This window comes from Tyto alba, unplaced genomic scaffold (assembly GCF_018691265.1).
Source record: "Tyto alba isolate M040663 unplaced genomic scaffold, T.alba_DEE_v4.0 Super-Scaffold_7, whole genome shotgun sequence".
Lineage (NCBI taxonomy): Eukaryota > Metazoa > Chordata > Aves > Strigiformes > Tytonidae > Tyto > Tyto alba.
The window spans coordinates 15,550,449-16,127,164 of NW_024881328.1; the positions used below are offsets into that span (position 1 = coordinate 15,550,449).

The 576,716-nt window shown below is 38.3% G+C and overlaps 1 protein-coding gene across 1 annotated transcript; it reads left to right on the plus strand.

The window, feature by feature from the left end:
- Positions 1-72,652: 72,652 nt before the first annotated feature.
- On the plus strand, positions 72,653-359,622 carry CNTNAP5 (contactin associated protein family member 5). Its single transcript, XM_042784303.1, has 24 exons — positions 72,653-73,011; positions 144,430-144,540; positions 150,202-150,395; positions 198,920-199,067; positions 207,920-208,123; positions 210,717-210,901; positions 214,271-214,414; positions 225,632-225,896; positions 228,542-228,691; positions 229,840-230,011; positions 248,208-248,314; positions 262,359-262,478; positions 275,437-275,637; positions 304,691-304,847; positions 313,876-314,003; positions 314,168-314,338; positions 316,367-316,585; positions 324,575-324,814; positions 326,361-326,585; positions 341,299-341,429; positions 342,758-342,842; positions 351,912-352,130; positions 357,606-357,677; positions 358,717-359,622. The coding sequence occupies exons 1-24, from the start codon at positions 72,936-72,938 to the stop codon at positions 358,911-358,913; spliced, it is 3,921 nt and encodes a 1,306-aa protein (XP_042640237.1). The 5' UTR covers positions 72,653-72,935; the 3' UTR covers positions 358,914-359,622.
- The last annotated feature ends 217,094 nt before the right edge of the window (positions 359,623-576,716 follow it).

Below are 576,716 nucleotides of genomic sequence, written 5' to 3' on the forward strand. Positions count from 1 at the left end.
CCAAAGCCTACCAAAGTAGAAAACCTGGTCTAGGACAGATCTCAGGGTGAGATTTTAAATTATTTCTGTGTAAGCAATCTGATATTTCTCAGAAGATAATATTGATGACACACTCCTAAGTTCCTTTAAGATTTTTTTCATAGAATAGATTCAAGTTCCTAAACATATGTGCCTAGGTGACCTAAGCATCTGCTGAAGGTTGGCAGGTACAACAAAAGGCCTGTGAGAACTGTGCCTGGGAGTAGTGAGAGCTGGAGTCAATGAATAGCTGTATCAGGTTGTGTGCAACAGCACTGCATTTAGACTCTATGCAGGTGAGATGTGAGAAATGTTCATGGATGGAGACTAGAAGACTACAGAGTTGAAAGATGCCCAGGCAGGGATGGCTTGTATCTGGAAAGAGTTGGGTACAGAAGGTTGGAAGGGTGAAGAAGCATGCACCCTGATCACCAAGGTATCTCTTTGTGTCTTAGCTATGAATGTATCTTCACTGAGATTAAGGCAGCTATTATCACATAAATGAGAAAGCAATGACACCTTTCATCTCCTTTCCATGGGAAAGGAACTATCATTCATTTTCAGTTAATCATTTTGTAGAAGATGAAAACTAACTCAGCTGCTTTTCTGACCCAAACATAATACTATGAGCAAATATATGAACATAATTCTGGGTGGGCAAAGCCTTTATGTAACTAGGTAATGGACTGTGGGGGTGGGAAGACCTGAGCACCAAGATCCTCTACAAACTCTCTGGTAACATTAGATAAATAATTTCACTTCTCTATGCTTAGCTTGTTAGGTGGCATTTGGTAGAGGGAGGAGAAAGGCCCAATAAGGATTTTAAAAGATGCATAGATTGAAGCAGCATCTTTCTTAGATATACCCCTGTAATTCTAGTGAAGTCAATACGTCAATTTATATTTACCAAGTGAATGACTCAACATTCTTGACTCTTTGGACTTTTAGACTTCTTTTTTCTTCCTTCATGTCCCTTTAATCTACCTTTTGGTCACAGAGTTTGACAGGATTTACATGCATTTTTTTCTCTTAATTAATGAGAGCAACAGCAATTTTGGTTTAAACTTGGCCAGGAATAACATTAAACTGGAAAGAAGAAAAAACGTCGAAGAAGCAAGATTTGTACTGTAAGCTGCAGTCACTTGATCAGTGGTAAACATTTGTTTCCATTCTTTGAGTAACTTGAATGCTTGACAGCACATCTGATCAGTTGAGTTAGTTTAGCCGTAAGTTAAGTGAAGTCTGGCCTGTGCTGGGATTTTCTGGGGATTTCATTAGCAAATCTTTCTTGCAGTCCATGGTTTTCACTGGTTTTCCACTCTTACATTTATACCTTGGGGAGTATATCCCAGAAGACCTGGTTTCTTTCTCCTAAAGTATTCTGTGACTTTTTCTAACAGCAGTATAAACTAAAAGAACATTTATCTGTCCTCAATAGAAAGGTAACACAGAATGCTAAATGAATGGAATTTTAACTCTTTATACTCTTGAATCTTTGGAAGTTTCCTTAGGAAGGTGCTAGTTCAAGTTAAAATGGATCATTATGGTAGGAGCCTGGACTACCTGTTGCCAGGACATATCCCATTAGAGTGCTCACTTTTAACTCTGCTGATCTAACTGCCTGATACAGAATCCTGAAAGACCCTGGAGTCATGATGACAGCTGGTATAAGAATAAAGAATGTGACCATATGGTGCTTTTCTATGTTATAGGATGCAATTGTGAAACTTGGCATGGCTCACTTTGTGAACTAAGAATTCGGGAGACAGATATATCATTGGGACATAAGAAATCTTGCATATCCAACACAAGACTGAAGCTCACATCTTTGCTAGAACTGTTTTGCTCTTATCTACAGACTTATCCCCATGCTATGCTACAGAGCTGTCAGTTATCAGCAGCATATCTGCAGAAAAGCTGAAGTTTTTGATTTTAGGCCATCACGAAATAGAATTTTACCACTGTTGAGTTGAGTGATAGGTGACTTATTTGGTTCCTTCTTGTGCTTGTGACCTCCTGTAGCATGGACAGCTGCCTATCTTTTTGAATTACCAGCCTCTCCAATCTATTTTATGTGCCTCTTTGTAAAATAGGATTAGATGACTGGGAAATGCAATGTATTATTTTGGAGAGAGCATTTTTAGCATTTAGCTTGTAAGCGGAGCTAGTCATATTTCTTGCTTAACAAGTCATTCAGACTGATAGAGGTGAACCAACCTCTGTGGGCTAAAAAAAAAAAAAAAAAGCAGAAAAAATAAAAGTACTTAAAATTCAGGCTTTTGAAACAGCCTCTTCATAATGACAGATGAACCAGGATCCTGAACTGGAATCAATGAACTGACTTGTTCACCATATTAGCCACATGCAACAGAAAGGCATCAAAACTACTTCCTGATAAATCATTCATACCTTATAAATGCATTTGCATTGCTTTATGCTGATACATAAATGCATGAGCACTTCATTTAGTCTGATGTCATTCTCCAGTCTTAATTCTGGTCTCCCATGCTCCTACAGCTGCTGTGAGACAGGGCAAATGCCATCGACCAGGGAAGAAAGAGTGGCACAGCATATTTCTAGAGTAAGTATAATTACCATTTTGCGTGCCAATTAATATTAGATTAAAAAAAAAAAGACATCCTCCAAAGGAACCTATTTATTATTTAAAAGCCCCCCAGGGTATCTTCTGACATGGATTGGTGCTATAGCAAAGCAGAGGCATGAAAGCAGCTGAAAGCAGACAAACTGTTAAGCAGCATTTAATCCTTTATGCATGTTTTATACATAAACAAATTGGAACGTGTAGATCAATGTCCTCCAGCTGTTTTTCAAACCCCATTCTGCCTTCATTAAAGATTTAGGGAGGAAGTTTCCAAACATAGATATGATTTCAGGAAAAACAGGATAGGATCTTTTTTTCTTTTTTTTCCCTGAGAGGTTTTCTTAAAACCACCACTGCCTCTCACTCGAGTAGCAGTACATTGTAAAGTGTTCCTTTGCCACTGCAGCCTGCACATTAAATCCTCTATACAGTCATGTCTTTTAGTGCTGAGTCCCCTTAATTAGACAAAAGATATAACTCTCCGATAAAATGTCCTAAGAGAGAGCCAATTTGGCCACATCAAGTTCACATGGGAGTCATAAAATACCAGGCTCAAATCAATTCCATGTAAACTCGGCCTATTTTCAATGACGTAGTGTTCTATGGCTCCTTGAACATTTATTCTAACAGCCACAGTGAGAGTTCATTGATTTAATCAGGAGGAAGGGTTTTCAATTTACTCCTCCTTGTCATGAGAGGTCTTCACTAAAAGGGAAAAATTTGGTCTCAAGACTGAGGTGGAGCAGAGTGGGATGAAATGAGGATGTTGGTGGCCTGGTAGCCTGCTCAGCATTTAAGAGATTGGTTTTGCAGGAATACTGCCTTTGCTGTTACATCTATATTCTTTCCCATAGGCCTTTCCTCTGCGGAGGGCTGCACTCCTCTCTCAACCTGGTAGTATGTTTGGGTTTCAGAGCAGGAGCTGTCATGGCCAGGTCTCTATTATAGCTACCAGAAGGTTCCTAGGAATAAATAGCTCTTCTGTATCACTGACTGCGCTGCTGCTGGCTTTACTAGGCACACACTGGTTGTAAGTCACCAAAGCTGAATCCTCTCCCACCTAATTGCACAAACATAAAAGGACAAACGCAGCGACTTGCTGAGACCTCCTGGCAGAACACAGAGTCTTGTTTCCTGGCTCCTTTGTCCATTAACACATATCTCTGCCTTTACCACATCCCATTAACAGCAACTTGAGTTTTCTGCTTTTACTTCCTAGATTTGTGCATGCCGAAGACACTAAGCACTATTCTGAAACCACTGTTAGGAAATACAGAGATTTGAGCTCCATTCAGTGTCATCCGTTCCTTCTCTCATAGAAAGCAGCATCTATGCCACACTTCAAACCTGGCATGAATTTCAGTCAGATCCTTTACCTGGCTACTGCCTGCAGTGAGTTAAATGGACTGCCACAATGCCAGATGGATTCGTTTCTTGCTTTGGTATTACTTGGCTCCCTCAAACATACAGAACAGAAAAATACCACTTCCACAGCAAAAGATGAGCTGGGATTTCCACCTTGTGTGTCTTGAATTTAGATTCCTGGGACCTGATTATTTAGAGATGTTTGCAGCAGCACTATAAAGTCGGCAAGTCTTGCAGATGTTCAAAAGCCGTAAAAATCACACACACACACAGAGGCACCTAGAGACCTGCCAACTTAAAGACCTCTCAGCAGCTGCTGTTAGATGCAGCTCTCATTTACCCTTTACTCCTACACTAAGGTTATTACTATTTAGAATTAACATACAGCTGCTGTATCACAGACCTGTGGGGGGGACAGTTTTGGAGTGGGTGGGCCCTCTACACAGAAGGTTTGCAGAGCACTGTGAGGTGAATGGCACCATATAAACGTAATAGATTATTAGAGCATGAAGCCTGTATTATGTGTTCCCAGTGCATAAGCACTCCAGCCTTCCTAGCTGGAGAAATTAAAATGTAAACACAAGATGCTGCTTTGCTACATTCACATCTGGTGTTGTGGCTGGTGTTTTCCTGTGAATATTTTCAAAACAGCCAGATTGTTCAGAACAAAATTGCAAATACCACATCTGCTCCCTGAGGCCTCTGAGAGTCTTGCACCCGGATGGAAACAAATAAAAGGAAACTCAGCAGCACTTGATAACATACCAAGAAATCCAGGAAAATATAGTCATAAACACTTTGGCTGGTTTTACATTAGGAAGACAGATGCTTTCTGGCAATACAGGTTGTATACTTGAAATATCCAAAGTATGAGATTTCATGACCTTTATTGTATTCCACCTATGTTTTAATAGTATCATTTGCATCTCAATTATCCAACTCCATTTGAGGTGTAGAAGTGAGGATAAATATTAGCTGGAAATTCTGGGCACGTTGGCTTTCACTACAAGTTGCTTCAGAACATCTCTATGGAGCAGAACAAAGGTACATTTCTGTGAATATATATGGAGATTCAGGTAATCATCACTGAAGTGCTTTCCCAGTCAGGGGTTCCCACTGGCTAAGACAGTGATAATAAATGAAGAATATACCAGCAAGGAAGAGATTTGTAATATGTCTTGCATCGTTTTCTGCTGACATGAAGTCAGCAAGTTGATCTATCTTCCAAATCATACTCAAGGTTGGAATTCCTTCTTTCCTTGTCTTCATCTTGCTTCCAGGTTGCAAGGACTCTGCTCTAAACCCAGTTAATTTACAGATGCCTCTTTGCACTCTTTTCTCAGGTCTCTTGCAATAACCTAAAGATCCAAGAACGAAAATGTAATTTCTCACAGATGTCCTAGCAGGATTTTAAAAAACATAGCTGCCTGTAATTTACCTCCCTACTGTGTGAAATTTTCACCCATATTTACTACTGATATATCTAGACAGTGTTGCTTGCTCACAGGGCTATTAATAGAAGTTGGCTTTAGTTGAACCTTAGTGTGAAAAGTGATAATGGAAAAAACTTGATGTTTACAGAGGACAGTCTGTGACTGCAAAGATACTTATAAACCCGTGTGCATGGGCTTGAATTCTCAACATCCTCTCAGCGCCAGCTAGTGTTAAAATGATCGACATCATACCAGCTACAATTGAGTCCAATAGACCAATGTAGAAATCAGAACAACCATGCTAATGTGGAGTCCTAGTTACAAGCTGTAAAGTGTAGCCAGCACTGCGCCTTGTTTTCATTTGTTGTCACTAGATGACCCCCATCCACCAAAGTGACCCTAAGGTACAATGATTTTAGACTGCTCATGGCAATCAGCAGTTGTGAATTTGGGCCTGGATGTCAATTCAAGACCACTTTGGATACAGAGTACTAATTTTAATACAGACACTCAAGATTTCAGTCAATTTACATAACTGATAGATAAATAGGGCCTTTCTCCAACTGGAATGGCTACAAACCTGCTCCTTGTGGTGTCTTCTTGACTCAGTTTTCATTAGAACCCTCCTTCTAGAATCCAAATACACCTGAACAAAAAGATAAAGCAAGAGATCAGGACTGAGATGCTTCATTCTTAGTAGCTATCTAACTTCCTTCTCTTAAACTAAACATTAATTTCCAGCTGTGGGTTTGCAGTTTTCTGTGACTGATCACTTTTGTTATTACATTAATTCCCAGTGTCGTGATAAATATTTTGACAAAAATGTCTTTGATTCTTTGTAGGATTGGATGCCTTTTGTTGCATGCCAGAGATAGTGTATAGATAGTGCAGTTCCCTTTTTAACAGGCACTGGTTTGATTGCACAGGCTGTAAGCTGTCAGTTTGTTTTTCTAAAGGAACAAAAAATGCAGAAAAAGAGTACAAGATACGTTTTCAGATGCTTGTTACTTGAGGTAAATAAATGTAAAATGGCCACTAAATATATATATATAAATATGTATATAAAAAATTCACTTGACTTTAAAGCCTATCAAAAATCAATTCCTAAAAATGCTCCTCCATCTTTACCCAAAATAAATAAATAAGAAAAGAAAAACTGTTACTCTACTACTGCTGCCGTACTCTCCTTTTCTCTTGCTGGGTAAGATGATAATTTTTCTAGTGGTATTAGAGTGTCTCTTGTGGCAATTTCAGGTAATTATGATTTAATATGAACAAACCTGGAAAATGCATGGAGAAATGACCACAAAGTTTAAAAATCATTGTTGAGAACAAATACCATGGGAAGGTAGACAGGCAGTGTGTCTCTATTCTTTTGTCTCACCTTCTATCTTATTCAGAGAAAAAAAAATATTGTGAGATATTTCTTCAGATAATTCACAGGCCTTTTCCTCGGGCATCATCTGAGGGAACAGTCTGCATGAACCTAGGGTTGGATGGATAGCTTTGCATTTCAGCCACCATTTCCTTAGAGGGGTTCTTTGGAGGGGAACAGGAGCCAAATGTGTTGCAAGGTGGTGACATGAAATATGCAAATGTAGCCATCCACAAAATAAACCTTTTCTGATTAATGATGGCTCTGCTGGCTTAGGAATTTTCCTCTGAAGTGATCTGCTGAGGCAACAGTGGCACGAAACCAAAGGGGAAAAACAAAAAACAAGACAACTCTAGCATTTATGACAAGAAAACAGTCTACCTCATTGAGTGTCCCTATCTAGCCCAGCCATAATACCGTTCCTTCTGTAAACAGCATCTTCTGAAATTTCATAAGGTAAACTTCAAAATTAATAACTTCAGTTATTAAACCAAAACTGATTCTTAACTATAGACCTGAAAAGGCCTCCAGGCCATGGGGCTGAAAACCATCATCTGAACTTCCTTCATATTGGTCACAGACATCTAGCCTTCTTTGGACACAAGAAGCATATTGTTATCTCTGATGTGTATTCTGATTCTACATTTTTTTCTCCTTTTTCCTCTACAAATTCTAGTCTTTTACTACGAAGGTCATTCTTGCTGCACTGTGCTAAATGACAACCGGGAATGAAATGAAAATAAAAGTTATATAAACTTTATAAAAGTGAGAAAACACCTGGTATTATCACATCCTGCTTGAGCTCTACATTCTCTGTCAACAATCCATTAAGCTACTTGTAGACTGAATAACAGATTTAAGTAGAAGCCCATTTTAAAGTACATTGTCTGGTAAAACAAACCCAGAAATCTGTATTTGCTGGATTGTTGCAAGGACTAAAATTCTGCAGTAAGATGTAAAACTTAAAAAACAGCATTTAAAAGTCGAGCCTTGTCAGCAATATGTTAAGTGTATTTATTCAGTAAACTCAAAGATAATCTACCTCTTGAATAACTGCTTTCAGACACAGAAATGAAGTAATTTAAATGTAACTGAATGAGCCTCAGGTGTTGAAAGAGAATACACAAAAGCAAAAAGCAGAGAGATAAGGTCAGCTAATAAAACTAACTTTTATAACAGCTGTAAAGTAACCATTTTAGTGAATCAATATTAAGACCTGGTATTTATGACAAGATATTAGTTAACATGTTAAGTTCAATGCACTGTACTGTCAATAACAGATACTTGAATCAAGGAAAGCAGGAAAGCACTTATTTTTGTGAGTTTCAGAGTTTATAATTAGGGATACTAAGAGATGCAATTGAAGTGATTTGCCCAAAACCAAAGGAAAACAAAAGTCAATGGAAGAATTAGGTCTGAAAACCAGGACTGCAAGATTTCTAGTTTTGTATTCTTTCTTGCAGACCTCTCTACTTATCTTTTCATAGAAAAGCTATTATAAAATATTGAAGTAGATAGTCGCTTTACCTATCCTTTCAAATGATTCAGCTCTACATATTCCGTGGAGTGCAAACAGTTTAATTTGAAATGCTGGCCTCAGGGAATACCCAAAAAGATCAGAAATAATCTGTCCTCATATTATCTGTATTGGTGCTTAATAGTTAAGGATGGATCTCGCAACTTTTCTTAGCTGCAGTTTTTCTTACTCAGGATTCTAAGTGGCACCACTTGAGTGCCTCTAATGATAACCAATATGTTATTTTACTTACCTCCAGTATCAGCTTGTTTTTCCCAGAAATCACCTGCTACTAGACACAAGAAAGTCTAGACAAGTTTTATGATTCTACCTCAGCATGATAGACTTAAAAAGTACCCTATAGCCATGCTCCTGGGGCTTCCCTGAGACTGTAGCAATAGAATTCTCTCTTCTGCATCATTCCTTGGAGCCATCGATCAAATCCAAGAGGGTATGAATTTCCCTTCTGAAAATCACTGTGAAGCCACTGAAGACTAGGAGGGATCACTTACACAGCCAGTGCATGATCACAAAATCATTGCAATGTGATAAAACCCGGTCTTATCCTTCCCTCAGCAATCTTCATCTGGGTTTCATTCTCCCAGCAAGATTTCCCTAGCAGGTGCAAGTCTTAGCAGATACAAGTAAAGGAGAAGTGAGGTATGGTTACAGCTGGACATGGTGACTCACATCCAGCTTGAGCCAGAGTGGGGGGATTCATCTTGTCTGCTTGAAAGATGTCCAGTCCAAGCCAGTCAAACAGGCTTCTGTTGTAGTCAGTGTAAAGAGAAAGGCATTACCCAAAATGCACCATCACATCTTAAACTAGTTGTCTGCCATCAGTGAAAAGTCTTTCCCACCATGTCTCAGGTCACTAATGATTCGACAGAAGGTGGCTGGCTACTAACCAATGGTATTTAGATGGTGTGAATTCCTACTGAAATATTTGCCATACAACAAAAGATTTGAGAATTTGCAAAAAAAACCCGTAACCAACAAAAAGTGTTTAATCTGACTCTCTCTACCCTTTGGAGATGTCTATGTCATAAAGTAGATCCACCCCATTCAACAGCCAAAAGAAAGCTTTGACTCCCAACTTTCTCTGTAGCCTTTGAGAAGTACAATTTGGATCTAACTTTGTTATTTCAATACATACTTAAAGATCATGTTCACTTTCTCACCTTCTGCCTAGTATCTCATTCAGCGGCCAAGATGCCTTCATAGATCCCAGGTGCAAATCAATATGTAGCCGGGTTCACTGCTTCCTTTTGAAAACACTTCAGAAAAGTTTTCCTCCAAACTTCAGTAAAAATTGAGCATCCACTGGAAGAGGATGTAAGTGGTGAATATTTCTTAGACTAAAATTCTGCACTGTCCAGCTTTATTCAATCCACCTAATTTCTGGAGGAAGTCTGGCACCAGCAAAAAAAAAAACATTAAAAAGATAAATAAATAAGCCTTGACTTTGCTTGATTTGCTGAATGATTGTTCTTGTCTTTTATTCTACATCTTTAGTGTCATTATCAAACAGGCACAAATTGTATTATGAAATCATCTTGTTCACTCAATAGTCTCATCAGCTTAAGCTTTTTCCATAAGCAATTTCTTAAAGCTAGAGATTACACTTTTTTTTTTTTTTCCCTTTCTCTCTCCTGTTTCTTCAGCTGGTCTGAAAGATAAACAGGTTTTAAAATTGAATATATTTTGAAGGCAGAGTTAGGAATTTGCATGTTTATTGGTTTTGTTGTTGTTTGTTCTTATGGTTGTTTCCTCTTCTTCATTATAAATGAATAAGTTGGTTCTATGTAGCAAACATGATTTTTTGCCTGGCTAGCCTGACTTTTGCCATCACAGAACAAAAATTTGCAACCTCAGGATTTTTTTTCTTTTGCATTGGTCTCTGGTCTTCTAACCTGTTGTATATGGAGATTTTAGAAGTGCTGTTCAACATGGGTAAGAGAATTTTTCTTTCAGTAAACTACTGAGACTGAATTAATATACTTTCCCTCTTTAACTAGTATTCATTTATATCTGATGAGGAAAAGGTGGGAGAGAAAGTATTTCATGTTTCACATAGAAAAGCTGGCAATGCATTAAAAAAAAAAAAAAAAAAAAAAAAAAAAAACAACAGAAAGAACAGGGGTAAAGAGCATCATGTAGTTCTATTTCTCCTTGTTTCCAGATTTACCTAATTCTTATTACAGGGAGAGTAGAAAGTGTCCATGGTAACAATGCTAACTCTAGTTATGAGAGGTTACAGAGAGCACTTGGCCCTGAAGGATATGAATACTTTGGGAATGAAATTTTCTTTCTGGTATAGATTCATAATATTTCCAGTGCCTTATGACTCTGACCATAATCTTTTAATGTCATTTTTTCTGACCCAGCAGCTGAGAAACATCAGTTTAGTTAGCTCAGGGATCATTCCTTAAAACACTACTATAAGGAAAGATAAGAGCTCAAAATCTTTACCATCTGTCCAATGAAAATGTGATAAGTGGAATAAATAACTGGACTCAGCCTCATTATTTATGGTCAGTATTCTCAGAACTGACATCACCTGAGTCCAGTGCTCAGCTACTTTTGGGATTGAGGGTCTTTGCTCATCGTTGCAAGCAACACAGTGGTGCAAGTTATTTCCACAGGCTTTCGTATTAATGTGCAGCTGGTGTCATCTGAAGGGACTGCCTGAAAAGGCACACATATGGCCATATGCCTTACTCTCTTGGACAAGTAAAAAGGAGAAGAGACAATAAAAGAAGAAACATGTTGAAATAAGCAAACACTAAACTCTCTGGTTTAGTAGCTTGAAGATTGAGTGTCACAATTTCCTCTCTTGCACTTCTGTCCAGTAGGTCATGTGGGAAGCTGCACCATCCAGCGGTTATCAACATAACCTGGTTTGGATTTAAACAGACTTTTATTTCCAGCTTTTACTCTGATTTGTTATATAAACTGAGACAAGTGACCCAGCTCCTTCTGTCATTATCCTATTTGGTTAATCAAATCTGGGAATGTCTGTCTTGATTATATTCTCAGTTGAGATCTCACCTGAAGCATCTGATTCCAACATGATGGAAAGAGTAGGGAGGTAGAAGACACAAGAGTGTTAGACCCCTGAATTGTCTTAAAGTTTGTTCTTGTAACTTTTTTCACAAAATGGTTGCAATGTGTCTTTGATGCTAGGACCCATGATGGAGTATTCTGGAAAATGGTCTTTCTCAGAGCACAGTGTAGTGTGCAGTTTTTGAATGGCTACGCTAACACTGTCTCCATTTGCAAACTTCCTTTCCAATGGTCAAACAAGACTTTTACCTTAAACCTTCCTTACTTCCACTGTGCTGAATGGATTATTTTTCCTAAGAAATGTGAAAGTGTTTGCAGACTTCAGAGAGTTAAATCACACCAGTCTCATGAGTGACGGTAGAAAGGAAATGAAGGTTTCACTGTTAGATTATATACACAAAACTTTTTTGAAAATAAATATCCATGACCTTTTAGCTTCCATTGAAATACCACCCATTTAAAAGAACATATCCACATTACATGATTGTATGTGGACAGTGAATGGAGAATAGCATTTCAGATTCAAAATTCAGGGGAAATCAGGTAGGCATAACATTAGTGTCTCGATTAGAATTTGGTTCTGTTATCAGTTATTATCTTCTAACACCACAAGTTTTATATGCTCACACAAACACATACACCCATACACATATGGAAATATATGTGCTGCATTATGAGTCATTTTGTTCATTATTCAGTAGCAAAATAATGCATTTGTTCCAAATTATGACTGCAGAAACAGCCTCAAGGCTTCATTAATACTCCCGTTCCCACCCAGAAAATCTGACTAATTCTACAAGTAAACTATACATCGTGAAAGTATTGAAAGTTTGCTCATAGCTGCTGAGAAATTAATAGAGGGGAAAGTGAGGAGTAGGTTTTCTTTTTAACAGAGCTAAGACTGAACAAAGAGAATAAGCACAATTGCTGTTTTTTTCAGGCACTCTCAAAATGCAACAAATTCAGTCCTGACAAATGTGCAAAACCCTGAAAAAAATAATGTTAAAAAAGACATTAAAGTAAAATATTTAACAGATCATTTCAGTCGCACTGTAGGGAATCTTTATATGTACCTCTTGTCTCATATTGCTAGCAATATTATGGCTTTGTTTGTGTATGATGTATTTTTTAGGCTTTTGGGGTAATTTTTCTATTCCTATTTGGGAATTTATGATATATGGGTTAGACTAGTGTCATTCTGAGTTCTTTTACTCATTATTGTATAAAAGAGTCCTGTAAGAGCAGTATATCACTTGTTTAGTGTTTATTATACCTAAAAAAAATAAATTATGATATTTATTGAATTATTACAATCATGACATTTTAAGAAATTGAATCTGATTTTCCCCAACATTAGGAAACTTTGTTCAGCACCCTCAAAGGAACTTAGGGTTCTAACTTCTGATTTCACTGGCAGAGCTAGCTAGATGGTTTATCCAGCTCAGTCTAAATGAGTAACATGTTCACAGTCCCTTTAGAATATCTAAAATATTAATCAGAATTATTTAGTGGATATGGTTTTAGTGTTTTAAATTTCTATTAAAAGAGACAGTTTCAGCTACAGTCCTTTGTCATTATGGACTACACACATGAATTCCTGAATGTAAATATTGTTAACTTTGAGGCACTGGGCTAAATTATTTATGCCCATTAAAAAAAAAAAAAAAAAAAATCTGAAAAAGTTGGAAAAGACAAATGTTTATAATTTTTAAAACTTTGTAAATTTGTTGTTTTTTTTTTTTTTTTTTTCAAATTTTTGTAATGTTTTCTAGGTCAATTTTTTTTTTTTCTCTGAAATGATATCCTATTCAGAAATCCCTGCAACTCTGTTTTTTAAATAAATGTATGTTCAGAATAGGAAAATTTTCCTTCAGATAAAGCAAAGCGCTTCAGTCTTCCCAAAATGTGTATGTGGGAGGAAGAGCTGACTGGTTGGCTGTATTCTGATTTCAGAACTATTTCTGAAAAGAAAACTATCATAAATCTCTGGTCATTAATGTTGCTTCTGAGGAATGTAGGACTGCTTGTTAAGTTATATTTAAGATAGTTTTCCAAATGTTAGCACAATATTAATAACAGCATAGCTGAAAGATTGTGGCATTCAGCCCAGGCTGTAAATAGTACCCAGAATCTTGGATAAATATGTAGACTTCTAGATAATGCTGATTTCCATAGACTGTATTTATTGCTTCTATTTCTAAGTCCAGTTTGTCCAAGACACATATATCTATACAAGCTTCTTTCTGATCTTCACATTATAAGTTTGATTTATGTGGGTAGAAAAAATGGACTCAAAGACCTCAGTTTTATATCTCATTGCAAGAAACCTTTAGTGTCTCATTCCACCTCTTGATATGAAGAAATGCAGTCATTTAACATAACAAATTGCTTCCTGAAACAGTTGAAAAATTTGGCATGTTTGCATTAAGTTCAAACAACAGAGTATTGTTCAACAATTTACTTCAACAGAGTATTGTTCAAATACACTTCAACAGAGTATTGTTCAGGTGATGCCTGCCTCAGTGTTCCCTAGCATACCTCATATACTTGCTAATTTATAGCTATTTTTCTATCCTAACTTTCTCTTCCTCTGTCTGTCATTGATGTTAAAGAATTAGCTGCTTACTCAGATGGCTTCACAAGTTTAGTAAAGGTTAGTCAATCCATGAAAGAAACAATAGTGATATGACTTATCTGTACCAATATGAGGTACTGCAGATTCATTGCATTGCACATAATAATGAGTGCAGCTGAATACCTACTAGTAACTAACTTCTCACTGACTAATATAACTGTTCTTCCAGTGTGTACAAATTATTAGTGAGCATACGTGTGTTTCCAATTATGTTATCCACAAAGAAAGGGTGAAAAATTATTCTCTGCAATAAAAAAATAAATCCTAGTGTTTTTATGAAGAGCAAGAGAGGTTCTCCTTCATGGTTGAGACTAGGGCTCAAGCATGTCAGTATATCAAGTAAGGAAAGGAATTTTCCCTCCACTTGCCAAGTGTTTTCTCACCACACAAATTTTTCATGGAACTGAGGTCTTCCTTTTCCACAAGTTTAACATCACAAAATAGGCTCCCATTGAATTACTAATATATTACAACAAATAATTTGAAACACAAATGAATCGGGCAATAATAAAATTTAAATATCTCTTCCATATAACATAAGAAAAGGGAACATTTCAAAATAACTTTTTCAGAGTTAAAATACAGATAGAACATACAGCATCTCCTGCTTTATGTTATGTGGTTAGAAAACAAAAAAAATCACCACGGGAGTGATTCCATAAAATAGAGGTTTCTGAATGTTATATGCAAATAACCATGATTCCTGACTATTCCTTGCTCCTACACTTCAAAGAGATTAATTAATTTACTGCTTCTTTCACATCTTGCATGGACAGCAAAAGCTAAAGGTCTGATTATACCTATAAAAGCAAAATTGTATTCATATTTGCAAACTAAAGGATTAATGTCCCTTACATAGCCCTTGCACTGCACCTTCATCTACTAAGTTAACCTTCAGAGGCAGAAACATATCTCACTCACAACAGTCACTCAGTGGCTTAATATCTGTGTCATAAAATATGACTTTCATGAGGGTAACACTCCTTAATGATGAAGGAACATATACAAACTAGTGAGCAAAGATAATAAAGTTTTCTTAATTTCTTAGAAGAAGACAGAATTACCAGAAAAGGAGGACAGAGTATTAAACTGAATAGATATGATTGCATAAGTGCAAGGCAAAATTATTGGAAAATTGAGATGTTTGTTTATCCTGACAACTATGTGTATTTTGGCACTTTACATCAAGACAAAGCATAACTTTGCTCTGGAATTTCATGGCAAATTCTGCTTTTCAGAATTTGTGAATATTTATCATTTTAATCATTTAGAATTTGAAACAATGGCAGGGATTATCTTGAAGGGAAGGAATACCAGAGAGATGCCCCTTGTTACAGCTTAATAGCTTCATAGGTAGATACTAAATTTGCTAAGATGAACTCTGAGTTTTTTATTCTGCTTCTAAAAAGTCACTTGCCAGAAGCATTGCTGTTGGAAATTCCCTTTATTTATCTGCCATGCTATTGCACTATTTGCTCTCTATGGTTGTCTTTTACAGGGTAACCTGAAACAAGCCATCACTGAAGCACTCTGAAGGACTAAGTGTAGATGATCTGGTGAAACTGGAAGCAGAGGAAATAGAGACAGGGTAAAGAAGCAGCACTTGTCATTCATATTCCAGAGCACAAAATGTTCTCTCAGAGGAGGAAAGCCAGTGAACAATGGTTATAAATTAATTAATGCTTCATGGACTCCTAATTTTATATATTTTGCATTAAATAGTCATGGAATTAAATGCATAAACAGTACTTTTAGAGAAGATAGAGACCCACATTTCTCTGTTTCCAGGTGAGTGCTTATCGCAAGAACATGGAGTCAGGCTCTGCTACACTCTCTCCCATTCCCTCCAGTATTTTCTGCAATGTGGAATAGGTTTTTACAGCAGAAATTGAAAATGCCAACTCACATTAGCCACTTGATTAGTAGTTACTGCACTCTCAAGAAGAGTGTATTTGCATCTCAAAAAGAAGAGTTAAATCCAGGTGTCCTCCTTTTCAGTTGCATGGCGTAACCGGAGAATACGTTAGATGGGTGCGTATTGTGTATACTGCTATGTGGTTATTGCACCCCGACAACATTTGCTAAATTGGGTGTCTCTATGTGATACTTGGAAAAATGCCTAATGAGCAGACTACAAAGGGATGAGGAACTAGATAGTCTTTGTGTGAATCAGACCAGAAGCATTTTTTGGCTTAGCATATGGAGAAACAGAACTTGAAGCAATAAAAACACTTCATCTTCAAATTTTGGTACCAGATAAATGGAAGTTTTTAAGATTGTGCACCCAGGTACTTTAAATACTGCAAAAGTCTCATTTCAATTTCTAAAGTTCCATTGTGTTCAGAGTAATGATATTCCAGAACTGTCCATAGTATTATCATAGTTATGGTCTAGGAGAATGGTAGGCTGGATATAGGAGGGGATTATGCTGACTGTCAGAGCTGGAATTTATTGAACTACTTTCCATAGCTTTATAAACTGCCCACAATGTATCTGTATAACATACACAAAATAAAACAGCAGGAACAACAACAAAAAAGCAAGGAAAAAAGCAACGTAATGCCCAGCAATCCAAATACATCTTTTATAGTGACTGTGTAGAGGTCCTGATTAACTGGTCTCATCATGCCAAAGAGTATGCAGAGGGGAGAGCAGGGGTAATTCCTGCTTAGTAAAGTGGTGATCAACTTGATAGACCAAGAGGATAATGTCTCAGTTCAGGTCCCAGCAGCCACAGGACAAGAACAAGCAATGAACTGAAGTCTCATGAATCCCAGGGTAAGAGACTGGACTTTATTTATATATGGTAATACAAGTTGCAGTTTGGGACATCAAGATACCATATCACTGTTAGTTTTTCAGAAATGACTGTCAAGAAAGCCGCTTCAATGATGTTGACTTTCCACAGCCTCCACAGTTGCCAGCTGTAGCCCTTGATAGTAGGTTTAGCACAGCTCTGAGAGAGGTAACCTGATCAGGCAGCCGTTGTTTTTTACCCAAAGAAAGGGCCATTTTTGTAGAGTAACACATAATTTGTTTAGCATTACCCATAACATTTTATGATTGCTTTCATAAAACTCCCACTTTTTGGCACCTTTTCTTACCCAATAAAGTGTGTGAAGGAAGGAAATAGAACCAAGAACAGTTGTTCTAGCCATCACCAGAGCACTTGGGATAGAGGAAAGACGTTAAATATGGGGGACCAACTCAGAAGTGGGTGGAAGATAATTTGTGTGAACTTGTCTTTAACAGTTTTATTTACCCTGACTTATTTAAATCTATTTTTATTTCTCTATCTCTGGAGATGTGTGTCTCAGACTATTTTTTTCCTCACTATTCTTTTTGTACTTTTAAGCTATTGTGGGAGTCAAAAATGGAAGAAAAAAACAAAAACTGTCAGAACTCTGACAGGTGCCCTCTGACAAATCTTTCCAGAGAGGTTTAAAATGTTATTTTTCCTAAGCTTGCCCATGTATCTCCTCCCCCACACTATGTAGAATTCTTGACAATCCAGAAGGAGCCTACACGTCACATTCACTGACTGACAGCCTGACCCATGAGCTTAACCCCATTTTATCAGCTGTTCAACCTAGGATGTATGGCTGGGTACCAAAGTTGATAAAACTCCCATTTGCCTTCTGATTCTGCTCTGGAGGTGATCCTATCTGGCAGGAGACCAAGCGCAATAATGTGTTAAATCACTCCAGGAGTCAGACAGAGGGTGCTTGTCTGAGATCTCAGATCCCTCTATCTAACTCCTTGCCTCACAGCAACTTTCTGGCATTTTAGAATTTTCTTGTTTCTTCCACATCCCTCAGGGAGGCTAATTTCATGGCTCAGTGCACCTCCACTGTCCAAATTATTGTTTTTCCCTTCTGGATACTCAGCCTGAATTTTCCTCTTACACTAACCCCATTAGTTACTTACACGATTAAACTAAGTGGGTGAGCCTGACAGAATGTGAGGTCCTTGAAAACCCTCCAGTTTTGGAGAGTGTGGGTTTGCAATCTGCGCTTGACTTGGAGAACATTCTTCTGATTAAATGCTCTCCCATTATGGTAATGAATCATTAAAGTTAAAAATAATTGAAATCTATATATAAAAGCAACTACTAAGGTAAAAAGAAATAATGTACAGCTCATTGTGGAAGTGATCTGGCTGTGAATTGGGGATCCCTTGAATAAATGTATTCACATTTGTATTATAGGCCATCTTTTGTCATTTCAATGATGATTCAAAGGATTTGAAACACTTTTCGTTTATTTTCTTAAACAGAAACTGTAGTCCCTACTTAAACTGACATGGCTAGAAGAATTTAGGGACAGAAAAATATATGATTTTCTGTACTCCACTGTTGTGGAAGTGCCCAACATTTTTTCATCATAATGCTTGTCTCTTCCTTAATTATTCAGTGTCCTATCATCTACTCTTTAATTGGATGCAGGGAAAAACAAAGAAACCTAAAACATTCCACTAAATCCTACAAAACGAGATTGAATTCCCCTATATCTATCATGAGGTGCTTCATGAGAAAACAAATAAATCATTTATGCAGTTATGTCCATGTTTCTGAAATTAAAATTAAGGAGTCCTGGAATAAGGGGCTAATAAGCGAGCACTCTTACTGATGTCTGTTATGAGGATGGTCCTCTGTAAGTGCGGGTTCCTTGAGGTACAATGTGATTTAGACTCACAGGTCGACACCTTTCTCATGGGAGCTATTCATAAGTTCTCCTCTGCATACTCATTTTTCTCACGAATCTTGTAAGTATGAGACAATGGACATACCATGTAAGCAATGGATCTAATCAGGGTTAATAAGCTCACTTTTATAAATGACCACATTTTTCAGGGCATCTATAAATTTTTTTCTGCCACCACAGTTTTCAGGGCATCTATAATTTTAGCCAGCACATTTAAAAAAATGTCAGCACAATAGTTTTAAATATTACAGATTAAATTTACTACCTAAATTAAGATCATTGATATCATAGACAAGCAGGAATAATTTAGACCTTAATTGGACCTCTAAAGATAATTATTTTTCCAGTCATGTTTGGTATAAATATTGTCCTCTTAATTTATTGGCATAGAAACCCGAGATGTTCGTGCATCCATGTATATTCCAGTTATAAATAGAAAAGTTAGAAATGTCAAATACTATTTTTATTCCTTTTTCTGTTGTGTCAGCAGTCTGTGGTATGAAAGTGGCACAAATACATCAGTTATGCCTTAAAGGATTTAGTGGCTGATACCCTAATCCATAACCACATATCAGTATGTGCTGACATTTAACATAAGGAGTTATATTTGAAACCAAAGTCATTGAGTATGTTTATTTAATGGGAAATAACATATTTATTCAGTGGGACCTAAGCTGTTTACTGAACTAAAGCCTAAATGAATTGGAATCAGGGACGTGAGGGAAGTGGGTCAGTGTTTTTTTCATGTAATATTTCCAAGTGGTCTGTGGATAGGAAAGGCCAGACTGTGGCCAGTAGGCTTACATTTGTTGTATAAGAGCCTGCAGTTCCACTGGAAATACTTAGAAATCTGCAAATTAAAAAGGCTTAACACTGTGAACTATTAATTAGAAAGTTTCCATAGAAACTTCATGATTTCCTCCTCTTGAAAAATGAGCTAACTTCATGTATTGTGAATGAGAGAATGTAGTTATTGAAACTAGCTGTAAATTGCTTGTATATCTTTATATAAAATGAAGTAATGAAAGAAGTGCAATGCAATGGTGCATATATCTTTCCCTTTTCCAGTTGTTGCATGGATTTCTTGTTCTTTTCAGTACTTCTGCTAAAGTAGGGGCCCAATGGTCTCTGTGAAGAGGTGTGACTTTTAGAAGACTGAGTGATACCAAGGTGGGAGAAACTTCCAACCAGCTCAGCCATAGTATTTAAAGCTTAAGAAAAAAGAATAAAAAATTATTGAGAACAAAGACATTTATATTCTGTGGCAGAATCTAATGCTCCATAATGGATGCAATGCTTACAGCAATCAATGAATACTTCTACTGGTTGTAGTCATAGTTTGGGTAGGGCCTCAATTTTAGCATTTCTTCATCCTTTGATATTTTAAATCTCTTCTCCAAAATGGAAACATCATTTACTACAGTTTGTAAATCAGCGTCATTTTTTTTTTTCCATTTTTGTCTCTTCTATTACACTGTTCCAGTCTGATAGTCTATCCCTGTCTTGATGCTAATAGTGGGCTGACTTCCCTGCCTCCAGGGGCTGCCCAGCTCCTCTATCGCTCACCAGTCATGTGGCCAGCTCGCCAGGCCTTACCGCTCAGCCAATTTAAATCCGAGCTTCTCTTTTCTGCCTTTCCTTCTTGTGTTAGCACCAGAGCGTTTTCCAGAAGCTGATCTGGTCAAAGGGTAACATGGTCCAAAAAAAGTGACTAGCTGCCTCAGTAAGCTGCGACATACAGAGCAATGGTGTGGAATCATCCAGGGAGGGGAGGGGGGTGGGTAGTTACTCAGAGATACTTCTCAACGTGGGTGCCTTGAATTTTGTGAGTACTTGTCAAAGTTATGTGTTTTTTGATAATTAGTCAAAACAGATCATAATTTTTCCCCAAAATAGACATGCTCATAAATGCTGTATGAAAATATACTAGTTCTAATTCCATTTAAATTTCCTCTGAGAAGAGGATGAGAGAAGTATTTCCCAAAAGCTCTAGTCTAGCTTTTTTTTTTTTTTTTCCTTTCTATTTTCCTTCAGGTTTCCACTAAGTGAATAATAAATGTGTTTTATTCAGAAATTACATGCCTACAAGTGAACTTCTTTCCTTATAAGCTATGTAAGAAACCATTCCCCCTATTGTACCTGCATGAATAATATCTAACATTACACAAAAACTCATTAAATATTTTTTCCAAGACAAAACCTAAGCTGTAGAATGTAATATAAGGATTTGACTTAATAAGACAATATGCATTTCCCTTAGGCCTAATTTTTTACATGCTTAAAAAATAATAAAATGAGATGTACAAAGTAAAAATATTTAAGAATGATAAAACAGATACTGCAATGACAAGGCCCATTTCTTCAAAGGCATGAAACAGGAATATTTTTTTCCTGATATTAGTAGTTCATGTTGGCATTATTTTAAATCCTTATTTTTTTTTAATAATACATAACAATTTGGAGTTATTTTTCAAGGACTAGATTATCAGCCACACTTCTATCAGAAATTAAATCTAACTAACAAATGTACTAAAGATCAGTCAAAAGTAAAAAAAAAAAACAAAAAAAAACAGGCCCAAACCCCGAAAAGGAAATCTAGGTAAAGAATGCAGAATCTAGAGATAAAAATACCATGTCGTTTGCGTTTAAATAAGTCAAAGAACACTGTGTTCTGATCAGGTAAATGCTGCAATAGGATGAATTTTGGCTACTTCAGGAAAAATAGTATAAACACTCAGATACAAAAGACCTTCTTCACCATCTGAGACCTGTCAATCTATGTCACTGTGTCTGTGACAGCTAATGTATCAACCACATAAGCCATCAGACATACACAAATCATTTACTGTCTTCAGGTACAACTTTGCATGGCATCCGTAGAGGTACAGAGCAGGTGGAGGAGGGAGAGGGAAGGCTGGATGGTAGCCTGGGCTCTCTGGATGCGAGAGCCTTTGTGTACAGCTCAGACAGTCCTGAGTGTCAGCATAGGTCACATTATCCTGTCCACAGACAAGAGAGGGAGTTAAGTTGATGCCTGAAAGGCCCCCACCTCAAAATGTTCTCACTTACTGCCATGCCCTCTTGTACACTCAGCCTCTAAGTGCTTAAACCTGGTCTTAAGACAAAACTGTTCCTTGCCATGACTTCCAAATTTTCTCCCACATGTATATGATCATCTCTGAAGCCACTTCACACCATGAGGAGACATATCAGGGTTACAGTGTGAGGCAGGGACAAATTCACTCTGCTCCATTTTCACAGAGAGCCATAACAATACCTCCTTTCCTCACCATCTATCAACTTCATTTAAAATCTTGGCTTTATTGCAAGTTCAGGGCAAAATTCTCACGGGCTACTAAGAGAGTGTGTTGTCACTACTGACTGCAAAATCATTAGATGATGGAGAAAGAGAGTTGATCTCAGCCTAATGATGCAGTAATGCATGCAATGCTCACTGGGATTGTGAACAGGCTGGGGACCATTTTATCTTTCTGGAAATAATTGGCATATGTGAACCTTTGCAATGGAACCTGTCATATATCAAGGAAGGCCTCAGTCCTTCATAACTCTTGTGGTGAAAACCAAGAGATCTAGGACTCTTGACTGAGGTGGAGAATCATTAGATAACCTTAAACAACTTCTTGTACACTTTGCTCAGCAAGTTTGCTGGCTTCAGGCACAGCATGCATGAGACTTTTTGCTCTTGCTTTACAACATGACAAATTTGCTAATTCACTGATGCCTGAGGAATAGAAAATAGCATTCAGATATCTTTAATTATATGTGAATGTCAATTATCAATAACACATCACTTTGAAGAGGGGACAGACTGTGTAAGTTGCTCAACCTGTTCATGTGTCTGGAAAGTTTGTCTCACTGACAATGACAGAATTGACACAACTGCTCAGTTTTTTCCTATATTAAAAAAAAAAAATAAATACAACAAACATAAATATTCAAAAAAAATTTTTTTTTTTTCTGAGTAGTGCAAAATTTATTCAGTGACAAGGAGGTAGTTCTTTTACGATCAGCATATGAGTTTCTTTTTCTCATTAATTTGTAGCTCTCTTTACTTGTCAGCATAGCTGGGCAGTTCCTTTTGTTAATCCAGTCTAATGATCACAAGGCTAAGGGAAAAAAAAATACTGAGGCAACTTAAACCCTGGCATAAGCACAGCCAAGTACATTTGATTTCAAATATTATCACAAAGACACTCTCAGACTGAAAACTGCCCATTTAAATTTTACTATTTTCTCATAGAAAGGACAGATTCTTCATTCAGCAGTGCTTTCTATATATTGGCAAACTCTCTTCAAATTACTTCAGCAGGGAGAAAGTACCATAGCTACTTCTATCTAGTTTGTGTTGCAAAACTAGCCTTTAGATATTCTTAAATATATCACAATGAAATGACCCTTACTGAAGCAGAAAACTCAACTCCAGTATACCAATTTACCACTCTGGTGCAATATAATTTTCTCTTGTGACTTTTTAATTTCATTCAACAAATACAGACACAGTGATGGCAATGACAATGAAAACTGCAGCTTGGTAAATCAATATAAATTACTGCATCAACCAAAGCTGTTGCAGTTTTCACTTTTGTCTTGCCAGAAAAACAAAGTTTCAAAAAACTTCAATGGGTGGTAGATACTACCTTATTTTATGGATTGCGCCTTTTCTATAAAGGAATTGTCTTTTCTTCCTGTCTTCTTTCACAGCGGATTTTGATTTACATCAGTTTGGGACAAGAGAGGTTATCAAGTTGCAATTATTAGTTTTAATAATCTCTTCCACTTGTCATGCAGCAGACCATGTCTAACCTCTGGGCTGATGCTTTCAAAACCATAGTGTGTATGAAGTTTCTGAAACAGAACTGGATTCTAGAATGTACGTTAATTTCATTTGGCCTGGTGTGTTTGATTTAAAGATTAATATGCATCACTAAATACAGAATAGTAAACACAATGAAGGCATCGTATCCATGCAAAACATGGTAGCCATCTGAGATGAGCAAGTCTATTAACGATAGTTATCCCTATTAAGAAACATATTTAGTGTAAGGAGTAAAAAGGGCTGTGGTAATTTATTTACAGGTTGGAAATTTTATAAAGGATAAACCAAAATGAGATGAGAGATGGATTAAATAAGTATAAACAGAAATAAAATACAGTCAATTGAATTATTAAAAACAATAGATGTTACTTGAAATTAAAATACATTTTAATGTATTAATTGTTGAATATGCAGAGCAATGACTTTTACAACTCTCTGTGGAGGCTGATGGTTTGCTGATAATGCTATTTGTTCTGCAGTATCAAAATGTGTTAATTAAGAATTGCAAGTCTAGTGTTTAGCATGACCTATGGATCAACTATATATTTAGCTTTAAGGCTCAGCCTTTTGGGTTTAGAAGTGCTCACAAAGTAAGACTTACTGAACTCAAGACAGTTTCAACTGGGACTACTATTAAGACGAACATCATTCAGATATTCTATTGCCCTTCTACCTGGAAAAACATTTTCTCGTCTTGCTTCAGACCTAACAAAGACTTCTACTTGATTTTCCCCTGGCTTTAATAGGGTTTTGAACTTAGTATGCTAACATACAGTCAATTATTGCTTCTGTTAATCATAGTGCCAATGTTCAAAAAATATTCTACCAAATTGATGTGGATGAAATTATACTTGACTTCAGAAGAAATTCTGCTTGAGTAAGGACTAAGGTAATTTCTATCCTTACTCAGCACATATGAAAATGTAGGAGGAAATCCACAGGGTAGTACCTCAGCTGACACAGACTGACCCTGGTCCTTGGGTTTATTGCAGCTGGAGACAGGACTCTCTTTTTTTTTTTTTTTTTTTTTAATGCATTACCAGGACTTGAGTTATCCATCCACAAAATGGGCAAAGATTTCCTGCTTAACTCAGATACATTTCAAAGACACACGGAAGATTACCTTTGATTCGTGGTGATCTCCAGTCAAATGGCAGTGTTATCCCCATAACAGCAATGAGAAGAGAACTTACTGGTTGATTCAACTGGGGCTCTGATATAGGGGAAAATGCCAAGATGCTCAAAAGTACCAAGCATTTATCCCACCTCATTGTTTGTTATCAGTCCAGTTGAAAAGCAGGCCCTAACTAAGGATACTCGATTGTGAAAAAAATGATCTTTGAAATTAAACCTTTGATGCCTTATTTTATTTCTGCAACTGATTTTCACATCTTTGAACTTTGAGATTATATAAAGTGTCTTCCTTTCAATTTTATACAGAGTAGCTCAAAAATTATGGTGATAGAGGAAGTCATATATTACATTGGACCCCTTCCAGTATTAGCTATTTAAATTTGAGTATGCAGAGAGTACAAATGGATGTGTTTCATGATGGTAGTTTGTTTTTGATATGAATCAAGAAAACATTGTTTAAATTGGGGAAATTGTTGTGAATTTAAATTGCCAGCATTCAGATAGCTGTGGGCTTGAAACACACATACTCCTTCAAATCTGTGTATTTAGATAGAGAATAGGTCTCAGTGGACAGCTTCTCTTCACACAAAGATTGCATGGCAAGGTTTGAATGTCACTGATTTCAAAAATCCTGGGATCCACATGCCGTGCTAAACCAATTCAACCACCAATGATTTTCACATCCTCAAGTGTTAGGCATCTAAATTAAGGGGTTTGATTAGGATTGAGCTAATTTATACAAGAAATAGAGAAACCCCCTAGTTTTCATAAATTGTAAGCTCTGTTGTTGAGGTAGGAAATGCAAACTTCTCATTTAGGTATCAAATCTGCATGTAAGTTTATGGATCTGTCTGTATAAAACACTGCACCATCAGAAGTCATCATAGGCTTCAGTTTAGGCTGTTTCAATCCAAGTTTCTTTTTTACTCATGAGCTAGAAAATGTCCATAATCTTCCAATGAGCTTTATATTTCCATTTATTGAAGAAAAGAACTAGGATCTCTGAAAAGCACCTTTGAATATTTGTTTATACAAAAGTTGCTGTAAAGTGCTAGTTATTAAATGCTTGCTTGGCTTAGTAAAACACAGATCTCTCAGAATTAAGTAGATATGCCACTAGCAAAAAGACATATTGAATAATAAAATGCTCAGTATGCCTAGCATTGTTTTGTGTAACTCTAAATTTATTTATAGATTTTGACTTTATAATAGGCTTCAGTGTATCTCTACTTTATGGTTTGCCAATGCACCCAGAGGGAAGGTTCTTTCTAATCAAATTTAGTATCACAAAAATAAGCACAGGAACAAATCAACAAACCCCTGGCATTGTAAACATTGTAAAAAGACAGATGATTACGTTGCTAAGTTTCTTCTACCTTGAAACTAATTCTCCATGGTTCAGCTGTTGCTTCCCTAACCATGTAGTGCTGCTGTCTCTCGCTGCAGTGCTATCCTTCAAGGCAGATAGATGCTGCATGTGGGTAGGAAATACAGCCAGCTGAGACAGCTCTGTGGTATCTGCATGTCTGGAGCCACTCATTAGGAGACAGGCTGGTGAAATGTCTCACATCATTGAGAAATGTCCAAGAGGAAGTTCTGGAAAATAAACCATTCCTTCATTTTTGCTCATCAAAACCTTCTGAGAGGAATCCTTTTGTAGATAAGGAGGGGGACATGGCATCTATGACTGCCTTTAATGATATCTTTGAACTGACTATTTCTGTTTCCTGTGGAAATGACCATTTAATCCTCTTCAGGCTTTCCTAAGATATAAGAGTGTTATAAATTGCAATTTTCAGGAGCTTCTTTTTTCTCCTATTTAGCAATATTGCTAAGCGACTGGGATGTGTACAAAGGCGGCTGCCTCTGCCCTTGCCATATGTCCTGGCTGTGGGAAGCTGTGCTGCAGAGTTCCCCGTAAAAGCGACAGTTGCCATTCTGCTGGGTTAAACACACCCTGGCCTTTTGCTGAAACTCATGTTGACTGAGGATTTTTGTATTTGCAGGAGGTAACTGTATTTGGGACACAGGAGCAACAGGAATCTGTGTGAAGAAAATTGTAACTAGGTCTAGGTCAATCCTTAATTATAGAGTTACTTGGAAACTGTTTTCTATTTTTATCTATATATACTTATACATTAGTATATATGTGGGTTTTATAAAATTTTAATTATATATTTCTTTTAGAAATATAATTTCTCAGAGTAAAAAGAAAGCATTTCAGAGTAGTTAGCTCATTTAAAAAAAAACTAAGAAATGCAGAAAGCAAATACCTGTAAAAATATTAGTTTTACTCAAAACCCATTATCCATCAAAAATTTTCAACAGAAAATGTTTACCAGGAATCATAATTAGTTTTCAGTTTTTTCTCATCTATCTTACCCTGTTTTATGCTTTCTGTTCCATATTCTCTCATCTGAGTGACAGACTTTATTAAATACTGTGAGAATGTGACTACTCCCTATCTAACCAGACAAGACAATCAAACCTGAGGATTTCAAGAGGTCCTTTCCAACCTAAATGATTCTGTGATTTTACTACCTTTCCTGAGGGGAAAGCCTCAATCTGTTCTGACAATTTCCCCAACTATTCTGTGTAAATGTTTTTGTAGTAACAGGATGACAAATGAGCAGTGTTCAATCTAGGCAAAATTCCAAACTCTTTTTCTTTTATTCACCAGGCTAAGGCCTCCTTTTTTGAGATTCTTAGGTAATCTTACATAGCTGTACCCCAAGAGCTGATAGGTAACTACATTCATTTAAAACAGGTTAGGCCATGATTGGTACCAGAGAATTTTGCTGTACTTGATCTTTGGCTTCATGTATTACCATGTAATGATGATCTCTTATGCTCTCAATTAATATCTCATTTAAACAACACAGACAACATAAGCACACAAGCAGGTTTTAGTTACCTACAACCCCAGATAGTCCTAAAGGAACACAGTTATTCTTCAGAGTTTATTTTTTTGTTTTTGAAAGATGACAACTAATTCTGCAGAAAAGGAAATACATGCACAGCTACTGACACTGGACCAAATCACTTTCTGTGTAACATTTCAATACCTCATTTACTTGGGGCTGAAATTTTCCCAGCTGAGAATCTGGTCAAAAATATTGCAAAATTTGATATACAAAGAAGAGAGTTAATCTTCTATGGAGAAAAATTAAAGTGAACGTGTTGCCAGAAATGCTTTTATTTTTTTTTTTTTCTTCACAAAATAGAACATTTACACATCTAATTTCATCATGTTGTAACTCCTTTGAGGCCTCTTTATGTTTAATCATCATGAGGACTTGCAGCATTTCTCCTCAGGTGCATTTAGTGAATTTAGTATTTCACTTTTGTGGCCAAACAAATGTCACTGGTGTGAGGAATAGCACAAAACCTATAAACTATAGGCAAGGTGAATTTGATTCTGTCATTTTCATGACCATGATCTCTAAGCCTTAAAAAGTTGCAGCTGACTCTATTTCACCCTGTACTCAGTATTGATAAAGCAATAAAAGGTGGGTATTAACATCAAAGAACCAATATTCGAATAATTGTTTAGCTGTGTGGGAGACAGCTAGGCTGCAGTCAAAAGTACATAAATTTGAAAGCAGCATGCAAGCCCATGGCTGGAATCCATGGAGAGCTGTCAGAAAGGGCAGGTTAGAAAAAAAACCCATATAGTGTAAACTATCAGAAACTATTATTCTTTCCCATGATTTATCTAGTGTTAAAATTGTGTTCAGTGCTTTACAGACAGGTCTGAAGATACAATAAGAAATCAAAGGGTGAAGAGACTTATGCAGTGCTTAATAATGCAGACATTACCATCTGAGCAAGCTTGGTGGGAATATATTTTGCTCATCCTTTGCTTTTCAGTTTAAGTCATGACACTCACAAGCTTCTGAAGGGGGACCTAACTTTGCAAGCCGGTCTGTATGCAATGGTGCGGTAACTGATCCGTGTTAAAACTAACCACTTTTGTCTGCTGGGCTAAGCAAGGAAGGTGCCTTTGTGCTCATATGTGGTTGTGAACTAGAGCAGATGAAATGTGGGCACGTATTATTCCTTTCTGCTGCCTTTGCAGTGAACCAGGGAGCTGAACCTGAATCTTCCACGTCCCAAGTCATCACCTTGCCACCAGGGAATACTTCACTGAATGCCATTGCCCAATGGATAGAAAAGCAAGTGTTTCCTTGCTCCTGCTTTACAGGCTTGTCCAAAGCAAACAAGGACTGTGCCTGATGATATTTCTACAAAAATGTTATTTCCCTGCATAGGTGTTTCTGTGACAGAATTACAGGCATTGACACTAGCAGACTTAGCCCAGGATTATAAAAAAAAATCTTCCTGGAAGTAGACATCATACCAATTTCCCTGATTTCCCAGCAACTCAGACTTCCTAGAGAAAATCTTGGAACAATGATTATTTCATCACTAGAAGTCAAAGAAAAGAAGACGATACCTCTTAAAAAGCATACCACCATGAAAGGGTGATAAGCAGAATGTGGCACTGGGACTTCCTCTCTGATTCCCTAAGATGAATGAAAGCAGAGATTCACAGTCCTGGAATTTCAAAATTATTTCCTTGGGACTACTGTTTGTCAGGGACATTTCAGCTACTTATAAGAGCACTGTTCATTTCACAGTCTAGATTACATATGCAGCAAGGTCCACATCACAGCACATCATTTCTCTAGCTAATATGAAGTATCACAGGCTGTAGATAGATGTTAACTTGTAGGAGTGTTCCATAATTCACAGAAAGACTCAGCTGTTCTGTCTAAGAGGGTCAATTCCTCACTCTACAGCCTCATTTACAATAGCAATTCTAGACGGGATAGGGAAGCTTTATCTTTTTTTCATTATTAATATTCTTTCTGAACAATAGTAATTTCTAGGTTGAGGATACACCACACTAATCCCTTTTTTCTCAAAGGCTGGATAAATTATTAAGGTTGTATTTTGTGTTGTAGGAACCACTATATCTGATATTTCACTGTTTATTAAAAAACAAAATAAAAAAAAAAAACACAAACAAAAACAAAAACAAAAAAACAATCAAACAAAAAACAAAACCAAAGCAAAACTGAAAATAAACCAAAAAACCCCACCTTTTTTAGGTCAATTTTAGCCCTCTATTAAATGACGTCAGGAGGAAAAAGGGGATTTACAAATCATTTCCTGCTACATATTCAACTGCTGGAAAATGACAAAAAGGAAAACTGTTGGCTACCCTAAGAAAATCTGACTACAAATATGTACATTCATAGCTTATTTTGATCTTTATAAAAAAACTTTATTTATGGTCTTGAGTTCTAAGGCCATGGGCAGTTGAATAATCCATCCTGAGACATGTCAAGCTATTCCAGGTTGAAAGACTTGCAGACATGTCTTGAAATCCCTGAATAATGAGGTAATCTTACCACAAGAGTATAAGATTTACAGTTAGATTATTGAGATTGACTTTGACTCTCTTTGGATTCAGAATCTTCTAAGCACTTTGTCCTCTTATCTGTAGAAGTGAATTTAACCACTCCAAAAGAGGAGGTGGGATGACCTTCTTGCCAAGGAAGGGAGAAGGAAGAAGAAGAGTCTCATATGGCTGAGCTTACTGCTGAGATTGTCTCTATTCCTTCTTTTCCATCTCATTTTATATGTGTGTCTCATCCTTATCTCTGGTTCAATGACTGCAATATTGTAGAAATATTATACCACTAAGTGCAATGTGCCATAGCCTTTTCCATACCTGGCCTGACGAACCTACAGTGAACATCACAGATGGGAAGTGGGTACAATAAATGCGCTGAAAATTTTCTCTTTTTTGCCATCTCTTTGTTGTATCTTTCTGAAGGTGATGGCTGCTTACCTGGAGTCAGACTAAGTCTGATACTCATGTGTACATCAAGGTGACAGCAGCTTAGTGTTCCTGTTGTGAATATTTCTGGAGTGAAGTTATGTACAAATAAATGCATTAAAGATCCATTTGAAATGCAACAGTCTCTGCAGACTGTGTAGAAACAATAAGGCTTTAAAGAAGAGATATGGATCTGGAAATGCCAAGGTTCAACATGTGCAACAGTCCCAGCATGAGCATGAGAGGGTTTCTTAATTAAAGGGGGGTTTGGGGGGTGGGAGGGTGGCAGGCAGCCTAAAATCACAGTGTGGGGTCTGGAAGTACTCTGAAGATGGCACTTTATGATCATGAAATGCACTCATTTGACAAAGATGCCTGCCTGCCTGGTTTTAAGAGGTGATTATCTAGCTGGCAAAGGATCACATCAGCAAAACTCCTGAATGTGACTCTCAGCTGAAGCCTGCCCAGATCCCAGAGGGAGCACATAAGGGTAACGTATTAAAATGAAGTTGCTCTTGAAGTTTTGGTGGAACAGCTCCCTGACATTGCATTTTGGATCACAGCTTACACAGCGCAGTTAACTTCTCCTAAAACTGCCAATATGAGAAAGGAACTTAAAGACTTAGGGTATAAATAAGATCCATTGTGCCATAATTGGCAAACAGCAACAGGGAAGAGGACAGGCTGCCTTTTGAGCATTGCATGGCTGCTTTGTATATGCATAACAGTGTGGAACTAGGCACGCATTCTAAACACCTGTGATGGTTTTCAACTGTTGAGAGAGTAAGACAGTTAAAGAGAGACAATGGGAAGGCAACAACTTAATGAAAGAAGATCCTTGTGTAGGACAAGTGACTGTCCCAGCCTCCCTAGAAATCTTCTCTTGGTTAAATTAATTTCTAAAGAGATGTATTTTATTTTTGTAGTTTTAGGGTTTTTTTGTTTCCCTCCCCCCACCTTGGAAGTTGTGATGATAATGAAAAATCTTTGAAAAGTCAGGTAGTGGGCAACATGTTTGTTGCTACTAAGGAACACCTTTGCAGAGCATGTTAAGCAAGCTCTCTTCTAAGGACTGCTGTTATTCCCACTCTGTGGTCTCCCTTCTCAACACACAGACTTCCTATCGCTGTAATTTGCCTTTGTACATCTGAGAAAACTGTCCTCTTTTGTAATTTCAGTAAGTTTGGTAGAAATACCAGAACACAGACAGATGTGTTGCTGGGCCCACTTTCAAGAGTGAGGCTGAAAAACAAATTCCTAGGTTTTTGTGTTGTAATCAGTACAGGAGTCCCGATGAGAGTGTTATTACACAAATCAGGTGCAAGACAACTGTCTCCACCTCTGTAGGACTCACCACAGAAAAAAAGTGGGAGGCGTAGCTGTATGGAGGGGAATACCTTTGTGTGAATATCCGGGTGTTTACACAGGGGACTAGTTGAATCCCAAACCTTTGGATTAGCAAGAAGATGGTCCTATTTTTGGAGCAGTAGTTTCTATTCCATATTTTTGTGTGATATTTTGGCCATTCCAGTACTAAGCTATTGTTGTGGCTTAGGTTTGGTCTCCTACCTGAAATGTTCAGGAGGTTTGAAACCTCTTTTGACGTGAAAGATACCAATATTCTCTTCTCTGATGCCCAGGTATCTGTAGTTCAGAGATGCTATGTCTGCATTATTTCTTCTCTGGTAAAAGTGATTCGTTATTAGAAATATCCTGAAATCAGTACTAAGACTCAAACAGTAATTTAAATGGGAAATCAGGAAGTTTGTTCTAAGCACCGTTGTGTAAAAAAACATTTATCTCACAGAAGAACACCACACTGAAAAAGAAAGTAATGCACAAATATGCAGAGATGTGGACATACAGAAAATATTTTATTCAACTGTTTAGACACATCAAGGTATGGACAGATTGTGTTCAATCTGTCAAAACACTTTTTTCCTGTTTCTGATTAGCTTTATTTTTAAAATAAGTTTTTGATGAAAAATGTAATTGTTGCAAGGTCCATGTGTTAATAAAACTCTAAAACAGGTGTTTAAACTATGAGAAATTGGGATCAGTAGAACAATTCACTTGTTTAATGTTGAGTACTTAAATGTATTTATAGAGTGTGGTACCTTGTTCTCCAAAGAACAGAACTCTTAATTTCTTTGTTAATCAGTGTTATCTCATTCATTACAGTTATAATGAGTATTCACAAACAGCAAATCCTCTCTTTCTTATCTCTGTCAAAGCATATGGTCCTAGCAAAGGAACCAAGATAACAGTAGCAGAATGCAGATGTCCTCTAAATTCAGGATGCTGAGTGGTTATGTCTGTAAGATCTGAAGCAAGCCTTTACAAAACTTAAGATTTTATGTACCTCAGTATTGTCAAGAGGAACTAATTCTAAAGCACATCTAGCCATCCATACTTAAATAACCTATGGGTAAGCAGACAATCTTTTAAGGCAAGTGACTTTTGGTCATCAATAATGCATTTATTGCAAAAGACACAGCCTATAAAAAGAGATAGAACTTGTCAGGAATTTTTCAGTATAATGTTTTTCATTAGAAAATACTAATTAGTAGGAAGCAATACTTCTCACAAATTTCTGCTTCAATTTCTGCGTTATGCAATTTATTTTAAAAGAAAAAAATCAAGACTTTCAAAGTAAAGCATTTCATTTTCAAATCATTTATAGATGAAGCAACTCATTGTTTTAAAATATCAGCTAAAATGCAGCTCATAAAGATAAAAATTATAAGCATTGCAAAATCATATAAGAGTAATATTTCATTTTTCTCAGCTATAATTATTATTGATTTACTTTTTTTTTTTTTTTTTTGACGTGTCAAATGCTGAGCCTCAATATGAGAGAAAAAAATGTTTAAGATTCTCAAAAATTTTAGACAGGAGGAAAATATTATTCTTTTAGGATAAAAATTCCCACTTTTTTTATCAGTGACATACTGGTATACAGACATGTCAAAACTCAAATCCCAAAAGATCAGTAGATATGTTTCTCTTGTTGATTTAATTGACACATTAAATGTTTGTCTTTTGCTTGGTCATAGCATCTTCCTCCATAATAGTTTTACGTGGACATGAGAGACTAAATTCCTAATTTAAAGTTCCCTTGATCCTTGCACTTTGAACATGGTTAGTTGTGGTGTAATTTATCAAACATGAAATTTTTGAAGTTTCTGCTGAAACTGCTTCCCAAGAGAAGTCTTTTCTTCTTCAGGCCTGACAGTACCATAAATTATTTTAAGATGTTATAACCTTCTATATTTACTGGTAAGTTTTACTGCTAGTTAAAAAGGGCTCTATGTTTCTGAAGAGTCTCCTATCTGATTGTTGGGAGCAACATTGTGGAAAGAAAACCAAGCCATTGGTCTTGAGCTCTGATATTGTCTCATAACAAATGGTCTCAATTAAAAACAATTCAGTGAAATCTATGGAAATATAGTCATTTATCAAAACCTGAGCAATAAATGCTTTAAGAACACAATTTGACTTCATTTTACAAGGTACAAAAAAATATACAATACAAATACACCAGAAAAATAGTCACACAAGGCAGGAAAAAAAAAAAATTATAACACCTGGAAGATGTGTTTTTCCTGCTCTTGAAATTTCTTTCCCAACTTCATTAACAATTTGCAAACTCCTTACTTATAGTAAGCACTTGATTGAATGTTCGTCTAGATCTGTCTAGTCTGTTTTATTTCTCTAAAATCTATACTTGCTGCCACCTGCGTAAGAAGTTACAGGCAAGGCAAAGAACCTGAAAAATTAAACAGTTTTACATCATGAAGGGAAACATCCCTCCTGTCAAAACTCAGCTGGTTTTTGAGGCATGGAAATTGAACATCACTGCAATTATTATCATAGCTTCATTCAGCTCCTTAGGAATCATAAGAAAAGGAAGATGATGACATGATAAGAAGCAATATTCGCTATAGTCGTACTCATCCACAATTTAATAGCAGTTTCATAAAATCTACCTCAAAATCAATGCATGTATTTTGAACAGAAATTAATGTGTTACATCAGAGGCATTCTTCTAAGTTACTATTATTATAAGTTGGTTTGCTGCTTCCTTCTTATCCATTAAATTTCTGCTATCAGAATCATAGATCCAAAGAGATACAAGGGCTGTGAAGTCTTAAAAATGCATAAATGGATTGGTGGGGTCTTCTGTGAATGGATTTCAGACCACTGGTGCTGCTCAGACAGAGGAGGTTTTGTATCAGACATTTCTAACTGCTCAGGCTGAGAATAGAAATAAATATGTGTAAACACAATACCAAGATCCATCTGATGGAAATGTCCCCATAGGAAAACAATCTGTGAATCTCCTTATAATTTTGCTCCCATTTTCAGTGCTACCCAAGGGGAAAGGCCATTGTTCAGCAAAAGGAAGGAGGATGCTTCTAGCCACGGGCCACGGCCCTGATCCAGCAAAAATCCTCTTCATTCTTTCCCTCCCAAGCAAATAACTGCAGCATGTGCTTAACACCCACCCTGTAGGATTTGGACATACGGTGAAAAGGACTTCTGTGAATCAAGGCCAAAATATCTAATGTTGCATTTAAGTGCCTTACTTTAAGGCAGGCTGGTTTGAAAATGTTTTTCTAGTTCGTCCCCAGGCTGCCTGGCGTGTTTTTGGCTGCTGCAAGCCAATAAATAACAAAAGTAACAATCATAATAAATAGTAAATATTTAATAACGTAAGAACAACATTGCTGAGTACACAGCATTTTGAGTGACAGATGTGTATTTGTTAGTGATATTAACTAAATGGAGAGTGCCTTGCAGTTTCCTTAATAGTCACAGAATTAATCACACAGATTAATAATGCTGCCACTCACAGAAGGAAAATGATTTCTCCTCAGCATTGCTTTTCTTCTTGCTAAGAATATTTTCAGCCAAACTACGTGGTGACACATGAACAAGTACCCCAGCTTATTAAAATGTTTTTCAAATTTTTACACATTTACTGTAGAGTCTCCATTCAAATAGGATGTGGCCCTTATGCTGGAAAGCCAAAAACTGTTACTCAGCCCCCTGCCTGGTGCAGTGGGGATTGCTCATCTGATGTTGTGCAGTGGGAGTGGGAGTCTCTCCACCAAACACGTTCTGCAGTATGTGTAAAACAGTAGTCTATGAAAAAGGATTAAATATTTTTCTCTTGCTCAAAAGAAACACCTCTTGAACATGAAAGTGGTTGAGACTTAGAAAGCACAGAATAGAAATGCTTTAGCTAATTCTTACTGTAGTAGACAGAAAGGAGATGAGCACAGCAGTTTGCCAAGACTATATAACCTGTTCTTCAGAAGGAGCACTTCACATTGTCCTCTTCCATGGCCAGTCTTTAAAGGAGACAAACTGACCTATGCTGAGCCAAAGTCAACATCAGCATTTTGTTGAATGAGCTTTTACAGTTTCCGTGCTTTCCCTGCAATTGTATATGATTTCCACATGAAGGTGATGTGCATTGAATAGATGACTTGGTATCCAGTCAGATTCTGAGCAGTAATGGGTTTAGCATGAAAATAGTAGTCTGAAAAGTCAGGTTGTGTGTTCAGGCATCTGTATTTGATGCAGCATTTTCTGGGCCCTATAAAGGCCAGTTGAAACTGTATCCAGTAACAATATTGTATCCTACAGGATCAAAGTACCATGTAACACCAAGTACTAAATAAATTATGGTTAGACTGCTGGAAGAGAAAGCAAGGTCACTAGCTTTCTATAAGAAAGCTTTACTTTGGAGTTAATAGTCTGCAGTAGCTTGAAATGAGGGATGCAACCAGCTAAATTGAAGCTAGTCTTTTATGCATATATTAGGTGCCAGGAGAGTTTTACATACACTCAGAGAACCTTGCGTTGCCTTTTGAAATGAGGAAAAGTAGATTTTCTTTGAAAATTGAAAGTTTTAAAAAATATCCTCTTGTGCTACAGGTATGATATGAAGCAATTGCTTTGCAGATAAGTCCTTCTAATGACATATTGAATAGCAAGTCACACATCATGCAGCAGTACATCAAAGTAAAATTCCAAAATTCAGTATAATTCAGACAGAAAGGACTAATACATTTCAATATGGGATTTGATCATTGATGAAAGACTGCATCATTATTCTTTTCACAGAATCCTATAATAAACCTTGTTTTAAAGAAAGAAAAAAAAAATAAAGGAAAAAAAGAATGAATGAAAGAATTAATGGTAGCATTTTGTTTGTATTATTCTAATTGGAAAATTATTTTCACTTAAAAGCTACTTCTTATGAAGTATTTTTGACCATAATAAAATTGGATTTTCCCCACATGTAAAAATGCTTTTTTGTTGGCTTTCTTTTCCTTCACCAAAACCTGCATACAAAATCTCACCAAAATCTGGATGCCTCCTAACAGAATTTGAGGAACTGAAGAGGCAAAGCAAATGAACCATACTTTCATTAAATGAAAAGAAAGAATATCAATGGATTTGATATCATTCACTTCTCACACAAAAGTGAAATAGCTCATCTTTCCATTTTAAAAGGAGATTAATTTTCTGCAAGCTTGACGAGCAGGAAGAGAGGAACTTTATGTTGTTTCTGGGGCTCTAGAGCATCATTTAAACTAGAGGAAGTCTTAAAACATCCCTTGATTATCATAATTGACTTCTACAAACAATGCTGTCAATGTTTCGCCCATCATGGTGGCAGTGGGCAAAAAATATTATATTATTGGTAGTATAGGCCCTAACATCCCTTATGTCCTCCTTACCATTAGTTTTCTAGTGTCTATTATTCTCTAAACTCTATTGAGGACAGCACTGAGCCCCATTAAGTAATGATGTTCTGTGGTGAATGGGCAGTAGAAAATTAGACAAACTAAGAGCCTGACCAAAGCTCATTGCAGTAAATCAGATTTCTTTTATATCAAAGATCGGCTGAAGCATCTCTGTCCCCTCCTACATTCCCTAATCCCTTACAGACATGGGCTGCAGTGAAAGTGCATCAGTGTTTTCCATTGAAGATGTGAACCTGCCTTTGAATCAACCGGCTTTGGAAACAGCTGCAACACTAAGTTGTCTGATACCTTTTAAAGAATGGGGGAAAAATAGTTGAGCAGTTGATTGCTACAGTTCTAAGAAAGTGCTTTATTCTTTTATGTAATTGGAGAAAAGATTAGCAGAATAAATCAAAATATTGTTATTTTGGTGAAGAGAGCAGACGAGTCTTCTATTCACAGGAATAATTAATGTTAGATTGCATAGGTCAGAGACTTAGATTGTCCAATGGGTTTTATTATTATTTTGGAGGAAGGAAACTTTGTTTTATCCCATTCAAAATCTAAAAGTTATAACAAGTATTTTGAATTTAGATCCATGTAATTAGTCTTTCGTATGCCTGAAGAAAAAAAAATGAAGAATGAACAAAGAAAAAGGACAGAGGATCTGGTTGTGTTCCTGTTCCTGGCAGACCTTCAGAGGGATAGAAGATACATGCTAACTTCAGCCCTGTAATGCTTCAGTGTCTTGCCACAGCTCCCCCTGTAGCCAGTGAAGAGCACAGATTAATCACTCAGGGAATGATTGTTCCTATCCAGACACTGGTGCATATGCTGATATTAAAATAGGTACAGCAAAACCTTCTGAACTGTTTTTTCTTCTCTACATTGAATATAGGGGAAGACTAGAAAGTTAGATTAGCCTAGACACCTCTAGTTTAAATGGAAAATGTCAAGTAAGATGAATACAGATCTTAAGACATGAAGTTTTTCTTTGGCAAAATGATCCCTGTCACAAAGACTAAATAGCTAGACATCAGATTTTTAGAAACTTGTAACCAAGGTGAGAAACCAGCTGAGAGACTGGCAGTGTCTTTACAAAATCATCAGTGTGGAGGGGGTATTCTAAGAAGATCTAGCTGATGCTCCAAATTAGCAAACTTCATCATATTGCCTTTAAGAGTGTACCTATCCAGGAAAACTCCTAATCATTCACTGCTCTGGAAGGGATATTTTCTTTAAGTGATAGCTACTTGGACCAGAGCAAATACCTGGGACATCGCTCACAGAATATGTGGGAACACAGAAAAGCTCATCAGGTTCTCACATGCTGACTGGAATGAGAAACTAAAAGCCAATGAAGAAACAATGAAGTCCTTGGGAACTTGCTCAAACTCACGTTCTGGGCTCAGCAGCACCTGGAGTTGCCAACTCCAGACTTCAGGAGCTGGACTTCAGTTCCACTTTTCTCCTTGCCTCAGACTTCTTCAATTGTTCCTTTTTAATTAGAATGCATCCTGTTATCCTTATATAAAAACGTCCCTGGTCATAATCCTTGAACAGAAGATGCAAGTGAAAAATTATGGCGTCCTTCCACTAATAGACATTGATATACTATGGTGACAAAACCAGAACAGAAACTTGAGGAGAAGACAACAGAATTGGATCCAAAGATCTGGACATTCGCCCGCATCATTAAATTCTCTGTTAGAAAAACATTAATAAAACTGTGGTGCAGTATAAACCTACCACCAGGTCTTCTTTTGTCAGTGCATTACCATGGTCTTCCTTGTCTTAGCCTGTCTGCTCTTGAGAAAGTTATTAGCAATATAATCATGAGTAGAGTTTTGCATGGATTCACGATCTCTCCTGTGAGTCCCTAAACAAACAGATTAAGCTGCTGCAGAATTTCCCTAGGTATGTGAAGAGGAAAATGCCACAGAGCTTTTATATTTGCTTGTGAACAGACACATGTTTGGTTGTCAGTTTTGCTTCTGCTTGCTTGCAAAAAGTAATGTGCCCTTTCCATGTAATAAATTTCCTCAGATTATGCAGAATTAGTGGGTTCTAAATCCTAGTCTACATATGTCCCCTGAAACTAATGGATATATGAAAGTTTATATGAAGAGAACTTCTGAGTCTGTGGAGATTTGTCCTCCCCACACTGCCTTAGCTCAGTGGAATTAACCATGTCTTCTTTTACACAAATGTCATGCTGAGGCAACTCAGTTTCATACTTCAAATGTAAAGTGACTCAGAACAATCACCTTCAAAGGAGACTTCTGGCTCACAGAAATTAAAGAAATAACAGATTCATATGAATGACCTGTTGTAGAAAGGGTTAAGCTAAGTAGTGTGGTAGCTCAGCTCTGGTTCTGTCTCCAGGTGTGACAGAAGGTAGAAGAAACAGAAAATCTGAAGTTATTATTCCCTTGTTTCTATCCTTCCAGCCTTCATCAATCATCGCTTCAAAGACATTTTAGCAACAGGTTGCATTCAGACCATTGTGTTAATAGCAGCTGATCAGCTCAGACTTCATGTGTCTGTCTAATATCTGGTTTTGATTTAGGTTTTGACCCAAAATAGCAAGATAAGCACAAAGAAATTATAGACATCCAGGCTGGTCCTTAGCATATCATCATGCAAATATATCACATATGATCTGCTTTGCTATATGGCAGCTCCTTTAAGAGGTTCCTCTACCTTCAATTAAGCAATGGCTTCAGCAGAGATATTTTGGAAGCAGGATCAATTACTCTCTGTCCAGAGCAAAAGGCACTTTGGTGGAGCTGTTGAGAGTTTGTGTGTTCACCACCTAAGAAACTCTGAAGTGAGAGTGAGTAATTCCAGGTCAGGGCATACAAATTGCACAAAGCTCCCTGCCAAAGTGGGTTCAGAGAATGCTGTTTGCAATCCTGTCATCTGATGCTGACCCAGTTTTTTGGTTGATTCCTCTACCTGAGACATTGTTTTGATTGGGATGGATATAGAGACTAGAAGTCATAGTATCCACTCCCTTTCCAGCTCTTCAAAGTGTTATGATAGTCTCCATGGAAACAAACAGATATCAGTGATGTTATTCAGAGTTTGAACTAAAAGTTTCTTCAGATCCTTCTCATTGTTCTTTTATATTTTTGGATTTTACTACTCATCTCGATTTATCTGAATGGGGGACTGCACTGTCCTTCACACAGATGCAAATCTAGAGTAGCTGTGACATTTTAAGTGGAATTACTCTACTCTTACATTTAGGGATATGATCTAGCATTATTTATTAAAAAAAAAAAAAAGAAAAAAAAAACAAACAAAAAAAATCAAAACAAACCTCAAACTCTTTCCTAGATATTTAAATTTTTAATTTATGGTAATAAAACCAGTTTATGCTCTAGTTTTTCATGGTACTATATTGGGCAAGGAGGGGCCATCTGAAAACATTTTTGTTGACTTTTTTTCCAAGGGTCATGAAACAATTGCATCACAAAACATCACTGCATCTTCATGAAGACTTTTGTTAAAAAATAATACAGCAGCACTTACTGCAGTCAGGCTCCATATGCTCAACACTGTGCAAATAAATCCCTTAAGAAATAATTTAGCTGTGCAAATCTCTGACAGGAGAAGAAAACACAGACAGATAAAGTGACTGAGTGTGTATAGCAGAGGAGTAAGAGAACCATGTAGAGGGTACAGAAATCCTGTTTCATAGCGTGCCTCAGAAGATACTGTAATTTCTCCTAAAAACCTCATTTAAGCCTAGTCAAGAAGGTCTGATTTTTGAGACAAGTCTCCTCCCAGATTTTTAAACGATCCTTCAAATCCATTAAATTAATTTGATTCCAATGTGACTGACACTGCTTTCGTGTATGTTACCTCCAGCTCTATTCCTTATCATTATGTAAAAATTGAAAACATACAGTTAAATGTCTGAATGTTCCTTTGATTTTAATAGGATCTAGATTAAATTACAATAATAAACAGCCTTTTGTGCACAATTCTTCAAGAAGAGTTGAAAAACTGATACTAAAAAGCCCTCTCAGAAACTATAACTTCAAAGTAAGGTAGGAGTCTCACTGTGGTTTCATCTTCTTCCAAATGCCCCATTAACTCCATTAAACTCGAAACCCCAAATCCTTCACTGCTTCTGTGATCTGATTGGACAAAATGTTACTTGTCCTGCTGGCTGGCAAGGAGTTGGCAACTGCTTTTTGCCTTTTGTTTCGGTCTTTAATACCATTTAACCAACACAGTTCAGCATAAAGGAGCAGAAATTGAGTCTTCATCTTTGTTCATCCTCAGCAAAATTCCCAGTTCCAAAATAGTTCATTAAAACAAAGAACTGTGTAAGATATTTTCTATGGTTATATTTGTTGTGAAGTTGCTGCAGGGGCTCCTACGGGGAAATTGTCCTGACAGCTTTGATGCAGAAATACTGTAATATAGAGATTATAAAGTTGATATTACAGAACACCAGCTTCTTCTCTAGTGATTATGAAATATACAGTTTACCAAAACACAGGGAACTCCAGAATTCCCCAGTGTTCTTCATGGTAGACTGTAAAAATAAATAATCCAGACTGACAAAAAAAAAAAAAAAAAAAGAAAAAAAAGAAAAGCAAAACTCTAACAAATTTAATAAAGAAGTGTAAAGTCATTATAGGAAAACAGGGAATCTACATTTTTAAGTTTCACTTCTTTCTACACTAGTTTATGCCTGATATTAATCTCTGACTATTTGTGTCTCCACTGTTTTAATTGATCATTTCAGCTATTAAAAATATATTGTGTAATTGGTTCAGAATCATTTTAAATAATTTTTGTGTTTTGATTTTTCAATGGACAAAATAACTTTTTTTTTAGTTAAGTAATATGTATATATCAATGGAAAAATATTTAAGCATTTTTAATATTAATAATTAACAGGATTTGGTATATGGTTTTGACATGGTCTATATTTTCCTTTTACCTTTGGAGCACAAGAAGCAATTTGTCAGTTAAATATTTCAGCTAGTACTACCACCTATGGGTGTTTGAGTTCAGCCCACTGTACCTTTCCTTTACCTTTGTCATGCTTTTTTCCCCATGCTAATCAGGCTCTGCAGTCTTCCTTGTGCTGTTTGCTCAGTGATTTCACTTCTCCCTTTCCAATCTCTTCTGCAAACTCATTTAACTACACTACCCTCTCACTATAGCTGTCCTCATCAGTACTATCTGTTCCTACTCCTCTGCTAAATCAGTAAATAAGTAAACAGTTGAGAGCTATGTAAAACAAAAGTTATGTGATCAGCTTTCTGTGAAAAAACAATGATCTCTTTTCATATTTATTCTCACCTCTCTTAGCTCTGAAAGTCCATTATGGATAATGATAGAAGAAATTGAAATAGCTTCATATTGTTTAGTTTAGAGGGGAGCAGAGTTGGAAAAATCACAATATAGAGAGACATGACCTGAGGAAGGTAAATCTGACATTCTTATTTACTCTCCCAGAACAAAGAAATTATTCTGTCCAGATGTAAAATGCAGAGGATGAATTACTGCTCCACAGAGCATGCTCTGGGTCTCACTGCCATGAGATATTGAGGGCAAGATAAAAATGCTGCTTGCAGAATTAGCCGGTATAAACATAATGACATGAAGGAGAAATACGGTGGTGTGTAAAACAGCCAGTGAGTGTGGGGAATCTCCCTTTATTTATTACAAGCCCCTGCAACCCTGGCAGTTCTGCTTACCCACCCCATGCTGGACTCTGTAACTATGACCAGACAACATTACCCCGAGGCAGTTCAAATTGCCTAAACCAAGGTGAAATTAAACTGGAATTTATTGTGCTTGGGATCATTAATTTCCCAAAAAGGTGCAGACAAATACTTGGGGGACTGGTCCCAACAACTAGACCCATCTTTTATTTTTCTAAGCCTCTGACCATGTTTTAAGAAATGAGCACATAGAGTTGTTTAAAAGACATGCAGATGTGACACTTAAGGACTGGTAAGTTTGGCAGTGCTAGGTTAATGGTTGGACTTCATGATCTTAAAGGTCTTTTCCAACCCAAATAATTCTATGATATTGTTAATGTTTAAGATAAATTTTGAAGATGAAAGGAACAGGTGTCTGAGATAGATAGCCTTAGATTCCTTCACAGACTGCACTCAGCACAGAGACCTCTGACTTTACCTTTAGTGCAGCAGGTCAGTTTATAAACGGCTACAACCAGGTGAAGTGTTACCTTTGATTTTACATTAGTCCATAGACTAATTGTAAAACAACTATGAAACTTCTTCCTTCGGTCTGGCTTTTAAGTATGTCAATCCTATTGTATAGAAGAAAAAAAAATAACCTCTGCATTTCAGAGAAGAAAAAAATATCAGATAATGTATGAAGAAATGAGAACACAATTTAATGTGAACTGATTGCACAGGTAACATCAGTTCACATTAGAACCTAATAGTGTTGCTCATTTACAGGGTTATTATAAATCTCATAATTTGCAGATTATTTCTTAAAGTTTCAGCTTTTCATTTATTTCAGAATCAAGAAACTAAAATGTTTTACAAGTTTTGTTAACAAGGTAAGAGTCAGCACCAATAATGTACATTGGTGAAGGTTAAGATATCCGTCTAAGAACTAGGCACTGAAATCTCATTCAGTGATTTTCTTGATTTTCTTGAAGATGCAGGTGGGATATCATCCCAGTATTCAAAATTAAAAAAAGGAACAAAAATATATAATCTTTTTCTCTGTTAATCTCATTTTAAAAAAAAAAAATGTTCTCTAAAGAAAAGGAGGGCAACAAGAGGTAACTTCACCTTACCCTGCTGCAAAGACCCCCCAGATGTCAGTGGTGTGTGTCCAGACTTGGCTCTTCCAGCTTCTACTTAATCCCCCGGGTATTCTGGGCAAGCTTGAGATCTGCACCTTTTACTGTTAAAGCCATAGTCATGTTATTTGATTTCAAAAACTGTAAGTCACGGTTATTACAGAGTGCTTTTACTGCGAACCTTTGCTTTCCAGCTATATACATTTGCACTGAGACTCAGACTTACCATTATTCATCTGCCACTTCCTAACGTACCAGATGACTGCTCCAGTATCTAAAATATGAAGTCTCTGCAGAGTTCCAGATTAAATGAAAGGGATACTGAAAAAGAGCAATAGTGTGCTCACCTGCAGCTATGCAAATGACAACGGCAGTGTATCCCCTAACTTACTTAAGTTTGGACAGTCTGGAGAGTTTGGACAGAAGTTTGCTTATTTCCCTCCTTTCTCCTCTTCCATCTTTTGTCATATTGACATTAACCATTTTAATTCAGTCAGTAGCCATTAGCACAGTAATTATCTGAAAGTTTAGAGCTCAGATTAGCAAACAGCAGTTACTTTTTAACAGCCTTTTCCAAGTACTTAGAAATTACTAACAACATCCACAAAGGTTTTCTACACGCCTGCAGTTTTTCCCAAGGCAGACACTTCAAGCTTCAGTTTCAAGTCTGACTACAAAATGCCTGTCATCTAACTCTAGGTCAGATCTCAGAGCAGAACAAACACAGAGCCTGAAAAGCCTTGTACTTCAATGCTTTTTATTTTTTTTATTTCCATCTTTTCCTGCATAGACCATATCCCTCTATTAGTTACACTTATTAAAGTCTAGAGCACCACTAGGTAGTCAGTGGAATAATCAAAGATCAGTATCACCATAACCAAGAGCACAATATAATTTGTTATTTTCTATTGACATAAGAAGCACCATGAATATTTATAACACTGAATAAATACATTGCACTTAGATAGTGCTACCTTGTATTTCTAAAGTGCGCTACACATATATAAATGTGCTCAGCATAATAGTTATAAAGAACAGCATTCAATTCTACTGCAGAACATCACAATATATCAGACTGTTTGGAAAACTGCATGAAAAAAATGAAAGATTGTTGGAGAATTCTGGTTTATTAACTGATCTGTTGGACTTGTATAAGCAAATGCATGTAGCCAGGAAATTTAAAAGACAAAACTTCTCATGAATTAGTCCAAATTCTTTAATGAACCTAACAGTTTCACAGCTGAATTCTCAGACTGCTAAAATTCACATTCTTTTTTGGTTTTATTCTGGGTAATGGTATCTTCCATTCTATGCAAATATAGATGATCATAAATACAGAAACATACACTTGCACAAAGATACTTAGTAAAAGATGGTGAATAAAAGCTTTCATGAAGGTCTGTGTGTACAATTTATAGCAATGTGCCAAATGAGAAACAAAAAAGCTGGCAGTAGTTCCTTCCTTTATCTGTTTGACAAGAACAAAGGAAATATCAGAAGATTACGCACAAAAGAGATTTTAAACGCAGAGTACAATCTCTAAAACAAATCTTAAAATAACACCTCATTTGTACAAAGGAGACAATTCAAACCCGACTTGAATAATCAGGTTCTCATTTTAAAGAGGGAGATGGCTATCTAATGATCTTTTTCACCCTAGGTAGATTATCTGACCTCTGTGAAGAATGATGCTTGGATTTTTCTACCAAGCTCAATAAGTCATTTACTAATTTTGTTTCTGAATCATGTGCTCTTAAACAGTTTGGTGCCTGTAAGATTAAATGTAGGTCTGAAAATACCAACTATATTACAGCCAAAGTCAGGTATTTTTTCATGCAAAACTGCTTTTTTACAAATTCCAAAGTGAAAAATCTTAGAGAGTGTGCAAAGTAGTACATGGAATCTTCTCTTCTTCTCTGCAATGGAAACAGAAGTAAAGCTCAATATCTGGTGGCTCCAACCAGCCAAGACATATCCAGGTCATCACCCTTCTTGACACAAGGACAGAACCACTATGCGACAATGCCAAAAAAATATAGGCAGCTCCTTATCTGCCCACAATGGAAAAAAAAAAAAAAAAAAAAAAAAAAAAAGAAAAAATTAGAAAAAATAAATAAACACTGTTAATATGGATGAGAATGTCTGTAGGGCACATGGACAGGACTAGCAGGAGGGGCAGTCAGAGGAGACCTCTCCTTAGCCATCTGCTCTGCCTCAGCTCAGCTCTTTTCCAGTCCCACTATTGCAGCTGGGACATGTGGGCTCTTTCAACCCACTGAAACATCCAAGAGGTTTGAACCCTCAAATGATGCAAAGACAGCCCAAGCTTGGCTTTTGATAAAAACATAAAATGTTTCCAGATGCCAAGAGCTGACAGCTGACAGAGCTGGTGGGTGTCAAAGGCACTTCTTCATTCCCTGTCACCCTCCTGGCTCTGCTCTGCCCAACCGAAGAGGACATGTGCTTCTCATTGTCTTTTTTCTCTTGAGCAGTGGGGAGGTACAGGGCTCTCCTTTCCCTCATCTTGGGAACACAGCTTCATTTTCAAGTTTCTAAATCTGGTGAAGAATGGGCCACAGGCTCCAAGGATGAACTTTAGTTTGTCCCAAGACATATATGAGCATTAGGAGATGCTGTTTATTAGCATGCTGAGATTGTGTGGGGAGGGGAAAGTTGCTGCAGCTTGTTGGCTTGCTTTGCTTTGCTTTGCTCAGTGGGAAGAGGATTTGGTGTTGGATTAGATTGCCTTTAAAGTTCCCTTCCAACACAGACCGTCTATGATTCAATGATGGTTCTTTGCATGACTGTATTAACATGCTTCCAAATGTAAAGGTAATGATGGAGATTCTTATGGAGAAGCTTGAAAACATGTCTGAGTTTAACTATCTTTGCAGAAGCTAGTGAGAGCCTGAAAGAGCAACTCTGAGTGGGGGAACTGGTATTACTGTGAAACTGTTCTAGACTAAGGGGTTTGCTCAATGCTTAGTGAAATTCTGCCTATTACAGGACTTGATGCCCACATCGCTCCCAACACTGGTACAAGGACTCCCCGGATCTGCAGTCCAAGTAGTCAGGGTGGAGCTTTCTGTTTTCTTGTATGGCCTTCACCCTCCTTATGGAAAGGGATGAAGGCCACAGGGACCATTAGAAACCAGTCTGTATGGAACATGTGCCGTACAGGCTATGCCAGGTTGCCAGGTACTCAAGTGCATTAATATGTCCTGTTGTAAGACATGACACAAGCTATAAAGCTGGGTAAAAGCCTAAATCATTTGTTTGATCAGAGCATATGTCAGACCCAAGGTTTTTTGGTTTTTTGTTTTTTTTTTTTTTTTTTTGTTTTTTTTTTGTTTTTTTTTGTGTTTTTTTTTTATATTTTTTTTTTTTTTTTTTTTTTATTTTAATATCGTCATAAATAAACATGATCTTCCAGATCTTATAGTGATGCTGGAAAGTTTAGGAACCCCAAATCTGTAGGGAACGGATTAGCATTCCCTAATCCGCTTCAGATGAAATGAATGGGGTAAACTCAATCCACTTTCCTTAATGGTTTAATGAGTCTGTTTGAAGCGGATTAAAGAGAGGTCATGCAACCTCACTGTCTAGCAGAGTGACAGTAAGAAACGTTTAATAGTGATTTGCAGAATGAGCATCTATTTAACTGCTGTGCTGATCAGTTGACTTCTCTCAGTGAAGATGATTCAGGATTGAAGTAATTTTCATATTAACAGTTTTAATAGTTTAGTTCAAACTTTTAAGTGTGAGATGGTTGTTCCTCTTGTAAAGTCCTTTCCAGCCTGCCCTTCATATCATACCTCTTACCAGATGAGAAGCCAACTCATTGTTCCCATTCTGTCCTGGTCCTCATTTTACTTGTTAAATTGTCAAGTAAGCACTTACAGTTTTCCTGCCATTTTGCCCAGCTTTCTGGGAGATGTTTCCAAAGGAATTCACAGAGCCACCTCATTGTCCTCTGTCAGTTCCTCTGTTAAAATGTTTTTCAGATAGACACAAAAAATATTGACAACAGGTAAATTGTGAGACCATGACTTATCCTACTGTCAAATATTCTGTTGGATTCTGTTTTGCTGTTCACCTGTTTTTTACTTGATTTCTTCATGGAACTGGAATAAGTGCATTCTTTTGGTTCCATATTTTTATACTGTGTTCACAAAGTCCTGCCTCAAGTCTAAAATTTATGAAGACTATGATAATACTACATAATGATCAGGAGAGCATGAAATACTCCATAATATTTATTCTCTATGCATCTGGGATCTTGCCATGGGGATATCAGAAGAACAGTACATGCATTTCACATACAGATTGTATTTGATGTTCCGGTAGTTTTCTGTGAGAGCTGCACTGTTCAGAAAGCATTTCTGGCAGACAATGCTAAAATATTCACCAGTCTCTTGATCTAATTAAAACTCACATTTGTAAATTGCTTTCTTCCCTCCTAATTGTAAATGTCAGAGAGAAAATAATAAGTGTATGCCACCTTAATATATGCTCTCTTACTTCTCTTAAAATACTGGAATTGAAATGTATGTGCATTTTAAGTATACTCCAATTATCTACACTTAAACAAGGAATCTCTGTAGTGTTAAAATACCAGTCGGCTGACATACAAAAATTACATCCTGCAAATATTTTATTTGCAGAGCTGTTTGATACATTTAAAGATTTTCCCGAAACATGAGAAATTGGAATTTTCCTGGTTTTGGGCCTATATTACACAGTATAGCTCTGTGAAAAGCATGCCAATTAGACTTCTGAACAGGGACTGCTGAAGATGAAGCTTTGTAGCCCAGAAGCATGTTCTTGCTACGTGATTTCTTGTTCAGTGCTTGTCTGGGATCTCTGTAAATCTCATACGTAGTTTGGTATCATTGTTTTTCAATCAATAAAACCATTTATATCAAAGAACCTCTCAAACAGCAGACTTTATGATCTTACTGAGACTGGCACAAGCAATGAAGACAACCTATTTTATTGATGATCTCTTGATTTCTGTCATAATTACAAAAGAATAGTAACAAACTAGGAAGCTGTTTTGCAAGTTAACATCAGCTTATCTTGTTTGAATTCCTGTTTTGTTTTGTTTTTTATCTTTTCAATATACTTTGGGAAATAAAAGGAAAAGATGATATCTGAAAGGTCTATTCAGAGTGAATGGAATTTTAGCAGAATACCTGAGAACATGCATAAATATAAGTTCATAAGTAGTCCCGTTGAGTCACAATCCTGAAGTTATCATGTGGTTAAGCATATACTCTTAAATTGGGGTCAGAAAAGTTTGTAAGGCAGACAAGCAGCTGAGGAACTAGACTGGGAGTCAAAAGTTCATCATCCAAATGCTCCTGTGAACAGAGTCTGTTACCGCAACCCCGTTCTTGCTTGTTCCATCCCAATCTTATTTCTACTGAAGTCAAAGTGGGATTTCTTAAGATGAATATATTGTGAGCTGTATCAGGCCCATTTTATTCATATGCTTCAGTTCCCTGCAGGTAAACACAGAGACAGTGATGTTCTTTGTTTAGCTGTGAAGGGTGGATGCAGGAGCTGATAAAGGCATATTCAGTTAAACCCTTTTTAGGAGATTTGTGACTCCTTAAATTTCCAAATTCTCATTCCTGCCTCTATTCCTCTGCTGCATGAGTCAGTGGGCATGTAAATAAACAGATACATAAATCTCTGAAGTTCTTAATAAAATGTAAATTGGTAAAATAGATTAAATTTAGAACAAACTTGAGACATTAATCACTGAGAGATTAGTGAGTGATGTGCAGTTTCTAATTATAAAATGGAAGAATCATTTTTACTAAAAAAACCTCCCCTAAATATTAAAGAATTATTGGCATTCTTCCACTGTAATACTGAACCTTAGCTGTGTGGTACATACCAGAAAGCTATGCTTTATCAATTGGGACACACTCTAATTTCCCAATTAACATCTTGCCACATTAGCTAACCTGGAGCATATCAGCATTGGCTTGGTCACATCATGCTTTCAAACTTGAGACCAAACTACATATGGAGTATGTCTTGACTCTGTCCTTTCTGACAGCTGGTGACATACTGCGTATGTTCCTCCAGCATCCTATTGTTGGTGCCACAAATGGTCTGGGACAGTTTTGCTATGCCTGACAGGCAGAGATTTGATGGTGGGTATCTTTAGAGCAACGAATAATCTGGCGCAGCCAAATTAAGAGTGTGGTCTGTCATCTGTGAGGTATCAGGAATCACATCCAGTTCACACATTTCTTTCAACCTCCAGGCTGCTTTCCTCTATTAAAGTGTATCAGCATCTGCTGATTCCTGCAGGGTTTTGTATTCAGTGATATCAGACAGGCAGCTGAGACACAAGTGCCTTAAGCACAGTGGCACTGTCGCCAGCGACTGGCTTCTCCATCTGAAAGGAATAAATTCACTTCCTGTGTTATAACACTTCTGACAAACTGTATTCAGAAATATGGCCATCTTGTGGCCACAACAGATATATGCTGTTATTATCACAGATGCTGCCTTTCTAATGCCAGCAACATTTAAAAATTTCTCTTTAGGAGTATGTACCTGGCAGAAGGATGTGGTTGAACAGAATTATTCCCCCTAATTTGTTTTAAAAGAAAGTTTATAACTGGGTTCTGCTGGGACATAGAGGCCCAGATCCTTGCTTGATATAAATCAGTGTAGCACTCTTTAAATCAATAGAGCTACATCAATATACACCAGCTGTGGGAGCCATTAGACTTGCACCAGGAAAAGATCTGTTCTGAATTGCTGCATTTTTTCTGCACATAAGCAAGATGAAACTTAAGGGAGATCATAGAAGTTTTTCAAGACTAGAAATCCAAATTTCTTTATTGATGATCAGTTATTCTAAAGTTATTTTACAGTGAAATTTCTAAATAGACTTCTATTTAGAGGAGTATTAACAGAAGTAATAAAGAAAAGGAGGAGAAATGTGCAAAAATTATAGCCAGTAGGCGCTATATGAAATGTCCGAAGTGCTCTAAAGGTGATCAAATCTAGGGAACGGTTTACTTCTGAGGACTGACAAGAATGACTCAGACTCAGGCCTCAAAAAGAGGCTCTGTATACAAGATCACAAGGAGGTCAGGTAAGGTCAGTGAGGAATGATTGTTTATTGCTTTTCAAAACACAAAATTTAGAGGAATCCAATTAAATGTTGAAGTGATGTGTTCCAAACGAAGAAGAGCACGTAGGATTTTGCAGGATATGTTTGCATAGCTCATGCTGCAGAAGGCTGTGCATCCCACAAAATTATTTTGACAAATACATGAACAAATGGCTGTCAAACATCAAGACATTATCTCTCACTCAGAAAGTTTCTAAACTGCAGATTAGGTGAAATCTGGGAAGATACAGTGAAAAAACATTATTGTTTTCTTGGTTATAGCCTTTGTCCTTTGTTACATTCTTTCTCAAGAATCTGTTACTAGCCCTGCTTGGACACTGGATGCTGACCTAAATGGACCACATTCTGACTGGCTGTGACTGTCCTGATGTTCATGGTGTTTATGATTTCATGTAGCTGATATCACATGCATTTGAGATTGCATTGATTCAGTACTTCACATATTTCAAGGCTTACAGGATTTACCTCTCTGACAGGGGCATAACACCTAAAGCAATATGTCTGGAGGATGTTCTGCAGCCTGCGAACATGGGCAGACTCAAATCTCTCTAACAGCTAATCTGTAGAGGGTAACAAAGACTCTCCTTTCTAAAAATAGTTTTTAAAAAAATTGCTACACTTGAGGTGACAATAATGGTGTAGCTCAATAGGCAGAAAGAATCTGAATCTTCAGCACCATAAAAAGGAGTCTTTTCATAAAATAACTCAGATTAAGAACAGAAGTGAGCTATAAAAATAGAGCATTAATATTTCATGAGTGAGGGACACTGCTAACAAGTACTAAATGTAGGAAAGCCAGGAAACATAAATAATAATTTCTACATCAATATTTAATCAGAAAATTTATCTTTAGTTGTTTCTTCCCATTATTTTTATTATTTGGGCTCAATTCTGTTGATGGAATATCTATCTGATCAAACATTGCTGTGGTAGTGTGGTACTGATAGATAATCTTCTAATGAACAGTGGCTTGAAGGGCAAATGGGGTTAATTTTCACTTTGTAGAAAGGGTTTTAAGGTGAAAGCAAGAAGAAGGGCAGTATTTGTAGTACTGTTAGTAGTTCCAGGGTTACATATTTCTCTTTTTGTGACTCATTTTGTTTAGGAACCCAGTAGCAACCATAAAATCATTGAGGGTTGTTTTGTTTTTTTTGCCTTTTGCTACTGTGATATCACAGCTATTTGCCTTCTTTCTTGTGAATATCATAGTTCTTAATGGCTTTGTGCTGACAACATCATTAAGAAGAACTTTGAAGCATGTTTTGAAAATAGAGAAGGTCAAAGAGTAAACATTATCAAAAGTATTGCAGTAACTAGGGGACCGAACTTCCTTCAGCCTTTAATTAAGACCCTTAATTTTATCCTCAGAGTTTTGCCAAGATTAAATAAGAATGTGTGGTAGAGTGGAGACTTAAACCAGATCATCTGAACTCATTTGTGTCTCATGGGACTCGTGCTAAGTCTTTGATCCCTCTAAAGAATTAGGATTTCCATTACTGGAAACATATCAAATACCCATTCCTGGGCAAAAACTCTTTAAAGTTAGATTGTGTTTTGAACCAAACATTTTAGTAGTTTCTGTTCTATCAGGAACATCTTTCAACCCCTTTGCTTACCCCTTCTGCTCCATATCTATAAACAAACATGACCACGTTCAGTTGTGCATGCTTTGCACTAACCATGTGAGAACTAACACATCATTGGTATTTCAGCTTTACAATATCACAGCTGATCTGTGATTTTACAGGTCTAATTACCCTACCCTGGTGATGGTTTGTGGGATTCACAGAGACCTTCAAATGGAGTGGCAGGTTGGGACATGAAGGATGCTGTGGGGGAATGGAAGAATGCACAGAGTCATTTTTGGGTGCACTGTGATGAAGCAATAGGTTAAGAAACCCCCAAGCTATATTTATTTCTGTTAGCTGGTGGATTTGAATTGAACTGAATGAATTGGCTCATTTACCTCTAAATTTCCAAGCATTTGAAATGTGATTGTTCCTTCCTAGTAATAAGCAGAGGAGCAGAAGGCCATTGGAGTGGGACCCTGCAAGTGAGGTTTTTCTCATCAAGACCTTTTAATGTTAGGTAGACACATTGCTGAAAGGGAAATTAAATGTAGTCAAGCCAAGCAACTGTAGTTAGTCACCTAATTCATAAACCTTCCACACACACATTCATTCCTTTCCTGAACTCAGGCTTCCATGAGGCTATGCTCTTGACAACCAGACTAACTGCTGATATTCACAGAATGATGATGGTGATCATAAAATGAAAGAAATTACACATTTTTTGTAGAAGGGGAATTTATAAGAGAATAAGTATTCTAGAATAAAAATCATATAAAAAACCCTTTTTCTTTGCCTTCCTTGATGTCTTTGTTATATGCTAGTTTCAAAAGTGGTGAGTTGCCTGAAATGCAAACCCAAGCAAACACTAATTTTGCTGACTACAGCCATGTGTATTCTAGTAAATTATGGCCTGTGCAACTAACAGCTGCTTCTACAGTTCCCAAATTGTGTTTATTTTTTAAACTTTAAAGCCCCTAGCTTTTTTTTTTCCCAATTTTCTTTTCTTCTGCTCTTGCAGAATAGCAAAGAGAGAAAAACTGTTCCAGAGAAATTTGACAAGAGCTAGCAAAAGGGAAAGGGAGAAAAATAAATAAAGGGAGGCAGAAAGATAGCTGACAGCTCATTGCTCCTATAGGGAAACTTCACTTTTTATTAGGAAATGCGTTCATGTACTTTATGGTGACTTGAGTCGAGTGCTGAATTAGTATCTGGACGGGGAAAAAAAAAGATATACACTACAAGATATTATTTTTATTTTGTTATGAATGATCCTGAAATATTCTCAAGCATTTTTCATGAGTATTTCACATGGAGAGAGGCAACAGTTGACCCAAGAGTCTTGGGTATTTCTAATTGGGAATATTAACACTGTGACATAGGCTTGCTCTAGTGAGGAGTACTAATGATTCATTAAGCATTCCAACTTTAGGTCAGTTGGTGAGAAAGCATTATAAAATCACTGCTCAGTCAGCTTTGACATTTGGTTAGAAATTAAATTCCTAGTTAAAGTAAGCCTGGAAAAGTTAAAGGTGTCTTTAACCAACAGATGTATATTTGGACATTATATCTGACACAATATGTACTAATGTACTGAGAAACCTGTAGTACTGATGTACCAGAGAACCAGAGTGCTTAAAAATCAGAACTGAAAGGAACAATAAGAAATAAGAAGTTTGCACTATAATTCTCAAGACCACATCAACTTGCTGAAAGATGCCTGTATGGACTACTACCAGAGACTGCCCAGGTACAGAACTTCTTTACTAACAGTGAGACAGAGCTCACGGGCTGGGTTTCCTGACCAGAACTGTTCTGTCTGATTAGCTGAATCCTCATGAAAAATGCTGTGAGAAAGCACAAAGTCAGCTGGAGACTGGCCGATGGTCACAGAGCCTGTGGCCTCTTCCCACCTCCCTTCCCCACGTGTGGCTGAATGTTGTCTGCAGACAGCTTCTCTGAGAAAATCTGGGAGCTGACTGCTCCATGGAGGATGCTCAGGAGGGCAAAGGAGCAGAAGCTGCTCATGGTGGAGACCAGGTGTTCAGGATCCCTGGCCTCGGGTGTGAAACAGGTGTTCTCACCATTTCCCACTACCCTTTTGCTCTGGCGGGTGTCCCAGAGAGCAATGGCAGAAAGTGGTCCCAGCATCTGACTAGTCAAAAAGCTGTGACTGTTGTTAGTGAAAGGGGAGTAGAAGAGGAACAGGAAATGAGACCTCAAAACTGGTGCTCGCCCGCATCTATGTAGCATTAGCTGGCCACAGGCACTAAAGATAGCCACAGCCAGCTGCCGAAATAATAGGATGGTAGGACTGTCAAAGACAATTACAGTGTCCACTACAGGTAGACAGTGCTAATGCAGGAGCTTTAATAATCTTAGCTATCCTGGATAAATCCACATCTGCATTAGAAAACATACAGATCACCAGCAGCAACTGCAAACATGATAGTAGCCCTGTGGAACCAGAACAAAGTCAGTCTGGCCTAATGTAATATCTGCAGCAGTGGCCAATGTGAAGGGTATACAGAAAGAGCAAGCATGAAGTAATATAATCTATATAGTGCTACCTGCAGGTGATAACACAAACCAAGAAAGAATGGGAACAGGAGATGATCCCTAAAAATGAGAGAAAAAGGGCTGCATAACAATGTAGGAAGATTATTAACACCCTGCACATATGAGAAACTATTCGCATCAAATTATGGGGGATGGCAAAGAAGATAATAGCAGTTAACTCAACAACTATCTGATAAGTGATCCGTAATAGGATGTTATTAGGTGTCCTGACATACTGTGAATTATACATTGACAAAGGAGGCTGTTCCAAATGTTTAATTGCGCAATTTACATTTTGTTTTTACAATAGCTATGAACAAAAAATTCAACCAAAATTCTAATAATCAGCATAAAATGGAGATAATAACTTATTTTTCTGCTGGCTTTATAGTATTAAACTAGTCCCCTGTCTTTTAAACCAATATTTCTATCTATTTAAAATGACCTTTGAAAAATTCGTTTAAAAATAGTAGTAGAACATTAACAGTATTTTCCCACTTCTAGAATAACTTTCAGCAAAGGAACACAAAATCCTTCAAAATTATTTGCCTCTCCCGTCTACTACCTGTTGCTGTGCAGCAGGCAAGTAGTCATTAGTTCAGCTGTACAAATGGTTAAACTTCTAATAAGAAAAGCTTTAACACTGGCCCCAAACAAGACAGAGCAATTTCTCCAGTTGCTGAATATCTGAAGCTATATCGACTGGAAGTGGCACGAAAAGTACTCAGTTTTTTTTGAAAACCATGCCTGTTAGGAGTTAAGGGAAGAAGCTAGTGTGCTTCTCTAACCTTTGGGGTTTCCCCTGCTGTTGACTTTTCCCTTAGGGAAAAGCTCCATAGGGCCCATGACCCTAAATAGGATTAGCTTGTGCCATCCACCCTTCTCCAGATGCTGATCGCACTCACACTACCACTTCAATATCTGCAATAGATCTAAATAGGCTTTTATTGAGTTGTCAGAGCATTTCTTAACAAAAATTGCCATGTTGCTTCCTTTATACTCACTTGAAAAGAGCATTATAAAATTTCACAAAATTAGTTCAAGGAAAAGAAAATTGTTTTGAAATAGCAAATTTTTCTGTGTGAAAACATCCTCAAAATAGTCCATATTAACATCATCAATTTAAAGCTTTCCAATTTCTTTATGTTGATATAAAAAATAGGATTTTTAATTTTCCTTTTTCTTGCAAATGAAAAGCAATAAGAATCATCGTATTTTCTGCAGGAGGAACATTCTGGTTTAATTATTTTTTAGAACAACTATGTACAGTTTAAACAGAAGTCTAGAACAGCAAAGACTGTTTTGAATCCTAACTGCAAAAAGGATAGACCTAACATTAAAGCTTATTTAGCAACCCTAGGACAACTCTGTGTCCACAGTAAAGGTGGGCTTGTGTCTTGTTCTCTCAGACTCATGCCTTCTGTGGAATTAATCCTAGGATTGCTTTGTTTGTTTGCTTGCTTTGGTTTTGTTTTTTTGTTTGTTTGGGGTTTTTATTGTATTTTATAAAGGATTTCTTTGAGAATAAATCCTCTTTCTGGGAACAAGCAACTTCTCTATAAATGTTTAGGTTTTAAATAAGAGGAAACAGGAGGGTCCTCTGAAGAAAGGAGCGTCTAGGTAAGATCTGGTGAAAGCAGGGCTGCATCAGCTCTTGCCATCCTCCCTGATGAGAAAGCTTGCACCTAGGTATATACATACACAGAGGCACACACACAGAGGTATTATTCAAGCTAGAAAGAACTGTGATTCTTAATAGAAGTCAATGGAGGACAAGAAGTGCTTGTGAAGGAGCTCTTCACTTTTTTATGCTTGGTCAAAATCAGAGCCTCAAAAGCACTCACACATGATGTTTTGAGGGCTTGGTTTCCATTCCTCTTCTAGCATCTTTTCTGTTTTGGGAAAAAAAATATCACAGCTTCCTCCCCTGACTGCCATCACTTTTGTGTACTGAATCCCATCACTTGATGGTGAATGAACTGTTTCTTCCATTGCCAACTCCACCAAAAGAACAGCACAGGCTTTAAGGTGACCAACACATCAGGATCGCCATTTTCAGCTCTACCCTGCAAATAGGTGAATGCTGGTGATGAACTGTGATTTACTGTAGGGAAATTAATGGATATATACATTTAAGTCAGAAAATACAATCTTCTAAGGCCCTTTGTTTAATACAAGCCATAGATTTTTGTGAAGTGACTCTTATGTGAAGATAATAACTTCTGGCAGCATTGAACACCTTCTGTTAGAAAGGCACCAAATACAATCAGAATACCCCAACTACAGTTCTCTAGGTCATTTTTTCCAGTGACTTATTCTAAAGTAGATTGAAGTGTTCTCTCTTCTTTTTCTAATAAATATTTTTGGTTTATAGTTTTAAAAAAGAGCCCTCATGAGGACATGAATTGGCCTCTCTTTATGTCTCTGTGCAAATATCAAGATGTCCATCTAGACCCATTAAAAAGCTTAAATAGACAGAAGTGAATATGAGTTGTTTAGTTCCGTTGTGTTTCAAAAAAATAAAAGCAAAGTTTCCTCAGCTTGTATCCTTGACAAGAGCACATTATTAAAAAAAAAGCTATCTTCTTCCCCTTTAAACACCTACTTTTTTGGTCAGACTTTGCTTTATGTGTTTATTTTAATTTTCATTCACACTTATTTTCAACAGTGTGACAAATTGCAGCATGACATGGAGATGGAGATTTGAAATAATTAAAGCTCCATACAGGAAAGGCTTGTGTAAGATGATATTTGGTACCTAAAATCCCAAATCCTTCCTTCTAGCCTTCTCCACCCTAACTGAACCCCACTCCAGGACCATCAGTTTCAAATGGCATAGGTGTAACTCACGGATGCATGCCAAACCTGTAGTTGATTTGCTGGGAACTAAATATAGATTATATATACCCAGGACATGGAGTCTGAAACTTATTAGTTAGATTTTGTGCCAAAAATGGTGAAAGATAAAATAAGGTGGGGAAAGAGGGGTCACAACTTAGACTCAGTTGCACTGAAGTGTACACTAGCTTTTGGGTCACTGAAGTTATGTCTACACTGAGAGTGAGGAAAGCTCAAGACATGATTAGCTCTGGAATTATGTATCTTCAGTGCACATCAGGAGTCGCTGCCCAGCTGTAAAGTGCACTGCCCAAGGCTGTGCTAACACAGAGCTGGATCTATGCTGCTGGACTGAGTTTTGTGCTTGCTCTAATGTCCTGCTCTGCCCAGATCACATGAAAGAGAACTTTTGGAGGCACTCATTATCCTCAGGATCCTCCCTGACAAGGTCTTACCTCGAGTCCATCCCTGAGGAGTGGTGAGTCTAGAGAGAGGCAGGAGACTTCTCACCCTAACAGCCAGGCTAGGAGAGATGATGAAATAACCTCTACAGCTGCTCTCCAATAGTCAAGAAATCCTGTAGATGATTTTTTTGCTTTGGTTGTGTTAGGCTGCCTTGTGCTATCTGAACTCTAATGGATCTGGGATCTGCCTTTGCATCTTCAAAACACTGTGCAAATATTATATAATTAATTTTCACAAAACCCTTGTGAAGGTGATGAATTGTATATTAATTGTTCCCTACCAATCATAAAAAAAGAAGAGGCTTTAAAGAACTAATGTCTTGTACCTATTGATCTTTCTGTGTGAAACCTTTATTATCAGTGTAGTGTCTATATCAGTGCATTGCCAAAAAGCTCCAGCCAAGATCCATGTCCTGTTGTGCCAAGCACAGCCTTGTGTAGTACATTTTGTCGGCTTCTCCCAAAAGAGTTTTTAGCTTACAAGGAAAAGATGGGTAAGGAGAGAATCAGAGACAGAAAGAGAAGTTGATATGCCCTAAGTAACATACCTGGCTACCAGGAGGGCTCTGGACTACCTCAGGAACCGCTTTATAGCAGAACATGAGCCTCTTCCAGGGCTGGTTACTGTCTAACTTGTTGTTGCTGATGAAATATAACAAGAACATTAACAGCAACCCCAGCTTGCACCCTGAAAAAGCTAGACTTTTCCTCCAATACTAACATAGTACCCTGAGATATATCCTGTAGTCTTTAAACAGTAGTAGAACTAAGTTGTGCATCATCCTTCAAAACAGAAAAAAAAAAAATAAAATGTGAAAAACATTTTAAATATTAAAAAGAAAAGTATTTTTAAAACACAAAAAAAGATGAAGGAAAAAAGGCTTTTGGGTGTTTTTGGGGTTTTTTTTTGTTTTTTTTTTTTTTTTCCAGATTGCAAATAATTGTTTTATGCAAAGTCATATAAATCTAATTTCAATGGCTAACAGACTATTTTTATAATCTTTAATAAACCCTCAGAGGATCCCTGCTCAAGCTGCATTTAGTGGTTTAGGTTTTACATTACTGGTTCATCCTACGTACTATCACAGTACATATCATGCCTGCAATTTCAAGCCTTATTAAAATAATCATTTTTATCCAGAACAGAGAGCTGTTACTTACCACTAGAAATATATTATTAGCTCATTCTCACTAAATCGCTCATTCCTCCCCAGTAGAACTTAGATGCCTGTCAACATTTCAATATTACTTCTAACATTTTGAGACTCTCAGTAATTACAGAGAATTTTGTTGGTGGTTTGTTTTTAAGAAATAATAGGTAGAAATTCTGTCTTGTCTTTTCCATGTGGGATATAAAGTCCATAAAGGAAAGGGAAAATAGATGCCAAGAAAATGAGGCATATTTCACATTCTAATTTATCCTACAGAAATATCTTTTTTTGTGTGTGTGAGATACGGAAATATGGGCGAGGTCCTCGTATTAATCAGTTTAATTCAATGGAAGTACAGTAGGTCTCAGATCTTTGAGAGAGGCGGTGCAAAAATCATTTTCCCCTGTAATAATAAATATATTCCAGTCTCAATTTAATGCACACAGAGACAGTACTCCGAAATGGGCTACAACCTGATTTGGGGAAAACATTTAAGAGAAAGAGAGGGAAAAAAGGTTTTCCAGTAAATGATTATGCAGAATATCCACAGTGGTGAGCAGGTATTTCTTAAGGTGAGGGGTAATCTAAGAGGTTTAAGTCATAGAGAAGGATGTGGCAGTTCAGTCTGACCTCTACGATGGCTGAATTTAACAGGGATTTCTGACAAAGCTACTCTTAATGGTTTATTTTGGTTTATTTCTATTTTACTTTTTTTTTTTTTTTTTTTTTTTTTTTTTAGTTTTCTCTTTTATTATTATGCCTGATGTTACATTTTCACTCAGGGGGATTTGTGTTAGGAAAGTATTGCTCTGTAGTATAGGTTTGTTTCTCGTTTGCTCTATTTGTGCCTCCATTTGGTTTATGCACAGGTGTGACTCCTATGACTTCCTGAAAAGCTGCCAGATGAAGTTTAAGATGGCAAGATAAGAAGAGAGATGCTGTGTTGTTTAGTCACAGCCATTTAATACACAGATGTAGTAGAGTATGTGCACCAGGGTAATGTATACCGCAGCAGGATGAGACATCTGCATGAAGCACAAGACCTGTGCAAGCCTCATACCCTTCTGGAAAGGTAGTAACTGGCCAAACAGAAAACCCTACAATGTTTAAAATAACACTATATGCCTATACTTAGGCAGCTGAGTCCAACCCAAAGAGCCTTTACAAGATGAAAAAACCCACTTCATTAAATACAAAAGAGTGATATCAAATACACACAGCAAATAGCAAATACATTTCAACATATATACAGATGAAATATGAAAGCACTAGGCCAGATGAATCTAATCTGTGGTTGCTTCACTGTCATAAAACAGCCATAGATCAAGAAGACGAGGTTGTAGGGAAATTTTGCATGGAAAAGTTTGAGCATTTTAGCCATTGGCTTTAGCCCTGCAGCTTTCTGTCAGCAATATTTCCTCCATGCAGCAAGATACATAGCCTGCCCTCCATTTTTTAAATCAAGGGCAGACAGTGACAGGTGAAGATAGGTTTGTAAAGATAGTAATAACAAAACAACATGTAAAGCAATGAAAAAGAGTGAGTAGGAAAATTACCCACAGTGGCATAGAAGTGTTTCTCCCAAGCTGGAGAACAGGAAGAAAAACTATAGATAGCAGAGCTCTCACTGGAGCTCTCTAAGCCTGGAGGAGCACTAATGGAAGAGTCAGAAAACAGCTATAGAAACAATGAGGAAAGTACGATAGACTTTCAGGGAAGAAGGAAGCAGTTAAAAGGAACATCACCTTCAATCAGAAAAAAAAAAAAAAAACAAAACCAAAACAAACAAACAAAACCACCACCACCCCCTCCAAAATACAAAACAAACCACATCATTGATGATTTTAGGAACGATATGAGAGACAAAGAGATTGCAAGGACAGGCATAATTTGGTGGCATATAACCTGACTGGTCCATTAACTGGTTGAAAGAAAAAGGGTATTGGTAGAGTGGGGTGAGAAGAAAGTGAATGAGAAGGAAAGTGGTGAAAAGGACTCACACAGGAAAGAACAGGAATAAATGGTGTAATGCAAGAGAGAAGTTCAGCCATTTTCTGTCTAGACAAAGGGACAGCAATAACTTGTAGCAAGACACAACACCTCCCTGGGACACAATTTTTGTGACTGCATACCTTCACAATTACAATCTCAGTCATGATTTCTTTACAAGTGGGAAAATGGCATGGAAGGGAGGCTCTTTACTGCTTCGGGCTTCCAGTGCACCTCAGAAAAAAGCACCATACTGATATCAGCAAAGTAACATTCAAAGTATATAATAAACATGACTATAACCTACCACTGAGATGCCTGCCTACCTCACCACCCACACAAAGAACATGCATGCCATTTGAAATTAAATTCCCTTGATAATTGCAGCTTCTCTTCCAACAGACAAAGAATATATCTGTTTGCTTATTAAAAGACCTTTAAAAAATCTCAACAAGGACTTTGCTTGTTTTAAGTATTTGCACAGTGGGGTCTCTAAGGACCAAAAATACTCACTCCCCCCTGAAAAAAAGAACTAGCCCAGCATGGCACGGTGACAGAAATGACAGAACAGCAAAGCGTCATGTCAGGGAGATGGAAGGTTTCAAAAAGAAAAACATAAAGGTGCCTCCAGCTTTATTCAAGTCTATTTTTTTTCTTTGAGAATTGTAATTACTCAACAGTACAAGATTTCTTCTTGAATGTCTGCAGGGGATTTTGAGAGTTTTTTTCCTTTCCCTTCTTGACAGCACCTCCTGCTGACATCAGACCGACAGTCATTACACCTTCCTAGTAATGTCAATGAAAAACTTACCAGATATATTTTTGCATTGTATAGCTCATCTGGACTTGAACAGAGAAATCCACAGCCAGCAGAAAGCTCAAGGACTTCACAATGATTATGCAGTCACCTGTTCCATTAAAATAACTGTTTATCTTCAGAAAAGTATATAATAGAGAGGAAAAGCATATAATTTAGTCATCCAGCAGACAAAAAGTCAAACAGTAGAGAGCTTGTGGCCACATGCTGGTCTTTCTTGCATTCAGTGTATTCTGGAATTGGGGGATGTTTGTTGCCCATCATACTGGTGTGAGGAAATTGGGCCCCATACTTGGGTGAGAAAGAAGCGCACCAAACAAGCCACTAAGAAAGCAATTAAAATCAAAGCAATGATTTTTAATGTCTTTGGTGGGGTTTAGTTCAGCTTGTTTCAGACCCTTATGACATGCAGGGGATCCTTTGTTCAACACTGAGAATGTTTCATGATGCCTTCTCACTCTGTCTTTTCTGTCTTTCTCACCTCTCTTTTATGGTTTATGCTTTATGATTTGACACCACAGATATAGATTATGGAGTGCAATAAAGGTGAGTTCTCTAAGAAAAATAGGGCTAGGAATCACTTTTTGATTTCAAATATTGGTATCCCTACAGAATGGGGTATATAGAGATGTGTGTAAACAGCACTATCCTCCTAACAAGATTATTCTCAGTAAATAGCCTATCATCTACACTTTAAGAAGATCTTATGAAAGAAAAAAAGAAAAAAAAAAAAAAAAAAAAGGAAAAAAAGAAAAACAACTGTGAAGATTAGCACGGAATTAAAAAAATCCATTTACTCCATGTCCTCTTCATTTGATGTAATCTTCTTTCATATCAGTGTGAGACAAGCTAACACAAGATCCCCAGAGCTAACCACTCCTGATTTCTCCAGGTAGCTTAAAATGATATAAAACCTTTAGAATTTGGCTTCTGTATTTTATTTTAGCACCAAATGATATCCAGATGATGTAAGTCAGCATTAAAATTAGGTGGAGTTATATACAATTTCATCAGGGGATGCTCTAACCCAGAAAGTTTAAGAAGTAGTTTTCAAAATAGCAGTTCCCAAGGGCAATGTGGTATGTTCAGCAGGTTTGGGAATTGAATAATTGTCAGAGAGGAGCTCGTCTGGAAATCTTAGGTACCAGAAGCGCAAACTAGAGTCATAGCATATCACCTAACAAGTGCACCATCACAGATTTCACCTTGACCTTTCACTTCTATCACTGCTGAGGTGATAGAAAAGAGGAGGGGTTCACCCAGGTGTATCCAGATATCTGATTTTTTGTTAAGCACCCCTTTTTCTCCTGATACCGACCAATGTAATTCAGAGCCAAAATGATTGCTAAATAGTCCATTCTTAATATGTAAGGTTTCAAAATCTTCAATACTGAAACCAGTAGGTTGTAGTTTTGCTAAAATCATTGATGTGAATTGGTATCGGTTTTTGTGAGATACCTCAATAATGCAATTATCTCAAGTGAATGTCAGCAGACAATTGTATCCACTTAACAAAGCGGATGTATCAGTAATGTTAATCCACAGAATGCAGCTCCAGTAATGTGTTTTTGTGATAAAGGAATTAACACTCCATCCTCCTAAGCAACTTGTGACTCTTACTTCCTTTTCTTATTGCAACTTTTACATGCTGATGTGCTCACAGACTGCTATAATTGTCTCCATAATGGTTAACCTATGTCAATATTGTACAAGCATCTACAACCTTCATACCGGGATCAAGACTACAGCACATATACATTTAGATGGGGAAGAATGGGATGTTTCTCAAAGTCTTATAGTCTAAACGGACACAAAAGTACATACAGAAAGAAGGAAAGTGGAGGATAATGATTGTAGCTGTTTGTAGTCACTGCTCAGCCTTTGTCAAGGAAACCTGATAGACACAATAGATCATGTTCATCTCAGATAAAGCTTCACTAGTTTTGCAATGTTAGGGATATTTATACTGGTGAATAATTTCACTTGTATTACTTACACATTCATATATCCTTGTCTGACAATCTTTCAAAGCTTTATTAATCAGTATTTCATGCAAACAGTTAAAAGCAGTGAGCCTGGAATTATGTGATCATTGTCATAAAGTGAACAGTATATTGCATCTTGTTTATCCATCTGCTGTAATTGTACTGCGGGAATTGAGTTGCTTATAATAAATACAATGACATAAGTGGTACTAACACATGTAGAGGGTACATATCAATACATACTGCTAATTTCCACATTTGCTTCTTCATATTAAACAATGCTAAAGGTGTCTACAGGGCACATATGAGTGCCTGTGGCCTTCCTGTCACTGTTGAGATTCTCTGCAGCCTGGATCTGCCTGTAATGAGCACTTTAAGCCCCAAGGTGGAGAAACAAAGCCAAGTAAGGTGTTTATGCCATACTTCACTGCCTATTTGGATAAGATTTGAGTCTTATGCTGTTGTCCCAGATGACTATCATCCTCTTGAGTTGTTATATTTATGAAACTGATTTGCAAACTGAAAGTGAGATAATAGAGGACGTAGATTCCAACTAAGAAAGCAAAGACAACTTGGGCTAACCTCCTGGCTCTGCCACACTCTCTCTGTGTTTTAATCCTGTCTTTTGACCCTGGATACACCTCTGCAACCTTTGAAAGTGAGCCTGAATCCAGTCTCAAGCTTAAACTCACCTCATGTTCAAACTGTGAGGATGACAGGTTCAAGTCTGGGGGTTTGGTGAGCTCCAGGGAATGGTTTGTGACACTTCACCACTCTGTCTTCAGACCTGCATACAGCCAAGAAAGCTTCCCTTCATGTGAACTCAATGAAATCTCTGTGGTACTGTTTCACATTTTCTGCCTGAACCTCAACTGATTCAACACACATCTGAGAAGTGAACAGAAAGTTTGATTGACTGGGATTTCCCCCCCTTCATGGGAACCTAGAAGGACTTATTTGTTCTAGTTTAAATCCTGGGCATAAAAACTCTCAACGGTGAGCTTGATTTTTTTCCTTACCCTGGAATTCACAACATCATCCACGTATAGATAATTATCCTTTGAACAAGCAAAAAATAGCCCCCGAGAATCAGAAAAAAAAAGTGCATCAAGTAAGATTTCTTTATTTTCACTTAGTTTTTATAGTAGCTGCTCAAAATCACTAATGAATTTTTTGTTTAACTAATGCAAAATACATTGATTGCAAAAGAACCCTTGAATTTCCACTCCTCTACGTAGCTACATTATGTTAATATTCTCATGTTGTCAGCAGATCTTTACCAAGTAGGAGGGATTCATTAACTCCAGTGTAATCTGCAATCCAGACTGTCAGAAAGCAGAAGCTTCCTATACCTCAAGCTGGCTCAAGTCAGAGTAAGATGAGTGTGTCTGACTCAGGCCGACACATTGCAGTATAATCAGCTATCCCTCATGGTGTTAAAATCACTTTTCTTTGAAAAGACAGTGGTAGGTCTACATGGCATTGTTTCATTGTGATGCAAATGCATCCATTTCCTAGAGGAAATAAACATTTTTAGTCAGTAAATATGAAATAAATGGGTCTCCTAGTGAGGGGTGAGTTTACCTTGTTTGATTTCCTGCTTTACACATATTTCTCTGTGTGTATATCTGCCTGCATATACATGTGCACATATATATATGTGTGTATATATATACATGTATATATATTTCGATGTAACAATGTAACATATATATGGGGATTTTAATACTAAATTAAAGCCCAGCCATCAGCAAGGACTTTGTCCAGAAGCAGCTCAACGGTACTGTGATTAAGGAACCTCTGTCAGTCCCGTTTTCTGTTCCACGTCCTTCAATGTCTGCATAAAAAAAAAGATGACAGCATCAGCCTTAGAAAGGCAGGCTTTTGTAATACCATGGGTCCAAGACTGAATTTTCTGTGCTTACCCTGAGAAGTGAGCAACACAGGGTGTGCTCAGGAGCTGCTCCTTCCTGCACCATTAAACCTAGAAATTCTGATGGCTTCTGAGAGAAGGTATATTCATTTCTTCCTCTTTTTCAGGGGAGTCTAAATTACAGTCTCGCCTTCCATTATTCTCAGTTGGCTCCTTCTGTATAATAATTGCAGCAAGGTTAAAAATGACCTAATGATTGCATTAGTTTCCACACAACTTTCCTCTTTTCACTCCTCTCTGACCTCTATCCATAACAGAGATTAGTGAAGGACAGGCAGAAAAGTAAAAAGAATGCCTGAATATAGGTTGTCATACCCAGCCCAGCTGTTGCTAATAATAATTTTCTGAGTGTTAGCACTGGATGAGCCATTTGTCAGGAATGATTTATTTGATGAAATTAGCTCTCTTTTTCACTCCTTACAAACTTTCTCTGCGAGATGATAGAGACGGTCAAAGTTGTTCATTATGTATATAGGCCCAGGTGATTATTTCTCTCTTCAAGCATGAGACTATGGATTAGTGATACACTGAGGTTCAACTGTTCTATAGAGACTAATGATTTTGGATGCCTCTCCTTTTAACTGTCCTGTTTGGGCAGACTGATCATGACACTGATATTCCGCAGGTAAAGGCCCAAATCATTCAGAAAAATTGCCCCTTAAGGGATACCTTGGTTGTTCATGCAAAATCACTAATTGCTTCTGAAAATCTATCCCAGTGTCTATTCATTATATTTCATTACTCACATCAGTGTGACATGGCAGATATTCTAACTCCATGACCGAATGACTGAATCTCTGCAAAATAGAGACTTGATACACTCTAATGAATGACAAATAACATTGCCTTCTTTTTGTATAGAAATAGGTATTCATAGAGATAACATTGTCTCCCTTCTGATTTTGTGGTCTGAATTGGAATGTCTATTGAATAGAGATTTTTGCTAAAAGGCCTCCCCACCTTCTGTCATTTTTTTTCCTCTACTTTGTCTTGAAGTTTCTAAGTGCTGTAAGAGAGTCTCTGGGCTTTGACCTCAGCTGGGACTCATAGTTCTTATTACAGTATGTTCCCATTGGTTAGCCATTTGTTCTCTGAGGATTACATACATCCTGTGACACTTAACTGTCCAGGGACCTTTTTAGAGGTTTCTTCATTCTAATTTGTGTAGCTTTAAAACAGGGGAAAATAATCACGTAGTTTAGTTTGTGTATGAGTTCTCTCTTCAGGGCTGATTGTGGTTCATTAGATCACAGGAACAGGTTTTGCATTTATGGCAACACCTTGTGAAGTCCGTCCTTCCACTGGACACTGGTGGACAGACGGTTCTGGGACAATAAATGTGCCAGGATGACACTGCATTTTAGTAAAAATACAGTATTGCACAGGCACAACTGTAGCTGGCCCAGTTGGAGCTGACCACTGTGTTTGGTGGGGAACCAGCACAGAGAGCAGACCATGGACGGTGTCCTCTGGGACTCTGTCCTGAACTGCAACGTACAATGTCACTGGAATTACACCAGGGAGGAGTGTATCCCATATAAAGCCTATTTAGGTCCCTAGGTAATTTGTAGCCATAGCCATTTGTACTATTATTTAGTCAGGTTATTGATCTTTTCATTCCAGTAGCTGTATCTGGCTATGATTGACACAAGCATCTTCATAGGCAGACAAGATAATGTAATGAAAGCCATAACAGCAGCAGACAGTGGTAAAATAATGTAGGGGAAGGCGAAGGGGAGGAAGAGGTGATTTTAGTTCTTTGTCTTCCAATAATCACTGCACAGCTTGACATCTGATTTCTTTTACCCTAATCTCAGCACGCATCTCAAAAATGCTACTGGCCATCAGATTATCCCAGCAGATCATTAAATTTTCTTATCCTCCAGACTTATATATGCTGTGGGACTATGCAAGCATAATGAGCTGCCTGCTGTTGCACTCACCCGGTTGGGGTCGATGTGTTTTATGAAAGCTCCCCACATATTCTCCTTAATGAATGAGTCCTTTCTTTTTATAGGTGAGAATTCTAATAGAACAAGAAAAAAATTACCTTTAGTTTTTTTTGACATGACCTTTAGGTTTTTTGATGAGAAACATAATCTTCAGACAAATTGCTTGCTATCAACGGGAAACAGCAATATGTGATCCAAAAGCCATGTACAATAAACTTTGTGGTAGTATTTGCTCGCTCTTCGAAATTCATATATATAATGCTATTCTCCTTCCTTAATGCTATACAGTTGGGGTCAGACATAAAGCTTCCAGCTGCAATTACCCAAACAGCTGGATTGATTGAATTCATGGGCTAAACAGTTATTGCTTCTAGTGGCAAACTCAACACTGGTTATGGTAGTACTAATGCTATTTGCTGACTCTAGGAAAGAAAACAAGTTTATCTGATCACAGATATATTCACTTCCTCAGATAAACATTTAAATAAAAAATCTTTCTCCTTCAAAAATGCATTCCCTTATTTCCCTGGTGGCAGCCAGCTTTTCCTGCTCTTCCTTATGTGTTCATGTCCTTCTGTTGCTCTCTTATTCATATTCTCTCATCTAATTCCCACAAATGGTTCCTTCTGCTCAAATAACAATGCTCCAGACTGGTAGAATAAACTTGGGTAGGACACTGGGGCTGAAAACTTAAATGCTGAATTTCAGCCTTGTGTTGTTTGCACTGTAAAGCCAGTAAGACTGTGGTAGGAAGAGCTACTGGTCTAATGCTGCTTGTCTTCCTCTCCTCACCATGCAGGTCATCTACTGCTTGTGTCCTGAGCAGCATTAATATGAGCACTCAGTAATATGAGCACTCATCTGCCATTGGGGAGGAGGAGAACTGAATGCTCATGTTAGGCTTTCTCACGCAGAACCAATGTAGACCCTTTCTATACAGCCCCAGATGACCTAATCATGATCTACATTGCCTCTGAAATTATAATGGTGCTCATATGATCACCATGACTGCAGACTCTGAACATGTGCCAGACATGAGGATATTTCTCCTGCCATCTGTACGAGATGAAGTAGTGCATGTTCCCCTTGTTTAACAAACAGGGAGTGAACATCGAGTGACTGGCAAAAGGCTATAAATGAAATGTGTCAAAGAAGAGGCAGGAAGTAAAAAGAAAAATCTCAGGGTCTTCATTGTTAAGTTCAGCTTTGCTTTCATAGAGGAAGAGAAAATATGTGCCACAGTGAAGAGGAGAGTTAGAAAGTAGTTATCACTGAGTTAGAATGGAGTAATCACTATATGTGTAGCAAAGACTTTGCTCATTGTCAACACTTGCAATGCCTTCAGTGGCAAGCATCACAGTAATTTTGAATAAAGTCCAGATACACTAAAACTAAATCAACAACTGAGTTTTCCCAAAACCCAGGATACCCAGATCTGTGGCTGAGGACAAGCCATACTTTTTGTCTAAGCAGCTCTAATAATGATTAATAAATTTACTCTAATAAAAATCTTGCTGGCAAAAAGCCCTTAAACATGACATTATTTACATAATTTCCTGCAATGAACAGCTGCGTAGCCCTCCACTCTGGTCATAACTTCTCAGCTGTAGTGCTCCTGCACCCAAACATTCACAAATCTTAAGGCACCTGCCTGGCATTTATGATACAAAGGAGCTTATGGAAGAGGTGCATCTCACAAGTGCAATTTGAAAACCAGCGGCGTAACCAGGGTCCGGATCCTGCAGTCAGATCCATATTGGTGACCACTGGGATGCATTGCAGGATTGGGCTTGTATTTACTGATAGCTTTTAATTAGTCTGCATAGCTCATTTCCACATCTGCTTTCCTATAAATACACCACTAATTAGTTCAGTGAGTCAGTTAAAAAGTGTACCATTGTGCCAGACAGTTTAAAGAGACATTGAAAATATTTGAAACACAGTCCATTTAATTTTAATTATTTTTTAAAAGGAAAGCATGACAAAAAAAAAAAAATCACATTTAATCTTCTTCTTCTGAATTCCTCTGCTAATTTCAGAATACATAGTTACAAAGTTGTGACTGTGTCAGAGTTGTCTGTCTCCAGAGAAAATCCACTCTGGATTTAAGCTTTTTGATACATTCTACTGCTTAGCTTTATTCAAGTGGTAGCTCTGGAAGCATTGCTAGCGCTTCTAAAGCTTGGTTACTCACCTGAAAAAGTCAAGTTAATAACATCATTTTCTCAATACTCCAGCTTCCTGGCCTATGCAGCAAAGCAATAGTTCTTAGTTTCTGGGCCAGATTCTTGTCTATGATCTGCGTGGAGAAGATGAGAAGTTTCTGACTAGGATCAGAAAACGTGAATGTGAGACCCTCTCTCTCCCTATCCACTGAGGGGGATGAGCAGAGCTTACAACCCCCAAAAATGGGCCTCTCAGAGAAGATGATGTCTGTGCCCTCACACAAACGTCCTATGGGTGATTAGTTGAACACCTTCTTCAGGGCCTTTGGAAGGGAAAGCAGACACCTCATGTAGATGCATTAGCCTCAGACTGACTCCCATCCCTAGTTTCCAAAATCTCACCGGGATCAGATGTAAGTGAAGCACACAGCAACTGGATCAGGCTTTTGTATGAGCAAAGATGAAACCTTGGTGTGTGCAGATGTATTTAAAGTCAAAAATTAAAGACTTGGAGAGCTCATTAGGCTCTTAAGTTCTTCCTAAGTTTGTTTTTTTTTTTCTGACTAAATCCTTTATTGACTCGGACTGAAAGCCTCAATGCTAGGCAGCTATCCTTCCTGTTTAACCTTGTGTCACTTGTGTCACTTGTAACAACAGAAGGTGAAATAATTAGGTCATTTTTTAAACGCAGACTTTTGCTTTCCAAGATGACTGCTCCTTTAAAGCTAAGATGCCCCCCTCACACTCCTCTTTGATATAGTACCTAATAGCTAAGCATGTCTTTCCTCCACCCTCCTTACTTTTTAATATGAGGCTTACAACATACCGGCAATATAAACCTCCGCTTTCTATTGACAAGTCAGGATGGCTTTGGTGAACAGTCTGTTTCTTCTGATTATTCCTTGCCACTTGTGAGGGACTATGGCTGAGGACCAGTGACTTTCCCCCCACAAAGACTTTAATGGTCCAAACACACTCTCCTTGCAGATTACAATGGAATCACTAATGTAATTTTGTCCTGACTTTGATGCAGCACTCTATTGATATGAGGTGATGCCGAAGCAAACAACAAGGTTAGATCTCAGCAGTGATTAAGCTGGAGCTCCCGAAAGGACGTTGACCTCCCTCCAGTGTGTGCAGGCATGCCGGGAGCTGGCTGGCCATGACACAGGGTACTGACTGCCTGTGCACAAACTGACCGGGGAAGGCGAGATAGTTTTTTTAACTCTGCTTTCCTCTATTCCCCCCTCTGGAAGATAATCCTGGCCTGTTCAGCTGCTGAGCAGCTGGGCAATCAATCAATCAGTCATGAAATCTGCTATTGACAAGCATCACCCTCACCAGCCGGGAGGGGGTTGCAATCCTCGGAGCTGCCTTCCTTTTTGAGAGAGGGGGGTATTCATGAGAGCTCTCTGCAGCTCTGCTGTGACTCCCGGGGCCATCTCTACTCACCTTCTAGGAGGGCAAGGCAGGGAACCAGGAGGGGTTAGAGTGAACCAGCTGTGACAAGAGAATGGATCAGTCTTCAGCCCCATCCGAGGCTTCATCCCCACTCTCTGAGGGGGAGGCTGAGCTCGGGAGTGGGTCTGGGGCTCGTTGGGCTGTGTCAGTACTGTATACGCATGTATATTTTATGTGTGTGTATATAACATATGTTTTTACAAGCAAACAAACAACTGAGCTGGGGGCTCTTTAAAATGTTCCAGCCACAGCGGTATCCAAAGGACAGGGGGGGAAAAAAAAAAAAAAAAAAAAAGAAAAGATAATTTTTTATTTTTTTTCCTCCAGGCATCTGATTTACTCTGTGACTCTGATGCTTATCAACAACGCGTGAAGATTGCAATAAGGATCCTCCCTGGAAGGCGAGGAGGAGTGACTTCCAGGGGGCTGGGAGGAGGTGGAGAGCAGCGCGGCTCTCGCCTATAAGGAGGTGCCCAGCGCCCGGCTGCCGCTTCCCAGCCGCAGCTCGCAAGGTGAATTTCCGCGGCAGCAGCCGGGGGAGCGGGCTGGGCACGGCACGGCTCGGCACGGCTCGGGCGCTGCCGCCGGCGGTTGGAACGGCTCCTCCAAGGGCCGAGGAGGAGGGTCCCTCGGCCGACCCCGGCTCCCCCTTCGCCCCGAGTGCCTGGATGCTGGATGGAGTAAATGAGCGGAGGAAGAGGGAGCGCACGGAGGCTGAGAGGCGCTCGGAGACCGGGACCGGGGGAGACAGGCGGGCGGCTGGCTTCCCCCTCCGGGGCTGAACATGGATTCCCGAGCCCTCGGGGGCTTCGCTCTGCTGCTCTTCAGTTTTTGGCACCTGGGATTAACTGCAACAAATTGTGAGTAGCGGGAGCGCAAGGAGTTGTCTGAGGTTGGGGCGGGGGTGGTGGGTGGGGGTCAAGGGAGAGACGGGAAAAAAAAAACTCCATAAAAAAAGGGAGTTATTGCAACGTGACCTCTAAGAAAGTTAGCCCGGGTCCGGTTGCTAATGGAGCTTAGAAATGTAAAGTTGCGGCCAGATGGAGGGATTGCTCGCTACCGTCCTGCTGCTGTGGACGTGGAAGTGAGCGGGAGCCGCCAGAGCCCGCAGCGAGCCGCTCGCTGCTTCTCCCTCACGGTTTTCTTTCCTTCCGCTGGCCGCGTTTTTTTCGCGGCCAGTGTTGCTGCCGCTCGCCCGGCCTTGGCTGTGGCCGCCGGCTTGGACGGGGCCGGCGCCGGGCGCCTCAGCCCGCGGGGCTGGGGGGCGTCGGTCCTTCCCCCCCCGAGTCGGGGGGTACCGGCCTTTTGCGGGCGCAGCCTCGCCCCAATCTGGCGGAGCAGCGCCGGTGGCACCGGGCACCTCCTGGGTCCCGGGGTGTGCTCGCCGTCCCCTCTCCCCTCCCTCGCAGCATCCCGGGTGGGAAATCCGTGTTCGCTTCTTCTTCCTCGGGAGATCTCCTCGTAAGTTTTCCCACGTATTGGCTGCTGGCCCTGCGGGCGGTGGCAGCGGCGGGCTTGTCCCCGCAGGCAGCAGCCTCCCCCGCCGCTGGGCTTTGCAGCTCCGCGGCGGGCGGGGACCGGCTCTACGGGGCTTTCGGCCAGCGCGGTGCAGACGGGGAAACCTTCGGCTCCGCGGCGGGCCCTGGAGCCCGGGAGCGGGAGGAGGAGATGCTCCGGGGCCTGTCTGCCCCCTCCCACCCCCCACGCACCGTGGGGAGCGCGGGGCGGGGGCGGCCGATGCCGCAGGGAGCGGGAGCGGCGCCCCGCGGTGCGCCCACACCCCCCACCCCCCCCCCCCCCGGCCGCGGCCCGTGGGGCGGCGCTGGGCGGGCGAGGGCCCCGCCGGGGCGCGGCGGACGCTAGGGGGCGCTGTTGTCCCGCCGGCGGCGCGTGGCGGCCGCCCCGTCCCGCCCGGCCGGGCCCGATCCGGCGCTGGGGGGTGGGGGGGGGGGGGGGGCCGGCGCTGCCCCCCCTCACCCCCCGATAACGTCTGCCAGGAGAGCGGTTGAGCGGAGGGCGGTGAACTTTTGTCTGCCTTTTTTTTTTTTTTTTAATTTTCAGTCAATTAAATTACGGTTAATATGTTTTAATAATGCTCACGAATGCTAAATGGCAGGCGATTTAAGGCTGAAGCTTGCCATTACTGATGCAGTCATAAAGTTAATTCCTAACACTTAAAAAGAAACTCTGCATTAATGAGTTTTACTATTTCACGGGTGACAGTTTAATTTGCCAGTGCCAATAAACATTTCCATTGAATACACACTGCTTCCTAAATATTTAGGAGTCAATCTTTTTAAAGCATAATGATCAATGGTTTTATTATACTGTACAGATTTTACTTATTCATTGAGCAATGAATTAGCATGGAATCAGCTGTAAGTGCTTTCCCTGGAGCTGAGTGAAGGAGCCTGTGAATCTGTAATAGCTACAAGTTCCCTAGAAACCTCGTTAGATTTGCATGTGAAGATATCTGTGTGCGCAAACGGACCTCGATAATTGCAGCCAGTATGAAAATTCATCACCTTCTTAAATAAATCATCTCTGTATGTTGGAGCTCAGGGAAGCTGTGCTCCCTTCCTCATTTTTGGGCTAGGAAAGCTTATATTGAACGTTATGTGCCTGTAAGTAGTATCCTGAAGTATATTTAAACAGCTACATCAAAGTGCCATTGCTTTTAAGGATTACTGAGTTCCCAGGTACCCAGTAAACTTTCCAACAGAAGTTACCAAATTCTGCAAATGGGAAGGCTTAGTCCACACCACAGTCAGGAGCTGAAGTCCTTATATTTGAAAGCCAAAGTGCAAATGGAAAAGCATTGCTCTGTGCCATCCTCAGTGTGAAGTCTGGATGAAGGAATATCCTTTGGATGCCTATGCTGGTTCATTTACAATGGCTTCAGCAGGCTTGTTTCTGATAGGTTTTGCAAAAAAAGAACAGAATGGGGGACAGTATTTACAGTGGAAAAGGAGTATTTAAGAAAATGCTTAAATAAAACAAAGAAAAATAAAATAAAATACATTTATTAAATAAAGAAATTAAGTAAACTTTTATTCAGTTTTCTTTCTAATATCTAACATGGTCTTAATGTAATTTGTTGTGTGTTTGTTTTTTTTTTTTTTTTTTTTTTTATTTCCTTTGCTTCTAAATTTGGAAATGCCTAAAAATTCTTCTCTTCTCACTTATTTAGTTTCTGTAAAGTAAAAATCCTCAATAAGTCAAAATCTTCCCCACCACTAGGATATTTTATTTCAATTTCCTCTTTGGTAATAGATTTTAATTAAACAAAGTATTGCTAAAGGAGCTGCTTTGAAACACAGCTACAGGCTAGGGGTCAGTAGACATCATTAGAAAGATCAGAATCACCAAATGCTAATAAAACATAAGAAATTCATCCTACTTTGATTTTTGCAATAATTTATTACATTAGGTAAATAGAGCAGCACTAGGAGTTCCCAGGATACTAATTACTAGAAAATGAATAAATAGCCATGTGAGTAACATTGGAAATGTGTTGCATATGATATTCAGGGGGAACTGAAACTTCTACATTTATCAGGTAGACAAGGAGATACAAAGCCTTGCCCGCTATATAACAAATTAGTTGCCCTTTAGCAGCACATTCAGTGCTCTGGAAACATTAGTAGCTTCGGTAAGTCTAGATTTCCAGTTTTTGAGTGCATTATTTTTTCTCCTTTTTAAAGTTAGGGGGAAATAGTGAAAAATAAGAGAAGATAAATGAACTTATGTTTTCCCCAGCTGCTTTGACATAGGAGTTGAGGGCTAGTCTGCAGCTGCAGATAAGAATTGCAGGAACGTTTCTGGTTAGCGATTCTCCACCTGATTTCATGTCATGCATCTTAGAAATTTTTCCTACTGTTGTTTTACATAATATGCCCCCCACGGCCCCTTATTTATATCCTTCTTGACTTTTCTCACATGGCCACCAAGATGTAGCAGATTAAAACACCTCCTGGAGAAAGCGGCATCTTCTGACTCTCTTGCAAAAGTTATTCTCAGAAATAATTACATGTTTCTGTTCCTGAATACAGCCTCTTCTTCCTTCCATAGAATCACTAGTGTTTATTATCCCAGTTCACTAGCATTTATTTACCTGATTATGATCATACCTTAAACCTGGTCATAACTGTCAGCTGAAGCTACAGAAATTCAGTGTGTGGTAGAATCGGATCTCCTATTGAACTTCTTATTGAAATATATGGTCAATGTATGGTTCACCACTCTGCAGTTGATTTAGACGTGGCCTTACAGGAGGCTGTCTTGAATAACTCTATTCAGTTAAAATGTAGGTAGTGTGTGTCTGTTTCTACTTACTTGGAAATATTAAAAAAAAAAAAATTAAAACATACATTTTCTTGGAAAAGGAGATTTTTTTTTTTTTTTTTTTTTTTTTTCAGGCACCAAAAGCATTCACTGTGATTTTGGCCTTCCTCTGCAGTGATCTAAATTGATGGTAACTGTGCAGGAGTCAGACAAGTGTAAGTGAAAACTTCCAGGAGAAAATTTGACTCTGGATACTTGAGGTCATCAAGATCAGTAGTGTATCTGGGACTTGTAACAGCATGAATGAGACCCGATGGGTCAACAGTGGTAAAGCCAAGAGGTCTCTTAAACAGTGACCTTTCTATCTGTGTGGTCAGAAATGCTAATTTTTGAAAAGAGCTGCTGAAATAGGTAGAATATTGATCACCTGATTTCCGTTTGTGGCTCATTTGCTTGCAGGCTGAGTAAAAGGGATTGGACACACATCTTTGGCTTTTCCTCTGGCTCCAATACTTAAATATTCTTTACAAAAGACTAGTATTCAGACATGCTTTCCTCATTTTAGTTCTATATAGGGACAAAAACATATACAAATAGCTTTCTCATGCCTTCAGATGCACCAATGAAGAGATGTTACAGAATAATGGTATTTCCCAAGAGAAAGTCTGTCAATGACCCACTGCTGATCAGCAGCTCTCTTGCACGTCTGTCATTATCTAGCATTCAATCAGTTTGACTCAACTAGCACTCCTTGGCTTTGAATCAGTCTTAAAGATGGTCTCCACAGACTACAATGGTCTTTGGATTCTGCATCCACTAGGCAGATGGCATTGCCAGCTCACAGGAAGCTATCCAGGGTTATTATCTCAGTATCAAATACACTGTCTGCTTGGACTTTTTTTTGTTGTGTTTTTTTTTTTTTTTTCTTTATTTTCTCTTAATGTCATGCAAATGCAGCAGGATTTCTCATTTAAATTAACTGCAAGAAGAAATTGTTTTCAAATGTGCTTGTTACATTCGTACAAAGTATAGACTTCAAGTGGAAAATATGGTGATTCTGGGTAGAACACCGCACTTATGGACCTCTCCCAGCACATGAAATGTAGAGGCTTCTGCCAGCACCCCAATGAGTGTAGGACTGGTGAATATTTTTTAATCACTGTAATCATTCTTTTACCAATGGGAAACTGAGGCAATGTACCATAAGCAAGCCTGGAGATAGGTTCTCACATTGATTGTACATTCAAGTATCTAAAAAGAAAAAATCCTTTGGGGTCAATTGAGTTGGTCCCATATGGCATGATCTTGTCCCGTGCTCTGTTGTTAGATCATATTCATATTTGCCCTGCTATATGTAATTATTTCTAAATCCGTGGATTACTCCCCATTTCCTCTTCCTCTCCCTCCCCTTTTCTGCTGCTATTTGAAGCAAGCGGGGTTTGGATAGCTGAATACTGAAATGAATAAGAATCTGAAGGCAGTGAGAGTGTGGGATGGGATTTACTTATTTTTAGCCCCCAAAATGCATTTTCTATTGATGTGACAGGTTTCAGTTCACTTGGCAAACTTGAATTACTGTTCTGAAAAAGATGAGAATGAGAAAAACACAGACCTGCAGGTGTATCTGCCAGCATCACACATGACAGAGGCTTGCTAGATACATCAGCTTTCCCTTACCCTGCCAGCCTCTGGAGTCCTACCAAGTGTTCAAGGGAGTGGGCTCTCTGTATAGGACACCACAGAACCTGCTGTGTGTTTTTTTATTTTTTTTTAAAATAAAGCACTGCTGGGTTTTACACACACACACACACCCACACACACACACCCACACACACCCACACCCCAAAATTGGGGGAAAGATATTCTGGTCCAGTAGCATTCATTTTTTTTAAGGCTGCTGCTGTCATACTGGTACAAGGGCCACATTTGCATCATGTCTGTAGGATGTGGTTCTTGCTGGACACATCTTTTCTGGGTCTGTGCAGAAAGGAAGGGTGCAAAAGAGAAAAGAACTGGTAGATCTGTATGAATGTTTTCTTTCTGCTGTCTGTAAAGTGTCTTTAAGAGATATGGACTGTTTGGTTTGGTTTTGTTTTGGTTTTTTTGTTGGTTGGTTGGGGTTTTTTCCATTCTTAACTAAACTCCCTCTACTCAAACCAAGAAAGAGGGGAAGAGAGTACTATAATCCTGATGTAATAAAGGTTTAAAATTACAGACAAGTCTTGGAGGTTTTGACTGCATCACTTGGTAGAGTGGGAAACATCAGTAGACCTATTAGAGTGTCTCTGTAGAGTCAGAGGTAAACAAGAATTTTTTTGTACACACTGCTGCACTGATATCATTGATAATTAATTTCCTTGTATTAATCTTGTCTCTGAATTTTCTAATTGCCCTGTGCAGATTCTTGTGGGCTGATAATGCCATCTGTTCAGTGGATCAGTGCAACTGATGGTGTTATAAATGATGAAAACAATGCAATATAGAATCTAGAGAAAAAAAAAAAAAAGATGCCAAAACATTGATTTATTTATTTTTAATTATCCACTCTGTTAAACAGTAAAAAAAAAAAAAAAAAAATGATAGTCCATAGTGTAGTGATCTAACTGACCTTCTAAATAGATATGCAGACAATATTTCAGATTTTAGCTGGTATTTGCTCCCAAAATAAAAGAAAGTAACTTAGTAAAAGAGAGAACATGAAGCCATTTGTAAATGTCATGAAGGATCTTGCCTGATATATATTCCAGGAGAGGAAACCCCATTTTTCTGGCTGTGTTTTCCCTCTGCATGATGCTAGCTCTTTCTCTAGATTCTTACAAACATATGCTAGAATTCAGATAACTTGGTCTGTTTCCTACAGATTTTTGTGCTCAGAGATTATCAACACAGGTTCTGAATAAAGCAGAGGAGTTCTGCGTGGACCTACCTATTTATGATACTAAATAGGTATTAGAGTATTGGTTGGTTCAATTATTACTGCATTTTGTAACCTGTGAATTAAAAGCCTGCAGAGTTGATTTTTTGAATGTACAATTGTAGTACTTTAACTGAAAATAAGATACAGAGCTTAGAGAGACAAAGTGGTCTTCTTGGTAACGGCAGCTTTTATTTTATCTAGTGTTTCTCTCTACCTTAATGAAGAACTCGCCAGTGTTCAACCTCTCAGTCTCTAGTGCAACCCCAGAGGTCTCAACCTGCATCAGCATTGAATAACCCCAAATACCCAGAAGTGTGCTACAGACAGGGCAACAGAATGTGATGAGTTTGTGGACATCTGCCATGGAAGAAGGAAATCTTTTTATCACAGAAGTTGTTTGTGGAAATAATTTTGGAAGAGAGATGCTTGTTCAACTCTTTCAGACACTGTATATGTATGAATATATTTCCAGGTTGAGAAGAAGGCTTTAGTGTTAGAAATAAATGTCAAGAAATGATTCACATAACAAAAGCAGCACTAGTGCCTTAGTGTCCTTCTGTATCAGTGGCAGCATACAAGTGTAACTTTTGTCTTCATCCTATGCACGTGCCAAATCAGAGAGAGGAGTCAGGCTAGGAATCAGATCCCTGTATGGCAGTGTGTTGCATATGGAAGGAATTTTCTAGTAACGCAGGGTGCAAATAAGTTTTTAAGTGAACTAATAGATTTTTTCCCTCAGTTTGAGTCTAATTGAAACTGGCTTTGGGTAACAGCAGCTCAACTCTTTCTGTTTTGTCATGAATGGTGATTACTTAAACTAAACTTAAAGTAATATTCATCAACATCAGTGGGATTCAAGATCTAGAGGCTATTTCAGCTCCAGGATTGTGTTGGTGGGCTTGTACTGAGCCAGAGAAGTCCAGATTCCTGACCATAGAGGCTGGCTTATTGTTGAGTTGGATGTAGGTGCTGGAGGCTTGCTGGGGAGTCTCTGTGATTCCCTCCTGTCATCGTCAACATCAGATACATTATACATTATACCAGTGGCTAGCTTATAACACGCCAACACTGTTTTCATGCTGGACAGCACAATGCCAAATTTGAGGTTAAGGGGTATTCTTAATGAGCATCACTGTTACATGAATTCCTAAGAGCAGTAACAAGGAAAAGCTAACTTTGTAATTGCTCATTCAATGCCATTCTAGACTATAAAAGGTTTTTAGAGGCTGGTGTTAATATACTCTTTTCCAAACTGTTAATTGCCTGGGATCTGTGTGATCTTTATGAGATAGAAGAGCACAGAGTTACAGCGGGACACACTGCACTCCTTTCAGCCTGGTACCCAAAAATACTTGAAAGATATTCAGCAACAACCACAGCAATGGAAACTGCTAAGAATAACTGTGGTATCATTCTGGGTAACACTTACCGTTTGACACTGGTAATTAGAGTTTAGCATAGAGCTCCAACATATGAAACGGAATGGTATTCAATACTAACCATTGTGTCACAGTAGCAATTGGACGGTAAAGGAAATAAATGTGGTTTCATTCTCTGTTTTATTGTGTGTATTGAGAAGGATTGAGTGTGGGCCCTTAGGAATTCTGGAGCATAAATTTTTCTTTTAAAACTATTCAGTGCACTGTGTTGCCAATGTAGTAAATAATAATAATCATTTTCAAATGGGTAGAATCCTCTCTTTGTTCTTAACTGGGCAATAAGGAGCTGATAAATGTTGTACTGCCTGGATAAGAATTGGCAAGTTCCATTTACTTCGGCTCTAAATGGTGAGGCATTATTCCTCGATGACAATGGTTCTTCACTGATGACAGCTCGTCAGCAATCCAGGAACAGAAACAAATACCTTGTGATCTATGTCACCAGTGACATAGCTGCAGTCGTTCCCGTATTAGTTCAGTGATGTCTCTATATGTTTGGGCCTAAATTTCCCCCACTTCTGGTGCACATACTACGAGCCATTGCTCTCTGTCCTCCTCCTAAGTCATAAAAACAACCAACTGAGCATTAATAAGGCCGTTTTCTTCCTTTCCTCCATGTAAAATTATCACTGGAGCAGGAAGGGAAATGGCATTTTTAAACTGGAGAATATGTGGTGTGTCTATAAAGATATACGTAAGGAAAGAAACAGGGGATGGAGTGTGTTCTTTGTAGGGAAAGAGGGGAGGTCACAAAGGATCTTCTCTCAGTTTCCCATTACTAGTGGCAGTTTCCTAATGCACTCAATGAGGAGGTCTGAATTAATGGTCCAAGTGAGTCATCAGTGAACTGTTAGGACTAACACATTCATTTGTAGTAATCAGAATTGATTTATGAATAGGACAAAAGGGACTAAATATGCTATGAAAATGCATGTTGTAGATTTTTTTTTTCCCCCTGATGAATAATTCATCCTCTTCTAGTATCCATGAAAACAAAAACACTGTGCACATAAGAACCCATTAAAGAAGTTAATCCCACAAATGGCTGAACACGGAGAAAATCAGCTTTTGTTTTAAAAGGTAGATTTACTCAAATCTTCTCTAATTTGATTTGCCAGTGGGGTATAATTTAAGTCAAACAAGTTAGGAGCATTACTTGCTATATGAAGGTCTAAATATTTAATAGATTATAAGAAATGCCTGCCCCACAGGATAATGAGCTAAGGAGCACTCATTCTCCACCGTGCAGAGGGTAAGCTAAACCCAACAGAAATAGCAAGCAAAATGGAGAAGGAGCTTCTGTTCACAGGACATGGTCCTCTAAAGCTGGCCTTTGGAGCAATTGTGGTGCACCTGCTGTTCTAAATAATCCTGGGGAAACTATCTCTGAGTAATGATAGTGACTTTTTAGTAGCTGTAAGGGTCCATGGTCTCCACATGGCTGTGAAGGTGCTCACAGTGAACCTCTCCTAGCCAGAGCACATGCTTTGGAACATTCAGGGTGCTGTGCACTCAGATAATTCCAGTGGGCATCTGCCTGTCTGCCTCTGGACAGTCATGTCAGCAGGAGGTGGAGCATCAGCGCCTCAATGGAGGCTGGTGCTTCAGAGGAGCTGAAGTGTTTTTGTCCTGGTTCGGGCTGGAATAGGGTTCCTGTTCGTTTTAGTAGCTGGAGGAGTGCTGCAGCACCCTGAGACCCCAAGGGCTCCCCAGGCCCCAGTGCCCTCACCTGTGTGCGGGGGCGGGGGGAGCACAGCTGGAGGGCTGGGCCCCGATTGGCCGATATCCCCTGTCATGTGACATCGTGCTCACTATATAAAGGCAGGAGAGGGCTGGGAGGGGCTGCCCCTTCTGGGAGTGTGGCTGTGGGGCCTTTGTGTTTGGGATTGCCGGCTGGGAGCAGGCGGGTGTCGGTCGGCGGACGGTGAGCAGCTGTATTGTACATTACCTGCTGATATTGCTGTCAGTGTATTATTCTGTTACTATTGTTAAACTGTTTTTATCTCAACCCACGAGTCTCCCTTTGCCCCTCCGATTCCCTCCCCGTTCCCAAGTGGGGGAAGGGTGGGTGAGCGACTGTGGCATTTAGCTGCTGAGTAGGCTCAAACTACAACAGTTTTGTCTAAAGCTACCTAGGAAGTTTCTGAAAAAAACAGAATATGACCTTGGATGTATTGGATTCTGGGTGTGCACTTTACCCGTAGGCTGCCCTACCCATGGTGTAACTGCTTATGCAGACACTAAACAGAACAGCAGAGAGAAGGGAGAAGAGAATCTTTACACAGACAGAACACTGCCATTAGATTTTTCTCTACATGCCCCCCAAAATTCAGAGGGGGTAGTTTCCGTTGTTTTATTATTTTTAAATTTTGTATCAAAACATTTTGCCTTTTAATTTTAGAGGAAGAACCTCCTTCTGCAACCCCTAGGAAGATTAAACAGCTATGGCATTTTTCACAGAGACTGTTTGTTTGGAAAAGAAAATGAAAATTTGATTAATTTCAATCGGATGTAGCTTGCAGCATTCAAATATTTATACATTATCAAACTCCCTTTTCCCAGTTCTGCTTCTTAAGTGCAGAGCTCATCTTATATGTAATATTAATTCTCATTATTCTTGGACAGTTATTCACTGAATTCTTGTGCAGACTCTGTTCATCTAGGACCTGGTCTAAACTTCCTGAAAATGAAGGGAATGACTCGTATTTGAATTTCAGATCATTTTTTCCTCAGAAGTCAGCTCATCCAGTGTGTAAATCCTTGTTATTATTCTCCTGTGAAGTTTATTTTTCTTAAAGCCTGTCTGGCAATGTATGCAATACAAGATGTGTTTGTACCTGTCAGTATGAAGAACTAATAATTCTCCTGATGGTTGCTGCTCCTTTTGAGTACCTTGTATGAGAGTGCATTGGCCTGCTCTTTTGTCATATTCTATGCCAACCTTGAATCCAATTTATTGACAATATAAGTTAAAGTTGCAGACCCTTTTGAATTCTTCTTTGCATTTTTTACCAACAGTTGTTTTGTTTCCTGGGTCCTCCTGTTTGGTTGAGTTGAGGTGAATACCAGCCACTGTAACACATGGGATTACATTGTGATAATAATGTTTTACAAGCATTAGGGAAAACACTTTAAATGCTCTAAAAAAAAGCTGGCAGTCCAAGGGTATTCTTGGTTGTCTTTCTTCCAGGCAGGTATGAGTTCCCATTGCTGGTGCTTCTGGGTGGACAGATGAAATCTTGTTCTAGCCTGGAAAACATATAGCTAGCTTTTTGTTAGTAACATTAAGTACATGAGGTTGCTCATGACAGAGTAGAAAAGTCCTCATAAATAGATTTAAAAAAGAAAAATTCTATATTTTTTCCCATTCTTGGATCCCTGCTCTGAAGAAATGCATTAAGTAATTTCCTTTGTTTTCTGGCGGAGAGCTACTGTATGATTTCTGTGATCTAGGAAAGCCACCAAAGAATTTAAGGACTTGGATCTGCCATTCATGTGAAGCGTATAGGCTGGAACCAGGTATTATGGGGAGGAAAGGATGAACTGAATCAGGCTGAAAACTAGTATTGTCAGTCATTCCCGAGTTCCAAATTTCCCTAAAATGGCTAACATTAGGCATTTTAACTATAACATTAGATTTGTTTGCAAATTATAAACTCTTCTCTCTTTAAAAATCTACATCTGGTAGCTGGTACTGTTCCCTGGGCCTCCTCCAGAGAGGCTGTGCATAATTTGAAGTAGTCTATTTACTGCATCGTTATGAGTTTGGATTACAAACTTCTTTACACACCCACATTCATCAGTGTCTGCAAAAGCCCAAACTATTTTTCAGACAAGCAAGAGAGATGTGCTTTTCATCTGTGCTTTTGCTCAGGAGCGGTGGTTGACTTTGTTGGGGAAGGTCAACCAATATGAAAGAAGTGGCTTACTTTCTTGAGACCTCAGCAGAGTAGATAGAAAAAAAAAATCACTAAATCGTAAGTAATTTTCCACTTTAGCTTATGGAAGGAGGTATCAACCACCATGACTCATCCCATTTCACAGCAAATACATGCTATTTGACTTGACCTGACAGGCTTGATCCAAACCCTGACAGTACTGTCATTTGGTCTGGACATCAACAACTTGTGTGAATTAAATAAAGAAGTCCTGATTTGAAAGCCTTTCTCTGATTACAAGCAGACAGTGAGTCAGAGCTATAACAGAACAGATTTTTCCTCCTACTCTCTCCACCCTCCAACCCCGCCCCTCCACCCTAACTTAGTAGCATCTGATTTATAGTGCCTAGTTTTTTGCAACTTCATCTAATTAGCACAGGCACTGGGGTCACTATTCTAACACCTGACAGACTTTACAAGGGAACACCACAATTACAAGTGCAATTATCTGTTTTTCTGCTGCACTGAAAAATGTAGCATATGAAAATTAACATAAAACCCCTAAGTGTTAGGATGAAAGTGTGGGCTTTAGGGGAGAGGCACCATCTTCAAATGTGAAAGGCTTGGGTTTGGTGCTTGACTATTTGAAAGTTTTCCTGGGTGTCATTAGGTGACGTGTTTAATTGCTCTGAGCTTGAGTTTACCTGGTTTATCTCATTAGGGCTAAATGTTCATCTCTTCTAGTGTGTGCGGACTTACACCTAACAACAGGGGTTAGAGAACGAGGCACTTATGCTAGGCAGTAACTTAATATAAACAATAATGCTATTAGCAACTTATTTTAAAAGTACTGGCTGCATCAATGAATAATGGAGTCTCTAAACCGTTGTGATTGTGCTGTCTCTCCCTGGTGACTTCCATAGCGGTCTGTATTCAGCAGTTTTTAGGATCTTTGTGTAAATCTACAATTATGCAGTCTTCAATGTGAGACCTATGGGCTGGTTGGCTGTAAACCAGGAAAACAGAACATTCTTTTTGAGCACTGTGCCCTTCCAGTCATTTCTGTAGGGCATGTGGATGTAACTTGCATCTCCCTAAAAGAGCACTGGTGCTAAACTAAAACTGTGTGGTGGAAACGATACATCCATGCTAAGTTAAAGAATAATAACCAGTTAAATATGACTACAAAAGTACTGTCCTGAGATAACCTTTCTCTTGTGCAGTTCTTTTGGCTATTCCCTTTTATTTCTTACATTAAGGGAAACTATAATCTTAGCTTAGAGGAAATTTAGAGCAAATCTATAAAGTCATGTTCAAGCTAAGCTTTGTAAATTCCAAGACAGGCACTTAATTCAGTGTTCAGGCAGGGAGAAAAACAGTTCACAGCTGGAAATGCCTGTTCCTGTCTTCCACGAGATGAACAGAGAAGGGTAATTGATTTAGACTCCTTCAGGATAGGAATGGGTTTTCTGTGTTAGTATGAAGCACAAGGTCTTCATCCTAGTAGGAATATTTCTTCATGCCAGTGATGATAACAGCGAAGTCTCTGCTCTGAAGACTACATATGAATGCAAATGCATCTTCTCCTTCTTCCGCATATTTGTAAGTATGTCACTAACTGGTGGCAGTCTTTGATGTCTTTGAGCAAATAACTAGTCTGATGAGAACAGCCAGACTGCTCTAGCCTGGGACTAGTGAACTAGTCCTTCAACCCTCAAGGAATTAAAACTTTTTTGGAGTTGCCCTTAACTAGGAAATAGGAAACTCACTAAGATGATATTGAAGGTAGCAAATTCTTAGATATCCACTATCTATGTAAACCTCTAGATTTTCTTCAACTAGGAAATAATGGTGATGGAAAACCCCTCCTCCTTCCCATGTCCATAACCTATTTTTGAGAGTAAATATACGAAAGAAGGTGGGAGTCATTCACGATACTCCAAAGCATTACATTAATCAATAAGCCCATTTATTTCATTGAGCCTATTCTTGTATGAAGCAGAGAACCAAAGAGAAAGTCTGAGGCTAGTACTACAATCTTTAAAGCCAAATGCAGCTGTGTGATTATCCCCCTCCATGATAGTTTGAGTGATTTCAAAACTGCTTCCTGTAATTTTCTTACACATAACAGCAAATAAATCGTATGCTCGTACTTAGTGTATTATGAATAAAAAGCACATAACATAGCCTCACTTCATTCACTGAAGTGACCAAGAAGATCAAAACAAAGTGAAACAGTCATCAGCTATGCAAATGAACAAGGCTTAGAGCGAATCTGCCTATGTTAAGTCAGTAATTTGATGGGTTGTTTTTTTGATTAAGCTTCCCTAGGGGGAAGGAAAGGTTTAATTAAAAAGAGATTCAAGGGCAATTCAGAATAATAAGTCATGTCTATTTTATCTCTGCCAGAGCCTTGGAAAATTGGTGACTGCTGATGGAACAGGTTGAGGTGCAAATAGGAAAGAAGTAGGACCGTCTTCTTCATGAGTTTGGACCTTTCCATCTCCACTAACCACTGTTTTCAGTCTTTCCCCTCGTGATAGCAATGGAGTCAGCAAAGGCAGCTTTTCTCTGCTGCTCTTCCTCAGATGTCTTTTACTTCTTTTTTCTGAGTAGAGGAATTTCAATTACAACAACTTGTCAAAGACCTGAGATGTGGCAGGCTGCAACATCAAGCTACTTAGGTGTTGTGGTGTCATTTCAGCTAGATTAAAAGCCAAGTCCCTCAAATATTAAAATGCTGGTAGAATCAAGTGTCTGTCAAATAAGTAAGGAAATAGAAAAGACCTTCCTGAATACAGAAGAGCCCTGGAATTTTACAGGTCAGTAAAGGATTCGTTTCAGATGGATGTCTTTTAGAAATGGATGAATAATCTTCCAAGTTTGTTGGTCGGTTTTGATGAAAGAACAAGTGAGAAAGTCCTTCTAGTGCTGTTTCTAAGAATCTTTGGGGAAATTATCTTAATTTTTCAGGTCTCATTATGTTTCTGTGCCTGATGCTCTGTTTATTTAACATTTAAATACCTGCCTTTGTAGTTTGAAAGGCAAATTGCTACAGAATCTCATTAGGACTATTGAGGTTAGGTTTTACATAAACATGTTTCAGTTGAGTCCAGAGGATTTAATTCTTGGCATATTGTTTAGAAAAGCAATTGTGCACTTAAGCAATGGTAACTGAAATCAGTACTCTTTATGCTCACTGAAGTAAAATGTTCCAGTTAACAGTATCAGAAACCAGAATGGTTCAACTGAAGGAAAAGTATTTAATAGACTCTGAATATTGAAAAGTATATAGACCTGATGAAAATAAATTCTCCCTCTTCCCCTTCTTTTAGGGGAATTTAACTTTTTTTTTTTTTTTTTTTTTTTTTAATTATTTACAACTTGAAATCAAATAAAGAATGCTTAGCCCTAATGATGAGCCATGAAATCCCCAAAGTACGCTGTTTCTGAATTCTGGTGCCTATTCAGTTCACAATTTCCTATTGTAAATGGAACACTTGAAATTTGATCTTAAATAGGTATGCCCGAATTTTTGTACTGACTTATGTGTGCATTTACCTATACATGGCATTTTAACAGAAAAGTTGTATGTGTTCTTTGTACAAAGCAGGATAATATTTTAGATGTTGTTGCTTTTATAGAAACCTATTTATTTTCAATTACTAAAATAAAACAAAAAATGGGGTGGTGGAATCAAGCAGTTGCCTGATGAAATCCATTAATTTCCATTCTTATATTTTATTATTGCCTTTGTTATACTCTTTTTCTTTTGGGGAGGGAATAATTTTCTAAGATTTAATAGTTTCAATATTCTGTTTTATCAGACATTTATAATTTTTTTTTGAAGATGACTCATTAGGAACTTGACTCTGGTATGCAATTCTTTCCAAGAATTTCTTTAATTTTTTATTTTCTATCATTTGTCATTTAATGATGGCTAGTGAGCCCCTCATGGTCTGCAATACCAAGAAAACTATACTGTGATGAGCTAAAGGAATCTGCTATGATTAAACTCTCCCTGTTTCTCTATGCAATTCATGCATAAAAATTTTCCTGTGATGCAAGGGATAGACTCTTTGTACTGATTGTGTCCCATTTTAAGAATAACAAAGAATTTGCCTAGAAAGGGATGTTATTGGTTGCCCTTATGCCTTCTGAGACCTCTACACAAACTCTTGCTGCAGTTTCTGGTAAGAAGGAAGATTATATCCAGAAGGATCTTCACGCAGGCATCTGCTCTGATTTCTGTCTCTGCCATTTAGTTGGTTCTCTTCAGTCACACTGCAAATACTGGCCTCTCTTTTTATTTATTTTTTTTAATTATTATTATTATTCTCTTTTCCTCTTGCTTATTCTGACCAGCTCTCTGATTCAATGACTAATCTGTGTCTCAAACTCAAAGAAACCAAACAGTGAGCTGCTTCTCCTCCCACGATCTCTCTAATTCTCATCACTTTTAAGTGCAGTATCACTGTCCTCTGTGTCCTTTAGGTTTATCATTGTAGACTCCTCTGGCTTTCCGCAGTTCAGCCTGTGTCCAAATCTTGTTACTTCCTCAAGATTAAACACAGTTTTCAACCACTCCATGTCATGCTGATAGATACAATCCTGCCTCTCTTCTATTAGAGGTGGTTGATGAGATGGTAAGTACTGGTTTATGGTGAAAGTCTGCATAAAGCTGAAAGAGAAGGGAAAGTGAGGGTCTTTTGATATAATAATAATAATAATGAAAAACTCTAGTAATACTCCTAATTTCAGGAAAATCACCTTCCAAACAAAGAGACAGAGCCCCTGTTAGGAGAAGGAAAATGTGATTTTATCTGAAACTGCAGATCAGGTTTACTTATGTTCAGGCTGAACAAGCAGCTCAGAGAGACGGCAGAGTCTGCTTTAACTGCTTCAATGTAGCACCTCTCCTCTATATCTGTTGCTTACTTGGCTCTGGAAAGTCCTTTTTTCCAAGCCATGAGGTCCAAAATTTTGTAGTACCTGGTATTCAAAGTTAATTCCCATTTCCTTTGAATGCTTTTATATTTGCACACAGGTGTAAATGTGTAACTGTACATAAACATACACAGCTAATTATCTACTCTTTATGTATATGTATGTATAACTTTACATATAAATACCTACAAATAAATATAGTTGTATACATAGGTTAGGTGGCAGCTTTCAGATGTTCATGATCAAAAAAATGTTAAAGACCTGTACAGAGCTAATAGAATATAATGTGCTTCCCTGAAGATTGGAGAGTTTACATCTCTCCTACTGCCTCCTGATGAAGCAGAACCTGAGCTTTTCTATGGGACTTGTTGCATTTAGCATCTCATCTGAAAAAAAAAAAAAAAATCCAGATACTACATTTTGTCTTCATGGGATTAGAATGTTTTAAAAGATTTTGCAGTTAAATCCAAGGCACAAATATGCTATCTATAGACTTGTCCTCTCTGTGAGAAACTATATGGTTGTCTTATGCAATAATAAGGATTTTAAATTACTGCAGCTAGTAAGCCAGCTGGACAATGACATCATAAAGAAGAAGAGAGATTTCTTGTGTGGGCTTGAACAAATTGCCAACTTGTTCTATGTCCCAGCTTCTGCTGGGTCTTCCTGTATACTTTTCAGAAGTAGGGAGAGTGGCTTGGTAGTGCTTTAATCTTATTTTCCCCCCTTCAAAAATGCTGACTCAGTCAAGCCACAGAAGACTTGTCAACGGATGTTTAGACATAACGTTAAAGATATTCAGTTTATTGAATTAGTATTCTTATTATTCCTTTTATCTGCCAGTGATCTGAATCAAAACCAATTTTATTTTGCAAACTGTTTTTATTATTTCAATTTATTCTCTATTTTAGAGTGGAGTGGGAGGAGAATGGAGTGACAACAAACAAGCGTTCATGATTAAAATTTTCACAAGATAGAGGACATGTTTTTTTTCTCTCTAGATGTAACTAGCTTTTATAAAATATGCTAGATATTTTGCTTTTAAGGAAGAATTCTGTAAAATAAAATATTTAGCATATTGTATCATATTTATAAAGATGAATATATAAATCAGATTTCTGATAATGAAGCATGGTTGAAAATACACGATTGCCTAAAATTCAATTAAGGTTAACTATTAAGGAAAATCAACAGAAATGTTTCAACCATCATATTCAAAAATCCACATTATTTTCCTCCTGCATAATGGGAAAGTAGTTACTACAGCAGAATAGTGAAAATACAATATGGAACAGGCAGATTCGCATGAATATTCATAAGCACACACGTGCCTACACCAACATGTTGACGCACTGTATGTCAAAGAACAAGCAAGAGCACTGAGATGGCACTTTGGAGGCACTGTGCCAGCGCCCTTCTGTGTGCTATATCCACATATATATTGGTTGTAAATATCCCACAGCTTACTTTGCTCATTCTTGTTGGCAAACACAGGGCTTAAGTGAAATGATCCACAACTACCCTTGGGTGTGTCATGCTTGCTTTTCTGGGTTTATACAGTACCTTATTTTTCATCCCTAATCTCATTACCTTGCCTTCTCTACAGGGAGCTGCACAAGACTTCTATCTGCCAATAAGACAAATCCACTTGTGTTATTTTGATTTTGATTGTAGCGTCTCCTCCAGTGGTTTGTGTGTGTAATCAAGAAAAATACTGCCACAGGGTGAACTGCAAAATACTTCTCAATTGGTATTTGAAGTTACTGCCATAAATCTTCCCTATTACAGAGTCTTTCAAACATGCCTTTTTGTAGCGTTTCTAATATGACCTTGCCACTTTTCATCTTCAGTCCCATGTCTTGGCAGATTGACCATGCCAAGGATGACACAGAAGTGTGATACATGCTCAGTGATTGCTTCTCTTTTTTTCCATTTTTGAAAAAGAAAATAGCATGGTGGCAGGATTTCCCAAACTTTTTCTGTAATAAGTCATCTGGCCAAACAGGCATCACAGAACAGCTGAACTGTTTGTCATCTGAATTACAGAAAGCAGTCAGTATGAAACCTGGAATATTTTTTCCCCTGTATACTATTTAACCTCTGTTTTCAGTGTAAAACTCAAATCAAGATGTTAGTATCTTCTGGAGAGTGAGGGATGGAGGTTAATTAATGTTAGTATAAAGAGTATGGAGCTGTAGGTCTGGGAGATGTTCCTCTAGACATGGGTCCTGGTTTCAGAGGCCTTGACTGGAGCTGAAGAAACCCACAGCACGATGGCTCTCAGAGCAATATTTATCCTGGTAGAAAACTGAGGATTAAAGTGAAGTTTACATATGAATGTTAAATGTTTGAAAACAAAATGTGGATTTGTGTGATTCCTTGCTGAGAACTATCTCAGAGGTAATTGGAGATATGAAAGAGGAGGAGACAGTTTTAAATCCCCTTTTACTCTTTCATAGGGACATGGCCTCCAAAAGCCATTAAAAGAAGGAATTTATGCAGAGAAAAAGCTTCAGCAAAATAATTATTTCTGCAGTGCACGGAGTCCCACTGGAGAAATAGGCTAAGCGTGTCTCAGAAGTATTTTTATATGCAAAGGTCTGATAGTTTGAATGAAAATTTTTGTTACTGAGAAATTAGTTTGATTTGTTAATAAAAAGAAGGCTTCTCATTTAGTTTTATTATTAGTTCAGAGAACCAGTTAGGCTTCCTTTTTTACCCCCTTTATTTCCTTGCTTTCCTTCCCTTCCCTTTTTCGGTTCTTATCTTTGTAATTTTCTCAGAGCTGGAACAGTTTAAAAAGAAAATGAGTTTCTCCATTTGGAGGGAGAGAAAGAGAGAAGCAAGAAGGAAAGAGTTGATCATTGTTTTTCACTTCAAAACCTGTTTCCATTTTTTTTAACATAAAAATGAAAATTTCAATTCAAATGGAAATGTACCATTCAAAGGCTTGGGGAAATTAGGCAGACTTTTTTTTTTTCCTCTCTTCTTTAACATTTATTTTACTGTCTGTAATGCATATCATCATGCTAGGAGTCTCTGCCATTTAGCCTGCTAAGAGCAGTGGACTCAAACCTCTTTTATCAGATAGTGGATTCAGCCCTGTATCACCAAAGTGTCTGGAGATTTGTCAGCATCATTTTAGCATGCTGGCTTGATCAGGTGATGCTATAGAGATTCCTATTGCTGCTCTACATTATCTTTCATGTCTTGCAATTTGCGCTATTCATACAAATTGCTCCCAATGATGGTATTCAAAGCCAAATTTAAACATACCACTAAACCATGAGAACATAGCACATAACAAGCTACAATGAAATGCAAAAAGCATTGGATCATATGATCACCTCTGTCTCAGAAATAACTAATGAAAGGCAAATGCAGTTCAGTTCTGCTACATGTTAAATAATGAGCTCAGAAACAATGATGAAAGCAAGCTGATCTGATGAAAGGGTAGCAGCACAGTAAGTGAGGAATAAATGTGGGAGTTATTAAAGACATGTCTCATGAAACTTTGGAGCAACAATTTAGGCTTGCTGCAAAGGAACAGCTTAGGCAAAAGAAATATGCAGCCAGAGGAAAGCATGCCACAGGATAGAAGATATGTTTACTTGTACTTCTGCAGTGGTGAACTGAGACAATTTCCCTTCACATATTGGAAAAATTACTCAAGTGTGAGGCATAGATTTAATCTCATGTTTTACCTTGAAAATTTTATCTAAAACAGGAAGGAGAAGGGAAGCTGTCAGTCAGATTAATGAAGAGTTATAACACCTTCCTTGAGAGGGAGAGTCGAATCATCATTAATTGTGGGCTAAGTGGGTCTCAAGGTAGGTCATAACCCTCCAGTTAGCACCACCTTAGTACCGCCTACATGCATCCTTTGGCATGGAAGAATGGACCACTTGCTAAGTCCTTCCACCTTTCCTCCCAGCTAATTTAGGTATAACTCCAGTTATGCCCTTTTTTCAGCTAAGTGGTGTGGGCAGTACCTGTGTGTTTTTGGTGCCCAGCCCTCTCCCACCAGGGAGGTTCCTTTTCTGCCACCCAAAGCCTCTCAGTCTCCTCTTGACACGGAAAAAGTGAGGCCCGAATCCTGGTGGAGAACTGCTGCTAGATCCAAAAGCTGAAGCACAGCTTTCCCTTCTAGCATGGGGAAAAACTCCAACAGGGCAGGGATTGGTCTCTCACTGGTCATATGGCAGACTAGAAAAGCTGGGGGAAAAGGGGAATGAGCTTCTCCACTTGATGACAAGGAAAAAGTGTATTTTGGGCTGATATTCACATTGAGATGGCTTAATTTGTACATCTGGGTCAGACTCATCCAAGTGATCTGGACCCAATATACCCCATGATACTTTGTTCTCTGAATACGGATTACAGTTCTCTCCCCATTTCTTATTTCCTCCTTTCTTTTCCTTTCTCCCACAAGGGTCAAAAAATGGAAGCTTTTGAATCAGTGGGAAGTTTTGATATTTCAATTTGGGTTGAGATGTATTCTTCAAAATATTTCATTGTTCAAACAAGAGATTTTAATTTTTTTTTTTTTCCGTATGAACTTTCTAAACAATATTTGGTCAAAATTAATATTTCTGTGAAAGGCTTTTAACCAGTTTTAGTTACTTTCTTTGCAGCTTGCTTCAGTGAAGCATTTTCAGTTAGAGAAATTATTTCTAATTGTAGTAAAAGTCAGACATGCAAACACAACAGAATGAACTCTGCTCTGCTGAATGCTGTATAGACAAGATCAGTTTAGCAAATGCAAAGCTCTTAACACATCAACACTTGACATTCATTTATTTTCTGGTGCCTGCACAGAGGACCTGCTTGCAGAATTGTACCAAGTGTCCTGATTCTCAGTTTCCTATTCAATCTTAAAAATGCAGCAGTGGAGGAGGAAAATGAAGGTTGGAAGTCATTGGCACTGTGAGTTGATGAGGCAGTCTAAATTATATTGGAAATGGTAGTAAGGAGCAAAGCAGAAGTAAAGAATGGAGCATAGGTGTGTGGGGGAAAAAACAACATAATCTTTGCTAAGTTTCCTTCCTTATACTCTGATCCTGTGATACATCTCTGTGAGAGAATTCTTTGTGTAAAACCACATTTGCTGTATGGTCTGATTAATGCTACTTCAACATTCACTTTCTCTGAAAAACATGTGCATCACCATTCAGTCTGTTAGAGGCTTCAACAAATCTTAAGTAACATGCTCTCGGCAAGGGTTAAACAGACACCAGCAGAGTAGCACTCTATTAGCCCCAACGTGCTCCATAAGCAATTTCTTTGGAAGCTTTAAATTGAGAAAAACAGCTCTATACTAGTGATCCTTTCCTTCCTTTCTTTCACTGCAGTCTCTTGCTTGTCTTGTAAGTGAATGAACTGCGAACAAAAATGCTGTCCACCTAAAATATAATTTGCTCTGCATGGTGCTGAATGAATAATTTATTGAGCTAACTGTTTGAGTACAGCATGTTTAAGCACTTCATCAGATATCCTTGACTGCTTGGATGGGTGATAGGGAAAGCTGAATGAACTTTTTTCCATCAGCTTTTGTGGTGTTATAAACCTAAAAGTAGTGAAACTGTTAGACCTTCTAGCTCTAGGGAGTCTCTCGTGTGGGCCAGGATGCAGAGAAAATGACACTTTGGCAAAGAATTTATTCAATCAATCTTCCGGTAACATTATTTCAAGCTTTTTTTTTTTTTTTTTTTTTTGTCTCTGATATACTTAACACTGCTGTCTGCAAGTGGGATTTCAGGTAGTTATTGAATTTTATTTTTTTTTAAATGTTGTGTGGAAACTTGTGACATTATTTGATGTTTTATACTTATCAGTACAGGGACAGCATTTGTGTCAGTGATGCTGTGTATTCTGAAATGCATGGCACACACAAAAATTATTGATCCTTTCAAGAAGCCCAAATGATTTTTAGCTTGCCTCAGGCTCTATTAGCAATGTGGAAAATTGAAAAGGGCTCTCAAGAAAAAAACTACCGTAAGATTGAAACTGCAACCGAAGAGCTGTCAAGTGGAGAAGTACTTATGAATTATAATGAGCATGATCTAAAGATTACATTATCCTTTAGGAGTTTGGTTAAATCTTCCCTCCTGTCATATGACTCACAAAGGTCCCTTAGAACAAACACAAACCAAAATAAAAACAGTTTTAGGAAATGTATTGAGAGGCAGTGCACACTAAATACAGAAAGGGTTAGAGTATGATGTGCACCAGGGACAGAGTTGGAAGAGTGCCAAAGGAAAGCTCCAAATTATGATGCTGGCACAGTGGTCCAAGGTACCTTCAGCAGAAATTCTCTTATACGGCTGCAAAAAGATTATTATTTTTTTTCCCCTCACACTTGTGTTTAAAATACATTGGATGTTGCCTCCAAAACATTACTTTTCACGTTACACTTCTCCATATGTTTATATCCATGTAGACATTTAACTCTGATTCATTTTTTTGATGGAAGGAGAAACCATTTCTGAAACTGGCTTTGGTTGTGTATTGAGCTCTTTGTTGCATTCCATCTGGGTTGAAATAAAACCTATTAATTTCTGAAGGTTTCTCAAACACCATTCACAGGGCAGCGCGTTAAGAGATATGTTAACATTCACTGGTAATAATATGAAAAAAAATATTATTACTGTGAAGTGCATGACTGGAGTAGAGCACCCCAGTTGGTCCCAGGCCACTGCTTCCAGGAACTGGCCATAATTACCACTCAGCAGTATTTTAGGTGGAGGGAATTATTTTTTCCTTCAGGCTGCAGATAGTTTTTTTTCTTTGTGTTCAACTCTCTTTCATATAACTTTTACTTTAAAAAAACAAAAACCCCAAACCAACCTAAACCCTGGCAGAAGATTTAGACAGTAGATTTTCATTTACCTTGATACCTAGAAGGAATGCACTCACCTTTGACAAAACAAGTAGTATTTTTTTTTTTTTCCTAATTGCTCCCATGTTGACAGAGTGGATGAGAAATGCAATGAACAGGAGGTTCAAAAGCATTTCTAAGATCAGAAAGATTTCATCAGAGCTGTACTTTGGTGGTACTAATACCACTTTCCTGGAGATCTTCCAGGTTATATCTGTTTAGGTTTTCTGCCAAAGGAAACTGTTGTTTTAGCGTTGTCAGCACTGTGGAGACTGTGGATGCAGAAGGGCACCCTGGATTTTTCTCAGCTTCCATGCATTTCAGAATATATATACACGAGAAAATTGCTGGCGATGAGCTTATACAAAGCAAGAGAGGTCTAGCCCTTTCCAGATTCAAAATCAGTATGTGAGCAGCCAGTTAGAAAAATCTTATCTTAACTTCCAAGTTATCATGCAATCCACTGAGGAAAAATAAACACAGAAAAAGAAGCAGCCTTTACAACCGCCTCTCTGAATACATCTCAAGTGCTGATCCAGCATTCTAACACAGTTTAGTATTTCCTGGTGATGCTTCCTGCCCCTGTACGAATGTATACTTCATTCATGACTAATACATGAATTCATGGAGCACCCATATTTAGACAGCTATAAACTGAATTAATTGAAACGTGATTGAGGAAATCTTGCCCAGAGAGATTATATTACTAATTAAACCATGATGCACTAGAAATACTGCAAATCAGTTTAATTTTACATCATTAAGTATCCCAGTCAAAATGTCCAGAGGTGACTGATTAGAGCTGAGATTCCTGTGCGATCTCCATTATCTTTGCTTTTACATGGAAGAGGGATGGCATCTGGCCATGGGTGTTTGCCTGGAAGGGAGACTTGGGAGGGATTTGGTGTTTGATTTTTCCCTGGACTGTGTTACTTGGCACTTGTTCACCCCATGGGGAGCAGCAGGAGTATTGAGGAAGGGTCTAGCAGCCTGGGGCAGCTGTTGGCAGGCGTCCTGCCCTGCCTTGCCCTTTTCTTGATGGGATGGAACCTCGTCTGTCTCTCTACATATGAACAGAGAAGCCTCGTGGTGCTCTCTGCATGCACACACAAATACACTTTATTATGAAAAGAAATATTTGGATCTGAATTTTAGAATCAATGTTCCACTAGACGTAAAGAATATGAATTGCTGCTTCTGCTTTGTTTGAAGAGGGTAGTCAAGAAAAGACCTTGTGTTTGCATTTTTTGTGAGATGTCTGTCTAGCAGTATTCGCTTTGACAAGTGATAATACTGAAGACGCGTGGTTGAGAAGTGGTGTTTATCTAATTACCAAAACTTAGATGCCTTGTTTAAGGAACCTTTCTGGATGGCTGAGATCATATGAATGCAGCTTTTTTTTTTGTTGTTGTTTTGTTTTCCACTTTTAATTATTGTAACTATTTTTAAATTAAAGGCAAGGTTCCTACAGACTTGATTACAATGTATGTGAGATAAAATCTTTAATTTTCTTGAGATAAGAAGCACTTTCTAAACACCATCTGCCTTCAGCACAGTGTTTTCCCACTTCACATTACTCTTCATTCTCTGATACGGAATAAGTACCATTGTTCTAAAATACACTGTCTCCTTTTCAGAGAGCAACAGGACATCAATCTCCTATTCAGAAAGCTCAATAAAGCACCTTCTTTAGGCATTAAATTCCACATAGAATCATAGAATGGTTTGGGTTAGAAGGGACCTTAAAGATCATTTATTTCTAACTCCCCTGCCATGGGCAGGTACACCTTCTACTAGACCAGGTTGCTCCAAGCCCCGTCCAACCTGGCCTTGGACCCTTCCAGGGAGGGGGCAGCCCCGGCTTCTCTGGGCACCCTGGGCCAGTGCCTCACCACCCTCACAGGGAGGAATTTCTGCCTTGCATCTAATGTAAAGTTACCCTCTTTCAGTTTAAAGCTGTTACCACTTGTCCTATTGCTACATGCCCTTGTAAAAAGTCCCTCTCTGGTTTTCCTATAGGCCCCCTTTAAGTATTGGAAGGCCTCTATAAGGTGTCCCCAGAGCCTCCTCTACTCCAGGCTGAACAACCCCAACTCTCTCAGCCTGTCTTCATAGTAGAGGTGCTCCAGCCCCCTGATCATCTTCGTGGACCTCCTCTGGATTTGCTACAACAGTTCCATGTTAGGACATAATCTCAAACTCAGGGAAAAATGAGGTCTTCTTGCCGGGTTGTATCTTATCACTTGGGAAACCTTCATGAAGGTAAATGCACAGTGTGGTAATGACATTTCTGAAACCTTTCCTCGATAGAAAATTATTTTTCCTGTATTAAAACCTGGTTCTCCTGATACAGGCTTGCTGCTTGGAAATAATTTTGAAACAGCTGCCAGCAGTTGTATAATTTTAACTTTCATTTTCGAAGCCACTTTAAATCATGTTCATTGTTAGGATTTTTTCAAGTCCTACTGTGTTGCCTAAAAACAATGCACTTCCAAATCTTGAAGGAGCGATATGGATTGTTTTCTCATGATCTGTAAAGCATGGCTTGACAGCAGTGATGAAGGCTACTTGTTGCCTTGACTGCACTTTGGAGGAAGAAAGAGAGGGGATGGCTCTTCCCTGCTGCACAGCTGAACTGACCGGAGCAAAGAGAGGGATGAGCAGGTGGAGAACCTACCAGGGAAGCAGAATCACATACCTGCAGATATCACAGGCCACTAGAAGAACAGTTATCAAACACGCATCCATGCCTTAATGGGAAAACAGGATTTTTCTAGGCACCTAGAGAAGACAGTGAAAAAATGTTTGTAACACAGATGTGGCTGAAGTTTTAGTTACATGCTGGACTTGAAAACAGGCCTGGGGAAGTAACCTGTCCATTTAGGACACTGTGGAAGCATGGGGAGTTTTGTTAGCCGCTATCTGTAAGTCTTCCCTCTTAAAAAAGTTCTAATTTATCTGCAAACAAAAAAGTTTTTCAGGTTGGAAGCCCTTTTAGGATTGTGGAGATTCTTCAGGGAGAAGGGGCAGGCATGCTGCCAGGTCCACCTCTGGTCTTTCCATGGTGGGATCCTGTTGGAATAGCTTTACCAACACTGTGCATGGAGACTTTGACCTTGCGTGGATTTAAAAGCCTCATGGGCCTACATCTTTACACATATTTATCATAATCTTCCTTTGAATTCCTACGTGTTTCATCCTGCTGCTACACCTCTTCAGTAGTCAGGACTGATCTTCTGAAGATTGGCCCTGCCCTTGTCTGTAGAGAATGGTGCCATGGGGATGGAAATGCAAACAAAGGGCTAGGGGCACGTGGATCTGGCCTGGCTAGTGGCTGTCACACTGCTCCCTGGTAATTTCCTTGTGGAAAAGCTCATGCATCACAAAAATCAGCATCAGCTGTGCCCCAGGGAAATCCTTGTCAGCTTATCTTCTCTGCCAAGGTGAAGCTTGTTCTTTCTAGCTGCAGAAATTATTTCAAAATAAAAACTTTCTTTTAAGAAGCTTTGCAGCTAATGGGTGTTGAACATGCATTCACGGAGGAGTGATGGGAAAAGTACAAAGAGGTTTCTCCTGTTGGAATATATGTTGTCTTTTATTTTCAGGTACATTCCCCATGTTCGTACCTATTTTTCATTCACACATCTCCTTTAGTATGAGTGTAAACAGTACAGTATGAATATTTATAAGATGAACAGGTATAGTCAGAGGTACTGTACATAGTTTTCCTCAGTATTAGAGAAATTTGCAACATTATTAGAATTTGGAAGAAGTTTTAGGTCAGAGTTTGGGCTTTAGGTAGATGGAGGCATTGCACATGTTGTGATTCAGTGAAATTCAGCCAGGAAAGTGTATGGGGGAAAACACAGGGTTGTTAAGATTTCACAGGTCATGCTGTAAGACAACCTCTTACTTCAAGGTCACTTGGCCGATCTTTCCAGTGTCTTTTAAGGTCAACAAAGCTGAATTTCTTCATTCTATACCTGATGTCCTCTGTTGCATTGTAGTTAGTTTGACAGACATTAAATCACACAAATAAAATTCTGCAGATTTCCAATATGAGTTAAAGGTTCTGCCCCAACATGAGCTACTAATGTGGACAAAAGGTCTCATTAATATAGAACCCAGCATGTTCCTATCCCTGCTCTTAGCCTTTGCTTTTGTGGCTATATGAGGAAATTAATCTTTAAGAATAAACAAATAAAATGCAATGGCAAGAAGATACTTAATGCATAGTTTTGGCTAAATGAGGTTTATGATCTTTCAGTTGTCTAAAAACATGAAGGGGAAGGGAAAAAAGGACATCACAGGTCACTGATGAGAACAGTTGCCATGCTTTGATGCAGTTGCTTTTGAGACTGTTTTCTCCCACTTTTTCAACATCCTTCATTTCAAAGCATAATGGGAAAGCAAAGAAAGATTTTTCAAGTTGAATTTTTGCTAATTTGTAGAGGCCAAAGCCTACCTAGTATACATTTCTCACTACAGTGCCTCAGCAGGTTCACAGGACTGTTCATTCAAAAGGCTCATTAGAGACCTAATCCATCTCTCATGCTGCTGTTGTAATGAAACTAAGAATTACAAGGACAATGAGATTTTTTTCATTTAGGGGAAAGAGGTACAGAGCTATTAAAACTCTCACCATCCTAATTAAGTTGTGGAAAAAATATGAGTAGAATCTTCATGGCATTTACATTAATTGCACTTAGACTGTGGCTAGTAATGGTTTCATTAATGCAAAAGTAGTTTTGGAACAATATATAGGAAACTTCCATTAGATGGAAGGCTACTGCATTATATTTATTTATTTATTAGCTGTTTAAACATAAAATGAATCCTATAATGATGGCACATAGACAAAGGTTGACTTTAGGCAAGTTCACCAATATTTTACACAATACAGATTCAAGTTGAATTTCTCCCTCTTTTTTCTTTTTTTTTGTTTGTTTGTTTGTTTGTTTGTATGGAAATAAAAAAGCTTCTGAGGTAAAATAACGAGATGTACAGGATGAAAAAACTATCTTCAGTATTATGAAGTTTGTAGTTATAGCCTAAAAAATGATAGGTTATTTTATTCCTTCCTCTCAAACTATATTATGACAGCAGCAAATTTAATTAAAATCTAAAATGCTTGCTTGAACATACCAAGTTTTGCTTCAGTGCTTGTATTTGAGGGCTTTGTAGGTCTGCTAGTAAGGGCTTTTCAAGAATCCATCTGAGTTCTTCTGGACAAATGGGAGTGATTTATGAAGGAAGCTTTAAAATGTTAAATAGATATTTCATACATTGAAGGTGGGTGTGAGCTGCCTCTTGATGGAGGTGGGAAGCATACTTAGTCTTTATTGCCCATTTGACATATTCATATTGCCACATAGATATTAACTAATAATTTCTGTAACTCTAAGATAAATGAATAAACGTTGTTATTCCCATTTTTATAAAGGAGGAAATGGATGAGTTGCCTTGACCCTTGTGAAAAAGAAGGGGCAGAGCCAGGAACAGAATCTCAGTTATTACTCACACATAACCTCCTATCATTTTTTTCAGTTCATCATTACCATATAACACACTGAACAGACATTCATAAGGTAAACAGTTGTGCCAGCTAGAGTCATCAACACCTTTCTTTTTTTTATGAGCCCCTGTGCTAGATACTGCCTTTCCCAACACTTGTGCTGCTGGAGGGATTTGTGAGAGTTTTTCTTTCATCACACTGGGACAAGCTGTCTGGGCTCACTGAGCTGCTCAGAGTGGGACCAGTTGACTTGGTCCGAAGCAGACAACAGAGGAGGTGCAAGATTCTGTTTGCCCAGTATGTGAAACATAATGTCGAGATGGCAAGTCATGACAGGTTGTGGAGTCGAATGACATCATCAGCCAGTGAGGCTTAGAAGAGGTTATTTGTCTAGAGCACGAGAAACAAACCCAGTAAGTAAAATGCATAATTCTGGAGAACTTGTGTTTTTTTTCAATTAAACTAGTAGAGGGTTTTGATATATGAATGACTGTCTCCTAGTCATGTGTGTTAAAAAATCCATAGAGATCATATACAAGAAAAAAATGACCACAATTACCACACTGGTCAAATGTCATAGGATTGTTTATCTCTGAGAAGTAATGGGTGTCCTCAGATTATGAGGGACCTGCTCTGAAGCACAGCCCTGATACCCCTGGATGAGGGATTCCCATCCAATGAACACGTCCTTATATGTGTTTTGCTGTAGCCAAGCAACAAATGTGACTCTGCTTTGGTGGATGCTTGACTTCATCTTATTTTTGAGTAACCTGCACATTATTGGGTGATAAGTGTAATTCTTTTCTAATGAGTTTTTAAAAACTTCACATCACCTGTAATTAACAAACCTATTAACAGATACTGTTTTTCCAACATTCAGTCTATTAAGTGTGAAAAGTAGCAATGCACTGAGCATCTGTTTTAATTTCTCTTCCTAGGTTTGTAGTGACACAACCTTCCCCATTTGCTTCAGTAGGAGCTTGTTTGGTTTTAACTGTATTCATGCGACCTACTGTTCCTAGCAAGAACAGATGGTATGTTTTTAAGACACACTCATAACAGTTCAGTAGAGGTGAGTTTTGGGAAGATACAGATATTAACTTCTGCTCCAGTTATGTCCCACTCTAGGTCCTAGTATTTACTAAGTTCAGCTTGTAAATTTTGCAAATGAGACATTCAGTGTAAAGATAGTAAAAGGTAGCCACACTTGACACTGTTAGACTTCTGAGTGGCTTTCAGGATAGACTATGTATATAGCAATTTGATGGAGAAACTCACTGTGTAAATACCCAGTAAATTAACAACATGCTCAGACAACAGTGGGGTAGGATCTATTCTGCAAGCCCGTAGAGAAGTCCTTCCTTAGATTGGTTAAATATTTACTGATAAGGAGTGCCTTTGAGGGCTCTTACCACCTATTATTAATAATCTCATGGGTTTTGTTTTTGTAGTACCATTGAAGACAAGGAGAGATAAAACAATGCCAAACATCTCTTCTCTGTTATTCAGCTCGTTTATAGATGTAATCACCTTTCTTCAGTCATTTTGATGTTATGGAGTAGGTGTCTGAAGAACCTACAGTTATATGTGGAACTGACAACAAATTGTTCATTGAAGAACATCCATGCAAGATATCCCAAACCCCTTCTCTCATACTGCTCTAACTGTAAATAGACAAGTGGATTCTAGGGCTTCTGTATTTGCTTTTGGATTTCAGATGTAGAAGTGGAACTGCAAACCCATTTCAGCAGAGCACAGAACTATTTGCTTTCTGCTGCCTTTCTTCCTTTTTTTTTTTTTTTTTTTTTAGTTGTCTCTTGGTACTCCTCTGCAGCTCATAGAATTTTCTGAATATAACAAAAAGCAACAAGTTGATCCTACCAATACTATCAATAAGGAAACAAATCAGTCAGAAAATGGGAGGAAGTATCTTAAGAAATACATATCTCCTCTTCACTTGGATAATTATCTAGTAGATGTTTGTATTTTTAAGACCCCAAAACTCTTGCCTCCTGCTGCCTAGTTTAGGGCTGGTTCAGATCATGAAAGAGGCTGTGCTGTTGGGGTGTCCAAAGACACTGATAGCTTGATCAGTCCAGAGGAGATTATCTTTCAGAGTAATTCTCAGTTTTGACTTGTGTTTCCTCCTATACTGGAATCTCATAATTAATACATTTTATGCATCATTTCAGGTTTTTTGGGGTCACATATTTCAGGCAATTTTATGTGTAACTTTGAGATAGACAAAGGACTGGCAACAAGTGCCTCGTGTGGGAGTTTCCATTCTTCCCTAATCTCATTTCCTCTTTTCTGAACACAGTTATTCAAGCTGTATGGTAAGGATTAAATTTATCCTTTTGATATTTTCATGTCCTACAGCAACATAATTAAGATGGTATTGCTATATTCATGGTTTGTTCAGTGGAAAATCCACCATGATCCTGAACAGTATGTTATGTGTGGGTTGACTTCATTCAGGGAATTTAAATTGGATCCATTTCACATAACTGCATATGGCAAATAATTCAATGTAAAAATAAACATCTTGTCCATGTAAATACCACTCATTTCAACTGACTCTTATTTTCATGTTTCTTTAGAGCAATTACTGCCTGTCAAGTTGTTGTATGTATATTTCTTGCTGTCTTGGAAAAAAAACAGTGTATTTCTTAGCTTTAATTTCCATTGCACTTTTAGCAGGGAAGAGTCTCTATATGTTATAGATAAGGGCTAGCAATCAAATGAAGATACATTTTGTAATTCAGATTCATTAATAAACTTAGATTAATTAGCAGTATGTAAAGCTCATTCGAAAAACTATAAATTTTTGAAGTTTAATAGGGAGTTATTAACCAGTATCATTCCTTCTTTAAAATGTCAGAGGGAGGAAAAGTACAAAATGCACACCAGGAAAATAATTGCACAGAGTACATGTGAATGACTGTACACTATGAAAATTATTAGCGTGTAACAGTCATCCAGGGCTTATCAGTAAGAAATAGTGCCAAAAATCAAGAAGATGGTGCAATTTCTGAACCAAACACAACAGCACAACCATCTGAAATTGCCACATCTTTTTATAGACACTTTGCCACTGCCTAACTGCTAGTGAACTTCCTGGGCTATAAATAAGGAATTCCCTTTTGAAGGTAAAACTGTCCTGATCCATGAAACAAAGAGAACCACAGATGATACATCAGAGCCATATTTGTACTTTTAGCTGTGTTCTTGTAGTATGCCAACATGGTATTCACTTTTTTTCCTCCAAAGTTATTTGTTTTTCTCTTAGTGGATATCACAACTGAGAATTAATCCAGCAGGGCTATATTTCTTCTGTATTTTTGATGGAAAAGACCCACTGCATTAAGAAAAACTGTATTTTTGAGTGAGGTATCTAACTTTAAAAAAGACAATTGATCTTTCTTCCTTATGCTCTGTTATATCTCTTTACAGTGATTACTGAGGTGAGTGTAAAAGTTTCATTCCACCTGCAATCATACTTGTCAGTTAAGATCTAAAAAGACATGGTCATTTATAATTTTCAGTGATGTTTATATTCTACTTATAGTCTTATTAAACATGAAACTGTAGAATATTATGTCAGATCAAAGATGGAGGTTCCAAAAGAGGCTGACCATCAGAAAGCAGACACAACTTTGTAGCTGTTAGAACTTATGGACAAATCTATGAGTAGAGCTATCTTTGACCTACCTAGCTGTCATACATAAAATCAGTTTGAGACACTGTAATAAGTACAGAGCAAAGGAAACAGATCTGGAATAAGGAGATTCATGAAATTCAAAATTACATAGTGAGGGAGAAATGACCAGGAATATTATTTTCTGTGCTATCAAGAAAGTAATTTACAAGAGTTAAAGGCCATATGATAATTTCCATTCCCTCTAGATGATTAGGTACAAATTCTAACATATTATGAAAGCATCTATCAGTGTCAGCAAGAAGAACATAACATATTCTTACAGTGAAATATATAGTTAGTCATGCACTGACTTCAGTGGAGCTGAAGGAACAAACTCATGTTTGGAATATGATCATTCTGCTCTATAAATAATCAAATACCATGTTTCACAGCCAAACCAGATCACTGCAAGCGTGTGAACATTTCTTCCCTGCATACATATTAAGGTACATGTGTTTCAGGAGCATTACTCAGATAGTTAGGCCAGGTTATGGAACTACAAGAATTATCTCAACGTGTTATCTCGAGATAACAAAGCATATCTTAGCAGTATATTTCCACCGAAGTATCTGCTAACAGAGGATGACAATTCACATGCAGACCTCAAACTACATGGTTGCTTGTATTAGGAAAGGAAGACAAGGAAAGTAAGGGGGAAAGAATGGAAAATCCTGAACTTTATAATGAGTAAGTGCAAGTGAAAGAAGAATAAAGTTCTAACCTTTAAAAAATTCTGAACATCTCCAGCCAACAGCAGTCTCCTCAACAAGCTTTCTGTTGTGGGAAAGAGAGCAAGCATTCAGTGCCTTAGAAAGTTGAGGGGATAGGAACCTACACAATGATATGACATGGAGTGAATAATTACAGTTGGAAATTTTTCTTCTGAAAAAGGATGTTTTTGGCAATCTGAAGCTGGAAGTGTCTTTTGCCCTTGCCTCTTTCCTGTCTAGTTCATAAATATCAGTTATAATATTTGGGAGCCAAGCAGTCTAAGAAGTACATGTATGAGCATGTACACATGTACATGGGGTTAATTACCATCATTTCTACATAAATTAGGTAAAAATAATCTGAAAAAAATTATTATAGCACATATATAAAACAACCAAACGCACTGCAAATGAGATGCATTCAGGATATACTTGTAGCCTGTTGACCGTATCACTTAGCATCTCAGCCCTTGTGATTCTTTTAAGTGGATTCATTTTTTCTATCTTATTCTCATTATTTTAAGATTTACTGAATGGACTATTTTATATTCTGTGCCATTTTTTATATTCTGCACATTCAGAATATTTTCAGACTGAAATATCCTTGTCTGAGAGTTTTCTTCAATGGAAAGTAAAGTTTCCCAGAAGCTCATCCTTATAATTTTCTTTCTGCAGGAACATTAAGTGAAGCATTTTGTTCAAAATGCTTTACATCTATTAAATACTCAGATGTGATATGCTTGGTGCATCACAAAATTGGATTTTTCAGGTTCTTAGTGTGCTTATTCTCTTACTTGGGTCAGGGTTTCTGGCTCAGTTATGTCCCTCATGATGTACTACTGTCACTCTCATCACAGAGGATCATGAAAGATGAACTCTGAACAGGGACGAAGAAAGAATCTCACAAGAACTTACAGTGGTATAGTTTGATGTAGAGGAGAGAAAATAAACCAGCATTTCTGCATTTCTCAAAGTTTGATGTTTCCTGTTCTGTTAAAAAGCTTGGTCTTCTCATGTCATGTTTATTTGTAATAGAATAACAAATTTTAGAGTTTCAAGAAAGAACAGTTTTCATTTTGCTTTAAAATTTCATAAAATAAGTAGGAAAAAGTCAGGGCTTTGCTAGACAGCTGGTTTTTCTGAAAAATTAGATGTATGATCTATTTCACTGACTACAATTGGACCATTTCTGTCCTTCACGATTCAAGTATGCTTAAGTGTGCTTTTGGATTAAATCCAGGGGTAAATGTCCTTTCTCAAATTTTATAAATGGTAATGCAGAAATAAGGAAATTCTAATAAAATAGATTATGACTGGATGGGGAAAAATGGAGGCAAGACAACTGTTGTAAAATCTCACTGAGTATGCAGAGATATGGAGACCAAGAAGAAACATTCACGTGGAAGGTTTCATGTTGCATGACCTAAATTCTGTGTTCTCTTCCTCTGGCACAGTAGCTTCCTGAGGTGTTTGGTATTCTGTGTTCGAGGTTTAAGTTTGCTCTTGAGATGTTGGCTTGCAGATAGGACACTGCAAAGTAGATACAGACTGCTGCTCTCTAGTGCTGCATTGCAGTCCAAAACATGGGAGTTTATTTTCAGATAATGCATGCTGGAATCATATGGGACGTAGGAGAAATGAGCCTTGTTAATACTGTCATTGCCCAATGCTTTAGGAAGACACACTGCTAGCAAGTTTTCTTCACAGTCTTATCGTGATTCACTTAATTCTTCAGATGTCCAACTTTCAAGGACTCCCCAGGCTGTGTCCAAGAGCTCATATTTCCATTCCACCCCTGCCTGTGATATTGATGTAGTTTGTAATGTAATGCTCAGATCACAACTTGAAGGCTAGGTAAAACTTTGCATAAAAAAATGCATCCAAGTACCTCTCAAACAATAAAGTGGAGTGGAGTTAAATTGTTTGTTGCTGCCCCATACTTCTCAGAAAGCCTGTAGCAGTTTTTTGAAGGAACAGAGGAATTGAAGTGCTTGCAAAACACATATGCAAAACTTGGAAATCATGCTTTATAACAATGGAAATGCTCTAGGCCTTTGTGCTCTGGCCCATACTGACAGGACTACAAGAGTGACCCAGTTACCCTGCTCCGCTGTGACTAGGTAGCCATTTACACCTGTGCATGGCCAGCAGAGAACCAAGATTGCAAAGGGGTTTCACCTGATGGGACGGGATAGGTTTCAGGGGGAATTTTGGAAAGAACAGCCTTGGACAGGAAGCTGTTGAGATGCAGCAGTAAGGCATAGACTGAGAAACCAGTGAGAAAGTGGAATAATTTGCCAATGTAGAGTTTCAGGAGGAGGCTTGAGCATGTACAAGGTCAATGTTGTGCTTCTTTCCTTCTGAGTGGGGCTGTCTGGTGGGAAAGGTGGTGATTTTCAGAAGTAAAAAGCCCCAGATGACAGCAACGGCTGGCTGGGAAGTGTGTTATGTCTCTTAGTGCAGTTCTGTGATACCCTGTGGCATCTTGCAAATGGCCTGTTATCCTGGGATGATTTAGACCTGATAGCTCTAAGATGATACAAGTGGCAGATGTTTTAGTCAAAAACTGTAGTGGTGTAGTGTTTGGGGTGTCCTTCAATATCTGACTATTTAGTCAAAGTCTCTGATGTTCCTGGAAAATTAGCTTTGAACTGCTTAAATCTGACTTCAGTGTGAAGGAACATTATTAAGTGTGTGAAGTTTGTGCAGCTGCTGCGACGTGTTCATCTTTGAATAATATACAGTAACAGTGTGGGTCTGGAAGTGATCTGTCAGGGAAATAAAGCTCATCTGACTATGGGTATCTTAGTAAGCATATCCTGCATGAATGCTTAGTACTGTAACTTTTAATGGGATCTGTGTGAAAACTAATCAAGATAGGCATATAATAGCTAGAGATAAAGACATTCCGGTGCTCAGAAGGCAATGGGGAAAGCTGTGAACTTCCATGTTCTTGTCTTCAGCCTCAAATAGGTTACAAGCCTTAATTTACAAAAGAATAAAAGGTCGAAAAAACTCTAGAGTTTTAAAAGCCTTTTTCAGGAGGAGGAAAGGAAAGCTGTCACTTCTCCTATGAGGTGCAAGGGAAAGTATATTAGAAAATAAGTAATCTGGAAATTGTGGCCCTCATTAAACAATAGAAAAGGTATGAGACTGAGCTGAATCTATAAAGAGGCCTTTTAAGAGAGACAGTTCCTCTGAGGTGTGGGAAGCCAAAGAAGGGCTAAGCTGGGTATGGTGACTGACCAAAATGTGCTCTGCAGGCATGGCTGACAGCTGTAGGGGGGAGCTGAGACAACCAAAATGTGTTAGTGTTCTGTGTTTGCTCTTTTTGCACTGTAAATGTAACTCAAAGCATGAGTGACTCATTTTTATGTCTGCCCACTTTTTGCCCTCTCTGCTCTGAATAAAGGCGGTAGCATTTTGAGAACAGTGCTACCATATCAGCTCTTAAGAAGTAAGGCACAACCTCAGTGACATATATGTTTCAAGACACAAATGAATCTGTCCTGGTGCGAATCTGTCCTGGTGCTGTAGCTTTGTCTACTCACTAAAAGATTTTCTTTAATCATAAATTGTCAGCTGTAGTTTTTCTGCAAATGAGTCTCTGGGGAAATCAAGGAGGCTAGATGCCCTCCATTTTTTCTTCTCATCTCTTATCTCAAAAATAACCCCAAAACTAAACAAAAAAACCCCCAGCCACCACCCAAAAAAAACCCCAAAACAAAAACAAACCCAAACCAACCCAAAAGAAGCTCTTTGCCTTTCTTCCAGAGCTACTATATTATTAACATGGTCACTCAAAGCAATACGTACCAATGCTCAGATGAGGTTGGGGAGGCAGCATTTGCATATTTTGTAGCATAATGTAAAATTACTAGTTGATCTCTGGGTTTGAACTGAATGGTACCTCTGTAGACACTGGCAATGAATTTGTGATGGCTACAAAGCAGGGAGTTCACAAGCTGTGACCAGAGCTTTGTTCCAGAACCCTATGCTTAATGTTAACGCAAGGCAATTTCCCTCTTTTTGCTGCAGGGTTTGTAAATTTATATTGTACCAAATACGGGAAAATCCTATTTCTTTTTGACAGCATAGTATGCACTTGGCATTCTGACTGTACCTTAATTTTGTCTGCTGCAGACAGTCTGTGTTCCTCTTATGAAATGTTTAAATAATAAAATGCATTTTTAATATTTAAATTGTTCAAGCTGTCTTCCTTAATTACTTGTGGATTATGGGCTTTTTGAGTGTTTGCAACAAGTTGGACAAACAGCAGGTATTTCTTTGCCCACTTGTCTCCCTTTTGATTTTTTTTTTTTCAGTATGAATTTTTCAGAGATTGCAGTGCAAGTAGCAGAGCCCAAAGAGGCTTCAAATGTATAGTGCTGCAAACAAAATCAGCAGGAGAATGGACTTGCAGTTTAAGCTACTGAATAAGACAGATGTCAAAAATAATAAGGCAAACTAAGAAGATATTCTGTTTGCTGCCCCAAGAAAAAAGGGGAAATTATGCCTATGATTAGCAAAAGGAACTAGGAGTGGAAATGAAGTGAATTGTGGAAGCCTTAGCTGTAATAAAAGTTAGTAAGGCAGTAAGTAAGCTGCATCAGTAGGGAGGAAAGTAGGACATAATTTTTGCAGTATTTATTAGTAAAAGGGAAGACACAACGATTAAAAGATAAATGAGTAGTTTGGGGAGGAAGTAGTATCTGAATTTGCTTGTTGCAGTAGAAACTCATTGAGTTTGTTTGTTTTTTTTTTTGTTTTTCTTATTCTTTCAACTGAAATATCAGAGTGTAATTAGGTTAATTTTCTTCTGAGAAGTCAGGGTAATGACTGATTTATGTAGCTGTTGCTGTACTTGGAACCTAAACTGAGTGCTTGTTAGAACAGTCCTTGCTAACTAATTTGCCAGTTGAAGACAGTTACATTGTGGTGTGGAAATGTATAAAAATACCTCCCTAGCTTCTAAAGCTATTTATTAGGTAAATGGAAAATCAGATAGCTACTAATAATCCTTTCCTCCCTTTATTTTTCACTTAAATCGTTCTTATTCTAGCTGTAACTCCTCTAGCTTCAGTAGGAGTGCTCGTTGCTTACTGTTTTTACTGGTATCCCAACGTAAGATGTTTCTGAAGGACCATGTGTGCTGTTTGGAGGAGGAGGTATGTGTTGAGCTTCCAGTAATATAGATCTATGCCTGGGTCATATATGCACCATCACCAGATATCGTAGTGTCTTATGCATGTCTTTGACCTCTTGCAGCTGCAGTTTGATCCCAAAGCATGAAGACAAGCTAATTGATGGAAAGTTGTATGTGATGGCATTGAACCATGTTTTATTAAAGCAGTGGATGAAAAGGCTCCAGACTATAAAATCAGAACAAAAACTTCCACATAGTGGGGAAGTTTAAAGAACTGATTTTATTCCTTTCTAGCAGGTGTGCATGGAAACATCAGGGAAGATTTTAAAAGGGATAGATCCATGGTGCTTCCTGTGTCCAACACAACTCACTATTGCTTCTTGAACCTTTTCCTTTTAAACAATTTCCAGCCCTTTTAATGCTTGCTTGTCGAGAGAGACACCACTGGTTATTGTATTTATCTGTTGTTCTTTGATAGAGCAGAGTGCTTTTTCTAGTCAAAAAGTCTTCTTACAAAGTAAAAGATACATAACATATGGTGCAGTACCTTTATCGTACTACAGTGGAGTGTGTGTGCTTTTCTTTCCCCTTAGATTTGGTTGCAATATAACTTGCATTTATTACTTCCGGATTGGGTTATTACAGCAAGCTGGGTCCTTAGCACAGTGAATTGTTGAGTATATCCTATTGGTGTTTCATATATTTTATTTCCTTCAATCTCAAAGCCTTTTGATGGGACAAGATGTACTACGGTAAAGCCTTACTCCATTTGTGACTTACTGAGAATATCCTATTCCAAGAAAGCTTAAGGACGATCATCAAAAGATCTACAAAGAATAGAATCAGGCGCTGCTTTGTCTGAGAAAGGGTAAGATGGGGTCAAAACCAGTCTCGCTGATATGGAATTATCACCTTACAAAATGAAAGGAGTTACGAAGAGGAAAATCACTTATGAAATCCTTAGAGCACGATACTCTATAATTCTAAACTATTATAGTTAGTGTCTTGGTGCTGTAGTATAAGACACGCTGGAAATAATGAGGGTACAACACAGGACTTGAAAAAAATATTAGGTGGATTTTATTGTTGTTAATTTTATGCATTTTTAAATCATAGTATCTGACTCACAATACATTTTTTTATGTTCCTTAAATTATACTTAGTGGGTCTTTATTCCAAAGCATTTGAACATGTATCACTTTTGTAATGCTTCTCTTCCTTGATGAAGCATGGTTATGTTATCACTGTACCTTTGTATTATGCTGTTGTCTTTTAACGGGACAATCCCTCAAGGGTAAATGAAAAACTTTAATATACTTGAAAAATAGCTGTTATCTCCCTCTACTCTGTAGGAGAAATCAGTCCTTTTTAGTGTGTTGAACTACCTCTGGGCTGTCTCAGAAGCTGCTACAAGCGTTATCTTATTGTGTGTATTATAAACTTCTTATTTTTAAAGTGTTTTGAACCAGTTTGAATTTTTGTTTGAATTGGTGACAGTCTTCACAGTTAAGATTTAAGGTTTTGGTTTGTGGTTTGCTGGGGCTTTTTTGATTGTTTGTTTGTTTTGTTTTGTCTTGTTTTCCACAAAATCTAGAGAAAGGACAGGTTCTTTTTCTATTTATTTTTATAAATGAACTGCAATATAATTATTAGAGAATTGTCAGTGAGGGGAAAAGGTTTGATTTCCTAATATGTCAATAACGGCTTCTGCCAGTGTTACACAAGTGGGTTGCATATCTTACAAAATGAAATCAAACCTTTTTGAAAACAATTATTTCTTGGTAATATAGTAGCATTGAGAAAACAACTTCTGCCAAACTTTAAAGATTCAGGCATTCTGTTTGTGATTGTCTTCTATGTTGTTGCGCACATGATTCAACTAGAACTAAGCTTCTCTTTAAAAAGCCTGTTTTATTAGGGAACTGCCTATGGATGTTCTCCACCTTCCAGTGAGTCCTGGATGATGTCTCTTTTCAGTTTCTTTCCCAAAGGCTGGGTGCTTGTGGAGAGGATATGATGTTCAGTCAGTCTGGAGCTTTAGGATTGGAAGGATAAAGCTAAGATGCTTCCTATTTTACTTACTCTTTATTGTCCTGTCCTTGTCAAAGGAGGTTCAGTTGCTCCAGAAGTTGAAAGTCAAGTGGTGAAGGAAATCTTAGATTATTAGTGTTACTGGTTACTTGTGGTAGAGTTGAGTGAATACAAGTTTCAAGGGTGAAAAGTGTTTGAGGGGAAACCACAAGGACTGGTTCCCTTGAATTCTATTTTCTGTTCATATATTTTTAACAGAAAACATATGCTCTCTGTATTATGCAGTAAAAAATCTGCTGTGTTGGACGCTCATGTTCTTACATTGACTCTATCAGTAGTGGTTGTGCTTCTGTGATACACTTGCTCAATATTTGCACAAGAAGTCAAGCATGTTTCCAAGGAGCTTTGCTTTTCCCTCCTATAGTAACCAGCTGCTGATGCAAATAATAAACATTCATGCAGCCTCCCTTTTTAATTCCTGACAGCTGTAGGCACCCACATTTTGCATTGTTCATTCTTGGCATGTTTAACTACATCATTGCCTGTTCATTTAATCCTAAATCATTCAAAACAGCCATTAAGTTCATTCAGAATTGTGCTTGAGTGCAATGCAGTTTGCCTGAGGAAAACTGAAGAGGGTCTGCAGGATGAGACAACTCGAGAACATCCCTTCTGATGTCTCTGAACACCAGGAATAACCTTCAGTGTAAGTAGGACTCCATGAACGTAAGAAAGCCATCTTACACCATGTCCACTCTGCACAGCCCAGATGTATTTGGGGAGTTTTTAGGATTTTTTAGCGGGAGGTTGCCCGACTTGGTTGAGGCTAGTAGCTCAGCAGCTTTGTGGCTCCGAGGTGGTTAAGCTGGTGGCTTTCTATCTCCAGTGCAGTTCACTGTAGAAACCTCTCTTCAGTCTGGCTCATTGTTTTCAGCCTGCAGTGTTGGAGAAAAAAGGGATAAGAAATTGCACATCACATGTCAGTTTATGACCTCTTAGAATAAGAGAGAAGGGAAGCAATTTTAGGAAGGGAAGTGAAAGAAGGAGAGTAGGTAGCATAAGTTTTACTGATGATGGTTTGGAAGCTGCTGCTTGGATATGGAAACCATCAGTTGAGGGTTTTTTCTCTTTCTGAGTTAGAAAAAACCTTGACTGTATTAAAACCCCCCTTGTTTTTATATTAAAAAAAAACCCAAACAAACAAACAAAAAAAACAAACAAAAAAAGCCAAAACAAGCAAACAAACAAAAAAAACAACCAAACCCCACCAAAAACTGATACACCAAAATCAAGTATCTGAAACATTATAGTATTTTTTTCACCAGCATCATTATTGCTTTTTTAAAATTGCTTATGTAAGTGATTTTCTCATTTTAAATTCCCTTCTCTTGCAAATTCAGCTTTCTTTGCCTGAAACTTTAGGCTGAAGAAAAATCTTCTACAGCTTTATATTTCCTTTCCAAAGAAAAACCTTTAAACTACCATGGGGAAAAATCCAAACAAACCTACCGGATTTAGGTGGTGTATCTGTGGATACTACCTTGGAAAGCTGTATATTCCTGGGGAAGGAAGGGCAGAACCATTGAAAAAGCTCTCTTGAATTTCACCTATGTTGGACTGTGAAGAATTGTTTCTTCCTCTTACTACTTATAGTTTTAGATGTGTTAGAGCTCTAGAATTAAAAGGATATAAGGAAACATTTATCCATGTAAAAAATGTTTAATCTTTTTAAAATACATTTTAAAATATTAAAAAATTATAATAAATCAAATATTTAGACATAAAAATATTTTAAGTATTTTAATATTAACAAAAAAAAAAGCACCAATCTTTAAAATTTCCATATTTCATCTGATAGTTAAGCCAGGAGGGAAATATCACTCATTCCTCCTATGTATTTGTGGGGGTAGGCATTTTTTTTTTTTTGTCCTTCTTAACGATAGTTTTCATTTTTTTACAGATGAAACAGGATATGTCATAAGCCCTACTAAAATAAGCTCCTAGCATGAAAAGAGGTTTTGTTTTAAATTAGTCTGCTGCTTGTCATGTAATCATCTGAAAATGCAAAGGGGAGTGAAGGATTTTGAGAACTCAGCTACTTAGTCTTCCTGTGATGAAACAGACCTTAATTTACTTCTAAATGCCAGTGAGGGGTACGTGGTATTTTTTTAATAAAACAACATGTCCTGTTGATGCCATTTTCAAATGAGGGGCTTGTTGAAGGGGTCACCAGGTTCAAGCTTAAATATATGGGTTACGGAGAAGGGAAGCACCAACACTGTCAAGGTTTTGTAACCCCATTTGTCTTTTCTCAATTGTAGAGCAAGGCTTAGCTCTAGCTGAAGCCATTTCAGTGTGGCCCTGCTGCGAGGGAAGGACTGTTCTGCACCACTCTTCTGGGAGCTCTTGGCAATGTTTTTTTTTGTTTGTTTTTTTTTTTTTTTTTTTTTTAATTGTGTTTGGGTTTTCTTTTGTTGTTTGTTTGTTTGACCTTTGGTTTAGTAAAAAAACATCTTTGAGTACAGCTTGTACTTTATCTGCACCTCCACCATCCAGGTTTTTCTAGAAAACATGGCAGCTTTGTTTTGTACTCGTGTGTCCCCTGAATCTGTAGGAATCACTGTCATGGTTTGAGCTCAGAGTGCAACTGAGCACCATGCAGCTGCTCACTCCCCCCTTCTTTCCCAGCGCTGAACTGATTGTTCCATCTTGGTCTCTTCAGTGATGCTGTATTTTAATAAGAACAATACCTTTAACAGCTGTTCCCTTAGATGCAGCATTTCATTATATTTTGTGCATAGACTTTACACTGTAGAGCTCTGTACTTTGCAGGGGGATGATATTAGCAGTGGGAACTAAAACTGTACCTGGACCCTGTGAAATGATGGCCTTTATAATTTTGAGCTATCACCTATTAAATCACTGCAAGGAACTGGTTACAGACTGTGCAGTAGTATAGAAGAATAACAACTTTCCTGAAACTTTACATGTGGGATGAAAAGTAAACTTTTATTTAGAAATAGCTGAAGCCCTTCATAAAGTGCAGTCAATATAGTCGGTATTGGGTGGCTGATTTATTTGCTCCCAAGTTAAAATAGATGCAGAAAGAACAGTGGGACTCTAAATGTTGTCCTCATTATAGAAGTGCAAAAGATCAAGTGAAGAGTTGAATGGGGTCCTCGTGACTTCATTTCAGTGTTCAGAAAAGTAGCTGACACCATAAATAGGTGTACCAAGCAGCTCTGTAATTGGCTCATTATTTAGCTATGTTAGGCACAAATATGAACCAGTTCAACACGTTAGCAGCTGTTGAACTGTACACAGGGCATGGATTACATTACACGCCCTATTGTTCAGTTTAAAATTAACATGCCATAATCCTCATTAAAACATCATATGTGATATTTCATTGTGGTTATTATACAGTTCTCATTAAGGCAAATTGTATTACTGAGTTACATCTAATAATGCAGTGCACTGTAACAGTTGCATATATTTCAATTAGAAATAAGATTGTGCCTGTAGGACAATCTAGCATTTTGTTTGAGTCTATAAGAATTTAAAGTAAAATGTCAAGGGACAAGGCTTGTATGTCTTTTTTGTTTGTTTCTTTTTAATAGTTGTGGATTAGCTGAGGCTTTTACTCTTTTTCATACATCTTTGCCACCTCATTAATAGTGTTTCAGCTTTTTGAACTTCTGGGTGAAGGTGGAGGTAACGTCAGCAGGACAAGCTCTGTGAGAGGAAAATTAGTCCTGCTCTGACTGCCTTTTATCTCTTTCTCTAAGTATACACAGAAATTCATTTTCATCGCAGCCAATTTCTCTCCTTCTACCAGCTTTAAAATTCTACCAGCTCTAGAAATTTAAATTTAGTGGGTCATATTCTTATCTTAGTTAGAGGAACCTTGGGCTGCTTTTTGCTGAGAAAGTGGCTTGATAATTCAGTTGTCGTCATCCCTCCTCCTGAATATCACCTGGGATTTGATTAGGAACAGTATTACTCAGTGCTGCTGTCATCAAATGTTGCTGATGTAAAATGTCAGGTTCAATTCTGGTCTTGCTGCTGTTTTCAGTGTTCATCCTTGGCCTGGCACTGTTGTGCATTTCAATGCGAATCTGCCACAAAACCCCATATGTGAATTGTCTATGGAATTTGTACATCAGCTTGTTATACGTGAACAGTAACAGCTGCATAAAATATAATGCAGGTACATGCTTATGAGTTCAGGTGCTTTTGTTTTTTTCTGCTGTTATGGAGATACCTTTGTTCTACAGAATAGCATAATAAAAGCTGAATTTAATTCTAGTTATGGAGACTGGAGCAAAGTGTGTGTGGACTTGCATTACAGTGGAGATGCAAGCGAACAGAATCTGCTTGTAAATATGTATTCTTGCTACAGATAGGTTGGCAGTCCTGCTAGCATTCAAATTACACACCTGTGAGATAGGTGTTCAATCCTGTAAGTGAATTGAAGTTGTATTCCTAAAGCTCTTGTGTAGAAGTATCATTCAGTGATAAATACAGGCATGGAAAAGTATAACTATCTACTTTACCCCCTATACTTTGTGCAGCTGTGCATACATAATGAATATATTTATACCCAAGAACTATTAGAGGTACAGTCAAGTCCTCCATATTTGCCTGGTGTTGGCTATTGTAGGCTAAGGAAAATTCAGTTACCTTTGTGTCTTCTCTCCTTTTCACAATTAGATGCTTCCTTGACCAAGGCAGACTTAATTATTTCACTGAATGTTTTCTACTTCCAATGTATTGAGACTATTATGTTCTTTAGGATGATCTATAACTCTCATTGGGCCATAACGCTTTAACAGACAATGTCACTATCTCAATATAGAAGGGCATACTTGTGCTCAGTTACACAAAAGCCCAGGGGCAATTTTGAAAAACGCTGGATGAAGACTCTGATCAGGTACTTCTGCTGTATTTAATAAGAAGTGTATTTATGGGGAAAAATTAACAAGCTCATCTGGAAAGAAAAGGGCTCTTGATATAATCTCAAACTCTATAATTGCAAACTAGAGGTCACGTCCTTTAGTCTTTACTTATTCAATTTATACCAATAAAGCTAAGTGCAAACTGGGTAGAAAGCAAGGGCCAGTTTGGTTCTCTAAGTTCTGAATTTAGTCTGCTGAATAAGAAAATGTGGACAAAAGAATTGGCTTGAGTTTAAATGATACAGTCAAATTTCACTTTGTTTTTAGATCAGAGAAAACATATTAAATGGAAGACTAAGATTCTGCAGAAACTGGTTTTGATAAGAAGGAAATCATGACAGAAAATTTCCGGACAGCTCTAGAAATGTAGAAAGGTGATCTTAACTTCCATTTTCTAGAATTACAGTGTAAGGGAACTGTAATCAAATACGAAAAAATTTGATGACTTTTGGTATTATTGACTGGAAGTGTTGTGCTGAACTTAATGACGTATTTGCAGTATCCTCTACTATCTTATTCATAGTTCAGGACTTGTCCTTGTTTGCTTGCTGAGCATTAAATAAAAATAAATCCTTCCTAAATATGTCTGTGTTTTGGCTGAAGTAATTGGCATAATGGTGGAAATATGTTAAGCTGGATTTCCCAGCAACACAGCTTGTCTTTGAAGGAGATGTGGAAATATATTGATACTTTGTACTGTTATTAGGAACAACTGCATCATTATTTAAAATTAGTTAAAGGCATATGCAGAAGAAATAACTATACACTTTACTGTATGCTCCTACTCATTTCTATGTGCATCCAAGTTGGATGATTCAAGGTCCTGGTTGAAACTGGAAATGCAATACAATTCTTGTACAATAGCATGAGAGAATGTCTTCCTTCTATGGTATGTGCTGAGACCAGAAGCTGTGGACGTCTACTTTGTTTACCTCTGCATAATTTATTGTTTATTAAAAGCCTCAAATTGTATTTCTCACTGCAGTGGTGAATTACAATCTGGAAGAAAGTGCAACTGTGTTTCTGATGATAAATGCCATACATATTTATTAGTCCTCACTTAAAAGATTACTTTAAATCAGTATCAGGCTTGTAGAGTTAGCACAGAATTTTACTAATATGAAAATATAAAATCAGTTGACTTTCAGGTGTGCTTGTGCTTATAATACTTGCTTAAATGATAAAAAATGTTGTGAAATGTCACTTTCTGCAGATCTTGGGAGTGAATGACAATAAAAATTAAAATATAATTAATAATTTTTAACCTGATAATCTAAGACCAACTAAGCAGAGGAGAAGATTTTCTGTTCTAATTTGTCTGAAGACAGGAGTGCTTCAATTTCCGTTCACTAAAACTTTCATTGCTTTTGGAGGATTAACAGAACTTTAGTGCATCACTGATAAATTTGATTTTTCGGTCTCAGCAGCTGATACTTCACCTCAGACTGATTGTGTTCATCTTTCCTCCCTGCAGACATGCCTATTATAGAATATTCATTTTAAGATCTTCATCCAGGTCAGATAGATCTTGGTAAAGAAATGATAATGTAATATTTTGTTGTTCCTACTGTGATTTTTAGAGAACAGATGCTTTGAGTTGTTTGGATGAAAAGGTTTTCTGCAGCAATTAAGTTGGAAAGGAAGGTGATGTCAAAAAAAAAAAAAATTGCATTCAAAGCTACCTTTAAAACTAAATAAATCAATAACAGTAATTATTTCCCTCATCCAATCTATGCCTATAAACCAATTAATAACTCAATGCCTTGTACACAGGAGACTGTAAATAGGGATAAATTAGAGCTGACACTGGTCTGTATCCCACCTTCAACTTGAGAAGTCCCTAAGTAGTTAATTAAACCATCCCTGTGGTTACTTTGCCCAACAGCTGGATGAGAAGAGATCCAGGATGGTAAAGACACTTCAAAGTGTTTTCAGGACTGAGCCCTTAAAGCCTGGATCTTGCTCAAACTAACATTGATACCGGCAAGAAAAAGTTAAAGCAATATGATGTTACTTCAGATTTGTTCATTGGACTGGTGACAGCATCAGAGTCTGGTCAGCGGAGAGGTGAGGGTGCGAGAGCAGTAACTACCTTTATGTGCTCTGAATTGAGGAAACCCCTTGTTGACCAGCAGATACAGGAAGATCAGTCCTCTCAAACCCCTGTGCTTGCTCAGCTCAGTGCTAAGCCTTTCTGCAGATAGGAAGCAAGTTTGTATAAGCTTTAACCCTTCCACATAGGAATGACTTTTAGAAACTGTCTTGCTACTTTTTCAGCCTACTACAAGATTTCCTGGGCAAAGGTGACGATTGAAACTGCCTTTCTCTTCTATTTTCTACCCACTACATATTTTCCAACATGAGCGAAGAGGAGTGGTCCTGTAGAAAAACTCCTGAGGATGATGACCCTTTGTATCATGCACCCTACAGACTTTATTACACCGGCTTTGATTTTTGTCTTGTGCACTGAGTGACCTGGGAGGCCCACTGTAGCCAGTGATCCTAGGACCGTGCCATGAAAGATTTCAGATTGAGGAGGGCCCAACCAGCATTTCATAAACATCATTCATTCTGGCACTTCTGGGACTTTGTGACCTTTTATTTATTAAAAAAAAATGCACTAGCTGTTAATTATAGCACCTTTAAATAGCTCTAAATGTGTTCCTGAATTTATTTACTTCTCTTTAGCAATGAATTGCTTGAAAGGCTCTCCAGTGAAATAGTTCACTGCTTGTAGTCCATGTGTGTTTTGATTGCTATCATTATCTGTGTGAAGCTCCACTCTGCCACTCAGTGTTCACTATGGAAATATTCACTGCTGTGTTGACAGTGATTAAGTACATTTAATTCCAGCTCAGACCTAAGAGAGTTTTTGTTTTGTGCAACGAAATTCTTTAAAAGATATGGAATACAGTAAATATCCCAGTGTGCAAATCTAAATCAACTGCTATGCTGTTTCATTCTTTTTTTTTTTTTTTTTTTTTCCCCCCCCCCTCTCCTTAGCTCTTCAGTTTTGTCTTAAGTTAAAACAAACTTTAAAACTGAGATCTCTGTTATCTTTTAGCAGAAATATCCCTGGAGGCAAATACATTTTAAGCTAGCTGGAGTTACAGGGAAGACAGTTTCCTTCATGCACTACAATTTTCAGTACTACCAAGAGATAATTTATTTTTTTTCATAGGTATAGGTAATATCTGGTGGGCAGAGGTAAATTTGCAATGTCAGTCTTCATTCTGAACAGCAGATTGCCAAGGTATGCAGGTGATTTTCATGAAGATGAAGGATTATCTCTGTTACTTCATTGTGACTAAATTGTTTTCGGTGAAGAAACTGGGTTTCTGTTCTTCTACTTAATAATACCTGAATAAATTAAAGCAGTGCACAAACTGAAGCCACGCTGGATTTTACCCCAGAGATATATTGGGACCAATAGGTCTTACTCGTTACTGAAAGAAGAGATATTCCAAAAAATGGCATTGTGCACAACCCTGTTGAAGAATTCTCTGGCATAAACATAGTCTCTTCAATATATGACCACAGTAAACATGCTGCTTCTGCTCAGGTTATCGCCTAGTTGGGTGATTTGAAAAAAAAAAAAAAAAAAAAAAAAGACTTTCATAAAAATGTTAACCAGGGAAACTTCCCTTTGATATGTCTCTATTTCGAAAAACTGGTAAAAATAGTAACGGAAGGAAGTAGCAAAGCTAAAGAAAAACATTGTATCACATGCTTTTAGGCTGGTGTTTTTCCTATTCCCCTCCTTCCCATCTCAGTCTCAAGAAACGGTAGGAAGTTTGGATGATGGAAAAAAGAGTTGTATTTTTCTCCCAGGATCTGTATTAATTGGGATTTCAACACATCCGCAGTTTCCTAATAGTAGCAGCTATATAGTTTATATTCCTAGCATTGCTTGAAACACTTTTGGATGAACCTGAATGATATTTGTTCACATTCCCTGAAGCACTGCTTTCCCTGGGCCTACCCAAATGTAAATATCTATAAAATTGAGCCTGACATCTCTACAGTTATTGCCAATTTTTCCCATCACATTGTAAGTATGATGTGCTCTGTGTAGACAGGGCTGTGCTGTGTTTTACTGTGTGCTATGCATCATCCCTGAATGAATTGGTAATTACAATGAAGTAGCAATTAGAGATGTCTGGTTTTGAGACACTGCCACAAAGCACATTAAAATGGGTCTTATTTGTCTCTAGTTGAGGCTTATTTTAGGAACAGAACTGATTTCTGCATGGGAAAAACCTGTTCTTTACTCAACTGGTATCTGTTCTTAATGTATGGGCTAACCATATGCCCGTGCTCCAGGAAGGTATGGGACCTTGAGACTCTCCTGACTCTTCCCCCAAGAGTTAATTGTTCTCCCTAACACTGATAGGGTATCCGATAGATCTTTTTCAGCCTTAAACATGTAGGGAAAACAGTGCAATAAACATTTTGTAAATACATATCACCTTCTCCTTTCATAAGATTTCACTTTGATTTTTAAGCAAGTTGATTTTAAGTGTTCATACTTTTGTACTCACAGATTTTATTCTCTTACATCTGTGTACTTGCAAGCACCAAGATAAGTGTACCCAGTGGGACTGGCTGCAGAGAATAAGGGACGTCAGCTGACAAGTCTTCATCATGTCTGAGAGGTATCTCTTGATAGCGGTGACTAACTACATTCTGAAGAGCTCCTTTAAGGTCTTTAGGAGTCATTGGCTCTTGCAGAGTGGTCCTTTGCCTCAGGACCTTGCTGACTACAGCTTCGATAAATCTTCATCTGGGTTGCTGTCTATTGTCTGTTTTTTTTCCTCATTTTGAGTATGGATGTCTGGCCTCTTTTTGGTTAACCAGAAAAGGATGGGCATACACTATATGTTATAACCTTCTTGATATCCTGCTGGGAGAATACAGTGTCTTCTTCTGATGAGCCATCATGCTGTGATATCAGAGTGCAGGCTTTGTGGTTGTGCCAGAAACAGTAAACTCCTCTGTTAGGGTTCTAGTCCACTGCTAAAATTAGGGTCTTGGGAATGGGGTCCTTCATTAACAATGAAGGCTTTTTCTCATAATATTTCTGTTACAAAGATTTATGGTCATTGGGTAAAACAAGAGGCACAGGTGTACCCTTTGCTTAAGTTGTATATAGGTAACCTCCTACTACAAACTACCTTTTGAAAAGAACATTATTTTTCTTTTCCTCAAGTACCCAGAATGCTTATTAATATCTGAAAACTTAGGAGAAACCCAACCAAAAAAAGAAATCCATACAAACTTTGGCTGAGCATGCAGTAAGTTATTACTTCTGAAAATTCTTTTTGGACTGCTATAGCTTTCTATTGGTAGCATAAAAATCCTTAAATTCCATGTGCAACATTAAAATAGTAACTGGTTTTGCTTTATCAGTTTGCTTCTTCCCTGTGCTAAGCTGTGTTAAACTATGTTGGTTGAAAGGAAAGACACTGCTATAAAATTACACTTAAGAGTTTATTGCTAGAAATACAGTAACATATAGAATTGTGACTGTAGCTACACAGGTGAGAGTCTTCTAGGACTTCTGTCTTAATTTACCCCACATAAGATTTTGACCACTGTGTTGATATTCATTTGTTTTATCCAGGAGCAACTTTTTCAATATTTCTTGTTTAAGCCCCTGTGTGGCACTTGTATTTAGGACCCAATAACTGAAATAGCAGAGCAATTAGGAATAACAAGATTCTTGGCAGGGGAGGGTGGTGGTAGAAATAGGTGCCATGATGTTGTTAAACATCTTTAAACTGATTTTGTTTAAAATCAAAAGTTGAAACTTGTGTAGCTTCTACAGGCAGTTTTACAGGGCTTGCATTAACACTTGGGGGTATGTGCAATTTTCTGGGAGTGATGGCTGATTGATTTTGTGCTAAGAGAAAGTAGATGGTTCCACTTGTATGAGTTCAAAAATCCAGAAGTAAGGTACATGGAAAGAAAACATTATGGTAAAGAGTTCCATTTTGGAAAATACAAAATAAAGTGGAGGATGTGTCTAACTAGTAATTAGTTCTTGGGCTGTGCTTTTTTGTCCTTTTTTTTTTTTTAAAAAGTCATTTTAGTTCTCTGCAAAATGTACTCAGATTAAAAATTTGCTACATCATGCTATTTTAATGTCGGTAAGCATTGCACCTCTATTTGAAATAGTCAATAAGAAAGAAATAAGAAAGTTTAATGACCTAGAGTATTTGTTCGCTATGTTTGTAGTCTCTAGTTTTGTCAGGTGAATAGGTGTTTGCAACTTGATGACACCGAATCAAAGGGCAAAGCAGACTCTTCAGTTGTTTGAAATATTTTAAAATGTGGGTTTCTTTCTTGCCTCTGTTGGCATGTCAATTTTTTTCTTTTTTTTTTTTTTTAATTGCTTAAAATCTTTAGGTCTTAGTCTTTTCCTAATTTGCTTTCTTAATTTCCTTTCTCAGTCATATTCTTCACAGAAAAGTGAGGTGAGGAGTTGGAGGAAAAAAGTGCTGATCAAGAAAAGCAGATAATCTATGCACTTCACACTGGGAGAAAATGTTTTTTTCTTTTTTTTTAAGTGAAAGTTGTTGGGCTCCACCCCCACACCCCCCTTTTTTTCTTTTTTGGACGTGAGAAAATAGTCTAGATTACACTGAAATTCTAGTGCAGTTATCTGACCGTTTTGTTGGCCATAAAATTCTGCATACTGCAGTCCTATCCATGGACTGCTGAGAGATCATTGCTTAACTTTCCCTCATCACTGGACTCCACATCTGCTGTTCTCTAATCTGTTGTATGCCCCGTGGAAGTGTTTCTGAAGGAAGCAGGTTGCTTTGTAGACAGCTGTTCTTCTGTCTGACTTTTTACTGCTTGTTTTCGGGTCTGTGAGACTTGAAGAGAACCAATGCTCTGTGGGTTAATAATGTGATAATACTGTGAAAAAGTACTATCCCGGCATGTTGTAGTCAGGGTAAAGAGTCTCAGGTCTCAAGCCAGGTCATTCATCTTTTCAAAAAACACAACCTTTGACTGGAGCCCATTTTTCATTGTGTTTCTCTCTTTACTTGCCTTTCTATTGATGCTGGCAGATAGCACCACTCTCCATGCTTGGTTCTAGACCTCCTCCTTCCAGAGTTGCATGGTAATCAGGAACAAACCTTGCTGGCTTTGGTAGAGGAGAACTGATGTGACTTACTCATAGTTTTAGCTTTTGTGTGGCATCAGCACCAAGGTTTTTTGTTTGCTATTTTAAGGAGCGAAAAAGCAAAACCAACCAAATATAATATCAACTTAATTTTAATATTAGAAGTCTTTAACTTAATTGTTCTCTTCCCTTCCCCTTTTCCTGGTTGTTTATCAGCAGTAGTAGAGAGTCCGCAATGCGACAGAGGACAGAGTGTCAGTGTTTGGAGATCTTGACTGATATGGATTGTATCAAAGAGGTGTGATGAGGTTCATAGAGATGTGCATTTGCTATTCCCATGAAAAATGTAAAGGGCTGAGTCATGCACAGGAGCATGTGTTGTGTTTTTTTTTTTTTTTTTTCTTGATATCTTATCAGCACAGCTTTATTTTTGTTCATTTACATAGCAATGTCATTCAGTGGCTTGGAGGGATCTTTAAATAACACCTTTGTTAGGGTTCTTATGAAGGAAAAGTGCAGGAAGGAACATTTTCATAATTGCCTTTGGGGGAGCTAGATATAGTCAGTGCTGACCCTGCAAATGTTCAGAGATGAAAATAATGGTTGGATTACAGTAATTCATAGTGCAGGAAGGAAGCACAAAATTGCACATAAAATAAAAAGTTCTTCATGCATTTTAAAAAAACATACTATAAGTTCTTTCTTGTTTTTTTTTTGGTGGTTTTTTTTTTGGTTTTTTTTTTTTTTTTTGGTAATTTGCTCTTCTCTTTAAGAAAAGCACCTATACTCATTAAACAAATAAACAAACAAACCCAAACCTCAAATAAGTTTTCTGGAGCTTTATCTGAAAACAGTATATTGTGTTAGGTGTAAGAATGGCTATGGACAGTTAATAGATCCTGAGTTATTCTGGAGGTTAAACAAGGTAATGTAATGGTCCCTTCAAGGCTCAGAAACGTATAGATCTAGATATGGAGCAAAGCCGTGTGAGATGCATTACTAGAAGTTTCTTTCCACACCACCCACAACTATTAGCCTTCTGGGACTAATCCCAAGTATGAATGAATCCTCTGGGATTTGTATTTGTGTCGTTTGAATTGGTAATGAAATGAAGCCTGCAGTGAAATGCTTTGGTGGAAAAAGTCAGTGGCAGCATTTGATACATCTAGTTCAGCAAATCACACACCTGTGATTCTCTTCCTTTGCATGTTGATGAAATAATCTGAAAAATCATGAAGAAATGGCCTAAAGGCAAATTTACTTGGGATGCTAGGTGATGGTCCATTTTGTAGCCAGTCTAGCAAAAACAAGGAGTGAAGCAATAGAGGATTGAAGATATAGCAAATGAGCAGGGGCTTGGAGTGTGTTGTCATGGAGGAGGAGGTTTCTCGCTGCACTTCAGTGTCACATTGTAGAGGCACATCTGGAAGTCCCAAAAATGGTTATGTCATAGGCTTCTCTGTCACTGATAGCTGGTTGCCAGTGGCAGCAAAGGTGGGCAGCAAAGGTACCTTCCTGTACAGCACCACGCAAGGCACTTCCACTGCTGCTTTCCAAACAGGAGGAAGGGATGAGCCAGGAGCAGTAGTGCTAGGGCTTTCTTCAGGCTTGGGGAGGCTTCAGCTTGTTTGAGAAGATTTCGCTGTGAAGTCAGCTGTTCCCTGATCCTTTGGGAAGAAGGGAGGAAGGAGCTCTCGGGTAGGACCTACTCTACAGGCTGTCATCTCTCACCAGACAGCATGCTGAGCTGTGGCTGGACCATAAAGAGCTTCAGGACAATGTGATGCAAATGATCCTTGGCTTCCAGAGGTTGGTGGGAGCTGTGGTTTAATGCGAAAAAAAAAAAAAAAGGATAAAGGCTGTTAACTATAATTGTTATAATAGCCTTCAGGAACAGAAACAAGTACTTTCAAGTATAAAAGATAAGAAGTAATAAGAAATTAGTAAGAGTTAAAAATGGCCCAGTTGTGGAGAAATTGTAAGAACAATGCAAATAATATTGCTTGGTAAGTTTCACAAAAAAACCCCAAAACATATCATGTTTAAAAATCAAACTTCATTTTGTGGAGTGTCACATTGTTCCAGCTCTGAACTAAATATAGGTTCCAGTCTGTAGTTTGGTCAAGTCAGATGATGAAATGAGAAATGTAACCTTAACTTCCATCAAACATGTAAATGGCAGGTTCATTACAGAGCTGCATGAAAATAATTCAGGTTTCCAGTGTAAGTTCTTAAAATGAGAAATTAAAAAAAACATTTTCTGTGGAAGTATTTGTGTAAATTATGTTCCTTAGGTGGAAATTCCTCCCAGAAAAATCCATGGCATTTAAATACACACATATTCAGGTCACTTCCCCCAGAAGGGAAATGCAGATAGATATATCAAAGTTTGTTAGAACAAGTGTTGGATACTTCTAGTTTACTGCAATACGTTTCCCTCTTAGTTGTTGATCAGAGTTTTCTCAATAACCAGTCTGTTGAATTAGAGAGATAAGTACAGCTTATTTCATATGCCAGGTTGAGAAGAAAGTGTAGCAATGTTTGCGTTTTTTTAAACTCAATGTTACTGAAGTTGCATGTAAAAAAATTGTGGAATATATTGGGAAAGAACAACTGATTTGCAAGATTGGAAATGAACTAGTTTCCAAAATAGAAACAGTTATAGAATTATAAAACTTTTCCATTGGTCTGACTTACCTGTATTTTTATAGGGTATTTGTTGAGCTATGGAATGATACTTAGTTAAAAGAAGAAGTTAAAACCAAAATTGTTTACTAGTGTTTAAATAATGTAAAACATGAAAGCAGGACTCGGAGACTTAGTTCCTACTAGCATGATCAAAAGACACTTCTCCTTACTGAGCTCTCTGCTATTAAGAGAAGCGCTATGATAGTAAACATTGCCAGAAATCCATTTGGACTATGTAAGGTGTGAAAAGCTTAATTATGAATGAGTAAGCATACTCTGGCTGGCGTGGAAATACAGCAGCTAACTTTGCACCTGTCATATTTTCATGCTGCAGTTGCTTGGCTTATTAGCTATTACTTTTCTAGTAGCAACAAAATCCAACCTCATCCCTCCCTCTACACTTCCAAAAATAATAAAGTTGTGCTTTCAGTAAGGGACACTGCACAAATGCTTCCTCGTAGGAGTGAGGGTGCATACAAGACTGTGCCTTGTTTCTGAAAGATGTACCATGTTTGAACACAGGTATCTCACCTTTTGACTTTTATCTTTGGCCCATCAAAACTAAAGGTTTCCAGATGACATAATTCAGAGGTTTGGAAAATAAACAGACCTCCCAAAGTACTCTGGACAGTTTTTGTATACCAAGTTTTCTGAAGGGCTGTCTCTCCTCCAACTCTAGCTCAGGAGTCCTAGCCTGTATGATTTTTATAGAGAAACTATTTTTGAGAGCAGACTTGAGTTGCACTGTTGTGGATGATCCTGTGCAGAACCAGTGGCTTGGGCACGTGGAGTACACAGTGGAATCTCAGTCATAAATAAATCCGGCCATTGACTGAAGCTATACCTCTCCATTGGATCTATAAGGCAGAATTGGGTACAAGCTTGCAGAAGGAAAGACCTGGTGCCTCTTCCAATTGGAAAAAATAAAATATTTTGGCTTTATAATGCACCAAAAGAGGTAATTTCTCCTTTGGAAGAAATGTAAGTAGTTGGACATGAACTTTTAAGTAGATAAGCATTCTTGAGACATATCTGACCACCTCTAGTTTTGACAGGTGGAACTAATCTAATTGATGTCTGAGATGCTGTTAAAGCATACAAAAGATTTTATTTTCAGGGTATAATTACATGTCTGACTTGTTTTACTACATTAACAGTATGAGTCAAATTTCTAAAGGTTGCCAGTGACATGAATTACTATGAAGCTGAGAGAGAATATGTGCAGTGACAATGTGTATTAAAAAAAAAAAAAAAAAAAAAGGCAGTTTCCAAGAAATGAAAGCAAAGCACCTTTGACTCACACAGAAATATCATGAATTTATGGATATCTTGAAACAAGGAAACCTAATGAGTGGCTTTGTTTTTTAGAAAGTAAAAATGATTCAAACTTTGGAAGTTGTCCCATATAATACTTTTATTGTGTAGTGATGAAACTTCCCAGATGAAATCTTATTGAACTTGAACTTCTCAGACCAGTGATATGAGAACATGTTTTCCTCTAATCTTTATTGAATTTGATATTTGAGGAGGGGGCAGAGAGTTGGCAGATTGGGCCAGCGGTAGGGGACTTGACACCAAATAACAAGATTCTGTCAAATGACTTGCATATGGCTTAGTGTATCTCCACAAGGTCTTAATCGAGTCAGTAAATCTATACGATAGCACAAGTTGCGCATCATGATTATTCTTACAGGATTAATGTTGTAGCTCTGAATTCAAAGTGCTTTGCAGCGACCCGTATCTGCCGTGTATGTACTGCTTGGTAGGCAGGTCTAGTGATGGGGAAGGGCAGTGCTATTTAATACATTTTTCCCCTGTGAATTTTCTTGATTCTACAATCTGTTAATAAAATTAAAAAGAGTATTTTCAAGCTAATTGTCATTAAATCTTTCAAATTTCAGAGAAGAGGCTCTGAGTCTTCAGCAGATGGTTGCAAATGAAATGTACATTTGGGGGGAACAGAGGCTCTGCCAAATCTGGACCTTGAGCAGAACTAGTGAAATAGACAGAAGTGAGACACAGCAGGAATGGTTTGGAATAGGCTTTATTACGGCCAGAAAGCTTCAGGCTGTGAATGACCTAATCAACCTAAGCTCCAGACATGTGCCTAAATTAGCTTCTACTCTACCATCCTCATAGCACTCCATTTTGCTTCATTCAAATACTACACTAACAGATCTGAGCTCTTTTAAAAGTGGAAGGTTATAACTGTTCTGGCTTGTCCTATTCTCATTGTATTTGTCCTATTCTACTCTCTGAATGCCTGTATTCTTAATTTTCTCCTTTAGTTTCCCTGTACTTTTTCTGGACTCAATTCTAGCATTTTTCATGCATCTGATGAGTTTCAAATGACTTGTTCATGTGTTGTATGAGAACAAGAAAAAGGAGTAATGGGAGCAGAGCTGCTCGATGTTGTGGGCTCTGGAGGGCAGTTCAGTTCCCACTTATCCCAGATGATTTCTGTGTGACCTTGTCTCCTGTTTCATTTTCATGTTTGCAATGCAGAAATAAAGTAACATGTCCTCCCAGAGAAAGGGAAGGCATGCTTTATGTTATATAAAGCACCATACCAAAATGGTATCTTGCTGTATACATTTCCTACTCTGCATGGTCCTTACTTCAGTTAGGACTGCTGTATGTCACTTGAATAACAAATAAGCTTGAACTTGCTTCAGTTCATTTAACTAGTCTTGGCATGATTTCATATGTGTTGCCCACAGACATTACTGTGCACGGTTCTGCTAGGACAACTAACAGATCTGGGCTCTTTTAAAAGTGGAAGGTTATTACTGTTCTGGCTTGTCCTCTCTGACACTGTGCTGTGAATTTGATTAGCAAACTGGCCTAACTTTATTTCAAAAATAAGACTATATATGGCCATATAAACTTTTCTCACTTGATATGTCTTATTCATCAAAGATATAGTGTCATGGCCTTTGAATCAGTCTCTGCTGCTTTATACCAATAGACATGAACTTTCTAAATCTTTTTGTGAAAATTAGATTACCTTTGAGAGTGAAAGAGGCTATTTGGGGGGTTTAATGTGAGTACATAAAAAGTCACTTGGATTTATGAAGAATTATTGCTCTGGAATTCAATGGGACATGAAATAATCTGGTGTACTAGGTGCTGGTTCACATTGCCTGAGGTGATATTCCTAGGTTCTGAGACAACATTATCACATTTTTGGCATGAATTCAGTGTTTGACACAGTGATATTCAGGGGACCACGTAATTTTCCTTTGTCATTCTGATTTCAAGTGTTTCATAGTTGTAATGATTTACTGGGATTCTAATTCCCTTTACAATTAGTAGGCACGCTTGAGCCCACTGGGTTTTATTCGGAACCCATTGAAGCTAATGGAGGGGAAAAAAATACATCCCTTTGACCTAATTTGGCATTGGCTCAAGCTCTTTGTGGCTGAAGCTGATGGTTTCATCAAAATCCACTTAACCTTCCAGGGATGAGTATGTGACAGGGACTGCTCAGGTCATTCTGGATCTTCATGGGTTTTCTGGGAGGGGCTTGACCACTTTCCCTTATTATTCTCTTTATTACCAACTTAGGTGAAAGGAGCAATCTGAAAAGTAGCAAAAGCCAGTGTGATATATGTGATATCCTGTATGGTCTCAAATAATGTGGTCCAACCTTAGCATCATTTGGATAACACAGGATTCCTACAGTTAAAAATGAATGTAACAGAGAAATATGCTGTAGAATTAAATTTCTGAAATGTTTATTTTTTCACAATTTTGACAGTCTCTAAGGTTAAAAAACAAAAGAGGCACCCCCCCTTCCCTCCCCCCTCCCCCCCCCCCCCCCCCCATTATACAGACATATTCCTGAGTCTTTCCATATTTTAGATTTATCTCCAATGAACAACCCTACCCAAATAAACGTGTAAATGTAAGTAAATACATGGTGTGCTGGTTTGGATTTTTTCCTTTTTTTTTTTTCAAGAAAATAGGAAAACGAATAGGAAGAATACAGATGAAGAGAAGATGATCTGCCCCCCTTAACCCTTCCCTGAAGATATGTGACAAATTCCATATCATCATCTCTTTAATCTAATGCTCTGCACTATCATATAAACAAAAATTTTGAGATGTTGTTATCATATGATTTTTTTTTTTTTTTTTTTTTTTTTCCTGTCCTGGAGAATTAGTTTATCTGAAGCTCTCCCACTTTCATGCAGCTTAGTAGGACACAGAAGGTAACTTTTCATAGAGTTTCTCCAGGCTATAGCCCATCAGGACACCATAAGAGCTTCTTTATTCCTGAATGCCAAGTTCTGTTGTAAGATAGGATAGATTTAATGAACCTACAATGTGGACTTTGCTTCTCTTCTGGGCAATCTGCCATAGGGGGCCCTGCGTGAGCAGGGAGACTGGACAAGATGACCTCCTGTGGTCCCCTCAAAATTCAACTATTCTTCAGTTCTGAGTTTTATAAATAATTTGGTTCAATAGCAGGGAAAGGAGTAAGAGCTGGTTGTTGAATCCTCCAGGGCAAAATTGAAGGGAACAGATCTTTCATGCCTTTTCATTGGGTTGATATACTAAATTAGGAAGCTGCAAATAGCTGTTTGCGAGACAAATGGGCTTTGCATTTTTTGGGGTGGAGGCCTTGGCCATAGATCTTCTGAAGATGTATTCCTAGTCCTTTTGATTAGTGCTAGTAGCAAGGAAAGCTACTTCCACCATTGAGGGGTATGTTTTCAAAGCCATATGCAGGGTTTTGGTGTGTGACATCATTAAATGTTAATGTGCAATTTCAGACAAGAAGCCTCAAGGCTAGAGGTAACTCTTTGATCTTTAAAAAGCTTGACACATAGGGGAGTGAGTTTGAATGTATACTTATATCTGCAAACACTTGCAGGTAATTAGATTTTAGTTTCAGGGCTGCAGGACTTTGCAGAAATGACTCCGATTTCAAAAGGCTCAAAATAAACATCAATTCCTATTTATCTCAAGGGATTCAGAAGGGCATAAAACAAACCTTTAATGGCTTGAGACACGCTTTATTAATTGCTTTGCTGAAGACATAAAACCTGTGGGAGTTTGTATTAAAATGGGATGTGAACCAGCAGAAATCTATGCAGGTTCTGAATTTGGTTTAAAGAGAGTAAGAAAATACACAGCTGAGAGCTCCTCTGTGTTTAAAATATTATTACCCTAATATATACAGTTTCTTTGTTTTTAAGGAAGCATGCCTGGATTCAGCCATAATTATATGTGAAAGCATTTGAGCTAGTCATTCAGTATTGAAGGAATCAGATCTGTCTAAACAGTGACGAGCAATTAGGGAGCCTGGGGGAGTTGTCTGTTTGTCATATCTGAAAATAAAGTTATCAAATTATTACCCACATTGTTCCACGTCTGACAGTTGTATCTACAAAGGCTCCTTACAACAGTAACTTTGCAAAGATGGGTCAGTTTTGTATACTGTTTTTGTCAGGGGTTAGTAGAACGTGTTTTTTTTTGTTGTTGTTTATTTGGTTTTTTTTTGTTTAAATCAGACTATTTTATTTTCCATATGCAAAGTTCATCACAAGGAAGACTACCAACAGAAGATGAACTTTTTTCCTTGTTGGGTGAAAAATGGGTTCTTTAGATAAAATAAAAAGGTACCTGACTACTAGAGTTTTGCTGGCTTTTAAACTTGTATGTTAATCAATACTTCAAATCAAAATTGCCATCTTGTTGAATTTCCCCTTTTTGGTTTTTTAGTTGCTTGAATTTTTGCTGTTTGTTTTTTTTTAAAGGAAGGATGCCTGATTTTATTTAATCCCATGTGAAATAAATACCTCACTGCAATCCTTAGTGTATTTTACCTCTTAATTCTGTTATTGTTTGTGAGCTTGCTGCAGAACAAATTTTGCAAAACCCTAGTGTGTACAGTCCTGCTATGTTGTGGTTATGTCCACTTCTTTTCTTTTTTTTTTTTTTTTCATTATACTGGATTTGCATACATTATGAGAGTTTTCTTCCCCACTCTCCAGTCTCCCTATACTCTGTGTTAAATCCAGGAGCTATACTGGTGATCTATCTCTTTGACAATCATTGATGCAGAAAACACTATGTATCAAGTCTGTATCTTTGCATGCAAAACTTCTAGTTCATTTTGAACAGAACTGGAAAGTGAGCCACTAACCAGGTGTGACAGGTGACACCACCACTCTACCTGGCTTCTAAGATTTCTGCTAAGGAAAAAATCTCATTGTTTGGGTTTGTCAAAGGCATTCCAGAGTTCATACAGATTTTCCTGGATACTGAATTAAAAAACATAACCAAAGTGGATGAAGGGAACATTTATGCTGAATATTATCCATTTTTAATAGATCTTTTGATGCATATCTGTTCTCTAAAGCATCTTCATTACTGACTGAGAAGGATACTATTTCTGCATGCAAATAATGTTCAGCTTCTCACAAGAGTGAGAAACAGCTTGTCCTCAAATGGTTACTGTCTTGACCAGTGAGGGCAGGAAATAATATGTTTTAAAAGCTGGGCTCAGTAAGGCTCAAATCCTGAATGGGTCTGTGACTGAACTGGTAATTAAAAATATGTTTACCAATTCAGTATCTGGACCACAAGCTGATCTTTTTTAACAGCTCTAGAAATGTACTTGAGGATGATGGATAGGACATCACTGGGAAAGATGATGCTGCCATCACCCTCATGGTGTGCCCCGGTCCTCCGACTGCTTGCTGGGAAGTACTCTGTCCTTGCATCTGCTAACAACATTTAATATATTGGAATAATGTCAGTGGGTAGTGAAAGTTTCTCAGAGGGTCAGGAAATACCTCCCACTTACAAGAAAATTCAATGACAGAGGTGCTGAAGTGAATCTAAAGTCATGGACCAGAACTGTAGTGATGTGAAGGCTGAGAACTGTGATCATTTAGCACCGTGGATCTTGTTCAGAGCATGGGATTGGAGCCTAATGTTGCATAAGGTTGTAGCAGACTATAGCATGAGGGTCTCAATACTGATTCCCCAAAATAATCATGGTTAGAGAGAAAAAAATAAAATCTGTGTATAAACCCTCTTGCTTATTTGACAACATGTTCGGTCTAAGAGATCTATAGGTTTCTTTTCTCCTATGGCACTAAAAATGCCACTATGACTGATGAAGAGAGAACACTGCCCTAAGAAATGCCTAGCAGAAAATTTTCATCTTTAAAATGACATCAAATCTTCATTCACCTTGCTTAAGAATGGGAATTTTAAACTTTTTTCAATCCAGTCCCTTATCTAAACCATTAACTTACATAGAAGAATCTTAAAAATTGGTGTTTTGGGGCTAAATAGGGCGTTTTTGTTGGAGGTTATTGAGACATGAAATGATTACTTATCATCCCTTGAAATGACATTTCATTTAAATGCAATGGTACATGGGCACTTACTACTACCTTCATCTCTGTTAATCCTTGCTCACAGCCTGCAGATTGAACATTCTCTCAGCTATATGGGATGCACTGAAATTCTCAGAGTTATAATTGCTTTTCAGTATGCAATCCTGCATGTTACACAATTTAAAGAGGTTCTCTTCCAAACAGAAAATATTTAGTGAACCCCATGCTATGTGTTTTTTTTTTTTCCCTTTAGTCAGTTTTATCTGCGAGTTCACCAAGATTCAAGGGAAAAATAAAAATTTAATTCACTTGACTTGAAAATTCAAGGGAGAACCTCTTGGTTATTGATGGCTTTTAAATTGCAATGCATTGTTACATGGGTATGCCCGTGAAATTCATCAGCATTCCACACCTTTCTGGCTGCTTCTGTTGTTTGCTTAGAGATAGAAGCTGTAAATTTAGATGTGCACAAAATAACCTTGCCAGACAAAGATATGGCATTGTCTGAAAGTCTTTGCAATGATTGCCTGTATAAATGAGCCCTTTTCTATAGTGGTCTGTAGGAAAACCAGAGCAGAAAAATCTTGTTTGAGAATGAGAAATATGAGGCCTCATTGAGTTTCCCATGTGATGGATTTTGCCCAGCTTCATTGTCCTTATGAAGTGGTGAATGGGTTAAAAAGAGAGAGAATGGGAATAAGGCATCACACTGATGCAGATTCTCATGGGTCTGGCTCCAGTGTTCAGGGGGAAAACTGTAGCACTGCATTGAAACAGAGGTTTTGAACCATAGTACTGTTCTGGGGAAGCAGAAGGAGACCAGAATTTATAAAGAGCTAATTCTCCCTTAACTTCCCTTTTTACATTCTTCCATGAACTCATGGAAATAAGGATCAAGTGTGAATCCTCAAAAGGAAACCCATTATGGGAATCAGATTCTTGGTTTTGTTCTCTGAGGTACCCCTACTAACACTGTGCACCTCTGCAAAGGCAGAGTAAAGTAACAGGAGTCTTCACTTAAGGGTCTGAGCTCATGTGTCTGTGGCCACAGGTGTGATGGTGATAAGCAGTTGGTGCTGAGATGCTCCACTGAAGTTTGTAGCAGCACTGCCACAAGCATGCTGAATTGGAAGGTCACTCAAGGTGTGGGAAATAGCATAGATGTCTATCTGTATAAAAGACTCATCTAGCTTGGAGGAGTAGTCAGAACTATATTTCCGTCTCATTGGGCTGAATATCGTGTGGTAGAAGGTGGAATGGCTCTACTTAGGTTGCTGAAGCTATTCTATTTCCAAATTGGACTTGAAAAAGGATTTCTTTTCCCCTAGTGGTGTTCGTTACCTGACATGGTCAACTCCCCACACCTCTGCAAATAAAGAATTTGTGTTATCTGAATTAATTTTCATGTTCCAGTCAGCATGGTAACCTATTTGCTTCTGCTGTTGTGCAGAAAGCTTTGCTTTATTTCTCTTCTGTTTTTCAATAAACCTAATTCTCATTGAAACAGGTATTTACATTCCCATTTAAAAAAATGTATTTAGACTACTTGGAAAAACTGCTTCACCAATGAATTCCTGAATAATCTTAACACTGAGTAACATCATCATCAGATCTGCCTTACCCCCTCTGCATTTTAATTTCATGTTGGTGAATGCTTATACTGAGCTCAGCCCAGTTGCTTATGATCATTCTTGTGTTTCTTTTCTAATAATGAGCCTGGAAGCCTTGCTGATGGGTGCAGATACTTTTTTTTTTTTTTTTTTCTCCTTCAAATTCAGTGTTGCTTTAATTGTATGTATTATGATGGGCAAACGCTGTTGTGGTTTTTTGGAACTCATGGTTTAGTTGATGGAGTCCTGAACTCCTCTTTCAGCGATGACCTCTGGTGAACAGGGCATGGTGTAGCAAAGTCTGATGCTTCTGAAGGACATCAAGTTTATGTTTTTGTGAGTGCTGATAAAACTTCTGAAAATTTAAAAGACAGTCTTGATCTTTGGAATATATCAACTATTTTTTTTGAAATGCACAAGTAACGAGTCTTATGTAGGCCAGGATAAAAATGATGCTTATGATGCTGTGTGGCCATAGCAAAAGGGCTCTATGTTCTTGGATTCTATTTTTCATAATATAGCAAAAACTGCCCTGTGCTGACAAAAACACTTTCCTGTGTTTTCCTGTACAGGAAGTATATCTCTGGATATATTGCTCTGTCACAGATTGAAGGGATTTATACTATCTCTCCACTAAAGTGTGTTACATGTGAAAAGGGCAGACTTCAGACATAAAATCTGTTCCATCCGCTGGGTCAGCTTTGTAGCTTTCTGATTTCAGGTCAAAGATCAGAGTGCTCCTAAATTAGCAGGATCTCACAAACGTGGAAGGAAAAGGCAAATAGGCACAAGAAGCATTATGTTCTGACTAGAAATTAATAAGAATCCCTGACAACTGCTGTTACACCTACCGAGAGTAAATCACAGCTTTGGACAATGATATATGGTTGCAGGTTTTTTCATTGGAATATAATTGTTGACAAGCTGAGTCACGACATCCTTTTGATGTGGTCTTTTTTCTCTTTTACATATAGAAATAACAATGATTTCAGTAATTGATGAAATCTCAGACTATCCTCTTATTCAGTGGATTTCTGTGACAGACTTGCTGTTCATTGGCAACATCTCATTCCTGTCCTAAAAAAAAAAAAAAAAAAATCTGTGATCTAATGAAAAGCATATGGTATAACATAAGGTGACAGGTACCTTCATTTTGTAGATGCAGATGTTATGACTCACCTAAGTGGCATGGACTATGACAGAGCCAGAATCTAAGATCATTCATTCCTTAAACATAAGATCATTTTTCTTTATCTAATTTTTGTTGGTAATTGGCTTTGTCTGATGTTCTTTGACCATCTTGAAACAAGCATTGCTTGTGTATATTAGTTTACTGGATCTCTATTGATGGTTATTTGAAATTCATATTGTGGCTTAATAAGCCTAAATGTCAGATGATTTTTCCTCAAATTTGACTGCTACTTCATTGTTGTGAGTAGAATTTACATGGCAGACATGCTTGTTACAGTAAAAAAATAAGACCTGCTATTGAATCAGTTTTTTGAGAGCTGTTTGCATTATTCAAAATCAGACTTGACCACTTTTTGTGAGACAAAGTTACATGTGCAGACTGTATCATAAAAGGATGCTCCATAAATTCACCGATTGAGTAATACTTTTATGTTAAGGTTTACAGGCATATGAAAGAACACTTGTGTAATTTACAATCGTTTAGGAAGGGTTCATGATTAGCTTAACTATTGATGTTTACTTGCAGTATAGCGAGGAAAGAAAAAGGAACGTTGTTGTGATGTTAAGTACTTTCTCTAGTGTCTTATATCTTGAAAAATATGCCATGCCTTTCAGCTAACAGATGGAGTTTACAGCTGTGTGTGTAAGTGTAGCCAGTCTCTAGGAAAAAAAAAAAAAAAAAAAAAAAGGAAAAAAAGAGGAGTTTTTCTTTGCAGAAAAACAGTTCTCTTTTTTTTTTTTTTTTTTTTTTCTCTTCATCTTTCCAAGAATCACCTACTAAGATATTCATGGTAGTAGAACCTAGTAGTATGTGGTAGTCCTGGTGAGATGCTTTGTGTAAGGACTCGATATGGAAATAATCTCTCAGTCTCTTCCAAATCTGTAGCCATACTCTGTGTTACTGCATTTCCTGTGTCTTTTTTGTGTACTTATTTTTCCCCCTCACAGAAGGTCCTCCTTCTCCCGTACGCATACAGCTCATTGGACTGTAAAGGTGGAAGGTTAATTTCCACAGCAAGTCCAAATATTTATTTCTTGTCTTTACAAAGGAGAGTTGTAGCTACAGAAGGCAGGAGAAGAACAGATGAAGTGGAAGGCATCAGTTGTTGCTCCCGAGCACTGTTACAGGCATGGTACAAAATGCATGGTTTATGTCTTTAAAACAAAATATGCCATTAAATGGGTAATACTAAGAGGAATTTTATCTAGCCTATAAATACCAGTGAATCTTTTCAACTTCAAATCCCAGTACAGAGACAATTTACAATTGCAATCAAAATGATGCACACAATTTAACTTCAGCACCATCTGTAACTCTGCTGGTATTTTAATAATGAATAAAATTATATCTTGGCAACAAAAGTCCCACTTAAATAAAATACCTTTAAGTTCCAAACAAGGCCTCCAAGAGGAAGTTACAAGGTCTCTGATTTACCCTGACATCTCCTTCATGTTTACTATAAAATAGATGTATCTACATTTAAGTAGCAAGCTGTGGACAAAAGGTCTTTCTGATTCTGTGAAGCCCTTGTTAAACGACCACTGAAGCTCAGGGATTGTGGTTCAGGCAAGGGTTTTCACAGCTGGTCACAAGCACTCCTGCCCTCATTGCACAACTTGTGTCTGGTTCAGCAGAGATGTATGAGCAAGGTCTAATCTGGGAGCTCTTTCCTAATGTGCAGGGCCTGTATACTTGAAGAAGAGCATCTACGGGAGGCAGTTACCTTCCCTTAAAAAGCTTTTTATTACTGTAGGATGATGCAGGACGCATGTCATTTATTCTCCTCTGACTGAGTCTTTTGGACTCCATTGTGAGACCTAGCCACTTTCTGGCTTATACTTTTATTTTTCATCGTCTCCAATTTGTATATTTTGCAAAGAGGAGGCAATTTTTGCTCTCTTAATAGTTTGCATGCTGAGTCCTGTTCCCTACTCTTCCGTCAGTTGCATTGTTGAGTGGTACTAGTCCCATGTTCCTACGCTGGGTACTGCTGTCTTGAGGTATTTATAACTATTTTGTGATGCTTATGGTAGCTAATAGAGTAGCTGCAGCATAGACCACAGTTTTACTGTGGCTTGTCAAACACTTTCCATTTATGGTGATACGAGATTGTTGGCATAAGTAGAGTACTACTTATCATACTGATAAGAGATCTTGACTAACAGTATGCTACCACATAGAAGTAATGTGAGCTTCACAGTCAAAGATTTTCTGCACATTTGTCTCTGTGAGTGTACAGTGCTGCTAAAAGCAGTTCAAATCTGATGTATGGGAAATCTATGGAGCCCAGGAATTGGTGATCTTTCACTGATTGTGTCCTCTTCATCAAAGCTTTCATTAAGGAAATGGTAATGACCTTTCTGGATAGCCTTCACAAGTGGAAATCAATGTGTTTTGTCCCACTGATTCTTCGAGTGGACAAGGGAAATAGCAGCAGGACAGGTTTGTTAACACATCTCAGATGTGGCTGGTAGTGACCCTGCCCATGTTCCAGGGATTAATCCTCTTCAAATGACAGAGTGAAAGAAACATTAGTGTGATCATGTTGGGTTTTTGGCGTTTGTGGCTTTCTAAATATTGTCAGTGTCCACTACTCAGAAATCTTCTAAATTTATATTGGTTGCTGCCACTGAATGTTACCTCAAGCTTGAAGAAAGTTATAAATTGGCTCATGCCATGCCTACCAACATCATTGTAAAACATGTACTAGAAGAATTAATAGTTTGGCTGAATCTTTTATTTCTATGAAATTTTGGTAATATGTTAGCTATGTTTCAGAAGTCTGCTGTGCTTCAGAAGCATTTGAAATCCTCTATCCCTAGGACTTGGATACATTTTTCTCAGTTATTTTTTTTCATACTTGTCACAGGTGTTGAAGGCCTTCACAAAATACAAAGCTTAATCAGGTATTTGGGCAAAGGGCTTTTTCTGAAGTTCACTGTTTTATGGATGATTAGCTAAAGCTGGTATTATCTGGCACATTTCAAAGGAGCCCAAGAATTTTAGTGTCTAAATCTCATTTGGTTGCTTTTGAAATGATGGCATTTATATTTGTGTTTTAAAAAAATGGATTTGGAGAAAATTAAAATACACAGGGAAAAGGAGAGGAACTTATTTATCTTCACTTTAAGGGCAATTACAGCTATAAGAAAGGAATTAAAAATCAGTAAACCAAACAACTTCATAATACATTGGTGAGTTTCTCATTTGTTTTTTGTTAATTTATCATTATTTTGTAAAAATTAGAAGTGAATAAAAAATCAGAAAAAACAAGTTGATACAGATAAATATTTTTCTCCATTTCAGAAGCCAGATTGCTGATGACAGTTTTAATAATACACATGAGCTGTAAATGCTATCAATAATTACTGGTTTCTCAGAAGTCAGCATAGTCAAGGTCAGCACCCATTTCTCAAATGCAAGTCAACATCTGTATTGTTATGTGACTTGCATGGAGAAGATGGCTTATAGGTACAGTTAGACGCTCTTTTTCATGACTTTTTTTTTTATTATTTTTTTGGTTAATTATCTGGTTGGCGAGAAAACAACTGGCTAATAAATGTTTTTCTTTGTGAATATCTGGATGTTTTAAATAATTATGTAGTGTAGATTTTTTCTTTGTTAGAAACAGCGGTTTTAATAGACATATAATGCAGTTGACTCAAAGAAGCATAGTCCTTGTTCTGACAGGCAAACTGCCAAAGCAAAAGGAGTATGGTCAGACACTAGAAATATGGAAGCACCTGGAAAAAAGGTCTGTTTCTGTCACACCAAGTGAGGGAGATGAAGACTCTTGAAATCTGTGTGCTGGGATTATATGGTGGGACTCAGGATACATTGGCTTTGGTTTTGGTTTTACCATGGGTCTTATCTGACCTTGCGTAAGCACAAAATGTTTCATCTCTTTCTTGTCTGCACCCATCACAAAAGGTGCCTCATAGGTATCCAATCATACCCTCGGGGAACAGTGTGAACCCAGAGATTGTCACTGCGACTCTTGACATGGACAGCTTGTGGATCACAGGCGGATGTGCTGAGTTCTCTCATGGTCCAGGAGCAACCGCAGGGAACAGATGAGAGCCAGCAGCCTAGACACTATTTAAATTGAAATCTCTGCATTCAGTTATTTTCAGCTTCAGGTTTTAAGTGTTGATGAATAGTAATGTAGATATGTTGCTAAGACCTTGAACCTTCTTTTGAGAGGTTCCCAACCCCTCTGCTGCATTTTATAGAAGTTTGGGTGAGTTTGGTGCCCCAACATACTTACCATTTGAGATCTTTGTTTAAATCTCTGTTCAGGTCACAAGTGACAGTGAATTTAAGAGCATCATTTTTAATTTTTTTTTTTTAAGTCCAGACAGAACAATAATGGCCTGACTTCATGACATACCAGGGGGCACAGCACTCCACAGACCTTTCTACATTTCAGTCAGAAGTTCTCTTTAAGACTCAAAGGCTGTAAGTGATAAAGAATCTGCTCAGGATCTGAATAACTTTTGTTGGCTAATTATTCTCATAGTCAAAACATAAGTGGCTTGCTTGTCCTTATTTTATCTAACTTGCAGATCTTGTTAAGCCTTTTTGTTGATGGTAAATGAAAAGGTGGAAAGGATTTTGTAGTTAAGTTTGCTTTTTGAGATCCATCAGTCAATGCACCGATATGGATTATATTGATTACACTGATTTTTCATATAGAGCTGGATTTTGATTACAAAAGTATCTGGGCTGTTCTAGAGAGTCATTGAAGAAAGCGATGATAAATATTTTAGTGTAATATGGTTCATTATAGGAAAAGTATCACCCAGTTTTGGAATAGTGTAAATTTGTTGTCATATCTATAAAAAAATTTTTGTGTTTATTCTTTGTCTTTTGCAGACCTGCCCTGAAATGTCATTAATGCATTACCTCCTCCCTGTTCCCCACTCCCCGCCTTTGCAAATTAAACATTTACTTTGTGACTGTGAGAACACTGTGGTGCCTGAGACCCTGCTAACCTGCAGGACTTTTCCAGTAATTAGATCCACATTTGCTCCATGGGAGATTCAATTAAAAATGAGAGGGTTATATTATCATTATTATTATTATTATTATTATTCCCTACTGAAACCACACACTATGTTCTTGAGTGTGTATGTGACAACATTGTAATGAGCAAACTTACTTTACCTAATTCAATCCTTGTTCAAACATTATGGGCTCAAAAATTCAACTTGAGTGTTAGCCTAGCCCATCTGTCCTCAGATGAGAATGTGAAAGTAATAGGGGAAAGACATAATAGACTACTCATTTGAACGAACCAAACTAATTTGTGTATATGTGTGCAAGCTTGGGGAATAAATGAAGGAAGTATTCAGGATTTGTAATCATGGTGCAGTGCAGGACTCTTGTGAAGCATGGGACATGCTTTTACATGTTGCAAAAGGCCAGGTGGCATATCCCTGTGTGTCACTTCCATGCAGAAGTATGAAGTTGTAACTCCTACGTCATGTATCTGCTCTGTGGACAGACTTTACTGATCACAATACCTGGGGTGTTCTCTAAAGTCTGCCAGGGCATTACAACATTTATTCAGTAGCTTTTGCAAAGAGAGTCATTACCCTCTTTAACTGGAGGGTCGATAATCAGATTTCATTAACTGAAAATAAAATAATTTCCATATTTTCAAGTATTCAGTGTCTTAACAATAGCTTCCATCCAGATGCCATCCCACGAGACTCATTCTGGAGGGTAAATTTCAGTCTTGAACATGAATTCAAACACAAGTGTGCTCTTTCTCCACTCTCTGTCTAGTAACTAGAAAAAACCCACCACCTCTAGATAGCACAAGTTGACATATTTGTTCCTCATGTGATGACCTCTGTATGTTTTGTTTTTTTCTTTTTTTTTTTTTTAGATAATTGTGATGATGCATTGGTATCTCCTTTACCTTCAGCAGCCCTTACCAGTTCCTCTGAGTTCTTCAGTACTCACAGTCCCAGCTTTGCAAAGCTCAACAGGCGAGATGGTAAGGTTGCAGTATGAAATGCCTAAACTATTCTTTTTAGTCACAATTACATAGAATAACTTTTATGCTGTTTGTATGCAGTGCATTCAGAGCCAAGTTGAATAGAACCATTATTTTATGTTTCTGTGAGAGCTTTAGTTAGGAACAATTCCTTCCTTTATTATAGAAAACTTCTATTAAATTTTAAGCTCTCTACTTCTCTTGTAGAAACATCCTGAAGGAAGTTCAGATAATCTTTTTGCTTTTGAAGAGCTACAATAATATTTAGAGCTTAAAGGTGATTAGACTTGAGGCCCTATTCTAAAATGTAGGTGTTTCTTAAAGCTAGTAGCAACTAGATATTAAAGTTCCAGTAGAATTCAGTGATTACAGAACTCTGCAGAAACAGTGAAAATAAATGAAAAACTTTTCAGACATTTGCAATGAAGAATGTCTGAGGCCCAGATAATGAGTTCACACACAAGATGAAACCATTAGGATCAAACTTGGTACCAGAAAAGAGAAGTTGGCAGTATCTAGGACATCTTTTGACACCGTGTTGCAAATTTTGGTTGTTGGCTTCCATCTTATTCCCAAGTTAGAGCCTCTAAAAGAGGAAAGCCCTGTATTAATCACATTATGTATGATTTTCATTATAAGAAACATGAGAAAGTATACTACTAGAAAAGATATTTTAATTGAAAGGAAATTAGAATTTTCAAACTTAAACAATCTCTGAAATGTCTGTTTTAATCAAACATCATTTGATGAATCTATAGAAACACAATAAAGGGCTCTCTCTTAGATGCTTGGCACTAATGACAAGATATTGCTAGGTCATTAGAGAAGTGTTAGATGGGAGTTACTATATCATATTTAAACTCCTGAACCAGAGTTCCTCGGTAAGATAAAGGTCATATGGTAGTTGCTCAACATAAGTAAAGTTGTAAACATTAAGCATGACATTTGAGTTTGCCCTGTCCTTGTCTCCAACTGGTAGCTGGGGCAGTGAACGGATGTGCTGATGTGATTTTTCAAATGGCTCTGATGACTAATTTTATCTGCAGAAGAGAGGAGGAGATTCAAAGTCAATGTTATTGCAAGTCAAACTCTGGTTTTACTGTATTTTAAAGTGACAATAAATTAACAATATCTAAAATAAATGGACTATGATTACAATTTAAGGGTAGAAAATGAAACAGGTCTTATTTAGGTCTGCTAGAGTAGTTTTGTCATGTAGTAGGAGGTAAGATATTCTATTTTTTTTTAGGTATACAGCATCACATCAGTAAGATCCATGCTGTACTGTGGCACAAATCATGGGAACAGGAAGACAGAATATTGAAACTGATCCCTAAGCAAGGAACTTCTTTCATTATCTTTTATTTTATGTTTTGAAGCCTTATGTGATAGCTGATAAGCTAAGCCAAACACAGGGACCTAGAAGCTAAATTCTGCCTTGCATGCTTCTTTCGTGGCACAGACTTATGTACAAATGTGCAGATGTAGTCCCAGCATAATTCATATAGATACTTCGTATTGGGTTGGAGGAGCAAGCAGTGGTAGATGATGGCTGAAGGAACCTTCAGTGGTTGGCACTTGAATGCAAACAGTAGATATCTTTAAAAGAAATAATATTCACTAACAAGGACTGGGCCATGGTTTTCTAATAATGCTGGAATATTTTGATGAGTTTGCTTAGCTTTGTTTGTAATTGATATGACAGTGCAGCAAGTAACAGTGCCTTCAGATAGAAAGCCAGATAAATATATTTGTTAATGTAAATACGAATGCAGCAGGTGAAGATGAATTTATAAAATACAATCCAGACCTACATCAATAGAAAGTAGTAATTCATCAAGTTGATTCAGTAATAGATAACAATAACTAAAAGGCTGTTGTTTAAAAAAAGGCCTGCAGCAGTAAAATGTATCATTAAAAAAAAAAAAAAAAACCACACACAAACTACCCATGAGTAAAACATTGTATGAACTGCTGAAAGCACTCAATTAAAATGCTGGTAGATCTGTATTGGTAATAATATAGAAGCTAGTATAATTCTGATAAATAAGATTTTGAGGTGTGAAATATATTACTTACCCATGAGAGGGCTTAATCGTCTTTTTTGTAAACAAATAATGAAAAAAAATAAGAAAATTGCTACAATATGACTGTATCAACTAAGCTTTTTCAGTTCTCTGTTAGCTCTCAGCCTGAGTAGTCAGTATAGGCAATTATGTATGAGAATATAAAATATATATAATGTAAAAAAAAATATTTTATGGCAAGGAAGTGTTTGATCTGGGCATTAAAGTAAAATTTTTTAGCAGGAAAGTATGTAGTTGTAGCAGGAACTCCAAGAGTTTGTAGCACAATATAAATCCATTTGAGCTGTTTGTAAGGCACTGTTGGGTGGAAACACAAGCATTGCCTCTGTTTCATATTAATAAACTACAAATAAGTATGGGCATCCTGAGCAGCCCTGTGGAACATCGAGGAGCACTGACTGCATAACACTGAGCTTAAATGCAAATTTTGGAACAATAACGGCAAAATGTACAAATGGTCTGAAAAAGAAAAAATAGTATTTGATCGTATTTCTTGGAGTCATATGGATCTCCAACTGAGAAACCATTTGATCTTTGTTCTCCTCATAGTTCTAGCATTATGATTTGTTGCCATGGAGAATTTGAGCAGTATATCAGATTTCTGTGGTACTGTTTCTCCACTCGGACATTTTCTCTATAGCATGTCGAACCTCTCCCTTAGAATGATCCACAGAAAATATGAAATGTGAGAACTGTGAGGAATGATGGTGTAGTGCAATGCTCAGAATCCTGTCAATGCCAGTGGGAACCTGGTGGGAAGAATGGGGAAATTTTATGCCCCTCAGACATGATGTTGTAAAGTGCCAAATGTGTTGACTTTATTGAGTATCCTCTCTCTCTTGTTTTCTTGTGAGAAAGGCAGTGTGGCATCTTCATACATTAGTACTTTACAGATTATTTAAAAAAAAACAAAAACAAAAACAAATAAAAACCAAACCCAAACCAGATCTAGTAGGTAATCAGAGCCACATTGTTTTATATTTGTGCCACACTATTAATAAAAGGTATATGGTCCTTTTCAATCTCCTTGTGCCCAACTGCAGGAAAATGGTGTCAGGGTTATGCTTGTACCTGTTCAAAGGAGTTGGTCCTGTAAATATTGTGTCTTCAGTAGCCCTTGTTGTTGCCTATTAGAGCCTTCACATCCTATGTTCTTGTTTCTTGTCTTGGGCCTGCCATGGCAAACGTTCCCCAAGGCGAGCATCACTGGCAGGTAAAGGAAAAAATGGCTGTAAAAGAGTTGCTATACTTTGGATGTGCTTTTTTGCTACTTACTGTAAAAAGTATGGGGTGGAGTGTTGACACACCATAAGGAATGATTTGCATAAAAGAAATGTGCAAACACGGATTGTGTTGGAAAAAGATGCCAGTATCCCTTGTGCCACCTGCTCTGTATAACAGAGCAAATATGGAGGAAAAAGAACATTTATTGCTTTTTGGCGCTCATAGCAGTATTTGAAGATTTGGGATACCAACAAAAGTAAGCAGAAGGTACGTGTTTGCTTTACTAGCAGAAGTGAGAGAGGCCCAATGGAAAAAGCTTTAGTTTTGCCCTCAGTCACACAGCCAATTCAGCTTTGCTGTTACAGGGATTTTAACTGCCATTCTTACAAGTCAGTAGAATTACTGTCCATCTGTGGAAACGGTAACAGTAGAAGGTTTGGGAGAGGGAAATACAGTGTTTTTTTTCCCCATGGGAAAAGGTATATGAAGTTACTGCTGTTCTGTAAAGACATGGTCTGTAACCGATAACATCCCCCTTGCAAGCCCAGCTTCTGGAGAGGTGATGTGATGAGCAGGTGTCACTGCTGTGTCATGCAGTGCTTATATCTAAAGACTGACATTCCCAACAGACAAATGTGCTCATGTAAAGAGAGATGCAGTTCAGAGATGCCATGTAATCTGCGATTTGAGAGCTCAAACTCACCACAGATCTCCTGAATTTCCATTCAGTGTTTATCATTTGTTTGACTGACTTCGAAAGTATAAGCCTGTTGTGCCACGCTTAAACTGGGAAATAGAAGTGCATAGTAAAGCCAAATACTTTTGTGGAAAGCATATCACCTTTCTGCCACTTCTAGCAGCAGAAGGGAGAGAGTATAAACTATACAGAGTAGATGATAGTTACAATATTTAACAAACCAGTGGAAAGCCCCTGTGGTAGTAAGGTTGGCTTAAGAATTTATGTATAAATTAGAAGAGAAAAAGAAAAAAATATTTTTTTTTCTTTCTTTTTTTTTTACTTGGGAAACTCATCAAATAGATTACTTGTTATAAGTGATCCTCCTTCATCTAGTTGTTGCTGTTCATGTTGTAGAAAGACAACTCTATTTCCCCCTTTTCTTAACAGTATGACTGTGTTCACTGTAATCACAAAGAAGTGCTTTTGTAAACTTCACTAATAATGGCAAAACAAACAAGATGGTAGGTTGCAAAAAGCAGTGACAGCCTGAAAATTTTCTACTTTGGATACTTTGTTAATGGCTTCTGTGTTCTTCATAGCTGCATTATTCACTTACTTGTAAGGCTGAAGTGGATGCTGGGTGTATACAGATAATAAATGTGTGCAAGTAGAAACAAGTTAAAAGAAAATAAACATAGCCTATAATTTAGGGGGTTAAAAGAAAACAAAAGAACGTAAAATAATGTATTCTAGTCTGGCAGGATTTGCCTTTTAACCATAAGCTTATATTTATTGTAGTGAGTGAATTGGTGAAATTCCAGCAGTGGTTGCAGTTCTGTTTTTCTTTGGCTTGGCGTCACCAGGGATCTGTTTAACCCCTAAAAGAATTCAAGGGATATCACATCTCTCTACTTTTAAAGGACAAATGGGACTTAAAAGCTATCAGCTTCTATGTGATTGTGACTTCTGAAATCTTAATTCCTGAATGGAGATGTGGATTGTGGAAATGTATAGTTCAAAACTTGTGTTTGTCTTTATAAAGGTCTTGCTTGTTCCTTTGTTTAAGATAAAGTACACGTTCACTTAACAAGCATCTTGTGTAAGGAAGAGGCTACTTTCCAGTGTGAAGGCAGTCCTTTTATTTGTTCAATCAAATGGTCTGTAGCTTTACAATGTATTATCTTGAGGGGCTTTTACAACCTGTAATTTAACCATTCTTTCAAATACTTACGAGGTCTCAAATCAAGATAACTAACATTTTTGCATGTCTTTCAAAATATAGCAAAAAAACCCCAAACATTAAAGCAAATTAGAATTTAGAAATCAGCATTCCTGCAGTTGCACAAACATGAGAGGACGGGATAGATACGGTATTTTTTTTGTGAATGAGGATATGCCAACTTCACTGACATTTGTCCAACTGATAGAATAAATTTCATTAAAATTTCTTGGAAATTCAAAATTCCTTATGAATTTTAAGTTAATTAAGAAAACTTTAAGGAAGCTCACTTCATGTGGCATATTTCCTAATACAAAAATATGAACAAACAGCTGTGTGTTCAGGAAGTAGACTTCTCTACGATGATCTGAAATAATAACATGCTTCTTTCTCAAGTGTAATTTCTTGGGCTGTCACTGTCATCTAAATTATCTTTATCCAATCTCTTTCAGGAGCTGGTGGCTGGTCCCCGCTAGACTCAGATGAGCAGCAGTGGCTCCAGGTTGATCTGGGAGACAGAGTGGAGATTGTCGCGGTCGCTACCCAGGGCAGGTACGGGAGTTCAGACTGGGTAACGAGCTATACGCTGATGTTCAGCGACACCGGCCGCAACTGGAAACAGTACAGACAAGACGACACCATCTGGGTAGGTCTGAATTGCAGATGCCTTTGGCCCCAGATCTTTCTGGTTCAGACTCATTTTAGCATTTGGAGAATCGTCTTCAGTTTCAGATCAGAGAAGAGCTGTAATGGTGAGAGTGCTGACTTGAGTGACTCTACGGGGTGTTTTGATCTAAATGGCTTATGTCACCGGCTGTCTGTGTAATACAAGTTTAGGCCCTCAGGACTACACTGTTTTTCAGACTATGAGGATGCTCAGAGCACTCAAAATGACCTGTATGCTTCTGTGCATGGTTGGCTTGGATTCAGGCACAACAGGGTAAATGGGGATAATCACCTACATACTTTCTTCAGGAAATATGGAAATTAACTCTGTGTCTCATGCACGCTTGCTGGCCAGAACAACAGGGCTCATGCTGGGGGAGGTGGGTGGTAAATTGCTCCTTGGCTGGAGAAGGCTGGAGCTGCAGCATGAGTTGTGGGATGATTTAGCAGATACACTAAAAGTGCTCAAGGCTTTTCCTAAAATTTTAGTGCAGACTTGATGCTTGCTGTGTCCTAAGTTCAATGTGTGGCCATGGCAGGTGCTGTCAGTAAGACTGTTTGCAGTAGTGGTGCCACCTCAGGTGTAGATGGAGAAGTTTAAAAGTCTTCTTTTCATATGAAAAACGTGAATTGTTAACAAATGGTATCATCCTCTGTGTACTATATTCTGTAGTTCTGACGATCAGTAGCCCTGGTAGCATGACAATATATGGTGGTAAATGAAACACAATCTTCATGATAATAAAAGGGAACATTTTAAGGGTGACCAAATAGACTTTTGGTTTTGTCTTAAATTTTTCTTTGGTTAACCCCTTCATGAAATGGTGCATCACAGAAGCAGATTTTACTTCCAGAAAATAATGACTGTGAATGAGGAGAATTGTGGTGCAGCAGAAATAAGGGAGAAGGACTGCTTATTTTTTTCATGAGTATGTTGCAGGCAGTGGCGATGAATGTACAGGCAGGTTAACTTCTGTGGTTTTAAAATCCACTGCATTGCCATTGTCTTTGTTTTATCATGGTTTGATTTAAGGAAAGATAATTAAATCCTTCTTCCTTTAGAAAGGCAACTTTGGCCCAAAGATAGTCATAAAGTTGTGAAGTATGGCTCTGCTTCACCTATCACTTATAAAGTTATATTAGGCTGTCTTTGCTCCAGATACTTATATATATATATATATTAAAATGTTTAAAAACAGTGGAATTTAATTCTAGGCTGGATATAGTGATCATTTAACCTGGCTCTCGACCTCCACCTTTTGGACTCAAATCCAGAACTGAGATATTTTTACAGACTTGGTGTCATTAAGTGCTTCTCTCTCTGAAAATATTATGTGCCGTGTTAAAGTTTTATATTAAGACAAATTAATTTTTTATTACATGTCTAACTTTTCAGTCCTTTCCTTTTTTGAAACCCTTGAGCTTTTATTTTCTTTTGTAAATTTTTCTTCTTAAAGGGAAACTTGAACAGACAACACGTAGAATTTACCATAGAAAATCTTCATGCCCTAAGGATCCAATTTTGTGAGTTTCTGATCTGGCACCTAATATACCGCACAAGAATAAGAACAAGCCTAGCAGGCATTTAACAGTGAATTAGGATTTATGAAGAACCTGAACTCTCTTGTTTTACTAAGTAATCAGGCATGAAGTTGATTCAGATCAGACCCTGACACAAGTTCTAAAGCTTCAGTAAATCTGGAAGCTTGGTTTCTAGAGGGGTACTTTTTGTATGCTTTTCTAATAGAAACTGCCACAGACTACGCAGGATAGTTTTGTATATAACTGAGGAAAAACAGAATAGAATTTGGATGTGGAAAAGATAACACTGGGGAAGGATTTATATATTTTTCCCCTCACAGTTTCTACAAGTCACACTGACCATGTGAGCTAGTAACATAATTCCAAACCAAAAGAACAATCTGCGCCACATCCCCAGGCAGAGGGCTTGAAGGGATTGTTAGGATACATCACCAAACTTTGCTGTTGGAAGTATCTGATAGTGGAAATCTGAAGTGGGCTCATTTAACGTTTCATTAGACTACTGTCCACCTAAACTGGCAAGTCTCATTAACACCTAGGAGCTTGTATGCCTGCCTGTGGAATTAATGAAGATCAATAATTCCTTCTGTATAGCTTTTATTCTAACTAAATATAAAGTTGATTCTCTTTTCCTGGTGCTTTTGGATTTGTTTCAATGAATTAAATTAGATGTTGAGAGCCATTCAGAGCAAAAAGAGGAAAGCCAAACAGGCTTTCATAAGCATGTATAGAATTATCATTTCAAATTTTGCAGTGTTTCTTTTTTATTGGCAGTAAGCCTTTTCTTAGGCTTTTTTTTCTAACTAGGAAGAAAAATAGAAGTGTGCTGTCCAGCTGTATGTTGAAAGTTTTTCTATAAAAGTCAGAGACCTTTAGATGAAATGAGCACAAACACAACATGGTGCTTGTCCTGAACACCTGGTGGTTAAATAGCTGTAAGGGAAGTTCTGCACTGCACACTTCTAGGAAGGAACCATCACCCTTGACTTAAGGGAAGACAGTGGAGGGAACCGTTTCACAGGGATAGGAAAGCAGCACCCCAGGGCATCCTCCACTGTCACAATCTGTGACAGTGTACACTGTGCCAACCTGTCACAAGAATGGTAATTTCAAATTTAGGAATCTGTATCTGTGCTGGTTTTAGCTGGGGTAGAGTTAATTTTCTTCATAGTAGCTGGTATGGGGCTATGTTTCGGATTTGTGCTGGAAACAGTGTTGATAATTCAGGGATGTTTTCATTATTGGTGAGCAGTGCTTACACAGAGTCAAGGACTTTTCTGCTTCTCACACCATTCCTTTTCATTACAATTTATTTAGTATTTTTATTTTATTTCAATTATTAATCTGATCTTATCTTAACCCATGAGTTTTCTCATTTTTGCCCTTCAATTCTCTTCCCTCCATCCTGCTGGGATGGGAGAGTGAGCGAGCAGCTGTGTGGTGCTTAGTTGCTGGCTGGGTTTAAACCATGACAGCCATTTTTGGCACCCAACATGGGGCTCAACAGGTTTGAGATAATAACAGATTGACCAGAGTGTATTAGAAGGGATTTATATCTGTTAACAGTTGTGGGTCACAGTATTGATTCATCTGTTCTCGATGTTAGTATATCTGATCTGCGCCATGCTCTTTTTTTTTTGCTGCACATGATAAAGATTGGTGTTGGCTTGTTTGCAGTTTGCTGTGTTCTGTAGTGATTAGTGATGTTTTGTCTGGGAGATTTGTTATTAAAACACTGATCTTGAGATTAATCTGGTATTTGGGCTCTATACTGAAGCCATTACTGTACTTTGTGTACCATCTCATGGAGACAATTCTACTTCTTCGCTTTAATAGTCCCATATGGCCAGTGCAAAAAAATCTAATGGAAAGTGGAGGTTAACAGTTGGACTATCAAGGCCTGAATTAAGTCACATTGCTGCTGAGCATTGCCATACCAGACATGCTAGAACTCCAATATGAAGTGGAGTCAAAGGGTGCCAAATAGTATGCAACAATAAATGTCTCCAATGCGTTTTTCTTGGTCCATCTGACAGCAGAGCATAGGCCACAGTTTGCTTTCATGTAGAGGGGTATCCAGTACACCTGGAATTGACTGCCTCAGGCCTGGAAACACAATCCTACCATTTGTCATGGACTGATAGAGACTGCACTGGAACAAGGTAAAGCTCCTGAACACCTGGACTGTCATGGTTTTAACCCCAGATGGCAACTAAGCACCACAGAGCAGCTTGCTCCCCCCCAGCAGGATGGGTGGAAGAGAATTGGAAGGGTAAAAAGGAGAAAACTCATCGGTTGAGATAAGAACAGTTTAATAATAACTGAAATAAAATAAAATAAAAATACTAATAAATTGTAATAAATTGTACTACTAATAAATTGTAACAAAAAGGAAAATAACAAAGAGAGAGAAGTAAAACACAAGAAAAACAAGTGATGCAAATGAAAACAATTGTTCACCACCAACCAACAGATGCATAGCGAGTCCCTGAGCAGCAGCCCCTGGGTCAACTCTTCCCCCCAGTTTATATGCTGAACATGACATCAAATGGTATGGAATATCCCTTTGGTTAGTTGGGGTCAGGTGTCCTGGCAGTGTCCCCTCCCAAATTCTTGTGCACCCCCCACCCTCTCACTAGTGGGGGCGGTGTGTGAGCACTGCTCAGCAGTAACAAAAACATCCCTGTACTACCAATACTCTTTCCAGCACAAATCCAAAACATAGCCCCATACTAGTTACCATGAAGAAAATTAACTCTACCCCAGCCAGAGCAAGCGCATTCTCCCATTTGTTTTTGGGGTGGACAAGGTGGTCTGACAAAGCAGGATTCAAGGTAGGAGTCTCCCACATCAGGGCAAGGTGGCAAGTTATCAGGTTACCTCTCATCCACAGGAAGTACAGGGGTTAAAATCTAGGTTATTGTGGAAAATGAACCACTTCAGAAATCTCAGATGGTTGAGTGAGAAATGCATCCCCCCCTCCTAGGCATTAACTTCAGAGCTTTTTTTCCCCTCTGTCTTTTGGACATGTTTTAGTGCTCTCTATGTCCCCCAGGACTTAGAGCTTTTTAAGATTTCTTGTTTAATTTTTTTGTGTATAAAGGGCTAGACATTTACCTACTTTATTGCTGTTTGTTTCAGAAAGCTGTTCTCATCCTAATTTAAGAGGTGGTCAACACTTACTTATAGCTCAGTTAGGGCTGTGAATTCATTATTACCTGGAGATCATTAGATGATGTCTGCTGTATCAATATAAAATATCGATATACACTGGAGTTGTCAGGTTCGCTGATACAGCTTCTGCTCTAATAAAACTAGCTGGAAGTTTGCACTTTGCTGTATGGATATTGCTGAATGATTCACACCAATTGATCACAGGTGACAAATTATCATTCATATTCAGCTTGTCGTGGTTTGAGCCTGGTCAGCAGCTAAATGCCATGCAGCTGCTTACCCACCCTCCCCCCACTTGGGAATGGGGAGGGAATCAGAGGGGCAAAGGGAGACTCACAGGTTGAGATAAAAACAGTTTAATAACAGTAACAGAATAATAGGGTGACAGTATAAATGGGTAACGTACCATACAGCTGCTCACCACCCGCCTGCTCCCAGCTGGTGATCCCGAACACAAAGGCCCCACAGCCACACACCCAGAAGTGAGAGCCCCTCCCCGCCCATTCCTGCCTTTATATAGTGAGCACGATGTCACGTGACATGGACTATCGGCCAATCGGGGCCCAGCCCTCCAGCTGTGCTCCCCCCGCCCCCGCACACAGGTGAGGGCACTGGGCCCTGGGGAGCCCCTGGGGTCTCAGGGGGCTGCAGCTCCTCCCGCTGCCAGACCAACAGGAACCCTATTCCAGCCCCAACCAGGACACAGCTGTTGAAAGGGGATATTATGTATCAGTATAAGGTGCCTGGATAATCTGGTGAATTTGTTTTCTGGAGGCAATTATAACTATGTGGAGAACCATTTGACAGAATAATGATATACTGAATTGCTGAAAAGGATGTAAGAAGTACCTGGATTTCAAGGGAAGCATTTGATTTCAAGTAAAAACTTGAGATTTTGCTCTTTTAATTTGTTTGCTTTCCGGCAAGGGAAAACATGGTCTTGAAATTTCTTCTCCACTATGTCTGTTAAAGTAAAACTGGCAGAAATCCTCAGTCTCTACTCAACCCAAGTCAGATTTGAACTTCAATTTCTCCCACTTCATCTGCATGACCCAGACACAAAAGCAGCCTATTTCTAGCTGGATGTACTGCCTTGCTGTCTTGGAGGAGGATGTTCTGGCACAGTTTTTACTGCATGTCATGGGCCACCAGCCACATTGGGAAGACAGTAGCTCCTTTCATAATCCCTGAATAAATCTGCCTGGATTAAATTTTTCGTAATCATGTCTCTGCAAATGTCTGATGCTCCATATTGCAAGTGGTGCTCCTGAGGAGTTGTTTCCAGACATCTAGGTATAGGTTTTGTCCACCCATATAGCATATGTGTCCTTCAGTGCAGTTGAGACCTGGGTACATAAATTCTTTATTGGGCTGCTGATAAGACAGACATTTGCACACCAGTATGTATGACTTATCACTAGTAAAAATCCCTTTCTCTTTATAGGGATTACAAGGCTTATTATCCTCCTCTTGCGGCATGCATACAGCTCCCATCAACTTCACCGTTAATGAGTGCTGCATAGACAGATCACGAGGAGAATCAGAAAACCTCTTACATTTTCACTCAGCCTGTGTTTATGATGTTAGTAAATTCTGCAGCTGGAATTGAAGACAAGACAGATTAGCCATTTAAAACCAATTTTCCAACCCCATTTGTATTTAAATAATCTTGTTACAAAAGGACTCTGTGGTTCAGAGCAAACTAGACTTATAATTATATTTTCAATATGGATAAATCAGCTGTGTGTGGACACACTAGCTATTGATTGGGAGACATAAAACATAAATCTTATTGCTTGTAACAAGTAAATGATTTTTCAGTGTTTTTAAGTGTTGAATAATTCAGAATTTACTTTACCTGCATACACACCACATCTTGACTCTGTCCAAATTGTGTATATTACTGGGACAAAAGTATGGGCTGTGATACAATGCTATTTCATTTTAGATAGCAATTTTTATGCTATCTATATTGAAAATACTTTACAAAGCTGAAAAACACAATTATGCAGGAAGACACAAAGGAAAGGGGATGGAGCAGGCATAGATGTATGCAACAAAAGAAAAAAAAGATGTTCTTTAGACAAAGTTTTGAAAGGAGAAGGGGAAGTTGTGGAACTGGAGATAAAGGGAGACTGCTCTGACAGTAGCAGAGAAGGCTCTTATATTAGAACAATGAACCTGTGCAGAAAGGCAATGAAGGGGAAGAATGGCATAGATAGCAAGGAGAAACTTCATACTCTGTGCAAACACATGCACGTACTTGCACATATTAAGCAGAAGTTTGGAGTTGACTGTTAGTTGGTGAAGCTTCTTACACATCTGCTGTCAACTGCACATGGAAGGGCAAAGACAGCTTTGGGTGGAAAGGGGACTGTGAGCCCTAACCCCAAAGCTGGATCACAGAACAGGAAGTGCGTCTCTGGTGTTGGACCATGACACCTGGGTCATGCAAGGTACAAAGCAGGCCTTCCCCCATGGAGAAATGCCACAGTGTCAGTCCTGCCTCTTGAAGGTGCAAGCGTGCTGTGCGAGGGCTGGAGCTTTGACAGGAGACCGAAGATGCATTAGGAATATGTAATTCTCAGGGGAGCAGGAAAAGTGTTTAATAGAGGTGATAAAGATCCCTTGCATCCCTTTACCTCAGGAAAATTCGTACTTACATGTGTGAGTTTTTGCTGAACCCAGGGCTTTTCTAATGAAACCTAGAGGAGGGTCACTCTTAATTGGCTTATAAATCTACAACTTTCCCATTTCCACTCTAGCTGGATAATGATTGTGGAACTGTTTTGGTGAGTTAATTATCGTGAACATAGCTAGAATATTAATCTGCTTGTCAGATTTATAGTTGTGCTAATTTATTCTAAAGCATCTTTCAGCTCCTAGTCCTAATGCCCTCCAGGCAAGGCAGAGCAAAATTCCACCTCTAAGGATGAGAAGTCCTACATTGTTTGCTTGGATTAGAGAATGAGTTTCTGCTTGTCTTTTTTATAATGCTTCCTGCTGTACTACTATTCAGATATATTTAATCTCCTCTATGCAAAATACTTATTGCCAGGTAAATAGGTGTTAAACAGTAAGTATCTATGGATTACGTTCTTTTCCATCAACTTTGATATGAGAGGCAAAGAAAAAAAAAAAAAAGCCAATTGTTACTTTCAAGCAGGAATGAAAGAACCAATTCAGTTTTGCTTCAGGAAGCAAGTTTTTTCAGAGGTTTTCATCACTTTTCCTATAAGATCTATGTTATTACAGGTTTTAAAGAGGCAACCGTTACCCATTTGTTGCATTTAGGACTGTTCAGATTTAAGACTGCCTGATTCTGAGATGTTATTTGGATGTTACTAATTTGCTTCTAATTCTGGTTTAGCTTACTGAACTGGCTGCAAACCTGGCCTCTTGAGCATATTCTCAGGAAATCTGTCTTTCTTGATATTGTTAGGGCAGTTCTCCCATTGGGAGGATAATTCAAAGTGTCAGTATATCTGTTTTTGTTAAGTGCACTCTGTATGGATTTATGCCTGAATAAAATGGATATACTTAGATTGCAAATTACCCTTTAGTGTTGAGATACTTGAGTTAGCCTTGAGCTAACTGAATTTTGTATGAATTCTGTGACCTTACAATGTGCTTTTATAGTTGTTTAACTGTAAAGTGGTATTAAGGTGGAGTCTAGAGAATTTAATGCTGATATTAACATGATAGCCATCAGTGGCATCTTCAGTAATTCTCCATGATTGGTATTTGGCAGCAGTTCACCCTGACCCAGGAAACTGCAAGAATCACGGTTATTTGTAGTCTGTGCCATTGTCACTGATCTCCCAGTCTTATGCCTTTGTAAGTTGCCTGAAATGTACCTTTTCTGTCACCTTTTAGCACAGGAAGGCTGTGGAATGTTCCCTGATTTATCTTTTCTATATGCCAGCTCTTCTGTATGATCTTGTCTCTGCACTGCTTCATGCTAGGGACTAGAGAGTGTGACTCCGTAGTTTAGGCTCTAGTGGATTGGAGTGGAAAGTGTGGTTGGCATGGTTATAGTTGGGTGAAGTCTGGCCCCAAACCAAAAATGTCTTCCAACTGTCTTCAGCAGATTTGTCTGCCACAGCCAGAAAGCTATTGTTTTTCCTTCCAGGCATCTACTAAGAGAGTGAATGTTAGTGGCAGCACACTAAGATGATTGATGTGGAAAATAGTGGACATTTCCTCTCCAGTGAGGGATTTTAGCCAACAACTCCTTTATATCAGTAGACCAAGTTTCGTTATTCTTGTATGCAAATTGTGTTCTATGATATGTGAAGTTATAAATAGGTGCCCTTACAAATTATGAATAAGTATGGAACAAATAGTTCTTCGATCCATATGCTTCCAGAGCTCAGTTCTTAATGAGTTTCTTTGCGGTTGGTCAGTACATTTTGGAACAACTGAGAATGGCTCTAGCTGTTTTAACAGCCAATTCTTTTGTGGAACTGGCTAACAAGGGTATTCTAACTGTACTATAAGACAGGTTGTCCTGCCGCTGAAAAGTGTGTCATTTCTACTAATTCACTATTAGATTAGATTAAACCAAATAAATAACTAGGTTGTCAGTTCTGCTGGCTTGACTCGTGTCCATCTTCAGGTCTTCAGTAACTGTTATAAGATTATACCTATTTTGCTTTGAGCCCTTTCTAAACTTTGGATTATTCCTGAGTTAGAAGCTCATGAACATTAAATTATGAAGTTATGAGATATTTCTCTTTGAGAGGTATTTCATGAGAAATAGAAACCACCACTTTCTTGTGGAAATAGCATGTGAGAAAAAGAGACAAGCTATAAACAAATCATTGCAAACCACTCTAAGTCTGAGATTTTATTAAGATATTAAATATTGATAGAATGCCATTGATAGAAGCAAGTTTTATCAACTTTTTTTTTAACTTCCAGTGCCTGTACTGGAATATTCCAAGGCTGGAAATAGTGTTTGTCTAATGCCTAATATTGACAAAATATAAATATTTAATATATTTTATTAGATATGTTGCCTAATTAAAAAAATAAAGTAATTAGTGAGATTACTGATATTTTACAAAATGAATACAAGTATTATTATTAGTATGCAGAACCTCTTTATTACATTGCCTTTCCAAATGTGTGGTGTATATTTTATATTATTGCAGTGTCTTTCAAGTTTTAGTACACGAGAATTTAAAAAATACTTATATAAGGTTTAATCTTGAAGGTCATTATACCAATTGTACTTTTGATTCTCAAAGCTGTTTTTCAGGGGAACGGGGAAGGATAGAAATCCTTAGAAGGTTCTTTGAGGTACAAAAAAAAATAAGAACAAAAGTTGGTATCTGCAGAATATATAAGCTTGTCCACATTAATTTGAAAATTAACTTAACTGTGAAACTTTTTAATATGCATCTGACACTTTTTAGGAGCTGCATACACCTCTTCTGCAGGATTCAGCTTATGTTTGTGGAGCTAAAAATCAAAGATAAAATAAAGTGTGAACGAACGAATATATGGAGTAAATCATGAAGTAATATTACCTGAAGAACTTCTATCCTTCAGGGAATAAGTATTCATGAGCAGGGGGTAGAAATGCAGTCCTGGAAACATGATAAAAAGTTCCATATAAACACCTTTACAGCTTGGAGGAGAAAAGAGTATCAACTCAAAAAAAACTAGTCAAAGTTGTACTTGAAAAACATTTAATGTGAGTCACTTATTTTTATTTTATATATGCAGAATCCCACATCAGTGATAAGAATGGACAAATCTTCTCTGGAGAAGATTCTTGCTTTCCTGAGATAAGGTTTGGTAGACTTCAGAGAATTTATTTGGAAAGACTGTCTTGGAGTATTTAATGTTTAGGTTCAGCTCTCAAAAATAATGATTTCATTTACAAGAGCTTCTATTTGGAAATTAGACCTATCAGTTTAAAATACATGTCATGGTTCCCTCAGAGGGGTCTATGTCTTGATAGAAGTTCAAGAAAGCATGCAAACTTGTGCCAGTTAATTTGAGGAAGCTGATCCAATAGAACTTTACACCTTCCACTTGGGAACTGTTTTGAAGACTAAAGCAATTCTGGTAATGCCTAGCAATTCTGTGTAATCTCCTTCAATAAATCCCCACAAATCCAAGAGTTGAGGTCCTTTTGGCACTGGGATGATAGCTGATTTTGACTGATGCTTTCAAATCTTTTCTTTGGGTGCTGTTGCGGGAGAATTGAGATTCTTGAGGTTGCAGGACAGGAGTTTTATAGTAGTATCAAAAGAAAACTGCAGTCTGAGTTCTGGATCAAGGTTTTTTCATTCTATTTTACATTTTGTTGTCATTGGGAGATTTCCTAAACATCTAAAGCATGTCCTACATCCTCTGTGTCAGACCCAAACCTTTGTTTTCCTGTTAGTCTCTGGGCACAGATGCTCCTGTTGCACTACAGAGCTGGTCCACAGTTACTCAGCTCTTTTTGTCAAGTCCTTCAGACTGATAGTGTTTGTATGCCAGTCATAATATATGTGTGCCCAGTAAACAAAATCTTTCCGTTAGCAATATCCATTAATGGTACTACTTGAAAGTTGCATATGCTCAGCACATGTTTCTTGGTACTTTCTCATTTGGACTTCAGTTAAAAAAAAAATAAATAGAAGGAAAGAAAAAGTATTGAAAAATGCCTCTTGAAAAGCCTTCTGTGGTGTATTAATCAGTAAATAAATATAGATAGAATTTATTTCTATCTATAGGATCTATCTATAATCTATCTATTTATAGGAGAGCAGATACCAAGATTCATCCTCTTTGAAGGATATCTTTCAGATACTGCCTTCTTGAATCAGCTGGTGCTTCAAGGAAAAGATTTCCTCTCCAAGGAAGAGGGCGCACTTCAGTATTTTTCTGTTAAAACAGTCTCTGGAAAAAGACTGTTCTTTAGAAATTTAGGAAGAATTTCCACCTTATGACATTGTTTTACAGTGGAATCATTTTTCAAGCATCTGTCACCGTGTTTGTTACATTTTTTATAAAATAGTTAGTTTTTCTTGCTTATAATTTGTGTCCCAAATGCATATATTCAGGCTTTTATGTGCACCCAATATGTGGTCCTTTATAAACACTCCGTAATCTCTTTAAAATTTCTAATTTTAGCTTATTTCTTGTTATAAAATCACAGGCAAACAAACAAAACCATAAGTGATTTATGATGAAGAAGATTTGGAGCTAGTACACTGATATATGTAGCCCTTTCTTGGTTCTGTTTTCTCTGGAATGAGAATCGAAACTCTTGGTATTGGTGTTGAGAAGAGTTTTGTAATGTCTAAGCAGAGTCAGATCCTATCCCAAGTTTCTTAGTCCTTTACGTCAGTGCAGACAGCTGAAGTGTGCAGCTGACTTCTGTGGAGAGCACATTGTGTTAACAAATTATGCCCAACAAACCATAACTAAGTTCAGTCAGCCAAAGTAAAAGCTATTCCTGTAGAATGATTCTGAAAATTTCAAGTAGCTGTGATTTGTATAGCAGTCACGTAGTTCATGATTGACACATTTACAGGTAGCAACTTCTTGTTGGCAGTAAATCTCAAGATTAGGTCCTGTAGTAGGGAGAAAGCATTCAGATGTGCTCTCCCATCCTGCTACCTGCAGAACCTGTGGGACTCATAAAAATATGCATAAAGAAAGGGAAAGATAGCCACCCTTTGAGAAACTGATTCTTTGAAATTTGATGGCCATGGAAGTCATGTCTAGAAGCTTCTGGGTGTTCTGCTGAATTTTTTTGTAGGAGGGAATTTTGTGTACTGCAGGAATGAAAAAGGCATTTTCACAACTTCTCCCTTCATGCTGTTCCCACCCATCCCTTCTCCCCGTCCTTTTTTTTTTTTTTTTTTTTTTTTTTTTTTAATCTTTTTCCTCTCATTTTAGTTTCTCCCTTAACAGCTCATCTATCCTATTAGACTGGGCCATATAAGACATCAAAATGCTTTTGTTTTGGTTGCTTCTTCAACTTGAGTATATATTATAACGAAAAGGGTAGCAAAGATTAAAAACTAGATTGCTTTTACTTTCCTACAGAGTTCAGAGGGATGTTTAATTTCTCTGTGGAAATTATCAAGTGGAAAAGGATCTAAAGACAGTTACTGAGGTTTTGGAAGTTCTCAATATATCGTTTTTAGCAGGACCACTTTCTGTTACCTCCAATTAAAGCAAGTAGTAACTGACTGAACAATGCCTTCTAAAATCTGTGAGGTAATTCAGGTACAAGTAACTACTCATCTGAATAAGGATTTTAGCCTGTGATGTGGCAAACGCATGAGCACTTAACTCATGCATTTACATTTGCAGAATGAGCCATGAAGCATAACAATTTAGAAATGAGGAAATCTGAAATGTTGATTCCAAATAACTCTATCATAAAATTTCCAGTGGTGCCAGGATTTCATCCCACACCTGTAATTAGGTACTGAACATAACATTGTTGAGTAGGTGCTGTACAATTATATACTCGATGAACTTGAAAGTTACTTAGTTTTCTCATTTACTGTGAAGTTTGTTTGCCTTTTTTTTTTTTCCTAGAAAACTGTTTCTCTGCCTGTTTGTTCATCTTGAGGGACCTTCTTCCTGCCTACATTTTGTGGCTGGCCAGAGTCATTAGAAGGAAATGCATATCTGCAGCCTGATTTTTAAAGCAAGCTCCAGCAACACATTGCTATAAAATAAGTCCTTGACTTCTCAGTATCCTTCACCTAACTTTGTTTCTTCTTTTCCCTCTATTAAGCTGGAGGTCAGCTTTTAGTGCTTAGCCTTAGTATTTAAAGGTTTATAATGGTACCTATGTTTATAATACATGGACATTATTTGATTATAGCCTTGTAAAATATATGCACTATTTCAGCCTGGGAAATACGTGCATGTGGTAATGCATACATCATTATAAAGGTTACCACAAGTGGTGATCAGCAATGAATAATCTTATGAAGTTAAAGATTCACAGTAATTTAAGGCAAGTTTGAAGGGTTACTGGCAAACATGCAGAGCAGTTGTGTGTGTGTGTGTGTGTAAAAATAAATTAAATTCATAGGACAGTAAAGAAGCAAATCTGAGACACAGAGGGAAGGCAGAGTTTCAGGTGGCATTCATCCAGCCATATCTGCAAGAATGCAACGATGATGATTTATAATTACTGTGATGAAAATAACGATGATTCTGCTGCCATGTTTTTACCATAGCCTCGGGAGTATAAGTAATTATGCGATGATCAGTTGATTCTACATATTCACAAATTTAGCTATTTATCATAATTGGTTTAGTCCCTTGGACTTAGTCCAGGCTCTTATTTCATACAGTTCATTGTAAAAGGGAAGTGGAAAGAAGCAAATTTCCTCTAGATGCATACACCAAATCAAAGTTGGTCCTACACTAATAGAATCCTTATTATAAATTGCAATGGTTGTTTATTCTTCCAGGTTTAAAAAAAGCAACAAACAAAACACAACAAAACAAACCCTCACACAGAATATAACTATATTTCCTCTTTGGAGATGCTTTCAGTGGTATCTAAAAATAAGCCTATTCACACTTCAGAGCACCCCTTTTCTGCATTTGGTCTACATAAAAGCTGGATGTTCAGTGGTCAAATTAGACTGAATTTGGTGGGTCCAGGTTTCATGTTTGGTTCCATGCCTACCAAAGCCTTTCCCTTGTGGTCTCCATCCCAATATTGTTATTCAAGAGAAGCTCTTCCTGATTTTATTGCTTCCAAAGACCTTGTTACTTATAAAGCCATTTTATCCTAGACTGTATTTTTGATAGCTTTCTGGCTGCCAGAAAATATTTTATCCCAACCCTTCTACCCTCCCCCAAAAGACCCTACCAAAACTGAATATGCCATTGGCTTTGAGGTGCGAAAAGAAAGAGTCATGCTAAAGGGTAACTGGAGGATGTCCCGGTATACGGTCAAATTCTTGGCAATTAGAACACAATTATACATTAAGTAGTGCACTGATTTTGATGCTGTTTTCTGTAACATTACAAAGTAACTAGAACGCTCTTGCTGCCTTCTGGGGACCCTTATGCATTCAGGCACAAAACTTAATGCAGCATCAAATAGTCCCAGAGGGTTTCTCTGTCTGGGCAGCAGCAGGCACAATGATAAACAACACATCACAACGCCACAGATTGTGGTGCAGTCAGTCCTAGATGTCTAGCAGCCCTAGACAGTGAACTGTGCTCTGTCTTTTATCAATTTGTCTTAAATCCCCTGATTAGACATGTTTCTTTATTATGTTAATCACTACCTTCCTGGCCCAATTACACCTGCTAGCTTTCAAGCACATGGTTATATGAATGGGTTCACAGTATTTCAGTTTTGGCAAATAGACTGAAGTTTTACCACATTATTTATAGATGGCTAAAGGCTGAAATCACACAGATTTTTCATTCCTCTGCAGTCTTATAATTCCCATTACCTTGGGCCATTCTTCTACATCTTGGTATGCCTTGGACCTCCTTCAGGGATGAAACCTGATCAACATCAAATGTCTCATCTCCTCAGGTTTTCTCATGATAAGGTGAGTGGCTTTGGCCCAGAGCTACAATTGGGTTCCCTGTTGTTTTCTGATCTTCTGGCCCAGTGAGCCAGAATGAAATGGCTCTTTTAGTAGTGGCAAACAATGGGAGAAATGATGGCTCCATGGTGAGGCTTTCCTCACGTGAGATGCAGAGCTGAACCCAGGTCCTTCACTTCCAAATAAGCACGGGTGTTTCATTCCCAAGGTACCTGTTTCTTGTTATGTCACATTCTTTCTTTCTGACCACTTCTGTTTGTAATGACACCAAGGGCGCTGATAGCATTGGAGAGCACTGAGTGTTTCATAGGTGGACCTTCAGTAGGTCTAATGTTAGGTAGCAGCAGAACATCTGACTGCAGGACTTGCATGTCTAGACATCCAGAAAACAGAGCTGTAGGAAACTGGGGAACCTTCCTGTCAAGTGGTCAAAGACTTTAGGAATCTCTTGGGTCAACCAGATGCTTTGCTGAGAGGTTTAGAATCACAGTTTTGAACTTCAAAGGCTTAAATCTGCTGAAGTCCTTTTGTGAAGTCTTTAGATTAATCTAGTTTTATAGTTACATAAATTTGGGGACAGTGGTAGAAAGGCACCTGTTCCATTGTGAAAGAATTGTAATAAAATGGCAGTAGACCTAGTCAGATCAATATCACTCTTCTGTGCAGTTTTTAAAAAACAAAGTTGAAGCAGAAAACGGAGTTATTGCAGTGTTACTTAATTCATTTAGTAATAGAGTGCATTGATTGATACTGTCATAAATAACAAACTGCTTCATCTGTGCCTCCTCACCACCCTATAGTATTATGCATACAGGCTAAGATGAAAAAAATAACTACAGCCCTTCTGAGCCTCAGGCTAACAAGCCTTATTGATTGTACTTGTCTTGAGTAATCTAAAGCTAAAAGATAGCAACCCATAGGATCTGTATATAACCATTGTAGGCCAGGTTTGAACCCACCATATTTTCTATGTGGGTAATGCCTGTAGAAGCTATGCTGATATCTAGGCAGCTGACATGTTTTTCTGGAAACCAAGTGCAAACAGAAGACTCATGTTTAAAGCAGTGATTGGCAAAATCAATTCTTAATTAGGCTGCAGATATTCAAGGCCACTTCTAAATCTGAGCCTTTCCTTGATCCCCTTTAATTATGTATTCAGATCAAAATGACATCCTGAGCTATTATCCTGCTTGTTAAACCCACTCAGTCACTTGTTGTCTGAGCAAGTGCATCTACGTTTTACTAAGCGGCATAAATGGTTTCCTCTGTCAGTCGCCTCACTGTGGGAGCTGCAGCTGTGTCCTTCAGCATCTTGGTTTCCAGAGCTCACTGCAAAACTTTGGAGTTTCTCTCTGCAAGTTGCCTTTGCACTCAGACTGTCCTGAACTGTCATTTGTTCTTTTCCTCTGCTGGGTTCCAGAGGCAGCTCCTTTCTGGATGGTAGATCAGAGCATTTTAAAAGTATATATAAGGGAACAAAAAACATTTATTTTGTTTTCTTGTTTGTTTTTATCTCAAATATGAGCTGCCACTCATGTGACAACTCCATCCCTTGCACTTCCCAGGAAGAGGCAGAGAAGAGCGCAGTAGGGGTGGGAGCTTAGTTACTTGAGTTTACTAATTAGCAGGGCTGACATTCAGGAGCAAGAGAGAAGCAAAGGCTGCTTAATCAGCATTCATTTGGGGGCTAATTCAGTGTTGTACACATGACCTTTTCTTTAAAAGTCTGCTGCAGTTTGAGATGGTCAGTGACACTGAGAAAAATACCTGATCTAGCATAAAATACCCTCAACTTACATATGGGTGAGATAGCGGGTGGAACAGGAAGGTAACAAATCTGTTAAAACTGTATTTTTAATATATTGATTTTTTTTTTTTTTTTTTTTTTTAATTGAGCCAATCAGTATATTGTGAGGCAAGACACCATAGTCCTGGGGCTGATCATTTGGCAATAAGTTAAACTATATATGAAAGTGAAAGCTAGAAAAATTCCACATGTTAAAATTGGTGCTATTGGGAGGCATGGTGAAGGTTATGCCAATTAAGGTGTTTGCTTCACATGCAGATTGGCACATTTTGGTGTTTATTTAGACCATGCTCAGAGAGACTGTTTGGCAGAACTCCTTCTGTATACCTCTCTCCTCTTTCTTTCACCTTTTTTTTTTTTTTTTTTTTTTTTTTTTTATTCCCTTCAGTGTAGCTTTGTTGCTTCTATTATTTAGTTTTTCTTGCAATGTTTTGCTGGATGTAATTTCCATACATACTATTTGTTGTAGGGTTTTTATTAACTTTTATAGCACAGGTTTTGTTGCCACTTAGCTACTAAACATTAATATAGTGCATACAAAAAAATATATTTTACTATTTACTCCGTTAAGTAGCAAAGGGAATACTTTGGTGCCAGTCCTGTGAGACACAGCATGAACTCAAGTTTCCAGGAATAAAAACCAAGAAAAAAAATGTCAATTTTGTCATGTTTATTTCTCTGAAAGTCACTGTATCCTAATTTTGCTAGAGGACATAGTCACGTATCTAGAGAGGAGTTTTTTAATTTTCCTTTTACTTTAGGATAGAACCGAAAATTCTGGTCCACTACTGCTTTCTTTGAGCTTTGGTAATAGCTTGGTTTTCAGTTGCTCCAGTATCAGTTCTGACACCTGGTGTCTTTGTCACTATTATAAACTAGCACTAATGTTGCCCAATTTGTAAGCTGCTCTCATAGAAAACATTTGTACAGGAGTGAGACATATCTTGAATTTCCTTCAGGAAGGTCCTGACAAGTGTCCTGGCCGAAGAGGTAGCACTTGGAGGATGAAGGAAGCTGTACTCTGGACAATGCAGTGTTGACTGATGAGAATATAGGGCCACGAAGGACCCTGCTGTGTGCATGAATGCTTAGAAGACCTTTAAACATCTACTGTGTGTTGGTATTAACTTTTATTGTAGTTCATCTTTTGATCAGAGAGAAAAGCTTTTTTTTTTTTTTTTTTTTTTTTTTTTTTTTTTTAGGTAGATAGTAAGATAGTTTAGTAAGATTTATGGGGTTTGGGCTGCAAATATTGCAGATGAGGGTGTTTTCTCTATCTCTTTGTTTGTTTGTTTGTTTGTTTTTTTTAACTTAAAGGGAGAAGAAAGTTGGTTGAGATGACAAAATGTTAGGTCTACGTAAGTGGGAGGATCCTAAATTACATGCTCCCTCTTACATTCATTACTGTATTGATGAATATACCTTATCCTCAGTTTTCAACATGTAGCCCTGTAGTGCTATTAGTAAATTATGGATCCAGAATTCCAAGTAATTCCTTATTACTCTCTTTAAAGAATAAACATTGCAAGCTTTACCAGTAGTACAAAAATCTCTCTCTTTTCTTATCTTTTATTTCTGATTCTTTATATTTTTTGTTTAACTTCTGGCATGTCCTGGAGTTTCCTAAAGAGATAGAGAGACTTTGTTTTTAAAAAAAAATTTCTTTTATTTGGCTTTCTGAGCAAAATCATGACCTTCAACTTTCCTGCATCACTGCTGGCTACTCACCAACTTTCAAATTAATATTCTTCTGTGTAAGTGGTTACTGCAGCATGACTTCACAAAGTTTCTTGAAGTTTAGCCCAGATTCATGTAGGTCTATATTTATAATGCATTCTTGCCAGGTGTCCAAGGGGGGATGTTTTCTATTCTTGAGGCTATCATATACCCTCAGAAAAAAACCATGCACATTAACTGTAATGTTTTTCTTAGTTTTCATGGTCTGAGTGGCCTGGAAGCATTCAGAAACATGTAATGATATTTGGGATCAGGGTTAGACCTGACCTTTTAGTACCCATGACAAAACAGAGGATAAACAAATCCCTTCAGAAAGGAGTTAACATTAATTCCACCTCCCCTCCACAAACCTGCCAAAGGTTACTACTCATCTGGGCTATTAAAATGCTAGTGTTTGCAGACTCAGAGAAAATTACTGGCTCTTGGCAGAAAAGTTCTTTCACCCACCATTATAAATCTGTTTCTAAGGTCTTTTTTTACCCACTTTCTCCAGATTACAGACATGAAAGTCACATTTTGCAATGATAATTTGGTTGGGCACCAAATCTTTATTCGAGATAATCAGCTACTCTAGCTTTGATGTGCTCTTTACTTTCATTTTTTACAACATACCGTTATCTCTTCCAGAAGTACTGTGTTCTGTTTGTAGGCATACTGACTTTCCTTCTACACCATGAGTAATTGCTTGCAGTAACACAAATACTTTTGTTTTAAACAGATGTGTAAGTGTTGTTAGTGTAAAGCTCAGTACGTTTTTAATGTTGCTACCCAGTAATGGATAGGCAAGAACCAGACTTTGAGAAACTGGAGCACAAACAGAAAAAAGACTTTCCCGAAGTCTTACAGAAAGCTGATACCAAACACAAGAACACAACTCAATATTTCTTAATGGAGCCTTTTATTCATCAGGTACCACTCCGTGTCTAATCACAGTTTAGCAGGATAGATGCACAAAGCCTAATTTTGTTTTCTCTTGGCTTTTTGTTCAGGAAGTGAAGGGAAACTTCCATCACTATTCTTAAAATTAGACCTTTATGATGCAAGAAACTGACGTATTTGATTCTTGTTTGAGAGGGACATGATTTAAGAGATTTCTGAAGGTTCTCCAGCCACCCCAAATGTAGGGCTTCAGAGAAACTGTACCGCACATCCACCCATGCACTCTGACCTTGTCTAGCCCAAATATCTGATTGAGCCATGTCATCTTCCTCCCCACCATCTTTCCGGCTGTGTTTATTGCTACTGGAAATCTAGGTGCCTTGGCCTGGAGGGGCACACGGTAACTTCCAAGAAGTAACCCCCATGGGCACAATCAGCAGACCAGGAGAGCGAGGCTGCCTGTGAGGCTCACTTGTTCTGCAGTTCAGGCAGAGCATCTGTATTTACATTTTCAGACTCTAGTAGGGATTTCTGTAAAAAGATTCTGTTAGCAATCATGACTGGTAACTCCAAAAATTCCCTTTCCTTATTGCAGGTTGATATGTGTGTGGCAAACTATAAAGTCATGCATAATATTTACGATGGTGAAATGCACCACTGACATACTACAAGATTCTGATTTGCTCCAGGAACCAACTCTGTGACTCATCAGCATTTTATGCAAATAGGATGATTTGTTTTCTCCCACAGACAGTAAAAATAAGAATGCAGTTATTGGTCTTTATAAAATATATTTTTAAAAAATTCTAGTAATGTATTATTTTTTTTTCTCCCTGAGAAGAGCAGCTAGACATGATAGACCAGGAAGAAGATGCAAGAAAATTGCCCCATGGATGCTGAATTTTCTTCCTGTTCCTACCTTAAGTTAAAGCTAAACAGGACAAACTGTAATGGTAATCTTGTATTCCTGAGATACATCTGTAATTCAAACACATAAAAGTGCTGAGCAAAATCAGTGTGTTAACAATGCATGTTGTATCAGAAGAAACAAAGTACTATATCAGGTGGCCTGCCCAAGCACAGCCTGGGGGTGCATATCTTTTATACTTTCTTTTCTGGTAGCAACTCCTGAGAAATGTGCAACTTTGGTGTTTTTTCTCTCACACAAAGCAGAATTTTTTTCATAATGAAGCATATGGAGGTTTGCACTGCTTGACATATGGGTGGAAATTTTATGTTCATATTTAATCAACTTGAGATTTGTCCTTGCCCAGGACCAGGGCATCTTCTTCAGAGAAAGTGTAGATTGGCATTTCCCCTATTGAAATGACAGTGGGCAAATCTCTGGCATTGGCACCACACTGCATTAAGTGGTTCTGCAGCTGGATTATTATGCTGTGCCTTCTCTGTTTTCAGCTTCTGTACTCCGTATCTCAGTTTTTCATGTAAATTCTGCTGTTTCACCCTATTCTCTGCCATATTGCAGATAGATCTCAAATGCCTGTATGAAAAATCTCTGGAGAGTGTAGAAGTTTGATATTGTTAGGCCAGTGAAACAGAGCGTCTCATCCTGTATTACATGTATAAAAAGCTCCCTTTATATTTCAGTGTTGTTTCTGTTCAGACTCTATGTATAGGTCAGGACTGTACTGTTAATTTTGTTTTTAATGAGTGATAAATTCACTTACCACAATAGGGAACGTTCAGCTGTGCATATTGCAAACTCACAAATCTATTAATAATTATATTCAGATACACAACTATGTACAAATATAAATAGCAAGGCTGCAAAGTCAAGCAGAAAGTTAAGAAATAGCAGAACTAGTTGCCTGGGGAACGTTAGTCTGGTTCCTTTAATTATATGCATTTTTATCTTGGATTTAAGGACCAGATTTTTTCCTCCCCCCCCCTGCATGGGGGGTGCCTAGAGGGGAAAAAAAATAACTACAAGTTTACTAACTCTCATTTGAAGTGTGATGTAACTATAATAAGGGGCTCTTGCACCTTTATTTTTATTGCATAGATGGAGGAAAGGTCAAGAACTGTTCAACTAGTGTCTTTGTGTGACAGACTTAGTGTTAGCTCATGCTTTATATACATAATGTGTCCTCAGAGAATGCAAGGAAAGCAAACAGACCTCATCAATTTCTCTAATGATTCCTCTGAAAGATACTTTTTTTTTTTTTTTTCTTGGTTTGTATTTTTAGCTCACTTTAACAACACCTCTATTACCAGGCTGTCAGAGGTCTCATACATAGAATTTATGTTGGCTTTCATAAAGAAAAATTAGATGCTATCTCAAGGACAGGCTCTACTTTTAATGTCATTAAAACTAAATGAGTTATTGTTGATATTCACTGAGTAACAGCAAATAGAATTAGATGGAGAAAAATCTTAGTGATAAGAAGAAGTGGTGGCTTAAACTATCCCCTGCAGATAAAAAGTAATTTATAAGCATTGCTTTATTTAACGTATATGTAACCTGTACTTTATGCTGTGGCTGTTGGTTCTGTTAATCCTAGTGCAGGGATGGAGGTTATGGAGAAGAGGTGTGGACTTTAGTTATAATACTCTGTATTTCTCCAGTAGCACTGAGTGCACAGCTGGGCAGTTTGGCCCAGGCACCCTTAGCACTTCTGAATGCAGCAGAGGAAAAAGCAAGGGATCCCGGCCCACCGGCTGCTGGTACCTGTTCCCTGTCAGTGCCTGGAGGGGAAGAAAAGCTCATGGAAAGAGGGAAGATTTTAACTATGGTAGTGAAAGATGGTGTTCATCAACACGAGACTAAGTGATACCTCTGTTTTGAGGTCTGTATCCTCATGTTTCTTAGGGTATAACTGGGTATGACAATGCTTTTCAATTCTTAGTAAGAAAAGCTTCACTCTTCATTAAGATAAAGAAACAGAGATGGAGCAGGAGTATTTCACACGCTAGAGGACTCCCACATCTCCACACTTTATGTTTAAATGTATGCTCTTTGATTTAAATGGACTGGTTCTGTAAAAGAGGGAGGAAAGAAGCAAAGTGCGTTTGAAGATTTCCCTGTTCTTACCTGCTTTGCCCAGGCTCATAGGAAAAGCAGTGTGTTCTGTAGAGAAGAGGAAGTTTTATAAATGTCTGGGAAATGGCTGTTTTCTATGGTAAATCCCACCTATCTGTAGATTTATGGTACAGATATTGTCAACTTTTTTTCTTGTGTAACTGAGAGATCTGTAACTGTTAATGCCAAAGCTGGATTGAAGCTGAATATGGAGATCCCACAGCATATTCTAAGGGCTCAAATTGTCTGTGGAAAAAATTGAGCTATTGAATTTCCTGGTAGGTAAGAAAGCAATACATATTTCATTTTATATCTGTGGTATAAAGACTGATAAATTCTTAAAAAAAAAAAATCAAAAGCAGATGCATTTATATGTAACATCTTAATGTATAAATGTTTTGTTGGGGCACTGTAGAGAGCTATAATAAATGAAGAAGAAATGTTAAAAGAACATTATTCAGCTGTGAAGTTAGAAACCTGAAGGATAGAAAATGTCATTTCAAATTTAATTAGACCCCCTAATGTGTATGTAGTAGGAAGGGCTTTAATTACCTGATCACAAACTATTTTTTGCACAGCATCCTCTACTCATTTTAGCATAGAAACCAGATAGTCTTTAATTAATGAGAAACTATTCAGTATTTTGTTTCCTCCTCAATATGCAGACTTAAGTTTTATCCACTGTATACTCTTCAAACCTAGATCCAAAAACATAATTATTAATTTCTTGATGTGAAATTCTGAAGTACACTTCATAAGAAAATTTATTTCACAAATATTTATTTTCACACCATCCAAAAGGGATGATAGGTTGTTATAATTTTTCAGACAGTGAATTGTATCACAAAGAAAAAGCATACATTAATTTGGAAGCTTAGGGTAAGGCAAATAAAACCATCTTTCAGCAGTTTATATGCATTTGAAGAAAAATTCCAGTTTACTTCAGTTGCATATACTAACTGGTAAAGCAAAACAGATCACAGTATTTTAAATAGATTTTTATTTCCCCTCACCTAACACAGGCTGAAAACAAGACTTCAACCTGTTTAGAGGAAAAAAAAAACAAGTGAGAGCAAGAACATGCCTTGTGCCAGAGAGATGTTGCCTCCCTAGCCATGTCATTAAGGTGTCAAATCTCTATCTTTGAGATGGTAGAGAGCACGTTGAAAATTGCTGCTGTGAATCAGAAAGACTAACCCTGATGATAGTGAGAGGTAGTTATCAAAATAAACATAACTTCTGTATTCCCAGGAATGGATAATTGCTCTGCATTTAAAAGTTGCTGGATGGTATGAAAGCATGCTCCTAGCCGCTGATGAGGAGAGTTGTGCTTGCTCCGTCTTCTTGGCATTCCAATCTACGTGGATTTCCTGCAATTGTACCCTTTCCAAGGTAGCTTCACCCAAATAATTTATGGCAAACTAGTATCAGTAGTTGCCTGAGAGTCAGGAGAAGTGACCTGTTGTTGGGAACACTGAGCCAGTGTCTCTTGCTTCCAGGTGAATCTCTTAACAGGATTAGTGCTTAAATCAAGGGGATGGAGGCACCAGCACTAAATGAAGTGAGCCAGCTCTCTATCCCTTAAGGCACAATTCAAAACAGGGTTCCAGATGGTCCCTCCATTTCCATTTAAATGACCACAATCCAGGTGTGAATAAGGGTCAATAATGTTTTGAGCCTAAAATTCCCAAATGTTAGATGTTAGAGACAACACCTGCTTTATTGAGGAACTGCATATAACAGAGCTTTCTAGGAACGCTCTCCAATGTTGATTGAAACCAGGGTCCTGCAGAAATAATAAATAGCTACGTAATAGAGAGGAGGGAAGGAGTCCACAGTAGTCTCTATGGCACTGAATGCCAATATTTCCTAGCTTTTTAAGTATCTGCTTGGCAGCGTTAATACTTTTGACAAAGGATGGTGTATGAATGGGTGTGCATATGTTGGTGTATGTCCGTGTTTTAATATATAAAAAAAAAACCAAAACAAAACAACAGAGATAGAATAAACAAGCCCTATTTTGTACTGTCACCGAGTCTTGCATAGCTCAAAACTAGGGTGAGGCCCATATCTGCTGCTTTTAAGTGTTCGCAACAATCAGGAGCACTTTGTTTTTCCTTTTCTGACCATTGATAAAAGGTCCTGAAAAACTAGATCAGAGGATTTTTAGAAAGACTGCAGAAGCATGGTGATAATTTTGAAATGAGAACGGCCATACTAAAATGACATTGTTTCTTCTGGTCAGTTCTATGAACTCAGCGATGTTTTTGATTGGATAAACCACACAAAAAACCTGCTCTTTATCTATGGGCAAAGTCTAGGAGAACAAATCCATAGTAATCCTCAGAGATACTCTTGCTTATCTTCCCTAGGATGCCTCCTTACACAAGTAAATTCTGTCTGGTGGGGAAGGAAAGGATTAATCTGTGATGTAGAATTTAATATGATAATTCTGCCTTCAATCAGAAGTGTGCAGAGCAGCTACAGGGAAGAATAATGATGGTCTCTGGATTAGACTTAAATCCACTGAAATGTGGCACTCCAATTTGTGTCAGTAATTTCAACTTCTAGCCAGGTAAACAGCATATTTATCTTGCCAAAGAAATAAAAATTATTCTAGGTTTAAACAAGCATATGTCATTTGTACCCAGAATATTTATTATATTTAGCCCTACAGAAAAATAGTTGAAGTTTCTCTTTAAAAGAAGTAAAGTCTGTACCTTGTAGCTGATAGGCTGGAGTTTTCTGAGCCTGTTTGTTTAGTTCTTCTAACTTTTCATCTGAGAGGAAATGACATAGCATTGCTGCAGCATCATGAGATTATGAATGCTAATACACTTCACTTATAGGTAAGATTCTCCCCCTAAATTATCCTCCATAAAGATTAAGCAACATCCAAGCAGGTTCTAAAAGTGAAGATTTTGCTTTCTTAATATTTTCTTGTGTGTGTGAGTGATATCAAAATCTGTTCAGTCCATTAATTTCCTTTTACATGCTGTTTATATTCTTAAAGTTTAGTATCATCACAACTTCTCTATCCATTATTTCCTCTACAGTTTAGCCATTACAGTTTCTATATACCTTGGAAACCATTTACACATTTAATTATGGAATTTTTCTTCAATTTTTAGCACTTTTCAGTGATCTCATGTTTCTTGACACGTACAATTAGTGGTAATTGCTTGATGGACCGTGGATAATGGTTTTCTAGCAAGAGAGAGATAGATATAATATGTTTTTTCATTGCTATTACTTTATAGCATTTTTACAGAAGTATATAAAGAGTTCCCAGCTAAGATCAGATCTGTGTGCTGCCATGCACCACAAATATCCATCAAGTGAGATTATTTCTGTTTAAGAGAAGTTGTAAGTAGGTGAAAAAGATTGACAAGGTGTTATTACCCCTATTTGACAGATGCAGAACCAGGACCCAGGGACTGTCTGGATTAAGTGGCAAAAAACTAATATGTGGCTCTTTGGGTACTGCTGTGGTGTGTTGTTCAATCCAGGGACCTGCATCTGGAGCATGCTAGAAATTTCTTATGGTTTATGATGCTAAGTTTCTCTGTCATGGAAAGTGGGATGCAGAAGTAGGGGAAGGAGAGTAAGTAGTCAGTAGAGCATTTTAAGGTAAGGCCAAGGTATTCATTCACATGGACCAAGGAGCTTGGTAAATGCATTTCAGGTGTCACCAGAGAGACTGTGCCCAGCCTGTGAGCAGCCCAGGTATGGTAAACTACAGACTGGAGAACTTTCCTCCTAGCATTTAACCTGCTAAATAGCTGTAATGGTTAGTTCTGAAACATTTCAGGCTGGTGTATATTGCATCCAAACTGGCAAATGCCAAAGTTAATCATATATGGAATCTGTAACAAAATGCTTTTATCACTGTCAGTGGAAATCATGTTTGGTTTTTTTTTTTTTTTTTTTTTTAAAAAAAAAAAAAAAGAGAAAACTGCTATTTGATAGTAATAATGTGATGTTTTGGGTAGACACACAGACAAATTTCTTTAATTCAATAGACACTGGAGGGTTCATGTGCTCTTCTTCACTTCGGTGGGATTGCGATGGCTTGAACTTGGCTAGAGATGGAATAGCCAAACATGTCACTTTGTGGTATTCATTTGGAAGGACACTACACAGGAATGCTGAATTAGCTCTCCTGCTGTGTGACCGAGATGAGCTGGAGTTGAGTCATTACAGTGTCAGAATGAGTAGTAGTTCAGTGGCATGTAAGGGATATAATTTCTGTGGGTACCTTGGGACTTGTACAGCACAGGCTGTGCTGTTGGTAGAGATCACTTGTGAGAGGAAATATGATTTCCCAACTATCTGTAATAATATTAAATCTAATTCATGTTTTCGTATTCATTGCTAAGCACGATGTGGGCTTGGCAAGTCATTAAGGACAAAACAGAGTTACTTTTAAGATACATTGAGCACTGAAAGAAAAGAAAATGAGACTCCAGATTTAAAAATGTAGATACTGGGGTCATAAGGAGGAAGTTTGTGGGATAGGTGAAATGAGCACACTGCTGTCTTAGAGATTTTGGTGCCAGATTGTAGTCTGACAGAATCTTTCTACTTTAGTTGCTGTTCAGTATAAAGTGTCACATTACTGCAATAAATTAGATGCATTTTCTCATACACTATTTCAAGGGACAATGGAAGATAAAGCAATTGTGGAAAAACTCATACTAGCTGTCAGCCTTTCTGCACATTATGGAGTTTAGGCTGTCCTATTTTTTTTAAATTTTTTCTGTCCATCTTTCTGCCTACCTGAGTGCATTTTAATACACCTATACACCACTAAATCCAATTTCAGCAGTATTGCTGCTTTTCTAAAAATAGCCTTCAAGAGCATCTTTATTATTTTCAGGGTGAATTGTTTGTTTTAATAGGAAGCTACTTCTCCACAGTACCATTTCTTAAATTGCATGTTACTTTAACAACCACATCCTGAATCACGAAGTGGAAGGCACAAAAGTTTAGGTGTGAATGAAACCAGTTTTTATTTTGCATACACACACACACACAAACTATTGAGAATCAGGATTACAACATCCAGTGTCTTCTGTTTATAGCAATTCTAAATCAAAATTCAAGTGTGAATTAAAATATGTCCCAGTGAAATGAGCAGAATTTCAGTGATGAAACAATGTATTGCTGAGAATCGTTTTAATTATATTCTCTAATCATGTTCTTGGCAGGTGACATCGTATACATATTCAGCAGTTGTGATGTGGCTCTGTGACTGTTGTCATCTAGAGTAGCATAAAGCTTGAGATGTGAGCGGGCTTCATGCATTGGTAGCAATGTTTTAGCCACTTCTTGTTGCTGAATAGAGTCCCTTACTCCTCCTCATCCCATCCTGCTTTGAAAATCCACGTTGAATGCACTACCCTCTTACAGTCAACAGGCTGAAGGCCAAAGACTGGCAGAGTCTTCAGGAGGAGCTGGTGGAGAACATTGAGTCAACATGACTGACACAAGTCAGTGGTATAGTAGATGCATAAACAGCCTTGCCAGTGGTTGTTGCAAGCACCTATGAAATGGCTCTCTTACTTCCAGCATTTGATAATGGTAGTCAGACATCAGTAGAGAATCCAATAGGCAGTGTTTTCAGTGACCTAAAATAACATGGCAGGTAGTCAGTAGGGCAGACTTTTACTCCTCAATACAGGTTTCTGACTCCTCAGTATATGTAAGGAATGTTTCTCACAGCTTGGAATTTTGGAGCTTTGATGACAACTACACTTCAACTTTCCCCCACACCCCTGAGCCCCCCCCCCCCTCAAAAAAAAAAAAAATCTGAAGCTTTTGGGACTTCTTTGTTCTCTTGAGAATCAGTACCCAGTACCTTGATTTGTTTAGTCTGGGCCGTGTTTCATATGGACCCTGTCAGATCCCTATCCCTCCAAGCAAGCATTCAGGAGGTTATTTATGAGACTGAGATCGGGGGCAAGCTGCAGATCCTTTATAATATTGTGCTGTCATTCCTTTTGGGGAGAACACAGTGCAGTTTGTCATACAAGAAATGGCTGTCCCTCTAGGAGCTCTTGAAATAGATAAGAGTCTCCTATTCTCATTACATATCTAGGCAACGCAGAAAAGCATAGAAGTGAATTAAAAGGCAGTTACAATAGCCTAAAAAGGACAATAAGCTTATAGTTCCAAGTTGACATTAATTATGTTCTGATGAGTTCATAGTCGGGCAGTTACTGACAGAAGCACATTTAAGAAACAGGATATTGTCACTGCGATATTTTTGTCTGGAAGTAGTTATGATAGCCACTGACTGAGACTTTGTATTAAGGTTCATGCCATGTATAGCTGCTTCTTCTTAAAATCAAAGAATATCAGTTTCAATTCCTGGTATTGTGTTACTTCCAATCCCAAAGTGTTGGTGAGACTCTAAGCTACATAGAGACTGAGCATGTCTCTACCCTATGTATATTAAGATGTACTTCAGTATTAACCTTCTGGTTTCAGGAGAGTTGCAAACCCTCTACAATTATTTGCAAGTACCCTGGTCAGTACCTTCAGCAGAAATGTTCTAACAGCAATTGCTTCTAACAATGTACTAAGTGACAGGCAAGTGTAAATAGCAAATACAGGACTCAAGAAGTGGAGAATAACATTTTTTTTCCGAAACTTCTCTCTTGATATAACTCTGTGGTCAAATTTTGAGTGAATTAAAATTTACTGGCGTCCCACGCTGGTGTGCTGACGTAAAGATGTCACCTGTTAGATTTCACTAGGATTTGGATTTGAGGCAAACTGCAGGTCCTTATTCCACAGCCCAGTCCTTCCTGATTTTGGAGGTGAGGAACCACATCAGAGATACTATTGGACTCTCTCAGCTTCCAAAATGTTTAGTTTTGAATTTTGTTCCTCTCAAGGAGATGTTTAAAAGTATGCTCTGGTTTTGATTTTTATTTAAATAAGTAGGTTGTGATATGAGATGAAGGGGTTGATTTTTACATCCTGCTACAGGCGCCTGTCCTCATCTTGGGCAAGTTTCTCTGTGGTTCAGTGGCTCATTATAACAGTAGGGATGAGAATTGTCTGCAGTCAAGCTTTTGTCTTGTTCATGTCGACTGGTAGCATTTTGTGGGGAAGGCTCCTCCTTTGGAATTCCTGGCAGAATGTAATCTGATTTCTGGTTTGGGGCTTCTGTATTCTAGTGAAATACTTATCAGTGTGCTGTCATATCATCTGGGATAAATGGTTGAATAGCTAGAAACTTGGTATTCTTTTTCCAACAATAATGTTTCCTTATTTAATTTTTTTCTTGTTTAATTTGTTTCCTTCATCCAATATTTAAAACTAACAAACACAAACAAACACAGAAAAAACTTGAAAGGCTAAAAAACAAAAAAATGAAAAATCCTTCCCATTTATATAATTCAATTAAGCACATTCTTCCCATCTTGCATTGAGGAAATATATTATTACAGATACAAATCACTTTGTACTGTTGTATTATTAACTGCTTCTGGGACCAGATGATGTTTATGCCAGATTAGAAGGAAGGAGTGATAGGATGTAATGTCAATTATTCTAACTGTTACAGGTCCTTCAACACTAGGACCTATGTGAGTTTTCAGAAAGGGGATGCAAAGTTGTCTATATTTGCACGTGCTGCTACAGGTCACATTCCTGGGTAGGGATCTTTCCCAAAGAGCCTGGAATCTGAGGATTGAAAATGTCAGATCATTGTACCAAGGAGATATGAGATATCTCAGGAAGCAGAGGGATGATTTTGATAGTGTAAAGTCCCAAGTGTCACTCCTGTGAATGAGGTGCAAACATTCAAGTACATTTCAGTAGCAAAGAGGGATTTTAATAAGATGACATTCCTAGGGCAGAGAAAACTCCGCAGGAATACTTTGAAAGTAATTTTGCTTTGCTGATTCAAATATCTGTAGATTCAAATATCTGTAGATTTCATTAAACCGCCTTCCAAATCAAAACAATAGGGGGAAAAAAAAAAATGGTGGGTAAAGGATTAGGTGATTCAAAGCAGTCTCAACCCCTTGGGCTCTATCAGGTACCACCAGTGCTGCAACTGGCTGTTAGGAGGTTTTAGTGATGTTTTTCCTGAGAACAGAAACAGTGTATTGCACTTTGAAAAATTAGTGAAAGGAAGAATCCATTTTTTTTTAGTGAATATCTATTTATTCTGAAGCCTTCTCTTCCCCCAGTATTCTTTCCTAGAGATTCATGCCAGTTGTTTAAAATGTTGTAAGCTTTAGGATTTCTAGATCTTTGGAGAGAGTTTAAAATGCCCAGGAGATCTCCCTGGTAATAGCTGTGCACACATCTGCACGAGTATTAAAAATAGACTATTTTTATTTAATTGGATGGTGGAGAGGTAGAGATTTCTCACATCACTCTGATGGCAGATTCAGGATTTTATGTGTGTCAAAACAGTGCCATCTGGGTTTGTTTATGTTGCTGTTAGCCTTTTGCAGGAGTCCAAGTGGCTATTTGAAAACCAATATAGATTCAACCTAACAAGTAAACAGCAAGTCATGCTACAGACCATTCCAGTTTCTTGGGCCATTGCGAAGATCTATTTGCTTACACAAGTGCTGGATGAGTGTGTTAGTCAAAGTTGTGGAAATGAAGACAATGTCATAAAAGAACACAGGAGGACATATGGAATCATATGAATTAAATGTTTTAAACATTCTTATTGCCTTGCTGTTTTGCTTTGACTCTTTCACCTCTCAATCCCTTTTGATTATATGGGCATAAATTTTATTTTTGCATTTACAAATGTAAGGTTTATCCAATAGAAGATTGAGATTTTTAGAGTGTTTCTCATAACTAAAACATTTTGCTTATGAGTTAAAAAATACCCAAACCCAAAAATCCCTGCTTGAAATAATAGAAATCTGTTTTAATTGATTGAAGGTAATTAACAAGATTGATTGTTCATCCCCCCTTATAATCTAGTTTAGAATTGTAGATTGTATGAGTGGTAAATTTGGATGATTTGCAAAGTTCCTGGTGTATCTTTGATTTGAGATTAGGGGTTTGTAACAAATCAGGAAATGGAGTGCTAAACCAAATCTAACAGATGGTACTGTCTCTCCTTTAAAGAGAACTCCAACTCAGCTGGCAAAACTTACAGGTTTTCTATTTGTCTAGGAGGCCAGCAATCTCTTATTTTTGTGGTAGTTTGAGAGAGGAATAGTTTAATGAAGCTCACAGAACTCATACAAGAGAAATTAATATATAATGAAAGGGATCTCTAGAGCACAGATCAGATTTGTCTCTGACAACCAAGGGCATCTGTAATATTTGATAGTCTATGGGACCCAAAGTCCTTCCACCTCAATTTGATTTTCTGTTTGATATGGCAGAGCTCACGGGTAGGTCTACCCAGCTGTGCACTCTCATTTGCTTGGTCTAGATTGGGGCACGTATCACATGTTGTCCTAAGAACCAGGCTTGGAACTTGCCATATTCAACATCTGAAGATGCTTGAAGAATTTTTTATTCAGCATGATCTGATTGTACCTTGGGTGCTTATGGTAAGGAAGTGTATACTCTGAAATATTTGACTCAACTGTGGTGAAAGCTAATGCCAAGGGTGACCTCAGAAATAAACCGTATTTTTTCTATTTACCATTATGGTATATAAAAATGAAAGAAGAGTTCATCTGTTTAGAATGTTCAGTTCTATTTTTCTTTAGTAGATAAAAGTAACTCTTGTTAAAGTTAAGTATGTGTTGTGGGCCTCCCAATTTCTGCCAGCTGCTCTCCACAGGCTAAGGTAAGGCTGGTAGCTGTTGTGCCTGGAGACTGGGGCATTCCCCACTGTGCCCCTATCTCTTTGGATTTGGAACTGGAAATACCATTTGTACTGCAAACATCAGAGAAAATCAGCACTGAACAACAAATGCCTGAGAGCTGCTGAGTGTGGTACTTTCCAGTGGCTTTGATAAAGCCCTTTGGCTTGGAGACAGAGGGGAAGGAAAATAAGTGATTGTCCTTGCTGGGATGCAGCTGAGCTTATTTTGCCCTGTCTAAGCCATGGCAGAACAATGACATAAATTAGATGTATTAAGGAAAAGGGCTGCTTTTATAGCATCAATTCAGTAAAGGGCAAATGCAGACAAACAAGGCTTTTCCACTTATAAATTGGGTAATATATAGGGCACTGAGAGTGGCACTCCCTACGCCTCACTCCTGCCGTGCCATGTTGTAGGGCAGGTGGCCATGTACCCTCTTCTGCTTTAAAGGGGTCTTGGGTGCCCAGGCCAGTCAGGTTGGCTCATGTGCTATAAGAGCACACAATGTGCAGTGCCAAGTCCCGTGGGGGATTTGGGCTGGAGCGGCGGTGCCTGGGTAGGGGCGCTGGGTCACCCCGGGGGCTGGGACAGTTCTGTACGCGTGCTGTGAGCTCATGTTATGGCGATACACCTGCTCAGCAGAGGGTCCGGGTTAACATGAAGTGGTGGTTGTAACAACTGCACAGTGTCCTGGTTCTACCAAGGGTTCCCAAAGGTCCTGCCTGTCCCCGTAGCAGTGGGCAGAGGCTGCCCTGGGCTCCTGCCTGGGAAGCAAACATGGATGGTTCATCTTCTGTCTGCCATGTACAGCTCCTTGGGGGAGCATCCTAAATCCTTCAGAACTAGTGAAAACACAAAATTTCTTTGCAAGAGCTCTGTAAAAATATTAAAGTAATATTTTTATGTTCATTTCTTTAATACTTTAATTCTGGATGAATTTGAGGCAGAAGTGCCCATTTGAAGTAATTAATATATTTTCAAAGAGAAACACTGAAATCAAATTAGATTTTTCTTGTTTTCCAGATTTCTTCTGTTCAGTATAGTTTTTGGAAAACAAGACAATGAATAATATAGAAATAAAATTAGGTTTTGTTTTTTTGTTTTTTTTTTTAATGCACAATATCTTATGAAATGTCACCAGCTCTAAATAAGAAATTTTCTTAATCTTTTTCAATGGGGGGAAAAGGAGTAGAGGGTTTTCAAGCCTTTTGTCAGTAAACGCTCTCTGACACTGAATAATTATGAATCTCAGTATAACCGTCTTTATCTAAGAGCTTACACGTTTTATTAGTTTTCTAGTTTATGTGGTCTTTTTTTTTCTTTAGAGGGTTGTCGAAGAGATCAGCAAAATCTAGGAGCAGATTTGGCATTTCATACAGACAGACCAAAAAATCTGACTAGAAGAAACATGTCCAGAAATCCGTAGTAAAACAAAAGCTGCTGTGTCCACAAGTTGTCTGAAAATGATGTTAGTTGTTTAGCTTTCATGTGCTAGTAAACATGAATAATACTTCCCCAATCTCCTGCTATGTCTGTCATTCATTATTTTATAGCTCTCTGTTGTATTGTACTTCAGATATTGTTTTTTCAAGATGAAGAATCCTGGTCTGTTTAATCTTTCCACGTTCCAAAGATGTTTTATATCATTGGCCTACCTTCTTGCTGTTTTCTGTACTTTTTTCCAATGAAACTATATCTTTGTCAAAAGGAGAGACAAAATCTTCACAGTTTTCAAGTTGTGGTCACATAGCTGTTTAACATATAGTGTAATTTTAATGCTTTCTGGTTGACTTGTTCTCTACTTTTTCTAGTAATTCATAATAAACTCTTTGAGGTTTTGGCCATGTTTGAGTCCAGAACTGATGCTTACTTTCAACAGTTTACAAGGCTTCAAGATTCCTTAATGACAGCAGCAGATTTACAACCTATTTCAGAAGCGGGTGTGTGGTGACGATAATTTTGTCTGTGTGCTGTGGTACTTTACATTTGCTGATGCTATTCATTTTCCATTTTACTACCTGATCCTTTAGTATCATCAGATACTTGTGCAGCTTTTCACAGTCAGTGTTTTTACAAGCCTCTGAATTTCATGTTATCATAAAGTTATGTCAGTTCTCTATATTCCATGTTTTCTTTGATACGACATCTACGAAGTCAAGCAATAGCATAGACCAGACTACTTCCCCCTAGTGTCCACTGATGATTTTCTTCCCAACCTTTCTTTCCTATTCTAAAATACATTACTGACCTGTAAAGGCACATTCCCTTTTGTCATATATCAGCTTGGATTATTTGCTTATTTTGTCTTTCAGTGATTTTCAACAAAAACTTGATGGAAGTGCAAATGCATAGTATCAGTTATACCATAATTATCAATATATAAACTGGTTACTTTGAAGACTTCCAATAAATTTGTGAGGTCTATCTTCCCTCTGTAAAAACAGACGTGTTTAAGTCACTATATAATGATCTGCCTGTTTGCTTATTCTGATTTTTAAAAATACTTCTACTGATGTATGGATTTATTTGTATGTGGGTATCCAGGCCTGTCTTAAAGCCCTTTAAAAAAAGTGGTTCTGCATTTGCCACCTTCTGTTTCTCTGGTAATTAAGTAAATTTCCTTGATAGAATAGATAGACACCACAGTTAATAGTTGAGCAATTTTATATTGAATTTCCTTGTGGAGGATTATTAATAGTGTTTAGTGGATTGCTTCTGTTCATTTTATATGTTAATTCAGTACTTCAATTTAAAATGCTTTTTCTCACCCATTCCCCCAAAAGGAAGAGTTTAGAGTTGAAATTATACTAAGCTGCATTCTACTCAGCTCTGATGTAAAAAATTAATTTAACATCACAGCTATGTCCTTGTCTTCTTCAAGTCTGTCTTGCAGAATTTTTCTTAGGCTTTCTTCCTATCACATATTTTAAAAAGTATTTATTGCTAGTTTTTATGCCTTATATTGAATGATTTCTCATTTTTCTAAGTTTTACATTATGCTGGTATTCTGTATTTACAGAGGTGATACTGATTTCCATTCTCATCATTTAATTGTGACTACTTCTTTAGAATGAAGTCTCATACTTAAAATAGCTTCTTTTAGTCTCTCTTTTTACCAGATTGTTTTTATTTCTTTTAAGTAATTTTGTTTTCAGAGTAAGCGGCATGTATTTATTTTGAATCTCTAATATGATGAATTTAAAATACTTCTATGATGCTTAAAATAATTTATCTTTTTGTTACTTTTAATTTCTACCTTAAGAAGTCCTAATTTTTATATATTTCCTCTTTTTGAAATTAAGCTCGGCTTTAAAGGAATATTTTTATTTTGTGTGGTGCTCTGCACTTGGGTGTGTTGAATTTCAGTGTTTTGTGGCCAGTGTTGCAGAGTAGCTCCTCAATAGCAGTGTTTTCATCCTGAGTGCTGCTTAAGTCTCAAGCAAGCATTGTGTCTGTGTGCTAGGTACCTTGCCTACCAACTCCAGGAATTGTGAATTTGTGTTTTCGAAAATTAGGGGTTTAAATCATTATGTCAGGTTACCCTTTCTATTCAAAGATGTTTTCTCTACTCATGGATCCTTTTTACTACCTTATCTGCTGTTGTGTGAAATGGTAACATCACCTGTTCGTATTCTTGATAACCCAGATCTAACACTCTAATGTGGAAGAATTTCAATTTAAATAAATACTAGGATGATCAATAGTAACTCATTCTCCCTATTGGTTCTAACCGTTTAGCAGTGCTTCCCATTCCATCCTTATGTCATTTCTACCCTGCAACTGTACTACTTCCTCCAAGTGTCTTCTTTCCACTAAGCTCCTGATATGTCTGCTAGGATGTATTTTCAAATAAATAAGGCTTTCACCTAGGTTAGTTAGACTTCCAGAATTAGCACGTGCACATTTGACGTGACCCAAAAGACCTGTATTGACATGCTCTGCTTAAATGGGACTTGACTTCCTGAGACCATGCTTCACCAGTTAAGATGTGTGCATTTTGTCCCTTTCTGCCCTGTGCTGTGATCAAGGATAAGAAATTCTCTGTTCATTCCTCAGTGATTCATATGAACACTGACATAGAGGGAAACTGGACTCTCTGAGAATGCTAATCTGAGTCTCTTCAAGGACGTCATATAATAAAAGATCTGGGAGCCTGCAGAATCGCTGCATATTATTTTAGTTACAATGTGTTGATCTAATGGTGTTTTAAATAACTGTTGTCTTAACACTGTTTTCTCAGCATGGGTACCCATTCAGGTGTTCATTAATGCTATACTTCAGAAACCCAAAGAGTTCAAATATGCATGAGATTTTAGTATTGATGCAGATCCGGTTGAGGACATATCACTATCCTTCTTTATTAGAAGATAAATTTGTATATTTGCACACTCCTTTTCTGTTTGGCAGAAAATCAGCTCATCTATACGGAAGACTGAACAGTGAACATAATGTCCTATCTCAGCTTATTATGCAGGCCTCGCAATATGCAGAAGTTTTGAAAGGATATCCTGTGATAGGTTAATTTTCATCTTTGTGTGTTGCATTATCTAAACCACTTATTTCTTTCTTCCCTTCTTTGTTACTTTCCAAGGTGTAGCTACTCATACTGCTTTCAGGAAAAAGAAAAAAACAAAACCAAAACAGAACAAAACAAAACAAGAAAAAAAACACAAAACAAAAACCCCCAAAACTTAAACACAATGTCTTCATTTTAATATTGTAAAAAAATTTTAGGTCTTTCTGTTTCTTGTTCTAAAGGCAAGCGCTTTCATAGATCCAATTTCTGGGTCTTTTCTTTTACCTACAATCAGGAGATTACAAAGAATAAGGGAGACCTGTATGCTAGATTTCACACCTCAGGAGAAGGGCTTGTTAAGCAGCTATTGATTTAAAAAAAAAATTATTTTATTGTATCCTCCCCCCCCCCCCCCCCCCGTCTCATTTTCTGTATTTAAATGGGAAATATTGATACCATTAGAGAGACTCCTAAGTTTTCTACTTTTTAAGTGTTTGCCTGGCTATGATTTAGGGAAAAACTGTATTGAAGTGAAAGGAGAAAGGGCAGCTTATAAGAAGTGTGCTAAAAGAACACTCTGGGAAAACAAGCTATCCAATTAGTATTAAGAGGCATTATATTAAAATTATTGACATGGTATTTTAAAATGTATTTTTAAATTTTCCCTTCACTTAAGCCATAGCTCTGATTTGATTTCTTTAAAAGTATGCATTAAGGTAAATTTTGGGCTGCAGATTCATACAGAAATAAATTAATTTTCTTAATATTCTTACATCTCTAAAATGATATGTGAGGCTCCTGAACCTTAATGCCACAGAGTGTGAGGTTTAGGAATATTTCCACACTCTGTGTTTGTTGTTCCTTTCTTAAATAGAGACGTACAGCAGAGCATGACAACCAGCAGTCTTTGCATTCCTACGGGTGATTCATTAAAACTGCTTAAAAACTGGTGAACCTTTTGTGTAAATCAGCATTGCATATCTTGTTAGAGGATGTGAAGACATAGTTTCTCTAAGAGGATTCTCCTTGGGGAAGAGACAAGAATTCAGCTCTTATTGAAGGTCCTAGTTACAATCCAAAATAATGCAACCTGGTTTACATATTTACAGAAACCTCTGTTGCATAGAAACTCCTCTTGTTGCAAGAAACAATTTCCATGTTCCTTCGCTTATGTTCAGCAACACAGTGATCATGATCATTTTGAAATATGTTTTTTATGACTCCTGAAATTTCCAACTCACTGAGCAGTTCCCATTCTCTTTTAATTTCCAAAATAAAAGTTATGGATCGCTTTTTATTTATGGCCTACTGTGATCTTGGACCTGCCAAATATATCATGACTTCATTTGATGTCCTACATCAACAGTAGTTACAGGCCTTTTGTGTATGCAAGCAAAATTTACAGTTTGGAGTCAGAATTTCAGGCCACTTCCTCCTTGTATCACTAACAGAAAGTTACATTATTTTGTGCTGTAGATTAGAGAACTTCATGATTTTCAGAGCCTACTGCTGAGGATTTTTTGATGTGGTTGACATAATAAAATGTATGGTTGAAACTTAATGGGCAGACACGAATTTGGAAGACACTGCATATATGCCTGCAGAGATGTTGTAAAAGCTCATCTTACTGTATTTCAGGAGGAAGAAAAGTGGTTTATTTAAGTTGCTTTACTGCCTTGGAGATTAATTTAATGTGGTTCAGTGATGGACCCCAATGTGAAAGTGGAATGACAAGACTGAAATATAGGATGCTGGAAACATTACAGTAATGGTTTTGTAGGAGGAAGCTCTTGTCAATTAGATGTAACCCTCTTGTGGTTAGAGAGAAGTCTATGCAACTCACTAGGCCAAGACTATGGCTGATGTACACGGGCATGGTTTCACTGCTCTGAAGGGTACAGTAAATGATTTATACTAATGTAGGGTGTAACTCATGGTGTATTGATACAGGAGAATTTGCAGTTTAACAAGGCATGGTTGAAAAAGTCTAGAGAAATATATGGGCAAAAAGATATTTTTTTTTCTCATTTTCAATTGCATGGTGTTTTTGTAAGCAGAGCATAAAAAAACTTAGAAACCATAACTATTGTTAATATTATTTGTAACCTCATGTTTGTGTACTTTATGAGGATGATGGTCCTGAGAGAAGAGCTTGAGTAAGGTAAACAGCACATTGGGATCAGTCTACAGTGCCCTTTTGTAATGTTAACTGTTGTTATCTTGGCTAGGATGTGAACTTTCTCCTATTCAAAGGAGAAAAAAGAAATACAGAAGTCTGTGTATAGCAAAAAATATGTGTGTATGCATGTGCATTTCAGTGCATTATGAAACACTGGAGAAAATCAAGCCTACCTATTTATCCTCTTCCACAGGATATTACTTTACTGATCCAAATGAAAATGCCATCAAACTTCATAACAGGGAAATAATGTAGGATAATGAAGCACAATATTCATCTGAGGTCACTGTTGCATGGAATAACTAACACCTCTCTGGTGTCATCTTGCTGGAGCCGTCTGGCAAATTATAACCAGAGAGATACCAAGTGTACAGCACTAGCTATTTAAATGTACTTTGATGAAGCTAAATACGGAGAAGGTTCCCGGAGTTCCCCAACACTGCCAGACACAAACACTTTCACTGCATTGTTAATCCCACTAATTTAATGTAAAACATGAAGGTGTCCATGAGATTTATGCAGAGCAACAGCTGAAATCTATGATTAATGTTGGCAGTGGAAAGAGCAGTTTCAGTCTGTTGGCTAAGGTTAATCTAGTCAGGGTACTGGGGAAATATTTATCCTTTGCTGTGATATAGCTTAAAATACTATATATATGTAAGATTGCCTTTAAGATGAAGTGCAGGAGGCTGAGCAGAAACAGGAATTAGCTGCTGACTTTTAGCTTAGACTTGTAATTTATGCATTTAATTTTGCTGCTTCTTGCTTCTATTATTATTAATTTATGTAGCAGTGATAATAATAACAGCCATAACAGCTTCACCTCCAAGTGCTTCAAAGACAGAGTTGATTCTAAAAACTAAAGATGGGAATCAATTCTCCATCTCTGAAACGCAACTACATGTGTGCATTTGGATGCAAAGAGTGTCTCAGTAGGGCAGGGAAATTTCATTTGGTCCATTGCTGGGAAGAAGATGGGCAGCCTGCCCAGCTGCAGATAGGATAAAACACTGGGGCCACACCTGTATGAGTAAATAGAAGAGGACAGGGACCATTTTCTAGCCCTGAGGTCAAGTATTGTAGCTCATATATTATCCATTTGGTAAATTCTCTTTTCTTCAAAAGACATCACCATACCCAAGGTGCCTATTGGGAATGGTCTCTGGTGGATACGATATCTTAGACTTTGCCAAGGTACATTCTGGCAGAGACTGGAAACAGATTGACACTAACCAATTCAAACTGTTTGAAGATCAGACTGTCCATTCCAGTATAGAAAACCAACATTTCGACAGGTACTGCTGACCAAAACAAGAACAGGAGAAAAAAAAAAAAAAAAAAGGAAAAAAAAAAAAAACACACAAAGAATTCAGAAGTTCTGTAATGTTTATTTTTCTTTACTCTAAATAGAAATGTTGCATTGTCCTGAAGCTTCATGTTTATAATGTCACCATCATTAAACTGATGTTTTCTGGATTGCTACAGACCTGTCTAAAGCAAAATATTGCACAGATTGTCATAATAGTTCTTAAAAACTTCTTAAAACATTTTCTCTTGCAAAATATTTTGGTAGTATAAAAATCTGTTTTTTACTGAATAGTCTGTGAATTGTTCTACTAACTGTAAGCACCAGGATAATAAACAACATCCATAATATAGATGTGGTCTGTGTTGGGCAGTCATCTATCTGAGGCTAATGATGTTGTTAACAGTATTTGTTCCTGTATTTGGAAAGTAACTAACCAGAGAGAAGGATATGCATTCAGTGTAATGGGGTAGATCAGAGGCAAATAACCTTCCCACCTGAGCAGATTATTCAAGGAAGTGATTAAGTAGATGGAGCCTGCCACATTATTGTATCTTCTCTCCCCTGGACTACTTTGCTACATACAGAAACTGCCAGTAGCTCAGAGGTGACTAACTAATGCGTAGGAACCCAAGTGGACATTCCATTGCTGAAGCACAGCAGTCAGCCCCTCAATAAGTAACAAATGTAATGCATATTTTCCAGTAGGACCCCTGCTTGATGTCCCATACTGCAGCCATTAATTTTAATTCTTACTGTATAGGGAAGTTAAACTGTCTCTTTATAGACCAATTTTATTTATTTTTTTCCATTGGGGGTGGAGGAATGGAAAGGGAAGCTGTCACTTCCTCAGATAACGTGTTATGGGAGGATAGTTTTGACAGGTGCCTCTTGTATTCATTTTCCCCCTGCTCCTCCCTAATAGCAGCTCTGACATCGTGCCAGGGGATATTGTTTTTGAGGTTCTTGTCAAGGATGGATGTTTCAAAGGGAAAAATGTAGCTGTTGTTAGGAGAGAAGAAAAGAAGCACAAGCAAAATGGAGGATTCTCTTTCTGAAGGTAGGGTAGGCTTTAGACTAGCTAGTGTCACAGTGTTCAACCTGGAAGGGAAAACATGAGCCTGCAAACAGGTAGCTCACCTTATAAGGTTGTTAACCAGAAGTGACCAATTACTTTTTGTCATGAAGACCGTGGTGCATTAACAAGGAAGAGAGAGATGAAGCAGGAAGAGATGTTCACAAGTGGGTGATATACTACAAGGACACATCCTGGCCTCCAACTTCTAGTCCCTAGACCAGAGTGTCAGCCGTTTCCTCTTGGGCTCAGACTGAAACCTGCTTGAATTGGTAGCAAAGACTCCCACTGACTCTCCAAAGCAGGCAAGTTTCTTGTACTTGAAGTATAAAATGTACCTTATTTTTTAGAGATCAGTTGAAAGAAAACTGAAAGAAAAAATAACTTGATTATTGAGGAAGAGAAGTGAAAAAACACAATGCATAGGTTTGCTGTCCGTGTGCCAAAGGCAGCTGTGCAGTAGGTGAAAACAAAGATCTAAACTGCAGCTCTTTAAGGAGCCTAGCAGTCCTCGTTGTCATCCTTTCCTTCTCCTCATGGTCTGAGCCCTTCTAGTAGCAAAAAGATTTTTAAAGCCATATGCTGAAAGGGGGTAACTCCCAGGGGCCAGGTCCTGCCATGAACCCCTGTGCTGGAGAGCTGCTCTAAATACACTCTCCAAATGAGGTGGAGCTTTTAGCAGCTCCCAGGCAGGGCACAGGGCTGCTGAGATGATAGCAAAGCCATTTCACTGTGTTTCTTCATGACAAAATATTAACAGTTTTGGCTGATGTGTTGGGCAGGACTTTTTCCATTACATAAGCAAAGCAACATTTTTTACTGTTGACACGCACAGTATGTAGAAAAGGTGAAAAGTAAAAAGAATATTTAGACTTTGAAATTGTATTTTTTTTCTTTGACTTTTTTTTTTTTTTTTTTAAATATCTCTGTATACTAATTTATTTATTTTCACATCTCTTTAGTTTTTATGGCCAGGCTGAGGTGAAAGGGGAGTTTCTAAAATTGCCCAAACTGACAGTTGCTTTTGTTTTGCAGCAGAAACTAAATGGATTTTTAAAGTTTCATTGTTATAAAAAGTGACCACAAAACTGTCCAGGCTCAAGGTATTACTAGCAGGCACTGATGCGATATAATTGTTCTGTGAAATAAAGCCCTGTAGAATCCCATTAAAATCAGAGGCTGCTGAGTTTCCATATGGTGCATTTGTGGCTGTATTGTGTCCTTGTCATGGTGGCATTCAGTCTCTTTCCAGGCATACAAGCAGAGATGAAGCACCCCTACCATAACTTGGTTTCAGTCACTGGCCTCCTGAAAACCTGGATTTAATATCTGCACTGAATAGCCCCACCAAGTTACATCTTAGGTAACACAAACATGAGCAGAATGGAAATCCTGTTGCCTCCAGAGAAGATAAAAGCTATCCTTCAGTTAGAGTTTATTTCAACCTAGAAAATGTGAAAAGCTAGGTAATGCTTTCTCCTTCCTGTTTCAAATTTTCATGTTGTTTCTTAGCTGGAAATTCATGTTTTCTTTAAAGTGCATGTACACCCAATTATTTGAGGAGGTGTTGGGAGGTATACACCAAGAAGCATGTTCTGTATCACAGTGCTAACTCCTAGCTCACGATCTTTCTCATCCTGGTAAGAAATTTAAAAGGGAGAATGACGTTGTTTTACTCTAAGTATTGCAGTTTTGGGATTTATGACAGACCTAGCTGCTTTTTATCTCACTTTGGTTCCTTCACTACGCTGCTGGATAGCTTGAATTAAGTGTGCTCCTGTCCTTATTTCTTTAGGCACTGGAGGCAGCATACTGCGACATTATGGGTGAGATTTGAAGGTGGAGTGCTCTTTTCTGTGCTTGTATTTCTTCCAGTGAAGGTTGAAATATTGTAAATTGGAAACATCTGTGTTATGTGCCCTCTGCCCATTCATAATCTGATTTTTTTTTTTTTTTTATTCCCCTCAACTCAGTTCATCAGAGTGACTTTGGCAGGAATGAGAGTATTCAATACATCTTAAAATATCTCCCCTAGAAGGTAGTTAACCTCAGGTCTGCCTGCTCACCATTCAGGGCTGATTGTGCCTATGTTGCTGCTTGCATACTCATTTCGAACACATTCCATTACCTGCCTAGCAAAGTGGGAGAGCAGAATATATTCAGCAAAGTCATTATGGGAACCACCTTCTGCATCTCTGTAAATAAGTTGCCATTTGCTGTGTAGAGTGTGTGTACAGGGAAGACTGAGATAAAGTCCTGAATCTGATGCTATCTTTTGGATTGATTAGGCTTTCATGAGCAGACACTTTTCTTGTACCCAATTTCCAGTTGTCTGTCTAAAGGTGGAGACCAGTCTAAGAGTTTGGCCAAAGGGCGATCTAAAGTTTAGCACATCAGATCTCACTGGTATGATCTTGCATAGATCTGAATTAATATATGAGGTAGAGAAATAAATGTGTGTCTGCAGAGTTATTAAACAGCTGTCATATTTCACCACAGCTCCATGACATTTTCCTGTACTGCCCTTGAACAGCTTTTGGGATCCCTCTGAATGGGAGAGCTGTATAAACAGCCCATTCACTTGAACTGTTGTTTTTCCGGAGGGAGTCATACATCCAAATTCCAGGTAGTGATGGTGGTTTTGAGATTTAAACTTATTTTGAAAGTTTTCTTTTTCATCTGAACTGGAATTCTATTTTGATCCACTTGAGTATAACTCAGGAACCAGGTGGGTCGATCATTGGGAAAAGCATTGTATATGCTTGTCTCGTTCGTGCTCCTCCCTGTGTACTGACAGCCGCTGCTGAAGGGGCAGCACTGGGCTGGTCGGTCCCTGCTCCGAACTACTGCATCTGTTCTTACCTCTTTGTGCCAGTGGGACCTGCCTTTGCTGGTTCATAAAAAAAAGCCTCATAAAATATTACAGTGGTGCCATGGTCTGTGTCACAGTGGGGCACCACACAGCCAGGCGTTGTGAAACAAGCTGGGTTGGAGAGTCAGCCCTGCCCGTGGCAAGCTGTTAACCTTACACCCGCTAGTGCTAGGGAAAAGCTTTTGCCTTCAAGAAATTGGTGGCAGTATTTGGTGCTAATGAAGCTTTTTGATCTGTAAGCCCCATAGAATGCCAGAAGCAGAATTTGCCAGGTAAATCATCAGTTCGTTGTGTTTACAGTGCTTCTAAGAAACCACAGACTTCAATGTTATGCTCCCTCCCAGAGAAACTGTGTTGCATGGGAAACATCACGTGGGTGCTTCATTTTCTTCTCTAGTTTGTCATTTTGTTCCTGTGAATTAATCCGTATCAACAACAAGTTGTAATAGAGGCCATTTCTCAAGAGGAAGTATTTCTGACATTCTCACCAATAACTTTACTGTTAATCAATATTTGAACCTCCAGGGCTATGAAATCTGGTACTGCATCCTTGTTTCATCTTCTTTAATGGATGTATTATTTCTGTGTCAGCTGTGGGTCTGAGTTTTCAAGTGACCATCTGTGGCAATTGTTGTTATTCAATCAATGGTCTACAGCCCACGGGTGGTCCATAAAACACTGGAAGGTGATCTGTATAACAGTGGGAGTTGGAAGCGAAAATCAAAGCAATCCTGAAGGCATACACAGTGACGCCCCGCAGTTAGCAGCAAGCAGTGATGTGACAACTGCATGCAAAACCACCTTGTAGGCGCAGATCGATGAGTACAGCATTGCCTGTGGATTGTTTTTCCCCAAAAGTTTTGTTGGCTCTTTGGTTATTAGAGAAGCTTGAGACACACTGCTGTAAGGGGATGTATTGGACTTTTAAAGGGTTTGAAACATGACTGTTTCAACATGGAGAGGATGTTTTTACATAGTTGCACATCAGGTTTGGAGTCAACTGATTTGGAGGCTAGATATGGGTAATTCTGGCTCTTCCTTGAGGTGCTGTGAAGGAAATTATCTAGCACAGATTCCTGTGATGGTGGAGTACAGCTGTTCCTGTTTCACCTGGCGAAACCACAAAGCTCCTTTGATGGCACGGGCAGTCCCTGAGGTGTGCCCCGCGGCATCGCCTGGAGGCAGAGGGCTGCCTCTGTGAGCAGTGGTGACGCTCTTGTGCGTTGTGCTTGGCTGTGCGGTTTGCACAAGCTTTGCAAAAAATGTCTTTACAGGAGGGTTGCCTTGCAAGAGAGGTGTCAAGACTGCCCTTGGCATCGTTATAGGTAGCTGTAAACTGCCTCTGTGGTTTTCCAGCGGCCATGGAGGCCCACTGATCACAACATGCTGCTGCGCGCCGGCACGGGCTGCGTTCCTACCACACAGGAACGTGTAGACTGTTTAGCACACAGTCATATTCACAAATCACCTAGTTCCCATTATTTTGTAATTGCAAGGAGATATTTCTAGAAGTGCTGTGCTTTTCAACTTGGTCTTTCTCCCAGAATGTTTTCTTTCTTATATAAACTAAAAATTATTACCCTGTGGGCTTGTGATGCAATGTGCAATATTGACAGTCTTGTGTCTGAGAAGATTATGAGAAAAAAACAACACAGACCCCTTTCTTCACAGTATTGCTATATTAAGGTGCACTTTTTATTTTGTCTCTTAATTTTCACCTTTTGCTTGCATTCTAGTCACTACATTTTAAGCTTTTTTTCACAACTTGAGGACTGGGAGCTCTTTGCTACCCCTGTTCTTTTTCTTCTTTCTTCCTTCTTTCTTTATTTATCATTTGAAAGGTGAGATTTTTACATAATCACAGAATTCCAAGAGGATGAGCTTTCTAAACAAACCATCAGAAAACAACATTCCCCTTTGTCTATCTCGTATATCATGAGTGTCTCAATAAAAATGTGAGTGCTGCCACAGCCCTGACTGTAAGACTCTCTGCTGACAGGTTTATTACTGAGAAGAGCAAGATTTTTCACTTGAAATAGAAGGTAAAAACCCTCTGAAATACTGTCTCCTGGATTTTGAATTTGACTCCTATCTGGAAAGCAGTATGAGTAAGCCCAGGACATCCTGAAGTGCTACTTGTGTCACTTCTTAAAACATATCTAATGGGCAAGACTGCTGAACTGCTGTACGTGGTTAACTTTGAATTAAGATCAACAAGAATCCCCATCAAAAAAAATGTAATTATATAATATAGCTGAATTTGTGAGAGGTTAGTTAACCATCACATAATACTTGTAGAAAGCAGGGTCTTGTGCATAAAAAGTTCATAATAAGAGATGCAGGATAAACGAAGCTTTGGGGACAGTTGGGATAGCCAAATTATATACCCTTTCCAGCCTGATAAGCTCCTAATAAAAATAATTTTACAGATCACATGTTTTGAAGAGTGGTTCTTCACTGAGGTAACTGGGGTTGTGAGATATCATTTCAGTAAAATTGTTTGTCTTCAGAGGCGAGCAATACCATCAGTGAAATGCACTTGCAAAGCATGTTTTACGAATGTAGATATATTCTGTCTTTTGCATTCATGACTGGGTGCAAAATAAGGCTTATTACATATAAGAGAATTTTCCCAGGTTAGAGTTTTTAAACTGAAATGAAAAAAGCATAGTATTGTTTCAAAATATTTTTCCTTAGAAATGTTCAAGGGTATTTTTTATTGAATATAGTTCTAATAAAACAGTAGCACCTTGCTTTTAGTAAAAGAAGAACACACTGAATTTGTTTTACACCATTTTTAACAACATTTGGGAAAAAGTTGGAATGATTGCATTGAATAAAAATTTTAACAGCTGCTAATTAGTCCTTTTTTTTTAAGTGGAGATGAAACTCCCACCTTCTTTAACTCATCCTTTGGCTATTGAGAATGACTTGTACGTCCACTTTAGTGGGGTTATTCTGATTTGTGCTTGCAGGTGTATTGCACAGGTGAATGGCGCCAGCTTTTGGACTGCAGAAGGATTTAAAACTGGTACAACTTTTTGTGATGATAGTTTATACTTACAAAGTGAAGGACCTCTGACAGATACAGCCTTCCTTTGAGATTATTTTTTTGTGAGTTCTGTCTTTGGTTTTCCCATTTTACAGAACTGTTAGCTTCGAATTTAAATCCTAGCTGAGTTGCTAGGAAGATAGCAGGAAGTCTGTGGTATTCCTAGCTCAATTAAAGAGTAAGGATGTAAAGATGAAATGAAAAAGCTACAGGTGGGATCAGAGATTTTGTTTGTCTTAAGGTTCGTCTTTGAAAACCTGCAGTCATTTTTCATCCATGAGAGAATTTTCTCTTGTTGAGTGATAATTCCGAGTAGGACTGTTAATTTTGATTGTAGTTGCAGGCAGTTAATCAAATAGGCAAGAAAAAAAGTTGTTATTATTGTTTGCAAGCTTTAACTGTCTTGGGTTCACACACAGTCAAACTGTTGAATCTCCTTTGTACTGACTCAGGATTTCATCCCTTCCTGTGTCTTGCTTGAGTTTTTCTGTGGCGTATCTAGATGTCTATTTTCCTGTTCATCTTCCCAGGCTCTGGCCAACCTCAGCACCTTGTGACCATCTTTTTCTACCCTGAGTGCACCAAAGGCTAAATTGGGCCTCGTCCTTCACTGCACTGAAAAGACTGTGGGTATGTTAGGGGCTGATGCAGTGTTGTGGTACACATCAATATCCTGAGTTTGTAGAAATTATGCAGCATCTTCTGCAACATGCCCATCTACAACCTGCTTTTGTAACTTCCTGTATATGTCCCTCCCACACTGCTGAGATGTTCTGTGTGCTGCTGTCTCCCTCCTTTCACTTCGTAGGAGACACAGCACTTAAAAGAAAACTTGACAATCAATTTAAATAATTTTGAGTAATTTATGAGATTGAGAGTCAGAAAGAGGGGTGGCAGTTCACAGCCTTAATTCAGAGTGATGCATTCACCTCTTGTTGCTAAATGTCTCACCAAGGCTCTCTATCCTTCCAGGTTTTTACAGGGAACAGCAATGCTGACAGTGTGGTTCACCACAAATTTCTTCACTCCGTGAAAGCCCGCTTCGTGCGCTTCATCCCTCTGAAGTGGAATGTTGGTGGACGGATAGGACTGAGAGTTGAGGTCTTTGGCTGCTCCTATAGTAAGTGGCTATGTCTTAATGCATATTCTCTCAAAGAGCTTTTTGCTGATGCTGTCAGTGCTGTGGGATGGGTCCAGCATGAATTTTATGAGTTAAAATGTAATGTGAAATACATAGCCAACATTTTTTTTTCCATTGTTTTTTCCAACAACTAGTTGTCATTGCCTTTCTGCTCAGGGACGTTCTGGCTCATCTAACTCAGCTGGTGAAGCTTTCTCAGAGCTGAGCCCACCATAGAATGATTTGCTGGTTCTTGTAGTGCAAGGCCATCAGATGCTGCAAAACCTCCTGCCCCACTGGAGGACACAGAGCTACTTGGGATCTTTTGCAGGGCTTTATTTTGGAAAAGTACCACTTTTATCTTAAATACTTCATTATTGGCTTTAAGGCAACTTAACTAGTCGCTGAAGAAAGTGCTGTGGATTGTTCTGCTCGTATTTCTATTTGAGGGTGATGACTTTATAGCTCCAGAAAGAAAATAACTCATCTGCTCCTTTAGCTGTGAATAGGTGTTTTCCTTGGCTTTCTTCTTCATAATGCGGTGATGATGCACATGCAAAACGAAAACAAGTCCACAAATGAGGAAACACAAGTCCAGTATTTGTTTCTTAGGTGGTGGTGGGTTTATTTCTGAAGTGGTCAAATGTGACTTGAGACACTACTGAGGACAGGTGAGATTTTGCTGGGAAGAGTTCGGGGGATTAACAGCATTTTACCAGTGAATTCAATGTGGTGTGGCACAAATCCCCATCACGTGACACCACCGGACTTGTACATCTCCCCGATTAGATTACATCTAAATCTGCTCCTACTGGGTGCAGAAAAGGAGTATTAAGTTAAAAAGCGGAAGCCCCCCTATTTATGGGACTTCTTAAATTCATCTGAGCAGAAATCAAAGAGCAAAGTGTCTTAAACCTTTTGTTTCACATGATCCCACTGAGCACAGCTCCAGGACTCTTATTGGCTTCATCACTACACTGAGGTCTTGGGACTGAACCACATGGATTAACAAGAAGACATTTGTTATGGTCCACCTGTAGATCTAAAAGATCCATTAAGATTTTTCTAAATGCTGCTTCTCCATCTACTTTGATGCTCAGACACTGTGGACTATAATTCATTTAAGTACAGACCTACAACAACCTGGTCTGGATGGATAGTCACTAGGGCAAAAGACCTTTTCCAGACCTACCAGTGGACATGGAAACTGAAACCTATAAATCAAAACCAACTGCCCTTTATGACATCATTCCAAAGCAACTATCTCTACTGTTTTCAAAGAGCTTTCTTCTGTTAATGATGATCAAACCTGTGCAGTGAAGAATATAGTCCAAACAGATTTGCAACAAATAGAACTTGAACTGAAGGGTGAAACTTCTGTAGCTGAGAGTGTTTTGGTGCTACTCCATGTGAAATACTACATGGACACTAATTTCATGTCAGATTGTGGTTGTATCTTTAATGATACAAAGAAGGCTTCAGAGTAACTTGCAAGCTGCGTTTCCTTGTGCTGATAACATTTCAGTCTTCCTCTTTGTCCTGTACACTGCAGTTACAGAAAATAAAAATGGTTGTGCAGAATTAAGGTATGAGATTGAAGCAAGACAAGAAAGAAATAAAGGGATTCATAAAAGTTTTACAGTGTGTTGAAATATTCATTCCGTCTATATAAATGTGCCAGTCAAATTTCTCTCTTGCAAATTGCATATGCCAAGAAATACCTGTCTACAAGTTTTGTTTATATAGTTTCACAGTCTTGGCTACTCCTAACCCAGGCACTCCAGCACTGTACAAAAGATGTTTGATCATTTCTAAAATGATATCTTTGCTGTTATACTGACAGAATATCTGTGGCAGATCCTGAGCTGGTGTACACCTATGCAACTTCATTTTGTGATGTTTGACAACATAGAGACTCATCCACCATGTTCAATTCTGGCACCAAAAAATATATTAATAATTTGAAAAGAGTTTGAAAAAAATGAATCACTAGAGTCAGGCTATTGGACAAGCCAGGAAGGAAACAGAGCTAGAAGAAGAACAAATGTCTGAAGCGTGCATCATCTCTAAGAGACGACCCTTCATGCAAGTGTCTCTCTGTATATGAAAGAAGGGATGTGAAGCTGGGAGTCGGAACAGCATTATAGTCACCTACCTGTACCAAAGGCTTCAGCTGATATAAATTCATCTGTAAGAGCCTAAGTCTCAGTTATACCCAATCATATTTAAGTGGTTGAAATGACATCAAGGCTTCTAAAGATATACGAACCCACAGTATTTGATCTTAAGTCCACTGAAGTTGAAGAAAAGATTTCCACCAGCATATTTTAGCTTTGGATCCAGTCCTGAAGCATAAGACAAAAAGAGAACGTGCATGGGAAACATGTATGAACCAAAGCCAGCTCAAATGTATATGTATGACTGTGGGGTCATTTCTACCTCTTAGTCTACTTGTAGAAACAGGATGAAATTCAGATGATGCTGGACTACTGACTGTCCATTCCAACATTCAGGCAAATGTTGGCCCAGAAACTCAGCATGTGATCTGAAAACAGAGTTGCTTTATATTGATATCTGGGGCAGAAAACTGCAGCAGTAAAATTTTCTTCTACAGGCAAGCTGGAGATCCTTTTTGCACGAGAGGCAGCATTCATTGGCTGACTGAAACAAAAGTCTGGGGACACTGACAGCTTAGGCCATCTGAATTTCATGTGCTGCTGCACATCTGTTAAAACCCTGGGACTACTGCCAAACATGCAGCTAAGCACCTTGCTGTGATACACCAGGGCGTGCAAAATAGCCTGTGGTTCCTCGGATGGTCTCCACTCACATCAGCTCCTTTTTAACCTTGCATATTTGAGCAAAAGATGACAGCTGTAGGAGAGGTTTGTGGTTTCCCTGCTGCTTAAGCATTTTTGTGATGGCAAAGTTAGGTGAATGTGACACCCTTGTGCCAGCGCAAGGCTCTGATTCCTCATTTTTGGAGAATGACTGTCCTGTGCAGAGTACTCTGCTGAAGAGTTCCCAGGAACCCAAACTTGTGCTACCTTTTGGCAAATGCAGCTTTCAGTGATGACTGCTTAGTAAGGGAAGGCATCAGGTCTTGTAGGTGACCAAACACTCTGGCTACACATTAACAAAAAATACTGAACAATGTTAGAAAGTAACTGCTATGTGCAGTGGATGCCAAAATAACTAACCTAACGTGATTGCACTCCGCTGTTGAATAGCACTCACTGTTTTTTATTGATTCTTCTACAATTAACTTACTACTATGAATTTGTCCCAAAACCTTCTATGTCAAACAAGAGCTTTCTTCTCCCCCCACATCCCCCTTTCTTTTCACCCTCTAATTGGCTGCCAGTTTCCATTGTTTCTTTGGAACATAAACCCACAGTTTTAATAGTAAAGCTTTTTCAGACACATGAGTGTGCTTGAACCTATCCCACACTCATTAAGGATCCCATGCAAAAAAGCACTCCAAGGGCATCAAATCAGCTGAAATTCACAGATGACACATGCTAATTGTCATTTACTTTTACACAGAAAGTATGTATTTAAATTAAAATTACATTTATTTGAAATTCTTGTAAAGATTCCATCTCTCGTGCTCGAAATACATACTGAATTAGGAAGGAGATGATCTTGATCTGAAAACATATGTTGACATTTCCTGTTCAGAAAAGATTTTATGATGACTTAAATGGAAATTTCTATGCAGAGATATGTGTAAGCTTTCATTGTCCCTTTGCAGCAGTGGCTCCAGAAGCAATGTGATTGTAACAGATAACCAGAGCTGCAACGGAGGGATATGTTCAGACAAATGGCAAACCAATTGCTTTTGATGCTGGGGGCAGTGAGGGGGGAATGGGTATATCTTTGTACTTGGGAAGAGTCTTGTTAGCTTAGCGCAGGAGAAAAATCTGCTGACACAATTGCTTTTATAGGATAGGATTTATAGCTGCATTGAAGATGCTGATCATATTCTATAACTGGTTAACAGCCCAAAATGCATCAGCAGAATTAGGTGGATGTGCAGTTAACAGGCTGGGAAACCACAGGAGAAACAATGATAGGGCGTGAGACAGGTTATCTTCTGCTTTTGAGAGCAGAGTTCTTAATTCACTGTTCAGGACTCTGATTTCTCATCTTTTGCTGTCATTGCTTCAGGGAGTAAGATCTGATATTATGCTTTTGGATTAAATTATTTTTTTACTGTTTTTATCTCTCTTTCTTTCTTCTTTTTTCCCCACCTTTCTCCATCCTCTCCTTTGTCTTCCTATGATACAGAAAAGAACAAATTGCAGAGAACCACTTAATGTCTGATGGTCATTGACCAGTAATGTTTGTAACCAACTGTGTAAAACAAATACCCAAACGACTGCTTACTAAGAGGCAGAGATAGATTTGTGATAGGGGTAAAGCTGCATAGCAGACCAGTTACCTCTGAAGTGCTCATCCATATTTATCCCTTGGATTCCATGTCTGAGAGGGGTATGGAGAGGGAATTAAGATTGCTTTAGACTGACTCAAACCAGGAAGGCATGACTGGCCAGGGGAGACATCTGTTCAGACCAGGAACAGTCCTCCTCCTTCCTGTAGGGAGTTAAAGCTTCTGTTCATTGATGCAAGTGCAAGACCAAAAGTTCCTGTCTCAAATTGTGCAACTGTTCCTAGAGGATATTTTGTATTTTGGAATAACTTTGCAAAGTGTTTACTTTTTTTCCACAATCACTAGGAGGACTGTCTTTGTAAGTATGAATTTATATCCTCTGTGCTGCCAGGAGCAGATTGCTGCATAAGCAAACTCCATGCTCTCAACGTTGCTCCTAGCCTGGATCCTCTCAGCATAGCTGGTCCCACAGGTTGAGCCCTGTGGTCACATATTCCCTTTTAAAAAAATAAATAAATGCTGAATTAACCTGGTAATCCACCTTCAACTGTCTGTCTGTGTTTCCACCCACCTGCAGGTGATTTTAATGTTTGGTTCTGTGTTGGGAAAGGAAGTTCTAATGGAATGATGTAACCAGTATCCTTGGGGCCAGAATTTCTACTGAATTTCAGAAAAGCTTGATGAATGATTTCTGGTTTATGGGAACTCCATCACCTATGAGCAGGACTACACAGGTAGTCCTGCCCTCTGTGCTCAGCACTGGTGAGGCCGCACCTTGAATACTGTGTTCAGTTTTGGCCCCCTCACTACAAGAAAGACATTGAGGTGCTGGAGTGTGTCCAGAGAAGGGCAACGGAGCTGGTGAAGGGTCTGGAGCACAAGTCTTATGAAGAGCAGCTGAGGGAACTGGGGTTGTTCAGCCTGAAAAGGATGCTCAGGGGAGACTTTATTGCTCTCTACAACTACCTGAAAGGAGGTTGTAACAAGGTGGGTGTTGGTATCTTCTCCCAAGTAACAAGCAATAGGACAAGAAGAAATGGCCTCAAGTTGCAGCAGGGGAGGTTTAGTTTGGATATTAGGAAAAGTTTTTTCACTGAAAGGGTTGTCAAGCATTGGAACAAGCTGTCCATGGAAGTGGTTGAGTCACCATCCCTGGAGGTATTTAAAAGACGTGTAGATGTGGCACTTAAGGACATGGTTAAGGGGTAGACTTGTCAGTGTTATGTTTATGGTTGGACTCAATGACATTAAAGGTGTTTTCCAACCTAAATAATTCTGTGATTCTGTATTTATTTACAGTAGAGGCATCTCTGTGAATTGTTGGTCAGTGGAGAATAACATGAAAGAAGTGTCTCTTGCCTGATCGTACTTTTGAGGAGTTTTGTAGCCTTGTTGATGAGAACAGTGGAGAAAAGTACCCAGACCAAGTAAAGTCTGTCTTCAGGGAGCGTAAGTAAACCATCAGGCAGTGCAGGATGAAACCAAATGTTGTGTTTTAGTTTGATATTCCTATAGGCTTTCTGAGACTTAAAACATTTCTGATCCTTGTTCTCTTGCTGCAAGTGGATTGTGGATATATATGGACTAAATAAAGACTAAGCAAACAAGCAGGTTTTCTGGAGTGACTGTATTAAACTGTGCTGTATCTTTCAATTTTTAACAGGAAGCCAACGATTTGTTGTCATGCAAACTGCCACTAATGACTTTTGGCAGCCACTGTTAGCATTTATTTGGCATATTCCCATTTCGTTCAGGGCTATTCATTGGCCAATGTACTCACAACCGATAATTAGTGAAGCACAACTTTTCAGAAACAAGTTTTCCTTTGTGTTATACTCTGTACATGTCAGTGGTAGAGCTCTTCAGGAAATGGTGTGTTATGTTGTAGTTTAGAGGAGAGTTAAGAAGAAGGACTAAAGTATGAATTCAGACTGGTTGAAGGCTTGGATCTTAAGAAGAATCAAAAAAACCCCACAAGTATGGCAACATTGAATCAGTGATCTCTTACAGTGTCTTTGGTTTTGAGAGCTAGGAGTAAAATCAACTTTAACTGCAAAATGCACTGTAAATGAAAGGCGGTACCTTCTTTATAAGTTATTTACTAATTCCTGCCTGTGTTAAAATGAATCCATTTTTATGATATACTTGCAATTTACTTTAAACAAATTGAAGTATTTAATGTAGCTATGGGAAATTCAGAAGAACTAAAGTATGAATTTAATTCCCTTTATAGAAACTGGCAGTCAAGGTGTCAATAGAGAGAAATCAGCAATTTGGAAGGAGCTCTTTCTGAACACCTAATTCAGAAGTAAAAAACAGTAAAAGCAGATGGTGTGAATACTGTTGTATTCATAATACTTCATAAACTAGCAACTGTTCTATGTATGATGCTAAACAGCATGTTATAATTCTGACAGATAAGAAGTTGGTCTTAGTTTATTCTGCAGTGAATTTTTATCAAGGTTGAATTTCTTTGTAGTTTTATTCTCATAAGAAATTAAGAGTTGCCTTCTGATTTGGAATGGAGTCATTTTTGGAGTGACAGAATTTTGCATCAAATTTAAATTTTGTGCTCCCTGCAAGTTTTCAAGTGTACCATCAAACTTCTGTACAAACTGTCATACTGACATGCAGAAGTTATCAGTGATAGTTTCCATGGTAACAAATTGCTAACAGGTCTTTTATTTTCCAAGCTTATAATAGCTTTTAATTACAAACCTCCTTAAATCTTGGTCCAAAAAAGAAAAAAAAAAAACAAAAACAAAACCAAAAACAAAACAACAAAAAAACCCAACAGTTTAAAGCTGTTACTTCTCATTCTATCACTACACTCCCTGATAAAGAGTCCCTCTCCATCTTTCCTGTGGCCCCCTTTAAGTACTGGAAGGCTGCTATAAGGTGTCCCCAGAGCCTTCTCTTCTCCAGGCTGAACAACCCCAACTTTCTCAGCCTGTCCTCACATGGGAGGTGCTCCAGCCCCCTGAGCATCTTTGTGGCTTCTGCTGGACCTGTTCAAGCAGGTCCATGTCCTTCTTATGTTGGGGTCCCCAGAGCTGAACACAGCACTGCAGGGGTGGATCTCATAAGAGTGGGCTAGAGAGGGAGAATCCCCCTCCATGGATGTGCTGGCCACACTTCTCTTGATGCAGCCCAGGACACGGTTGGCTTTCTGGGCTGTGAGCGCACATTGCTGGGTCATAGTCAATTTTCCACCCACTGGTACCCCCAAGTCCTTCTCACCAGGGCTGCTCTCAATCCACTCCTCACCCAGCCTGTATTTGTGCTTGGGTTTGCCCCGACCCATGTGCAGGACCTTGCACTTGGCCTTGTTGAACTTCGTGAGTTTTGCACATGCCCACCTCTCAGGACTGTCCAGGTCCCTCTGGATGGCATTCCTTCCTTCCAGCCTGTGGACTGCACCACACAGCTTGGTGTCACTGGCAAACTTACTGAGGATGCACTCAATCCCCCTGTCCATGTCACTAACAAAGATGTTAAACAGCATAGAAAGCAGGATAGAAATTGGAATTGAACCTATGTATGTCAGACACATGTTTGAATATAATGTGTTAGTTAAAAATATTTAAAGCTACCTGAAATGTTCTGGTTATATATATTAAAAAAAAAAAGAAAAAAAAAAAAAAAAAGAACTAAAAATACATTTTTCTTAAAATACCACTTTATAAAGCAAAGAGAATACTGCAGGCTGACACTGCCAAAGGAAATATTAATTGCAATTGAAGGATTGGAAGAAAACTTATTTCCCATCACAGTGATTGGGTTTTAGAGGCTGGCTGAAGGGGAAAATGTGTTTCTAATAGGATTTTCAAAGGTGTATAATCAGTTTAGATGCCCAGTTCCCATGAAATCCCTTCCAAAGCTTTTTGAATTGATATTTGACTATTCCTGCCAGCCTACTCAATTTGCATGCAGAAAGATGGTTGATAAATGCCCATCACAAACAAGCAGCCAACCCTCAGAGTCTAAGATGATGCTTATTTGGATGCAAAGGTGCAGGCAGGCATGACTGACTTGCAGAAGCAGCTCAACAGATGTTTGTGAAGCTACAAAAAGTGGAAGGAGAACTGAAGTGTTCAAAGTAATGAATAACATCCTGGGTGTGTTTGAGACAAACAGCAAATGTGACATGGGATGTTCTGGAGGTTTGAGTATGATGGAAGGCATGCATTCTGTTCTAAAAAGTTGAGTGAGAAAGCAGTCTCGCATGGGAGAGGAGGACAAGTGCAGAGGAGTTTTGGTTTTATCCTAGTCTTGCCTTTCCAATCCTCTGCCTCTGGAGAAAAGGGTGAAATGTGGTTGCCCAGATGCCATGTACGTCCTGTGGATGTAAGCTTTAAGAATGCCTGGCTCCAACTGGTATTTGAAAAGATCCTGAAAAAATGCGGTCCCTCTCCTGATGTTGCCTCTCCTCTTCATTTTGCCATCTTCTTTCTTCCAGAGTCAGATATTGCAGACTTCGATGGCAGAAGTTCACTCCTCTACAGATTCAATCAGAAGCTTATGAGCACATTCAAAGATGTGGTTTCCTTGAAGTTCAAAAGCATGCAGGGGGATGGAGTCTTATTCCATGGAGAAGGACAGCGTGGAGACTACATTACCTTGGAACTGCAGAAAGGAAAGCTCTCCTTACACATCAGTCTGGGTAAGGGTAATTAGAATTATTGGTTCACATATTACTGTAACAAGGATTGTCTTGGTTTGCTTTTACAAATCAATTGTTTATATTAGGCAGTATCTAGAAACTCCATCTGAGTTCAACAAAATATGCTGTGTGCCTCAGACAGCTCACAGCTGAAATACTGGTCAGAGAAGGTGGGAGGGAAAGCAAAAGAGGACAGAATGGACTGATGTCATGTGGGACATGATAGCTGAGCCAAGAAGAGACCTTGGGTCTTATAAGTAGTGCCAACTAAGGCTTAGCTGCTCTGTGACTACTTTTGAAGTTTTGACCTTTGCTTGATGATGCTTCCAAGCAGTGATTTAAAAAAAAAAAAAACAAAAACAAAAACAAAAACAAAGTTCTGTTTCTTCCCCTTATTCCTTTTTTATTTGTATTGTTATTCATTTTTAAGAATAGCATTCCTAGGAAGTTTGGTTTGGAGTGCAAGAGGATTATTTTTGCTTTGTGTCTTAATTTTTCCTTTCCGTGATTAGAACTGAGCTGAGAATACAGAATTTAGATGAAAACATTCTGGTCAAAACATTGTTCACACTGGTATTGCTTTGCTTCTGGAGATGGTTTCAGTTGAACATTGTGACTATCTGGAAGGCCATCACTGTGCAATCATGTTGGATTAGAGGGACAGATGAAAGGCTGGCTTAATTTCTTGTTGTAGAAAGATGCTTGCTTTTTCCTGAGGAATGCACTAAAATGCTTTGATAATGGCAGGAGCCACTGTAGTAGGAGTGATCATACCTCCTCTCCCAGCCTTATGACAAAATCTTCCATCTGTGGGTAACCCATGGTGCTGGCCTCAGCCGTCCCTGCTGACTCATGTTTCTCATACTGAGGGGTTTGAGTTGGACAGAAGTTTCTGTCCCTTCATTGCTGTACTTTGGTCAGCCCAGGAGCTGCGCTTACACTGTCTGGATATTGAATTTTGTCTAAAAGTGTTGGTGGCCCATCCAGATGGAGAGGTGAACCCCTTAACCATGAGGGTGTGCGCAAGGAGAGGTGGGAATTAAGGTCCAAGTTTTTTCACTGCCACTTTCAATATTAATAACTTTGAATAAAGTAATCTGAGCCATTTGCAGTTCAGGTACATGGTGCTTAGACTGCCAAGGCTGATTTTAATAAAAATGGGAGATGTAGCATCTAGTAATATATAGTACTAGCAGGGACAGATCTCAGACTAGCAATTCCAGGACACTTGAAGAAGTTTGTCTAGAGCAAATAAAGCAGGAAGTAGTGCAGTGCCAGTCCCCTGTTTGACTTGGGGAATTAAAAGAAATCATAAACTGGTGGGAGCAAACTGAAGGTACTAAAGCAGAATTTGTAGATAATTCTTTCTGCATTCTTCCCCTCATACTTAATTATGTTTGTTTTAAATGTTAGTAATAATTTTCCACCGCTCTTGAATTTCATTTTTACATAAGCTTATTAGTTGTTAGTCTCCAACTAGTATTTGCTTTCTTTCGTTCTTTCTTTTTATTTATTTAATTCATCAAAGAGTAGAAGTGATAATGCAGCATTTTTCTAATTTGGTATTTGGATGTTGCTTGGACCAAGTAACTACATCCCAAGTCTCTGAATGTGAGATTCTCTGACTCCATTGATTTGTCCTCTTACAAATGTTTCATACTAGGTTAAGATATAATATAGTTAAATATATTATGTTACTTCTTCCGGAGGAGATGCTGTAGTGAATACATAGTCTGAGATAAGAGGTTTTTTTCTTTCAGCAGTAGCCCCAAATGTACAAATTTTAGTCATTTCAAATCCTCTGTGTGCATTCATATGTCATGGGCAAGAGTTTTGGTGTCTGCTCTTGAATCTGCTTGCATCTTTCCTGGCAGTTTTGGAGCATGTGTTCTCTCCATTCTGTTGGAAAACAGGACACATACTCCCTTTCAATGAGAGGCTCTGAAGTGTTCAGATGTATAGCCAGCTGGAAAACATAAGAGTGCTTGAAATCACCAGGGTTAGGGCCTAAATATTTTTATGACTCTTGATCTAAACTTTTGGAGGTCTAGGCCAAGTTTAAGAATCTTTTTGAGGTGAACAAAAGGCTTGTATTCATGTTACTTTGCTGACTTGTGGTTTTTTTTTCCTCTGAAAATGGACAGGTGCAACTTTCTTGTTAAAACACAAAAAGCACATAGCTGAAAATAAAGCATCGGTAGTGGTCTGTTAATGTGAATAGACAGGGGATTTTTGGTGTAACCTGAAGGGAGCTCTTAAAACACCAGGGCCTTGAAAGCATAGCAGAACCAAGAGCACAGGCAGAGCAGTGATCCCCTGCATGATGTGTGGGTGCAGCGTCAGGAAAACCTCCTGGTTTATTACAAGGACTTCAGTGCAAAAGAGTGTGTGTATGTTTGCATGTGTGTATACACACATGTATGAATAAGAGGCCCAAAAAATCCAGGGCAAGCTTTGACAACGATCTGTTTCTGATGAGCAGAGCTCCACATTGCATCTAGAAGCATTGCTCTATGCTCCTATTGATTCTCCAGGCTTCACTTAAGGGCCTGGAAGTAACTCTGGTGTCTTCTGCCTGTCTCTGACCCTCCAGGGGACTCCAATCTGCACTTCAGTAACAGCCACACATCCGTCACCCTGGGCAGCCTCCTGGATGACCGGCACTGGCACTCAGTTCTCATAGAGCGCTTCAACAAGCAAGTGAACTTCACAGTGGACAAGCACACCCAGCATTTCCGAACAAAGGGGGATTCAGATCACTTGGATATAGATTATGAGGTGTGTGAAGCCCTTTAGGTTATAACCTGGGAGATGAGTCTGAATCGGTATAAAATGAATGTAATGGAAAACAACCACCCTATGACCTCTTTCTTTCCAGCAAAGATCTTTTATTTATTTATTATTTCCTTCCCAGAGAGCTTCTTTTATAGTTAAAAAACATAGGCTACATCAGTGCAACTTTATATACAACAGTCTCAGAAAATGGCCAGTCTCTGGACAAATATGTGATGGATTGTGCTTACACTTGAAAGTATGGCAGACATTGAGCTTAACTAAAAGCTATAGCCCAGGTTCTAGTCAAATCTTCAGGGGACAACTGTGCTTATCTGTATGGAGAAGTGCTGTGTCATCATGTCCAATATGATTTTAATGGGACATTTGCGTACCGTCCCTGCATCTGATCAACATGACCACGGGGATGCCAGCTCCACGTTGTGCCTGTATCCAGCCACCACTTGCTCAGATTACAGCTCTCCACATGGAGATGAGCAGGTAAAGGCCATTGTCTTCCCACTAGAAATGGAAGACCCTGAGCACGACTGTCCAGACAACTAGCTCTGACCCAGATTCCTTCACATCTGAGGCTGTGATGCAGAGCATCCTGGTCTAGGGAGCCAGAACAACTCAGATAAAGGATAACTGAGAAGAGTAAACATCCTGCCTGCCTGTAAAACTGGCTGGTGTGCTCCCCTGTGATGAGGCCAAGGTGTGGCAGAGTACAGTTTATATCCTTCCAGCAGTTCAGTGCTTATGGCTGATAGTAAAAAATACCTTAGAAACCTTTCATATCATCGTATCTATATGCAAGGCAGTTCCTCATCTATTTCCCCACCATTGCACACCTGCGTGCAAATTACCCATGTTCATTTTTATCCCCACGTGCTTGTCTACTAAGTCTTACTAGCCCACAAGGCACAGGGTCATGCTTGCACAGTCAGAGCTATCACTCTGGATGCACTGAGCTGGCATGGTTCATTGCTTAAGAGACCACAAGTTTCCCCTCTGCACTTTGAATTCATTTCTCTGGAAAGGATCAATTCCCAGCACACCCAAGGGACAAAAGCAGTCAGTTCAGTAATGTCAGGTGCCTGCTCTCTGCTCCTCTCATGTTCCAGCTGAAGTTCCCTTTTTTGCATTTCACAAAGCAGGATGGAGAGAGTGGTACCTGTCGCCTGGCACTGCCATACCAAATCATGGACAGATTTAGTAGGGACAGCACATTTGAGCAGTGAGATTCTGGAACAGCTTCAGACTGAACTAGCAAGATCCAAAGCTGTAACTACTTTTAAGATGGAGTTGAGAAAATCCAAATGACTGAGTCACCACCTTTCCTAATTTCAAAGTAATAGAATTCCTTGCTTCTGGCTGCAAGGTTGACGCCAATTAGGGAAAAGTCAAACTCCAATGTAATTTGCAGAACTTTTTTCCAAGTGTTCCTAAACAGGGAGCACAATAGAGAGATCTTCGGCTGGTATAAATCATCATCACCACCACTGACCTCCGTGGCACTCCACCGTGGTTCCTGGTGCTTAGTTTTTCACACAATGTGTTTTCTTTCCATTTGTACTGAGACAATCTTTCTGTCAAACATTACAGTAATACAGTCTACTGAAAGTTTATCTCAGCACACTTTAGGGATTAAAGTCCTTACTGAGGGTAATAAAACCATTAGTTTGGTAATTAAAATTGTTACCAATCACAAAGGAAACTTTTTTTAATAATGCAATGGTATAATTGATATTGATTTTTCTCCTGGTTTTGACACCTAGTACAGAGTCCCTAAGCAGAAGACTTAAAGAATAATACATGAAAGAAGGAAAGTCTGGTGTTTTAAGGGAAGAACTAATGATTCTCACTGGGAAAAAAAAAAAAAAAAAAAAACACAACAACATTACTACCACATAAGCCCTCATGCCAATAACAAACCTGCAAGTGATGTAAAGTAGCAGTCTGTTCACTCTTTATTTCTCTGAAATGATCAATTAATACAACTGAGGTGCAGGTTCATTAAGGACTTGTTTTCAAAGCAGTGCTTTCAAGGTTATCCAGGGAGGTTTCATTTGCATAGGTATCCCAGCTTGTTAGGTGGAGTGGGAGGAAAAATAACCCCCAAATTTCCCTTTATTTTTGCAATAATGAGCTGTGGCAAGCCATTAGGAGTTGTGACAAAGGAATACGGTTGCTCAGGTTTCAGCAGCCACCAGTGTGTCAGCAGTGCTGCACAGCAGTGCATGCCCTTGCTGCAGTGACTGCAGCAGAATTGCAGCACAGCTCCTGATGCGCTGGAACCACTGTGAAGTGTGGTGGCTGTGGGATCCCCACGGGCACCATATCACTCACAGTGCTGCTGGCTGTGATGGGAACAACGAATAAAAACCCAGCAGTACCACCAGTAAGACTTTGCCAAAAAGGCCAGTGGAGCTAATTAGAAATGAGCTGTCATCTGGAAATGAAAATGGGATTATCAGAAGTTTTCGGGATTGTGGGGTGGGGTTTTTGTTTTGTTTTGCTTTTGCTTGTTTGTTTGTTTGTTTTTCCGTTTCTTTCTTTTCTTAGTGATCTAAAGGAATTATGCTTCAAGGTTTTTAGAAGCTTTGTTTTCTTAGGCCTTTTGTCTTCCTAGGTCTTTCAGTCCTCCAGTTAAGTGATGAGTTATAATCTGCACAATACTAACCTCTTCCACTATTTAGACAACAGCACAGCAGAAGTTTTGTTTAAATATGTAACTTGCAGAACTTCTCCATTACACTGCTCAGTCCTAAATACCACGTTGAGAGTATTGTAAAGACCACACCACAGTGACGTTCAGAAAAAACAATTGCAAGGTGCAAATGGAGTAGTTTTCATGTGTGATACTACCCTCCGCTGGCTGAAACAAGAACTTTTCAGATGCTTGGTGGAAATGGATGACTCCAGCTCTCAGGCAAACCTAGTGCTCTGTGAGCATGAAGAATTTATTCCCCCACCGCTCAGCAGTTCACGGCCGCTGTGGTCTCCTGCTGGGTGGCAGCCTCCAGGCTAGTGGGGGCTGTGGGCTGGAGACCATCTGAACTTTTCTTTGTGCATTGAGTGTTCCTGGGTGGGGGACTGGTGGTATTACCTTGATGAAATGGTGTGTCGAGGCGCTTAAGAGCTGTTTCCAAGTTAGTGAGCTGTGGTTGGCAGAAGCAGCGTTTCTCCAACAGCTGTAATGCTGTGCAGCCTGTAATTCCTCTTTTGGGCAGCCGGGTCCTGCTTCATGCTCTGACATGATGTTGTTAATGTGTCCTGGTTTTTAGATAATATCCTGGCTGGCTGCATGGAGTGGTGCTCTGCCCTCTTGTTTTTGGGGTGATAACTAAGTACTATTCTTATTCTTTCCAAAAGCTCAGTTTTGGAGGGATTCCTGTCCCGGGGAAACCAGGAACTTTTCAGAGGAAAAATTTCCATGGATGCATCGAGAACCTTTATTACAATGGAGTCAATATAATTGACTTGGCAAAAAGGCGCAAACCTCAGATCTATACTGTGGTAAGAGACAATAATGTATACTTTCCTTCTTTACTTCCATGCTGTTGGTGCTGCCAGATGCACTGAATGAGTGGAGTTCAGATTTAGATAGCTATGAGCATAATTATCATGTTGAAATGATATTGCTGAGGCTAACACCAGTCAGCGCTGACTGCTGTGGTGAGAGTTATTGAAAGACACGTGTGGAAATTAATACATTTCTCTGAATTTCCAGGTGTATTAAAATCTTTTTGTAGAAACTTTTAAATTCCTTTTCCAAGATTAAGATGTGTCTTTTTGATGGCATGGTAGAAGACATAAAGACTTTATTTTTTTCATTAACTTTGATAAAATTTTATTTTCTGAACCATTCTCCATCACTGTTGTGGAATACAATAGTAGCAAAATTTTATTCTGCTAATTGAGTTGATATTATAGAGAAGAATAAATGTTTTATTATTATTATTGGTATTATTGGAAATATTTTTTGTTTGTGCTGCCTCTTATATTCAGTGTATTGACAGTTCTGAGAACCATTGACCTGGTACTAGTGTCTCTAAATGCGGGACAGTAGAGGTAAAGCAAAGGGAACTATGGTCTTATCCAGCCTACTAAAATAAAACATAAACATAACTTCACACCTAATAATTCCAAAATTACAGATATATTTAAATGTAGCACAAGCAAGATAAACATTTTATTTAATGAGAAGAGAGAACAGTACATTCCCATGCAGCCTTGACAAATTGTAAATAGTTCAGCTCTGTTTAGCTCATGCCTCACTCCTGTACCATGCTTTGATATATGGTTTTTGGCTAATAATGTGTCTTTGGAGAATGTGGAGGTAAAACTGCTTCTGGCTCTCATAGCATCTTCTAGTTTGTAGTAATGTGTATAAACAGACTGAAGCTACAACAAAGCAAGCCAGAAGACTACAAGAAGTCCTTCCTTTCCTCTTTTTCCCTGCCTAGGATGAGGCTGAATACAAAGGGAAATGGAAGATGGAAAGGTGATGGGTGAGAAGTGCTGCATTTTGTTGCTAACAGTCAAGACTTTCTTCAGGATGTTCCCCTAGCCTGGGACTGGGAGACTTTGTTTTAATAACGTTAAGTTTGATTGCTTTGACTCGGGATGCTAAGGCACAAATCTTACGAACTGTGTTAAATTGCTCTTCCCCTCAGCTTACTTTCTAAGGAGAACAAAGAGTCCTGGTCTGCTTCTTAGGTCATTAAACATCTGGTTGTTTTACCAGGTGGGTAATGGGAAGGTCTTCCTAAAGGGGAAAGGAAAAACTTTGTAATGAATTTTTTCTCTAAAGGGTATTGTCTGGGTATAATGTGGCCTCAAGCAATGCAACTCTGTTGTCACAATACTTGGTTCAGTCAATGCCAGATCAAAGGACTATGAATCCTGCTCATTTCACCAATTTAAGGTAGTGGGGATTTTCCCCCATCTTGCAATCTTCCTCACAACAGTTATGATTTTAATGTGATAGTTTTCAAAAGCTAGCTGGTGTACTGCATTTTGTAAGATTGATGAGCTGCTATGTGCTGTCTCTGTGATGCTTGTGTATGCAAAATACATGGAAAGGTTGCCACACTCAAGAGCACCTCATAGTGTTAGATGAACATCCTTCTATAGGAAACAGCCCCCATAAATCTGTTGTTTTCCAACATCCTTTCCATCACAGCTATTTATCTCCTCTAGCCATTCTTAGGTACTTCCAGCTTTCACAGGCTGATCTCCCTCTTCCATCTTCCTGATCTTCCTCACTCCTTAGCAATTTACTCAAAATAACTTGTTCTTGCTAAATGTAGTCTTTTGCCTTCCAGACTTCCTCTGCACCAAATGCTTTTACTCTAAGTTCATTGAGGTTTTCAAGCAATAATCCATATCCTCAGGGAGCTGCAAGAGCCTCTGCTTCATGTCTTTGTAGTTGCTAAGGTTGTCTGGAGTGGAAATGCAATGAAAAGAACAGCACAGAAGACTAATTAAATGTATCAGGGACTTAGAGTCACTTCTTCCAACAACGTGTTGTGTACTTCTGTTCCCTCCCCACAAGCTGTAGATAACTAGAGATGGTTCTGCATTGTTAGTCCCCAAAATACCTTTGTCTCCTAACAAAAGATATTTAAAGACAAACTGGCTAGATGGAGATTAGAAATTCATTAATGATCAGAGACACTAGCTTTTGCCTCCAAAAGGGAGGCAGACTACAACACTCAGTCTCTGCTTCATTCCCTGTGCCTTTGTAAACATTGACACAGTGAGCTAAACTTGTGGGTTTTCATACCCATCAACTTTGTTTGTTTTTTTTTTTTTTTTTTTTTTACTGTCGACATCTTTCACACAAGCAGGAGAATGATACATCAGCTCTGGAGGTACAGATTTCCTCTTATTGAGTAGTTCCTCATCCATATAAATAATGGTCCCGAATCAGCTGCATTTAAAGTCAGAAGAAGAAACTACAGATTGTCAATAACAGAGTACTGTACTATGTACTGTACTTTTGGGTGGTGGCTGTGATTATCATTCTGCCTGTTCTTTTCTGTAACTCATTTGCAGTTGTCAGACTTGCAATAAATCCCTTTGAGAAGACATCTCAAGATAACGAGGCAGACTGTCTCTGAACTGGAACTTGCCTTCAGAATTCCATTTTTATATTGCCGGATACTTAACCTCTCTATGTGGTATCCCTATCTATTTGGACAGGCTATCTGTCTTCTCTCTGGGGTTTCTTCTATTCCTGATGGTATGTTGTGGGTTTTTTTTTGTTTGTTTTTTGTTTTGTTTTGTTTTGTTTGTTTGTTTGTTTGTTTGTTGGTTTTTTGTTTTTTGTTTTTTTTTTTCTCCCCTAGGCCGTTGAGTGTGGAGAAATGATAGGGGCTCTTTTATTTGCTCTCCAAACTGATTACTGGTTTTAATTGCAGGAGGCTATGAAAAGTCAAATTTCTGTAATTATCACTGTCATGGTTGTAGGGCTGGACCCTTGGGAAACCTCAGGAAATGCTTTAAAATAATAATCTAAGGATCTGCCCTATTTACTAGCTGTCTTCTCAGCACAAAAGAAGTACAGACTGCACATTACGAAAAATTGTACAGCAGTTACTTGCACTTCCTGGGCAAGTAGTTAGAGGCAGGAAATTATGCCGTAGGAGCCACATTTACAAGAAGCAGAAGGGGAATTGTCCTTCACAGAAGAATATTTGACCTGTTGATATCTGGGATGAAGAAGTCCTTGTTGAAGGATTCTGTGCTTTTTAAGAGTGTATATAGATGCAGGAGGAGATGGGACAAGTTCTAGGAAGAGAAATCCATTGATAATTGCTAAATATGTCTGGCTGAGGGAGCAGTTCAAAGAAAAATAGCTACAGCATCCTGAAAATGGCTTCAGTATCCTGGCCACGAGTGGTTACCTACTGCTAGATTCATGTTGCACCTTTACAAACTGCTCTAATGTGACCTGTGGCCAGTGTCTTAAGTCTTTTTGTGTGTCACTGATTTGTGATGCCAAAATAAGAAGCTGTCTAGCTGAAGAAAAGAAATTAAGAAGTCATGAAAAGACGCTGTGTTTGATCTTCTCAATGATCCACCCTAGGTACTCACTGAAATTGAGGAAAACCCTATCCCCCTTTCCCTCCAATTACCTTTGGCTAATAGGAAATTAGTTGTATTTTTATTTAGCAGAGAAAACCCTGCACTGACTTGAGAGGAGTGCAAGATATTTGTAACGTAGAAGTTGTCAGCCCTCAAATATGCTTGAATTTCTACATCGGCCTGCCATGTTGAATCTGGGAGTGACAATTCAGCACAGCAAGGGATGTGGTGACATATAAATGCATCATTGTAGTGCCTCAGGGAAATAACCCATTGCCAGCATCAAAGAGCAAGGAAAGATACCTAGTGACAGGACGATGTAAACTAATAATTCATTCCCTTTATAGAGAATCCAAACATGCTATTTTATTAAGCTGATTTGAGATACCTTCATCCTGAGAAGAATTTACTTGTCTACGCATGTCTCGTTCTACCAAAGCGCTATTGCAAGTGTTGATATATCTGTGAGTATGAGGCTGGTGATTTGTGAAGGTCCCTACTAGAGTGTGGAGAACCAGGAGATAGATAGATATATCTATTTATTTATTTATTTATTTTCATCTTTTTTTTTTTTTTGCACTGCAATCAGACTATAGGAATCATAAATAAAACATGTTGGAACGATTAGTGATATTTTTCACAACTTCCTATAGGACTAAGTTGAAGTTATTAAAAAAAAATAAATGATTCAATTATTTAATGAAAGCATGAATCACACACACATTGAAAAGAGGACTGAATTTGCTGTCTCTTAGATAGGGCAGGTGAACTCGGATTCCAGAAATACTTAGTTCCTGTAAAAATAGCTTTTTATGGTTTCTTCTGTCTTCCTGTCTGCTGTCTGGGTCTCCAGATGAGTTTCCTTTACATCCTACCTGCAGTGTGGAATAGTAAGAAAGTCTATATAAATAGCATTCATTTTAAGGTCCCATTTTATTGTTGCTGAATGTTAGAACGGGAGTGTTTTAAAAGAAATGAAGTGTGTCACCTCAATCAAGACCTTGAAATAAAGTATATTTAAATGACAGTTTTCCCACTGATTTCAGTTGGCTTTGTCTACAATGCTAAAGACATTCAGTCTGTAAATATTTAATCCAGCATGTAACTGCAATGGTAGACTCTCCTTTTCATAATATAAAAGTTTCTTTGTGTTAGAATTTTGATAGTTGTGGTCACCACAAGTGAAGCAAGTCTTTTGGGGAGAGAGACCATATTTTTTTTTAAGACTTGTTGACATATGCAGAAAAAAATTACACTTTTTTGGGCAAACAAGGCCTTTTTGAGAGTCATCAGCCTTCAGCAAATTACAGGTTAGAAACAATTGTTCAGAGTTTAATTTATTACATTATCTAGGTAGTCAAATTGAGTGAATAGGGCAGTTAGCACCTGCTGAGCAGAGGAGGATGTTTCAAGGCAGGAGTTGATAAGGCTGTTAGTCCCTGTAGGAGAGCAAGAGAGATGGCTAATTATTGTCATAGGAGTTAGCAAGGAATAAGGAAAATGGGGGAAAATGTAATTTGCTGTAAAGCTAAAGCTTAAATGTCTTTTAAGGACTTATTCCAGTTGCTGAGGCCTTTGGAACTGCATGGTACTTGGCTGCCTGGCATAATAGAAAGAGGCAAACAGACCCCGTCACAGTCAGAAGCCTGGAGTATGTGTAGTTCATACCAGACATTTAGGCTGGTGCTGTTCTATGATATACAAATTATTGGAATTTAAAAGAGAAAGATCTTATAAAGAAAGCTAATACATTAAAAAAAGGCTGGTAAGAATTGTTTTCTATGCAATTTTCTATTTTAAGGTATGTGGCTCTGTTTTCATAATAATAATATTTAAACACATAAGAATTAAAAATAAAATCTCCTTGCTGCTCTGTTTTGTTCCAGGTAATAAAACCTAATAAGCTGTTGATCAGTTTACCTTGAACTGGAACAAAAGTGGGGCTTGGATTGTGCTAATCTGCCAGTTTGATCTAAGACATCTATTTTATTCATTTCTGGCAAAGTGAATTTGAACAGCTGGATTCATTCCTGCTTGTTATCCAAAGGAAGAAAATATTAAGTGGTCTGTATTTTTTTTTTTTGTTTCCTCTTATGCTCTTTTTTTCCTTTACCTGTCTCTCTGAGGGAAATGATGCATGATTTTTTCAAATAAGGTCTATATTTGCTCCCATTTTTTGTCAGCAACTCTTAACTATTTTACCATATAATGAAACAATAGTGCACAGTTACTATGGGCATCAAAACGGTAAAATCCTTTGTTCCACTTTTGGCCAGTGACATAGCTTAGGATTCTGAGATAAAGAACATCCAGAAATGTATAGCCAAGCATCGTATCCCTGATTATATCACAGTTAAAATGTTCCAGTTTTTTCAAAGCTTTCTTTTTTGTTAAATGGTACTTTTTCCACATAGCAACGTTATCTTAATGTAAACAAGTCAGTGTGATAAACAATTAGCATTTTATTGACATACTTGACACCTAGAGTGAAGATCAGTTCTCTATCACAGGGGTGATTATCAAAAGGATATTTTAATTTCAGTGAAACTTGGATCAGCAAAGCTTGCAAATTTCCATCATGAAATTTTGCTCAGAGAAAGAGAAACCCACCTCAACACAGGAACTTCTCTTAATGTATGAACCCTGCTCTTGGGATACATTAGTTGCTAGCTCAGAGAATTAGTCCTGACTGAAGTAACACCATGTGTCTTGGAGCTCCCACATCCTGTTGGCAGACAGTTTGCATCAGTATTTCAGAAGGCTGGAGCTGGTATCTCACTCTGATTTGCTTTTCATTTAGTGCTTAGCTGTCTTGATTTGAGAAGTACTTGAAATCTATGTGGATCTTCTCACATCTGTTCTCCTTGAGATAGTTAATTTAAAAGCAGGATTTGAAGGGACATCCCCCTTTCTTAAAATCCATTTGCTGAGAGCTGAATAACAATCTTTCATTTTATCCTTTTAAGTCTGCATCCGAGGTCATTTTTCCTCTGTTACTCTGCAAATTTGTGTGCAGCTTCAGTCTCTTCACAGCTAGAAATAGTCCTTCAATTTCCAAGCTAGAGATATTCTTGCCAGTTTACCCACATTTGTATCTCAGCCAGGCCTGGGATTTTAGTCCCCTTACCTGTCATATGAAATCTTCCTTTCTAATCCTCTGCAGAAAACAAGATATTCTTTTTATTGCATACTATCCATAGAGTGATTAATGAGGAAGGTAAGTGCCCATTTAATGCTCTAACCCGCAGGTAGAATGAGACTTTAGAAATACTCATTTATTGTTGTTCCTGTTCAAGCTGTGATCTTGGCCTGTATCCTTTGGTAGGCTAAATGTTGAGGATTTCAGTTCAGCTGTCAGTTTGAATAATCTCTCAAGTACATACTACTTTTGATTAGTATTCTGTGAAAGCAAGAGGAATGTATAAGAAACTTGTTACCAATTGCCCAGACTGTGATGGTGTAGCAGTCTTCTCTCTTCATTCAACAGTACATAGTACTCCATGGAGAAAGGCCAGAAAAGACTGAAATGGTTCATTAAAGTTATACAGGTTTTATTGTCCCACAGAAGTCACTGGAAAGACTCCAGTCAGTTTTGGATGAGGCTTATGGCTCAGAGGATCTTCTGTGTAATCCACTTTTATCCTCATCACTTAGCAACTGTGTTCTTCTATTCCCTTTTTAATTGGAAAGGCTCTGATTCTTCCTTTAAAATGCTGTAACATGCTGTTGCTTGTTCATTCAACATCTTACTTGAACAGGAACCACCTCTGCAACAGTACCCTGCCTGCAGAATTCTGGGGTGCTTGCACTCTTGTCTTGAGATAAGTGTCATTCAGCCAGTGAACAAATTGCAAATATCTCCATTGCATTGATAAGTTCAGAAGGTTTCTCTTGTAATGAAAATAAGAACTCTTGGAAAGTTTTCAATGCTTCTTAGAGAAGTCATTTTTTCAGTCTGGAGATGGCAGACTCAGAGGAATTCTCAAACGCCACATGATATCTGGAGTTTCCAGCAGCTGAGTAGAGCTGAGCGTCTCCTTTATTTCTCTAGGGATTAGTCTCTTCTTATCCTATTTCCTAGCCAATGAACTTTTACTTTTCAGTTAAACGGGGTTCAATTATAAAATCAAGTGTCTGCCAGAAGTCTTGCATGTACCCTGGAGAGTTCCAGAACTGCTGCCAATTAAAGCAAAACGCTCCTGATCAGATGCAGGTTTAGAGGGAGCTGTTTACTTTTATGACTTGGACCTGCTGGAATAATATGTTTGAGAATAACATTCGGGGCAAATTTAACAGTTTCTGTGATGGGAACCTATCCCATTTCAGTGGACAAACATTTTTCAAAGTAACTGTCATGTATTTCTTTTTCAAATTTTCATGTTGTCTCTAGTAAGGTAGACAGCGCTGGTCAGTGTAAGGACATCAGCAGCTGCTGTTGGTGTGTATTAACTACATCACCTGTTTTTGCTCTGGAATCCTGCTTTAAGGTGTTTCCCTTCTAAACAGATCAGTTGAACTGATGTAAGTTCCCATGGCATCAACTGGTTTATTGAAAAATTTTTCCTAAATGTCCTGTCTAGTTTTTAACTCTGACTAAAATTAGTTATGGCCCTTATATAATGGAGGTCTCAATTCTTGAGTAAGAGTAACAAAAATACTTCGTTAAGATTCTTTCCTCCCCCCCCCCCCAAAAAGGCAATCACTCCTCTTTTCTATTCTCCAAATGTACCTTTAACCCCATGTACACATAATACTGAAGAACTGACTTTATGTGTTCCCACCTGTTTTGTCTTGTGTCAGATGGGATCACACCTGCTCTGCTTCAGTGTAGTCAATGGAGAGGATACAGGGCTTGAAGTGTCACCAGGTTAAGCATGGGAAGAGATGCATAGGTGCTGCCTGTATGTCCCAACATTGGCCATGGGTTCAGTCTGCACTCTTTGCTGCCTCTGTCCCAGTACAAGACTTATGTGCAGATCCCAAATGGCATGACTTACTAGCTACTGTAGAGTAGCTTGTTGCTGATTTTTTCAAGGAGTCACAGCAATCCTTGAGTTTAGGGATAGTTGCACGTGCTGAGAACCTCAAATTAAAAGCAGACAGAAATTTGACCTTATATTTGGGCCTATGCATATGCATCAGAGATACTTTGCTATGGTGCTGGTGAAAACAGTTGAAAGCTGAAATTTGACTGCACAAGGTCTTTACTGGCTTATATTAAAGTCATTGGAAAGTTTGTTGTGCATTGCAAACATGTTTTTTCAGCTTGGCATTCATTTTCTCCAGCACCATTAAGTCAGACTAAGCATAGCTTGTTCTGCTGGTAGGTAAACTCTGCAAAGAGCTTTGAGACAAAAATCCAGTCCGAATGTTGCAAATTCTCCCCTCTATAGTCTTGCATTTTCTTACGGCCTCCCAATTCCAGTGAGGCAAATTAGAGACTAGAGTGCAGACTTAGTTAATGTTTGAACTTTCCTCCAAGTTCTGGTGTTATGTATGTATAAGATCTGTAAATGTCTTACTTCTTTGTGTGGAGTTACTTGAATCACTGTAAATGTCTAAAATTCCAAATAAAATTTGTCATTGGCATTTTAAATGTCTAAACCTTTAAAAAGCTCTAGAGAAAGTTATCCATGTTTGTTTATATCACTGCAGTTGACTGTCTGTGTTTTCTATAATTTGTCACAGATTAAGTTGAAAATGGAGGTAGAAATATAGCAATGACAAAAAAATAAAGCCTGTGTCATCTCTTATGCAGGCAGAACCCAGCAGGTAGTAGAAAATTTTTAAAGGTTGGGAGCAACTTTCCTACTTCCCAGATGACTAATGTTTGGGTGAGCTTTGATAAACTTGGATAAGCAAAACTCATTCTAACATGATATACCTTTTGCCATTACTAAATCTAGTATGTACCATAATGCACCTAATGGGGCAGGGAATATGTAAATAGCTCGATATAGATATATATCTATCAAGAGTCATTTCATCCAGTGATAACTAAGTCTCTTTCTGCCACTTTATTTATTTTTCATTTTAAAGTAAAGACTAGAAAGACATTTGAAAGTGATAGGGAACAGTTCCATCAGCTGTCTGAGATTTTAGAGAGGAATTCCCCAAGCACTGTAAACTTCCTACACATCCATCAAGTGCTGTTCATTATAATTATTCTGTTAGAGTGAGGTACCAGTTCTGATGAGAAGTGGTACCATAGAGAAAGCCTTTTACTCCGATGTTTTTATCAGATTCCGGTTGTTATTTTACAAAGCAGCCTAGTTCAAAGCAAGCTGGCTGCCACAGTCTCCTGGACTGGCTTTGAAAGACGTGGCTCCTTAAACGTGTCTCAGCTGTATATATTGTTAAGGTTTTATTATGTGGCTTGAATGACCTGGTTGGGTAATCTACAATAGCTGAACAAAATGATGAAGTCATTTCTTCTCCAAACTACAGTGAAACATGCTGATACAGGTTCTGCTGACTGCTTTGAGTAAATGTTCTGCTCTTCTGAGTAAATAGTACCACTGATTTTCAGGGCTGGATGACTGAGGTGATCAACTAAGTTTGGCATTGAAATGATGTTGGATTTTACCATGCTTGCTGTGTATGTAATTTTTTAATAATTCCTCAAAAGCCCCATGGAAGCTGTGGGACCCAGCACTGGTCTGGAAATCTCCCTGTTGTTTCATCTCATCATGAGTACTGTACTCAAATGACTTTTTCTTTGATTTTCCTTATGAATTTTGAAACAGTTTCTGGAAAATTAATTTTAATTGTATTATTATTATGAAGTGGACTTATTATTTTACATAGCACAGGGTTGTGTCACTCTGGGTAAAAGAAAACATAACCAGTACTGCTACTGAAAGTTGAATATTTGTAACCCAGGAAATTTGGCTCATGTTTTGCCCCATGTAGTAGATTCAACTAGATGAGAGAGTTTTTACATTGCAGGTTAAGTAGCAGTGGTGTAAATCGGCAAAAAGAGTTCTGTCATTAATGGCTGCATTTGGGCTTATATTTAGAATAAATCTAGTCTGTTTGGCAGGACCCCTGTGCATTTGAGGATGCTTTGTTTTTTCAATTTCAGCTTGTCTTGTTCACACCCCTGTAGTCTCATTGGTGCAGAGCCAATGCAGGACACTTATATCACATCCCCCAGCACATGAAAGTGCAAGTGTACTTGCTATTCCTTCAGTATCAGTTCCTGAAGTCAGCATAGATCCAAAGGAGTTTTATTTTCTTGACATAAAGCTAAACTTGAGCTTGAAACAGGAGGTTCTGGGAAACACAAAGCAGATGTGATTGTGTGGAGGTGGTCTGTTTGGGCTAGCAAATAAGCTCTTCTGCACACAGGCGTGGTCTTGGTACATGACATTTGGATTCATTTAAATCCTTCTAAGAACTGAGGTTTTGATTTTTGATCCCCCTATTTGGGGTGAAAGTAAAATTTTTAAGTCAGATGTATTTTCCCAGAATGGACAGATACATTTCCTAATGAGTTCCAAAGACTTTTGTCTGAATAACAAGACTTACTTCATCCCTGAGGGCCATTAGAAAACCAATAAGCTTATTTAACTGTGGATGTTTTCGTATGACTGAAAAAAACCCGTCATGTTGATTACATTTGCTTTTCATTACTTGCAGGGGAACGTCACTTTTTCTTGCTCAGAACCACAAGTTGTTCCTATCACCTTTGTCAGCACCAGTCAAAGCTACTTGCTACTACCTGGCACTCCTCAAATAGATGGTTTGTCTGTCAGCTTCCAGTTTCGAACATGGAATAAAGACGGCTTACTTTTGTTCACTGAATTGTCTGAAAATTCAGGATCTCTCTTGGTTTACCTCCATGGTGGGAGATTGACACTACTTATTCAGAAAGAGACAGAGAAGCCGGTGGAAATCAGTGAAGGTACTTAATTTTTGTTTACTCTCACCTGTCTCCCTTTAAAACACAAAGGTCCAACCCCACAGGATGAAAGGATGGTGTAATAAGGAAGCACCTAGTCTTTCTTTCTGTTTTTAAAATTTATCTTGCTTTCCAGTGTAGAACCACTCTGTGCAGCTTGAGGTAGACCTAATCATGGAAAGTTGGCATCCTGAGATCTCCAGACTCAATCTACCTGACAATTAGCTCAGCCTCTGTGTTCTTAACAGTCACACTAAATTTTCTTCAGTCAGGTCACATGAAGATCCTCCTGTTTCCCATCCTCAGACTGTGCTGGTGTCAGCTGGGAGCCAGCTCAGCCACTTCACCATTCCCTAGCACAAGTTAAGGCAGCCTCAGAGATGATTTTCTTCCTCTGACTGTAGCTTTACACTCTCCCTTTATGCTACGATCAGAAGCGGGACTCACCATGGGCTTCCTTTGCTCACACTCACTTGTTGGCCTCCTTAGCCAATTTAAAAATTGTTTTGTGCAGTGTGGCTGGTGGGATGTGAGAGTGTGAAATGAGGTTGTCTCTCTGACTTAAAATTTGGGGGAAATTGCTTGTAAATGCTTACCAGAACAGCTATGCGTTGGCCCCCAGAGACAACAGGGAAACAATTTCAGACTGTACAACAGAGACAGGGCCAGAATGTCCCAGCTGCCATTCCAGTGTGACCTATATGAGCCATGCTGGCATCCCAAACAGAAATGTTCTTAGCCCAGGGCCTCTTCACATCCCTTGCTGCTATACAACTATGCTGGGTGGGAGACTGGGAAATTAATTTTCTGCATAGGTTGAGTACTCAGTTTCCAAAGTTGTATGAGTAATATACTCATGAAACTCGGATGGAACTAAATAATAATAGTATTTTCTAAAAGAACAGCTATTTAAAAATATGTAATATTAAAACATTCCCAGTACAGACTAAAAGAAGACGGATGTGTCTATTAAAAGAAGCAGAGATAAAATCTGACAGAGTTGTCAAAGCAGAGCTGTTCCGTATGCGTGTTTCATTCCCCTTTATGATAGAAAATGAGGCAGTCCTGCATCTATCCTTATCCTTGTAGATTTCTATAGCCTTAGCTTGCTGCAACTGAACACTGAAAACTGAGTTTCTAGCCATTATTGCAGTCCTAATTAAATTGTTGACAAAGCTGAGAAAATGTCAATATTTGGTTGGGTGTATTTGTCTTTATGTATTTCTGAAAGCATGAACCTGAGCCCAGCCTTTGGTGCTATCAAAAACATTACTAAACTGACTACTTACACATGGAAAATATGCAGAAATTGCAAGGGCCATGTTCTGCAGATGTCAGGTACTCACAATAAACTCATGCTTGCTCAAGAATGGACCTATTTTTGCCCCAAATGGGACTTATTTTGTTTTGACATCTTTTCAAACTTCAACAACATATTTCACTTCAAAATTGACTTGTTCTAGTTGAAAAATCATCCACTTTTTCCTGGGAAACCAGCCTCTTATTCTATGGAAATTGTGCACACATTAACAGCCATTACTCTGGAAATTGTCTCATTTTCAAATTCATAACGAAATGGCTTTTCATACACAGAACACCCACAATTTTTTTATTTTGTTTTGAACTGTTCTCACACCTCTGTGTGTCACTAAGTGCTCATTTGTTTCTTCTGAAAGCTATACTAACGAAAAATATTCCATTAGGGAGGGGAGTAAATACTAGTTGTCTGTGTCTGATCTCGGTGACTCCAGCTTGATGGTAGCATACTTTGAACTGTAATTAGGTTACTTTTGATCTGCACCACTGTGTGTGAGCTCAGAAGCCTGCCCACTGATTTTCATGGCTGTCGGAACAGAGGATGTGGAGTTTCTTTGTAGCTGTGTGGTGCTATTTCAAGAGCCATGAGATGCAACACTGATTTTCAGAATAAGGAAACAGAGAGGTTATTTCCCACTTTGCACAATTGTGTAGAAGAGAAAGAGGCTAGCTAGTACCATAATCTCTCATGTGCCTTCATAGATTCCTGGTCAGAGCAACAATCCCAGCTCCTGCAAGACCCATGTTGAATTTCAATATAAGGATTCGGTACATCCATCAGATAGACTATGTGCTAACTTATTGCTAAAGCGTTTTAGGAAACACAAATCCTACTGATACCTACTGGAGTTTGTCAGGTTTCATACTGAAGCCTGAGACAGAGTATGGCCATCACACTGAATCTAATCATCTGCAATCTCAGGCATGTGTTTAGTATCAGCAGCTCAAAAGAGATCTCTACATGCTTCTGTGAGCTATAAGCATTTCCCGACAGACTGAAGATAGACATAAACACCCACAAAATGGTAATAATGTGCTACCAGGAAGGTGAAGGTCCTGGCTAGCTTGATGCGTGCCTGCAGTACCAGAAGCGAGTTAGATTAAAATGTGAGATGACCAGCTTGAATACTCTCAAAAGCTTTCCCTTTCTTGGGCCTTTTCTTACATGCCAGTTTATTTTGAGAAGTAATGCGTTCTTTTCAGTTGTTATTTCTCCCCTTTTTGGGGTCAGCAGCACATTTGTGACCACAACTTGGAAACAAGAGGTGGCCTGAAGAACACAGTTGTCTCCTGCACCTCTTTTTTCACTCCTTGTACTTGTTTGTTGCCAGGCACCAAACTCCACGATGGGCTTTGGCATTCTGTTAACATCAATGCCAGAAGACATCGCATTACCCTGACACTGGATAACAATGCTGCCACTGCTAGCCATGCAACCACTGTCTCACGGATCTACTCTGGGAACAGCTACTATTTTGGAGGTAGGTTGTTTCAGACAGATGCAGGACAGATTTTTATGAGACAGATCCTCGGGTGCTCACCATTGAGGTCTCCCCAGGTGCACTCTGTATGCAGCTGAGAGCAAATGTTGTGATAACTGATTTTAGACTCCCTGTTGAGCTGCAGTTCATACAGCACTGTGGGAAGATTGAAGGGTCTTGGTCAACCCTGACAGATGAAAGAACAAGCAGAACTGCTAACACAGCTGTAAAAGTGGACTACTGGTAGTGGTAGCCAATGGGTACCTACATCTAGCTGGCAAAACATGCAAAAGCTACATAGCTGTATTAACCACAGGTGGGTTTTTTTTCTAGTTAAAAGGCCTGAGGACTATTAGTATTATTAATATTCCTGTAGATATCACTGTCCTGATCAGGCTCAGTGGCTTTAGACTTCAGAGCTTAATTGACATATGGCTCGGATCTACAAAGGTATTTAGGTACTATGCTTTCATGGAAATTAATGTAGGCTTAGCTCAATTTTGCAAATGGAGAGAACAGTCTTGAAAAATACTACCTTCTGCTTTTTGGAGTGCAAGCATTAATTTAGATAAAGGGAATGTCATCAACTGTCTTTTTATCTAATATATTTCTGTGTAGTGCTTACCATAGTGAGGCTCTGATCTCGATGAACCCTCTGGATACAGCAGTAAGTGAGGATGCACAGGAGGCTTTGGATCTCAGAGCTGGCCAAATACTGACAAAGATTAGATACAAATGATTTCTTGCTTTCTATCCACAGGATTTCATCCTTTTACTCTGTGCATTGCCTTAGCATCAGAATGTAATCCATAATGATTTTACAATTTACACAGCTTTTTTTTATGGGTGTCAGTTGCTATCAACTGTGGAGTTTAAAGAATATGGAAAAAAAACCCAAACATTTTGTTATTGCTTACCACATGTGAAAACCTCATACTTTGATATTTCTAGTGGGTGTTCTCTCTTTTTCGTGTTTTTTTTTTTTTTTTTTCTCTTCTTACTGAAGCATTTATAATGCAGAAAGTTGCATAGCACAAAGAATGAAAACACTCGGAATAATGAGCCTCCAAGTTCTTGCATCAGGAAATCCCAGCAGAAATAGATGAACATTCCAATATTCTTCTCTGCTTCTTCTCTTTTTTCCACAGGGTGTCCTGACAATTTCACCGATTCCCAATGTTTAAATCCCATTACTGCTTTTCAAGGCTGTATGAGGCTCATCTTTATTGATAACCAGCCCAAGGACCTCATTTTAGTTCAGCAAGGCTCCCTGGGGAATTTTAGTGATTTACACATCGATCTGTGTGGCATCAAAGACAGGTAATTATTGTTTCCTCTTTCCTGTATTTGTTCTTTTTTTTCATCATAGTGGTTTATAAATACAGGTTTCATGAAGTGAAATTCTAATCTGCCAACATTACGGATATTAGGCATAATACAGCTACTAATAGAAAATATTACAGCAAAGATAGGAGGACTGGAGGGGAAATGGTTTCAATTACATGAGGCTTTCTTCACATTGACTTGTAGCAAATAGAGTATGCAAATTCAATCAAACTACAGATTGGTGAAAGGATTAAATTTTATGCATAAACAACATTGCTTTGAAGTTTTAGATGGAAATGAAAGAGAAGGAAAAATTATTTGATTCATCAGGACATGCCATCCCCTTAATATATTAACTGTTTTTGCTTAAATATATAATTTACAATTTTTCTTGTAAGCCCTTACAGCACAGCATGTTTATCATAAAGTTATGGTACACCTCATGTGACATACTGCCCATTCAGTAGGACAACTTAATGATGAAATGTCTGTATCTACCAGAGACACATTTCAGTTTAAATACTGATCTGATTCTCTCCTCAGCTGAAACCTGACAGGAAACGCAGATTTTCTCACAAAGAGTAGAGATGAAATAAGCAACCATTTTTTTTTTTTTAAATATTTTATAATACCTCCTTTGCTTCTTATGGATTTTTAGTGTCTAAATATTTCTGAATGATATCTGCAAATGTGTACTTTGAATTTAGTGTGTGGAATAATAGGCTCTGATTTGGTTGTTTTTTAAACCTAGCTAAGTTCTGAAAAATGAAATGGAACGGCTGGAAATTTCATGTGCTTCAGATAGTTGAGGGAGTAGTAAGGGTATTTTGAAAATGCATGAGGAGTTTAAGCATTTAATGTAATTTTTTCTGACGTTACTTAGAGAGGTGGAGCTGAAGGCATATCTCTATTACTGCTTGATGTAGGAGGGATCAGCCTGCTGAAGCTGAAGCCTTTTGAAAAGTGGGCAAAATCTGTGTTATGTGAGACCTTTGTGTGCATCTGTATATGTTCATGCTTGTTAACTTGTACAGAGAAAATCCTGACTTTGCTAATCAAACTTCAGGAGGATGTGAATTTCACGCTTTGTGTGCCTGAAATGGTAGATGGAATTGATAAGCTGCAGCTGATTTAGAAAAAGGGAGTAAAATGTAAACTTTCCTGAGAATTATGTGAAAGAAAGTATTTTGCTGTTTCTTGGAAAAACAGATTCTTTAAGATCAAGTTGATCAGTCAAATGTAACTTGTATATTTGTATACTGAAACAGAAGAGAACTCTTCAGTTACGATGCAGGGGTGCTGTGGTATGTCTTCAGTGCCTTCATTGTCACCACATCCAGGCTACAATGTAAATCCATGGTACTACTACAAGTGTCTTCCTCATCTTCAATATCCTAAGGATGACAAGCACCAGTCTGTGACCATACTGTACAATTATTTAGAGCAAGGATACAAACATAACAGAATGGTAGAGCTTTATATAATCATTGCCTTGAATATATCACACGTGTAAACAAAAGTTTTACTTGATCTAGTGAAGATTAAAACACTCTCTTCCAATGCAGTTCTCTAGACAGCGTTAAATTTATATGTCTGTACTACATGATCTAGGAAGATTTATAGTAGATATGATCTATAATAGTTATGATCATATAGCAGATATGATCTACCTATATCGTATATTAGGTATAATCACAAAAACAAGGTAGATTAAAAAAAGGAAAACAAAAATTTGATTCACAATTGACAGAAATGATTCTCTTGTGGCTGAATTTGGTATACCAGTGGAGGTGCCCTGAAAGGGAAGAGAGAAACATGCCTTGTAGGAAAGTGTTGGGCTGAGGTTCAGAAATTCCCCTCGTCACAAAAGGATGTGAGCCTCACTGGTGATTTCAGCTTTCTCATTCAGTGAAAAAAACAGTGCTGTCTCCCTGTCTGGCAACTCCAAAAACGGTGCTAAACCTGTTTTGCAGGGAAGAAGGAAGGATTTTGGTTTGGTTTGTTTTTTTTTTTTTTGTCCAAATCATATTACACAGTTTACACGTTTGGGACAGAAATCACAAAAGTTGTTCAAAGTACTGGTGGTGCAGTACTGGAGCCAAGAGTGGTTCTAGCAGCAAGGGACAGCTGGAAAGAGTGATGAAATTCAAAGAACAGAAATAATGAGAATACAGACAAGAGGCAAATACTTTGTGTTATTTTGCCAACACAGTTGATCCTAAGCTAGTGGATGAGCTGGGGAAAGACTGAACAAGAAAATATTAATGGAATGTATTCTTCCTAACCATTTTTTAAAATTTTAGGTTCTGCGAGCCTGTACTATGACATAATTGCTTACAGCAAACTATAGATGGAAAGTTAGGGAGAACAGGAGATTTGAATTAAAATCTAAAGACTGTTTTGCTGTCTAGTCTGCATGGTGTACCCTTGAGAATGCTTTCAAATCTTGTTCAAATTGGTTCATTGCAAAAAAATGTCTAACACTTCTAGTCACTGTACTTCAACTAGTCACCATAGTTCAGTTAGTGCTCTGTATCACAGCAGCTCTGGACTATAGGATAGTTGGGGCCTGGCTCCAGGTGTGCAGTATCCAGCTACTCATTCTCTCTATATAAGGAGTGTTAAAACTCTGTAAAAACATCATCTTCAAGAAATGTGATGTCCCCTATCTTAATTATAAGATTTATTGCAGTGTGCACTGTAAAGTATGTGTTTTTGTAATTTTAACACGTGGGAATCGTGCAGCTTAATTAACAAGTAAATGGGACATTTGTCTTAGTTATCTAAGCAAAAAACCTCTTTTGAGGAATATGCCTCTATTTAGAAAGTAGTTTATTTGTTACAGGCTTGTAGGTCAAGCTCATTCAGACTTAGACTCTGAATTAGGCAGCTCGCTGCAACTTGTGCTTGCTCTTAAAAAGGGAATTAATGACTGTTTTTTGAAAGATGATAAACTGGGACTACTATTGATACTGGCAGTATGTTTCTGAGAGAGAATCTAGTTATGGAAGCATATTATACATGCACGCCCCACCCCTGCACACACTGGGATTCCATGTATAAAGTGATGAGCCTCCATTAATTTAAATTGAGCCATCTGAGGGACTAAGCCTTAATGTGTCATCATCTCTAGTATTTGAACTCTATGTGTGCTCAAGTGAACGTGGCATGAATGCCCTCTATCTCCCTGTATTTGTTATTTCCATCCTTCAGTAACTATTCCTGAGGAAATAAATGCCCTGTCACTAGCTGAGCTATCAGAGAGCACACACAAAAAATGGGGATATCATTAGACATATAGAAAGTTTTGCCTTTTTTCTATTTGATGTCTGGAGAGACAGTGCCAAGTGAAGATGCTTTTGCAGACACAAGCAAATTTGACCCTGTTGCTGAGCCTGCTTTGAGCAAGGTGCTTTTTCTAGAGACCTCCAGAGACTCCTTGCAGCCTCAGCCATCCCATGAACGAGATGACCTAGTAGCTGCTCTGGTCCTGGCTGAGCGGGCAGTTCAGGATGTATCCATAGGAGCTGGGATTAGCAGATAACACACAGAAAACTCATGACTTCTGTACTTTCAGTGGGATGTTATTATATTGTACAGTCTGGAGTTGAACGCAGCAACTTGGACTGTCTCAATGATGGAAGAAGTCTAGTTAGCAACATTGATTAAGAGGCTGCCTGTTTCTAGCCCTCAGCTGCAGTGCCAGCATCACTGTGTTCCTACTGCTTCATATCAAGTTGTTTCTGATTTGCCATCCCCTTTTACAGTACTTACATGTTGTCCTTAGGTGACACATCCTGTGCAAGGAGAGGCATCCCCAATCTATTCATATCAGAGCTGTGTCTGCTCCACACACTCTACAAAATACTGATGCAGTCCCTTCTTCAACTCCTTCAAGAAAAAGCTGTTCCTGCAAACTGTTCCCAATGCCTTGTCGACCAGGAAGGTATAATGTGTAGGCGGAAGCAATTTCTCCTGTGGCAATCTTGGCTTTATCCCCACTGCCTTCCTGCTGTTAATCCAGCTAACTATGTTTTTGCTTTTGTTTGTAGTATGTATATTTGCTGTGGTTATCCAAATACACAGATTGCTCAGTCTTTTCTGAGGATGTTGCAAAGTGTAGTGCTTACACCGCTCCTGCTATGAAGTGTTAGATGTCATAGCTGCCTGCAATGCATTTATCCCCATTCCAATGAGAGGGAAAGAAAAAAATGAGACAATAACCTAATAAGCCATAGAGGTCTGCTCCATATTTAAAATTAAGTGGATTTAATTTTAACCCTCTTCTTTGTTGCTTTTTCAGGATTTCTGCTTGATTAGGAGTGCAAGTACACATCAGGGGTTGTTTGCTTTACACTGAATTAATAAGCCAGAAAGTACAGTTTCGTACAGCATGCTGGAGTTTTCCCTCCATGGCACAGTACAGAGCAGAAAATAACGAGACAGAGATGTCTGAAAGTGAAGGTGCCATAAAACACTTAAATTCAGAAAGTCTTCTAGGGAGGGAAAGAGATATCTTTGAAGTTTTTTGCAGCAGTCACGTACAACGTTGACCATCTTTGACCAAAAGCCATCTAGCATAAGCCCAAACAAATAAATACAGATTCTCTTTGAATTTATTTTCAGTTCAGAGTGATAGCAATTAAGTTGATGGCTACAGGGATCATACAGCCCTCATTCCTGGTGTTCTGCACTGTTTTTGGGGGGAAGGGAGGCATATTCTGCGAATGACATATTAAACCTAAAATCTTCCACAGGAAAACCAGAGCAGTAAGAAAGGACAGAATAATTCTTTCTGTCTTTGGCTCTGTAGTGTCTGTAGGGAGGACATCGGTGTTAAGGGATGGGGAGGTGTCAAGAAGCATAAAAAAGTAATTTGCTTCTCATAGATGCTGTAAGTCAGAAGGGATTCACTCCCTTTTCTTGAGTTCCACTAAGTTTCTAGATTTAAGTGTATGGCCAGGTTCCCTGTCCTTCACCTGCAGGTAGAGTGTTAGGGGCTTTACAGATACAAGTTAGGAGGTCTTTACTGAGTAGTTCCGGTTTAGAGAGAAGAATCAAAATAAGGACAGGGAGGGGTGACTCACCCATTATGGTCAGGGGCAAAAGAGAGACTTGTTAGGGGAAGAAAAAGAACATAAATTTAATTCAAAGACTAACAACACTTAATAGACAGAGTAAGACAGTGAGAAGCATTACCATATCTTAAAAACATCTTCCCACCTACCCCTCCCTTCTTCCCAGCTCAGCTTTGCTCCCGATTTCTCTACCTCTTCCCCCCTAGCAATGCAGGGGCAGGGAATGGGGGGACGCGGTCAGTCCTGCTGCTCCTTCCTTTTCAGGGGGAAGACTCCTTGCTTTCCTCCCATGCTCCAGCATGGTGTCCCTCTTCCAGGACAGTTCATGAATTTTCTCTGACATGAGTCCTTCGCATAGTCTGCAGCTCTTCCCAAGATACTCTGGTGTGGATTCCTCACGTGTTGCAATCCTTCCCATGCCAAACTACAACAACAGGACCTTCGTGGGGTGTGGTCCTGCCATCTCACCACAGGCTGCAGGGGAATCTCTGCTCTGGTGCACCTCACTCCCTCTTCCTCCTCCTTTCTTCCACTGACCTCAGTGTTCACATAGGTGTCCTCCTCACAACTCCAACTCCTCCTCCTAGGTTCCCCTTCTTAAATACATTATCACAGAGATGCAACCACTGTTGCTAATTGGCTCGGCCCTGGCCAGAGGTGGGTCTGACTTGGAGCCAGGGGAGCTTTGAGAAGCTTCTCACAGGGGCCACCACTGTAGCCCCTCTGCCACTACCAAAAACCACACCACACACACAATCCAAGCACACAAGTTCTTTCTTAGCATCTACAGCCTTTGTTTTGAAATTTGGGGTAACTGGCAATTCTACAAATCTTGAATTAGAAAACAGAACTAGTGAGCAAAACAAGGTGGGCAAATGTGCCCGAGTGAGGAGCAGCAGGGGGATGAGCAAACCCTGTGAAGTAAACTCTAGCTAGGGTTGCCGCTTGGTAGTTAGTTGTCTTAGATTCACTAGCAGTCATGCTTCTGAATTTCTATTCTCTATAAACATGTTCAGAGTCCAAACTGTTTCTAGAATGGCTCCGTCTATATGAAAAGACACAAAATAGGTCTATAAAACTTCCCTTTCAAGGAAAGTTTGATTAAGTTATGGTTCTTTAACCAGAAGAGATTGCTGAGCGGAGACAGCATAGTGGTCTTCAGGTGCTAAAAGGCTGATACAGTGCAGAAAAAAATAATCGTCTTTTCTGACTAGGATCTACAGGAGAGAAACCATGGCATAGCCTGCCTGAGGAGACTGTCAAGTCTCTGTCACTGGAAGGCTTTGTGAATAGGTTAGATGAGTCTGTGAGAAATAACAGACATGGATACGGGTGATCCTGCCTTGGGGTGTGAGCATGGGCTAAGTGATCTTCTGAGTTCCCTCCAGTGCTGTGCAATTCTGTTGCATTCACTCAGGCTTCTCCTCCAGCTGGAAAATCTGTGTCTTGTTCTTGTTTTAGGGGTTCTGAAATGTCAACAACAATAACATTGCTTAAGAAAAAAAAAAATGTGGGAATTATCTTTCAGGAATTCAGCTCAGGATTTCTCACATCTGTGAGAAACATCATTTGGTAGATGTACCTCTCAGGCAGTCTAAGGCAGTGCTGTGGCAGGGAGTAGGGACTGTGTAGCCCACAGGCATTGCTTGGTAGCCTTTTTTTTTTTTTTTTTTTTTAACCTGAGATGTATATGTTAATATTTGAGTGTAAGGAAATGGGGGAGAAGGAGCAAGAGTTTCTACTCATTTGTCACTTCCATGATTTGCTTTTTGCTTCTAAAAATGCATGATTCATTTTTACAACTGCAGGATGGTCTGTGATTGCAGAATTTATAGCCCTGTTTTTTCTTGGGATTTCTTCTTTGCAGATTCCATGATGCGTAGGGTTACGGTTCAGCTCAGGCTGTGTATTTTTCTTTGATGAATAGTAACTTGATTCCCTTCTATTTGGCCCTTTATTTTTATGACATCCTGTGAAATCTTGGAGTCAAGGTGCCTGTCCCTCTTTCAGATGTGGTCAAAATGACAGTGAGAAGTTTGTATGCTGTTAGGAGAAAGTGGGGACTAAGGCACTGGATAGCTGTAGGAACTATTCCCCTTAGTAAATCAAGCTAACAACTCTGTGTTGACCCCTTCACAATCTCTATTTCAATTTCTAAAAGATAAAATACAAATCCAGTTTGATGCATTCACTGACCTCAACCTTGGCTTAACCAGTCCTTTCCAGGAAGTACATCTTCTCTGGGCCACTCAGAGGTGGTGTTGTGTGCAGCTCTAAGAGTCTGTCATTCAGGCATCATGACTGTTTCTAAAACTGACACTGTTCTTTTGTGTGCCACAAACTGTTCTCTACAAGGAGAGAATAGGCTAGGAGTCTTCAGCCTGGAGAAGAGAGAGCTAGTCAGGGTTGTGTGATGAGGAGCAGCATGAAGGAGGTATGTAATAAACAAGAATTTCCTGTTTGTCACAAATTTATATCTTACACAGCATCAAACTGGATGTTGTTAGATGCTGTTGAGGTCAAATGTGAAGGAAAAAGCCAGTAAGGCATACATGAATCCCTAAGCCACAGATGGCTGGAAGATGGTGAAGTGTTCAGTGGGATACTCTTGAATTTATTTCATCAGCGTCTTTGCTGTGGCACTGTCAGGCTAAGGAAATTGGAGGAGAGGCACTGTTGTTCTGAAGTCTGGATGGAGGTGATAAATTTAGGACTAGGAAGCCCACGTTCCTTACTCTTTTAAATACATGTTTTTCATTGTGGACAGTTCTTTGTACCTTCATTGTTCAAAACCAAAATGTATTTTGTCATAGCTGTGCTAATCTCAAAATATGTTGGAATCTGACAGCAAATCTTGCTGAGTACTGATACTTTCTGCATTGTGTTTTCTCTCCCTGTTGGCAGTGAAATAGTGGGGGTGTAGGTCTGTCTGTGTGTAGGCAAACAATGGAAGGCATAGCCTGGAGGAAATTCAGGTAGCCTCTCATTTAAAAATAAATGAAATGGGTAGGAAAACAAATATGCAGATGCTGAGAATTTGGCCACCTTGTTGAGAAGTTCTGGGATTTCCCATTCAGCAATTGGCTGGAATGCCAGATTTTGGGACTAGAAATACTAACTTCAGTCCTGAAGCTGAGTTGGTCATTTGCTGTGGTTGGCATCCTGTTCAGAGAATATATGCAGGAATGTAGGCTCAAGAGATAGTGCAGCTCAAGAGTTGCCATGGATATTAGGAAAATGTGCCAGAAATTCATTAAACCTCAGTCCAGAAACACTGTGGACTTCCAGCCCTTCATCATATGACACAGATGCCCCCTTTGGGCTGAGCAAGGCTGTCTGCTCTTACAGCAGTTGGACCCCTTGGAATACAGCATCAAGGGCTGTGATGCTACCTGTAGGCATGTGTTGATTAATCTCACACACTTCTTACATGTGGTGGGACAAACTGCTTTGCAGTGTTAATCACAGAGAAGAAAAATCCATTTCCAGGAGTTCTTGCACTCTGTGTGTACACAAAGAGGTAAGATCTGGTGTGATTACCCCTCCCAGCTCCTTCAAACTCTGTAAAGTGCTTAGGAGGCACTGCAGTTGAGGTAGCATGTGCCAAACAACTGTCGTAAGGGGAAAACTGGCCTTATTTTTCTCAAACTTGATGCCTCTCACAGGAATAATCTCTTTGCCCCTCAAGATGGTGCTAGACAAATGCTTGTTTCCCTCAGGCTTTTGAGGCACTTCCTTAGATGTGTCACATCCTCTTGAGACTCATTCTTAACGATGACATTGGTTACATTATTGCTTTTGAACTCCTCAACCCACATCACAAAGGGTATGGTATTTAAGTTGGCCAGTGACAGAGAAAACTCTGTCAAGTAGCCTGATATTTCATATGATTCTGCTATCCCTGCCAGGGCTGAAATAACTTGAAACTGTTGTTTTTTTGGTAGCAAAGTTTACCTGGACAGAGGTAGGACTAAGGTAGATACAGAAGAATGGTGCTGTACACCCATTGTTATATTGTGATAAGTTCTATACACCATTTCTGCTTGAGTATATAAGACTAGGTAGTCTTGGGATTAAGATGACCATTTATGTGTTGAACCTGTCATTATTCATAAATGAACTGTGAGTGTAGCCACAGCCTTCTTTCCTTTAGGCTCAGATTCGCATGAATGCGTAGATAAATGCCTGCATTGCTCTCCCTGTCTACAACTGCTAGGGTACCTTAATCTGATTGCTGCAGTTTGTGTTGATTTTGCGCTGATGAAGCTTTGACTGAGTTGTCCTATTTTTACTTGGCTGGCACCCTGCCCTCGCTATAGCAAATACTGGCAGTACTTGTCAAGGACAACACTGAGAACTTCAGTTCCCTTAAGTGACCTGGGGAAGTGGGGGGAAAAAAAAATGTTTCACATTGAATGCACCTTGGCAGATGGATGGATGGCACATCTTGCTGGATATCCTGGGAATCCCAGAGATCTGCAATGAGGAACGCAAACCTGACCTCAGATATTTTCTTATGAATACTGTCAGTGTTTCACCCCTGTAGCATCAGTGGGCAGACACAAGTGCACGCTGATATTACCATCCTTATTAAACCAAGATTCATCTGCATATTCCAATTCTCCTAGAAAATACAAATGGAGAGAGCAGCATGTGGTATACATAACAATCACTGTGATGGGATAGGCATTAACATCTTACCTCATTAGGGAAAAGCATACTGAGTTGATTCATGAGTTTGCTTCCCGGTACTACTTGAGTTATGGAGCACAAATAGCATCCTTAGTGCCTATCATTTTATCCCTACCCGTGTTTTATCTGTGAAAATTCTTTATTACATTTTCTAAATAAATTAGCTTCAAGTGTTCTATTTTTCTTGCTAAACAGAGCTGACCTTTTAAATCTTGTTTTATGCCTATTTCCTTTGTAGATTCTATTAGATTTTACTATCAATTTTTACTTGTAAGAAATAATAATAATTTTTTACTTTTTCCTCCTTTTCTTTTAGTTCTGAACTTAACATTGCTTCATGTGCTGTACGATCAAAATGGGCCTTTGGGAAATTAATTACTATTGCAGGTGAAGGATGTTAGGATAAATCCAATGAAAGTGCAGTCTCTTTTTGCATTTCCCAAATCTCCTGTAAGATTTAATGTATGCCCTGCAGTAGAATCCACACTTCTTTTTTTTTTTTTTTTTTTCTCCCCAAAGTTGGTCATGCAAACGAGAAAATATCCTGGCTAATTATTCCCAATGAGTTTTAATTTTATTTATTACAGTCTCAGGCTGGGATTGAAAAAGCGAACACTTAATACTGTATTCACCCCCACATAAATACCTGCAGTGCAATGTAGAAAGACTAAAAAAGTCCCAACCAAACAAAACTCTACAATTTAGCATCCATTCTTTTAATTCTCACATAAATACCTGCAGTGCAATGTAGAAAGACTAAAAAAGTCCCAACCAAACAAAACTCTACAATTTAGCATCCATTCTTTTAATTCTCCCTAGTATTCCTATTTTCAGTATTTAGTGTCTTCTCTGCAAAAACAACAATTATTTTATAGTCCAGATTATTTTCTCTTTGCAGGAAATCCTCTTACATTTTTCCTTCTTGAATTTATAGCAATGATTCAGATGGTTTTAGATCACACTCTTTGACTTTGGATGGTGATCAAAACTGGGGCAAGTTGAAGACATAAGAGGGGATGTCATCTGTCCCTTTTAAAAATATTTCTTATTTTGGGAAAATCACTAAGTAGATTTGAATGTTGCCCACCTGAATTTCCGTCATCAGCCAAAACAAAGCATCTAAACTGCACACCTTCAGATGCTGGAATAACAGGATTTTTTTTCCAGAATTGTTCCATTAAATGCTACATACCCGAGAGGCTGTGCTTCCTAGTTATAAGGATCTGATGGTCCAGGTTGTAGTTCTTCTGATCCTTTGTGTCACTGTAAAAAGATCACTTCAGTTCTGTGACTATTTTCCCCTTCACTTTTTCTATCTCTTCCCTTTTTCAAATGTAGACTTCAGAGCTCATGTTTACAAATAGCACAGGGCACACTGAAGCTTCATGTCTCCTTTCAGTTTCTATTTTAATTTAGGAAATTTTGGACAGGTTTTCAAAAAGTTTCCCTTTCTCATGCTTCTGTTGGTACTTTGTAAAACACTAACAATTTGCTCTGTGTTTGTGCATCAAAAAATACGATATTGTTATAAATGCCTCTTTCTTTTTCATCAAATTTTCCTTACAGAATTTTTCTTCCTCCTTCTCTGTACTAAAACTAAAGCAAAACACTGGAAATAATGATGTGGAAATGGAAGGGGAAAAATATCTTAAATCCAAACTATGTTGCATGGTGGGGAAGAAAAAAGGTGAAAAATGATTCTTAATGACTTAACCTCTCGTAAAGATCAATATACAGTAGAAGAAATAGTATTAGAAATAGAGGAATACATGACGGTCCGTGATAGTTGAAGAACCTCTTGGGTACTTCTGAAAATATGCACCTACATCACAAATTAGACATGCTAACTAATGAAATTAAACCATTGTAGGTAGCTCATTTTGGTGTCTTGGAAACCCCCTCAATACCACCCAAGTTTTAGTGTGGAAAGTCAGGATGCAGAAAAACTAAGCATCATTTAAATAACCCAAACCCACAAATACCCAAAACCTGGGTGTTGGAATTAAAATCCCTGAAGTTCTGAAGACCGTCCCCCCAACTTCTCATATCTATTCTAATGTTTGAACATAGCTGGATAATGCAGGGAATGACAGAGCTTCTCTCTCTGATAGCTGAAGGGCTGACTGACAATGAAGTGTACTAAAACCACGTAGAATAATTCCCTGATCTTGGACTGGTATGTGAGCTTTGCTCTGTCAGATGAGTTCAGTCTGTGGTACATATAGAGCAAGAATATGTTTGTACAAGGCAAAGTCTCTGTACAAATAGGCAATCACAATAGAAGATGCTAATTCTGAAGTGTACTAAAACCACATAGAATAATTCCCTGATCTTGGACTGGTATGTGAGCTTTGCTCTGTCAGATGAGTTCAGTCTGTGATACATATAGAGCAAGAATATGTTTGTACAAGGCAAAGTCTCTGTACAAATAGGCAATCACAATAGAAGATGCTACTTCTGAAGATGGGGGAGTTTTCTGTGCTTTGTGTTTCTTTGATGTGAATGACAGTGTTCAGATTATTCGGACAATGCCATGAGTTGATTTTGCCTGCCCTTCCTTAATTTTAAGGCTTTTTGTTTTCTCTGACTTTGTTTTATGCATGCGAGACCAGCTGCAGGAAACAACAATTCAGGCCCATGAAGGTTGCACTGATCTGTAGAAATACTGTGTTTCAAAGCAAAATAAAGACAAATTCTTCAGATTTATCTGCCACACTCACATCACCACATTTGAATTGGAGACAGTTCATGTTTTAATTTGGTCTTGTTCTTTTCCAGATAAGTTTGTTGGTTCATTTATTTTCACGTGAAGTAAGAAAATGGTGTTGAATTTAAATCCCATTTACCTGATGCCACTGCTGAGTAACTAAGTGCAGTGCTGAGCTGGTCCTTTAAAATGTGTTTAGTAACTGCTGTAGGGGGTAACTACAGAAATGGTTTGAGCAGGGTGAACTCCTTCCTATAACTGCAAGGACTTGTGCATGTGGAAAGATGCTGCAGTTGGAGTTAGCTTTTGTCTTTGATACAGAGCAGAGGGACTTCACACTAGTGTTGGAGAGGGTATTTGCTCTGAATGAGACCCCTGTGGAGAAATAAGGCAGTTTGAAGGTTGGTAGGGGGCTACTTAAGTGGGTGTTGGAATCCAACTTGAGTGTGGAATTGAGTTTCTGGGGGGACCTGAATAGAGTTCACCCCCATTACTATTCATTTAGAGTCAAAATTCTCGGGATATGCAACCCAATGGTAAATTAAAGGCCAACTACAGAGATGCATGTAGGATATAATATCCTGTCCTTGTTTGTTTGATTTTTACAGATGGCTTTTCTGCTTTTGCTTTGTAAAATGATGAATTCTAAATGGAACAGCTGTCTGTACAGGATGGTTTATTTGTTTCCCTTTTTTCATTTTCAAATTTATTTATATAAAATCCTTTCTGCTGATGCCAAGCCAAACTGTCAGCACATTTACCTCTATTAAAAATGTAGGTGTTTTAACAACAAAGCAATCAAACCTTAAAAAAATGCCTTTTATCTAAGGCATAGATAACAGGTTCTTTTCCCTTCACTCGCATCAACCTGAGCACAACCTCCTCCCACAGTTCTGTCTCAGCCACATGCATGAGGGCAGTTGGCATCAGTGTTCAGATCTTCTAAATGTTGGTCTCACAGTAGTATGCAAGTGCAGAGTCTGAGAACCAAGGTGGCCAACAATTGAAATAATTATATATTTTAAAATTTCAGTCATCAAGTTTGCAGATCTCTGAAAGAAGAAAAACCTACCTTTGAGACAGATTATTAAAATAACAGAAATCACTTTTTTTTCCTCTAGATTTTTTTTTTTTGTTGTTACATCTATTCATTGTGATAGAGTAAATGATTTCCAGAATGGAAAAGAAAAATTGTCTTTGTTTACATTACTCTTGTTCTGTTTGTACTCCATGACTTCTCATAATATAATAAATTTAGGGAATAAAATGTAAATGGATTAAAAAATTTTAAAAATAAATATGCTGCAACAGTTTTAAAAAAGTTGTTCAGTTTTCTAAAGTTTCAAGAGAGAAGTTAGAAGGTGTGGTTATGAGGAGAGAATGTGTGCTGAGGAAAACCAAAGATCTGGAGAGTGTTAACTCTTTTGCAGCCTCTCTTAATGTTGTTTCTACATTACATTTTACATTACAATACTTTCTCCCTTCCTCCCTCTGGTTCTAGTAGTTCCTTTTTTTCCCTTCAGTTAAGGAGATCTAGCCTGCCATTTTACCACAAATGGATTCCAGGGGAAAATAAGAGTGGGATGTTCTCCTATGGTACTTTCTTTTCTAACGCTCTCTGATCTTCATTTGTTTTCCCCTTGGTAAACCCCTGAAGTTGTTACACATTGTCTAATAACAGTGGATTTCTCTGTGAAACACTCATCTGGTCTCCACTTGAACCCATTTCTTGGATCCAAAATAACCTTTGGCAGGGAATTTCACAGATTTATGGCTCAGCAGATCAGGGCCAAAATCCATGCTGTTGCAATTGGCCTTGATCTATTGAGTTTAGTGGAAAGACACCATTTTAACAAAGCAAAGTATAGGCTGTTACATCAACACCGTGAGTTTCATCATACATGCATGCCTATTCCATGAAGCCATCTCTGTTAATGTTATATTTTGTTAATTATACATTAAAGAGCTGCAGCCCATAAATAGGAAAACATGCTGAAATAAAATGAATTTGAGATAATATTTAGGCAAATGCTTTCTTGATAGAAAAACTTATAAATTTAATGTGTTTTCTTGTTACAGTATTGTTGAGTTTGGGGACTTAGTGGTTGTCTCAAAATGATGTATATTGACAGTCTTAATACTGACAGTGTGGGGTGTGTGTTCCTTTTTTCTTTCCCTCTGTGTTACTTCTCTTTTTTTCCTCTTTATTTAAGAAGAATAGAGTGGTGCAGGCAGGATGTGTTGTGCTGACTACAACAAAATCTGAGAGGTGCTTATTGCAAGTACCAGGTTTATTTCTAGTCAAGTGTAACATCAAATGTGTAGAACTCCTTCAGCCTTCCCACTCAAGTAATTTTGTCATTGTTATTTCTTTATCATTTCTATCAAAGGGCCAAATTTTGCCCTTTGATATCTATGCAGTTTGTCCTTTGAATTCAAAGGAAGCACACATACTGTTTTGGAGGTGAATGTTTCATCCAAGGACAGAGAATGCTTTTGTGCAGGCTCTGCATATTGCTCACTTAGATGGCTAAGGCTTGTGTTTTCCAGCTTGGCTGAAGGAGGGAAAATTTTATTTGCTTCACTTATTTTTTTATAAGATTCATTCATCATGATATATACTATGAATTAATCTAGAATCTGGACGATCAGAGTCCTTCGTCTGTCACAAAATATCTTAGGCAAATAATTACATTTCAAAGTGTCCCATTTATGATACTTGCAAAAATTGATTTGATCTGTTTGTTCATTTCAATTGCAAATAGGTCAGGGGCTGCCTGCTACGAATTTTTGTCTGTGAAACCTGTGATACCATCACTTTTTTTGCTAAAATTGCTTGATTCTACTGGAACTCAAAAATTAATTTATATTTTAAATTGTATGTATTTAAATCCTTCAACATGAGGATCCAGGAGAGTTAGCAAATGGAACAACCTGTGATTTATCCATGCCTTGATTAATTTTAATCATATCTATTTCTTAATTTTGAGTTCTCTGACAATTAGGATAAATTTTGCTTCTACTGAAGACACAGCTGCTCAGCTAGAGTGGGATTATGTTAATTATTAGTGTTGCAAAGAAATTTGTTTCAGAAGTTCTTAGAAGGGTTAGTTATCTGACCAAAACCAAGATCAATGCTGTTGGTGCTAATTAAAGCAAATAGACTAAGGAATAAAAAAAGTTTCTGAATTTATGAATAACATTAAAAGCTTATATGAGTAGTTCAACTTGCGTTTTGTGCATTGTTGGGGGCAAGAAAAAGTGTCTGCATTTGTAAGACAAGTAGAAATGAGAAGTGAACCTCAACTTTATAAAGCCTTTAAAAAGGAAACTTTTTAAAGGGATAAATGTGTTTAAGCCTCTGATACATGCTTTTGGCAAACTAGAAATTACTTGTAATTAGCACTACTGCATTGGGTTAATTAATAAAAGGTAGCTTAAAATAGGCAGAAAGCATATTTGTCCATTACACTGATGATGTAAATTATTATAATAACACAGTACTGTTCTTTTTACCTTTCCAAAGAGCTTTGCTAACATCAGATGTTTCTTGTTGCCAGCACCTCTGTGATGCTACTATAACTACTGTTGTTGTACAGGTGACGTAAATTAATGTTTATCACCAAATAGCAGGTGGAAATAAAGGCAATATGCTGAGGGCAAGGACAGGCACAACCAAAGCACAAATATCAGCAAATCTTCTCTTACAGGCACAATTCATATACGTCGCCAGAGAGCTGTTGAACCACTGTGCTTCCTCTGGGACGAAGCCGTTGGGGAGTTGCTCGTTTGAGGGAGCTGGCATGGTCCTACAGAGCTTCTTTCTTCAACATTGACCCAAAGCCTCTAAATCTCTTCACCATTGCCAGGAGTAGATGTGATGGCAGAGGGGCTGGCTGGGTTGTCACTGTACCAGCAGGGTGTTAGGCTCTGTTAGATGATTTCCCAGAATACCATCAAAAGCCAAAATCTCATCCCTTCTCAGACTTCCTGCCCTGTAAGGTTGGGCCAATCCCAACAGTTTTGGCTGTCCTCTTTGTTTCTTTCTTATTTTAGAAACAAGGTGTTCTCCACAGCACTGGAGAAACCTCCCTGGTGAGCTGGAAAACCAGGCATGTGTTTCCCATTCTCTTTCCTCGTTTTATATTTGAGCGCCATGATTAATAGAAGCCATAACAATGATTTTTATAAGACCAATATATCTTATAATTGTTTTAACAGATGTTACAGATAGTTATAAATAACATACTTTCTTCTTGAATTCCTTATGTCTCTAATATTTGAATAATAAATAATGACTATAATAATTCACTAAGTATTAATAAAACTGAATTAATATTCCATACTAGTATTTTATATTAACTTTATCATTTTATGTATGGTGGTATAAATACTGATCAAGTAAACCCAAGTTCTAGAATAAATCTCACTCACACTTATACAGATGAGTATATGCATGTATGTACGTACTTGCATGCACCATATTGAGGACAAGAGGTTAGTCTGATAGGTCTCTCTGTATGTGTACAGACTCAAGTAAGTTGATTAATTCTTGGCCAGTGGGGGTTGGGAGACTTACGAAGATTATATCCACTTGTGCCATACAAGTTTTCTGCTTGCACCCATGAAATGTATTTTAATTGTAAGGATTCTAGAAGAAACAGACAAAAAGCCACAGTTAAAGACAATTAAAAAAAAAAATCCTAAGGATGAGATGAACTATAGTAAAATCATGTCTTCAGCTAGCACAAATCTGGGTAGCCTCAGTGACTTCACCACTAACACCACTGAAAGTTCTGGACCATAAATAGGTTTTTGAAGCTCATTTTACAACAAAGCAAATCCTAACTGATTGCTGTTGTGTATGAAATAAATTGATTGCCTGTTTTCTATCCACCCACCCATCACAAATTAATCTGTAGTATAAAGAAGTTACTCATTTTTCAAAACATACAGTGTAAAAGAGATTATCTAATATATAGTAAGGGGGAAGAAAAAAATAAAGAAAAAGGCAAACAGTGGAACAATCTCTGTTTCCATTTAGGCTAGTGTAACTCCACCGCACTGCCTGCATTTACACTAATGTGGTTCAGATCACCATTCACTTCTTATCCTGGAGATTGAATTTATTTCCCACAGCTTTTGTTTCTGTTCACTTCCCAAGCTGCATGCTGTTGTGCCTCTTTCTTCTTTTAATAATTTGCCTCACAATAATGCTTTAGAGGTATATGAACTAAAATGAGAGAAAGCAGAGCACAGAACTCATAATTGAAGCATATTTTTCCTCTCACTTCTGAGGTTTTCATGCTGTTTGTGTTACTACAAATGTAACTCAGCCTAATTTTGATAACAATGATGCCTATTTAATCAGAGAACAGAGGATTCTCCTTTGAAACAAGATTTCAATAGTGTTTCACCTGTTACTCATCCTTCTCTTTGCTTGGAAAGTGGACAAGTGGAATTTTTTTTATGGAAAGTGATCTTTACCTACTTGCTGGATACATTATATGTTGTCTTCAGTGCTTGTATTTGAAGTGAATCACAGATCAGAGGAATAAGTAGTTATTTGAGGTATTAAACAGTCATTCAGCCCTATGAAACTCTTGCCTGAATAAGGAATGAAGACAGTTTTATAATTATTTTTTTCAGCACATTATTTTTACAGAATTGTTTATAATTAATTGCTTTTTTTTTTTTAAATGTCTCCAATTAGATGTCTACCCAACTACTGTGAACATGGAGGAAAATGTTCTCAGTCCTGGACCACCTTTTATTGCGACTGTAATGATACAGGCTACATGGGAGTTACCTGTCATAACTGTAAGTAAACCTACATGTACAGTGCTTTCTACTGCAGCTGGTATGTCAGGGTTCACATAAACCAGAGAGGAGCTTTGTGAGAGGTTGTATTGTATTATAGGATGTAGCACATGCTGACATTGTTCAAACAGGTCAAGAATTGGGCTGGGAACACACAGATTATTTTAATTATTTTTCACATTTATTTTCTCACATTATAGATTGATTTGGAGAGCCTTAAATTCATTTATGATACATACAAGTTGTAGACACGTTGGTCATTAGATATTTAGTTGATTTTAGCTGGGCTGAGCTAGGTGATTTTAATCTGTGGTTGAGTCTGTATGTCAGTTTTGGCACTGTGGGCTTCTTAGTTTTTAGATTATCCATTAATTCATGTTGCAAGAACACAGTTTTCAACAGTTTATAATTTCAGAATTTTGCTGAACTATTATTTGGTCTGCTGCTATTAGCAAGGATACAGTATCTGATACAGTGGCAGTACATGAAGCGTTCAGCTATTGAAATCCACAGCAGAAGGAATATTAAAGGTATTTGAATTTAAAAAAAATAATAAACAAATATTAGAGGCACAGAATGCTGGGTATTCTAATAAAAAAGAGAAAGAGAAAGGAGAAACCAAAATAAAGTCTTTTCATACAGCTGACTAAATGGGAAAACAGTTAGAGGGAAGTTTACCTTCCTTTTCTATCACTGGAAATAAAGAGAAAAAAAAGAGTGAGAGAGAATAACAGTTCCAGGAATACAGCTATAACCACGCCAGGTGTTTGATGAGCACTTGGACCGCAGATAGGATGACATTGGTGAGAGATGCATTTTTTTCCTTGTTAAGCTAAAACGCAGAAGAGAAGAAAAGGTACTTAGTGGTTTAAAGCTGAGAATATTGACAATTGTACTACAATTCTGGAGACTTTAATGGTTTCCTAATTAATGGTGAAATCATTTGTGGTGTGGGGTCTGCAGCTGACAGGAGAGGCTGTAGAGAGGTCTATTCATAGATTAGTCACCTGAACTCTACAGTGTAAGCACAAAGGAACCTAAAGATTTGTTGCAGAAATTGTGCCAAGCCAGATGAAGGATGAGAGGAAAAATACTGAGTTTATAGTTTTGGAAGGAGGGTTTACTTTTTGTCCAATGTTTTTTGTCGTTCCACAAAGTATCACCCCTCTTCAAAACCTTCAAACCCAACCCAGGGTACATTCTGTTGCAGAGTATTTACACCAGCTGATGGTTGATATAAAACTAGATGGCCAAATCAGTTATTGAGAAGGGAGAGGCTTCTTGGGGAAGGAAGAGGTCTGTTGCTACTGACTGTCAAAGGCAATTAGGAATGCCAAACTCTGGGCTACATCTGCACTGTCATATTAGCTCGGGGCCTGAGCCTCACTATGTCTGTGCCAGGTCAGTGTAACTTGTGTCCAAAAGAGACCATCTCATTAATGCAGAGGAACTGGTTCATGACTAGTTTTCGCCATAGACATTTTGATGGAGCTATCAAAGCCTCCTGTTTCTGTGAACACGTCTGCACTCTCAAAAACACATACATAGCTCCAGTTATTTAGGATTCACTGATGTAAAAACTACTCTGAAAGTTTCTCAGGAAGATATTGTGTTAAGACTTACCAGCAGATCAAGCTGCGCACACATGTGATGTACAGCTATTCAGCTGCTCAGTTTATTTACAACCATATTATCCACAGCTAATTTGATTCCAGCTAGATTGTAGAGCCAGCTGCCCTGTAAACCAAGCAACACTGATAAACAGCAACATTAGTCTGGAGAAATGCATTCATATGCTTGAAATGTGCAATGAAACCTTTTCAAAGCCAGTGGGCAAATGCAGACTGTTGATAAGAAACCTGCAGAACAAGAGACGTTATCACTTTCAGCTGATAGTGGTTGACATACAGGAGTACCTTGTAGCAGGTGAATGAAAGCCACAGATCTGATCACAGCGTAACTCCAGAATATCCTCAATGTACAGGCAACTCTTCCAATCATGTAATTCAGTGTAGTTCTATCAAAGTAAAACATCTAATTTCTTAAGGTTTGAAACATTATCTCGACAGATTTTGATTTTTACTAAAACACTGAGGCTGACAGGCCTGAGATTGAACTTGTACCACTTTGAAGAGGCTATTTCTTTTATTAAACTGCCCTTCAGACCCAAGTCCATGCAGTAACAGTGGAAAGATTTAACTGGCAATCAGCTGTAAATCAAATGCAGTGTGAATAGTTTCATTGTCAGCTGGATTTCTTTTCTGTTTGAGTTGCATCAATATAGTTTTCATGTATTTTTATTGTGCTATTTGCAAGAGTTGGGTGCCACTGGTTGAACAAAGTAAAAAGACCCATTCCTTGTCATATTTATGGGAACAACTTCATGACATGCATCTGCAAACCAGAATTAATTGATTTATGTTTTACCAGCTCAGAATTGGATACCTTACAATTTTAAGAACTGAGATCTCAAGATACATTGTTCCTAACTTACTGTCATCATCTGTAAAGTGTTGAAATACATTTTGTGGTTGATACATAAGCAGTCTTACTGGTTTCTTCTGAATATTCATGGACCACACTAGATCCTGCTGTGAGGAACAGCTAACTACATACTCTATCCTTGCTCCAGAGAGTTTGCAGTTAAGTTTCTGAAGGCAAAAAACATGCTGGCACAAGTGATGGAGTGCCAGAAAGTCTTCATCAGCATCTTAGGTGGCAGTTTCAGTCTACCAGGTACATAATTATTGCTAGGCTTTCTTGTAGGCAAAAAATCATAAGGTAGAGATTCAAAAGAGGAAGAAATTGAATGTTTGCAGTCATGAAGGAGTAACATGGGAGAAAGCAGTAATGTGCTTGTTTGAAAAATATGGCCAGAGGAGTTTGACATTTTTGACAGGGCAAATGCTAGAGTCACAACAGGTAGGTTGGAAATATGCCATGAAAAGCAAATACAATTTGTTTGCATTTGATGCAACAGAGGGGAAGTAGGCAGTGGCAGAGCAGAACAGTAAGTTGATAGAAGACACAGCTGGGACAATGTTTGCATGACCATGACAGATATGTGGGACATGATTGTGGCTGTCATGACTGAAAATGGGTATAGTTGAAATTCGAGACGTGTGGATGAAGCGAAAGTGAACATCTCATGATACATATAAAGAAGTAGCTGGGTCTAGACATGGCTTTAATATAATCTTCCTAGAGGCAGTCAATTTTCTTCAAACCTCAGGTATCCTCCTGCTTACTCAAAATCCCTTCTGATCCTGAAAGCTCCTAAATTGTCACAGGAGGTGTGGCAATCTACCTGATCCAAACGAAGGTCCACCACCGAAAGGGTGTAGGGTCATGTCCCATTAAATAGCTATTCTGTGACAGACAAGTTTCACCCTGATGTTTTACCTGGTCCTGCTTTTTTCGCTTCTCTGAACTTAGCTGTAAATACAGGTAAAATGATGCTAAAATCCATTGGTGTTTTCTGGGTTTCAGGAACATATGGGAAGACTGTGAATGTTTTCTGAATAGGTTGATTCTTTCTTGTATAGCTTATTGCCTGATACATAAGTCAATTTCTTCGTTTAGTAATGGCTAATCCTCCTTCACAAGCTGCCACATATGCAATATTATCAAAACCTTCTAAGTCTTTTCTGGTTTGTTGTTTTTTTTTTGGGGGGGGGGGGGGGGGAAGGAGGTGGGGGCGGGCTTGGGGGTAGGATTTGTTTGGGCTTCATTCTTCCAATGAAGAAACAGGATTTGGATTTACCTCTCATCATTCCAGCTTCCAGTACAATTCACATCTTCTTGCTGGTTAGTTACAACACTGATTAGCAGTTGTGTTTTCATCCCTGTACTATCTCTAGCTGTGGAACTCCAAAGCATGTGCTAGTGCCCTGCTGTCACAAATGCATGCAGACATGCAATATTTAATGGGAAATGTAGAAACCTGTGCTGACAGTCCCCAGGTACCTATTTCACTGCCTGCAGTTTGAGGAAACTAGGAATTATGGAATATCCCTAAAGGATATTAAGCCAATGGTAGGTGAGTTACATCTGCTTGTGTATGAGTTTTGTTGTGCCTTAGTTTCTCCACCCATGTTGGGAAAAAGCTCCAATTTGCAGGTATATTACAAGGTGTGTGATCAATACCGTCTACTAAAATGGTATGGATTCTTTCCTTTGAAACTACCTTGCTTACTGTTACTTGAGCTGATCCTGTAGTTAATACAGTGCTTTGAGGATGCAATCTTATTTTGAGTCTGTAAAATGCATGGTTTTGCTTTTTGGTTTATCTTTTAAATGTGCGTCACACAGCTTGCATTTAAACATCTTGGAAGATTAGCTCGGCTGAAGTCTTTTTAAAGATAGATACTTTCCTCATTTTTACAGTGTGGTGGGTAGGCTACTGATCCATCAGGTATTGGAGTAGTCTAATATAATCCAGATAGGAAAGGATCCTTTATGTAATCACACATGTGAGCCATAGCAAAATAGATAATAATATAATGTTTGTTTTCTGTTTTCTTCTTTGAGATAGAAACACTAATGTTAGTACACAGTTTGAGAAAATGCCTGGGTGGGAGTCAGCTCATCTATTTTTTGCTGTCTGATACTGTGACATCTAACCTAAGATAGTGGTCTGCTCTCTCTATATATATAACAGTGTGAGCTATTTTCAGAACTTGACTAATCTCACTGTGAGATAGGGTGTTCATGGACCACCTCTGAAACTTGCTAGTATCTGTCATCTATAGATGGAGGCTGTTTTAGCTTAGACGTACAGTAGGCAACTGAAGCTAGATCAGAATTATAGGTGTATATATGTAGACAGAGAAACAGGGGGAGACGATTTACAGGTGTATATATATATATATACAAAATAATTTTAATTGAAAGATCGTAGCTTAGAACCTGCATTGTCATCTCTCTCATACTATTAATTCTCCTTGTAATTATCATGTGATAGTGAAAGCAGCAGACCAGTGTAAAATGGCCCTGAGATACAGAACATTATATCTTTATTGCAAGGTAATGATTAGTAATCTCCTCTTCTATGAGTTATGTTAGTCCCTTAGAAAGCCTCATCTTCCCCTTCTGTATTTATATTATTTTTATATATGATATTTTTTAGGTGGCCTTTAGTCTTGGGTGTATTTTTTTATTCAAAAGAGTGATGAACATTGATCTAAAAGATGATGAGAAATATAAAATAATGGTTGTGTTCTTCATCTTCTGGGGATATCGACATGTCCCAAACCTTTGCAAGGTGATAATTAGCAGAATGTAATTTAATTCTGGATATTTGCTTTAGTGTGTGATCTATCTTGCACGTACAGGCATGTGTCTTACTGGCCTAGGTAATTGCTGGAGGAAAGACCCATCCAATAATGGAAATGTCATATAGTCGCTGATATGACATAAACTTAACATAACTTCAGGCTTTGAAAATGTATTTTTTAATATTAATATGCTTACTGCATATATCATCTTTGATCTGAAAAGCTTAATATAGCTTCAGCCAGATCGTTAGCAGTACTGGAGGTGCATCTTAAAGTGTCAGCCATGTATTTGGCAGTTCTCCCGTGTTCCAAGATAGAGACATGCGTACACAGTTTGCTGGCTGGGCAAGTGAGGTTCAGAGAGTTTCAGTCTGCCAGATGTCTAACAGCGAGTCTAGTCATGTAATTTGCATGTCCTGAGTAGCCAATTCTCCTGTCTGAGATTTTTGGAATAGTTTTTTTCCATGTGTATTTTGACATGTTGGTATTCTTTGACTAAACAGAACACATTTAATATTCATATTGAGCCTTCAGTACTGTACTTGGTGTTCCTGCATATTTTTGTTCACACCATGCTTCTGGAATATGAATTTTCATTGTTTATTTTGTAATAAGTTACTGTCTTATTAACGCTTTCCCTTCAGTTTGTGTATCTGTAAATAGTATATCTGCATTTCTCAGTGGTGTTCATTCAAAAAAAAGTTTTTCCCTTTCCCTGACATTTCCTTATAAATAGCACAGAGAATATTCCACTTTGGGACTTTCCTGCAGAACAGAGTATGTGGGGGACTAACTCAATCCCTTTTGAAGCCTGCCTGTGCCAGGTGTGACCACCACCACAGGGACGCCAGTACTTTCAAGAGCAAGGCTGAAATATCATGCTCTCCACAGCATCCTTCAAGTATTAGATTTCTCCTTTTGCTCCAAAACTGCTCTTAAAATGGTGTAGGTCTTCCTGACTGCTTTCTTGCATCAGTAGGACTTGCAGGTCATTCCACACCAGCCCTGGGCAGGGGCTGCTGGGGTATGTGACTGACACAGCAGCCTTCCAACCTCAGCAGGGAGGCGATAGAGGAAGATGGGCTGACATGACCTCTCATACCTTGTCCGAGGGGAGCCCTGAATGGTAGGAAATTGTCTAATCCCCAAGTGTAATGGAAGGATCCCTCCCCGAACATCCATTTACATGACATTGTGGTAAAAGTAATTTTAAAGCTAACTATGGAAATAACTAATTCTTTATCAGATGAGGAAATACATATTTTAAAAAGGAAAAATAAGCCATCTGTCATCCAGGCACATCACAGTGGAGACTGAATTAGTCTGTCAACAGCAGAACTGTCAAAATTCAGTTTTCAAGAGTACAGATTTCATTTGCTGGCATTTAACAAGACAATTGTATTACAAGAGTGAGAATGACGACCATTCCCAGAGTTCATTGCCTGTACTAATCCCTCTGCTGTTGGAATGAGAAGAAACCTCCCGTTGGATATTGCTTTAGTTGTTATTTAGAAAAATCCTTAATTAAACACTCATTACTCCAAGTCTGTAAGAACAAATCTGTCAGGCCTGCGGTCTAAAAGCAGGGGGTGAAACAGTCATCTCCAATCTGCCTCCAGGAGCTCTGGGCGTTTTGGTGAAAATGCTTAATTCAGTCTGTGTCGGCATTTGTGGGTATCAGTTTGTCCAAGGTCAGTCCAGGGCTGGTTGCAGATCCCAACAGAATCCCCAGATATTCTTGGCCTTTCCAGTCTCACCAGTACATAAGTTTTCACCTCAGAATAAAAGAATATTATTTTTTATAGGGGTTATTATTAGTCTTTTCATCTAAAGTGCAAAAAATTACAAAGCAATGAAATGAGTCCCAAATGATCTGTCAGTAAGTATTCTGCCTACTATTTTTTCACGACTGTGCAAATGTTACGGGTAGTAAAAGCAACATGCATCTCACTGCTACGTTTTAGCTGGGGAGTGGAAAGTGTCAGCACCTCCCAGTGAAATCAAGAATTAAAGTTCTTTAGGTCTTTTTAATATTTTTTATGTATTATACCACCATGAAATCTTATCTTTGTCTGAGGAATTCAAAATTATCATCTACTTTTATTAGATTATGAGTATGCAAACTAGAAACAGCAGTACTACAGGATTCATTTTGGTAATCATAACTAGTACAGCTCAAATTCTGAGTCTCCAGCTAAGAGTATTTGCAATGAAATGTGTGTGATCAATTTCCAAAGTAATTGGAGGTACAGTAGAAAAAGAATACTGGGAATTTAAAGGTTTACTTTTAATTAATTTTATTTTTTGAGGAGTGTTATCTTGGTGTCCATTAAATTTGGAAAGGACATTTAGTCCTCTGATTAAAAAAAATCCTCTGATTAAAATAAAAGTAACCCAATGAATTGCTTTTGATTGGGAGTTTATGCTCTTGGTTTTATCTATACCAGTAGGATACTGCGGGTGGAGGGGAGAGAGGTTTATCTTGCCTGGTCTCCCAGCAGTAAAACTGAAATCTGGGTATCATTGTAACATTTGCATTAAGTCCAACAGCCAGCACTACTTTAAATATGGGTAAGGTCTGTGTCTTAGTGGGTAAATAAAAAGTTTATTCATCCATTGAAGAGAGAGGGCTTTAAATATATTGCTCCCTGGGGATTATTTGCAGAGGTTCAAGTCTTTGCACAAAGAACAGGTTGTTTTCTTTTTTTTTTTTTAGCTGAAATAGGACTGGAGGTGAAAAATGAAATTAAAGTGGCCTGAGAGAGAGGAGAGATTTTATAAATTAGGAACATGGGGGCAAAGGAAACAGAATAGTTAAGTACTCAGGAAAACTGAGGCCAGCTAAAAGCTTATGTGCCCATGAGCCCCACAATGAAACAGTAAGCATGTGCTTAGTGAAGGCTATCGCGGAGACCACAGGTGAACTGCTTAGAGCAAAAGTAAGATTGGAAGCCAAATGTTAATATAGTAACAGTAGTCCGTGCAAAACTGAATTAAAAAATGCTTTCTTGGAAACAATGGAAGTTTGACCTTGCAAATGTTTGTGCTCAGCCATGTGCTGTTAAAGATTTCAGCTATGGTGGGGACACAGTCACTTCTGATTTAAGGACTGTAATTAAAACAGTTGGATTAACAGGTTCAAGATACTGCAGAGAGCTGAACAGTGATGAAATTGCTCATATTTAAAACTTGTCAGGCTCTCACAGTGTACTGAATCAAGGCTGAAGTTTCAATTGCAGAGCCAAGGTAAGAGGCACCCCAGCCCTGTCGGACCTGACTGCAGGGTGCAGAGAGCTTCTGCATGTGCTCTGACTGATAAGCTGTAAAGGTCTTTATTCAGGAATTAGAAAATGGAATTCTATACTTGATTTTACACAAAAGGTCAAAATAGGTTATTATAATGATATTAAAATCTCTTAATGCCTTTCTGGATTTATAGCTTGAACCTTGATCAATCAAAGTGCATATTTATATTTTTGCTAGGATGCTTCTGTAGGGATCTAGTGTGTGTGGCTTGAAAAAATATGGGATGTGTATGTCTCAGATTCATAATTTTGATTTTTGAACTTATGAATCTTTATATCATAGGAGAGAACATGTAGAATTGGGTGATGTTGATCTGACTGGTGATAAAAGGTTTATTTTATAAATGCTGATCAAAGTTTGACCAACAATTTCTTAATCACCTGGGAAGATAAGTGAGAACCAAAGGAAAAGATGGCTATTATGATCAGTGAGTAAAGCAGTGTTCGAAATGAATGCTCTGATGGGATGAGCTGTTGATCTGAAATGATAGTTTAATTTGAGATACTTAAGGCTGAAAGATATACCTGAGGGAGAAATTGGGTATATGTGTTTCACAGAGGATTATAAAGGCTTGGGAGATAGGTATCTTGAACTTTGCCAGTATTGTGCGTGCCCAAACACCATCAGCACGGCTCATCCTAAAGGGTAGGCAAGAGCACATATAGTACTTAGGGAAGTAGCTCTTGCTATGAAGAATGGAGCTCTCAGGCTGCATCAGTTTCACTGCTAGCTCAGAGAAAGTTTTAAATTTCTCTGTGAAACACAAGAGGAGCCTTAAAAAAATTGCTTGAAGAGCACTGCAAAAATGTCAGTAGAAGGTCCAATGTATTATAGATGAATCTGGGAGCAGGGGGGGAAAGACAATAAAAGACATCCAGTCTTTTTGTGACCAAGTAAAACAGATATTTCTGATGTCCAGTTTCCCTTACTAAATATGGGACCTTGGAGTCAAGCTGTTTCTTGTTTTATCTTCCTGGAGTTCCCACTGTTACCAGCAATAGCCCATCAGCCAAACTCTGCCCCTGTGACACCTTTTACACTTTGGGGTTTTTTTGCCTTGTGCTGTAGTTTACCCTAATACTTTTACCTGCAATACCTGACTGTGAGGTCCAAGTCATACTTGCAGGGGGTAGCCTGGGTTCATGGGAACTGCTGACATCTTTTTCCATCGAGCACTAGCGTAATGCAACTCCCTGAAGCAAGAAGCTTTATCCTGCCTGCGGGAACTCGGGGGCAGGAACTGCAGTGCCATTGCTGCATGGCAGCGCAGCCCATTCCCAGAAGGGCCTGAGCAAACACAGCACGGGCTGAAAGTCATAAGCTGTAATTTTCAGTGGTTCTGGCTCAGTGAAGCACATGGTGCTGGGAACTATCATTTTATCTTCAATGGCTGGTATAAGTCAAAATTAGTCCAAAAAAAGTGTGGGAGGGTTAGAGAAGGAAAACTGATCTTGCTTCTTTGAGGCAAAAGACAGCTTAGAGGTTTAATTTTTGAAATTATGTTTTCAAAAAGGGCTTGATTAAGCATTTTAATGAGAAAACAAGCTTTGCATGAGCAGCCTATAAAGAACATTATTTTTGTTGTTTTGATCCCATTTTGGTGAAAATTTTAAAATTCAAAAACAAACTTGAAGGAGGGAAAGTGTAAACACTATTAAAATGCTTTACAGAAATGAATAAAATTACTATTTTTTGTTTGTGTTTTTTTTTTTTAAATTAAAAATAATGCTTGAAAATTGTTGGTGGGTTCTAATCTGAATGAACTGATGAATACCTCTGCTTTATTAAAAGGTGTAATTACTGCAAACATTGTTTGACATTAAAATGTATGCATTTGTCAACAGTTCCATAATTACACTTGGTTCTTGCTTTTTGAAATTGAGGCCCTATTACATGCATAAATGGTTGGTGACTCTTTAATGACAAGGACAATAATGGTTTCCTACTGTTCCCAAAACAACCACATCTCCATCTACATCAGAGAAACCGAGCACAAAATAGAACATAAATATGAAGAAAGTTTTCAAAGTTAAGGCTCTGGGGTCTTAACAGTCACAGCTGACTGTTCATCTGTTTTTTACTTTTATATGATATTTCTGATTGCATAAAGAGAATTACTGCAAAGAGATCTTGTCTTTCATTACATCATAAAGACAGCTTCAAGTTGTTGTCACTGGTGTAATAGAGCCTTTTTCAGCAAATGGAATTGCATAACTTAATTCTGAATCAAACAATCAGCTCAGCCTGCATGTTGAGCAGAGCTTGGAATGGGTGGTGCACTTGAAATGTCTGTGGGGGCAGCTGCCAGTGACTGGAAAACAAATATAATTTTCTTCTTGATGCATTATACAGCATAAAATAATAAAAAAGAGAACTAAAAGCAACAGCTCATCCTGTCTAGAAGTATGCAGTATCAAACGCTTAAGATACAGACGTGAAACTTTCAGCATGCACCTACAAAATAAACTGCCCACCAAAAAAGATTTTCTCTAAGTCATGATAGTTAGAATATATTTTATGTGCTAGAGCTTGAGGTTTATAGGCTTTTCCCACTTCTTGTGCTACTCCCTGGTATTTACTGCTGGAATTGTCATATAACCAAAAGGAAAACACACCAGGATGGATTTTCTCTGGCAGACGTAACTGTAGTTTCACTAAAGCTTGTGCATCCTTTCATATTTGCACCAACTGAGCACCCCTAGCCTGATTTCTAGCTCTATATAGCCTTTTTTTTCCAAAGTTGCAGTGACAAAGGGGCCATCTAAAGGTGAATAGATCATCTCTGCTTGCATCTGCCCACATTATTAATGGCTGAATCTTCACATCTTTCCTTATTAATTTGAAAAAAGTATATCTGGGCTCCAGCCAAAATGGCAGTCAAGAAGACACAAAACACTTAGTAAGAAAAAGTTTGTGATGAAGAATGAGTTTCTAGCTGTGCCAGTACTCTGACAACTTATTAGCTTTATGTCTCTACCCCTTGCAATATCCTTTGTCTTCAAAAATACTCAGCAAACAATTCAGGGGAAGCAATTGGCATATTCCCTAATGAGACAAGATAAAGTGTCCTGTAATGATGATGACAGCAAATTCACAAAGTGAATTGCAGTTTGAGAACTTTGCAAATTGATCAAACCATGATTCCTTGATTGCTTACTTAATCGCCTGTTACAGTCTCTCTCCTGACCCTCCACATTCCAGTTGCTTTTGTCAGCACTTTGGTGACTGAGGGACTCAATGTTAGCCCCTCAGGTTGTGAAGAGTGGAAGAATAGGTTCTGGTTTGGGGATTTTATTTTATTTGCATTTAATATGTACTTTTGTCCAGCTATCAGAGGGGGAATTTGGAGATCTTCTGGACTCCTACAGTGCTTTCTACATCAGGCTAATGACTATCAGGAAGAAGCTTTCTAAATTCTTTTTATTATAGCATAGATACTAATTAAAGCACTGTCTCACCAGGTGCTGAGAACCTTAAGCAGCAGCTTAACTCCAGGAAGGGTAATGCTGTGCATATTTACCACTTAGTGATGTCCTACCTGATAAAGATATCTGGTCAGGAGAGATACGATCAAGGGAAAAGCACATTTCGGTGAGTGGTACAACTGATTGACTGGTAGGGCTCTTAATTCATAGTCAGTTTAGGATTGGAGCCCCTGGAACTGTCATTCTTCTATTTTGTCAGCAGAAGTGAAGAAATGTCCAAATTTCATTAAAATCTGAGTGATGATCTTATTCTTCAGAATAGTAGTCAGGCAAGGCTACTTCAGACTGGCCATTTAAGCCTTTCTGAAATTTGTTTCATTAAAGAAACTACTTTTAAGGAATGAGAGGAAAGGAGGGATGTGAGTCCATGTGTGCACAAGAGTGGGAATGAGGAACCGTTCCTGCTGGTGCCGAGCAATTGCTGCTTTCTGCAGGAGAGAGTGGGACTGCATTTCAGAAGAGGCGAGGAAGTTCTCTCTCTGCACTCGATCTGCAAATCTCCTCAAGTTCCTTCCAGATGAAAGGCACTAGGAACTTTGTGGGTGTATTTGCAATCTCAACTCAGCAGATACTGTGCCATATCAAGTTTAACTGTATTGCTCTGCTGCCTGAAAAGTTGAGGGAGCCTGGAAAAAAGATTCGCAGTGGCTAACAAATGGATTATTCATAAGTTCCCCTGAGTATCTCCCAATATGTTAAGTCCTGTATTTGCTGCATAATGATATATGAATGTGCAAATAGTAGCTAAATATGGTCTTAAGGAGTAAAGAAAGATAGATTTTACCTCACAGAAGCCAAAGATGATGTCCAGATATATTTGTGTGCACTGCTACTTGTGGCACTGAAAAGCTTACTTACAGATTAGGGCTAATTCTGATTCCTTGCATTTCCATTACTGTGTCTTCCAAATAACTCTGACTCATAGGAAGAAAAAAGGAAGACTTGATCTATCTACTAAGTCAATCTGTGTTTTGTATTGTATTTGATGACAATTACTTGAACAATCATATGTTGTTGTGGACAATAACCTTGTCAGTATAATCAGGTGCATATTTAAGCAGGTGGAAAAAAAAAAATCAATCCTCCCGCAGTGGGTTTTAAGGTTACTGTTGTTCGTGATCCAGGATCATACATGTGGCTTTCTGATACCTAACTGGCTCTCTGGGGGAGTTTTTTCTTTGCCACATGTGACGTGGCAGTTATAATATCTTGCCTGAAAACATGCCTCAAATACAACGAAATGTACTGGCCTGTTGGAGTTTTTCCTTCTGTTCTTGCTCTTGGTGACCTGCTGTTCTCGTTTTATTAACCACTTGGATTTTCATGGGCATTAATCCTCCAAAAGGCTAATATTGATAAGCAGAGAGAAAGAATTGGTTGTATAAAAATAGGTCTGAAGCATAAATATGCCACCCCGGATGGAGACCATATGTGAGCTTGAGCTTTTCTGCTAGGAGACAATGGCTTGTTTTCATTTGGGTAGTAGTTGATGGTAGGGGTTTATAGCTTCCTGTTAACAGTAACGTGCAGGGAAGCTGAGGCTTGGCAATAGTATCTGTCATCTGTGTTGACAAGACTTGAGCACATGCCTAGGTAGTAAATCATGTATACATGTGTATATGTACTTATGTCTTTGGAATATCATTATTTGAGCTCGTATATGTATCACTCCATAACTAGATGGTGGCACATTTGAAAGTTCATATGGATTTACTTAAGTATTTACATACTTTAATCCAAAATAAGCCAAATAGCCATATCTTTAAACCCAGCATGTATTAAGTTCAAGGAAGTAGTTAAATACATGCCTAATTTTGAGCATGGACCTGGGTCTAAACACAGTAAACTCTTTCACATGCTAATCAGCAGTGAACCAACAGTTTATGTGATGACAATGATTAAAGCAGTATTCATGTATAAAATGTGTCTGTCAGTTTTCTCCTTGTTTGTGATACAATCACTCTCTCTCTTTTAAAGCTATCTATGAACAATCTTGTGAGGCTTATCGACACCAAGGGAAGACATCAGGTTTCTTCTATATCGATTCTGATGGAAGTGGACCACTTGGACCACTCCGTGTTTTTTGCAATATAACAGGTAATGACCTAACCATGTCTTCAGTGCTTTATGTTGGCTCTAATATTATTACATGTATATCATTGTACTACTAAGACCTCACAGTCATAGGTCTTTCAGTAGTGGGGAAAAAGCAGAGAACTGGTAGTAACTGAGGTTTGACTCTGAGATGCTTTCATGAAAAGGATCCGTGTAGAAGTGATTTTTAAACTAAGTTTGAAAGACTCGTCTTGTACTGTTGCTGTGTCATTTACAATGGTATTTATACCTTATAAAAGGCACTGCTGACTTATTTTTCATAATATCATAACTTTTAATCGTGAGATATTTTGTGTTTTTTACCAAAGATGTAGAATCTTAGAATTGAAATCTTCTTTCGTAACAGAATGGTTAGTCTGCTTTACTAGAACATTATATTTGGGAATGATTATTAAACTCCTTGCATTGAGCTAGCTGGAAACCCTTTCAATCTGACGTAAGTGGGAATAGCTCCCATCATACGAGTGTGCTGCCTTTGAAGTCCCAGAGAATAGAAACCTTGATAGTGGGGGGTATCTGTATGGAGGAGAAGGCATGATGCTCTTAGGAGGAAGGGCAGCAAAGAGAAAGGTAGCAGAGCAAGAGCCTGTCAGGGTGTCCTGTTGGTTGAGACTTTTCAGCCTTTCAGTTCTGTAGTTTTAAAATAAAAAGTGTTTCAAAGATAAATATACCTGTCTGGCAAATTCTCCCTTTAAGTGGATCCTATTCTGTATATGGGACTGTCATACAAGTGTATGAGAAAAGATTATATAGCCTGTATTGTGGATTGGGGTAGATAGCAGAGGATCCTTTCTGCTTTTTGTTTTTGAAATGGAGAGGACATTTCCTAGACTGTCTCCATTTTGGAATTTTTTGCTTCCTGTGTCCATGTGCAGATGAAATACTGTTTTATTACCCATTCTAAATTGCTAATTCTGGTTGAGCTACTTTGCCACATATCACCTCCCGATTCAGTGGTGAAAACTAAGGACTCAGGATATTCATATTTTATCCTTAATCTCCTTGTACTTAAAGTGTCTCAAATTAAATTTTCATTTTGATTTAATTGGGCAATCATTATGATAATTAACTGCACACCAGTTAATAATTAAGTATGTTTTTTATTCAAGTGTAACAAATATTTAATAAGATGTGTCTCCTTCACTGTTGTTGAATCTCGTAAGAATTGAGACAGAGCTTCACCTTTCTGTCTGAATATCCTTCCTTGATCTCCAGTATGGAAAATGTGCTCATTTTTATTATTTATCATATAAATATGTGTGATCAAAACATTGTCAGTGCTTTTTATCTCTGCTGAAGAAGTAGGATTTTTGACAAACTCCTTGCAGAAAACATCTGCTTTCCTCAAATAAATTTTATCTGGCAGAAATCCAGGAGGCATATACCTGATTTTCTCTCTATCTGTAATGAACTTGCTGACATTCTTATTTTGGTTACAAGAAAAGTGGAGGTGGGGAAAACTGGCATGTTTTTCCTATCCTGAAAAACTTTCTTATTTCTTATTTTCCCCTAGATGTCTCATTTGAGGTAGAGGAAGGTCATTTGTCACAGGCATCTCTATTATTCCTATTGCATAAGAGGACTGAGGAACAGAAAGAAATTATTATTTTACAGTTGTCCAGAGGATTTGAGGGTTATGCTTCTCTATCATCTAAATATGGTTTAGGTGACTTAATCACAAGAACTTTTATCATGTCTAGGATCATACCTTATTGTTATGCTGATAAAATATTGTTTACAGTAGTAGATTAAGTGCAAAGTATGGAGGAAAAAAAAGGGGTACACAGGGATGTATTCTGAATTTGTTACTCTTCTCAGGTAATGCTTCTGCATAGTTTTTTGAAAGTATCAATATTCAGGGAAAGTAAAAAAGTGAAATTCTATGTTATATTAGGAACATACAAAAAACAGAGACAAAAAAGTCAACGTTATTGTTCAGTGACATAGATCCATACCACACCTCCTGCGACTGGAAAAATGTAGATGGTCAGAAGTGTGGATGGATTCCATGTAAAGAGAGACTAAACAAATTAAAAAGATCATGGAGGGAACTGTCACAGGAAAGCATGGAGATCATCTGTGGCACAGAGAAAGCAAATAGTGATTGATACTTTTTCATCATGTAGGAGCTAAGAGACAGGTAAATTATTTAGATAGCAGGATTTGGCCGGGGGGGGGGGGAGTGGGGGGGGTGTGTGTGTGTTTGTTTTATTTTTCCTGATGCAATGAGGAATGCAACTTGAAATTTACTACCATGGGATGTCAAAGAGGCCAATGGATCCACAGAGGAAAAAAAAAAAAAAAAACAGGCTAGAAAGAGCCCCAGTTTTGTCTGATAGATTCAAAAGGTGCAATTAAATGTGGAGGTTTAGTTGCAGCTCCCAGCTCAGGCACCTGTGAGTCAAAGATCACTGGGAAATGGGAATGAGTTTCAGGAAAATTTTTTGCCTTCCCTTGTTTGCCTGGGTATCTCTTCACCCTCAAAGGCAGAGGCGGGTTCCTGGGCTAAATGAAGCTTTGCTTTTACTCAGGCTGTTCTTTTTGTGTACAGTTCAAGAAGCAGTAACCTCTTTATGCCCAAAACATGTTCAGGCTGAAGACTTTGGAGGTGGAATGGAAAATGACTCATTTAGTTCTTTTAAAAGTAGAGGTGCAATGAGCTAATGACTTCTGGGAATTACAGTGCCTTGAATCTTTGAAGGATGAATTCAGAGGAGTCAGATCATCAGAAGTGAGCCGCATCATTGCATTCAGAGAACGGTCTTGTTACTTAATGTTCATTTATATTTGTTTAACATTCTTTCTAATTTTCACCTGTTTAATTAAACAGATAAGGATCTTGTTTGTAGCCAGTTATTAACTAGGGTAGATTAAAGCAAGCTTTCTCACACATTGGTAATAGGTAGATGTGGTCATTGGTGATGTGGGTATGGGAAGTATCAACATTGCAAGTTAATTTATTGTGTCTATAGTCCCAGTGATTTCTCTGCAGCCTGTTAACAGCCCACTGATGAATAAAAATTCCGAAGAAACAAAAAAATTGTCTGTGTTGAGAGAGAATTAGACAATCATACAAAGACAAAGGCAGGGAGAGAAATAAGGAAAAGGAAATCCTGCAGGGAGAAAAAAGGAGGAAAAAAAGAAGTATTAAAAAATATAAAGCCGATTTTCATCATGGAAAGAAATTTAACAGTAGAGTGTCACAGGATATCTGCTGATAACAGAGTGGAGTGGGTACAAGTATTTATTAATTGTCTGGAGAAGTGGCTGAAAAAAACAAGGTGACAAAAATTGTAGATTATATGCTATTATTTAAATCGGTCAAGAAGAGAGACTATGTGAAGCACTTTATAAGAATCTTATCTTGAAGGCTGTTTATTTCCAGTAAAAGTAAAATATGTTGTTGAAATAGGAGGTTGTCAGGAACAGTAATGTACCTAATTAAAGGCATGGAAAGATAACTGCACAAAGAGAGGTTAAAAGTAGATAATCCAGGGCTATTTAGATTGGAAAGATCCAAAGTGAATGGACCTCATTGACAGAAGCAGCAATGTTGATGTTCATTTGCATTTTCTTACAATAGGAATAAAGAGACAGTTCAATGACAGTGAAAGACAACAAACTCAAAACTGACTTAAAAAAAAAAAAAAAGAAAGCACCTTATTAACATAATGTTTTCTTCACCTTATATACCCATTATACACAAAACAAAGTCACTTTCACAGAGAAGTTCATCAATTATAAGAAACAATGAAGAATTCATACCAAATATACATGTGCATGAGTGAAGTGAACCAGGCATATGTGCCCAAACCATAATCACATGCAGCTGGATGCTATGAGGCACACTGAGGATTTGTGTGAGTCCATGCAGAGATTATTAATTTGGGATGATTGTATTCAGTGCCATGGGAACATAGGTAGGCTGTTTCCAGGGCTGTTTGCATGGGAATGCTCTGCTTGCTTTACCTGGGTTCTCCCATCGTCCATGGTGCTCTATGCCCACATTTTTTTTCATAAAGTACTGAGAGAATGTATCCTGTCATGTTTGGGGGTAATGAACAGCTACCAGTGCTGGGAAAGAAATTTTCTCTGTAGGCTGATTGTTTGATAATTAGCCCAGTTGAATTAATCTTCACTTCCCACTGAAGTGACTGATAACAATCAATACAAAAACCCGCTAATGGACCCTCTCAACCTGTGGTCTGGCAGTCTTTCTATCATTGTGAGGCTTATTCTTTTTCTCTTGTTGCTTAGAAATCTATTGATCTGTCTGGAGTACTACTTAATGCTAATAATCACATTCTCCCATACAAAGTCTGTAGATATGCAATCTACATCCATGTATTGTTTTGTTGTCCTGTATGGAAAGTGTCTGTAATTGCCTTTCCTCATCTCCTCTGGAGTAAGTTTTACTGTTGATAACTGAAATATTTGCTTACGATACACTTGAGCCATTCTGTCACTGTACTTCTTTACTGATGCTGTTTTACTGTGTGCAGACCCTGGGCTATCAAATCAATAATGCATAGAAATTGCCATGACTAGATCAATGGTTAATTTTATCATAGCCAGATACTTGTCCAGTTCTCGAATAATTTGTGCCCCCCTCCCATTTTTTTTTTTTTCCTTTTTTCCTGCAGGGGTACAGACTGGGGAAAGATGAGTCCTTATCCCAGGTCTTGTTACTAGTCCAAGATCTGTTTTTGAAGCTGCCATAATGTAAAAATAATTAATGAACAAAAATATATCTTTCCTTGTTGCGGATCATCTCTGTTTTCCAGTCTCCTCTCAAAATGCAAATATTGCCTGTTTTTCTGATGCAAGAAGAGTAAAGCTTTCTTTTCTCTATCTCAGAAAACTGTATAGAAACTGTGTTTAATTCTTGGACAAAGTAAGGGATTCTAAGAAGATGTGAAAGAGATTGCCAAAATTAAACTTGCAATTTTTTATAAATTGCCTCCATCCATTTTTTTTTTTTTTCATTCGGCTAACAATGGTCAAGATTTTATTCTTCCATATAGTACATATTCCATGACATGTAAAGGGTGTTGAATTCAGGAGGATACAAGTTGTGTTTGTAGCTGAAGTGCCTAAATACTCTAGATGTCTGAATAGTCCTGCTTACAGTATGATAATTGATCAGGTATTTCAGGAAAATACTGTAGCGATTCAACTTTGCTTACTTTGCTGTGAACAAGGAGCAGACTGGAGTAACACAGAGACAGACTACTACCAAACAGAGCTGTCTGGACCTCAATCCTTGCAGTAGGGATCTCCATTGATGTTCCCAAAATAATCATGGAACGGTGGTATTACTGTCCACAGCATCCACCTTCCCTTTGTTTCCACAAAAGAATCTCAGTTCTCCTGCATATATAATTGATTAGTCCATTTTCCATAAGAAATCATCTCCTTTTACTTTGTGTAGCAATTACAATGAGACAGAAGTTACCATGTGATTCAACCCTTGTTACTTTTCCTGTAGACTTGGCAGACTCTCACATGGAAAGGAGGGCTGTCATCAGTTAGGCTGAGGCAATAAGAGAGAAGAAGGAGGAGGAGAAGGAGGTCATGCCCTTAATTCTGGTTTTATTACCTGTGGCTACATAATTGTGGGACAAGAACTTAAACGGTGAAACTCCCTGAGATTCTCAGAATGAGCTTGATAGGATTTTATAGATTTGAACTTCTTAAGGAAGTTTTTGGAGTGCCTTTTTTGTTTGGTTATTGTTTTTCTTTTTTTTTTTTTTTTTTTAATGAGTGTACTTTGCAGCTTACTGTCTGTAATTATGATTTACTTTATTACTGGATAAAACAATGAATGGGAATCCTTTACAAATCATTTACCACTGTTTAGATTAAAGACAGCCCATAAAGATTTACAGTTTACACCCTCAAACACTGTGGGTCTTTTGACACACTGTAGTTCTAACAATTTATACATTTCTATTTTGAATTTTCAATAACTATTGCAGAAATTTATAATATGAAAACTCTTTAGTGCTTATATTATGTCAAAGGCATTACACTGTCAACAGCTGCCTTGCTGTTTTCAGTGAAATTGTGGTTTTGATGAGCATCATAGCAGAAGTCCTGCAGGCCTTCTTCACTGTCACACTTGCAGGAGGCCCCCGAGGAAGTTTTAGTACAAAAGAACATAACAGTAGGTATTTTCCTCTAGCCTTTATCTTTTAACCAGTGGTCACTGCAACTTAATCACTCTCCTGCCACATTTGTAGTGCTCAGAAGTTAGAGGTAAGATCTGGCTCTCTCAAAATCACCCCAGCTGTCTCAGTGACAGGGAGTGGATCCATTTGTTCCAGACACAGGTGTCTAGTGCCATGGTGGCAACCTGCAGATGTCCTGCCCAGCCTCCTGGTGCGACATCAGAAGAATGGCAGGTCTCCTGTGGGCTCCACTTCTTGTCTGCCAGGCTCATGAAGATGTCTGAGCCATCACAAGGCATATGAACCAGCAGTATAGTGATTATGTTGAGCCTATCAAAACTCACCTTAGATGGAGATTGAGTCAGAGAGGACTGCACTGTTGTCACAAGTGCAGCAAGTGTGAACACAGTGAAGACGTCTCTGTTTTGCACTAGGAAGCAATTCAGAGATTGCCCCTTCAATTTTTGGAGAGGAATATTTCTCACTCCTTGTTCTAGATACCCTGTATTAGAGGAAATATGGAAATGGAGGATCGTCAAGTAGGCTGGCAGGATAATGGTTTGCCATCTCTGGGCTTCAGCACAACATGGGGATGAGGGTGCAAGGGGTCACAGAATAGATGTCTCATTCTTGTTTATCAGAGCCACCTGCCATGGTCATTCTGCACATAGAGATGCCTCGAACTGTGGGCTAAGAGTGAGCAAACTCCATGCCTGAGGTGTAAGAGAGTTGGGAACCTAGCTCTCCCTTCTCTTCCAGGGCTGGGGCAGCATGTCTGTGGAGCCAGGGGTGTGGTGGTGCCTTCCCGGTGCTGGCTGCTGACTGCCAGGAAGGATTTACAGGTGGGGAACAGTTCCAGGCATGGGCATCCCTGAGGAATGCACACCAGCAGGTGTTGTCTGCCAGCACCATCGGAGAGTGGGCTGAATGCAGGACTGGGGGAACAGGAATCTCGCCCCCACCCCCCCAATTGTCTCCATGGAAATGCATTGCAATGTTTCTACACTGGCTGGAAGTGGCTGAATCAGAAACTAGGAGGAGGCTGATGAACACAAAACAAGCTGCAAAAGCACATATTGCTGGGTCATCCAGCAGAAAAAGAAGTGGTAGATAGAAATAAAAAAAATAATGAGTGGGTTTCATAGAAGAATCAGAAAACACCTCCTTGTGGTTAGTGAATTAAAGCAGTTTGTGATAAGAAATTGTCTTTTCATATTCTTTCAGGGGTGTAAAAGCAGCTGGGTTAAACTGCCACTGCAGCTTAAAACAGTACAGTGTTCAAGGTGGAGAGTCTGTCTTTTATGTGGTTACTCCTGCAGTTGTAGGTGCAGCTTTCAGGACAATATTTGGCATTCAATGTAGAGCACCATGAAACAAATGTATCATATGAGCTTTCAGAGCAATTTTTCTCTCTCTTATGTAGCATTTACCGTATGTTTGGCTTGTTGGCAATTTAATCAGTCTGAATAATCTTGTTTTGTGACAAACCTCCTAAATCACAAAGGAGTGATGCAGTTTGTATGGGTGAAATGCGCTCCACAGAGATATTTCAAGTTGAAGAATAAAAATGAGAATTAGACAATACAGAACTCATTGAAAGCCAGTTTCCCAGCTGCTCTAATTTCCCACAATTTAATTTGTGTGCCGTCAAAAGCAACTCGGAGGCTTCCAGCAAGATGATAGAACTATGGGTGAGGCTAAACAGAGGGTCTGAAATGTGCTGAATGCATTGCAGTCCCATGATGTAAAAACATCTCCGAGGACCAAATACAGGCAGCATAATATCCTAGTAAATTGGACCATTAAATAAAACTGTGAAGTCATAAAGCTGTAGCATTACCCTGAAATTAAAGCATTGTCACCTTTGAATTATGGAACAATTTAACAAGCATTTAGGAAATCTGCTTTTCAAGGCTGAATTTAACTATTCCAGGTTATACAGTAGAAGATGTGGCTGCACTCTCCTACTGGGTTTTGAATGACTCTCAGTTTATGTGTGGTTTGAAATTTTACCAAGCTGAGAAAGCAATAAAATAATAAAGTGGAATAATAAAAGGTAAAAATAAACAGTGACCTTTGCCTGGAGAACAACTTTTTCATTCTCATTGCAAATTCACAAGTGCAGGGAGAGATCATTAAATTGAGTAAACAGGAAAAAAACTTATAGTATGGACAGACATAACAAGATAATGGTAACTTCATTGTTGAAATAAAGAAAAGAGAGCCCTATCTGCCTAGTTTAACAGTTTCTAGATATGGAAATGGTTATAAGGAGCTAGTGGTACTCAGCTTGGTTTGCATCTATGATTACAGTATTCTTGCTTTAAAAATGTAATGAAAACAAAACAGTAAAGAACAAATAATTAAAAAAAAATAATCCTTGAATTGTGAAATAGGAACAGTATTTAAAGCCCCATTTTAAAAAGCCAAAGACATAATCTGTGAAGAGGTATGCCTCTGCAATGGCATATGCAAGTCATGAAGCTAAATTGCAGACAGCTGTTGTACTGTTGTCTAGCTGTAGTGATCTGTGTGCATGTCCAGATTGCAGCTACGTTTCTTAAATAGGTCCTGAAGCATGCCTGAAATGCAGGCTCCCAGATATTGGCAGTAGGTTTCAGAGTACACGCTGATTAAACTGTAAGGGTGAAATTCCTTGACCTCATTCTGAGGCAGGCAGCTGTATTCTGTGAGCAACCCTACCTCAAATTGTGCATGTGAATTTGAGAAAAGAGTATGTTCTTTTTCTAAATGCTTCTGGGTCTGAGGTGGAGAAAATGGTGCTTGAATAAAGCCCAAGAGTTGACCTGAATGGTGAGGGTCTTCAGAAGAAAGGCTGGGATTATTTGTGTTTGGGTTTTTCATCTACAGAAGCAAGTGCACACGATCTTGCAATTGTCTTGGAATGGTTCAAGAATTTACTGCCCTCCAGCTCTTAGTTACTTCTTCCTCAGTCAGCTGAGATGCCGGAGGGAACAGTGTCAGATCTCCCACTCTGTCCAAAGCAAATTAAAGTTTTAATTGTTTTCAGGCTCATTCACTCCATATAAACAAAGGGGTGTCCTTTTGAAAGAAGAAACTGTCTTTTTTTTTTTTTTTTTAACTGTGATGTGAATTTAATCCCTTATTCTTCTAGCAGGTTGTGTGTGACTCTGTGCATGTCACTTAGCCCCTCTACACCTTATGTCCCTCTTTCTAAAATGGAAGTACTTATTCTTTACTTGGGAAGCAGGAAGAAGCATGGCAGAGATGGTTGAATACATCTTTCTCTCTTTTCCTCCTCTAACATTGTTGTTACTAGCTTTTCTGTCTTGCATCTGCACTGTGTTGGGTCTCCCTTCTAATCTGAAGACTTCCTTTCAGACTCCAAGTATTTAAAGCCTCTTTCATTGTTTTGTGTTGTTTTGTGTTGTTTTGTTTTGTTTTGTTTTTTGTTTTGTTTTTTGTTTTTTGTTTTTTGTTTTTTTGTTAAAAATAAAAAGGTAGCAGAGGATGTGTTTCTCTATACTCTTTCTACACCAGCTCTGCCAAGGGAAAAGAAACAAACTTCTGAATGGCAGTAGCTTTTGCCATCCCAGAGGTATGCTTACTGGTGGCTGTGACTTTCCTTTCACTAGATCAGTGAGCCAAATGTGTGTAATTTTTGAGAAGCTCTACTGAAGGTTATCTTTACTTCAAAGATGGAGCATAGAGGGAATCTTTGAAGTGACCAACAAAGGACAGATCTGATCTGTAAGAGTAGTAAGCATAACAGATCAGGCATGTGTAAGTTAGGAAATGTCTGAAATGTAACTGTGGAATTCTTTCCTTCTGATATTACTTTTTTTTAACTGTCTGGTCTGATGTACATGCTAAATCACCATTACTTTGAGTACAGAAAGAAACTTAATTTATTTTTCCTTTCCTTTCACAAACTAGAGGATGGAAAATCTGCAGTTATCTCCTTATTTCTAAAAGATCCCGCAGAAAAAAGCAGTTCTTGAATGTCAAATTTCAGATCTCAGAGGGACAGCTGAGTTCAGCTGTAATGATAACAGACCATTGAAAATTAATGAACAATCACAGACGAAAATAAGAGAAAGACCTGTCACTTTGTCTGTCCAACATACTCTTTAATGAGTGCTTGTTGCTAAAAGTATGTTTACTGATGTCTTGTCCACCCTCATTTCAAACATGTCAATTAAATACATTTTCAGCACTTCTCGGGAAGACTATTTTATACTATGCTACTTTTAATAAGTTTTTCCTGGTAATCATTCGTTGCTTCTAAATTACTAGATCTTGGTGCTTTTTGCTTTTCATGTGCCCTTACAGCACCTTTCCTGGTGTACAAATACACAGCCTGGAAACCACAGTATTTTTAAGCACTCTGAAACTCTAGCATTAGGCTGCTGTACTTTCTGAGCAGCACTGTAGCCACTATTGTGAGCACTGATTTTATTGCAATTTCTCAAAATTATGTTAATAGCTCTCAGTAGGGAGGAATTTATCCCATCTGGGATTTTAACAACTAGTTAATTCCATCATCTCTTGGGTTTACGTCTCACTTAGAATATTGGAAACTTGATGCTTCTCTTTTTAGTAGATTTTTCAGTGAAGGCATGGGTTAAACTTCTACCAGCTTCAGTAAGAGGAAAGTTACAGCTTCAGTAAGAGGAAAGTTAGCTCACCCTCAACTGCTTCTGAAAAACCCACTCTGTTCTTGTCAATCCTTGAGAGAACAAAAGACAAAACAGACTCTGACTGATAAGAATCACTGCTTTCAGATGTATAAGATGTGTGTTATGAAGTCATTGAATTATATTGTGTTGGAAGCAATTTATGTGCAGAGTATTGTGTTACATTGTTCACTGTGATTACGACCACTGGGGCAAGTTTTACAAGCAATAGATTTGTAATATTGCTTGTGATTTTAATCTAACTTTTGTATATCACACATTGCAGCAATGTTTCTTTGAGCTCCAACTCAAAGGATCCACAAGCAGTATCTTGAACACAATAAGAACCACAGAATTAAAGATCTGTGAGCAAACTCTTTCTGTCTACCATCACAGAAATTATGAGAATGTTGTGAGTTAATGTATGGCTTGTTGAGCGTAAACTGTCCTTAGAGTTAATGCCATACATTACTGAAGGAGTAATTTCTCCATAACTTGCTGCCAGGTCTTGGAACAGACCTCTTTACATAGTCTCCAGATGGTGGTTGTTACTTGCCTATCATCTGAATGTCTCTGTAATGACAATCCATTAAATCATCTGAGTGTCTATGCACAGATAGTCCATTCAGGATTTTTATACACCTATTAGAGTTCTGTCGAAGTAATCTGTGGATATTTGTAGCTCAAAAATACCCAAACCTTCAACTGCAATGCATTGCAGTGGCCACAAATCTACTGGGCACATTATGCCAGTGTATTGAGGAATAATTGGAAAGATCGTGCCCTGCAAGAACTCAGACTAGGTAATCTGGTAAAATCATCTGAATGCTTAACTGCACAGTTTTTAAGATCAGTTTAGAAAAGGTCTGGCTCAGCATTATCCAGGGTTTCCCCGTTCAAGCATGAATAACAAAATAGGAATCTCTTGTCTAAATCTTGCCACTTTCTTTGTAACAGTCCATAGGTTTCTGCAAGTGAGATTTAATCTTTCTCTTGTCAAATAATTAAAATTTACCTCCTTAAATTTTTGCCCTCTTAGTATCTTGTTCACTCCGTAGGCAAGCAGGGTCTTTGATAAAGAGGGAATTTACTGGATGTGATTCTTAATAACATCGTGGAGCACATGCAGGGCTCAGTCCTGTGAATCCTCATTAAAGAATTTGCCTTTTACTCTGGGTCAGCTTGGCAGACTGGCTGTTCAGGCTGCCCTTGTTATTTCACCTGTTGCTATCTCACCAGAACCAGACAGGAAACAGCCTTCCTGCTAAGCTACTTGCTTCTAATTGCAATGTCCTCCTTATCACGCCAACACCAATGCTGGTCATGAGCTGGGTTGTTACAGTGCAGTTTGTGCTTAAGCCTAGATTCTTTTTTCTGTCACCTGTGAAATCCCTTGCTCTGCCAGTAAATGCAATTAAAGAGATGAGAATGGGCTCCCAAGCATGGAAAAGCATCAACATTTACAGTTAGCTACAGATGCTGAGTCATATGTTGTTTCGTACCATCATCCAAACAGGGCATCACTTGACTTCTGTGTAGAAAAATCTGAGAACTGAGTAAAATGAGTGATCTGACTGGGTGATAAGAACATACTCTCTATTTTAGCTTTTTGGCAAGAGTTTGTGGTTTCTGTTTGTGGTGAGTTTGTAGAAGCTCATCAGCCACAGTTATGTGCTACCATTTGTTGTTATAATAGCATGGGCTGTGCTCTCAGGTACAGCTGTGTTTGCAAAAGATGAGTGTTACCCTTATGAGCCATATTATTATGTCTTTTCTCTCGGCGATAAAGCCGGCTGAAAGGTATCTAATTTTCTTCAGATACTTGGCAATAGAAGATGCTGAAGACCTCCTGTGGTTCCCAGGAAGCTTGTAGTTTCTCTCTTGCTCAGCAGGCTCTGTAGCGTTTGCTTGAGCTGGTTCACGGAGAAACATCTCTGTGGGCTACACTAACCTGTAGTACATCTTCATCACAGAGTGACCATTTTGGAGCCCAGGGTCCTGCTGCCAGGTCTCCAATGCAGTAAAGCATTAGATTTCGATTATTTTTTTGTTCCCTGCTTCTTGCAAGTTTTTCGCTGTTAATTTTCTGTTCAATCCTTTTTCATTTAACAGAGGATAAGATCTGGACTGCAGTGCAGCACAACAACACAGGGCTAACCAGAGTCCAAGGAGCTGATCCAGAGAAGCCATATACCATGTCCTTTAACTACAACAGCAGTGCTGAGCAGCTTGAAGCCATGATAAATAGTGCAGAGTACTGCGAACAAGAGGCAGCCTACCACTGCAGAAAATCACGTCTCCTGAATACCCCAAGTAAGTGCCATGATCCCAAATCTTTCCTTGTTAACTTATTGATTATGCAGCTGATACAGGCTGCACTGTGACTGAGAAGAAAAAAAAAACAAAACAAAACAAAACAAAAACAAACAACAAAATGAATAGTGACAATACAGAATAGCGGAAAAAACCTTTTACTTTTGTATTGGGTTTGCATGGCAAGGTTTTGGTAGGAGGGGGACTGTAGGTGTGGCTTCTGTGAGAAGCTGTTAGAAGCTTCCCCTGTGTCTGACAGAGCCAATGCCAGCCGGCTCCAAGAGAACTGGCGGCTAAGGCAGAGCCTGTCAGTGACAGTGGTAGTGTCTCTGCAATAACATATTTAAGGAAGGGGGGGGAGGGGGAAACCCCAACAACCACAGCCAAAGAGAGGAATGAGAATCTGTGAGATAAACAACCCTGCAGACACCCAGGTCAGTGGAGAAGGAGGGGAGGAGATGCTCTGGGCGCTGGAGCAGAGATTCCCCTGCAGCCCCTGGTGAAGACCACGGTGAGGCAGGCTGTGCCCCTGCAGCCCAGGGAGGCCCACTGTGGAGCAGATCTCTGCCTGCAGCCCATGGGGGACCCCACACCAGAGCAAGTGTATGTGCCCAAAGAAGGCTGTGACCCTGTGGGAAGCCCATGCTGGGGCAGGGTCCTGGCAGGACCTGTGGCCCCATGGAGAGAGGAGCCCACACTGGAGCAGGTTTTTTGGCAGGACTTGTGACCCTGGGGGGACCCACACGGGAACAGTCTGTTCCTGAGTGACTGAAGCTCTTGGAAGGGACCCACGCTGGAGCAGTTCGTGAAGAACTGTAGCCTATGGGAAGGACTCCCATTGGAGAAGTTCATGGAGAACTGACTACCATGAGAGGGAGCCCACATTGGGGCAGAGGAAGAGTGTGAGGAGTCCTCCCCCTGATGAGGAAGGAGCGGCAGAGACAGTGTGTGATGAACTGACCGCAACCCCCATTCCCCATCCCACTGTGCTGCTGGGTGGGAGAAAGTAGAGAAAATTGGGAATTAAGTTGTTTCCAGGAAGAAGGGAGGGGTTGAGGGAAAGTGCTTTAAGATTTGGTTTTATTTTCTCATAATCCTACTCTTAATTGATTGATAACAAATTAATTTTTCCCCAAGTTGAGTCTGGTTTGTCTGTGACAGTAATTGGTGAGTGATCTCTCCCTGTCCTTATCCCAACCCACAATCTTTTTGTTATATTTTCTCTCCCCTGTCCAGCTGAGGAGGGGAGTGATAGAGCGGCTTTGGTGGGCACCTGGCATCCAGCCAGGGTCAGCCCACCACAACCTTCTTGGATACCACTATGCAGTGCCTGTCCTCTGATGCAAGAGGGTCAGAGCTCTGCAGGGGCGTTTCCACTCTGTAAGTTCATGCGTGCAAAGGTTCTGAAAGCTTCTACAATGGAAAGTACTACTTAGAAACCAGAAAAACTGTATTTAGCTGATGGTAAATGGGTATGTTTATTCATTTACATTTTTTAACTGTGTATTAAAGATAGAAAGCATCGAGATTGCTCCAGACTTGTATGATGTTTCTGGAGAGGAGGAGTATACCCTCTTCTGAGTCCCACAGCACTGAATATTATGTTTAAGGTGCTTGGTAGAACAGTTTCTGGAGCAAAGCTAATTTTCCCCTTGTGATAGAAGGAATAATTTTTTTTTTTGCCCTGACTTAATGTAGCAGCAACAAGAAAGAGAGGGTCCAATCAGTTTGTGTCTCTCAGCAGTACCAAATTTCCAGTGGCTACTCAGGATGACTGCCTTCCACTGCACTCTCTCTTGGGGTCGGGATTTTACATTTGCTTATCCAGAGAGATGAATGACATTAAGGGCAGGCTTATGAATGTCTTCAAAGTATCATCTGGTTACTTGTCTTTATGGTCTTGGTGATTCTTTGATTGTTAGCAACTCTTAAACTTGTTAGTAGGTTAGAAGAAATCCCACAGAAAGTCTTAAAGAGATCTAGCAATGGGAGTTCCTATTGTGTTAAAAATACATTGCCTAGTGAGATGTATCAAAAATATGCCTGGTTCCAGCAAAGTTACTCTAACAGTGAATGGTTATGGATTCAGTAATCAGATGTCTTACAGTCAGTTTATTTTTAAAACCTGTGAATTATGTCTTTTGTTATCATCAGAATCTACCAGCCAAGAACTTCTTGTATCGCTAATAATTTTTAAAATAATGAAATGTTAATATCAGCAGCCAGGGTAAAGCACAAACGGAAAACAAAATGCAGGCATAACTGCTCATAAATAAGGGGAACTAGTGTCTTACAAATATTTTCAGTGTTGCTGGCTCCTGTATCCCACACTACACTTGACATTATTTCTGTAGTATGAAGGCCACAATATTAGAGCAGGTCTGCATGTGTTTACTTTTACACATTTCTGTGAGGTATTTGGTCATGCATATGCAGGAAAGTATACTGTGAGTGCATTTTGAGATACCTCTTGTATGTGCTTCCTCTGTAAAGCTAAGGACACTTCTTATGGATCCAAACCCATTTCTCCTTTAAAAAAATAAAAAGGTTTAGTGATAATATTGTGTAAATTGACAACATATAAACTATCCTGCTTTAGGGCTAAAGCTATCTACCAACTGGCACGCTGGCTAAGATGATTTCTGACAGGCAGCTCCTTCTCCACTTGCCCAAGACCAAAGCTGTGACTGACCCCTCAAGGGAGAGGATGTGGGGACAGTGTCCAACAGCCCAGCTTACACTATCACAGCTGCTACAGTGCCACTGTGGTCATGCCAGCTGACCACACAAGAGTTGCACAACTCATAATTCTTTAGTACAGATCCAGCTGATAAATCAAAAAAAAAAAAAAATATAATCCAGTGCTGTGCATGTGGCCGACACCATCATTTTTTTCTCTTTTATATTCCTGTTGTATACTTTTTAATTACACTTTCAGATTTTCATCCTGAACTTTCTCAACAGCCTAAAGCTGTAAGTTCAGCAGGATGTGGAATATGCTCAAATACAGATTGCTTGAGTTCTTGAAGTGACAAGGCATTTTTTCCCCAAAAGCCTTAATAGCTCTATTAATTGAGATTAATTTTGAGATGAAGTGCTGCTATATTATAGAAGAGCTGAGAGACCCAATGTTGCTGAACAGTACAGGTAGCTTGAAGAGTTCTAAGCTTTATAGCATTCCTATTCCTAAACTTGGAGATGAGATACAAGTGCAAATAACCCTAGGAAATTTTGCTGGACTCACTGCAAAAGGTTCTCACCTGTGTTGTTTATGCCCAGAAGTGACTGGAGGGAGTTTGATTTGGGGTCAGAGCAACTGAACAAAAATCGAAACTCTTGGGTTTTGTTTCTCGATTCATCCTAGGCTTTTGGACGCCTGAAGCACTGTGTTCTCTCTGTGTTCCCAGGGTATGATAATGTGTAATTACAGTTAATGAACCACACTTCAGATCTTCCTTCAGAAGTCAGTATACAGTGCACACATATTGATGACAATGGTGCATTCATAGGCCAGCAGGAAACATTATATGACCTAATCCAATCTGCTGAATATCACCACTCATTGAATACCAATGGACTGATCCCAGTGATGAATGCTTGATGGAAGGGCATCTCCCAGACATATGTCTGATCTTGACAGAGCTATAAAAGTTCCCCTTCCTACAGGGAATATAATCCATTTCTCAGCTTCCTCTCATTTTGGACTTTGTTCTTTTTTTTTCCAAGGAGTTGGAATGCGTGATTAGGGTATCTCAGCTGGTATCACCAAAACCCCATATCCTGGTCTTCATGATATAAATACTGCCATGTTTCACAGAGAAACATTAAAAAGGGTTCTCTTTCCTTTTGCATTCATAAAGTTACTCTCCAGCAAAGATGCATGTTGTTACATAGCAATTTTGGCTTTCACAGCTTTGATGTGGGGAAAAAAAGAAAAAAATCACATGCCTGGGAAAAGGGGCAAGCATGGCACCTTGGACTGCCTTGGGAGGAAACCAAGGGAGGGTCTTGGCTTGCATAAAAATCATCCCATTTATGTCAAGGAATTTGTCTTTCCTTTATTCCTAGTACCTCTCGCCCTGAAGACATAGGCACATTCCCAGCAGGTGTGATTCAGTGTAGTCTCCCCATTGAGTTACTCAGATTTACATCTGCAATGTGTCAGACATGCAATCTGGCAGTTGGCAAAGGAGTTTACTCATCTCCATCTCCTGCTGTCTGGAACAGCCTTATCAGTTCTCACTGTCATACTACGGCTTAGCTGCAAGCATGTCTTTGCAAACTAAAATTAAATTGCCCTGAACTGCATTTTTGTACATCTCTGCCATCAGATAGATTTTTAGGAGGTTTGTGAACATCAGAATGGATGTCTGTTCATCAGAGGAATAGCTGGCTTTCTCATGATGCTGGCAAATGAAACTTGCAATTTATGACCAGTAATTGCAAGTCTCTTGTGACTTCTCCATGCCTGTTGGAGAGACATTCATATAACTAGAGCAAATCTGACAGTTGGCATTAATTAGGAAAGTCATCCACAGTCTTAGCAAAAGACTGCAGACCTTACCACCATCTCATCCTTAGAAGCACAGACCAAGACAAGCTAGCAGGAGAGAAGTGGGGTGGGCAGGAATCTTAGGCTACCTCTAAATGTGCTGTCTGTATTCTGGGAATCTGAAAAGAAATTTAGGGCGCTGGGGCTCTGAGTTCCTTTCTTCATAGGAGCATCTCAGGTAATACCTAGGAAAAAGGTATGTGTACAAGGATAGGTGCATGTGTGCACATGCATGTTTAACTAAACTTTTAATATACAGGATGTTTGAAAGTAAGAAAACACTTTACTAACTGAACAAACCCTCAGCTCTGACAGAATTTGTTCAGTTTTCTAGAAGCAGTGGGTGGACTCAAAGTCTTAACATTTGGGAAGCTGCCTCACATCCACCATATCAAGGACTTAACAATGTGATGGCTGTATCAGTGGCAGGATAGCTTGCTTTACAATACTTGGCTGACAGTCTGTCAAGTTCATAGCACATTTGTGTAGGCAGGGACTGAGAAAAGATCAGTCCTAGAGCAAAATCAAAGAAACAGAAATGTCTTTAGGTGGTGTTTTTTTCCTGCCTTATTCCTTATTTTTCTCTTTCTAGTATAATTCCCACACCATGTCACATCAAGCTTTGATTTCAAACATCCATCCTAAACTACACACCTCTTCCCTGAACTTTCTGCCTGTTCCTCTTAAGATCTGTCAAGTCCCAGTATTATATGACTTGCACTAAGGTTTCCACTTCCTCTTCTGCCCTCTGCCTCCCAGCTAGACCCGTATCTCAGTGCCAACCTGCACCACGTACCATCTCCAAGTCTGTGACCCCTTATGCCAGAGAGCTGTTTCCTCTCACCTGTGAACCACTGGATTTGCATTTTGTGCCTATATTATTAGAGGGAAAGATGTAGTGCTACCTCACAGCAGGGAACATGTCCTAATTTCTGAGTTTAGACTTTAGTTTAAACTTAATTCTGATGCTGAGACAGTTCAGTGGTGTTTTATCTATGCCCTGTATGTTGATAGAGCTCTTCACCTGTTCAGGCTCACTCTTTAGTCCCAGCTGAGAGCTCCAGTGATGTCAGAGCATAAGATGATAAGAAATGTCCTGCAAGGTCTTGCCTGCAATAGTGGCTTCTGGAGAGATGCAGCTTAGAGTGAGTACACAAGTCTGGATGTCTTTAGCATCTCCCTCAATATGGTCCTGTAACCCAGTTTCTCTATTAGGGACATTAGAGTTTATCCCATTGCCGATCCCTTTTAGTATCCACTGAGGATCTGATGTTCATAAATTTGTCTAATCACTTTTTGAACTTTATTATATTGTATGCCTCTGCAGCCTCCTAGGAAAACAAGTCCCAGGAGATCCCTACTTGCTGTGTACGATCTACTTTTTTTAAAAATGTGCTTTAAACCAATGTTTTGCTCAGTGCACTGAGTTCTGTAATTGTAGAATGCAGTGAATCACAGTTCTGCACTCATCCACTGCTTTTATAGTCTTTTTAGTTGTCCTTCTTGGACCTTTACTAGCTCTAGTATTTTTTTTCACCAGCAGTGACCCACAGTGTTTGAGGCACGGTTTGCACCAAGTTTTCATATAATGGGGACACTACTTTTTAGAACAGTATAAATCTTTATAGAGAAAGTATGAAACCTGAGTTCTATTGAAGTTTTTTACATATTTGTACCATAAGGTGATATAAAATGACCCATAACAAGCAGTCATTTACTACTGGGGTTTTGCTCACTATTATTTTATGCCTTTGAAATATCATTTCCATTTTATCATTCCATGTACTTTAAATTGTTATTACATTACCAGGAGACTATTTGTCATTGCACAAAATAACTTTAAATTGTTATTGCATTACCAGGAGACTATTTGTCATTGCACAAAATAGCATAGAACAGGGCGGTCTGTCCTCAAAAAGTGGCTCATATTGAAGGGACTGGGGTATAGGTGGCAGATGTAGATTGTGTGCTGTAATTACTCTTGAGTAATTCGGATATCTTTCTTGAGAATGATTGACTTGCCATCTGTGTTTCCACCACCATACCTTGTCTCTCCTCTCCAAAGTGGCAGTGCTGGCAGCTTCTCACAAGTACAATTTTAGATAACTTGTGCTATATTTAGAGACTTTTGAACAGAGTTCACCATAGCAATGCAACATGCCCCCTTATTTGTAGGAGGAGATTTAGAGGCCATTTTTTAAGATGCTATATTGGTAGTAGTGTGCAGATGATTAAAATGCAGATGGTCTAAGCAGAATGAAAAAGACTGCTATATGGGGGACGTAACTTGGCATGGTATGCACACACCTGTGAGTAATGGAAATATCATTATCCCAATTTCTGACTCTTTACTTCCCTTGCCATATACGATCCCTCCTGACTGGCAGTGAGGTAAAGTGTGCTATAGCTGCCAAGAAAGGAATGGCAGCTACTTGCATTACTTCTTCTCTAGTCCTGTTGTGCTTCTCTGAGGTTGCTATGAAGCCAAGAGTCCAAGCGATGGGAAAGACATGGGAAGAAATACTGGCTCAGTCATGTACTGGGTGTCTTCTAACCCAGTGAGAGGAAATCATACTCCCTCCTTGAACCCTGCTGCAGGAGACAACAGGCTTAATGCTACCTGGCATACTTCAGGAATGACACCAGAAGGGCACGAGTCTCCTGGAACTACTCCAATGAACACTGGAGCACTATTATCTGTGTTTGCTTTAGACACAATATGTCAGGTGAATTTAAAAACACTTCTTGAAGTGGGGACTGATGAGTAGTGAGGAAGGAACTTACATGGGTAACTCCTGTTTGCTTCTGTGGAATATGTCCTTCATACTTTGACTTTGACTGGCTATTTCTGTTGGCTTTTTGCTGTGAGGTTTTTTTCTTCCCTTGAATTATTTGTTTGTTTGGGTTTTCTTTTTCTGAAGTCTAAGGAGCAATTCTGCAATTGCACTTCTTTTTTTTTTTTTTTTTTTAAGAGACCTCTTACAGTTTACCTAGAAAACAAATTTGTCAGTCCAAACTGAACAGATCTACTGTATTTTGCTAACATGGAAAGTACCTCTTCCAATAGACAGGAAGCTTGTACCATGAGTACTAATGAAGAATAGGACAGGTAAATAAAGTAAATAAACCTAGACAACAGATTTTGAACCTGTATTCTGGAAGTCATCGTGTGAGCTCTTATTGATGGTGCTGTAAGGAAGTCAGTGCTGTGAACTGATGGTGAAAGATGTTTTCTTAACCTCTGTAATCCGTTAGGTTGGGACTTTTGTTCCCAAAGAACCTCTGGTTTGGGGTAAATTTGATGATATCTTTTGCTCAACCTGTGAAACCTATGGGATGGCATAACTGCTTATATCTCAGTAATGAAGAAACCTTGAGTTCAGGGAATTCTGCAGTCCAAATAAGAGTTTGGAAATTAATAATTTTATGAGACATGAATGTGCCAGAACCAAACATGTCCTAACAATACCTCTGACTTGAGACACCCAATCTTTTCACATACACAATTTGAAGAAGGAAGGAATTACACAATTTTTTCAGGCTATCCCAGCCAGCATTCCCTTAATCATGAACAGTGAAAGTAATTTTCAATTTGCAGGACTCGGTATATTGTTAACAATAAATAAATAATGGTAATTAGAAGCAAACAGCTAATCCATGGCTTGTTATATTAATGGGTCATTAGCTATGACAGCAACCTGTCCACCATTCAAGAAAGAAAGCAGAACTGCTGCCTGAGCAGAAAACTGTGTCTTCTCCCTCATTAGAGCCACAGCAGGGAGTATGTTCTCATCACACTTCCATTTGTCTGCTACATTCAGCTGTCCTACTTTGTGCATCTTGGGCTCCATTAGACTCAAACTGTCTTACTGACATTAAACTAATTTCTCTGTCAAATTTGGGCCAGTGCAGAGAGATGTTTTCTGATTCTGGAGAACAGAAGATGTAAATCATAGTGGGTGGAAGAGTTCTCAGCTGACCTCTTCTACCAAGATGCCAAATGAGTGAAGCAATAGTAATTTACATTTCTATTCACATGATCTTCAAGGATTGCTTGTAAATCTTAAGTCCAGGAATTTTACCTCCATTACAGTGTGAAGATAGCCTATGGGAAATGTATTTTCTGGTTTTGAAAGTGTGAAGGCAAAGACAGAGGAAAAGAAATAATGAGGATCAGCTGAAGGCTGCATTTTCAGATTACTTTGTGCTTGGTGTTCAAACAACAGCAGAACAAGAGCTTTCCCTGAGTATTTAGTTCAATGTTTTGCTTATATGAACCTTCTGATGTTAAGGGGAACATAAAGGTGGCTCTTCTAAGTGTCTGTTACTCCCTTTCGTAAAAAAAAAGGAAAAAAAAAAAAAAAAAGCAAACAACAAAATATGGAGGGTAAGCAAGCATTCTTGGAGAAAACGTCTCCAGACCTTTGGGGAAAAAAGTTGTGTACTTATTCCCTTCCCAAGCAGCACCTAAAAGCAATTGAGAATTATTTACCTTCCTGCCCAACCCAGACTGATTTGGGGAGGATCAGATCTGACTGAGACTTGACAAGGAGTTAGAAAGATGTGGTGACCTGAAAGAAAATAACCCTTTTAAAACTTTCTTTAGAGGAGCTATTATTTAATATCTGCTGGGCCAGAAAGATTCAGAAAAAAAATGAAAAAGCTTTTGAGCCTCAATTTGTTCCAATTGCTCCTTTGATAGGAAGTAGGCTCATACTTTAATGGTGACTTGTTTAGCCAAGGGATGTGTCCCTTCCTGTGCTGACCAGGACTCAAAACAACATCAAAAGCCTTCTTCCTTTGCTCTCAAGAGCAGAAATCAAAAGTGCCAGAAGAAAATGTTTGGTTGTTTGGTTTTGGTTTTGTTTGGTTTGTTTTTAAATCCGTGCAGTCCTTCTCTTAAGGTAGTTTTCTTACCTTGTTTAGCAGAGAAGAAAATTGAGGCATCAGGCTGCTACTGATGACAATTTCACCTGAAACTGTTATGAGCCATTAGATCTATTTGAAAGTACCACTCTAAAACCAATGGCCAAGTTTATGCAGCCACAAAAAAGAACCATAAGAAGAGTGTTTCCTCCCATATATATAGGTATATATGTAGATATATAGGTACCTCTTGTGCTTAACCCTTGTTCTGCTAGTGGAAGAATTAACATGTCATCTGTTAGAGGTGCGTACATTTTTTTCTAGTGAAATGAATAACACTGTTACAGTGCTTTAGCGAGGAAGACATGGTTCTGTGAATTGTTATGGACCTACCAAATTACAAGGGAGGTGATGTTATATTTGGGTAGGATATAATGGGATGTTTGGTATATTCAGCCAGGTAAGGAGAGAAAACTGTGGTTCTGCACTATAGCCCAGGAGTAGTATCACCAGTCTCAAGCATCAATCAAGCATCCAAATTTCTTCTTCATCTTCCAGGAAGTGCTTGGATTTTGCTTTGCTGCAGTGGTTGATTGTAAAGTGAGAGATGTGAGAACTCCAAGACTCCTTTCTGTATTAGGTACTTGGATGCCATATGGACAGTCCTGTCTTTCTTGTTCATAGGTGTTTTGAGGAAAGAAAAGCTCACCTGAAAATGAGTGCAATGTATTCGGAAAGTGTTAGCTTAGCCTTGGTGGCTTGAATCTACATATAGGTCTGAACACAGTCAGATGCAACTGGCAGGGATTCATGATCTAGTCTTTAGGGACGGTCTCCAGTAATGCCAATTCAATGCTAGAATTCATACCACCATTGATAGGTGACTGTTCTTACCAACAATAATTAGAGACTATTACAACTATTCTACCTGTTGACTGGTAATACCTGTTATTTAGTATATGTGTAGTCATACAATAAGGATGTTGTCTTCCTTTGTAAAGGGCAAGAAGGGACACTATGTAATTAAGATACAGTGCCCTTGTTTTTGGAAATGACACCTATTACATCTATTGGAAGCAGACCTGCATTTCTAGGGTGGGGTCCATGTCTTAAGATTATGTATTCAGCACAAGGTAGATGCCCAAATTCTTCCAGGCAGAGAGATACGCAACTGAAGGTGGTAACTTCCAACTTACTTTAGACACCTTTCTAAACAGGAACTGATCAGAATGATTAAACATTGTGTATTCTGATGCTTCTGCTTAGTGAGCAGCATCTCTCCTAGCTATACAGTCATGTTTATTTTATCTGTGCTACTGACTTTTTAGCAGTTTAGAACATTGCTTCTTTGTTTATTTTTGCTAAAACAATCATTCAATGAATGGTGGAGTAATAAATTATTATTTTTTTCCCCTATCATTTTGTGCTTTAGAATTGAGCTTCTGTATGGATTGTCTGATATCTACTGGAGACTGAAAATATACTGCAACCTTTTCTTAGGCCGGATACTGAGAGGATCTCTCTGTTTCCTGCTTAGGCAGAATGTACTTGAAATTGGCCAGTGGGTTCATGAGTTACTTGAACAACGGACACGTGTGCACAAACATTCACACAGCATGTTCCAATTTGTCTCATTTCTCTAGAGAACCATGTAGAGATTAGTATGTAAAGCCTGCTAGAATCAACAGGGTTTATAGAGTACTATAGAGTTTCTGCTGACTTCAAGTGTCCTAGTGCTAGAAGGAAATCTTAATTTAGGCTAAAATGAGATGCAGATGCACATATTTTCTCATCATGCCAGATACATAAATGTCTGTCTTCTTCACAGCATAGGGAGAAAAACTTAAATCAAACGTACATCTTAAACTTAACTTTATTAGCCTTTCATAGATCATAGGACACATGCTGCTGTGCTAGATTCTGTGACTGTCTGCTTCATGTGCTGGCTGTTTCTTTATCCATGATGCTTAGTTTCATGTCTCCCTTTCCCTATATCTTTGGATTGCCAAAAAAGTTTAAAATAACATGTCTAATATACAACATGTAGTGATTCCAATACATTAAAATTAATAGAGCATGAAAAGTTCTCCCAGTAGCTTGGTCCACAATCAGTAGCCATTTTTTATTCTTTTTATTCAGGCTGTCTCATTCAAAGTGATCAAAATATCGGTAGTGGCACTTGTTGGTAGGAAAGTAAAGATGATAACAATTCCTGACTGTTCTTTTTCTCAATTTTCTATTACTGAACCTATTTCAGGTCTGACAGGTTTGTTTTACTGATGAGTCCAAGTCGATGATGGGATGTTTTAAAAAATGAGCAGGCATCTGAAAAGTGTTTCTGAAAAAAAAGTAACTTCAGTTATATAATATGTTTATTGTAAATATTAATTTTTCTTTTAGCTGCTGATTCAAATGGTCAGTAAAGTCCATAAAATTACCTGTTGATATGGACAGAGTGCTCTCTTCTGGGGAAGGTATGTGTTTGTATATTTATGTAGATATGTGCAGATACGTTAGGAGGAAAAGAAGAGTGAAGGTTGACCCTAATTAAAAACCTGAGATAGGTGGATCATTTTCAGTCCTGATACAAGACAAGTTAGTGTTGGTTACTCTTTTCTCCATTGAGCTAAAAGCTTTCTGTACATTAACATTTGTTCACCTCCCATTGTCACTGTGATTTCAAGCTCTCAGATTTTAACCAGACAAAACTATTTTTGTGTGTGGCAGAAATATAGGGGCTGTTTCTCAGGGAGAGATCTTTATGACTGAATGCTAACATAACAGCAGAGGGTGGGATTCTGGGACAGGTTGTATTCTCCTGAAGTAGGCTCTGTTTCAGTTCCCTTTGTGTTTTTCTCTATGAAAAGTCAGTTTTGTTCCATTTTTTTGCTATTTTAACATCTATCTCTGAACTGGTGAAGGTTCTTCTGGCAAAGAGCATTTTTCAGGTTGTGTTTTGGGGTCCTGTTTCCCATAGCTTTCAGGTTCCAAGCAGTGCCAGCTTTCTAGGTCACTTCCTTCCCAGTGTATATTTATGTTCTGGATTCAGACAAAGAGATTGTGTTGCATTTTGTTTACTGCCTCTGTGAGACATGCTAGGGCCACCAGTCAATCTGCAGAACATTAGAAGTACCTACTTAATAGAGGCAGAATTTTATTGAGTGAATAATTACATCCTATTACTGCTGAAGTAATCACCTTAGATACAACCGATGCCTCCAGAGGGAGGTATGTTCTTTCCAAAATGCCACCCTGGACAATTCATTTTACTTCCGTACAAAGCTTCAGAATCTGTCTGACCATATTGTAGTACAGGTTGTCATGTTTTCAGAGGATGAAATTTATGTTCCATGAAATATGCCATTGCCAAAATTAATAGGTAAATGAACAAAGTGAAACAGACCATTAGAACCATTGTAATATTGTAGTTGCTGGGTTGTGGCACAAAAGGAGAAACTAATGGGTAAACATAATTGTATTATAGTGACAGGAGCTATCAATGTATAGTACACAACTGTGGTTACACAATGGAAAGCAGTCAACCGTTATGAAATATGATTTAGCAGACAGGCCAGTTGCAGGTAATCTTGCTTAGAACAATACTTTCCTTGGCTAGTTTATTTTAGCTGATGGAAAATGATAAATGGCAGCTATTTCTTCCCTATCCTCTGGAATTTCATTTCAAATTCACTTTGATAATTTTCATAATTTATTTTTTTTATGTTATCCTGGACCATAATAATGAGATTTGTGTGGGTTTGCAGAAATGTTCCTGAGGCATCAACAGATTGTTTGTGAATATTCATGAAAATAGGAATTCAGCCAAAGATCTTCAGAGTAAACGTTCACTCTAACACCTTGAAATCTCTTTGATGCTTTTGTCTTTATTTTTGATGTAAAACAATGCTTCATAATTTTACGTGAATACTCAGACAATATCCAATCAAGATAAACAATTCATAGGATGAACTGTGTTTGTATAACGTGATTAAAAGGCTTTGAATAGCTAACATAATCATAACATTCTATTAATGGGCAGTTTGAGAGAAGCTACAATATTGAATGATTCAACTAAAAAAAATACAAAGCTGGAAGATATGCAGAATTCAGTATATTTCTACTGATTTAGACAAGATGGTAGATTAATACCTTAGTTATTGCATCTTTCATTAAATTCTACTTTAGTGTAAAACAAACTGCAAAGCAGAAATATTGTAAAAATTCAGATATGTAGAGAAGCTAACAAGTTCATCCATAACTTGTTAATGCAGTATTTGCAATTTGAATATAAACACTTCACCACTGATAGACTGAAAAAGCCAATATTGTGTTCCTATAATAGAAAAGACAGGTATATCCTGCACAATTGAAGTAGAGGGGGATACAGAAGCATCTTTAAGCCTGTTTACTGGAATGGTGCGATATAAATTGGAATACCATCTCTGGCCATTTTTCAGAGCCAGGAAAGAGATTGATGCAGGTTCTCCTTCAAATCACTGTGCCACTCGAGTTTATCCACACAAGAGGACTTTGTCAGACACTGACTAAAATAGGTTCAGAGCTGCTTTACTCACAGGAGAGAGTTGGGTGCTCGAGTGTTCAGCTTTCTCAGAAGTTTTCACTCTGTGCAAAAGCAAAAAAAAATCAATTACTTTGGTCTTAAATGAGCAACATCTTTTGAGGGAATATGTAGTGGGGAATTGAGTCCTAGTAATCTGTTATAGGGAAGTCTGAAATGGTTCGTAGCTAGCCTGGGCAACAGCCAGCATTGCTAATTGCATCCTTGGATGGCACACTATCCAAGGGTTTCTCTACACAGCAAAATAAAACTCTGTAGAAGTACCTGATCTAGTTTACATCATGGAACTCTATACATGTGCTTTAGCATACCTTCCAGCAGCTTATAAGTGTTTCCACTGAACAGTATGTGAATTTCTATATCTACTGCCACCTGGTACATTAGTTGTACCTGAGTTTTGACCTGATACTAGTTTTTTACTGAATAGACATACTTTATTGCTTTCACCCACAGAAAGACAAGCACAGCCAACTGAGGTTGCAAATACAGAGGTAAATCTTGAAATTTTAGTCCTCAAACTCCTGCTTCCATTTATCAAGAGAATGCTGTTATACCATGCTACTTAATGTGAGATATTGCTATGATGAGTCTAACCCATGACAAAACAGTGAAAACTTGAATGCACTAAATGCAGAATTAGGTGACTAGTTGAGTGATAATATATTGCCTAACCTAATGAAAAGACATTACCTTTAAATAATGGACCACATCGTAGATTTAATTATCCCAAGGCAAGGTAGTAGATGCTTCATGCAGACAAGGTCAATTACCTTATCCAGAAGAGCCTGTTTGAAGTGTATTATGAATAATTCACAGACATAGAAATTAGCTTTGAAAAAGTGTCCCAGCTATAATGTGGTAAAAGCATTCAATTTCTTTGTTAATGTATTTAAGATAACACCCAAAGGACAATTGTGGCTGCTTAACTGTAAGACTACTTAAATGACAAGAAATGACAATTGTGTGGTCAAATTCACATTATTGCATTATGCAGAGGGGAGCATTGTCATCGTGGCATAATCGTATCAAGCCACAAGAAACTGATTTCAAACCTCATCTTGTAGTATTAAATGCTGAATGAAATTTGATCAAAGATAGATTCATTTATTAACCTTTCTCAATAGACAAAACACAGTTGTTGCTGTACTAGATTTGGTTATTTTATTTTTGTTTATTCGGGGATTTTATTTCTTTGATTTTCTGGTGTGAAAGTGAAGGTTCAGAGTGATTGACTGACTTGTATGATTTGGAGAGTCTGACAAACACAAAGGTGGAACCAGAACATTTACTTTTCCATCTTTAATCAGAAGACAAGTTTTCTAAGTACTAAATTGCACTGTTTCTAACTGTTTTCTAAGTATTGTTTCAGTCTAGGACTATTTAGCATTAGAGTTAAAATGATGACAGTAGCCATGGTAGCAGAATGCACACTCACTTGACATATGGTGACCTTAGGTGTGAATTAGAAATACAATAAACCTGTAAGTCTGGGGAATAACATGCTCTCTCAGCATATTTTGATTCCACAGGCAAAACAATAACCTTAGCTTTCTCTCTTTGACTTTGCAATAAGTGGTAATGGCCAGGGGAGATCCCTTGGGGGCTGCAGTTTTCTAAAATGCCTGCCAAGAAGATAGCTAATTCATCAGGTACCTCAGTTAAGTGTCGAAATGTAATAGTGACATTTCATGGCCTTTGAGTTTACCTGCTTTATTTGCTTGAAAGGGAAAGTTCAGCAGAATTTTAGAGGGTGCTATAGAATCGTGTATCTAATGAGGCGTACAGCTGGCCTAGTCTTGTTTCCATTCATGTCAATGTCAAGAATCCCATTTAGTTCAGCAGGAGCAGGCCTGGGATCCCTGATACTTTCAAAAGATGGTTTGAATAAAGGGGAATAAAAATTTGACACAATGTCCATTTATATAACAAGCTGCTAAAATATGTGATGAAGTAGGAAACCGCCACAAAGAGACAGGAAAGAAAACTTCCATTAAAACAAACATATTGGAAAATAGAATGCATGGAAGTTGTGGGTTTTGTTATTCTCCATCATTCATCTTTTCTGCAAGGATCAATTCTGAGAAAAACCTTAAAAATTCCCTTTCCTCCCCTTCGCACAGTTGTTGGCCTCCACCCCAGTGCTTTCTGGGAGGACTTGATAAAGACTAATCTGAGCCTAAGAGACTTGCTAGCTGGTGTTCTTATTTACATGCATGAATGTGAACAGATGTTTACATAGTAGTGTTAAGTAGGCCAGCTGTTTGGGAGTCATTTATGTATTTTATTTAAAAGTAAAGCTGTACAGTTAAAACCTTTACTCACAATGTGGAAGAGAAAAGAAACCCAAATTTAGACAAATACATTCTGTATTTCTGAATTTACAGCATAGTATAGCTTCATCTTAACTGAATCTCTGGGCATCTGCACCTTATCTTGACCAGTTGCATGTGAGTGGAAGAAAATACACAGCACAGCATCAGCATTGCCAAGTGTAATTTTTCTGAGGGTGAGGGGAGAAAAAAAGCAATACTGATATGAGGGGAGGGGGGAAAGTTATCACTTTTTTTTTTTTTTACAAGAGGTTGCATATTGCTGATTGTTTCTGCAGTCTGTTCTGTAATGAAGCATACATTAAGATAATGTTTCTCTTTGCATTTGTTCTGCTCTTCAGATGTGAGAAAAAGCATAATCCTAAGGAGCGTATTACAGCCATAAATGTGTAACTTATATTTATTAATTCCTTAATGTAAATCTAAATGGAAAAGCTTCCATTATAGAGGTGTACATACACATGCAGGCACATGTATGGAGAGAATAGTTTGGAGGGAAGGGTTCTTGTGTAGTTTATAAAAGTAGATTGCCCCTCAGGGATTCCCATTTTGTTTGGTCTAGGGACTAGATCTAAAATACGAGTTTTGGATCTGCTCTTGTCCATGACTTCATTTCCTCTGACCCCTGTCCCCCTGGGGCTCTGTGTCTTGAAAAGAAAGTAGGCAAATAATGTAGACAGTTGAATGGAAGTGATTGAGTCCAGTTACTTTTTGCATAGCTGTTGGAGAACTCTAGCAATATACATTAATGTATACCTTGACAAAATCCTTTGTCAGTTTTAGAGATGCTTACCAGACTTGGTTGTATTGTTTCCACCCAGGCATCACAACATGAAGTAGATGCCTACATGTCTCCAAACCAGTGGTAGACAGGATTTGTAGTATGTTATACTTGTCCTGAGGAAGGTACATTCAATTAAGGAGCCTTACTGTTGGAAGAAAAGATGGTGATGCATGTGATAATCTTGTGGGATGTTGATTCACAGCCTTGATGCAGCCCACGAGAAAGGTTTGTCTTTCACCATCTGTGATGAAATTCCTATGGTAGAAAGTTATGTTGTGTGTAAAGATCTTGATTCTTACTTCATGAAGCTTGTAGGCTGACTGAATGGCTCCAATGTCTGTTCTTTCTCTCGCCATTAAATACAGAAGGCACACAGATGTAGCCATCTCAGTTAAGTTCTGAAAATTAGATTAAATGAACACAAGATTAATTTATCTGAAAAGAAGGACTGTAACATTGTTGACTGTATATTCCATGGAAAGAAATAAAGTGAAAAATAGTATCCGATATTCTTATTGCAGCCTATGTGATCTTCACAAGTGATGTGGCAGCTGGACCTGTCTCAAGGGTCAAGAGCTGTGCTCCACTACTGCCAAGAAATCAATGAATGAGGTCAGGTCATCTGCTGGATTGGGATAAGATGCCCTGATCATGTGCAGGGGGAAGGAAGTGCTCTCTCTGAAAACTGTTGAGCTTTGTGGCTGATACTGGGCATACGCTGATACATTTCCTAGAGCTGCTGAAGTTCCCAGCCCTGCTCTGAAGTGTGTGTGTGTGCACGTGTGGTGGGGGAAGGAGTCTGTGTCTCTACACGGTTTTGTTCAGCATTTAGAAAAAGAAGAAGGACTGGTGACTTCTTGTTGTTGCATTGTTGTCGTTCTTCTGCAGCCTCTGCCCATTCCAGTATTCACTGCAATGGTAAAGCCGCAGCCGAGTTCTTCCTTCTGCTCCAGGAGCAGAAAACTGTCTCTTGAGCTGAATAATAACCTCTGTTAGTGACAGTAGAGCTATGGAGTATAGCTGAGCAGTTTGTATTTTATCCAGTACAGTCTGTGCATGAATGTATATACACACCCATGTATATATCCTTCTGTTTGCTACAGTTGTATAGAGAGATATACAGAAACCTGAGACCAATTAAATAGCAAAAACTAAATAGAAGATCTATTTGAAAGATGTAAACTCATTGCTAACAGGGTGAACAAAAAAGAGCTGCAAATTAAGCTGTTCTACAGAGAAGACAGATTGTTGTCATCTTGACCTTTAAAGCTGGTCAGGATATATCAATATGAGTATCTTCTGAGTACAGTATTCTATGAATTTTTTCATTTATATTCTCTTGTTTTTCTTCTTACATGCTGGCTTGGAGCCAGTTCATTTCATGGTCTTGCCTATACATATGTTCTGCTACAGCTGCATTTTTCCAAAGTGCCCAATTTCACAGCACTCCAGCCTTCCTTAGGATGACAAATGATGCCCCTGCTGCTCTGACCAACAGAACTGTAATTGCAGTCTGAGAAAGGGACAGATGAACCAACGCCATGCTGCAGTTTTGGTGTATCCTTAAGTGGAAACTTGACTGCATTTGTTTATTGTAGTCGAGTTTCTGATTCCACCACTTAAGGCATTAACTTCTGACATTAATTGTAACATTTAGGAAAGCAGAATTGCTCAGCAGTTGAAAGCAGTGGCAAATCCACAGTTATTTATTTACCATCGCTCTGTAATGTGTTGTAACACATCGGACTATAAAGAAGTTTAATCAGTTGCAGTAATGCTTGTAGCCTCTTGGAGATACTGGGATGCAGTTCAATGAGTTTTGGTTTTTTTTTTTGGTTAAGCGCTTAAAACTAGACTTTCTTCACTGCTGTACTGGGTGTCCAGATGGGTGTTGTTATGATCATAGTGAGTCCAATTGAGTGTTGTCTTTTGCTGACTAACATGCTTTGGGAGAAAAAAAATAAACAATCCAGTTCAACTGTCCTTGTGAGTTTTCAGTTCAGTAGGGATGTGACAGAAGAGTAGGAGGAGAGGTTAAGATCATGGTTTTTAGTCTGCTTGTCCAAGCTGCTTTGTTGGCTCATAATTAGTATAAGATTTGGAAATATGCCTGGATTATTCTCTAAACTTTTTTATGGGTGTTGGTTTCATTTTTGGGTTGTTTACAGTTTTTTAGAGTACAGCAAGTATATTTCATGCTTTGCACAGGGACTTTTTCAGCTGTTTAGCATACATTTAAATATACTGCTTTTTTTACTTTAAAAAAAAAAAAAAAAAAAAAAAACAAACAAAACATACAAACAACTCTGGCTTTTTATATAAAGCTGCATGGGGAAAGATACTGTATTTCCCTCTTACCAAAGATACTCATTTGCCCAATTAATTTGACAGGGAACTTGAGATGTGAACATCTCATCTACCTAAGGATTGCTTCCAAAACAGAAACACCATCCCAATAATATCTGTGAGTTTTATTACCAGTTTTAAGAAAATCCCCTCATTTATTTAATTAGGGATGGCAGCTTCAAAGTGATTAACAATATGTTGTTATCTCTTCTAATTTATGTTCTGTTAAGACTGTTTTTCTATTATTATTCCAGTTAAGAAATTCAGCATATTTACTGATGATATTTTCGGATTCCTTTTAAGATCAATCTAAGACATGAAATTCAGTGGTTACTATCACTTACAGGAACCAGTTAGTGGTTACATTTCAAAAAGACACTCTATGGAGATGACATTGTCCTAATGAGTTTTTGATCAGATTCACCCTGTGTAAATAGATGTTAATGCCTAACAGTGGGAAACTTCTTCTAAACAGCCATGCTATATTAACCTGAGAGATGAAAGACAAGGTATATTCTCATTGCTTCATGAATCAATATGGCTAATAGAGATCTCTATACCCAAATCTAGTTTTTATTATTCCTAGAAGCTGCCATTGCAAGTACAATGGGAAGAAAATTAATCTATCTTTTGTGGACGGTTGTCAAATCAGAAGACAGTCCATTTCAGTCACTAGTGACTGTATTGCTGCAGTGTGAGCAGGGGGGAAAAAAAGTAATAAAAAGGATACTTTTCTCATTATTAATGCTGGTAGTTAAATCTTCATATACAAGAAACAGTTCTGTTGAGTAAGGTAATTCCATTTTTACTCAGACACTTTTCAAAATAAAGTGTGGGGAGAAGAACTCTTATTAGTGTATGTAGTTTCTCCCAAAGGACCAAGCAAAGATTGCTTTCCACAGCATGTTTTTCTGTAACTTATCCAGTCTCCTATTAAATGTCCCAAACGTCCCCATTTTATCTATTTAATTCTTCTAGTCTATCAGATTGCATTTTGCTGTGGGCATGATCCAGGAAACCTTCCATGGGTTCCTGCAAGAAATGGTTTAAAACTTGTATTAATTCAACTTGGCTTTACTCCAACTGACTAGTGTCCATAAACCTGAGCAACCTGCTCTGAGTTACGCCCTGGCTACCAGGCTACCATTAGGCTAGGCTGTAGACCTGGATTTCTGTGGACTTTCTTGATGAAGGGCTCCGGCTGATAGGGAGGTGAGAGCACATGAGCCTGGGAGCTGTGCAGAGCTGGGGGCTTTGCTGTACAGCTCCACCGTAGCACTGCACTGAGGGCATGAGATGCACAGTGCTGCAGGTAGGGTCCCTCTGTTACTCTTCATCCATGCCCTATCTCAAGAGCTTGAGCTGTCACACTGGATCTTTCAGGAGTAAATGGATCAAATATGTAATTAATTTTCCTTTTTTACCCCCTTTAAAAATAGAACCTTCAGGCCTTTATTTTAGTTACTGCATATGTGCAGGTGGTGCTTTTACCTGTCCTGGTGACAGCCACAGTTTGTCTAAGGAATTCTTACAACCAGAATCTGCTTCAGGACAGCTTGAAGCAGGGGGCTGGACTAGACGGTCTCCAGAGGTGCCCTCCAGCTTCAACCATTCCGTCCTCCTGTGAACAACCTGATGTTCAGTGAGTGCAAATCAGCACAACTATCTTGACTTCTCTGGATCCAGATGCACTTATACCAGGTTCTGTATCTGGCCTTTTTTATCCCTGGAAAATAATAGTGAATGAATGAGCTGCAAAGTGTTTATTCCTGGTAGTCTTTCCTGGGACAGTTGCTCATAATGTAGTTTTTACAGTCCTGTAAAAGTTGTTGTCTCACTTCAACATTTCCATGAAAAATAGTTGAATACTAAGTTTTCTTGTGGTGAAATGATTGGTTTACAGTTTGATGCACCATTCATAGTCTTTGATGCTTCAGCTGTTCTCCTCTGTCCTCTGCAATGTTATTTATAGACTCTGAAATTGCTTTCCTCTATGAAAATTTAAATAGCATTTAAGAACAAAAACTGCTATGATAAACTACTTCTCTCACCTTATAGTAGTTTATAAGTTACATTAGTTCAGTAGTCTCTCCTTACCCTATAGCCCTTTCACATCCATTATAAAACACTTTAAAAAGAAAGCTCTGAAGAAGAGCATATGATCTGTCTAAACTTACAAACTCACTCATCTCTTCAGTGCTTTCCTCCAGAGGGCAACAATTGATCGCATCATCTTATTGTCATTATTCTTACTGGCTATACCTATGACATAGGAAAAAAAAGTCCAGACATCTGTTGAGCAGGACTTGCTCCTCTGGCCCAGGCAGGGTCATGCTGGAGCCCACTGTGGCTTATCCATGGTCATAGTTAACTTGCAATTGAATCCAGGCCACTGATGGTTTTCTGGTCCCAGTACAGTCAGGATGTGGCAGGACATGCATCAATGTCATAGGCCTATCTGTTAAGGCAATGCAGGGCTTGTCTGTCTGAACTTACTTGGAGAAATTAAACTAAACAGAGAAAATAGGAAAGGAAAAGTGGAATGAGGAAGAGTAAAAGGAGTTGAAAGCAAGAGGGACAGGTTTGAAGTGAAACTGAGCTGCAGTGCAAGAGATAAAGGAAATAAGATAAATTTTTTATTTCAACAGGGTAGCATATCCAGTCCATCTTCAGCAAAACTCCTGAGGATTCAGTGCTGATATTTTCTGTTTTGCCATTTGTCCATAAAAACTGTAATCTTCTCTGCATTTCTGGTTTTGGGTTGGTTTGTTGTTGTTGCTTTTTCCTCCTAACCTGCATGCTTCAGCTGTTCCCATAGTTTCTGTTGCTGGATGGAGTCCCACTTGTATCTTTCAGGAAGCTTGTCACTTGACCAGAAATTTATTGAGAAAACAACTCAGCCTGAGGTGGCAGAGGAGAATGCAAGTACTCATAATATTTTCAGCTTTCTTTGGTCTTCAGCAGACACATTCATGAGGCATAAAATTTTAGTTTATATGTAGATTCAACCTTCCTCATCATACAAAAATGTTTTGGTCTGAAATCCTTATGCCCACCCTCAAATCTGTCTCTCAAAGGGTTGATGGTGATTTTGCTTTACTGAAGCGCTGTTGGTGTGTGATGGCACAACTCTGTCATTGTAGCTCAGCAGTTCTGCTCATTAGCCTCCTGTTAAATCTAGAAGCAAAACTCCATGTTTATTTGCCTTCTTTCTGCCCATTCTCATCTGTGATGATATCTTAACAACTCCAGGAAGAACAGAGCACACCGTGATAACAGCTGCTCCAGAGGAAGATGCAACTTCTCTGCTTAAGAGAAAGAGATGCAGACAAATTTACCGCATGTTTTTTTTCTTTTCTTTTTTAAAGAATAGCTTCAGCCTGGGACTCTCTACGAAAGCAGGGCATCATGGCAGCAAAGCTGAATAACGAGAAGGAAAATACCAGCAAAGTACTGCCTTTCTTTCCACTTTTCCTAACCACAGTTAATGAAATAATTTTAAAATGAGGGACAGGCTTTGTGACTAAGTAACATTTGCCCAGGGAGTAGGTCCACTGACATTAGCAGGTCTGCTTCATTTTTGGATATCTGCTCTGAATGAGAGTTACAGATTCGGACCAGAAATTGAAATAAAATTAAGTGCAAATCTTAATAACACTGGCTGGCACCATTGCTGCTCAGTACAGAATGGCATCTGTCTTGCTGCAGTGTTTGTCCAGCCATGATTTCCAATGCAGTCATGTTTGTCATCTCTGAAAATTAGGGAAGTGGTATGTGGGTTACAGTTTTAAAAAAGAAAAAGGACAATAAAACTGAATTGCACAATTTTCATAGGGAAGGTTTTGAATAAACGGGAGGAAGTGTTAGGAGGTCACTATGTCTGTACTGAAAAGAGAAGAACCAGGCATAAAATATGCGTGTGTAGTACAAAACCAACTAGACAACTTTATTCACTTAGTGAATAAAGTTTGAAAAAAACATGTGATTGGGCATTCTGAGAGAGCCTGCCAGTTCAGAGGGTGGGTGTTGCTTCCCTCCAGCTGGAGCAGAGCCACGAGACCCTCACTGGGGGCTGTAAAACAAAAAGCAACTTTTTCCACTGTTAAATCTTAGTATCCCCTTCAAAGAATGGGTAGCACGTGCTGGTTAGTGCAGCACAGCCTGAGTTCACTCTACTTTGTGTTATTGAGTGTATTCTCCCAGAGGTGTGAGCTGATGTTTAAACCAATACAGATTCTGAATCATTAACACCATAGACCACTTCACTGAACAAACAGCCTCTAAGAATATATTAATTTTGAGTGTAAACACAGAGTATTTCTCCAATTTGTCCATAATTTTGTCCAGAATTATTCTAAACACTTTTTGTCTGATTTATCAAAAATGTAATTTATTTCCTGTTGAAAAGGCCAAAGGGAAAGATTCTGGTTTTACTTCAATTTAATGTTTAACATTCTGATTAAAAAGGCTAGAAAAATATTGTGATGGAAAAATATCAAGCATAGGAAAACAAGACCTTCATAAACTCTTACAAAAATTATTGAGTCACAGTTTTCCCTTGTTCTCATTCTCTTATCACTTTCTCCATTTTTTTCTAGAGCCTTTTAAAAATGCATTAGCTGAGATCATAATTTGTACTCTAGATTGGCTTCTGGATTCAGTTTTTCAGGTTGAAATTGCCTCATATACATATATGTGTGTATATATACATATATATGTACAAAAAAAAGTGCCAATTGCTTGTTTCACATAATATCAATGTTATCAGGTGAGCCATTTGCAGGATTTGATATTGAAGTAATTAATACAAACAGACATTTAATGGTTTTGAGTGTGGTATCAAAGAATTGGCTTTGATTGCTTTATGAAATTCTAGAATTAATATTTTCCTAGTTCTCACTCTCTCTTGATATGTGAATCTTTCAAGAAAAAACAGCATAGGTGTAGATTAATCCATGTTTTCGTCAGTAAGATGTATAGATATAACATCTAACAGATTCGGTTCTGCTTATCTCAGTTTGATTTTGGAGAAAAAACTGAACATGAAGACTGGCAGGAGAATGTTGTTTCAATGCAATATGTTTTCAGTGTTTCAACAGACAGATGCAAATAAATTGACTTGCTGTGGTGGTGGAAAAGACCTTTAGCTGACCTCTTTTAGTAACTTGGGTACCCCAAAAGCCTTATCTTTGTTAGGCGTATGTAATTACTTTAGGTTTATACAAGCACAGGAGTTTTAACAGGGGATCCATTTTACCTGGTTATATTTCCATCATTAGATTTTTGTTTGTTGCAATAAAAAGAACCACCTGGAAAATGATGCAGAAAAATCTTGACAAATATTTTAAATAAAATGTTAAAAATTCATGGGTTTACTTTAACTCATGCTGTATGAACATAAAACCCAATGCTAAGTCTTTCTGCCTATATAATGGTAAACCGAGTCCACAAAAGTTGCTTGGGATTTATATATGTAGTAATTTAGTCCTAAATGCTGTTGGAATATGCTGCTTCTCCCCCTCCTCTAGCTTCTGAGTGACTATACAAATAATTTTTTTAAAAAATTCTCTGCTATTTAAAATATGAGCAAGTCTAAAACCTTTAAAAATAACTTGTATTAGCAGCAATGTCAATGCCTTCTAATACAGAAAATGAGAGAACTGTCAGTACAAGGGAGATTTAAGAAGACTGACATTTTCTTGTAAGCTGGTAGAGGAGCACCGAGTGTTTTCAGTCATTTTTGTCACTGGAAGAGCTAGATACGCATTGCAGGTGAATTTGATCTCAATCTGCATCTCCTTCTAAGGATCACTGGAAACAACCTCCATGTGTCTGCTATTCTCTTCATAGTTCTCAGCCTCTGTGCTTGTAAACTGTACAGTCTGTGCCAGCCTTGCTTTTGCTGAAACAGATTTCATACAAGGAATGAACAATGAACAGTTTAGTTAAATGCACTGATAGAGCAGGTACTGGAGGTCTGCTGAAGAACTGGCATCTGGGAGCTTATTCTCTGTGGCTTGCTGGATAGAGAAAAACTGAGTTCTTGTCAATATGCTTCAGTATTGTATTTTCCAGGATTTCCAAAGTCTTCCTTGGCTATTCAGATACATATACCGAGCAGCTGTTGAATAGACCAACAGACCATGAAGGACCAGGCTATGGAGACAGGTAAAGGGAGACATCAAGATGATCTGTTGAAGATGAAACCCCTTATTCTTTCCTTTCAGAAGGCCTGTGCCAACCTTACTTTGTGCAGCCTGTGCCTGGCAGTGTGAACGAATAGCAGTGCTTGGTTTGAAACAAAATACTGTCTTCCTGCTCAGTTCTTTTATTCAATATCATTCAGTTATGGTAAAAGCAGTGATGTAAATATCACAGCTGTTAGTAGAGGCTTCCAGACAGAATCATCACAGAAAGGGTTATTGTTCTCTGTGGGAAATAAAAAATTTTTGCCTTTTTTGAGGATTTTGTTATCAAAATTCAAACTTTCCAAGAGCAGCTTGAGCAGTACAAGAAGAAATAACTTTAAAGAAACTGTCCTCTGTTCTTTTACTGGTGAATTCAGTCATTTGGAGCTTGTTTGTTTTGCTTGGTTTGGGACTTTTTTCACACATCTTCACCTTCAGAACCAGAGTTTAGAGTTCAAAGACAACCTTACATTTATTGTAGCAGATTTTTTTTTCAGTTCTGAATAGACAAAAATGCATGGAAACTAATACTTTTATTTGTGCGGTAGGCTTTTCACTACCTTTTTTGACTAAATAATATGTTAATAGGTACAATGTAAGCACAAAATTAATAACTAGTTGCACTTCTTATTTAATGGACTTTTTAGCTTAGAAATTTTGAAGTGGAATTCTACTTATCTATGTAACCATTAGTTTGGTTTGCAGCCATTGGGCCCTGTGAACTCCTTGATTAACATCATTGTCTGTGGATTCAGCACAGAAAGGAAATAAATTCATTTTGAGGTGGTGAAGAATTGATAATGCTTTGAAAAAATTATAATACCATGGTTACAGTAGTGAAGATATTGCAACAGATCTACAGGCTTAGAAGAAAGAATCTTAACCAATGCCTGTTGGCCAAACTTAATCTCAGTGCAAGGCATTCTCCAGCTCTGCCAATCTATAACAATGTAAACTTTCTAGAAAGAACTCGGAGATAGATTGATTGGCATTGCTAGTGAAATATTTAATTACATCACCGTTACAGGTGTATGATATACAATATATGTTTCTGTAATTCCTAAACACTCTGAACATTGCTGAAATACCTTAGATTTAAGAGCTTTGCTGAATAGCTCTGTGATTTCTCATGTGTTAAAAATTAAGCATGTAGAAAAGAGTTTTGAAGAATCAGGGCATAAGTTTCCTTAATACTACAATTGATTTCTAAGGGACTAGTTAGGGGGAAAAATTTACTCATCTCAAGTAAAGGGTGGAAGAAATCTGCCTAATAAATAGAATTTTTGAAAAGACACTGGTTTTTTATAGTCTGTTCCCTTGACAATCTGAGATTGTTTCTTATAATGTTGAATGCTCTATTTTTTAGCACTGTATTTAATTTAATTGTAAATTACTCAAACTGTGGTGCTTCTACCACTTCCCCAGTATATATCATAAATCTGAATGTCTATGTGTTTGCTTGATATTGCTCGATAAAACAAATAACAACAGAACTGAAAAAGACATCAGACAACTACTCATTCTAAAATCCTGTGAATGACTGCTTTTTTCACTGTTATGTTTAAGTATATAATGATTTCTGCCAAAAGAATATGACACAGGTTGAATTTGATTAATGAATACCATTATTTGCTGATGACCTGAAGGATTTATCTTTATCTAAATATTTTTTTCCAGAATGGGCACTTTTAAAATTAGATTAGGCACTTCTGTATAATATCTGTTTCAACTCCTAGACAAATCACCCTTTTATTCAATTATCATTACTATTCTAAGCTTTACCGAGTAATTTCCCAGTAATATAGTATAGACCTGTTTCAGCGGCTGCAGCAATCAACTTCTGCAAGAAAATCAGCTGAAAAGAAAACATAAATGTGTTGTCAATAAGACCTAAAATAAGCGTGCACATTTTTATAAGATGAATCCTTAGATGTTCTTGAATTGTGTTTTTCTAATGAGTACCACTGGGTATTGGTCAAACTCGTCATGTCTTAATTGTTGGTATCATGAGAATGAAGTTACTCTTTCTATATTTATTTTCCTTTTTTCATTAATTTACAGTTCAGCAGTCTAAGCTTAGAAGGAAAACAAATATGAATTAATTTTGCCAAGTGATTCTAAAACTCATTTTAATTAGTCTCTTACACTCTACAGTTAACCTTGATTGCATTTCATATTTTAGAATTTCTTGCCTTGTATAATGAGGAATTCTCACTACTAATAATGTTAGTAAAGCAGAAGAATAAATTGATACATTTTTCTACAATAGCAGTGCAGTTTATTTTTCCAAGATCTGTTATCAAAAAGTCTTGATATGTCAATTTTGATAAATTTTGTCTTCTACCTATATGTGGAACTGATTACATTTCTTGATTTAAGGATTAAGAAGTCAATGAAAAAATTATCTGAGCTGGAAGACAAAGTCAATTTTAGCAAAATGTTAATCCGTGGATTTCATTATGTCTGAATCTGCTTACTGTATCTGACTATTAATACTTAATGCTTGATGTATAACGGATTATGAAATTTAAACAAAAGCTATCTTGGTTTATATAAATACATAGATCTTAGAGCTCCTGTAGATAGAAAATAACTTCACAGAGACAAATTAATTCCCAAGTAGGGAAATCTTTTTCCCCACTTATGTCCTACCTGAATCCTTAATCTAGGATATTTTTATATCTTCTTGAGCTTTACATTTTCAAATTCCACACTTGGAGAGCACATTAAAATCCCTAGTCCTGCTCCCTTAGAAACCAATACAAACTTTGGTCTTAGTTTTGAGAGGAACTGTATTAAGCATATAGTAATAGGTCAGTTGATGTGTTATTTCTGACAATTTTTGCTCTTTATATATGATCCTTAAGGTAAAAATTCCTGATCTAAGAGCTAGAGTCTCTTTCATAATGGGTAGACTCTGCAAGAGGTCCTTGACCGATACTGGGTGATTCAAGACAGCTGTGCTATGTGAGTCATGTCAAGAGAGCTATTTTCAGACTTTCAGTGATCAGATCTCCCATCTAGTGTCACACAGAAACACTGGACACAGCTGGTGCAGACGGGGGTGCTGGGTTCACACGTCAGAAGTCTTTGCTGCTGAAATGTGCCAAGGTTCTTATGGGTGATTGGCGCATGAACCCTGTGGGGGAAACATCTGCTCCTCAAACTGAATGGGATTACCACAGAGCTGTTTCTTTCTCAACGTGTATCCCATAAAATGGAACTTGGGCAAAGTTTATGGTTTGTTACTTCGTCTGTAGTTCTCATCTTTTCTTTCGGTATTATTTAACATGTCCACTTCCATTCTCTTTTTCATTCTCAGGAGAATCCAATTTGCTTATCAAGTTCTCTTTCTCTCTCTTTTTCTCTTTTCTCTTTTTTTCCCCCCTCTTTTTCCCTTTCATCCAGATGGAATGCCATTTGCTTGGTGGGTTGGCCGTGCCAATGAAAAGCATCTTTACTGGGGAGGATCTCTTCCGGGCATTCAACAGTGTGCATGTGGACTGGAAGAAAGTTGTCTGGATATGAGATATTTTTGCAACTGTGACGCAGATAGAGAAGAATGGTAATAAATTTAACATGTGTCTAGTAGTGTCTGTGTGAGAGATCGGTATAGGAAGTAGGTCAGGAAGGCTTAAATCTTTTCCTGATTCACAGCTCAGAAAGCTTGAATGGCTTGAGTATGACCAAATGAGAATGAAAGTCAAACTAGAATTTGGACTTCTGATTTCATCTTAAATTTCTTGCTTGAACCAAACACAACGTATCTGTCTGAAGCAGGTTGCTGGGATGGGTTATCTTCAAAAAATCTTTGTTGATGAGTGTCAAATCCAGTTATTTGTTTAAAAATTTCCATTGGTTCAATTACAGTGTTGCATAAATAAAGGCTCTAGGAGGTTGGTGCATGGTTATACATCAGAGCAGAAAATTTGGACATAGACAGACAAATTCAGGTACAGACATATAAAGAACAAGAAATATGTACTATCAGAAAGACTTGTATTTTTTTTTTTTTTTTTTATGAAACAGATTACCTGTATGTACCTTAACTTCCTTGTACATTGGGTCCCAAGCTTTTTAAAAACAATGGGAAGACATCCTTTGGTTTCTGTAGGCTTAGGTTCAGTCTCCACAGGAAGTTTTAAATTTATAGCATGAACATTCAAAGCCTTCCTTGGGTTCAAACCTTTGTTGCGCCTGCCGCAATGCCACATGATTTTTCAAAGGCCACCTCACAATCTTCTCCCATTCTCTGCACCTTCAGAGACTGTCCAGCAGCTGCGAGCTAGTTGGTGAACTTTCCAATTAATTCCATACTTGTGTTGGAGGGGACAGAAATGCCAGAGGAGTGTTGTTGAAAGTACTATTTGAAACACTGTGAAAATACATGTGAAAACTCTGCTTCACGCTCTCTTTTCTAGACCACTCACTGATGGGAGCTGCTGCCCTTTCTCTAAAAAAAAAGATATTTTAACCTTGAGTAGTTCAGAAATTATAAATAATGGAAGTAGACAAGAAATGTCTTGCTGTAATAGGCTACTTTGTTTGAAATAGTTTCCAAATTATCCCTGTGAAACCTTCACTTAAAAGAGAATGAGTAGAAAGGAACTATAAGGGGTCTTGAAATGAAAAAAAAATAATTCAGAAATTACTTGTCACTGTAAATGTTGGGCTTTTTTGGTTGCTTGATTTCCAGACAGTGTGATTATTCACTTGGACCCTTTATATCCCTGGGGTCACTATTCACTTTCAAAAATCATAGTTGTAAGGGGATTTCTTCAGGAAGATCTTTATGTAAATGTTGGTTTATGAATATGATTTGTATAGATTTATATAGAAGGGCATGGCTTTGCATGTTAAATCTATCTTTTCTTTAATGCTTGGTTATCAGATGCACTTTGGTGAGGTTTGCACATGAGCATCAAAAGCATCAGTTTTTACTGGTGCCTGGCTCTTTTCATAATCCACATTTCGCTTTTTGGTGAGCTAGTACTCAAGCAGAGCAAAGTGTGTTACTCTGGCAGACCATTGCGGTTGGAGTCGGAGATTGCAGGAAAATGAACCACTAGATTGTACAAAACAATGCAAGGTGAAAGCTAAATGCAGTTTTATTATGTTTCAGCTGAGTCTTATAAGGAAATGAGACCCAAGCAAGTTATGCTGTGGGTGTTAATCTCCATTTTCCCCCTAAACCAAATGATTTTGAAGCAGCAGACATTTCAAACATTTCTAAGAGAGAAGGAGAAATCTCAAAAGTATTAGAAATTACGCATACTATGAAAATTTATGCCAGGCTGAGGGGAAAAAGCCAATTAAAGCCCACAAGAAGGAAGTTAAGGAAGCATACACTTTTATTAGATTTTGGAAAACCCTCATGGGAGAGAGATGTTGAAAATCATGCTTCATTAGTTTTGCAGCTCACAGAGCTACTTGTTTCTCCTAATTTCATTATAACAGGATATGCATAGAAATTTCCACAGCTAAACTGCCTACTGTTTTTTGGTTTGGGGGTTCAGGTGTTTTGTTTTGGTTCTTAATCCATTTGAAATTTGGACCTCAGTAGTATTCTAAATTGCAGGTTGCATTTTTAAAATCTAAAAATCCCCTGACCTTTACAAAGAGTTTCTAAACATAAGAAATTTCATGCCTCTTGAAGACTGCTTTTGTGTTTCTCTGCTAGAACACTGACCCCCTGATATATAATGAGCATTTGAATCTGAAACCTGCAGAGATCTGAACTGTGACTTTCACCTGTTATACATTATAGTGGAAGAAGCAAGACAGCAGTAGATACATTTATTTGCCTTAGCATGAAATAAAATGGGTGCTGCAGAGTGGAAAACCAGAAAATCATTTTCACTCCTTTTGGATAAATCAGGCTGCTCACTGAAGCTCTGAGGTAGGAACTCACCAGAATAGCCAGAATGTCTTGAAGAGGTGATCGGCTTAGGATTTTGCTTTGATTTGGTTTCCCTAGACTAAATCTTGGATGCAGAAGAAGCTAGTCATTTCTCAGAACGGCAAAAGAAACAGAAAACAAGAGAAAACATACCTGAGAAAAGTCCTGAGCCAGGTGTTTGGCAGCACACAATGTCTACTTCTAGGCATGCTGACTTCTAAATGATATCTAAGCAGACACCTGAGTCAGCTGCTGTCTTTGGGCTCTTACTTGACACCAAGTTCGTCTCCCTGGGGTTATACTGGCCAGATGAACAGGAATATAATTGGTTGCATGCTATATGGGGAAGGCTTTTGTATTTTTCACCTTTATTTTTATTAAAGCATTCTAGGCAAAAGTATCTTTTTCCATCCATGTGGTATGATAACACCTCATTCTATCACTGCAGAATAGTGGAGCATCTTCATGGTATTTGCTGGCAAACAGGAGGAGACCTCTGCTGAGGGAGCAGAGTCATAAGTTGTCACCCTGACCCAAGCAAGGGTTCTGGAAAGGTGTTAAACGTGAAAAGAAAGATTCCTGACTGTTGTAAACTGCTGCTAGTGGGTGGAAACACTCATATAAGTCCAGTGGCTACAAGCTAAAGCTAAATCTAGTTCAGACAATATTTTCTTTCTCTCTCTTCCTCTTCCCCAACACTGAGAATAGTTAACTGTTGGGACAAGTTATGTATGGATGAGATGGATTTGTAATTGTCTTTCAAAAGATACCCCCCTGTTTCAAACAGAATGTGCATTCTTGATGCAGACATTACTGGGGAAAGGCATTAAACTGATCTAAAGAATAAAGTATTTCTGAAATGCAGACAGGGTTGTGTTATCTTAAATCCACTCTAGAGATCCTTTGGATCCTTAAATACCTCTTCCAGGTTGTTTTTCATCTGAAGCAAAATTCTCTTGACTTGATAATGAATGTTTGCTGCTCACCAAACCTTTCACTTAAATGGGAGGAACCTCTTTCATACCATGGTGGCACATGACTGTCCTGAAGTCCATTTACTACTTCGGTCTTCCTGTCTGGAATCTATTTTCCACTTCAAATGCAAACACTTGGTTGAAGCTAGTCATCAAACCAAACTTATTTCTCACTGACTGCATTCACCTGGAAACCTTGTGAATTTGGAGAACTTTACAGCTTTTTCATTTGTATGGAAAGAGTGGTATCTCTGGAAGTTATTTTGTACAGGAAGCACTGGCATCTCAGCAGTGTGGTGGACAGTGTTGATTCCAACCAGTAGCTGACAGACCATCATTTATTTCTATTCTGTAGTCTTATTACTCAAACTAATAGGAGTATCCTCTTCTTTTAACTTCCAAAACAGCCTTTATCATTGGGGGGAGCTAAGCCTTTGAGTATTCCCATTTCCAAAGTAACTTGCATTCACCTCTTCACCATGCCTTTGGGGTACTGCAAGCAACAAGGAAACCACAGGACATGAAAAGAAGGTGGGGCGGGGGTAGAAGCGAGGGGCAATACTACAATTGTCAGACCCACTTTGGCTCCCAGAGATATATTGAGTATATCCATCTTTGTTCAAGGAGGTGCAAAGCCATGTGGAAGCAAATTAAACCCTCTTTGGATGAGCTATATTTGTGCAAAGCTGTGCCAGAGCCAGGGTGCTAAAACTGGAAGGGCTGAGGAGAGCAGAGCAGAAAAACCCAGCCGCTGACAAGTCCTGATCTGACAGGTTTTGTTTGCTCAGCGTCTATCCCACACTGAACCCATTCCCCCAGAAGCAGTGCAGGCAACTCCGCAAAGCCTGTGAGCTCATAAAAAGCCCTGCCGGAGGTGACCTGGCCTGTATAGAGCTGTCTTGAATATCTTCCTTCACGTCTGCATTTGTCAACAAACTAGAGAAGCTGTCTGCAGAGAGCTGACTGTAGCAGGCCCCTGAGGTATCAGGAATCAGTTCATTACTATTATTACCAAACTCTTTCTCTGTACTTCTTCTCTAATTCAGCAAACTACAGCCACTGCATCTTGCCTTCAACTATTAGGTATGCTACCTCCTGCTGATGTTTTTTTTCTTTATCGTGACTCTACGTTATTGTACCCAGTAAAGTATTTTTGGATGCAGTTGGTGAATAAGATAGCAATTAAAATGTATTCCTTTGGATTATTAATGGTATGTCCTGCACTGGGCTTAAAACTTTTTTGTGATGAAGGCCTGTTTCACTGGCCCGTTCCTCATGCGGTTCATTGACATCTGCTGATGATAGTATTCTTTTCCCCAAATGTACTGTATTCATGAAAATCTGTACTGAATATCTGAGCTACTGAGGCTCAGACCATACTAGAGTTTTCATTAATGTAAAAGAAGAAAACGTACCAATAGGGGATCATATGAGGAGAAATTATATTTAATGACACCACTGCTCTACCATCTGTTAGAAAAAATATGGAAACAGCTACCTAGAGATTACCAATTTATGATGGTTTATACTATTAGGATACCATAGAGTGAGATTTTTTTAAGCATGCTTTTATTAATAGCCAGGAAGAAGAAAAATAGTCTCATAATGTTACCATCAAAATAGTTATTTGTCATTTACAGGTAAAACTACCTGTGCTATATCTTAAAGTATCCAGTTGCTGCAATGCTACCTTTAGCATTGCTGCACTTGCAGCAATTTTTTTTTCTTTTTTTCTTCCCCTCCCCCTTCCCCCATACATAAAGCATTTGTTTAATGTGTAACATGCCTCATAACTTATTGAGGAAGTCCTTTGAGTAGATACAGACATTAATCTTCAGAAACAGATTAATAGATAACTTCCAACTGCATTTAATACCCATAACTAAAAATATTTCGGTGATTTAATTTAAAAGGCATTATTGGATTTGTTCTGTTGTGGTTTTACTTATGGGAAGTACAAATTGATACTACCCTTTATGCAAAGAGCTCAGAGAAACATCTGCTCATGGAAGGTGCTTTCCACCCTCTAAAAAACATTCAGATTTTCATCTGAATTTGTACCGAATTGAGTGCCAAGTCAGGTAAGCAGAAGGTCTACTCCCAAGTTTATTCATTTATTCCTACTGTTTTCTGCATGTACAGGACTCCTTTCAGGAAAAGGATAAAATCTGCTTTGATTTTTGTGAAATCAGGACTTAACTTACTTTCCTGGCCAAGGAGATCCCCTCCCTGCCTCCCCAGGACCCTCCTGCAGGCAGGACCCACCCGTAGTTCTCAGTACCGAGAAGTGGGGCATAGCATGGTACAAAAGGCCTGCTTGTAAGTAGCCACAGAGTGCTATGTGAAACCCAGTAAGAGGAATAAAGTAGCAGTTTTGGCTAACCTGAGAAGCAGCTGTGGAAAACCAAATAGAATCTGGTTTTAAGTGTATGTGAACTGCTAAATTTAAAATACATATAAATAAAAACTAGCTCTGGGAACAAATAATCAATGTAACGAGATTTTATTTTTGTTTAAAAGACAAAATCATGTATGTGCACATCATAGTACAGATGCGTTCTATCCGAAAATAGCACTTTTTATTTGACATCTGTAGTACATTAGAAGTGATCCCCAAGCCCCCTTCAGGCAAAATTCTAAATGTTTTGTCCAAACCCTGAAATATTTGTATTTTGTAGTGCCACAGCAATGCCTCCAGGAAATTATTGTACAGGTACCTGAAGCTTTCCTGTTCCTCTCTGAGGTATACTACACTATATTTGAGAGGCTGCCATGGTGTACCACGTAAATTGAAGAGGAATCATGCTGCTTTGTAAGAAATGGAGTCTGAAATAAGTTCAACTTAGAGTATACCAGGAATCTAAGACATTCAAAGTTTAGCTCCCATAAGGGTCTGTATAGTGTCTTCAAATCTCTTTTCTGCTTTTCTTAGCTGAAATGTCTTCGATATTAACTCTTTACCAAAAACTTAATTTCCCGCCATGAAATAATAATAAACTGCAACAATAAGTATCTTGTTCATGTCATTAATACATTCTCAGAAGGGAAGAATGTTTTTCTCATGGGTTTTATTTCAGTGTCTTCTTGTATATTTATCCTTAAACAAGTCTTTTTTTTCCATGTCTGAGGGAATAAAATATATAAAATGTGTCGTTTGAGCTTCAAGAGAAACTTGATTGAGTTTTCAAGGCATTAACACAAAAGTGAAGATTTTTATTAGTTCTAGAATATTTTTCTTTCTCACAGTTGAGCTATGCTACTAAAGTTCTCTGTGACACTGGTATATAACTAGTAAAAACTCAGAGTCATAAAATTTGATATAAAAGAACTTCTTGCAATATAACATAATATCTAATAAGCAATGCAGTTTTCAGAGATGTGGAATAGATATCTTTTAAATGTCACCATTTCATTTTTTTTGTAGATATCTTCAGTGGTAGCTGTAGGAAGATACTGATTTTTATTTTAATGCTGTTCATAGCTAGTCTAAAGACTGCACTTTTTTTTGAATGAAAATAAATTTGCAGGAAACCTCCCTAAATATTTTGTGATTTTTTTTCTAAATTTTATTTTAAAAGAAGTAAATGCCAGCTTAGTTATTCATGTGTATATTGCATATTTTATGTCATCTTCCTGTGCATCTTTCTCCCTGCCTTTCATTCATTCTGCCTACTCTTTCTCCCACCCACTGAAACACCTGATTTAATTATCTTCCTAAGAAATATTCAAATGGTTCAGCTTTTATTACAACTGTTTCATGATATGTTGAGAGCATTTACACTAACTTTCAAAGATTGATACAATAAGCTATATGAGTATGCTGCTGAGACCTCCGTGAAGAGATTTGGAGACCATGTACTTGTGATTCATACATAGTATTCTTCCTTCTGAGTCTGTATTGAAGGCATCACTCTGCTTCATACCTGGGAATTTCATCTTGCTGTTCTTTGTAATTATCTGCACGTCAAACACCCATTGAAGCAAGAAAAAAAAATGTTAGGGTCAGAGAGGGTACCTCTCCTTTTCCCCTTGGAATTATGAGACAATTAACTGTGCTGCATGCAGTTAGAAACAATGAAAAATAAATGAAATGTATGCAACCTTTATCAAAAAGATCAAAACACTTCTATCTTTCCTAACGTTAATCAGAGTAGAGCACTTAGCTAAGCAAACACCCGAGGTTATGTGTCAGAGCGCAGCTGCAGTGTTCATCCTAATTATTATTTTTTACTGAAGTCCTGTGCCCCTTTCCACAGCTGGAACTTTAATGAGAGGTACATTTGTGGAAGGTGGCATTACGAGCAGCATGTAAATAGTCTGGGATCCTGTCTAGGATGTCAGAATCTTTGGCAGTGGTATTGCTGAAAAAGTGATACCTGTTTCCTGAGGTTTTTTGTCATACCTGCCTGAAAGCAGGGAGTGTCAATTTGGGATTATTGACATTTTGATTCCGGTCATTGTTGCCATCCGCATGTGCAGCATGCTGTCCTCCACCTGAGCAGACAGGTAAGTTGAGTCCCAACCCTGCATGCAGATTGCTGGGCCATGCAGAGGTAGGGATCCTTTTCTCCAAACCTATTGAGATTTGGCTCCATGGCAGATTCTCTGCCAGGCTTATGTGCCCAGATGCATAGCAGACCTTAACCTGGAGGAAAAGAGCTAGGAGAAGAAAAAACTCATCACTGTGGAGATAAAGATATGTTAACACTCTCCTCTCTATACACAAACGATAGAGAAATACATCGTGAGGGCAGTTTGACTCTGGTAAGGTCAGTGTTGGATGCCTGAAGGACTAAGTTCAGTTCATGAAGGACAGTGGGATGAATGCACATCTGTATACCCTGCCAGAGTCAAAGCCACTAGTCAGCTGAGGGACCAGAGGGCTGCCATGAAACGCCATGCTGTATTTTGAGGACAACAATTTGCCCAGCACACTCAGAGTAAAAACAAATAAATGATCCTTTAGGAATCCTTTTTTTTTGTTTTTCTCTCTTCCTTTCTAGCAGCTGTGTACAGGTTAGTCTCAGCTGAAGAATAAGCCCAGCTGATACAAACGAGATTGTAGGTTGACAATGCAGTAAATCAGCCTTCAGTATTTCAGTTGCTGAAACAAAATTTCCACAGGCCCCTAGTGCAAAGGGCTGATTCAGCCCAAACTCACTGCCAATTCCACCATCTTCACAATGTGCTGAGTCAGTTGTGTACCAGCCATCTTGAAGTTGGATCAAGTATTGTCTGGCTGCCCTGTGCTAACAGCATGCTGGATCAGGTGTCGCGTGTCCTCTTCCTGCTTGGATAAAGCATAAAGCCAGCAAAAATGCCCTTATCTGTCTCCAGCTAACTTAGCAGAAATGCAGACTTGGACTTATACCTGATCCACATTAAATTCATCCTGCTGAGGAAACCCAGTAGAGCCCAGTTTACATTAATGCCCATCGGGCAGAATGGCACCACTCTGCCTCAGTTTCACAATCATTCTGCACAGCTGAAATACAGTCCATACTAGGCAGTATCATGTATCCAAACACAGCATTTTCAGTTGTCGGTATAATTCATGAGCATAGAGTGTACGTGTGCACGTATGTATCTTAAGCAGTGTATATAATCACAATTCTAGGAAATTCTGCAAAAGACCTTTCATCTTTAAATAAGTCTTGCATAAGGAATGCCAGGGACTTTGTGGTTAATCTGTCTCTTTCTGTTTGTTTATTATAATCCAGGACAAATGATACCGGCCTCCTTGCTTTCAAAGACCATTTGCCTGTAACTCAGATAGTGATCACTGACACAAACAGATCAAATTCTGAGGCAGCTTGGAAAATCGGCCCTTTGCGTTGCTATGGAGACAGTGAGTACTAGCTCTTCTCAATTTCAATAGGTACAAAATGTTCCCTCTTTGTTTTTGTTTTTTTTTTTAAAACATATTTATCTGATGAAAGGTGGCTTTCCACATGCAGCTCACAGCTGCTGTCCTGTGCCAAATAACTATAGAGAAGGGGGTTGTGTTTGCAGGGCAGTTCTGGAACGCCGCTTCCTTCAACACAGAGGCCTCCTACCTGCACTTCCCCACCTTCCACGCTGAGGTCAGCGCGGACATCTCCTTCTTCTTCAAAACTACTGCCGTCTCCGGGGTATTCTTGGAAAACCTTGGGATTAAAGACTTCATACGAGTTGAAATAAACTGTAAGTTTGACCATTGGGAATTCTTTGATGTATTTGCCAAATCTGACAGGTGCAGGGAAATGGGAAAGACATATTTTCTTCTGTCCTGAGATGGTTGGAGGTGCCTGAAGAGGATAAGATGGAGATATAGACTCATTAATCTAGACTTATCTACCTCTCCTGTCAGAGTTTCCCTTTATAGCCTTAATCATTACACTTAATCTTGTTATGGTTAGGTTTATCTTTCTTATACAGGTGACTGAATTTACTTTTTCAACACTGATTTTTTTTTTTTTTTTTTGCTCTTAAGAGACAAAGCTACTGATTAGATGTACATGTTGACAGTTATTTTAGTTGAAAGATGAAAAATTTGATACAATCACTCTCATGGTTACTTTTATTTCTGTATCAGCAACATACCCAGTCTGATGCAGTCCTAGTGTTTCAGAGGAACTCAGTGTGTATGGGTCTTAAATACTTCAAAATCTAATAAGTGACTGGAGTATAACTGCTACTCAGTATATAAAGTAGAGTAGCAGGGAACTTAATTACTGATGTTTTGCCTCACTCCTGATGACTTCAAATATTTATTAGTGACAAAAGAGTACTGTGACTTTGACATGAAATATGACTTCTGTATTCTAAATTCTGTCAAGCTTAGAAAAAACAAACTGAGTGCTATGCATTTTATGATATGCTTATAATAACCCCAACATAAAATTTAATAAAACAGGGCCCCAAGGCCCTTTGATTCATTAAACCAATGGTAAATGTCATGGTGCATTATCACAAGGTAATGAGGTATGATTTACTGTTAATTGCACATCAAAGTCCAATTTGGTTGTACTTCAGTATACTGCATTTCATTCTCAGGAATATAGAAGTAAAAATGGCATTTTGATAACAAATATAACAAATACTGTAAACTACTAAGAGGATTGTGTAGTGAAAGCTTTTGTATGTGTGTTAAATCCATACTCCTGGAAAATAATTTATTTAAAAACTTTGGGAAAGTCTTGGCTTTTAAACTTAGGCTTCTCACTAGTAGTTTGGTGTTGTGTTTCTTGCTGCCAGATGGAATTTTCAGCCTAGAGGCCTTGTATCAAGGAAGCTCCACAGACCAGCTGCTTGGAAGAGAAACGGCCTTTTAGCAGATACAGGAGCTCAAAATGTATCTTTGTCTATCCCTATGGAGTGTTTCCTATCCTAGCTATCTAAGAAGCAGCTTCCAAAACCAGACCTATCCAATTTGTTGGGCTTGAAATAACAGGTTTTTATGACTTTTCAATCCACAACCTTGTGGTTATGTGGTCTGTGGACCTGGTTCTTGATCTTTCTGGTGTATTTTGCATTTTAGGAAGAGGAAAAAAGATTGATAGCGAGACTGTTAAAAAGTTCTGGCCCTTTTCAGCCTTCCAGCAAAGCAAGATGGAGTCCTTTATATGGCTGTTGTTTTTCAATTATCCTGTTTCTAGAAGCTTTACTCTCTCTGCACATGTGTTACATATGCCTCTTTAGTTTAGGATCACCAGTGAACTAGTTTTTCTCATCTGTTTTTCCTTGCTTCATGGGTCAGGTTTATTCAGGCAAACGAATGCTTGCAGGATTCTCTCCTACCATATGCAGCCAAGTTCTGTAATTGCTAAGTACATACATTTTGAAAGATTTAGTCAGAAAGATCTCCTTCCTCCTTTTCCCTATCTTAGCATTATTTGTCCAAAATCTTTTGCTAGCGTTGTGTGACTTTTGTATATCATTTGGCACTTTTGCTTCAAAAAGAGAACTACTATTTCTAGAGCACTGTAATTGTTATAGCAAAAAACGATGGGTACCCACAGTCAAGTATAATCACAGCAGAGATCAAATAGTGAGGCTGCAGGCTTAGATTTATGTATAAGCTGCTGTGTAGGAGATGGGAGGTAAATGATGCTGTATTATGTGCTGATATAAAAGTTAATGGACCCTATATTTATGTAAGATTTCTTGATGTCAAAACCACAATTTGATTCAGACCTTCACTTCCTCTCCACATCTGTTTATCTATTCCAGCCCCCAAAGAGATCACCTTCTCCATAGATGTTGGGAATGGCCCCACAGAAGCCACTGTGCAGTCTCCTACACCCCTGAATGACAACCAGTGGCACTACGTCCGAGCAGAGAGGAACCTCAAGCAAACCTCTCTCCAGGTGGACAGCCTCCCCAGGAAGGTCCTGGAGGCACCTGCCGAGGGGCACTTCCGCTTGCAGCTCAACAGCCAATTATTTGTAGGTAGGGACCATTTAAGGGTTTTTGTAGATATATACAATATTTCTATGTCCATACCCTGGTAATGCTATAGTTTAAGCATTGAGCTTTCATGTGGTGACCTAATTCTACTTTATCTCCTTCCAGTCCTGCATAGACAACATAAAGTAAACTCAGACTCTACTGCCTTTGCACTCAAAGCACTAAGAATTCATAGTATTTCTTCTTGTGCAGCAATGGCTGTGTAATTTGCTGTAGGAAATGTGATCTCCCTTTTTAGGTGCAATGGAAAAGGCACAAGTTTGTCATATAAATTTCTGGGGTAAAGCCTGATGGACAGAATGGTCTTGAAGTCTGTTCCTTCAAGCATGTCTGCCAAAACACTTATTTGGCCATGGAGTACATGTGTGAGAGAACTATGAACACAGTCGAAGCATATCCAGTTATTTTAACTAAAGGTGATCTTTCAAAGGGGAAAAAAAAAAAAAAAAAATCTCTGTCTGCATATAGTTTCCCTATCTCCTTTGCAAATGAAACCTAGATTGGGACCAGCTTGTATTTGATAATATAATCAGGGATTACAAAGGGACTTCTTCCTTTTTTGTATTCAAACACTGTCTTTCTGAGTAATCTTCTCAGTGATGGAGTGGGTTGTAACCTGCTTCTTATTCAGGGCCACTCAGGTAACTACCGATTATTTCCTTAAAATGGATTCCCTTACTTAGCTGAAATGGTATAGCAAACCTCAATCTGTCAATCCATTTTAATAAAGTTTACCCATGTATCCACATCCTTTTAGTTAAGAAGATTTTGGGGTATTTATCTGAGCTTTTTGTAGTAGTTACTGGGCTCTGAATGTAAAGAACGAATCTGTTAATATATAAATATAACTGCATCAATGGCCAGGAGTTCTTCCCACATAGCTGTTGATTTATACCTAAAATGTTGTGATAGACTCAGCCAGAGGAAAATTCACTGAAGAACTCACAGAAGGGACAGTTAAGACTGTCACAGTGCAAAGTTTCTGTTTTCTGGTATGAAGCATGCTGCTAATCACTTGTTTCTCAAATGCTAAGGTGACCCTAAGAACATGTTCTGCAGGAAGCCAGGCCTGAAGGCAGCAGGGATGGACTGCTAGACACCTTAGAAACATCAGAGAAATCTAGTCAAGGTTCTGTTTCTAGTTAGAAAACATAGAGAATTTAATGACTCGATAGACTGTTTTCAAATTTTTGGTTGTATCTTTTTCAAGGAGTAAAAATGATTTATCATACATCATCTACCAGATATGTCATATATATCAACTGCCTAGCATCTCACATCTGAAAAGCAGTATCTGCCTACGAGCTTGTTTCTTTGCCTTAGCAATCTAAACAGGTTACCTGAACAAACTTCATGGTGGTTTTAAAGTGACATAATGAATTGCATCATGGAAATCCATGGTAGTTAAGGACCTCAGTGGAGAAGTATGCCAAGAGGAACCCCTTGTCAGCAAAAACAAATGCAAAGCCCTGCACCTGGGGCAGAATAGATCATGTATCTGTACAAGCTGGGGATTGAGTGGATGGGTAATAGCTGTGCAGGAAAGGTCCCCTTGGTTTTGCTGAAGTGAATGCGTGCCTCATCTGAATGTAGCCATGCTTTGAGGAACATGCTGGACCAGTTGATCTCCAGCAGTGACTTTGAAACTAAATTTTTCTCTGATTGCACTTAATATTTACAGTAAACTCTAGAACATAGTTACTTCATCTCAGCCAAGAGGCAAAAAGTTCTCACTACGCACTAAATAACTTGTATTCAGTTGTCCATCCAGACTTTTACTGAACCCTGAACTAAAGGGACAGAAAGCCTAATGTTTTTAGGAGTGCTTTCTCAGCCCTTAGCTCTACCATACTGAAGTCCAAACCCATCTGTGACTTCCTGAGTTTTCCTAAGAGCAGTCAGAAGAGACGGAAACTTGGGCAGCCTCCTGATTCTTTCACTTTGTCCCCAAGTGCTCCAGGGAAAAGTGGCAGAAGTCCAACAATACAGAGATGTAGCATAATTTGTCTCTACTGAAGGTCTCAGTCCAATCTGATTTAATACCTCAACCATGCAGAGTGAATTTTGTCTCATCTGAAAAATAAATACATAAACAACGTTGTAAAAAGGAAAGAAGCAGCAGCACATAATATGGCTCCCTAGTCCCCTTATAATCCACAACATATTTGTTTCTGCAGCATTCTTCATCCTGACAGTAATTAACGGGTTTTCACAATTAGTGTGCACATTCTTAATTAATAATCTATATAACTGGCATATTTTCTATTTTAAAAATGTTCCAAATATTTTTTGATTGGTTCTCCCAGATGCATTCCAATTAAACATGGAACTTTGTTTCCATGCTGGAGGTAGCTAGTCATTAAGATATAACCTTTTTTTTTTTTCTTGATTCTTCTCCAGAATCAATTCAAATATTTTGTAAATCTCATAAATAAGGCTCAATGTCAGAATTTAATTTAGTTTATTTATCTTCTGGAAGGATTTATTGATCCTATGGGATGAAGGAACTATATTAATATCATGTAGCATTATGGTGATGATCGTATAGATATCCACTGTAGCTTTCAAACTACCGTTATTTTCCTGTTGCTTCAGAGACATCAGCCCATATGCAGTATATGTCAGGTGGTTATGTGTCTTTTCCTTTTAAGGAGTTATATACAGTAAATCAAACATAAAATAAATTTGGACATTTGTAAAATTTGACTACAGGGACAGTTGGCATATAACATAATTCTTAAGGAGTTCTGCTAATTTGGACCAATTAATTTTTTACCAGCTGTTTCTGCCTGTTTTATGATTGAGTTACTTCTGTTTTGGCCAGGTTTTTCCTTCTTAACCCAAACCCCAGATATATTTGGGACTGTATGGAGTAGTAGAATATAGTTTTTGGAGTTTTTATGCTAGTTTGCTGGGTTTTTTAAAAAGCTGACCTGTCAAACCATTTTTTTACTTTCTGTGATTTATAGTAAAGAAAGTTGAACAGAAGCCTTCTCCAGCAATGTTAATAAAACAGTCAGTTGTCGGCAGTTGTGGAGTTGTGCTTCATTTACTTCTGATCCGGTGATACTGACACGTTGTGAGATAGTTAATCAGCCTTTAATACTCAGTAGGGATGGGACTTAAGAAGGCCTGAATTTCCTTGGAAGTTTATCTTTAGATTGACTGACAGGTATTTTAGAAGATTTAGGCTTGTACTGGTAATTTTCCAATGACTAAGCACAGAGAAGGATTTTTCTTTTATGTGTGTAGTTTCTTCTATGTCCACTAAGGGATGAATTCACACTTGAATCTTCCTTAGTGGAGACCTTGACGTTGTTTCTGTCTTATTTACCCTGCTACCAGTTTTCTTGAAATATGGGAGAACGTAATATTCGCTCCCTTAAATTTGGTCACGGAATTAAAAAAGTCTAGATTCAGAGCTAAAAATATACCACATATGTGAGCAAATATTCTCTTCCATAAGAAACCAAACCAAAAAAAAAAATCAAATCACAAAAACTGTCTAGTTAATTTAGATGAAGAATACACTGATGGTGAACTAGTACAAATCTGTGTCCTGAAGACTGTGAAAAATATGAACTTGAATTGTCTCAGAGGAATACTAACTGATATATAATGACAGTGAGTTCAGTGTTTGGATGCCATGGTTGCTTATTCCAGCAGAGAGTTCCAGATGTTCAGAGACTGTAGCAGAACCTGGGAGTCTCACCATGACTTACATTGTCCCTGTGCTAATTTTGAGTATTCATGTTCTTGAACTTAAGCCTCTCTGGGTCATTGCCAGGGTAAAAATAAATTTTCAACATGCTCTATATACTTAAGCGTGACCATGGGTGTGTTTAATGTTCTTAAACTGGATTTCTATGGAGTATTTCTGAGTGTTGGGCATGTCTTACTGGGCTTGAACTCACATTACATTACTTGGATTAACAGTACTATCTGTGAGAAAGCTTCTTCACTCATTTCTGGCCTTGATAAGCATAAAGTAACCATAAATCATTATCTGCACACTAATGCTCCCAAAAATACTGTCATTTTGGAGCTGGTACAACATCACAGATAGAGAAGTTCACAAGTTTTCAATATCCTGGGAAGATGAACTCACATATTTCTGTTTACCTCAAAGATTCTTTTATACCTTGATACTGTGTATAAAATAGAGCTGAGAATCAGACTGTTCTTCCCATATAGTCATACTATTTATTATATTCGCAGAAATGCTGGAATTTGGGTGTCATTTCTTTCCATACCACCTGTTTTCCACTGAGGTCTGCCCTGCCACCTTTCATTGCCCTGTTTTGTGTTTGATTCAGTGATTTTTGGCTGTTCTTGCATCTTGCTGACATGATGTCTGTCTTGCATGTCTGTTTTTGAGGGCTGTTCCCTTTGAGGGAGCAGAACCTAAGCATTTTCTCTGGCCAGCACACCACATAGCATGTGTAAGAAATTGTCATTGCCTGATGTTCCCTGAATTCCACTGCAGTGATGATTATTTACACACGCTGTTCAAAATAAACCATAGAAAATGGCTGCCTTCTTATTGGATCTGCCTGGAGATAAAACCAAAAGGAGGGGAATCACAATGGAGGTGTTCAAATCTAGTCCTTCTCCTTTTATCTTCTCATCCATAGCAACACAACGTGACAGGATTCAAATTTGGAATTCTTGTTTTATTCTATCTCTTCCTATAAATATCTGATTATATCCAATTATGGTTTCTCTCTGTTATAGTCAGTGTATACAGTCTGCATAGTCAGTAAGAGACGAAAGCATAGATTAAGTAGTGTTTCTATCATTAGCTGTTGTGTTGAATGTGTAAGTTACTTACAGGGCACTTACGTATTTATCTATGTAGTACCAGAAGAAGTTTTTCTATGGCTACACTTGTTTCAGTAACTTAGAATAAAGACAGAAAGTCTGCTTAAGGCTGACATTGGCACACGGAGTATGTGGCAGGGTTCTGAGATAGCTTTCTGTGTGTGCAAAGTGGAAGGGAGAAATGACTTTTCATTGCCAGAACACTCAAAATCAAGCAAACTTGGATTTTAAAACAGTCTAAAGGAGTTAGAAAAGCATTTCTTTCTTTTAGTGAGTCTTGGGTATCTAATTGCTTTAGGCTGCTTTATAATCCTCAGGCACAGTGTGGATATCCTTGCACCTGACTATGTTTATTCTGTTAATTTAAAAAAATTACAGTAGAAATAGCAAACCTTCATTCCTTTCAATGGACAGTCACTTTCCCAGAAAGGGAGCAATGAATCATTGGGTGAATCTCCTCTGTCTGTTGAAGACAGTCCGAATGCAACAACAGCCCAGAGAGAGTCAACATCTGAGAAACTTTCTTGGGAGACAGAGAAAAGGAAGGAGAGAAAAATAAGGTGCATACTTTGTTTACTGTTGTTGTTTTTAAAGGAATCTTTAGACACTTTGGGGATATTTTGGAGGCCAGGAGGAAGAATTAATGCTTAACTCCTTTTGTATTCTGACTGCTTTGTACAACTTTCAGTTTGAGACTAACAAGTGTGAATTGAATATCGTCTGAGGAATATCACAGCAAATTCTCCTACTCCTGAGTAATAATAATTATGATTCTTATACACTCATGACCTTTCCTTTTCTTTGTATCAGTTACATAAAACAAGAATGCTCCTAATACTTGTTCACGCTGCTTCAGCCTCCCTAATCCAATTTTTACCAATAAAAATTTGATTTTTAAATCAAATCCTTAATTCATAGATAGAATGTTAATTATTTGGCCAATTGTGTCACCAAGTTACACTATGAGTGCTCAGTTTTGAACTTCTTGCCCCCTCCTCTCAGACTCTCTCCGCCTTGCCCCAAGGCTTCTCAGTAAAATTCAGCTGTGTAAATACCTTGCTGAAAATAGCATGGCTCATTTAACTGTCACCTCCACTCAGCAAAGAAAACCCTTAACCTTGGTGTTCATGGTCCTGAGGATTCTCCTAAACTCTCTTTTCCTGAACAAAACATTTAGGTCACACCCATGAAATTGTCCAGTCCACCAGGCCTATTAGAATAGGAAGAATCTGCAAAGCCTAATTTGGGGAAGAGTTTTGTTTGTTTGCTTTCAGTTTTTCTCTGCTTTGCAGGAATGTATTTAAAGATTAGGTCTAGTCAATTGGTGAAAACTGCCCAAATAATAAACAGATTGCTTAATCAATACTGTGTGGTTCTAGGATCATATAGATGGTCTCTGCTAAGCCCTATATTCTCCAGCCATTAGAAGAGTGAGAAACTTACTTCACATGGCTTTCCAAAGTGCTTTAGAGAGCAGTAAGAATATGGGTAGTGCAATAAAAATAATATCTGTGGAATAGTTAGCGATAGTTTGTAGTCATTCTTTAAATGTTACATCTGGGATTTGTATGTGTGCAGAGAGAAAAGTCAAGGAAACTCATTTATTGCAATATTTGTGGTTACCTCCCATGCAAAATAAAACAGTAACCAGTAACCTTAAAGGGAGAAATCACATTTCCACTTATTTGGACATTACTGAAAATTCTGTATGGTATGTTTGGTTTTGGAGCAAAACCTCCAAAGAAAAGGATTGTGTGTGCACAGTTCAGCAAATGCAGAAGGCTTGATTCTTGTGCTCAGAGGGCCATTAAAATAAGTGAGCTAAAATTTGCTTACTTGAAAAGAATAGTTGGCTAAAGAGGAATTTGAATATATTTGTTTCTCTGAGAAAGACATCATAAAATTAGCATGAAATAAACCTGTCTCACACTTACTATCTATAGTTCAGCATTCTTCTCATACCAAATCCTATACTGAATCCAAAACACAGCACTATTCTAGCTACTAAGAAGAAAAATTAACTCTGTCCCAGCCAAAACCAGGACAAGAGCCAACTTCCACAGAAGAATAATTTGGAAAGATAACTTCTTTCATACTAGTTTTGCAGGAGAATCACCAATAAAGCTAACATTTTAGAGCCTACAAATACTAATAACTCCTGAACCAGATTTCAATTTCTTAGCAGCAATCAAAATTGCAGTATGTTCAAAAGTAAAACATTGGCAACTGCCAAAGCAAGCCTACAATAAAAAATATGGTTATATTTTCACAGAGTACTCTAACAGTCATCATTATTATAATTCTCATAGACCACCTCTTATGAAAAAAACTATCTTAATTTTAACAGTTAGCAATTTCATTGGTCAGATAAGAAGATAATTAGCCTGTAGAGACTGAACTACCCTCTTCTGTAGATCCATACAGGTCTGGTCTTAAGGAAGAAGTGCAATTATGTTTAACAATCGTAATAAATAACACAACTGTGACCTGAACTCATGTTTCTTGCCTACAATATCCATTCACGTGCAACATCAGGTTGGGCAGTCATGCATAAATTCTGACTGAAGTAATTTCCCTTTAGCCAGCAGGCCTCCTGCTGAACATGATTCATCCCTGCTATCTGCGCTCATCAGCATGTGTAACTCACCTGCTGTTGGGATTAGGGTGTTATTTATACTCTGTCCTATGGAAATAAATAGGAAAAAAAAAAACAAAAAACAAAAAACAAAAAAAAAAAAAAACCAAAACAAAACAAAAGAAACAAACAAACAAAAAAACCCCATACATTTTAGGTTTGGGTTTCTCATGTATTAGGTGATATGCAGACATAAGATAAAGAAGCTAAGCTTTTTCCCAAATGAATTTGCAGTTTAAATGCCAGACAGGGCAGTAGATAAGGCAGGAAAGAGACGAATGGCAACAAGAAAGTGTCACATACAGCTTTTTAGTCCTTTCATAAAGATAAATAGAGACCTTTAGTTTCCAGGGCTGTCCATCTGTCATCTTTTGCCACTGTATTCATTGAAATATAATAGGTAATATTTTTTAAAATTCATGGATTCATATTTGTACCTCTGGATTGAACTCCACGGCTCTGATTAGTCTGCAGACTCAGCAATGAGCGCATGTCCTATTTTCTCTCTTTTTCAGGGGGAACAGCTTCCAGACAAAAGGGCTTTTTGGGATGCATTCGATCTCTGCATTTAAATGGACAGAAACTTGACCTTGAAGAGAGAGCTAAAATGACACCTGGTGTTAAACCTGGATGTCCAGGACATTGCAGCAGTTATGGTAACCTGTGCCATAATGGAGGCAAATGTGTGGAGAAGTATAATGGTTACTCCTGTGATTGTACCAACTCAGCTTATGAAGGACCTTTCTGCAAGGAAGGTAGGCAGCAAGCTTTGATCCTAAGTCCTTATCCATCTCTGAATTACAGCACAATTTCACCCACATCAGCTTGGTGTCCCCCACATTACAAGAAGATGTCCTAATATCAGCTGTCTCTTCATCATTATTGTTTATCTTAAACAGGCTATAATGCTTCCTTTTGTTGACTTCAGTGATAGAACTTAAAACAGTATTAGTTGTATTATTAAAGTAACCAACTACATCCCACTATGATTCCATTATTCGAATGCATATAACTTGGCCCATACATTAACAAACAGGGCTGAGATTTTTCATAACAGTTGTCTGAATGTTTAGTTTGCTTGTTTTCAAACCTCAATCAGCTTTGTGTACCTTAACCCTGAGAACTTTTCTTTACAGAGTTTTGGAACAATGCTATGACAAAAAGAGGTAGTCTTTTTTTTTCTTTTTTTTTTCTCTCCCATTCCTGTGACAACCCATCCAGACATTAAGAGATGTTAAAAATAAGTGTGAAGTATTCAGGAGAAAACCAATTTGCATGGTTCAGTTTCTGGTGAATGTGTCCTCACTGAATCTTTCTGGTGTCTCATGGTTTTCAACACCAGAAAAAGGAGCAAATAAAGAACATTCAATTTAGACAGCAGGCTCTTTGGGAGAGGAAGGAACTAGCAAAACTGCTGCTCGGTAACAGCAAGGTGCAATGTGAGTGTTTTAATTTCTATGGCTTTCCCTCACCTCACAAATGCGACAGGTTTACTAAGCGGGCCTCATCATCTGCTGGTGTAAATCAGCGTAGTTGTACTGCAGTCCACGGAACTACGCTCACTTATGTGAGCTGAGGATTTAGCACCGATGCCACAAGAGGTGTATCAAATAACCAGTGTCCTGTTAGGAGTTGCTGCTGTAGAGGTGGAGCTGCTTTATTGAAGAAAGTACTTGCAGTCAGTCTGTAGCTGAAGATATAACCATCCTGATTTTACTGTGTCTCACATTAGAAAAAAACTACCATTATCTCAAGGCCAGACTATGCTGTGTTTATTGAAAACACAAGCATGAGTTCTCAAGATCTGATTATGCACAGGTAGATGTTTCTCTTCTTTCGGAGCAACAAAACACAGCTTCCCTTACTGGCTGTGTTTGGGTCAGCGTGTTGCTTTAATAATGACTTTGTTTAAAAAGGAGACTGGAAAGGACAAATATATTGTGTTTGCTGTAGGGGGAAGACGGAGAATATTGCCTTACATGTCAGCTGTCAGAAGATGGTGAACCAAACATTTATTTGGCTGACAGACATTTTGGCCTGTTCCATCTTGTGGAGCTCTGATTCCAGCATTAAAATAATTGAATTTAGAGGCTTGTCCCCATACAGTGTCCCTCTATGGCAGACAAACAGATTGTAAGAAGGACACACTGCTTGTCCAAATTAAGGAATGGTGACATCATCTGGGTCTGGGGCATTTTACAGTGTTTTGCTTCTGAGGCAGTAGTCTCATGTTCCTGCCTGTCTGGGAAATCTGAAAATGCAGTAGCTGAAATTATTCCTTTGGTTTATATATGCTTTCAGAGGTTTCTGCATTATTTGAAGCCGGCACTTCCGTTACCTATATTTTCCAAGAACCTTATCCTGTCACAAAAAATGCAAGCACCTCAAGCTCTGCCATTTATGCGGATGCTGTCATGCCCAAAGAAAATATTGCATTTAGCTTTCTCACAGCACATACTCCAAGCCTTCTGCTGTACATCAACACTTACTTTCATGAATACTTGGCTGTGATTCTCTCCAAGAATGGTAAGTACTCTTGATTTGCTACCAGAGGGAGATCAGTGTAACTGTGTTAAGTTTTTTTGTGAGAATAGTATAGAATTCTGCACTGATTTAAGTTCATTTCTGTATCTGCGACTTTATCAACTTCATGGTATTCAATTCATGCAAGTGGCCATCACTCTTGTTTATGTCCCTTTATTTGGCATTCAGTGCTATACTTGCCTATTCAGTCTTTGAATAATCATGTTGTTGGGGCTTAAAATGTACTTTGACTTTCGTTTGGCAAGATTATACAGTAGCAATTCCTTACTATTTATTCCACACTGTGATCCATTAGGCCTCCAAGATAAGGAAAAGAGAAATACCATGAATGTACAAGAACACTTGGTGCAGAAATATTTTATCTTTTTATCTTTTGCATTCTGTCTTGGCACATGTATTACTCTTCACCGAGTTGTTTTAATGGAATATGGCCAGTACATCTGAATATTAAACCTAGAAAATGTCAAAAGTTTTCTAGGTTCACTGACCAAAACATGAGGTGTAAATTCATTTTCTATTAAAAGGTACATGGTGTGGGGTCTTCTTGAAAACATGTAAAGATTTTAGGGGTATAGGCTATATGTCTTATCACTAAGACTGGCTTCTCTATATGGGCTTTACAGTAGTTTATCTCCTGGTTATGTCATGTGCCTAACATTCAGGCTGGCATGGGATAAGTAACCAGATCCCTGTGAGGGGCGGCTGGACCCATCCTCCCTAAGTGAAGTCACAGCAGGGTGGTGGGACTATTGAGGAAAACCTCTCTCTCCTCTGCAGTCCAGTCCCAGATTTCCATCTCTGATTTGCTCTGAGGCAATTGTTTATGATTTTCAGGTATATGAATAATCCAGGTTATAGCTCCAGGGTGGCAGAGGTTACTCCTGCTGAAGTGAAACCTTGGAATCTGCTTCTCAGTTACACTTGGGTTTCTTGATGCCGCTCAGGCAATTGAAAATAGCCCTAAAGTGAATGAAAATGTAATATCCATCTAAATCACATTTACTGCTGCCAGAGTAGTGTAAAATGACCTTAGAAACATGAGTCAATTGACTTTTATTGATGAAACACAACTGTAAGTGAGATATAATTGTGAAGTTCTGGAAGGGGGGACTCTAATGGTGATCAGGGAAGGGGTTGGGATCAGGACACTGGAATCTCTTGTAGCAGCTCAGCAGGAGCAGAGACAAGTTTTGAATTTTGACAGCTGCACCATCTGCAGATCTCCACTTTGGTTCAGAGGCAGGGACTCTCAGTACTTCTGGAAAGTAGGTGGAGGAGCTCTCAGCACACTCAGGCAATTTAAACATCTGTGCTCAGATCTGTACCTCTATTTACCACCTTGTAAAATGGAGATAACAGTAGTTTAAAGGGTTGGTGAGATGTCAGCCTCCAGAACTCTGGACTATAAAATGTAGCACTATATGCAAGGAATTGTTAAAATAACGTGCTGACCTTGGTTAAATCCTGAAAGTCTCTTCCAGGGTTACTCTGTTCATGCTTCTGTGTCATTCTTTCAAGACAGTCATTTTAGTCATGTTTATTCTTTGCCTTTTGTTCCAAATGTAATAATTTTTAAAGTCTCAATATCCTCTTATTTTTTTGTCTTGTTGGAATTGAAATTATTCAAATGAAAATAATGTTCAGATATGTTTCTCTTTCTTCCTCCAAGAGGTTTATGCTTGCCATAAAGTTACTGGACTATGAATAACAATGTCCTTTGTAGCATTAAAAGTGAGTGTGATTCCTTCTCTCTTACTGGCTCATTTTCAAGAAATTTTGGTGACTCTGACAGTGTATAGTAGGACCTAAGCTGGTTTCTGCTGGATAACTGATTGGTTAAATAAAGGTTAGACTCTTGGTGGAATGGGCATGGGCATTCTCACTTCAGAGGTGAGCAGTAATATTCTTTGCCATAATCACAAGACCCTTTGCACTTGTTAAGAAACTCTATTGGAACAGTCTATGTATACTTTAATACTTCACCTTTTGTAAGTATTTTTCAAGCTACTACTCTTGTATCCTGTTATTCCTCTTTGCCTAGTTATTTTGTGGATAGTAGAAAATAATTAGTTAATAAAAGTGACAATGAGAAGAATGTTTCTCATAATTCAGACTTCCTATATTAAATATTTAACATAAAAGAACTGAAAGCATCTGCAGGGCTTATTTGTAGTTAGACTGTATTAAAAGGGGCTTATATGAAATTGAACTTGAATAGGCAACTATGGTCTAATCCAGTCAGGTGTGAAACGTTTCCTGTAAAATCATTTGGTTTCAGTAAAATTAATAAATAATCACATTTAACCCCAACACACTTCGCACTGTCAGTCTGTAAAGAAGGTCATATCATTAGAAGATACAGTATGTATTGATTGAGACACTAGAATTGTAGTAAAATGATTAACTTTAGCGTTACCCAACAGGCCAGTGTCAGTTCTGGGAAAGGAAATAAAACCTCTGCATGCCCACTCATGGCTTCACCTACCCAGATCAATGCTGCCCACACAGAAATCCCTTCCAGTGAGATGTTGGGTACCACCATATGTCAATGTAGAAGCTACAATTCTATACCTATACAGATGACCTCCTTCTATAGAGTGAGATGTTCAGTAGTGCTTAGCAGCTAATATTTCTAGAAAGAGTTCCCAACCAGACAACTTATCTATATCACAATGTGATTCTTACCTGTGGTCATCTGGCTGATGTCCTGCCAGCTTATGGGTAAGTTTTCGAAAGCTGATGTGTTTAAAGATGACTTCGGGATTCTTTCTGCCATTAGTTAATACTTACAATTCTAAATCATACATGTGCCTTTGAAAATTGTATGCAGTAATCTAGCATTGTCCTCTCTTCCCCAGTCTTACATATTGTACCCATGGATTTTTAAATTACACATGTAATATACATGTGTATGTATTGTTTATAGATGGACATGTATGCATGTATATAGATGGGTATGTATATGTGTTTATAAATGCATATGTATGTAAAGCTCACATATTCTCATTGATCCCACATCTAAAAGATTAGAAGTACTGTAAGAATTGGCAGTGCATTTTAATATCAGTGTTGTAGAAATTTCAAATTATAGTGCCCATTACTAAGCTACAGAAAATGGGTAAACATCTTTAATTAGCCTTTTCAGTGTGTCAGTCCACAGAAGTTATTCACATCATGGGCAGTTACTGCCAAGAAAAAAAATATTTTTTTCCTCTCCTATGCTAAATTTTCACTGTACATTCATTCATTTACAAGATTTCACCAAGTTACCAGTACCTTAGTATTATTATCGTTACCTTGATCCCTAAAGACAGTAATTGATGGGGGAGAATAGTGCTTCTCCTTTCACCTGTCTTCCCTCCCCCCTGTGAGTAATCAAATGTGATATGAATATGATGAAGTATATTGTCTAGAAAATGTTTTCCCAAGTCTTTGATTCTCAGTGTTGTTGGCTTTGTATGATTCCTAACCCAGAAAAACATCAGATAGCCAGCATCTAAGAAAAAAGATAGAATCTCAAACTGTCCTAGAGTGATTGAAAATTTATCTGTATTTATTATCTGATCTCATAAGAAACTAAACAATTTGAGTCCGTTTTTTCATTTATTTCTCTCCAGTACCTATTGCCATCACAGTGAGCTCTTCTCGATTTCTTTTGGAAAGCAAGACTCTGAAATTGCATAGGAAAGATTAAAGACAAGGAAAAAGGCAGAGTTGAAAACAAAATTACAAATAAAACCAGCTTGAGTAATTCTTCTGTTAGGTCTCTGATAACTCAGAATATAGTAGCAGGACCAAGATCAGATCCACTGCCCTGTCCTATAAGGTCTTGAAATCTGCTGATATTTGGAGTAAATAGGAAAAGAAACCAAAACCTGTAATAGAGGTGAGCTGAATTAACAATCTGAAAAAATAAAAACAAAACAAAACAAAACAAAAACTTCCTGTTGAAGTAATGTAAATTCTCATTATTGATTTTGCCTTGCAAGTCTGTTGAGATGCATCTTCAACAACTTTTCTCAAGCAAACCCAAAGCTGTTGTCATTCAGTAGTAAAGAAAGGCAAAAAATCTGGTTCACTCTTTGAGGCAAAGAATCTTTTGAATCTGTTCACACTGTGCACTCTGAAGTTCAGTGGGGCAGACCTAAAATAGTGAAAATAAGACTTATTGAAACACTGGGGTGGATTTAGAGGCTGATTTTGCTGGTTCTTTTGCTTTACCACCTTGCAGGCTTTAGTTTTGGGATGTGGGTACTACAGGACATAACTAACTGCTGCAGGAGGATCCTCTAGGCAATGCTATTGCTAGTGCAATTGTCTTAACTTTTGAGAACACCTTCTGGCTTTCAGACTTTCAACACCCATTGAACACCCTGCACAATTTATGTGACTAAAGTGGAAAATGGTGCCAAGGTTCAGGTGTAGTTATTTTTAACAGCATAGGAGCAGGAAAGTGAGTTGTGTTGGGAAGTGTGATAGCTTTGTTGAGGAGGCTAGTTTTCAAACAACTGTCTATGAGTAACAGAATTGTTCCCAGTCTAACTCTGGTTCATAGCCATTAAATGATTTCATATGGCAGATAGGACTATTATCTTTTAAATATAATTTCAAGAAATTGTTGCACTTGGTCCTGAAATCTTATGTTATTTATGGAGTAAGGGGCCAGTGAGAGTTTGATCAGGTATGGTGAATGTAAAAGAAATTTTCCCCAGTTGCCTGTAAGTGGGAGTCTGCCTGGGGCACCATGAGTAGAAAGGGTTGGGGTGGCAGGAGATCTCCTTGTCAGTTTCTTTATGTAAATAGAAAAACTCCTGTGGTTACAAACATCTCTGGTTCCTTGGATGATTCCCTGCTGTAAGCACACTTCACAGAAAATAAGAATGCTGATTAGTTTTCAGTTCAAATCCAACACTAAAGTTTTTGAGGGAAGAGGTGGACTTGGTGCCCAAAACCATTTGTTTGTTTGTTTGTTTGTTTTAGCATATGTCACTATCTAAGTGTGAAAAACTAACTTGAAAGGAGAAGCAGCCACAACATTCAGCTCTGGCAGATTTCTTTATCTGCTTTCCATGAGGAGAGAACTGAAAGATCTGTCTCATTAGCTGAATTCACGGTCATGTTTATACTTATGAAGATCATTTTGGGTCATGAGATGTTCTGGAGACCCACAAGGGAAAAACACGGGAACAAAAATTGGATTACATTGATCAGGAAAGGCTGAGCATGCAGTTAATAATTGATCTGTGCTCTGCATATATACAGACTGACTTTGAACTTACTGATATCTGGACTAAAACTTCAGACCACTGGCTGCAGATAATCATCTAGGAAGAAAACATACTTTCCCATTTGCTTGGAGGAGGTGTTTATCTCCTAGAAGACTTAAGCTCCTAGATCACATTTTACAGTTGAAAACTCATTTATATTGTTGGTTTTGTGTGCAGCTGTCCTGAAAAGGGTGGGGAGGAATGACAGGGTCACAAGCTCCTATGTTTAAATGGATGCTGTAGATGGATATATGGTGTTCAATAATTCTGAAATGATGGTCTTTTCAGACCCAATTTTCCTAAAACCTTTAGCCATGAGGATTGATAGTAGTAATTTTTCAGTTATTCTTAAGTTGTGAATTATCTGTGTTGTGTATATAGAGAGCTGTGTAGTGAGAGCTGTAGTCCAGCAGAACCTGTGGCTCAAGTGCTGCCTTGGGGCAGTGTAACTGTTTCCACACAACATAGATCCCAAGCTAATAATACTTGGAAGAGCCAGCCTGGGTCCAAGCAAACCTCGTTCTTTATCTTGCTTGTAATATTCCTATTAGCATGTTAATTTTTCCCATAACATACCAGTTATGCTGGCTGGATAATGAAAAGGTGACTTTGTCCTTCTCACATGATGAAATTGGGTGTTTATGCCTTAGTCTTTACAAGCAAGACTGGCCTTCGGGAATCTCACATCAAGACCAAAGGAAAAGTCTGGAGCAAAGATGTACACTTGGTGGAAGAGGATAAGATCAGGGAATGCTTAAGCAGACTGGGCATACATAAATCTTTAGGCCCTGTTAGGATGCACCCACGAGTGCTCAGAGAGTTGGCAGATGTCATTGAAAGGGCACTCAAGAGGCAATGGGCACAAACTGAAACACATAAAGTTTCATCTGCACATCAGGAGACTCTTACTGTGAGAGTGACTGGGCACTGACACATTTTGCCTAGAGAATTGTGGAGTCTCCATCCTTGGAGATATTCAAAAGCCATCTGGACATGGACCTGGGCAACTGGCTCTAAGTGTGCATGCTTGGATGAGAGCCAAGGGGTTGGACAACATGACCTCCAGAGGTCCCTTCCAACCTCAGCCATTCTGTGATTCTGTGAACAATTGCAGAAGTATACATTTGAAGGTAAAGTAATTAAAGTATATGTGTAAAAGCATGTATTTTGCTACAGAAATCATCACAATGATACCATTACATGGTTCTTGTGCTAGGTTTATAACTAAGTATATGTTTCATCCTTCCACTGATTTTCTCCATTAGATGACTTAATAATATGAGTCAGTTCTTTGTATGTCAATGGTTGTGGCTTGTTATGAAACTCAAATATTCGCCTTGAGAGTCTGCTATAATCAGGAGGTAATTGATTAAAGGATCCAAATTCTCCAGTCACAGAGGCTGGCATAACCTCTGAAACAGGCAGTGCTTGGATGGACTTACTGGTCAGAGGAGCAGACCGTTTTCCAGAGATTCATGACCAGCCAGGCAGTGTCTATAGAGCTCAACACAAATAAGGATCATTAACCTCAGAAAGCCATCAATACACAAAGTTCTGTGCTGTCTTTATTATGAGTTAAGAATGAAAAGGAAGTTTGAGAAGAGAAGCATATGATTATTTTTCTCTAGTTTTATTTAAAATATTATTGCTTGCTCTCCTGCTCCACAGACATCATGTAGTGCTCAAATTGATTGTTTCTTTTTTTTCTGTTCAGACCATCTTTTTCCATGTTCTCAATGCTGAACATTATGGTGATTTATTAGGTCAGCATGAAACAAGTCCTTGCTTGAGCAGGTATCTATACTGCCAAAACTGAAACAGAAATGGTTGAGTGATATTAGGGAAAGAATGGAAGCTATGAGCCAGGATCTCAGTGAGAGCAGGCTGGTATGAATTCCTCAGGGTACCACAACAGAGGATCTCAGTCTTTTTTGCCTGCAAGCTGTTTGCACAGAGTTAGTGATGATGCATAATTTGCAAAGCCAGGTTGAACTTTTAGAATAAAATTCATAGTGTGATACTTTTTATTTCATTCAGCGGGTAAAGAATAAAAACTCTTTCTGCCAGCCTGGCTGCTATACTAGTCTTAAATGAAAAGTAGAGTGTGAGATGAAAGCCTGGCAAGATTCTTCTGCACACAAAGGTGAGTAAACCATAGGGCCTACTGAATGTCTGACCATAAGAAGACTAATGGCATCTAGTGTGAGTTTAAAGACAGGAGGGGAGAGATCTGAGCATCAGATCCAATAGTATCATACAGGTAGTTTTTTTTAGTGAAGTGTCAAAGTGATTTTTAAAATTCCAAAGAATGTGTAGAATAGGTATTGGCTAAAATTTACCAGAATAAGTCTCACCATAAGAAAGCAGGTAATTTTAGGGAGATTTAACTGCATCTGATGCCCTCAGCTCTTTCCTTCATCTTTACATTCAGTCACCTTCAAGGAAAATAGATAATTAATGTGACAGCACTTTGTAAAAGAAACAGCAAACAGCTCCTTTACCAAAAGAAGTATCTAGGAATGGAGAGATAACAATAATGACTAATAGTATTTTTTTTTAATTGCTGCTCAGCCAGAAGTTTCATGTCATTTTCCAAAGGATGTTGCCATTCATCCATTTCACCAATGGAAAAACTGTGACACGAAAAAGGGAGATGATTTATCAGTAGTCATCAAACTGGTAAATCCCAAATTGTGGCAGTGCTCTGTACATCACCTCCAGGCTACATAAATACACCAGTGTGTATGCTTACCCATAAGATGAACTGGAGACATAGTGTTTAGTATTATCCCACATCCATGGGTTAGCCCTGTTCCCATTTTAGGGCCAGACACATCAGCACAGACATGGGGTGTTTTGTTTATATGCGTGTTCCCCTTAAAATCACTGGAATAAGCTCTGTGTTTAAACCACTCAATATGTGCATGATGAGCTCAATGACTGTGGTCCTCTGGGTCATCTTTTAGATTTGCAATATTTTCTAGCTTTGGAGCAAGAAGCATCTGCCAGGTCCTTTTTAATTGCTGGTCAGCCTGTGTTAAACCAACTGGCGGCTGGTGGGAATGAAATGTCTACAAAGGTTAAACACTTTTGTCAGTCATGTAAGGGAACTAGTTACATTTGTTGATGTTTAAGTGACATTCTCAATCTGGCTCCAGCTGCCTTAGCAGGTTTGCAAAGTGAACTGAGGTCATGGGCTTCCAGACAGCCTCCTTTAGGGGCTTTTGGGGCTGTGCTTTTTTCTAAGTTGAAGAAATGCAACATGAAAGTGATTTTTTTTTTTTTTTTTTTTTTTTTTTAATATAAAATGACCTGAATACAATCCTTAAGCCCTGAATGTCTCAACCATTGAGTGGGAGGCATTCAAATGAGCACCTATTTTTTTCACTACCATGAGAGATTACAAAAAATGGGGGGGGTGAATTTTATTTCTTTTTTAAAATCCCATGAAACAATGACATCTAAGCAAATGCAGTAGCTGAGTAATCATATCAGCAAGCATGTTCAACAGTTTCACCTCTTTGTTTTCTCCATGAGAAACAAATAGCAAGTCACCTCCTAAAAATGTACAAGTACTTTCTTAGTTAAACACTACTGGATGCTGAAGAGATGGGCCCTGTTCTTTCCAATCACCAGCGGCACTTCCACTGAAGAGTAAATTTACTGAGTAAATATCCCTGGGGAGAAGCTGCTAATTAAGGAGCAGGTTTCTTAGCCAGCTGCTCCTAACCAAGAAAACAGTGGTTCATTTTTAAATATCTAGGCTATGAGGAGGTACACTGTCATGCTGAAGCTGTGCAAGTTGCCAGAGAGATATTTTGTGGTAGAGACAACCAAAAACTTTCATGCGCTGTTCTGCGATCAGGAATGGACAAATATTTCCACCTTATGAGCTGCAAATATCTTTCTGTGCTAAATAATTTAGTTTGTTGTTTTGTTTTGGTTTTTTTTTTTTTTTTTTGTAACAGTCACATGAATAGCCTCACTAATATATTCCACCCTTTGTTTAATTGGTACCTTCCTTGATTATTTTCTCTTTAAGCTGTAGCTCGGGTGAGTGCTGAGAGTGGATGCAGTGGTATAGTTAACACTTTACAATCTGATGAGGGTGACTGTCAGTTTGAGACATCTGTAGGAGGTTCTGTTGGTCCTAAACTCCTTTGTTTCTGGGTGCCTCTGAGGCAATGGGACATGCATGGGTAGTCCAAGGACCTTTTCCTAACGCAGTGTTTCATTATTTTATACATGCATATTTCTCCCAAATCAGAGCTGTCAGCTGCCCTGATTTAAATGATTTTTCCTGTTGTTACATGATGTTGATAAAGTTGTACATTTTAAGTGTGCCACCCACATGTGCTCCCTGAACTAACGTCAGCTTCTGCAAGTGGTACAAGATGTTTTGCCAGCTGCTCCAGACAGTTTAAGTCATTAAAAAGTGCTATTGAAGTTGGCGGAGACTTTGGGTTCAATCTGGGCTCATTTAAAAACAGTTTCTGTAAATGAAGGTCCTGCAGAGAAGTCTCAAACTAAAAGGACATGTCATTCCCTTCCTTGCTGTTTGGTTCTTCAAGACTAAATGACACAAGACCTGTGGTCCTGGTGACATGTATGACAAGAACCTTGCTTACAGTTGGTGGATTTATAGACCAAATTCCTGGTATCCATTTTTTGTTGTTTTGTTTGTTTGTTTGTTTGTTTGTTTGTTTTTTTCAGAGCTGCTTTAACTGTTTTGCCAGATATCTAGTACTGGGTGAGGGCTTTCAAGCCAGGAAATCTTTTCCTGAGCTAGAATGCTCTCTGTAACATTTTCCCATACTCCCTTTTCCAGCTGATGATTTAAAAATTACTATTTGATTTTCAACACAAGCTTTTGGCAGTCCAGAATGAACGTATAGTTAGTGGGCACAGGACACAAAGCCACCACAGATGTTTTTGACATTCTACTCAGGCACTGATGTAGACACAGACAAAGAAGACAGCTCTCCTGTTGACATGTTCAATCAGAAAAAGTTTTGGACATAACATATGTAACATCATGACCAAGGTATTTCTTTACAGTGTTCAGTTTGGGAATATTTTTTTCTTCTTCTGGCTGAACAGTTAGAAATCTCTAACCAGCTTAATGTCGTTATTACCACTAGACTTAAGAGCTACTACTACATCTTTCATGTCCTCAGCAAAAAGATAGAAGCAGTTTGAAGGCACCAGACTATTCCTGTAGTTGCCTGGAGGTTGATTATGCTGACACTGATCATTAGTGTACTTCTAGCAAGTACTAACCCTGGCCTCCATCACCACTGAAGTACTGTGGGAGTGTTTTGTTTCAGAAAAGTCTTCTCCAACCTAGTCACCAGCATGGGATGGCATAAATACTGCCCTTTGGTCTCTATTTCCCAGAACTCCACTCTGCACAAGGGGACCCCAAGGAATCCTGTTAAAATAGCCCTGTAACTGTTTGATATCAGCAGAGAGATATCATTCAGCCCTACAGTCATGGATTACACTACTGCAGATTACAGATTGAAGGCCACAGTGATGTGTAGCAAGCCAGCCTTGATACTGGCAGTGGTCTCATCACAGTAGCATGGCAGCCCGTGTGGACTCATTTCCTTCAGAAGTGGCAAAAAGAGGACACGTGGCACCCTGTAGCACTGTAGCTAAACTATGCCTGCTCCCCTCTTGGGCTGTTCTGGAGCTAGCACAGCATATCTCCATGCTGATCTGCAGTCTGCAGAATTTGAAACTGAAAGGGATGACTGTAATAACCAAATGTGAATCTCCTCTTACTTAACACTGCTGGGGTAGTATGCCCAGTAAAATTTTCAGCCCAAGGCCAAAACCATGATACCTCTCCCTTTCCTTCCCTCATTCTTTTATGGACTTAATAGAAATTGCTTCTAGCAATTCCACATACATCGGAGAAGGAAGAAAACACAACAGGCAGTGCATTGCTTAAGCATTATGGCACTCCAGGTGTGCATGCTCAGACATAGGGAGCTGAAAAGAGGATGACAGGCATGACTGCAACAAGATTGCCAGAAATTACACTGCTCATGATTAGTGTGAATCCCTATTGTGAGACAAAAATGATGCAAAATAGAGACAGAATTGAGAATAGGAAGAATAGAGCTGGTTTATGCACAGATTTTTATTTGCAGTTAGTGACACTGGGCTGATATGATGGAGAAAGTCAGTGGACCAAATAATCAAAATTCAGAGGACAAAAAAAAAATTCTTAATAATAATCCTAATTAATAATCCCTTTATTTTTCCTGTCAAGTAGCAAAATGGCAGTGTAGTATGCCAGACAAATTGTTCTGTACTATGAAAACAAAAGACATTTGGGTACTGAATGCAAGCCAAAATCAGCTCTTGGCTACAATGGTGTAAATTCCAAAAAAACTCTGAAGGGATGAGCCCATGTACTTCTGGTTTATATTAATGCAAATTTGACCCCAGGCAAAATGCCAGCTTGAATTCAATGGTTTTGAAAAGCAGCCATCCAAAAAAATTTGCCATTGGAATTCAAAGCAATTTGATAAAATACTATTCACTGATCTCTTTAAACATTTTAAGGTAAAATTGTACTACTATAGAAAGTAAGATCTGTTCTCAACGGATGTCAAGAACCTCCTCCATTGTCTCCCAACAAATGAAACAGATGATTTCTGGTTTAAAATCAGTGCTTCTGAGATGAAGTCAATGGGTAAATCCCTGTTTGCAGCAGCTGAGAGCCTTGGTAGATTGCATATCTCGCTGGGTCTCTTTGAACACAAATGTGCTGGTTGCTATGTTGATCACCTGAATATAATGGTACCATTTATATTTTATATACTGGTGTGTTCATAGCATTCAAAAAGAGCAGAGAATTTTTTTCACATTTACAAGCAAAGCAACTAGTACAAGGTCACAGACCAAATCTAGGCCCTGTTACATTTTTTGCATGATGCTCCTTTCAAAGGTTCCAGGTAAGAGACAGCCTATAAAGTACTTCTGCTGGGACATGATTTTTAGTTTGGACCAATCTGCTCCACTATCACATCTCAATTTCAGTTTATTATTTGTGGTCATCTTAGCTGTGCTATGCTGGGTCAGGAAACCTTTCCATTTTTTATCAAGTCTCCCACTGCCCTAACAAGCAAGTCTGAAGAAGGTCCCTTAACTTCCTTGCACTTGGGCTTCTTTTCTCATGTCTTTCTAGAATAAAGTGATTGTAAGATGTTTACGCTGTTATTCCCTGTTGATGCATCTTTCATTCAGTACCAGAAAACAGGATTGTGATTTAAGTTTGGACCTTTAAGTGTGACATTAATGATGATAGAGAGTCCTTGTCCTGTAGCTATGCAATGAGGGGATGGGAGCTTTGCAGTATGATTCGGGGCAGCTGAATCAGGACCTATAATATTACATTGAATAATTTAGCAGTTGTTACTGGTCTTGATCTCTTCACAAATTCCCCTCTAATATCTATGACTATGTGTGAGAAAGTAAATGCCTGTTATCTCCTTTGTTTTTAATTTTCATTTTAAAAGCTCACCTGATCCAGCAGCCCTGTCAATCAGTTCAAAAGCATTCATCCAAGTAGTTCATTCTCATTTTCTCTCTTGTTTTTGGAAGCTTTGTTTCTATCCTCCAAAGCTCAGAAAGCACCAGTGCTCACCTGGGGTATACTGAATGTTACAAAAAGTGCAGCTCTTAGGAGACTGCACAGCCAAATATGCTGGTGAGGGAAAAGGAGGACAGATGAACTTAACTGGAATCTGGGTCCAATCTAGAAGGACTACCAACTTCACTAGAGCTGTGTAGAGGTGGCAAAATTCCCCTTCTGCAAGAAATTTATACATTGTTTTAAGCTCCTGATAAAGTGGTTTTACAGTAGCTGGTAGGACAACAGAGCTGACCTTATTGAAGGAGGACTTGGAAGGCTGAAGGGAGCAGCTACATCCACACTATGTAGTGAAGGAGAACGGCCCCGTGTCCTCTCTCACTAATTCTAGACCTGCAAGCAGCCTTGCAGCATTAATACGGCTGAATATAGGGGCCAAGCAGGGCTGCTCATTTAATTCATTAAACAGCCGGACTGCTTCTGGGGTCAGAGGTGCCTCTGAATAATGTTACAGTGCACCACACACGTGCAGCAGCTCATGCAGGATGCAAGCGTTGCCTCTGCAAACACTGGAACTGGTCCTAGAGCTCAGGCGGTATGAACACATCCTTCAGGGACAGTCAGTTGGTAGGTCCCTGTCATTCAACATAGGTAACATTTTCCTGTAGCCTTCTGCAAAATCTAGTGATACTTGGAATAGTTTGAACTTGTGCTGACAGAAGCCTGAAATGGAAGGAGATAGGTTTTGTTTTTTTCTTTTTAATTATGATTTTGAGAACAGGGAATAAACAAAGGACCCTTTGCTCAGAGTTGTGGTGCTGTCAGCATTCATTACCTCCTTGGAGACAGTAACAAAGTAACCCCAGAAAAGCTTTTTAACACTATGGTACCACTGTTGTTCTATGTATTTAGGTTGCTGATGCATGAAAAGAGCTTCAAAAGTTCAGAGAATTTTTTTCTCCCTTCTACTCAATTCCCAGAAAAGTAAGCTTGAAAGGATTTTATCAGAATAAGTTATTTTGCTTTTAAATTATATATATGTATACATATATATTTTTTTTCTCTGTAGTTATTTGTGAATGGATTAAAATTCATATTAGATTCCTTGTTTTCATGTGCATTTTCATTTGTTATGGTACTGTTATTTATCAGAAGCCACAGTGCTTTTTTTGATACAAAGACTGAAAGAGATGTTTGGCATTCACTTTTGGATGAATTATATTTATTCCTTCAAATACATTAGAACACCAAAGTAAAAATATTTCTTCTGTATGATCATTTACAAGATATCTTCTCTTGTATTGCATACTAATTATCATAAGTCTGGGCCTTTAAATGCTTAAAATTAAGTTATAATTCTCACAGTTGTCACTGTCTTCTGCATTGTCTGTTACATCTTGATGTAAAGGAACAGTAAAATTCACCAATACTAGTTTAATAGAACAGTGCAAGACCTGCATGCCCTCTGGTGGAAGCAATCCTTAACAGACTAATATGGATCAACTTTTGTGGCAGTGCTAAATGTCTGACTCGCAGACAGACACACTTTCCTTTGATATACAAAGTTGCTCAATTAAGTTATGTTTCTCCAGAGCAGAGTTTGTTAGCTAGTAGGAAGGAAAACTCTTTCAGTGCATTATTTTTTTCGCGCTTTTCATTACAGTTTGAACTCTTTCATTTCTCTTCAACCTCTTTCTTGACTTTTTCACCTTGTTACTCCACTGTAATAAAAAGAAAATGAATTATATCTTTTATAAAGGTATTGAACAGTATCTCATTATTGGCACAGGTTTTATATGTAGAATTTTGCTTTGCTTTTAAGGAAGTTTACAGGTCCGATACAAGCTGAGTAAGGATGGGTTACTCATTTTCACCATTGACTCTGGAAATTTTGCCAACCGAGAGCTGCACCATGTGAAGATTAACAGAGAAGGCAGAGAGCTTGTCATTCAGGTATGCCATGGCTTATGTTGAGTGTTAAATAATACTTCATGCCACAAACAGACCCACTGATTTCAGTGCCTGATCACCAGCAGGAAGCAAAGGTTTCACACTGATCTGGTGCAACCAAAGCTGGTCCAGCAGCAGAACAGCCCTGTAAGTTAAACCAAAGCTCCATCCAGACTCTGCTTCAAAGAATGCCCAACCATAGTGCTTTCTGTTGAGTGATCCTTCCCTTGTCGCTGGCAATCTGTGAATTAGGAAACAACTTTGGCCAGAAGTTCATCTGGATGACTGGAGTGGTTCTGGAGCTTAGGGATGCCTGTATGACCTGTACTCCCAGAGGAAGCATTTAGCATGGATCATTAAAAAGCTGCCAAGAGGACAAAAACAGCTGAGGAATGAGCACCTGGGAATATAATTTCATTTAGGAAATGCCCCAAGGAAGAATCCGACCCCAGCTGCCTTATCCTCTCACAGAAAGGAAAATCTAAGGGAACTCAGGATGCAGCCACCATTTAAATGATGATGCCATGTCTCTTTGCTAGAAGCAAGCCACACTGAATGTGACAGTCTTATGAGAGACGAGAAGCCTTCTCTGACTTGTGTGCCGGCATCACCTGTTTTACCAAGACAGGGAGAAGAGGACCGTCTTACTGCTTCTTCTGCTTTCCTTCTGAGGCTAATTATAGTAGTTCATACTACAAAACAAGTTGGCTAGATCTGGGCGGCAGTCATTTAACAGGGATGTGTGTCAGAGTCTCAGAGAAGCTGTGTGTTAAGGAATAGAATGAGAAGGAGACAGAAAGACAGGGAGCACCATAGTTTTTTCTTTCCTCTACAGTTTCCATGTCTGGGTGGTACAATGGTAACACAGCACACAACTAGGGTGGGTAGGCCTGATTATCTAGGAGAGAGACTTATGTTAAAAGCCAGGGCTTTCTTCAAGTAGCAGCCTTCTATTGTGTGCTGCACTGTGGTTTTCTTCTATGCAGAACTAATTCTTCACAATATATTTCTAGAGAGGCCTCCTTTGAGTGTATTCTGAAGTGACTAGACATGGATTTTGGGAAGCAGGGGGATTTCAGTGTCAAACATTTTAAGCTTTTCTGCAGGCAAAGTTTCTTCAAAGCCCTTTATATGACTATTCTGGTGTGCCTTTCAACTTCTCATGCTAAAATCAAAGCACATTCACTTTGCTATCTTTAGAAACCAAATCACGCTTGGGGGCAGAATTAACTGATTTGCAGCTGAGAGCATTCCCAGAAGTTTGCAGTACAGAGAGATACAGGGGTGTCTACATGCTGTTATAATGAATTAATTTTATTGACCTTTTCCAGGTTGATCAAGTTCTCAAACTCAAACACAACTTTTCTGAGATTGATTTTAAGGCCATCAAATCACTCACCTTGGGCAAGGTCACAGGTAGGTTCTACTAAAAATTTTTCTGATTTGTCACTTGTTATAGTGCTGGAGTTAACCTGTGCCAAGTGCTGTGTTTTTTATAGGTTGGGGTTTTCTTCTTCTGGTTTAGTTGTAAGAGTTGGCCTGAGCATTCCAGTACTCCTATTTGTATATCTCATCAGTGCAAAAATTTGGTAGCTTTGCTTGTTTGCACTGTTAGCAATATTAACTTCTCCCATTGCTCCCTTCAGTAAAGTGATTCATACTGCCTGTGTGGCTGCAGAGGGTGGCATCTTAGCCTAATGATATCATTTTGCTGACTACAGCTTGCTCCTCTGAAGCCACCTCTGTTTCCTAATGATAAGAAGAACAGTGTTGTGAGCCTTCATCCTCTCTACCCCTTTTTTACTCCCATTCCTTTTCCATTTGAATTCTGAAAGGAATATTTATATTACATATAGCACTGAGGCCACAGTTCTGCATGCTCTGTGCATGCACCTTCTTGATCTTTACTCCTCAACACTACAAAGCCATTACAAGACCAGGAAAACTCTGCCTGAAATTTGGAAAGTAGAACTCCATTTTGTTGTCAAGTATGTTATATGTTGTTATATAAAAGTCTTATTTGTTCCCAGCAAGATTCTAAATGCTTCCCTGGTTATAGACATTTTAGTGCTTTGTTGGAATTGGACCTCCACATCAAGCCTGACATCTGTTTCACTATTACAATTATATATGTTTTATTAATAGCATCCAGGGCCTTCAGGACTGGTAGCTAGACAGAAACTATAAGCATCCTCTAGTGTCTACTTGTGCAATATAACTATATAATAACATTAGTACATTCTGTGTGATGTTTTCCTAAGTAGATTAAAGGCAGGAACTGATTTTCCCTTTAATTATATTTAATGTTTGTTCAACATGCATCAGTCTTCCAAGCCTTTGTGGACAGGTTTGGGGACCTGGCACTTTTCAGCCCAAGTCAGAGATAAGCTAAAAATCTCATTTTGTCAACAGTCAGCTGTAGTGTTGAAAATCTAAAAGAACACTGCTCATCATGACCTCTACCTAAAGCTCCAGCTATAAATACCAAACCAAAAAAACAAGGCTTTTCTAACCAGCAAGATGGAACATAGTACAAAGACCTTCAAACATGTAGCCAGCAAGCTGACAAGGTGCAGCTCAGCATCATGGAGACAAACTAGTTTTAGTCACAAAAATATGATTAACTTTACAAGTACAAGGTTATTGTAAAGCCAAAAGGCCCAGATGTATCTCCAGAGGTCTGAAATTCAATACCATTGAACACCACAGACTTGTCTTTAGACATCATTTAATGGATATATCCTTCTGCTATTTCTCTCTTGCTCCAAAGTTTATTGGGATTTTGTTTTAGTAATAGTAATAATAATAGCAATATTTAATATTCTGTAATGACATTAAAGCCATAAAATTGGACATCCAGATGGTGGGAGATCTTATTGCTGTACCAGAAATCACACAATGCATCCCAGCAACTCACTTTAATTCCAGCCTAATCCTAATTCTGGTTTCTTCTTCATATGTTAAGTGAATTTCCACAGACTTTTCTTCTATGTCAGGATTTCATTTTCCAGGTTTTATCCCACAGCTGTAGCTGTGCTGAATAGAGTCCTTGTACCCTCACAGAATTACAAATCCCTCTGAGTCGTCTTCTCTTCAGGATGAAGGGTCTCAGCTCTATCAAGCCTCTCCTCATATGAAAGATGCTCCAGTTCCTTAATCTTCTTTGCAGCCCGTCACTGGACTCACTCCAGTAAGTCATGTCTTTCTTCCACTGGGGAGCCCAGAACTGGACCCAGCATTCCAGTGGTGATACAGAGTATGAGGGAAGGATCACCTTCTTCTGTCTTCTGGCAATGCTCTTCCCAAGGCAACACTGGATGTCATTGGTTGCCTTTGTTGCAAGGGCACATTTCTGGCTCATGGTCAGCTTCTTGTCCACCAGGACCCCCATGTCTTTCTCTGCAAAGCTTCTTTCCAGCTGGCCATGCCCAACCAGTGTTGATGGATGGGGTTATTCCTAACCCAAGGACAGATTTTTGCATTTCCTTTGTTGAACTTTATGAGGTTCCTGTTTTCCCATTTCTCCAGCTTGGCAATGTCCCTCGAAATGGTGGATCAACCATTTGGCCTATAAACTGCTCTTCCAAATTTTGTATCATCTCCAAACTTGCTCAGGTTGCACACTGTGCCATGCTGAAAAAAAAAAAAAAAAAAAAAAAAAGTCCCTACTGCTAGTCAGGAGTATTGCCTTATTGCATCAAGAGGAGTAGCTGAACCTTGTAATTTTAGGAATGTAGAACTTACATTAATATGTCCATCATTTATGCTATTAAATGGGTAAACTGTTGACTATAGCTTCTTTTAATGATGGATCACCAGAAGCTGAATACTGATGACCTAAACCAATATCCTGCAAGTTCTTCCTTGTCATTTTTCATCCCTCAGCAAAGCATAAACTTCCAGAGGTATATGATACCTGGAAGTAGACCTAGACTTCCTGAAGTGTTTGTTTTGGATGCCACTGTAATTTAGGTTCCTAAAGGCATTCATTAGGTACATTTAAGCGTCCACTGAAGTAGAACTTTATAAAAAACCTCTTTTCTATGTGTCCTATATATCCATGCTTTACTCTTATGAAAATTTACCTTTCTGCTTCTTTCCTATCACACCACTGCTCATTTGCCTGCTCTGACAGCCTGATCCTGGCTGCTTAACCAGATGATTATACCACCTTCTTTCTCAACTCCACCATTCATTTCCCACTGGCCAAGAAATCTCAAAGAGAGCTTCAGCAGGACATCATAAAAGCTTGAAACCTCTTCCTCACCAGATTTTTTAATGCATTTTAGCACAGCTGGAACTTTTGAAAAGTGCACTTTTATACAATGACCAGTTTTCAAATAATAGTGCTTTTCCCCTCTTACTGCCCCCCAGCCCTATTACACTTTCTTTAGTCAAAATCTACTTAATCTCGGATATTTTTTTCTGCTTTTGAAATCTTCTATATCTTCCAATGGCTGTCTACACCCAGATCTGAATTCCAGGAAAAAACCCTCCATTTAAGTCAGAGGAGGCTCACTTGGAATTCAAAACATAGGGACTCTCACTGCCACAGACTGCTTGAATGACCTTGGGCAAGCCATTTATGTGCAGATATAAAGGTAAGCGGGCATTTTATTCCCACTGGAACCAGTCTGAGCTTTACTATCTCTGTTCTCGATCAGTAAAGCATGGATAACAGAACATCCCTGCATCAGAGCGGTGCTAGGAGGATAAAAGCATTAAAGGCTGTGAGCTGTTCACATCCACAGTAATGGGGCCATATAGCTGCCTCAGAAAGATCAATCTAAATATAAGTATAGCTTTGAAGACAAGGGAATAAAAAGAAGCAGCATCAAGTAGCCAACAGACATTTGTTGAATTCATCCTTACAGTATCCAACAGCAATAGAAAAATATCACTATCATGTAGTTTGTTGTCATTTTTACTTTACAAATATAGAGGCAAGACACAAAAGGACTCTCCAAAGCTCATCAGTATCAATGGACTTGTTTCCATGGACTTTAGCGAGTATTGGATTCAGGCCCCAAGTGGGTCATGCAGTTTACAGCAAAGTCTCAGTGAAATCTTAACCAGAGACCCAGTTCATTTACTTTAAGTACTCCTTGCAGAGATCATACTGCTGTATTTAACCACATGAGCTATATTGGCAATCTGACCTAACTGTGAATCTGGCTCCTCTTTGAACAAGGGATTGAACTGCATGACCTTCAGTAGTGTATTTCAACTTAAATTATTCTGTAATTTTCTGATCTCAGATGTACATTTGCATATGTTTAGGTCTTGTATAGAAAAAACTGCTATCCAATGGAAAATATAATTTATTTGTTTTGGGGTTGAGCTTAATGAATCTTTGAAAACTTCTTAACTGTGCCCCAACATGTCTAAATCTTTCACTATTATAGTCCCTGGAAAAATAATCACTGATGCAGAGAAGTGAATCTCATTGTCTGCATATTTGCTTCTGAGCAATTTAATATACTGTGTAGTGATACCAGAGTAAAAGTGTAGCATTAAAAGGGATTCAAGAGTTTTCTGAAGAAAAAGATTTCAAAGATTTCTTTAGCACCTATTAATGTTGACCTAATTTACTTGTGTCTTCAAAGTGATGAATTAACAGACCTTCCCACACTGGCAATGTAAAGAACTGTGTAGTCTAGCACATGTTCATGATATCTTTTATCTCTAAAAGCCTGAGCTAAAACACACTCAAGTTGTAGGCGTCTTTCCACTGAATCAATTAGCCTAGGTATAATGTGTACATAGAATAAAGTTTATCTGGAAAGTAATTTTATTAAAATCATTATGTAGGTGCTACTGCAATTCTACTGCTACCAAATCTACAATAGCTTTTCTTATTAAAAGTTCACAAGAGGAAAAGGGAATCTATACACTGAAGAGATCACAGAGCAATTCATCCAAGAGTGATATTATACTGGGGGAGATGATAACGGGATAATTAAATCAGAAGGGGTAAGTTGGCATTAACTCTGAGATATAAAAGCTTCTCTAAAGAAGTGTCTCTTTTTAGAGAGTTTCTATGGAAAAGACTTAAATCCATTCTTTTCATGGCAAGTAATTCCCTTTTTTAAGCTAGCAAAATCACAATTTGCTTGAGTAATTTAAAGTCACAGTCTTGGAATATTATGCTCTAGCATATTAAACAATACAGCAATGGCTGCAAGAGTTATTGGATGGACTCTTCTGGTCACTGCAAAGCTCTTTCCTTTACTGCAGACTCTTCTTGCCCTAAATACTTATTTCTTAGAAGGACCATACACCAGAAAAAGATCTCTTGGGTGCATTGAAGGGCTCCTTTAAAAGTAATTGCTTTTACTGGTAGTAGCCTAGTAAAGTGTTGAGTAAAATGGAAATGACTACTTAAGATAAAAGAGGAAAGGCATTTGGGACCAAGATGGCAGCAGTTAAAATAAGCAGTTTGGCTACCCCAGGAACTTCAAGCAATACAAGGTCTAAGCTAATAATGCCATCGTTTCTCTATCAAAAAGAGACCAAATCTATTCAGACTTTCTCCCCAGAAATATAATATACTGTAAAATCATAACACCATACTTAAATCCCCATTTTCTTGATGATAATACTGACTAAATAAGTGTCCAACTTCCACCCAGAAAATTTTATTTTTAGTCTGAATTCTTGCTAATTGAGTAGATTTTAGCAATCTGTTCCTGAGAAAAGCATGCATTCTTATGCATTTAATCTCTCCATCTTCTTGCATATTTTCTTCTTTTTACAGATTATATTTTGAGCCCATGCAAAATCACATAGGACTGTCTGTGTTGTGACAGATTAGACTACAAATGTCAAAAACTGTGACATGTAACAAATTTCACATTACAACTCCAAGCAGTCTTTAATTTTCGGTGACAAACTGTCTTTAAGAAAACATACTAAATTCACGTCTGAAATTATCTTCTCTAAACCTAATGAAACAAAAATTCTCAAGTGTTCCACTTGGCACAAAATGTTCAGTTGCCAAAAACCATATCCTGGTGAGTTCTGCTCATTCCTGGTAAAACTTGCAAGAAAAAGTGCATTTTTTTTGCTCTTACTCTCCCTTGCTTTTTCATAAGTGTTTTGGAGGTGCATTGAATGTCTGGAGCCTGTCTCCTGTCCAGGCATATCCTTTTCTTAAGCAAGAGCCAAACTGATTGAGTTCAATGGTTCTAACCAGGAAAAATTTGTGTTGTTCACTCCACTGCCTTTGTGGCAGGCTCACACCAGGAAATGAGATTATTCCAAAGATGCCTTCTCGTCGGTTCCAGTCTAACACAAGATATGCCTTCTGTCCTTTCTCAATTTATTCATAATTAATTTAATAATGTAAATTAATAATTAATTAATGTCAGAGGTGCGCAAAGAAACAGCAGTGGAGCAGGATGTGTGTTTTGACGAATAGGAATGAATCAGCAGATAAATTTTGTTGATACAATCAATGAAGTTTAAAAAACACAACTACCTGCTAGCCATAATCCTCATTATCATGGAAAGCCATTGCAAATACATGCGAAACAGGAAAACAAAACCAACACAAAACTTACTGAGCTGTGACACTGCAGACAGCTTCCCCGGAGCAGCTAGGGGATCCAGCAAGAAGCCAGACCAACTTATGCACAATTCAGCAAACAAAGTTTAAAAATTACTTCCAAAAAAGATGGGTAAACTTAAGTTGTAGGGAATGAACAGTTAAATTATTCAAAAGACAAAAAAGGTTGCCTTCTCACTCTCCATGTAGAAATCATCTGAAGTAACTCAGTCTCCAGTACTGGGAACATAAACACAATGCTAAAATGTCAGAAGATCAAACCAAGCCATCAGCAGCAATTTGGTGTGATTTTCCAGTCCAGTCAAATGCATGGAAAGAGTCACAGTGTAACCAGGTCAGAGGAAGGCTGCTGATGTTTCATATCACTTCGCTTCAACGGAGACCTTGGAACTTCAGTGAGTTCCTTCTCTTACTGACCATCATGTCATGTAGTGAAAATATCTTTTGGAAAAACATTTTATCATGATTTAATGACTTCATGTGGCAGAGTGGCCTTTAATAAGCCTTTCAAAGAGGTAACCATGTCATAATCACAGATTTATATTGTCCACTCAGGACTTCAGAGGGCAGCACAAATTCACATCCAAGCTGTGCAGGTCTCTTGTTGAGAATAGAGAAAGCCCCCCTTTCTGAAAAACATAAGACATGCACCTAGATCCATATAATAAAGCAAACTGTATCTGTGCACATGGGATTTTTACCAGGGGACTGTGGGCTTGGGTTTGGTTTGTTCTTTGATTTCTTTTTTTCAAATTTCAAAGCCTTTCAACAACAAATCTCCTAGTTCTCATTCATGCAAAGCTTGCTTTAACAAAACTCCTGGAATTGGCCCTTAATTTGACTTTTTTAAAAAGTCTTCAGAAGTACTATATCTTAGTCTTTTCAAACTACTGTACCATGAGAAAGAAGTTCATTACTTCTTAGGCTTTACTTTTTGTACATTGGGATAGAACAGAGCAATTTAGATTGCCTGATGTCTAAAATATATCAACAAATCTACCTTTTGTGTTAGAGCTAAGAAAACAGCAAAGGCTGAGAATAGGAATGTTTACAAAGGGTTTTATAAATTCAACAAAGGTGGCAAATACTGTAAATCAGTCTTTTAATTTTATATAAGCCTTCTTGCAGAAACTTGGAAGTAATTCTTTGTCTGTTTTATAAAACCTGTGCCAAAATCTCATTAAAATCCTGAATGCAGCCAATTTCTGTACACTTTGAGATGAGCAAATGTGAACCTCTGTAAGTCTCTAGTTTTTCCAGTGGCAAAGCTTCACTGCTTCTTTCCCATCTCTCTTTCTTGCAGTTACTCACATCCCAGAGACTGTCCCTGTGACAGCTCTGCAGACTAAGCATCTTTCCTGTAAAACCCTTGGAGAGCAAGCTCACACCATGCCTTGCTTTGTTGAGAAGCAGCCAAACTCATCCATGTTATGCTTCCATGAAGATATTCAGACATAATTAGAAATATTTCTCGGGTAATTCTATCTGACTCCCTGACATAATAGTCACAGATCTTGAACACCAAAATAATGTCTGATCTGGGCTAGTTTTGAGATTTCTCTGTATTTTCTTATATGTAAAAGAAGTTTATGCAATTCAGGTAGTAATGTCAGTTATAAGAGAAAGTATACATTTTTCCTAAATCCATCTTGTTGAGAACTTGTAAAATCATTGTGTTTGAATCATAGTGGAAAAATTGGACATTATTTTAAAGTTTACCTTCCTACTCTTCCAAGCTTTGAAAATAAACTTGGAAAGCTGAGAATCCTTGGTTTTCAATATCATTGGAAATATTTCCAAAACTTTTAGCGCTAGAAGTTTTTTTTCATTAGCAGGTAATTTTTTAAAAACTTTTAATAAGTTTTGATACTATATATATGTGTGCATTTGTGTTTTTTTTCTTGTTTGACTGACCTAGATATAAGGCACATCATGTTACAGACCTCTGAGCAGTATGAATTTCAATTTCTGGAAAGTAAATAAATAAGAGCTTGAAGGAGAGAGAAGATGGCTTCACTGTCCTTCACTGACTTTCCCAAACAATCTTTGATAATATAACATTTGGAACTAAATAAAAAACACTTACCTTTGAATTAGCTTTCTCTTTGTGAAATTTAAATGAATACAGACCAACAGATAAATTAATTGTGCTATCTCATGTTCAGGTTGGAAAAGAGCATGGAGATATGGGATTTGGTTTTGATTTAGATAAAAAGAGGTATAATTACGCTTTTTATTTTTATTAGTGTAATGGGGCTAGCAGAGTGAGAACCTGGCTCATAACTAGGAGGATTCCTAGGAACGCTGATTACAAAAATATAGTAATGTGATTAGGTGTATCAGAAAAGTTAGTTGAAAAATAAATTCTTGAGGAAGGGTGGAAGCCTTCAATATTAGGCCACATATAATAGACATATATGTATAATAGAAATAGAGAGCAGGCTCCTTCATTAAAAGAGTGCCAGAGGTATAATGCCTTGAAGATACGGTCCATATCTGTGAAAATTATGTTGTTAACAGATGCAAAAAAAGTTAAAGAGCATCATCCCCAGGATCCTGTGATATTCAGTGTTGCTATTTTTACTGTTTGTTATTATTATTGTTATTGCCATGGTTAGAACCTATGATGTGTTACATATTGTCCAGACAGTAGAGAAAATGGATGAGGAAAGGAGCACAATGCAGGCTTTTATGTCCAAGCCAACTTGATTGAGTGTAAGTAGCATTGTAGATGAAGGACTGGAGATGACCTGACCTCATGGGTCAGGCCAGTGAGAACTTGTAGGCTGCTGAAGGAGAACCTGAACTATTGAGTTTGAAGAGAAGTAAAAGGGATGGGTAAGGCAAAAAAGCATTAATTTTTTAAATGTTTTCCTAAACCAGATAATTCCCAGAGTGTTTTTCCTTTTATACTGCAGAGAGTTTGTCACTGGACCCTGAAGTCTCAAAGGCAAATGCCTATGGCTTTACTGGCTGCCTGTCCTCTGTTCAGTACAATCACATTGCTCCCCTGAAAGCTGCCTTACGCCATCCAAGCATTGCTCCCGTGACTGTCAAAGGTTCCTTGACTGAATCCAGCTGTGCGTCCATAATGGAAGCTGATGTGAATACAGTAACCACAATATATTCCTCATCAGGTATGTCTTACCAAGAGGGGAATGGGGAATTTAAAGGATGTTGTAGAATGAGATTTCCTTCTTTTTTGCTTTAATACAATTATGATAGTGTAAATATTGGAACTGATAGGTTGGTTTTTCTCTAGGCATTAGGAGTGTTGAGGATGGACATTAGGATTAGCCAAGACCCCTTTAAAAGTCATTGTGCTAAGTCAAAGTTTTTGGACTAAGTTCCTGGATTGCCTACATGCCTAGAACAAACAAAAAAGCCCCAAAGTGATAGTGGAAACAGGATGGGAAGTATGGTTATGTACCTTATTTGCCATTCCTGTCCACTCCAGATAGCTTCAGTGCTGCAGGTCTCAGAGGAGAACATAAATGCTACACAGATTCCATACCCCAGTGGTGATGAAGAAATAGGAGTCATACAACAAACAAATCAAATTTGTTCCCACCCTAGCAGAAACTAACAAAAACTCCTTGTACAAACCCCTCGACACATTTGCGTGACTTACATTGAATCCTTGTACTTTATTCTCTTGGGCTAAAGAGAAGGAGCACTACTTGAGCAGTACTAGTAAGATGATCCCAATAGTTCGTTTATCTTTTGCAATTCTGAAACTGTCCTCTGGGAATCTTAAATATTTTGCATATGTGAATTTGTATGCAGAGAAGAAAATTCAGAGCAGCTGGAAGTGTTGTCACCAGGAACAGGGGCAATCAAGTTGCTGCTTTAATCACCAGTGGATGTGGCAGAATCCTTAATGACCAGAAAGGGATACATATTAAGGGATATTTTTTGCCCCTTGACCTATGAAACCATTTTCTCTTTTGTGATAACTAATAAAACTCCATTTTTAGATCATAATATGATTCCTTTGACATTTGTACTTGTATCAAATCCCCATTTCCTGCAGCTTCTGCCTAGGATATTCAGCAGAAAACAAATTATGCTATTAGTATTCTTCGTAGGGAAAGAGGCTGCTGATTACTCTGTGGAGGGCGGCTGCCAGAGTGTGTGCGCTTCTCCCCACCCCCCCAACTTGCTTCTCACTGCCCAGAGTTGTCTAAGGTATCTGCTCTGACACACAGAAGAAGTGTGTCTTGTAAATACTGAATGGGCAATGGTACTGAAAATATGAACTCCTTGTCCTGTGATCTGTCACCTTGATGATCTAATTTTTTCTAGAGAGTATAGAAAGCAGTAAAACCTGGGGCTCAGAACAGCAGGACAGAACACAGAGCAGAGCGTAGCATCTCTGGACTTAAATACTTAAATATTACTATCAGTTGCACTCTATTGTCAAGGTTAAGTACAGTTGCATCATAATGCAGACTTATTATAAAAGCTCATCCCTGTCTTTGACACTTTGTGCTTTAAAATATGATTTCCTCTCAATATGATGAATTAAGTGACACTATTCTCTCACTGTTCACACTGGATTTGATTAAAACCTGAATAAGGCTTTTAGAACAAGTTAGTTATGAGGACTTCATGTCTTTATATGCTGCAGTAAGAGCACTGCGTGGTAGATTCTTGTTAAAAAAAAAAAATGCGATTTGTAGCAAATTATACTTTATATAGATGTACTTGAGAATTACATTTATACATGGAAAAAACACATTTTAAGAAATAAAAAGAAGACAAGAGTTAAGGATTAACTTTCAGATTTACTGCTCATATCTCAATTCATCAGTTCCCAATTTCTCATTACTGAGTGTCTGAGAAGAAAAATAGATCTTCAAAGTTGACTGTACGTGTCTGCATCAATTTTCTAATGTACAGATACAACAAAAAAAGCCCTCTAGGAAATCTCCCTTTAAATGTGTGAAAAAACCTTTCTATATTTATAACTTGAAAACAATTGAAACTCTTTCCTTCAGAGAGGAATACTTCTTGTCTCCAAGAAAGTTTCCTAGCAGACAGATATGGAATAAAATTCATTCACTCATGGCTCAGTTATCTGTACACACTCTTATGAAACACAAAATGAAGATGTCTTACTGTGGTTTTGCTATTTAACAAAGATCTGCGAATCACCTTCTTCCTTGCTGTGGCACATGTAGAGTTTTTGATATTCTGAATTCCACATTGATGGCATAGAGGTAATGGACTTTTACTATGCTTTTTTTTTTTTAATATTAAAATACTATAAATGCCAGAGCAGATTCAGCTGTGTGAATGGTGAAGTCTTGAACTGTCTGCTCCAGCTGAAGAGCAGGTCTTCATGTATTTACAGTAAAAAATGCCAAAGACTTTCATAAATTAGAAACTACATGGACAAATTTTGCTTCTGAAAGGCAGCTTAAACAGTACAAGTCCCTGTCTCACTGTGCTAGTTGTGCTGGACTTGGTGTTTCCAAACAAAGAGGAACTGGCCAGGGATGTGCACGGACAGTCTTGACTAGCAACTTGAGACAGTGGAGTTCAGGATCCCAGGAGGAAGGCAAAAAAGCAGAAAGCATGTCTGCAACCCCAGACTTCGAGAGAACAGCCTTTAATCTGGTCATGGATCTGTTTGGAAGAATTCTACGGGATACAGCTGTGGTGATATGAGGAGTCCAGGAGAGCTGGTTCAAGGATCACCTCCTCCAAGATCAAGAATTGTCCATCCCAATAAGCAGGAAATTTAGCAAAGGTGGCAGGAGGTCCCAGAGAGGTTGTGAAATCTTCATCCTTGGATATATTCAAAACCCAAATGGATACAGCCCTAAGAAACTTGCTGTAAGAGATCCTGGTTTGAGTAGGGGTTTGGACTGGATGATTTCCAGAGGGGCCTTCCAACCTCAGTGATGCTCCCAACCTCAGTGAATCACAGCGTAATGTCATTAGTTTTACCTTAAAGGAGAAGTATGTCCTGCTAAGGTTTCATATGAGACTCAGTATTGGTTTTCCTCAGCTTGAGTTTTTTGTGTTCCCACTGGAGATGGTTCTGCTGTCATATGCCATCTACCTCACTGTAAAAAATTCTCGTTTTCTTGTATCCTGGCATTATTTTTCAGACAAAACTTACTTTGTAAGGCCTATGTCTCTTGGCCTCCATTCTGAAACTGATCTCCAACATTTGTTCTGTTTTCCTCTCAGTGCTTAAATTCTGGTAACAGTTGTTGAAAAATAGTGGAGCTTTAATAGCATTTAGTGTCAGATCTTACATAATCTTTTAGCATGAATGATGTCTTACATAATTTTTAAGGTAGAAATTCAATTTCATGCTTTTTTCATACATAGTTAATAGTCTTTCATGACTCTGACTAATACCATGCACCAGATACCAGCTGGAGATTTTTCTCTAGGACAGGAGGACTAATGTTCAACAGATGTGAACTTTTATTGTAACTGATTTCACTGGCAACAGCTGAGAGCTGGGGTAGAAATAGTCTTACCAAACTTCCAATATCTGAAAGTTAAATCATCCTGAGTCTGAAATAATGATTACTCCCCTATTCTAATTTGTGAAAAGAAATAGGCGAATCACATTATCTGACAGCCATCTTAGGGTATAGAGTATGTGGAGGTTCTTTTCCTCTGACTAAAAAAAGGATCTAAATTACTAGTTTTGATTAATATATCTAACATGGAGAAACTGAAAAATAAAGGAGATGAATCTACTCATGATGTACGAAATTATGAGCAACCTTGACCTAATTTTGGATTTGGCCCTGTTTTCAGTTTAGGCTCAAACCTATACTCTGGATTAGGCTAAATAACCTCCAGATTTCCTCTCCAACCTAACCCTTTTTATGATGCTGTCTGTATTTATGTGCAAAACAGCAACTATTATCCCCATTTCAGTCCAACAAATATAGTAAATGAGATGAAACATTGCCACGACTATTTGTTTATTGGCAACATCACTATAGTCACCCAATATCTAAGCAAGGGACCTCTTGTAAATAGGTCTCAACATCAGTGTCCAAATCTGTAATTGGCACTCACCATTCACATTACTAATAGGTGTACTGGAGTTGTTCAGTTGGCCCCAGAAGTTCCTTTTGTGCCTGTAGCTCAGCCAATGAACTGCAGATATGGGGAACCATTACTTTTCAGTATGGATGTGTTTGATGAGAAATCCTTCCACCCCTAAAACTATCAGTAGAGTTGCATCTTTCCAAACTTGAAAACCTCTTGGAGTCTGATGCCTTATGCACATCTTTGGGGCTGGTATCAGTGACATAGACAACAAGGAAAAAATATCCCCTTTCAGAACCTACATAGCCCAAAGCCACCGTCATTACAAACTCAGCACCTCCTGATATAAAAATATGAAATTGTTGCTTTTTTCAATAAAAAACATCTTCTTGGGCAATGAGATACCAAAATGTGTTTGAGTCAGCTACTGAGGCAAGGATGTTCAATTACAATAAACCTTCCAACACTGGATTTCTCAGTAAGGCTCCTACCTCTTGCATTGGAAAATTTGGTTTGGCAAAGCAGTATAATACATAGCAGAGACAGTCGACCATAACTCCCATGTACATCATCTGTAAGATAGCCTGGAGGTTTGTAAAGGAGAGAAACACAGATAGGAATCTCATCAAAGGAGAGGGTAAGCTAAAAGGAAAAAAAGGTGAAGGTGCAGAAAAGCTGGATTCAGCTATCAATAGAAAACAGCATTTTCTGAAACATGCAGGACTACAGTAAGTACACTGACATAACTCCACTGACTTCAGGGAGGGATTGACCTCTCAGGTTTGGATCTGAATTTGAACCTGCCAGCATGTAGACTGTTTGGCCCAGTGTTTCTGCAGTAGTCGTTTATGGATAGGGTGCAAAAGAGCTCCAACATCGAGGAGCCTTTAATAAAGGAATTAATTCCTGATGCCTTCCTGTTTTGGATCCAATTCGAGCACTGCATTTCTGCAATGGAGAGAAAAACATCCCTTCCAAGAAGCTGTCCCAAGCAGAGACTGCTTCTATTCATGGGATTGAATTTGACTTGCATATCTGCATCTACAAATGTAAGTCAGGTCTACATCTGTCTAGCCTTCCTTTCCTTTTGCTTCTTTCTCATATTGTTTCTTAGGTATCAACCAAAAAAAAAAACCAACAAACAAACAAAACACAAACAAAACAACAAAAAACAAACAAACAAACAAAAACAAACAAACAAAAAAAAACAAAACAAAACAAACAAAAAAAAAAAAAAAAAAAAAAAAAACAGAAAAGAGCTGACTGAGAAAAGCACCCAGTGGGTTATTTAGTTCAAATGTTGTCTCTGACTGAGACAGCACTTTCAGATGTTAGTGTGAGGCTTCCTACTACCTTTTAAATATACTCTTAACAGGTTTTTCTCTTGAAGATGTGAAAAAAATTGTCCTGCAAGCTCACTTTATTTTTCAGAGAGCTTTCTGTTTCGATTCTCCAGTTCCCCAAATCTCATCTTTTGAAAAGAGATTAGAATTTATGAGGGTAAGAGGACTCTTCTGCCTAAGCCACAGAAAAAAATAATATAGTTGATACACAAAATATGTCCTGTTTTGTTTAACCAACTGCAGATCCTTTTGGGAAGACAGATGAACGAGAGCCTCTCACCAATGCAATCAGAAGCGATTCAGCTGTGATTGGAGGTAACTTCATTTTTAAAAATTACAATTTGAAAATAATTCTGTCAAGGCAAACATCTAGGATACCTGAAATCTGGGCCACATAAAATCCAGTTCGAGTTTTTTGTAATCTAATGCAGATCTAATATTTGCTGTATTTATTTGCACACATCTGTATCAAGCTACCTAGATAGGCACCTGTGTTATGAATGAAGCCAATAGTGGTGTCACATGGTGTTGGATATCACCAAAGAAAAGGTATTACGGATCATCAAGAACCCAAGTCTTCTAAAATATAACCAAAGTCTGTCTGCCTGCTTGAGCAGGGGATTTGGACAAGATCACTTCCAGAGGTCCCTTCCAACATCAACCATTCTCTAATCCATGTTATTCTGTGATCTAACACCCAGATAACTAGTAATTGTTTTACACACTACTCTGATGAGAACCTCAGCACAGCATTCACATATGTGGTATTTCTTGAGCTCTCTCTTTGCAAGCTGTTGGTGTAGTACACCTCTCTAGGTCATATGGAAGCATTTATATACTAGGGAAAGTTGTCCTCATAGCTTCATGTATGGTTTTCATTTTCTTTTAACAACCTGGAAGGCAATTTATCTCTGTTTATTTTATAGGATGCTGTAGGGAGCTGCCTTTGATAATATCTAGAAGCTATAAACCAAAGTGTACAAGACTCATTCGAGGTTTCCAGAGATAACACAGAAGAAAATACGACAGAGCAGGAATTTGAATGAGCATACAGATCTATATTTTTTAAAAACACTGACTCAACTTCACAATGAGTGAAAGCAGAATTTGACTGAAATTATAAGGTCAATTACATCAATGGTTGCTGCTTTAAATCTTACTTAAGGTGACAAAATAGAAATAAAAACTTACAGGGGGGAGGTGTGATAGAGGCAGATGATTATGTACAGACTGAGATGAACTGACCTATCATATCCACTAGCTGTTGTGCATTGGTAATGTATTTTTGAGGTAATTGGGGGTTTTGGTTTGGTTTTGATTATTACTCTATCATTCCTTTTTTACCCCTCTTCAGGTGTAATAGCAGTTGTGATATTCATCATCTTTTGCATCATTGCCATCATGAGCAGATTCCTCTATCAGCACAAACAAGCACATCGAAGTAGCCAGACAAAGGAGAAGGAATACCCAGAAAACCTTGAGAGCTCCTTTAAAGCTGACATTGACTTGCAGAACACAGTGAGCGAGTGCAAACGGGAATATTTTATCTGATGGACAATGCAATTTCTTCTTATTCTTATCCCCCTAGCCTTCCTTCCTTTATTCCTTCCTTCCTTTTTTCTTTTTATATTTTTTTTAAACATTCATTTTTTGTTAACTTCTGTTTCATTTGGAAAAGACCACCCTGCACAGGAAACACTGACAACAATCACAGTGCCTCATTCTCTGCACAAGAACCTGGCAGTCACAATATACTTCTGCAGCTCAAGAGACCTGTTATCCCACCCTACACAAAATAAGATCCACATGCACATCTGGTTTCTGTTGTGGGTTCATGGATGTTTCAAAGTCCCTGCATTTATTTATGTTTTTCTCTGGAGCCATTTAATTCATCACTTTTACACTACATCTGGACTATGTAAAGTAGAGATAAAGTAGCTGAACACGTAGCTCTACAGATACTGGGACAGGATAGAGGGAAAGAATGAGACTGAAATGCCTAATTTATTTTACAGGCTCATTTACAACTATCGTAAAGAACTGGCCAAATTCTCAGATGATATGAATTGATATGTATCTATTGATTTCAATGGTGTTACATTAATTTATACCAGTTGAGAAGCTGGTATAAGATAAGGAAAAATAAAACTGTCCTCATTATGATCCTTCCCCCAACCTCCTGTCCTTTTACTGTAACTTTTAGGCTTATCAGTACTTTTCCCACAATATATGTATCAATAATAAATGTCATTCCCATGCACCTCTTTCACATCCATCTCATAAGTCTGGCTATGTAGACCCAACATACTCTAGCATAACTCTAGCTGAAGCATGGAAAATAGTAGCTTGAATCTCCAAGGGTTTTAAGAAGCTGCTAGGACTTAGGTGCTCTATATTTGTCTGAAATTTTAGAAATGCAGCATATACCTTTTCATGCCATGTGGAGGTTTATCATGTGCTGAGGTTAAACGTTGTTGCCACTGTGGCAAAGAAAAAGTACATAAACAAGGTTAAACAAAAATAGTTTAATCTTAAACATGAGTCACATCTTCTGCCAATTCTAAAAAAGAAAAAATCCAACTACTCAAAAAAAGGACCAACTCAAAACTGCATGAAAGATTGATGGGTATTTCCTGTTTGTAGAAATTGGAATCTTCTCCAAAGCTAAATTGAGAGAGGTCTGATGTCATATCTAAAAAGGTTAATATTTAATCAACTCTGTTTACAAGGAAGAACGTTAGGGAAACATGTTAAAAAAGATCCCAAATACTCTACTTCGAATTAATCTTCTGTGTTTTTCTAAAACCTTCTGTCCTTTCCTGAATGGGAACAGTACTGAAACTTGAATCCTGACCATTTTACTTGTGCTGCATGGTTTCAGTGTGAGGTTGAAAAAACTTCTATTCAGTCACAAACATCCTAATGGTAAGAAATGGAGAAGTCCTACCACCAGAGCTTTTTCACACCTTGCTTGTGTCTGTGTGACATACTGCCTTTGAAGGGCCTCTGAAGAGCGTGTAGAATTTGCTGTCAGACTTGAACATTTCTGACAGGAGTTGAATCAATCCAACACCTAAGAAAAAAAAATATTGTGGTATTCTTGAAAATAATTAATTCAAGACAATTAATTTTGCAGCTGAATCTCTTTGCCCCCTACACCCTTCTGCTGTCATCCTGGGATTTCTGCATGGTGATCCTTTTTACATACATTAAAATCAAATAATCACAGTATGAGGTAATAACCCACAGCAAACAAGATGAGGTTATACATGCAACAGGTGCTATTTTTCCAGGTAGTGCATCAAAGGTATGTAGCTGCTGTTTTTTTGATGGGAGGAGGGGACAAACAAATAATAAATAAATGACAGTTTGATGTCATTTATATGGTGATTCTTCACTGCTTCTTTCGGAAGACTTTATAAGAAGTAGTATCCAGTGAAGAGAAAGCAACCTTGGAATGATATCACTCTCACGTGAAGAGGAATATGTGAGGCCAGCCTCATCACCAGAATTTTAACAAAGCAATTTTATAAAGCCATTTATATTGAAATTAGTATTGATGCCATTCTTACTTGACTGTGGTCAACAACAGCCCTTTTGCCTCATGCTGGCTGTTTGCATGATACATGATTACTTTAGAATGTTTCTGCATGATGAGATGTGTAATGATAAACTCATTAGCTGTGTTCCCTTTACGTTGCTTTATCTTTTGCAGTGAAATCCTGGCAAAGCAATTATTTTTTCTTCTTCCTTCCCCTAGACAAGGCTGCTTTGTTTGGCATGGCAGGAGGGGAGGAATAAGCAAGCACATGGGCTCCTTTGCCCATGTTTGAGTCATCTTATCTAAAATGGCCTCTATACGAGACATCTCTAAAGTCCTAATGTTTTTAATTGGCTTTATGAAGAATGGAATAGGAAGGAGGGAAAGGCCCACAAGTGTGTATTTTTCTCTAGCTAAACTACCAGATACAAATCATCTTTCTGCTTTCCTACATGCTAGTTTCCAGGAATAAAGTTACTACAAAGTGCAACAATAAATCACAAAGCAGCTCCAGCAGTGGAGTAGCTGGAAAAGGGAGACTAAGCAATGAAATAGAGTTCTCTCATTTCTCAAGTGACTAAATTACTTTTAGCCATCCTAGGACCTAATTCGGCAAGATGCTGAGCTTTGTCAAGGAGGATCAAATTCCCATCACCAAGGGTAGATATTAGTGTTGCTGCACACGTTTCAGATACAGCTCAGTGGCTCTGTCCTGGGCCAGAGAGCAGGTGTAGTGACATGCTGTGTGCAAGGCCAGACCTGGCAAAACAGTGTAAGTGGTTGGTTTGTCCATTTTTCCTAATCTTCACCTAATATAGCCCAGGCTGGTACAACTCCTTGAAAATTTAGCTACGTAGATGTGCATCTGTAAAAAGAAAGAAGTGCACATACATAAATGCATGCATGAGTATACAGAAACATGTGCATCTATACCTATGGATGTAATGAGATGTGAATATTTATATGCTACAGGGCTGGACAAATGAACACATTTGTATGGACTTGCCATTTAAAATCCTATCTTCTAAATCAGGATGTCAGCATTATTCTTACTAAAAGGTAGCTAAAAGGTACCACATAAAGTACCCTAATACTAACTCCTTTTTTTTTTTCTTTTTTTTTTTTTGTTTTTTCTCAGTTTTTGTTATAATACTTTCTTTAGTGAGGACATAATCTGGTTTACTTCAGTACCAGTTAAAGGAAATTAAAAATATTTTTTTTAAAAAAGAGAAGAAATGCAATTTTCAACCAACGTTAAAATTGCTTTGATTTTCCACAACTTGAATTAGACCTGTTTTCCCATCTATTACAAAGAATTTCTTCTATTTTTGTTAAAACTGCTTTTTAAATAGGGGGAAGTCATTCCTTTTTTCTCTTAGCTATAATTCTAGATAACATTTTTCAGTAAACATAGGATGTAATACTTTTTATATATAAAATGTCAGGATTTATTTTAATGGAAAACCTGAGAGTGTCAAAGAATTGTTTGAAGGTGGTGTTTAGTTCTTTGGGGTTTCTTCCTTCTCCCAAGACAAGTTTTGTAACAAAGTAAGCAGATGGTAGAAGGATACCAAGTCTCTTTGTTTTTTTCTGCTAGTAGTATGGTATGTAACATCTGAAATTATTATTGCTAGGCAGGGATTTTTAGGCTATGAAATTTCAAAATCAATAAGATATGGATTTAGGCACTGCAAATTCATGTTTTCCAGCAATTACTTGGCAAATAATAGCCATGCTTATAAAGATAATTAGTCATGCAAAGTGTGAGCTGGATGCTTAGAAAGACTGTCTGGGAACCCTGGTGTCTAGCTGTAGAAAACAAATGAAGGCTGGCTGTCACTAACTTTCAGTGAGACACAGGCTTCCACCTGAATGAAGTGTGGGCTTTCAAAGAAATTTAGTCTCCTGAGGATGTGGATCAATGCTTAAATGACTAAACAAGATGAGCACTTGAATCCAATTAATTTCAGTTAGATTTCTGCTTCTGCCTTGCTGTGAAATGTTTTAAAGTACTACAAGACGTTTAAATAGCATTGAAAATTGAGTCCCATTTCTCTTTTGGAAATAAAACACCGGTCCTAAGTAAGTCACCTATGTGATTTGCAGTAATTATTTCATCTGTCCTTATTCACTCACTATAGACAAGACTGTGTTTTGAGTAAAATTTTAATATGTATGCTTTTTTTTATTTTTCTGTTCTTGCCATGCAACAGCACTTAGGGTATGTCTGCAGTGTAAACAAAACTAAACAAAAGATGGGCTTTTAACTCACATTGGCTAAACCAAGATTCTCATCTGGGTGAAGGCACCTGTGAAAACAAGACATTTAGGGCTGTACTGTTATCAGATTGTGTTTAGTCATGAGATCCCCCTGACATTTAAATTAAAACTGACAGACAAAATACAAACATGACATGCCTTCCTCTGCTTTATTTTAACCTGACCTAGCCAGACTTAATCCATCCTATTTAACAATTGTTTAATTTTTACAGTGTAACCCAAACCCTTATTTTAATGAGATGTTTGTCTATATTAGCATTTAGCTTATCACATATTTCACATATTGGGTGAGATGCAATCAATACATCATATAGTTTCATTATGTTGAGGGGATATGAATCTTCTCCTAATGAAGTCAGCTATCGATTTTGCGGAGCATAAGATTGAGTCCTAGACCTATGGAAGCTCAAAGATTTCTTTTATCTGAATCTCTTGGGTTTGTTTCATTTTGCATTTGGTTTTACAGGCTGCTTGTTTTACACTTGTCATCGAGTCCTGTCCTATGGTCAGTGAAGACAGAGAAAATATCTCAGACATCCTTAAAGGTTAAATGAATCACACTGTACAGGTGCATCTTTCTCTCCATTGAGAGAGACAGGGAAGGATCCTGGCAACAGGTTAGATACTTCTATCAGAATTTGCCTACATCTAGGAATTTTACATTAGTCTTGAATCTTTAGTAGACACATCTGCACAGGTCTTAAAAAGAGACTTTTTTTTTATTGAAATGCCAACTGGGATCAAGGAAGGATGCCTCCTTGCATCTAAAATGACACTAGACATCTCTGTTTAGGAAATGCATGTGTGTATTTATAGCCAAATACATGACAATCAGGTGTCAAAGCACCCATTTGAGTCAGTGGCTATCAGATCAGTCATCTCTGAGGTTTGGGAGTGGATAGCTCTTCTTCCAGTCCATTCTAGATCCAAGATCCATTCATTGCCTCATGTGAGAGCTTTGACAGATAACATACATGTAAACAGATCTACACAGCTTTCATAACTTAAAGCTAACTCAGACTCCTAAGTTATCTTTCTAGCCCTGCGTGTCTCGTGCCATTTGAGATGACCTAGGGTATCTCTGGAGCTCCAGCAAGGATGCAAGTCTCCTGTCTGTCATGTCTCATATCTTCTAGCCCCAAGCAGATATGTCTGATACCTGTTGGTTTTTCAGATTATACTAAATGCCCATTCTGAACTTCTAAATTCTCAATGAGATGAATCCCTGAAAAAAATTCCATCTTCAGAACAAAATCAACCTTGCTTTCCATCACTGTAAGACAATCATTTGAAGTGTGTCCTTCACCTCAGCTTAACAAGAGCATAACAGGAGGGAGAATTTGACCCCTTTGTGCTCCACCATCTCATGCCATTGTTGTTACCATTACCTACACAAAGCTTACACTGAAGAAGACCAGTTTCAAGAATTGTTTTGCACTGCCAGCTTTTCACAGACACAAAGCGTGTTTTGTTTTGCTTGTATTTTTTTTTTTTATTATTTTTCATAAAGCAATACTTTGTAAAAGAGCAAATGCTGAGACCTTGTGAGGGTCTCTAAGACAAGTGCTATTTCAACGCTTTCATGCAGTTTTGTAATGCCTACTTATCAAGCAAGCCAAGTGATACAGTTACCTCCCCGCCAAACCAAAGGCCTTATCCAGAGTCATTTGATCTTGGTGGGAGGCCTCTTGCTTCACTACAGTTAGATTTGCATCATGCCTTTGCAGGTTTTGGGGGTTTTCTTCACAAGTTACTATCACAGCTTCAAAGCATGTTTTGTTCCCTTTGTTTCTGCACTTTGCTGTGCTTCCTTTTCCGATTAAAAGTTCTCTACATCCCCTTTTTGTGTGGGCGGCCCCCTCCTTTGTGCTCCTTTTGTACATGAAACTTCTAAACACACTCTTTTTTAGGGTCCAAAGTAGCTTTTTTCTTTGGTTGTTTATTCTGAGTCATGCATATAGGAGTTTGGATATTTCTATGTATTGGTACTTATTTTTGTGATCTTTTGCACTAAGTTACTCTGACAAAAACAAAAAAGCACACTTTCTGGTGAACTATTGTAATTTGTAAGCTCGTTGTTTGTTGTTTGTAATGTACTGAGTCTACAAGCCGAGCTAAGGAAAGATTAAGGCAACAGTTTGTGTTGACAGTGTCACTCCATATCTAGTTCACCTCTGTTTTTTTTCTCTCTCCTTTTTTCTTTAACATGTGGGCCTATCACATTGGTGGTAGGAGGCAGAGGAACTTTTGTTACAATTCTAACTAAGGCTATGATTTTTCTCCTGGCAGTCACAGAAACCAGAAATTTAAAGAAGTTGCATGATTCTGAAAATGTCAGCCAGGTGTTCATCCAAATGGGAGACCACACTCTACTGTGGACATGTAGTCGCCTAGAGGTGGTGAACTATTAAGGGGGAATGGGGACATCAACTCTCCAAAGGACAATTACAATGAGGCAATACAGGCAGAAGAAGCTCTTAGAAAGGTTATGCTGTTGGAAACGATGCATGGTAACCGTCAGGTGGATATGAGGGTTTCAGGTCTTCTTCCACAATTCATTTTTGCCATGGAATGAATTACTAGTTAGCCTGCCAAAACATAGCCTTAATTGTCCTGATGATCTGTAAAGTATCAGAGATGTGCTTTAAACATGGGTGGGCATTTCAAACCACTGGTTGATACTAATCTGAATCTCTCCAGTTAGATCACTAGACCTCTCCCTGATACCCCAAAGAAGAATTGGGGATGGTTTCCCTCAAACAATCATAACATTTAATGAAATGTTGGGTACAACAGGGGATCTAAAGAATGCTGTTTGCTTAGAGACTGTCCTCTCCCCATCCCTCCCTTACTTAGGATGCTTGTGGCAGCTTTTTTTCTAAACTACTGACTGCTGTTCACATTGCAACACCATTTGCTTCTTGATATGCCAGTCATTACTCTCTTCATAGATTGCGATCCCACAACCCTAAAGAGAGTCTATCTGGTACAATTTCTGCATGGGAAATTATTTACTCACTTTTGCATGCCCTTTACAGTTTCTTCGTGCATCATTTAGGCAAACCATTTTCTGAAATGTTTTGTCATTGCTGACAATGCTGAGCACGCGTATCGTTAAGAAAGAAAACTGATTGCTTCTGAGGTAGAGCTTAGATACAGCCAGTCACAGCCTCATATCCCATTCACAACATAGAGGAGTACTCGGACACCCAAGCCCACTCCATGAAATTTCAGATAGAAGTTAGGAGAGTAAGCAGGCACATGTTTTTTCAATCATCCAGCCGTAAAAATCTCTACTCTGTGAGTTTTGCAAATGAAATATTTAACATAGACCATTATATTTAGATGATAGTGAGAAGCTAAATGTTTCAGTTCTTTACCTGCTTTGAAACCCACTTCATGAAAGAAACAGAGCCAGCTTCAGAACTGGTTGTAATCCTGCTGAGGTCAATGTAGGTACTTCACGGATTAATTTAGCCTAGGCAAGGGCAGTGATGATCTCCTGCAAACTGGCGCTGACGTATATGAATTCAAGTAAGGACCTTATATTCATCATCCCCCACTGCTATCAATAAGAGTTGCATTCACTGCAACTGTGTGTATCTTCGAGCAGGTCTGTGGATAAAACTTGGGATAAGGCAATGAACCTCAGCTCCACTTAAGTCCATGGCCCATGACATGACTTAAGTCACCTTCAGGAGTTTCTGGAAATGTGTGTAGGGGGAAGGGTTGTCTGTGGGTGGTGTGTTGCCAACCAACTTGGGAGCCCACCCACTGACTTTGGAAGGATTTTAATGGAGTCCACCCCTGAATGGACTGTGGTGAACTATATCCTACTTGAAAAATGAAGGCACCCTAAAAAGCAAAATAAAAATAAAAAGCCAAAAGGAGCAGCTTCACAGGCTGTGTGTGAAAGCTAGCTGAAATTAAATACTTATAATAATAAACAATTGTCTCTTTCTACAGATGAGCCCTTTATCATTCATTTTACTTTGTTCTACTCAAATTATATTAAATAAATTTCTCAGAACACGGCTCATTTCAGTAGCAAAGCAAAAAAAAAGAGACTTTTTTTTTTTTCTTTTAATGGTCTGTCCAAGGGTAATGCAAGAGTCTCTCAGTTACAGTAAAATGTAAAATAGAGATTTGGATTATTCCCCTTTCACTATCTGATTTTCTAAAGAGAATTCCACAGGACGTTGCCTCAGTCCAAGTCAGTTTTGTAGACAGTGTAACATGTCTTAATACGCTGTTCGGGGATTGAAAAAATTTAGCCTTAGCTTCTTTTGTTTTCTATGGTTACTGTTGTACAGAAGAAACACTTAAACTGTAAATAATGTATATTTAATAAAAAGAAACTTTTTGTATGATTTTGTGTGGAAGACAAATGCCTCCTCCTGTGTTTTTATTTTATTTTCTAGCTGAGTATACATTAACAAGTGCTGATTATGGGAAAACTAATTTTCAGACATTTACGTGTTAAGTCTACACCAGCAGATCTTACTGGATATTAATAAAAGCTGAAGTGCCCACAACCTGGATTTATTGATTTCAGCTGTGGCTAAAAGTTAGTGTCAGAGGATATCTGGTCATCACCCACATCCCTGACAACAGATTAATGCCAGTTTGCAGCACCTACTCTGGGGTGCATAAGGGCACAGATGCCTAAGGGGTTAAAAGTCATGTCTGGAGACATGCTTTAGTTCTGGTTAGAAAGCACGCCTAGTCATAGCTCTATAGCTTTCCAGGTACCCATGAACACATACATGTGCACACACACACATATACTCTCTCCGCAGCCTGCCATATATAAACCACAAGTGTGTCCTGCTTCATCCGTGTATCAACTCACGCACTTCTGGCTGTCACAAGGATCACACTCACACACTATTGCCTTCACACTTGTTCTGACCGTGACAAACTGAACCTGGCTTAGTCTTGTTGATTCTGCCTTGGCTTTATGCTTTCAGTCTCACCAATTTTTTTTTCCCTCTTCTGTGGAAACTGAGCAGATAAATCTCTTAGTCTCCTTTGAAAATCTCAGTTGATTGATACTATTGACCAAGAACCAATAAACAATGACCTAGAAAATAGCAAATCCTAGTAAGTACGAAGAGGAGGACTCTTTTTCAAGAGTTTCACATGCTTGGATTTGGTGCAATCCCCATTCTAAACTTTCAGTGCCTACACATTCTGTGTTTCAATCAGCCAAAGACTTTTATATTAGTAGGGGAGCTGTGGGTCTCATTACCTTAGGAATGTCTCTATGAGTTTTATTTTTAAAGCTTCATTTCTGAATGGACTGCCTTCCAGAAGACAGGGTTAACAAGTGTTGGTAGTCCCATGTGGAGGTGTGCTATGTGACAGGACAGCTTTGCAGTACCTACCTTGGCGTTCTGCAGGCAACGGTGCACAAATGCCCATCTCATGGGGCTGATCCAGCCTACCACAAGTGTCCCAGTCTGAAACCAGCCTTGCAGCATGCAGGCACAAAAACCATCCTACCCAACAGCACCCTCCTGGTGTCCCCTTGTTCCTGGTGGGTGCAGGAGGCAGGGCTTCAATATCACTTGACCTAGCAGAAACTTCAAGTTACAGTGAATCCCACAACAAGTTACTTAATAAAAAATGAGCAAGAAAGAGCAATACGTGTACAAATCTTCCAGCCTTCCTTCTTCATACCTAATATAGTGGGAGCGGTAACCTTATGAAGGTTTGTAAAGACAGTACTGGCTGCTACAATTTTATTTTTAATCAAGCCTTTGGAAAGCAAGTTTCTATGGCTTACAGTCTGGAAATGTCACTGTGACTTGTTTCTTGGTTTTCTGAATAGAGAAAAAGATAATTTTTTTGGTTCTTCTTTAACACCTTAGGCAGGTGCTTTAGTCTCCCCCATGCTTTTTTTTTTTTTTTTTTTTTTTTTTTTAAATTCTTTATACTTCTTTCTTCCTGAACTCTCATGTGATGAGTTAAAGACATTATTCAGAAGGTTGCATTAAATAATTGCACTACTGTAATGAAAATGCATATATTTATTTAGCAGCCTGGCAAAACATCATTAATTGCAGTTTATGGCTAGTTAGCAATGTCTGGAAGAGGAGACAAGATATCATGGTGGTTTGTCATCAAATCTCCCTCTTCCTCAGCACCTGCTGTCCTTTTCTATCAGGCAGAATTAAAAAAAATCACCTCTTTTACAGCAGTTGCATAAGTAGCAAGTGTTTTATGTCAAAGCTTTATTCCTTCAACCAAAGGCCCACTGGCAAATGTATATAGGCAAATACTGTTAAGTGAGCACCGCTGTGAAAGAAATGCAGGAGAGCCCTGCTATAGTTAGCTGTGGTATTTTTTTGCTTTTTCCCCACAGCATGAGTACAAGGCTGCTGCAGTCAGTGATTATTTTTCTATACCTGTTAGCCTAGCAAGAAATCATAAAAAGCAGCCATACAAGGTCATATTGTTCCTCTAACCCTCCCATGCTGGGGATGGCTGTATTTAACTCTTCTTAGCTTGAGACCATGGCTCACTCTTTCTCAAAGCCTAAGTTAAATAGCCTTTGCTGCAATTTAAGCCCATTACAGCTTGTTTTATTCCCAAGGGAATGGAAAGAACAGCTTGCTCCCTTCCTGTCATGCAGCAGCCCTTTTTCTCTGTTTAACAGCTATCTTATCCTCCAGCTCCCCACATTCTTCAGCCTTCCTTGTTGTCAGACAAACCAACCCCACTTCCCTTACACCTTTTATTTGCATTTTTTGTAACCCTATACAATCACAGAAAGCAGCCTGATAAGAAATTAATGCTTAATTTTACCAGTTGGGGTGTCAGAATTCACTGTGGCATATCGAATCTACAGAAGATTTTTTTCCCCTCCCCCCCAATTTATTTTCCTCAGCCCTACTCCCTGCATCCTTCTCTAACAAGATGTTATCAGACCTCTACAGTGATGGGGCCAAGTCATGCCACAAAGCCAAAACAATGGTGGGGCACCGATAGTATGAGTTAAAGTCTACTAGAGGCAGCTCACACACAGCAAGAAATCCACTGTGTGATGGATTACAATGCTTCTGTCTCATTAGGAGGTACAAAGGGCCAACCAGTTGTCCAAAAGACCAGTTCATAGTTCAGTCCCACTTTGTAATGTGTTGGGCTAAAGGAAATTAGGAACTGACAGTTTTGGCAGACTATGTCTGCTTTATTATTCACTTAATAGGGAGACTATCTCCAAGTATAAGGTGGTTGCTGGGTCTCTGCCATTGCTAAACTATAGCTACAGAGAAAAAAATCTTTAATGTGGAAGAGAAGCGGATATTTTGTGTGTTACAAGCTTCACTGTAAAATAATGTGTAATAAACAGGACAGAGCAGAAAATGAACAGGATCTGATGGAGAGAACATGTAGATGATGAATGCATGAAAGGCAACAAGCTGCTACATAACAAATGAAGGATTCAGCATGAAATAGTTCAGCTTCAATAACCTAAGCTAGCAGACTGATAGTAAGTTTATATGGTTAAAATTAAGCATTTTTTCCCGAATGAAGGATTGCACACTTGAGCAGGTTATTGGCCTTGGGGTAGGAATATAAGTGATAACAAAAGAAGTGAAACATGCAATGGACTTTTTACTTCCATATGGACAGCAGAGCTAGGCGGTGGTCCAAGGGTCTAATGCCTAAAATATCATAGTTTTGCTGATGAGACAACTAATGGAGTTGGAGTGACAGAAAGATGCTTTGGTTTTGTTTTGTTTTGTTTTGTTTTTTTTTGTTTTTACTGGCAGCTGAGGAATTTTCTAATTCTTTTAAATTTTGGATGGCACCCTGTCTTGCTTAGGACCTTATATTCTTTAAGGTCAACCCTCACCTGAATTTGACTGGGGAGTAAGAAAACCAGGAATAGTTCCTCTACTGATTTCTCTCAGTCATAGTAAGATATGATGAATAGTTACACAAGCAGGACTTCTCTTCCCCAGGGTAAATCTGAACCCACAGATGTGTGCTGTCTTCCATGGGTAAGGTATGCCTGAGCTTTATGCAAAAGACTGATTAAGACCTGTTTTAGTTATATATAAACACACACCCCAGAATTCTCAGTTCACACCAAGTAGAGTTAAAGACTAGGCTGTGCCTTTCAGGCCATTCCTCCTCTCATGCAGCAGAGAGGAGCTGTCTTGCACAGACATCAGCTTTATTCCCTACTACTGCTAGTACCCAGGATGGAGGAGCAACACAACCCCATATGATTAAGCAAAAATCTCCCTTCATTGGTCCACCCTGTCCACCTAAAAGGCTGCAAGCTGATGTGAAGACAGAAAGATAGCTGCTTCCCACCTGGAGGACATTTAAAAAGTGGTAGGGAAAAGATGATCTTCCGGCTCTGTCCCACCAACACTGCCAAGAGTTTGGTAAGTATTGCAATAAAGTTACTGAGGAAGGAAAGGAATTTTGTTTTCCAGAGCAGACTGCTGTGCAGGACCCTTGCAATCTGATCCAGAGGCCCCTCAGCATCATCAAGTGAAAGAAGATCTGTAGCCAAAAAGGAGAGGCTGTTAAAGGGCTTCCATCTAGCCACAAGGGCAGAAGATGGTCCTGGGATGTTAACCCAGCACATCACTTCAAAACGCTACTGTGAGAAGCAAAGAGAATCAGTCATTCCTCAAGATCAATATTGTTTTATATATACATGTACATATACATATATATAGATACACCCCCACATATGTATACACACATATATACTGATAAAATACACACACCTTCTTATATGTGTGTAGGTATATATACATACTTATGTGTATATATGTATGTATATATAAACATATATATTTATATGTATAAGCACCCCTCTGGTGTAAATTTCCACTTCTCAGCCAGTGAAAAGCCTCTGAACACTATTTTTACAGAATAAGATCCCTTCCTTCACAGCAGGAGGACCTGAGTTTGCTGAGACAAAAGAATTGATGTGCAACCTCTTGCCTCTTATCCCATGCAGTATTTAGAAGCCTAAATCTCACTTCCTGACTGTCACTAAAAACCCACAAGTCTCGTGCATTGGGGACCACAGCTCACGTGCAGAGCTGCCGACTCCAAATACAAAGAGGTGAAGGGAAAGGCTGACCTTAGAGGCTGCTCCGGATCTAAGTGACACCTGGGATTAGTCTGGTGAGTGCCTAAAGAAATTGAAACCTATTCTGATGATGGTAATAATGAGGTCAATTAGTGAATGTATTATGATCCACTGAAATAGGAGATAAAAAAGTCACTAATCGGTCAATATATAAATATCATGGTGTTTATAAAAAGGGCTGCTTTATATTTGTTTCAGCTGATATCTTTCCTGTGCTTGTCGTGACCCTAGAATGGCTGCTGTTCGCTGGTGATCTTACATGTTGATGCAATTAAAATAAATAATAAAATACAATAATTAATAATGATATTTATTTCCATTGTGAGAGATTACTATTAAAAAAAACACCAAACTCTTCATTTTTGAGGGAAAGGTCGAGCAGTTCAAGGAAAAGAATCAAATTGCAACTTCATTACAAAACTGTCTGACCAATTTTTTTAGTGCTTTGCAAAGCTTTTTCATTAAGTGGGCACTTCCATGAGAAAGACTGTGGAAATGCTCTTCAAAGAAGAGCAGAAGCACCTCTCTAAAACACATCACTAGATGCAAAACAGGTTCATGTTGCCATCAGAGCTGGTAGGTCCAGCAGCAAGACAGCCCTTTTTAGTAAAGGGAACTGTGTTTGAAAGGAAGTCTAAACTGGAGGAGAGCTGGTCACACCTGAGCACCTACATGCTATGATTTTTGAGGGGTTATGGATCTTCCCAGCTCCATGGGCACTGCTGTTCCACCCCAGGAACAACAGGCTTGAGTTTAGGGGAACTATTTCCCAGGACGGAAAATGGAGAACGTTCACAACAGCACTACGTATATGTACTAAGGAATTGGTTTCTGGATCTGGATCAATACTCAAAGTGGATTTTCTGGGTAAGGATTATGTTTCCAGCCCAGTCTATCAACATATCCATGTAAACTAAACAGTGGAAGGGTTTGTTACTCTGGTTGGGAATTATTTAGATTTAAATCTGCATTAGATTTGACAGTGCTGTCATAAAATTGTGTTAAAAAGCTGGTGATTGACTAAGTATTTCTGAGGCTTTATGCATGTAGAGTCCAACCCTCCATGATGTTGTCTCAGCTATTGGCATTTGCCATTTTGTGCCAAAAAACCTGTCAAAGTTTGTTTGTCTCAGACTAGAGCGCCTCTTATAGAATGGCTGTTTGGTCCTTTTGAGATCACAGTATGAGAAAAAATCTCTAGAGAAATAGTATGAAGAACTAACTTGTGGGCTACCAAAATGCAAAGATATAACAAGCTCGCCCTTGCCTCCAAACATAAACTATGTTGCATATGCTATGGAACAAGATCCAGAACCAGGACTAAAGAGAAATGTTCAGCCACTAAGATTTGGATCAGAGCAACTTCCAGTGCTATTCAGATGAGTTTAAACTTAAAGTTCCAATATTACATCAATTTAATCTGTTTGGGCATGATCTGGGCACAGGAACCACACAAACATATGTGCTAGGTTTGTGTGAATGATGGGGTTCTTGGTAGCAGGGGAGGGGGTTACAGAGGTGGCCCCTGCGAGAAGCTTCTCAAAACTCCCCCAGCTCCAAGTCAGACCCACCTCTGCTCCAAGGCTGAGCCTATTAGCGGTGGTGGCTGCACCTCTGCGATAACATATTTAAGAATGGGAACCTGGGAGGAGGAGTTGGAGTTGTGAGGAGGAGTTGCAGTATCTGTGTGAACACAAGGTCAGCGGAAGAATGGAGGAGGAAGCAGGGAGGGGGGGGATGTGCGCTGGTGCAGAGCTCCCCGTATCCTATGGTGAGACAGCAGGTGCCATCCCCACCTGCTACCCATGGAGGTCTATGGTGAAGCAGATGCTGACCTGAGGTCTGTGGAGGACCCCACATCAGAGCAGGCAGCTACACCTGAAGGACGCTGTGACTCTGTGGGAAGAAGCAGCCCAGGCTGTTGTAGTTCAGCACTGAGAGGACTGCAACACATGGGGGTGACCCACACCAGCGCAGCTAGGGAAATGCTGTGGCCCATAGGAGGGACTCAAGGCAGAGAAAGTTTGTGGAGGACTGTCTCCTGTGAGAGGGGAACCAGGAGGGAGAGGGGGAAGAATGCAAGGATTTCCCCCCACCCTGAGGTGGAAGGAGTGGCAGGGATGACCACACTCCACCCCATTACCTGCCCCCTGCACCACTGAGGGAGAGGAGGCAGAGATATCTGGAAAAGATCTGAACTCAAGAGAAGAGAAGGGTGGTGGGAAGTGTTTTTAAGATGTGGTAATGCTTCTCACCACCCTACTCAGTCTGATAAGTGTTGCTGTTAGAGTCTGAATTAGATCTATGTTATTTTTTCTTCCTCTAACTAGTCTGTCTTTTGCCTGTGACTGTAATGGGTGAGTTACCCCTCCCTGTCCTTATCTCGATTCCCAAGCCATTGTCTTTGTTTTCTCCATCTCAGAGCTGGGGGGAAAAGGGGGAGTGAGCAGCTGTGTGGTGTTCAGTTGCCCTCTGAGCTCAAATCACGACAACATATAATTCATTTCCATGGGCTTTTGAGTGCTCATCACTGCAAAAGAGCCTGATGCTGATTATGCAAAAACATTAGTGTGATTATCAGTGTTACTTTGTAGGTTTAACATTATGCATAATGGCATAAAATTAGCTTTCAGAGCTAGAAAATCATATCATACATACTTTGAATGTCTAGTTCTCATACGCACATGCTCTCTCTGCTACTTTCTCATGAGACAAATGAGAATACCCAACAGAGTCCAAACACAAACTTAAAGCATTGGTAGACCCATAAGGATGGGCAAACCTGGCCAGGACTAGAAAGGACTTATTGTCTGTTCAGAAGGTAACAGACAGAGTACCAATGCTTTCCAAACATAGATAAAAAGGCCAGCAATAGTGCCCTTGTAATGATTAAATATAAATTGATGCCTTTCTAAAGTTAGATACTGTTTTTCTCTACTTGGCAAGTTAAAGATGTGAACATGAGGTTGAAATGCCTCCTGACTGTTTGACAAGGATGGGATTCAGCTTCAGGTTGAGGCACCTAATTTAGGGGTTCAATTCACTTTCTTAAAATACAGTTCTACTGCTATTTGCAATACCCAACATAAACATATGGTTGGCAGATATGACAGAGGACTTCTTACAAGAGAAGGGAATATTCGATACACTAGAAGTAGTGTATCCATAATGTCTACAAAGTGACCATATACCAGTAGTTAGGCAACCAGATTTCACTCTTAACTCACTTGTCAATACATAAATGTAGATGTTCTACTTTGCAAGATTAATCCCCCCTCAACACAATATCAAACTACAGCAGCTGCATCCATGAGTGCATATATGTTCACACATGTACAGAGCATATTCATTATAAACTTAAATACAACACACCTTTGCATACTTTCAAAACATGATCTCCTGCAGTGTGCAGAGCTTTGCAGTCTAAGTGCCCATTTTAATCAAATCTGTACATTTTTCACACACAGGCACAAAGTCCATTGAAGTCACAAATCTGCCAGATAACCCTCTGACATCTTGAACAGCGTGAAATCTGGATGAGGTTTCCCTCAGTGGAAAAGGCTGAGAAGGGAAGAAAACAGTCTTGCTGCTAAGCATCTGCACCTTATGGGCAAAAAAACAAATTTAAATGGGGAACTGCCAGAAGGCAGATTTCTCAGAGGTATGGTGATAAGGGAGCAGTTCAGATTTAAAGAGGCATTGAACTAAAAATAATCAGCATAGTTAAAAAAATACCAAACAGCTGTTTTTCACAGCTAATGTTCACCATACACAGGCTGGAGCTATTTACAGTGAGGTAAAACAGTGAAGCTGTCTGCTCTTCAAAAGGCTTGCATGTGGGCTGTTAGGACATACTGACATTTCAGCTCAAAACTGTCCCCTGCCTTCCTTCCTGCTCTGCCCTGTCACTACTCATGTGCTTCAGGAGCCTTTAAGCCATTCATCAGTACTTGAGTCAAAGTGCCTAGAAATAATGAATTTTTCTGATGACTTCAACAGGTCAAAATTATGTTCTGAGTGAGTCAGAGGAAGCTCCACTTTTCCTGTCTCTGTTCTTCCAGCAGTTTTCCTATCATTAACAGAAATCGTCAAACAGTCCGACTCCTCTCAGTATCGTCACATTTTTAGTTTAGCCCATTCAAAGTACTTGAAAACTGCTTTTCTGGAGACACTATGTTTGAGTTTTTATATTATGTATGCTTAGCTTTGTGTTTATGGGTTTGGGTTTTTAAAATTTTTCATATATAAATAACCTCTACTGGTAAATATGTGTCTTTCTCCACTCAGCGAAAAGGTCTTTCCACTAGTTTGCACTACAGACCAAGCTATTCAGAACAAACAAATTACACCATAATAAATTCCTTCATAGTTCATTGGAATTATGCTAGCAAAGAATTACCTACTTACCCTTCACCTCATTAGTATTTATAGTACAGTTAACTAATGCAATGTGTGGGCCAAATTCACTAGTAACTATTAAGGACTAGATCACCTTGAGAGCTCTACATTTATATCATTATAAACCAAATGAAATTTAATGCTACTCAGAAATGAATCAAGCTCAAAATTTCCACTGATTAAAACTGAGCTGTGCTTTGTATCTCTCTGAAAAAGTTCAGGATGAAATAAAATAACATAAAATAATAAATGATTTTCTGCCTCCTGCATTTCCTTATCCCTGGGGAACAGGGAGAAATCTGGTTTTGTTTTATTTTGTTGTTTTTTCTTCCCTCTAAGTCCCCAAAGCATTAATTAACTGCTTATATTTTTCTCCACCAAATAATAGATAGTGACACAGTTTGTTAACCCAACTAGGACATTTATCCCAGAACTAACATCCCTTGTTACTAATACACAGCTTCCATGGGTTTACAGTTACTTTATTACCTTCAAAACCATAACCACAATATCTCAGCAGGAATTTCCCCAGACAGTTTCTTAGCTTACCTACAGATTTGTTTTTTGAAGGATTATCACTTTTTCAGCTTTGCATAGTCTTCTGGTTTTGCTGGATGGTAGCCAGGTATACTCTGAACTCAAAATGTCTTCCATTGTAACACACATGAATTCTCGCCCTTATCCTCCAGAGAGGTGTCCAGTTCTCTTACTTCTGCAGTTAGCCATTTTTCTTCTCCATCTATTCAATCTGTGCTCAAGGGTCAGCTAGACCTAAATAAGATCTCACTCCCTTCTTTCCCTCACCTTTCTCTCTCCATCTACCTTTTCATTTCTCTGCAAGGAGAAGGCTCTAAATCTTATAAAAATTTTAGGGCTTATTGTGGGAGGTTAATGGATGATTTGATCTCTCTTCAGGATTTAAATCATGTGAATGCAGGAACCCTTGAAATCTGATCCACTAAAACTGATTGTGCAACTAGGGCAAAATGTTTAGTACCTGGTCCAACACAAGCTGAAGCCAGTAGGAATACTACCCCAGTTTCAAGGAGTAGAAGACTAGCTCCTTCAGCCCTAAGGGTCTCTGTGTGATCTGCATTCATGGAAAGATTCTCACTGCTCTCATTGTGTTTGAACCAATATTCTAATGCAGTATAAAATGGAAATTCGGATTTGGGTTACTAAGATTGTCTGCAAGATTTAATGAATTAGTGTTTCTGAGACCACCTTACAGCAAAAGGTTTACAGAAAACAAATGTAAATCTAGGTAATAATAAGAATTCTGGATGCAGTTTTAATGGAAAAACTGATTTATTTGGATATAAACAATTTTCAGAAATGTGAAGATTTTGTCAACATTTTCATGAGTAAGTTATTCAAAATCTACGCAATATGAAATATGCCATATTAATAAGGCTAGAAAGGGGTTCTCAAATGTATTATATTATGCAGCAGTGGAGTAAAGGTAAAATTGTTTGCAACTATGTGAAAGAAAAACAAAACCCTTCTCAAAAACATTGTGCATTTGTTTCATGATAAGTTGTCAAAAATATTATTCAGGTGCTCATTTGGGATGAAAAGGCCCTTTGCAATGTCAGCCTTTCCAAGGGACACAAATGTGTAATTTTGCCCATTATTCTGGCAAAGTGCTAGCAGAATTTCACTCTCCTATTAAGGCATGCTGTTTGCCTCCATCTACAGCTCTCAGGTCCCTTGCGGTAGAGTTGCTAAGAAAATGGTAAGTCATATCTATGAAAAATTACATAAATTCCATATACACACACCTGATTTTTTGTTGTTGTTGTGGGTTTTTTTTTCAGTCACAATAAATATCTCCTGCTTTGCCTTTGTCATATAAAAGAACTGGCTATGGGGCATTTAACTTACTAGACTTCTGTACTTCAGAAATAGCATGAAAAAAGACAAATCAAAGTAAGTTAACTTAAAAGCCTTTCAGCATTACAGCACTGGTGGCAGGGCTTTGGAGAAAGTGTGGGGACTGGGTCAACAAGGGCATCAGACTTTTGCTACCCTTCCCTTAAAACAAGTGTCTAGGAGTAGTAAAATAGAGCATCGCCTCCCCTTGTAGCAGACACTTCCCCAGCAGCCACCGAAGTGTCACACCATGTGTCTCACTGCAGGATATCTGTGATCCCCTCAAATGGCAGCATGAAGCATATGGAGAATGTACAGCTGCTTCATCACTGATTTCCACCACCATCAGTAGTCCTAATTTAATGTTCTTTTGCTGTCACCACTGTCTAAAGACCATCTTCGTTCATGTTGCCTTTCCTCTGTTGCATTTTTCTGCAGAAGGTGGTGGGAATTACTTGAACAGAAGGGGAGGAAACACCACTGGCAAAGAGGGGAAGCTTCAGGGGAGGTCTTGTTATCCAGGTGAAACTTCCCCTAAGGTTTCTGAGCCTCAAAGACAAACATTGCCAGTCTTTCAAGAGTCATAAGAGGATCCCTGTATTGGAAGGGAACTATGTAGAGCCAAATCCTTTCAGGTTGTATTTCTCTCTGTTGTGAAAAATTATAGGTCATCACATTACTGCAGTTATACCTTAAGATAATCATGTTCCAGATGTTATCCTTCACTGACTGGTGATAAAAGTGAATCAACTTTCCTTTGAGTGAAGAATGAAGGTCCTCTGTCCAGTGTGGCACAGGAAGGCTCAAGACAAAGGAGGCAGGACCCATGGCACCGCAGTGGCTCCACAGCTTGGTACGCAGATGGCCCAGGCTGACCATCATGTGTCATTCGAGGGTCATACAACTTAGCTCTCTTTTCATTTGCCAGGTGTGTGCCTGCACATTTTGCAAAGTATAGCTGTGATTTCTCATTCAAGAAGCTCACCTTTTAGTATTCAGAAGAGAACGCATTATCTGTAAGCAAAAGCAATGCACCTAATAGGACCACCAAGTTTTCACCCATCCCAGCTGGAGGAGACTCTGGAGTGGCAAGTGCAACTGCCTCCAGTGGCTAGGAGACTCCCATGATGGGAATCCTGTTGGGAGTGTTACAAAAAGATCTACCAATAAAATACTGTCATGGTGCATATGAAGAAGAGGATTTATTACACTACAGATCCCAGGAAGCACGCTGCATATTCTCAAGTGCCAGCTACTCGTATTTTAGCCGGGCGCTATTTGCACATGTACAAACATCCTTTGTCTTAGCATTTAGCAGGGTGCATTTTTAACAATTTTGTGTTCCTATGAGTTTCAAGAAAACACACAGTCATGCGTAAGACAGGAAAAGAGAGATCCTTTGCCACTGCCTGGGGAAAGACAGCTGCTAGAGCTGTCTCCAGGAAAAGCTTCAGTCACATTATCATTAGATGAGAGAAGATAATTCAGTCACAACATCCAAAACCACATGAAACTGGACTCCATTCATTCTTCTGTGGGACTGCTTGCTTCAATTTCTTCACCTATGTAAGGAAAAGCCTTGAAACACTACAAGCATATTCACTAAACCAAGGCTTCCTAGACCACATAGCTGAATTCCCAGAGCCTGTAAGACTGTTTTCTATAAAATCTCTCTAAACGCCATATTTCTCTGAACAGAGACTGGAGCAAAACACCTTTGTTAGTTGACTCTGTTATTCTCCATTATCTTCATTAGCAAAAGTTATTAAAAGAATATATATTATTCAGTTTCTTCTGCCTTCTTTTTCTTTCTTAATTATCTTCCCACCATTTTTAAAATTAGTTAGTTTTAGAAAAGAATTTTTTTTTCCTTTCTGTCAAAACTTTGTTGAATTTCAAGTACATTTGCTAAATTTTTTAATATTTAAGTGAAGGATAACTACTTACTAGGAAAAACATAGGCTTAAAGATATCTTCAAAGTATCCTTGGATAGTCTCAGTTCTGAAAAAGTTCTTTGAAGATATCACCCCATCTATCTCACCTGGAGACTTTCATATCCTGAAGTAGCTAAGAGCATCTACTGAAGTGTTCAGAGTCTCAGTGGCAGGCGTATCAGAAGTCCTTATAAATTCCAACGACTAACTGCTACCTGAAAGAAATCATCTTACATGATATTACCGACCCATACATAACGTTAGTGGTGTTGACCACCATTACCAATTCATAATGACCCCTATTAGGTGAGCAAAATTTGGTATGTTTCATACACTCACAGCTCCCACACATAGATAGACTATTTATTTCAGAGGACCAAAAATATTACAGCCCCTCTCAGTAACAAGAGACATGGAAAGAGTTTAAAATAGAAGGTCATAACCCCTTGCCCACTAGTAAGAATATCTGCAGGCACTGTCTGTGACACGTGGCTTGAAGCATTCCTTTGCATATTCTCACACAGCAAGACAGATTCTTAGCAGAAAGACAGGTTGGTTTTCAAATCATGTTAAAGAAATTAGGACTTGAAATAAACATTGGTAGTGAGTGTCACTAGATTCTTTGTTATAAACTCCCCAAATTTGGTGAGCTTTCTATGCAAAAACCTTCCCCTACCCAAGAAGCCAAATATCTGCAAAACAGTCTGTACAGAGCTCAAAAGATGATTTTTGCACTAGTAATGGTCCTGTTCTGTAACAAATTGATGTAATTTCCCATGAAGGAAAAGAATAAATCAAAAAGTGGCAAAAAGTGAATAACAGACTTAAGAACCAATCTCCTTTTTGAGTTGACAGATTTCAGTACAAGTCACTGCCAAAGGTTCAGCAGCAGACCTCTACAGTACTTGGCCCAAAGCAAAGCTCCCACGTGTTTGTCTCTTGTGAGAAATTCCAGCTATTAGTAAGAAAAAAAATAAATCTATCAATGTGGCCCTTTAGCTCTTTCCCTTTGAAATTAATGTTAACTCTCCATTTTATCATGAGCCTTGTATGCAGAGGAAGGTTGGTCTGCAGCTAATGGACTTTACAGTTTAGGATTCAAGATAGGTTGGGTTGCTGTCCAGGTTTGTCAGAGGTGTGGCACCTTCCTGCAGACAAATTAGACTTTCTGGCTTTTGGTCTGGTCTTTGTAAAGCATTTGCTGGCTGTCCCATCTTGATATGGCTTTTTGGGACAGAAGATTGGGTTTACATTGTGCAGATATGGTGTCACTTGAAGAGGTCCTAATCTTATATTGCAATTCAATATAATAAATCATTACTTCAAAAGAACGTCCCATAATATTGTTGTGCTACTAAAACTGGCAGCTCTCTATTCCCTAGACCCCAAACAAAACTAATTGCCTCACTACCCCAGTTATGTCCCCATATATTAATTATAATGAAAATGATCTTTCAATATTGATAATCTGCATCTTTGTTCAGCTGCATTTCCCTTAAGATTGGAGGTTAGTGAGATGAACATAAGAGAACTAGATGAAGGTTGATTTGCTTCTCCTGTTTACTGGCTAATCCCTAAATCCAGGACACTAGAATAGGGAAAGAACAATTTCAAATTCAATCATTTTGCTGAGAACTCATTGGTTACTTTTTTTTTTTTTCCTTTTTTTTAAATTGTTATTAATGCTTTCCTGCCATGGAAATGTAGTACAGAGAAATTATTATCAACAAAAGCACATCTGTGCACCAAAGATCAGATAAGATTTAAAAAGCTCATCCTATTGGGGTGATTTGTTAACATCTGATCCTGGGTCCTAGGGAAGCCAGAATGATACTGTTGAGCCTCAGAGACCTCATACTTCAGTTTACCTAAAAATACCAGTGATAAGCCAGGACCTTTGTGAGTCAACAGGGATTTATTTTCTTTCTCAGCTGATTATTAGAGCAAGCTCCCTCTAGAATAATCAGTGCACTCTATACCTAGCAAAATTTGTACCAGGAAGTGGTCAAATATATCGTAGAATCCTAGAATGGTTTGGGTTAGAAGGGACCTTAAAGATCATCTAGTTCCAATCCCCATGTCATGGGCAGGGACACCTTCCACCAGACCAGGTTGCTCAAAGCCCCGTCCAGCCTGGCCTTGAACACTGCCAGGGAGGTGGCAGCCACAACTCTGGGCAACCTGTTCCAGTGTCTCACCACCCTCACAGGAAATAATTCCTTCCTTATATCTAATCAAAATTGACCCTCTTTCAGTTTAAAACCATTACCCCTTATCTTATCACTACACCCCTTGATGAGGAGTCCTTCCCCATCTTTCCTGTAGCCCCCTTTAAGTACTGGAAGGCTGCTAGAAGGTCTCCCTGAAGCCTCCTCTTCTCCAGGCTGAACAATCCCAACACTCTCAGCCTGTCCTCATAAGGGAGGTGCTCCAGCCCCCTCATCATATTTGTGGCTTCTGCTGGACCCACTCGAGTAGGTCCATGTCCTTCTTATGTTGCGGGCCCCAGAGCTGAATGCAGTACTCCAGGTAGGGTCTCACAAGAGCAGAGTAGAAGGGAAGAATCACCTCCATTGACCTTCTGGCCACACTTCTCTTGATGCAGCCCAGGGCACAGTTGGCTTTCTGGTCTGTGAGCGTACATTGTTGGCTCATAGTCAATTTTCCATCCACTAATACCCCCAAGTCTTTCTCTGCAGGGCTGCTCTCAATCCACTCATTGCCCAGCCTGTATTTGTACTTAGGTTTGCCTCGACCCATATGCAAGACCTTCCACTTGGCCTTGTTAAACTTCATGAGATTTGTACAGGACCACCTCTCAAGCCTGTCCAGGTCCCTCTAGATGGCATCCCTTCCCTCCAGCATGTCAACCACATCACACAGCTTGGTGTCACTGGAAAACTTGTTGAGGGTGCACTCAATCCCACTGTCCACATCACCAAAGATGTTAAACAACACTGGTCCCAATACCAACCCCTGATGAATGCCACTCATCACTGGTCTCCACTAAGACATCAAGCTGTTGACCACAACCCTTTGAGTGCAACCATTCAGCCAGTTCCTTACCTACCAACTGGTCCATCCATCAAATCCATGTCTCTCTAATTTAGAGACAAGGATGTCATGTGGTACAGTGTCAAAAGCTTCGCAGAAGTCCAGGTACATGTCATCAGTTGCTTTTCCCTTACCCATCAATTCTCTAACTCTATTGTAGACGGCCACTAAATTTGTCAGGCACAATTTATTTTTAGTGTAGCTATGTTGGCTGTTACCAATCACCTCTTTATTTTCCATGTGTCTTAGCATAGTTTCTAAGAGGATCGACTTCAAGATCTTGCTGGGCACACAGGTGATACTGCCTGGCCTGTAGTTCCCTGGGTCTTCTTTTCTTCCCTTTTTAAAAATGGGGATTATATTTCACTTTTTCCAGTCAGCAGGAACTTCATCTGAACACCACAGTTTATCAAATATTATGGATAGTGGCTTAGCCACTTCATTCACCAATTCCTTTAGGACCCACGGATGCATCTCAGCAGGTCCCATGGACTTGTGCACCTTCAGATTCCTTAAATAGTCTCAAACCTGATCTCCTACAGTGGTCAGTTCTTCATTCTCCCAGTCCCCACCTTTGCCTCCTATGTCTTGGGCAGTATGGCTGTAGCACTTGCTGTTGAAGACTGAGACAAAAAAGCCATTGAGTACCTCAGCCTTCTCCATATCCTGGGTACCCAGGTCTCTTGTTTCCTTCCAGAGAGTGTCCACATTTTCCCTAGTCTTCCTTTTATCACCAACATAACTTTAGGAGCTTTTCTTGTTGCTCTTGACATCCCTCTCATTTAATTTTATCAGGACTTTGGTCTTCCTAACATGCTCCCTGGCTGCTCAGATAGTTTTTCTGTATTTCTCCTAGGTTATCTCTCTGCTTCCACCCTCTACAGGTTTTCTTTTTATGTCTGAGCTTGTTCAGGAGCTCCTGGTTCCTCCATGCAGGCCTCCTGGCATTGTTACCTGACTTCTTCTTTGTTGGGATGCATCGGTCCTGTGATTGGAAGAGGTGATCCTTGAATATAAACCAGCTTTCTTGGACCCCTCTTCCCTCCAGGGCTTTATCCTATGCTACTCTGCCAAGCAGATCCCCGAAGTGGCCAAAGTATGCCTAAAGAATGGTCAACACCTGAGGTAAATGTCTCCTGATTCCTCTGAGATCTGAAAGATGGAGTCTTTAATACAGGTAGTTTAGTACTTTTATGCAAAGCAAGCCCATTTCTTTCTCTAAAACCAACCAGGTTCCTTCTTACAGAGGTTCTTAAAACCACCAACCTCTCCTCAGAGGGGATGCCAATATCAAGCACCTTTTGCAAAGGCCTAATTCAATATTTAACACTGTATGTACGAGGGCTGCAGTAATTTCTATTTCCTCTATAAAATAAATATTTATCTTTGCTCATTTGTCATAGGCCTCATTTGTCTTTATTTTCCTTATTCCTACATACCATTTTCACCTATACTTCTACTTAGATTTGTTTGTCCTATCCCCAGCCACCCTCTTATTACCCATTATCATCCAAATTTGTGAGAATTAGAATGGTATTTATTACTTACCTCCTGCCAATGCAAGCATCTTCTGCTGTCTTACAAAAATAGTGGCCACCTTACTGCAGAATACAAATTCTCTTGTATACTTCAGTTGCAGCATCTGTGTGGCTGAACCCAATTTATGAAACATTTACTAACTCGTGGGCAGTTAGATCTAACTGGGTCTGTTTGAAACAATAAGGAAAGGGGTTTCATTTTATTTAATTTGGTTTGCTTTAGGTTTTTAGGGTTTATGTTTATTTATTTTTAATAACCTGACCTGGAGATTACTGCAGTTGACATTTTGGACATTCAGAGAGCTGTTTGGATATGCTGTATTTTACAACAGTGTGGTATACAGCACAGGCTTAGCACTTAGCTAAAACACTGCATGTTTTCTACCTATATATATATATAAGCTGTATGCACAGAGCTAGCCCAAGCGTGGCCATGCCTCACGTATGTATGCTGCATCATTAAAGGGGCAACAGAGTTCAGAGTATTGCAACAATTCCTATCTGCATACAATGCTGAGCTGCCCCAAAAGCCTTGGCTTACTGGGCTGCTTGGCATCAGGCTCATGACTTTTCCAACCAGCGCAAATGCTTATGATTAGCTATACAACTGGCTGGGGTGTGCTTAGCCTCGGTGTAAAGGCTTTCTCGCCAGCAAGTTTCACAGCTCTCAGCCATTGCACCACACAGTTAATGTCATTCACCCACCTATTATCACAGGAAAATCTACCATATGTTTTCACAACATGCTAGCCATTCCATAAAAACAACTGTGGAGTAGCTGATGTCTGTAAATCTTTGCCCTCACTTGTGATAGTTTGTTCATGTCCCCATACACCTTGTCAGATCCAGCCTCTGTGTTAGAACACACGCCAGTGAAGCCCACCTTTACAATTCTCAGCAACACTCGACTAATGTTCCTGCTCGTTAACCCCTGTAAGGCTTAATGATCTTAACTTCTATTTGTCCTTATTCATTTAATCCATAGACTATCACTGGTTTTCACAACAGTCTGGATATTTTTTCGTTTTTTTAATTAGCAGCAGCTAATTAAAAGGACAGTTACTGGATAAAAAAGGAAAGTTACTGTGGAATTAAATGGATGGGACTGCTGCATTGTACCAAATTAGTTGAAATGGAAAAACTTACAGTGTCCTGTAAGAAAGCAGCACTTTTACCAGATGTATAAATATACCTGTATGTATATATGTATACTTACACCAGCTAACATATTAAAGCCGCCTGTATCAGCTGGGCAGGAGGAGAATACTATCTTCCCTGTATGACATATCCATCATCTTCATCTCAGGTACCCATGAGCATTTTATGAACACAAATATTGCCCAGGAGTTATTTCAGTCACCACAGGGATGAATGCAGCCATCTCTAGGGCAGAAGAAAACAATCACTCTGTAGCACATAGTAAATATTTGAAGAGGCAAGAAAGCAACAACAAAAACAAAACAGAGTGCAGCCACTAAATGAAGATATGGGAAGACAGGACAAGTAGATGCCCTATAATGAAATCAGAACAAGTAACCTAATATAGTCATCTGTATGGACAAAACACAGTGTTAAGATCTGTGGCTAGGCAGTATTTGATGACATTCACTGGATCTCCCAGGAACCAGTAGACAGCTACCGAAAGATTTCCACATTTTTAATGGGTGACCTTTATCTAGGTGTTGACCGTGTCTCAGTACCATTGCCTCTCATATGCAACAATTTCAATCCACAGCTGAATGCTTCCAGATTTGGGGGACTGCCTTAGCTGTATTATTTTTCTTAATTGCTATAAATGCCATTGCGGTTAAAAGACTATATCCAGATTCTCAAAATTATTTAAAAATCTAATGCCAATTTAAGTCCCTAATCCACACTGATTTCACTGGGAATTAGAAAGTAAAATACCTTTAAGAAGCTGGGATCTAGTTCTTGTAAGAAAATTAACATATACCCTCAAGAAAGATTATAAATTATTTGATATGAGATTTCCCAAAGTTAATGGCTTTAGAATGCATTATGCTTTACAAGTGACTGATTTGTTTCAATATCTTGAAAACTTTTAAAGCAAGATACATTTCTGAACACATTATCTAATTATTTCTTAGCTTCAGAGAATGTTGTGTATATGCACAGAGAGATATTTCTATGCATATACATATATACAGATACATATGTATATATAATATTATTTTGTATTTTAAGAGAATTTTTAAAAAGTATGTATCCAGAACAATAGACCAGGTCTACGACAATCAGCTGTATACTTCTCTAGCAGTAACATTTTGTCTAATGTCAACTCTGCTAAACATTATGTTTGGTATTAACTTCAGATCCTATAAAACATTCTTACAGGTCAGAGAGCATTCAAAATTAAACCAGTTGATTTTAAACAGGAAATCAAAACACACCAGTTCAACATGACCACAGAAAAAAAGTAATCCTCTAGAACCACCAAATTAGGCCGGAAGAAAAATAAGGCAAAGAGGTTTTTGCTTTTTAGTTTTTGTTCACAAAATTTCAGATTTCTTTACAGTGGATGTTCTGTACATTTTCGATAGAAAAAGAAAGAAAATAACATAACCCCCAAAGTTTGGCATACATTGTGACTGAACAGCAACTGATTGAGGTCTTGTGCATAAGATAATTTAGTGTTTCCATTACAGAGCTCCTCAAGTTTTAAAAGCATCCAAGTATATACTTCTAACTATTGGGAAATAAACATTCTGTGTGAAACTCCAATGGAAAAATTGGCTGCACTGTGTTAATTCAAGCAAAGGGAACAGACTCCCGTGGGGAAGGGGGTGGGTGGGGGCGGGAGGGGTGTCAAAGTCCCTTGTTGCTGGAATGAGTTATTTCATTTTGTGGTCAGATTAGCAGGTTTTTTGCTGATTGCTTCTCTGATATGAAACTCAGAAGTCTGAGGGAATAGAATTGTCAAAGGTAACCCATAGAAAGCTGAAGTTCATGTCTCTACTTCCAGGCTTTGTGACAGTCTTTGCCCTTTGCTGCTTTTGATAGGGAACATGTAATAAAAACAATTTAATAATAATTTAAAAAAAATTTACTGCTTGTGATCTTTGAAAACAGTCTCCAAGCAGGCTACTAAAACCTTCCTGAAACAGCTACCTGATGGAAAGCAGATGAATCACCAGTTGTGCCGTGGGGGTTGAGAAATTTTTCCAAGTAATTTTTGCCTGCTGTACTTCCCAGCTGACTCACATTCCTTCCCTTAGGTTTCCTGAGGGCAAGTTTGCAATGCTTTCATCAGAGGAGATAGTTTGCTCTGCCCTTTGCCTTCACTCTCTCCATTCCTGAGGATATCCAAAGAGCAATGAAGCTGGTGAAGTGTCTAGAGAACAAGTCCTTTGAGGAGCAGCTGAGGGAACTGGGGTTGTTTAGCCTGGAGAAAAGGAGGCTGAGGGGAGACCTTATCTCTCTCTACAACTACCTGAAAGGAGGTAGTGGTGAGGTGGGCACTGGTCTCTTCTGAGTAACGAGCGACAGGACAAGAGGCAATAGGCTCACATTGTTCCAGAGGAGGTTTAAAATGGATATTAGGAAAAATTTGTTCAGGGTTATCAAGCATTGGAACAGGCTGTCCGGGGAAGTGGTTGAGTCACCATAAATGAAGTTTTTAAAAAGATGTGTAGATGTAGTGCTTAGGGACATGCTTTAGTGGTGGACTTGACAGTGTTAAGTTTATGGTTGAATTCAATAATCTTAAAGGTCTTCTCCAACCTAAATGATTCTACAATTCTATGATTTTATGTCCCTGCACATCCCATGGTGCTCTTCAGTTCAGCAACCTTTGGGTTCACTCCAACAGCAGGTTACAGAGCCATGGCAGCACACAGTCAGTCTGCAACCCACCAAATGTCTGAAGTCATGCCACAGCATGAAGTAAGAAATTGTCCCAAATTCTTCTTACAGATGGCTATCCCCTTTGTAGATACTTGCTAGTAGGGAAAGAGGTGAGTAAGGAGCTTTTCAGTTCGTAAAAATCCTCATTCTCTTCGTAAAGGGATAAATCTCCACTGTACACAGTCTGAACAGAGTTGTGGTGAATCAGTCTATGTCTTCACCTCACCCAGACTTTTGTGGTGGCATCATTTTTGTCTGGGCTGAGTACTAAATGACAACCCTCCTTAGGAAAGCTAGAAATCTGGTGATCTTGACTTTCATTACAAAACAAGAAATCCTTGTTTTCCGAAGTAGCTATCATTCAGCATTCATTACATAGATATGTTTGTCCACATCTTTTTTCCTTGCTAAGTGGACGTTAGGGCATTAAGTTTGATGAAAATTATGTAGAAGATAAAAACTGTTACATTTATGTTCAGAATATTCAAAGACCATTATGTTAGTTAAAACACAAAAATTTGCTTTGAGAAACAAAATTACGTATTTCAAAACTTTGTTAGAAGGTTATGAAACAGGCTTAACTGACATTTAGAAAAAATCTCTATGTTAATTTTTTAATCTGAACTATTACAACCTTCCATTTACTGAAATATAATTTTAATTAAAGCTTAATATTTCAAAATTCAAAATTCATTTAGTTATGTCAGTATTTATATGACATATCTGTCTTGAAAGCATGCTCTTAAAACATAAGACTATCTTATTTTAATTGAATTATGCATGTTTCATTAAGTTCCAGCAAAAAGCAGTGCCCATATGTTCCTTGCTTTCTTCTAAGAAATAATCTAGAAGTTCAGTGTTTGGCTTCATCTTAGACTGCTTCAGCAAATATACTACTAAATTATTGTTTTAGTCATGGCTGTTTTCTCAGTATTCTGGATAATCTTTTACTTATTTGTCAAGTGCCTTTGTTCTTGAAGCCACAACAAATACAGGGCTTTTGTGCCCACAGGGTTCTTTATGTGAAATAGAGCAACCTGGTTGGAAGTGAATAGCCACAGGTTTTAATTTAAACTCCCTGTGAAACCTGCCTGAAATTCTTCATTCAGGCATACCCCTCCATCAGAAATGTAGCCCACATGGATCCAGTCAGGTTCCATAGTCAAGATCTCAGGTTCCCCACTGGTGAGATCAAACCCTGTGTTTTTCACTCCCGTGAAAGTACCACCTCCGCTGCTAAGCAGTTTTGGACAAAGTATGGTGACTTCCATGTCTGTGGTGCTAAAACCAGTAAGTACAGAAGAGAAAGTGATAGCAGCCAGGGTACTTACACAATGAAGTCCCAGCAGGTAAGGTGACAGCAGTGCAACAGCATGCCATGTAACACAAGGGAAAGAAGGGAATGAGGCCAAAATAATTGGGAACCAGTGCTCTAGGTCCTTGTAAATTTCTGAAGGAGCATGTTGAGTCAGAGTACAGCTACCACACACTGACCAGCTGAGACTCCTCAGGTAACAGAGTTGAGGTCACCTTGCAAACTCTATCAACTAAAAGCCCCATCCAGTAAAACATCCAGGTTTAATTCCACCTTGAGTAAACAGGTTTGAAGCAACCATCCTTCACCAGCTGGAATATATCAGCTACTAAATAGGTTGTTCTCATCCCTCTTGTCTCACCGAGCAGCAAGAATAGGGTAAGAAGGAAATAAGAAAAAAACACTAGTGCTTGATACTGGATAATCTAACTACTAGCTAATTTATTTTATCTGCATGAGGTTGAAATGTTCAAGGTAATGGCATCCCAAAGCAATTTTGACTGATACAAAATAATACTAAGGAGGTAGTTAACAAGGGATTTACACACTTCTATTGTTTCCCTGAGTCATACGGTCACTCAAATGTTTGGAGTTACTTTAACATCCACCAGTAAAAGACATAAGCTAAACATATTAAAAAGCATAATTTCCATTTAACTACAAAGATAACTACTGACTTATCAGAATTTGCAGATTATGTTTATATCATTCAATTGCCTAATTTTTCTGAAGAGAACATATTTTCCCATTCAGAGCCACAGTTCATACGAACTCTGTTGCCTACCAACTAATTTATGGATATGAAGCTTTCAAGTGTTTAATTGGAAATATCTTCTCTTCTGCTGTCATTATATTATATTGATACAGGAACTTCATACCAAATGATTTCCATGAAAACAATTTCTAAATCAAATTATTTTTAATGTTGTGAGTTTTTTGCACATGAATAAGTACGTCAATTGAGATGTATAAAACCAATTAGACCCCTATTTATCTCTGCTTAGCAACTTGGCTCCACTAATTTCTTTGGTCACTGTGTTTCACTTTGGAGCTCATTCTGTTCATACATTCTGATGATTGAATTACTCAACATTTATTTTAGAATGTATTTATTTACTGGTCTCCTTTCCAAACATCTTCCTTTCTATCCGATCCTGAAAGCCCTGCAAGAGACTGCCATAAAGAAGATGTATTAGTTATCTTTTAGGTGCATGCGTAACTCAAAAATTCTGAGCAATAAACAATGAGTAATTATCAGGGTGAGGAAAATTTCTTAGTTCTTTCCCATTGTCATATTAAAACTTACATTCTGTGAAACATTTAATTACTTGTACAAGCACACATGATTTTTCAGAATATCTTTTTTTTCTTTTTTTTTTCCCCCTTCATGTCTCAGAAGTGTTGAACACTTTCAAATTTTATTTCACTTCCATAACACACTGTCTCTTAAGCTTCTGTTTTCTTTTTTGTCATCTGGATACATCCTGTGATGACCCACTCTCTGCTAGACAGAAGAGCATGTTCTTCATTAGATAACCCTTTTTTTTTTTTATATATATATATATATATATGTATATATATATAATAACATATGTTCAAAGGAGGAATTTGTCCTTTCAATGATGCAGCAGTTTGGTTAAATGCATTACTGATGTTCAGAGTTTAAAAGTCTAGAAGAGTACAGAATCATAGGGCTGACAAGATGCTGAAAAGTAATCTCTTCTTGAGGATAAAATATAGCTATATCATGACTAGCAGATGTTTGTCCAACCTGTTCAATATTAATTTTCAGCAACATAAACTAGCCTGTTCCATATGATCCACAAGCATAATTGTTAGCATTTTTCCTAACATCTATCCTATGGAGCTAGGTTTTGAGCCTGTTACTTCTTGACCTACTTCTCTTGGAACATGGAAAATGGATTATTTGATTTTTACAAATATAATATATATATGTGTTCTGCAAATATTCCACTTTGCATATATATTATATGCATATATTTTATATACATACACATATATATGTATATAATATAAACAATTATCATAATACATATATACTGCATATATTAAGTATTTAGATATTATATATTAAATAATTTGTATATATTATTATGTATTGTTATATATTATTAGGTACTATTATATATTATTATAATGTATTATTATGTGTTATTATATTATTATACATTATTATTATAATCTATTCTAATTTTATTTAATTAAAGTTACTTTTTTTCTTTCCTCCCACCTTCTGTGTTGACCAAAGTTATCCACTGTCACTTGAACCATGAACAATCAGCAACAAAATATATATTTGTAGCTTTTATGAATTACGGTTCAACTGACGAGACATCAACGTATCTATGTATCATGGATTCATACCTCACTTATTTAGAACAAAGATGTACTGTTGGATGTCTAATTGTCACCTTAATCTTGCAGGTCAGTTGTTCTTAGCTTCTTACTTCAGCCTGAATATCACATTCTGCTTGTGAGCAGGTTTCAAAGATATCTAATCTTGTTGATCTCATGGTACAGTGGGCATGATGATGAGGCATGAAGAGGATAAAAACATCAGAAGGAACATTAATCTCATCTTAATTTTCCAGTCAGTATTTTCCAGATGTCCTAAAGAACATTAATATTTGATACCACATTGTGAATCATCATTACTGAACTACAGAACATGTGTCTTATCCACAGTTTGTAAAAAAAAAAAAGATATTTATTCCTCCCTGGTGAAGTGAAGTATATACAGAGTGTCAGTGACACTGATCTTCCAGAAAGAGCTCACGTGGGCTAGATATCACCTCCTTTAACTCCAAAAACTTGCAGTATTACCAGCTCTCAATAATTTATTGTGATTCTTGCTGTATTTATAGTATCTTTCACAGAAATGCTCAGCTTTTGTTTCTGAAAGAAAATAAGTGCCTGCACATTGAGGCTGTTTGTTTTGTTTAACATTATTATTATGAACATAGAAAACCAGAAAAAGAAATAAAGGATGCAGTACCACTGCTGCCGCCTTTTTTTTTTTTATTCTTTTCTCAGTTTTTGTTTTCCAAAAAGTCTCAGATTCCCTGGATCTTGAATTCCACTGCCTCAGTCAGTTCTTCAACATATTTGGTTGGCAAGACCCCTTGGTTATACCTCTATAGTGGATGCATCTGAATTTTGGTGCTTTGATCAGCCAAACTGGAGACTCCACCGCTGTGGGCAGCTCCCTCGCTGCCCACATCCCCAGTTTTACTTCAAAATGCTGTGATCCACTCACACAACTGAAAAACATTACTCGGGGGCACATATAGCACTACAGACACAGAATGTGTGACTCAGTTACATCTCAACCCCTTTTGCTATGCTAAATCAGATCTCTTAAGTGATTTGGTTTTTTCTGTTTCTCCAGTGAGTTGGAGATTTTTTTAAGAAAATATTCAAGCTCTTTTCATGTTTCTCCTGTTTAGTGTCTCTTTTTACAGTCTATATTATCTCCTAATGTTGATATATCTTTGTTATACATATCTTTAGAATAATTGCTATCAAAAATAATAGAAAATTACCTGTTTTCTGTTCCTTTGTTAATTTGTTGGGTTTTTGTGTTATTGGCTAACATAAATAAAAATAAATATTGCTGCTTTTGACCAAGATCTGTGAAATTTCCCACAAGAGGATATTCTGTCTGTTTCCAATCTCTAATTTGAGCCATTAAGCTCTATTAAGGAATAGAGCCATTTTTGGAAATCTGGGCACACAATGCCTTGCAGACTTCATGCCAGAACTCCTTGCAAATGCCACCTGGGAAAAAAACATATTTCACTGCTACACAAACAAACTGAAACATGTCAAATCACCTCAAAACAAACATCCTGGAATTATTGCACAGTTAAGCTTGTACTTTCTTGTCTGACAAATTCTCTTTAGCCATTCATAAAAAGGGAACACAAATACTACTTTTGGAAACTGTTAGAAAGGAATAGAATAGTAAAGCTAAGGACAGCTTAATTGACTGCATATTTCTACCTGAAAGGCACTTCCCAACACAGTATTAATTATTTATATCACAGCACTGTTAAGAAAGATCAAGACAGACTCTGCTATCCTTGAGAGTTGAACTTTCAGAAAAGTTTACCATGAGTGAATCTTGGTTTCTATAGAGTCTGCACCTATTTTATCTTGTCTTACGTTTAACTAATAAGATATCTGGTGTCCGAAGAGCACATTTTCTGCTTGTATAGCATGCAGCATAATAGGGTCTAAATAAATGTTTTGGATTCCTGTTTCTGTGGCAGTAAGGTTTTCTGTTTGTTAATTCACTTCTGGTCTATTATATCCTAAGGTTGGGAAGCACTGTGCTACTTAGTACATTAATGATAATTGTTATGAAAACAGTAGAAATCATACACTGTTTGTGATTGAAAGGTCTTTGGGCAAAGACCTGTTCCTTAGTAGATGCACACAGTAGAACAAACAGGATTCTGGATTATGGCAAGGACACTTACTAGTATAGTAAAAATAATACTTCTAGGGACATCTGGATCTAAGAAAGCTGTAAATTAAAAACAACCCCCTTTCTATAGGGTTGTAGAGGTCACATTTTAAGGGGAGAAGAACCACCTGTGTGCAGTTAATACTAGTAAGTTAAATGGAAATGAACTAAAGCAGTACAGCTACATTTAAACCCAGAAACATATATTACTACAGTATTTTTTGTTGTGGTTCTGTAATAAGGGAAAGCGTATCTTGGAGCCATGCAGAGAACAGCAAATTTACTATAACTGCTACAGACAAGTGGGCATGAAAAATGATCAGTTCCTAAAAGCTTTTAAAGCAGCAATGCTTGTCCTTCTTGGCTTTATGAAGGTCATAAGTCTCTCTGGTATGATCTAAGAAATGCTATAACAAGGTTCACTTAAATGTAGCTGTGTCTTGAATCTGTGCTCAGAGAGACAAAATTTCTTTACAGAAATAGCCACTCAAGTTTTATCTGCAGGAGACGATATTCTGCAGTGGACCTGTTGAGAGATGCTGCCAACTCCAGACCACAGCCCAGTGACAGAATGATATATAGGACGTTTCCTGCCAGGAAAACACTGTCCAAAACTAACATCATCTTCATTTACTATTTACTCAGCTTAGACATCTCTTAACTGTGGCTTCACTAGCTATACATAGTGTGTACATAGATACACACACACAAATATGCATCCATATTTTTATATATAGATATACATACATATTATATATACATATATGCATGCATACACACACAAACATATATATATGTACATTCTTCACTGATTTTAGCTATTACCTAGGGCACCCTACAGTCTGGCCCAAGCGAGGGAGTAGGCAAGATTTTGCAACAACCAACATAAAACAATGACCAAGTTAAAGTTGACTTTTTCTTCAGGGAACTCTGCTGCAGCTGACCTTTGCTACCATAGCTAAGTCTTATGTCAGAGGTGACTTAGCTGTTCTGGACACAACAAGAGGACTCAGAAGAATAGAGGCTCCATCCAGACCCAGCTGCACAGCTTGAGGAATTGACAGCTCAGTAGGTGCCCACATATTCCTGATTACTGTATGTTCAGTCCTGTACATCGCTGTACATTGAGAGTCATACAACCAGTTTTGTGCAAAGCCTAATAAAAGAACTTGGCAACTGAGAGAAGTGACTTTCCCTGATGGGTTCTTCTCTGTATCCTCTATATTTGCCCTGTACCCAGAGAACAGCAGTATAGCAGACATCTTGTGTAGTGACTGATGATCCTGTTCAGTGCCATTAGGTACAGACTGTGGAGTCACCCTTTGCAATGTTATGTTATTCCACAGGAACAGCTACCATCAAATATTTCCCAAATGTTGGAACTGATACTAGCAAAAATAACATCAGTTTGAGCATCAGAATGGTCCTGGTTATAGAACTGATGTTATTTTGCCTCAAGCTACTCTGGAATCAATTCAAAAAATGATCCCCCCTTTAGGAGGAACCTCAGTTTGCTCTCTACTCCTCTGCCTGCTCCCAATAAAAGCGATGCCCTTCCTGATGGATGTTTCTCTGACCTATTCTTCAAAATACTCAGTGATGGAAAATTCACAACCTTTCTAAACAATCTGTTCCAGGGCACTGTCAGTGTCAGTACTTCTTATCTTATTATCCTTACTGTTAAAACATATGTGTTGCAATCAATACAAGGGGAAATTCAGAAGGCGGCTTTATCCAGCTGAGCTCTTGGGCTCAAAAGTCACAAGCATGTACACAACGTCAGAGAAAAATGAAAACTAATAGAAACTTCCGCAATACCTCTTTTACCTAACTCTTACATAGCAATTTTCCCTTGGTAGATTTCCAAGGACTTTATAAGGAAGATCTAGTTTATAAGTCCTTTTTAATAGATAGGGCAAAGGGGGCAACAATCGGTGTCATTTATACAATTCCTCCATCATTTCACTGGAGGGGAGGGAAGAGGGGACACAAACATTTGACTAAACACCATCTGTATTTATACTTCATGCTTTTGAGTCAGCTTTGAAAATACTGCCCCAAATGGCCAAGGAAAGGTGAATTACACTCATCCTAGGCAAAGAATCTGATCCAAAGAACATGGATATCAGGATATACCTTTCCATCAACTTTGATGGGAGTGAGATGAGATCTACAATCCTTAAAGTGAGTATTTATAGTGCTGTTAGTATCTTGGAATAAAAACCTATTTACTCAATCATGAATAACAATATGAGCTCAACTTTTCAAAATAGTATGAAAAACAACTTTTTTATCACCCACCACATTTATACTAATACTTAAGTCAAGTTATGGGCTTGTGAGGTATGCTATATAGTCCCAAACTAAAGTTTGACAATTAACCTTTCAAAGGAGTACTTGTAACAAGAAGCCAAAGAGAAATGATATGTGAGCAATTTATTATGAATTCCTCAATCTGGATAGCCTGGGATACAAGGAAATCCAGGTTAACTCATCAATGTCAAAGGAGCAACTGTTGTTTCACATTTTGCCTTTGCTTTAAAGGTACAGTGATTCCTTATCATGACACACTCACTGAAAGAAGGGATGGATTCATAATAATATGTCATTTTTAGGGCAAGATATGAAACAAATCATCAACATGTCTCTTAGAAGATAGATTATTTCAATTTTAGACATAGGGAAACTGGTATAGTGAGCATATTGTGTCAATTCAAGAAACCAGACCAGAATTTCTGGCTTTTTTATATTCCACAACCATACTTAGAGATCTAAATTAAGCCTAAGAGTTCCAGGTAGAATAAAGTGTATAAACATAATTTGTTCCCCGATTATGAAGATAAACTTTAAAGTCTTCCTAAAGTCTTACGTTTGATCATTCCCCATTCTGTACAACCCTTAGTTTCCCCCATAACAGCTCAGCACCCCAAATGTACAGACTTCTTTCAGTTACATGTCTGAGAGAGATTTAAGCCCAGTACTTACATAAGTTTAACTTTTTCTGTAATTTTTTTCATACTTATAGAGGAATGGAGGCATCAAACAGAGGAAGCTTGCTGGAAACAATTCCAAAATTCCTGTTCCTGAATTCCAGGTTTACATCCATCTCCCTCTCCTTCCTCTTTATTTTCTGTAAATAAAAACAGATATTATGGTGTGGTAAAACAAGGGCACATCCCAACATGCAGCTCAGTGAGAGAAGACCTGTTCTATGGGCTTGTTTATAGAGCAGCTGAACTCTTCTATATGTTCACCCTTCAATCCATGCCCACTAATTGAAATGCATAATTGCAATGGTTACTATGTGGTTAAAAGACATATTCTCAGAAAAAAAAGTAATGTGTAATGCTCTGTAGGCCGGGCTAAAGAACCACCTCAAACAACCAAAAGACCCATAGACTTTATAACCCAGCTTTTTCCTTCTCCTCTTTTTTTTTTTTTTTTTTTTTTTTTTTTTTTAATTCACACCCTATATCAAAGTTATAAAGTCCCAACTGGAACCTGAAACCAAATCCAAAACACAGTAACAATCACAATTAGCTCAGGGGAAGTGTAAGAAACAAGAAGAGAATCACATTTTCTGATGATTATGGATTCACAAATCGATGGAAACAGGAAAGAAAGCAGCACCAGGCTCGCTTTGGCAGTCTGTACTGTGGTTTGATAATGGGGAGGCTGGCTCATCATTGAGCCATTCCTCTAGCTACAGTAAACTTTGAAGGGCTACAGAATCGCTGGATATGTGAAATATCACTGCAGATACATTTCTCAAAAAAGAACCACAAAACAACAACAAAAGTCCCCACAAGTTTATAGTTGTTAGTCCAATATAAAGCAATTCCTGGCAGCTCTGAATAAGGAAACACATGAAAGGTTTTCACAAAGTCTTCTCCAGCACATAAACACAAAAGAATCAGCTCAAAAAATTGCTTTGGAGAGCCCAATAACATAGAAGGACAGCTGAGCTCTGAAGAAAGGCTGAAAAAAAATATACATAGCTCAACTTTTGGCCCCTTAATGCCACTTCTGAACATGTTTGCAAGGAAGGTCACAACCATTGGTTCCAGTGAGTCTCTTGATCAGAGGATCTGTTAGGTGCAGATTTAATGAGGACAGGACACCTTTATGCATAAAGTCATTCTAGAATCACAGTCCTCAGGTCTGTTGGTAAAATCTCCTTCTGTCACTGAATGCAACAAGAGCTTTGGCAGGCTTTTCCACAGACCTCAGCCTGTGCACATGAAGAAAAAGTGGCAAACCAGCCCTTATTTTGCCTCAGAAGGGCAAGACAAATCAAATTTACAGGTGTGAATAATCTTCACGCTTGTTGCGCAACCTCAGCTATAAGGAAAACAGTGCAACTAGAGCTGTTGGCAGACTTGCCTCTACAGAGAGAAAAGAAATATGTGTTTCTTTGACTTCCTTAATATATATCACTAATATTGTTGTATGGAATTACCGAGAAGCAATGCAACCACCATTCTATAAACATGGAGTAAAACTAAAATACTTCAATGTACTTTCTGAATAAGAGAAAAATATGATATTATTTAATATAATTTGCAATTACACACTTGAAAGCTCTTTAGGAGGACATGAAGGCTAAATTTAAGACTGGAGGGACTATTTTAGGTTAATCTTTTTAGGTTACTGTCATAGTTTCTGAGTACTTATTCAGAGAGACACACTCTCAAATCTAGTTGAATTCAAGAAGCATTTGGGTGCCTCACATTTAGCAACTCTTTTCAAAAGTACAAACCAAAGAGAATGGAAGAGGTAATTCATCTAAACTCAGATCAGTCCATCCACACTAACACCCTTATTTTACCACTGGCAAAATACCTAGTTTGATGATTGTGGAGTAACTGAGGCAAGCACCAAATGTCAGTGGTAGAAAATATTTCATCATGAGATAAAATTCTGTTCTGAATTATGAGGTTTAATTAGAAGAGAACTGTAATAATGTCTTAAGTATATCTTTTAACTTTTGACATGCTCAGGTGCTGGTATAAAGACGTAAGTAACCTGGTCACTTCATTCTTTTCCCTAAACACAATAAATTTGATGATCTCTACAACACACTCACAATACCTCAGAGAGGAGCTAACCTGAAATTATAACAACAGTAATAATAAAGAAACAAAAAAGATTCTGATTCTCTCTATTGAGGCCAGAGGATTTGGGCAGTAAACAGCAATTTTCTCACATATACGGAGTCTTATCAAAAGCATGATAACTAAATTGTGTCTCATTTTTACTAGTCACAAGCCAATGGGTGTTCACTCTTGCATACTGGTACACAAACACATAGACATATGGAGTACTTCTCAAGATTCTAGGAAGTCAAGGAAAAAAAAAATAAAATATATAGTTTCGTTCCATGTCACTCCCCCTTTCCTATTGTTGAGATAAACAAGAATTAGTGCTGCAGTTCAGATTTTGGAGCTCACTACAGTCAGCTCTGAAACAGTTGTTTGTAGGCAAAAGAGGCTGTTGTGTGACCTCGCCAAAAATTATCTTGGTATGAGAATAAAGAGAAACACTGACACGAGAAAAATGTGCATTTGTTTGCTTTAGAGCTCACATAGCAGTTTACAGCAGCATAAGGCCAAATGCTTAGAATTCAAGACACCAATACTGTGCCTGATGAGATGAAAATTTCATGTTGGATAAGTGCTAAAGTGAGACAACTTGGTTTTATTTCTACTTGTTAGAGCATGCAGTGAGAGATGGCTGGTGCCCCCAGTGCAAGCTGCCACCAAAAGTCAGCACATTAGGAAAATTCAGCCTGGCACTTGAGCTATTTCCTCAGCTTAGAATAGGATATCCTGCTAGAACAGTTGCAACGATAACCACTGTGGAGATGATGAGCAGGTTGGCTTGTAATTGCAATGAATGTTGGAATTATATCACTTTATACCTGTTAATATTAAGAATGTTTGGGTTTTTTCTGTAGGAATCACTTATTTTTTTTTTTTTCCGCCCTCTGGTTGTTTGATGCACACCTGACAACACACCTTTACTGACTGAGAAGGGAAGATCCCTGACTTCCAGAAGAGATCCCTGAAACCAAATGTTAGTGCTGTGTGTTTGTGAGGAAGATATTAGCCTTACACATTTCAAAAGAGTTTTGACTCACAGAATACCCACAGGCTGTTAAAATCTGCCTCGTCAAAACAGTTAGAGTATATCAGAGCTATCTGCTTTGGGGTTTCATAGATATATCCATGCACATGGGGACATGGTTAACCCTCACACTTGTTTCAGTTGATCAGAAAAACTCATCTCTTAGATATATTCTAAATGCTCTTGTCATTAAGAAATGGTTGGAGTAGACGCTTTGGTGAAAGCCTGTCACCTGCTCCTTGCCACGCTTTTTTGCTTTGACTATAAATACAAATTAGCACCCAAACACATCCAAAGCTATATTAATAATTTTGACATTTCAAATACTGTGGCTCATTTTACCTACGTGAATCCACTATTTGAGTGTGAAAAAAATTATTTCTTGTTTCCTTCACTGTGCTCTGGCTCACATGTTATATAACATATTACTGGTATCTGGCAAATTTGAAAGGATACGGTAGGATAAACTCCAGAATGGCCTGGAGACAAGACATCCTACATCCTGCATGTTGAGCTATTGGCAGTGTTCACAGACAAACCCCTCCAGCTACCTTTTATTTAGCAGCTCTTTTAGCATCCCACAGTCATTCATTCATTTTTCCTTACAATGTTTCCTGTGAGGTAAGTCATGTTCTTCAGTTAAAAAAAGGAAATTACTAAGATGTTCAGTGTGTAGTTTTGAAAAGAGATCCATATTCTCTTAAAAGAAATCAGGTCTTTTAAACACTGTCCAGCTATTTGAAGGGATTTCTAGACCTTTGTCCCTCTGAAAGTCAGAAACCATTATACAATTTCTATTATAAATGTATTCATAACTAGTTTATGCCTATTTTTAATAATATTAATATGCCTGGTTTTCCACTGCCTTTGTGCCTTCTGGTTCTTCACCCTTTTTTTTTTGCCAAGCTAAATAAATTAAGTATGATTTGTTTCTGTGAGGAAATAGCCACTTCCTCTTCCTCCTGTCCCTAGTGTCAGGGAACTGAATGATTTTATCTACACTGCATGTGGTAGTGATGTTTGAGTTTGAAGAGCCAATGGATGGAGCCAGCTGTACCTACATTGGTGGTAAGGATGAAGCCAGAAAGTTTGTCTCACTGTTGGGATGCTCCAGACTGAAGACACAGTTTATGTGGTGTGGCTAACAAGATTGAGTGTGAGGCACAGCATCTGAGCTAACATGTTCCTACAGACCTTATCTGGAAGAGTAACTGAATAACAAGCCTGAGCTACTGGTGGAAAAGGGTGGCAAAACAAACCAGCATCCTTTCCACAACTCTAGGTCCTAACTACACAGGTTAATTTCTAAGTTTTATAGCCCTCAGGTTAGACTAGATATGTTAATGGCCTATAATTGAACTTCAAATTCTTTTTTTTTTTTTTTTTTTTTTGCATGAAGATGTCACTAGAAGTTGTCTCTCTCTGTAAGTTAAAACCAAATAAAACTTCTAGTAGTGTCCAGTAGTAGCATTACAAAAACAAAGAAATACAAAACAAGTGAGCTATAACTCAGTCAAAAAGACCCTACTTTACATGTACCCAAAATAAACTGTTCTTTGTAAGGCAGTGGAGTGAAAATTAGTATGGTCCCATTCAGACCTCAGCTTTCAGATGGTATGTGCATGACCTTGGGTAAGTCATCCACACACAAAACTTCACAAGGATTTAAGTATCTAATTCCCAAGAAGGCCAAAGGGTCTTGGACACCTAACTCTGTGAGGATCTGGGACTAAATTAAAACATGTCTAAATCCTCCATGTGTTAATATGGTAATTTGATTTTCTTCTATTACTTTCTGTTTCTTTCCTATCTTCTCATAGTTTAACATCTATAGGACCAGGACTTTCTGCTCCTACATGTGGATGGAGTCTCACATGAGGGACAAAATTGATCTGTTTCCTAAGGCCTGTGGATATTGCTTAAACAAAATCATTATCATTAATGTTTTACTGAGGAGCTGCCATGCCTTGTCTGAACTGGATTCTGACAGCACATCTTTCTCTGCACTAATGGATAGTTAAGAAATAACTATTCATCAGTTCTTCTTTAGCCTGGTTTCTAAAGACACAGAAAGTTCCTGTGATCATCTTACATTTATGTGTCCATCCACACTGACTGTACTGACCATTTTCAATCAAATTCGTCACAGACTTAAAGGTATAATGTTCTTACAAGTTTAATGATAAGGTAAATGGGGGACATAAAAAAATATTTTTTTCTTCTTTCTGAAACTAATTTATCTTTACCATTAATGTTTCCTCAATCATATGTCAGGAATCTCAAACACAAACCAGATTCCTCATCCTAGTCAAGAAAATTCATTATAATAGATACTCTACAAATATGTAAGTCTCAGCCCCAGGCACTCTGCAGTGTAAATTAAACCAATCATGCCTTCATGATAGCGTAATGTAATCTATCAATTTATTCTATTTTTATTTAGAACCAGAACTTGCAGATCCTGCTGCATAAGGAAAAAAACAAGTAAAATAAATATAAAAATTCTATGAAGAGATCTGGGAAAAAAAACAAAAACAACAACAACAAAAAAAAAAAACACCCACGCAACATTATTAAATTCAGGGGGTTTGAAACAAAAAACAACTAAAATAAGCTATGTGAGAAAACCATTTATCTAGGCCAGTCCAGTCTTGCAAGAAAAGAAAGTTCCAAAAGGCATTAATTCCATTTCTGTGTTATTATCCCCAAAATACATCACCACAATTTGGACATATAAAATGTCTTCAACAAGCTTGGAGAGTAACATGTTGACAAAGAAATATGTGTTATTGGCTTGAGCTGCTAGGTCACCCATGGGATAGCAATACAAACAACCTGGCTAATATAGCCAAAAAATAAGCAAGTGCTTCAGACTGTAGGCAGAGTAGGAGGGGAGAAAAGAATCACTAATGTAATGAAGACAGACATAAAATGAATACCAGGTTGAGAAGAAACATGTTTGTGGAATAGGTGTGTCAAGAGAGATAGCTGCATAGTTCATCTAAATGACAATATGAATGTTCTCTCCTCAGGCTCTTTCTTTCTCTGTCTTGTATATTTATTTTTTTCTGTTGTTCTTGCTTACAGCAAGTTGCTGGAAGGGAAACAGTGCAAACCAATGATTACTATCTCACTAGTCCTTTAAGTCTTCAGACTTCTCCCCTCTCCAGAGGCAACCTAGAAACAAACAAATAATCAGTTTAGGGAATGTGGTAGCATGGTAAAGGAAAAAATGCAGCAGAAGGATGAATGTTTGTGGTTTTCAGTCAACACTTGTTAATAGATAGTTTAAAAGGTGAAAGGTGTTATATATGGGGCTTCAGTAAATTATGTGCTTCAGCTATTCCCATTTGATTATTGCTTTTTGCTATTCCTCAGTGACCTGCAAACTATCTAAGGAATCATATAAATCTTATTTCAGCTCCATCAAACTGTACTCTGATGCTTTTTTTAGTCAGAGTTGTAACAACAAGGAGTGCACCTGAGGAGAGAAAGTGCAGGAAAACTTTCAGTTCTTCCATTCAAGAAAAAAGCATGCAGAAACATGGAAATACTGGGATCCACCTGTGGGGAGGTAAAGACTCCCAGGACTGGAAGGAGCCTAAGAGGACATATCAGGAAAGAAAAGCTGTATCTCAAACATTAGAATGTCTTGACAGTGATCTATCTTTAGCAGTTTCAGAAGTCACTACCCAGAGCAGTCCTTTGGTAGTTTTAAAACTACAGATCTACAGTAATTTCAGTGAATCATTTCAGGATCTGAGGATGTGGTTGAAGGGACTCTCACTCACAGAATCATAATCATAGGGAAACCTGGGTTGGAAGGGACCTCTGATGGTCCCTAGTCCAGCTTTCTACCCCAGAAAAGTTGTCTTCGAAATTATGGCTGCTACAGCTGGCACAGGCTGCATGTTTAGCTCAAGCAGAGAAATTCCATGCTGCAGAACTTGCTAGGGTTAGGAAACACCATGATGTGTGCTTGACTTCAGACCTGCATTGCACATGATGATGCCTAGATAGAGCACATGCTCACGGTTCCCATCTGTTCTTCAAAGAAAACCAAGTGAATCTTTGTAAGGTTTTCTTTCCTCTTGCCAAGGCTAATCAAATTGGGGTATTTTGAATGTAGGCTCTTTTCTACCCTTCCACTGTCAGATAGAGCTAAGCATAAGAAAGGCAGGGATCCACAACAGTAGCACTGATGGATTTATTAGAATAATCTTACTCCAAAAGTCAATCACACAAGAAGACCGCTGAGGGAATGAGACTATTGACCCTAAAAGAGATTCAGCAGTGATCCAAGATACTGCAAAAACATGAGATGACTTTATAGGATTTCAAATACTACAAAAATAAAACTGCATTTTTGCAGCCTAGAACCTGCAAACACATCTCATTTCAGGAAAATTTGTCTTTGAGTTATAGGGTATTTTCTTTTAATAAAGAACCGAAGATTCAGCTTATAAAACCAGAAAAAAATCTTAGGATATTCAAAATGTGCTAAATGCTGACAGAACACTATTACCACTTAAATAGAAAGAGTAGATTGACTGCTTTTGAAAATGTCATCCTCAAAACCAACTAGAGTGTTTAATCTGTCCCTTAAGTCCAATACAAGCTCATGTTCCGAAGGATATATTGTACTGTCCAATTTTAAATGACCCACAGCATAAAATTCAATATTCCGATATAGCTTTATCAACTTTCTCCTTAGAAACATTTTCCTCACTTTCAGCTCATTTCTATTCTCCCCCCATTTCTAACTATTTTTTGGTGTCTGCAAACAAGAGACATTTGAAAATCCTCAACAGGATTTCCTGCAAGGCATTAAGTACTATCACAAAAATAAGAGATTAAAACAAACACTTTCTTTTCAACATGACACAATGAAAAGAGGCAAAATGTTGAGAGGGAGTGACAACATAAAATTATAGAATTTATCCATACTTGGAAGATTCATTTCTTTACATCCTCTCTGATTAGTTGGAAGTAGCTCCTGGAAATCTTGCCCAGTAACTTAAGAAGGCAAGGTGAGGTTTTACAAACATTTCTCCTAAATTCTTGCTTGATTTTAACTTACTGTTTTCAGATTTGCTCTTTTATGGTGTTGTCTCTTTCTCCCAAAATGAGACAAAAAACCAAGGTTGATTCACAACATCTGCATTACATGTCTGCTGGGAATTATTAAACATACATTGGCAAGATTACATTTACAACTTGGAAACAAAAAAAAGCAGCTCAATGTGGCAAGTCATATTAGCACAATGGAAAGGTGAAAAAAGAAAAACTCTTTAAAAGTGAAATTGCAAGCGCATCTTCTGCTGCCTACTATCTTCAAGCTTTAACGGTGATGATTCCACAACTGCAGCAGAAGCAACATGCCGAAAAAGCCTCTGCTCATGCCTCAGGCACAAGTGAAAAGGTAAAGCCTGTGAAAACTGTAATGTGTGTGAGACTTTTCCCGCCTAGGTAGATTCCATTTGTGGTGATGCTTCTTCAAGGCAAGATGTGGACAAACCAACAAAACAAGTATACCAAACCACACTTATAAGAGGTGCCAGGTTGGCTAAGATATCTATCCCAACATCCCTTCACTGACAGTGACAAGTGAATTTACCTGCAAAGTTGGTCAGGGGACACCAAGGGAAGAATTAGGAGGTCAGTTGAGAGTTTGTGGCCCTCTATCTCCCAAGAAAGGCAGGACAATCTCTGTGGACCATATGTTGTGAGTTGCTATGCTGCTGAAGAGACCATGTGCTGTGGAAGAGGGAAGACAACTAAGTTCAGATGGACCTAAGAAAATTAGATGATACTGTAGACTTAGGAACATGGAATATGCAGCAAGATTTCCCTTCTTGCCATATATTTCCAAGGACAAACTGGAACTGAGAAAGGTTCAGATAAGAGCAGCAATGCTTAGCAAATGTATAGAAAATCCTGTGGATGAGGAAAGACCTTGGAAACAGGAGGACTGTTGAGAGTATGGATGGGAACTTATTGTTCATCTCTTCATGAGTACAAGAATTAGGGCATACTATGTGAATCTACTAGCTGTCAAGTTCAAAAAAACAGAAAAAAAAAGTGGTTATTTGCCCCATAGGGTGTAGGAGACTTTTAGAGCATGTAGCTAAAGAATGTTGTAGATGTTAAAAGTTTATATGTATTCAATAGTAGAGTGATAAATTTCATAACAGAGAATCCATTGATGATTATTATTGACATGACATTTCAGAGTACACTGAGGGAAGTGTCATATATGCCTGCGTCATTCTTAATCTGCTCTGGACATTTGCTTGTGACCACAGTTAGAGCTGGGCTAGAAGGAATTTCTTTTTTTTTTCTTTTTTAATCTGACCACTGCACCTTTTCTTACATTCAAGAAGGGTGGCCATAACTGAGGTAGCTTCAATGCACTGGCATTCAGCTTCCCTGGGAGAAAATGCCAGCAGGCATGTACTGACCAGCACAAGCCACTGGACTGGAAAAGTCTGACAAATACTGAGATCAGATGCCCTTCCTCCACCCCAGTGAGCTCAACCTGGAGTGAATCTGGTGAGGTTCCCTCATCACTGGCAAAGCAAGTTCAGATATTTCTTACTGTCAAGCTTTTAAGATGTCATGTAATCTCTCTGCTCCCTTTCAAATGACTTTTTAATACATTGTTTTGCAGCCCTTGTTTCAGACCCCGTCACCTGGCAAAAGGGAACACCAGAGCTGGAGCTAGAAGATGCAAATGGATTGGGAAGCATGGCTCTTACTAAGATTTCTGGAGAAGGCTTTTTCTGTTTGGGTTTGTTTGGTTGTTTTTGGTGTTTGTTTTTTTTTTTTTTTTTTTTTTGTTTTTTTTTTTTTTTTGTTTTGTTTGTTTGTTTGTTTGTTTGTTTTGTTTTGTTTTCCAGGTTGTTGACAGCAAGCAGTGTCTGTAATAATTCTGTGCCTAATTTGATTTTCAAGCTGTTAGAGACCTGGCATAAGCATAGCAGGTTTTGTCAGTGCTGAGGGATTTTTCAACTGAGAGACTAAATTAACTCTGTCTTTTCTTCTGCACTTTCTTGAATAATATTGAAAAATGTGGAGCAAAAGCAAACAAAACCAAAACACCCAAAGGTCTGACCATGCAGAGGAAGATGAGCAATTAGATTTTTACTTTAGCTTGACCACTGAGATTAACAATCCTTAGGGTGAGACACGAATTGAGATACCTGAAACAAAAGTCAGACAGCCTGGGTTGTTTTATGCTGAACTCTTAATTATCTTCTGTTCACAAATAATTCATCTGGAACAGAAAGTATTAAATCATCACTCATAGTAAACCAATGCTTAGAGAAAATTAAATAAGTACATAAAACCCCAGGCACTTACAGTTCTGTTCTTGCTGAAACACAAATGCCAAAATTCAGAGCCTTATAGTTAGCTATACTTCAGTAGCATAAAAAGAAAAAGCAATGAACTCACAGGCATTACTCAAAGAGATATACTGTACCTTTGGATAACTGAGTAAACTGAAGATATTTCATAAGTGATGTCAGACATGCTGCACAGGAGGGCAAGCACCATGGGAAACTCTGCCTTTTGCTGAACGTTTCTGAACATCTCAGTCAGGGCTGAGCTCTGCTCAGACCTTGCTAATCGCCAAATGCTGTTATAAAGATGCTGCAGTGACCACTACATAAACACTGGCTAACTAGTATGTTTAAAGACAAACTGTAATGAAAGCACATCAGCTATTAATTACAACAGTAATCTAATAATGGATAATGAGCAACAAACTTAATAAAGCTCTGAAAGATATATGTAGAAGAAGAAATAAAAATAAAAACAGTGTCCTGAGATAGAGACCTGGCTTCTGATCCAGGTGCTTCCACTGGACTTTTGCCTGACCATGGACAAGAGGCCTTGTCACTGTTCAGCTTTCCTTAAGATTAGAGGATCCAAGCCCATGGGAGATGCAGGTCAGCTTTCAGGATCCCAGGCATGGCTGATCTACACTAGCATGTGCTCATTTCACCTCTTTGTGACTCAGTTTACCATCTTTGAAAAGGACTGAGAGTTGTTTCCACTTGCGTAAGTGTCTTGTAGATCACCTTGAGGACTTTAAAAATAGCAACTTCAAAAGTCTGGATCCTGAAATTTCACAGTTCCTCATCCTTGTTCTTCACCAGTGATCTAGATTTCCTAGCAGGTCTTGGATTTTATGAGGTGCCTCACTTGAACACAATTTGGCCCATGTTTTTGTGATGGGAGACTTGTTTCCTAAGCAATCAGAGACCGAACATATGGTGGGATGCTAAGAAAAGCTGAAGATTAAGTGGTGGAGTCTTTGACATGCAGGGACACTAATTGCTATAGAGACCAAGCTTTCCTATAGCCTTAACATTTTCACTGAGTACACACCTGTGGATGTTGTATTTTGTTTCCCTCACTCCATTTCCAGGAGTTTCCCAGAGGAAGTGAGAAGACAAGGTCCTTTTTCATAGCTCTGACCTTCAGAGAGAAATGGAAAGAGGGAAGTCAGGTCCCCATGGACCCGCATAAAGGAGATAAAGCAAAACCTCTACTGCAGAGGGAACACACATAGGGGGGTCCTCCATACAATAACAAGGAGAGGTTGAAAGAAAATCGCTATGGTGCATATACTTTTTATCAGGCAGCCTAATAAATGGCACATTCAGGAAATTTAAAGTGTTTGTGATATATATATATACAGTTAACTTTATTTCAACCCTTTCATGTTCATTTCTGAATGGAAAAACAAGGAAAATGACCTGGGTATTTATCTATCTGCACCAGGGACCAAACTTGTGACTGGTTTTGTAACATGCAAGTCACTATCAAACTATACATTCAGTTTCTAGTTTAAACCATGTGAAAATCACTAACTTTTTAGATACAGTACGACCCAGGAGCGGCTTCATGAGGAGAAAACTGTAGAGACAGGAGTGCGATGTAGATTCACCTTCCTGTTGTCTTATCTTGTCTCGTGCTTAACAGAGCAGGGGGTGCAGCATCCTCCTGCCTCATCCCCAGAGAGCTGCTGGCCTCAGCTCTTTGACTGTTTAGTCAATGAGAGTCACTCCACTGATTGCTCCAAAAGGTAAATCAGACTGCCCATACCAAAAAATGGTATGTTAGACACTGTGTGAGAAGACTGAAATCTAGAATTTCCTGCACTGGGACAAGAGCAAATTTCAGTTCAATCAAAGCAGCACTGAACACAAAAGGAATTTTCACAGCCTCCATAGTTCAGGGGTGTTGTAATGCATACAGAGTGCTTGAGAACCACAGTAATTGCTTGGAAAAAGAATCAATTATTAATTCAAAGGCCAATTATTAATACATATAACAATATAAATTCAAATGCAGTCAAACACTTCAGAGAAAAACAATGTGCACTTCCAAAAGTGGAAGGCAGACATGTGAGTATAAGCAGGGTAAATAACTAATTGCATTTGTCTGCACTGAACTGGAAGCAAAAAAAAAGCCAGGAAACTTCTTTACCCTCCCCATGGTTACACACTAGCCAGAGGAAAATAATTCATGTGACAACTAATAAAAAAATTGTCTTTCTAAAGAAAAGAATTATTTGTCCCTGTTTAATTGATTTTACTTTCACTTTCTTTTATACTTTCTCTCCATGATTGAAGTGCCAGAGGCAGTAGAATAGGTACTTTAATATCAAATTTACCCTGAAAAGTAAGTTAAATCACACCTGAAAGTTTTCAGAAAAGGGAGTGTACAATATAGGATATTTTGTCACTTGCAAGGAAGAAATGTCTTGGGTTGGAATGGCTGAAAACCTTTTTTGAGAACTTTTTTTTATTTTTATAATTTCATTTTACTTTATAGGTGGGCTTTCCTTCCTGTGTTATGACTCTGCACATCAACCTAAGCATCCTACTAAGCAGTTTAAGGACAGGGCAGCGCTGCAGCTTTGACCTGTCATAAGGCAGTACTGAGGAGTGGGGTGATGACATGCTCACCAAAGGGTGCCACACTTTGCCCTGCTGTCCCCAAAGTTCATCTGTTCCCACAGACAGTGAATGGGAAGGCTCCTAGGTATACAACACAACCTGCTGCCAACACAGCGCAAAAGCATGACCCAGACTTCTGAGCCCCATTTCAATGTCTTCTTTAGTCCCACGCTTCTGAGACCTTGAGAATTTGTGTTCAAGACAGAGAGGAGGGAAAGGTAGCTCATCTGACCTGCCAGCTTTCAAAAAGCACTTGAGGATCAAGTTGATGAAAAAAATAAAAATAAAAGCAAACCAGCTGAAAAAAGTGTAACTCAGAGATTTGATAGCAGCCAGGCAAGAGCATTTCAGAGTGCTGATTGCAAAGTGATAGACAGAGGTTTCCATTTCACACACTGTCAGTCTAATCTTGCAGTCCCAGTTCTGCAATGTTGGGACAGAACCCTCATATGGGGAGGAATAAAAAAGGATCAAAAGAGAAGTAACTACACAGCTCAGGGTACGAAACACGGAAAGGGGTGGAGGCATTTCTTTAAGTGTTCAGCAATTTGCAACACAGAACACTTCCATTCACAAAACAGATGTTCCTGATGATAAAGGCAGATAGGCAAACTGAAAACAGACTGTATTTTGGCGTAGTTTGAGAAAAAGTTTCCTCTGCAGGTATAATTGACACAGTTTAAATTCCAAGAGTACAAATACCAAGAAACCCACAGGACTGCCAGAGGATCCTATTACAACTCACTCTGATGCTCTGACATAGTTGCCTGTATCTTGTGAAGAGATGAGGCCTTTCAGTAAAGAGGAAAATGACATAACGAAGACCTCTGTACCTCTGTTTTTAGAAGCTTTCATAAGAATGCACAGAACGAGAACATCTCAATTTTACTGTATCCACAGAGGCACTACTGAAAATATGCAAGAACTGAAATCCTAAAAAAATGTCATTGAGAGCCTTACCATGAATGGAAGCAAAGCCTACTGAAGGAGCAGGTGCCATGGAGAACTATATGTGGCTGAAAAATATAATCAAGGACAAAGGATGAAGGAAGGCTTGGATCTCTGATGTTCCATAGGAGGAACAGAATACAGTGAAAGGTAGGAAAGGATGTAACGTAAAGCAAAGAACTAAGCCAGCAGAAATAGGAAGTTGCACCCTAAGACCAAGATCCATCCCAAAGCTTCCAGTGCTTTGTAAAACAAAATGTGAAAAATATAGAACACACAAGACATCTTCAAGAGGCTAAAAGGGAAGGTAGCAATGTAGACGTCAAACATTATGAGACATGGAAGAGAAAAAGCAGATGATGGGGGATAGTGGGTGGAGTAAAGGGTAAATGAAGTCACTGTTCATTTGAGTTCTAATTTCTGCTTTTCATCTCCAGCAGGAAGATGCAACATTCATGTGTATTTTATTCCCTAAAACCACCTCAGACTCTTTGTTGTTATAGTCTTAAAACATGCATCTTTAAACTGATGATAATTCACAAAATAATTGTCTCAGACTTAATTTCATTTTAAGACACCAGATGAACTGGGATAAAAACCTTTCATTTTCTTTGCAAAACTTTGCACCTTATAAAGGTTTTGTCTGTTGCTATGGCAAAGGTTTTACCCAAAGGATTTACTTGTAGAACACCACAAGAAGAAGGAATTTTTCAGTTCCTTTCACATACACATTTTCATACACCAGACATTTTAATTTAATCATATTTTCCCTTCATCCTTCAGAGACTTTCTTTTATTCCCAAATAAACTGTCTACATCAGTAGTATGGAAAGATCCATTCTTATCATCTTCCCCACTGTAAATCAAAATCTACTTTTAATTATAGAATATCAGCTATTTTTCTTTGATGACATTCAAGTGCTTATTCCAAATTGAAAGAGCAATAGAGCAACTGCCATGGTATTTTCGTATGTAGAGCAATGACCTTTTTAATATGATTTCATGGAAACAATGGAGTTACATTCATCAGGTTATATAGAAGACTGCTGCTTCTTTTTTCAGACGTTCTACTTTCAATTCACAATGACATTTGATAGGAGACATAAAAATGTCAGTAGATCAGGTTTTTTTCAGCCACCTCATTTGACAATAATTTCCCCCTCCCTTTTTTTTTTTTTTTTATGGTGCTATGTTGTTCACTCATTTGGGCCTACTTCAATTTGCTTATTAAATATGTAAGATCTTCCTTATGCAGCCAGAAGCTGAATCATGTAAAATTAACACAAAGCCCTTGTGAGAGAATTTTTTTTAACATTATTAATATTAATAGTATGTGCAGCTCATGTATTTTTTTTTACTTTTCAAACCCAAATGTCAATACAGTGGATAAATTGTATTTTCCTTCCTTGTCTTCTTTGTCTTCTTCAAAGAAAGGATGACATTCAACTTAACTAAAAGCAAAACTTCACACATTTCCAGCTAAGTTCCATTTTTGCATCCCAAAGAGTCATGGTTAAAATGAACTGTCTTGTCTGGCCATTGATACAAGAGAAAGGGTAACCTGAAGAAACAGATAAGAAGCATAAAGATTTTATTCTTTGTGTTGACTTATGCAGTGTCATAAATCACAGAGGTCTTAATCAAGTAAAGGATTTCACTAATGACCTAATGAGAAATGTTATAATAGCTAACAGGTAGGAACCTGGATTTGAACCATTGCACAGAACTGAAGAAAAACTCAAATGTTTAGGTGGGATCCAAAGCAGACAGCATGTTGAGGAGGAACATCTTAGAACTAATCAATAGGCAATATAAGGGAAGGAAAAGCCATCTATCATCTCCCTTCCTGTCAGACTGGTCTGAAACATGCTCCTGAAATGCTGGCTTAGAAGGATGTTTCTTTCAAAGACCTTAGCAAACCTCATTCTTGTCTTTCCAAACTTAACTGGAGGTGAAAGTATCACGTATTTGCCCTGCATACATAGAGACTTAGCAGATGAGAGTTCACTCAAGAAGTGGCTTCAATTCTCTCCGACATGACTCAATTTCACATCTCAGAAAAATTCTAGAGTAAAACGTTTTGACAATTATTGTGTTGTTATTTTGTCATTTTCCCATCTCCATTTATGATTTTTTGGCGCTGTGTTCACCTCCTGCTTGCACAGACTAGCGCAGAACTGCTGTATCAGTTGCTGGAAGGCAATGTCAAAGAGCAGTGAGGCTTGGCTGCACTTCACCAGCCTTGGGCTGTGCTCCTCTATAGGAGACTCTCCTGAGGACAACATTATTGGATTACTTTCTTGTCAATGTACAAAGAACCCTGTTGTCCTTTTTGAAAAGGGTCCTTCTATTCTCTTCTCTAGGACTGTTATTTCTTTTACCACCAGCTAAAATATACAACCAATTGTTAAGGTAGCTTCTACAAGCAGACATCCTTTCTCATAAAAGGAGAGAGACCTGTTAATTGTCAGTCAAAATCCTTCTCTCTCTCTCTCACCTCCTGTTTCATGATCAGGAAATATAAATATTTTCCCCTACACAGACACAACTTCAAAAGAGCAATACCAACCTATAGTCTGCTACTTATATCACTCTAAGCAAAGAAGAAATATGGAAAAGCAACAGGTAGAGACTGAAAGAGTCTGAGTCTTCTGTTTGTTTCAAGTTTTCTATAAAAGAGAGAAAATCATCATTACCACTTCCTTCAGCTACATCTTAAAAGAAAGCAACAGTATTATTCTAATCTCTGGAGGGTTCACTCCATACTCACAAGCTTTTTTTTGTGCAACTGCTAATAAAATCCATGAATATACACATTCATATTTTAAGACCACAGTCTAGCAAGAGAGAATTAAAGTTCACTATGATCATGTCGGATGTATGGCACTGAAGTTGCAAAAGAATAAAAATACTTTGTGGTATTACAGAACTAATCCTAAACCTGTCAGATAGGTCGGGATGAGACAGTTCTCTTGATTCATACTGATACCAAGTGACAGTATGTGCATAGCTTCTACATTCAGAAATGATCACAGTAATTGTCTATTCAGACATCTTGTTTAACACAAGACAGACAATTCTTCCAAGTTTAATGTTCTTAAACACTTTTTTTTTTTCTCCTTCTCTGTTGATCTTCCTACATCTTTTCTGCTTCTGATACAAAGCAGAACCTGAAACTAAAAGATTTAAATTAAAAAAATGACTAAAATTTAAAGTCTAGAAAAAAATATGACACAACTGTAAGCAAGACACACTGGAGTTGTAAGGAAGGAGCTTGTTCATGTTATTCTTTCAACCTCATTCGTCAGGCTGAACACATCCTCAAAATTTTGAGACATCGATCTAAAGTAAAATAGATTTTAAAATTTATTTCTCTTAATGATACACAGTGAAATGGACTTTGAAAGATGTAACCCATTGGGACACCTCCTGATTCAAGGTGGTTGTGGCTTAAGTTTGGAGTCAGTAAACAATAAGGATCTTCCTCTTCTATGATGACTATAAAAACCTTACATTTGCATATACAAGTAAATTAATCTGTGTTCTGGGAATGACTCAAAGAAAATAAAATCAATCACATTTATAACCCTCTTGTGACCTTTACCCATTTCTTGGGAAGAGAAATAAAATTAAAACAATTGTACCTTGATTTCTACAGTGTTGTCTGGGTGTTTGATAGGAATCTGACTGGGAAATGATACCGACAGCAAGATAACAAGAAAACCCATTTATCATTGTGACAGGTGCTCGCGTTTATATGAGTTTAAATTACCAGTGATGGAGTAGGGTTGTCTTTCTCTCGTTTCAACCTCATAACCAATGTTTAGACTCAACTAATGTTTCCATTTCATAGTAATCAAGTTACATGGAGTCAAATTGTTATTCGTGAATTCAAGGAGGTTAAGACTTGAGATTCATTAATGCGATGTTGTCAGCCACAGTGAGCAGGTTCAACGGCCTAGAACAGTGTGGTAATTGGTAAATCTGAATGTTGGGTGGTTAATGGCTGTTTATTAGCCTCTAATACATTCTGTGTTATTTAGTCTTACAAGATTTGACACTAGATATTTCTACTGAGTCACAACACCCTGACAGTTCACCTTTCTTGTATATTGGTGGACGTGTGCTGGAGCTTAACCGTGCTACCGAGAAAAATAAATACAAATCACTACTTCTTCTTATACCTGCTGTTGTACAGTGTGATCATCTCCATTTGGACACCTAGAGACTTACGGACCAGTCCTGAAACTTGGGGTATCATTTGTAGACAAGGCAGTGTCAGCTGTCTCATTTCTATTGGTGTATCGAATGACCTCGATTTCTTTTGGCCTAAATCAGAATTAGATGTTTATTCCTTTCTTAGGGAAACTCTACTCACCTGAGTTTTTTCTAAGGAAAAATCAAAACCAAAAGAAACAAAAACATGTTTACTCTTTCCCTGGAATTTACAGTTTTCTCCACCAAAAACAGTCTCTTCTGTTTACTTCTGAAGCACAAAATTTTACAAGACATCAGTCTGTAGTAGAAATATCCCTTTTCGCATTTCATTTTTATAGTAGATAGATTTCTAATATGAAAGTTCACAAGAGCAAGTCATATTCACAGCATGACACTCAGCTAGGGAGAGAGGCATGTGTAAGGCTAGACAGGATTCAGCTGAGTAATCAGGTCCATCACAGGCTATCAAAGTCCTGTCAACAGTTGCCACTTCATATAATTCCTTTCATTAATGTTATTGTGTGCTTACATAAACAGGTTTCTCAACATTCAGTATAGGATACCCTATCACAGCTCTGAATATTAGGTGCTTTTTTTTTAATTTCCAAACTAAATTTATTTATACATACTTTATTCTTCGTCCACCTTGTCCTTTATTTCATACCCATCCTGCAGGTTCTTGTTCCTGAGGAATTTTAAGAGCAGTTATAGCCTTGAGTTTATTAGGTTAAAAAAGCAAAAATTCTTTTATTCTCCTGCATGATATTTCCAGTTCCTCATTTGTTCTCTGCTGCTGTTTCAGTTTGAATTCATTCTCCAACAGAAAAAAATATAGGGAATAAAAGTAAGAACTATACAGGCATTACATAGGGTTGTTACACTTTGCTATTTCTGCTGCAAGCACTTTGCCTGAGACACGATAGAGCAGTATTTGCTTTTTCCATAGGTTGTGTATAGTCATACTGTGATTGACCAAAACACCAGGCTATTTACTGTCCCTCCTAGTGCTAAATATTGACAGTGTCCAATATTTTATATTAGTTCTAGTGGGCATGACCTTCTGTTTCCATTACTCCAGGACATCAAGGTCAATGAATTTTTTATAACACTTGGATCCTTCTTCTTTATTGGCATCCTTTTTACCTTTGAAATATTAGTATGTTTCAAAAGCATTGTTCATCATGCTAGTCATAATGACTAGTGCAATAAACAGTATTAAAGAAGATGGAGGTTTGAGCATCTCATGTACGAAGATCCCTTCAGCCTAATATTTTCCTTTGTTATATTTCAGTTTCTTATTCACCTTACAAACCTTCTACTGATTCTCTTACTTTTCATCTTAATTAATCGTTTATCTTATAGTAAAATAGGACAAACTTCACAGAAGTCTAACTAGGTTAGATTTACGGAAGTTAGACTGACAGGGAGTTTTTCATGATGTAATGCTATTGAGATGCTTTTCATCAAAACGGACAGGTACATTTAAAATTAAACCTAAACCAATCAGAAACTCTCTAGCTTTTATGCTTTATACCATACTCTGTATTCCTCTTAGTTTCTCAAAAGGGGAAAAATTTGCATTAGGGCCATAGTTTTGGCAAAATTCACAGTACTACAAGGCTTTGAGAAAAAAGAAGTGAACAAATTCAATTTGCCTTTCATTTGGAGTAAGGTGTTTCATTGGCTGCTGAGATGCAATCGCAGGTCACAGTTCTGTGGGTGCATACCCTGAGCCAGTGTTAATTGAAGGTCTTTCAAGGAAATTCTATAGTGTCTATCTTGTACAACTCTCAAAAGCCTAAATATAAGAAAATTAGTTTCCAAGTATATTATAAACCCAATTGCTCTTTACGAAGTGTATGTAACAAAGGTGTCATGCATATAAATTAACACTTCAAAAACATGATCACTTCTTGGAAATATGAGCTGAGATTGAGCCTATGAAAAGAAACAGATTTTATCAGGAGGGAGTGTCTTTGCTCTTAAATTACGTACCATCAAAAGAACAACAACAATAAAATAAACAATTTAGCCTTGATCAGTTTCATATTGTGGTGCAGTGTCATGCATATTAATCACCATAATTAAGCTTATCCCAAATAATTCATTTGCTACATAAACAACTTTATAAAGTGATGCATTTAAATTTTTGGCAAGAACACACTGTTCTACTCTGTGACAATTAGAGAAAAAACTGTGGTTTCATACCATTTTCTTTGGACCGACTAGCTTTCTTCTATCCAAATAATAGGTTTAATAGAATCTAAAGATGGACCCTTAGGAAACAGTATGAAAATCCTTCTTTTTTTTTTTCTCAGCAAGCAAGGTACTGGGAGAAGAGTGCTAGACCATGGGAAAATGCTCCCACACCTGATGGGTTAAGCTTCCCACACACAGTGGGTTGTTGAGTACTTCCAAAATTGTCACAGCAGCCTCTATTCATCCGTGTATATTGGTGGTATAGACAATGGAAGTGACGGTTGCTTTCATTATTGACTTCATTATATGATCTGTAACATTATTAGCAGCAAGATTGCAGTACAGAAGGCAAGCTGCTAATGTAATCAGCATAAGACAAACACTGAAAAATTGTAAGTAATATGCTATTTGCATAAAATCAGCCTCTTATTAAAATCATAGAGAGGGCAGAGAGCTCAAAGGTAAACCCAGAAGTTTTTCAGTAGAAATCACAATAAATTTTATAAAATATGGAATAAAGAAGGTGTTTTTCAGAGGTATTTTTAGTGCTATGTAATCCTAATTAATGAGAGTCATCAGTATTGTTGTTGTCATTCATATTGCAATTGCTTCAAGTAGCCATAATCAAGAACCAAAATCCTGCTGAGGTAAATTGTTTACCCAAGTGTAAAACATTGTGTTTGTCCCAAACAGATGATGAACTAAATTCAGTGAGATAAATGCTTAAGTGGTTTGCTGAATGACAACTGATTTTAATCTGTGCTTAAAGTTAGAATGCACTAAATAATCTTTATCTTATTGGGATTTTTTTTTTCCCGCCACCTCAAGTTTCTTTTGGGTAATTAACATTTCTGGAAAATATATATTCTTATTGAATTATACATGATATTTAGAAAAATGATATCCCATGCATGGTTGGAGTTTTTAGGGACTATTATAATATAAATACCAAGGCTGCAGTGTGGATTGGTTCAGTCAAATTATTTATGCAAAATATATCTTTAAATCAAGATGTCTATAAAATTCAGGTCTTTAACCACTTAATTCCTCCAGATCACAAGAAAGGAATGAAAACTTTGATTTTCAGCAAAGGTTTAATGATGTGTGACAGCATAGTTTGTCCCCCTGAAGCCTAAACTTGAACTATGACAAATCTGAGACTAAAGAAAACACAACTATTCTTCTCTGCCTTACTCCTTAGCTTTCTAATCCCCACAGGTCCAAGCCCAGCTCTGTTCCAAAAGGAGAGCTGTGTTCATTTAATTGTCATTGAGCAGTCTTACACCCAAACTTATCCTGACCCCATTCAAGTGTGACAAGTCCTTGTAGTTATAGCAATGCAGCAGCATATTCCATGAGTTCTTCCAATAACCAATTACTCAGAAGTCCATTTTGCACAAGTGTTGATGCTTGTCAGACAAAAGAACCACCATGGGCCAAGACCTATAAAGATGTTCAGATCTTGAACCTCTGACAGATGGACCTAGATAACTGTTCCCTTCCTGGCACAACTTGCTGCAACCTCCAGGTATTTGCAGCATTTCTAAACTAATGGTTTTAAACGCAGTACGGACTCCATCTCAGTCATTAAATATAAATGCTTAAACAGTATATATGTCTAATTTTACCTGTGTCATCATCAGAAGCTAAATTGAGGTCCTTAAGGGTGTGATGGCTGTTTGTTAACTGCAGTCAGGAATGGGTTAATTTTAATGAGAAGTCTCAAACACTGGAGGCTTCTGTAATTTGCTGTAGCACTTGTTCCTCAGGGAAACTGATTCTAAACTCAACTTCAAAAAATTCATCATAAAAATATTACCATAAAACAGGATAAGACGCACAAATCCCTCTTCAAGAAAATAAATAAAACATCAGGTTTTATCGCTCTCCTCTAATTAACATGGCAACCTTTCTATTCCTTCCCAGAACCTCCAGGGCAAATGATGTCAGGTGGTGACATGATGTAAACACCCCAGTGAAAAAGGGAAGCAGCTGGTGTGTGTTCAAAGAGGGAGTTATTTCCTAGTGATGCAGATTCCTATGGAACTCATCTCACACCTTTTACAAATAAATAACTTACACATGCTGACAAAATGTCACCTTTGGAGAAATTATAGTACATACAGTATGCAAATTTTATACAGTCACTGTGCATTTTGATTTCTCCCCTTTTTAGAAACTGAAAAAATATACAAAAACATAAAGAGAAACACAGAGGGCTGAGTAGCCATAGACAGAGAAAACCTCCATTAGTAAATAAGTCCTCATTTGACAGAAGATGACATCCACATCTGACATTTTGATATTATAGTTATGAAGCTGAGAGTGAATTACTCTCCTCTTATCCCAAATCCACATCTGTACAACTTAAGAAATGGTTGTCATGATAAACATGTGAATGACTATATCACCTGCACTTCAAGAAGGCTTAGATAGGGGGATCAAAACAACTTATTTGGGCCTTTAAATCTGTGATACTTATTCTACATTTTAATGGGATAGAGACTAACACACTCTGAACTGTGGGTCTTTCCATCCACTTCTTCACTAAATAATTGAAGTCTATTTGGCTGAAGACCAGACTTCTCCCCTAAGGCAAGCTTGACAGCCTACATTTTGTTCCTATTGAACAAAATCTACAGACGATAACAACATAGCAAATAATCCTTAATACTTATTGCCAACAGAATAGCTTTGGTGATTATTTCTCCATCTTGGTTTAGACGGAGATCTGATCTAAAGGTTAATGCAAGAGGGTTCTTTCCCTTGAGTTCAGTTGTGTCCAGATGACAGGAATTATCCTAAATTGCTCTTGATTTCTTTGCCAAGTCAGTGGCCTGGGTATATAGCAAACAGTTCAGTGTCCATTGTTCACATCTTCTAAGACTTCTCTGAAGCTTTCAAAACCTGCCTAAGCAGAAGCATAGAGAGATTGTTTTCCTAATTTCATCTGGAACCATCATTGTACTTAGTATACAATTTATTATGATAAGAATCTTGATAAGGTACTGATATTTTTAGTTGTTTCTAAGAAATCAAGGACTTTTCAACTTCTCATGTTCTTCTATCATGCAGGTGCACAAGAAGTCAGGAGGAAGCACAGTTGAAACAATGGACTCAATTAGCCAAAAGAATATTCCATATCATATAACATCATACTCAGTATATAGATAAGGGTTGATTGGGAAGCTCACTCTGGCTTCTGGGATTGTGGTTTCATGTTTCTCTCTTTGGGATCACTAGCCAGGAATAGGCTGGGCATTGGTCGGTGGGTAGTGAGCACATTGTGCATTATTTGTTTGTATTTTCTATTATTACTATAATTGTTATAATAATTATTATAATTCTATTTTGTTTCAATTATTAAATTGTTTTTATCTCAACCTACTAGTCTCCTTACCCTTACCCCTCGAAATCTCTCCTCCATTTCCCAGAGATTGAGGAGAGCAAGAGTGGCTGCACAGTATTTGGCTGATGGTTGGGTTTAAACCATGACAATTGTAAAACCTGATGTAGTTGTACAGAGAAGTGATACCTACACTTGTGTAGTACTTCCACACTGATAACAATGTTTTGAGAAGAAGGACAGCTGGTGAAACAAGTCAGAGCACAGCTGAGGAGTACAGGGCATTCACCACACAGGGCTGGTCAAAAGAGATCGAAGTGCTGCATATATATGATGGTCCTTCTTTGTTTACTTTCCCAGGCATTTTGCCATCAGACTGGCAGCCATAGGGATATGTCAGCATGGGAATGCATATAGTTCTGAGACACCACTGCTGACACATCCAGAGGAAGCACAGAGTGAGGACGGATTGAGACCAGATCTGGCTGTGGAGGCAGGTCCTACTGTACAGCCTGTGGCAATCTGTGGAGATTAATAATGAATGTGCAAAATGGCTGCCCCTTATTAGCTTATGGACTAATTTGCTTGGGAACCATTACAAAAGTTAAGATATAATTAGTAGACAACAGATAATGATGACAGTGGTAAGTAAAAGGTAGCTGTTTTCTGGATATAAATGGCAAAACACAACTTGTTATGCAAACTACTAGGAGATAAGCAATAAATCAACAAAAATTTCTCCTTGTCAGACCCTTTGAAGTGATTGATAACTACAGAAAATTTCTGCCTTTATAACAGAAATCCAAAGAGAAAAGCATATGAAAGCATGGCTGGATTAGGTGAATGAGTGCAGCTGTATTGGGAGAAGACTTCAAGATGTGCAACAGACAAAACGAAACACCACCACACCATTTCTGTGCTGAGAAGGGTCTAGCCTGAAAGCATGTAGCAGAAACTGCTGATTCAATGTGGATTTTTTCAAAAGACCAACAATATGCAACAGTGTCACAAACTGTACACATTAAATAGTTGATGAGTTCAGGCACTGATAACAGAAAAGAACAAAAGAAAAATAACCTACAGTGCTAAATAATTGATGATTCATAACTGAATTCAATACAAAATGTAATAAATTAAGGTCTTTGTGATGACATGCAAGTCCATTTATCCTATTACAGAGACAATCCCAGAGAATTTAATTTCATCCTTTTACCATTACGGAGTACCTTAGTGTAACATCCTAGCAAATATTTAATTCAAAAGATGGTACTTTAGAGTATGTTATGACTTGTTTTACAGATTAGAGAAACAATTTTAAATGGAACTTGATACAGGATCTGTGCTTTCTTCTGTTTTCATCAGAATTGTCAGAGACTGCATGAAAGAGTGATTTTCAGGAAAAACAACAGCAGCAGCAAACAGCAAGTCATATTAGCATTCTGACTTTGATAGACTATTTAAGGAGCATATGTTCCTGATTGCCAAGATGCTTATTTTAAATGACCTGAAGTATTCTATGTGAATTCAGCTACATGGCACAGACGGTAGAAGGGTGAATAATCCTTTCTTTTTTTTTTTTTTAATTCAAAGAAGGCATCTCTGGAACAGATTGTAAGTGACACTGGAACTTAATTCACATCCAAAGAGTTCTAGTTTGCTGAAAGATATAACATCATACATGTCATATCAGCTCCTTGACATTCTGCTACAGTACAGATTACTGCCTGAACTGATGCAGAATTAGCAAGCCAGTTGTGCTATCAGCCTAATAAACAGCAGTTTATAGATACAGCTAGATGCAGATTTCCCAGTGGCAAAAATAACAGCTACAATATCTTGTGTTTCTGAGTACTAAATAGTGAACTGTTAACCACATTTCTCACCCTTTCACCCCAAAACTGTGATTTCTGAGGTTTTATTCTTCTTCAGATCCAGAGCAGTCATTCTTCAAGCTTCTCCTGTGACGTCAGTAATGTGTAGTCCCTTCATGTATTTGTATATAAAATGAGATGTGTAGCTTATGCTTATGTGCAAAATATATTTTTTTTTTTTTGTGGAATCAAGCAGACTATTGTATTAACAATTGTATTTGCAGGGTATGTTTAACGATCTGGACACGATTACTTTGAAGACTGATCTACAGAGGGACTTTCAAATGAAACAAGCCAAATGAGAAAACTGTTCTCTTTATCCAACCAACATGAAAAAAAAAAAAATAGTTAGCTTTTGTTATAAAATTAATGGTACATTCCATGGCAGCTGGATCTATTAAATATGTCAAGTCTATAAATATGCCCATAAATAGGTAAACTATATATTCAGCCAAACCCTGTTTCTACTATGAATGACCTTTGGTGGCAGGAAGATATTGCTTATACAGTAAGAGCAGAAAGTTTCATCACTATTTGAGCTCCTCTGTGAAGCTTTGGAGACATTTTCCAGAAACTGAAATTTTTATAAAGTTTGTATGTCCTTTTACTCTTAAGAAAAGGAATATGCACAGTACAAAACTAAGTGATGTCCTTTCCAATAGTTTATAGTTTCTCTGTATTCTGTTGCTGGTGATGATCTACAGAAATAACCCCTCTGCATTTACACTTAGTTAACTTCCATGGCCATTTGAAACTTATGCACAGTAATGTTTTCTCACCACTTTCTTTATGTTAACCAGAGCAAAGAGTGATAAGAAAGAATATGTGAAGACTTCACCTCTGAAACCAAGTTAATTACAAAAAAAAAGGAAAGACCAAAGTAGAAAATAGTTTGACATTTTTTTTTCTCTCATTGCTTTAAAACTAGAAAGTGGTTTTGACTTTTTTTTTTTTTTAGCATTTTTTTGCAATTTAAGAATAATTCTGGAACTTCCAAGTTAAACTACTGTCATCGTTTGAGCCTGTGCTCAGCAGCTAAATGCCACAGTCGCTCACCCACCCTCCCCCCACTTGGGAATGGGGAGGGAATCTGAGGGGCAAAGGGAGACTCACGGGTTGAGATACAAACAGTTCAATAACAGTAACAGAACAATACACTGACAGCAGTACCAACGGGTAACGTACCATACAGCTGCTCACCACCCACCTGCTCCCAGCCGGCAATCCCAAACACAAAGGCCCCACAGCCACACTCCCAGAAGTGAGAGCCCCTCCTGCCTCACTCCTGCCTTTATATAGTGAGCACGATGTCACATGACATGGACTATCGGCCAATCGGGGCCCAGCCCTCCAGCTGTGCTCCCCCCCGCCCCCGCACACAGGTGAGGGCACTGGGGCCTGGGGAGCCCCTGGGGTCTCAGGGTGCTGCAGCTCCTCCTGCTGCCAGACCAACAGGAACCCTATTCCAGCCCCAACCAGGACAACTACATTAACAATTGCACCAAAGACCTAGAGACACAGAGACTGAAAGCAAAAAGTTCATTAAATTCACTACACATTTACATCCAGGGATTGTAACGCAACAAACAACAATCTCAGTGAAATCCCAAAAGCATCAGAAAACTGCAATATCATTGCAAATGCAACAAACAACATCCTGGTGTAAAACAACAATAACTGAAAATAAGAGATCAATAGGTTTTTAGAAGGATGATAGAATATCCAATAAAATAATTTGGGCAGAATAATATAAGACACATTAAAATATCCCTATTGATGAATGTCTAGGTGCCAATATGTCGTTTAAGGTGTACCTAACTTTAAGCATTCTGATTCTGATCAATATGTTCTCCTTTCTAGAAAAGAGATTAAATCCCAGTGATATATGACTACATTTTATCCATGTTCAATATAATTGCTGATCCACCATTTTCAATCAACAATTCCAAGGACATGATAGAGGTCCCTATTTAATCATTCATCAAGACTTGGAAAGGCCAAAGAGGGCAGTCAATAAATACTTGTCAATAAATACTCTTGAGGTTGGGCTAGAGTTATCTTTAATTTCCCACTGGGAGGACTGATTGTCTATGCCTTGTCCTGGAATGACAGAGCGAAGTGTGTAGGCTCTTCAGATGTTTGTATATAAATCAAGCAATGCAGACTATATGCATAAGTTGTCTTCAGAGCACCTGGAGGTGGGCCTGGATGTAAAGACTCATGGCTAAAATCCTTCCTGGAATGAGTGATGGATTCTGCAAATCTGGCAGCTCTTGGTTGCAATCAACAAAATGTTCTGATCTCCAGAATGTCTCTGAATTCAGCTCATGGATTTGTCATCATACGAGAATTAAACAAAACCATCTAGTTTTCAAAGACAAGATGCCTTTGTATTAATGAAAGAGAACTACACACCAACTGACTGCTTGCTGTATTAACTTGTGCTTCTCACTGCTCATCACAGCAGTTTCTAAAGTTCTTCACTCAATGCAAATCAAACACATTTGTGAACTCCTCAGGCTATTTGTGCACACATAACCAAACAAAATCCTGCTGCTATCACACAGAACAGCAAGCCTTCTTATAAGCTTCTCATCCCTGAAAATATCTGGTGGAACAAGCATGCCTTATATAAAATCAAATCAGAACTACCACTTGTGTTGTTATTTAAATATTATCAAGAACCATGAGTGCATCTGGTGTTGTAGAAAACTTAAAGGTACACAAGGTCCTTGCCACAGGGAATGTAAGCTGTCAGTACATGTGCTGGTATGTGAATGTGGATGGCAATTTTTTTGCTCAGTATCTCTTTAATGCTTTATATGGCACTCAGATGCTGAATGCACTGAGCTTTCCAGTGTTATCTGTGCTCAAGAAGCTCTAGAAAAATTCATAGAGATCTCTTTTTCTCACATTAGGATTTTACTTGCTGAATGCTTTATGTTACCAAAATCCAGTGCTGGTATGAGATAGTGAATGAGTACAGTGGCAGCTAGAGTATGCTGGAGTATCTGTGTTAGCATTTCAATGTGCTCAAGTGGTCCTTTCCAGGCGTAAATTTGCCTCACATTTATACAAGAAAGCACAAGGTACTGGCTTAAGGGCACCACATGTGCTCAGGCAGTTTTCCCATCGTCCACAGCCATGTGCCAGGTTGCCATCAAGAGAGCCCCACTCATGAGGTGGGTGCACTATCACCTGCCAGGCAGAGACATATCATGCACGGCTGGGATTGGCAACCTGTGTGAGCCTCTTTGCTGGCACACACATGGTGCAGATATGCAATTTGAGAGCTGAAATTAATTTTATCAAATCAAACCCCAAATATTTCTTTTTTTTTTTTTTGCACTGCACCAGTTGATAATATAGACAAACCTGGGAATCCTACCTTTTACGTACTACTGATTCATACAGTAATCACAGACAAGGCTTATGCCCAAATGTCAGTGGATAATACACCTAACATATGTGACACTTAAATAAGCAGCCTCAGTTTAACTGCTGCTTATCTCTGAGATTTCCCAGTGGCATCTTTATACCATAAGCAAGGTGTTATCAGCATTTGCTAGAGACCATACCAATGTGTTACATCTTTGCAAGGATCACAGGAATTTGGAAAGAGACTGAAGGAAAGATAAAAGTGCCATCATTTCTGTTTTATCTAGAAATCATTGTGATTTTGAGTTCCCTTTCCCTTAAGATGCAGCATGCAATTGATTGTGGGATATTTTTGGAAGTGATATAGTGTGATTTAACACAAGAATAACTGAAGGAGTCTTCTGTGAATGACTATTTTACCCAGTAGTCCTGTTTGGTTGTAGCTGGTGGTAGTTACTGGTAGATATAATTACACAATAAGTTCACTCTGCAGAATAAATAATAATGCTGGAAACTAACAATGATACATCTCAGCTTCAGGGACTAGAAAAAACCCAAAATGTCAGGATGTTTCAGAATAAGTTTATAAAGAGGAAATATTTCAAGGTCAGTCACAGCAGTGTTGTTCCTATGAAAATGGATTTAAAAATTCACTTCTAAAATTAGGATATAATTTACACTGGAATTTGGCTTCCAGTAGAGTTGAAAGGATCATCCTGCAAGGTCACTATTTCTGTTTCCAATGCCTGGAGTCGATAAAATAGATAACTGTGGTATTTTGAAATCCTCATGTTATTATTTTGCTTAAGTCACACTTGTTATCTTCATTTGGTTGGTTGGTCTGTGATAGATCCCAGCTTCTCCAACTTACGAAATGCTCTCCTAAGGATTTTTTAAGTGACTTAGTGACAGGTCTCAGAGCACTATGAGTTGGATAGAATTTATTATACTTAGCACAAACAGTAATTTTGGCAGTATCTGTCAAAAGAGTACACGTGATATCTTACTATGAAAAAATATGTAGAGTGAAGGCAATATGAAGATTCAGTGCACTGCTTCTCAAGGAAAACGACTTGCCTGACCATATTTTGTCTTATTTGTCTATGGTGATTCCCAGCTGCTGACTTGCCAGGTTTAGATTATGCCATTGCTGGGCCGAATTCCTAGTAGGTGTAGATCAGTTTTCAGCCTCTGAAATGTCATATCAGGAATCAAAACATTATTTTTCAGAGTCTTAACTCACATAAACCATGAGCAAGTGCTTTTGCTGAAATAAACAAATTAATTTTTAAAAAATTCTTATTTCTTTATGATTATAAAGCAAAAATGAACATGAGCAGAACATGATGTTGGAGGGTGAAGAGGAAAGAGAGAAGCTGTACCATAATAAAAAATGCTGACATAACAGAATTCTAGGTGATAGTCTAATAGATTATAGGTTCATAAATCCAAACCATGCTGTAGAATGACAATTCAGACTAACCATTTTTAAAGACTGAAGTGTCAGCTGACCATTTCCTTCAGTACTCTCCATAGCACAGGTTAAATAACTTTGGCTGGTTTACTTACTTTTGGTGTTGAATTTGTGCTTTGGAGGATCTGAGACATCTGTTGTCTGCATTTCTACATCAAGGCTATGATTCTGATTTGACTTAGTATTCAAAAGTTTTCCAGTCTTTGATTTCCAGTGATGGAGAATTCAACATATGTCTAGATGAATTACTCCAACAATTAAACTACCCTGTGCCTGAATTGGGCATCCTGTCCTCGATATAAAATAGCCTTCAACTTCCTTCCATCAACTACTGTTTTCTGATGTAAAACAGCAGTCTACTTTCAGATATTTTTTTGCTTTGTCAATATTTGTTGACTTTATCCAAATCATATCTTAATCCCTTCCAATTCTAAAACCCCAAAACAGCTACACTGTCTTTATTCTGCTCATATCAGGTCTGTTGTACATAGAAATATTTTTGTAGGCCATTTTGAACATTTCCAGTATTAAGGGAACTCTCCCCCTGCAAATGTCCTACCCCTCCTCAATAAAAATGAAGAATACACCAAAAAGTTTTTAGTCAGCTAGGCTCTGTCAAAATTTGAAAATTCAAATACATTGGCTAGATATCACATCACACCCACAGGAAGAGTTTATTTCATAGCAATCAATATTACATTTCTGAACCAGTCCTTGGTGATAATGTATGTTGCCCTTTAAAGGCTTGTAACATTAACTGAAATGGAAAAATAGTTGTTTCTTCATTTTCATCCTTTTGGTATTCCTTTTTCATTTTTTTTTTATTGACAAATACTTGCTCCCATTCATGTTATGTTTAGTAAGTTCTTTGACCCATGTACTGAATTAAGACCTAGTAGCCGATCTGTAAATATAATCCTGTTTCCAGCTAGTTTCTGAGAATTCACTCAGCAGTGAGCCAGCGCTGAGGACTCTACTCTGAGACCAGAACCCTCATTTTCAAGGTAGCATCACATGGTGATCTCAGCTGAGAGCTTGTGAATCTTCTGGGAATCACCTTTTATAAGGAAAAAAAAATTCTCAACCAAAAGAGAAAGTGTAAGATGTGAATTTTCCTCCATCCCTAGGTTTTACTATTGTCATGAAATGTACACAAGCAAAAGGAAACAACAGAAAGAAAAGAAAAAAAGTTTCCAAACCATAGAAATGCTTGATTTTAAATTCAACACTTACTATCAGGATGGTTTTGTTCATTAATAGGGTTTAATTAACCTATTTAGAGAAACACTACATAATATGCTTAAAGACTCATTACTTATATTTATGCTTAACTTTGAACTTTTGCCAAAAGTCAAGATGAAATGAATTGCTGAAAAAGGATGGATTGAAGCACATGCTTAACTGACTGGTCAATTAGGGTATAATTTTAGGTCAGTAAAGATCCTAACTTTACCTAAGTTACTATTGGGTTTGAATTTGTTCTTTGGAGGAACTGAAAAAACTACTGTCTGCATAAAGCATTAAAAACATAAATTCAGAATAAAATACATGCATGATAGATTTGAAATAACTAGCAATATGTAAGATACTAAAGAAAAAATATAATTTTGCTTTTTTGTTACTGTTATAATTTTATGCATTAAACACAGCCCATACTTGGTAGGAAACATTAGATACTACAGTTCTTTTCCTGAGCTTTCATAATACAAGAGTTTGGGAAAAATATGCATGTTGGCTGATAATAGCTCCAAGAGCACTTCCACCCCCACCCCACCCACCCCCACCCTTTTTTTTTTTTCTCTCTCCTTAAAGAGGATTAATCTTACTTTGTCTGGTGCTTAGTAGCTAAAGACAATAATGTGTATGAAATTAAATGGGAATTACTTTAGAATTTTAAAAGAAATATTGTTTGGGGAATAAAGTTATAAAAACAAGGTCAACTGCCTGTACTGAACAGCAATGTAACCAAATCCAGAATTGACAAGCTAGTAAGCTCAGCAAGACAAGGATCACTAAACTGCTTTTATAAAATTTGTTATTTTTCCAAATTTGCAGGGTGAATACTTAATAAAAATGAGATTTGGGATTTATGTAGAGATTTTTTTTTAAAAAAGGAAAACAATAAATATTACTTTGAGTTAATGAGGATTTAGATCACCTACAATACACAGGTATTCATGGAACATGATGAATATAATAATAAATGAAAGCTGTTTAATTTTCAGGAGTCTTGGTAGGTGGAAGGTAATTAATGCTCAAAAGAACACTATGTTGCTAGTCAACAGATCTAACTAGTTTCATTTTAAGGGTAAGAGAAGTAACAGAAGGACTAGCTCTACCCAATTCTCCCTTGACAGATAATTGTCTGACTTTTTTTGATCCTATGTATCCCATGGCAATCCCTCATTACTTCCTGATTCCCATTACTAGAAAGCTTTTCTGAGTATCCAACCTGCACAGACCTTGATTCAGTACAAGTCCATGTCTTTACAACCTATCCTCAGAAATTAATTTATTCTCTTTGTCTTTTCAGTGACCTGTTTCATATTTGAGAAACATCACAGCAATTTCCTATGCAATTTATTTCAGTGATCTGAAAATCTCAAGTTTCTTTCATATTTCCTCTTTTTATAGCTTTGGACATTTTTCTCCTCTTCTGGACTCTCCTCACTGCGCACCTCGTTATAAATGGATGGCTTGGATAAGGAAAAAAAGTATTATCCCTTTTACTGTTGTATTGAGATATTAACTGCTTTGCTTTTAAGTGTTTCAGGGCTGGAACAAGGCAAATTTGAATATGAAAGACATTTAAGCACTTTTGGAGAATAGTGCCTGTTTAAGGACTTTCCTAAGCAAATTTAAGTTTTGCAAAGAATTTGCTATTCCCGCCTTCAGTGCTCACTCCAGATGATTCAGCATCCATTGAATTTATTAAAATCTTTTAATTGATTTTGAGGGGCTTTCAGAATACTTCCTCCACCAACTCACCCAGTAGGCAGCTGATGGTTGTTGTGAGTGATTAGGGAAGAAGTATTAATGAAACTTCTATTTCTAGAATTCTTTCATTCAAAGTGAAGGCATTAGTCATCTTTGCGCTTTCAAAAGATGAAGACTTTTTGAAATATATTGGCCATTTATACAAACTCCTCTTCCCGTTGTAATCACCTCAAACTGCACTATTTATCACATCTACATTATCCTTTTATGAATTACATTCATTGCAAAACTGTAAGAAAATGCTTTGATCTAAATATAAACAGAGAGTAATAGATCCTTGTAAATAACATAGTGATATGGAGCACACGTATCCAAAACTGGTTCAGATCTGGCTATGCATGATAACTACAGATCAGATATAGGGTGTAAAAAGAGGAAAAACAAAGGCTCCAAGTGTTCCATAAGCATTTTTCAGGGAGAAAATTCAGAGGCATTTTTCCTTGTAAGCATGACTAGAAATGTCCTATTTTTACTTATGAAAATTTTTAACAGTCCAATCCAACTTCTAATGACATTAGTGGTGGCTTTTCTGCTTGCTTCTGTGGGACTTGGATTTTCATTTCACCATTAATCCCCATGAACACAACCAGTATAAGTCCCACATATCAGGTAAACCCTTTAGCTCTTATAAATGTGACTCTAATCCAAATTTTAGTCCTGACAAGAGGCTCATATAAGTCACAATAGAAGCAATTACTGGGGGATCCAATTCTTTGTTTGTGAAGGGAGTGTCAGACACCTGGTAATCTGTGTTTGACTTGTCTTGATGGAAGAAAAGGCAACCTCAAATAGCAGCTGGAATGAATATCCTGTTGCTCATATATTCTGCCATTAGACACAGAGGATTCCAGCTACAGATGATCACGTTATGCTAAAAGTAAGTCTTTCTTATACCACCTCATGTGTTTGTTTGGCTGGTTTTTGTTTTTAAAGTCACAGCTCATCACTCCCATGACACTGTTTGTAAAAGGAATAATTGATTCTGGTCATCTTTAAAAAGTTTTCATGCTTTTGTAAACCATGCCAATATAATAACCAACAAATCAACAAAAGATCAATCTTCTGCACAGGGAAGCCTCTTACGCCTCTGCTACCCACTGAGATATCATCTGAACAGTGATCAAAGATGCACATGTACACTAGATATTTCAATTACCACTGGAACAAAAATTAAAAATCTGCAAGTGAAGGATAGATAATGTGATGGTCAAGTGTGAACAGGAGAGATGTTTTCTGAGCTGAAACAAATGATTTAAAAATAATAAAAAATAGCATTCATTTTCTTTCTGCAATTTGTAACCAAGAAGGACAAATTATTCAGCCTTTGAAAGTTGAAGTTCAAGAAAATATAGAGCTCTGTCACAGCACTTTCCAAACCATGGATTTATAAGTTTTTAAGCCTTGGTATTAATAGTATTGGCAAAGAGGGAAAACCAGCACACTATATCTGGGTCGCTAGGAAAACTGAGGTATGCAGTAGCACGGTGTTTGGTATGAGGTCATTGGGATGTTCTTCCACTTTGCCCTGCCATATTTTGTTCTGCTACCTGCTAAATTGCACACAAGTGGTTCTTGCTATACAGGAATATTCTTTTCAGCTGAATTATAGCAGTGTGGAAAAATAATCACCTTTTCTCACAAACAAGCAAATTCAGAATCTAGAATATTTTTTGGGGAAGCTAGTGAGATGCTGAATAAAAAAATTAAAATCAAAATTCAAAATAATAATAAAAATCGCCCACTTTTTTGTTCAATATTTCTTCTGCCTAAATGCTAGTTTTGCAGATGGATGGATAGTTATCTAGATATACAAAGAGAAACAATTTCTACAAAGCACAATGAAGTGCAAATAATGGAAGAGAGACCAGGATAATAGTCACAAATCAACCTAATTCTTTTATATCATTTTTTCTCTCTAAAGCACAAAAAAGTTCACAAACAAGGTATCATTCTTTTCATTTTACAAAGTCACAAATCAGCTGAATGAAAAAGAATTATAAAACAACTGCGTACCTAGAAGCATATATACCTGCAGTCCCAACTATACTGGCTTCAAAATTATTGAAAACTATGAGACTATTGTCATACCAAAGAAAAAACATCAGATGTACTGCAATAAGTCCAACACTAGGTGCATGAGAGGTGGGAATGGATAAGGGAGAGCTTTGAATAAAAACAGTAATGGGATATCTCTGCTGTTGCGGAGATGTCTTTCTGGTTCCTGTATTAAACGTTGACTGCGGTCAAATGTGAGAACAGACTCTGGATAAGAGGGCACTGGTCAGTCATAGAGATCTCACTGGATAAGTTGATGAAGGCTTTGGAGAGTTTTGGAAGGTGCACAAAATATTCCATGGCTCATGGGAAGAGGCAGGACTGATAAAACACACTGATGACTTGCTTAGAGGGTTTACAGTTTGCTTGGGTTGTCATACAGCTATTTTAATGTAATCTCTTTCAAGTAGGAAAAAGTTTAATATATTTATTTATGTATATTTGTATCATACTAAGTAATTCGAATTGCACCACATCATTGGAGCCCCACATTTGCTTATGTTAGTGAGGAAGAAATGGTGTTATAGAATAAGCAACAGCATTTTTTGTGCACATCACTGTAATGATTATACTGATTGGATATAACAGCCCACAAATCTGAAGTCTAAGAACATCAGATTACCCAGTTCAGTTTTCTTTAATGCAGATGTGGACGAGAGTGACTCAGCCGTTAAACTTTAAAGGGTGCCACAGACTTGTAGAGCTCAGGTTCTTCTGAGCTTTCTTGAAATTTACTCTAAATGTCAGATTTAAATCTGCTATACAATAAAACCTTGAAGTTAAAGAGTTTAAAAAGTAAAAGATTTAGAAAGGCTATAATGGCTTCTTCTTTTTTTTTTTTTTTTAAAAAAAAAAAAGAGTAAATCAATACACTGAATTCAACCTCCTTTAGAGAGATATAAATGCAATGGATTAGCTAAAGATGTTTCTTCTTGACCTCTCTTCAGTTTAAAAAGTCACAAGGTTGAAAACACTTTTATTAATGGAAAATAATATTTTTTTCTTTAAATCCCCAATTTCTATGAATATGACAAAAATTTTTTTGCTATACTTTAAGACTGAAATTTCTTCTTCATTCACAGACATATGTTGTATGCTTTGATTGAAGATTAACTTTTTTTCTTGTGTGTAAAAATATTTTTAACCACTTCTGCCAGTTCTTAAAAATAATTTGTGTTAAAAATAAAGAGATCTGAGAGCACTGAAATGTGTTGGACAAACACATTCTCTAAAAAAACTACACTGTCCACACAGACATTTTGTCACAAAAATGTTTAATCATAGGTTTTGATTGGTATTTTTACTCTTTAGTATTTTAATCACAAACTCCTTTGATTCTTTATGTTATTTCAAACATTTTTTGCCTTATACAATTAGAAGGCTTTTAATGTAAACAACTCTGCTCATCTGCTATTTGGATGCCTTAAGGAAAGCAGAATTCAACTAACAAGCTCAGTTCTCCCTGGTTTATGAAGAGCTATATTTCCCAACTAATAGACACCTTCCAAACACTTTGAGATGAGAAATTTTACAGCAAAAAATAGCAGTGATTTGGGATGCAAATGTCATAGAAAATTCAGCTAATGTAGTAATATAGCCACCACATCTTTACTTTTCCCATTCTGACACTCTCATCCCTGAAGGTTCCTACCAAAACATGAGTCATCTAAAAGTCATTGAAAGTGATTTAAATTTTTCATGGACATGGAATAGTTTCTACTAGCTGGGAATAGCCAGCCAAGACCTATCAGATTTATCCAAAGTTTAGATAAGAATTACAAAAATCTGGCTGACTGCTTGGCAAGTTTCCTGCCATTTGTTTAGTTGCCTTCCTATACTAACCTTCCTAGCATGTGAGCTTCGTTACCTCACCAAAGAGCAGTTTGCTGGATGCAGCCAACATTTCCTAGGCTAGGGAGGTCTACAGCTGAAGAAGTCAAAATATGTAACTCACATGCTGATAGAGAGCAAGCTGGAAACAAATCTCGATTTTGTCTTTCAGAGTGGAATTCTTCTTGGTACTCCTTTATGAAAAGTACATATTTTAAAAAATACTGCTCAAATTTCATATTTTTTCACCTGTTCTCATTGCCAACAGATGTAATATCTTTGATGCTTTTTTTATATCTTAGCTCTTCTAGAATTCTCTCTATAGAAATTAGTTTGACCTTTGCTTATGTGAGAGGAACAACTGTATAGTTATCACTCTCTAGGTCTAACTGCATTTGAAAACTGTGCAAGAAATATGGTACTTATGGCCATAGGACGTATTTCCCAAACAAATAACACTATGTGTGTCTCAGGTATTATCCTTCTATATTGACTTTTTCTTATCAGCTTATTTATTTTGCTTAAAACAAAAACATGGAAACATATACCATTCCAGTCATAAAATTATCCTTCATCACCCACCAGTACCATCCTATTTACCATCAAGGCACCATGCAGTAGTTACACAGCTACCCAGCATGGGGAATAGGGCAGAATCTAGCCTTTCTGTCACAAATGAATCCCAGAAATGCAGGAGAACCACTGTTTCATGTGGAAAACAGAGAGGAGAACAGATCAAGGCTTAAAGCTAGTGGAGATTATGGTTTCTTCCGATATGTAAAGTCCTCTTTCTACCCAGAGTATTTTAATTTTTATCAGTGATGTCTCACCCCTGAAATGAGCTTCAGAATAGCATTTGAGTTCAGTATTATTGTTTGTTCACACCTGTAATAGTCTTAAGAAGCCTATCAGGGGATCAATAAATAAAGTTTCCAGTTTAGACTTGAAATTTCCATACATATTAAATGTTCTTTCCCACTTTTTAGTAACTAAATACAGAAGTCAAGATATGTGACATTTTATTACCCCATTCAGCCTAATCTTTCTATGTTTATTTATATTCCATAGTACTGGAGAAGACAGATATAACAACCTGAACCTCACAAACATTTTTGATCAAGTCATATGAACTATAAATAATACATCTTGTATTGAAGATTGACTGCTTGTCAAGGGCAGTGACTTAGAAACAAAGACAGAAGCAAACAATACCAAAATTAAATGTATACAAAGAGTTTTGAAGTCTAAGATTATGTGCTCTTTTGTTATACTGTTAAGAGAAAGATTGAGATGATCTCATCAGAAAGAACAATGAAGGTGCTGCAACAAAGGTTTCTAGTACTATGAATTCTGATTTCAGTTACAACAAAAGCATGTGGTGTTTGCTACTGCCTAATTTTTCCCTGGTACTTATATGTGGTTATTTGACATAGTAACTAATTTTCAAGATTCTTTCTGTTTAAATATAACCATTTAATAAAAACATTATATATAAAAAAATAAATTTATCCAATAAAAACAAAGTAATAATCACATGCAACTGGAATAATAATGGTTAACTGTTATTCATTTTTTTTTTTTCTCAAATGAATGCTATTTTTTTTTTTTTTTAATGTGAGATAGCTATCATTCACTGGGATTTCATTTTTTGAAACAAAAAGAGACCAGCATAGCATTTCTGGTTTTCATAACTCATACTTCAAAATATTTGATGTCTCAAGCCCAACAGCATCGAAACTGTTGAGATTTCTGCCTTTATTTTCCTTCTCTTGCTTTTACACTGGTTTTAAGTAGATTTTATTTCTTGTGAATTTGGAAAAAAACACAGAAAATCTGACTTAAGTGCAAATTGAATACTTCGAAATGATAAAAAAAATCCATAAAAGTCAAACTAGGCTTTTATTGCTATTACAAGAACCCTCACATTATCTGATTTCTCATAATCTCTTGGGATCTGAGAACTTTTATGACGTTTTGGGGTAGACACTACAACTGCTCCTTGATACAAGCTTTTTTTTTTTTAAAGAAACCTCAGTGTATGTAGTAGCACACAGCTGAAACCTCATATAACAGACTATCAATATACTGAATAATATTTAGCTTAGCTGAGTTTTTATTCAGTAGAATAGCTGCCAGGGGAATGGGAAAGACCTGTGCATTTCCATGTGATGCACTAAATAAAGTCCTGTTTCCATAGTAGGCAGTTTGAGAGCTTTCTGCCAGTAGTGGGAGGGTATGCAAGCTGCCAATATAAAATAATGCATTCTAATTTCCCCCGAAGCCCATCCTGGAGGGCTGAGGGAAGCTGACAACCCATTGGCATCACAATGCACTCAGGCAGTCTTTCTGTCTGGGAGGCACCCAATGCAAACAGTACATCAAGAGTCAGACTCAGCTTTTTGGAGAAAGAGTTTTTGCAGGGGTCTTCTCCACACTATTCATGGAAAGAAGCCACAGGGGTTGACCCTCCACCAGGGTTTCTGCACATGGTCTGAAAAGACCAATGTCCACTTCTGGGAGTGGGGCAAAAAATTCTCCTCTCTGGACCTCAGCATGAGGATTAGTCCTGGCTCAGGCAGAGGCCACAAAGTGGTCGTAAGCAACACCTAAACGAGAGGTGGTGGCCTCTCTTTAGTCTGTCTTTGCCTACCTGGTGAGAAATGGGGACATGTTGATGTCTTATTCTCTTCAGTCTTTTGAAAATGAATATTTTAATTTGGAAACCCCCTACTTAATCTTAACCAATTGCTTTCTCTTTTTGAATATTCACTTATTAAACTGCCAAATTTTAATTTTTTTTTTTTTAAACATTATTTACTAGCATACAGATGAAACAACTTAATGCATAAAAGCCTACATATTACTGAGACTTCAAAGCAGGATTAGAGTGCACTTGAGTGATATACTGATACACACCACTCTGATACCTGTCAGATATATAAAGATTAGTAAGGATCTTCCCACCCACTCCCCTTAAGAGGTCCTTAAGAGCCTGGTTTTATTGTGACATGCTTCTATCATCTTTTCTTCTTAATGCTCTGGGATTAAACTCTTCTAGCTTTTCTTTACAATAACTTAATAGTTTAGCCCTTGAAGCCACTGAGCTTACTGCACACTGCCAAAGAAAGGTAAGAAGGAAAGGAATTCAACCTTATTACTGTGTGAAATACTGAACAGCAAAATATTCTTATAAAAACTCTGCTTAATGTAATCAAAAATTTGATCAGAATCACTTGAAACTAATTTAAGTGAAAGATGTCACAAGCTGAAATGTCATTTGTCACAAGTTAATGCTGTGCTATTTATGGAGAAAACAAATTTAATAAATAGCCTGATTAAAAAGGACTTGTCAGAATGTAAATAAATGAAGTCAAAGAAATCAATTGTGTGTTTTATATATGGGCAGTGAGATTTGTCTAGGGCAGAAAGAATATCAGCCACATGGAGAGCAAAATTGGGACAGACATATTCTGTGATTGCCAGCCCTGTTTCCAAACTGGCTGCCAGGCCAAGAGATTGCAGAGAAACATCCTAACAACATCAAGTCATGAATCATACTATGTTTGGTGCCAGCTGACACAAAACACTCACTATTTTCAGATATTTCAAAGGGAGCTTTCTCGGAGCAAAGAAAGAGTAAGAGATACACCAAAACATCATAATTTATTCTCCAGATCTGCTTTTTATAGAACAAATCTACACTTTAGATATTTGCAGATCTGGTCACCAAATCTCATGGGTACCATATTAGTGACATCCCAAGTGGAAAGATCCAAGGGAGTTCTAAGAGCCTACTTTTCATTACAGCAAAATAAACCAAAATGAAAACTTCTTGGGGGAATGGACTACATCCGAGAATTAGGTTGTTTGAGGACAAACAGTCTTTTGAATCTTTTTTTTTTTTCTATATAACTTTTTTTTTTTTTTTAATAAAGAGACCCACTTTCGCTGAACACTTTTTTTTTTTTTTTTTTTTTTCCTAAGCTTTCTGTAAGAAAAATAATGAAAAAAAAAATATCAGGGAAATGTCAACAAAAAAACAAATTCTCATTTTCCTCTGCTTCTCTCAAGGGAAGAAAAAATAATCATGTAGCTTTAACTGCAAGCTGGAATCCTTTTATTCCTGTTCTGATGAACCCAAGATGCTTGTGGCTGTGGTAAAAATTACAATCAAAGGGTCTGATCAAGTGCTTGCACTAGCAAACAGCAAAATTTCACCAACTCCAACTGGTACAAAACGGCAAAGTTCATATGATAGCAATGGAATTGGCAGGTTTAAATTATTTCTACAAAAGCTGCTATGTGGATCTGTGGTGGGAAGATATCTGTCCACATCCCCTCCCACAGAACACAATTCAGTGAATTCCCAGTAGTGTGTCTGATAAATTTTACCTTTTACTTTTGCTTATCTCTGGGGAGGGTAGAGTCCCTCAGACATATTAATTATTCAGTATTCTACATTGATTTCTTTGCTTCAGATATTAAGGCTATAGATTACTATGAGACATTTGAGCTATCATTTTGTTCAAAGGGTCAGAGGAATCACATGGCACTATTTCTGCAGTCTCTTTGATGGGGCACTGACTTAAAATCCTGTTTCCACCACTACATGCATGACTTTGGAATTCTCTTTTTGTGATTGTTTATGCTAAAGAAACTTGATTGGTGAGATGTTAACTGAAGGTGAATTTCCCACTGATTGTAGCAGGCTGCTGCATCATTTAAGTCCTTAAGTACTTAAGGCATATTTTTTCTGTAGAAGAAAGAGAAAGTTATACTGTTCCTTTTCCTAAAGGGTTTTAAATCATGGAGTCATATTTTGTCCTATGCTGAGCTTATGTCACACACAGTCATATCCTAGGTATATATGATTTATCATATAGCAATTAGTACAGAGATGGTAAGATTTTGACTCAAATAATTAATGTGTAGAGATTATTTTTTTTTCTCATAACTTTCTTCTAGCTGTGACAATCTGCAAGTTCCTGGTTATCTAGTGCTCATAAGATAAAAGACGACGACTCTCAGAGCACAGTGACGGTGCTGTATATAATTACTTCCCATAAGCAGACATGCAGTTCCACCTTGGAGCAGAAGGAGATGCTGCAACCCTCCTTAACCTGACGGGTGAAATGTGTTTTTGTTGCTGCTTTTGTTGTAGGAAGATGAAAGATTAAAGAAAGCCAGACTGGAAGGGAACTGGTGGCCAGCTTACTTCACTGGAAAAGGTACTGAGTGCTATTACATCACGTCAGTATTGGCTAGACTGTTGATCTTCAGGGGAGATTAAAAGCTACACTGTTCTGTAAAAATAAAAAATAAATTAGAAAACCCCACAAAATTTGCTGCCACAGGAGACTGGAGGCAGAAAGCAGCAGCAGCTTTAAAAGAGATAAAATAAATCATGGTCAGCAGGTCCCAACAGATATTGAAAGGAATAGCAAAGATGTCTTATCACATTGTTAATCCAGTGACTGCAGATGCAGTGGAAGCATGAGAGGAACCACCTGCAGACAGCACTCAGGTTTACACAGTCTCCGTGACCCCTATGGTGACAGTCCGAGGCAGGACAGACCCTTGGTCTGACCCAGCAAGTCACTTCTGATGCTATTAAAAAACCTAGAACCTTTCCTACTTCCTCAGCAAAATATGGATCTTTTATTGAGAAGTTTCCTAGCCTGAAACAAGCTTGTCAGATGGGCATACTGATTTATTTATGTATCATGCAGGCTGTGAGGACCAGAGGCAAGCCTGGGTGTGGATGTATAGCACATTATCTGGCCATGAGCCTGCTCCGCACACACTGAGAAACAGAATGAGCTGCTTTGCATTTATTGCCAGGAACAGCAAGCACTCAGTGACCGCAGAATTACTTGCTCTACATTCACACTCCTGTTTACCTCAGGTTAACCAGTTCATGCAGTCACATCCCTGGGCTGCTGCACAGAATATGAAAGCTACTTGCTTTTTTCTATTTCCTTGCAAAAGGCCACATCTATGTGTTCTTGCCAAAGGTGTCTACCTATAGTATAACTGATTCCTACCTGCCTTGTGAATTGCTCATGCATGTTTATGCCATTAACAAATTTTAGAAATTATGTATAAGATGATGGTGTTCTTTCCCTTGGATAGAGGTTGGGTGAGAGTTCCCAGCTCCTGCCCTCATAGTGGAGGCAGGGAAGTGACAGGAACAATTCCCTGCCCCACTGAAACAGTATTCCCCATAGGACATACTGGGAACCATAATGTGTCCTGGTGGGGCACAAGGAAATTTGATCATCAGGTAAATTAAAGCCACATCATCTTACCCACCACATGAATCTGACCACTAGGAATTTAGTGTGATATGCTCCAATTTTAGCAACTACAGGGACATTAATTTGATACCTCTCTTGTCATTGGCACATTGGTCCCAGCCCTGCACAGAGCTTCTTGCACTTCCCACTCTTATGACTGCTCACATGCAAAGAAGGACCTGGATGTGTCAGCAAACCATGACTGGTAACCACAGTACTCAAGTTAGACCTAACAGGACTTACATTTCAGGCTGCCCTGGCATCCAAATACCTCATATTATGAAAGAAAAACATTTTACTCTGAGGGTGACTGAGGACTGGAACAGATTGCAAAGACGGGTTGTGGAGTCTCCATCCCTGGAGATGATTATAAACAACCAGACACAGCTGTGGACAACCTGCCCTAGTTGTCCCTTTGAGCAGGGTGTTTGGACTAGATGATCTCCAGAGATGCATTCCAACTTTAGCAATGCTGACTCTATAAAAATATGTTTAATGTCATTCCAGAGATGCAGGATATGCTGAGTGACACCCAGCTGCTCCTTTAGAGAGGTTCTGGTACCCTGTTTCCCCTTGACTCACTGCACACAGGCATCCTAAGGCAGTCCAAGTGGCAGCACACCCCTATGTACCGAGGGCTCAGTCTCACATTCTGCCCCAGCCTCCCCCAGTTAGTTCTGAAAGCAGTTTTCAAAAGAAGCCACTGGACATATGCTGGAGCTCTGAGTTTAAGTCCTCACTTGGGAAAGGAGGTGAGGGTTATGAAGGCAGCAGACTGCTTCTCTCAGCTCCATATCCCTTCACAAATATATTTGGCAAATCTAATTACTGATATTACTAATAGCAGACTGACTCCGGATTAGTTTTTGGATTTGTTTTCTCAGCAACTGAAAACTGCGTAAACACTTATTTAATGAATAAATTGGGGATTAACCTAGAAAAAAATATGTTCTGCACATTTTTCAATAAACATTTACATATCTTTCTTAAGATATATTCATAAACCTTTAGAAGTCACACGATCCAGTTCTCACAAATCCATTTATGGGCTTAAACTTTTACTCAAAATTCAATTGTAAGTGAATATTTCAGATTTAATGTAGAGAGCAATTATTTTGGAAAAAACCTTTACTACACTGATTCCTGGTTGCTTACCATTCAAACAGGAGAAACAAAGCCTTGATGTTAGAGAATCCAATGCAAACAGCTTGAATGTTGAATCTCAGTGCTCAGTAAACATCATCCTTAAATAAGTTATATACAGCCAGCAAATCATCTTTCCTTTTCCATTTTCCCCTCAAACTTCATGCTTCAATGTCCCTAATTATTCTCATACTGAATAACTTTGAGAAAATGGTGATCTGCTCACCAACAGTCCACAAATAGACAAAAAAAAAATCTAATTTAAAAAAAAAGTATTATATATTGTACCCAGCTCTGCAAGATAGCTAATACTAAATGCAGCAGATAGAATTCAAGCTTCTGTGGAACAATAAGGAAATGGGGGAAAACTATATATAACCATATTTATATTCACAGCCTCCTACAAAGTGGGAGAAATAATCACTTAAGATCAAGAAAGTAGGCACAGATATCATAACTTCTTGTTACTTTACTCCAGGTAGGATAAATAGTAGGCACTGAACACAGTTTAGGTAAGCATAGTTTTAGTGCTGCAGACAATGAACTACAATCTAATCTTAGACACACTTCTGAGAACCCCGGCTGTGCTGTTGTGCTGGGGAGCATGTGCCCAATGTGTTTGCAACAGCTTTCTGTTGGGAAAATATCCAAACACTTCACATGCAGTTCTCGCACTTCTCCATTAGCCCATGATTAAATGTAAATGAATATAAATCTCCCATAAATTTACAATATCTCATATTTTCTAAGTTCTCTGTTGTTGGGCATATGTGGGATTGTATTAATATTTTAAATCACACAGGAAAGCATAAAGCAGACTTATACATACTTCTTTAAAATGAAGTTCTTCTGAGATAGAGAGATCATTCTTTCCAGGAGTAGCAGTGTCTACATGACTACTTTTTCCAGTATACAGCTGTTCTTGTATGAAAAGATTCTGGAGTTTAAAAATAGAAAGATAGCTCCCATTATGTTCCCCTTCTTTTTGCCCAGCAGCTGTTTGGCTGGAAAGCATCACCTGTGCACAAGGAAACAAGAATAAGGGAACAGCCTCAATAGTTCAGACAAAATCCTAGTAACCAGACTCCAGTGGTGACCAAAAGAAGATGCCTAATGAAGAATATAAAAATAGACCAAGCATATTTCTTAGCCTCCAGCCATTTTCAGCTCACGGATTTTCTGGAGACATTCTGTTTTTAACCTGACTGTGAAAGAAAACCTCTCTAACTCTTGAAGCCACTAAAAATCATGTCTAGAATGAAAACTAACAATGCTAATACAGTTCAAAGCTTTCAAATATATATCCCTAACATCAGATGTGGCCTGTTACAGTAAATCCTATAAACTAGTGGTCTGGTTTCCAAAGTCTCCACTGGAAAATCCACTGGAATCCAAAGGAAAACCCTAGCATGTTACAGATCCAGAAAAAAAAAAAAAAAAAGCAAAAAAAAAAAAAAGCCAAACAAATGAACAAACCAGTCTTAAACTCCTAATATATGAGTTCAAAGTGTTCAACATAAATACCTGGAAAGCTGTGCTCTGTGCTCTATCTAATGGAGCCATGCATCAGAGGGCAGACGAGAAACTTGCTCCTTCCCCTCTGAATATTCATCCATAAAAAGATGTGTTCACTACCTGAGGAGTGCTCTGCCCCCATTCTCATGTGACATCTCTAAGAAAACGAACTCTGTGTAATTTCTGCAGCCCATGGCCTGTCTTGGGGAAGGGGTTCTGCTCGCTGTCGAGGCTGCAATGAGTCTCTATCTTTAAGAGATACTTTTTTTAAAATTTTTATTTTTTCTTTAAATGCCAGCACACTTGCCAAAAGGCATTACTGTTGCAGAAAAACTCATCTCTAATATCTGCATCTTATTCCTAAAACAGTTTAGCTTTTTATTGCCACTGTTTATAGAAAGCCTACAGTAATATAAACGACTTTCATAAAAGTTGCCAGGTTTTTAGCAGCATGCTGTGCCTCCACAGCAGTTACAACAATTCTGCTGCTACAAAATAGTATCCAATTGCAGTATCTACTGGCAGAAGCACAAATTGTTCTCTTAGGTTGGGCATTGCCAGAATAAGATCACATTTGCTAACACCTTTTTTGTGGTTGTTTTTGTTTTTTTTGGCAGGATGAAATGTTTCTCTTTCTTTTGCCACATAAAAAGGAAGGAAAAAGGAGTTGTTTGGGTCTGTGCCCTGTTAGGAGAATGATTTTGTTCTTCTTATGATACCGGCCTTAATTATACTTCCCTGCTTGATGCAACTATTAGAAATTCAGCTTCCCACAACTGTATTTCTCCATGGAAGGCATGCAGTGTGTCTAGAGAAATCTGAACTTGTCTTGTTACATGATGCCAAGACTTTGGACAAAACCACTTGCTCTCAAGCACTCCAAGGGGCTGCCTGTAAATCAGGATTAAGCCTGTTTTCTTTAGAAGCCAAACCACATCCAAAGCAGCTACCCTGCTGCAAAAGCTACGTGGTAGAAGAACACTGAAAAACCTCTGTCCCAGGAACAAATGTACAGATTAGAAATGAACATAAGTTTTGACCTGCAGAATGATTTTACTGTGTAATCAGAAAGCTATGAAACTATAGCCAGATATCCGAAAACTGAAAAAATTCCCTTTTTCAATGCTGAATTAAGATCATCTCCCTGGACTATCTCATGTCCTGCACTCATTCATTTTGACGCAGTACACCATGGTCCTTCACACATGTGTCTGGGGGATAACATAACTGATTCCATGACACAAAGACAATCCCTTGTCAGTCTTGTCTGGGCCTTACCACAAAGCTTTTGAAAACTTTCTGTCACTGAATTAGAGCTTTTCTTCATTTCTGATCTCCCTCCCTCTTTTAAGAAAATACACCACTTCCTAAAGCTTACCAAACCACAGCTGCGATCCCTGCAAGTAGCCAGAGATGTCCCATTTGCAGTACAGCATTGTAAGGTGAACTAAAATCTCCCTTTAGGACTGAGATTAGGGTATGCTGGGAAAAGATCTCAATACCTTAAAAGGATGTGTGTTTTTCTCAGGTTCGTACAGTGTTTATGATGGCCTGCCTGGCATCTGGCTGTAGTGTATAATTTCAAATTTGTTTTTCCTCCAGGGAGCCAGAGTACTAATCTACAGTAACACAGGCTGTATGAATCTAATCATTGTACCATGACCTCAAATGATCTTGCTATACATTCAGCTTCTGCCCAGTCTATCTCATGGATTGACAAAAGTTTCTGCAGTCTGGAGATAAGGAATGTGGTCACATCCATTTGTTCTTACTTTACTAGCCTGGAGACAGCAATATATTCCAGTCATTCAGATGAGAGACTTGCTGATGAACAGGTGGGAATAAACAGGAACCAGTGAATCATGTGCAAAACCATGATGCAGCTATAGTGAAGGGGAAAGTATATCTCCACAGAGATGTGCTGCTGAGAGAATCTAAAAGGTGGAGAAGGTGGCAGCATCCAGCTTCTTGGGACAGTTTAGACTTGAATAACAGAAGAGAATACTGTCACTCTCAAGGACAATTCCAATCAGATTTGGAAAATGTTCTGAAAGCAGAAGGTGTTTTATCCACCATTTTCCTTCTTTTATCCCATGGTATTTTCTTCCTATAGTCTTGGAGAAAATGCATAAGTATGTGGGGAAAAGGGAAACTGCTTACCCTGACATCATTGTCTTCCCTAAAATGATGGATCTGCAGTGAATAACCAACCCATTTAGACACATACTTTCACCTCACTGGCATCTCTATCCCAGGCTGGGGGAGTCATTTCTACCATGGCTTTTACAGACACAACACTATGAGAGGCCTGAAAGAGGCAAAAATCTGCCTCTATCTCTTTGCTTAGCATTTCTTCATGTGTTTTGTTCAGGTGGTGGCACTGATTTTTCAGGATATAACAGGGACTCACTGCATAAAATTCAGTGAGGAGTGAGGGAATGGTCTAGGTATTAAATTTGTTAAATGCTTGGGAAAACAGTTTACCTCCCTTGTTTTGGGAGGACTTGCTCTATTGCTCTCTGCATGTCCAAGAGGCCAAGCATGCCAGCTAGCCACTTATGCAACCAAACTACTCCATGCTCAGCTCATAAAAGTGACAAGTGATATCATTCATTTAATGTCTCTTAAGTATCATAGCAAGTCTTTCCCTATCAACACAGCAATGTCTGTCACAGTAAGGTCCATTTAGGTCATTTCCAGTCACAGGAGCTGATCACAGATTTCCTTTGTACTTTCCAGTACATTTTCCTGTTGCTTCCCCAATGACTCCTGACTGCATCGTCTGCCTTTTCCACTCAGCAAGTTTCTCAGGAAAGAAAATCATCTGTCCTGTCCCATATATCCCCCCATCCCTATCCTTTCTGCTCACAGATCTGTTAGGATACAGCATAAACAAGTAGGTGAAGCACCCTTCAGTTTCACTAAGTTACTCCAGGTAATATAATGTATCTTCAGGAGACAAATCTAATACAGTATGAACTGAGTTACTTTGATTCTGGCTTGGTGCACTGCCAGTGAAATAATTATCATTTAAAGGTTAATTAAAGAATCTGCCTTCACAGGTTGTGAGGAAGGCACTTAACAGCAGGAACTGAGCTCAGGAATTGTCGAGTTGTGTGCATAATACATAATGTTAAAGGCACTAAAATGCATACATCTTCCAGCCTCACTTTGATCTCGCCCTCAGTAAATGCCATCCATCTCTGGATTTGGTGGAGCTGTTCTGAATTTACATGGTATGCAGTACAGTAGGCCAAGGAAGTAAAAATGCTTTGAAGAAATCAATTCCATCATGTCTTTTTATCTGTTGTCCCACACACAACCTGCTCCTGACATACAAAGAGTTGCACATGTAAGGCTTTCCAAACTTACCAATCACTCAGCACTGAAAAATGCATTTCTTGCTAAGGTTCAGCTTTCAAGATCTGGTCAATTACTGGAGGACCGAGACATTACATCTTGGAGTAATAGGGTTTACCATGTCACTTGCTGCAAGGAGTAAAGCCAGCCACAGCTCTCAGAGCCTCCCCCATCTCCCTAGGCCAGTAGTTATCCCTTCAGCCTTCAGCGTCATGGTGAAGCTGTGCTGCCTGCCCACAGTACTTCATTATACTCCTCTACTGACATACATCATTGTTTCTGCAGCTCTGCTGAGTGATTGTCTACACTATGCCAATAACCATAGCTCTTTTCAAAGGACTAGGCCTTCAAAGGCTTGGCCTCAGTAGAGCACCTACATGACCTCAAATCCCAAGTCCATGTGGGTCCCAGTGCTTCACTCCATCCTCATCACAGATACACCTTAGCATTCCATCCTTCCTTTATTGGCACATTCTGTTAGAACAATAAAATATCCATGATGATCGTGGTTATTTTAGCTCATATAGTTTATGCACTACAAAGAGCAATTTACCTTGCTGCCTCTGTATTCATTTTTTTCTTAAAAGCTATTGGTTTCACAAAAGAAGATATGCTGATGACAGAAGGATCCATAATTTCTTCATTATTTCCATCAAGATTTATGTAACATAATTTTTGGATGTGCATGTATTTCATATTGAAGCACAGAAGTTACCAAAAATTCAGAATATGATAAACCTGGCAAGGGTGGAGGAAGAAATTCAACAGACATCCTGAGAGTTGGAATAAAAGCTTGCCTGAGTAATCAGCACCCATTTCCCCTCTTACAATGCAATCTAGCATGCTTTTCCACCAGCTCTTCCCAGTGTATTTCTTGTACAAACACACACACACATGCACACACACACGCACATGCACACACACGCATGTGCACACATGGTGTCATTCAAGGCTCATGATAACCATCCTTTGAACAGAATACGGAAGATGATGTGCAGGTGCCACCATCTCTCAGAAATTTTGCATCAGATACCAGTTACCCTTCCCACTGACGGAGGTTTGCAAATGGGAAATAATTAGCTGAAAATGCTGTGAAACAGGATAAGACTGGCAATATCAACATGCAGCCTGTGTGTGAAGAGAAGGAGGAGCTGGTGAGAAAGAGTTGCTAAGGGATGAGATAAGGGAAATAGTGTAAATTAAGAGAAGAACAAATTAGAAAAAGGGAGTCCCTAGAATAAATAAGAATTAACAAAAGGGAGTAAAAGCATCAGGCAAGGAAGGGTCCCAAACCAAATCGAAAATACAGAGGTAACTTTTATGTAACCCACATCTCCATGGCAGCCACTCAGTGACTTTCCCTAGTCACCTTCTACTCTTCATCCTTCAGTTTAGTTTTCTTTTCATACACTTTGTTTGATCTCCAGCAGGCTGAAGGCAAGAACTTTAAAAAAAAATGCTGTTGCCAATTCTGAAACAAAGAAGAAACTCTAACAAGCTACCTGAGATATAATTTTACAAAGTCAAACCTCAAAAGGTTTTATTTATGTGATGAAGAGCTGACAGAACAACTGTGAAACAGGAAAAATGATGAACAACAACAAAACCAAAACCATTTAGATAGAACCACATATTAAAAAAAAATACATTATATAATTATATATATATTTATATATTTAAAAACAGGACAGCCTGTCTCCTTCTGATAAGTAGTTACTCTCTATTGGGAAAGACTTTCCTGTAACAGCTACCTACTATTTTCTTATTCTTATTTTCCTACTGGGAACCAGAATCAAGGATGTGATGCCCTTACACTTAGCAAACATTTAAAGAATAAATATTTAATCATTTAAGAAAAAGATTCATAAATAAAATGCTTTGTGAATGAGAATCATCAGGGAGTAATTAGAACTCTTAATGCCTACAGAATAAATATGACATCCTCCTGTTTCAGAATCAATCTCTAACTCTCCCACAGAGCAGAAATACACAGGAAACAATTAAGCAAGAAAAAAAAAAAAAAAAAAAGTACATTGTGGGGAAACACTTCTGAAGTTCAATCAACAAATTTCATTGTACCTTGGGACTCTGAGATCCCCCAATGAGCAACAGAACTTTTAATGTCATTGATCTTATTTCAAGTATTCTTCTTGGACATTTTTGACAATAAATAGATTCAGTTTGGGATTTTCAAAGTTACCTCAGTGTCTTAGTTTGGGCTGAAATAGAGTTAATATTCCTTTTCAGGGACTAGATGAGTGCTGTGTTTTGGATTTAGCTTTGGGTTTGGTATGAGAAGAATGCTGACAGCATACTGATGTTTTCAGCTGCTACCGAGACTTCAAGGACTCTCCAACTCCCCGTGTCCTGCCCGTGCGCCAGGACACAGGGAGCAGGGAGGGAGCACGGCCACAGCACCTGACCCTAACTGGCCAGTGAAATATTCCATAGCATGGCACGTCATGCTCACTATATAGAGGAGATGGGGTTGGGAAGGAGCTCTCTTGCTTCCGGGATTGCGATTGTGGGATCTTGGTATCTCGGGGTCGCTGGCCGGGAACGGGCTGGATATTGGTCAGCGGGTGGTGAGCAATTACGCTGTACATTGCCTGTATATATATTTCTTTTTGTTTTCCCCCATCATCGTTATTGTTCTCGTTTTATTGCCATTATTAAACTGTTCCTATCTCAGCCTGCGAGTCTCCCTTCACCCCTCTAATCCCCTCCCCCATTCCCAGGTGGGGAGGGGGAAGGGAGGGTGATTAGCTGCGGTGGTTGGTTGCCGATCAGGCCCAAACCACAACACTCAGATAGTGTAAGAAAAGGAAAAAAATTAAAAAAGGGGAGAAAAAAAAAAAAGGGAGAAAGAAAAGGAATATGACACTGGAGGGAAAATGCTTCCAGTGTGTCCATAAGAGTTTGGTTGCTTATTGCCATGACAGACTTAGTGCGTAATCAACTAGGTGTTCACCAGAAGCCATTGGAGAAAACACCAAGATAGAAAGCAGAGATAAAACGTGCCTGAAAATCAAACACTGAGAAAACTAAGTGATTCTAGTGTCATTTTCCGTGACCAGTAGTATCATTTGTTGTCTCTTGTTGATTTTTAAATAGAAATTTGACAAGATCTTATGGGATTTTCAATAAAAACAAAAACATCCACATTTCATCTGGAAAGAGGCACCAAAGTGTCTGGGTAATTTTTCCAAATTGTTCTCTTCTATTTCATAAAATGTAACTAGAAAGCCAAGCTTTGTAGATATCATCATTTTTAAAAGTCATTGTCAACATTCCCCCAGGATTTTTTAAAATAATTTTGGACAAAGCTAAAGAGACTATTCTTGCACAGGCCACAGAATGAAATGCCCTTTTCAGACAGATCCAGTCCATTTCAGCTCTCCCTGCCAGCGTGACAAAGCTATATTTCATACACAATGCGTTTTGTGCAGCACTACAACAGACCATGAGGGAGTTATGCAAACAGATTAAGGGCTGTTACCATACATTTTCTTCTTCATAATAATTCAATGAGTGAATGCTTTGAAGTTGTAGACAGAACATCAAAATATATCATAGAAAAACTATAGTGTTTGTCAGTCTGCACATTACATTTTTGTAATATTTATGTTAAGATACAAACATAAAAGACTGTCTGAGTGCAAATATATTCTTTATACATGGAAGTGAACGGGTAACCTAAGTTTTTTCTTTAAAAACGGATGATACCAGATGCTTCTGAAGAGATCAACAGTAAAACCCCTTGTCTTTTTTCAAGAATTAATTATGAAATCTTGGAAAATACTTCCTCCCGGCTCAAGCTAGGAGAAATAAAAATGTCACACACCTCTAAACAAAGCCACCTGGTTCAGAAAAAGCTCAGTGTATTTCCTTTTCTATGAAGAAAATGAGACATATTTAACCTCCACAACCTTCTATGGGATTAGGTCATGAAAAAAGAGTATGCAGAGAAACAGTGGTGAGGAATCTTCTACCTGTTGTAATCACAGCCATATCACTTAATCTCTTTGTGCCTCAGTTTCTCAGTGACACAAGACTCCTGTGAGGCTAAAGATCTTAAAAACCTGAACTCCTACTTGTTTGCTAGAGCAGACCTCTATATTCTTCCAGTGACTTTAACAAACCTTTTACCATTGTTTTGGAGAAGAACAGGAAAGATGGCATGAACATCTTGACTTTTCAAATAATTTCTCTTCTGTCCTGCAGCCTGATAAGGTTTGTTTGATCCTCCCATTCCCAACCTTTAATTTGATGTGGCTGTCTATTCTTTATATTGGTGAAATCAAAAGGAGTTTCAAAGGAAAACTGAGAAAACAAATAGAATAAGGTCTTGCCAATCATCCTCCCTGTTTTGTAGGGGTCTAATTTGTGAGTAAACCTAGTAAAATCCCCACTGAAGAAAACACAAAGTGATACCTTCTTATTTTATCTGTGGTGAGATATAATGTGGTCTCTCAGTGTGTCGGGCAGGTTATTTTCTTTAAGTAATCCTTTCACTTAGATTCAGCAGCCTCCAGTGATTCAGTGCTTGTATTTTGCCCTAACTCGGCAGAGGCTGAACAAGCTAATGTGTAGTGCTCTGCACTAATTTTACTTTTCAGATCTGGACTAACATTAAAAAAATTAAAGGGTTCATTAATTAATTACCACTGTGCTTTAATACGGTGTAATACAGAAAATGGAAAGGGTACATCTGGGTTGTTTAATGTAATAATTAACATTCCAGAAGAAGGGAAAAAATTAAATTTATTTAAACTCACAAATGATTTAAATTTAGGAGAAACTACAAATACCACTTAAGATGGAAATAACAAAGGACAAATAACAAAAGATTGTGAAGAAGAACAAAAGAAAATACAAAGAGATGCAACTCAACAAATCACAGGCGATAATACACAGAAGAAAGTTATCCACTAGGTAAACAGATAGAAGGAAGAAACTGAAATAAGAATTTTCAATGTTGCAGGAGGATGACAAAAGAAATGCCAGTGGTATATTTGGCACAGAAGCAAAAGATAAAAAAACTAATTGATTTCATTAGCAGTGCCATCCAGCAGAACCTGTAGCCCTATATTGGTACTTTGTTGGGGTTCAGGGAAACCTCACTGTGCAGGGCACTGTACAAATGCCCTCCATGAAGACCAGCATCCTCTTCCACTTAACCACCTGCCCCATTCCCCTATGCCTTCTCTCTTTCTTTACTTCTCTGCTATTTATTTCTTTTCTCTATTTCATCCTTATAACCTCACACCTGACAGTGTTATATCTACTGAGAACAGCCTGGAAACAAGACAGCTTATAAAACTGCAGACCTAGTTGGTGACCCAGTAAGACATTTGGTGCCTGGGAATCTGTATAAAGTTAATAAAATACAATCACAAGAGAAAACAGAATAAAAACCACTCATGCACAGACAAAAAATACTGTACAGATTTATTTTTTCTTTTTAATGGAAAGAAGTGTGATATGGAATGATTAGGAGAAGAAATAGGAATGTTTTCAATAATTTTTTCATGGTATTTTTCCCATTTTGAATTCCAAAGCTACTATTTTGAACAGTTTTGAACATCCCCATTCCACACCCTAACCCCACTATTTTCCTTTTTTGAAAGGAAATAAAAAGGCAAAATTAATTTCAGAGGCTGGTGATTTGCCCCCAACCTCATCCCTCAGTCTCTCTTCTGACATGCTGCTCTGACAGCACTCTCAGGCATCTGGTGGTCAAGGGATGCAGAAACCAGAACCAATTATTCAGTCCTGTTTCTTCAGATGTTACCAGTGCATGTGACTGTGCTTCTCTAATAATTTTTGTAGCTCTTTGGCAACTATCAATCAGATTTGACAGCAGGAGATTAGGCTGAATGATATTAACTTCTTACACAAAAATAAACAGTAACCAGCTAGAGAAAAAAGAACTCTGCAATTATCTCAAAAAAAAAAAAAAAATCCCAACACCAAAACCCAGAAAACTCCACTATGAATGCAAATTTTATTAGATGGCTGCAAATCCACAGGAGAAAGGAAAAAGGATGTTGCAAATAGCCCATGTTCTGAAAAAATATTTAATTAGAGCTCAAGGCTTATTACAGACTGGAGAAGTTGAACACCATAACCAAACCCAGGGAAATCTGCCTTTATTAGTGCTGCCCCTTGCTTGGCATACTTGGCAGTTTTGAGATCTGCATTCAGATAGAGCTTGTTTGTGGTCATCAGCTCTGCTAGAGAAACATAAGTTCACTGTGTTTCATCACTGTTCAAGTTTCATCAGCTGAAAAGCTCATTACTTCCCATTAAAAGAGATACACAACATTTTGTCTCACAAGTTCTCAAGAAAAAAAAAACACATCTTAAGCAGTTGTTTTTAAGAATATTTCTTCTGTGTTCTAAAACATGGTCAAGTATATAGCTTGGGTCCTATAGATTTTGCTTGCAACAGTAGGAGGCTTAGCACTTAACTAACTTAGAAGAGGTCTTTACATATTACTGCTACAGATGATTACTACACTGGAGCCCTCAGATATTCTGTAGGCATTAATTTTTTAGTAACCCCTTACTGATGAAGTAGAATATTTTCCTAACCAGCACGTGGACTTCCCTGAGCTACACCTTTCTTGGACTTGTGGTGCAAGCTATAGTCTACTGAAGAAATTTCTCTCATCTCATTATGAGAGCTGACGATATGTCCAATACAGAAGGAAAGAAGTTGGCATGGGAGAGGATGCATCACACCTCCAGCTTTAATGACTGCTGATTATGAAATTTATATTTTCACTAACTAGGCTGATAATTTCTGCCCCCTCCTCAATCACAGGAATTTTCTCAGAGGTAACTCAATAACTAAATATTTTGTAATAACATATTTCTTGGTCCAAAAATGACACAGAAGAGGTAATAATATTCCACTGTTACAAAACAAACAAACAAAAAAGAATGAGTAACATTATTTTTCACATACGAGCTGTGATTTTCTTGTCCCTTTGCACCCTGAATATTCAGTATCCTTTCAACAAATGATTTCCCAAATGGAGCTTTTACAAATGGTGTAATTTGGGAAATACAACCATAAATATTTTTTTGTTATACAGATATCAGAGTGCAGATACAATGTCACTTCCATTTATTTTGAGAGGTAACTGATCACAACACCATGCTTCCAAATTAAATTTCTCAGTGTACTTTCAGAGGGTGGGCTCTTTCTAGTCAGAAAAGCTTTGCATGCAATCATTGACACTGGTAGGTGGAAAATATGAAAGATAATCACATCCTTATAAATCAACCGTACTTTGTTGGTGTACATAGACTGGCTTTCAGCACAGGGTTATTTTGGCTTTTTCTGTCTCTGTGGGTGGCTTGTTTTTCTTTTTGTTTTTCTTTTTTTTTTTTTTTTTAAGATAACGAGCAAGAAAATACAAAACCTTATTGCATTCTGCATAGTACTTAGTGAGAGACATAAAAAGAGAAAATATCTTTTAGCAAGAAGATTACACCATAGCAAATCCCATGGAGTGTAATAATTCTCAAGATCCTTGGTTACCCAGCACAACAAATTAGAATTTGGAACCTCTGAAAGCTCCTTAGCGCAAGTCAGATTTGGAAAGGGGAGCTACTATATAATTTTTGAATAGAAGCACTTCAGACATAGCCAGCTACACTGTGACATTAATTGAACGATTCCTACACTTGTTTAGCTTGTTGTTCCAGCTCATAATTTGGGGAAAATAGCTTTCACTTGATTAACCCCCAAAAAATTTTGCAAAGGTTAAGAATAGCAAACAGTCACATCTTGATTTGAAAACATGAAGCACTGTATAATTCTTACATGACATATCCAGCACAATATTGATTTTTGAATAAATCATCCCCCTAGATGAATACAAATCTGAATTGTGTGCTGTTATCCAAACACTCATCTGAAGTCATCCCTTCGAGTATGCTGATTTCCTCAACTCCATTTACTGTTACCTTTCTAAGTCAGAATAGGAGTCAAAGAGAGATGAGAGTGACTAGTTAAGTCTGATCTTCTGCACCCATAATATGTTGTCTTATTACCTCATTAGAACCAACAACTTTTGCTGGAAGAATGAGATTTTTTTAAATAGTAAAAATGGTAAATCTACCACCACTCCCCCTCAGGAGGTTCATCCAATAGTGAATCTGACAGTCTTCAATGTAATGAAGAGTAATTGCAGGTACCAAAACAAAGCATACTTTCTGTTATGTGAAATCTAATCCTCCTAGAATCCAAGTGCTTTTTCTAGTTATGCATACAAAATAAACACCGTATCATTTGCTCTAAGTTTTTCAGAGGTTTGCTCCAAATCAACAGGTTAAGCACAGTCTTTGAACAGTTTGCCTCCAAATTTCATGGTACAATGGGGAAATTTATATACAGAACAGATTCTGGACAAAAAATGTACATTCATCTCTAAGACTGAAAAAAAAAATATTTGGCACTGCTGCCAGAAATACACAAGCCATGTGGGTTTTCTACCTCTTAATCATTCTTTTACATGCCTCAAAAGATTGGAAAATAAAGTTGAGTAAGTAACAGCCCAAGGTCATCACAGTAAGCAAATGTCTCAAGTTCAAAACACAAGCTCAGGATGTGATTCTTAGAAGTGATGAACTTTACTTCACCTGCCTTATCACCAGAAAACTTGGAGATGAGGTAATTTTCATACCACAGGAAATACTTGCCTTTACAAGGCAAAAATGCCTGTGGAAGGTATGTGTCACACTCCAGGTACATGTCTTGAATTATACCTCCCTGTTTGTGGACCCACAGTAAAACAATATCAAGAAAACAAAACAACAGAAAACATCAAAGCCTGAAAATGAAAATAACATCCTGGAACTTCAGGTCAAAACAAATTTCTGGTCCCTCTTTCAGAGTAGAAGAGATTAAATTATTCCGTTTGAACATGTCTGAGTGCCAAAAGGTTTAAAAACTCCAAAGATAATAAGTAGTGAGGGCATTAACTGCTCAATAAAAGCTTCAGCATTCCTTCATCTCTTAAAGAAACATCCCATTTCCATACATAATTTATTGCACTGCTATTTTCTTGAGCAGCTAAATTTGCTATCATTTCCTTCTTTATTCAAAGTGATTTTTAGTGCTAGTAAACCACCCAGCTTGGCAGTGATGCCATGCCTGTTTGTAGCACCCTAGAGATCTTTGTATCCAGAGGGCTGCACTAGAAGGTGCGAGGAAGAGCTGGAGGCAGCATCACACCACACATTCTTTCAGTCCCACAGAAGGTGCATTATTGTCTGGTGTCCTGGGGGAACAGACATGACATCCCAGGGGATCTTTAGGGTGTTCTGTTTCCTAGCAAGTTATCCTGGTGGCAGTAAACTGTGAGACTTGTCACTCAGCCTCCCTCCAACAGAGAGTGAATGAAGCACAGGGAGATTGTCCCCATGATGCATCCCTCATATATAATTTTTATTACATGATTTCTTTTCAGTCCCTTTGCAAGGCACTGCAGTAGTAGCAAGATCTCCTGACATGTTTTCTTTCTTAGGCAAGCTGACAATATTGCCGCACTGTCCACCAGGGACACAATCTCTCCCAAGAGAACGCCCAACCATACCATCCTCATCTGCCAAATAATGAGATAGGGTATAGATGCCTGTAGTGGATGGTACTTCAAACATCTTACCAAATCACAACCTCATATGCAAAATTGAATACACTAGTGTAAAATCGCCATGCTGGAGACTGCCCTCCCTTCATTTTGAGGCACACAAGTATGAGTTGATCACCCCAGTCTGGAATATAGTGAAGCTGCTTGGTTAGTAATGGGAGAAATGTTTTTGTGAACTGTGGTCATGTTTTGTGCTGTTGCTACTCTGGACTTACAGAGGCAAAACTCTAACTGACTTTTAAGCTAACAAACCTAAAAGGATGTTACAGAGAGCACCAAAAAAACTCCATGGTGTCTTCAAAACAAAAATTAAAAGCTGGATTTTCCTCAGTGTTTTTTGTGATAATTGATCTTCAACTCTAAGATACATTATTTTTTATAATGGCAGCTTAGCAAGCCTTTGATATCCCCAGCACAGTTAGTGAAGAAACAGAGTATTTTCTCCTTCTACCTCATGTTATACCCTTTCTATGAAATACAATTTTTACCTTATTATTGACTTCCACTTGTTTGCTTCAAAATTACCAAACCAGGCTTTCAAAATACACATTATCCTACTCCTGCTTGATAGACTTATCGTGAGACATTGCGTTTACCAACAACCAACACAGCTGCAGGTATTTTTTATTTCCAGTCAGTGTAGTTCTGCTTCTCCTCGATACTGCAAGGCTAGATACTGCTGAAAACTTCACCTGATTATATGGGCTTATTTATATAGCTCAAAGAGGCAGTCTATGGCTGACAAGCTTATTCTTGTGAAATTGAGTGGTCTCTCCTCTGCTCTCTGATTCTCTGAAGTCAAATAAGATGGCTGAGGAGCTGCAAACCAATTATTTCACCCAAGTCAAGATTCAACAAGATAATTTGAGAATCCACCCCTCCACCCCACTTATTTCACTGGGAGAGCTGGTGACTGGATTTGAAAGCAGTCTGCATCAGGCAGTTATACTCATCCATCAGCATTAAGATTTTAAAATTGTGAATGAAAAAAAATGAAAGAAAGAGAAAGAAAAGCATGTTAGCCCAACCCACAAAGAAAAAGCAAATAAGGCCATTAATTTTTTTAAAAGTCAAACACACCTAATTATCTTACTTTTGTACAGGAAGGAGGAATTTCAGTGTGAATTGGTTAGAGGTGGCTGCTAAGAGAGAAAAAAGGAAGGATCTCAAAAGTTGTTTCCCACCATTTTTCCCCCCTTTATGCACTTTAATCCCCTGCTACAAAGAGTTTTAATAGTGATGGGGCTGCAGTGCTAATATTGATAACTGTATAGTGCTGTGCCTATTCGTCAGTTTAATGATTATGTACATGAGAAAAATTGTTGCCTGCCTTCAGAGGCTGATGAGCTCTTCAACACATTATTACCAGAATAAATGTGAAAAGTAAAGTAAGAATTTTTAGTGGAGGGAGTAATTAAACAACCTCACCACTGAATTTTAATTAGTGATACAAGGACTATTTCACTGCTCAGCTCTAAATGTGCTTTCTGATGAGGGCATAATATCTAAATAGATCTTGTGTAATGTTCCTTTTGGAGGACAGGGGAAGAGCTCAGGTTTGAAGCAAGAGGACTATTCCCTCCATGTCAAAGGCCTGACCAAGACTAAGTGACTCGCAGCAGTAGCATTAACAGGGCATATTGCTTTTTCTTTTTTAGAATAAAACACAAAAGGTAGTGATATGGCTGGATCTGACCCTGTGAAGACTTCAGGATCACACAAGTTGGACACTCTGAACAATTTAGAAGAAATGTCCAGGTGAAGATTTTGTTATATGTTGCTGGATCCTTAGCAAGATGTGTAAAAAGAAGGGCACTTCTGAGGGGTGCTGAAGCATCAGGAACATTCAAGAGCTTTAGTGGAGCAGAAGTTTGCAGGAGAAGTTACAGATATTTAAAATCCAAAGACAGAAGAAAGTTTGACTAAATTTTAAAAATATACGGTAGTAGGGAAGAAAATTTGTGAAAATGCTAAGATACAGATTTTTAAATACTGAACATTATTAATGGGACAATCATTTGCATTTTCAAAAATATGTCTTTGAAAAAGATTGAAGAGAAGCTATAAATTTACTGGAAGAAAGTGAAATAAGGACTATCATCAGTGATATATGGAGGTGGGGTGAGACTAAATGATAAAGGTCCTTCCTTACCCTTGCACACTTAGACATTCAGAGCACAGAAACTAATCTTAGGTTGTGTTCTATAATAATAATAATTAAAAAATTAATTTATGTCAAAATTCAAACTCCTCTGAAGGCTGAATAGCTCAAATATTTTCTTAATTATTTTGCTGTCAACAGAAACCAAAGTAGGATGTGAGACTGGCTGTTATAACCCAGTAGTTAACAAAACTTCTGCCACACAAATCATTGTCAACCTTCAAAATTCCTCATAAATCACCTTGTCCATGTTTTTAAATCACTCTTATCTGAAATACCCTCACAGTGATATTGTATATGTAAAGTATACTTTTACCATGACCCCAAAGATCACCAAATCCTGTGTACCATGCCTAGAAACCACCACTACTGTTGTCTTCTCTTGTATATTGTTGTACTGGTACCCTACTGATTTATAATGGTGTTAAATCTTTTGTTATGTGGACAACATTTGGAATGTACAATAATCTTACTTAAAATAATTTTTTAAGTAAATTCAAAATACTGTTTCATATCCTTACATTCATCTGATCGGGATTTGTATGTAATCATATGTTTATATGTTTTTATATACATATCTGAATGCAAACCCATGGTATTAGGCAGTATTAATGGGCACAAGACCACAGGCTGCAGCATTAATATGCAAAAACCATTAAGTTCCTGAACACACTGATATAATGAAACCCTTAATAGAATGTAGACTGTTGAATTAATAACATTCATCGTGATTATAGTGAGGTGCCAAGACTAATTGGAAAAGGTATTTGATCATAAAAATAACTATCATGAATTTTTTTTTCTTAAATTTTTTCCATGACGAATTTAAATGTGCAATGAATAGAGAGGGAAGGCAGGGGAGGTTAAAAAAATTATGCCTGGTATTGTGTGTGTTAGAAATACAAGTTAAATTAATTGCACATTTATTTCAACAATCTTTTGTGTTTTGTCAAATTTCTGTTTTTAAAACCCTAGTCTAGATCAATCTTTGTCTAAGAATAGTGTTCTTAATAGAGTTATGTACATGAGCAAACCTATTTAGAGGTGATTCAACTCTATGGCTGATATGCATGTAGGGAAAAAGTCAGTTAACTAAACTTTACATCAGAGCAAATTCTCTGTTCTACCAACTTCTTACTACCTTACATCTTACCTGCCTTTCAAACGCATGTCTTTGGAGGACAACACCAACAGATTTTCTTGTTGTTTAAGGAACTGACAGTCTGTAACATGCTCCTGATTTCACACCTGTGATGACTGACAGTGTCAAAAATACTCATGAACAAAGATGACCAGAGTAAGAATAACAATCCTGGGCTGTTTTCAATGTAAATGTTTAATATTTTAAACCACAATTAATTTCTGCTAAATATGAGAACTCAAATTAATTTCAACATCTTTTCTCTTTATTTTATTTTGGGTAGAGGACATTGGTTTTAATTGTCCTTTACTAAAGAACACTTTCAGGAAGAGGTCTTGAGGCTAATTGGGGGGGTTGGAGAAATCTTTGTGGAAATTATTACTTATGCTATACAAACAGCAGCTGCAGATGGGATCAGTAGCCTTCCTCATCTGCTAGCCAGATTCAAGTACTTCATAGAGACTTCTGTAAAAGTTACCTCTATGGAGTAAACAAAGCAATCTTCCTAACCCAAGCTGACTAAAAGATTAGTCCTGAAAAATAAAAGTTTGATTATTTTGAGATTTGTGTACAATTAAACTGGTTCAAATGATTCAGATAAAAGCATTCTTCCCTCCCTCCAGCACAGTATGCCATAAGTTTGTTATACAATGTTTAATATGATAAAACAAAACAGAAGATACACATTTCCTTTAGTCTGTTTTAATATGCTTCTGGAGAGCTTACTTATTCGTTGATTAGGTAATACATGAAAATGAAACATGAGCAACTGGATAACCTTCCTTCAGAAATCTATCATTGTCCCTCAGTTTTCTTTTTTATCTTCACTTCTCCAGTGCTTTCATTCTCCTTTTATATTGAATACTTCTCATTTCCCTATTCTTACCCGCTACCTCTGAAACAGCCTTAGAAGAGTGGCTGGAAATGCACGGGCAATACACCAGGCAGAGGTCTTTCCCAGCCCATTTTATCTTGCTGACCTATGTCAGCCTATGCTATATGGGCTGCCTCTTCTCCAGAGACATAACCACGCACCCAGGAGGCGGCAAATCAAAGATTTGAGTCCCTTTGAACTGTGCTGCAGATGTTAACCTATTTCCTACTGCGTCTGGAGCAGCCCAGCTTCAGTTGAATGGGAGCATGTGTTTGGTAATATAGGTCAGGATCAGAATATCAGATGATGAGTCACCAACACTTTTATTTTCCTGCTTGTATTCTTTTTTTTTTTTTTTTTCAGCTGACTCAGAGTCCTTTAAATATGTAGATACTTGAAAGTAAGTCACAGAGACCCTACACCTCATGAAATTAGAGGCAGAAAGTTACAGAAGGAAAGAGAATAGTTCATGAAGAAATCACAGACATGAAGCTCCAAGAGGGAAGGAAATTCTGGGTTAAACTTCTTGCATAATAGACACCATCACTCTTTGCTGTTGAAACACAGTGGGGCTTTTTGTTGAGAGGTTTTAAAGTACCAATTACCTCAGTTATATGTATTAAAATATATATACAAGTACATACACACATGCTTCTGAGGACTCCTGAGAGCAACTTATAGCTCTAGACTAGATCAAGTAAGATCTTATAATATTCTTATCAGATGTGACAAGATCACAATTTGAGGTTGGACAGTTCCACAAAACACCTTCTAACTGTGCCAAAGTTTAAATTTCTTGTCTTAACTTGAAGCTTAGCAGTATCAGAAGTCATTTGTAAAATATAATAATATATTTCTTTTTAAGTTGCCAAAAACTGTGTATGTAAAATTCAAAAGATTCAGACAGTTCTTGCTACCATCTTTCGTACACAGAGCCTGGGTATAAACACATAAATTCTGTGAATTTTGGATACTAAATGAAAACCACCACTTAAGAACTTGCAAGCACATAAAAGCACATAATTCTTAGAAATGAATGAAAAAAAAAAAAAAGTAATTTTTGTCAGTAAATACTTCTGAAATAGTGTAATCTTGTAACTGAAATGGGGATCAGATTTTTCTACATTTGTACCAGAATTACTGGAATTTTCTTAGTGACTGAAATTCTGAATTTCATCTTTAAATGGACTGTTTATTACATTAAAGCTATACCATAATATAGAAATCAAAATGAAACATTGAAATGTTTTAACCTTATCAGGAAGGGACAGTTTACCAAGGTAGTTTCAAAACAAAATAAAATATTTCCTCCCTTCATAAACTTTATTATAAATTTTTATTTTATTCAGTACCAAAAGAAATGTGGAAATACTGGAATCACCTACAGTGGAAATTCCAAGTTTAAGACAAAAAGTCTGGGCTCAGCATTTTTTACATCATCTTACATTGAAGACCAATGCAGTTTAAATAGGGAATTTCAGAGATAAGATTGGTTCAACTTTATTACATTATCTTCTCATGCAAATACGTGCAACGTTGTTTTTCTGATTCATTTATAAACATTGCATATTAGTCAGTCTGAAGTCATCAGACATTGTTCAATAGAAAGATGATATATCAAAACAAGAACATCAAGAGTACCAGAAAAAAAAATAGTGCTCTTGAATCTGATATTTCAAAATGAAATACATGAGGTTGAGTTCAAGAAAGATAGCCTTACTATTTCACTGTTTTCTTCACACAAAAAAAAAAAAAAAAAAAAAAAAAAAAAAAAGAGAGAGATTCAAATAGAAAACAGCACAGCTCCCAGAAGAAAGAGACACTTGATAAGCATAAAGACTTTCTCAGGCTCCTCAGACGTTTATTGTAGATCATAACAAGGATTATTTTATAGAACTTTCAGTCTCTACACCCTCTTTGCACTCCTGTTACAGAAGAATCCATCTACAAGATGGAAAAGGAAAGTCACTGTAGATATTCAACAAATTGCATCAAATAAGGACACCAAATTTAAAACTGGAAGTGTATGAGAATATACTTGGTGGAGCAGCTGCAAATAGGATGCTCCAGAGGATATTACTACATGAGCACACATTGCTCACATAACAGTAATAGATCACTGGACAAAGAACAAGCAGCCACTTAATGAATACCACTCAAAATAAAGCTTACAATTACAAGGTGCATGTTTTAGTTGACTGAATTGAAATATTTAGTTCAGAATATCCCTTTAAATTCAGACATAGCGGAAATAACTATTTCAAACAAAAGCAGTGGAAGATGTTTAAATACACTGAACTGATGTGAAGTTAGAACTGAAGGCCAGGAGAAGAGAGATGTTCAGGTCAGTGCTGAAGTAGAATCCCATTCTCCATGAGTTTAACAGAGGCAACTTCTATTAAAATATCAACACTGAAAATTGTTTTAAACCCCCCTATAATTTAGTGCTAACAATGTCTATGTAACTGGAATTTTAAACTATGTATTTGCATAATCTATTCTTTTCCCCCCCTCACACCTTTGGGAGAGTTGTTTCATTCACTTTAGTAGTACTTGGACCATTCTGTGTTTAAGCATATGTTTTGGTCCTTGGAGCTTATATTTATAAGTAAAGCCAGTCTAGCGCTTTGTTTAATTCTGCATAGAAAGAGAAAACTGTACTTTAAGGCAATGATGTACCTCAGCCACTAGTGATAAGGTGGGGAAAGGTCTCTGTCTCACCAAGTAACAAACTTGGCTGCTCTAATGTCCAAAACCATTTTTCAAATGGTGGTACACAACAGTAGATTTTTTTTTTTTTTACTAACCAATGAAAACATACTGAAGGAAGCTTATAAGGCACATGAAGTTACTGAAAATTTAATCCGTGCTGTATTGCCTTTGGAGTTTTGCTGTAATCATAAATGCTGAAAGCATAACAAAAAATAAGAAGGTTTTGGGGTGGTTTTTTTTAATCTTTAACTTTAAAAACAAAGAGAGAAATACAGAAATGCTTTGGGAACTATTTTTATTCTTGCAGAGTTTTCACTGCTTGTTTAATTTTGTTCCCGGACTCGGTCCCCTTTTAATTCCCTTGTCATCCAGAATCTATTATGGGGAGCTAATGCCCTCATGGCACCATCTGGCATTATTTAATATGTAACACTATCTTATAAATCAAATTATAATTTATAATTAATCAGACAATTTGTATTTTTAATAATCAAAATCTCTATTAGAAAAAAACTGAATATATTAATGTACCATAGCATTGTGAAAATGTTTACCATCTGTGATTGTTATTTTTCTCTCTTTCACTGCTTTAAGACAAAGGGTTTCATTTCAAAAGCAGATATTAATTAAAATGCATCTTAAAATATAGTACAGGAATTTTTCCAAAGTTTTGTAGAAATATGCCATCCCAAATAATGGATGTTTTATAGAATTTTAGAAAGGACTACAGACAGTTTAACCAGAAATAGTTTTCCACTGTACTTACTGCCTATATCAGTCATTATAGACACTGCACGGTGTTTTGCATCATTGAGATCATCAGCAGGAATTCTCTCTCTCATTTTAAGTATCCCAGCCTTACCATCTAGTGTGTCCAGCTATATCCAAGGACAAATATTTTTACCAATTAGATGCGGCTTATGCCTATTCAATATTTAGTCTTTCTTTCATCCTACCAAAAAAAAAGACAAATGCTGATTGACATGGTAATAGAGGAACAATAGGATATCGGTATTTTACAAGATGATGTAAAATCCCCTTTTTTTTTTTTTTTTCTCCAATATAAATTATTGGATAGGTACTAAATCAATGATTTTTTCAGTCTGAGATAATTCAGCCAGGTTTTTAAAAAAGAGGTAGAAATAAAAGGCCAAAGGTGAAAAATAAGTAATATCTGTGTCATGCTGCTCCACATTACAGTCTGAATTCTGGATACCACAGTATCAAGTGCACAAGTAGTGCACTAATATACATAGACAAAACAGCTAAAGATATCCATGGCCTGAACACTCTACCACAAAACACCTTTCTAAGACAGTAAATTCACTTCAGGGTCTCCTGTTTCCACCCTCCATGAACTGCTGCCAGTGGCTGCACAACAAAACAGGGCTTTTTGAAACTAATGAAAACTACAGAAATGGTATTAGGAGCAGCCAAGCATCTTGCAGCAAATCCTGCTAGTTTTCTTGTGTTCAAAAATCCCAGGGGAGAAGAGGAGGAGAAGAAAGACTGGCTAGAGACATGCTGTAGCTCCCTTCAACAGAGCAAACTAGAACAGATATCTGAGGCTTCTCACCTCCACCTGTGTCACAGACCGTGGCCTTAACCCTACAGGGACCCACACTTGAGATGAGTTTAATATTAGATGTATATTAACAGGCACAATTGGGAGACAAAGTGATGAAAAGGAGTGAAAATGTGGGGAAGTGCTCTGAATCTGGCCAATGTCCCCATCCACAGCAGGTCATATGCCACCTGAGCCCAGTGACAGGGAAGCAGGTACCCCTCCAGCAGACAGGGTCTCTGGGTCAGTCTGGATGGCCACTGGAAAACAGGCAATGAAAAAACCCAATAAATTTTACATCTGCTTTCTCATTCTATGCTTGAACTCATGTTTTTTTATGTAAAACTTGCTTCAAAGTTAAAAATCTGTTTAAATGAGGCATTCTTGGCCAGATTTTCAAAGAAGAAATATTAATTTACTTGATGATTTCATATTGCAAAGACTTCAGAAAGCACCTTGTAAATACTAACTTATATTAATCTTCGAAATTCCCATATTTCACCCTTCCATAGATCTTTATTACTAAGATACACAAGAAACGGGAACTTAGAGGAGTGTTTAAAGTTCATGTTCCTCTGTTACCTCTTCATTGCGTGCAAACATAATCCTCTGCTTGTAATGTCACAGTTAGTGCTTGCACACAGAAAAGATTAATTTGTCAGAAACAGAGGATTACACATTTAATAGGGGCACAGACAGGTCAACAGGGTGTATCCCCAGGAAGGGAGCTCATAAATCTAACCCACTGGCCCCTCATTTGCTGAGATTATATGAGAAAAGAGTTGGGATAACCAATGTAAAGAAAAAAACCAGAGATAATATTAAGCTTTCCAGTATCATTTAACTTTAAAAGTATACATTGAACTTAGTATGGAGAAAATAGAAGTGATTTGGGAAAGCAAGGTCTCTGAGCTAATGCTAACCTGAGCTACCACATCCACACTGAGTGATGCCACACAGATATGATATTTAAATTACCTGTCCCTCAGTCCTGTCAACTCTTACGAAGGAGAGATATTGCACCATTCTTTAATTGTATGGAGAGAGAGAAATCTCACTGGTCAGCCACAGCAAGGAGCAAAGGAGGTGAGATCCATGGGACCCCAAGTGAAATGGCTGTGAAAGGCAGCATCTCCCAAACATAAAGGGACTGGCAGCTGCTGCCTCTGGTAAGAAGAGAGCCTTACAGAGATAACAGGTAGCACCTGGCTTCTTTGAGAGGCAAAATCTCTGTTCCTTCCTAGCACACCCTGGGAAAGCTTAACTCATATGGCATTAGACAGGGGTGAGGGGAATCACTGTAGTAAAAGGATTTCTGTGTAAAGAGAAAAGCCTCCTTCCATGCTCCCATGCTCTACCAGTGTAACAAGGATTTTATGAAAGAGCAGTGTATGTGAGTTATTTACCTTCAAATCCATCTGTATTTTCCTTTCACAGCTTCTAGGGCTTTTATTTACTGTGTAATGAGTCAACTAAGGGCCTAAAATAATACACCCAGCTTACTTTTTGCAAGCCCTTTTACAAATGCTAGTCAGACACGGAAGGGTCCCTTGTCTGTTGTAATATTCATATAGTCCCCTGTTGCCAAAGTACTCACAATAGCAACCCTGAGACCAAGCAGCACAGAGATAGGGGGTTTTCTCTGCACTCAATCCCCTTGTGTTTTCAGGCTTCTTTAGCCAGCAAATGTAATGGATTAAGCAGGAGATTGTGGAAATGGCCTCATGTATAGTGAGGTAAATCCTTGCATTGTTTTCTAGCCTGTATAATTCATGATGTATATCAAATTCAGGACATTCGAGTGTTCATGAATTTTGAGTTCAGTCACACTGAAGTCTCATTATAGCGTTTCAGGGAGCAGAACTTGCACCACGTAAGCCAAGTAGCTACACCAGTTTCTACCAGGTGAACACATAGCTGAGGCTACAGAAAGAAGCTTGAGAGTGGATGGATGAATTAGAGCAACAATCTGTGCACTGCAGAGCTGTGCCAAGTGAACTGTTAGCAACCCCTCTGGCCTCAGCTGCAGGTGTGTGTTAGCTCTTTCATACTTGAGCAGTGAGTAGGGAACAAACCAGACTTCAGGCTTTGTAATACAGCCAAAGGGAAGGATAACTCACCAGCAGCACCATTAGCTGAAATGTAGGCACTGGCAGCTAACCATGTTCAGCCCCTGGTGGGAACCCTATGGGTCAATGGGATATTTGACTCAGGAGTTTGGGATACCCTTGAACTCTGAATGCAAAACGTAGTCTGTCCTAAATTAAAATCTGTGTTTAAATTTGCAGTGAACACTATACTCACATGTAATAAATACTCAACTCTATATTTAACTAAAGCTTCTTCTTTCAGTTTGGGAACTCATAAAAGACATGGCCTTATAAGCCCCCAAACTTCCCAGGGAAGCTTCACTCTGCAGTTCAAATATATATACTTAAATCCCCTTCCAGTTTGGATAACTGGAGCACTTGATTTGGTTCATATCATGTGCATAAGCCTTTCTTGAATTGGGATCTATAGGAGTATGTATATTGCTACTAACAATGACATACTGGATATTATTGCAGGAAGAGAATGCCTACAAACCTGCAGGTTAGCCTGCCCCTAATTTATTGCTCCTGGCACCACTTTCTACCTTAAATATTACACAGATTTACTTTTCAAATACTCTTTGAGTAAATATATGTCTAAAGGGGAATATTTTATCAGATGAACATTTCAATGAAATACTTTATTTCTAAGGTAGAACGAATGGAAAGTAGCTGAAGAAATATGCTGATAATAAAATATGCAGTCAAAGAAAGCACTTTCATAGCAGCAGCAGCTGCATGAATGACTTGCAGAAAAGAATAAATTGTGTTTATAAATAAACACATGAGGATAACATTAATAGATGTGTTTAATTGAAACCTGTAAAGCCAGTGAGATTTTTATCTCGTATACTTCAGCATTTTTTTTTTATTCCTGTGAAAAAGATTTGGAAAAGAGTGAGGGGAAATATGCGCAAAGCACCTGATGTTGAGAAGAAGATATAAAACCCAGCCTGCTTCATGTTTACCTATTTGATCTCAGAAGCACGGCTCTAACTCTAAAGAAATGCACCCAATTTACATATACACAAGCAAGGACAAGATCGCATTGGTGCCTCTCATAGGATCTGAACTTTATGGAGAGCAGCAGCTCAAGGTGATGACAACAGGATGTTGCATAGGAAATGCTGTGAGTTGAGGGCAGCTCTGAGACCCACCAGCGAATAGGTTTTGTTAGTCCCTATCCTGCCATCATGCAAGGAAATTAATTTTAAAGTCACAATCACATGTTGTTTTTTTATATTTAGCTTGAAGTGGGCAAAAAGGAGTTTCACAATATGCCTGGGAGAGCAACTGGCACCATGACTGTTCACTGGGTCTGGTCTAGGCTGCCTTTTATTAATTTCTCCCACTTACTCTAATTAGCAGTTTCTGTGCCAAATTCAGGCTGTGTCTCAGCCTATCTGTATCTCCTGGGAACTCCATCAGACCCTTTGGTGTGCATGCCTCCTTCCTAGGCTGCACTGTGCACATTGCCCAATGCCTCCCCATGGGGAAGGTGAACCTCAGTTTTTCCCCTTCTCCTGCACAGAGTGACAGCAGTGGGGAGCACAGATTACTTCGCTGGGAAGCAAGATTGAGGATGAAGGGAGAGACAAGACATAGACAAAGCACTTAACTTCTCCCAGTTATCACCAGTTTCTGTAATGGTGTGAAAAAGCTGTGAAGAAAAACTAGATGGCAGAGCTTTAAATAATCTGTATGGTTGAGCTCTGCACTACCTTCTCTTACATAGTTTACTTGCTTTGGAAATTTGACTTTGCATTTTAATTTTATTGTACTTGCAATGGTTTCTCTAGGGATAATTGCAACATCCCTGCTTTTCATGCCTTTTTTTTTTTTTTCTTTTTTTAACTTAAGTATACTTGATATATCCTAAACCTTAACTTGTTCTAACATTTATATGCTAGGTGGAAATTAATACCAAAGCATTCATCTCCAGCTGCCTGAAATCTAAAGCAATGTTGTGTTTAATGGATACACAATTTGCATGTGTCCAGTTTGTGCTGTAAATAAAATCTACTTAATCACCCTAAGGAAGTGATTCCCTCCTTTCTCTTATATATCCCATAAACCTCTATCACCCTTATGCTGTGGCACACTGTCTGAAAATGTTATATGCCTTCACTCCTCCAATGTTACTTCGTAAATATATTCTGAACCTAGCAGAAAAAATGTTTCATCAGATGGTCAGCTTGGTAAAATATTTTACTTCTAAGAGGGGATGAACATTAGGCAATGAAAGAAATACAGCTATAATAAAAGACACAAGCAGTGAAAAGACTGTGGTAAAATCAGCATAAATGTCACCCCACAACCAGAATAAATTTCCTTTATAAATAAATACTGTGAGAATAACATTAATATCTTTAGCTGAGAGTGGGGAAAGTCTAAGAACAGTAAAAACTGTTCTTGTATAAACATACTTTTCTCTTCTAGTGCAGGAGATCTGGAACGAGAGTTATTGTACTTATTTAATTCCATCTTGTTCCATGGTGGGTTTTTCAAACAAGGCCGAGAATGGCCACTGTGATGCAACCTGGGCAAGACAGGGCCAAACATCAACTATCAATTAGCTGGCCTTGTAGTTAGCAGGCTTCATTGCCGTCTTTCCTGACTACTGACCTAGTGCATCATACCATCTGGTTTTATTCACATCTTTAGACCCTCATATGCCTCCTGACTCTGTCTTGTTTGTTGAGAATGTTTGCAATTTAGGGCCTTAATTAAACATATGCTCAGCACCTCTCCCACTAAACACTTCCAAGAGCTGCTATATCACAAATCAAAGTGAAGGATATTTGTATATTTGCACTCTGCACTGCGTTTGATGGTGAAACTGAGTCTAAGATAACTGAAGAATATTATCAACCCTGTGCCTCTTTCCCACTCTTCCTACTTCTTTTTTTAAGTGGTTGTTTTTTGTTTTTGTTTTTGTTTTTTAATTTATTTTTAAAGTCTTTACAACTAATGAACAGAACATTAGCAAAGTAGGACAGGTGTTTGATTAAGTTAGAAAGAGAATGAATATAAATAAGGTTGATAAAATTAAAAATACAGCAGAAAAACAAGCATCAAACAATGCCTATCCTTACTAGCAAACAGAAATTAAAACCTCTGTTCTAATAAGACTAGTGATGGCATTAGATGGGAAGGTATTTAGAGGACACTGCTGATGTAAGAAGAATCTAGTCCTTGTTGGTACTAGAAGATAAGGTAGGGGAAGAAGAAAAGCTGAAAAGCTGGACCAAGCATCATGAAAAGAGTCTCTCTGTCCAGCCTGGTTGCTATATTTGTCTCTTTGTGGGATAGGAAAGTTAGGGTATCTTTTAAGACCAGACAGATCTGCATTCAATTCCCTGATGTAATCCAAAGCCTTCCTGTCACTCTGAAAAAATTAAGTGGGCTCACATCTTTAAAGACACCTCATATTTCCAAATATCACCGATTTAAAAAAAAATATTGACTTGAAAATCAGATAAAATTAAAATGAAATTGAAGTTGCTGAAGCAAACAGAGTGGAATAACAACCAAATTAGAATGAACAAGTGCAAACACAAAAATTAACCTTAGTCAGTTTTGCTTGTTTTGTGTAAAAGAAAAAGGGTGAGCGGGCAAGGGGGGGGACAAGAAAACAAGGACTCAGAATTATGTACATTTTTCAAGCTTTTTGCTGGCTCCTGATCATCTTCTTTTTAGATGGACTTGTTCATTTTGTTTAACTTCAAATTTGCTTCATCACCTGTGCTGCAGCAGCACAGAAGGATTCCCGTACCAGGTTCCCTAGGGACCTGGGAGGGCAGGTCCTATGGCAAGGCCATTGGTCTCAGATTAGGTGAAACTGTTTCTTTAGATACTGGCTACAGTTCATCCATAGTAACTCAAGGCTTTGTACAGACAAACATACTCTCTTCCCACACCCTTAGTGGACACACAGCTGTATCCACTGTAAAATGCCCACACCTTCAGCCTCAACCGCTATGACATTCTCTAGTTTTTAACTTGCATCACACAAGCTGCTGGCAGATGCCCATCCACACAATAGCATTTGAACAGAACCCTAAAAGCACCCTGAGGTCCCTATTTGAAGCCACAAACCCTCAGTCAATAGTCACCCAAGCCAACAATGAACACAGAGACAGAGAAATCCTTGCTTCAGTTCCCATTTTTAATCAGAAACATGGAAGAACTAGCTTTTTTTTCCCCCATCAACTACAGGATTTCTCACCAAATGTTACAGGAACATATGCTGTAGTGCTACCAGGAATGTTAAGGAAAATAACGTGAGTACTGTCAAAGCATTTAGTTGGGTCTGCAGAGTCCTGGCCTTTGTTAATATTCTCAGTTTGTTAATCTTCTCAGCACAGGAGATCAGTGAGAAGGAAAAAGAGGCAGAGGAGGGGATGTGTTGCAGTAGTAGGGGACACAGGAGAGAAGCTGAGATTAAAGAGTGATTTGGAAGATTCTTTTCAGAGACTAATTCCTCTTATTTCATGATTCTCCTCCCTCCCTTCCCACCTCGTCCCCCCCCCCCCCCCCCCATCTTTTATTCACACAATTTGTCTCACACTCACAATGACAAAATAATCCTTCACATGACAAAACTGATTAAAAACTTCATCCACTAGAACATGTTTGGCCTGCTAATTCCTCAGATGTTTTGTAACTGCCCTTGAATTTGTGACTTCCCATTTGCATTTTGGTTTTGACCTACCTCTGTGTAATCAAAAGTGCAAGAAACCTGAAAAGAAACAACCCCTAGGCTCATTGCTTTCAGCTACTTCCTTTATGAGGTGTGCATGCAGTCCTGCCATGTGATACAAGAATCTCTTCTGGGGACCTAACACATTTGATCTGCCTTATAAAATTTCTTCTACCCTTTTTGGCATGTTGCTTCAATACCAGTTGACATCCTTTTGAACATCCAGAAGGGCCAAGCTCTCCAGGTTCACAGTGTGACTGAAGTCCTGTTCAACATCTGCAGACCTAGCCAGCACAGAACACTGAACCTTGTACATGCAATGTTCTGAGGATTTGTAGCCAACTTTTAAAAAAATTAACTTATGTACAAACTGTTTTTAAGATCATTATAACTTGACCTAGGTTTTAGTATTTTTCTCCCTAAAAACAGAGACACTGGAATTGCATAGTGCTGTCATCCTGTAGAATTACAAGAGGGTTAATTTATACAGAAGATTCTGGTCTGGCTACCTTCCTCAGCATGGTGAAGAGACTTTTGGTTTCTTATTGATGGAAAAAAAGACAACCACTTTTTTCCTCTTTACATATAATAACAGTTATACTTCCTCCCTTTTGTCTCCCTAAAAGCTTTAAAAATTCAGCCTAAGACAGACATCATTTGGTATGGACAAGTTCATGTTTTACAGAGTAGATGGGGAGAACAGAATCATATATTAGAAAGTCTTTAACAAACATCACTGTTGAGACATTTAGACAGATTCCACACAAAGAAGAGAGACAGAAATGAGACAAGTCCATGTCAAAAGCAGAGTCCATACTAAACATTGTCTCCCCCCATACAGTTTCCTTTCTCACTCCCTTGTTCTCTCAGCTGATAAGGTAGAAGTGAAAAATCAGAAAAGGAAAAGAATTTTAAAAAAAAAAAATCTAACTCCTGCTCCTCTTGTTGAATATGATTCCTTATATTCACAGCATGGAAGCTTCTTCTGGGCACATTCCTGTGCCACAGCACGTTAGACTATGCATGAATCTTTTGGTAGTGTCTACTCATATGGACTATGCTAGAGAGAAAGCCAACAATGCAAGATAATATTTCAAACTATGCCCTGATGGGATATGCAAAGCAATTCCTTTCACAAGGAGCAGCCAACTTGCAGAACAGAAGCAGATGGGTGATCTCAAATCATTTCAGAGATAAAACATGGGAAGTTCACAGTGTGCTAACCACAGTACTACTATCTATTCCAGTATATGCTTTAATGACTGGAAATATTCTCAACATATATTCTTCTCCACCTTTGTCTATTAATAATATTTACACATCATTCATTATATATCTATTTTGTCTGTAACGGAAGCTGCCTTAAATTCCCCATACGCCTATCTCATATGAGCACATACTGTAACTTCAGTTCACCAGATCACATTTGTGTCTTCTTTGTGCTTCTGAGGGCCAGTCCAGTCATCAGCCCTGCCCTGGTTTCTATACTCAAAGTCAAAGCAACACAGTGAGAGTTACTAATCCAGGAACACACAGTTCATCTAAATCATAGTCTTGTCTCTGTCCATGGCCACATGTCAGACATTTTTTTTTTTTTTTAATATTATTTGAAAGAGTCAATAACTTTAAAATATGATTCTTTCTGAATAATTGTCTTTAAAAATATTTTCATACCTAGATAATTTTAAATAGGAAAACCAGCCTGTTTTCCAGGTCAGTGCTGTCGCTTGCAAACAGAGCCAATTCTGTGTAGAAGAACCAGGTCACAAGACATGCAACAGCCACCCACATCATATTTACCACATGCTTTTTCAGATAAGTGATCAATGTGAATTATTGTTATTTTGCACATAGTCACTATTTTTCAGGGATGTACAGTTTGCTTGCCCCCTTACAATATCTCTTGACACACACCATTTTCATTACTTTCTGGTGGACCATAGCTGCTTCTCTGAATTTGCCCAAGTTGTTACACCCCACATGATGTCAAATTAGATGGTATGACCAAATACCTCAGCTCTGGTGGTTCATTTTCAAACACCCCAAGGTATACCATACTAATGCCAGTTTGCACCAGTTTTTCTTAGAGAAATGGATTTTCCCCACCTTCTCTTCTCAGGGTGCTAACCTAAGGACAAATGCATATAGTCGCAAGAAAAGGATAGCCAGATTGGAAACACACTGACCTCTCTGCCAAATCTAGTGGCCCACGCAGGGACAACATCCCAGCCTGCTGACTTCTGGAAAATTATCCCCTCCAACACCCTCCATAGGTGAACAGATCACAAGACAAAATAACCTGCTCACCCCTGATCTGAGGGTCTTTATGGCTTCGGTCATGCATTTCTGTTGTGTCTTTTGCTCATGCAGGTGGACTGAGACAACATATACATCCTTGTACACATTCAGGTGGCCATGACATCTGAGACGCCTCTTGCTTCTCTTCCTGCACCTCTACCGATACAATTTTATTAGGACATCTCTGCTGTCAGCTGCCTACAAAGCCAACATAAATCATTTGATAAGTCACATCATGTTTATAGTTATTGTGTCAAATTAAACCCTGGTATAAGCACATGCAAGTTGAAGCCATGGCTGGCTGTAATCCATTGTGCCTAGAAAGAAATATTTGTTATACTCCCAGTGATGTTTTTATACTGTTACCTTAGTAAAGACTACAGTTGGTGTAAATCAGCACATTTTCATTGCTGTCAGTGGATCTATAAGGACATAATTCTCTTTCATCTTTATCTCCCATCATACTTGTGATTCTGCTCCTACATTTCCTGCTAAGTTACATTGTTCCTGCCTGTGTCAGGCTCTCTATATCAAAACCAGATTATTTTTTTGTAAAGGTCTTACATGTAAGGTAGACATAAGCATTGCACTGGGGTAGAGCTGAGCTCATTGAGTTCAGCCTCCTAGCTCCACTGGGTGTCTAAAGCTAATTGAGGAATATAATAATAAGAACATATTGAGAGCATTTTTTTCATCAGTACAGTTTCCTGATTTATTGTAATTAGTGATACATAGACATCTGGAGTTAGAAGTAACAACTAGGCTACTATTAACAGACGTGAATTTGTCTAACCCTTCAGTGAACCCATTTGTATTAAAAAAAAAAAAAAAAAAAAGAAAAAAACCAAGAAAAGTGGGTTTTTTTTTGTGTCAGGCAGATGATGTGCAGAAGCCTTGCAAAGGGTAGGAATGGGCACCAGTGTTTCACTTCCTGTTCAATAATGGGTGCATCTGAAGTTCACTTTTATAAAGTGGAGTTCCAGGAGATTGAAAATAGGCCTACTATTTTGAAAGGAATTTCAGAAAGGAAAAATGAAGAAAGGTGAAATTAATGGGGTCTGTTTTTTCCTCATGCTTTTGAATTTAATTTTTTGGAGGTAAATGGAAGTTATTGGTGCAGAGGACTCTGTGGTACAGAACTAATAGGAATATAATTTTCCCTTCACCAAATTGGAACTGTTGCACTCACGGTGCGTATCCATAAAACGGCTTTTTAAAGCTTCTCTGTATCTTTGTCCACCTGAAAAGATGCATCAAAAACCAAGTCCAGACTTCAACACAGCTTTTAGGTATTGTAATAGTTCTGTTTCACCGGTTATAAACAATTCAACAAGAACATAGAGTAATAAGAAATTATAAACCAGAAGGGACTATCTGTGAGACAAAGCTGAAAGGATTACTGCATGCTAAGTGTCTACTGTTTTTCTAGTAGCAGCTGGCTCCAAGTGCATTCTCAAATATTGCACATTAATCCAGGTCCTTTTTGAATCTAAGCTTCTTTCTCTTGCCCTACTAATCATATCATGAGGTTCAGATCAGAGCTTGCTCCTTGACCTGCATAGAAAAGTCTTTGGAAAATGACAGGACTCAAAATGGTGTGATCTCACCAAGTAATGTATTCCAGCCATGTAATTTATCTCTTCTTGGTATGTGTTCATTAAATGGGCTTCCTGTGAAGTAGATTTTTGGTTTTAAAACACTTCCTTTGATATTCAAATGTTTACAGAACATTCACTCCCGCTTGCTTGGTTGGAAAACTAAACTATTTCTTCCTCTCTTCAGGTCATCTGTACAGGGTCTTCTGGTGGCTCCCACAAACATGTTTGCAAATCCCTGGGTGATCAAACTTTGTTTTGTTCCTTTTTTCACATGCAGCTAACCTTTGAAGATCATTTCCGAGGGCTATTCTGAATAGCAGAATCCCAGCTGGAGTTTTTTAAGGTTGTGACATAAAATTTATCTTTAACACACATTTTGCTTTGCCTTTTCTTTGATAAGATTTTTTTTTTTCCTCTGGTGTTTTGCTTTGTATAACATTGTGCTTTTTTTGACCATACACCATTTCTAATGGCTTGCAAGTAAATTACTTTATTGTAAGCAGTGCCTTGCTATTATACAAAGCTGTTCACTGGTGAGGGAGGATGTATGCCAGCTGATAAAAATGAGAAAAGACACAAGAGATTACCAACTAACCTGTCCCATGGTGGAAAAGGAAACAGGTTTTCCTGCAAAACACTAAATGTTTGCCATCACTGGGTGCACATGAGTGTGGTGAGCAGATACTTTATAAGAATCTAGAGCCAAAGGGCTTTTAGCTGGGTATATGAGGGCTGGCAGAGCCTTGTTGTTTTGATGCTGGGAAAAGCCTTCTTCAAGCAGCCCTTGAGAACAGAACTTGGGTGGTTTATTGTAAAACATTAAATTATTTGGGGTTTTAGCTGATACCATTGACATTAGCGGAGATTTCACTAGTGAGGTCAGTGAACTGATAGCCAGGTCTTCAAGTACTGCAAATTATACATATTCGGGGTATAGGAAGAGTGGTAGAAGATAAAATGGGCATCATCAGCTAGACAGGAATGATATGATGCCACCTCTGAGCAAAAAGGGCTGATCTCACTTAGCAGCTCATACATCTGGTGGTGAGAAGATCTGATCTAGATATTTGCTCACAGTGTTTTTGTTAATACATCCACTCAGATGAAAATATGATGGAATGATTTTTCTTCATTTCTTATCTTTTTCCATTTTTGATAGCACTTTTTAATAGAGAGGAGACTGCATATTTTCTCAAGCCACAAAGACATAGCGAGAACTTCCTTAGCACTGCACAAACCACTGTCCACAGATGAACCAAAGTGGCTTACAGCAATTGATGAGGATGTAAAGTCACACTCACTTGTGATTTGGCCTCATAACTAACTAGCAAAGGTCAGACAGACTATCCTGAACTTATATAAATTAATCATGAAACAGAACACAATTTCTGCTGGGGTCCAACTTGTGTTGACTAGTCAATTACTTTCTGTTGGCAGGCCATCATTAGCCACTTATATAAAGATTAGCCTATTCATCTAGCAATTCAACTCCTAACTTTTACCTCAGAAATAGAAACAAAAGAATGCTTAATATTCATAAACTTGACAATCCCATGAAGTCAGGTCCATGTAGATCTGAGTGGTAACTGAGTATGGTTTAGTCCACCATGAATATAACATTAACTGCAAGCGAGGTGCAACCAACAGAAATAGTCACCAGTAAAGAAAAAATCAACTAAATTTTAAAAGCATCCACTCCATCCTTAAATATACTGACCACATCCCCATATGATACAAACTCATTCAGTTCTGTTGGCTTCATCATAGATTTTCTAATCTACATTGGCAAAACGAAAAGACCTTTACTGACCCACCCTGCTCCGTTAGGGACTATGTCTTTGATACCTGCTGCGTTGAAAAAGATATCAGTTCCACTCTGTGTCAAACCAAAAATATCGTTTCAAAGAGACGTACCAAAAAAAGGAAGGACTAACAGGAAGCAATTAATCTAGTAAAACGTGAGATCAACAGACTTCGAACACAAAGCCAGAATTTATCACTAGAGACATGAGGATTATCTATCCACATCGTAATGAAACAGCAAATAGAGGATTTTTTAAAAATAGAATACATGTGCATGTCTGCATTTGCATATGCACTACCATTATGAAATCTCATGGGGGAAAGTAATTATCTGTAGAAGAAAAACAATCTTATGAGACCAGTCTGACTATGAACAGCTAACAAATTTCAGATGCTGTCATAAAATTATAAAATATAAATATCATGAGTTAGCCCATTGTGGAGTCCATCTTCTACTGAGAGCAATTCTAGCTAACTAGGGCCAGCACAATGTGCTCACTGCTGTTGGCAGTACTAAAAAACAAACAAACAAACAAACAAAACACAAAAAAAAAACCAAAAAAAAAAAAAAAAAAAAAAAAAACAAACAAACAAACAAAAAAAAAAAACAAAAAACAAACAGAAAAAAAATCATAGCAAAAGTTCCTGAGACACTGATAGAGAGAGTCTAGAAATTTTTGCTGTTTTAGTTTAATACCTTATCAGCTCCAGCTGCAAACTTCCTCCTGTAGATGGACGTTACCATCTGGTAACCAGGCACAGAAAAAGGGAGTGGGTGCTGAGTTCTCAGTTGTTACACTTCAGACTGACATTTTATGTCTACGGGCTGGGGAATGCAGGTTTGCACTGAGACTATGAACAGCTGAGGGATCCTGATTCTCATTTTCCAGTCCTAGTACTAATGGTAACTTCCTCGTAAAACAGGCAAGTCAAGTGCATGACCTTGTTTTGGTGCCTGAGACTGTTTTCCACTTGATGTGGTCCGGTAACAGCACAGCAGAACCATTTTGATGATGAAACATATATTTTACATCCATAAGCAGAGAGATACAACATTTGAACATTTTCACTTCCCATCACAGCCAATACAGGACACTCCACAGTTCTTACAAGACTTTTCATACTTTGCAGAATCAAAATCCACATGCTCATACATCAGTCCATCCAACACAGTTAGCTAAAACTTCATTCACAAAGCAAATCACAGACACATGGTCAAAGTCTAAGATACAAGATGGTGGTCCAAAATAGGTATGCTATATTTGTGGATTGACCTTAAATAGCAGATCTTCTGTCTTCTGATTTGTTAGTAAAAAGCTACATCTTAATTTCTAATATCTTATTTCACTGGTTACTTTAGAACTCTTTGACAAGGTGCTTTAGCTGTTAGTAATTAGAGAAATTTTTTTGTGCATCCTTGAAGTTAGCAAAGGAAAGTCCTATCAGCATGCTAGCAGTTTATCTGTGTGTCTAGACTGATATGGAAATGCACATATTAGAAAAAAAAAAAACTATATTTTGTGCTAGGAATTACTATACATTTTTTTAATCCCCAATACGTTTCATACTCAGAGGAAAGAAAATATATTTAAGTCAGTCAGGCCCAGGCACAGAGTACAACATGATTCTTAATTTCTCATTAACGACATGTCAGAGGAACGGATTTATCAGGAAATCTGTCTTCCTGCAAGCAGCATTACAAGAGCACCTGCAGCTTTCTTTCTAATTGATTTAGCAGTGGAACTCTGCCTCTGGTTCATCTCCAACAAGAAAAAAGAACAAAACCCAAAACAAAACAACAAAAAAAACCCCCATCAACTCTATGATTGCACTGAAATACTTATTAAAAGATTGTGGCATCCTCAGAGGAAGAATAAGGAAGTAACCAGAGAAGGTTGGTTTATTGGTGTTCTTTGCAAGAAACCTATGACTCCTGTGATGTGCAAAACAATGAAATTCAAATCTGGTGTCTGCAATATCTGCCTGCATTTCAATTCACTTGCTGACATACTAATCTAAATGGTTAATTCATTGAAAAAGGACAGTCACTAAAATGCCTGGGGTATTTCGTTGAATTCTGTGTTATTATTAAGGCTACATTAACATCATACAAATGTTTAAAATGCTCCAAGTAAAATAAATGTGGTGATCCTGTAGAGGAAGGCTTGGCTCTCCATCACAGATCAGCCATTACCAGAATCTGACTGAATTTTACTGCAGACTTTCAGGTTCACTTCATTTACAAAGACCAAATCTTCCTCTCTACAAAGACAAATGCACTCAGATGTGTTGCACACTTCCAAGCACCAAGTGGGGCTTTGGAGATCTTCAGTTACTGTTGAGAGCTGATTGCTCATTTCTTGTTTTTTGATGTCTCAGAGGATACGTTTAGCAATTCAAGGAGTATTTATGAGTCGAGACAATTCCAAGCACAAATACAGGCTGGGAGAGGTGTGAGCTGAGAGCAGCCCTTCAGAGAAAGATTTGGGGGTGTTGATGGATGAAAAAAGAATATGAGGCAGAAATGTGTGCTTGCAGCCCAGAAAGCCAACCGTGTCCTGGGCTGCATCAAGTGTGGCCAGCACGTCCAGGGAGGGGATTCTCCCCTTCTACTCCGCTCTCATGAGACCCCACCTGAAGTGCTGTGTCCACCTCTACAGCCCCCAACATAGGGAGCACATGGACCTGCTCGAGCAGGTCCAGAGGAGGCCAGGAAGATGATTAGGGGGCTGGAGCACCTCCCAAATGAGGGCAGGATGAGAGAGTTGGGGTGGCTTAGCCTGGAGAAGAGAAGGCACCAGGGAGTCCTTCTAGCAGCCTTCCAGTACTTAAAGGGGGCTACAGGAAAAATGGGGAGGGACTCTTCATCAGGAAGTGTAGTGGTAGGATGAGGGGTAATGGTTTTAAGCTGAATGAATATAGATTTATATTATATGTAAGGAAGGAATTCTTTCCTGTGAGGGTGGTGAGACACTGGAACATGTTGACCAGAGTTGTTGTGGGTGACCCCTCCCTGTCAGTGTTGAAGGCCAGGTTGGACAGGGCTTTGAGCAACCTGATTTAACGGAAGGTGTCCCTGCCCATGGCAGGGGGGTCAGAAATAGATGACCTTTAAGGTCCTTTCCAACCCAAACCATTCTATGGTTCTGTGATTTTTATAAATTGGATTTGGAACCAATTCTTGACTGTCATCAATCTGTAGTATGACCCAGAGCAATGAACTTTCTGTCCCTGCTTCCGTTCCCTCTTATGGACGTAAAGATCATGAATCTGTGTTTACCCATGCTTTTCTAGCTCCCTAAGAAGGAAACTGAAATAAACTGCAGAAATTCAGCCAGCTAGTTAAGCCAGTAGAGATTTAACCTCCAAGTGGTTCATGACACCAACCAATTGCTGACAGTAACATTTACAGCTGTTGGGGAAGTGAAAATGGAATGCACCAATACAGACATCCAGTTCAGGAGAAGTTTCTTCACACCCAGAAAAATACTGAAATACATATATTTTCAACACATCCCATTTTTCCATTGCAGCTCTACTGCAGCTTTGTTTTCACATTACAGGTTTTTGTCCCTTAGACTCCCCCCTCTTTTAAGATTATATTATTTTGGAGGGAAGTACTGTGAGAGTAGGTTCCTCTTGAGTATGCATAGGATGGAAATTAGTCATTAATCAACTGAATCTCCACAGACACACTAACTTTCGGTAAAAGGAATGATGGAAGAAAAAAATAAATGCTTCTGAATTAAATAAAACAAAACTATTATATCAACCAAAACACAACACACAGAGGCTATTCTTGTAAGGGAGAGATTTGGAGTCCTTTTTAGATTTATTATTTGGGTTATTAATACTGATGGGTTTGGGAGAAGCAGTGAGAAAATCAGTCTTCCATCCTGTGGTGCAGAAACCAAATATCAAGCAGTCTAGAAATAAATGTTACAGATGTCGTTGTGTCTGGAGTGAAGTTGTAGCAAAAAGTAACATTTTATTTTTTTCTCTTACTTTTCTTACCTAAAGAGGAATCTGTGTAGAAGTTTCCTGCTACAAAAATGCATTGTGCACATTCGGGTTGTGGAAGATGGATCCTTCTAAGGGGAAACGCATCCTAACAGTTCATTGTACAAAACTAACCTGCTCTTTCAGGGTAGGAGAGGGATAGAAAGAAATATGCTCTTTGGTGAAGTGGCTCTGTATCTTTCTCAGTGAGAAATGTTTCCTTTTAATGAAACTGGTCCCAAACAGGTCAAAAGGATTGGATGCAACATACCAGTTCCCAAACTGGAGACATCTCCACACTTAGGGATATGAGAAAATAAGCTTACTCTCTTGGAAAATGAGAACTGGTATATGAAGCTTGGCGTGCCCTGCCTCTGGGGTACAAAGACATTGCACAGAGCCCAAGGCTCCAGTCCATCACTCCTGCTGCAGCAGCAGCCAAAGGCTGGCAAGAACTCTGCTTCTGCATGGCCCCATCCTGCTGGGAACGTTACATCCTTGGTTCATTATGAAAAGAAATAACTTCTATCAGCATGAGGGCAGGAGAGGGAATTGAGGACTGAACAACCTCAGACCTTCAGTCAGACTGCACTTCTGCTCTTTATGGTTTATAGGTTCTGGTTGGGCTCAGGAAAATTAGCTTCAAATTAAAGTGGGCTACTGTGAGCTTCATTAGCTGTAAACAATCCATGTTTCATTAAGGGGTGAGAGACCAAGCACACTAACAGCTCTCCTAGGATAAAGTTACACTAAACCAACAACTGGATATTAAAAGTATAAAACTGGTAGTACCACAGCATGAGAGGAGAAATCAGAGGTAGAAATGAAAATTCTCCTAACTTTTTATTAAATATGCCATAGCTTGCAGCTGATGAAAATTTCAGCTACTGATGAGATAAGAGATTAGTATTTCAAAAAGCATTTAAAATCAGTCCACTTGGGATCAAATATTATTTTCAACTAGATATGCATATGGCATTTCAGATACAACTGCACGGTGAAGAAAGGAATATTTTGCACATTCTTATGTACAGCTTTTTCCTTGAGAACAAGTTCTGGTGTGTCCTTTAGTTTGGTTGTTGTCCTGGGTTGAGTGAGTGGTAGAGTTTTTTTGGTGGCAGGGGAGGGGGCTATAGGGGCAGCCCCCTTTGAGAAGCTTCTCGAAGCTCCCCCAGCTCCATGTCAGCTCCACTTCTGTTTGGAAACTGAGCCCATCAGCTGTGCCTCTGCGATAACATATTTAAGAAGGGACGTGGTGACGTGCAGTGGGACTTGTGAGGAGGAGTGGCTGCAGCTGCCTGAACACCAAGGTCAGTGGAGGAACGGAGGAAGAAAGGAGGGGGGAGGTGTGCCGGAGCAGAGACCCCCCTGTATCCTGTGGTGAGACGGCAGGGCGGCCCCCCCCGCCACCCATGAAGATCTACGGTGGAGCAGACATTGATTTGTGGCCTGTGTTTGTTTTCACCTGGATGAGTAAAGTGCTGTGCCCGAAGAAGGCCGGGGTCTCATGGGAAAAGGCAGCCCCGCTGCTGTAATTCAGCGCTGGGAGGATTGCAGCATGCGGGGGAGTCCCACGCCGGAGCAGCTCGGGAAGGGCTGCAGCCGTGGGAGGGAATCCAGTTGGAGGAAGTTAGTGACCCATGACGGAGCAGTGTGGGGAACGCTGCGGCCCGTGGGAGGAATTCAAGTCGGAGAAAGTTTGTGGAGGACTGTCTCCTGTGAGAGGGGGACCACGATGGAGCAGGGGGGAACAAGTTCCAGACACTCCCCTCACCGAAGATAAGGGAAGTGGCAGCACTGACTGCACCCCCCATTCCCTGCCCCTGAGCCACTGGGGGAGGAGGTAGAGATATCGGGAGCAGAACTGAGCCTGGGAAGAAGGGAGGGGTGGGGGGAAGGTGTTCTCAAGGTGTGACAATGCTTCTCACTGTCCTACTCTGTTATGTGTTGTTAGTGTCTGTAAGAAATGTATGTTCTTTTTTTTCTTCCCCTAACAAGTTTGCCTTTTGCATGTGATCATGAAGGGGGATTTTTCCCCATCCCCATCCTATCTTGAACCCCAAGCCCGGCTCTCTGTCCCTTCTTATTGCCAGAAGAGAGGGGAGAGAGAGTGGCTGCGTGGTGGTTGGCTGCCAACCAGGCCCAAACCACAACAGTTGTGTTTAAGATTTCCCACACACTCCCTCCATACAAAGCATTCAGTTTACACTTTCCTGGCAGAGTCAGAGACTGCCCCAGGAACAAATTCATGTGCAAGAGAATAAGATTCAGAGCAAAGAAACAAGCTGTTGTAAAAGGCAGGCCCTACCTCTGTGCCAAACAACAGGGAAAATTGGCTCTAAGCTCTTTCTGATGCTTTATTGAAATGTGTTGATTTCTCTGCACAGGAGAACTGCCCTCTGGTTTGCACAATACAGTGCAAACTCACAGCTCTGTGTACATGATTTTGTATAATCAAAAGCAGCAAGCATGCCAGAAATCTGTTTACCCTATGCAAACAGTGTTACCTTGTATTGATTTCCTCTGTGCATGTTAACATAAATCTGACATTAACACTAGCTTACCCACCACTGCTTTCAATGAGAGCACACCAATTTACAAGCTATGTTAACATAGGATGTTTTCAGACTAACAACTATTGGTCGTCTCTACACAGTGATGAGAAATCATCTACCATTACGCATTGGATTCCTTGACGGAGTGCATCTTTTGTTTGATTTCTCTATTTTGGAGTCTCTACCACATTACTGGTCTGTTTTTCTGCATTCTGCTATAATACTATGCTGCTATGTCAGGCAGGAAAAAAGTCAATGAATTTTTTTTTCCACCTAGGATCCTAACAGGGGTGACTGCAAAGAATCATTCAGGAGACAGGCTGTCACTCCTTTAATTTATTAGATGTCATATAACCACTCAACCCTCATTTAGGTACTTTAGAAACAACTTGTCTCTGTCTCCCCAAATGGACCTCCCCAAATGGAAAAATCACCAAGCTTATTCACAGTTCATTTGACATGTTTCCTATCAAGGAAAAACCAGGTCCCTCTCTTCTGTTCTCTTTGATGACTTTCAACATTCTAAAAATAATTATTGTAACTGTTTTGCATAGGATTATGTGTTTTTAACAAAATTTCTCTTTTTAATCTTTCTATTCAGGTAGAAAAACATACACCAACACAACTAATACATTTTGTGCCACGTATTTCTAGGTTTTTTAGGTTCTGAAAACAGTCTGACACTAGTTCTATTGTAGGGTTACGGATGTTTTACATTTCTACTTTAACAAAGAAAAACACAAACATTTCAATTCATTCTTTTACCCACCTGTTAAAATATTTTTGTGTAAATCATATGCCTTCTCTGGCTTTGGTCTATTCAAGCCAAATCCTGACCACCAGTCACACTCACACACGTGATGTGTCAAGATGATAACACAAGTAAAATTCCATGGGAAAACAAGAGGTACATGAAACACACCTCCCTCTGGAACACATGAGAGAACTCTTCATAGCAGATTGTCACTGTACCGCATATCCTGCCTCCATGTTGTAGTTTTGCCCCTAAGCTGGGTACCTATGTACCTTGGCAGAAGTTGTCTGTTCACAGGACCTGCTATTGACTTCTTTTCTAACGTCATTTTTGGCAAGTAGCAGCTATTCTTTGCTTACAGATGCTTGTCCCAACTTTTTTCCTTCCTTCTCTAAAAACAGGGAAGTGACTTTGAGTATATAGTTAAAAGTAATAATTTTCTGAATGTAATCTAAACAGACAACTAGCAACAATGAGAGAATTTGAAAAGATCAGGAGCAGAGACAAGCATTATTAGTAAAACAAGTAACAAATTAGAAAGCTGGAGATTCATCACTGATATTATGGCAAGTTGCCTCTCTGAAACCTATTATAAATAAACAGATTCTCAGTACTTATTTCAGAATTGGCAGTTAGGTACAAGAAAAGTGAAGGGAGAGAAAGAGAAAGATGTTTTTGAAAATATTGAAATTGCAAAGCTGTTTTCCTCCATTAGGTTAAATACTACAATTTAAGCACACTCTATGTCAGCTCTTGAAGCTGCACTGACAGAAGTCTCAAAAAAGGGGCTCTTTTCTTTGCCTAGTCAGTAATAGCTAATAATCAGCCTCAAAATAAAAAAATCCCTCTGCTCATGAGCCAGCGGTTTGCAGAAGTGTGCAGTTGTGTTATTGGCTTCCACAAGGTGGCCTCTTCCAGTAATTTTATCCAGCAGGGATAACTCTGCACAAACTAGATGCCTTGTAGGCACAGTCTTATTTCTGCTTTTCCCCCCACCCTCTTCCCTCCCCCTACAGAACTGGGCAGCACATGAGAAAGACATTAAGATCATGAAAAAAAGTGCCCCTCCAAAAATTGAGGCATATCCCACAGATCAAACCCATAAAAGCCAATCCCCAGATTATTTGAAAATTCTCAGACCCTACTGGTGGTAACAGTATTAATGATAATAGGACAGACCTTCAGGTTAGAGGAACCCACTTTGATCTGTTATTTTCTCTTAACATCTGAATAGTCCCATGTTCTCCATATTGATTCTCCCAAACTATCACATGCCAGGGATTGGCATAAGGCATGTAGATTTCTACCATAAACAAATAAATCTGGAAGAAGTAAGAAACACCTAATTTGCGTTGGCAAACACTTCCTTAAGATATTAATGTTGAAAAGACAAGATACTGCCCTTGTCTCAGCAGTGCAATCAACCACTAATCATATACGTCCATTGATGCTCTATCCTTACAGTAAGGTTTTACTCAGATCATTTCTGGTACAAATTCAGAGAAAGTGAGTTAACTGAGTTCTTTTCACATATCACGGAGGAGCCTTCACAACTAACAGTATCCTGTTGGGTTTTTTTTGTTTGGTTTGTTTGTTTGGGGTTTTTCTTTGTTTTTTGGGTTTTTTTGTTTGTTTTGTTGGGTTTTTTTGGGGGGGGTGGTATTTTTTTTTTTTTAAACTCTTTTCATCTTAAGTGAAGCTAGTGTGTCCTTATCAAAGCTGAAACGCTGAAGTCAAGTGTCATGCATTAACACAAATGTCAGGTGACTACAAACTTCTGGATGAAGAGATATTTTAGTGATTGCAATGTTGGTCTCAGATTCAGAAAGCCTGGTTAAATGGCATCTCTGGTGAACAGCTCCTGAGTGACCTTGAACAAGCTCTGAACTTCAGGTTCCCACGCTTATAAAGGGACTGATTTTTTCTTTACTCCTCCTCTTTGTCCTCTCATCTATTTGGCCTACTTGCTTCCTCAGCACAGAAAGTGTAGCTTATTGTGTGTTTATAGTATCGTACACAGTGTGGTTCTGTCTGTAGCGATATTCAGTTTGACTATAATAGAATAAATGAAGAAAAGAGAGGATCTGTACAAAGAAAAATATTTCTAATTTAAGCCCAAGTTCTTTACCTAAAAGTAACAGTTCACAGAACAATGTCATGAGTACCTTTAAGTCCAGGAATGTAAAAATTTTTCTATCTTTGCTATCTTCAAGAAAGAGGCCCCAAATTCTTTTATTGGCAATGTACAAGTTTTACAAGGAAAAGACATAGATTCTATGAACTCCCCAGTCAAAGAGAAGAGCCTGTCCTTAAAAGTTGGAATCTTCACAGTTCTATTTGTGCAGTTTCCACAATGAACTTCATAAATGGTTGATACTAGTTTAAAATAGAGAGCTCTTTGTGCAAAGCTGTATGTTTTATTCAAGGCACAAAATATCTTCTGGACAAAAACATGTTCTGCTGGAATAAACAAACACAGATCAGAGAAAAGACAAACTTAAAAGAACCCTCTGGGTTTCAGCAGATTGCAGTTTACAAGTGACCGTGTATATTCTCCCCCATGCAGTCTCCTTTTGGACATCAACTGCCGTGTTTTCTTCTTTCAAACTTGCTTCTCAAAAGCTGCAAATCTATTGGAGTATTTTTACACACTAACACTGAGGACTCCTTATGGACTAGCTTTCTGTGCCTAAATGAATCCCTAGCATTCGTGGATTAATTGGGAGGCATCAATTTTCCCTGTAGGTGGCTGTTCTGTGACAGTTCAGAAGGGGGACAGCAGCTGGTAATAGATTATAAATTGGGATGCCAGACCTGCAGTGAGGCTGATGGACTTCCTAAACGCACAAAATATTGTCCTGGCCTTTATAGAGTGAGGAAAAAAAAAAGCCAACAGTCAGAGACTTGAGCCATTGTGCGGGACTGGACAGGTCTAGAAATGTGATTCTATATTTTTCAAGTAGAAAGAGCCATGTCATATGCCATCACCATGCACGAGGACAGCAGAAATGAGACAGAATGCATGACAACAAAGCAGCACATGTCATCTCCTGACAAGACAGAAGAAAAATGTTTGAAGTTTTATCAAAAACAGAAAGCAAAGATGTTATGATTTTCATCTCACTAAGCAAACCTGAGAGGAAGGCAAAGAGACAGGTTAAGATCAGTTTCACATGGCCTCTAGTCCTGTAGACACCTTCTTTAGGATGATGGGAGAAGTTGTTTTCTGGAGATTGTTCTCCCTCGGAAGGACCCTGAAAAATTAGGTTAAACTCAGCATGGCAAGAGGAATCCCTTGTCAAGCAAAGCCTGAGATCCTGACCACTAACACCTTCATCTTGTCTCACTTCTAATTTTTCTATGTTTTTCCTGTGTCTCCACACCATCACTCTATCAACCCTGCAAAACCTAACAGAGAACAGGCATTCCCAAGCAGGCACATATCCCAGAATAGTATGTATTCTTGATATGTGCTATGGGGAAAAAATTCCTTGAAAGTACCTTCCAGAATGAGTTTTTAGAGAATAGTTTCTCATAAGATTAACTTGAAAAAAACATGAATAGGTTTTGATCTCTTCTAGTTCATCTTCTAAACATTTTCCTAATCTAAATTTTCAGTTCTGGAAGAAAAGGGCTAAAATCAAGAAAAAAAAAACACAAAATTTTTAATTTTTTCAATTAATAATGCAGGGAATTTAAGGGATTTTTCAGTTCAGACTATTTTTATTTCTTTCCTCACATTTTCAAAAGGCAGCAAAAGCAAAGAGTAACATGTGAATTCAGTTGTCTACACACAAAGGCAGATTCAGTACTATTGCAGACCCCTTAAGGTGCTTCAGATGAGGCTAACAGGTATGGCACAGGACCTACAGAATAACTACCACTGTTCTGCAGTGTTGGCTAGAGCCTACTTATGCCACTATCTCTGTATTTATGGTCTGGCAACTGAATTGATGATTAACTGTCACAGTTGCATGGAAAACAAAGACAAATAATTGCTTAACAAATCCAAGTCTGAAAAAAAAAAAAAAAAAGATAGGAGGTTTTAAAAGGAATACAAATATTTAAAGCTAATCTCAAAACTTAGCTGAAATGTGGTTCTAGAACAATTAGGGATTTATGTGACTGAATATCAGGTTAATCTGGTCTCCAACTTCTATTTACATCTCTCACATGAACAATTAGGAGCCTTCACAGTTCTTGACACAAACCCATGTCATCATTTCAGTGGAAACAGGACTCTATCAGCCACATTTACCATTGCTGTCTGAATCCAAATTCAGAAAAAAAAAAAGGGAGACTGCCATCAGAAATGAAACAGAAGAGAAAACAAAAGAAAAAAAAAAAAAAAAAAACAAAGGCCTTATGAACTCTATGCCTTGAAGAAAGATGAGTGCTTTTATAGCATCTCTTTACCTGAAGCTTTTCTTTAAATGTTGGTAGAGACAGTGAAGACTTATTCAGTGATTGCACCATACTTCGGGTAAGATTATAGATGTCAAAACACTTCATGAAAAGATACCTGATCAGAAAGCCATTTTTGTAGGGTACTTCACTAAAAATATAGGTGTATTCAGAATCAACCAGAAAAAACACACATGAGAATATTTGTCACCCACTTAAAGTCCCAGACCACACTGTTTTGCAAAGACTCACAGAAAATTAAAATTAAAATCACAGTTTTGACTCCAGAAGGAATCACTATTTGAAGGAGATACTAACCTTAACATACACTACCTTAAAAGAAATTTCAAAGTCTTTGCTCTTTGAAAAGGAAAAAAGCATGACCAAAACTTACATTATCTTAGCCTGCAAAGTTATTGAAGTGGAAGTATGAACTATAATAGCATTGGAATGCATTTTTTATTACACAAATTTATTGACCATAAACTTTGGAAATGTTTTATTATTATACAGAAGTGCCAAGCATCAATCACTTTCTTGTGATACAGCAAAGAAAGAAGATTGACCTCTCTGGCATTTATGAAACAGTTCAAGATATATTTGCATGTTTTCCAGAATCCTACACCCACAAAATGACTCAGAAAGAGAGGAAGTTCATCTCGAGAGTCTGGTCTGGGTGTTAGCTCTTTATTTATGGCTTTCCTAAAGTAAAACAAATTCAGGATGTCTATTCAAACAAGATTTAACAAGTGAATTTGACAATCCCTGTTGAATTTACAATTGACAGTGATATCACCCCCCAGAACATGAGCCTCCCCTTGAGCTCATTCACAGCCCAGAGCTGCCTTCATGACAAGACATCAGGATATCAATACTTCTGGAGGTAGTCTGCCCTTTTACTGGAGTTCAAGGTGTTTTAGTTCTCCAGACCTGCTCCTTGAAGGGCCAGGTTTTCCAAGCACCACAGATGAGTTAAGCACTCAGCTCAGATGGCTTTTAAGGGAAGGTGGACAGAAGGTGGCCACATGCTATCTCTTTGAAAGTCTCCCTCTCTGACTACATAGGATGGCCCTGAAGTTCTGCAGAGGCACCTGGATCTCAGTATCTATTTCCACAGCTGGGAATTACATCTGTGCTTCCTCCTGTGCTTCTCAGGTATTCAAAAGATATCAGATTCTGTCTCAGTATTCAAGCAGGGCATAAATTACAGGTTGGAAGGAAAGATCTTTCATGGAAATTGCTTCCAATCTCAAACCAGCACAAGCTCAATTTATTTATTTTTCCCCCCACTAAACAGCCCAGACCATAATCCTTTCTCTATTTTTGTGCTCTGTTTTTGCTTAAATGCAGGTATATGACTAGTCACAGGTGACTGGCATTGGTCTCTTTAGGGTGGTGATGGGTAGGAGGAATTACCAGAATTGTAAAGTAATTTTATTTTAGTCATACTTCTTTTTATGTTCTGCCATGTTAAAAAGCAAAACAAACACACACCCCAACTCCAAAATACTGAAGTACACTATATTTTCTCCTGATCACAGGATGAAAAACTGACGTCTGTTTCCAACCCTAGAAATAACTACCAACATGTCAATTTTTCCAGTCTATATTTCAGAATTCCTCACAGAGAAAAATTTCCAAGTGTTTTCATACACTCTTTCCTTGAAAAGCAAGGATACTTATGCAGACACATAAAGGAGACACCTCATTTCAAAATTCAGTGCATACAGGGAGGCATTATTAAAGTGTGCAGAGAAGCAACTACCCTTGTTGTCATAGTATGTTTAACCAGCCAAGTGACAACAGAACAGCTTTTTCCTCTCCATCCCGAGAAGAAATATTGCTTAAGCCTCTATATTCATGACACATTTTTTGTCACTTCTTTTCTTAAGCTACTCTTGTTTGCTCAGTGTATTTAGCAGACATTTATCTCACTCTATCAGCAAAGATTAAAGACTCATACTACCTAGTAATCCAATTACCTTACATGAGAAAAGCAAATGTATCTTTGGTCAGTGCCCACAGAGCTCCAGGAATCCATCACAACAGAAAATGAAATCTAATTAATTTTGTGCTTTAGTTTAGCTTCATCCATATCATTATTTCATTCATTTCTAATGGATATGTTAGCAGAGATTTAATAGTTTTAAATGCATGGAAGCACTGGGTCAGCTTACCCTGAGGTGAGTGTTTGGATAATTATATTTTTAAAAAATCATATCTGAAAAAAATTACTTGTGTTAGGAGGCTCAAAAGAGACAAAGAGAGTTACAGAGCCTTAAGATAACATAGTACTTATGCAGAAATCTGAGTGTTTCACTGATTCCACTAACCCTCATTTTACATTTAGGGAGAAGGGGACCCTCATCACAGTTTTTTTTTACTTCTTCAAACACATATTTTCACATGACCTATTAAAGCATCTGGGTGAACCCCAAAATAGCACAACACTTTTATCAGAATCCCAGAGGCAACTAGTTAATCTGAGTAAGATTTGGTGAGAAAAAACCACAACCACACCAGAGCATGATGTTATAGATAAATGGGTTGGCATGATATCATGACAAGTACACTGGGGAGCAGAAGAAGGGTCTGTGGTCCTGCCTAGGGCCCTTATGGAACCATGCTGGGTCTTAAGGCTGGATTAGAATCAAAGAAGAGCTTGAGAGCTGTTAGAGGAGAAGCCAACACTTGTGTAAAGCAGCAGAAACAAAGAAATCCTCTCAATATCATTTAACTAATACAGCATTATAAAGCAACTTGCTCACAATTGAGAGGTCAAGTTTTTAAGATAATGAGAGACAATGGCTGGAAACTTAAAACATATTCCTCCCCCACCCCCCCAAAAAAAAAAAAATCATCACACAAAAGTTACATGCTGTTAATAGCAAAGTTATTAGCCATTCGGAGGAACTACTAACGGATACAGTATCTGCGAGTGTTGAATCAAGGCTAAAAGCTGTCTAAAATACATGTTGTAACTCAAGTAGAAGGTATAGGGTAAAAATGCACATAATGCATTAAACCAGAGATCAAATTAGGAAGTAATAAAATTCCTCCTCCAATCTTGAAATTAATTGAAAACAACATTATTTCCTTGAACTTATCAATTCTAGATAAATCCTTATAAGTATCTTACTGGCTCTGAATAATTTGTCTTTGGGAAAAGAATACTTTTTAGCCTTTAATTAGTTAGTATCTTGTTTAATCAATGTTTCAACTTTGTGATATACCAGAGCTCTAGGAAAGGAATTGGAAAAGAAGAACAAGATCTGTCTCATCAAATAAACAATCTGTTATGAATAACAACATTCATATTTTCCCAAAGCATATATGAAATTTAGTTGCATAACTTCACTTTTTTTTAAAAGGCAAAATCACCACCTATGATGCTCATAGGTTTTTGAATAACTGAGTGCACTCTGTTGTCTCCTACTACTCTAGTCTTTTCCTTGTCTTCTTACAGTGTAAGTTTCTAGGATATAAAGCAAGCTTCCATCAAACATCATTTGTGATGAACACGCAAGTTTGGAGTAAAGTGTTTCTTTACACACAAACCTTACACATGGGCCTGACTGCTCAGGGGAAGTCAACACATAGGCATAGGTAACTACAGAGATGATGCTGAATTCCACGTATTTTACAAGTCCAAACCCAAAGCTCTCTTCCACAGAAACATGACAAAATACTTGACATGGCAAAAAACTCTACTTTTACAGAGCTACTGAGCTGCCAGACTGTTGCATCTAAACACTCCAAATAGAGAAGCCATGTGAAACTGGTGTATCTCCATGGTAACGATTAGAACAGCATGACTGTCACACAAACTCATGCTGTGTTTGTGTGTGTGCATGTACATATGCTGTATTTTGAACACGAGGATGTGGCATATGCTTCCAACCCTTAGTCTGGAGTCCAAAGCCAGTTAAATACAAGAGAAAGCAGCCAGACTGCAGTCCACTAGCAGCAGCAGCTTTATTAGTGTCATGTCTATCCTCAATAGAAGACAATACCCAGACCAGGTATCTTGTGTAGGTTAGGCTCAGACCATAATGAAAAGAGGATGTTAAGTCAACCACCAAACACCAACTGCTGTATTTGTTCTGAGGATTATGTTCCTAGCCCTTTATGTTAATTTGAAAAAAAAAAAAAAAGTAAAAATAATTTTAAAAAGACACATTTGTAACAAAATGAAGACAACCTGCCCTTCAAACAAATATACATACAGTTTCAAGCACTTCTTGGTAGAAGATTCACACACAGACTTAAAGAAACTACACTTTGTCTTTTCCTGTGCTGTTCTACAGCAAAGTAGTGTTAATTTGACATTGGGCTTTGTCCCCTGTTGATTGAGTGCCAAATATAAATGGAATTCCATATTCACATTACAAATGACACACAAGTCATTTTAACTCAAAGTTGAACTATATGAAAGGCCCGAGACAGAAAAGAGAATCAAGGAGAAGGAAAAAAAAAAAAAAAAAAACTACAAAGAAAAAAAAAAAAAAAAAAAAAAAAAACAAAAAAACCCCAAAAAACCCAAAAGAACACAAAGGAACCAAAGACATGATGACAGTTCAAAGAAAATGTAACTACAAAGATGATTCTATTTGATTGAAGCTCATACACTGGTACTGAAGTTGCCTACTTTATGAGGTTGGCCTTAAAGACAGATCCAAGGGGAAAGTTAGTCAAAAGATCAATTCTATTCTCCAGGTTCCCAGCAGGTCTGCAGCATCCATCAATAAAATAACCAATGCAGTATTGTTTGTTCTATGCAGTGTTGTCTAGTAGAATAAAGTATTATAAGAAATCACATGCGGAGTCACGCAAAGCCACTGTAAAATTGAAATTCTTTAGAGAACTTCATGAATGAAGCTAGGAGATGACTCATGCAGTCCTCCTTTACCCTACAGGAGAAGTGCAAGAGGGCTCCCATACAGCTATTTCACAACCAAGACTTTCTGTGTGAATGAGAAACAAAACTCTCACTGAAAGACTTGCAAATTGACCAGAGGCATGAACATCTATTCTTTCTTCAAAATCACCACTTACATCTTTCCAAAAGACAAAAACAGTTAAAACAATATGGGATTTACTTAAAGTGTAAATGAATAAGATCTGAGGTGAATGTAATCTATCAATTTATGGAAGAATAAAGTATCCTCTTCCTCTGTAAGTAAAATAGTTTAATCAGTAAGAACTGGAAGCCTGCAGAGTCATTTTCTGTACTCGACCTTGGAGAAAGAGCAGCTCACTGAAGACAGACTGTGAAATATTGTAAATACATATCAGTTTGTAACACACTGGGGCAAACAGAAGTAGACATCTTTAATGAGACCTTAAAAGGCTACACACAGTTTACCTTTCACTGGGTTCCTCAAGATCCTCATGAAACTCTTTGCAGGAAGGTGATTTTATTTTTTTCAATCATAAACTCATTATCTCAATTTGATGCCTACTTGTTAATCTCCTGCAGATGCAGTGGTCTAAATTTAGGACCCAAATTTCCAGAGTCAACACTGACTATAGTCCCCTGTTGACATCAGGTATGGCAATATAATTTCTTTTAATGATCCTGCTTTTTATTTAACAGTTGTGCACAAACCTTCTGAATTCAATAAAAAAAAAAAGTTTTTATTATATTTTCTGTCAGGCTCTTAAACCTCAGCATAACTGCTGTTGAGGCAACAATACCAAAAGTTCCATGAATCAAAAAAGGCAGAAAACTTATGTAGGCTGCATACCAACCAGAATAGTCACTGGTGTGCAACAGTTAATTAGTCTCATTTTATTTCCAGTAAAAAAATGGAGTTTGATTTTCTATGACACATAACCTATCTCCCTAAAATAGACATTGCAAGGTAGTCGTGACTTTTAACTGCTTTTGTTATTACTCACTGTAGTTAGTCCCTTTAAGGAGCTGAGCTACAGCTTGGCAGCTGCATCTTCCACCAACTTTAGTGGGATTTGCAGGTGTTCAGCAACTGCCTGGATGTGGTTCCTTGATGTTTTGACAGATATGCTGTGCACATCATTCTCACATAATAGAATAACACCTTGGAAAGCAACAACATAAGTAGGATGAAAACCACTGTTGTTCAAGTCTGTTTCTCTACTTCTTCTGGATGAAGACATGCTGGAAACCAGAATTTATTTTCACATTTGATTTTGTGTAGGTACTTCTGTGTCATACGGGCCCTCACTGGTTGCCCTTATATAATCTAGACAGCTATGTTCCACTTGCAGCACTTACACTTCTTCTCAGAAGTGATTTACATTTTTCAGCCAAGCACAAGTTTACATACAGTGATACAACTTTGCACACTACCAGCAATTAACAGACCTCAGACAGGTCTCACAAAGACATTTCTCAAGTTCAGCCAAAGGACTAATTGTAAAGAAACTAAGATTAACAAAGCAACATGAGGTAAGCCAACAGTATCTGTAAACAAGAGTATAGCAATGATGATTCAAGAGACCACAGTTCCATCATTTATTATTATTTGCCCATATGTCCTTGCTGCTTAGAAACATCAAAGAAGCCTAAAGATAATATGGTACTTGGGGGTCCCAAGGTGCACTCTGTCTGCGAAGACACCACTCAAACAAGAAATCATCACAAGAGATAGAGGTGTGGAATTAAGCTTCTTTCAGGTTTCATACCAGCGTTAGCCCTGCCAAAGAACGGTGTCCCTCACGTGACCTTCTTTAACGGTAGCATTAAGGGTGACCTTTGAGCAGTGGTGCTGACACTGTTTTTGGAACCATTCTCCAGACCCGAGTTACGAGAAGCTGTCAGCACCTTTCATCAGTATGCATCATATCGCTTAGCTAATGGAGCTTGGAAAGGATCTACTATTTTTCAATATTTTTCCCATTATTGTAAATAGATGAGATTCTGCTCCAGGCCACATATGAAAAATAAAAAATTAGGAGAAAGAGACGTGAATAAGTACAGAGAATGTGAAGAAAGAATGTGATTGCTCTTATTTCTTTGCCTCAGTAAGGCATATCCTTCCCCTTGACAAAAGTAGAATTTGCCCTGAGAAGCAGCCAGCTGATGTTACCTGGTGAGCAAGAAGGGAAAAGCATTCAAAAGAAGCAATACTTGCAGAGAAAAACTCCAATTATTTTACTGCTTTCAACATTGTATCAGCTTTCATTTTTTTCCTAAACACAAATGCCTGAAGTGTTATAAGAAATTTATCTGTCTCAAAGAAAGAAAAAATAACTCCCAAGAGTGGAAAACTAAACCATATTTTCAAAACATCTGTGATTTTAAATCTCTTTTTAAAATAAAAAAATGTTACCTAGTGGCACAGATTTGAAATCTAAAGGTAAACCAAAACATTGTTTTTACACAAAGTTTACTCACATTTTATTAAAGCAGCTCATATATCTAAAAACAGAAGAGTTTTTCTAAAAAGAAAAAGGCACCTAAATAACCTGTCTGGGTTCTTTTGAAAAATGTCCTCCGTGCATCCTAAAAAATGAACCAAATCCCATATTCTCAAAAGCCCTACTTTTTAATACTACTTTTAATCCAAATATTAGCAATCCTATCTGTCCATCTAAAACAGAGTTACTGAATCTATCTACATTTAACCCTATGTAAAGACCATACAACATCATGGCAGTGCTTGAGAATGGAGAATCTTAACACAAAGGCAGTCTGTCACCATTTGCAGGCTTCGATGATTTCTAGTGGGTTTCTTCTCAAATTAGTTCCACCTTTTTCTTCTCATAGAAATGGATTTCAGCTTTCAGTGTTCCTCATCTATGTTATGTATATATTATATATACATATGTTTTTGATGTTCATTTTTTAAGGAAAGCCAAAACAAATCTAAGAACAGATAAACCCCCTGTGATTTGCAAACCTGACATGAAGGGCTGTGAGAAATTAAAGTACCCTTTCTCTGGGGAATTAACTTGAAAGTTTAAAGGAAAGAAGCAGATTGGTAACCCTATCTCCATAATATTTCCACAAATGTAATCTGAATTCCCTTTCCACACCCCACCTTTTTTTTTTTTTTTTTTAATAACTGAGCTGGTTAGATAGATGTTTGAACACAAAATGAGCACAAGAGAAATTATAACCTTGTAACTACCATGGTCCTGGCTGCTGGATTGAATCCTTAGGGCACCATTTAATATTCAGATGCACAAAAATACATTTAAATAATGTTAGGGTTGGGCTGTGCCACAAACCAACAGATGCTGGGCAATTCAAAGTTAAGGATGACACTTCATCACCACTGTTCTTAACAAGGAGAAGGAAAAGCATGTAAATTAAGGTTATAATTTCAGCCTTTCAAATGAATTCTTCAGGGTTTATTGGTTTGTTACAACAGTAATGGTATTTTAAGCACAGCTTTCTGTATGTTAAATGCCAAAAGCCTTCTCTGTATTCAGGCAATACTGAGTTTACAAAACTGAAAGAAAAGCAAAAGTGATAAAATAAAAGAGTCAGATTCCCAGTCAACTGCTAAATAAATCACTGTAAAAATCTTACCATATGTAAAAAACCTACCCAGAGCAGTGGGAAGAAGAACACGATGGTGTGAACATCTGACACCACACCAAATGCAAACACAAAATGCAATGCTTGACAAAAACTGAAAAAGAATGGCACTGAAATATTACCTACACAGGGAACATAAAACATTGTGGAATTGATTAATCTGGCATAGATAGCTTGGTCTAAAGCCTCATTCTATAATTCTTTGTGATGTAAATACACTAAGAGCAGTAAGAGTCAGAAAGCATCAAACTTCCATGAATAGAGATAATTCTGAGAAAATGGTGAGTTTTGGTGGTATCCATTTGAAAACATAGAATTGAAGAAGCATTTATTTTCTCACGTGCTGAGATTAATTATGTGCTGAAAATAATTAGATTTATTATAAGTGATAGAGTAAACAAAAAATGGTACAAAGTATTGAACATCTGCAGTTACAAGCGTAGACACTTTTGATATGAACACTTCTTTGCTTTTCGCAATTCATTCTAGTTACATAATTTATTAACCTCCGAGAAGCCTGTGTCACCTTCCCAACTATTCTTATCAGAAAGAAAAGCAAGATTAGCTCCCAGTCATATTTGACCTTATTTAGAAAAGAAGAAAGAAATAAAAACTACGTGGGAGGTAAGAAAATTTATAACTAAGAACTCAGATTTTCAGGCTGCTCATTAGTTGAGTCCCACCCATGACACAGGATTATACATATAAACTTTAAAAAAATATTACAAAGAGAAGAAAAGAGACTTGAGTAATAAGAAGAATGAGATTTTATGACACAATTACAAAGAGAGAGGCAAAAAGAAGTGGAAAAAGAAGGAAAAGGATCTAGTTGAGGAAAGACTGAAGGTGCTATATGACGAATGTAGGATTGCATAGTACAAAAAACATCTCCAAAGCATTTAAAGCTTAAAAATACAGAGGAAGTTTCTGAAACCATATATATCCATATAAAAAAACTACATAAGAGGAACAAGTATATCTGAAACATACCAATCAAGACAAACAATTCAGCTGTATTTTTGTAGGATTGTTTTACAAGTCCAACATGTATTTTGCTGAATCCATGCCTTTTATTTCAGTGATTTGTTTGAAGAAACCATACTACACAAGGAATTTAAGTACTAGCTGCCTTTAATAATTTAAAAAAAAAAAAAAAAGTTTTCTTACTCTCAAAGACAGACTTAGGCTTCTTATGTAAACTAGTATACTCACTTCACCTCACAACAAACTCAGTCAGATATGCATATATTATTAAGAAACATCCAGGCACTATGAAGAACAAAAACCCATACATAAAATAAAACAGAATACTCACTAGGTAGAAGCAGGCAGATAGCAACAGGTCACTGTGATACAGCTACTACTCCCACCAAAAAAAAAAAAAAAAACAACCCACATCTGTAAGTCTTTACCAATTTAAAGAACCAGCTTCATCCCATCATGCAGCTGGGTGGAAAAAAAAAAAGGTTTTGTAAGCAAATATAGGTGCATGATCTTTTCAGAAAGGGCAGTGTTCCTACCTCGCTATATTAGTTCAGAAATAATGTGTAACATAAAACATTTAAACTTCTTAGTGGAGGAAAATTTGTTCAAGATCTTATGAAGAAAAATTTTCTTTGAAAACAAATGTATTTTTTTTTCCAGTTTCTCTGAATTCTCCTAATAAAATAATCTGAATCAGCAAGTGATAAGGATGAGTTAAGGCAGTCTAGATTTTGATTCTAGAGAATGTGAACATCACACTGTCTAAAGTTAGTGTATGAAATAGTTATCTGGTAAGTCACAGAGAAAATTATTCATCAAACAGGCCAGCCTCAATCCTTCCAAAATCCCTTTAAAAGAATTATACTTACAGCCTACAAATACTGTTATTTTTATCTCATGAGGTTTAAAATATCATTTGATTTTCCTCTTTTCCTTTCCTTTTTTTAAATATGTGCTCCTCGATATTTCTCCCTCCACCACTTTCAGCTTCCAAATTCTGCTTTATGAATGAGCCTCATAGCAGGTTTTTTCCTCTATTTTCTTGTATTTGATTTTCTTTAGATTTACAACATTTTAAACCATTAGAGTTACACTCTCAGACAAATCAAATGTAAAAATATATATTCAAAAAAATCAAAATGTGTCTTAGCCCACCTTGGCAACAAAGAGAAAATTACGTTGCCTTGCTTTGTAAAAAGTTAAGGCAGCTGAATAAATACATTAGTGGAGGAAACAACAAGAAACAGCTTAATCCCATAGGTGTCACTCTTTATGTTGTGCTCAATAGCAAAAATTGTGGGAGGGGTGCAAAATACTAAATAAGTTAACATTTTCAATTACAGTCAAAAACTAGAATTAAAAAAATCATACGGAAAAAAACATACTTCCTATGGAACTTTCTTGTGTGTATTTCCCAAGCCCGTCTCCAAATTAATTGCAGAAAGATAAACAGCATTGAAAGTATTATCTACAACCCTTTCTTAAACCCAAGAGAACCGAGATGTTTCCCTTCTCCCTAAGGGACATCAGTCCCTGTAGTGGCATTTCAAAACAAGCAGTTAAATAGGAGGGGGACACAGGTAGTTCTCAGAGTGAGCCTAGATGTGGCAGAATGCATTAACTCCAACTGCTTCATCTTGAGTAATTTCACAGGACTGGTTTTCAGGCAAAGAAACAAATTCTGGAGAGCTGCAGGAGACCAACAGCAGCCGGACAAGGGCCAGCAGGACCTGTCCATCAGTCAAGGGGAGGATTCCTGTCCTGTAGCCTCCTCTCACAGAGGCAACACGCAACCCAGGAGATGCTTCCAGCCTGGCATCTCCTCCCCAGTCTCCCTGATATCCTGGAGTTAACGCAGAGGGTGTTTTCTCACCCTGAAGCAATTTACTGGCACTTTTGTGGGGACTGCTGTGGGGTTTGTTTTGTTTATGGCCTTGCTAATGAATTGTTTGTTTGTGTGTGTGCAAGCACACTATGGAAGAAACCTCCAATTTATCATGCCTATGTTGACATTGCTTCATCTGCAGCCTAAACACAAGCAGAGACTGCATGGAAACCTTATGAGTGGTTAAGTGTTTAATACCATATCTAGCACAGCAATAAGAGCCAGAAAAAAACCCCGTGGTTTAGGTGACATGTATCTCTCCAAATCACCAATTGATTAGGACAGTCGCATGACAGTGAGAGCAATGTTCTTCGTCCTATAGCTTGGTGAAGAGTTAAAGAAAAATTGAAAATATTCCAATACATTGAGCAACATAGAGAAGATTTTCTTGAAAAGTCAGTTCTCTCTTAAAAAGGCAGATTATGCAATATATCTACCTGCTGTAGGCTCAAGCTTGTTGGAAAATTTGCCCCATATAGGACAAGGAGGCAACGTATTGATGAACAGAACTGCTGCTGCCATCCAGGAGAAATAAAGTGAAAAGGAATAAGAAAAAGAAATCAATTTCCCTTATCACTCTCCAGCTGCACATTGTGTTTCTGTCTGCCATGCTCATATAGGCAAATCATTGTATTATCTTTCCTCTTGTGAATAGTCTCAGTGAAGCATCTATGAAATGGAGGATGGATATGGCTCGTCAAAGGCTATGACCCCATGAATAAGTCTGTATACCTCCCTGAAGAAGTCCCTGCTGTGCTCCTCTTGTATAGATCTTCCCCAGAACACACAAGCTCAGAGTCAGCCCTATAACATCTGGGAGCTTTTCTACTTCTATTAGAATTCAGTCAGGGACAAAGCAGACTTTTAAAATGGTTGTCATGTCACTGACATCTAAGGCACAAAATCCTTTCCGTGGGACTTGTAAAAGGTCCAAAACCTACAGTGCTGAACAGGCCACTGTAAAAGGGATGTCCAGGCATCACTGATCACTAGCCACTATGACACCTGACCTCTTTAGAATGTGTTTACTTGTGAGTGTTGCCAGCAGAAAGAAGAAACAACCCCCAGATTTGGATTTGGAGGACATCAAATCCAGGGGAAGCTGATTAGAAAAAACCCAGATCTGAATCTTGCCTCCCAAGACCATGGACATTCATGGCAAGAACTGCTCCCTGTTTGTGAAGGATCATGAAGTTGAATGGTACAACACCTTTTCATTTATGTGCCCGAGTTGGTGAGATTTCCAGGAGCGTGCTGTTCTTTCCACTCAACCCCGAGAGCTCAGCAGAATTCTATAAGTCTCATTTGCTGGCCCTCATCCAAGATACCTGTTTTTTGTTGGCCATCACCTAGTCTTCAGCACAAAGAGAAGTGGTATGGATGCAATGGGACACTATTCCATGCCTCGGCAGCACCTGCTGCTTTCCCTGGGCTGCTCTCTGTTAGTCCCCTACTTGCCTCTGTCCTTGCAGCAGATGGGGATCACCATGGAACAGACTGCTCCAGGAGGTGGTGCACACTCCTACCACCCTCCTAGTTCTCCCAAGTATTGGCCTTTTACACCACTTTGCCCAGTAAGCCACCAACATAAAAAAAATATTTTTAGGGAGCCATTTTTGTAATAAAAAGCATCCTATTTTATAGCTAGCAGTGAAAGTCCTATAAGCAAAAACAGACTTCATGCATGGTAAGGAGGCCCAAGCAACATCAGAGAAGCTTTGACAGCTTACTTCAGCCCAGGATCTTTCCCCATCTCCTCCCACAGCCCCGATATCTGTAGTCATTCAATTAAATGCCTTGGGATTGGGGGCTGGAAGGTGCTAGGAGGATGTCAGTCATCATTAGTATGATTATCAGACTTAGACATTGTGCATTATTTATTCCAAATATTTATTCATTATTGTGTCCCAGATTAATGTAAGCTACTTGAGGCAAATCTATTTCTTAAAGAAGTATTAGTGAGAGAAATTCTGAAGTAGGAAAAACAAACAAATAAACAAACAAATAAACTTTGCCAATTCCTTTGAGGAATGAGGGGGAGATAGATAAAAAAGAGAGAGAAGAAAGTTTTAATAAGATGATTGATCCTAAAGCTGTCAGGTTGTGTTACTGACAGTAACACAATTCTTCTGGGAGCACAGATGTTGATCTAATATATTTGGTCCATGATCTAATTTAATATGTTAGACCTCCTCTTGGAAGACACTAAGTTTTCTTCCTGTTTTGGGGGAGGAAAAATGAGAAAAAAAATCATAGTTGCAAAATCTGTGTGCTCAAGATTTTTTAAGTAAGCTTATATATTATGTAAACTGGTGCAGCTTTATTGGAACCAATAGCATTATTTTGTTTTCTGTCTGTCAAAATGCAGTTGAGTATCAGTAACCCAAAAAGTGGTATTGTGATTCATAAAAATTCCATCTTACTTTTCCTACCAGTTGTTCTTAATATGATTTATTATTTTTTATTAATAGCATTACAGTGACAGAAAAGAATCGGGACACAGTCATCTTATGTGCTACACGGACACGTAGCGTAACAGGAGATAGTCAATATACACTTTTACCAAGAAGAAAATACTAGAATTATCTGGAACAGACCACTGGTGTAAGCTGAAATGGAGGCAAAAGAAGCTAAGTGATTTGCTCAGCCTCATCAATAATGGAGCCATATGAGCTCTCTGAGTTTTTGTGAACAGATATGTGGCAGCTTTATTATAAAACAGGATCCTGAAAATTAGTTTTCCTCTGTGCGTATACATTTTTAGAGAAAATTGCTTTGCAAAATAATAAATAAATAAAATATATGGGGGTGTGAAGGTGTTGCAATGCTGAGTTCCTGAACCCACTACTCAATTCTGTCATGCTTTTCCTCTGTATTTTCATGTTATTGCACTTGTCTATAGCATCTCTTCTTATATTTACACTGGAGGCCCACAAGAAAAGAGGCAACCTTTCTGTTCTGTTTTTGACTTCACCTGGACCCAGAAAATGAAGTTTATTTTGTTGTATTTCATTTTTTAACTGTTTTGACTCCACACTTCTAAAAACTCGGAAAGGTTCAAAAACAGTAGAGTAAGAAAAATTGATTCACATATCCAAATGATTCCTCAGAATAAGACCAGATTTGACCTGCTTTGTTCTCTTCAGCTCCCTTTCTGCGGTCTCAGCTTTTGAACTTGTGATGGTTTAACCCCAGCTGGCATCTAAACCCCACACAGCTGCTTGCTCACTCACTCTCCGTGGTGGAATAGGGGAAAGAATCAGAAGAGTAAAAATGAGAAAACTCATGGGTTGACATAAAGAGAGTTTAATAGGTAAAAAAAAAGCTGCACACACAAGCAAAGTAAAACAAGGGATTCATTCAGTACTTCCCATGAGCAGTCAGGTGCTCAGCCATCTCCAGGACAGCCAGGCTCCATCACACATAACAGTTACTTGGGGAGACAAACAACATCGCTCTGAACGTCCTCCACTTCTTCCTTCCCCCCTCAGCTTTGTATGTTAAGCATGACACCATATGATATGGAATATGCCCGTGGTCAGTTGAGGTCAGCTGTCCTGGTTGTGTTCCCTCCCAACTTCTTGTGCACTCCTAGCCCCCTCCTTGATGGGGTGGAGTGAGAAGCAGAAAAGGTCTTGACTCTGTGTAAACAAAGATCAGCAATAACAAAAACATCTCTGTATTATCAACACTGTTTTCAGCACAAATCCAAAACATAGCCCCATGCCAGCTACTATGAAGAAAATTAACTCTATCTTAGCCAAAACCAGCACAGGACTAAAAACAGAGCATGTGTTTATATTTGGCAGTCCTTCCACACCACTAGGTAGGAAAGATGGGATTTTGATCTTGCAGAACCATCTACTTGTCAACTAACCATAATGTTCCATCTCTATTAGAAATCAAAACTCATGTGGGCCCAGTCCTGCAGCCAGCCACTGACATTAGGAGCAGACACTTATGTAAAGCATAATCAGTGTGTTCCTGTCTTTCCGGTGAACACCCCCAAATCCACTGGAACGTAAGAGCAGCTGGGCAATGTCAATTTAACAACTTACCTACCATTGTATCCTCCCCCAACAGCAAACGTCAAGGGACAAATATAGAATTAGCACAAACCTATAGTGATATTTCCTTGGAATACTCTCCCAATTTCCAGTGATGAGCAGGCTAGGTATTTTTTAAAACAAGAGTGAATTCAACAGCTGAGCGTCAACACAAATCTGTTTGGATCTTGGTTTATGACAAGGAATAAGGAAAAAAGAGTTATGTTGTCATGACATAAATACACAAAAGTTTCCTCTGAGAGTCCATAAAGGAGAAAGTGAGCAGCAGGTTAATTGCATTCAGAGAGGAGATTTTGTTTTTTAAGTTCTCTCTCTCTCTCTTTTTCTCCCTCCTTAATGTTGTTAACAGCTTGCTGTTAGCCTAATGGGAATGAGATTTAAATAATATGTATTTTTATTCTTGCTGACATAGTTCACATCATGGTTAAGACAAGTCATCAGTAGTCTACTGGCCAGCTAGAGGCAGAAGGGGCAGTGAGAGAAAAGAGTTTCTGTTTTAAGGCAAATAAAGCTTAGAAACTTCTTCAAAGGATTTTAAATGAGAACCAGACTGGTGCTTGCATGTAAATGACCAGTATGTTTACCACAGCAGGAGACTGGTGAATTTGAGCACACCAACCCACTGCAAATGGCTCCCATGAACACTGCTTGAAGCCTTATCCTGTCCTAAGGCAGTGCAAAGCAGAAAAGTTCTGCCTGACCTCTTTCAACCCAGATAATTTAAAAGAAAGAGTGAGGAGGAGAGAGATTTTGACTGAAGGAAGTAAAGAATAGCTGAGATCATAACTTCTTACTGAATTTTATAGTTCTGAAAACTGAGACACAGTGAGGACATATGACAGCCTGATACCATTCCAACCAAGGATGGAACTCAGATCTTCCAACACAGTCCTGATTTCTGCCCTTAGCCCCTCCCAGTCTGTCTGGAACCATTGTTTGCAGAGGTTGAGTCCCTCCAAATGTAAAAAATGCCACCTGCTTGAACCTAAGGTCTAGCTCTGGGAAGCAGGAATAAGTAGCATGTTCAAGTTCTCCTTCATTTGTCTGAAAGAGGGGTTCAAACAAACAAACAAACAAACAAATAAACAAACAAACCACTTTCTATTAGTACTGTTAATTTTGATAAAAACCAATAATGTTTACAAGAAAGAGAATGACCTAAGTGAAGCCCTAGAACAGTCGCAATGATGACGTGAGTTCTCTGTATCATACACACTCAATGAAATGACTGCATGTATGGAACTGGGAAGGAATAGGGAAGACAGGAGTTCAACAACTGCAAAGTGAAAAGTTTACTTAAAGTTGAGCAATGATTTTACCTAATACATACATTATATTTTGAATAAAGATTTTTTTTTATTTGAAAAATGAAGTTTTTGTATGGGAAACATGAGGAAGAAAAAAAGCAGATTAAATAGTTTTTACTTTTCAAAATTATTTGGATTTCAGTTCAAAACAATATTCCCAGTTTTCATTTGATACCATAACCAGTAAATTGTTCTCTGAAGATAGAGCCTTACCAAGCTGAGGGTTTAATCCATCCTAATTTGATTCAAGTCCACAGGATGAATATAACCCATATTATTTAAACTACTTATAAACAGTAATTGATTCTGACAACAGTAACGTTCCTGGAACACTGGACATCATCATCACATAGGTTAATATTGGTCAGCTGAGGCTTCATTATATTAAATTGCTTTCCCAGTCCTGCAAAAATTCCATGGTTAATAATAGAATCATAAAATTATAGAATCATTTAAGTTGGAAAAGACCCTTAACGTCATCAAGTCCCATGGTAAACCTCACACTGCCAAGTCCACCATTAAGCCATGTTCCTAAGTGCCATGCCTACACATCTTTTAAATACCTCCAGGGATGGGGACTCAACCACTTCACTAGGCAGCTTGTTCCTGTGTCTGGGAATTGAAGCCACATCTCTGAAACTGCATGTCATATGAAATTTCATGTCATAGATCCCTGGATTGTTTCAAATCAGAAAATGTATTTAACAGTTGTTGTAACTATGCTATGGAAATCTCTACTTTTTAAACTCTCCTGTAACAGCTTGCAAAACACAGAGACAAACCAGGGCAAAGAAGACTGAAGAAAGAAATAAAGGAAAGAAGGAGCAACTTGCTCAGAGTTGCACAAGATGAGTTTCTAAAGTAATGATGAAGCAGGTTAAGCATATTTTCTCTAAAATCTTTAATGTTGAATATTCCCATCTGTTTTCATTTGGTCTCCTTTAAGGAAAAAAATTTCTGGCTGATCTGAAAATGCTCAATACAGGTCCCATCTTTTAACTTCTATCCTTTCACTCATGCTTGAATAGCTCAATTCTCTCACCTCTTCTTTTCTTTTCCCCATGTTACACTTCAGTTTCAATTATGAAATCCTCAGCATGATTTTCCTATTCAAATATCTTGTTACAGGTTAAGTCCACATTGGAGAATGAAGAATGGAAATAGTGGGAAGGAAAAAAAAAAAAGAAAAGAAAAAAACCCCAAGCCCACAAACCCTAAGCCAGTTGAATAGCTAAGAAATACTTCTTTGAGGTGGAAGTGCTATTGTATGACAGAAAGCACAATCGTACAGAACAAAACCAACATTTTTTTGGCACTAACAGGGGGCAGGAAAGTCTACAGACAAAGCTGAGGAATACAGACTGATTGCTGCTGGAAAGCTGATGTAGAGTTGTGCTGAAGAGCTACGTGAAGAAGTAACTAACAGGAACTAACTGTGACTACTAAGTTCTTAAACAATGCTACACAGTCCTGAGCACCTATTCACTGCCTCTCTATTTACATATCTATAGACAGAGCAGGGTATTGGCAGTTTAGCATAACATGCCAGAGGAAATTTACAATTGTTCAGGATCTGGTTCTTAAAATAGTATCATCTGAAACTAGAGATCGGACCATGCTCCAAGTGAAAAACCATGATAATCTATGACCATTCTCTGCAATTTAAAGTGATCAGTAGTAAGACCCAACAGAGAGGTATAAAAAGTGGTGTAAATGACAGACCAATTTCAGTAGTTCTTCAATGGCATAGAAGCACTTTTCTAATTAAAATAAAGCTGATGATGTGATGTATCTTGATCCTTATCTCATGAAAATAAGATTTGCTCCAAGACTTTCGGACACACATTGGATATTTCTGTATCCAAATTTCTCAGTTTATTGAAGGTACTAAGTCAGCAAAACATTGTAATATTTCATTCACTATGATTTAATTCTGCTGAAAAAAAAACATTTAGTTCTCCTTTAGGATTTTGAGATTCTCCTACATGAATCTGTCAGCAGTGAAAAGCATTGCTATTCAAAGGGAAAACACAGCATGTCTCTCTGATAAATATCAGAAAAGGCCCTTAGTGACAGTGATGCACTATATTTATTTATTGATGTATTTGTTTGTTTGTTTGTCTGCCTGTTTGTTTGTTTATTTATTTATTTATTTATTACATGAATGCGTTCCAAAACCTTCAAAGCATGGTGACAACCTATGTATATTCCCCTAGCTGGGCCAGTCCTCCCACCACTTGGGTTCAATGCCCTGTAAACTGTCATTTTCAAATGTCCATATCTGTTCATGCCTCAAAAATTCAAGTTCCTGCAGTATATAAGGTCTGCCCACGTGACTCCACACTCCTCATCTTCCTGAAATTTAGATTTCATCTGTCAGCTGAATGGCAAGCTTCTCATTGAAATGTCATTTCATGCATTGCTAAGTTTCCTCTTCTCCCCCGCCCTCTCCCTTTTACTAACAGAGCTGTTTTGAATCTAGATAATTCTAATCTATATGACAAAAAGGTAACAAGACTTAACTGGAGTGTACATTTCATCAGCTGCAGCAGGGACTTTCAGGTAGGTAAATGCTGGGTGCTATCTGATACCCAGATTGGTTCTCTGAACACAATGGGGGAACCTGCTTCTATTCTCATACATTTTCAAAGGCAGACATAGCTTCGCTGGCTGCAGGGGAGTTACTCACAACCTTGGACTCATCCAGACCTCCTACTTTTGGGACACTGCTGCCACAAAGCTAAAATATGTCCCATGTGGATCAAAATAAACACATAAGAAGAAATTCCCTGACTAACAATTAAATAGCTGGCAAACCCTGGAATAGTCCCATGTAGAATTTGCTAGATTTTAGATAAACTCTTAGATATCTTAGATACTCTTAGATATCTAAGATACTCTTAGAGAATCTTAGATTCTCTTTTTACTGACTACAGAAGGAATTCATGGTACACAGATTTTTAACCCTGTATTAAACGCCTAAGTACAGAGTGGATTAGTTTGGTCTTAAGGAGCCTAACTTTGTAAAGTAGACATTTTAATGAAACACTGAGGTTTGTGAACTATACTTCTCAATCAAACCCAAGCAGATTTAGAATTTTCTCTTCCATTAGTGGTGCTGTGATTGAAATATCCATACATTGCAATCTAGTGCCCCTTCCAATGTTCTTGGAGGTATGACACTTCCAAACAGTGCTGCCAGCTATGCTGCACAAACAGAAACACTCTTTTAAAACAGCATTTGGAGACCTGGTGGGCTCCCCTTGATGCTTATGTTTAGGCACTTTAATCCTGCTCAAACTGTGCAGAGAATCAGTCTGTCCCAATACTGTTTATCTGATCATGTTACAGCATCTCTGATGTGAATGTGCCTTTACAATAGTCTTTCTTGCACAGGCAAAATGAGGGCTCAGCACCTAAAAGCTAGCCACATGCTGGACCTGTTCAGATACTGGAAGACTGGTCTGAGAGTCAGTACAGCGTTATTATTCCACAGGGCTTCCAGACCTCTGTAAGCAAACCATGAGCCCTACCTGAAACCTTGTCCTGCCCAAAGAGTCCTGCCTTGTGAGCATGGCATGAACTAACAGGAATTGTGAAGTGATGCTATGGTGTCTGAGATGGAAAAGCTGCAATCACTGCCACTGTTTCAGCACAGCTCTGCTTTGACTTACCGCTTAGGCTGCACAAAACTAAATTGTCTCAACCTAGATCTGTGTCTGAGCTAATAATCAGCATATTCAATTAAACTGTATTGGGATCTGGACTCTCTCACATCCAACTATCTCAGATGCTTCTGTATTGCTGAGGTAGATGCAATTGGGAGTCAGAAATTAAATCCTGTTCCCTCTGTTGTATTCTTTATGTAATGATACTATAGAGGGAAAATAAATACATAAACTCCAGGCTTTGTGCTTCCTCAAGAACACCAGGGTTTCTCTGATATGAATAGCAATTAACCAGGGGAATGATTACCAAGAGATGTAGTGTTACTGGGCATGTTAAAGTTAAGACAGGTTTACATGATTTTTACTTAAAGACATAGCTAAGCTTAAACAGAAATTCAATCAAGGCAGTCTTGCATGAGCAAGAAACACTAACAAAACAGTGCAGGCTTTCTGCAGATTTACAAATCTGTGAAATCCCTTGGCTTTGTATCATTCTCATATGACTTGCCCAAGGCCATATAGGGGATGTGTGACAGGTAGACATCTCCCAGACTCAGCACAGTGCTGGTATGTCGTGGTTTGAGCCTGGTTGGCAGCCAACCACAATGCAGCAGCTCTCTCTCCCTTCTCCTCCGCAATGAGAAGGGACAGAGAGCCAGGCTTGGGGTTTGAGATAGGACTGGGATGAGGAAAAATTCCCCTTTATGATCACAAACAAAAGGCAGACTCATTAGGGGAAGAAAAAAAAGAACATACATTTCTTACAGACACTAACAACACATAAGAGTAGGACAGTGAGAAGCATTGCCACATCTTGAGAACACCTTCCCCCCACCCCTCCCTTCTTCCCGGGCTCAGCTCTGCTCCCAATATCTCTACCTCCTCCCCCAGTGGCGCAGGGGCAGGGAATGGGGGGTGCAGTCAGTGCTGCCACTTCCCTTATCTTCGGTGAGGGGAGTATCTGGAACTTGTTCCTCCTGCTCCATCGTGGTTCCCCTCTCACAGGAGACAGTCCTCCACAAACTTTCTCCGACTTGAATTCCTCCCACGGGCTGCAGCGTTCCCCACACTGCTCCATCATGGGTCACTAACTTTCCCTCGACTGGATTCTCTCCCACGGCTGCAGCCCTTCCCGAGCTGCTCCGGCCTGGGACTCCCCCGCATGCTGCAATCCTCCCAGCGCTGAATTACAGCAGCGAGGCTACCTTTTCCCACAAGACCCCGGCCTTCTTTGGGCACAGCACCTTGATTATGTCAAGCAGAAGCCACAGGCCATAAATCAATGTCTGCTCCACCATAGATCTTCATGGGTGGCAGGGGGGGGCCGCCCTGCCGTCTCACCACAGGATACAGGGGGGTCTCTGCTCCGGCACACCTCCCCCCTCCTTTCTTCCTCCTTTCCTCCACTGACCTTGGTGTTCATGCAGCTGCAGCAACTCCTCCTCACAAGTCCGACTGCCTGTCACCACGTCCCTTCTTAAATACGTTATCGCAGAGGTGCAGCCGATTGGCTCAATTTTCCAAACAGAAGTGGAGCTGACTTGGAGCTGGGGGAGCTTCGAGAAGCTTCTCACAGGGAGCTGCCCCTATAGCCCCCTCCCCTGCCACCAAAAAACTGCACCACTCACTCAACCCAGGACATGGTACTTCCCAGGTCCTGATCCAGATTGATCCAAGAGCACCTTCTGTCTGTCTTGATGGAAAGAGCTATGGCAGATGCCAAAAGATGATGTTGATGAATGCAACGTCAGTAAGGGCATCAGTTAGACTCATACACATTGCAAATATTCCCCAGGAACTCTTTTCTAGCTATTGATGTCCAGTTAAAAAAAAAAAAAAAAAAAAAAAAAAAGAAACAAAACCCACTCTGGTTTCATACTCCAACACTTAGAATCAAGCATCTTCCTAAAGTAACTGAGCTAGAAGAGTTGATAAAGAAAACCCATAACTCTGATATTAAAAATACCTGTTCTTGACAAGTGCTTTCTTATTTGCTTCAAAGAAAAAAAATCTAGAAATATTTTTTTTTCCCCTGATGTGTTGGCAAGTATGTTGAATGTTATGTAAAGCAATGCTACAGGTTAAAGACAGGTTATTTGTGTCAAAAACTGCTCTGACTTTGTGCTGCTGCTGCATTGAAAACCAAAACAAGTTTTAACGAGCACTTTTCCCCTGTGAGATTTGATTTGTTTCTTGATGTACTGGGACAGGGAGCAAAGGTATTAGGAGGTCAAAAAACCCAAACCAAAGAACACAAGAGGGAAGGGAAAAAAAAAGAAAATAACACATACAATGTTAGAGTCTTGAAGCCCTCTAACCTGTTTATCATGTGTTCAAGAAAGACAACAAATACCTAGAAGGAAACTATCATTTGTAAACAGCAATAACATGTCCAGAGGACTGTTTAGAAACAGAATATGTAAATTATTATTGCAATCCCCCCAAATTAAGCAGTTATCTTGTCATAAAATGCATAATTAAATTGGAAAATGCGCTGGAGTTTTTCTCATGCAGGTTTTCCATGGTCCTGCTCCTTGGCTTCATTCATAGGTGATGGAAACATTTCACAGAATTGCAGAGTGGTTTGAGTTGGAAGGGACCTTAAAGATCATCTAGTTCCACCCCCCCTGCCATAGGCAGGGACACCTTCCGTTAAATCAGGTTGCTCAAAGCCCTGTCCAACCTGGCCTTCAACACTGACAGGGAGGCAGCAGCCACAACAACTCTGAGCAACCTGTTCCAGTGTCTCACCACCCTCACAGGGAAGAATTCCTTCCTTATATATAATATAAATCTATATTCTTTCAGTTTAAGGCCATTACCCCTCATCCTATCACTACACTTTCTGACAAAGGGTCCCTCTCCATTTTTCCTGTACCCCCCTTTAAGTACTGGAAGGCTGCTAGAAGGACTCCCTGGTGCCTTCTCTTCTTCAGGCTGAACCACCCCAACTTTCTCAGCCTGTCCTCATTAGGGAGGTGCACCAGCCCCCCAATCATCTTTGTGGCCTCCTCTAGACTTGCTCGAGCAGGTCCATGTCCTCCCTATGTTGGGGCCCCCAGAGCTGAACACAGCACTGCAGGTGGGGTCTCGTGAGAACAGAGTAGAGGGGGAGAATCACCTTCCTGGACGTGCTGGCCACACTTCTCTTGGTGCAGCACATGATACAGGCTTGGGTATATTTCCATCAGTCACTGAGAAGTTGCACCATTTCATACCAGAGAAGTGTCTCTAATTTAATCCTCCTTGAAGTTCTTTAAACCAGGCTTTAAATGTAAAAGCTAGGAAAAAGGTTATATGTTGGTCCTTTCCTGCAAGTGAAGTGCTTCATAATCAAATCCCTTTAAATGCTGTGCTATGGAAATAAATCAGTCTGACAGCAAATGGCAGCTCCTGCTTTCAAACCCTTTCTTCTTGCATGGAGTGGAGAGCTCCTGGTCTCCTGCTGTGCTTTTCCCCTTTCAGGGGGAGATTTTGAGAAGGGGGAGTCACCCTGTGCTCTTTCAGTGCAGTAACGCAGTAGACCCTGTGACAGGAATAAGAAAATCTCACAATAGAGCTATGGGAAGCTTCATGGTTGCTGGTGTCTCTGAACACACTGTGGAGGAAAGAACCAATTCAGATGCTGACCAAAATCAAATCCACAGGACGATACCAAAATTGACAAGCTTTTCCTGTGTCATGGGCCTATCCATGCCCACAAGCTTTGAGGTTCTCCAGCATGACCTAATGCACAGCCACTGATACTTCAAGGTATACCTGCTGCAGTGTGGACATATCCACAGCCACGGATGCTTTGAGGTGTACCTTCTCCAGTGTGGACTTATCCGTGGGCCACAATCCCTTCAGAGGTAATACCTGCTGTGGCACAGACATAACCACTGGCCACAGATGCTTCGAGATATACCTGCTCTGGCATGGGCTTATCTATGGTCACAGACACTTTGGGGTGTCCTGTTCCTGCATGGACTCATCCACAGGTCACAGTCTCTTCGACTCAAGTTCATACTGAAGTTCCAGCCTGTCCAGTATGACAGCACATAAACAGCAGCCATCTGCCAGCCCAGGCACATCGCCATTGATGTTATTGAAATGTTCCCAGGCACAGCAGAGTAAGATGATAATCAGTACAGCAGTAAAGCAAGCAGAAAAGGCAAAAAGCAGCCACTAACAAGCACTAGACTCTAAAATCCAGTGAGGCAAGCATGCCCCACAGCAAGCACAGGAGCCTGTCGATTAATAGCTAAACAGCAATAACAACTATAAATTTAATCTAGCACATTCCAATCAAATCTGTTATCTCAAACCCTTCAAGCGCCATGATGGGTACCAAAAAGGACTGTTGTGATTTAAACTCAGCCAGCATCTAAGCCCCACAAAGCCGCTCACTCACTCACCCCCTCATGGGATGGGAGAGAGAATTGGAAAAGAGAGAAAACTTGTGGTTTGAGATAAAGGCAGCCTAACAGACAAAGAAAAATCTGCACACACAAGCAAAGCAAAACAAGGAATTCATTCACTACTTCCCATAGGCAGGCAGGTGCTCAGCCATCTCCAGGGCAGCTATCACATGTAATAGTGACTTGGGGTGACAAATTCCAACACTCTAAACATCCCCTGCCTTCTTCTTCCTCCAGCTTTACATACTGAGCATGAGATCATATGGTATGGAATATGCCCATGGTCAGTTGGGGTCAGCTGTCCTGGTTGTGTCCCCTCCCAATTTCTTGTGCACCTCCAGGCCCCCCGCTAGTATAGTGGAGTGAGAAGCAGAAAAGGCCTCGACTCTGTGTAAGCACTGCTCAGCAATAATGAAAACACTTCTGCACAAATCCAAAAAATAGACCCATACTAGCTACTGTGAAGAAAATTAACTCTATTCTAGCCAAAACCAGCACATGCTGTTTGCAGGCTGCAGATCTCAGTCTAATCTACTGGTTATTTATGGGGAATATGAACAAACATCCCATATAATGTGGCAGAATCTTTAACACCAAGTATCTGAACTTACCAGCATGGAGGCACCCAACCCAATATCTACACATAGTATCATCTTCCCAGACAGAACAGAGCAGTGACACTTCCTAATTTTTCATTTCACTTTTGTCACTTTTGAGCAGGATAACTGCTCATGAAAAAGGGTGGCCCCCTGTGGGCAGCTGCTAGAAGTTCCCCCAGCTCCAAGCCAGACCCACCTCTGGCCAGGGCTGAGCCAATCAGCGACAATGGCTGCACCTCTGCAATAACATATTTAAAAAGGGAAAAAAAAAAACCAACAACAAACAAACAAACAAACAAAACAAAACAGGAATCCTGCAGTGGACAAGGGAGTGGGATGTGAGAGAAACAAATCTGCAGACACAAAGGTCAGTGAGGAAAGAGGGGGAGGAGGTGCTCCAGGCACTGAAGCAGAGTTTCCCCTGCAGCCCGCGGTGAAGACAATGGTGAGGCAGGCTGTGCCCCTGGAGCCCAGGGAGGTTAACAGTGGAGCAGATCTCTGCCTGAATCCCATGGAGGACCCCATGCCAGAGCAGGTGTCTGCACCCAAAAAAGGCTGGGACTCTGAGGGAAGCCTGTGCTTGGAGCAGTCTGTTCCTGAAGGACTGTACCCTGTGGAAGAGACTCACACTGGAGAGGTTCATGAAGACCTGCAACCTGTGGGAAGGATTCACGTTGGGAAGTTCATGGAGGACTGTCTCCTGTGGGAGGGACCCCACACTGGAGCAGGGAAAGAGTGTGAGGAGTCCTCCCCTCGAGGAGGGAGCAGCACAGACAACATGTAATGAACTGATTGCAACCTCCATTCCCCATCCCCCTGCACCACTGGGAGGGGAGAAGGTAGAGAAAATAGGGAGTAAAGTTGTGCCTGGGAAGAAGGTAGGGGTGAAGGAAGGTGTTTTTAAGATTTTATTTCTCATTATCCCACTCTGATTTGATTGGCAGCAAATTAAACTGATGTTTCTTCCCCAAGTCAAATCTCTTTTGCCCATGACCATAATTGGTGAGTGATGTCTCCCTGTCTTTATCTTGATCCAGAAACCTTTTGTTACATTTTCTCCCCCCGTCCCACTGTGGCAAGGAGATATGACTGAGCGGCTACTCTGTTGCTGCTAAGAGCGGTGCTTAGTTGTTGGTTGGGTTTAAACCATGACAGGACCGAACAGTTAAATGTTTGCTGCTAGAAGTAGATAGCTTCGAGCTTGGAAACAGCATTGATTAACATTCTGAGCAGCTCCTGCTGCCGTGGAGAAAGACAGATAATCTCACCTTGAGCCTCCAAGTATTGTTGCTTTTCTGATTATTCTTCCACAGGGTCAGAAGGAAGTGATAATATTATAGTTCTGTTAGAAGGTTTTCAGTCCAATTAAAAGGCAAATCAGCAGCTATGTATTTCTTCAGCCTTGACAATTACAACCAGACATAGTATATTTATATGCTATGTTAGCAAAAGAAAAACCCAGCCAAAAGATTCCATTCATTATAGTTGTTATATAATGGATTTACTATATATTTATTAAAGGCGAGTATCTATTTTGTGCTGATCTATCAATCTGATACTTGAGAAAATGACAAGAGAGCAAGAATCATAATCCAATTTCTTATTCCTGCTCCCAGGCTGGATGTACAAGAAAAGAAGATAAGTGTGGGTATTTGTCAGTCATACTACCTGGCACCATGCACCATGAAATGATGGCTTTGTCCATTTCTTTCCCACCTGTACAGAAGAGAAGGCTTCAGTCTACCAAACATAGTGGAATAAGGAAATCAGTAATCGAAAATATGTTTATCTAATCTATGTTAGTCACATCATCTTCCACTGGAACAGAGAAAGATTATCTCCTGAGATGATTAATCCCAGCCTGAGAGAGGCATCTGAAACTGGAGGGATTTATCATCCTCTCCACTAAGTACAGAGGGAGCTTGGACAAGGGGGTCAGATTAGACATGTATCTTTTAGATATCCAAAGTCAGAGAGATTAATGCTTGCCTACTCACCCTTTATAGACATGGACTCTCATTAGATGCACCCGTTGCACTTATAGTAGTGGAGGTCTGTCTCTACTGCTGCACAGAGAGGAACATAAGTAATATTAATCAGAAACATCCCTAGTTTCTTATCTCAGACATGTATCTGGGAAACTGCAGAATACAGAGCTGCAGTATAACCAGCACCATTTCACCTCTCTCTGAAACACTGTGACTTTTGCAGAGAAACACTGTAGCCATTTAACAGTGAGTGGGAACTGCTTCTTGAAACAGTAGCAAGTCAGAAGTCTTCACTTGCCTCAGGCTGAAATTGGAAGAGATGGGGAGTGGAACAACAAAGAAAGAGGAGGATGTCTCAAACTGAAAACTCGCCTTGAAAGTCATCTGAGCAAACCCCTTTGTTTAGTCAAAACTGGTTGGGAATTAGATTTGTCACTAGGATGAGAGCAGGTAAAACAGCAGTGTAATTAAACACAGTTATCATCTAAAATACAATTATTGGACATTCCACACATAGCAAATGAAGTCTGAGATGTTTATAAATGTTGTTTGTTCCACTAATTCATAGGGCTACTCCTGAGGAATACAGTGCTTATGTGTGCTTTGTCTGCTTAAGGACTGACAAGCAATTAGTGACGGCAAAAGGGGCAGACCAAAATTAGAAATGCCAAACTAAGTCCCAGAAATCTCTCAGGTCTATAGCACTATGCCTCTTTCCTCTTTCAGGCGGGAAAAAGCTGTTCACAACACCACACTGGAGCTGGCATCATGCTCCTGAGCAGAGCCCAAGAACACGGCCAAGCTGCAAAGCACATTGAGCATGAGCTAAGAGCAGATCATTTGGATCATTGCCTCTTTAGACCTTAAGGCTCTCCTTCCTTTCCCTTCTCCTCCCCATCCATCATCATGCAGCATTTCCTACAGTACCAGCTGAGGAACATGAGCAGCAGCTGTTCACTTTGGTGAAATCCAAAAGGACAACACTGCTTCTGCAAGGCTGGGATACTGGGACTCCAGTGTGGCCTGGCAGTGGGACTTCTAAATGTTGAATAAATAAATAAATAAATAAATAAATTAAAAAAAAAAAAAAAAAAAAAAAAATAAAAACACCACACCAAAACCAAACAACCCAAACAAGTGGCTGAAAGCATGAGCATATATGTGACCTAGGACTTCCTACAAGGATGGTCACAAGGCACTTTGTCCAACCACTGTCCATGGCTACTTTGAGCTTTGGCATTCAAAATCAGTTCTACATGTTAGAGACATATTTCAGTAGCTCCCACACTGGCTGTGAATGTTTCCAACAAAAGCAGAATGTTTCCAATAAATTATGCTGGTGGGAATCAAAAGCTGTTTGGAGCAAATCATGCCTCAGGCCCTGCTGCGTCTCCCTCAGGCGTGGGTTTTCACTGGGAGCAAAGACAGTCTGAAAGCCATATGGAAATGGTAACTACCTCCTGCATGCACACTGAACTTGAAATTCCTGTCAATTCCTTCCCTGTCTTAATGTTGCAGCAAGAATATCAATACCTTTAATTGGTTCCCATGTCCTCAGGGCTCCTGGTATGCAAGAAATACCTTGAGGAAATGAGTACTGATCTATTGCAAGAGGTAAGCAACAAAATAAAACAAAACAAAACAAATATTAAGAACTGAAGTGCACTGAATGGTTTGCAGCCATCTCCACTGCCGATAATCAGGTTATGGCCTTTAGTAATGTTCTGCATTTCAGAAAGCTTCGAATGTGCGAATCCATTGTCCTGCAACAAGTTAAGTTTCTTGCCTACCTGCTTGTTACATCTGTCAATCATCTGTGAAAATCTATGCTGGAAAGTAATCTGATGACACTTTTATATTCAATAGCACTGATAAGGATGACCTTTAAGGCTCAAAGGACTTTGGTGGCAGCAAACCATCCATAGCTTGGATCCCAGAATTCCCCTTCAGGCTAACTTTCATTAAGTCTTTACCAGCAAAAGAAAAAGAAAGAACCCAAACAAAATAGAAAGAGACTAATATTAAAATGTGAACTTCAGACAAGAGCTAAAGCAAGTCTCTACTTGTACGCAGGATTTTTTCATAATCTTGCAGAAAGAAAGGAAGGTGAATAAATTTAAACAGAGGATGTAATTCTCCATTTTCTATGCTCTCTTCACTCCTGTTCATACTCCTAGGGAAAAAAAAAAAAAAAAAAAAAACCAAACCACCTGTCTCTGTACCTACATGAAGAGTTTTGTGTCCAGAGGGCTAAGCCATGCTGGTGCCTTTTTAAATTTTATGTCACACTGGGAAAACTGCACCTCAGTGGGGAGGGAATTTTAGAAAAGCCCTTTGGCCAGACCAGGAAAAGGAATAATTTTATGTAGGCTCTTCCCTATATTTATTTATACTTAAGTCACAGGGAACAACTTTACTTCACAGAAGGGGGAGACAAGTGGAAAAAACATTCATGTTATTTTACCTGTCCAGCTGCTAATATATCTTTTATCAGCAGCTATACCTAAGGCTATCTCAACAAGTGGATGACAACTTCAGCTGGAAACAAATTGAACAGACTTCATTACAATCAGTAGAGCCATTCTTGATTTAAACCTGTGAAGAGTATTTCCCAGTAAAATTTTTCCCTTAATTTGTAAGGAAGAAAGAATAACATTGTACTACTACTAATAATAGAAACGTATAGGTGGAGAAGCGGGGAGCTGGGAAAGACAGCCCAAGACCCCAAAGATGCTGACCATTGAACTGAGATGGTGCACGCTCACACTTCAGCCTGCTCTGCAGAAAATCTGGCCATGCTGGAGACCAGGGCTGCCGCTGCAATCAGACTATGTGATATGTGCGTATCACCTGCTGACAGCTGTGTTGGCCTCGTTGCTTTAGAGTCTCCAAATCCAGAGTAATGCATCCTTCTAGTCATGAGATTTCCTGGGCTGTTAAAAGAAGAGAAGCACAATAATCTGCCTGCCCATCCTTCCAGTAAATTTACACATACAGCCTCTCTGATGCCAGTTCAGAGGCTGGAAGCACTCTGGTTAATGCAGTTACCTCCCTGAGGACTCACACTAGCTCACTCAGAGCTGACTGCAGCACTTCTCAGCAGGGTGATGTAGGGTTTACACTCACCCTTATTTTCCTAGTGTCTTCACAGTTCCATGCAATTAGGATTGAGATTAAATTACATTATTAGATTAAATTTATTTAGAAATTTATTTTCCCACTCTGTCTGAAGGAACAAACATGTTTAAAACAGTGGCCAGAAACTGCTTCAGATACATTGTAGATTTTGACAGTAGTTTCATCACCAGCAACAGGTATAAGCTTTTTTTCCCTAATTGGTTATCATATTGTCACCATGCATTGGTTTCCTGAGTTTTCTATCAGGAGGAGAAAATAATGTAGGAGAAAAGCTCTAATTTTAAAAACAAAACAAAACAAAACAAAACTTAAATAATAAGTTAGTGGGCACTGACACAACACACTTAAATTGTAATTAATATTGGATATGTGTCCCCAGAAATCTTTCATGAAACATTTTAAATACATACATATAAATAAGTAAAATTTTTCCTACCTGGGGGCAAAGCTCTCATTTACCTAAATCAATGCCTATTGATTTATGGATGATGTTTGTGTCTCTATGTATTACATCAGCTTGGACAGATCCCTTGGTTTTTCTTACTAGGTTCACTGGTTTGCCTTGGAAGGTAATATACTTTGTTCAAATATGTACCGAAGGCAACAGCAATGCTGCTCAAATATGCATCATCGTTCGTGCTTCCCATTCAGTATTTAAAACAATACCTCTGTTTTAGATGCTTGTGTAATTTAAATCAAACATGTACAAAAGTTCAGAAATGCTGGCCTGGATGGAAGGATGGACCCCACAGCAAATCCAAGCATGTTTGTAACCCAGACAAAGGTTTGGCCTTGGACTTTGTGGAAAGGTTAACAAAATGTCAGCCTGTCACATCTTCTTAACAGTAATAATAACAACTCACACTTTTGAGCTCAAATACCATCTGCGTATCCCAAAGCTCTCAGCAAACATTAGTGCACCAGCCCTAGAAAGACAATGCTTTCCTTTAGAAATAGGGAGAAACCGCGGCAGGAGGAGCAGAAAGAATGGAGGACTCCAGACAATGCCCAGAGGTGGGAGTGACAGGTGAGAAAAGGGAGACCTTACAAAGGAACAGGTTGTAGTAGCCAAGGCAGAATCAAGTGTATTTGGGGAAGGCTGTTGTGCTATTTTGATGTGGTTTATTTTTAAATCAGATTCAGATCTGATATAAACCAGTGCTGAATTTAATGGTAATACAGTGATATACATAGTCCAGCCCAATTGTCCAGTAAATATCAGAATTTGGTAACAGATTGGTGGAGTGGTTTTTTTTTTTTGATCTGCTTCCTACTTTCTAAATGCTGCAGATGTCCTTTGCTTTAAAAAAAAGGCTCAACCAAAAGCAAATCCAGCAATAACTTTCACTAACTTGACTCTAATTGAACTGTCGTGTGTGTAACCATTCTAGAGAAATGGTGATTCCCACAATCAGCTGAAAGGAAAGAGGCTGCAGGAAAAATAAGCCAGAAACACAGATAAGAAGATTTTATTCAGCTTTATTTGACAAGTTTTATTACACTGAGAAAACATAACGTATCTAATCTCTTTGCAGCTGTTGCAGCCCTTCAGCCTTTATTACTTAAATCCTATTAGATATAAAATTGTTTCTATTTGTCAATGGCATGATATCTTCTTTTATTATTATTATTATTATCATCATCAGAGTCTTGCAAGTATGGCCATGAACATAATTTCTGGTCCATCTTCTTACCAATAGTTAAGGTTACCCTCTGATGTTCGCCTGTTTAAATGGCCTACTTTTTCAAAAGTCCTGGAGAGATGTGTGTTGTTAGTACACACACAGTGCACTAAATAAAGCTCAGCAAGTAATGAAAACCTCTGCAAACCAGCCAGTATAGATAATTATTTCTATTATGGGTGCTGAAATTCCAGTGATATTGGGCTCAGCTGTATGCTTACCCATATGAAGACCTTGAAGCAAAGGCTTTCATCACTGTACACAGGTTTTTCAATTTGTCACAGGTAAAACTTTAATTTTCTATTTTTCACAGAAGGATGAAGGACATTCTTTTCCCAACAGGAATTTCCATTATTGCAAATAAATAATGTTGCTGCACTGCCTCTTTCTCTCCTTGTCCCTAGGATAACCCCTCCTATGATTCATCACACCCTCACTTAGCAGGATGCAAGGGATATCCCCACCATGACAGCACACCACATGACTGCTCTTCCCATGAGGTACTCGTGCCTCATTTCCAAATCAACACCATTTCATTTTTGAGGCAAAAGATTTTACTTTCTAGAAAAGTGATTTCTTTTTAGCCTCGCTGCCAATGAAAATTGTAACACGGCGACATCAAAATTCTGTTTCATCTGGTTTTAACAGATGTTTTTTGACCAGATGTTCTTGCAGCATCAGTAGCTTAGGACAGAAAAAGGGTAGGAGAAACAACAAGACAAAGGTGTCTAGCCCACAAACCTCCAGCAGGGTAGAATATAAAATTAGCATCCCCCAGATGCCTGCTCTTGCCTGCACTGGGAGCATCATATTCATCCCATTAAAAAGGGCACTTTCATGCTGAAGAAAATTAGTATTTGAGACTCCCAGTGCCATAAAAGTTTAACAAATGAGTAAGACACTGATTCTGGATGCATAACAATAAGGAGGGGGAGTTGTTTTCTCTTTTGCCTATTGTTTTTTATTGTTATTGTAATCTCTCTTTCTCTCTTTTTATTAGTTTAATTTTCTTTTGTGTAATTTTGTTTTTATGGTGCAGATTCATCCCTGCTGTACCTCTGGTAGAATTTCAGGAGAGACAAAGACATCCCTTCGTGTCTTCAAGAGATAAAGAAAACATTAATACCTTTCTCAAAGCTTTAATATTTAGATACTATGGGCATTTTTTCTGTAGCTTCTCTTTATTGACTATAATAGTCATGACCAGGAAGGGGGTCATGAGCAGTTCATGATCTGCTTGCTTATCAGATGTGCTGATTTTCTGACTGCATACTTTAGCATGTTGAAATGTGAAAGGCATTAATTTTGGACAGCAATATGTATGGAAATGAAGTGAAATGTTGAGGATCTGAGAGTTGCCACCTCAAGCAGGAACAAGACACTGTATGGCAGGCAATCTCTGGTAAGTTGTTCCCACAGGAGGTAAAAGCTTCTGTCACTTACAGCTTTCCTACTGTGTAATGTGCAGAATCTTGTAAAGAAACCCCATTGAACAACACCAACAGACTAGAAAGTTGGTCAGCCCCCCAAGGTGGACAGCAGAGAATTGGGAAACTGGATGATCACAGACATAAGACTGAATACATGCAGAAGCAATCATAATTTCCAAGAGGATATAAAAAGATAGAGTCAAGGGTAGGTAGGGATGTGTTTTGGAGAGGTGAATCTGTATCACAGGAGAGTGAGAAAGTGAGAAAGAAAGATGTAGTGATAGCCCTGATTTGGAAAGATGTGGGTATATAGTGGGGGAGTTAAAAGTTTGGGGTGTTGGTTTTTGGGGATGTAGGATGTGAAATTGAAATGTGGGGTAGGTCTCAGCCAAATGGTTATTTCCCTAAATGGTGTGTTGTGAAGTCTGGACCTCCATGAAACTGAGGCTCTTTATTCCAAAGCATCTACGTAAATGCATGACAAGTGTGTCTCACATCTTAAGGATCATGGTTTAAGCATGTCATTTAGTGATCTATTGGATCAATGTCTGCAGGTTTTATTTCTGACAGTCACCTGTGATTTAGCTTTAGGGATAGGGAGTCTGACTACAAAAAGCCATGATAATGCAGATACAACCAGAACTGAACTGTTGAAGGAGGCAGATCTCTTCAAAACACACAGACCAGGTCTAATGAAAAAGCTTGGGTGTCTAAAACAGGACTTTAAATATTTCTTAATTTCTAAGTCTTATGCTATAACATTACTTAGAAATCTAGTTTAACAGAATCTTATCTCATCAGGGATTTGTATTTTTGATCCAAAAATTTCCAGGACAGGTTTGTAACAAGTCATGACCATAGAGGCTGTTTGCATGCTGTCCTCTCTGTGTGCAGAGAAAGCAAAGGGAACATGTGCAAGGCTGCCCTTTGGGGGTCTCCAAGTGAACCTCATCAGATCCTGCTTCACAGAGTAACATTTCAGACCCTTCAGGGTCAGAGTCTGGTGTACCCCTAAAGTACAAGTTAAGCATCAACTTTACCACAAAAACATCTGCCACAGCAAGAAGTCAGACCCCTTCACCTGGATGTGTCCCACCACTGTGCTCTAAGGGAAGGAAGGAAAGACATCTGACATACAAGGACAAATTCAACAGGACATATTGTTGGAGAATGGCTCAGAGACAAGGGTCCTGTGCCTTTAGCCAATAGATTGTAAGCCTGCATGCTCAAGTTGTGCCTTGTCCTGTATTAAGAAAATCTTTGAACGAACGTTAGGGCAGGCTCTGCTCATACAAAAAGAAAAAGGGGTAATTGTTGGAGAATGGCTCAGAGACAAGGGTCCTGAGCCCACCGAGCAATTGTATGATCAGAGCCTGTTCTAGGGGCTGATGCTGCCTCGCTGATGCTGGGCCTCACTAGAGTTTGCCTGCAGCTGCTGGCAGCTGCTGATACATGAAGAATGTCAAGGACGCTTCAGCCCTGTGTACCGTGGTGTGGCGAAACAGGTTAAGAGGAATTAGAAATAGTGGCATGAGAAACTTAGTGTTATGAGAAGCTTGTGCTGTTAGCTAACTGCAAGTAGGTGGACCGTGCGAATACGACCTTTAGAGCTTAAGCCAATCAGCTAGTGACTAGTAGGCATAATAATTATCGTTGTCTGTATAAGTATACGTACCCTGGACCAATAAAGACACACGTTGATTGATGCTCTATCACCCACATTGAACCTGTCTCGGTGTGTCGTTTGTCCACGGCTCCGCAACATATTAGATCAAAGGGGCAGTGCACTCAAGGAAGAACATGACTCTGCAGTGCAGTAATCAGAGTACAACATGTAGGAGGGGGCAACTGAGTCACATGGGCATTTTTTTAATTGCTTCTGTTGGTTTATATCTCTTTCAGAAATTCAACAAAACTCAATGTGAAGTATATTCACAATTTCTAGACCACTGAGTCATGCTCTTGCTTGCTTTGCTCTGGGCTGTTTGGTGTTGGGCTGGTGCCTATTCTTCTTAAAGGCCCCAGTGAGTGAAGTCAAATAAATGTAACCCACTCAAAATGACAGTGCTCATTACTAGTGGTTGCTACAACCAAAAAGTATGGATTGTTGAGGCCTGAAGCCACCAAATTGTTATAAAAGGCAGACTTCCTTCTACAAGAACATTCAATGACTCAGTTTTGCTATTTTTTGTGCTCAGGTGCACATACTAAAACTAGTTTCCAATTAATAAGTGATGAGCTTTTATTAGACTCCTCAACGTTGCAATCGCGACTTTGAGCACACCTGAAATTTAGTCATATAAATAGCTCTGTCTCCTAAAGGTGAATTTTGCAATAACACGATGTTACAGTCTAGGCCATATGAAGAAGAAAACATCCAAGAACCTTCTTGAGGTTACAGAGATGTATAGCAGGATATGTTTTTGTCAGTTGTGTATAAAATGATTGAAACATATTGTGTATTAGGAGCAAACAAATAAAAAAAAATGCATGCATTGGAGTATAATTCTTAGTATTATAAAAAACTCCACATTTGTACTTTGATATTTGATGCATTATGATCAGAACAAGTATATCATTCAGATTTTCAGTCTTAAAAAATAAAGTGAGCAATACTCCAAGGATGTGACATAGTGTCAATCGTCTGTAACTGGGACATTAAATAATTATATGGTACTTAGCACAGACAAAATGCAGTCCAAGAATTAACCAAGAAATCTTCATAATTCTCCTCTGAGACAGAAACTGTATCCCTACTTTGTAGATAGAAAACTAAAAAGAAGGCAAAATCTTTATTGTTCTATAATGATTACGACCAAATTATTATGTTGTCAATCATTCATTCCAGCTTGCTTACACAAGAATAGGAAATTATTTATGCTAAAAAAAAAAAAAAAAAACCAAAAAACCTTAATTTCTGAACAAAAAGCTGCTTTTCTCCTAGCTCTGGATTTAAGCTAGCAAAATATGCATGAAAGAAATGTTAACAAAGATATTGCTATGCCCTCAGAATGATGATGTGACTTTACAGAAACTGGAGTGCTGCTTCTGAAATGAACCAAATTTACTCCATCAAAATAACCTAATTAATTTAGGAAGATTTAATAGCAAATAATTTAGCTCATCTCTGGAGGATTTGAAAAACTAACAGGTGAGATTTAATTATACAGAACCAAAACTTGCAGGGAAAGAGCAGAGCCATCTCCAGCCTGGGCAACTTACTCTGTTCATAAAGTATTTCTGAGCACTGATTCCCATTAAAGCTACATCTAACGCTGAGAATCTTTATATAGACACTACCAAAGTGAGTAATTTCTGTATCAATATGAGTTTTGGGTAGTGAAGGACTCTACAAAACTATGCTGCGTGCAGCAGGGAATACTTAATCTTTCCTGTTTTTGTCATGACAGTGTATTCAAGACTGGCATAAACCTGTGCTACACACAGCATATTTTTCCAGCAAGCAATAGGATGGCTTAAAAGCACCATGAAGCCTATTCTAAATCAACAGAGCTGCTGAAGATCATTCCACTGCACATGGTTGTGAATTCCTGCCCTTTCCTTGGTCCAGCCCTCACTATGCCATGAGAGGGATCAGGGCACTCTGGGGAGTGTAGATTTTTATTTTAAGTTCATTTTCAGCCAGAGCAGCTCCTTAGCCTGATTCATCAGAGACCTACATAAGCTTTAGGTGTGGCAAAAAGAGCATGAGGGAATGAATATCCTGGGATGAAAAGAGAAGCAGGAGCAGCCTTTTCAAGAATAGTTTGGATCTTAACTGTGTTAAATCCAGTGCAAAACTGCAGGTATTTTATCTGCCCACCAAATAAACAAAACAAACAGTACGGGCAAAAGCAGCAGGAAAATGAAAATGGCCAACAGTAAAATATGAGCTCAGTGATAGCTAAGAAAAGCTCTATAATTCAGTGCTAATGAGCAGTCTGGCTGAGGCAATTGGATATTAGATGATATTTGGTTACTCGTCAATTAATCCAAAACATGTAGAGTTTCACTAATTTTTCAGCCAAAAGGGGTTGTGGAGCTGTTACCATAAACATGCATGGTAATGTTACGCACTGATTCAGAAAAAAGGATCTCTGTCAACTCAGTACAGAAAGAATTTGGCTAAGGCTCAAAACTGTTCTTTTGTGGTTTAGAAGTTTGCCAAACAAGAGAGGATTTTCTGGAAAACCACTGTGTTATTTAATCTTTATTATTTAAGCAAAAGCCAAGGGATTTGTTATCATACAATTTGACAATCATACCACTCCAGTTTTGTTCTTGTTATGTATATATACACATATATACATATAAGTGTGTATGCATACGTACCTATATGCATACCCATACATAATATAAACTCAACTAGTCCTTTACTACGTATTTGATTTTTTTTTTCTTTTTTAATCTTTTTTTTTCATTATTTGGATGTCTCTCATAAAGCCTGGCTTTTTGTATTGGTCAGACTTATCTGCTTCACAGTGGATTGTGTCTGAATTTAACCAGCTTTATACACTGCTGCGTGCTTAATTTGACTCTCCAGCTGTGTAGAATTCCATCAACATGTCAGCAAGGGATTTCAACACTGTGAATAGTGGAATAAATTACTGAAGCTTTAACTAACTTCTATAGCCGGTACACTAGCTGTAAAAGGGTAATCAGGAAAAATATAAGACCCAAATTATCCTACCAGTTTTCAATGGTGATAACCAGGCTAACTTGGATTTCTAGTTCATATATTTAGTTTGGTTTTGTTACATTTCTGACCCTTGATACAGTACACTGTGGAGGACTTCAGACATTTATCTTTCTAAATCCTTTTACAGGTGGAAGACAGGCTCAGAGAGACTAAAGGCTTTTTAAATCTAACTTGGGAATGTAAGGTGTTATTCTCCTTTATTCACTTCTGGTTTTTGTCACCAGTTATCACCCCTGAACACAGTAAAAGAATGTGTGCTTACAGGTTGGACACTGAATTCAGGAGACAGCATATTAGCTTAAGCCACCCTTGAGGCTGGTCTTCCATTAGCATACCAAAATAAAACTTTCAAAATGTATTGGGCACATGTTCATTCTTGCTGCCTCCACCAATGGAGATGAGCAGACAGAGCAGGCAAGGAGAACAGGAAGATAGGTGCTGCAGCATTTTGCTTCAGCGCGCAGAAACCAGAGCTGTAAGAGGCACATTTTTTGATGAGCAAGATGGTCCAGCTTTATGCAAAGACATGGATACATTTTTAAGCTGAATTTGACTCTGCACCTATTCTGACAGCATATGTAACTACCTTGACTTGGTTTGCAAGCACACTGGGACTGCATGAAGATTTGTTGTGCATTAGATCATGCATTGTGCAAAGTTCACTGAGAATACTGTCCCCAGGTTTTAATGATGTAAACACATGTTTTTCTCATATAATACACTACTGGATTTTTTTGCTTAGAAATAAGCAATATTTTCTTTAGTATTCTCCCAGAAAATCTTGTTGTTTTCTTAGAGAAAATCTAGGTTTTATGACAAAATATTGATTTCTGGCTGAAGGCAGCTTTTCAACTTTCCAACATGAACAAAGTAACAAAATTTAAATCACTTTTCACAGATTATTTCTTTCCGAGGGAATTCGCACAAGCATATATTATTCATACAGGACAATATGAAGTAGTAAATGCAAGTGACTGAAATATGTTGCCACTCAATAAACTGTCTCCCAAACTTGCAATACAAGCCAAGTTAAGTAGCTTTATTTCTTTCATATTAACCCAACTACAGCATACATTTGAGACATAAGCAGCTGAATTTGCGGGACTAGCAGGAAATAATTACAGTCAAACTGAAGTCTGCATCCCTTCTATATACACACACATGGATTTAGGAACTCTTTCTTTGTAGAAAGTAACAGATGATGAACTGAGAAGTGGACATACCAGCAAGATACAAGAGAAAATAAATCCATGACATGAACTATGTGGTGAACATACACTGTTTCTTTCAATGTGAGAAACAATTATGTAGGGAGAATGGAAACTGGTAGGGTACTGACTGACCGTCTCTTGTGGTAAATAAGAGACTGGAAGCAACATGTTTCCTTCTGAGATAACCAGTTCAATAAGGCAGTAAAATGGTAGCAGAGATTTTTACTCTTCACTGCAGAAGCATCTGTCTGTACTTGGATCCCAAGGGCAAATATTCAAACTAGGGACAGAGCCTCCTGGATATAACATATTAAAGAGCCCATCACCTTTACAGAAATTTCACTGACAAAAAGTACGGTATGAAGCAGAAAGCATCTACTTCTTCCCTTGCACAATATGGCATTTTAACAGCAAAACTATTATCAGTTTAGATTCCATAAGGAAAAGGCATTATTATATACACTTAATATTTAAGGAGGAACTGGTATAATCAGATGACGACTGCTCAGATTTCAGCTTTCCCTCTCCTGAAGCTTTTAAAATAGCAACAATTCAGCAATCCCTAAATGGCTGTCTCAGAAAGCATGAACCAGAATTATGATAAGGCCCCCAGTAAGTCTTTCCCTTTGAAAGGGTCTGTCACTGGCATCAGAAATACTTTTTCTATCTGTATTGGGTCTGGCTGAGATAGTTAATTTTCCCCATAGAAGCCCTCATACTGCTATGGTTTGTATTGGTATCTAGAAAGGTGTTGATAACACACCAGTGTTTTGGCCACTGCTGAGCAGTGCTCGCACAGCATCAAGGCTGTCTCGCCAACATTCCCCCCTCACCAGTAGGCTGGGGGTGGGCAAGATCTTGGGAGGGGACACAGCCAGGACAGCTGGCCCAAACTGACCAAGGGGAAATTCCATACCATATGATGTCTGTTCAGAAATCAAAGCTAAAAGAAAAGAGGAGGAAAGAGGGCATTTGTTATTTATGATGTTTGGCTTCTGGAGAAACCTCATACTGAAGTCCTGCTTCCTGGGAATTGGCTGGACATCACCTGCTAATGGGAAGTAGAGGATAAAATATTTTGTTTTCCTTTGCTTCTGCACACAACCTTTAATTTTTTTTTTTTTTTAACTGCCTCTATCTTCACCCACAAGTTGTTTTTTTTTCCATCTTATTTCCTCTCCTCCTCTCCTGCTGAGGAGGGAAGTGATAGAGTGGCTTCATGGGCACCTGGCATCCAGCTAAGGTCAACCCACCACACTGTCCCAGATATTTGCACTCTAGATATGTTTGGGTATCATTTCACTTCAGACCCTGCAGTGGATGTCAAGGAAATCAAATGTATTGGCTGTGAATAGTTCCTTTATGTTCACCTCCCCCCACATTAACACTTAAAAAGTATGTTCCTCTCACTGGGTTTGATGGGGCATCTCTGACTAATACCCAGAGAGACATCTGAAAGCTTTCCCAATAGGTGGAGTGAGTCCCAATTACAAATACATTGTTGAATATCCTCATATGTAGCTAAGCGCATTACCTAAGGGAGAAGTTCTGTAAAGACAGCAGATCAGTAACACCATCATCCAGTGACATTCATTCAGACCTAAAATTCTCATGTCACCTCTTGAGGTTTGCTGGATTTGTCTTGGAGGTTTCTCCAGTCAAATATGTCCCAGTCCTGATCCTGCTTAGTTTGCAAAGTCTGAGATCAGTATTCAAGTAGCATGGCTTCAGACTTGTTGTGACTCTAAAATGCCTACAGGGAGGAGGTGAATTGAAAAAAGGTCATTTACTGAGCATCATCTCTAGGTTGTCCTCAAGACAAATTTGCAAACAAATTTTCTTTGAATGTTGATGTTAGTATGTAACACAACTGACTAGCACTAAAAGGTTTGGGTGACGTAAAGATGAAAATTCATCTAGTTGGAAACTTTTTCATTCTTTTTTATGCATAAAATAGTAGACTTTCAAAGGCTGATAAATGGAGACTGCTCAGAGCATCACCTCACAAGCTGTGTTTTGTTTATAAAATACAGTATTTGCAGGGAGATGGAGATTCTTTTCCAAGAATCTGTCCAGGTTTCCCCCAAAGCCAGATAAATAAATGATTTCTACAATATCCTTCATCACGCATTTTCACAACTTAACCACACCTTATGTGAAGAATCACACCCTGTTTGCTTTGAACTTGGCCTTCACTGTTTTTGTTTGTCACTCATTGCTCCTTTTCTTCTCTATGCTTGTTCCTCAAAGATATCTGTCTGTGATGTGAGACACAGCTGTGCAAGAGGGGGATGAATTTGGGGGTTTAGTAGCACGGGGAGTGACATTAAAATGTGCACGTAGGAAATTTGCCTTCTCTGGCCCTTTCAAGTTACTTGAACACTGAAATTTAAGCCTCATGGAATAGGATGAGTGGCAGTCATGCAGCAGATGCACATGCCTGGAGCAATAGTGATGATGCTCACAGCTGTAACCAGTTTTGGAGCCAGAGAGAAGCTGTTGTATGGGGGGCACCTCTGAGACAAGAGAAACTCAGACAGGAAAGAAGTAGTTGTTTCTGAAAACAAGTGCAGAAGAGATAAACGGCAGGTATAGCCAGAAGCTTTTATATGGACACAGGCTGACGTCCCAGTCTGTCAACTTGCTGGGCATAAAGCACCTTCTTTGCCAGCACGGAGTGCCAGACACCCCCTGTGTCTCCAGTGTGAACTTCAGTTCACAAATCTTCATACATCTTTCCCTGGGAGCTGAAGTATGTCTGTTATTCTCCCTTTCTTCCCAGATGGAGGCCAAGATGAGCTATACATTTGTCATGTCCAGTGTGGATCACTGCAGTTCACTGTCTGGCTTCAGTTAGCTCAAATGCAGTCTGTCCCTTCCATATGTTAGGAGCTTTGTAATCATCTCACTCCCTACCTCCTTCCATGATTTAAGGCCTTGGTACCATGCTGCAAAACAATGAAATGATCTGATCTCAACTGATTTAGCTACATTTGAGGGTAGCCAAGACTGCTGGGGTCCTTCAGGATGAAATGAATGAGGAAGCCCAGCACAGTGTGCAAGTGGGTTACAGGTGATGGATATCCAGGCTGAGGGATCTGGGCACAGCAAAACTTCTGGAGAAAAGGGAAAGGAGACAGAGTTTGTTCACTTTCAGGAAACACTGCAAAGTGTTCCTCAAGTGATAAAGTCCTTCCTTTTTAGTGCTACTATTAAATTCAAATTTAGGATGGCCATCCCTCTCTTTTCTTCCTCCCAGATCACAGTCTAACTAGGAAGAAAAATGAAACCACAAGGCGGTGTTGCTGTCACAATTTACCTTGATGACATCTAGTGACTTCCATGATAGAGATTGACCAGATATAAAAATAAAATTAGTGTAAATATGGCAGAAGAATCTGTCACTAATTAAGTGAACTGATTACATGAGAAGAACAGTTTCTCATCACTCACAGTATTTCCACAACGGTCCTGGCTTTCCAACCTGATCCAGCTGATGTGCGAGTACAGCACTGCCCTCTCCTGGATATTGTCTGCTCTTCAGAGCCTCACAACAGCAGCGAAGCCTAAGAAGTATCGGGGAAAACAGATAAACCTAACATAAATATGAATTCATCTTTCTAAGAAGGTGCTTTGTCCTGGTGTGGGCTGCACAGACTCCTCCAACTCCTTCTCTACGCTCCGGCTCAACGTCAGCCCCAGAGGTGCCTCAGAAGCTAAGGAAAGGACAATTTCTGTAGGCTTAGTGCTTCTAATGGTGCCCCTTGGCTGCTTTTGCACCTCCTGGCCCTAATGCCAGAACTGTCCTTCACTGGTCTGAATTTCCTCGTGGCCCATTCATGCCCTTGGGAGAATCTTGCTTCACCTTAGCATACAAGTGGTGTACATGCTCACAGAAAGCTTCCTGGTAACCCAAAGCAACATCCTTCTAAAAATGCCTATCTAATCACACTCACCATTGCAAACTTTCATGAAATCAATGACTGAGTCATCACCACAAACCAAATGAATCACCCTCAGAATGAGTGATTTCAGATAACAGATAGATGTAGGGAATTTAGGATCTCTTAAATTCATCCGTGTTTCCTGGTATATGGCCTTGTTTTTGGAAGGGGTCTTCTGTTTGTTTTAAATGTATTCTGTCATCACCAGTCTACTTCAACCTTGCTCTGCAGATTTTTTGGAAATATCTTTAATTAAGGCAAAATATTTTCAGAAACAAATTTCTATCTTCTGTACTGTTCTGCTATCACAATATTCTCTGTTTTAAGATCTCTGAGTTCAGAAAAGAGACGTTCAAGAAAGAAGGATAAGAGACATTGGAGATGTTCTGAAAAACAACACAGCATCTGTTCAGTCAATGTGCACTGTATACAAATGTTGGGGTTTATTCCTACTTTTTTCCAAAGCCTTAGTGTTCATCCAGTTTTACTGTCAAATGACAAACAGCAAGGAACAGCCACAACACCCCACCTCCAGCTGTGATAATTAATAACCTGTCAAGACAGGGATCTGGCTGTCCTAGGAAGTCTAATGTCTGGCTAGGGGTGGTGAAAAATACTGAGAAACCAGAAAAAGGGAAAAACTGCATGATTAAGAAGTTATGCTTGATGGGGAGAAAGAAAAACCTTCTTAAATAAAACAATCTCTTTCTATATTTGTGCATATTTAAATGGAGCTAAAGCTCATTCAAGGACTCCATTTTCTAAATAGGATGAAATCCTTAGGGGAAGAGTTCTGTATAAATGCAAACTATTCCTATGATTTCCTATTTTCTTGTAAAGACTGTTCAGACATTCTTATTCCTGCAAAATTAATTCTTTTCACTTATAACCAAAGCTCACTGAAGTTCATGGAAAGTCTTCCATTGATTTTGGCAGGCTTTGGATTTTGAATGAAACAGATTTTGTTGATGTAAATGTTGAATATTCATTTTATAAGAGGGTAAATGAAGTTAATTCTGAAGCACCCTTACAGTCTTACTTGAAGAGTAGATCTATCCCTTCAGCATTATGGAGCATAAATCCCATGATCAAGTCACACTGATGACCTCTACATGTGGGTAGCTACAGATGCTCAATAGTCTACTTGACAAATACTAAAATAACAAAAAATCTGGTTTTGTCCGGACAGACACAGCTTTGTTCTTTATCCCGTGCCTTCAGACCCAGATATCTCTGTTTTAACCCCTGTCGTCACCAGACCATCAAAAGGGACTGATTCTAAAGTCTTCTTGCTGTGGAAGCTCAATACTAGACCACTTGTCAAAACATTAAAAATCAGTCAGGGTGATGAGCTGAATTAGGCTGTGAGGCCATCAGCTGTACAACTAGAAAGCTAGAAAACATACAACCATATTTTTCAGCAAAAACAATGTGACAAATTTTCATCCAGGTATGTTCCATGAGAAAAGCAAAAGCACTGTTCTATCCACAGGAAGATTCAGTTTGTAGGCAGCCTTTAAAGAAAAACATACATATGTCTGTTCATACATATATACCTATACAGAGAGATAGATAAAGTGAAAAGCTTTTCCTGCACACAAAAATTAAGTCGAAATAGACCTGTTATTTGAAATTTGTGTCACTTGAGAGTTAAAGGCAAGCACACATAGGGGGAAGCAGCTTTTCAATTTTATAGTGCAAAGCACCCAGCCCTCCAAGGAAATATGAGGAGAACACAGCAACTAATTGAAACTACCAGCCAGCTTTGACTAAGTAGGATGTGATTAGAAAACTGGAACATAGCCAGAGCATCCTGGTCCACATTTTTACTCCTCTCTGCCTTCATCCTCTCAAAGTGCCTGACAGTAATACACCCCTATACAACTGTAATGTTTAACTCAGCTTTTTATTCCACTGAATATAATTACATATGGAAAACACCTGTTAATCGACTGTCCTAATTTAAAAGGGGACAAAAAAATCCAATTTAACTTTGCAACATGTTCCCATTAAGATGATATTACAAGTTTTAATTAATATCTCGATTAGATACTATTATTCATAGTTCTATTCCAGTCATTGAGATCAGATCTTCATTGTGATACTGCTATTTTGATACAGAGAAAAAATTACTTGTTAGATATGGTACTTCTCTTCCTAACACAGATGTATTTCACAGTTCAGCTAATTGAAACCGCTGGCTTGAATAAACTGGTGGGGATGGAAGTCCTTGTTTGCAGTTTGGCAGGATGCAAATTTGTCTTGATGACAACTGCAAATAACATGTCCAAGAGAGATTAACAAACAGAACTAAATGCAAACAATTAATAGCATTATTTACTAAGGCAGTGATATCTGTGGTATGAACTTCACCCAGTGGTGAGTCATTTGCAGCATTTGGCTTATGAACAACTGGATGAAATATTAATTTTCATCAGGTAACCCTTTTGACTATAATATATAATTTTATTCCTGATTTCAGCACAGCTATAGACAAGAAGAGTCAGGGTCTGTTTCCTCCCAGACACCATATTCACACAAACAGCATCCTTGATTTCCAAAGAATCCCCTCAAAAGTCAGTGATGCAAGCAAGACTACAGGCTCCTGTTCTTAAAACCCTAATCCTACTGCCCTCACATATGAGAATACCCTACACCTCATCCCCCACAGCCCAGACAGAGGTTTGCTGGTATTTCCTTCACTGCCAAACTCAGTGTTGGGCCAGAGGACGAACTCATAAACAGGGCCAGAGGCTGCCCTAGGAGACCCCATGTGTCCCTGCTTCCATAGGTATGATTATACACCCTGGAAAGCATCAGAACAGCCAGAACTGGTTGGTAAGGTATGGAAACGCTGCCTGGGACACCGTCTTCTAGGCAAAAAGCAAGCAGATTGGGAAACTCACCTGGCCTCTGATGTGGGTCTTTAAAAGAGGGGCTCAGGGTGTCCTGAGCCCACTGCAGTGTCCATTCATGGGATGCTTGCGAGGCAACAGCCTCACCTTGCCTTGTTCTTCCCAGGCATGCTTCATTTCCCAGTGGGGCACCATGCACTACACACTGCCATGTGGGAATTAAAGCAGAAAAGACTCAATTTCCTTCTGTCAGTGCTTTCCATGCTGCTGACAAACAGTAGTCAACTGACATTTAAGTGGGAAAATCTTGGCTTTGAAGCCTCAGAGGATCTGTGCCCTATTGCTCCTCGCTTGTTGGCTTTGTTCATATAAACCAGGCTGAAATGTGCTGCCAATCATAACAGAGGGCAAAACATCCTCTGCAGCATTAAGCCAGCTGGAGACACTTATCCTGACCTCCTCTCAGAGGACACAGAGGCACTGGATCCATCTCTGTGGGAAGGGAGAGGATGTTGACTCCTGGTTTTGTTCCAGTGATCCCAAGAGGCTTAAAGATAGGCTTCAGAATGTAAAAAAGGCTTTTTTATGGTAAAAAATTGGTAAGTGTAGTGTTACCAGACAAACTTAGCCAAAAAAAAAATAAAAATCACATATTGAAAAGTGTTCTTGGTTTAGTCACTAGGTAGACTATGTAATTAAGCATACTAAACAATTCACCTGTTTTCATTATTCTATTCCTTTCTCCTAAAAAAAAGAATAAAAAAAATAGGAAGAAGTGGAAGAAACACCCAATTTACTTAAGCCACTCCTAAAATAGAGGGAAAGAATAATGGGAATTAAAAAATTTCAAGAGTCAGCATCCAAAGACTCCTAAATGAAATATGTTACTTGATTTCATATTGGAGATCTTGCCATGGATCCAAAAAGGGAGCAACTACTGCAAAGTCCTCCAATTGAAAGTTAAACTCCAGAACACTCCTGATCCTGGAGGAATTTAATCTTCTCGCAGCTACAGTTTGTGAGCTCCCTTGGTCACAAGAGTTACCCACTTGCATAAATCTTTTCCGTCAGCACAGCCACTGACACTGGCAGCTTTTACAGATCATGGCAGAGTAGTCCCAAACCACTGAACAGATCAAAAAATTTCTCAGCCTAAATACCCCTGGATTTCAGTCAGGTAGGTGGATGCATGCTCTGCTCTGATCCCATCACAGCAAGTTTAATGCACACCAGCAGAATCAGGCCCTCATGAAATGTAACATGAGGACTTGAAAAGCATCAGTTAGACCTCAAAAGATATAAAATATTTTTAACATTCTTTTTATATCCCCTGCCTGGTTTAGGATTCATGTTTCCTAGCACATCTCCACAAGCGTAATACTCACAAGCTATCTTTTTTTAAATGACAGCGGAGGTTCAGGTACACGTATAATTTCACAACTGAAGCTATGTAAAGCAGTCATGAATTTGAATGAGGATTTCTTTATGGGTTTTTAAGGCAGATCCAATAGGACCCAGGATGAATCTGCAGGTTGTTGTTTTTTTTTTTTTTTTTTTTTCCTCAGAATAACTTTGCTATGGTCATCGTTTTCTCTAATAGAAATATCCTTGTTCATCCCTTCCTCACCTAGGAGGAAAGATCCAAATAAACACTGCCTCAAGTGATTGTCACTATGCAGCCTTCAAATGGGAACAAAGGATGTAATGGACATGTTTGTACACAGGATGCCTGATACTGAACTCTGTATCCCTCTTCCCTGCAACACTGAAAATTAGTTTGAGAAAAAGCATTTACCATACCTCAAGAAAGAGATTGTGTTGTTTTTTGTCCAAGACTTAAGAAAACCTTTACCAATCCTTATACTTTTCTTTTGCTAAATTATTGTTGCATTCTGAGCCCCTTAAATCAATTCAGCCTGTCAACTCTTCACAAACTGTTTCCACTCCAAATAATAGCTGCATTCTGCTTTGGGAGCACCCTGGCAATATGAATGTTCAGTAGTCAACAATTTATTTTTTTCTGGGTTTTTTTTGTTTTGGCTTTTTTTTGTTGTTGTTGTTGTTTTTGTTTAAACAACTCTGTTCAAACTTCTGTGCATGGTCAAATTTTCTCTCTTTCCCTCCTTTACTGAGCACATTCAGCCAGTTGGCCTATGATGTATTTGGTTTTATTTCCCCTTGGATCAGAATTTAAGAGGTCCCAAGATTTAATTTCATTAATCCTGTATCTTAGAATGGAAAGTGTTTAATTTATATAATTAACCCTCTTGTGAAGACAAATGCTTCTTTTTTTCCCTAGAATAAAAAACAGTGAAGAAGTGTGTTAGAAGAACAGTCAGTTTTCCAAACATGAAAGCTTCTCCTGTTTGTTTGATGTTTCAGTTACTTGTTGGACTTTCTCAGATGAAATAGAAGAGGTTCTCATTATCATGTTGAGATGTCAGCTCTGAGAAAAAGGCTCTTGGCTTTATGAAAAAATGCTGTGTCTAAACAGAGGGATTGGCCCATGAAAGTACCCTAGGGCCTGATTTGTGGTGATGCTCACAGATGCATAGGAGTTAGAAATCTGGGAGAGGGACGTGGATGATTTTCCCCAGAATAAGTTCTCTAAATGTTGAGCTTTGCCCACGGTACAAAGCCTGAATGCCCCTTTCCATCTGTGATTAGTAATCATGGATCTTTCTTGAGAGTGCAGAACCCTTAATTAAAAAGGACGTGGGATCTGAGAACAAAATTATTCCATTCTTCCTGAACTGAACAAGCAGAGGAGGAGAAGGAATAGTATCGGGAACACCACTTTTTAGGGTAATAATTCAGGTGTCAGAGCACCTGGGAGTAGGATCGCCACATTTCATTCCTTCCCCGGCCTCAATGAAATATTGAAGCTGTGCTATGCAGTTGGTCAGACTGGGCAATATCCATCAGTTAAGGTTCTTTCCTTGCTTCAACAGTCTGATTTTTTTCTCATTACAAGTGAAACAACTGAACAGAAAACCTTAGCCTTTCCACATTGAGAAAGTAATTATTTGTGTAAAATTCCGAGGGTTAGAAAAATACTAAGAAAAGCTGAAACACAAATATTAACAACCTTCTATTTGTCAAGCTCTGTAGAGTTGGAAAAGAGGTTTCCTTTTTGAAAAGTCAGGATCTTTTCTTAAAACACTTCCTATTTAACTTTATCTTAATTGTAATAATATTCTTTAAACTGCTATTATTTTCCATTAAGTATTGGCAGAAATATTTGAGAAAAAAACTAATTTTGCTACTCTTACAAATATGCCTGATCCCTAGAGTATACTCTTTCATACATCTAAAGTTTTCCTGTTTTCTCTTCTCCATTTTCCTTCTTCCTCCCTCCATCTTCTACCTTCTTTTCATATTTATGACTGCTGTATAATGAGGAAAGCAAGCACAAACTCATGACATCAAATGATTCAAACCCCACATGGAAGAATCAAAAGTGACTGCATAAGGCACAGAAATTTATATTTACAAAAATATTTCATATAAACTCTCTGTTTATAGGGTCTGTGTGTCTTTCCAGAGCCTTAAAGCAGCATAGAAAGTGAAGACATAATGAAGATGGTATTTGAGATTATTTTACTGTTGTGCAAAGAACTAGAAGACAGTCTAGTTTATACAAAATGAGCTAGTACACAGAGCTAATAGAAAAATAAATAATAAATGAAATGTTATTTCTCTCTCCCTAGTGAAAATATATTGACTTTGAATACACATATGCATCTGCTCTGTTAAGTAATAAGGTGCCCTTCTTCCCTGCAACAATTTTCAAACTAATAATCTCAATTTGAATACCCAACCCACAAGCAAACATATTGATTATATTAACATTTATGCTTATTCAACAATAATAAAAATTATTTAGCTTTTGTCCTTGAAATAATTTTTCTCTGATACTATGTTCAGCAACAAATATGCATCAAAATAAAATATCCAGGAGTTCAATTCCTTAGTAAAGGAATAGAAATATTTTTATCACCACAGGCCACCTCAAATTCCAGGTATTTTTTGAACGAACTCAAGAATACACAAAGTAATCTTGAAATATTTTATTGGAAATAATTCTTATGATTCTGCAAGTATATTGACAAAGAGCAGCAATAACAACAATAACAATAATGTTGTCCTGTCAAGTGTGGAACCTAAATTCTTCAACATACTTTATAGATCCAAACAATTAATCCAAAAAGTGTGATTCTTGAGCATTTTAAAAAGTGTTTTTCCATTATATTTAATGTACTACTTAAAACTAATAAAGCTGCTAATACTAGACAGTTGAAGCAGTTTTACAGAATTAGTACTATTATTGAACATCAAAGTTTTTTGTTACGCAGAAAGAAATAAAGTCTCTCCCTCGTTTATCAGAGAGTGGCAGATATAGGAAAATATTTCAGATTAGACATAAAGTATCTGTAGAACAGAGGCTCCTGGAGGTATTTGTCTCACAGTCTAATTTCTATATTTACAGAGAACCAGAAATTAAATCCAAGGTGATTTCTTTACTACAGTCTGCTGAGTACAGAAAAATATAACAACACAGAAATAGAAATATAATTTAACATTTACATATATTTTCAATACTTGTTTCATCTTCTATTTAAAGAAGGTTGACCTTGTAATCTCCATTCGGGGGGATTAAATGACTGAGAAGGTTTCTCATCTATGTAAAGGAATATTTCTCACACAGTTCTGTCAAGAACTTTCTTTACAAAAATGACATTAATAATCAGACTAGGCATTCCCTTCTGAGAGACAGCACATTGTTTCAGGGAAGCTACAAGGCAGAATTAGAGCACATCTGTTGCTGGGGAGTCCCAGAAGTGCTAAAAAACCATTCCTGTCCTTTCCTTAATCCCGATGCATGCCAAAATTCTGAGCACTTCCACTGAAAGTAAAGCTAGAGAGTTTGGTCTAGCTAAGTATGGGTGTCGGACTAGATGTTCTCCAGAGCTCCTTTCCAACCTCATCCACTCTGTGGTACTTCAGATTTACACTAACCTCTGAGATAAACCATGCCCACTGATTTTCTCCAAGCAGCAATGGTCTAACAGAGGAGGAAGAGGGTTCATAAACATGCAAGTGTCTTTTCTTATATTCTGTGGGAATGTGAAGGATGCCACCTGCCCTGGTTCACACTGTCTCCTGGGCACCCCTGTCCTAGGATGGCCTTTTAGTCATCAAAAACTGAAATCATATTTATGAATGTAGGTAGCTTTCCAGTGCTTCCTGGTAAGTGTATTTTGGGAAGGTTGGGCCTGAAGTTTGTTTTTTTTTCATACTTAAAGGAAAAGCTGAAAGATATATATTTGTGTGCTGGCTGAGAAGGTTTTATGAACCATCTTTTATCTGCAACAGCTACATATAGAGAAATGCATCGAAAGAGCACACAGCTCTGAGCTTTATGTCTGGGATTCAAACTTAATAGTAATTTGCATTCCTGTAATGCCTAAGGATTCAACTAGTTTTAGAGACATGATTAAATCCAGGCTTGCAATCCGTTCTGAGCCTGAGACATTAACTGAAAAAAGAATGCAAGAGCATTCACCATGTCTAAAATCCCTTTGCACCATATGATTGAAGAAACTATTGCTGGTTAGAGCAGGTCTGGGTTTTATTCTTTTTTTTTTTTTTATTAAAAAACATTTTAGTGATTTTGGTGGAGTCAACACTGTGGCAAATACTTTGATTACAGTTGCACACTGGTGAATGGCACTGTCTTGGAACAACTTGTTTTGTTCACTTTCACTGTTTGAGGGAGAACAGAAGAGGGAAAGAGAGAATTCTGCTCCATTTTACATTGACAATATTTTGGAAAGGATGTAATGGATCTATTCACAGCTAAGAAACAAGACATACATTCCCAGATCTTCAGGCTCAAACTGGAGAAATGGGAAAACAGGAAGAGCTATATGCCTGTTTCTCCTCCCTTTGAACACCATGTTTCATACCACTTAATCACCAATGGATATTTAAGACAAGATCCATGAATATTCAATGAATTGATGGTCCACACTGATCAGATACCAACTGATCCTCCCTGACTGGAAGGATTCATTAACTATCACCCAAGTTTCCTTTTTGCCACATACCTGTGAGTTTGTTTTCCTGCATCAAATGGGAATTAGTTCTTGCTCAGTTTGTGCAATGTGCTCAGATGCTTTCAGATAAATCCTCTAATAATTTGATTAAGTAAATGCATAAACATGTTGTGGGACCTGCAGGAATTTGCTTCGGGAGGTCAGCATTTCCCCAGCCCAAGGCAGTGCATAATTGCCAAGGAGAAGCAGCAATATAGCTGCTGAGAGAGAGGCTCACTGCCTCTGAGATAATCCAGGTGAAGAAAGTGTCTTCAAGCAACTATTGTTTCCTTGCTTGGCCGCTCCTCCCATGCCTGATGATTGTCATTAACATTACAACCACTGGAGATTTTGCAGTTTCCACTGCAGCAGTATAAACCTCACTGGGCAGCACCTTTGGGAACAACAATATGTGGTTTCACTGCCACAGAGGGATTGTGAAGCATCTTTCAGTGCCAACCTACTCCATATTTGTTGCAAAGGTATAAATACTACAGAGAAGGTAGCACATAGTGGTGCAATAAGCATGGCAGAAAAGGCTGCAGGGAATCAAATCAAAGCCCTCCTATCTCAGTGCATCGTATATGTTTCCTGTCAGGCAAGAGACTTCATGTCTCACAAACACTGAATTGACTGAATCCTGGCAACACTGCTATGCAATATGAGGCTGTTATTCCTGTTTTACGAGTACTACGCAAGTGCTATGTAAGCCTCATAGAACATCAAATCTAGAGTTACACTTGAGATTAGACACCCAATTGTTTATTTTGGTTGAAATGAATGGAAACTGGAATTGAACTCAATTATTCTGAGTCTCAATCCACTCCCTACCAGATCATCCTTTTAAACATATCTTCTATTTTGTCTCAAACACACACAACTCACATCTATAGTTTTCTCCAGGACTAAGTAACTGACACCAAAAGAGAAGGCACTGGTATATATTGTTACAGTCATGCCATTTCAGATTAAGTTTCTGATACCTGAAAACAAATCACTATCATAGGGAACTTTTCCTCTCACAAGGGACAGTTTCATCTTCCATTTGTATATGAATCATAAAAGCAACATAAGTGATGCAGGCCATATTTGGAGACTTGCATATCTTTATGTCACATTTTTATCCTTGCTGTCTCTGTGATGCAATTGCAAATTATTCTCTCTCCCTTTTTTTCCCTATTTGTAATTAGAGGGCAGAACAGATGGTAGTAGCTTACTTTAAAGTGATGTCTTTATTAAAACACTTCTCAGTATGCTGCCTAACAATTGTGCACAACAGCAAAGAAATTACTCTCGTTATAAGCAAATCTCATAAGGTTTCAAGGTTCATAGTAGAGAGACATCAACAACTCAGAAACTTTGTGAGACCAGTACAAAATTCTAGAAGCCACCAACTGGGCTGAATGGTATCTCAGGAACATCGCCTCCCCATGAGGTCTTTGGAAACACTGTGTTGCCAGCCACGTGCCTATAAAAATCAGGAGTCAGAACCTCTTTCTTCAGAGCTTCTTGCTTTCAAATTTAGTAGTGACTTCAGCCTTACACCTCTGAGAAGAGGCAAAAAGGAGTCAAATTTATTTTTTGGGATTTGAAGCTTTAGAGAAAAACTACCTAAAACCTGTCCCATGTCTCCCCAGCCCTGTAAAGGATCAAAATCCAACCTTAAGTCTCTAGTGACAAGTACTACTTATTATATTTTGTCCTTTGTCTCTTCTTTTACAGGTCTTTGCAGCACATTACCTTCCCCTGATCCTCAACATCCCTCTCCATGTGGCTCTTTCACCCCACGCACCCCCTGCAGTTTTCTCTTCTGTTCCCACCACTCTCTGACCATGCTGAGACACCAGTCTCAAATTCCAGTCTATCTCTCTTTGGCCTCCAGTCTTGTGGTGGGCTGACCCTGGCTGGACGCTCTATCACTCCTCTCCTCAGATGGACATGGGGAGGGAAAATATAATGAAAGGCTCACAGGTCGAGATAAGGACAGGGAGAGATCACTCACCAATTACTGTCACATGCAAAACAGACTTGACTTGGGGAAAAAAAAAAACAACATTAATTTAATTGATTGCCAATCAAATTAGAGTAGGATAATGATAAAATAAAAATAAATCTTAAAACACCTTCCCCCCATGCCTCCCTTCTTCCCAGGCACAACTTCATTCCCTATTTTCTCTACCTCCTCTGAGGAATGGGTATTGTAGTCAGTTCATCACACGTTGTCTCTGCCACCCCTTCCTCCTCATGGTGAGGACTCCTCACACTCTTACCCTGCTCCAGAATGGGGTTCCTGCCACAGGACACATTCCCCCAAGAACATCTTCTACATAAGTCCTTCCCATGGGCTACAGTTCTTCATTAACTGCTCCAGCATGTGTCCCTTCCAAGAGGTTCAGTCCCTCAGGAATAGATTGCTCCAATGTGGGTCCCCCATGGAGTCACAAAACCTGCCAGCAAACCTGCTCCATCATGGGCTCGTCTCTCCACGGGGTCACAGGTCCTGCCAGGAGCCTGGTTCAGTGTAGGTTTCCCACAGGATCACAGTTTCCTTCAGGTGCAGGCACCTGCTCCAGCATGGGGTCCCCCATGGGCTGCAGGTGGAGATCTGCTCCACCATGGACTTCCCAGGGCTGCAGGGGCACAGCCTGCCCCACCATGGTCTTCACCAGGGCCTGCAAGGGAATCTCTGCTCCAGCACTTGGACCACTTCCTCCCCCTCCTTCTTCACTGATCTGGGTGTCTGCAGGGCTGTTTCTCTCACATATTTTCCCTCATCTCTCTGGCTGCAATTGCCATGGCCCAGCAACTTTTTCCCTTCTTAATTATCACAGAGACACTAGTACCATCACTGATAGGCTCAGCCTTGGTCAGTGATGGGTCTGTCCTGGAGTCAACAGGCATTGGCTCTGTCAGACACAAGGGAATCTTCTAACAGCCTCTCACAGAAGCTCTCCCACTACCAGAACCTTGCCACGCAAACCCAATATGTGTCCACAACCATGAACCACAGGGGTTTGCTTTAAACACATAGTTTTCTTTCTGAAACTTGTGGAAGTGATAGTCACTCTTTTTAGGTCAAGCCTCATTTCTTTATGCAGATTAAGAGCAGAGAAACAAGAGCCATCTTCATGTCCTCAGCTCTTTTATACTAGTGGCAGATGGTAACATTTTTACACAGGTCAATGACAATCCAAAAACACCCAAACAATTCCCCCTTCCAAATCATTATACTTGTGATAACATTTCTAAGTCATATTGAACGTTGTAAGAGTCCTCACTCTGAACATATACTGAGATACACCTCACACTGGGTGCATCCTCTTGCCCAGAGGCAGGCTATAGGTTAAGGATGTCAGGTACTTCTGAAATAGGGTAACAGTGGGCCAGATTGTTCACCCCCATGAAGACTATGGTCATACTGGAATCAGGAGTTTGATCATGATGCATATTTTGCTCAGGAGAAGAGAGTCAAATCTCAGAGTTGTCTTTTTTTTTGTGATATTAAAGTGCAAGGACAGAATACAGAGAGGGGTGAAAAATAATTCAACCCAGAGAGGGTTCCTCTTCAATCCTGGTTACCCTGGTCAATTTAATTGGATGGTACCTCCAAAACCCTCCAGCAGCAGTCTGAGTAGAGCCTTCCCTCTGCTTTTCCAAATACCTTCATTTTGGTTTTATTCCACCTGAAAAGTGCTGACCTTCTGATACTGTCCTTTAGGGAGCAGCAATTAATTACTGGCATCCTTAGGCAAAAAGCCCCATGATTTACAAACAGTAGGTACTGCTCCAGATGTTTAATAGTGCTGAAAACCACACCATAAGGATATCCAGGGGTATGCAGCATACAACATCAATTATCTTTATGAAACAGTAGGCAACACTGTGGACATCAAGAAAGAATACAAGTCTGAGGTCTTTTCATGCAAAAGGAGAAGAATGAATTCTCCAGAGGTTCTCATCTCTAAAACATGTTTTTCCTTATAAACTCATCTATATGTGGATTGCTTTTAGTTTTCTGTACTTGATAGAATTGATCCTCCTTAACTCAGACCTATGAAGAAGACAGGATTTCAATAATTAATGCAGGAATATAGTGAGATTATGTTTTGTGTACAATTTGATTGTAACTGGTTGATTAATAGACATTAGTGTCTTAATTCCAACTACTGACCATGAAGTGTTTTAATTTCTCAGCATACCTGAACTCTGAGCTGGGTGAATTTTCTTGTATATTTTAGAGCTCAGATTAATCACCTAAATCAGTTAATGACAATCAGTGCCATAAACAGAAGAGATATATTCTCAGACTTCTTAAACATGTTTATTAGTAAAAAAATAAAAATTGTCAGAATTTACATATGGAGATTGATTGTATCTTTGTTCTATGGTTTCCACTGAGTTTTTTTAGCTAGAAAATTGTATTATAAGTCTATGATGACAAGGGTTAAAATATCGCCACCTATTGCTCAGAATAAGAACATAATGTTCAAGAATACATTTTAATAAGGCATATCCTCAGGGCTTGCTTAAACTTCAGTTTTTCATTCCAAAAACTTCAGGGTTATCTTTATCACCTCCCAGGTAAGCATTATCTTAATAAATGAAAAAGGTAAAAGGGATACTCTGAAGACTCATTTTCAAGACTTTAAAATAAAAGTTTGACTTATTAATTCAATTTGCCCAATTGATCAAGCAGTATTTTGTTCCCTTCTCTCTCTCTCACAATCTTTTTTTTTCATTTTTTTTTAAGCATTCCTCTTTTCTGTCACCTATTAATAGCTCACGATTTGGGATTCACATTACTAACAATTAGCTGAAAATAAAGTGAAAATTTACAAGAAAAGAAAGTGAACAGTTGCACTACTTCCAGAATTTCAGTGTCAACGTCTGTGCCTGGTTCTCAGTTCTTTGGGATGCTAGACCCTATAGCAATTGCTAGATCTTACTGTAAAACTAGACGAATATTTTGATCCAGCAAAACAGAACATGCCAGGAGATGCATTAGAAGCATGCTGTAATAGAGGAGGTAGTCTAATAACCTGAACAGAATGTGAGAACTGGGTGTTAAAAAAGCAACAACCACAAATGTTCAGTAAATATGTAAGTGCTTTCTTGGATGAGGGTCAAAGAACTCTACAAGTGGAATAAGGACGCACAATGGAAAACTGAATCAGTAACCATGGCGAATGCGAAAGTGAACATTTTTAAGGCATCTATCACAATGTTATGTGGAAGTAGCCCCTAGATTTTGTTTTTGCTTTAAATATTCACTGAGTAAGCAGGAATTTTTCTTCTAGTGTTTCTTTCTTTTTTTTTTTTTTTTTCATTCACAGTAGAGAAAATTCATAAGTATACTAATTATGTCATTATAGTGTGATTTCAGTAAATCAATACAAACTCCTCCATTTACCATTATGGATATAATCCATTTTAAGATATCTAATTGGACTGGACTGCAGAAAGAGTAAGGATAAGAAAATAACTAACATCCTTGCTTCTCAAAAACATTTTAACATGAAGAAAGAGTTTTTATTGATCAGGCTATTTTTTTTTTTCTTCCTCTGCTGCTCTGTTTTCTTGAACAGCGTAGCATGAGAAAAATGAATTGCAGACATTAACTGAGGGGCATGATTCTAACTATTCAACTCTATCAAAGGAGTCAAGTCAGTATTTCCCACTAGGAAATCAGAAGAATTTCCTCTACCCAAATGGTAACCAGCAGTATGCTGTAATATTGAGAATGTTTGCCTTGGATTCTCCAAACATTCAGAATAAATACGAAATAACAACTAACTAGAGAGAACTAAAATTTTATATTAGTTTGGTCATATTGTTCAGGTAAGGAATTTCACTAAATCCACTTATTAGGGCAAGATTCTTTTACACTGAGGCCTGGGAAAACTATACTCTTATTTTGGAAACTGAGGTTTAACCAGCATGTAACAAGAATATAGTCATCTCCTGCATTTAATTGGACAGGCTACCAGTTCAGTGGCAGAAGAGGGATGGAGAGGCTTGCAGAAGGCAGATGCCAGGAAGGACAGCAGGATAAATTTCTCTCTCTTTCTGGGGGTTTTCTGCATATGTAAGAGAAACAGAAATCTCTTATGAGGAGCTGACAAAATAAGATATCCTTATGTAAATGTAGACAATAAGAACATTTCTTACTCCCCAATTTATTACATAACAACATACCTTCAAGCCTCAAATCTATGATGTGACCAAGTAGACAGCAGGAAAAGTCATTGTCATCATCCCAGGGCCTTGTAAAAGACCTTATTAACAAAGAACATCTCTTGCGTTTTTCCTGAGCTGTCCTTACTCCATCAGATATAGAACTTCACTTGGTGACTTCAGCTACACACATCTTCCCATTTTTGTAGGTAAAAAAAAAAAAACTTATATAAAAAGAACAAACTTTATGCCAAATGAATCTTGGTCTAAATACAGAGGCTTTCAAAAAAAAAAAAAAAAAATGTGTTTTTCCCATTGTTCAAATGAGAGGTAAGGAAGAGAGAAAATCAAGGGATTTGTGCAATGTCATATTCTTAATTCTCAGTAGAGCTGGAAAGTAAGCACCTGATGTCCTGAACTTAAATTCAGCATTTCAGCATAGAAATATTAATCTTCAATTAAATGGTTGTGTAGCAATCTGCCCAGGATACTTTTTGGAGAAGAAACAAGCTCCGACTGTCATCCCGTGCCTCCAGTCACTAGGCCATTAAGATCTTCTTGAATGTTTTATGATGTCTTCATTTCATTGTACATGTTTTATCTCTAATTGCATTTGTAAATCGCTTTATGCATCCCAAAATGTTTAGGAGACTGGAGATACCAATAAAGTATGGAATAGAAATAATATCATAGAACTTCTAGAGTCTTTGCTGCAATACAGACACATGTTTAAGCACAAGGAAGCCGGGAATTGTGGATCATGCATTTGTCCTGCTAAACTACGTAAAATGGGGTGATATCACTGCACTAACTGGGCTGAAAGCTGCTGAGAAATGTGAGGTGAGGAAAGAGAGAAATGCAGAACAAAGAGGGCCTAGGAGAAATTGTTACTAAGAGAGGGAAGAAAGAATGCATTTGTTCTTATATCTAATGAAGACTGACCTGACATTTGAGATAATAAAAAATGACAGAATGAGGTACTGCACATATTCATTTTTCAGCTTGAAACATTATCCTTATGACTTCTGCCATATTATGTTTACTAAGTAAGGTCAAGCATGTCTGAGTACATGGAAGAGAGACAACCTGGGAACATAAGGCTGTTCTGACAGTGGGAGCAGTCAGAAGTGCTTTCCCTTCTAGGGCTAAACTGAGCAAATCTCTTACAGCAGTGGTGCAGTTGGAGGGGGTAGACTTCCAGTTCCAGATAGAAGAGGAAATCTGGATCTTCAAATCTCCAGGGTTCTCTCAGCAGGATGTATTCAGACTGTGTCCAACTTTCCTTCTCACTTGGATGCATATAATCAAGTGAAACAAATGAAAGCTAGACAATAAATGTTGTCCTCTTCTTCCTCTGGAAGCTTGGATTTCCCCTCCAGCTCCAATTGCTCCAAAATGCACATTCCGCCTCCCTGACATTCCTTTGAGGATCAGCATTGTAGGTGAAACTGGGAAATATTAACTTATAGGAAAGTACAAGAACCTACTCCACCCCTAAACATAAACAAACCAGTTTTGGGAAGGGGTGTGGAGAAGCAGACAGGAGCAGCAGGAGGGAAGTGGCTCTGCAGGGACCAGGCGACAGGATCCTCTCTGTCCCTCACAGTCCACTGCTTTAGAACACACACCACATACAGATCAGCAGCGAGAGCCAAGGAAAAGATTCATGCACATATCTGACAGAGGAGAAACCGTGCTGCTACTGAATCATATCTTCTGATATAACATGTGAAATGTTAATTCTAGTTCAGAAAAGGAAACATGAGCAAAGTATTTGTCATTCAAAAGGTGAGACTAGATTTTCTCAGTATGTTTTTTTTAGATGATGATTTTTATTTTTATATATCTTAATTTAAATCTAAGTGCAAATACTGTTGCACTATACAGACATCCCTGAAATCAACCATCATGACTTTTTATATTCATAAAGCAAATAAAACAAAAGATTTCTTTTAGATTTAACAAGGGTGACTTATGATAAGAGCAAACAGAGAGGCAATTTTGTAAAGATTTCATCCTGGAAGGTGCTTAGCACCTGTAATTCTTACTAGCAACAAAGAGAAAAGAAACATCTTCCCAATGGATTAACTGTTTTACAGTATTGGTCTAAAAATTGCAAAAATGTATTCTGATAAGCCTCAACCATGGCACAATATACCCTGTTTTAATGTGATCTCTATTTCATTTTGTCTCTGCTTACCACAGATCTCTAGAATTTGAGACTTTCAGAGGGAATTTACATTGACATCACCAGGATGATTAGAAACCTTCAGGATAAGGAAGCAGTGTAATGAAATAAATGGCAGATCCTTTATCAGAGAAAGCAGATACCTTACAGCTGGGCTTCTTAGAAGAAAGATTATAGGTCTTAAAATGGAAGTGGAAGATATTTTCAGGCCAAGAGGCCACCACCACCAACTCCTCAGAGAAGAATTTCAGAAAAAAAAGAGGAGTTTTTCAAGATGAATACAAGAACTCCTTAGTCCATGCTTCCCCTGAGGATCTTGCAGTGGTCAAATGTTGTAGGTGTGTCTAAACCATAAGACTGAGGGAAGATGTGAGGATTTGATTAAATGCAGTTTTTTATGCCTCTGCAAAGCACATGTACAAAATGCCTTTCAGCCCTGAAGCATTTCATAGTCACATTTGCATAGGCAATAAGAGTTGCAGGAGGCAAAAGGCCAGGGGGAATCAAAACCAATGTCTGTCATTAAACACAGTTTGAAGACTGTTCTTTGAGATATTCAAAACTCAAAAGGTCAAAGGCCTGACCAGCCTGACCTAGTTGGACCTGCTTTCAGCAGAAGCAAGGTGAATAACACAAGCACTGCAGGTTCCCCCCCACATAAATTATTCCATGGTAATTAATTAAGCATCTGCATTTTGTCCTGAATGTTATTAACGTGGAGACAAAAAGTCTAAATTTCCAGCAATATGCTTTAAAAATAAGTTATATCAGGAACATCATGGATAAAATAATTGTCTTTTTTTTTTTCCTTTCCCCACTAGATGCATAGCACATGTCCCCCTCTCCCCACAAAAACATGTTTCCTATGTTTCTGAGACACAATTCCTGAGATCTAAAGCAACAATTAGAGGCAAAACATATCTGACCAGAGCTGTGGCAAAGTTGTGGCAAAAATAGAGTTTACTTCAGTCATTCTGCTGAGGGTCAAAGTTGTGCCTGATAAATATGCTCAATCTCAGACAGCTTTGGGGCAACTATCACCAGTTAGCTCTCAGGAACATTAGCTAAAGCTCTGGTAGAACAGTGAGCCACAGGCAGAGAGAGAACCCAAAGGAAGAAAAGCATAGTGTCAAGGTGAGACACTCAACTGGCTGATTATGACTGTTTCTGTCTCTGGCTGCTTCAAAAAAAGAGTTGTTTCTTTTAATTTGAATGAATACCACTGATAAGAAAGATGCAGCAGTTGCTCCATACAGAAAATTATCTTCCGAGGCCATACTTAAATATTTAGTTTAGCAAGGAGGAAAATAACACTTCCATAGAAACTCCGCTTACAGTTTCTTCTGTTACATTCATTAAAAAAAAAAAAAAAAAAAAAAAAAAAAAAAAAGAAAAAGTTACGTTGATCATATCTGATTTAATCACGAGAAGTGATTCTGATGTGATAAGCTATCTGCAAATGCTTTGTTCTGGACTCAGCTAACATCCCAGCTGTATGAGTCTGCCTATATTAAACTGAAAATACTTATTCAAATTTCCCTCATATGCCAGAGATATTTCTTAATAAAATAGAAGTTCAAATTAGCACTTAATCCATGTCAACGATGTTATTTTAAGGTTGCTGTAGTTACGCACTGATAGACTCACTGTCAGAAGAGAAACGGGCCTTTGAGAATATTGCAACTCATTGACAAATTCATTGTGCTCTTTTAAGTTCAGTTGTGTAAAGAGTTTTACAGAAATTACTGTATTAAATAAAGTCAATAAGTCTTGCTCTGAAGGAAATCTTGAAGCTTTGTTAGACATTGATACTTTTTTTGGGTTTGAATTTGAAACAAACACTTTTCAATTCCTTTAAATAACAGCTGACTAATTACAAGCCTAGAACTTTACCTCTGTTATTTATGGAGATTATGCTCTTTCCAACAATAAAGAAAAATTACAATGGTTAGTTACATAAATAAGTAACAAACTTCCTCTTGGAAGATCTATACATTTCAAGTTTGAATTATTTCACTACCAATACCTAATGCATAAACTTGGTGCTAATATATTGGCTGGCAAAGGACCAACAATCTTGAGTTTGTAACAGCTAAAAACATATATATAAAGATTACGGTGATGGCTGGTCTTATCTCTGTCTGAATGATTGTAAATTCTACTTGTTGAAATTTTCAACAATAGGCACTATCATCAATGACTATGATGATCTTTCAGACATCAACTGATATCATTAGAAAAGTAATCAAGACAGGTTAGACTGGCCACATTCTTTCAATTTGGTAACTTGGTAGGACAGATATTGCCTTTCATCTCTGCCTGCTATTCTAATCAGAATAACATTATTTTCTTTGTTATATATTATACAGTACTATCTTGTAAATCATTCAAATGAAAAAGAAGAGCATAAAGGAGACAAAGTTTCAAAGATATCTCCATAAGTGTTCTAGAGCCATTTTTATCCATTTTTTTTTGACATTATTCTTATTTAGATAAAAAGCAATTGCTTGATGTGTGAGGTGGCTTTTAAAACAACAACCAACCAGCTAACCAAAACATCAAAAAACAAACAAATCAACCTATGTATCATTCCCTAGTCTGAGAGACAAGAAGGAAAGGAATCTGAAAGATTCTCAGTAGCTTTAGGACAAAACCTGTTAATGAAGTAGCTACTACCATGAAATGACCTAAAGTGGGATAGTATATACAGCCCATCCCAGACCTCAGGGCAAGTCAAGAACCTCTACAAGTAAAAATCTGCAAGTTCTGACATACATTATAATCTGTACTTCAAGCATCTAATGCCTTAGGATTCTTTTTAATGAAATCACCTCCTTTGATGTCTCATTTGAACATTTATTTAATATTTAATTTGGAGAAGCCCTATAAAATCACCCATGAGGAGGAACTTAGAATTGGATCAAAGACATTATGCCTATCTGAAGTAAAAATTCCATGCAGATACCTACAGGAAATCCTTTCTCCTAGCAGATCATGTAAGATCCTTTCCATCATAAACTAGTGGCTTCATTGCTTTTGTGATTTATGGCATGCTGGAACTGTCATCTATAGATTAAGATTTTGGGTTTTGGACAAGGTGTTTATTAGAGCCTGAGTACTCTTACAAAGGTTAGGACTAGATGAACTGTGAAATGCTCTCTTCTTCAGAAGTGATGTCTTCACTGAATTTCCCAGATAGAAATACAATTTACACACATAAACACAATAATGCCAGTGACTTTGGGAAATATCAGATTGATTACACCTATGTAAATCAACAGAAGAGTTCACATGAAGGCAATATCCTACACTCTCATGAATTGTCAGACTTATACACAATTTGCATGTACTTGGAGAAGTGTTAACATACAACAGAAGTATTGGTGGCAGATGATGCACTTCTAGGTTTCCAGGTACTTTGGAGAAATGGAAATCCGTATCATGGATGAAGCTCCAAAGTGGAAAACAGAGAATGATGATAATGAATCTCAGAGATCCCTTTTTCTAACCCCTGCAGTAAAACCCAAATCTTGATCTCACCACTTTCTTCCTCTGTACCAAAATCCTCCTGCCTGTTTCTCACCTAATGAATTATGCATTACAGAGTAGTGGACAGACTGTGCACTTCATTCAATGTGCCCAAGCCAATGTCCACCATGGTCTGCAACATCCCTGAGGGCTGCAGAACTTGCACTGCTTAGACTAGATATGTATCTTTCTGGGATTTATTTGCTAAAAACCTAGGGAATTATGGAACATATGTGAACCAATTTCATAAAGAGTGCTAAAAGTAAATCCCTGGTTTTGCTCCAAAGAACAGGCATATCAGTGCATTTTCAGCAGCAGAATGCAACTGCTTCTTTTAGCATGGGGCAATGTAATTCTTCTTCAACTTCTCTGGATCAACTAAATACACACAATTTAACACTGAAAAAATATATTATGTTCACCATTCTCTCCTGCAATGCCTCCTTTTCTTGATCCTCAAAAGAAGATCAGTCATAGGTGTGCACCTACTGTAATTTTGGGTCTATCACTTGGAGAAAAATAAAAGTTTTCATACTTGTAGTTATTCTCCCATCTTTTAACCCACTTAGCCACAGTTTTGCTGTCAAGATGGTAGATGGGATCCGATAAATGGAAAAAAAATAATGTATTGGTATGCAATCCAGTCTTTGGACCATATACAAAACAGATGGTTTGATAACATCCTTCAGATGTAAACTCTTGGATTTAGTCTTAGAGTTGTCACTGCTTTCACAATTAGGCCTATATTTTGATTTTTCCTCCTCTAAAGACCTCTGTTATTAAAATGCCAACATAAGTTTTATTAGTTAACTATTTCTGTCTATATGAGTGAAAGGCATTCGAAAAAGCAATAAATTCTTAGGTCATATGCAAAACCGAATAACCCTTATTCAAATACCACAGGTTACAAACAGATATTAAGCATGTACACATTCAGCAGGAGATGACCAGAGTTAATATTACGGTCTGATATATCAAACTCCTTAGGCACAGCGAAGTAATAATGATTTCACAGAGCAAGTGGCAATATTTCAGAAAAGAGAAAGAAAAAAAATTATACATCTGAAGTCATGCTCATTTTGAATTCCAGAAAACTTTTTAATCATGATGATCTTTGTTTCCTAACTAAATGTGCTGCTAGGGATTTCAGGATTCACAGAAAAAAATGGAACTGGTTTACATATCCCAGTGACATAGAGAGCTTTGGTATCACCGTGAAAGATTGAAGGCACAAGGGGAAATCATAGTCTTGACTTTCATCTTCTGCCGTTACCAGAGGGCAAGTCTAGCACATGGTCAATAATTTATCATGGCTAAAATCAGACCTAGGGGAGCCAAAGGACTCCTGTGGTGCTTGAGTTTCATCACTTTTTCAATAATTTTTTTTGATATTGAGACTAAAGACTGTATGATAATTGACATGATTGTCCCTGACACATTACTTTCCTAAAAAAAGCAATAATTTCATTGTAGCACTTCTACTGAAATGCACAAAACCTACCTTTTCAAAGATGAATGTAGCTTAACAACCACCTCCTCTAAATTTGTAGCAATAATAGACTACTGTAAGCAACCTGAAAGCAGAGCAGTATTTGCCCATTTTCTCTCTATAATCATATATTTCCAGATAGATATAATGGAAATAATAAACATGACTAGTTTAAGAAAGTTGTTATTCATAATAGATGAGAAACTCTTCAGGGCAGGGAAGTTTTTGGAAATCTCTTTTTGGTCTTAGCCAGGGAAGCACATAACATTTACTGGCATGAAGACAAAACCTGATCTTTCTTAAATGATCAACAAGCAGAAGGAAGTTTACTTGCTTACAGTAGGTGCTAAGTAAGTATGTGAATATTGAAGTCTTTGGTGATAAAATCACAAGCTAAATACCTGATGCTTTGGTACAATGTTATTCATGCTGTACAGTTTCTGCAGAGAGCAGCCCCTATTTCAGAGTGGATGCTGATTTCAACTGAAGGGTAACAAAACAGCATATCAATGCATAAGAAGTCTTGAAGTTTCAGATATTGATTCTGCAATGTTATGTGCTAATACTATCACACTGAACTATATTTATTTCTACCAAGTGAGCATTTGATTCATACAGAATACCAGCTGAACTTTCAGAAAGTGTAATTTCTTAAATAAAAAACATTTGTTTGCATTATCTTCATTGATCTTTCATTAGATCCATAGTGGTAATACAGACCATTCAATAACACTGAAAACTTAATTTTATCTGGTTTTGCTATTGCACATATTCACTCATGTATTTCTTCAGGTTACAAAAATAATCTCCTCTTCTGAAACCATCTGTCTTCCATCAGCACAGGCTGACTGCCTTGCCAACTTTAATCTCTGGTCTTTCCCTACTGCTGCAAGTCATTAATCAGTTACTTCCATCATTGTAACCAATGGTGACCCTTTCTATAATCATCTTCTATGACTCTTTGAGAGCTTGCTATCCACCAGTGTCAGTGCCACTTAGACAGGTTATAAAAATGTGCCAGACTAAATGCCACACGTGCATTAATCATTTGGCAAGCTTTTGCTGTTACAGTTTCCTGAATTCTAGTTGCAGCTATGCATCTTTTACACAGAACAGTATTAATTGTAATAATAGTAAGATGCTGGTCCAGAAAGGCTGAGATAAAGGAAATTAAAAGATAATTAAGGTTGCAGTTCTGCATCACTTTTTCCTCAGCAGCCTGAACACAACAAATATTCCCCTTGCTGTGCAAGAGAAGAGGAAGACAAACAAACATTTAATCTTGATAAATCAAGCCAATGATAGATACATGGATTTGAGGCCAGGAGGGATCATTAGTTCATCAAGTTTTCCTTCCCCTCTAACATGCCAGAGAACGTTAACTTTTACTGATACACTGAGTCAAAAGGAAAAATAGGAACCTGATGTTTCACTAAAAACTCATCTTTTACTAAGAGACATCCAGTCTTTACTTGAAGGAAGGTTGCTAGCTTTGCTAAGGAACAAAAAAACCCAAGACAACTGAAAATGAAATTTCAGCACATGCCACACAATACTCCAAGCCTCCTGTATTACTACCAGGCTCCGTTTCTCTACTCAGTTTCTGCAGGTATGCACACACTGACTCTTGCCCCCCAAATCCCTCCTGCCCTGCAGGCAGCCCAGCCTTTCACTACTCTACCCCCATCCTGCATCTACCCTCACCTGCCTCCACCTATTTACTTTTCTGTCCAAGAAATTTATGGGTGGAGGATGGGGTATGACTGTATTGGTAATGAAGGGGCTACAAGAAGAACAGGATTCGTGTTTGCTGCCTGACCACTTGCCTCCTACTGCCAGGGGTGGTTCTGATTGCACCTAGCAGGTTCTTTTCCAAAACTTTCTACTTTCAGAACAACACGACATTCAATTACTTTAAAACAATAAAGGTTTATAGAACAGATAATCAAAAACCCTGTTAACAAACCTTGTCCGCAGACTCCAAATCTGCAAAATCTGTAATTTTCTCTGGTAGTTTCTTCCAATAGCTAAATCTCTGTCATTGTGACTTACTTCTTTCTCCATTTTTAATTGAATTGGACTGGAACTAATTTCCTGCTGTTTCTATTAGTTTGTAGGCTTTCTCTCCCAGAATAAATATCAGACTCCAACACTACTAGCATTTTTTTAACTTTAAAAAAATTGTGTTGGGAAGAAAAGAAGGACTCCTTTCACCCCTCATAGTCTCAGTATGTTCCTCCTCCCTGATTCTTCCTGCAGAAAATAAGTGGGGAAAGAAAGCTGAGAGGAAATACAAAAATGGAAAAAAGAAAACTTGAGCTATGATGTTCCTATTTGAGATCAAATTTCCAGAAGAAAACATATGGGGATATATATACACACACATATATATATACACAGACACACAGAGACTTGAAAAATTCTCCTTCCTAAGGAAAAAAATGTTCAAAAATCTTTTGGCTTTAGCTCTGAAATCCTGTGAAATTTCTACCGCCTTTTCAGTGTTGTTGGTGGTGCAGCTCTATATCACTCAGCACTCCTATCACTGAATCTCCTCTGGCTGCCCTCAATACACAACTCCCCAGCTACTTATCCTGGCCAGAAAGAACATTCACAGCTCTGCTGTTTCTTATCTGTCTCTGTCCCTTATCCATCACCCTTATAGCAGACTCAGACCCCACTTGACATCTTCCCCAGTCACACACATTTTGTTCCCATCTCCCCTTTCATAAGCAGCATCTTTGTTTAACTACTCAGCCAGTGTTCAACCTGTTTTTAGAGCAGGAAGCTCATGTTTTAGAAAGCTTGTTTCACTGATTTATTAAGTGAATTAGAGTAAGTACCTAAATCTGCTGCTCTCACAATTTATCGGAAGAGTTAGGTATACAGTTGTCATCCAAGCACACAGCAAAGAGAAAGCTTTACGGTTTTGCCAGAAAGGTCACCTCCCTCTGCGTGTTTTCTGTAGCTGGTGCCACAGTGGAAGGTGATACCACACCAATGTGGACAAGCAGCTCCATCCTGGGAACAGCAGACAGGGAGGACACAGGAGGACCCCAAGTTATACCAGGGGCAGGACAGGTTAAACCACCTCCTCTGCATTTTTTTTTCTATTTGCTTTGCTCAAATTTGCATCAAGTCAGTCACTGTCATTGAAGACCTGGTCTCTACAGGTCCATCCAGATTAAAAAAAAAAAAAAAAAAAAAAAAAAAAATCCAAATTCAACTCAATTTAATTCTGTTGACGTCTAAAGTGAATTATGTTAAACCAACTTAAAATGGCTCAAGTCCTTTTTGATTGTATTATTCACAGTCTTAATTCAGGTTAATAATCCACTTTAAAATTAACAGGTCTACTTGATTTCAAAGACCTGTCTTCAGTACTATTTCACAGACAAGTCCTTACTATTTTACAGATAATATTAGTCCAGTGAAATATTAAAAATGATACAGTTGATACCAGTTGCTGAATCTAATTTTTTCAATGTGTCATTTTCTCTGAAGAGCTCATGTTTAGTCAGAATCAGTTTTCCTTATTAAACTAGCACAAGACAAAATACTATATAAAAATATTTATAAATATTTATACATCTTAAATATGATGCCACATTCATAAATCATATAAGGACAACTCAGTTTGACAAGTGAGGAAAAAAGATGATGATGTTATCACAAAAAATACTGTGTGAAAATTTTAAAATATTATTGATTATTAAAATGTATTTCAGGACTTTGAGAAGCATGTGTATTAACTACCACTACTGCTATCTTGATATTGCTATAAAGCATGCAGCATGAAAGTAATGTCTAGTGTGCATCATCTGGGTTTAAATCCAATTGTTGCTGCAGTCCTAGCTTGCCTGATTGAATGGTCATGGGTTTTGAATCAAGAAAGCAATCAGCTGACACTAATAAGATGACAAGCATTGAAGTACTTTGATTTACTAAATAGCTGGGCCAACATTTAACACCAGGCAGTGTTGCTGAGTCACATGTTCATTTATTTATCTTTCAGTAAAATATTAAAGACTTTTTTCAACTCCTTCTGAGCCAGATGCTCAAATCTCAGAGTCAGTTAGCAGAGATTAGGCTGGTGCTTGTGGCCATCCAGAAGAGGGAGGGTGCTGAGAAAACCTGATCTCAGGAGGACCTGAAAAGTCCCACTTATTCATTGCCTCTCTAGGCTGGATAAAGACAATCTCTGTGCTAACCAGACTTGCTCCTTGAGCATAAAATGAATAAGGAGAATTCTCATGAGAAACAGAAACCATCCTATTACCTACATGCAAGATTTAAACAGCATAAACCACTGCATTTGACCTTTATGTGCTTTTTTCACACTGACCACCGAACAGGATTTGTGAGATTACACAGCTTTGAAGAAAGCTCAGATGATTAAAAACCAAAACAACAACCCCCCCCGCCTTCTGAAAACCTCAACGTTTCAAAGTTTTGTTTTCATGACAAATTGTCAAGAAAGCAAACATCTCAGGAATCTGAGGAAAATTGTGGTTTGATAAAAGCTGTCTGCTAAAATGTGACATTCAAAAAGGAATTAATTTAAAAATATCTCCTGTGTAGAATTACTTTTCCTTTTATTTCATAACTTATATATTACTGACATACAATTTCAAGACATGATACAGTAATAGACATTTAATGACTGCAATAGTCAAAGCCCTCTATTACTGTATATAAAACTATTAAAGGAAGCTGCTGCATAGAACAGAATGAAATATATTTTTCTGATTTACAGATCAAAATAAGTAATTTATGTGGAAATGAAATAAATTATCTTTCTGAAAAATATCATGATAACAGAGATTTTTTTAAAAGACATCATGAAAATTTTATTTTTAATAGAAAATAATTTGAGAAAAAGTATCTAACCAATGTACCTTGCAATGTTCTTTTCTGTCAAAACAGAGGTCCTGAATGAAAATTCTTAAACTAAATTTAGGAAGTGTTCATGGAAATAATCATATATCAGCCTGCCTTTAGAAAGATAAAAATGTTTCTCCTTGGACTCCATTTACATCATCATAAGTTTAATCTTATATAGTATCCTAAAAGTGTATACACCACCTCATATCAGTTGACTGTCTGGTCTTCAAAGTCAAATTTAATTGACATAATAAAACACTTTCTATTAAGTCTATTACTGTTTGTGTTTATGCCAAAGTGAAGTTTGCTGTGTAGAAGTTATTAAAGGATTAAGTCATTGATATCAGAATATTCATCATCTTTGAGGAATTGAAAAACCCTAGATTTAAAATAGACTTTATGGTAATTTATTAAGTGATAGAATAACTTGCATGTCTACTTAGTTTTAATAACTGTATAAAATATCTCTCTAATTAATGGAATAAATTAGTCCCAGGTTGTCTATACAACCTTTATTTTCCTATTAGAATTTTGTCTTATAATATTATATGTTTAATCATATTGCTTAAAAGCAAAAAGCTGAAAGTATGTTAAAAGAGAGGAGGAATCATCAAGTGTGAATAATGGTACAAGGAAGCCCTTTGTATAGGTATGGTGCAGTGCAGTATTATATCTTTATAATAAAATACAATGTGCTCTAAGAGCACTACCTCCCAGGTGCTACATGGATCTTGGGTGAGAGAAGAGGGAGGTTTCCTTTAGATGGAGGAAACCTCAGCCATACAGATCTTCAAATCATGCTTCAGAATATCTACTTCTCAGGTTTTGTTTTTTTTTTTTTTAAAGTATGAGAGTGAAGATTGCATCACCAGGAAAGATAACAATACTTAATTTTCAGTTAAATAAATACTTTCCTTGTGAAAGATGGGAGATGCATTAACATGGCAGGGATCTACGGTTGGATCATGAACTACAGTGATGGAGAAAGACATAATATATGGAAACTTTATAACAAAAATAGCAAGATTTGGCCATGGTGAGAATGCAATCTTGGACCTAACCAGAGTCCATTGGAGATAAAAGATCACAAAGTCAAATAATTAAATCCTCTCTTTTTTTTTTTTTTGTTTTCTTTTCTTCTGATATTAACAGATATTTCTTGGTGAGATCACACTTGTAAGAGTTGGTTAGCAAAAGGGATTGTCTGTTCTAAAATTATTCTGATATTCACCAAAAAATTCTGAATTGGTATTAAAATTATTTTTTCCATCAATTTTTAAAATGATACAAAGCTTCTATCATTTCACTCTGGAAATACCAGGGCATTGCAGTGTAAGAATGAAAAAATCTTATATCTGGAAAGTATCTCCACTACCTTCCTATTTATGGCCAAGTCATGTCATTCAAGCCTGACCAGAGAAAACAACCTGATGCCATTCCACACACTCTACCTTTTTTTATTTTCCTTTCCTTTAATGAAAAATGCACTGATTTTAAAACTAAACAAGCAAAAATACTTCAAACCCACACACATACACCAGCTGTCAGTCTTCCTTGTCTGTTAAACACATTATCTGCATTGATACTGCTGCTGTTCCAAAGCAAGATACACATTCCTGAGACAGGAAAAATAATCCCTCATTTTTAGTGATAAATAAAAGGGCCAATATTTTATGAAATACGGCTTTTTTTTCCCTGGACAGCTATTCCCTTTCTGAATCAGAATAATTATCTTGCTCCTTCGCCCCTGTGTTCAGGGATTTTGAATCACCTCAGTAGCTTGCAAGACAAAACTTTCAACGTAACTGAGATCAGAACCAAAAGGTATAGGAATGTATATTAAAATGCTGCTGGTCAAAACAGTTGTTTTTCTGTTCTCTTTAAACTAGTCCCATAGTGAACAACACTGTCCTTTCCACTGTACATTTAAAGACCCTAACCATAAAAATAAAGTTTCTTTTTTTTCATGTAGGGTTTCCCTCTTTCTCCTAGATTTATGAGGGTTTCCTACTCAATTTGTGCTTTTTACAGTTGTCTGGTAGTTTCTTTTTTATTCTTTTTAAAATCATTTTATTTAACTTCTGTGCTTTTTTTTTTCCCCTGTTTTTGTTGTTATTTTATTATGACAAAAATTTGATAACTAAATTCATTGCATTCTCAATTTGCACATTTATAATAGTTTCCTTTCCAAAAACCAAAGAATTCATCTTTAAAACCCAGAGCATCTGTATTTTTTTTTATTCCAAAGTAAGCAGTGTTTTAAAATAATAATTGTCTATCATATATTCTTCAATCCATAAATAAGAAGTAATGTTTTCATTCTGAATTTTAATTTAATACTGCGATTGAAAATAAAGAAAAAAAAAAACATTTTCAGGAGGACACTAATTACTGGAAGATCAGAAGTTTGAGTATATTAGCTTAAGGACTGATATTTAGCTTCATAGCAAGAACAGTTAAGAATCAGAATGGAGTACTGGCTTTAGATTAATCCGAGATGCAAAAATCTGCCATTTCTCAGAGTCTGTCAGGCTTGTTATATTACTTATTCTAGTGAAACAGCAATGCCGTCTTCTGACGGTAAGTCAAACAAGGTCATAGAAAGTACCAAGGAGAAAACATGCATAAAGTGTCCCTACCAATAACTTCTCACTTGCAGTTGAACTTGATTTACATAGACAGTAGAACTGGACCTGAAAATGCTGACTTTACATCACACAGACCCATTGTGAAAAAATAAAATAAATAAATAAATAAAAGGTCTTGAAACACCTAAACATACTGAGCAACACTGATGGTTTATGTTACTAGAGAATCCCACTTTTAACATCATCTGGAATAAAGATTCCAATATATAAATAGGGAAAATGACAAAATTACCTTCCCTTGGTTTTCTCTTTCAGGGGTACCACACAGAAGCAATATCAGCTACTCATACAGTAGCTGAGCATAGACTGGACTTTCTCATGAAAGGTAAAGTGCCAAAAATGTTCCTTTTTGGCAACATAAAAGCATTACACTTTCTGTCTTCAAACACTACCAGTGCCGGTTCAGCATCTGGATTTCTGATGATCTCCACAGTTCTTTCACTAACAAATATTTAAGAAGTAGCCAGCCTACTTTTTAAGGCAAAATTTAAGAAGCTTATTAGAAATCAATAAGATCTCCCAAACCAATTCTGAAAACTTGCTTTGTAGGTTCAAAGCCATGCCTGTTGCTCATACTTCAATCCCTGTTTCTTTGAGTCTGCAAAACGACTGACACTCTTTAAAAAAGGAGAATCCAAAGTACCTGGTCTATGGGTCACAGGAGAAAAAACAAACATAAAAACCTGACCATCTAACAGAAGCCAAAAGAGCAGAAACTCGTGGGTTGCTAACAGTAAAACTGCTTTTGATTAGTATTTACAGTAGAGAACTACAGAGCATAGAGTTCCCTCTCTTGTTGAAACTACCTTCTGTCTCAAGAGAAGTAGATCATCCATGGCCTGATGAAGCTGCATTCAACAAATCCCTCTAGATTGGGATTCTCAACAAGCAAAAATTGATGTTGCCCCGTTGACTCCAAAGTGCAGTTGACTTGGTGCTGTGCCCTTAGAAAATGACTTGAGATCTGGCTTTATGAATTCAGCATTTCTGGGGTGTTTTCTTCTTTCTGAACATGTATCTGATGTCTGCAGCATTAGGCCACAACCAGTCTCCTCAAGAGTTCAGGTTTATCATTCTGAGGCAAAGAATTTATTAGATAGTATATAGATATTGCACATGATCTTAGTTAGAAGGCCATGCAATTAATGATGAGTTAGTTAATTAATGGTGAATGTTGTAGCAGGTGGCAATTCTACTCCAGCTGGTCCAGCCACCTGCTAATAGCTCTGTGTTAGCGTGACTGCCCTGTACCTCACACTTGGAAAGTGTTATCTCAAATTGCAATTAAAGACATGTCTTTTAACTGTAGTCCCTTTAGGGGAAAGAAGGGCATGAAGCACCACTCCAAATTCCAAAACACTTCTTTTTACAGAAACACTTTGTAAATTTTACATTAATACTTCAATGAGGGAAAAGATTTCCTCTATCAGCCTTTTGCGTATATATCAATGTGTAATTTGCACACAGGAATGTCCTTTTATAGAAGTGCATATACATATTAATGGTGATACTATGTATACTTAGGTCAAAGAGAAATGGAAAAAAAATTAAAATCCTTGTCTGCCCAGGATATGAACCAATTAAGTAGAAAAGTATGTGTAGAAGGTTTATGTCTGCAGTGCTAGACTCTGGGACTCATCTGATGGATGAGTTTATCTATCAGAAATTTCTGGAGTTAAGATTATGCATTCATTCTTATGCGAAGGAAGAGATCTCCAAATTTACCATGAAAATATTGTTCTGAAAAGTCTTTACTAGAGCCATGACCATCCCTTCTACCGGGGGCTATGGATCAGAAGTAGTGGAAAACCACTATAAATGTGAAAGACACAACTAGATCTCTAGACACAAAAGGAGAAAACACAAATTCATTTAATTCATTTTATACACAAACCAATCCTGTCTTTATTACCCCTTTCTTCCAAAAATACCATCATAACAAAAATTTTGAACCAGTTATAGGAAAGACCATCTCTCATCTCCATCCTTTGTCAGAAGGTGTTTGAGTATTTACTGATCACCTTTCTTTAGACCTGCTGTAGATGCACTCCTCTTTGAAGTTTCTGGACTAGGTACTTAAGAGGTCATCGCCAGCCACCCACCACATATAAAGATTAGTTCATGCTGGTTCATCATAAAAATAATAATTCAAACAATTACAGACTGGGTTTTGTTTTGTTTTGGTTTGTTTTTTTTCTTGCCTATCTCTAAATGGAAATTATTTTAAACTTAGTACATTTTTTTTAAAATAAGAAACTTTGCTGGGTGAAAGATATCTGTAGGAGCCCTCTATTTCCTTCTCAGAAGGTAAAAAAAAGGGTCAGAGATATGAAAAAAAAAAAAAAAATCAAGGTGTATCACATTGCAGCTATGGTTCCTCCCTCTCACCCACTTCATTTTGTTCAAAAGTAAGTTTTGAGGACCAGTAGAACATAAATTCATCATCTTGGAAACAAGAAAATGACCACTGTGATATACTGATTGATTTGAACAGAACAGAACAGGGAATGTCACTGAAAATAAATATCTACAAGCAGCTCATATTTTCCCCTGAAATTAGAACATATATTTTAGAAAGACATCCATTTTTATATCTAAAGATTCCAGATAACATAGATCTCACTGCATGTTTAGATATGCTTTTCCAATAGACAGCTATCCCTCATTGTGAAAACTGCACACCCTATTTCTAATAAGACTGGCTCTGCCTTCTCTTCCAGCTATTGGATTTCATTATGCCTTTTGCTGATAAATTGAAAATCCTTCTGTCACCATTATTTCATTTGTCATTTATGAGGAATCCCTTTCTATCTCATGTGCACTTTAGTTGGAAAGTATCAGATAGATGGGAGGGAGAAAACTGCAATAACCACTCACCACACTGCATGACAGCTCATCCTGGCTAAATTTAAATGGCCAGATACTAGAAAAGGACTTTATTAAAAAAAAAGACCTTGGGAGGGCAGCCATTTCAGTAATGATATGATAATTATTAAGCTAAGCACTTGCAGGAAAGAAGTAGTATCCAAATTTTATGAAAGCATGAGACTTTGTCAGATTCCCCTAAATTTCAAAGTTAGAGCATGTTACTTGAAATGACTGTAGACTGATAAAACTGTATTTCTTGATGTGTTATATATATATTTATTGAAATATCTCACTATTTTTTATCTGTCAATAGCACAGAACTCATACACATTTAGATCTCTATCAGGTGTTTTAATGTTTATTTTATAAAGTGATCATGTAGGTTATTAGAGAAATCCCAGAGATTTTGAGAAAATTGTTAATAGATTGAGAAAATAAATGTTTTTCTTAGATTAACTTTCCACTGGATCACTGAGATTCACTGTCATCAACCTTCTTCTCCCTCAAGAAAGATCAAACAAAAATGCTCTTAAATTTTAATTTCAGCCTCAGAGTATTGTGACGATATATCTGCCTTTGTAACTGCAAAATGCCATGAAATGCATCTGATAGAAAATAAAATAGATGGATTATATTAATAGTAAAGTTAAAATGGGATGATTAGAATTCCCCACAGTTCTTTGCTGGATGGCTGAAGGTGGAAGAAAATGGTAGTGCAGTGTCAACAATTATTCAGCATGACAAGTTGAAAATTGTTTTCTTATTTGACATCACTCGGCAGTCTTAAAAGTTCAAGGCTTAAGTCAGTTATTAAGAGACTTATCCACATTAAGCCATACAGCTGTCAAATATGGCTGCCTGTCAAAGTTTCTTCTGAAGCAGGGACAGCCAGCTACACTGCATACAGAATTTTAATTGGAAGATGCACTTAATAAGCCCCAAGAGTTCAACTTTACTCTCTCCAAGGATGTGAAAGGAAATTATAGAATTACTGAAAGTATAGGTACAGGCTGCCAAAAGGCAAAGTTGGCACATTTGAAGTACAGAAGAGTGAGATTTAGTAATCAGCAATATTGTTTAATTCCTGTCATGCATGCATCATGAGAGTCAAGAGAAGAGAGACTACAAATGCCATGGGGCCACTGCAGCCATGAGATATAGCAGAAGTTCAAGGCCTGCTTATGTCCTCAAGCTCAAAAGCATTGACAATCTGGACCAAATCATTCTTTCCTGATCACATTTTCTTTCTACAATGAGCAGTTGTGCCCTTATTCAAGCACTCCCTTTGGTCTCTGACATCACTTCTGAGTCCTCAAACCCTCATCACGTGGTATCTTCCAGATTTTTTTTCTATACACTTCCTATCTTAACAGGTCCTGGGAGCAGTGATGGCAGCAGGCTGCCCCTTCCTTGCACAAACTTTGTCTCCTAAGCCAGCACAGTTCATGACGTTGTGCTATCTGTCCATTCATCCTCATGGCAAATTTAAACCAAATTTAACACAGAAGTAGAAATACCCAATAAATTTCTACACTTCTGTCAAATGGTTCGATGACTGAACAAGATAATGGTTCTAATTTATTCTTCTAGTTAAGGAAAGAGATCAAACTCATTCTTTACATATTTAAAAGGCATAAACTAGCTGGTCTACCTGGGCACGTATGGTAGCTTGCCAATCTGTACATATATAGATCTTAACCAGCCATGATGTGTCCTATTTTAACCCATATACGCAGGAGTACATAAAAAGTACTTTAGTGATGGGGATTACAGAACCTGTGGGAAGCTGGAATGACTCTGGTGCAGAGAGACAGAACATATGAAATAAATGCAGAACAAACAATGGTTCATATGTTCCGATGCCCACTATTGTGATTTGGGGTCTCAGTACAGAAATGCATTTTAGAGCTTTGCAGTTTAATGTCAGAAAGACATATTCCTGATTATTACTGGGTATTGTACATTATCAAAGCACTTTGTGATTAATCTAATAAATATTACTGAATCACTGAAGTATACTGAAGAGTAAATTTATGTATTTCACAGAACCTAAAAATTACACTAATGCCCAAGGCCACTGTAGTGGCCTGAAATTAACCGAGAGATATGTCAAAGTTTTCTGCTGATTAAAAATTATACAGAGTGGTAAACAAGAGGACAGACTGCGTGGAAATGCTGAAGTGTCTTAAGACTGTACTGTAAAGCCAGCTTCACTAATAAAACAACAGACTGTAAGACGACCATTACCATTAAGGAGTGACAGCTTTGGGTTAAATACTCTGCTTCCACCAAGCACTGATATAGGTGCTCCCTAGCACCAGCAGAGTAGCAGATGACTGCTCAGGTAACCAGTTAAAGTGAAAAGGTCCCTGCCCTTTCCAACCAGAAGCCTGGCTTTATCTGCAAACTGTGCAGTTTAACTGTTGAAGTCCCTCTCAGCCCCTTCTTCTGTTGGGCTTCACACCGTATATGAACTAGAACTGGAAAGGGTAATATGGATGTAGCTTCACATCTCTACCTTCAGAGATGAGATCAATTCCCTCTTTCTATAGAGTATTAGCTTTTTACAGTAAATATTTGCATTAGCGTTTTATTGTCATAGCAGAATCTAAGATAAACAGTGTGTTCACAGATGATTTACTGCGTCCAAAGTCTATTTCCTGTAACTGCAGGTATAGTCCAAATTCCTTGTTCTCAGATATACCATGGACATGTTAAAAAAATGGTTAAGACTTCTTATTATTTCAAAATAAACCTAGCTAAATCTATGACCTGTTAATTGGGCAATTCATATCACCTTTCAAAATGGCCTTTCTTCTTTTCTTGCTACCCTGTCAGTCACAGCGCTGTCCTTTGCCATTCCATAAAGGACAAAAAGCAAGATGAAAGAGTAAAGGAGAAGTACTGTACCTGAACAGAGAAGTAAAAGGAGTCAGGGAAAAAATAAGTGTATCTTATGATTTTGGAGAAAACACAGGAAGGAAAGCTGAACAGGTTTTGTTGAAGGAAAGGAAACTTCTCATGTTGTATAAAGCTAATCAAAAACCCTAACTCACAGCCCTGTGTTTTTTTATAAACTAATAAAAAACAGCTATCTGACAATTGCAAGAAAAGAAACTTGCCTAGGTAATACATAGCTGACCAATGAGGATTTTGTGTTGAAGAGGCATGAAATGAGATTTACCAGTTGCTATGTGTAAGAAATGTGGCCACTACAATCATTAATTCCTGAACACTCTTTCTTTAATGCTTACAGGGTGGTGTGACATTTCGGTTCACCTTTAGTCTGAAGATGGCATTTGCCTCACAATTAGATTAATGAACACTCAGGGAAAGCTCAACAAATGCTAGAATCCAGTAAAATTGAAAACACTTTGGTGTCCATTAACAGCCTGCGTTTCATCAGGAAAAAATGACTTTCACTGGTAGCTATAGGAGAGTGTGTGCACTTATCCAGTTTTTCTTGTCTTTTCTCTGTGGATACAGCAGTCTTCCCACATCCCTTTCCTATACTCCATGTATTGACAAAGTCATCACACCTTGGAGTTTGTCTCATATCTGAAGAGGCTCAAGGGAACAATCTTGCTCCAAGGTCTGTGACCCTGATTGATTCTACCCATCTTTAGTTAGTAGTGTAGTTTTCCTACTCTCTCTATATAGTAAAGGACAAGCACCTCTGGAGAGAGATTCATCTCTCAGATCTGAGTAGCTATTCTGCAGTGGGATGTCTTCTAGTAGTAGTCATCTATGGAGCTACAGGTGTTTCAGCTCTTTGTTTCTACTCCTGTGCTGGGTTTCTGTGGTGGGGTTTTTGGTAGTGGGGGAGGGGGGCTACAGCGGTGGCCGCTGTGAGAAGCTCCTGGAAAGCTCCTATGGCTCCAAGTTGGACCTGCCTCTGGCCAGGGTCGAGCCAATCAGCAGTGGTAGCTGTGCCTCTGCAATATAGTATTTAAGAAAGGGAACCTGGGAAGGGTTTGGGACTTGTGAGGAGGAATTACAAGAAAGACACCTATATGAGGACCCAGGTCAGTGGAAGAAAGGAGGAGGAAGAAGGGGAGGTGTGCCAGAGTAGACCCTTCTGCCACCCATGGAGGTCTGCAGTAGAGCAGAGGCCAGCCTGCAGTCTATGGAGGTGCCCGCACCAGGACAGGCAGCTGAGCTTAAAGGAAACCGGGACTGAGCAGAGGAACAGCTCCCGCTCTTGTAGTTTGGTGCTGGGAGGAGTGCAACATGTGGGGGTGACCCACACCAGGGAAGCATGGGAATGGCTGCATCCCAGGGGAAGTACTCAAGCTAGAGATGGTTTATAGGGGACTGTCTCCAGTGAGAGTGGAACCGTGTGGAGCAGGGGAAGAATGTGTGGCATTCCCCCCCACCTCCCAAGAAGGAAGGAGCATCGAGCTGACTATAACCCTCATTCCTTTCCCGCTGCTCCACTGGGGGGGAAAGTAGAGAGATGAAGAGCAGAACTGAGCCCAGTAAGAAGGGAATGGTGGAGGGAGGTGGTTTTTTGGATGTGGTGGTGCCTCTCACTATCCCACCTTGTCTGTTAAGTGTTGTTTTTGTTAGTGTTTGAATTAAATTGGTGTTCTTTTTTTCTTCCCCTAACAAGTCTGTCTTTTGCCTGTGACTGTAATGGGTGAATTATCCCTCCGTCTTTATCTCAATTCCTGAGCCTTTTATTTTATTTTCTCCTTCCCATTCCTGAGGGTAAAAGGGTGAGTGAACGGCTGTGCAGTGCTCAGTTGCCCTCTGGATTCAAACCACAACAACTCCAGAGGTAGTAAGGCTGAATCCTGATTTATATGTTCAGATTGAAATGGCCAGAATCCCCACTTGCGTACTCTGAAGGAACCTATGTTTCACACTGCAAATACAGTATGCTTTACCTAGAGTCAGTTGAGTTGGTGACAATACAGTAATTAGAGAACATTAACTGTAATAACAAAACTTAGAGGAACTATCAACTCATCATACTTGTCTTAGTGACATACATGGATTTAGAGTGGATATTGATGGAAAGAATATCTTGACAGAGAAAAACACAAGACATGATAAAAAGCACTGTGGACTTTAAAGTAGATTACATCAAAATAACCTAAACTTCTCTGATAAAAATCATTGATTGTTCTGGATAGGATAAATCTATTATTTCTTCTACATTAAATCCACTAATTATTTTTTCTGCCTAGATTCTGATGGTATGTTTTATCTGGTATAATGAAATATATATCTAGATAGGTGGAGAAGAGGAAGATTTGTAGCATGGGAAAGGAAGTGTTTAAAGAAAAAAAAAATACTTGTCATCTCATACATAGGAGAGATAGATGTCTTCATAGAAGTTAGAAATGCAAGGACTAACAGAATCTCAGTCTGTGTTGGAGGATGGTGCAGCCACATGGCCAATCTGCATCACCTGATGTGAAAGCACACCTAGAATAAGATGGTACTACTGGAGATGGGGACTATAGGCACTTTTTCTCCCTCATCCCCAGTAAACCCAGGTCTGCATATGTTAATTAAAAGTTCTTACGATCTGAAACTGAGAGGTATTAATAAGCTCTGCGTAGACTGTACTATAATAAAGTACAAGGTCATACTCATAGGGATTAATAATGAAACTATCTGATCTATGCTGGTGTCTCATCAGTTGGAAAAAATAGAGGGGAAAGACCCTATGTGTATTTTCAATCAAAGGATGATGAGGAACAATTAATTTGGTTGACCATGATAAGGAAAATGCACTCTTAGGATCTAAAAGATAAGATATTTCCAGTAGTGATACAGGATTACTAACGACATTGTACAAGGCTCATCCAGAATATTGCACATAATTCTGACCATCTATGTTCAAGAGAAATTTGTTCAAATGGTAGCAGATGAAAAGGCTGGCAACTAGGATACCCAAGGGAACTTAGAAACCATTTTAGAGACTAAAAGATCTCACCTTGATTAGCCAGAAAAGCCAAGGCAACACAACTCTCTTCACATATACCAAAGGACTGAAAGGTAAAAATTTTTAAAACTCAAGGTCGCTGCTGACAAGGGAATAAAGCAGCACAGCCTGGATCTAATGAAAAGTAGAGAGAAAATTAGGAAAAAGCCTGTAAGCACAAAAAGTTCTGCAGCAGCCTGCTTAAAAAAGCATCAAGGGAAAAACTGATTCATTCCAAGGTGGAAAACAGTCAATTAATGAGAGGAATCCCATGAAACTGAAATCATGATAATGTAGGTCCTGCCCAATCCTATGTTACCAGAAAGCTTTATAGACTTCTGACTTCCCCCTATCAAAAACCTCATGGTAGTTGACCAATAGCTTCAAAAATATTTGGAGAGTGGTCAGACTGGCAGAAATCCTTGTTTGTTTAAGCACACCATAGTAAAAATCATTCATGTGATAAAATTTTTCCACAGAATTCAATATGAGACACTGAGCAAAACTGTTGGAAAGAAAGCAGATTGCCCAAAGGGCAGAGAACACAACTGGTAATCAGACTGACTGATTCCAGTTAGGTAACTATCACTTTGTTAGATACATTTGAGAAATAACTTTTCTTTTATGTATTTAATACTTTTTTGTTGTAGAATGACATCAGATAATATTAAGTCTTAGTAAGTGGTAACAAACAGTGATATGTTGGAACAAGGAATGATTTTATAAAACGATCTTAGAACACAAGATGGTTTCCTGTCATTCCTCATCATACACTCATGTTTTTTCCTTCTTTTGGGAGAGATAAAAAAAAAGAGTATTAAGTGTTCAGAATCAGAATAATTAGTATCTTCAGAGTCATGGTAATTAAACCTTGCTTCACTTTGGTAATTCTATTTTTAAATACATCATATAATTTATTATTATATGGTTTAAAACGTATTGTAGTAGAAGAGTAAATGGGGTTTTATTCTTCTATCTTTTTGATAATCACTTAAAAACTAAATTACATAAATGGTATAGTTGCCTAAAACAGTAAACATACTGAACTCAGTGACCCAAGAGTTCTCTTTCAGATTCATATTCCAAGAAGTACATGTGCTGACATGGATTTTGTGCCATGATTTGAAACCCCCCAAAATGAAAAATTCTATCTACTATAAAGTAAATGACAATGAGTGCAATGAGCCCATTTTTATTGAATCATTTCTAAAATGCATATGGTAAATATTTTATATATGTGTACTCAAGTTTTTCCACAGACTTTTAATTCACATTTTAGGAACATTTTCCTGGTGTCTTCAGTAGACTTTTTGTCTACCTAAAGATGAGGAAACAATAATCTTGTCTTTTCAGCCCACCAAACTCTCACACTTTCCTTAAAGACAACTGTTTCATTATTACTAAATTGAGCTTGAATGGTAAAATGGTGTCTGGAGGTTCTTCAAAAAAAAAAAAAAAAAAAAAAAAAAAATACAAAAAGAGTTTTCTAAAAGGTTACATATCTCCTGTACACTGTATATTATCATAGCATAAGTAAAACTATTCTTTTAATCAAAACATGACAAAGGGAGCACATCTAAATTGATATATGGAAAATGTAATCCTACAAGCTGTCAGAATCACAAATAGAGAAGATGAATTTTAAAGACAGGAGAGCAAATATACTCAATGTGAGAAAGGTTACTGCTGAAAGGACTAATCTGACTTTTTAGAAGAGCATGGAAAAGATATTACATCTTGACCTTAGAGCATGTCAGTAGTTTTTTAGAAAAAATATACCAAGTCCTAACAGTCTTCATGCTTTCCAGCAACAAAACTCATCTCAAAACATCTAGCCTGTCAGCTCTGCAGCTTTGCCCTTTACATACAGAGCTTCTAGGTGATTATGCTTATTGCTACAGATTTCCTTGCTGCTTTTGGCTAAAAAGTAAACAACAAACTCAGGTTACTTTAGCATTTCTTCTTCTTTGTGAGGACAGTGAGACCCATTTTATTTTACACAATAGGACTCCACCTTGTTTCATATTAAGCAAGCAAATTTTGCACCTGCAAATTCAGATGCACAATAGATTTTCTTTATGATTAGCACCCAGTTTGAACACACGTAAATAAAATAGATCTGCTTTATCAGTAACAGGTGCAACCAAAAGTCACTGAAGTTTCAGGATATGTGAAATTACAGCTAGTCTTCAAACAGCAAGTCTACTAAAGAAAGAGTTCTACAATAAATAGCATTCCAGACAGCTTATGTTCCAGCTGTGTCGTCTTTATTTACCAGGCCCCATACCTAGTTTTCAGCTTGTATAACATCCTGAGAAACCTATAGATGGAATAAAGAAAAACGTGTGTGTTTATCTTTGCAGCTAGTCTGTAAAACACAGGTATAATTTTACAGATACAAATCATTTCTGACTGAAGAGAGTTGGTAAATTGCAGTCTTTTGATTCTAGAAAGAAGAGACTGAATAACTTGCAATTTAGTTCTCATTTGCCTAAGCATTGTATCTAATGTTAATTGAAAAAGTAGGTATTATTCAACAACACTGCCGGAAATCTGGCTGGTTTACAGGTAAAGGGGGAGAAGATGATAGAGCTGTTTATTTTGCATGAGCTACTCAGAATAGAATGTCTAGCTTAATCTTGATGACTTTTTCCACTCTGAATGATTATCCAAAGTTTGTGTGAACTAGTCAAACCACTTGGACTTGCAAGGTGGCCTGAAGACCATCATGGAAAAGCCATTTTGCTATTTCAGTGTTAACATCTGTAATCTCCTTTAATGGAGTAGTTGGGAGACATTTTGGATTTACATAAAAGTGAGACACAGCAACTAATTGAGAAATTACATTATAATTTTCATCAGACTCATGAATATCTCCAGACCATGTCTGCAACAAAGCCCCACCTACACAATGTAAGAGAAGACTTTTACAGATAAAATGAACTCAGAATAACAAAGATCTGGATCAAGGAAGTGACTCAGATCAGTTTTTCATGTGAGAGGAACAAAAATAAATAAATAAAATCCTGTCTTTAGTTTTTTTCTTTTTCATTTCAGTTCAAGATGTTCTCCAGTTACAGCAATAGATACTCAGAATGAGGGAGTGATGAGTCTTACATATCTTCTATTGGCTGAGTACCCTCAAGTTCCCCTACCTCACAAAACATAAATCCCTCTGTCTCCCCAAAGAGCTCACTTAACTATCCAAGAATAAAATTCCCAGCCCATCCTTTTACCACACCATTCATCTAGGGTCATAGGTAAGGGCTCTGGTCAGCAGGAGATAATAGGGGAAGAAATCTATGCCCTCTCTTAAATGAAATAAATGAGAGGTACAGCTTTAATTCAATAGCTAGACTGTTACTTCAGTAATGATTTTCCCTCGTAATTAATTGTCTGCTATTGCTGGTAAGGGATTTATGGATACATATTACCTCAAACTGTTATAACTTTTTCAAAAACAAATAAAGAAAAACATTCACACATTCAAGAGCCCCCAAAGAGTGCAGTGTTAGCTGATTAATACAGTCCCTACACTTACAAAAATAACAACAAAATAAAAAAAAAAAAAAAAAGAAAAAAAAAAAAGGAAGGAGGAAAAAAAGGAAAAAAAAAAAGACAACCTTGAAATACTTCAGCTAGGATAAGAGGATGTGTCAAAGACTGCAGCAGGTCCAGATGAGCATGCAGAGAAGCTGACATCCTGCCAGCAATGCAGAACAGAAACACCCCAAGAGAAAGACCTATAAACCACTAAACTAACATGACTGGAAGTTACATTCCTTAAAAGTAGCACTTTTCTGTGCCTCTTCATGTAGGAAATTGTTACAGGTAAGAAGATCTACAAAGGAGGATGATGGAGAAACATCAATTCACTAAGACTACATGGTAAAAGAATCTATTTTTATTTTTATTTTTTTTTACAATGCTGAGAAAAGCCTGGAAGAAGTTGATATCTATTGATCTTCTTAGCTATTTCAGTGGCCCTCAGTAATCTGCTATCTAGGCTCCTTTGACATTTTAGCAAATTTGTCCTTGTAATATCCTTGCAGGTTAAAGAAGTGCTATTAGCCCTCTTGATACAAAGAAAGCAGATGGAAATACAGCTAGTTCAATATCAAGTAAGGAGACTGTGTTGAAGTCAGGAATGAAACCTAAATTTCCCTAGTCAAAGCCCAGCATCTTAACCCCTGACTAGCTGGAAAATTCAAAAGCATTTTCCCGTCTTTATCAGAGATCCCACATCAAAACTAGCCCCAGATCACAAGGTATTTCACATAGCAACCAGAGATAGACTGTTTCGGAATACACTGAAAATTATTACATTTAGAAAGAAAATGTTAATAAGCAAGTGAAAAAAAAGCAACCAAAGAACCAAACAGAAAAGACCCAAACCAAACAACCAAACAAAAAAATCTGTTGCATTTTTTTTTTTAGTTTAAAAAAAATACCAAAAAATATTTTTTGCCACAGTAATATTTTTGACATGACCAGGATAAGACTTTAAGTATTTTGTTCAACAAGTACCCTTGGACGAAACCAGTCAGACACATTTTGAAACAAATATAGTTTTATAAGCAGGTATTGCAATGACTGAAAAAAGATGACCCTCAGAGGAAAAAATTCAAAAAGATTAATTTTTTGTTCGTTAGAAAACCAATAAAAGGATTAAGGTGACATGCATTTGGGAGAATAATTCTG

Bases quoted from the DNA above. Each gene is read 5' to 3' on its own strand.
- CNTNAP5 (XM_042784303.1), top strand. From the start codon at position 72,936: ATGGATTCCCGAGCCCTCGGGGGCTTCGCTCTGCTGCTCTTCAGTTTT. The intron at 275,638-304,690 runs GTAAGTGCCATG...CCTTTCATCCAG, and splicing joins ACGTCTCCTGAATACCCCAA to ATGGAATGCCATTTGCTTGG. The intron at 341,430-342,757 runs GTATGCCATGGC...GACCTTTTCCAG, and splicing joins GCAGAGAGCTTGTCATTCAG to GTTGATCAAGTTCTCAAACT.